The following is a 510755-nucleotide window of genomic DNA, read 5'->3' as shown; positions in this document are numbered from 1 at the left end:
TGAATACAATAATCAGATCAGTGTTAAAACAGGATGCTAATCCCTTAAAAATTTTATTAATGATAATGAACAACAATACTCTGTGACTAAATCAAATTGATGGGGTTTACTACACTGTTTGACTTTAATCTATTAACACGAAAAAAAAACAGCAGTTTTTCTGAGGTCTTCAGAAAAAAAAAGTTCAGTTGTCCAATGCACAATTTTTCTTTAACAAAAATAATTCTTTCATTAGTTTTTAAAATAATACAGTAATAGAACATGTATTCATATGTGACAATCTAACGTCTAGTGCTTATGCAGTTCACACAGGCAGGTATTAGTAGTAAAGTTGTTATTGAGATGTAGCCAAAATTTGTACATTTTGTTAAAGCTTTGTTTTCCTTGTCCACACGAACCACAGAAAACTCCACTTTCTACAAAACTTTCAATAAAAACTTGATTACAAAAAAAGGAAAACTCAACTTTCAGTCACTGTTGTGTGGACAGAAGGCCAAAACACAGTGTAAGCTCTTTACTCCATCCATAAATCGTTTTCAAACTGTGACATTTGCCAAACGGTGTGACACTGACTTAGCAGGACATTGTTTCTGCTCACCGAAATTTGCTTTTAAACACTTCACTCAGATGGTCATCATTCTTAATGAATTAATTAAACTATTAATTAAACTACATTCATCTATCCTGAGAAATTGTGTAAATCTTTTGTGTAAATAGACTCAAGTAAGCCATACTGTTGTAAGCTTGTCTGAATGTGTTTTGAGAGGTATATTTCTGGGATGTATTCATCTTTTTCTTGTATTCATCCATTTCTGGGTCTTTGTTAGGCCAGAGTTTGTTAGAAGCCCTGTGAAAAATAGCTGTTAAAGTCATTTTCAAAAATATAATCCTGTAAAATGTTTGTCTTTCATAAAATTGGCCATAAATGAACCTGTTATTATGAATTTTATGTAAAATTAATGTATGAGAAATGCAGTACAATGCTGGTGGGTGAGTAATACCAAAGTTAGTACTACTTCTCACATTTAAGGTCGGATTTATGTACAAATTTAGAAATGTGGAATGAAAAATTCTGTTTTGTAAAATGAAGTGTAATGGGATGGAGTGCTTCAGACTAGCAGCTCTCCAGTCCAGAGGGTTGTTGAACCCAATTGCAGAACAGTTGATCTCAAAGCCGGTAAACCCAAGAAGAAATGAAAAAATAAATAAGTAAACACATAGCTCCTCACGCGGGATCAAACTCGTGTCATCAGGGTCGCGGACCAATACTTTACCGCTGCCCCGGCTGGTGAATTGGTACACAGCCAGGAAAATATGCCCTTAAAAGGAGATAAGGAGCCTAAGCACAGCCGAAAAATGAGAAGGGGTAAGAACTACAGTCAAACCGAGTGCGACAGAAAGAGAGACAGGGGAGGGATGTAAACAAAAGCTCACCAGAGAAGCATTTTACTTTATTTTTTCATTTTCATTCGATGTTTCAAACACTACTTCGAGTATCTGAGCATGGAGGGTACACTTTCTGGTAGCATTTCCATGCAAACATGCTTTGGATTTGCATGGATTGCTTACAAACTACTACCAGTTTTTATCAGCATGGTAAAACTGACCATGCTATCCTTTCCTGAGGCCACAGAATGTTTCAGTGAGAAGACTGAGGGACTTGCCTATTGGCTACCCAGCCAATGTTGGATAAGCCCAGGCTGGATGATGGCATGGCTGTCGATAATACCGCGTCATTAGCGATGTTGGCTGAGCTGGTTGCTGGGATTGCTAGGTGACTGCAAAAAGGTGGTGCCATGAAATCTCAGAAGATCGCTCTTTTGGTGTTGCTACATGGTTTTATATGGGTATTCCAGTTTCTAGGTGGTTGCTTTGTTTTCCATGTTGATACCTGTGGTGTCGAAGGTCCTGCTAAGTGGTTACTATTGCATCCCAGGTGGTTGCAATAGTGTTGCTTAGTGTTTGCTAGGTGGTTGCTATGCCGTTGCTAGATGTGTGCTATAAAACCTAAGGCGGTCACTTTAGCATTGTTGAACTGGCACAGCGTAGAGAACAGAAGAGCTTTTTCAATGCCTGATTTGCAGATGAAGGTCATTGTGATTTGCAGATGAAGGTCATCGTGATTTGCAGATGAAGGCCATCGTGATTTGCAGATGAAGGTCATCGTGATTTGCAGATGAAGGTCATCGTGATTTGCAGATGAAGGTCAGTGCTGTTTATCTCTGTGTTAAGTGGAATGATTCTTAAGCCTGTCATCAATTATGGTAATGGTTCTTATGAGAGGACTATTCAGATATTTTAGCTGATACTCTTAGGAATCATCACTGGTCCTGTGGAAAACACCTCGTGTGGTATCAGTGCTGAAGATGCATCACCCACAGGACCCCAGTGGCTTCAGGCAGGTAGGTGATTGCCAAAAGGGGGTGCCATGATGTCTGGTTCAGGGAGTTTTTGTTCATGCCCCCTGTTGATGACGAATAATTTTACGTTTAAGGGTTTCACTAAAACTGGTGGAAACGGGAGCTGATTTGCTAAAAAGCACTAGGGTTCAAGGTTTCGAGAACCAGAGTTTTTTTTTGGTGGAAAAGCATTTAAAAGGTTTGCCAGTTCGAATCCTGTTCATGTAGCTTGCCATCAGCTGCCGGAGCCCTGAGAGAGCACAATTGGCCTTGCTCTCTCTTGGGGTGGATAGATGGCATTTTTCCGAAGACAATCACTCCAAAGACAAAGGGTGATGTGGATCAGCACAAGACAAGATCTGTGAGCCGATGTATCAGAACTGCGCTTTCCTCCGAGCGTTAGCGCTGTGATGCTACTCTACAATGCTGCATCATAGTCTGACTTCACAGGTATTGGAGGAGGTATTAGTACTAGTGATGGAGGATGGGAGTCCTAATGAATGGGTTAGGCAATTGAGTTTGCAAATTGGGGAGAAAATGGGATAAAAATTAGTAAAAAAAAAGGGGTCCCCTTTAAAAGTTACTACAGCTCTTGCAGTTTTTGGCGCGAGGCGAACATTGCTGCCCGCTCAGAAATCTATTCTGAGGAACGCACATTTCCTCTTTTGCATTCTGCGAAGGGTCGCTGACACATCTTTCTTTAGCATGCTACTTCATGCTGATGAACCTCCCCGAGCTAAGTGCCTGGCACAGGCCGAAGCCTTTGGGAAGTGCTGATGCTTTATTAGGCAGAAACGAGGAGAGAGAAAGAGAGAGAGAGAGAGAAAAAGAGAGAGAGAATTCTGCTGATAAGCATAGATGTGCACCCCGTTCTGAGTGACATCTCTGCGGCGGGGGTAAGCGAACGCTCTCTTCCGGTCACTGAGGCCCCCAAGTGCTGTCAATTCCAACCAATCTCCCACTCTGCTACTTTGCTGGCTGGGCCAAAAAACTCTCCCTCTCCAGAGCGCTGCTGCAGGGCTTAAACCAGATTTACACAGGGACCTTGAACTGCCTTCCAGACCACTGTAGTCCTCCCTGCACTCCAACTGCAACTCAGAAACTCCACAGTGTTACATCACATGCTGAAGTTTTTAACCCTCCTGTTATGTTCATTTGTCAGAAACAGAAATGGTGTTCCTGGGTCAGTTTGACCCGTTGCATGTTTAATTATCCAAAAGATAAGTCTGAAAGCCAAAAAAATCTTTATAAGCAGTGTAAATATTTAATTACTAACTCAATTACTAATTATTCTATCAATATTTTTAGTGCAATAGTGTTCCTTAACCTCTAACAGGTAATGCTTCAATTAGGATAATTCACTCGTTTAAAAAAAAAAAATACATGTTCAAATAAGACCAACATATAAAACAATAGTTTTACAATGAAAACATTGAAATGTAACACAGCAAATTTTTAGTTTTTGTAGTTTTTGCAGGGAGTGGTTGCAAATATGTAAAATGAACCACTGAAAGAATGATGAGAAAAATTAACTTTAAAAAAGTTTTATAACTTTCTGCATTTGCTTTTTTTAAAAAGTAAATTTAATTTCAGATACATTTAAGTAACTTCAACTCAGTTTCAAGACTTAAATGTGACTGGGGATCACCCACCCAAGATGGCGGCGCGTTAACACGCAGCGGCCGCTCCGGGTCCGTTAAATGGTGCTTTTGTGTTACTATTTGTCGTTTTTTCCGTTTATTTCCTGCAAATATGTGCATCGGAACACCCGTGCACATGTTCTACCACCGCCAGACCCTGCTACAGTGGAGAAATCAGCCAGAAAACACGCTACCGGACGAGGTTCTGCAGACGCTACTTGAGCTTAGCCTGCTAAGAGACCCAGGCCACCAGCCCGCGGTGTTTCCTGACGCCGGAGCCCAGCGGAAGTGCCATCGCAAGCGGTGCGAGCGTAAGCGGAAGCGCGGAAAGAGAGCCGGGATCCGCGCGAGGCTAAAGGCTAGTCCTAGCCGGCCGGCTATACCATCGCTCTTTCTTGCAAACGTCTGTTCCCTTGACAATAAACTGGACTACATCCGACTCCAGCGAACTACCCAGCGTGAGTTCAGAGACTGCTGTGTTTTGGTTTTTGTGGAATCGTGGCTGAACGACAACATTCCAGACAGCGCCATTCAGCTAGCCGGGCTAACCGCGTTCAGAGCGGATAGGAGCGCGGCTCTATCCGGGAAGACCCGCAGTGGAGGCGTGTGTGTTTACATCAACACGGAATGGTGTAACAACGCTGTGACTGTCGCCAAACACTGCTCTCCGCTGGTGGAGTTCCTGATAATCAAGTGCAGACCTTTTTATTTAGTACGGGAGTTCTCCGCCGTGCTAATAGCTGCTGTCTACATCCCACCCAGCGCTAGCATTGGTGCTAATGCTAAAGAGGCTCTGTGTGAACTCTATCGGACTATCAGCGATCTGCAGAACAAACACCCAGACGGACTGTTTATTATCGCCGGAGATTTCAACCACGCAAATCTCAAGTCAGTGCTCCCTAAATTCCATCAACATGTGGACTTTGCAACGAGAGGAGCGAGCGCGCTGGATCTTGTTTACACAAACATCCCCAGCGCGTACTGGGCGGAGCCCCGCCCCCACCTCGCTTTCTCGGACCACATGTGTGTTTGGCTGACTCCAACATACACACCACTCATCAGACGCTCCAGACCAGTTCAGAAGCAGGTGAAAACCTGGCCGGCAGGCTCCATCTCTGCCCTTCAGGACTGTTTTGAGTGCACTGCATGGGACATGTTTAGGGAGGCTGCTACAGAAGGCGATTCTGTTGATTTGGAGGAGTATGCAGCATCAGTCACTGGCTACATCAGCAAGTGTATTGATGATGTCACTGTCTCCAAGACCATCACCACACGCCCAAACCAGAAGCCTTGGATGACTGCTGAGGTATGTGCGCTGCTGAGGACCCGCGACTCCGCCTTCAGAGTGGGTGACAAGGTGGCCCTGAGGAAAGCGAGAGCCGACCTGTCACGAGCCATCAGAGAGGCAAAGCGCGCACACGCCCAGAGAATCCACAGCCACTTCAAGGACACGGGTGACGCGCGGCGTATGTGGCAGGGCATCCAGGCAATCACCAACTACAGGACAATGCCACCGTCCTGTGAACGTGATGCCTCCCTCCCTGATGCCCTGAACAACTTTTATGCACGGTTTGAGGCACAAAACAACACGATGGTGAGAAAGACCATGCCCAAGCCGGACGAGCAGGTGTTGTGCCTGACTGCAGTGGACGTGAGGAACACTCTGCGCAGAGTTAACCCACGGAAAGCTGCAGGACCAGACAACATCCCCGGCAGAGTGCTCAGGGAGTGCGCAGACCAGCTGACAGATGTTCTCACGGACATCTTCAACATCTCCCTGTGCAGCGCCACTGTTCCAACATGCCTCAAGTCCACCACCATCGTTCCCGTGCCGAAGAAGTCCACAGTGTCCTGCCTCAATGACTACCGTCCCGTTGCACTTACACCCATCATCATGAAGTGCTTCGAAAGGCTAGTCATGAGGAACATCAAGACACAACTGCCCTCTTCACTGGATCCCCTGCAGTTTACGTATCGTCCCAATCGCTCCACGGACGATGCCATCACCACTACTCTTCATCTCTCCCTCACCCACCTGGAGAAGAAGGACACTTACGTCAGAATGCTGTTCATAGACTTCAGTTCAGCATTCAACACCATCATCCCTACAGAACCTCATCAGGAAGCTAAGCTCGCTCTGCCTCAACACCCCCCTCTTCAACTGGATCCGGTCCAGCACGACCAGATTCTGCAACAGCTTCTTCCCCCAAGCCATCAGACTCCTCAACTGCAGAGACTGAACTGATGGTTTTTCTGTACATGCGCACACACTCTTACCCCACTTACCCCAGAAAATGGAAGCACCAAAAAACCCTACTACCTCACTGGACTCTATTGCACACTGTGTAATAGAGGTAATTACTACCTCACTGGTCTTTTTTGCACACTGCATAATTTGCACACTGTCTTGTTATTTATTATTCTTTGTCTGTATTGTCTGTCTGCACTTTTGTACTCTTGCACTTATTGTTCTGTCTACACTGTGTTTATGTGCACCATGGTCCCTGGAGGAACATTGTTTCGTTTCACTGTGTACTCTGTATATAGCTGAAATGACAATAAAAACCACTTTGACTTTGACTTTGACTTTACACAGAGTAAATAAGTGAACTGAACTTCTGTCAATCCTTTCTTTTAGTAAACAAACTAACTTTCAGACAGCTTCCTCTTACAGCGTCCACAGTTAATCCTGTTGGATGTGGTCGGTCCTTCTTGGTGGTATGCTGACGTTACCCTGGATACCTGGATACTTGCTGTCTTGGTCACAGATGCTCCAGCAAGACGTGCACCAACAATTTGTCCTCTTTTGAACTCTGGTATGTTACCCATAATGTTGTGTGTATTGCAATATTTAGAGCAGAACTGTGCTCTTACCCTGCTAATTGAACCTTCACACTCTGCTCTTACTGGTGCAGTGTGCAATTAATGAAGATTGAACACCAGGCTGCCATGAAACCTTAAATCCCACACTAAAATGAAGACAGGTGTTTCAGTTTCATTGTCCAACCCCTGTATATATACTGAATACTAATGTGTTACTGATTCGTTTACTCATACACTACATGATAGATTCTTGAGCCGCCAACACTACGACCTCACTGTTCACCCAGAGAGACCAAGGCCAGATCTGCCACTTTTATTCACTATAAATTTCTAATATAAATGCCATTCCTGGCCATTCTACCCTAATGACAACGATCAGAATAGAATTTATGTGGGTATTTTTTAAAGCTATAAACGTGCATAATTCAGTGTTACCTTGGCAGCAGCAGCAGCAGTTAGCCAGCCAATAATAGCTATAAAAGCAATAACGCATCTGACCTTTATTCACCTTCGTCTCAGTCTAATGAGATGAGCTGAAATCTCCTCAGAGAGAATTATCTTCATAGCAACAGCTGGTGCTGATCGTTTAACATTGTTAGTTTTCTGAGTGAGTCTCATTCTATTCTAACCCTACTATCAAACTAAAGCCTTAAAACTCAAAAACTCAAAAGCCCAATCCAATTTCACCCCTTGCCTCTACCACTTAACCCAGCGGTGTCCAAACTACGGCCCACGGGCCATTTGCGGCCCGTTTTCTTTGGTGGAGCGGCCCGCGAGGTATTTTAGAAATAGAATGAAAGTTGTCCCTCTTTCTAGCGCAGAAAAACGAGGCAAAAGAGTCTAAAAGCGGAGAGGGTGCGCATTTCTAGCGCAGAAAAACGAGGCAAAAGAGTCTAAAAGCGGAGAGAGTGCGCATTTCTAGCGCAGAAAAACAAGGCAAAAGAGTCTAAAAGCGGAGAGGGTGCACATTTCTAGCGCAGAAAAACGAGGAAAAAGAGTCTAAAAGCGGAGAGAGTGCGCATTTCTAGCGCAGAAAAACGAGGCAAAAGAGTCTAAAAGCGGAGAGAGTGCGCATTTCTAGTGCAGAAAAACGGGCCAAAGAGTCTAAAAGCGGAGAGAGTGCTCATTTCTAGCGCAGAAAAACGGGGTAAAAGAGTCTAAAAGCGGAGAGGGTGCGCATTTCTAGTGCAGAAAAACAGGACAGAGAGTCTAAAAGCGGAGAGAGTGCGCATTTCTAGCGCAGAAAAACAGGGCAAAAGAGTCTAAAAGCAGAGAGGGTGCTCATTTCTAGCGTAGAAAAACGGGGTAAAAGAGTCTAAGAGCGGAGAGGGTGCGCATTTCTAGCACAGAAAAACGGGCCAAAGAGTCTAAAAGCGGAGAGAGTGCGCATTTCTAGCGCAGAAAAACGGGCCAAAGAGTCTAAAAGCAGAGAGAGTGCGCATTTCTAGCGCAGAAAAACAAGGCAAAAGAGTCTAAAAGCGGAGAGGGTGCGCATTTCTAGCGCAGAAAAACGAGGCAAAAGAGTCTACAAGCGGAGAGAGTGTGCATTTCTAGCGCAGAAAAACAAGGCCAAAGAGTCTAAAAGCAGAGAGAGTGCGCATTTCTAGCGCAGAAAAACAAGGCAAAAGAGTCTAAAAGCGGAGAGGGTGCGCATTTCTAGCGCAGAAAAACAAGGCCAAAGAGTCTAAAAGCAGAAAAACGAGGCAAAAGAGTCTAAAAGTTGCCGTTATAAAAGAGTTTAATATTAAGAGACATCATGAAATTAAACATCAATTTGAAAAATCTTAGTTTACACATCAAAGATAAAGATAGTAAGTCGAGTAAAATGGTGTTTAAATGAAATAATCAGGAAAATGTATTATTTAAAGTGGTATATTTCATTATTTGTTTTATTACAGAGTCTGTGGCCCGTGACTTCAAATATATTTCTCCTTCTGGCCCCCAACAAAAAAAAGTTTGGACACCCCTGACTTAACCCTACCGCTTAATTTTGCACATCCAAGGAACATGTATTGTCAAGAACTTATATATAGCAGTTTAAATAAAAAGAAAAACACCTGTCACAGTATAAAACACTATATTGTCATACTTTTAAAACCTTTTTATCCAATCATAACAGTGGAATCTAATGACCTAATGAGTGCAACGCTGCTATCAAGTGGGAGGGGTTTAACCCTTTGAACTCTAGGCTGTTTTAATGTGTTTTTTCTCCATTTTTGTTTTCAGTTCTCTTTCTCTCTCTTTTTCAGGTCTTATAACACAGTAATTATATCAGACAGACACATGCCCTGATCTCTTTCACTCCAGAAGACATACGGCTGCTCAAAAATATCATCATTTAAAATGTAAAAGGAAGCAGAATTGTTATATTTTCCTGGAACTGATCATGTTTTGCTCAAAATTTTACCAAGCGCCTGTTTTTTTTTTGTAACTTATTTTTGAATGTATATATGACTTTAAATATATTCACACCTAAGATATATTTTCAAAAATTGTTAGACTAGAGTGTTTATGAGTTAAAAGCAATTATTTACAATTACTTAATTTATACAGTATTACTGAAATTTTAATATTTTTTAGTTAAAACACACATTTAAATATTTACATAATCTCAAAGATTTATTTTGTAAACAGATCAAGTCTCACTGTCTCAACACATGGATGACATGTAATATATTATTTTTGGTTTACTAGTATAAAGAATGTATTACATGCCATCCATGTGTTGAGACAGTGTAATATGTGTGTTTTAACTACATATATTTAAATTTCAGGAATTATAATATATTATGTATCATAAATTATTTGAGTAATATTGTATAAATGAAGTAATTGTAATTAGGTAATATTGTATGCAGAAGTGAAGTAAAGTTTACTAAAAGAAAGGATTGATTCAGTAAAAATAAATGAAGTAAAGTTTACTAAAAGAAAGGATTGATTCAGTAAAAATAAATGAAGTAAAGTTTACTAAAAGAAAGGATTGATTCAGTATAAAAATAAATGAAGTAAAGTTTACTAAAAGAAAGGATTGATTCAGTATAAAAATAAATGAAGTAAAGTTTAATAAAAGAAAGGATTGATTCAGTAAAAATAAATGAAGTAAAGTTTAATAAAAGAAAGGATTGATTCAGTAAAAATAAATGAAGTGAAGTTTAATAAAAGAAAGGATTGATTCAGTAAAAATAAATGAAGTAAAGTTTACTAAAAGAAAGGATTGATTCAGTAAAAATAAATGAAGTAAAGTTTACTAAAAGAAAGGATTGATTCAGTATAAAAATAAATGAAGTAAAGTTTACTAAAAGAAAGGATTGATTCAGTAAAAATAAATGAAGTAAAGTTTACTAAAAGAAAGGATTGATTCAGTAAAATAAATGAAGTAAAGTTTAATAAAAGAAAGGATTGACTGAAGTTCAGTTCACTTATTTACTCTGTGTAACATTTAAATCGTGAAACCGAGTTGAAGTTACTGAAATTTATCTGAAATTAAATTTTCTTAAAAAAAAGCAAATGCAGAAAGTTGCGAAACTTTTTAAAAGTAAATTTAACTCATAATCCTTTTGTTTCAGTGTAGGAGTGTATAGAGAGACAGGAGCTACAGGTGTTTTTGGATTAAGAATATTAATTCCAGCTTTTTCTCTAAACTCACTCCACCCCTGCAGGTTCCTCCAGCAGACCCCGCTCTGAGAAAAGCTTAACTGCTTTGTAACTCTAGTCTTGAAAACCTCCATTGTGGCCGTGTTCAGCATGTCTGGGGATCATGGCATGTTTGGGAGCTTGAACCTGCTCATAATATCCTCACCGGGTTCACACTCCAACACAAGGGTTCAGACTGCCGGCTTCAGGTGCGGCAGCCCACTGACTCAGACGACAGTGGGGTCTTTGTTACAGCAGCTGCTGTGTTTACGCTGAGATTACTGCACGGGTAACCCAGGCTTGGCTGTTAAAAAAAAGTGCTGGTCATTCTGTACAGCGTGTCCAACTCCAGCCTGAAGCTCAGAAGAGCTGACTCACAAAGCGCTCAGTGCCCTGAGACTACAGCAGCTATATATATATATATATATATATATATATATATATATATATATATATTCAGTGAGTTAAAAAAACTTCTTTGTTTTTGCATTCTTGTCTTTTTACAACATTTATTGTAACATCTCAGTCTAGTTTTAATGCTTGATGCACCTGATGCTTAAATTTAGTGTATTCCCCAATAAAAATATAAAACGATATGTGTGTGTGTCTTCAAGTAAGATTGAATTTTTTGTATTATCAGATTGTATGTCTATATATGTGTATAGATATGTATATATGTGTATATTTATGTATATATGTATATATGCATATATATATATATATATATATATATATATATATGCACTTCTATATTTGTATGTTGTTGTACCCATTAATCTATGTCTGTACTATTTATCTGAAATGCTTTGACAATATAAATGTAATTTTGTCATGTCAATAAAGCAATAGAGCGAGAGAGTGAGAGAGAGACAGTGAGATAGAAAATAAGTGACAGAGAGCAGGATTAGAGAGAGTGAAAGAGAGAGAGAGTGAGAGAGAAAAAGAATGACAGAGAGAGCAAGAGAGAGAGAGTTAGAGAGTGAGAGAGAACAAGAGAGAAAGTGAAAAAGAGGACGAAAGAGAGTTAGAAAGAGGGAGGGAGAGAGAGAGAAAGCAAGAGTGAAAGAGACAGAGTGCGAGAGAGCAAGAGAGAGACAGTGAGATAGAAAAAGAGTGACAGAGAGAGCAAGAGTGAGAGTTAGAGAGAGTGAAAGAGAGGAAGGAAGAGAGTAAGGAAGAGGAAGAGAGAGTGAGAAAGCAAGGGTGAAAGAGACAGAGTGCGAGAGAGTAATAGAGAGAGAGAGCAAGAGAGAGACAGTGAGATAGAAAAAGAGTGACAGAAAAAGAAAGAGTGAGGGTTAGAGAGAGTGAAAGAGAGGAAGAGAGAGTTAGGAAGAGGAAGAGAGAGTGAGAAAGCAAGAGTGAAAGAAAGAGTGCGAGAGAGCAAGAGAGAGAGCAAGAGAGAGACAGTGAGATAGAAAAAGAGTGACAGAAAAAGAAAGAGTGAGGGTTAGAGAGAGTGAAAGAGAGAAAGAAAGTGTAAGGAAGAGGAAGAGAGAGTGAGAAAGCAAGAGTGAAAGAGACAGAGTGCGAGAGAGCAAGAGAGAGACAGTGAGATAGAAAAAGAGTGAGAGTTAGAGAGAGTGAAAGAGAGGAAGAAAGAGAGTTAGGAAGAGGAAGAGAGAGTGAGAAAGCAAGAGTGAAAGAGACAGAGAGAGAGAGCAAGAGAGAGACAGTGAGATAGAAAAAGAGTGACAGAGAAAGAAAGAGTGAGAGTTAGAGAGAGTGAAAGAGAGGAAGAAAGAGAGTTAGGAAGAAGGAGGGAGAGAGAGTGAAAGCAAGAGTGAAAGAGACAGAGAGAGAGAGCAAGAGAGAGACAGTGAGATAGAAAAAGAGTGACAGAGAAAGAAAGAGTGAGAGTTAGAGAGAGTTCGAGAGAGTGAAAGACAGAGAAAGACAGTGAGATAGAGTGCAGGAGTGAGAGAGAGAGAGAGAGCAAAAGTGAAAGAGATAGAGAGTGAGAGAGAACAATAGAAAGATGGTGAGATGGAAAAAGTGACAGAGAAAGAAAGAGTGAGAGTTAGAGAGAGTTCGAGAGAGTGAAAGACAGTGAGACAGAGTGTAGGAGTGAGAGAGAGAGAGAGAGAGAGAGCAAAAGTAAAAAGATAGAAAGTGAGAGAGAACAAGAGAGAGAGAGAGTGAAAAAGAGGAAGAAAGAGAGTTAAGAAGAGGGAGAGAGAGAGAAAGCAAGAGAGAGACAGTGAAATAGAAAAAGAATGACAGAGAGAGCAAGAGTGAGAGTTAGAGACAATGAGAGAGACTAAGTGAGAGAGAGAAAGAGAGAGAGAAAGAGAGACAGAGAGAGAGCAAGAGAGAGCGTCTGAGAGTCTTCAGCACAATGACAGTGTGTTGACAATTTGGAGGAAAATGAAAGGAGGATAAAAGCTACACTGAAAAAAATGAAAAAGAAAAAAATGATAAAGAATGTATTACATGCCATATATGTGTTGAGTCAGTGTAATATGTGTGTTTTAACTATTTAAATAAATTATTTGAGTAATATTGTACAAATTAAGTCATTGTAATTAGGTAATACTGTATGCCGCATAGCGCAGTTAATGCTAATGGTGTTCCAGCAGTGCTAGCTTTGGTTACAGGCTATGTGCATTTCTGGGAAATTTAAAGGATTTTAGGTGCACCTTATATGGCGATACATACGGTAGCTAAAATCTGGCTAGTTTTTTTTAAAGGCTAACTAATATAAACCCTCACTTACACTTTTGTAGACCAGACAGTTTGCAAGGTGCTTTATAAATCATGGTATTTTTTATTATTTTCACACACAACAAAAACAGCTATAAATTACCTCTCCCTAACTTTATTTATATACTCACATACAGACTAACACAGCTGTACATCTTCCAGCCATTACAAACAATAGGGGTCTGAGAGGCACCGGGCTATTCATTAAGACCACCCAGTGAAACGGGGGTCAGCGGATCAGAACCTCATTCCCCTGCTGTTACTCAGGAGAATACGCTGACTGGCTGAGTTATTGTGTGCTAGCGCTCTGTGGGCTGACTAGCGCCTGTGCAGTTAGCTACGGGTTTGGGCTGAATAAAAAGAGAAAAACAGAAAAATGAGAGATTGTGAGCTGATAGTTGGCATTTTCTTTTTACACTGAAAAAAATGATGAGTAAAATTTACTTTAAAAAAGGTTTGCAACTTTCTGCATTTGCTTTTTTTTAAGTAAATTTAATTTCAGATAAATTTAAGTAACTTCAACTCAGTTTCAAGATTTAAATGTTACACAGAGTAAATAAGTGAACTGAACTTCAGTCAATCCTTTCTTTTATTAAACTTTACTTCATTTATTTTTACTGAATCAATCCTTTCTTTTAGTAAACTTTACTTCATTTATTTTTACTGAATCAATCCTTTCTTTTAGTAAACTTTACTTCATTTATGCATACATTACCTAATTACAATTACTTCATTTATACAATATTACTCAAATAATTTATGATACATAATATATTATAATTCCTGAAATTTAAATATTTGTAGTTAAAACACACATATTACACTGTCTCAACACATGGATGGCATGTAATACATTCTTTATACTAGTAAACCAAAAATAATGTGTTACATGCATCCATGTGTTGAGTCAGTGAGACTTGATCTGTTTACAAAATAAATCTTTGAGATTATGTAAATATTTGAATGTGTTTTTTAACTAAAATTATATATAATAATATTGTATAAATTAAGTAATTGTAATTAGGTAATATTGTATGCAGAAATGAAGTAAAGTTTACTAAAAGAAAAGATTATCATATATATATATATATATATATATATATATATATATATATATATATATATATATATATGAATATGATATATTTATAAATATATAATTGTCATGTATTAACAGTTTTATTAAAATGTTTTAAGTGAAATTACTGTAACAATTTTGGATTACAGTAACGGGGAGTGAAGCCTAGGAAAAAATGTCTATTTATTTCCGCATAAATCAGACTCAAAAGTCAAACTGTAATCAAATGGCACCATTGCATTTTTAAAGAAGCCTTTGTATGTTATTAAAAGTTTAAGTATCACGTGATATTACTGTTGCATTTTGGAATAATTGGAGGTCAAACCTTGAAAAAATGACCATTTGGTTTTGCATAAATCAGAATACTGAATTATTGCATGAGTTTCCCCTCAATATACACTGAAATATGTAGCATAAGCGACTGGGGATTTCAGAGTCATATAATGGAACAAAGACGGTTTATGTGCTTTACTGTGGATTTGACCTCTTGACCTGCCGGTCTAATGCTCTGCTATGTTCATCCACATTAAACAGATTTACATTTGTGTCCAGTGGAGATTAAAATAAGTAGATTTAAAGTCTCTACAGAACAATAATCTGCTTCTTTATTCCAGTCTGACTTGCAGTTGTCATTTGTGCCTCAGTGTGTGAATGTAGCATCAGTAGCATTTAGCTAAAGTTAGCATAGCATCCAAACCATAAAGAAAAAACATACAGAATTATTCAGTAAACAAAAAAGTGTTAAACAAACAATAATATGTTTTAAATTTTTATATTTTGCTTAGATTAATACAGTTTTGCACATCTCTGCTGGATTTTCTCAGTCAGTTTTATGAGGTAGAGTCACCTGGAATTCAGGCTTTCAGTTAACAGCTGTGCTGAACTCATCAAGTGTTAATTACTACTTAAATTTCTTGTCTCTTAATTTAAGTGTTTGAGAACATCAGTTAAAATAAAGTAGTGAAGAGGTAGATTTACAGGTATACAGTGAATAGTGAATATTTGAACAATATGCCTCCACCAGGCTCATTTTCATCACTCAATGTAAATTATGCCACTGATACTCTCTGCTCCACACTAAGCTCCTGTTTGGACAACCTCTGTCCTCTTACATCTCGAGCCATTAGCTCAAACAAACCGCAGCCATGGCTTAAAAATGACACACTCAGGGAACTACGCTCCAAACTCCGAGCTGCCGAAAGAAAATGGCAAAAAAACAAAAAACAAGCAGACCTAAAAAATTACCAACTGCTCCTGGCTTCTTTTTCAGCCAACCTCACTACTGCTAAAGCTGAATTTTATCACAATAAATTCTGCTCTCTCACAGACTCCCGGAAACTATTTGCTACATTTAAATCACTACTCAACCCTCCGCCTCCTCCTCCGGCTACATGCCTTACGGCTGAAACACTTGCCTCATTCGTTACTGGCAAAGTGGCGGCCATCAGCAACCAGTTTACTGATGCACAATGTAGCAGTCCTACTACATCCTCTACTGCCCGGTGTCCCTCCACCGAAGGCGTTGCTTTCTCCTCGTTCACTCCTCTCACTGAGAACGAGACACTGGCTCTCCTAACACGTAGCCGTCCTACTACGTGTCCGCTTGACCCAATTCCTTCAAACCTACTGCAAACTATCGCACCTGCAATCATTCCGGCTATCACTCACACGATCAATGCCTCTTTAACTTCTGGTGTATTCCCCACTGCTTTCAAACAAGCACATGTGACACCACTGCTTAAAAAGCCTTCTCTCAACCCCGCTCAGGTTGACAACTACAGACCGGTCTCACTGCTACCCTTTCTCTCTAAAACACTAGAAAGAGCAGTTCTAAATCAGGTCTCTGGCTTCCTCTCCCAGAATGACCTTCTGGACCAGAACCAATCTGGGTTCAAAAAAGGACACTCTACCGAGACGGCTCTGTTGTCTGTGACTGAAGCGTTGAAAACTGCCAGAGCTGCAGGTCAGTCCTCAGTGCTCATTCTGCTGGACCTCTCGGCCGCATTTGACACAGTCAACCATGACTTCCTCCTAACTATACTCTCAAACATGGGGATCGCAGACAATGTGCTGTCATGGTTCAGATCATACCTCACTGGGCGCTCGTTCAAGGTGTCGTGGCAAGGACAGCTGTCCTCAGCCCGCTCCTTATCCACTGGGGTTCCCCAAGGTTCGGTACTGGGACCCCTTCTCTTCTCCATATACACCACCTCTCTTGGTCAGGTTGTCCGCTCACACGGATTTTCCTACCATTGCTTTGCTGATGACACCCAGCTATACCTGTCGTTCTCACCTGAAGATCACTCAATCTCTGCACGGATATCGCAATGTCTCTCTGACATATCCTCATGGATGAAGGAGCATCACCTTCAATTAAATCTCTCAAAGACTGAACTTCTGGTCATACCAGCAAAACCATCTTTTCAACACAACTTCTCTATAAGTATCGACTCTCTCTCTCTCTCACCGACAAAGGTTGCTAGGAACCTGGGTGTTCTGGTTGATGACCAACTCTCCTTCACGCACCATGTGGCCTCAGTTGCTCGGTCCTGCCGCTTTGCGCTCTATAACATCCGAAAAATTAGACCGTTCTTGACGCAACAGGCCACCCAACTCCTGGTGCAAGCGGTCGTCATCTCACGCCTCGACTACTGCAATGCCCTGCTAACTGGCCTCCCGTCCTGTGTAGTAAAACCACTCCAGATGATCCAGAACGCAGCAGCACGTTTGGTCTTCAACCAGCCAAAACGGGCACATGTCACCCTGCTGCTCATTGAGCTCCATTGGCTACCAGTTGATGCTCGCATCAAATTCAAAGCTCTTACAATCGCCTACAAGGTGATGACAGAACAGGCTCCTTCCTACCTGCACTGATCGCTCCTGAAGGCTTACGCTACCTCCCGCCCGCTGCGCTCCTCCAATGAACGTCAGCTCGCTTTGCCAAACAAACATTCACACAAAGCAATCCAGACTGTTCTCATACAGAGTTCCCCAATGGTGGAACAAACTACCTTCCACTACCAGATCAGGAGAATCTCTCGCTATCTTTAATAAACTCCTGAAGACAGAGCTCTTCAAAGAGCACTTACTCTCTTAACACCTCTAACACACTAACTACTTCTAACCTCATTTCCTTCTTCCTCTCCTTCACTCCTCTATCCTATTATTCCCCTTTGTCCTCCTTTTATCCCTATCCAAAGATGTTTTTCCTTTAAACTTATTTTACATTGTACTTGACTATTGTAAGTCGCTTTGGACAAAAGCGTTTGCCAAATGTAATGTAATGTAAGGTAATGTAATGTAATACTCTCCTCTGAACAGGAAAATAGAGGTTAGCGGCTAATGCCTCTTCAGCACCGGGGCTAAAAAAAAAAAAACTGAAACTCCTTTATAACTCTGCACTTTAGCAGTTTTCTGTGGATTTTTTGGATTTTTCTGTTAAAGACTTTTGCTTCTGGAATCTCTCGTTTGCTTCCGCTTCAGTTTTTTGCTTTTTTGCTTTTTTGAGATTTTTTTTTTCATTGATTGACATCACTAGTTCAAAATGGTTTAAATAGTCATAGTCAAAATATTAATTTATTTAATTTTTGTCACATTTTGTAGGAAATTACATTTCCATATTTTTGGTTCTTGGTTCTTGAATTGGTTCTTGCAGTTAATAATAAAAGGCATCCTAAAATTCATCATTCTAAAAATATTTGTCATTGACTCTCATATAAAATTTCTCACACTAAATTTTGCAGTGCACAGAGGAATCTGAGCTCATGTCCTCTGTACAGAGAGAGAGAGAGAGGACGAGAGAGAGAGAGAGAGAGACAGAAAAAGAGAGAAAGAGAGAGAGAGAGAGGCCTGTGGACTTTATGGAAATAGCAACCCACATCTATCAGAGCGCGATCGGGCCGTCAGAATGAATTATTCATAGCTGCTCTAGCTGAAAAACTCTGCAGAAAAAAAATAGGCAGTGAATTATTGAAGGCACATGCAGAATTAATTAGCAGCGGCATTAAAAAATAATGAGATTATCTTAAGGGCGGGAGCCAATGATCAGCCAGTGCGGCTCGTCAGCAATCAACAAAAATATCCAGCGTGTGATTTTTTATATTAGGGTCGATGGAGTTGGGCACGGAGCGTTTATGCAGAACGCCTCCACCACCTGCATACGGAGCACTATCTCTACGAAACCATAGAAACAGAAACCTGTGCATCTGAGCAACTTTCCAGCCAGCAGCCTACTGTACATTCTGGAGCAAAATTTAACCCCAGCCAGAGTCATTCAAATCCTGAGAAAACAGACTGAGGGGCTTAAATATAAAAACGCAGTTAATTCTTTGGTTTTCGAAGCAGGAAAAAACATTGTAAATATGAGAATCAATCAATCAGTTGCAACAGGACAGACAAACCAAGCAGCTTGCTGAGGAGGATTTTTGAGTGTTTTTGAGTTCTTGCAGTGGGTTGCAGCGCTGTTGTTAAAACATGTATATGGATATACAGCGATTTTTCTAAAAGAAAGGTAACAGAGTTAATCATGTAAACTGTGATGACACTGTTTCTGATACCTGGTTAAAAACACTCACCAACAATCATTAGCACAAATTCATAAGCACATTTTTCATATTATACATATAATTGTCATTATATATATATATTAGTACAGTACTACAGAACTGTACCTCAGAACAACTTAGCATTCCCAAGTATTGAACCCACAGCCCCGTGATCAATAACCCAGTGCTCTAACTATTGAACCACCTATTATAATTGTCCCAACCATTTAAGCCTTCTTAAGTGTAATCCAAAGCCCCCAGTGCCCACTGTATAGGGAGGGCATTTATCCATTAATACAGCCACCAGGAAGTGATACACACACAACAAGCAATTGAAAAATCTAAAAGGGTGAATCTTCACAAATATCTACCTAATTATCCAATTACTCAGAAAATTTGTAATTACATTGCTGGAAAAAAAAGGATTTGTCCTCTACAGACTTCTTATGTTGTATGGGCCAAGTATTAAAACAGATCAAAGCTGTTAATTATGTTTATTTACCAGAAAGTGAATTTTTCTGGCTATTGGTATGAGATGATTTTAATGAATTAGACCATTTTTAGGTTTGATATAGGTAAATAAGTGTTTCTTCTGTGTTAGTTCACGGTGTGGTACTGCAGTCTTAATTTAATGGGTACTGTCTCTTTAAGAGAAACGCTATTTTAGGAAAAAGCTGTAAATTAGCAAGTATATGGGGAAAGTTGGTTAGGAGCTTGTGGAAACGTGGAAATAAAGTTTGTTTTTAGTTTGTTTTTATTTTTAGATTTATTTTAGATTATTATTATTATTGGTGACCCATCAAACTTGAGTATCAAACCCACAACCTTCTCATTGATGCTCAAACCACTGAGCTTCCACTACTTTAATGCAATTAAAATTAATAATACATTTTCTAACTCTAATTAAACACATGAAATTCAATCAACACAAACAATTGTCCAATCAGTTTTACATTTTACTCTTCAACCTTTTATTTATAAAAAAAAATCATAAATCATATTCTAAAAATAATGTTGGTACCATTTTTACTTAATAAAACAAGTGCATGTACAACTAAATCACATGCCTGAGTAAATAAAAAAACAAAAGTTTAAACAGTAGTAAATATTTTAGAATTTAATATTATGTCATTGTGGCAAAAAAAAAACTGAGAGCACTTAAAAATGATGAGTTTCTTACTGATTTTACAAAAATGAAAACCTCTGGAATATAATCAAGAGGAAGACGGATGATCACAAACCATCAAACCACCAAACTGAACTGCTTGAATTTTTGCACCAGGAGTAAAGCAGCATAAAGTTATCCAAAAGCAGTGTGTAAGACTGGAGGAGGAGGAGAACATGATGCCAAGATGCATGAAAAAAAAAACTGTGATTAAAAACCAGGGTTATTCCACCAAATATTGATTTCTGAACTCTTAAAACTTTATGAATATGAGCTTGTTTTCTTTGCATAATTTGAGATCTGAAAGCTCTGCATCTTTTTTGTTATTTCAGCCATTTCTCATTTTCTGTAAATAAATGCTCTAAATGATTAAAATATTTTTATTTGGAATTTGGGAGAAATGTTGTCTGTAGTTTATAGAATAAAACAACAATGCTCATTTTACTCAAATATATAGTGTATAAATGTATTAATGATGAGATCTACTTTTGAATTCTTCTGATCACTTTATGAGGTCGTACAGAAAATGTAATATATAATATACTTTTAAAAAGGCTGTGTTCCATTTTAGGCAATGTTTGGGTCAGTCTATCTTGCTCTCTGATCTGCTGTTATTGGGACACTTCCTAGTCTTTCAGCTGCTGAACCAGTGCAATTAGCCAGTGAATGTCATTGATTTATTTCTGGAGGACTCTCTCGGCATTTTCGACACCAAGTTCACGATTACGGTCATCTGTCATTTCAGATTCATCAAGCGCATCTGCATTTTCCATTTCCCCTGTAGTGATTAAAGTCCGTTCACTGTTTATATCTGAGTGCTTTAGAGAGAGAGAGAGAGAGAGAGAGAGAGAGAGAGGGAGAGAGAGAGAGAGAGCTTTATGGAGGAAGTTTATGGGTCTGAGAATTTCATCTAACTGCTTTGCTTGGGCTGTAAATGAAAGTTTCACTATTAATCGTGACTTTGTGTTTCTCTAAAGGTTTTATATGATGTGGCTCTGTTTTTGTTATTGCTCCAGAAACCAGAGAAGTCTGTCTCAATGACTTTATACGGCCATTTCTGTAACAGGATTTAACCCTTTCAGGAATAGAAAGTGAATTTATTTCAAAATGTCAGATTTACAGATATTGACAAATTACAAATCATCAAACTAAAGCATATAAGGGTTGTATTTCTTTGACTATATGGTAAAAGGCCATTGTACTGTATATATCTACAGGGGTTGGACAATGAAACTGAAACACCTGGTTTTAGAGCACAATAATTTATTGTGGTGACGGACAGTTCTGGTGGAAACAGAAGAGTTGAGGTGCACATTGAATTCTGCCGTGATTTGATCAGCCGTGGTTTTATGTTTTTTGGATACAATCCGGGTTAGCACCCGAACATCCCTTTCAGACAGCTTCCTCTTACAGCATCCACAGTTAATCCTGTTGGATGTGGTTGTTCTTCTTGGTGGTATGCTGACGTTACCCTGGATACCGTGGCTCTTGATGCATCACAAAGACTTGCTGTCTTGGTCACAGATGCTCCAGCAAGACGTGCACCAACAATTTGTCCTCTTTTGAACTCTGGTATGTCACCCATAATGTTGTGAGCATTGCAATATTTAGAGCAGAACTGTGCTCTTACCCTGCTAATTGAACCTTCACACTCTGCTCTTACTGGTGCAATGTGCAATTAATGAAGATTGGCCACCAGGCTGCTCCAATTTAGTCATGAAACCTAAAATCCCACACTAAAATGATGACAGGTGTTTCAGTTTCATTGCCCAACCCCTGTTCACCAATCAAGCATTTACTGTATGTAACCAGTATTATTTCATATAGTTATGTAGTAAAAGAGAGCGGAAATTCAAGTGTTGCTCTTCTGTGCACGTATCTTCACAGTTTAAAGATCATTAGATTCAGATAAGAAGAAAAAGAAAAAAATCGGATGACCCAAATCAAAGATGATGAAATTGTTAAACGGAGGTGCAAAGTGAGCACGTGACTGTTAAAGGAGCATTGCCAATAAATGACGCACTTCTTGACCTTTAGAAATATTGTGAAACGTACGTTCCATAAGCCATGAAACCTAAAATCCCACACTAAAATGACAGGTGTTTCTGTTTCATTCATTCATTCATTCATATATATATATATATATATATATATATATATATATATATATATATATATATATATATATATATATATATATATATAAAAATGTCTTTTGTCTTTTTTGTCATACTGTTATTTTTCTGATTATAAAACAACTTTTAATATCAGAAAAAGATATCCTGAATAAATATAAAAAGCACTTTTTAAATTAGATTTTTATTTCTTAAAGAAAAAATCCAAACCAATGTACAATTTGTGAGAATCATTAACCTGTAATTCTTTAGATGTGGTTCTGAGTTCTTTTGGGACCTTCTCGATTAGTTGTTCATGCCCTTTTGGATTAATTTTGTTTGGTCGGCCGGTCACTCCTGGGAAGGTTCACCAGTGTTCCATCATGTTTTCTCCATTAGTGAATAATAATAATAATAGTGAATCACTGTGGTTCTCTGGAGGCCCAAAGCTTTAGAACTTTATAGACTTTATAACCTTTTCCAGACTGATAGATGATCAATGACTTTGTTTTTGAATTTCTTTACATTGGGGCATTATGTGTTGCTTTTTGTGATCTTTTATCCTGCTTTATGTTGTCAAATTTGGCAGTAATCTGCTTTTGAGGACCCTAGCCATATTTTTGGGGGCCCTAGCCATATTTTTGGGGGCCCTAGCCATGTTTTTGGGGGCCCTAGCCATGTTTTTGGTGCTCTAGCCATGCTTTTGGGTGCTCTAGCCATGTTTTGGGCACTCTAGCCATGTTTTTGGTGCTCTAGCCATGCTTTTGGGGGCTCTAGCCATGTTTTGGGGGCTCTAGCCAAATTTTTGGTGCTCTAGCCATGCTTTTGGGGGCTCTATCCATGCTTTTGGGTGCTCTAGCCATGCTTTTGGGTGCTCTAGCCATGCTTTTGGGGCTCTAGCCATGCTTTTGGGGGCTCTAGCCATGTTTTGGGTGCCCTAGCCATGCTTTTGGGCCACGTATGAAAACAGATGAGGTGTTGTGGCACTTCTCTGACTTCTGATTTCTGGCCATTAGGGGTTCTAGGAAAGAGGGGGCAATATTTTTAGAGGACCCTGGTTATGAGAGCGCCTACCAGGGGGCCCTAGAGAGGAGAAAGGCATACCATTAGAGGGCTCTTGACCACAAGGGCCCCTGCAATGGGTCCCTTGACTTTCATAGGACAAGCAATTTGTCTGATGAATGCCATTTTCGACGCAGATTAAATTGAGTATATTTGACCAAGGGTGTGATTTCACTTATGTGAAAACAAACAACAGTAAAGAGACCAGTGGTCACTCTAGCTCTGAAGTAATGCATAAAAGGAAAAGTGCCTTTTTTATACAAAAGAACTGCAAGCTAATTTTGTTGCCCAGAAGCCCAGACTATCATAAATCCGTCCTTGTCCAAGGTGTGTCCAGAGCGTGAGAGGCAACAGTACTTAAAGGTGTTTCTTAAAGGTATTTTGGAGCGGCTAAAGAATTAAACAGCTTCAGCCGGGCAAGAGGAGGCAAATTAAAGACTTTAAATAATCGTAATGGATAGAGCTGCATTAGGGCAGCATTATTCAGAGTAATGGAGTCGAGTAGCAAGTGGAGTTGAGTGATGGATTAAATGAGACTGAGAAAGTAGGAGATGAAGTACCATCAATCAAATATGAATAGCATAATTGAGCTGGCCCGAGACAAAGACGTTGGCGTTTGGTGGAAAAGGGCTGGTGGATATAAAAGGCGAAAATGCAAGGTCACTGCGCAAAAATGCTTAGCCCTGGAATCAGATCTATAAAAGAGACAGTTTTCAAAAGGATGGCAAGCTCTGCACTTCCTGCCAGAGATGAAGACCAGAGGGCACGAGTTAATAAACAGTTATAACACATACGTAGAAAGGTCAACAATATAGATGGCTGTGGATTCACTATTTGGCAAACAACAGGTCATTGTTGCCCTTTCTATGTATGTGTTATAACTGATTATTAATAACGATTTTTAAGGCATTTACAACCTAATTAGTAACCAATAATAAATTGTAATTGTAATTAACCATTTATAAACCCTTTATAAAGGTAGTCTTATTTTAAAGTGGTACCGTTTTTTCTTGCAAGTTGAACTGAATCCACCTCTTATAACTGCTTATAACAGCTGTGATGCTGCTGTGGACTCTGAGGACTCTGAGGAGGATACTGGAGCACTTGATCGTGAGCTGGTAATAATGCACAAGTCCATTCCACTCAGATTGAGCAACCTGACCTGAGGGATCTTATATGTGCTTAAGAGGAGCCGAAACTCGAGAGCTACTTACTAAGTGATCGAATCTCTGGTGGAGAGCGCACAGCATGGCTCACAATCCATTTCAGACTCGGAGCACTGATCTAGAGTCAGATTCCTCTCCTCTTCTTTCTCTATATATTGAGCTATGGCCTAAAAACCTGATCTTAGGTCAGCTTTTCATCCCTGAGATACTTAATTGAATGATCGAATTACCGTCTGGCTCTGTGCAGCTGTAGCTGAATGTATTAAGACTCCACATCCGGCTGATTCACTTTCAGGTACTTACAAGTGCGGGTCGCATCGCCTGAAACCTGATGAGTTAATGGGATCAGAGCAAAAGCTCTGGACAAAAAAATTAAGAGAGAGCTCTTGTGTTTCTGAATCAGTTCCTCTGATTTTGCTGTTTACAGTCATATGAAAAAGTTTGGACACCCCTATTAATCTTAATCATTTTTAGTTGTAAATATTTGGGTGTTTGTAACAGCCATTTCAGTTTGATATATCTAATAACTGATGGACACAGTAATATTTTAGGATTAAAATGAGGTTTATTGTACTAACAGAAAATGTGCAATATGCATTAAACCAAAATTTGACCGGTGCAAAAGTATGGGCACCCTTATCATTTTATCGATTTGAATACTCCTAACTACTTTTTACTGACTTACTGAAGCACAAAATTGGTTTGGTAACCTCATTGAGCTTTGAACTTCATAGCCAGGTGTATCCAATCATGAGAAAAGGTATTTAAGGTGGACAATTGCAAGTTGTTCTCCTATTTGAATCTCCTCTGAAGAGAGGCATCATGGGCTCATCAAAACAACTCTCAAATGATCTAAAAACAAAGATTGTTCAACATAGTTGTTCAGGGGAAGGATACAAAAAGTTGTCTCAGAGATTTAACCTGTCAGTTTCCACTGTGAGGAACATAGTAAGGAAATGGAAGAACACAGGGACAGTTCTTGTTAAGCCCAGAAGTGGCAGGCCAAGAAAAATATCAGAAAGGCAGAGAAGAAGAATGGTGAGAACAGTCAAGGACAATCCACAGACCACCTCCAAAGAGCTGCAGCATCATCTTGCTGCAGATGGAGTCACTGTGCATCGGTCAACAATACAGCGCACTTTACACAAGGAGAAGCTGTATGGGAGATTAATAAGATTAATAGGGGTGCCCAAACTTTTTCATATGACTGTATAGGTTTATGTTTGAGTAAAATGAACATTGTTGTTTTATTCTATAAACTACAGACAACATTTCTCCCAAATTCTAAATAATAAAATATTTAAGTCATTTAGAGCATTTATTTGCAGAAAATGAGAAATAGCTGAAATAACAAAAAAATCTTTCAGACCTCAAATAATACAAAGAAAACAAGTTCATATTCATAAAGTTTTAAGAGTTTAGAAATCAATATTTGGTGGAATAACACAGCTAACACAAACTGTGCATAAACTGTGCATGAACAGGACCACAGTTTGTGATTGTGCACCGGCAAGGTGGCTCTACAGAGTAGATGTTCTCAAGGACTCATTCTGACAAGCAGTTAAAATCCTGTTTGCATATCTGATTTTACAGCGTATCGGATTACAGCAGGATTTAGGTTTCCTGTATTAAGAGCAGCATAAAGCCACACTAAACATGAGATTTTCAAGTTAGATATTTACCATAATAATATGTTCATTTTTCATCATTTGGGTCAATTTGTTCCTTTATTCAGTTTGAAAGAAAGTAAAACTTGGTGCAGCTCTTGGTTCTAAAAAATGGAACCAAGAGCTGCACCAAGATTCCTGTAAAGATGGTCTGAGGCACTAAATAGCTTTTTAATCCTATTGCTCATCAATCACTGTCAGTCATTGTCAAATAAAGATGCAAGTAGCCAGAAATTGGCTCCATTAAGCACTGTGCAAGTCTGACTGTTAGCATGGTGGCTATCCTTGGTCAAACCATGCAAACTCTGCTATTAGCATTGCGACTATCCTGCTTTAAAAATCCAAATTTTCAAAAGGTATATTGTTGCATGCATGTTTGATGCTATATTAGCGTTATATATCGTTGCATATCCAATTTTGCAGCGTATTGAAATATTGGAGAATTTAGATTTCCTGTGTTTTGAGCAGCACACACAAAAGCCTGTTAGCATCATGGCTCCAATCGTGACAAAGCTGACTATTAGCTTGGTGACTAACCCTTTCCAACGCTGCTGAGTCCATCTTCTGTGGCTCCTATTGTCAAAAATCTGACTATTAGCATGGTGGCTAAGCCATATCAACACAACTAAGCATGTCAACTGTTGTTGTTAGCATTATGGCGCTAATCGTGACAAAGCTCACTATTAGCATGGTGGCCAAGCCTCTTCAACACTGCTGAGCCCATCTGCTGTGTTTGATAGCATCATGGCTCCAATCGTGACAAAGCTGACTATTAGCATGGTGGCTAAGCCTCTCCAACACTGCTGAGCCCATCTACTGTGTCTGTTAGCATCATGGCTCCTATTGTGAAAAAAGCTCACTATTAGCATGGTGGCTAAGCCTCTGTAACACTGCTGAGCAGGTCTGTTGTGTTTGTTAGCATTGTGGCTCCAACCTAGCTAAGCCTCACTGTGTATATAGTACACTTTTGCTGCTTAGCCTGGCTGGTAGCATCTCAGCAAACCACTTTTAATTATTGCTGATCCCTGCTGTTAGTATTGTGGCTAAAATCTTCCATTGCTGCTGAGCCCTGCTATTAAAATCACAGGAAACCAGCTCCAATTCTATCAAGCCTAGCTGTTAGCATGCTGGCTATTCTGGTTTAACCATGTGAGCCCAGCTATTAGCACTGTGTCTATCCTGCTTTAAACTTCCAATTTTTTTTTAAAGGTGCATTGTTACAACATTTTGTTTGACAACTTTATGCTATATCAATGTTTAGAATGTCAGATTTAGCACCTTTAACATCAGATTTCCCCACTGTTGAATGGTTTTCTGATTTATAAAATAATCAGCTGTTTTTCTCCAGCTTTCTCTTCTCTTTCAGTTTCTGTCAGCCAGAACCCATTAAAACTGGATATTCATGGAATTCATGAATTCATATTCATTCAGTAGTTAATTATGCAACAACAAATGATGTAGAGTCTATAATTGTACAAATGCAATAAAAGGAAACGTATAATAAGGTGAATGTAAAGGTACATGTACACTTATTCTAATTATGTATTATTCCAGAGACAGGAAAAAAACAGCCCGGCTCAGTTAAATCCCCTTTAATTTGCAGAGCAGTGCCCTCATTACTTTAGGCAATGCTCTATTTTAGGAGAGCAAAGTCTGGTCAGATCCATACACACACACACACACACACACACAATAACGCATTCCACACACATAAAGCAGCCCTAATTATATTCACAGGCGCATACAGTAAAGCCACATCACTGCAGAGGTTTGTGCTCGTAAGCTCGCTCGCGTCTGCATAAAAACAATTAAATGGCTCTAATAGAGTTAGATGGATCTGTTTGCTCAGTGAACGTCTCGTCCAGAAATTAGAGCTGATTTGCGACGTGCCTCTGATTGGTAAACAGCGAAATGGCGAGGCTCGTCCAAAGGCTTGACCATTTTTATTTCAATTAATGTTTATTTAAAAGCCTAGAACAAATGAACTGTCTGTTCTGTTCTGTTTTAAAAAATAATAAATAATACCGACTTTCATACAAAATCTTCTAAAGCTTTTCAGTACATTTCACAGCCATTGATTTATGTTCCTTTTGAAAAGTTCTTGTTCTACTCCAAGTGGTCCAGCTTTCTAAAATGCTGCACTGCAAAAAAATCCACTGGCAAAAACTAGACGCAATATATGTAAATTGAGACGTAAATGATTTTATTAAGCCAAAAAAAATCTGAAAAAAACGATGATTTCCAAATAATAAAAAAAAAAACAAAATGAGTCACTGACCTTTTGGTTTAAATTTGGATACAAGATGCAGAAAATGAGAAATGGCTGAAACAATAAAAAAAAGACGCAGAGCTTTCAGACCTCAAATAATGCAAATACAAAGAAAAAAACAAGTTCATATTCATAAAGTTTTAAGAGTTCAGAAATAATCAATATTTGGTGGAATAACCCTGGTTTTTCCAAATTTCAAATAAAAAAATATTGTCATTTAGAGCATTTATTCACAGAAAATGGCAGAGAAGTGGCTAAAATAATGAAATAAAAAGATGCAGAGCTTTCAGACCTCAATTAATGCAAAGAAAATAATAAGTTCATATTCATAAAGTTTTAAGAGTTCAGAAATCAATATTTGTTTTTTCAGTTTTAAACATGCATCTTGGCATCATGTTCTCCTCCACCAGTCTTACACACTGCTTTTGGAGAACTTTATGCTGCTTTACTCCTGGTGCAAAAATTCAAGCAGTTCAGCTTATTTATTAGGGGGAGTCCTAATAAATGAGTTGGGTAATTGATCTTTTAAATTGGGCATAAAATGGGATAAAATGGGTCTTGATTCCTTTGAAAGCTCTATATGAAACACATGCAATTTGTTTCATTGTTTCAAAACAGCTTGGATGACCAGCTTGAATTTTGACCAGAATTTCGTTGGAGGTTTAATTTAAATAATGTTGATGTTGAATATTGATTTAAATGTTTCTTTCAGATGTTTGGTCAATATACACCTGCTGCTTGTCACTTCCTGGCCTTGTCTCATGTCTCACGTGTTTTCCCCACGTGACCTTTGCCCCTCTTTGTCTCCTGTCTCAGTAGTTTTCCACCACGTGTCTCATTTGTGGCTCCGCCCCTTCTCTTGTGTGTTATAAAGCCTCCCTTTGTCACTTGTCCTTCGTCGGTCTTTGCACCTTCCCGTGTTGTTTTGTCTATCCACGTTTCTCAGTATTGTTACTATTAGTCATTAGTTCCTTGTTCATTGTCTTGTTTATCTCCTTGTTTATCCTAGTTTAATTCTCTTGTTTGTATCTTGTTTATTCCTTTGTTTTTCTTGCCCTGTTTAGTTAATTCAGTCTAGTTTAAGTTATTTAGTTAGTTTTCTTTGTTTTGCCTTCCTGTTTTGTTTATCTTGTTTATATCTCTTCTCTTCCTAGTCTGTTTATGTTACCTTTACATCCTCGTTTGTTTTGGTTTATTTCTTTGTTCGGTGTTAACTTGTTTTCTTTGTTTCTTTGTTATTTATTTAATAAATACCCTTACCTGCTTTTACGTCCGCTCTCCTCGTCTCCCTGCCGGGGTCGATCCTGACACTGCTTTTAGTCAAGCACTGTTGAAAAACTACATTTAAAAGGGCCTTACTGTTTTTTTTTACGCAATTCCTTTGCAGAATCTGAGCATTTTCATTTAAATTAATGTTTTATTTTTTTGCAGGCGTTTATTCCAAGCCTTTAAAAGTAATTCATTCTTTTATAAATTAGCTGATTTATACATTTTCAGGTTTCCCATCTGCAAGAGCAGTACTGCTGCAGTCATGCCTGATGCCTGTTTGTCATTATTGTGATTCCTGCCTCCGTTCTTCCTGCATTTAATCATCCACATCGATAATTCACCGCTGGCTTAAAGCCAGACTGAATCCGTGCAGCGAAGCGACGTCAGAGCCCATGGGTTTATAGGATTGGTTTATTTGTTTGTTTGCTACATTTATCTCTTTTCTGCCTCTGAGTGTCTGCAGGCACTCTGTCTTCTTCAGCTGCTTCTCAAGCCTTCGTGATGTTTACACTAGCGATGAGCAGGCTAGTCTTTTTTTTCCTGTTTTCTGTTCAGATAACAGCAAAAGAATTCCAATATATTTCATATTATCATGAGGAAGAAATTAAAACACGGACGGTTTAGCATCTGTTTATTGTGTTTATAAGCTTGTCTGAGAGAGGACATCTTGAGAACTGTTCAGGTGAATTAGTAAAGGCCTGGCAGCAGTATGTGGACGAGCATTGTCCTGTTGGAATAGTGCACCGTATCAGAATCAGTTTCCCTGATTTTGCTATTTATAGGTTTATGTTTAAGTAAAATGAACATCGTTGTTTTATTCTATAAACTACAGACAACATTTCTCCCAAATTCCAAATAAAATATTGAAGTCATTTAGAGCATTTATTTGCAGAAAATGGCAGAGAAATGGCTAAAATAAAAAAAATAAAAAGATGCAGAGCTTTCAGACCTCAAATAATGCAAAGAAAACAAATTCATATTCATAAAGTTTTAGGAGTCAGAAATCAATATTTGGTGCAATAACCCTGGTTTAGTTTTTAATTAGAGTTTTTTTTCATGCATCTTGGCATCATGTTCTCCTCCTCCACCAGTCTTACACACTGCTTTTGGATAACTTTATGCTGCTTTACTCCTGGTGCAAAAATTCAAGCAGTTCAGTTTGGTGGTTTGATGGCTTGTGATCATCCATCTTCCTCTTGATTATATACCAGAGGTTTTCAATTTGATAAAACAAACAAAAAAATCATAATGTAACAGGGAGCTTAGTGCGTCCCAATTTTCATATACCATTAAAGTCAGTATGGCTTTTTAAAAAATGTGTTTTGGGGAGGAGCGGGTGGGGGGGGGTGGGGGTAGTGCACTACAGGACTCTGTGGGCGTGGCCTAAGCTTTTGTTTTTAGTCTTAATGGCTTTATTTTTTTACTTTTACTTTTATACTTTAAGTAGTTTTAAAACCAGTAATTTTTAAACACTTTTACTACTGATACTTTAATTTCTACAGAAGTATTATAATAAACCCTAGTACCTATACTTCTACCTACAGAGTAATAAATGAGAATACTTTTCACACCTTTGCGAATATCAGCATTACATTCACACATACAGTACAGGCCAAAAGTTTGGGCACACCTTCTCTCTCTATTTCAATGCATTTTCTTTATTTTCATGACTATTTACATTACAGTAGATTCTCACTGAAGCATCAAAACTGTGAATGAACACATGTGGAGTTTTATGTTCTTAACAAAAAGCATGTTTTATATTCTAGTTTCTTCAAAATAGCCACCCTTTGCTCTGATTACTGCTTTGCACACTCTTGGCATCATTCTCTCAATGAGCTTCTTCAAGAGGTGGCCACCTGAAATGAAAAGTTTTCCAACAGTCTTGAAGGAAGGAAGGAGTTCCCAGAGGTGTTTATTAGCACTTGTTGCTCCTTTGTCTTCTTCACTCTGTGCTCATTTTTTTAGTTAAGTACATAAAACTCCACATGTGTTCATTTATAGTTTTGATGCTTCAGTGAGAATCTATTGGAATGTAAATAGTCATGAAGATAAAGAAAACGCATTAAAAAAGAGAGAGAAGGTGTGTTCAAACTTTTGGCCTGTACTGTATAAAGTTCAACTCTGTGTGGCTGTGCTCGTTGCTGTGTGACAGTGTAACTGTGGGATGTTCTGATAGAAGAGCTGGAGCAGCAGCTGCATCTGATTGAAGAGTCGAGAACATATTGGCCGCTACGTGAAAAAGAGAGCAGACAAGGCTACTCTGTCAAAGCTGAGCCGAGAGCTTGTCCACGATGCGTCACAGACAGAGAGCTGTGGATATTGCTCTGGCGCTGAGGAGACGCTCACTGTGGGGAGGGAAAACAGGAGGACTGAGACGATTTGGCGGAGGACAGAAGGACTGAGTGGGTGGACACGTGGTTTTTGATTTTTCAGAAAAATGATGTACAGACTCTGAAAGAGATGCAAATAAAAGCTGGGCCTGAACTCATGTCTATTAAATGCAAATGAACTAAAAGGTGAAAGTAAATGATCCTCTATTGAATAAAACCCAACATTCAACTCTAACCCAAACGCTTATCTTAATATTTTAGGATTGGGTTTAGGTTTAGATTTTAAGCTTAGGCTAAGGTTAGGGTTAGGGTTAGATTTTAGGGTTGATTAAGGGTTAAGGTTAGGGTTAGGTGTAGGGTTAGATTTTAAGTTTAGGTTAAGGTTAGGGTTCGATTTTATGGTTGATTAAGGGTTAAGGTTAGGGTTAGTGTAGGGTTAGATTTTAGGGTTGATTAAGGGTTAAGGTTAGGGTTAGGTGTAGGGTTAGATTTAATGGTAGATTAAGGGTTAAGGTTAGAGTTAAGGTTAGGGTTCGATTTCATGGTTGATTAAGGGTTAAGGTTAGGGTTAGGTGTAGGGTTAGATGTTAGAGTTGATTAAGGGTTAAGGTTAGGGTTAGGTGTAGGGTTAGATTTAATGGTAGATTAAGGGTTAAGGTTAGAGTTAAGTGTAGGGTTCGATTTTATGGTTGATTTAAGGTTAGGGTTAGGTGTAGGGTTAGTTTTTTGGTTGATAAGGGTTAAGGTTAGGGTTAGGTGTAGGGTTAGATTTTATGGTTGATTAAGGGTTAAGGTTAGGGTTAGGTGTAGGGTTAGATTTTATGGTTGATTAAGGGTTAAGGTTAGGGTTAGGTGTAGGGTTAGATTTTATGGTTGATTAAGGGTTAAGGTTAGGGTTAGGTGTAGGGTTAGATTTTATGGTTGATTAAGGGTTAATGTTAACATTTTCTGAATGTTACAATTAAAACGCTGCTAATCTGTTCCAAAAGTTAAAGAGTTTTCTGGATGTTTTTAAAATGTAATTATTTTTAAAAAATAATTTTAAAGAAAAAAAGTGTTCAGGTGTTTCTATTTAGCCCTGCTTTAGATCACTGAATGAATGGTCTCTGAATAAAAATAGCTTTTAGGCTCTTGCTCATAAATATTTATGCAAGCAAATATATCGCATCTGATTGGCTAACAGCAATGCAGCAGAGAATTTGAATTTAAGTTATTAAATAATCTACTTCTTCTAGCGAATGAAAAGTATGTTAATATTGTGATAGTTAATAAGGCTGAGGCATGAAGTTTGGGTTTTACATTTATATGTTTTTTAACATATATCAAGTAATTGAATTGAATATTTTTAATGTTCTATTCCTATTTTTTTACCAATTTTTAAGGCCAATTAAACAAACCACTCATTGGAACCATCCCTATGACTAGTGATGCCCCAATGCAAGGTGATTGAACACTAACCCACGCCTCTTTTTGAACTGCTGCTGATGCAGCATTGCAGAGTAGCATCACAGCGCTAACGCTCGGAGGACAGCGCAGCGACTTTGGTGGTTCTGATACATCAGCTCACAGACGCAGCCTTGTGCTGATCGTCATCACCCTTTGGAGTGATGAGGGGAAAGAGCGCCATTTACCCACACTTTAGGGCTCCGGTAGCCGGTTGCAAGCTACATGACCAGGATTCGAACCAATTATCTTATAATGCAAGTTAATGGAAACATGTTGATTGGATTGATGACAAACTCTGGTTTCTATCTCTAATATATAAGGGATAATAAAGTGCATGCAAACACACTTATTGTTATTCTCTTCATCCTTTAATTGGTTTTAATGTTCTGGTTGATCAATCTGTAGCATCTGTAGCATCCTGGCCTGTTCAGAGTTAGATTAAATACAGCAGCGGTTACTGTAAGTTATATGAAAACAGGCAAGAAAATGCAGAAATGTGCACTTTTTTGTTTTTGTTTGTGCGCTGAAGTCATATCGCTGTGTGCAGAGCTGAGCGACTCTCATTAACTCTTATCACTGTTTCCACACTCAGGATTCCTTATCTCTCTCTTTCTCTCTCTCTCTCAGTAATCTCTGTAGATACAGCAAGGTCATAAGCTTCAGCAACAAACAATAAACACCCTCTACCACAAGGCATTCAGCTTTATAAATCACGGCCTTCGCTCTAGTCTGTTTTCGTCCACTCGTAAACCTGTCTCTCGCAGGTAAGAGTGAGTGTAGGACTCTACACTCAGCAGTGAGCACTGTTATCCCCCCCAGCAGTTAATGATGATATTCAGCAGTCCAAGCTAGAACAATAAATGCTGGATTGGCAAAAAATAAAGGACATGTCTGGAAACTCTTGATGTATTCATAGGAAACTCCTGCTTATATGTGTGGTTAACAGTGTTGGTAGTAACGCCGTTACTTTTTTTCAGTAACGAGTAATCTAACTAATTACTATGACTGTAACTATAACGCCGTTACCATTTCCGACACCCCGTTACTGCACGTTACTTTAGCCGCTCTATTAACTTTTTTTTTTTTTACTTCGCTTTGCCCTGGTTAACCCCTCCTCTTTCCGGTGAACTTGAGCTTCTGGCCGCTGTGCCTGTGGTTTGGCGTGGTGAAGTGAGGCACAATTGTGACGATTTGCGTGCTCTAATCAATTCAGTGATTGCCGTGGACAACCCAAGTTCTGATTTAAGGACGTTAAGCTTTTTTAGCTGCTCCGTTTTTTGTGGTGCTGCTGCTTTCTATTTTAGAGCTTAGATTCTCTGCCCGAACCCGACCTGACCTGAGGACCGACCCGAAATCAGGCTCCTATTTTTTATTTTACATAAAGCTCTGGTGTGATAATCACAATGTTGCTAAGTAACCAATTATTATTGTTCACTAAAGCGAACGAAATAGGGAAAACTGAAAGTGAAAAAACATTTGTGTTAACTGAATCTAATAAAAACGGTAACTAAAAGGAAAAAACATAACTATCTCGAACTGTATTTTGTCTTTATAAAACTAACTAAAACGACCTAAAATTACTGATAAAATACCCTAATTTTCGTGTTTAATTTATTTATAAGCGCGGTGTCATTTCCGTTTTTTTTTCAGTATTACAAGTTTTAGTAATTTTCTTTGGTTGTGTGGAGAATTTCGTTTTTTTCTTTAGAAAATCGTTAGATTATATTTTTGTCAACATTTTGGGTTTATTTTCGTTTGTTATTTTTCTAATAATAATAGTAAATACATAATTGATTTCCTTTTTTTTTTGACAGGCGAATAATAAAAGTAACGCGATAGTTACTTTTACTGGTAACTAGTTACTTTTATAGTGGAGTAACTCCGTTAGTAACTCAGTTACTTTTTTGGAGAAGTAAGGAGTAACTATAACTAATTACTTTTTCAAAGTAACGTGCCCAACACTGGTGGTTAATCATTATCCATGTGTTCAATTTCACTACTTCTAACTACAACCAGGCCTGATGACTACTACCAATCCTGTAGAATCAAGAAACCACTTAAATAGAACCTGTCTGACAACATGAAGCAGATAAAAATCTCAAAAAGCAACATATTATTATACCCCGATCTGAAGAAATTCAAAAAGAAAAAGAAAAAGTAATTAATCATCTGTTTTTTAAAAGGTTACAAAGACATTTTTAAGACTTTGAGACTTCAGCAGACCACAGTAAGAGCTATTATTCACCAATGGACAAAAAAAATCTAACACTGGTGAACCTTCCCAGGAGTGACCAGCCTTCCATAATTACCTCAAAAGGGCATGGGCAACTCATCCAGGAGGTCACAGAAAAACCCAGAACATTCCTCAGTTAAGGTCAGTGTTAATGATTCAATAATAAGAAAGAGACTGGGTGAAAATGACTCTACACTGAGTAGTGTTTACCCCCTACTACTTGTTTGTAGATAAATTGCAGATCTCATAAATGCTATATTGGCGATAAGTCTTGTGGACAAATTCCTAGAAAAACCCATGCTGTTTGTGGGCGAGCATTTTACTGCTGAAAACTGTTGGCCAGTTGGAAACGCTGTCATGAAAGACAAGACATGTATATGTATGTAGTTATACACTGCCTGGCCAAAAAATGGCACAAGATTTATTTCAATCCAGTGTTGCTGAACCTAAACCTGCAGACCAACTGCAGCATCAAAAACAGATCATTTACTCATTTACTCACTTAAATGCAGGTGAAGACTTCACTAATTGCACATTGCACCAGTAAGAGCGTAAAGAGTGTGAAGGTTTAATTAGCAGGGTAAGAGCACAGTTCTGCTCTAAATATTGTACACAATGCACACAACATTATGGGTGACATACCAGAGTTCAAAAGAGGACAAATTGTTGGTGCACGTCTTGCTGCTGGAGCATCTGTGACCAAGACAGCAACTCTCAGGGTAATGTCAGCGAGATACCACCAAGAAGAACAACTACATCCAACAGGATTAACTGTGGACGCTGTAAGAGGAAGCTGTCTAAGAAAGGGTGTTCGGGTGCTAACCCGGATTGTATCCAAAAAACATAAAACCATCTTCTCGTCTACTTGTAAAGCTGTCTCTCACAGATTAGAGTAGGTGTAAAACTCTACACTGCGCAGTGTTTATCCCCCAGCAGTCCACGGTCCAATTCAGAGGGGCTGTATTACCCTGAGCACAGCGTGAAAAGAACGCAGCCATACCGAGAAGGTTATATTACCCGACGCCGATACAGCTGTAAAAGAGAAGCTCTTCTGTCTCTTTGTCTCTCTGCACAGATGCAGCAGTGTGTTCTTTAGTGCGCTCTGCAGGACTCCTGATTAGCATTGGCTTTTTCATGTAAAGTGAAAGGTGAGGTTTCTCACAGGCTTTAGCTCTTTTCTTGTCAGTTTAAAGGCTATGCTGATCCTGGGTGGTACACTGCAGCTCCATTTCCACACAATTGATCCAGCAGTTCTCACCCAAAATATCAATACTTGGATCTAATTTTATAGCTTTTGAGTGTCTATAACTGTTTCTCTAATTTCCCCCCGATTGCTCTTTGGTCCTCATTTTCACAGCTCTCTTTCAGAGTCACGGCCTGATCAATGGTGCTTGAATTAAGGGGGGCTATTATCCAGAAAATGTGATCTTCTATAATGATTCACAGGTAGAAGCCAATTGAAAGCCAACTGGGTCCTCATTAAGGCACAATCTTTTATCTGATAGTATCTTTTCACCAACGTGTAATGGCTCCGTTCTGGTTTGTGCACCTAATTTTGAACCATTCAGTGCATCTCCAACAAAATAAATTTTTCTAAAACCCAAAGCATGTCATGATGCTCATTTCTACCTGACACAGACCACCAGCTGTCTATTTTCATGCTTTCCACCTGCATCGTTTAACCCTTTGAACTCTTTTGGTGTGTTTTTTCTTCTTTCTCTTTTTCAGGTCTTATAACACAGTAATTATATCAGACAGTCACATGAGCCCTGATCTCTTTTACTCCAGAAGACATACGGCTGCTCAAAAATACAATCATTTAAAATGTAAAAGGAAGCAGAATTGTTATATTTTCCTGGAAGTGATCATGTTTTGCTCAGAATTTTACCAAGTGTCTGTTTTTTTTTTTACTTTATCTGGTAGCTGTTTGTTAACTTGTGGTTTCTGAGGCTGGTGACTCTGATTAACTTATCCTGGTCTAGGTCTTCCTTTCCTGGGTCAGTGTGGCAAATCCTGCTGGAAAATGAAATCCGCATCTCCATAAAAGTTGTCAGCAGAGGGAAGCTGTAAGATACGAAGTGCTGTAAGATTTTGCGGGAAAACAAAACTGCACTGACTTTAGACTTGATAATAAAACACAGTGGATCAACACCAGCAGATGACATGTCTCTCCAAACCATCACTGATCATCAGTAAATTTTACATTTCATTTAAAGGAAATAAAGGAAGCAAAATCTGGAGAAAGTGTGGAGATGCAGATTTCATTTTCCAGCAGGATTTGGCACACTGCCCACACTGACAAAAGTACCAATAAGTCTTACAGTATATATGATATTATAATTTTCTCTTTTTTGGGTTTTCATTGGCTGTAAGCCATAATCACCAACAATTTTCACATTTTGAACTGAATTACTGAAATAGTATAGTATAGTGTAGACAGGTAGAACTTTCCTTCAATTTCCTTTCCAGATGATCTCCAGTTTCAGAGGCAGTGAGCCTTGTTGGAGCTAGGAAATCGTTCACCAGCGCACACACACATATACACACATATACACAAACTTAGAGGTGAGTACCATGGGTAAGGGTCAATGTGGAGGAGGTTTAGCTTGTCTTTATGCTCTACAGGAGCCCTAGAGGTAATCCAGGGGTCGCCAAAGGTGGGCTGAGACCTGCAGCTTGACTTCATAAAGCTCCTCTCAAGAGTTCAGCTCTGACCTTTGACCTCTGCCTCAGTGTTATCAGAGGCCAGGGAGATTGATTACTCAAGCCACCCACACAGCCAAAAACCGAACCAGGCTTCACGCTGAGCTCCCGGATATTAGAATGCACAGTCCGCTCTCACCATCTAATGATCCTTAATGATGCCTCCCGGCCAGTGTAGGTGAAGTTTCAGAGTGTGTTACGCTTTCATTAGTGTGTGTTTGCTCAGTTGAGACAAATGTATTAGCAATATGATATGCATCACGATACAGCAGTTACGAGTTAATATATTGATATATTACGATGCTGAATACAAGTCAATTACATTACATTACATTACATTACATTACATTTGGCAGACGCTTTTGTCCAAAGCGACTTACAATAGTCAAGTACAATGTAAAATACGTTTAAAGGTAAAACATCTTTGGATAGGGATAAAAGGAGGTCAAAGGGGAATAATAGGATAGAGGAGTGAAGGAGGGGAAGAAGGAAATGACGTTAGAAGTAGTTAGTGTATACAATATACAGTACAGGCCCAAAGTTTGGACACAGCTTCTCTTTTTTAATGCGTTTTCTTTATTTTCATGACAATTTACATTGTAGATTCTTACTCAAGCATCAAAACTATGAATAAACACATGTGGAGTTTTATACTTAACAAAAAAAAGGAGGTGAAATAACTGAAAATCATGTTTTATATTCTAGTTTCTTCAAAATATCCACCCTTTGCTCTGATTACTGCTTTGCACACTCTTGGCATGAGCTCTCAATGAGCTTCAAGAGGTGGCCACCTGAAATGTTTTTTTTTTCAACAGTCTTGAAGGAAGGAAGGAGTTCCCAGAGGTGTTTATTAGCACTTGTTGCTTCTTTGCCTTCTTCACTCTGTGCTCCAGCTCACCCCAAACCATCTGGATTGGGTTCAGGTCCGGTGACTGTGGAGGTTCAGCTCATTTTTTGTTAAGTACATAAAACTCCACGTGTGTTCATTCATAGTTTTGATGCTTCAGTGAGAATCTACAATGTAAATAGTCATAAAAATAAAGAAAACACATTGAAAAAGAGGAGGTGTGTCCAAACTTTTGGCCTGTACTGTATTTCGTTTTACTTGAGGGATACCATGTCAGCATCATTGAATGCACAAACAAAACACATGAAAACAAATTAAAGCACTGCCCTCTAGTGGTCAGAGTAAAGCACTGGAACCGCATCATGCAGCACAGTGAGTGGGGGAGTCTTAAAAGGGGCAAATTATACAAAACTCACTTTTTTTGTGTGCTTTTGTATTTGCGTTTGAGTCTCAACTGCTCCTATAAACATAAACCATTCAAGCAATCCATGCAAAACAATCCAAAATCCATTAATCTGATTTCTGTTTATCAGCTAAAAAGAGTTTGATGTCAGGAATCAATGATTTGCTTCCATGAGTTGTTTGTTTAGATGGCTAAATAGACCAGTATATAATCACCCTGGCACTACCCCTCACCATCAACCACCACCAGAGCCCCACCCACTAGGACACTAGAAGGTCTATCATTTTGTTTGAGAGCCTTCGACAGTACACAGCAGGAATAGCCAGCAGACATCGTCTGAGGGAGGGATCTGTACCTGAAGTCCATGGTAAGTCACAAGCTGACACTAACTTAGTAAATGCTCAGTAAACCTAAGGTCATGGGCAGCAATAGATTATTTGCATAAAAGTGAAATGGCTCATTCTGAAAGGGACTGAAACTGATATGAACAGAGCTGGTGGTATAATGTAGACAGCAAATTCATGTGTTGATTCTCACCTATTGTGGAAGATCCTTATTATAACATAGACATGTTACACTGTGCTGTATTACCTGGAGCTACCTGTACTCCACCTGATTTCCAACTGACATCACTTAAACTCTAAAATAAAATATTTAACATTAGTTAACCTAGCTAACGTTAGCTATAACATTCCCCACTGAAATAAAGTAGTTAAGATTACCTAACCTAGCTAATGTTAGCTAAAACATTCCCCACTGAAATAAAGTAGTTAACATTAGCTAACCCAGCTAACGTTAGCTAAAACATTCCCTACTGAAATAAAGTAGTTAACATTAGCTAACCCAGCTAACGTTAGCTAAAACATTCCCTACTGAAATAAAGTAGTTAACATTAGCTAACCCAGCTAACGTTAGCTAAAACATTCCCAACTGAAATAAAGTAGTTAACATTAGCTAACCCAGCTAACGTTAGCTAAAACATTCCCTACTGAAATAAAGTAGTTAACATTAGCTAACCCAGCTAACGTTAGCTAAAACATTCCCAACTGAAATAAAGTAGTTAACATTAGCTAACCCAGCTAACGTTAGCTAAAACATTCCCTACTGAAATAAAGTAGTTAACATTAGCTAACCCAGCTAACGTTAGCTAAAACATTCCCAACTGAAATAAAGTAGTTAACGTTAGCTAACCTAGCTAACGTTAGCTAAAACATTCCCCACTGAAATAAAGTAGTTAACATTAGCTAACCCAGCTAACGTTAGCTAAATCATTCCCTACTGAAATAAAGTAGTTAACATTAGCTAACCTAGCTAACGTTAGCTAAAACATTCCTCACTGAAATAAAGTAGTTAACATTAGCTAACCTAGCTAACGTTAGCTAAAACATTCCTCACTGAAATAAAGTAGTTAACATTAGCTAACCTAGCTAATGTTAACTAAAACATTCCCTACTGAAATAAATGAGGTAACGTTAACTAACATAGCTAACTAGCTAGCTAACAACTTTATTTCACTTTGGAACATCTGTCAGATTAAACTATAGCTTGCTAGCTACCATTATCGGGTGTTCATTACTTAATATGTGGTGCTCAACACTTAGTATGTGGTGCCCACCACTTTTTTTGCTAAAAAAAAAAAACATAAACACCATGTCCCTTCAGGGGCTCCATAGCTTGCAGCTATGCAGCTGCAGGTTATCAATCTGCCCATCACTGTATATTAATGTGATATTGCCTGGATTGAATACAGCACTCAAAAGGCTTATTTCTGAGAAATTGAGCTTATGAAACCATATCTGCTTGGAGAACATCTCCACAGTTCTCGCTGTCCTTCAGCCCTGCTTTTGCGCTCTTGTTCTCAGCTTGCCTCATGGGTTTTTATGGGCACTTTAGGTCAGGGCTCTTGGACGCGCTGTGTAAAAAGCTCATGCCTGCGGTCTTTACAAAAGGCTTTTTGATTTTGTTTCTGAGATATCCAGCAATGGCACCAACCCAGCCGGGACTGGATTCAGAATTTGTTCTGAAATGTGTTGACAAGTTATTTATGATTCTGTGTTCCCGAGGCCTTTGAAAGCAACAGCTTCAAAGTCATTATTCGCCATTGTGCTGCAGATTGAGCCAAAGTCAGGTTTGGCTTTCCTGTTTTATACAGGTTTTCCTGGTAGTTATAAGGGTGCGAAGCAACAAGGCTCTGCTTTGGTCTCACTGGACCACAAACTAAGATCTAATCTAATCTAATCTAAAGTGAAAGGACACTTTAAATTGAGGATTTTGGTATCCATATGGAGATCCATATCCATAAGGATCAATCAAAAACAATCAAAAAACATTATCTTTCTCTGAAGGTGCATCAAATATGTGAACACACCCTTTTTCAACATATAGTGTAAAAAAATCAACAACAAGTGGGACACAATCGTGAAGTGAAACTAAACTTATTGGATATTTTAACCTTCATGAAGGCCAATGAACACACCAGGCAGGTCTGAGATTCTGTTGTGGAGAAGTTTGAAGCCGGATTTGGATACAAAAAAAGATTTCACAAGCTTTAAACATCTCAAGGAGCACTGTGCAAGTGATCATATTAAAATGGAAATTAAAAAGTATCAGACCACTGCAAAAATCGGTACCACTTTAAAATAAGACTACCTTTATAAAGTGTTTATAAATGGTTTACAATTAGCTTATTAATGGTTATTAATTAGGTTGTAAATGCCTTAAAAATCATTAATAATCAGTTATAACACAAACGTAGAAAGGGCATCAATGACCTGTTGTTTGCCAAATAGTGAACCCACAGCCATCCATATTGTTGCCCTTTCTACGCTTGTGTTATAACTGATTATTAATGATTTTAAGGCATTTACAACCTAATTAGTTACCATTAATAAAGTAATTGTAAACCATTTATAAACCCTTTATATAGGTAGTCTTATTATAAAGTGGTACCCAAAAATCCCGGCCTTCCCCCTAAACTTTCAGCTCAAACAAGACTGAGAAGGCCCATGATCACTCTGGATGAACTGCAGAGATCTACAGCTGAGGTGGGAGAATCTGTCCATATATTTCTTATTGTTTTGATGATGTAAAATCTAAAGAATTGATTTACTTATTTGTATAAGAATATCAAGCAATTAAAACATTTCTAATAAATCCCAGTCTACCTTGCTGTCTAAAGGACTGAAGACATGAGCTGCTGCATGTTCATCATTAATTAATAATATAAATTTCACTTAATACCTTGAAGCATCGTTTTGTCTCTATACTCAGCTGAGCTAAAGCTTATGGTAGTAAAATATTTTAGTAATTAAAATAATTTTAGAGAATAAAATCTTTAAAACAGAAAAAGGTGACCATGAAGAATTCAACATGTATAGGCCTACTGTATACACACAAAAACATAAGATGTAACACAATATTTTTAAACATTGGCAATGATATTTGTTTAAAAAAAAATAGAAATGTGAATTTTCTATACTTTATGTATAATTACACTGCCAGAAAAATCATACTGTGCTGACATCTAGTGGCTGATGCAGTTAATTTAGCACCCAGTAAAAGGAATGAATTTGTATTTGTGCTCAGACCTTTATCATCAGAGTGTTTTTTTTTTACAGAACATTTTAATTCACTTACATTTATTCTAAAGTATATTTAGAGCAGAATTAAAGGCATATCTGAGCTGTTTTACTTCATTATAAAGTCTCTGTCCTCTATAGAGAGTCTGATAGTGTCTGGAAGTTCAGCAGGGAAGCTCATTCTTACAACTTTAAAGGTCCTAAATATAACCTGTGCACTATATTACCAAAATATATTCGCTTACCTATTTACATCACTGAACTCCATTGAAACTTAAGGTTCTAAAATCATTTGTTTTTTTACAAAGAGATAAAACTATGCATCATTAGCATATGTGTATATAAGAATACATATTTACAGTAGTCAAAATATCACACTTTAAAACATTAATGCCAACAACCAGTCTCACAAAAACACAAAATATATAATTTATGAAAACAGACCCATCATAAAAAATGAAGACAATCCCTGTACACTGTGCAAATTATTTCAGTGCTCTACAGTGGCTTGTAAAAGTATTCATATCCCTTGAACCTTTTCATATTATGTCACCTTTGAACCACAAATTTAAATGTATTTTATTAAGTGATTTAAAAATCATAGACCAACATAATTGTGAAGTGAAATGAAAATTATGGTTTTCAAAAATTTTAACAAAATACAAATCTGCAAAGTAAAGAAATCTGCGCAATGCCCAAATTTTTCCTTTATGCAACAGTGGCAAGAGGAAAAACACTGCTCATCACTCTGAACATGCCATCCTCACTGTGAAACAGGGTGGTGGCAGCATCATGCTGTAGAGATGCTTTTCTTTAGCAGGGACAGAGTTTGAAAGCTGGTCAGAGTTGATGGATGGAAGATGGATGGAGATAAATACAGGATAATCCTGGGAAAAAAACCTGTTGGAGTCTGAGATGACCCTAAACATACAGCGCTACAGAGCTACAGTGGAATGGTTCAAAACAAAACATATCGTCGATGTTTAATGAAAAGCACTTATCTCCAAAACAGCAACTTTACAGGAGAGAGAAAAAACCTTGTAAACTTTCAATGAAAGTCAATGTGAAAAGAGTTTATTTCAGGTCATTTTAAAGAGTTTCTATTGGTCCATTCATCAGGAAATTTTGCCGCAGTGTAAAGGACAGTTTGTGGGTTCAAATATGTAGTAAACTAAAAATCGGCAAAAATGGAGATAAGTGTTTTTCATAGTACACCGACGATATTCATGTGTTAGAATGATCCAGTCAAGCCAAGTCCTGACCTAAATCCCTTTAAGATTTGTATTTGATTAACATTTTAAAATCCATTTATCATTTTTGATCCACTTCACAATTATGAGACACTTCTTTGTGTTGGTCTATTAGATAAAATCTCAATAAAATAAAATAAAACGTTTGTGGTTGTAATGTGACAAAATATGAAAACGTTCAAGGGGTATGAATACTTTTGTAAGCCACTGTATCTATTTCTTAACATGTTAAAAAAAATATTTGACAATAATAAAAAAAGTACAATGCAAATGAATACATTGCAATCACCTTTTATATAATACTCCATGATAAAAAAAAGAAGCATGATTTATCAGAAAAAGATGAATTCCTCACATCTTCAAGTTTCTCCTGGGATTAATTTCTCTTATGCAACTAATCAGAAGGGTCTTTCTGGTATCTAAATGCTCTAAATGCCAGTCAGTGAGTTTCTAGAATGAATATTCATCAAGATAATCCACCTCCTGAATGTGCTCCTGGTTGAGATCTTCATCCTCATTGAAGCCTGTGGAGATGCTTTCAGTTCCATATCCCGAGGATGTTCTTCTCCATTGTCCTTTTCTTAGCCATTCCCTGACTTTTGAATATGGTTCCATTGTGCAGCTGCTTCCTGCTTCAGACAGGGTGTCTTCCCCAACTGAAAATAATAATAAAAAAATTAAATAAAAAAAGACAAAATACTAAATAAAAGACATTGCATAGACCACTAAAGTCGTGTCGTCATTTTGTAGTCGACACCATGTTGTTCATGCCCATATTTGGGGTTCCCTGTCTAAGAGGTTCATGTGAATGGGGAATTTGAATGAGCCTTTCAAAAACTGGCCTCTGTTACATTCTGTGGTAAAGAAATATGTTCAGAACCCTGTACGTTTTATTCTGTGTACATTTACCTCCTAAATATCACTGGATTAGAAAAATGCTAACTTTAAGCTAATGCTTAACTGAGGCACAGCACAGCGGCTGGAAATGACCCCGAACTGAATTCTGCACAACACCAGCTAACTCGGGTCAGATCGCGTTTTGGATTATTATTATTATTATTATTATTCTGTATTATTATTGATGTTGACCAGTGTGATGTTAAGCAGTGTAATGTTTCCCTGCAGGTTTAGTATTTAATTACGGTCATTAGTTTATACTAATTACAACACCTGACCCAAATAGTCAACTAACAACTAACTAATCAACTAATCAACTAAATACCTGCCCTCACTGAGGCGACAACCAACCAGAAACACCCATTTATTTCACTGCATAATAAAGAGGATAAATGTTAAAATGTGTTACAGCTGGTTCTGGAGTATCACTGATCTGTTTTAGTGACTTTATGCTGTGAGACTCTCTGCTCTCCTCAGTAAGCGCAGTTAGTTCATTATTAGGCTGGAGTTCTCTGGTGTTGCGCCGAAAACAGTCCCCTGCTAATCTCTGCAGCTAGGCTGGGAGGTCAGTTCACTCTGCTGTAGCATTAGCTAAAAATTAGCATTTTTCTCATTACGACTCTTAAACCCTATTCATTTTTCTCATAGGAAAAAAACACTTAGACACGGAAGCCATACAAGGACTACAGAATGATGCACGACTTCAGTGGTCTGTTTGAAAAAAGCATATTTGTCTTATTTGAAACAACAATTAAAGATGGAACTTACAGGTTGGCGGAATAATATTAAAGCTTCCGTCTTTTTCTTGATTCGGGGTTTTAGAGTCATCATCAGAATTCACCCAAAATGCTTTTAGCATTTTCTGGATGAGCTCTTCTTCTCTTTTATTCCATTCGTCTTCCGTCAGTGTTTTAGGTCGTGAAAACATCTCCTGGAGTCTCCCCTTCTTCTCCTCTGATTTAAAATGCTCTCCTTTGTTTCGAACCACCAGCTCCTCTAGCTTTATTTGCAAGTGTTTGACCTGAGATCCAGCCCTCCAATTGTCGAACACATGGTATCTGCTTTCACAATTGTTCACTAGCCATTTGAGAGCATTTCCTTCACACTCAATGTACTCTTCAATGGGTTTGTTTTTCAACCAGTCTCCTCAAGTGAACAACACCAGAGTGTGTCTCCATACTCTTTCACCAAAATTGGCCATGAGCTTCTTCAGAGCTTCTTGATCTTCATTTGTGAAACGTTCTTTTGCTGAAACCACAATGATGAATGCATGTGGGCCCGGTGGACAGAGGGACACACTGTTCACAATCTCTTTTGTGTTTTCCGAAGACGTTGCTGACCATCCTGGTGTGTCTACAACTGAGATTAGGCACTCTGCAATCTTCCTCTGCTGCATGCTGCACTGTTTGGCTGCTGACTGCATTTCATATTGCTGGAAATTATACACAGGTCCTTCTCAAAAAATGATCATATTGTGATAAAGTTCATTATTTTCAGTAATGTACTGACAAACATTAGACTTTCATATATGTTAGATTCATTACACACAACTGAAGTAGTTCAAGCCTTTTATTGTTTTAATATTGATTTATCTGACCAATAAAACAAAAGTGTTTTTAATACAAAAAACGTCAACCTTCAAATAATTATGTTCAGTTATGCACTCAATACTCGGTTAGGAATCCTTTTGCAGAAATGACTGCTTCAATGCGGCGTGGCATGGAGGCAATCAGCCTGTGGCACTGCTGAGGTGTTCTGGAGCCCCAGGATGCTCCGATAGCGGCTTTAAGCTCATCCAGAGTGTTGGGTCTTGCGTCTCTCGACTTTCTCTTTACAATATCCCACAGATTCTCTATGGGGTTCAGGTTCAGGAGAGCTGGCAGGCCAATTGAGCACAGTAATATCATGGTCAGTAAAGCATTTACCAGTGGTTTTGGCACTGTGAGCAGGTGCCAGGTCCTGCTGAAAAAAATGAAATCTTCATCTCCAAAAAGCTTTTCAGCAGATGGAAGCATGAGGTGCTCCAAAATCTCCTGATAGCTAGCTGCATTGACCCTGCCCTTGATAAAACACAGTGGACCAACACCAGCAGCTGACATGGCACCCCAGACCATCACTGACTGTGGGTACTTGACACTGGACTTCAGGCATTTTGGCATTTCCTTCTCCCCAGGCTTCCTCCAGACTCTGGCACCTTGATTTCCAAATGACATGCAAAAATTGATCAACAGTCCAGTGTTGCTTCTCTGTAGCCCAGGTCAGGCGCTTCTCTTGCAGTTTCTGGTTCAAAAGTGGCTTGACCTGGTGAATGCGGCACCCGTAGCCCATTTCCTGCACACGCCTGTGCACAGTGGCTCTGGATGTTTCTACTACAGACTCAGTCCACTGCTTCCGCAGGTCCCCCAAGGTCTGGAATCGACTCTTCTCCACAATCTTCCTCAGGGTCCGGTCACCTCTTCTCGTTGGGCAGCGTTTTCTGCCACACTTTTTCCTTCACACAGACTTCCCACTGAGGTGCCTTGATACAGCACTCTGGGAACAGCCTATTTGTTCAGAATTTTCTTTCTGTGTCTTACCCTCTTGCTTGAGGGTGTCAGTCATGGCCTTCTGGACAGCAGTCAGGTCGGCAGTCTTACCCATGATTGCGGTTTTGAGTAATGAACCAGGCTTGGAGTTGTTAAAAGCCTCGGGAATCTTGTGCAGGTGTTTAGAGTTAATTCGTTGATTCAGATGATTAGGTTAATAGCTCGTTTACAGAACCTTTTCATGATATGCTAATTTTGTGAGATTTTCATGAGATGTATGCCAAAGTCATCAGTATTAAAACAACAAAAGACCTGAAATATTTCAGTTGGTGTGCAATGAATCTAAAACATTGGAAAGTTAAATTTTTATCATTTCATTATGGAAAAGAATAAACTTTATTACAATATGCTAATTTTTTGAGAAGGACCTGTAATGCTGTAATGATTAAAACCATACCTACAACTCTATAATCATGACCTTTAAACTTCCACAAAGAATCCAATAAAAAAGAAAAAATAACATGCAGACAGGCAGGCTCTCTACACACTGGTAGCACAAACCACTGTTGTCTCCCTTTAGCCAAACCGGCCCAGGGGCCTCATGTACTAAAGGTGCGTACGCCATATTTCACGCTCACGGTCAGATCTACTAAATGTGACTTGAACGTGAGAAAGTGCGTTTCCCGCGGTTTCAGGCGTACGTATGTTTTTTGTACGCATGTATTGTGTTTTTGTCATTTGGCGGTACTTAGAGACGATGCTTTGAAATTACAACTTTTAAGATATCTTTTACACACAGATTGTAGTAATGAGCCATTATTGGGTAAAATAAAGTAAATTACTCAGCCAATAAAACAGTAAATTAGTCAGACAATTTCATTGGCTTACTAAAATAATCGATCAACGTGTTTTCACTTAGCCTAGATTATATAAACATGAACAAAATGTTGAGCTGGAGTTGTTGGAGATGCAGCTTTGGCAGGTGCAGGTGTGATGGATCACAGTATAAACCAATAGGGAGTCGGAATGGTATATGTTTATACTTCTCTACATCCAATCACAATCAGATTCACTCTACCTGGATGTAGAGATTTATCTGGATATGGGTTTTATTGAACGATGAGAAGCCGGAATGAAAACGAGCTGAAATGAGTAAATAGGAGTAACGAGGCTGTTTTTATTAAAATGTAAGGAGTAGAAAGTTCAGATAATTGTGTGAAAATGTAAGAAGTAGAAGTAAAAATGTGTCTGAAAGATAATTACTCCAGTAAAGTAGAGATAACCAACATTTCTACTTAAGTAAGGTAATTAAATATTTGTCCTTGTCCGTTACTTGACACTTCTAATAGGGGTGAATAAGACTGTAAAAGAAGAAAACTATTCATCATAACTGCAGGACAGATTATGTTATTAGGCCCTGCAGAACTCAAAATGTGAAAGCTAGACAATGGAGTGTACAGCCACCTGCTCTGAAGATTTATTTAGCTTTTTTACGTTACCTCAGATAGCGACGTCTGAAATAGATATTTACACAAAATAGTGTTCCCTGAGCTGCTTTTTCCAGACTTTTCTTTTCCCAGAAGGACCATTCTCAGCTTGGGCACTTTGTAGTTCTCACCTGGCATTAAAAAAAAACAAAAAAACAGAGATAATTAATGTTTTATTTCTATTTTCTATTAAGTTAAGTAATATTTAAAGCAGATTTCAGTAATTGACTGTAGAATAAATGGGCTTGTATTTACCTTTAAAAAAATCTTGAAGAATTTTTCTTTGCCTTCTGACTTTCCTCCTGATTATTCTGGCGGTGTTCTGCACCACTGTCAGCTTTTCTTCAACCTCAGGGTCAATTGTCTCATAATGACCTCCGTTCCCCGCCACCATCTCATCGATCTTCTCCATAAGCTCTGTGGTTTGTTTAAAATCACTCTGGTTTTTGCACGTGAGAACGTGGAATCTGTTTCCACATTTCTTCATGAGCCACTCGAGATGTGGCTCCTCAGTTTCGATGCGTTCTTCAACGGTTGTGTCTCCGAGCCAGTCTCCTCGTGTGAAAAGCACGATTGTGTGGTCCCAGGCCTTCTCCCCCAAAAGGTTCATATGCTCTTCCACAGCTGTCTTATATGACCTATTAAACGCAGTGGCAATGGGAACAGTCAACAGAACTGCATGTGGACCTGGAGCGCAAAGATTCACACTGCGCTTGATCTCTAGTTTGTCTGTCTCTGAGGTTTGGCTGACAGGGTTGGAATAGTACCATCCAGGAGTGTCCACCACTGTTACTCTCCTCTCATTTATTTCATTCTGCTTGACCTGGCATCGCACTGTTGTTCTTTCTTCATTAACTTCAAATGCATTTCTTCCCAGAATCGCGTTTGCTGCAGAGCTTCTTCTAGCCCAGGATGCTCCAACAACTATCAGACGCATATCTCCTGTACTGTTTTTACCTTGGAAACACAACAATATGGAAACTGAACTGGTCATTATATTTAATACATTGTATTTTTTACACTTTTTTTTTTAAAGAATTACAGTTATGTTTACTTCACTTTACTTAAGCTTTACAGGTCTCACCACCTGTAAGCAAAACCTGCTTAATTAGAAGGAAAACATGGCGACACCCCTGTTCCTTACTAATTTTGCATATTATCCGGTGCATCTTATATATAAGAATAGACCAGATAATAGAGGTTTACTGATGGTAGTGCTGGGCGGTACACTGGTTTATTCAGGTATGTATTGCTGTAGACTGGAGCACCTCCAAAGAGGAGGGGCTTACCTCCAAGTGGGAGGTCCATAACTCCAAAGGGGAGGGGTTTACCTCCAAGTGGGAGGTCCACAACTCCAAATAGGACAAAAGTGTGCGTCATTTTTAGTTGAAGAAAACTAAAAAACTGAAAAAAAAACGGCAATTTCTCTTCCCATAATGCACGTTATAATATGATGATACTCTTAGTCATTCGTCATTTTATTCCTGTAAAGCACTAAAATATCTTTTGTATTTTATCTCTTTAACTTTTTCTCTCTAAATTCTCTCAAACTGTTGCTGTGGTTTTAAAAACTGCAAAAAAATTCATAGCCATTACTGTTATTATTATTATCGTTGTTATAAAAGGGGAAAATGCAGACCTAAATTAATATCAATTAACATTTATACTACCATTTTAATATTAGGTAGGTCAGGTAAGTCTAAAAAAAGGTATTGAATCGTTCTGATATAATATAATTTCTGCATATCCATGCAGTTTAATGCTATAATATTAGAGGAAGTTCTACTTTTATTCTTTTGCCACACCGCAAGATCTGCTGTAGTTAGCGTGGGCTGCAGGTGACTGTCCGACTTAAACTCTCCCCACCTCCCCAACTGAGCCCGGTTGCTCTTGATGACCAGCTTGGCGAGGCGCAGCACACCTGTATCTCGAACAAGCCTAATATTTTATTGACCTCTTTAAACAAATTAACTTTGAATAACATAAACTATACCAAAAAAAATGCATCGAACAAACTACTGCTTTCCACCATCTTTGGCTAAGTCTGTCGCTCATCTTCTGCCACAAGTTGGTGTAGCATCTCGATTTGCATGATGGCGTGAAACTTAACTAAATGGTTTACTGTTATTTTATTGTGTCTTAAGCACAACTTTAAAAAAACAACATAAAAATAAATAAAAACAATCCAACATTAATCCACGTACGAGCTTGTGCCTTTACACACGGGAGCTAAACCGTGTGATGAGCTCCTCAGTCCGTGCTTTTCCTGTAGTTCTGGAGGCTGCCTTCAAAATAAAAGTCCTGTTTTTATAATCAGCATAACATGCTTTTAGACTCTTAGAAAATGCATTTTAACAGGAAAAAATATTTAATCAACGGAATAGATTAATTAATTAACCTTATTTACAAGCGCAACTCGTCTGAAAAAAACACCATGCCTCGTAACACCAAGCGCCATCCTCCTTGGAGGTAGGCTCCGCCTGTTTGGAGATATGTTCCTGCCCTTTGGAGGTGCTCCAGGCTGCAGCTATACCCTTCTTGGTCTATTGTTTACATTCTTTAGCTATTATTCTGATAATAAAGTCTGATTTCTTCATATATTGCGTTTATATTTTGTTGGATAAAGTAAACCAATAGTAATCAAAGCTTTAATTTTAAGCCTTAGTGTTTTATATTGTACACAGGAAATTTGGCAGTGTTAAATCAACACTGTTAGTGTTAAATTAACACTGAGAGTGTAAAGTTTAACACTAATAAGTGTTGATTTAACACTGCCAAATTTCCTGTGTATGTACCACTAACAGAACAGTAACTCACACACCTATATTAATATTAAAGCCCAGTCATAATAATAAATAATAAATAATAAATAAAAATAAATAATAATAATAAAAAATATATATAAAAATACTGAGATATACCGTGAAACCGTCAGAATCCTGAAAAATTTTTGGCTATACCGCCCAGCACTAATTGATGGTGTTTCTTATAATCCAGTGCGAAAAAAATATGGTTGATTTTATTTAGACTGTAATCATCACTTACTCTGCATTCTTGATTTTAATTCATCTCTCTGCCTCTGTACTGCCAGACGCCTCTGTTGGGCTTTTTCTTGAGCTCCTCTCCTTCTCTCGTCTCGCTTATCATACATCGTAGAATCAATTTCAAAATAATGACCAACCTCTGTTGACATGATCTTTGCTATTTTATACAGCAGGGTTTGAACTTGAGACCCATCACTTCCGTTTGTAATGTCAAGAACATGATATCTGTTCATACATTTCTTCAGGAGCCAAGAAAGATCTGGCCAGTTTTTCACATGATTTTCAAAGGTGCTTTCACTGAATGGCCTTGTAGCGCTAAACACGACAATCATGTGCTTCCAAATCTGCTTTCCAAAAGCACCGATATGCTCCTCCAAAGCAAATCTGTAGATCTCTGGAAAAACCGAGTCAACAGGAAGAACCAAAAGAAAGACATGAGGTCCAGGTGGGCACAACAGTAGGCTCTGAGTCATTTCTAGTCTATCAAACATGGGAGTGTTTTCCACAGAGTAATGCCACCACCATCCAGGAGTATCAACCAGTGTAATTTTGAACCCAGAGACCTCCCCTTCTGCTTTCTGGCAGGAGGCAGTTCTTCTGTGAGTAGGAAACACGTCTCTGCCCAAGATGGTGTTTCCCACAGAACTCTTTCCACTTGCTTCTATTCCTCCCAGCTCTCTTCCACCAATCAAAACTGCTCTCATTTCCTGGGGTTCGGCCATTTCCCCTGGAAGAAAAGAAAGGTTTCACTACATTCGCTGACAGTGGCGCACATAGGGCAGGTGCAAAAAAAATAAATCACCTACTGTCAGAGGTGGAAAAAGTACTGAAAAATTGTAATTGAGTAAAAGTACCTTTACTTTGCTAAAATTCTACTCAAGTAAAAGTAAAAGTACCCATCTAAAAATCTACTTGAGTAAAAGTAAAAAAGTACTCAATTTAAAATGTACTTTGAGTAAAAGCTACATAGTTACTTTTAATTTTTTAATGTAAAAAAGTACAAATCATAAATTAAATAATTATTACATTTATTATTAAAGTATTTGTTCAGATCACCCCATAAACATTTTCAAGAACAAGTGGTATAAGTTTTTTCTATGATCCATTTTTTTTCTTTACTGTTAAAAAGTTAAAAAGTTATGGTCATATATGTGACTATAAACCGTATTTTTATAGTTTTACAGTTCATTATTATTATTTTTTTTACTTGCCATTGCTATGCTTTAACTGCTATTTACATGTTTTTTAACATCCAAACAGATGTTCCCAATAAAAACTTAAGGAATTATTATAAAAAACTTGAAAACATACAAAAAAACTATTGGTGCATGTGCAGTGCTGTAAAGAAGCATATATCAACGGGTAGCATAACTCGACAGAACACCGGTTCCCCCGAGCACAGCTGATTCACACATTCTATTTTTATTTTATTTTTTAAAAGTTTTTAGCCGATTATCTTCATTCACCCCCATTCATTTTACTCTAGGGCTCGAGGGCTCCCTCTAGCGGTTATCAGTAATTTTCTGATATGACTACCGTCTATGGCAGGGGTGTCCAAACTTTTTTTGTTGGGGGCCAGAAGGAGAAATATATTTGAAGTCACGGGACTCTGTAATAAAACAAAAAATGAAATATACCACTTTAAATGATACATTTTCCTGATTATTTTTATGTACACACCATTTTACTTGACTTACTATCTTTATCTTTGACAGTGTTGTATAAACTAAGATTTTTTAAATTGATGTTTCATTTCATGATGTCTCTTAATATTAAACTCCTTAATTACGGCAACTTTTAGACTCTTTTGCCCTTTTTCTGTGCTAAAACTGCGCACGCTCTCCGTTTTTAGACTCTTTGGCCCGTTTTTCTGCGTTAGAAATGCGCACCCTCTCCGCGTTTAGACTCTTTAGCCTGTTTTTCTGCGCTAGAAATGCGCACTCTCTCCGTTTTTAGACACTTTGGCCCGTTTTTCTGCGCTACAACTGAGCACTCTCTCCGTTTTTAGACACTTTGGCCCGTTTTTCTGCGTTAGAAATGCGCACCCTCTCCGCGTTTAGACTCTTTAGCCTGTTTTTCTGCGCTAGAAATGCGCACCCTCTCCGCTTTTAGACTCTTTGGCCGTTTTTCTGCGCTAGAAATGCGCACTCTCTCTGCTTTTAGACTCTTTGGCCTGTTTTTCTGCGCTAGAAATGCGCACCCTCTCCGCTTTTATACTCTTTGTCCCCGTTTTTCTGCGCTAGAAATGTGCACCCTCTCCGTTTTTAGACACTTTGGCCCGTTTTTCTGCGCTACAACTGAGCACTCTCTCCGTTTTTAGACACTTTGGCCCGTTTTTCTGCGTTAGAAATGCGCACCCTCTCCGCGTTTAGACTCTTTAGCCTGTTTTTCTGCGCTAGAAATGCGCACTCTCTCTGCTTTTAGACTCTTTGGCCGTTTTTCTGCGCTAGAAATGCGCACTCTCTCTGCTTTTAGACTCTTTGGCCTGTTTTTCTGCGCTAGAAATGCGCACCCTCTCCGCTTTTATACTCTTTGTCCCCGTTTTTCTGCGCTAGAAATGCGCACTCTCTCCGCTTTTAGACTCTTTGGCCCGTTTCTGACACCTAGCGTTCAAACTTTGAATCTCACATTATAAAAACCTGCTTAACAGCGGGCCAACTTTCATTCTATTTCTAAAATACCTCGCGGGCCGCTCCAAAAAAGGAAACGGGACGCAAATGACCCGCGTGCCTTAGTTTGGACACCCCTGTTCTATGGATAAAACCTATAGGAAATCTAGGAAATAGGAACATTATATAAAGGAGCAATATATTCAGTATATCAATATTTGTTAGGCCTTATTTTAATCATATTTAAGATTTAAACACATTTAACTTTCACAGTTTGCCTTATAATGTTTTATTAAGCAAGACAATGTACATGTAAATGATGCTAATACACAAGAAAAGTCACATACAATACAAGTCAGGGTTTTATTGTATTATTTTATTTGAAATTTTATTGTTTAACCTGAATAAAATGAATTCTGCACTTACTGACCATTCAAAATACAGTCATATTATTATAATCTGTACATACGCAGCCATTCTGAACTACATACACTCTATTACATAAACAACAATCTAATTAAAATGAATATTCTGCTCGTGTAAGGCGTCGGACAGCGGCTACCTCACTTAGTTCTACATTCATGAGAGGAGCTGAGTGAAGAGGCACAGGGTTGTAATGCAGAATGGCAGTGTTTCTGACATCTTCACATTTCAGCTGTGTCCTAATCTCACAGTCTGAAACTCATATGAAACCCAACGACGTGACAATCGCGCACATCTGAATAAAAAAGTGCATCTGAATTCCCTAAACCTCTAAATACTGAAACAAAATACAGTATACTAAATGTACGCTGGCTGCTTTTGGATGAGCGTGAGCATTTTCTGTAGATAAACTGACTGGTGGCGTCTGTACACTCCTAAAAATAAAGATTTTCAGTTTGGATTCCTAGTTAAAAAACGATTTAATTTGAAAAAAAAAAAAGGATTTATCACATTTTGCTGCTTTAAACAGCTGTTTCTCACAAATAATTATTATATTATTAAAACTATACAGATAACAGAAAACTTTTTACAGATATTAAGCAGACAATTCAACTTACTTATACTTAAGAGACAGATTTTTTTTTGAAACAGTGAAGAATAATTATGAAAATTATGAATAATTTTATGAAGAAATAAAAAAATGCAGATAATTATAGTTATAGTTTTACTCATTTTAATAGAAACAATTCTGAATTATTATTTTTTAATAATAACAAAATAATGCAAATAATGCAATATTTCACTTATTTAATTTTTTTCTTAAAAAAAGCAATTAATTTATCTTATTTTTCTTGTTTTTTTTGTTGTTGTATAATAAACAGTGCAGAAAATGTAGCATACTTCAAATAATAATGTAAATCATTTATACAATTAAATGTCAATATTTTTCTTTTGCTTTTTAAAAAACAATGCAGATAATGTTGCTTATTTCAAATACCAATAAAAAATATAACTTTTAATGTTGCCAAATTATTATTTTTTGTAATTTTGCCACCTTTATTTTTAAGATTGTACTACTGAGATATCCCCTATGCCCACTGATAGATCTTATCTATATCTGCGCTTGAGTGTGATTTTTGATATGTGATAATAATAAGTGTTCATAAGTGACGAGTTACAGCTTTGAATATTTCAAGTAAACCAAAAGTGTGTAATTCTGAGCTGCTGCTGTCCAACAAAACATTCATCATTAAATCTGCAGTAAAAAAAAGATCTAGAGAAGATGCATCCCTCTGCCTGAACCCTGCGCGCGCGCACACACACACACACACACACACACACACACACACACACACACACACATACACACACTTTATATACAGCAACATTTTTTTTTACATTAAATTATATGAAAAAATTAATTTTAACACGGAGAAAATCCCAAAACTGGATGTTTTTACTGTATATCTTTTCTATGTTAGTTAAATAAGAAACTATGAGGACAATTCGAGTTATATAAAAATGCCTAACAATCTAAAAATAAACCCCTCCACCATATATATAATACATTTCTTTTGTGCAAGCTACCACTAAAGCTGCCACCAGGGGGCGGTCTATTCATGAGGCACAGTAAAGCTGCTGTGTGTTTACAGGTGTCAGCACTTATGATTGCAAATATTCTCTGTTATTTAAAAAATAGAGGAGGGTGGGACTGATATATACATATTACATATATTATTTTACACACATCGGTTATGTATAAGATAAATATGATATGAAAGAAGATCATCATCATCATCACTGTATAATCCAATAACCCATTTACAGCATGATATCTGCTGCGTATCAAGTGAAGCCCAGTCACCCAGTCATTTCTACACAAGGCAGCCATTCATTGGCTGTTAGGTAGTCGGTCTGTAGTTTTCATATATTATTGGCTAATAATAATATTTTATATCTGTTCACGAAGTCGCCAGCATTAAGCTGATCTATTAGATCTATTAGATTCTATACACAACCGTGTTTGCGGATTTGGTTTGTGAAATTAGCATAACCACACCTTCTTCTTCATGGGCTGAAAAAATACCTGAGTAATACTTAAAAGAGTATAAAAAAATCTAAATGTTTAGTTTAGAGCTGCAACCACATCTCATCTTCACACACTCTCTGGCTTCAAGCGTCTCTATAATCTGGATTGTATCCTGTCCCGATACCATTTTAGCCGCATACGTTTACACTCGGTAGTGTAATGTGTCTTAGATCAACTCCTGAAGTGGTTTGAGTGAGGGTTTGGATTTGTATCTGTTTTAAATGTGTCTCAGACGACCTCCTGAAGTTGTTTTGGTGATCAGTTGGATCTGTATCTGTTTTAAATGCGTCTTAAACCACCTTCTGAAGTGGTTTAAGCAATTGATTGGATTTGTATCTGTTTTAAATGTGTCTCAAACCATCTGCTGAATTGGTTTTGGTAATTGGAACTGTATCTGTTTTAAAAATGTGAATATGTGATTAAGCATAATTTTAGAGCACAAATGGTTTATTTGCATATTTTATGTATTTTATATTCTGGCTGATTTACCCATTTTCCCGCAGGTGGAATGTGTGGAAATCTGTGGGTGTGGCGTTTATGCTGTACCTGACTTTAGGATTAAAACACTGTGAAAAGTGAAATCTTATTTTGGGAAAACCATCTCCCCATCGCTACGACTGAATCATTACAGCGGATGTTCAAGTAAACTATACGTACATACTTCTGCTGTCCGTTTGTCTGATTACATACATGTGCAACAGAGTCTGTCATGTCAAACACACGTAATACACCCACACACACATCACACACACTTTGTGAAGAGGATGATCTGAAGACAGAACAGAACGAGTGAAATCCCCATCATTCATCATTCATCAATTATCATTCACCGTTCATCGTTTCCGGCTCAGGTGCACTCTGCCTCTCCGGAGCCGGAGGAGGAGGTGGAGGTGGAGGAGTGCCGCCTCCTGCCGTGTGGGTTGTGGAGCATGGTGGGGTGGAAGCCGTCGTGGCGGCGGGCGTGTTTGCTCAGGTGGTCGCTCCTCATGAAGCACTTGGTGCAGAGCGGGCAGGCGAAGCGCTTCTCGCCGGTGTGCGTGCGGAAGTGACGGGTCAGCTCGTCCGAGCGCGAGAACTTCTTAGCGCAGTCGGGCCAGGTGCACTGAAACGGCCTCTCACCTGTACAGAGAACCATCAGAGGAACATCAGAGAAACATCAAAGGAACATCAGAGAAACATCAACGGAACATCACTCCTGCTCACAGTTCACTGTTTGGGGTCATTTTAATCTGTCTATCTGTCTGTCTGTATATCTATCTATCTATCTATCTATCTATCTATCTATCTATCTATCTATCTATCTATCTATCTATCTATCTATCTATCTATCCATTTTCTTCAATTTATATAATCCTTATATACTGTATTGTGCAAATGTTTTAGGCACCTGTGGGAATTTCAGTAAAGAATAAGTGTGTTATCTGGGCAGTAAGTGTTTATTAGCTCAGTTCTCATTCTCAGCATATAAACACCTGGTTTGATAAATCAGAGCATACTGGTATATATGTTATATCAGGTGAGCTGCTGATGGAACTGAACATATTCACATGCTGGAACTACACTTTGTTTTTGAGCATGGCTCACAGGATATAACAAACTTAGTCAAAAATGAGACATTCTTGTCTTTTTACTGAATTTATGTTAATTTGTGTTACTTAGTGTTACTTGTGTTACTTAGACAACTGGATTAGTGTAATTTGCTAAGGTGCCTAAAACTTTTGCACAGTACTGAATCTTATATAATGTAATATTTATATAATCCTGACAATCTACCCACTTATCGATCTGTCCAATAATCGCCAAACCAGTCTAATTACACGCAGTTACATCTATCTAGCCACCTATTTACCTAATTATGTGCCTACCTACCTATTTACATTTAAATCAATCTATTAGAATCTACTTCTACATGCATTTGTTTACTTACTAATATAATTGCATGCCTAAATCAGACTATCTATATATATTAAGTATCTGTCTGTCTACTAATCTACTTATCTAAGTAGGTATCAAATCACATGATGGATTTTTGATGGATCATTGTTGCCCCCCTATATGGTCAAAGGTGTGCTGGCTAGTGTCCATGCTCTGCTGTGAATGGACCACCAACCCAAATATATATGAGCTGCAGTGGTCCTGTGGTGCAAAAATGAGCTTGTCTGTAACTGTACACCTGCATGCAGTATATTTATATCTATATATTACATATATATTATATTCAAATAATAGCTGTTCTATAACATGCACTATATACACAGCTCTAAACAGCCCTAAACACGCTCATAAATCACTGCGCGCGACCGTCACTGCTGCGCAGTAAAACCCGGCAGGCAGGGCAGCACGTGCTGCGTGTTTACAGCACGCGGTGGTGGAAGCCCGGGCGCGCGCGCGTGACGTAGAAGTCTGGCGCGTTCACAATCTGAGAGGAAGGGAGGGGGGGTACAGAGTGTACCGGCTGGAGGAACAGCATAACCGTGACAGCGCAGAGCGGAGGAGGGCGGGAGCCAAAAGATAATCACCGATCGGCGTCACGTGCGCTTTTAACGGCTCCGTCATCGTGATCATCATTAGTTATGAAACAGACGAAACTGGAGTTGTTTTGTCTGGATGTCTTACACACACACACGTACACACGCGCGCGCGCACTTGCTGTGTCTAGCAACTGTGCCAAACAACGTGGGTTGTGAAATAGGTCTAATAGGACTAATGACTGATAAGATCAGACGATAATTTCCCATATAATCGATTAGTCAACGACTATTTCTGCTATCCCCTCAACCAATGCATTCTCAGATCACGCAATCTGCACAGCTCTGAATGTCACCCTGTTGTCAAGTCTCTGCTTTAACATAACATACATGCATATGAAACATATGTTCCTATAGCTAAATAACTACATAATGACAAATTCAACTCGAATACTTAAATATAAAACTATATAAAACAAATACATTTGTATTGAGTAACTGAGTTTCCCCTCCCTCCTCTCTTTCCTCACCATCCCCCATTGCGTTTCTGTCCCCACTTGGTGTACAGTGCGGGGCTGAAACAAATGAAACATTAGTTGGCACTAAAATTTGGAATTATGCCGATTATGTCGACTAATCACTAATCGTTGCTGTTCTATTGCGAACGTGAAAGCGCACGTGTTGTTTTCGTATTCTCTTGCGCTCACTTCTAATGACTGTACACACCTCCTCCCTAACTTCGTCTTGTCCTTTCGTTACACCCCCCACCCACCTACCACACACACACACACACAATCACACACACACACACTCCACCCCATCATCATCATCATCACCCTTGTTTCTCAGCACGAGCTCCAATTCCTGTAACACTCAAACACACATACACAGAATTTGTGAACTACCCCCACTTCCCCCCCACATGCCCCCCCTTTCATCGTCCAACACACTTTTATGGTGCTCACGCGACCACTCACCTGTATGCACGCGCAGGTGCGCCTTCAGGTGTGACGACTTGCCGTATACTTTGCCGCATCCCGCCTGGGGGCACCGGTGCCTCTTCTCGGCGGGCACGCGACTGTGGCTTTGGTTCTGGTTCTGGCCACGTCGCACGCGCCTCGTCGGTTCCACCGTGGCGCTCGCGCCGCACCGGTTGAGTTCCAGCAGGATCCTCGCGACCATGAGGAGCGTGCGGCTCTCCTGACTCTCCTCCTCCTCCTCCTTCTTGATCACCCCCTCCGCGCACCTCGCGAGCTCGACGTCCGTCATGCTCAGTCTACAGGCTCTCACGCGCGCGGTTCCCGGTTCGGTTCGGTCCAGAGGTTAATAAGTCGCCCCGCTTCCCGCTTTGTGCCGCTCGGTTCTGATCACCCGGTTAAAACACCCTCCAAACAAAACAAAACTTCCCAAAAAACAGAAAGCAGGTTCCCGGTTCAGCTGGTCCCGCGTGTCCGGCTCGCTCTGTGAATGCGGTCTCGTGTCCGTGGGCTGGTGTCCCGGTGTCGTGCCGCCTCGCGCCGCCTCACTCTCATAACTGCGTCAACTTTCTGGCCGCTTCTCTTCTGAAAGAAACACTTTCGCGGAATCCCGGGGTGTCATCGCCGTCCCGAGCTCTGATTGGCCGCCGCCGCGCCTTCCTCCACGTTTCGGACGCGCTAACAGGAATCACCATAGCAGCACGAAAGTGAAGGCGCGGAGAGCCAATCAGGATCGCCGGCCGGGCCCAGGAGGCGTGTCGTGTGCGCTACATGTGCTCCGCTGCGGGGAAACGCGGGGGGCGCGTCTCGTTCTCGCACGCGCAGTGTACACTTCCCCTTACAAAGCAGGAACAAATGCGCGCACAGTTCTATTGTGCGTTATGGCATAATAGAAATTGAAAAAAAAACAACAATAAAAACGAAACAGAGAAATTATAAAAAAAAAAAATAATAATTTGGGATGGCTCTGTATAGTTTGACACTATTTCATAAATGAACAAAACAATAAACCCAAAAACAGAATTTCACATGCTCTGTGCAATTATACACTAATTTTACAGAATCTACATTTACATTTACATTTAGAACAACTGAACATTTACTGATTATAATCTTTATACACTGAAGTGCAGATAAGAAAACACACATTATAGGTCTCTCTTTACCTAGCTGTACATTTATATTTGGCATTATACGTGGCAGTAAATGATTTAGCTCCGACCACTGGAGTGATTGAGCTTTATGAAGGTTAGCTTGTGAGCGCTAGCTTTTTGTTATTTTGGCCTGGTTTCAGCCAACAGCAAGCATTGTTTCAAGTTCAATAATAAAGCGACTTTTAGACGTCTTTCTCTGTAATTCTTCCAACACGTCCAGCCGGACACTCCAATACTGTGTTGCCTCTTGTAACTACAGTCCTCCTTACAGGATTCACTGATTAATTTGTTCGGAGGTACAACACTACTTCTGAACCCCACAACCGCCTTATTTCGTAGACGAATGTGATATATAGGTGAACAAAGCGTATGGTGCACATCTGCAAGAAAAAATACAGATTTATTGCAGTCTAAATAAAAAAATATGTAAATAATCAGTTAAACTAACCTAGTAAAAACAAGGGCAATAAAGTATACCCGTGGGAAAACCGGGACAGATGGCAACCCTGCAGGATTGGAACAATCGTTTTTTGGTTTGGAGCGGGCGGTAACAGGACTAAAACAAGCGGGAGAGGACAGGAACTGGTTTTAAAAAAAACAGTTTCAGGCAGATCTCTACCTCATTTATTTTAAGGGCAAGTGAACAAGGGTGCTCTGAGTAGTGTAGTAGTGGAATGGCATGTGTCTCAAGGGGGGGGTAACTGCCCTCATTCACCCCAGTGTGATTTCCACCACTCCACATGTCACGCATATGGACACAAAGGGAATATGCTCTGGGAGAGGAGGGAAAGATTAAATGTATACATTTATAGGATAATTTTTATAGATTTTTTTTATAGATTTTTGTGACACATTTTGCAGAAAATTAGGGAAAGCTATAGCTAACATTGTTAGGGTAGTTCTTTTTAAGCCACTTTAGGGCTTATTACAGAACATAGCTCGGTACTTTTAAGGCTAACAATGATTAGAAGCATTAGCTGTGGTGTTTATAAACGCTAGGTATGTTGTTTAGAATGAAATTGGAACATTTAGCAGAAAAAGACACACTTCGCCTGTCCAGCCTCCTCATGAATGGGGGGCTTCGGGCAGAAGGCGGGAGGTGGGCGGGACGTTAAGCGAGAAACGGACCAATCGAAGCTCGCAAACAGTGAAAGCGACCAATACGAGCGAGCGGCGTGGGATCTCGGCCAATCAGAGCGGGGGAAATACGACTCTTTTCGGAGTAATCCTCGGCCACGAGTTCAGTTCAGCCTAGGACACGATTCTAGGAAAGAATTATTTACATCGAAGACAGCAGGAGAGCCTACAGCCCAAACCAGTTCACACACGAGGCTTTTCACAGCCAGTCCCTGCATTCCAAACCCAGACACTTAAAACCAAACAAACACCTGCTTATAACAGTGTTTAAATTAATACTAATAATCTACATTATCATAGCAAACAATGGTGAAATCAATATCAGTAAATTCTCATTTCCTACTGTTAAAAAAAGCACTGAAACAACAAGCCCCTGAGTCTTAGTGCTGCGTGACTGACATACACAGCAACTTATGGGGCCACTGGGGTCCTGAGTTTCAAGTTCACCTCGAAAAAAAAAAAACCCTGTAGAAACCAAACCAAACCTAGTGACCCAATTACTATTGTTTCTCAAAAATAAGACTATCATTGAAAAGTTACTTTATTTCAGTAATTCAGTTAATAATGTGAAACTCATATATTATATAGATGTATTAAACACAGAGAATGACCTATTTTAAGTCTTTATTTCTTTTATTGTTGATGATTATGGCTTACAGCCAATGAAAACCCAAAAATCAGTGTCTCAGTGTGCGAAGTCCTGCTGGAAAATGAAATCTGCATCTCCATAAAAGTTGTCAGTAGCAGAGGGAAAACAAAACTGCACTGACTTTAGACTTGATAATAAAACACAGTGGATCAACACCAGCAGATGACAGACATGACTCTCCAAACCACCAAATCACTGATCATCAGTAAATTTTACATTTCATTTGTAAATCAAGGGATCAGAGTCTGGAGGAAGAGTGAAGAGACACACAGTCCAAACTGCTCGAGGTCTAGTGTGAAGTTTCCACCAATTAGTGATGGTTTGGAGAGACATGTCATCTGCTGGTGTTGATCCACTGTGCTAACAACTTTTAAGGATTTCATTTTTCAGCAGGACTTGAATTAAATGCACACTGCCCACACTTCTAAAAGTATTAATTAATCTTACAATACAATATTTAAATTTTTTGAGATACAGATTTTTGAGTTTTCGTTGGCTGTAAGCCTTGATCATTGTTTCATCAGTACGATGACGAGCTTAGACGATTAGCATAATCATCACCCATACATGGTCATGATGACAATGCTGGTCAATTAGCTTGGAGGACCAGCTTAAATAAAGTCATCATATTCTGTTCAAAATCTAAACTAGCCTACCAGCTAACCCTTTTTTCCAGTAGTTGTATGTAGTGTTTTACTTAATACTTAATTACTACCATATTTGCTGCTAACTTTTGATGATTAAACTTTAATCCAGGACTGAATTACTGTAAAACAGAAGATAATAGAGTTTAGTCAATAGCCTGCATGCTATTCAGAGAGATGCTAGTGGTTCAGAACAGTATCTGATGAGGTTTAGTAGCTGCTAAGCTGTTTTTTAAGCTGGTTTTGTGGCTGATGGAGCTCCAGGCTTGGAGGCTGAGGACTGTTTTGAGCTGATATTGTGAAGACAGGCCCGGGTCACGCTGTTGTTTTTGTCTCTGAGTGTTTTTGTGGAACAGAATGTTCCCCCTTCACTCAGCAGAAACGGGAGCTCGAGCGCCGCCTGATGCTCAGTCTGCTCCCATGCGTATTTCGCTAAGTCCCGCCTCCTACGGTGCTGCGATTGGATGGCGGCGTTTGTATTCCGCGCTCTGATTGGCTCGTAGTGGACAGTGCGATCAAATTTAACCAATCCTAGCGAGGGGAGGTGAGAGACTGAGAGGAAAACGGGCATGAAAAAAGTACAGCGTTATTATTGTTATTAATATTGCGTAGTGATAAAGAAAAAAAATAAACAATAAAAATACTTCTTAAACGAAAATATGTTAATTAAATAAATAATTAAAGCTGGCTTTGGAAAAAAAAATTGAAACGCTTTAATATATGATTATTTTTCAATGTATTTCTTTACGAAAAAAATACAAATTAAAAAAAGAAAAATATATATAGACATTTAACATGAATCGCGATATTTATTTTATATACAATATTCAATTCAAATAAATAATCAAATGGAGTCCAAAAAATACAAATAAAAAATAAATAAATAAATAAATAAATAAAGTCCCGCCTCTCGCACTGCGCTTGGATAGCAGCGTCATATCTCCTGCGCTCTGATTGGCTAGTGATAAGCAGTGCCACAAATGAACCAATCCTAGCAAGAGGGGGCGTGGTCGTTCGGAAAAAGGGTACGCGTAAAGTACAATGTTATATATTTTTATTATTAATATTATTATGATTAATATGTAATATGTCTTAAAATGTAATCAAGGTTGACTATAATATAATAAAATATTATATTGATAATAATAAATATCGGACCAATTTTACATGTGCCATGTATTATAAATCTAAAAACGAATGTATTAATTTAATAATAAACACTAATAGTAAAAAATAATTTAATATAGAAAAATATATAGTTCGGAAACCATATAAAAATAAAAATAAAATCTTATCTTATATTACCTAATTTCTAGGTATATTGTAAGGTATTTTCTGTTATAAAAATTAAAATATTAGAAAATAAATATAACAATTGAAAGTAAGTTAAACACAAAAGTAAAAAGACATTAAAGACCACAGGAAAGAAGAGAAAAGAGAGAGGACCACACCATCTTCACTTAAATATTCATTTATTTATTAATACATGCCAAACATCCTATTCACATTAAGGAATATTAAAGAATACATATTTTTGTATTTGCATCCAAATACTGGACCTACTATGGTGGGAGGACAAGACTCGTCTCGCCCTGATCCCTCACTTCCCTCTTTTCCCAGAATTCGCTTCACATCCTGTGGAAGAACGACATGCATTTTTTTCAGGACACTAAATCAACTATGACCCCTTTCGGATAAAACTACGATATTATTGCGGAAAAAACATGTGCTCGGACTCATTAGCATACAAGTGCTCACAAATCATATTTAAAAAAAAAAAATCAAAAGGAGGATTTGGGAGGGAGGGAGGGAAAGAGGGAGGGGGTCGTGGGTTTAAAAGTGGAGTGTAATTCACAAACCTGTATGCTACAGTATAGGAAAATTATTACGAAAATACTGTACATGAAGTTTCCTCATATATGGTTTTGGCACAACGCTAGGTAGGTCGTTTTTGTTTCGCACGCACAGAAACCTTCGCTTTAGCTCTTTTCTCGCTGAATTTACTTTTACGGTACGTTTGCAGAACCTTCAGAGAACCTTCAGAGAATGTGGTGAGCTGGTGCTTATGAGGGCGGGTGCAAGGAAACCATGGGGTAGTTTAATTTGGCCCTTGGGGCCACAGTGACCCTACACTTTATTCAGCTTAAGGTTTTTTTTCTTTTTTGCTGGCGATGTAACGCTTAACTGTAGAGTAAAAGGGGTCCAAGCACTGAGCCGTTTTTGTCTTTTTTGTCGTCCTCAGGTGCTGGAACCAGTCTCCACCCAGAATCTATACATCTCCACACCACCATTCCTTGTTTTTTAAAGCTTTTCTCGCTGAAGTGCCTCGTTTCTGAAGAGTTGTGATACGACAGCAAATACTTGTGTAAGTGAGAATGATAATAAACCACAGTGATCTGAATATGCAACTATAAATAGTTCATTTAGATTCAGACTGCAGTTGTTTTTTAGTTTTCCATTTTTCCTTCCTTTTTTTTGGTTAAAACAGATGATCTCCCATTACTTTTATTTTTTTGTAGTGTTTTTTAGCAATCAAACTTTAGTAATCAATCTCTTAGCGCTATTGCACATGAATAAGGCAAAATAAATAGTTTACATGTTACGTGGTGGAGGTGGTGGACACTGACAGACTTCCTAACATCACTTTATAACACCTTTATTTCAGCTAATAAACCACATAATGGTTTCCTTTTATTTTGTAGTATTGCTTCAGCATTTTAGGTCTACTGCTACCATATAGATTACATTACAATTTTCAGGGCTCTTTTCTTTTTTCTTTTTTTTTTCGTACAGTCCAGCGTAAAGAAGACGTGGTGCATGGTGAATTAAATCGGGTGTAAATTTTGTGTGTGTGTGTGTGTGTGTAAATATAAATATATATGGCAACGATGGCGTTCCTTGAAAGAAAACACGTTATGTACCCAGTGCCTTTTTTTCTTCTTTTAGATCCATCCAAATAATAAAAAATAAAATCATAGAATCATAAAATCATACAGTCGCAAAGATTCGTTCAATCAATAAACTATGAAATAAAATGTACGTGTATATACATGTCATAAATTACAGATTACAGTGTAATCATCCTAATAATCATATCCTATATCGATTAAACATAAAACTGCAAGGAAGTTGCAAAGAAATTTATGATTTTTTTTAAGCAAAAATAAATGATAAATCATCATTTATCATTTTAAAATGTATTTTTAAAAAAAAAGAACAGTAACCGCAGCTCCGGCCTTGTCTTCCAAACCTCTCAGCCATACCTGAAACCATACCCGAAATGGTGCGCTAGCCAGTTCCGATTAGAAATGTGCATACCTGAAATCAACACCTGTTCTAAAGTGCATAAATAACCACGCCCTGTCCGCTCGCTCCCCGCCCGGCTCCTTGCATAGCAAGTCTACACAAATAAACTCGTCTGTGAAGAGAAATAAACATAACGGTACATTTCTTTTTGTGTGTTTTTGTTAAGAAAACAAGCTGCTGAACTGCAATAGATTTTTGGCTGAGAGCATGCTGCCCTCTTGTGTTCACTTCTATGAATTGTAGGGTAAAAAAATGATGATTCGTGCCACAGGAGCGGCAGAGGCCGAGTGATTAACAATAACGCAAATAATAAAGAAAGAGAGAGAGAGAGTGCACTAAAATTAAAATTAAATCAGAAAACCAAGCCTGATTTGGCCTGATAAAGACCAGCTGGCGCCAAAAAAGAGAAATACTGAGAGAAGAACTGAACTGTGACTGTGAAGAAACGATGAAAAAAATTGGTGGATTATTTTTTTTCAAAAAAAGGTCACATAAACGAACGTAGCAAAAAAAGCACTGGTCGCACCCTATAAGGGTCTAACAAGCAAGTGTTTCAAGGGTTCGATATAATGTATATTCTTATGATAAAAATCTCGCTTTCATCTACATTCAACATCTGGAAATATATATATGAAATATAGGTGCGTCTGTGTGTGTGTGTGTGTGTGCATGTATATATGTATGAGTATGAGTATGCGTCTGCGTATGCAGGTGCGCCTAAACTCAGGAGTCCTCCTCGACTGAGAGCAAAAAACAAGTCCAAGATAAAATGAAATATAATTTATATATATATATATATATATTTATATATATACTGTATATATATATATACACACACAACTCTGCTCACATCATCTCACTCTTAAAAATATTTCACTTTAAGATTGAATTCGATTTGGATTTAAAAGCACGACAAACCTGTCGTCAGTATAAGCAAAACATAATAAAGCATTAAAAAAATCGAATCAAACGGATTAAGACATAAGTCGTGGTGGATGTTGATTAAAGTAGAGGATTCAGAGGATTCAGTCGAAGACATGGCTTACTAACCTACCGACAGAAGTGTGAATGGGAATGCCCTCTTCCGTTATGTATCGACACGCATCGTTACGAACACACATTCCCCCTATTCTATTTCAAGCCGAAACCCACAGAAAGAAGAAACGCTAGACTGCACCGGTTCAAAGAACCTGGGACGGACTTTTTTTTGGCCAAGAGGCGAAGTCGGTCTAATCGAAGGAAATCCGGATTTGTACTACTTGTGTGTCATAGTGCGCTAATTTGCTAACCATGACAGACCATTACGATGTAGAGCACATAATTCACCCAAACAGTGCTAGCTGCTTGATGGACGGGCCCTTGGACATCAAACAAATTAGAGCCGCTTCCTCCATCCTACTACAGTGTACTACGGTGGATCTACGACGTCAGCCACGGCTTGCCCTCAACCTCTGCCATCATCACGTGTAGTTGTGCCTGCCGTCGAAGCTCTGGAAGGCAGAAGGCTTGGCCAGCTTCCTCAAGGACAGCGTGTCAGTCTTGCCCTCGGGTCTGGCCCCAGACTTGCTCCTCTGGAAGGGGTTCCTCGCGGCCCCTCTGCCCTTGTCCATGCGCTCGCTGATTGAGAAGCTCTTCCGGGTGTAGACATTCGAGTGGGAGTCCTCTGACGAGGAGCAGCTGTTGGCTCTCTCCAATCTGGAGATCGGTGAGCAAAAGGGCCCGAGAGCCAAGCCCAAGCCCAAATCCACCCCGATGCTACTCCCACCCCCTGCGCTGGGACACGGTTTGCTCGAGTCGCCCAGACCCTCGGCGGGTTCCTCGTGGTCGGACTCGGCGTGGCTCAGCTCGGCTTCCCGCTCCGGGTGGGAGGTTCCCATATCTTGGGGTTTCTCAAAGGTAAAAGAGCCCCCGGGCGAGTCAGATCGCTCGGGCACGGGGTACGGAGTGGAGACGCAGCGGGTATCGATGCAGTCCGTGATGCTGGTGTACTCGGCTGCCTTCACCTGCACGCCGATTCCTCCGTAGTAGCTGCGCGGTGTGAACATCAAGCTGTGGGACTTCACCAGAGGAGGCTCGTCCAGAAACAGAGGTCCTCCCGCAGACAGGAAGCGGCTGCTCTTGGAGCGTTCAAGGATGCCCGCGGAGGGCGGAGGGGACGGATCAATGTCCCAGGGGGGCAGAGAGTCCGGCAGCAGATGGGCGGAGCACAGCGACAGGTCAGCGGCGGCACTGTCTTCAAACAAGACCGCGCCATCGCACTGTCTTTCGCTTACCCCCGCCCTTCCGCTGTAGTCCCGCCCCCCGGACATCACTGCCTCCATGATCTCGGAGTGGAGCGAGGATTCCCGAGCGAGGGGAGGCACTGTTCTGATGGGCTCCAGGAAGCGCTCCGCTGGCTGGGCCTCCTCTGACGCGGACACGTAGATATCTATACACGACGATGGCCGGTGCTGCTGCTGCACCGACAGAGTGTTCAGAGGTGCAGGCTTGCAGTCTTTGGGTGCAGCTCCTGACGCTACAGACTGTGAGCTGTTAGCTCGGTGCAGGCTCAAAGAGCGCTCCTTAAAAAAGCCCTCAGCGCGGTCTGGCCCAGACCTGTCCCTGAATGAATGGCCCACGTAGAAGGAGTGGCTCCTCGCTCGGGGAGCCAGCGCGGTGGGCGAGGTCGGAGAAATTGACTCCTCTCCACCCTGCTCCAGAGACTCCTGCAGCCGGTAGGCGTTTCCCTCCTGGCTGTTGAAGCTGCTCTGCCGGAGGATGTAGTTGGTGTCGGTGCAGTCCGACGAGGTCCTGGACCGGACCTTGTTCACCTCGCCCCGGTCAACGCCGGTGACCCTCTCCAGTGCCACGGCCATGCGGCCGATCAGCTCCTCCATCTGCGCCAGCCGGATGTCCACCGTCTGCAGGGAGGCCTTCATGAAATGCTCCCGCTCGTTCACTTCCTCCAGGCGCATGGCCATGTTCTCCACCCTGTGACAAGGAAATGGAATTTAAAGAAGAGTTTAAAGAAGCATACAATAGCACCATTTTTTTATGTTATTTTATCCTAACTTTTACTGTTACAAATTTCAGTTTTAAATATCGTCACTGTCCAGTGAAATACAAGTACTTTTCAAGACAGTAGTAAATGAGTCAACGGAATTCAATGTAAAAGACAGAAATCAATATTTGGTGGAATAACCCTGGGTTTTTTCCATGCATCTTGGCATCATGTCCTCCTCCACCAGTCTTACACACTGCTTTTGGATAACTTTATGCTGCTTTACTCCTGGTGCAAAAATTCAAGCAGTTCCTCTTGATTATATTCCAGAGGTTTTTAATTTGGCAAAATCAAAAAAGAAACTCATAATTTTGAAGTGCTCTCTAACCTTTCAGACGTCACACGGATCCTCTCATCGTTGGAAGAGTTGAACCGATCATCTTTCTCTCTGAAATACTCTTCAATACACTGCTCTTCAAAGTCGTGGACTTTTTTCAGCTCGTCTTCTGTGATGAAGAGCTCTGATGGAACAGAATAGGGAACATTATTTTTTTCACACACCGAGCAAGTAAATTTTTATTATTAAAAACCTAGAAATTCAAATTTTGGAATTTAACATATTGAATCATTTGAACAAAGATGGCACCAATCACTCACTTAACCCAAAGTCCCGTTCATCGTCATCATGCTTCCTCCAGCGGCAGCACAGGTGCTTCAGGACCATGGTCATGTGACTGAAGATGATGAGGGGAGGGGGGAGAACTGGGCGCTCGTGGAAGGTCATGATCAGCTGATAGCGCTGGAACTTCCACACCTGGTTGGAGATGGACTTCACCTCAAAGAAGGTGTTGCTGGGAAGATAAACAGTTCAACAATGTAGATGAAGCTACAGAAATCTCAGACACTTAGATCAACTGCTAAATTTTTCTACAAATTTACAACACATTAGAAAAAATACACTAAAAAGAGACGTTACAGAGGCTTCTTTGAGCTACAAAGAAATCCCGTCTCGATCTGACTCAAATATTAACCCTTGTGTGGTGTTCGGGTCTGTGGGACCCGTTTTCATTTTTCATCAAATGATATTAAAAAAATATTTTTTCTAACTCAAACTCATTGGCATTGGCTCATTTTGTGTGAAAAACATATATCAAAACACATTTTCGATAAACACACACTGTACACCCCCCCCCCCACCCACACACACATTTATATTACATACAGTATGTTTGGCCAAGGGCTAATAAACATTGCTTCATTTGTACATTTGAAACTAAACAAATTTTCTACTCATATCTTGAGTTTAATTCATTTTCTTTTACATTTTATTAAAAAACTAATAAAAAAAAGAGTAGCACTTTTTAAAAGAAATGTAACATAAGAAAGGTAAAGGGCAAATATTAACCATGTAAGCGGTTTGTTTATATTGCTTGCAATTTAGGTGAAGCAAGCATGTGTAAAGCATTTTAATGTAAAATTGCTTAATTTTGCTGAATTAAATACAAGTAACAAAGTAAACGAGTAACAAAAATATGAACACCACACAAGGGTTAAACATACTCCATTTTTGCACTGCTAATAAGGCGCAGTTTATCCTATAATCATTAGTTCAGTACTATATACTGAGTAATTACTCAGTACTTCCTGGTAGTTAATAGAAGAGATTTAGGTGTTAATGCAGCACTATTACTTAGTTACTGCTTAGTTACTGCTTAGTTACCTATGGAACAGTATTATAAAGTGTTACCCCGGTGTGTTGGTACAAGTGTAGTGGGCAGATTGCCACAGTGTACCAACCTAAAAATAATAAATTATATAGATGTTTTACACACAGAGTAATCTGTTTAAGAAAGTCAGTGTCTCAGAACATTAGAATATTATATAAGACCAATTAGTAATTTTGGCAGTGTGGGCAGTGTGCCAAGTCCTGCTGAAAAATGAAATCCGCATCTACATGTCTCTCCACTCTTCCCCCAGACTCTGCTCCCTTGATTTACAAATGAAATGTAAAATGTACTGATGATCAGTGATGGTTTGGAGAGTCATGTCTGTCATCTGCTGGTGTTGATCCACTGTGTTTTATTATCAAGTCTAAAGTCAGTGCAGTTTTGTTTTCCCACAAAATCCTACAGCACTTCATATCTTACAGCTTCCCTCTACTTCCTGCTACTGACAACTTTTATGGAGATAAATTTATGAATTTTATTTTCCAGCAGGACTTGGCACACTGCCCACACTGCCACAGACAAGTACCAACTGGTCTTATACACAGTACCGTATTTTTCGGACTATAAGGCGCACCGTATTATAAGACGCACTATCAAAGAACGCCTATTTTCTGCTATTTTTCCATACATAGGGCGCATCGCATTATAAGGCGCGTTAAGTGACACTAGAAAGGGTGCCTATATCAAAGTGAACAGGGGTGGCGCCATGTTTCCCTTCCCCCACCGGGGGTGGTCGCTTGCCGGTGGAGCGTCTCAGTATATATAAATCTAGCTCTTTCAAAGTCAAACGAGTGCTGGATATTAATCTACACAGATTCCTCTCCTTATTTGGGTGAGTAACGTGCTTCAGTTTATTTACAGTAAGCTTAGATTTCCAGATGTCCACTAAGGCTTGCTGCACCAGCGTTAGCATAGCTATCCGCTAGCACGCTAGCTAGTCACCTAAACTAGTAAAGTTAACCCAAACTTAAACGACAGCGTTACACTGAGTAATCCTGCGTGTTCTGGTAAGACAGTGAGATATTAGCTAGCGATTCGTCCCCCGTAGCTTGTTTTAACACTGTAAACAAGCAGATTACAGGCTGATAAAACTCACCTCTGAGAGAGTTAGCGCTTAGCATCTAGCTAATGCTAGCCAGGCAAAGCAGCACAGACTTACAGGCCGATAACTCACCTCTGAACGGTGAACGCTTAGCGATTAGCATCTAACTCTAATAATACTGCTCCAGCAGTATTAAAAGTGCTAAATTTAGAAAATACTGATCTCTGAACAGTGAAAAAGCTAGCTAGCTAAGCGGTTAGCATCTAGCTAATGCTATTGCTGCTCTGCACGGAGTGTGTGTTTACTGCTCCTTACACCTGACGGGTAAAATTTAGATAATACTGATCTCTGAACAGTGAATAAGCTAGCTAATGCTATTTGCTGCTCCAGCCTCGGAGCTGCACGGCTCTGGACTCTGTATAGCACTGAAACTCTGTATAACGCTGCACGGAGTGTGTGTTTACTGCTCCTTACAACCTGACGAGTAAAATTTAGATAATACTGATCTCAGTGAATAAGCTAGCTAGCTTAGCGGTTAGCATCTAGCTAATGCTATTGCTGCTCAGCCTCGGAGCTGCACGGCTCTGGACTCTGTATAGCACTGAAACTCTCTATAACGCTGCACGGAGTGTGTGTTTACTGCTCCTTACAACCTGACGAGTAAAATCCATACAAAAGGCGCACCGTATTATAAGACGCACTGTCAATTTTTGTGAAAATTAAAAGTTTTTAAGTGCGCCTTATAGTCCGAAAAATACGGTAATATAAAATTCTGAGACACTGATTTTTGGGTTACTATTGGCTGTAAGCCTTAAACGTCAAGAATAAAAGAAATAAACACTTAAAATAGATCACTCTGTGTGTTTTATACATCTATACACATATATACAGTATTAGCTGTATGCCAGTACGGCTGCTAGATCATACTTGAAGACAGCGATGAGGAGATTGACCAGTAGGATGTTGGCCACCAGCAGGTAGCAGGCCATGATGGCGGGGACGATCCACGCTCCAGTCTTACATGGGGGAAGCGGAACAATGGTGCCATCTTCCGTAGTGATGTTCTGTCCACACGGCGCTAAAGAAAGACAACATCGGTCAGCATTAATGCAGTGGCTACGTACGCGTGGATGAGTCTGACAGAGACAAAAACTCGAGATGTGCTGAACTTAAAAAAACAAAAAAAAAACAAAGGGAAGCAAAAACGAGGACAGAAACCACAGCCGAAATGACGTGAAACAATCTCTGTCATTCTCTTATCGCCCCTCCATTCATCTGGCCCACAGCCAACAAGCCTCTCAGGTGAGGAACGATAAGGAGAGTGAGAACCCAAATGGCAAGACCATGCGCACTGAGATGTGGAGCTAAAATATATTTCAAAATATATTCGGTTATGCAAAAATACAAAAAAAAGGACACTCTCCAATATATTTAAACATGCCCTCGTATGTTTAAAATATATTGACACGTCAGAGTGTGGCACTCTCGTAAAAAAAGGATGGCTGGATATTGTGCAGAATGTATTGGAAAAAATACATTGGACGTTTTTTCCATAAGGGATGGTTCAGTTGCTGTGGCTTTCAAGAAAAAGAGGACAGTCACACTCGTAACCGTTCGAGGTTGGCCGCTATCCTTGTTTGACGTTTACTGTTGCGAATCACACTCGGAAGCCCAAAGGTAGAGAACTGAAGTAACTTCAATTTGCGTTCAAATTGTGATTTTTTTTTGTTGTTGTTGAGTTTGTTCAAATTTCAGATCTGTCAAAAAACTCTGACAACTGAACCACGTGAAAAAACATTCGCTGATGAGGAAAGGTGACAAATGTGTGGAGAATTCTGGGTAAAAATATTGCTGTATATATATAGATATATATATATATATATTTCTGCTTGGCTTGGTGCCAATTGGGATGCAAATTGACTATACAGTCTATACTGTATTTATTTATTATTTTTGAGATCAAATCATCCTTAGAGTGATTAGAATTGATTGTAGGACAAGCAAGCCATACATTCAGTTCATAGGTTGAAGGATTAATTAGCTACAGTAAAGCTAATGCTACTCACTGGGAGCTAACTGCTAGCCACAAGTAACAGAAACAAGTGCGTTTCCGTTTCTATGTTTGTTTTTTTGACCCCAGTCATTTTTTGACCCCAGTCTGTTGGTGCTAGTCTGGGTGGAGGTGTAGCACTCTTATAGCCAGTCTCATTAGCATGAATGGGAGTAGCAGTACTCATGGTAAGCTGTTTTATTTTGAAGCTGGCGTACCATGCAGCGCTACGGTAATCATTCGGCGGATGATTGTGGTGGGTTGGGGATGGGTTCAGCATCATCAGGTTTCCATGACAGAGATCAGAAACGAAAATCTGGCTAATCATGGCTCTCAAGGTGCAAAAAAGAGATTCTCTGAAGAGAATCCCCGGCATGGAAACTCACTTGGATTGCCGTGCAGCGCAGTGTAGTGCAGTGCACGAGTATCATACTCTCCCTGCCCACTAGGGGGAGATGGTGGAGTGGATGGCATGGCATGGTGAAACTGGAATGGTGCTGGGTGAGGGAATTCTTATTGAATAATTTAATTGATATGTATCTGAAATTGCCTATATGGGATGGACCACTGTTACGCCCAGTTCCTTGAGTTCGAATGTAATTTTCGACCAGCCAGAGTTTTTCATTCAGCCTGTTCTGTAGCTTCCTACTATTCACATCTGAAACAAAGAACGACAGTGTTATTTCAGCTCTCTTGTCTTTGGGCCATCCACCTCTCAGCACACACACACACACACTCACACGCACACACACATAAATAGAGAAATATTTATACTATACACACACACACTCACACACACACATCTCCAAATGGTAGTACACACAGTTGTAAGAAAAAAAAGCTGCCAAAGCTTTGATGAGTGGCTTCAAAATGAGATTTGATCTTTGATCAAATCACGGCATAAAAAAAATATATACTAACATATACACAGTTTCAGCCGTGCATCTTTATTTTAATAAAAAATTATTTGTATGTGGCTGAGGCATGAAAGCAGCCCGCTGCTAAACTCTCCCTGCACCATGCTTCACAGTAGGAATGTTGCTTTTATGTTGCCATGCAGTTTGTTTAGTATCTTAAAAAAAAAAAAAAAAACTAATTTACAAAAATATATAATGTCAAAGCATAACGCCCCCCGGATCGTTGCGATATAACTTTGGTGCCATATACAGATGCATCTAAAAAAAAAATATGTATTTTGATACAACATAGTGGATCAACACCAGCAGATATCAGACATGTCTCTCCAAACCATCACTGATCATCAGTAAATTTAACTTTTTATTTCAAGTAAATCAAGGGAGCAGAGTCTGGAGGAAGAGTGGAGAGACACACAGTCCAAACTGCTCGAGGTCTAGTGTGAAGTTTCCACCAATCAGTGATGGTTTTTTAGGTTTTTAAATCCATGTGATCTGCTGGTGTTGGTCAACTGAGATGCAGATTTCATTTTCCAGCAGGACTGCCCACATTGCCGAAACTACCAATTGGGTTTTCATTGGCTCTAAGCCAAAATCATCAACAGTAAAAGAAATAAACACTTAAAATAGATCACTCTGTGTGTAATACATCTATATAATTTATTAGTTTTACATTTTTAACTTAATTTAATGAAATAAAAATTCGAGATGCACCTGTAAATATGTTATTTGCAGATATGTAATTAATAACAGGTCTTGGGCTAGGACAAGATCACGTTAAAATGCTTCCCACACTGTTTTATAAAACGTCTCTTATGGACTACTTCTGGAAAGTGTACCTCTTGGTGAGAGACCGTTGACTGCTAGACATGCCTCTACAATGCTCGCCAAGACATTTCACCCATAGACTGTGTATAGCTGGAAAGAGCAGACATCGTCTCTGAAAAGTGAAGCCACCACAGTTCGGGCACCCCCTGCTGTTCGGTTGCAGAAAGCTGTGTAACCGCATCCATCTCCATAGCTTTCAATGGCAAAACAGACAACTTTCCCGTTTTTTCCCAGTATACTGTAATTCTACCTCCATTATTTAAATGCAACAGCTAGAGAGGGAAACAGCGTCCATCTTTTTTACAGTCTCTGATTTCACCCATTTGACTTTGAGAGGGGGTGCATCAATGGACTAAGAGAAATAAGATGTTGGTTTTGATAAATTCTCCACCTCCTATGTCGTTCATTAGCCAGCCACCACCACCTTCATTTGCAATGGAAGAATCTCTCGCTATCTTTAATAAACTCCTGAAGACAGAGCTCTTCAAAAAGCACTTACTCTCCTAACACCTCTAAATAACTACCTTCTACTACCAGATCAGGAGAATCTCTCACTATCTTTAATAAACTCCTGAAGACAGAGCTCTTCAAAGAGCACTTACTCTCCTAACACCTCTAACTAACTAACTTCTACTACCAGATCAGGAGAATCTCTCACTATCTTTAATAAACTCCTGAAGACAGAGCTCTTCAAAGAGCACTTACTCTCCTAACACCTCTAACTAACTACCTTCTACTACCAGATCAGGAGAATCTCTCACTATCTTTAATAAACTCCTGAAGACAGAGCTCTACAAAGAGCACTTACTCTCCTAACACCTCTAACTAACTACCTTCTACTACCAGATCAGGAGAATCTCTTACTATCTTTAATAAACTCCTGAAGACAGAGCTCTTCAAAGAGCACTTACTCTCCTAACACCTCTAACACACTAACTACTTCTAACCTCATTTCCTTCTTCCCCTCCTTCACTCCTCTATCCCATTATTTCCCTTCGACCTCCATCTAAAGATGTTTTACCTTGAAACTTCTATTACTTTTGTACTTCACTATTGTAAGTTGCTTTGGACAAAAGGGTCTGCCAAATGTAATGTATTGTAATGTAATATAAATTAAGGCTTTGATTACCGTCATACTTTTTAAATAGTTCCATACACACTATAAATGGACCTAAAATACTCAATGTTTAAGTAATTAAAATGTATATTTTTCAAAAGCTCTATTATACAAGTCAGACACACGTTTAATATCAATTTATAATGTTGCATTACAGTATTAAAGTTAGCCACAGTTCTCTTCTTTCTCCAGTTAACAAATAAATTCAGTTTTAATATATTTAAAAGGGCTGTAGTTACTTCCTCATTATCAGAGTTTTAGGATTTTTATTTCTTGTGCTGAGTAAATGACAGAGGAACGTTTTTTCCAAGCTGTGGATCGATTACGCATTTCCACTCCGTATTCACATCTAATCTACAGTTAACTACAGTATGTTACCTTGTTATGCTAACTGGCTAACTGGTGTTTTATTTGGGGGTGCTGAGCTACACTGTGTGCTTCTACACAGCGCTCCGCAGCGCCTCTAATGGTATGGTGGTATGGAAAAATCCATACTGGTTCAAAAGTCTCCTCCGGTATACCGTATGAATTGCCTCTCATGGGAGGCCTTTTAACTGTCCTTTTCCAGCAGGATAATGCTCGCCCACAGAAAGTAAGAGTTCCTAGAAATCTCTGTCTGGATGCAACACTTCCCTGTCCTGCCTGGTCACCAGATTTATTGCCAGTCGAGCATTTTTGGGACCAGCTGCGGTGATAGCTTTAGCTATCTATGCATGTCAAGGATCTACAGGCTCAGCTGCAACATGTGTGGATAAATTTGCCAGATGATTCCATGTGGAACATGTACGCCTCCATGCCCAACTGTATCTCTAAATATAAGATGTAGTGTAACCAGGACTCAGAATATTGTTAGAAAAGGGAAAACGCAGTGTCAGCACTGTTCCTGTGTCAAAATAATATCTAAACTTCCCCTCTGAAACTGCTGCAGCTGGAAGGCCAATTTGTGGTACTGTGAAATCTCCCAAAATGTTTTGTTCTAAAGCCGTGACATGGTTGAGATGGGTCTTTCAAGTGTTTCATCCTCTTCAAGCCTTTCCCATCACCTTTTTGGAGATTTTTCAGCTATTTTGGTCTTTAGTTCTAAGAAGACTCTGTTTATTCTTCACTTCATTTGGCCATCTCTAGTGTTAAATATTAATATTTGAAGTAGTCTGAATTATTCAAACCTAAAGTCATTTTAAAGCGTTCCAAGCAAGATACTGAGAAACACACATACTAAATAAGGACTAAAAAATGCTCCAAAGCAATGAGTCACAGCAATGTGTTGTTTTGTCTGAGTGTAACTCAACTGATTACATCATTCCACTGGTCCATATAACTACCCATATTTATTCTGCCGTGATTTAATCAGCCGTGGTTTTATGTTTTTTTGGATACAATCCGGGTTAGCACCCGAACATCCCTTTCAGACAGCTTCCTCTTACAGCATCCACAGTTAATCCTGTTGGATGTGGTTGGTCCTTCTTGGTGGTGTGCTGACATTACCCTGGATACCGTGGCTCTTGATGCATCACAAAGACTTGCTGTCTTGGTCACAGATGCTCCAGCAAGACGTGCCCCAACAATTTGTCCACTTTTGAACTCTGGTATGTCACCCATAATGTTGTGTGCATTGTGTACAATATTTAGAGCAGAACTGTGCTCTTACCCTGCTAATTGAACCTTCACACTCTTCACGCTCTTACTGGTGCAATAATGTGCAATTAATGAAGATTGAACACAAGGCTGCTCCAATTTAACATTTAGTCAGACCCCTGTATACTGCATATATACAGTTTAAAATTCAACGCTATGTAAAATGTAAATCTAACAACGCAAATGCTGTCTCTTAGTACTGCTTACTTTTCCAGCCTTCTGTTGTCCTGTCCCAACTTTTTTTTGCTGCCATGAAGTTCTGAAAGAGTTTATGTTTATCACTGTACGTGGCGCCACCATTGTCCCAGAAGACTTTTATACATCTTGCCTGATTTTTCCCCCATTGACTCAGACAATCCTGGAAAGAAAGCTATTTTCCGTGAGCCATGTTTTACAGAATGAAACCACAAGCTGACGTTGATCGCTTTTGTGGTGTCATTAGCAAAGAGCTTCCTAGAAAAGCTTACGTCAGAATGGAAAATTGTGAGTTTCTGGTCTAAACTAACAAATGCCAACGTCCATCCAGGGCTTCATCTGGAGAAAGGGAATGTTCTAACTCTACAGTGAGAGGGTAGGGTAAAATCATTTATAACATGTTGTATTATACATATATATATATATATATATATATATATATATATATATATATATATATATATATATATATATATATATATATATATATATACAGCACAGGCCAAACATTTGGACACACCTTCTCTTTTTCAGTGCGTTTTCTTTATTTCCATGACTATTTACATTGTAGATTCTCACTGAAGCATCAAAACTATGAATGAACACATGTGGAGTTTTATGTACTTAACAAAAAATGAGCTGAACCTCCACAGTCACCGGACCTGAACCCAATCCAGATTAAGGGGTTTGGGGTGAGCTGGAGCACAGAGTGAAGAAGGCAAAGGGGCAACAAGTGCTAATAAACACCTCTGGGAACTCCTTGGTGGCTATTTTAAAGCAACTAGAATATAAAAAAATACTTTTTTTGTTAATTACATAAAACTCCACATGTGTTCATTCATAGTTTTGATGCTTTTTTTTTTTTTCTTTCTTGAAATCAGCTAAAGCTCCACACATGTTGTGTTGTGTTATGTCTATGGAAAAACCTGAGATGTCCAAAAAAGAATCAGGTTCAGAAATTTATACGGCTGTAGTTTCAAAATCAGCACATGCGTCCAAACCAGGCATACTGAGCGGTTCTCTCTACAACAACAGGTAAGACAGGACAGACGGCAGGCTTACGGTCAATCTGGTCAGCGAAGACTTCCCCGTAGATCATCCAGTACGGCATGAAGAAGATGTTGCGGGCCAGCATCCAGGAAGGGTCCTCGTTTGGGTTCAGGATGGCCTGTCTCGCCACCCCAAAACTCATCAGCACCACCAACATGATGATCACAAAGTACATCATGTCAATCATCTGCAGAGAGGAAGAGAATCAGTGTTAATGCCACAGCCGGCGAGGTTCAGGTAGACTATCGTTACTGTTAACCCTCAATATAATTGTGTGCCAAACAAATACAGTTTGGGGCACACTTAGTAAAACAGTATTACATTACATTACATTACATTACATTACATTTGGCAGACGCTTTTGTCCAAAGCGACTTACAATAGTCAAGTACAATGTAAAATAAGTTTAAAGGTAAAAACAACTTTGGATAGGGATAAAAGGAGGTCAAAGGGGAATAATAGGATAGAGGAGTGAAGGAGGGGAAGAAGGAAATGAGGTTAGAAGTAGTTAGTGTGTTAGAGGTGTTAGGAGAGTAAGTGCTCTTTGAAGAGCACTTCAAATATTCAAATATTCAGTATTAAATAATTAATAATTAGTATGTAGACCAATACTATCTAGTAATTCCTATAAAACATCTAGCAAATGCTATGCATTCTTTTGCATACAGTATATAACAGATTAATAAATATCTACTAAACTATTCAGCAATACCTACCTATTTACTAACCTGCTATGAATTACTCAGTAATGACTATAAACAATCTACAGCCCTTATGAATTATTCATTATTTACTATGAATTCAGTATCTACTATGTCTTACTCAGAATCTACTGTGAATTATTCATCATATATTACAAAATATTCAGTGACTACAAATAATCTACAGCCACTATGACTAATTCAGTATCTATTATGAATTACTCAGAATCTACTATGAATTATTTATGATCTACTATGTATTATTCAGTATCTACTATAAATTAAGCAGTATTTACTATGATAAGTAATTCAGTATCTACTATAAATAATTGATCTACTATGTATTCAGTATCTATGATGAATTATTTATCATATATTACACATTATTCTGAGGCTACAAATAGTCTACAGCCACTAGGAATGATTCATTATCTATTATGAAATACTCAGACTATTGGTATATTATTGAGATTATACCACAATCAGTGCCAATATTACACATTGTAGCCCTCCCTCTCGTGTATTATTGCTTAATTATTCAATATCTACTAGGAATTATTCTACTATTAATCTACTATTGGCTATTTAGCATTTACTGTGAATTATTCAGCATCTACTACAAATTATTCAGTAATGACTACAGATATGCTACAGCCACTATAAATGTTTCAATATATATATATACCACAAATTATTCAGCACCTACAATGAATATCTCAGTATGAATTACGTAGTATTATTTTTCAGTGTCTAATGTGATGTATTTAGTATGTACGATAAATTGTTCAGTATCTCTTATGAATTACTCAGAATCTACTGTGAATTTATAAGTATCCACAATGAAATATTTAGCATCTACTGTGAATAATCAGTATCTACTATGAATTATTTAGTATCTACCATTATTTTTTTTAGTATTTACACTGAACCATTCAGCATCTACTATGAATTATTCAGTATTAACCGTGAATTGTTTAGTATCTACTATTAATTAATCAGTATGTACTCTGAATTATTCAGTGTCTACTATGAATTATTCAACATTGACTATGAAATATTCAGTGCTATAATTCTGTTCTATAATAATGTTTTTTTTAAATCCACTATGAATTATTTAGTGTGCACTAGGGGTGGGCGATATGGCTCTAAAATAATATCACGATATTTCAGGGTATTTTTGCGATAACGATATACTTGGCGATATAAGAAAACAGAAAAATATTTAATTTATTTCATGAATATGGTATAAGAGTATAACAGCATAATCATAATGTGGCAAAATAAATAATATAGCATAAAATAATATAATGCAGCAAAAAATATTGCAGAATATTTAGTGCATGCATATAAATTGCAAACTAAAACAATTATACAATAAATTATACACCTAAAGCTTCACAGTAAATAATAGACTACTTTTAAGACAGAACAGCCCTATTATCACGATATGGATTTTTAATATCACGATATTTCTGTATCACGATATATTCTATACGATATAATATTGCCCACCCCTAGTGTGCACTATGTATTGTTCAGTATTTACAATAAATTATTTAGTACCTGCTCTTAACTATTCAGTAACTAATATGAAACATTCTACATGCATTATGAATTATTCATTATGTAGCATTAGTTATGAATTTTGCACTATTGAATTTTCAGCAAGCACAATGGATTCAGGATGTGTGTACGGTTCAGTAACTGTTGTGAGTAATTCAGTATTTACTATTAAATATTGATTACTTACTCTAGTAAAGTTTGGTCTTTCAGAGTTAAATCAATAAAATAATAATTGATAAATCCAGATAGGATTACATGGTGAAATGTTATATATCAGTATATATCAGTCCTCTGTTTCTGATATATAATATAATATATATTCTATAATATATGATTAAAGGTATGAAATGACTGTCAGCGTGGAGGTTCTCACCATCTTGCCGATCATCATGACGTAGGGGCCCAGGTACTTATTGACGCCGAAGATGTCGAGCAGGCGGATGTACCAGTAGATGATGTTAACGCAGTAGATGACCCGCCCATAGCTCATGAGGGGCGGGTCCTGGAGGCGGAGCACCATGCCGATGGAGAAGATGAGGATGGCCATGAGGTCGGTGATGTTCCAGTATTCCTGCAGCCACACCTTTACCTTCTGCAGCAGCTTCCCCGGCTCCGACATCAGAATCTGACCCACACACACACACACAGTATATGCTATTTATATATTTTCTTTATATGCCATTTAGCACAGAAGCTTCTATAACTATTACTGCCTTCAAAAGCAGTACAGTTCAGTGAAACAATTCCAAATATACATTATCCAACTAGATACAACTAAAACTACACCAGTTTTGCCATTGTTGCCATTATATAGAAAATGTAAAAGTTTCATTGTGACATGCCTTATTGCACATATTTTCTGATTATAACTAATTGTAAAAGCATTGCATTGTATTTATAATATACAATTGCACACACATTAATAATGTAATAAGTATAATAATAATAATTATATTAGAATTATATAATATAACTAGAAAAGTGTATTTCCTGAAGAAAACGCAGGACGGTTGCGCAACTAAAATGGCTTTGCTATGCTGGTTGCTATGGTGTTGCTAAGTGGTTGCTTTGGTGTCTGTGATGGTTGCTAAGGTGTTGCTATATGGTTGCAAAGGTGATGCTATGGTATCTGTGGTGGTTGCTTTGGTGTTGCTAGCTGTTTAATAAGGCTTTGCTATGGTATCCATGGTGGTTGCTATGGTGTTGCTAAGCAGTTGCTAGGTGGTTGCTAAGGTGCTGTTAGGTGGTTGCTAAGGCGTTGCTATGGCATCCATGTGGGTTGCCATGCTAAGCAGTTGCTAGGTAGTTGGTAAGGTGTTGCTAAGCAGTTGCTAATTTCTTTTCCATGTTTTTATAGAACTAGCGATACATTCTGGTTAATAACCGTATTACAAATCCATTTTGGATGATAATTTTAGTGGATCTTCACATTAGGAATTAATATGCTATTATTTATTATTTATTTAAGTACAGTACCAGTCCAAATTTTGGACATTCTTTCTTATTTAAGATTTTTTATTTTCCTTTTTTCCTACATAGTAAATGAACAGTAAAGTGATTCAGACTATGGAGGAACACATAATGAATCATGTAGTAACTTAAAAACAGTGTTAAACAAACCAAAATACTCTGTGAAAAAGTATTTAGGTGCTCTTATCTGGGGAGCTGTTTGATAATTTGTGGTTTCTGAGGCTGGTAACTCTGATTAACTTATCCTGTACAACAGAGGTATCTCATGCTCTTCTCTTTCTGAGGGGGTCCTGATGAGAGCCAGGTTCATCATTAGAACGTTTTTGATGTTTTTTGTGACTACACTTAAGAATATTTTCAAAGTTCTTGACATGTCTTTCCAAACCATCACTGATTGTGAAAACAACACTCTTCCACTCTTCACCCTCGTGTGTGTCTCTCCACTCTTCCTCCAGACTCTGCTCCATTGATTTGCAAATGAAATGTAAAATTTGCTGATGATCAGTGATTTGGTGGTTTGGAGAGACATGTCTGTCATCTGCTGGTGTTGATCCACTGTGTTTTATTATCAAGTCTAAAGTCAGTGCAGTTTTGTTTTCCCACAAAATCTTACAGCACTTGACTGTAATACATGTATATAATATGTATGAGTTTCACATTTTGAACTGAATTACTGAAATAAAGTAACTTTTTTAATGATATTTTAGTATAAAGGAGACTGAGAGAAAGAGAGAGGGATCATGCAAACTGAGAGATTTTAGACAGTTAAATGTTCAATAATGGTTCATGGTCAGCAGGGGTCAGTATTATCCTGCAGTTTCAGCTCCACTCTGTTCATTCCTGGAAAGGGAGAATACTGTATGTGTAGAATATTTTTGCTGCAGACGAGCATGTTAAACAGTCTGAATGGAGGAACCACTGTATTTATATTTATATATCTTAAAATCTCAAGATGTTTTTATCCAGTGCACAGGATTTTAGTGTAATGTGAAAACATACATGCAAACTTAACATTTTCTGCTCATTTTTGACATTTTTGTGCCAGAATTAAGTCAAAATGTGTCAGAAACTTAAAAATAACCATTCTTTTGAATTCCTTGGCTCAGAATTGTATGGAAAAGTGTGCTAATTTGTCTGTATAGGTTTTTAACTCAAGGAGCTATGCCATTTTCTTCATAATTTTTTACCGGTTCGGAATTAGCATAGATGCATTAAAGCAGGGGTATTTTAGAATTAGAATGAAAGTTGGCCCGCTGTTAGGCAGGTTTTTATAATGTGAGATTCAAAGTTTGAACGCTAGGTGTCAGAAACGGGCCAAAGAGTATAAAAGCTGAGAGAGCGCGCATTTCTAGCGCAGAAAAACGGGGCAAAGAGTCTAAAAGCGGAGAGGGTGCGCATCTCTAGCGAAGAAAAACGGGCCAAAGAGTCTAAAAGCAGAGAGAGTGCGCATTTCTACACAGAAAAACGGGCCAAAGAGTCTAAAAGCGGAGAGGGTGCGCATTTCTAGCGCAGAAAAACGGGCCAAAGAGTCTAAAAGCGGAGAGGGTGCGCATTTCTAGCGCATAAAAACGGGCCAAAGAGTCTAAAAGCAGAGAGAGTGCGCATTTCTACACAGAAAAACGGGCCAAAGAGTCTAAAAGCGGAGAGAGTGCGCATTTCTAGCGCAGAAAAACGGGCCAAAGAGTCTAAAAGCAGAGAGGGTGCGCATTTCTAGGGCAGAAAAACAGGACAAAGAGTCTAAAAGTTGCCGTAATTAAGGAGTTTAATATTAAGAGACATCATGAAATTAAACATCAATTTGAAAAATCTTACTTTACACAACACTGTCAAAGATAAAGATAGTAAGTCAAGTAAAATGGTGTGTAAATGAAATTACACATTATTTTAAGTATTATTTAAAGTGGCATATTTCATTATTTCATTATTTTAAAGTTTGGACACCCCGGGACATTATTTCATCCTGTTACTTTGTCAGAACTCTAAAATAGACACTTCAAAGATTAAGAAAGAATAGGTGGCGAAAAAAAAAATCCACTATGTGCTCATGGACCCCTGTTTCCATCTAGACTACTATAGATATATATTTAAAAGTGCTGGTGCAGCACATCTCAGCTGCAGTGTCATTATCAATACTGGAGAAGCCATCAGCGCAGAAGACAAGATAACAGCCTGACTGTAAACTGAAGATTACCCTCCCACTGTAAAACCACACAGCGTCGTTTCCTGCAGATGCAGAGGGACAGCAGAGCGCGAGTGAAGAGCGGATCTATAGACTGAAAGGAATCACAGCTGAGTTCAGCAGAATATTCTGTATGAAGAGTCCGGCGGAGGAGAGGGAGCTCATCTTCACTCATCATCTCGTCCTTCCCAATAAAAAGCTCCTGCTGGATCCTGTTCTATTTATAACCTCAACTAGGGCAGCGAGGACCAGCATCTTCCCAAGCTTTTGAAGCTGCAGTAGCTTGAAGCTGAAGAAGGTCAGGGTGGGTTCAGCATTCAGAAATTCTCAAAGTATCATATACTATTCACTGGTTTATAAAGTGAGCTGAGTGATGGTTTTCTACTTTAGAGCGAAAAATGAATGAATGAATGAATAAAGGTTAACCAGAGACTGTAAAACAAAGATGGACGCCGTGTCGCCGTTCCCATTCATTTAATGAAAATGATGCCAAAATCTTCCTCCATGTTGGCGATCCTAATACCCGAGTCTGTAGAGCGCAGTAGAGACCAGAGGAGGGAGAAAGACTGTGGAGAGACAGCCTACTCATTTAAATAACCCCGCCCCTGAGGGCTGCTCATTGGTCCCATCCCGGCTATAGGTGTAACCCAGCCCTTTTACAATCACGTTTTTTACACACAACCATTTATACTCAGCACTCATCCACACAGCGTAAAGTTACGGCAGCAAATAGCACACAACATACTCTTAACTGGAAACAACAGCATCCTCTACCTCTACAGCAACTAACCAGGTCAGAGTGCCAATCCATATCTGCCATATCAACTCACAGTCATACATACAGCTCTGGAAAAACTAATAGAGCACTTCAGTTTCTGAATCAGTTTCTCAGATTTTGCGATTTATAGGTTTATGTTTAAGTAAAATGAACATTGTGGTTTTATTCTATAAACTACAGACAACATTTCTCCCAAATTCCAAATAAAAATATTCTCATTTAGAGCTTTTATTTACAGAAAATGAGAAATGGCTGAAATAACAAAAAAAGAAAAGATGCAGAGCTTTCAGACCTCAAATAATGCAAAGACATCAAGTTCATATTCGTAAAGTTTTAAAAGTTCAGAAATCAATATTTGGTGGAATAACCCTGGTGGTTTTTAATCACAGTTTTTTTTTTCATGCATCTTGGCATCATGTTCTCCTCCACCAGTCTTACACACTGATTTTGGATAACTTTATGCTGCTTTACTCCTGGTGCAAAAATTCAATCAGTTTGGTTTGATGGTTTGTGATCATCCATCTTCCTCTTTATTATATTCCAGAGGTTTTAATTTGGTAAAAAAAAAAAAAACTCATAATTTTAAGTGGTCTCCAGAGCTTTTTTGTCCAGAGCTCTACATTTACACAAACACACAAACCTACGTACACATATTTTTTTGAGTGTCCAGTTTACCTGATCTTTTTATGTTTTTGGACTCTGGGAGAAAACCAGTGTCCCTTTGGGAAACCCATACAGACAAAGGGAGAACATGAAAACTATCCACTCAGATAGGGACTTAAACCCAAGACCCCAGAGTTGGGAGGCGAAACTTATAACCAATAAGGTCCAAACCAGAAAAACATCTGAACCATCTGAATGTTTTATTTTTTTGCAGTGAATATAATCATGTAAGATGTAAGTTTGATAGTCAGAAGCCATCAAACAAAACTGAACTGCTTGATTTTTTGCACCAGGAGTGGAATTCGGTCACCCAAAAGCAGTGTGTAAGACTGGTGGAGGAGAACATGATGCCAAGATACATGTTTAAAACTGTGCTTAAAATTTTATGATATGAACTTGTTTTCTTTGCATTATTTGAGGTCTGAAAGCTCTGCATCTTTTTTTGTTATTTCAGCCGTTTCTAATTTTCTGCAGATAAATGCTCTAAATGACAATATTTTTATTTGGAATTTGGGAGGAATAAAACAACAATGTTTATTATACTCAAACATAAACCTTTAAATTGACTCTTATTTTTTTCCAGAGCTGTATATATATATGTGTGTGTGTGTGTGTTAGTTAAAATATTTCCTGTATGATTCATTATTCCTGTACGGAAATGTAAATAATTTCTATGAAAACTTCATAATTATTTAAGAAATTAAATGATGTGACTCATGGCTGTGTGTGTTTATGCCTGTAAATGATTGCCAGTAAAGGCAATAATCTCAGTTTTTTTGAGACTGGGTTTTAAGGTTTTGTAACTGAGCTGCAGAGGATCGGACTGATCTGTAATTTTAACAGAGAAATCTGAGAAGAGTCATTTTAATAAAGCTGGAGATGGGCGGGCGGGCGGAGATCAATGCACAGAGCAGACCCGGGCACCGGCTAATAGAGACTGCTGGGAGTAAGAGTGGACTCTTTGACCTCACCTCCCTCATCTTCTCGATGCCGTTGGTGAAGATGTAGGCGATCACGATCCACTCCTGAGGAGAAGGCCACAGGTCCATCTTCACCAGAACGATGTAGTTAAACAGCATCAGGTAGCCCACGTACGCCATCTGTGGAGGAGAAGCAGGGACACCTTTGATTAGGGGTATGTATATCCCCCCCATCACTAGTGATGCCACGACACCAGGAGGTCGAAGGCTGTGAAGTCAGACTCCACCTCTTTTTGAACTGCTGCTGATGCTTTAGCATTACCGAGTAGCATCACAGCACTAACGCTCGGAGGAAAGCAGCACAGTGACTCGGTTCTGATACATCAGCTCACAGACGCAGCCTTGTGCTGATCCACATCACCCTAGGAGTGATGAGGGGAAAGAGAGAGTGCCATATACTGTACTGTATCCGCCCAGAGAGAGCAAGACCAACTGTGCTCTCTCAGGGCTCCAGCAGCTGATGGCAAGACGCATGACATTTTATTAATAACCATAGCGTCTTGTACATTGATCTAATTGCAAAAAATAACATATGTAATAAAAACATTATTAAAACAATTTAAAACACTGAAAAAATAGCATTTATTAGCTGTCCACCACACTTTAACTTTTTTTGCATTGTTGTGCGACTCCAAATTCCATCTATGCTTAAAATTTTTTTTTTTTCATAATTTTTTCCGTGATATTCAAGTTAAAATGTACACATTTTAGTTGTGTTCCTGGGTTTCACTCAGTCCTGTTGCACTGTAAAACATTACCCTGAACATCTGAAACATCTGGAACATTCTACAACAGGAACAAGTCACATCCACAACAGGAAGTGACATCATCTGGTTCTTCTAAAGATCATGGGAAGACCAAAATAAAAAAATTAAAAAAGTTCCCTCATTTGTTTTTCTGTATATTTGATCTTTTTGTAACGATGACTGAGGAGCTCAATCTCAACACTCAGTCCTGTTACCTAAATTTACCTTAATTCTTAGATCCTATTTGTTTATTTTTAAAACACTAATTTTGGGAAAATCATTAGAATGTGCTCAGTGTCCTCATGCTATTAGCATAGCCGCTGTTTAGCTATTTTTCATGTTTTTGCCAATTGTATTAAAAAAAAAACTCATTCCTGTTACTCAAAACATGAAAAGTAACAGGAATGAGTGTTAGTAACAGAAGTGAGTTTCAGTAACAGGAATGAGTTTCAGTAACAGGAGTGAGTTCCAGTAACTGAAGTGAGTTTCAGTAACAGGAGTGAGTTTCAGTAACAGAAGTGAGTTTCAGTAACAGGAGTGAGTTCCAGTAACAGGAGTGAGTGCCAGTAACAGAAGTGAGGTTCAGTAATAGGAATGAGTGCCAGTAACAGGAGTGAGTTTCAGTAACAGATGTGAGATTCAGTAACAGGAGTGAGTTTCAGTAACAGGAGTGAGTTTCAGTAACAGAAGTGAGTTTCAGTAACAGGAGTGAGTTCCAGTAACAGGAGTGAGTTCCAGTAACAGGAGTGAGTGCCAGTAACAGGAGTGAGTTTCAGTAACAGAAGTGAGTTTCAGTAACAGGAGTGAGTTCCAGTAACAGGAGTGAGTGCCAGTAACAGGAGTGAGTTTCAGTAACAGAAGTGAGTTCCAGTAACAGGAGTGAGTGCCAGTAACAGAAGTGAGGTTCAGTAATAGGAATGAGTGCCAGTAACAGGAGTGAGTTTCAGTAACAGATGTGAGATTCAGTAACAGGAGTGAGTGTCAGTAACAGAAGTGAGTTTCAGTAACAGGAGTGAGTTTCAGTAACAGGAGTGAGTTTCAGTAACAGAAGTGAGTTTCAGTAACAGGAGTGAGTTCCAGTAACAGGAGTGAGTTCCAGTAACAGGAGTGAGTGCCAGTAACAGGAGTGAGTTTCAGTAACAGGAGTGAGTTTCAGTAACAGAAGTGAGTTTCAGTAACAGGAGTGAGTTCCAGTAACAGGAGTGAGTTCCAGTAACAGGAGTGAGTGCCAGTAACAGGAGTGAGTTTCAGTAACAGGAGTGAGTTCCAGTAACAGGAGTGAGTTTCAGTAACAGGAGTGACAGAAGTGAGTTTCAGTAACAGGAGTGAGTTTCAGTAACAGGAATGAGTGCCAGTAACAGAAGTGAGTTTCAGTAACAGGAATTATTCGGAGTATTGTACTCTGGTTTATTGATTTGATGATGTGAACGTTAGTAAACATTAGTAAACCACTTTTGTTCAATTCTGTGTGTTTTTTCATTTATCTGTTTGTTTTATTAAATTGCATAATAATAACTTCAATCAGGTTTAGGTTTAGGTATTTTTATCTTGATAAGATAAAAATAGCTTTGCATCTTTTAGAAAAATATAATGTGCATGCATATACAGTAATTTTTTTTGTCAATTTTATCAATTATTTGAACATGCAGACAATCATTTCTTTAAAATAAATTCAATCAAAGGAATTAGTCAACTTTATTTTAAACATGCTTTTTAAATGTCACATGAGTTTTGGTAAGAGGAATGAAAAAAAATATTAACCACCTTCAGCTTAGAAATCTTGCAAAAAATAAGTAAAGCTGCCTGAAATTGGTAAGTACATTTTTTAAATAGTTAAATATATGTGTTATTAGACTCGGAGTTGAAAAAATATATTTTTTAAAAAGTGTGAAAAATATGGTATATTTCTTCATTTTCTTTCAACAAAACCAAACTGTGTAGCTTGTGTCCTTTATTTATTAATGAATACACTGATATGAAGGACCATATGAATATAATCTAATTTCTAGCATTTATAGTGTAATTGAAAGGCATTATTTAATCCAGAACTGAGTGTAATGTGTGTGAGAGAGGCTGCCAGGCTCTAACAGAGCTCTAACATCTGAGAGGAAATTCAGAGCTCTGTCAAACTCAGTGACAGGACATGGTCCTGCTAGCTTAGACGAGTTCTAGTTTCAGACGCCTGCAGAGACTGAAACCTGTCAAACACGCTGCTGTGTGAGATACCTGACATAACAGCCCTGATATTTCAGTGTTTTCACACTCTGGATTTTGGAGGCCTGAATAAAAAGTTCTGGATCTTTTTTTTTTGGGGTCTTTCATTCATATGGAGACATTTGACTGAAATTTAAAAACAGTGTTTTTAATGGTCTCTACATGTAATACAGGTGGTACATCAGGTGACCTCAGAAATATTCATTCAAATCTATAAAGTATAAATATTTCATCTGTATTTTAGCTGGTGCTTGGAAATTGTAGCTTGATCATGGGTGGAACATGATCTAAAAAAATTAGGAACCACTGTTTAATATCCAGTACTGTGCAAAAGTTTTAGGCACCAAAGCAAATTAATCTAATCCATTTATCTCAGCAATATGAGTGTTTTTACCTGAAAAAAGCACCACGCATGAATTGAACAGGTGCAAATAAACATAAATACAGTGAAACATAACAAGGAATTCTCATTTTTAACTATAAGTATGTTATATCCTGTGAGCCGAACTGAAAAACAAAGTGTAGAGATACCAGATGTCTCCTTTTGTTCAGTTCCAGTAGCAGCTCACCTGATTTACCACATTTACCAGTAATTTACCAACCAGGTGTTGATGAATATGATGAGAACTAGAAATATTAAACTCTATTAAACTCAGATTAAGAGGAGAGATTAGGAGATTTTGTTATAAGGAAAACAGTTTTTGTAAAACTGCTGTTTGTATTTATTGTAATTCTTTAATGTGTTTTACTGAGCTAATAATAAACACTTACTGCACAGATAAGAAGCTTTTTCTTTACTGTAAGGTACCCACAGGTGCCTAAAACTTTTGCACAATACTGTATATATATATATAGTCATATGAAAAAGTATGGGCACCCTTATCATGTTATTGATTTGAATACTCCTAACTACTTTTTACTGACTGACTGAAGCACAGAATTGGTTTGTTAACATCATTGAGCTTTGAACTTCATAGCCACAGTATACAGAGGGCTTGAGATCACCATGTCTGATGCCATTCATCTGTTAGAGGGGTATATAGCCCCCCAGCACTGAGCTGACCTCACTGATCTTCTCGTGGCTGAATGCAATTAAATCCAAACAGAAAAATCAGGGGAGGGGAGGGAGGGTTTGCCCGAGTGTAAATGCACTCTTCCCCTCATGCAACACGTTTTCTCTGTGATATAAAAGATGTGGGCGCTCTCCCGTACCAAACAAAACAGCCCATTAGCGCGTGTCGTGACTGCGGTGGGCCCGTGTGCCGTGGTAATGAGGGAGTGCAGAGGAGATCGAAAAAAGAGAAAAAGAAAAAAGGAAGAAGTGTAAACAGCGCAGCCGACACAGCAGATAGATATAATAGAAGCATTCGGACATCAGCAGTTGTGCATTGTGCGGCTATGATGAAAGTGCATTCATGCGTTTATTAAAAATGAAGCTAGAAAAATAAATAACTGACATCTACACTAAAACCTCCCTGTGCTTTCCACGCTTATGATATCGATCTCTGAGATTGATTTCTCACATACTCTGAATTCCACATTTTGTTGCAGATTGACTAGGTGCCACTCATACTGGACTCGGCTTACTTTCGTAACTTGAGACTGTTTGATTGCATGTGATGAGTGTTCTGTGATTGGCCTCAAGTATTTGTTTGTTACTCGAGAAAACTGAGCACACAAATACAGGGTTTGGACAATGAAACTGAAACACCTGGTTTTAGAGCACAATAATTGATTGTGGTGACGGACAGTTCTGGTGGAAACAGGAGAGTTGAGGTGCACATTGAATTCTGCCGTGATTTGATCAGCCGTGGTTTTATGTTTTTTTTGGATACAATCCGGGTTAGCACCCGAACATCCCTTTCAGACAGCTTCCTCTTACAGCATCCACAGTTAATCCTGTTGGATGTGGTTGGTCCTTCTTGGTGGTATCTCGCTGACATTACCCTGGATACCGTGGCTCTTGATGCATCACAAAGACTTGCTGTCTTGGTCACAGATGCTCCAGCAAGACGTGCACCAACAATTTGTCCTCTTTTGAACTCTGGTATGTCCCCCATAATGTTATAGTGTGCATTGTGTACAATATTTAGAGCAGAACTGTGCTCTTACCCTGCTAATTGAACCTTCAAACTCTTACTGCTCTTACTGCTGCAATAATGTGTAATTAATGAAGATTGAACACCAGGCTGCAATTTAGCCACGATGAAACCTCCCACACTAAAATTACGACAGGTGTTTCAGTTTCATTGTTCACTGAACCCCTGTAGATGCAACACAAATGTAAGCCCATACTTATATTTGTGTGCATAGTTCCACATTTTTGGTGTATGTATGTGGAAAAACTGTAAATCTGCTGGAAAAGCTAAAAAAAAAAAAGCATCTTTTTTTTTTTTTGCATATTATGCATATTTTAAGTTACTAGTAATTCAGGTCTCTCACCGTGTGGAACCAGAACTTGACTATGGGCGCGTTATAAAACTCGTAAATCTTCCGGCCCACTGGAATCAGGCGATGGCGGTGCTGCACCTCCTCCACTACCTTTTTCCGAGATGCTTCTGAGCTCACGTTCCCCAACATGGCCTGCGAAAAACACATGGAAGAACAGCAAGAAGAGAGAGAGAGAGAGAGAAAGCAGAGAGTGCTGGTTTTATATTTAATGTATGTAATGTTTTTCACGCTCAGAATTGAATGTGGCAGTTATGCGAGAAAAAAAAAAACAACTGCCGAACAATTCTGAGTGCTCAGGCAGGTGGTGCATGTGGAGAGGGCTTTGATGGTATTGCTGTAGAATGGTGGAAGAGAGAACGTCAGGAAGAGAGAGAGAGAGAGAGAGAGAGAGAGAGAGAGAGAGAGAGAGACTGAAATTTTAATGCCATTTCCATGTGTCCCTGGAACACATTCTCGAGCCAAGAGTGGGGAGCTCATTCTGATGGAGAACATGGCACACTCTTGGACATTGTGTCACAATTGTATTGCAAGCCTTTCACTATTGAAACCGTCAGCCATAGCTGAGCTGCTTAGCATGCATCGCTAAGCCGCTCACCCCTCTTATTCTTTCTCAAATCTACAGGCCAAATAGCTACAGATTAACCAGACAGACTTTTTTTAAAGTGATGACAGACTGGAGTCAGGATGATGCTACTACATACATATAGCAAGAGTGGCTCATTTAAAGAACCAATATCTATTATATTAGCTGTAGCGATTCACAAAATGATGCCAATTCACGGTCACATATTATGCTAACATGCTAAGTTTAAACACGAATCCTATTTCCACACCCCGGGTTGCCAGGCATGGAACACAACAGCAGGCAAACACAACAGACTACAGCTTCAGCATCCTTCTGAATGTCTTATGAACAGAGAATACACAAATAGAGTAAAATGTGTTTAAGTATTAGTAATCTCAGGTTAGATCCCAGAAGGACTAAAAGTCTGACTGGCCATTTTTTGGGGCAATTTTTGGGGCAATTTAACCAACAGCATGTTAGGTAGATGATCACAGAGTTTGGCTCATTGTTGGTGACAACATACAGCTCTGGAAAAAAATATTTTATTTTTTTTTATATACCAAATTGAAAATCTCTGGAATATAATCAAGAGGAAGATGGATGATCACAAGCCATCAAACCACCAAACTGAACTGCTTAAAAAAATGTGGCACCAGGAGTAAAGCAGCATAAAAGGCATTAAGTTACCCAAAAGCAGTGTGTAAGACTGGTGGAGGAGAACATGATGCCAAAATGCATGTTTAAAACTGTGATTAAAAACCAGGGTTATTCCAAGAATTCCAAGAGTTTTCTTTGCATTATTTGAGAAAGCTCTGAAAGCTCTCCATCTTTTTTGTTATTTTAGCCATTTATCATGTTCTGCAAATAAATGCTCTAAATGACAATATTTTTATTTGGAATTTGGGAGAAATCTTGTCTGTAGTTTATAGAATAAAATTCAGAAACTGGTTTAAACGTGGCCTCTTACTTTTTTTTTACAGAGCTGTAAATAAATTATACATAGAATAATTGATTCTGGCCGGATTTTTTGGTAAAACACACTTTTTTGTTTAATGCTAATGCATGGTGTACCACCATCATAACTCCATGTATAGCAGAGACAGTTCATTGCAATACAATTTTCAATTTGTGTCATAACTTCATAAATCTGTGCAAGATTCACAGTTGCATGTGGGAGGTAGGGAAAAAAACGCCAGCTCCCCAAGCTGTTTTGAGCAACGTCAGGTTAGCACAATGACACAAACCCGTCACTCAGCGATGAAGTCACTGACTCACAGACTTACACACCTGTCCAAGTCTTCCTGAGCGCCTTCCGGACTTCATTTACCCAGAGGTGGAAAAAGTACTGAAAAATTGTAATGAAGTACAAGTATCTTTACTTTGCTAAAATTCTACTCAAGTAAAAGTAAAAGTACCCATCTAAAAATCTACTCGAGTAAAAGTAAAAAAGTACTCAATTTAATATTTACTTTGAGTAAAAGTTACATAGTTACTTTTAATTATTTGATGTAAAAGGTAGGCAGTACTTTTAGACAGTATTTGTTCAGACCACCCCATAAAATATTATGCTTTAACTGCTATTTACATGTCTTTTTTTTTTTTACATCCAAGCAGATTGTTTAATGTTCCCGATTACATTACATTATAGGAATTAAAAACATGAAATCATACAAAAAAATGTCGTAAAGAAGCACATATCGATGGGTAGCATAACTCGACAGAACACCGTAATAAACACTGCTGGGAGAAGTTGCCATGGAGAACAAAACTCAATATATTTTTTTTAATTCAGAGAATTTGTTTTTTCCCCCAGCATTTTATTTGTTACTCAGTAACGGGTAGTTTTCCAGTGTAGTGAAGTAAATTACTTGCGTCACAGTGAACTTGAGTAAACGTAAAATTACCTATTTTAAAAACTACTTATTTAAAAAAATTACAAATTACTAATAAAATCTACACAATTACAGTAATTTAGGTAAATGGAATTCATTACTTTCCACCTCTGGGTTTAACTGTGCTATTATAGGTGTGGATGACTCCAGGCTACAGAGCTGATTCACACAGCGTCTCTCCTAACCGCTAATCGTAATAAACACTGCTGGGAGAAGTTCAGCTGCGCTGCCATGGAGAACAAAACTTTTTTTTTTTTTTAATTCAGACAATTAGTTTTTTTTCCCAGCATTTCATGTGTTACTCAGTAACGGGGAGTTTTTCAATGTAGTGAAGTAAATTACTTGTGTCAAAATTACAAATTACTAATAAAATCTACACAATTACTTATTAGTAATTTAAGTAAATGTAATTTGTTACGTTCCACCTCTGCATTTACCCGTAAGTCGCTTGTGCTAACCTGTTGCTTGAATGCAATCATGACAGTCATTGGGAAAACAAACAAACAAACCAGCCAAAACTGAAAAATCTGATTAAATGTTTGTGGGGAGGAAATTTGCACATTTCGCACAAATGTTTGCACAAGAGGAGCAGCTCGGGTATGGAGCGGCAGGCGGAATGAGGATGGGCAGGCTGTCCGCTGGGCATGCGCGGTAATGGCGGGGGCAGCAGGGATGATGAGTAATAAGAAGAGGAAGAACCATTCAGCAGAATGTCACAGTACCGTACTTCAGAAGTGGCACCGTTGCTGGAAGGAGGGAACAGAAAAAACACAGCGAGACGAACGACAGACAGACGGACAGACGGACACAGGGATGGACAGACAGACAGACAGACGGCCAGACAGACAGACGGCCAGACAGACAGGAGGAGACACGCTACAACTCCACGACCACACGTCTTTGCTAGGACAACGAGGAGAGAAGGGGCAAAGCAAGGAGGGTGGGACATATTCTTTAAAAAAGGGAGGAGCCATGAATTCGGGGAGAAAAAAGAACGAAGATTTAAAAGGGAGGCCAAATTGAGTTTGGGGAAGTTTACGATTTCTCGGCAGCGCTGTGTGCGATGTGTGCGTGTGCTGGACTACAGGCTAAAGAACGGGGCTAAGGTGGATGCTCTCACCACGGAGTTGTACTGCGCCTCACAGTATGCTCTTACGGTGAACTCCATGTCCTCCTCGTCTTTGTCCTTGGCCGGCTTGTCGGCCTCGTCGGAGTCCTTCTCCTGCAGGTAGGCCTCCTGCTCCTGAGGCATGTATGACATCTCGTCCTTGTTCTTGAACTCCAGGCTCAGGATGGAAGGAGGCAACAGCAGGCCTAGGATCACCTGGAATATAATAATGGTGCATTAGATGATTAGATGACCATAAAAGGCACAAAATTGCATGGCGGTGCAGTTAACAGACTACATGCAATAAAACACTGAATCAGTCATTTCTTTTAGTAACCTTTACTTAATCTCTACGTACAATATTACCTAATTACATTTATTCAAAAGAGTACAAGCTGTTGGTGCACATCTTGCTGGAGCATCTGTGACCAAGACAGCAAGTCTTTGTGATGCATCAAGAGCCACGGTATCCAGGGTAATGTCAGCATAACCACCAAGAAGGACCAACCACATCCAACAGGATTAACTGTGGACGCTGTAAGAGGAAGCTGTCTGAAAGGGATGTTCGGGTGCTAACCCGGATTGTATCCAAAAATCATAAAACCACGGCTGATCAAATCACGCAGAATTCAATGTGCACCTCAACTCTCCTGTTTCCACCAGAACTGTCCGTCACCACTATCAATTATTGTGCTCTAAATCCATCGCTGATGGGAAATTGCTCATCATGGGAAATGACTCATCCTGCTGACTCAGTGTTGGTGAATAAAATCCAGACATCTGCAGATTATAATGCCTTATTAAAGCTACATAACATATGCTAACAAATGCTATTAACAAACCCTTTTAGACAACACTCCACCGGCTCAACTAAACAAATATGCTCGTGTGTAGCGCTTCTTCGGCTCAGCTGTAAGACTGCACAGCCTTCCCTGATGCAACAGCTTAGACGTGTCATGAAAACAACAGGCAGAAACAGATGTAGATTGGAGGAGAAGAGGGAGAAGAGGGGAATCTCTGGCTCTTAAAGCCCTGTAAATCTCTCCTCCAGCAGCTGCCAAATGTGCATTAGAGAGAGTGAAGCCCACACATGGCTGATGCTACAGGGTGAGGAGCTTGTATTCTTGGAATTGCAGGCTTGCATGAGGAAAATATATATATAGCTCTAAATGAAACCTACATATACTAATTGGGCGAAAAAAATACACAAATAAATCCCAGATTGCTGCAAAACTCAGCATGCAGTTACGCAGTAAATTATTAAAAGTCTGCTCTGATTAGACACAAGAGGGTCTTGCCACAAGAGGGCGTAAAAGCGCTTCCCCCTTTGCTTAATTAGAAGGCTCTCAGAGGATACTTTTTGGTAGTGTACCTTTTGGTAGGGGTGGGCGATATGGCAAAATTATCATATCACGATTTCTTTTCTTCATAATCACGATAACAATTTTATCACGATTCTTTTCATGTTGATTGAGTGCAATCAAACAATCTAACCGTTCTTAAATACAGCACTAAAAACCAAACCGTTTTGGCCAAGCCAAGTTTTGAACAGATTTCAATCCATTAACAATCAATTGGTTAAAAATGGTACACAAAAACACCATTCAGGTAAAGTGCAATATAGCTGTTTAAACAGCTAAATTAGCCTATCACAAAAATGACAAGGCAAGACCAATACAGTAACAATTAAATAAAAGTGGTTAAATAAAAAATAAAAGCGGTTAAATAAAAAATTACTGTAAAAAAAAAAATCTTCCTGTAATTATCCTGTAAGTATTACTATTAGCATTCAATGTTTTGACAGGATTTAAGACTTAAACTGCTTAGCTGACAATGTCATTTAGAAAAAAATAAGTATTTCTGGCTTGTTTTCCACTGTTTTAAAAGGAACCATGTCTCTCCATCGTTTACTTCTCCTCTCGTAGGGAGTGACTCTCTCTCAAATGACCGCATTAGCATTGTTTGTTTTGGTCCGTCTGTAGCGTTAGCCTCTGCTAGCTGCGGTGTAGTTAATCTGCTGGTTACCTGATTTTCAGCGTGCCGTTTGGGATGCCGCCTCTTTAAGTGGTTAAAAAGATTTGTCGCGTTTCCATCCGACGTGAGAACGACCTCTGGGGGGGAGTAAGCAAAGGTTTTTTCTGTGATGGCTTATCATAGACACCTTATAATACTTCACGATCTGTTATCGTCATATCGCTCACCCCTACCTTTTGGTGAGAGACTTTTAGAAATGACTACACACCCAAAGACCTTTTCTCCCAGTTGAAAGACTTCAAAATTACAGCACTACAGGAACGCATTTATCACAAGAACTAGCGATGCAATGCCCGAGAATCTCCAGAGAGGAGAATACGCACTTGAAGTGAGTCCTGAATGAATGGGTAAAATCATATAAGTGAGTTTATCAATGTCTGATCGTTTTATACTGAAATATGTACTTAAATATGTCCTCAACACATAACTATGTAAAATGTTTCAGTACTGGAGTCATAATGTTTTAACTTCAGCATCAGATTACCAGCCAATCAGCTCACAGTAGCAGAGATGCATTCATTCATCAAATATGAAATCATTCATATTTTTAATTGAAGTTTAGCTCAATTATAGCTTTTATCTCCATTCACTCCCATTCATAAAAAAAAATCATATATACATAAATATTGTTTTTTTTCAGTGAGTGTATTACCTGTTTTTTAGCAAACCTACCAAAAAAATGTAGGAAAAGACAGCTGCAGCCTGTTATTGTTGTTTATATGAATGAGAATATATAATATAATAGTAGTCAGAACACTCAGAAAGGCTCTGCAGACAAAGTGCTGACTGGGCATTTTTAGAAAGATTGTTTTACAAACTATATGAATAAACACATAAAATAGCATCAGAAAAAGTCCACTTTTTTAGTTTAACTGTGAAATTTATGCGTGTTATAAAGTTTTAAAAAAGTGTAAAAATTTTTTTTAAAAAGCTCTAGTCTGAGAGGTTTAAGAGCTACAGTTTATATGAAGTGTGGTTTAGCATTAATTTCCAAACTCAAAACCCAATTAAAACAAAAATACTCCCAAACTCCCTAAATCCCAGGGAAGGCACACGGTTGATCTAATTTGCTGAAAGAGCTCGGCTCTGAGAGCACCACGCTGAAAATAACCATTAAAACTTCATTATATGACAATTAGAAGAGAGGGGGATATAAAAGCTCTGCAAATGAGACTGCTGTGCTGTGGAAGCAGTTTTAGGAACTTACCAAGATGCAAAGCAGCTTTACAAACTAAAATCATCTACTGATTAGCGCTGATAAGTTATTTTATTGAAATGGCATCGTCTTTATCATTCTCTGCTTTTCTTTTAGGGGGAGCTGCACATGCCAGTAGATTATACCAGGAGCTAAGCTACCTACAAAAAAAAAAAATAATAGCTAGATAACTAACCAAACCAAACCAAACCAAACCAAACACAGAGGGCTATCTTGCTAAATGTGCTACATCCACTAGCTAGAAGAACAAACTAGTGGTTAACCAGAGTCAATTGGCTCTATTGTACAACCTGCGCAAGGTGCGTCGCAATGTTCATTGCTATCTTACAACCTTTCAACAGTCTGTTTTCATGCCCTGCACCCATGCCTATAAAATAAAAAAAGAAATAGATAAATATCTGCACTGTAAGCCCGGATAAGTTTGAGGAAACTGATTGTCTTAAAAAAGTTAAGTAATAGGAAATGAAAACTAGCATAATTAAGTTAGCATAACTTAGAACATCAAGTTATTACAACTAAAGGGGACGTTAATATAACATTTTTTTTATTTTTGTTATACTACGTATAAGACCAGATGAGTTGAGTTTACTAAATTTTTCAGGCAGCTGGTTTGCTCAATTTTTTAAAGTAAGTATAGTGGATTGAAAACTTGAGTTAGCATAAATTAAAACATCAAGTTATTACAACTAAAGGGAAAGTTGATTTATTTGTAAGGCAGCCCAGGGGGAATCACTACACACTGATGGTGAGTGTTAGTCAGAAAGTGTTGGACACACCCACTATGCAAATGGATTGAGACAGAAGCCAATGGAAAAGAAGCTGTTAATGACAGAACAGACTAAACTCAGTTATTATAATAAGTTGGTTCAACTCAAAGATCTCAGTTTGAATAGGACAGAATATGTGCCCACAAATATCCAATTTTATGTAAAACAGACTTAAATCTAATTAAGTTCAAACAACGTATGGGTTTACAGTGTGGTGTGTTTTTATCTTGATGGAGGGAAACACAGGTGCGCTACTGATTAATTAAAACCCTGACAACAGTAACAGTCAACTGTAATTACTGTATATCTTAACCATGCAGGAGCGCGTGTACATCCCTGCTTGTTACACACATATATGGACACAAATATATCAACAATAAACAGAACAAAGAATAACATATCATTGCTGTTCCCTTTAATGAGCTGATGTTGCACCTTCACAGATACGAATGCGCCAAAGCTAGAGCTCACCTGCCTCTTAAAGGGAATGGAAACTGGCGCAAGTGTCTACAAACAATGGAATAGATTTCGTTCCACTTCACGATTGTGTCCCACTTGTTGTTGATTCTTTACTAAAAAAATTAAAATTTCTTATATTTATGTTTGACGCCTGTAGCTATAGGCAATGTAGCTATAATGACTTATGAGTTATTATATTATATACAGCATTTAAATACAGGAAGTGTTACCGGTGTTGCTGTAAGACTACAAACAGGGTTTTCTGACCTTGAGGCCGGAGTTCTTGCGCATGCGAAGCCGCCCCATCCACATGTCCGTAAGGAGCATCTGGCTGCACGTGTGGGCGATGAAGTCGCGGTGCTTGGCGGCTACAGCCAGCTGCAGGCAGGTGGCGTTGCTCCAGTTCTTCAGCTCGTAGGTGAGCAGCTTCATGGCCATCTGCTCGTCCTGCTTGTAGGACTGATCCAGCAGCTCTACCGCCAGCTGCCCGAACTCCCTGGGTGAGGGGGAAATTGCAGGAGAGAGGGGGATGAGGGACGGGCACACGGCGGCTACAGGCAGACAGGTGCATGCGTGCACGCTCGCAAACACACAGGCCCACATACATATGCAGATATACGCCCCTTAATTAGCCCCGCATATATTTCAAAGGAGGGAGCTTGGCAGGCTGACAGAGCGTCCAGTCGCTGTGGCTTTAATGTGATATAAGATTGGCACAAGATAAGTTCTCCTCTCAAACCTTCCCTCCCCGGCGAGATACACTCCAGACTTATGGGAAATGATGTAAGTTAAAACTGGAGGCATTTGAAATCTCTTTTTTGGGAAAAGACATCAAAAAAACTAAAAATCCCCGGGTTCAGATCAGGCATGGAATTGGGGACAGGGCACTCTAGGTGAAGGAGGTATTAGGAGGTACAGCCATAGATGCTGGGCAATTTTGATAAGGGGTACAACGTGTGCCACTGAGAGATAAGATCAAAATATAAACCTTTATGATGGTGAAATGGAAACATAAGGTTTGTGTTTCCAAGAGTTAAGACTGTTGTTACCAAGAAATCACACTAATGTTGCAGAGACATGTTGCAGACAGGTATTCAGAGATATTCAGATAGTGGAAGCAAAAGACAACGTTGGTGCTAAATAGACACAAGCCTGCTGTAAAAGCTGCATCAGATATAAATAGTAATTAGAACAGAATAGAGATAATGCAGATACCAAGAAATAAGGCAGATGCAACCGAGACATTAGGCTGGTGTTAATGAGACATAAGGCTAGTGTTAATTAGACATAAGGCTAGTGTTAATTAGACATAAGGCTAGTGTTAATTAGACATAAGGCTAGTGTTAATTAGACATAAGGCCAGTGTTAATGAGACATAAGGCCAGTGTTAATGAGACATAAGGCTAGTGTTAATTAGACATAAGGCTAGTGTTAATTAGACATAAGGCTAGTGTTAATTAGACATAAGGCTAGTGTTAATTAGACATAAGGCCAGTGTTAATGAGACATAAGGCCAGGGTTAATGAGATATAAGGCTGGTGTTAAAGAGACATAAGGCCAGTGTTAATGAGACATAAGGCCAGTGTTAATGAGATTTAAGGCTGGTGTTAATGAGACATAAGGCCAGTGTTAAAGAGATATAAGGCCAGTGTTATAGAGATATAAGGCCAGGGTTATTGAGACACAGGCCAGTGTTAATGAGATACAAGGCCAGTGTTTAAGAGACATAAGGCCAGTGTTAAAGAGATATAAGGCCAGTGTTAAAGAGATATAAGGCCAGGGTTAATGAGATATAAGGTTGGTGTTATTGAGACATAAGGTTGGTGTTATTGAGACATAGGCCAGTGTTAATGAGATATAAGGCCAGTGTTTAAGAGACATAAGGCCAGTGTTAAAGAGACATAAGTGCTGGGCAGTTTTGATAAGGGATACAACGTGTGCCACTGAGAGATAAGATCAAAATGTAAACCTTTATGATGGTGAAATGGAAACATAAGGTTTGTGTTTCCAAGAGTAAAGACTGTTGTTACCAAGAAATCACACTAATGTTGCAGAGACATGTTGCAGACAGGTATTCAGAGATATTCAGATAGTGGAACCAAAAGACAACGTTGGTGCTAAATAGACACAAGCCTGCTGTAAAAGCTGCATCAGATATAAATAGTGATTAGAACAGAATAGAGATAATGCAGATACCAAGAAATAAGGCAGATGCAACCGAGACATTAGGTTGGTGTTAATGAGACATAAGGCTGGTGTTAATGAGTCTTAAGGCTGGTGTTAATGAGATATAAGGCTGGTGTTAATGAGCTATAAGGCCAGTGTTAAAGATACATAAGGCCAGGGTTAATGAGACATAAGGTTGGTGTTATAGAGACATAAGGCCAGTGTTACTCAGACATAAGACTGGTGTTGCCATGATATAAGGCTGGTGGTACTGAGACATAAGGTCAGTGTTACTGAGACATAAGGGTAATAGTACTGAGACATAAGGCTAATAGTATGCAGGCATAAGGCTAATAGTACTGAGACATAAGGCTAATAGTACTGAGACATAAGGTCAGTGTTACTGAGACATAAGGTCAGTGTTACTGAGACATAAGGCTAATAGTACTGAGACATAAGGCTAATAGTACTGAGACATAAGGTCAGTGTTACTGAGACATAAGGCTAATAGTACTGAGACATAAGGTCAGTGTTACTAAGACATACGGCTAATACTACTGAGACATAAGGGTAATAGTACTGAGAAATAAGGCTATTAGTACTGAGACATAAGGCCAGTGTTACTGAGACATAAGGGTAATAGTACTGAGACATAAGGTCAGTGTTACTGAACAGAAGGTCAGTGTTACTGAGACATAAGGCCAGTGTTACTGAGACATAAGGCTAATAGTACTGAGACATAAGGTCAGTGTTACTGAACATAAGGTCAGTGTTACAGAAACATAAGGCTAATAGTACTGAGACATAAGGATAATAGTACTGAGAAATAAGGGTAATAGTACTGAGAAATAAGGGTAATAGTACTGAGAAATAAGGCTATTAGTACTGAGACATAAGGTCGGTGTTACTGAGACATAAGGGTAATAGTACTGAGACATAAGGTCAGTGTTACTGAGACATAAGGTCAGTGTTACAGAGACATAAGGCTAATAGTACTGAGACATAAGGTCAGTGTTACTAAGACATAAGGCTAATACTACTGAGACATAAGGGTAATAGTACTGAGAAATAAGGCTATTAGTACTGAGACATAAGGTCAGTGTTAAAGAGACATAAGGCCAGTGTTTAAGAGACATAAGGTTGGTGTTAATGAGATATAGGGCTGGTGTTACTGAGACATAAGGTCAGTGTTACTGAGACATAAGGGTAATAGTACTGAGACATAAGGTCAGTGTTACTAAGACATAAGGCTAATACTACTTAGACATAAGGGTAATAGTACTGAGAAATAAGGCTATTAGTACTGAGACATAAGGTCAGTGTTACAGAGACATAAGGCTATTAGTACTGAGAAATGAGGCTAATAATACTGAGACATAAGGCTAATAGTACTGAGACAAAATGTCAGTGTTACTGAGACATAAGACTGGTGTTGTCATGATATAAGGCTGGTATTACTAAGCTTGTGTCACTGAAATGAGACATAAGGCAGATGTTACTTAGATTTGGTATAACGCATGTGAAACACACCAAAAAATAAACATTAAAATCAGAACCTGGAGTTGTGATTGAGCTCCTGCGAGATGTCCTCCACCATGTCGTTCTCCGAGGCCTCGTGCGCCATCGCCTTACACAGCTTACACGCCACCAGAGCCTTGGCCATGGCCTCCTCGCCATGCTGCCAGAAGAACAGCGCCATCTTCTGCCTCTTCAGCAGCACCGCCCACACCATCAGCTCGTGGAAGGGGAAAGGGAAGTGGTTGATTTCTGGGTCGTCCAGGTCGATGTCCACCTCCTCCTCTCGCTTCCGCGTGGTCTTCTGGCGCCCTCGTCGGATAGGCATGTCGTCCTGACACATTACGAAATTTAGGGGGGGGGGGAATGAGAAAATGACATACATATGCTGCTTCTAAATACACTTAAAATTTAAAATACCCTCATTAGCCATGCTTATTTTTTTATTGATCTTATTTTGTGTGCTAATGGCTCTTTAACTTTCGTCTTTTCTAAATGTTTAAACGCATTTCTAGAAACTTGGCTCAGTTTCTCAAAACTCTAAACACAAACTGAAAATTATGAACTGCTTTGTTGAACTTCCACAAATCTCTAGCAAAACTACAGATTCCTTCCACCAAAACAACACACACAGCTATTTCTATGCTTATCTCCTGCAGAGCATCAAATAAACACTGACAAGATAAATTCAGAGCACTTTAATCAGTTTTTCGTTGTGTTTTTTGACTTCACGAGGCCACTGTACAAATTCAAATGCAGACAAGTCCATGGAAATATGTTTTGCTTTCTGTTCTTTATATTTATTTGGTGTGGTGTAGGACCCTCTCATATATAGCATTACAGTAAGCCATTTTTACTGTATGTAGTAAGGATGCAAAACTGTAATTGTAAACTGTAAAAGTACAATGAGAAACGAGAAAAATCAGTTCACATCCAAAAAGGGAACAAAAATGTATTTATTATTTATGTATTTGAAGGTCAGTGATTCTCTGGTGACCAAACTGTACTAAATGATGCAATTTGTGTTTGGTGATTTGCAAAGCTGTGATTTAGAATGATATTTGAGTGAGAAAATGTCGTCGCTGTCCTATGGAAAAAAAAAAAACACGTATCTCCATTTTTGTCGATTTTTAGTTTACTATATAATTTGAACAGACAAACTGTCTCTTATTTGGTGCCAAAATGTCTTGATGAACGGACCAATAGAAACTCTTCAAAATGACCTGAAATAACTAGGGGTGTCACGATTTTGATATTTTATCGACCTGAAATCGATCGAAATTATGTCATGGTCTCGAGCCTCGAAGTCAAAAAGAGGATCGACGATCCCTCCCGCTAAGCTACGCAAGCACACGTGTGCTACGCAAATGGCGCAGCACACTGTAGCCCAGGGTTTTTCAACAGAGAGAGAGAGCGGCTGCATGAGCGCAGCCCCGCCCTCCGACAAATAGTTCCGCTGTGTGTGAGAGAAGCACATACGAGCCTCACACACACAGAACAGCTGCCTTTGCGAGGCTGATTAAAAATCTTAAACTTATGATTGACTACACTTGTTGCTTCATTTGAATAAAAAAAAAAACGTCACGGATACGCCCACATGATTACGGATACATTTACACAGCGAGCCGAGTCATCAGGTGTTCTGTCGAGTTGTGCTACCCTGTCAAACCATGCTACTCTTACGTGTACATTTAAAGGTAAAAAGACAAAAGAAGCACAATATTAGAGCATGTTTCCAGTTAGAAGTTCATGTACTATATTTGTAAAGCCTAAGTCTCACAGTTTCAGGGTAGCAAGTTATGGTAGCAAGAGTTTATTATACTCTGTTTTTTTTTTATTATACTCAGTTTTTTTATATACTCTGATATTTTATTATAGTTAAATATGTATATATATACAATAATAAAATAAATAAAGAAAATCGTGTAAAAAGAGAAAATCGTGTAAAAAGTAAAAGTAAAAAAAAAAGAAAATCGAGAATCGAATCAAATCTTGACCCTAAAGTCGGAAATAAAAAATCGAATCGAGGATTTAGAGAATCGTGACACCCCTAGAAATAACTTATTTTTTAGATTGACCTCTATTGAAAGTGTACAAGGTTTTTTCTCTTTCCTGTAAAGTTGCTGATTTGGAGATAATTGTTTTTCATCGGACAGCGACGATATTGAATTGTGCTTAGAGTTTAGCAGTTTTGAGTCACAATGTTGACACATGAGCTTCATGTTTTTGGATTTGTGTGCATAGTTTTATATTTTGTGTGAATACAATGTGTAAAAACTGTATTAGGAATTGAGCGTGCCTAGCTGCTGTAATTAGACAGTGGGTAATAGAGCGTAGTTTGGGCAGTGGTCCCGCTAAGACGAATGAAGGCTAATTTACAAAGTTGGATCTTGATCAAAAAGCACTGAGAGTACAGCAACAACAACTCAACAACAACTCAACAAATCCAGATAAAAGCTGTTTATAGTGTTAACGTTTCTGCGTCTCAGAGCATAAAGGAGCCGAACCCACACAATTACGCAGAATGCTAATAGCAAACGGCTATTTTTACATCCACGCCTGCATGCGCTACGAGAAGAACATCTCACTGTACAACACTGTGTGGGTTGGCATTTGAAAACAGCAGGAAATCATACATCTCAGGCTGTTGCCAACATAGGGGGTTGGGGGGGGGGGGGGGGGTTATAGAGAAAAATATAGAGAAAAAAAAAAGAAAAACACACACAAACACTCACTCACCTCCATTCCAAGCAGCTTCAAGGCCTTTGGCTGTGAATGATGACAACAAAAAGTGGCATTTAGGAACACGGCCAGATACGCCTTCTGCATACTGAAACCATCTACATGGTAAGACCCCCCTACACACCGTATTCCCCACACATTCTCTCTCTGTTAGACCCCCCCAATCGTCTCTCGCACCTTTTACAATTATTAGAGTCATGTCCCTGACCCGTGCTGTGTGTGGGTGGGTGTGTGTGTTCGTGTGTGTGTGTGTTAAAGCGAGCTGTATCTGTGTTAAAAGCAGGGCGTGAATGCATAATGAATAGATGAGCTAGTCTGTGTGTGTTCGTGTGCATGTATGTGTGTGTGTTTGTGTGTGTGTGTGTGTGTGTGTGTGTATATATACACTGGGAGCTTAGAAAAAAAAAGGAATATCTGGAGCATCTCTCCAGTGTCACTGTTAATATCTCCCGTCTATTTCAGGCCTTTAAACATTCGCAAAGCCTGCATAGATGCTGAGCTCACTGAAGCCGGTGTGAATTAGGGCTGTGTGTATATTAGCAAGAACTTGACAATATGATATGTATCATGATACAAGGGTTACAATTCAATATATTGTAATATATCTAAGCAATAATACACTCGAGGTTCGTGCTATAACGTGTAGAATTGCAGTAGAGCAGCACACTAGTGCCAATAATATTACCCGTTATATAACACAAACCTCGAGTGTATTATTGCTTATTTATACCACAGTTCCATTACTGCTGTTTATTGAAAGATTTTAAAGAGTTAAAGAGGACGAGAAAATACGATCTCCTGGCTTAATTGCTGCATCGTTGCTAGGTGACCTGTATGTGGCGGAGTAATACATGAAGAGCTTAGGTTACACAGTGCATTACTGGCTGATAGCGGTACTCAGCACATTGCAGGGTCGGAACTTACTTTGGTATAATGATAAATCAGTTGATAAAGCAGTTGTTTAAGTCAAATTTTGTCAAACAAAAAAAAACTTTAAATTGTTTTCCTTAAAGCAATTTTTAAATCAGCTGAACAAAGAAATATTGAATTTCACCGTATCATAAAATAGAGCAAACTAATTGCCTAAACTAACATGATTACGTTTTATAGAACCTACATGGAGTCACTCTATCAACACAAACTTAATTTATGAAGTTAATCATCTGTTAAAGTTAATTATCTGAACTAAAGATAATTGGCACAGCTGTCTGTGAGTTATTAAAGATTTTTTTTTACTTAAAACTGTAAGTTGGCTTGAAATTTTGAGTTTTCTCAACTTTTCCTCAACAATTTCACTGTGTAAACATACTGTACATAACACATATTTATAAAAAAAACAAAACGTTCACTATTCATCCAATCAAAACAGTGTGATTTAACATCAGAGTACAACACTGCCATCATGCGGGTGGTGTGATGCAGTGGATAACACCACCCCCTGCTAATAAATTTTACACTTTGAGCTACAGTATTAATATATTTAAACCGGGCTATAGTTACTGCTCTAAAGTTTTTTTTTTTTTTTGCACCTTTAGATTATATCACGTTTTATCATGTATGCTGAATAAAGAATTCTGTACTCAGGACTGATTCTGGTCTCATCTGGAGAATGAGAGGAAAAGTTGTGAAACGATTATATAATTCCAATTCCATTCTACTCTTTTTCTCTGAGTGAATAATTGTGAAAGCTTTGGTAGTTGTTGCTGCTGTTTTTCTATTTTACTCGGATTAAAAAGGAACAGCAGCAGGAGCTCCTCAGACAAAGTGATGTTGTCATTTCACATAATGTTTCCCCAGGCAGGACAGAGTGTGAGAAGCATTTGACTCCACAGAGCTCAGCTACTAAGCTTACTGGCGTTAGTTAGCGTTAGTTAGCGTTAGTTAGCGAGCTGAAGCAGTATGCTTTTATGAAGGTGCTGTTCTACAGAGAGAGAGCTCTGTAGTGCCTCTAGCCGTAAGGAGGGGAAATTAAAACCCAGCACAACTACTGTGTTATTAATATTGCTAATACAGCATTTGTTCATAGCTGTAGGATTTAGCTGGACACTATACCAGTTTAAAACTTAAATTTATCTACATTGTAAGCCCGGATAAGTTGAATTTACTTAAAAAATTTGAGGAAACCGGTTGCCTTAAAAAGTTAAAGTAATGGGAAAAGAAAACTTAGAACATCAAGTTATTTCAACTAAAGGGGAAGTTGATTTAATTTTTTTATTATTTTTGTTATACTGTAAGACCGGAATGCAGCTGATTTGTTCATTTTTGTAATGAACAAAAGTAATGGGTAGTGAAAATTTGAGTTAGCATGAATTAAAACATCAAGTTATTACAACTAAAGGGGAAGTTGATTTATTTGTAAGGCAGCCCAGGGGGAATCACTACACACTGATGGTGAGTGTCAGTCAGAAACTGTTGGACACACCCAGTATGCAAATAGATTGTGACAGAAGCCAATAGAAAAGAAGCTGTTAATGACAAAACAGACTAAACTCAGTTATTATAAGTTGGTTCAACTCAAAGATCTCAGTTCCAATAGTACAGTATATGTGCCCACAAATCTGAGTTCAACTAACTCAAAAAAACTCAAGTTGAGTATTGTTTAGAAATATCCAATTTTATGTAAAACAGACTTAAATCATTTGAGTTCCAACAACGTATGGTTTTACAGTATCTGGACTACAAAGTTCAGGTGTGAAAACATCCTAAAAAGTCCTGAAAGTGTTTAAAAGTCTAAAAACCTCCCCTTTAGCTCTGCAGCTATAGATGAAGTGAAGGTGTTTCATCTTCAGCTTGTGGATGTTTGGCTCTGTTTCCGGAGGTTCAGGGTTTATGGAACAGATCCATAGCTTCCTCAGATTGCTGATGTCTCTTATTTACCTGCGTGCTTCAATCAATGCAGCCGAATGTGAGAAGGGAAAGCCGGCAGCCGCCGCAGCGCCGCGTCAGGAGAGGCATGTCAATTTCGTCCGCTGATTTTTTTTTCAGTCACATATACGCAGGACCGCCGCAGCGCCGCAGTGTAAATAATTCTCTCTGCATGCAATCTGTGATCTGCGGTGGCTCTGCGCCTCGGCCGGGGCTGCTGGGAGAATGTGTTTTTCGTGTCGGCGGATAATGCACTTAAAGGAGATGGGGCGCGGCGTTATCACACATTCTGTCAGGAGGCTCTGGGCAGAGGTGAGGCAATCGAGGGATTTGTTTTCTCCTCTGTCTTAAGTCTGAGATCGCTGGATTTCAGGGATCGTTTCTGCAAATTGGAAACTCTCCTTTCCGTCATAAATTTAGGGAAGTTTTCACACCATTTTGAATTATTTTCAACATTATAGATTAATAATGAAGACTTTAAAACTATTAAGGAACACATAAGCAATTATAAAGTAAACAAAAAGGTAAAAGAAATATATATAAAGGAGTTCTAGAGGTGCTGAGTGCTTTTTTTTTTAACTGCTAGTTTGTGAAGCCAAAATCTCTCTTTTTTGTCTACTACCTAATAACATATACAGGGGTTGGACAATGAAACAGAGACGGAGAGTTCTGGTGGAAAAAACAGGAGAGTTGAGGTGCACATTGAATTTTGCGTGATTTGATCAGCCGTGGTTTTATGTTTTTTGGATACAATCCGAGTTAGCACCCGAACATCCCTTTCAGACAGCTTCCTCTTACAGCGTCCACAGTTAATCCTGTTGGATGTGGTTGGTCCTTCTTGGTGGTATGCTGACATTACCCTGGATACCGTGGCTCTTGATGCATCACAAAGACTTGCTGTCTTGATCACAGATGCTCCAGCAAGACATGCACCAACAATTTGTCCTCTTTTGAACTCTGGTATGTCACCCATAATGTTATAGTGTGCATTGTGTACAATATTTAGAGCAGAACTGTGCTCTTACCCTGCTAATTGAACCTTCACACTCTTACAGCTCTTACTGGTGCAATAATGTGCAATTAATGAAGATTGGCCACCAGGCTGCTCCAATTTAGCCATGAAACCTAAAAACCCACACTAAAATGATGACAGGTGTTTCAGTTTCATTGTCCAACCCCTGTATGTTCCTTTATAGTTTATGGGAGTTTTCACACCAGCACTATTTGGTTTGGTTAAAACAGACAAAACTGGTTTGTAGTCAAATAATTAATCAAATAATTTTTTTATGAAATAAGACAACTAGTCAATGTACATTATAATATTAACCAACAGAAATGTTTGGACTTACCCTCTTAGGGCCGAACAGGTTGTGGTAGAGAGTTCGAAACCTCTTGCGTGTATAATTGCAGCGATAGGCCCCGCCCATCAGGTACTCAATGACCAATCCGATGTCAATCAAGCTGATGCGGTAGTCGGGTGGAAGGTTCCCCTGTAGATAAAGAGTTTCCTCAGACTGGACTGGATGTTTTTGGCAAGAGATGGCTATGAAGTAGTAGTTCATACATTCAGACCGCTCATGCATGCTCTTTCAGACAACACACACACACACACACACACACACTGACGTGTCGCTAAAAGCACTACGAAGATAAGGGACTTGCTGATTCACCTTGAGGTAGATCCAACTGAACCCTGGATATTCTTGCTTGGAAAGAACACACAAGGTAAGTGAGACAGAATCGCTCCTGAGGGATCTGGCAACTAACACACAAAAACACCCAACTAGCACACAAACGCTAAGCTAAAACAGCCAACTAGCACACAAACGCTAAGCTAAAACACCCAACTAGCACACAAAACCTCCACCCAGACATTAACACCCAACCAGACACAACAACAACATAAAACCTATGTTAAAATAATGCTACACACAAACACCATGCTAACAGCGCTAACACACCACCACAGCTCTAAAAGTGCTGTATCTACCACAGCTTTCAACACGAGCTAATTTCTAGGACTGGAAATAAGCAACAAACATTGCCAATGGCAGCAAAACAAGCAAAGAACGGGAAAACACGTCTCAACCGTTTATCACGCACGGCTGAAATTGAACATGCTGAACAATCTGTTGGAAACATGCTTTAATAGTTTCATCAAATCTGGCCTCTAGCAGCTACAGGGCTAAATGAGACGTTTCAGAAAGACGCTCATAAAGTGACACAAACAGTAAATATTGTAAGAGAGGTGAAGATGAGGAGGAAGAAAAGATAAAAAAAAGGGATTCTTCAGATAAAGACTTTTTTGCTAAACATGAGGAATAGAGCTAAAAAACAGTGTCCACAGCCACAGAAAAAGTGTGAAACCACCTTCTTTACTCAAACTAAAGCACTAAAGGTATTGTGTGCGCACTACTTTATATAGTTTTTATTTTACTCGCACATTTTTACTAAGTAGTTATTTTGCACTAAACTAAATTTGTATTTATTTAAGGTTTAAAGTTTACATTTTTGTATATATTGTAGTTTTCTTTGTGTGTCCTGATTAAAATACTGAAAGGTATAGGCTGCTCTGAGTGTCAGGTTTTTAGTATCCTATATGTGTGATTATTGATTATCAAGAAAAATAAATAAATTCGCCTGATGCTGTTTCTCCATGTATTTTATCAGAGTAAAAATTAATAATCCATGTAATGAATGATCATCAATATTTTTATGCTTTCAACTAGGGTTGCACCGATACCGTATTGGTATCGGAGCTGATACTGGCACTTACACACAGTATCGGTATCAGCAAAGAAATTAAAGAAACACAGCAATTAAAGAAACACTGCACATATATCTTGTTATAAAAAATAAAAATAGAAAATCTGAAAAGCGCCTAAAGATTTTCCTGGTTTTTACCATATTTTGATCATTACATGTTTAATTAAATAATTGTAAGGAGCTCCTTGTCAATCATTATCTACTGCAGCCAATCATCTTAACATATCTTTTTAAAAAAGGCGGAAATCACGGAGCAGCCAATCAGGTTATTATATCTTATTCAGGATAAGACAGTTGGTATCAGTATTGGTACTCTTGGCTGATACCAGGAAAGCTGGTATCGTTACCGGTAAGGAAAAAGTGGTATCGGTGCATCCCTACTCATACAACTCATAAACACTCTAGTCTAACCATTTTTGAAAAGATATCTTAAGTGTGAATATATTTAAAGGCATATATATATATACAATCAAAAATAAGTAAGAAAAACAAAAAAAAAACAGGCGCTTGGTTAAATTTTGAGCAAAACATTATCAGTTCCAGTAAAATATAACAATTATGCTTCCTTTTACATTTTAAATGATTATGATGATTTTTGAGCAGCCGTATGTCTTCTGGAGTGAAAGAGATCAGGGCATGTGTCTGTCTGATATAATTACTGTGTTATAGGACCTGAAAAAGAGAGAGAGAGAACTGGAAACAAAAAAAAAACTGAGAAGAGTTCAAAGGGTTAAAGGCAACTCCTGCTATCATAGTCAAATCGACCACTGATGCTTTTTTAAACAGGCTAATTACATTCATCACCAGTAGATGCCAGCAGATATGATCTCCAATAGACTGGCCTTGATTTCCCCTGAGCCTTCAGGACCTGCTGAACGCACACGAGATGAATCAGTGCCACAGGATACATCTGAGCAATTTGAGACTCCATCCTGCGAAACCTTTTATCTCCAAAGGAGTTGGGCATAATTATGGCAGGTCCCTGTAATAATTTCTTCTTCCAGTATTATAATCAAATCAAAGAATCAAATTAACAGAGTCAACAGCGTCTGTTCGGGCTGAAATAACTGGGCTGTCCAACTCTTTTATTGTGAAGACCAGAGGTGTATTAAATAGAGTGAATGTAGTGAATTACAGTAAATTCTGTATTGATTAGGTATAAAACATTATCTTATTGCTATCGTGGCCAAATTATGCACAATAAAGCACAATGAAACTAAACCATACTGAGGAAACAGTCTCCACAGTGCAGGCTAGAAAAAGTAACCCTTTGAACCCTTTGTTTTCAGTTCCTCTTTCAGGTCTTATAACACAGTAATAACATACTCTGATCTCCTTTACTCCAGAAGACATACGGCTGCTCAAAAAAATCATCATTTAAAATGTAAAAGGAAGCAGAATTGTTATATTTTCCAGGAACTGATCATGTTTTATGTTTTGCTCAAAATTGTACCAAACGCCTTTTTTTTTTTACTTATTTTTGAACGTATATATGACTTTAAATATATTCACACCTATACAGATATATGTTTAAAAAAGCTTAGACTGTTAGAGTGTTTATGAGTTGAAAAAAGCATAAGAATATTGATGATATTGATGAGTTCATTACATGGTTTATTAATTATTATTTTGACCAAATACATGGAGAAACAGCATCAGGCGGATTTATTTATTTTTCTTGATAATCAATAATCAATAATCACACCTCTAGGATACATGTAGATACTAAAAACCTGACACTCAGAGCAGACTATACCTTTCAGTGTTTTAATCAGGACACGCAAAGAAAACTACAATATATACAAAAATGTAAACTTTTTTTAGTCTAAACAAATAAAAATGTTTAGTGCAAAATAACTACTTAGTAAAAATGTGCAAGTAAAATAAAACTATATAAAGTAGTGCGCACACCATACCTAGCTTTAGTTTGAGTAAAGCAGGTAGTTTCACACTTTTTCTGTGGACACTTTTGAGTCTGATATTTACTGATATTATTTGGTTTGAAACATTATATAAATATGTTTGAAGCACTAAAGGTAAATAATATTGGTTGGGGAAGGAGATTTTTCACTTTTTTAGGTGTTTTTATCAATGGGTTTCTTGTAGATTTAGCTTTACCGCACTGGGATGTGGTGGATCACTATTTTTAGAAAGAGTAAGCTCCGCCCTTTTTAACCATATATGGATTATGTTTATGAGTGAAGGGATTCCTGAGTAATTATGCTGAGAACACAAGGTGAGATTTTGGATGGAAAATCCGTCTGTAGGGTTCTAAGGGTTAAGAGTGTGTTGTGATGCTCATTGCTATCTTATACTCCGCCAACAGTCTATTTTCATGACTTGCGCCTGCATCGTTTAAGTAGCAACAGTGCTTGTGAATATATCTACACTGATGGATGTTGTGGTCTGAAAATTAGATGTGTACAAGTAAATTTATGGTGTATTGCTAACTTGGAAACAGAAAACACAGGTGCGCCACTGCCAAAGCAGTACATGCGCCACATGTACACCCCTACAGACCTTGTTACACACACATGAACAAGCAGCAGTGCATATCTTTACTTCTAAGTATGACGTGAACCAATCACACAACCCCACACATGGCACAGGGAGCAGATAGGTTCCATAATTGCAGCAAACCAAACCAGAGTCCATTAAAAATAAATTCTTGACTACCAATTGTGGTGTTCTGGAAAATAGGTTTCACTTATGTCCAGGTAGCTGCGCCCCTAAAATAGCAATGCGCCAAAGTCAGAGCACATCTGACCCCCAAAAGGAATGGCAAAGGACACGTTGATTTGGTTTATTGTACGTTTCGCACAAAACACACACACACATCTAGTACATGCCTTTTGCGCATTTTGAGCTGCGCAAAGCATACTTTTCCTGACGTTATGATAGCAAAGACAAACCGACAACAGTCAGATGTTTATTGCTATCTTGGCAGTGGATTGTCAACATAGGTACGTAGGTGCCCAACACACATACACCCACGCTTGTTATGCACACATGGACATGCAGCAGTGCACACCTCTACTTTACAGTATAAAATGAACCAATCACACAACCCTACACATGGCACAGGGAGCAGATAGCTTCCGTACTTTCTGCGAACCGCACCAGAGTCCATTAGAAACAAATCTTATTGTGGTGTTCTGGACCTCTCCCAGACTAGAAAAAAGGTTTCACTTATGTCCAGGTAGCTGCAGACCTAAAATAGCAATGCGCCAAAGTCAGAGCACATCTGGCTCCCAAATGCCTTTTGCGCATTTTGACCTGCACAAAGCATACTTTTTCTGTTGCTATGAAAGCAAAGACAAACCTATAACAGTCAGATGTTCATTGCTATCTTGGCAGTGGATTGTCAACATAGGTGCATAGGTGCCCAACACATGGACATGCAGCAGTGCACACCTCTACTTGACAGTATAAAATGAATCATCACAATAATCAATCACACAACCCTACACTTGGCACAGGGAGCGAATAGCTTCCATACTTTCTACGAACCATTAGAAACAAATCCTTGACAACCAATTGTGGTGTTCTGGACCTCTCCCAGACTGGAAAATAGGGTTTTCACACACACATGGTTAATTTGCTAAGTGCGGACCACGCCTAAAGAAGTAGAGAAAGAAGGAAAAAGGGGAGGGAACTCAGGGAAATTTGGGCTGGAGTTCTGAAATGCGTGCTTGAAGAAGCGTGCAGTTATATCCCCCCCTTTTTATTTAATGAGAAGTAGAAGAGTAGAAAAAGGTGGTTGTTGGGGAGGAGGTGGGTTGCGAACTTTCGTCACGAGAGATAGTTAGTTAGGGGAGGTATTTATAGGACGGTTGATTGATACGGGGTGGAGTTGGAACGTAGAGTTCGGGCGTGGTCCTTCTCCCAAACTTTTGTTATTACATAACATCATTTTGCTAAGTGCGGACCACGCCTAAAGAAGTAGAGAAAGAAGGAAAAAGGGGAGGGAACTCAGGGAAATTTGGGCTGGAGTTCTGAACTGCGTGCTTGAAGAAGCGTGCAGTTATATCCCCAAAATTGGAGCTTGTGTGGAAGCTAGTTTGGAATGAGCCTGTCTCAAACCGTCTGGTTGGGAACGGATGTATAGGTTATAAGCTTTGGAAGACCACCGGCCGGGGAGCTTGATCGTGTGCTCGGAGATTCCTTGTCTGGAGGCGTTGGATGCTGCACGATGTAAACTGAGTGGGCGGAGAATTGATCTGGTGAGTAACTACTGGGAGAAAGGATGCGACGGAGATGTGTTGGAACCAGTGCTTTGAGATTATACTACTAGATTCCGTTGTGAACAGAGGACCTAAAGGTGATGCTTGTTGAAAGAGGCGGAGATTAAGTGGTGGACGAGTGGTTCGTACGGGCTGAGGGGTGAGTCAAGTTTGAATAGATAGAGGATCGTGGTTTTTGCCAATTTGGTCCGTTTGCTTCATTCTTGAAGGTAAGGGTATCTGAGTCAAGGATGATGAGATCTGAAATTAGGGGCTGAGAAGGAGTTGTGGGAGATTTTAAGGGAAGTAAATTCTGAGCATCTGAGGAATCTAAGTAGAAGGTTTGTTGAGCTTGGAAGATCAGTTCGTTTACACGGGGGTTAGGTGAAGTGTAGTTTGTGAAAATGAAGGTACCGAGGTTGGGTTGCATTTGCATGCGGAGCCAAGGATCTGAATTTCTGTAACTGAAAATGAAAAAGAATATAATTAAATTCTATCAGCGATAGAATTAAATGGACCTGAGGTGTGAACAGCTTTAGTGGTGAACTGATGCTTAATGGAGTGCCAAGTGAGACGACGGATAAAAGGCAAGATTTCTAGCGATTTGGAGCAACTTTTTTTTTTTTTTTTTTTTTTGATGTGGACTGCGGCGAGATTGATCAGAGTGGAGTAGAATAGATTTTGACCATTCATGTCCCCAAAGGAGGGCACCGAGGACCGCATATAAGTCCAGAGAGCGCAGAAGAATCGCGTGGCTGCGCGGCGAAGCAGATGAAGTTCTCCGGCCAAGCAGAAGCGACCAGAGGAAGGAGCGGCATCTGTGAATAGCTTAATATCAAAAGAGCTGGAAGCTGCGTTGGCGTAGAAGAAAAACCCGTTCGATTGCAGAGGAGGCACAGCCAGAAATGGAGCTCTGACGTGCAGTATCAGTTGAGCATAACGAATGGTGGAGGGCTCGGACGAAAAAGCCAAGCGGAGGAGGCGGGAAATGAAAGAACGACCCTGGGTTCGATTTTGGGTTGTGAATAAAGTGGCCGAGGGGGGAAAGACGGTGCTAGGTATGGGCGGGGAGACTTGAAAGGAGGCGGAGTCCAGAAAGATCCCAAGAAACTCGAGAGATGTGGAGGGACCAACGGAGTTCTCCGACGGCGGGGCACGGAGGCGAGTGAAAGCGCTGGTCATGGCTTCAAGACCCATCGAGAGGGGCGAGGAAGGAGGACCGATGACGAAGTTACCCAGGAGGTGGAGCACGAACTGGGGCCCGTGTTAAGCAAATCCAGCAGAGCGCCTTAGCAAAGGAGTCGAAGCTTGGGGTTACTTTGTACCCGAAAGCAAGGTGAACTGAAAAACGGACTCTGAAAAGGCGCCAGGAGTCAGGATGGAGAGGGAGGATTTTGAAAGCCGAAACCACATCAGCCTTAGACAGCCAGGCCCATCGCGGGATGGGGAGCTTCGTCCCGCAAACACACGTCAATGAAGTTCCAGATCCGGGGCGTCTCGGAATGTAGCAGGGTTCCAGTGTTGGAGATGAACCGCAGCGCGAGCTGAGAGGGGGCGGCGCTGTAGATGGAGAATGAAGGTCATGAAGCTCCAGCAAGGAGCTGAGCGGGTGCTGCAGCCCGGTGAGAAACGGCGAGAGAGGAGGCGGGGAGAGAATTGACGGAGTAAAGGAAGGAGAAAGGCTGGCTGGAAGGGACGGGTTGGAGAATAGTGTTGCCAACTGCTCAGTAAGGAAAGTAGCCATTGGCTGCAATTTGTGATTAAAACCCCTTAAATGTTAGAAATGAACTCTAACAAATGAACTACGTCTGTTGCTTTTATAAATAGGCAGAGACTTCTGAAAATAACTCCATTTTAACGTAAATTACATGATTAAGTTTTTTTTTTTTTTTTTGACAGTCAGCGGCGGCTTTAGGTATGCGCAGTTTGTTGCAGCGTGTTGGAAGAGCGGTGTGAGTGTGTGGTCCGACCGAGACTGCGCTGTGAGTGTCGTGGGCGGGGCTCGCGGCAGCACCTGCTGCTCGCTGAGGATAAACTGAAGAGCATGTGTGTTCATTTAAACTCTCAATAACAAACAAAAACTAAGTTGGCAAGTTGGCAACACTGTTGGAGAACAGCAGGAGGAACGCAGAAATGGAGAAGGAGGATGACTGAGAGAGGGGGTTTGAACGACTGAGGGGAAGAGGGAAACGAGAGAGACGAGAGAAACGAGGCGCTGAGGCGAAGTTGGTGCCGCGCCAGGGGTGCGAGAGCTGCAGCAGCGGCGAGGGGGTTTGGACGACTGAGGGAGGGGGAGTTGGACGACTGAGGGAGGGGGAGTTGGACGACAGAGGGAGGGGGAGTTGGACGACAGAGGGAGGGGGAGTTGGACGACAGAGGGAGGGGGAGTTGGACGACAGAGGGAGGGGGAGTTGGACGACGGAGGGAGGGGGAGTTGGACGACAGAGGGAGGGGGAGTTGGACGACTTGGTGCCGCGCCAGGGGCGCGAGAGCTGCAGCGGCGGCGAGTTGAGCGGGTGACTTCATCAGGCCGCGACGCCGGTGCGGCTCATGTGCGCTGTTCAGAGGTTCAGTGAAAAGTTCCGCTTTTGGAGCAGAACGGGGGAAAGGGACGCCGCGGTCCTTCAAAAACCCGCTGCAGCTTAACAACAGTCCAATCGGACATGCGAGGAGGCTGGGACTTACTAGGAGAGAGGGGCCCAGGGCCGGCGAGGCCGGCCGAGGAAGACGGGCGTCCGGAGCGGCGAGCCCGTGCAGGAGGAGTAGGGGAAGGGGGAGAAGAGTGGCGGGAGTGCCGAGATCCGGGGGTGCACTGGTGAGGACGACCGACCCGGGAGGAAGAATAAGCAGTAGCCGGAGTAGAACCAGGAGTAGCCGGAATGGAGATTACGGAATTCAGATGACGAGCCCGGCGAGGTGGAGCAGGAGTGGAGACAGGCTGGCTAGGAGGGAAGAGGTCCTCGTCGGAGGCGGTGAGTTAAAGGTCCATGACGGAGTACAAGCTAATGCTAGCAGGCGGGTGCGGCAGATTCGACTGATGCGAACTTTCGTCACGAGAGATAGTTAGTTAGGGGAGGTATTTAAAGGACGGTTGATTGATACAGGGTGGAGTTAGAACGTAGAGTTCGGGCGGGGTCCTTCTCCCAAACTTTTGTTATTACATAACATCATTTAAAAGAATAAGTACATGCTTTTTGTGCATTTCGAGCTGTGCAAAGCATACTTTTCCCTGTTGTTATGATAGCAAAGACAAACCGACAACAGTCAGATGTTCATTGCTATCTTTGCACAGCTTTACATCACAGTATAAAATGAACCAATCACACAACCCTACACTTGGCACAGGGAGCGGATAGCTTCCATACTTGCAGCGAACCCCACCTGGATTGGAAAATAGGTTTCACTCTTGACCAAACGAATCACACAGCACTCCAGGGTCCAGCAAATGGCCATAAGATACTGAACAGTACAGCTTGAAGATTGTATCTGTTGGCAGCTATACAACATGAACATCAACAATATACAGAATTGACGGCTCACCTACAGATCTCTAAAATAGAGCCCCAAGTGTTTCAGTTCATCAGTATTGCTGGGCTGAGGTCTTGCATGCTCTCCCTCTTCAGGTCATGTCACATCATCTTATTATGTTCTTTTTAAGGTCAGGGCACTGTCTTGGCCATTCCAAAACACAAATCCTCCTCTTTTTTTCAGCTGTTCCTGGTTTGACTTAAGTCCGTGCTTTGGCTCATCATCCTGCTGTATCAGGTGACATCTCCTCAGCTTGAGGTCATGGACTGTTGCCCTGATGTTCTCCTGTGAAATGTTTTGGTTCATCTCTGAATTCACACTGTTCTCTCAATGATTAGATTGCATCTAGGCCATGAGAGAGAGATAAATTAGCCCCAAACTATGGTGCGTATTTTACCAGAATAAAAAAGGGAGGAGACTTAAATGGTTGACTTAAAATGTTCTCTGAAAAAAGTGATGAGTAAAATTTACTTTAAAAAGTTTTGCAACTTTCTGCATTTGCTTTTTTTAAAGTAAATTTAATTTCAGATAAATTTAAAAAACTTTAACTCGGTTTCAAGACTTAAATGTTACACAGAGTAAATAAGTGAACTGAACTTCAGTCAATCCTTTCTTTTAGTAAACTTTACTTCATTTATTTTTACTGAATCAATCCTTTCTTTTAGTAAACTTTACTTCATTTATTTTTACTGAATCAATCCTTTCTTTTAGTAAACTTTACTTCATTTATTTTTACTGAATCAATCCTTTCTTTTAGTAAACTTTACTTCATTTATTTTTACTGAATCAATCCTTTCTTTTAGTAAACTTTACTTCATTTATTTTTACTGAATCAATCCTTTCTTTTAAACATTTACTTAATTGTATAAGTGAATAAGTGAAGTAATTGTAATTAGGTAATATTGTATGCAGAAATTAAGTAAAGTTTACTAAAAGAAAGGATTGACAGAAGTTCAGTTCACTTATTTACTCAAGAAAATAGTCTGTGAAGTAGGCATCTTTTTTTTATTGATATTTTTAGTTAAAGCTATATAAAGCTATAGTGCGATAATCACAATATATCACAGTATTAAATTAAGCTGTTTTTAAAAAAAAAAAGTGTCCCAAAGGCACAGTGCACATTTCTCTTATTCGTATTACGCAATTGACTTGCACATAGTGCACATGAACTATAAGCTCATCGTAAAAAAATGTTAATTTAAATTTGTTTTTCTATTCTTAAACCATGTTACATTTTATTAGATTAGAGAAAAATTCATTCATGCATAATTTTTGTACCCTGAAATATTGATGTTTAGGTCTGTGATCATTGTTTGCATTGTTCGTGTTTTAATCTTTCGGAGATCTGTTCTTAATAAACATGTTTTATTCAATTATAGGTCTATGCTTCTTCCGTGTTGCAATGTTGATTAACAATATACTGAACAGATTTTACTTATTCAATGTGTTTTTAAGCTCAGCTTTAATGCTCTTCCTACCAAAAATGTTGGGTTTAAATCAGGCTCATAATGACAGGGCTCAGGCAAAATATGCACGGGTTCGGGCTGGATATTTTGGGCTGGATCTAAGCTCTACCATGTACCCTACTGCACATCCCCCAAAAATATGCATTGTAATGATGCAGACCGCAGCAACTGTGTTTGGTCTGATAAACATTGTATTTCCACTATTTCTTTAGCCCACATCTACTATCTTTTTGGGAGTTTAACTGCAGAGCAGTGTAGAAACACCAACGCACACAACGGTATAAACGCTCACAACCGCAGCATGACTAGCAGAGCGTGTAAAATCAAAGAGGCAGCCGTAATAGCTCCGCACTGTTTCTACCACTCGCTACAACTACAAAGCCTTTTCTCTCTCTCCACCACACAGACATAATACTACATGGTGTGTGTACTGTACGCTAATGATACAGCTTAGCAGTGGGAATGCACAGGGGTTAGAGCACAATAATTGATTGTGGTGACGGACAGTTCTGGTGGAAACAGGAGAGTTGAGGTGCACATTGAATTCTGCGTGATTTGATCAGCCGTGGTTTTATGTTTTTTGGATACAATCCAGGTTAGCACCCGAACATCCCTTTCAGACAGCTTCCTCTTACAGCATCCACAGTTAATCCTGTTGGATGTGGTTGGTCCTTCTTGGTGGTATGCTGACATTACCCTGGATACCGTGGCTCTTGATGCATCACAAAGACTTGCTTGGTCTTGGTCACAGATGCTCCAGCAGCAAGATGTGCACCAACAATTTGTCCTCTGAACTTTTGAACTCTGGTATGTCACCCATAATGTTGTGTGCATTGCAATATTTACACTCTTACTGGTGCAATAATGTGCAATTAATGAAGATTGGCCACCAGGCTGCTCCAATTTAGCCATGAAACCTGAAATCCCACACTAAAATAAAGGCAGGTGTTTCAGTTTCATTGTCCAACCCCTGTCATTGTCCAATCTGCAGGAGTAGCAGTAAAGTTAGCTGCCAACCCCATAACAGTTTTATTTTATTTTTTTTTTATGCTGGCAGCAGGTACTCTAATTAGGACTAGGAATCCAGTCTCTTGAGCTTTAAGAAGTCAAAAGTCAGGCGGAGAGAGCAACACGACTCTTTTACAGATGAAAACCTACAAAAAGTCAAGCAGGGCGGACTCACGCCGAGACAGAGGAGGTGTCTAATTAGGCGGCGCCATCCCTCAAGCTGAGAAACTGAAGCTGCTAAAGCCGCCTAGAGAGCAGGGGACTTCCCGACATGAGCGACGAAAGTCTAGAAACTACTTTACCAGCAACACACACACACACACTCACTCAGACTCATGCACACACAACCTTTTGCTCACCTTTCCTTCTTCAATACACACACACACACACACACACACACTCTACCATGCATTGCGGCGTCATACCTTTTTCACATCTCTGACGAGGTGATACAGGGTGTTGGAAGGTCCGTGCCTCTATCAGAGCAAAAACAATAAATAGTACAAATCCAGTTAGAAGCCTTTTAATCAGGTAATCAGGTGAACAAACACTGTAGCACAACTATCACTGCTAGCGTAACGACCAGCAGTCACACAGTAGATAGAATCAGTCGCAAAAATACAATAATATACAGTATTATAGAGACACTAGGGATGCAACGGTTTTCTGTATTTTATCTAATCGTTCGGTTCGGCCAGTTTGGATCGATACACCCGATGCTTTTCGGTTATCTAGCCTATTTATCTGTATCTCCTTTCAGAAAATAAACATTTAAGGCGAAATATGCCTTGCTTCTCAAAGTTATGATTCATAACTTTCATATTTAAGTTTATCGTACATCCATGTTTGATCGAATGCGGTTATACACTATTCAAACCGTCTGCCTCTCCGGATTCCGGAACTGTGCTCTCCGTTTTACTGTAGTATGTACGGTTCCTGAAGTATAATTTTATATGATGATTGTAAACACATTATAGCAAAATATAGAGCTGACAAAACACTTCATCCATATAAATAGTATAGTAGTAAAAATAAAATAGTAAATAGTAAAAATAGTAAAAATAAAAAAATAAAATAGAAAATCTGAAAAGCGCCTACATTTTTTCCTGGTTTTTACCATATTTTGGTCATTACATGTTCAATTGAATAATTAAAGTGTCTTAAATGAATTGTGTAAAGGCTTCTAAGGAATATTAATTCATAGAATTGACTCTAATTATTATAATAAATTATTTAATATTGGTGTGATAAGCCTTCAAATGTGAGTATGTAATTTCAGGCGGAAAATGGTCAAAATAGGCTTGGAGCTTAAGAGGTTAAGCTGTGCCTTTTTTCTATTTAATATTGGCTCTGCCAGTGTGAGTAGGACCACCTTGTTGATTTGAAATAGAAAGGGCTAAAACGTACTGCATGTTGGAGGTAGATAATATTAATATATGGAAACCGAACCGAAACCGTGGCTCGAGAACAGCGATACGAACCGAACCGTGTCCACACTGTACTGTTGCATCCCTAACAGACACCAAGGCAATTTTAACATAATACTGTAAACTATATGTTTTTATTCAACTTTGTATTAAACGTTTTCACACCAGCACTATTTGGTCCGATTAAAACGGACTCTGTCTTGTTTGTACACTTAGTGCGGTTCAATGGAACAGGTGTCTAAAACAGTAATCACACTGTGGTGCGAATTAATACAACTCAAACCAACTTTGGATCAGTTCACTTGTGGTGAGAACATGATCTGTTCTTTATTCAATCCATCTATCAAATGTACTTCTTTTATTTGAGCTAAACTACTAATAGGTTTAATAAGTTTATCTAATAAATATATAAAAGCTAGATAGCACTAATCACTCCATGCTGCTCCATGCTGTTCACACGCTTGGTATGTGCAGCGTTCACTGATCGCAGCTGAATTCAGTGATGCGATATGATAACCCTTTGCTTTCCATGTTTATTAGGGTTCCAAACTATGCTCTATATACAACCAAGTATGCATTTTTTCCCTATTTTTACCATCCTATTAATTAAATTCAATTTAAGTTCAACCTGAATAGACCTTTTTTCTAGGTTTGACTTTTCCATTAATCTTAAATGCTACAGTAATATCACTTAAAACATAAACCTCGAAAACAGTTTTGTTTATTTGTATTAATTTGTTTTCTCCCTCTGTTTGGTTTGGTTTCACACAGGTATAAACCTAAACGCACCACAATATGCATGAATAAATCACACAAGCAAATCGTCTCATCTGATTGTTATCTCATCTGATAGCTGTCTGGCACAGGAACTAAAAAAGTAAATATAGTAAGAAGATTCTGTGTTTCAGTGTGTATTTCAATATTTCATCGAAATCGATCAAAATCATGTCATGTTCTCGAGCCTCAAAGTCAAAAAGAGGATCGGCGATCCCTCCCTCTAAGCTACGCAAATGGCGCAGCACACTGTAGCGACGCCGCGGACACTGTGACTGCTGAAAGAGCAGCTCTTTTTCCAGAGAATGTGAACATTCTCATCTTCTTAAAGAAAAACTTGAAAATATAAAAATAACAGTTGTTTTGTCTAGCCTCAAATATGTTAATAGTTTTGGTACCTTAAGGAGCATCTTTCTCTCAGATAAAGTTAATAATAAATCTTTATTAAAGAAAAAAACTTGTGATTCTCAGAGACCGAAAAAGTCTTAAAGTATTATTTTTCATGTTTAACTGTTATAGTAGGATAGAGTTCAGTTTATTACGGCTCTAACTGTTCTATTATTTTGTACATGACTGTTCCTGTATTTATTATTATTTATTTTGTTATGTTGCACATTGCTGTTTTAATAGTGCACACTGCTGCTACCAAAAAAAGCCACTAGATGGCATTACATATATATCTTAATTAAATGATTTAAATTTGACCATTAGTGCCTAATGTGGTGTATTACAGATCACTTGTATCACTTTGCATCACTTATATCAAGCCCACCTTTTCAAATAGGATATTGTAAATTTGATGAATCAAACCAATGACTGACCGTAGACTAATCTAAAACTGCCATAGACCTCTCTGCTGTAAAAAAAAAAGAAAATCGAGAATCAAATCGAATCGTGACCCTAAAATTGGAAATGAAATTGAATCGAGGATTTAGAGAATCGTGACACCCCTAGTTTATAGCAATATTTTTGATAGCTGGGATGTGTCCCCACACATGTGAGTTTCAGTCAGCTTTTCAGTCAGTCAATCAGCTGGGAAAATAATTCCGTGTAGGGTGGAGACGAGGCAGATTACGGCAGAAGTTGGGGTCAAACTTGGTGACGTAATTAATTGCATAAAAAAAAAAATATATATATATATATATATATATAATGCATTATTGTTTCTAAATTTAATTGCGTGTTAATGCCTTTAATGTTGACAGCTCAAATTTTTAAGGATATAGTTACTACTATAAGTAAATTAAGTATCTTTGTTTAATCTTATGGATGGTGTAGTTGGTGTAGGGCTCTGAGAGTGTGTTACCGTATTGTAGAGTTCCTCCAGTCGGGAAAGCGTGAGGAACCGGTGCATGCTCACACCGTTCTCAATCAGCAGCTTCACAAAGTCCACCCGGTCCAGAACCAGCGCGTCCAGCATGGCCTGCTCCAGTGATCCCACCTGCACCCCAACAACACACACAGTGATACATCAGTGCCCTGGGGCTGTGGGTGTGTGTGTGTCTGAACTCTCAGAGCACATATACTGTACCACACAACATGTGTGTGATGTGTGTGTGTGTCTCTGAACTCAGTATAGACAGTATATAATAGATATATAGAGTAAATCACTGTGTTTATATGGCTACGTTTATTAAAGCTTAATGTAGCTACTAAAGCTAATCGCTCAATTTCAAAACCGTCACATTCCTAAAACTAGTCATTTCAAATTGGTCAAGATCATTTGATTCTCCCCCTTTAGGATAGTGGATTATGTTCAGAGTGTGACTTAAACAAAAATAAAAATAGTAAATTTGAATAATTTTCTAAAACTAGACTGCCTTCACTGAATTAATCTCCACCATTCAGGGCTCATCTCTAATCTGTAACTGATGAGATTTTTACTTATTAATAAAGCTATATGCTATAAATACTGCATTAATATTTAGTTTATTATTATTGAGCTTTATTCAGTTTTTTTTCAAGGATTCAAGGAGATTTTATTGTCATTCGCATCACATGTGGAACATGAGGTGGAATGGAATTGTGATGAGAATACAATAAAAATAGAATACACAAAATAGATAAGATAAATACCCCCCAAAAATAAAACAAATAAATAGAGAGAGTAGACAGGTAGCAGCAACAGGAAGTCCAGAGTGCAGGTGTGCTATAGCAGCATGATAATATGAACTAGAGCAGTAGAAGAAGTAGATAAAGTGTCTTAGTGCGGTTTAAGGTGACAGTGTTTGTAAACAGTATTTTGTCCTTGTAAAGTGTCAGTGCAGTGTGTTGTTAGGTGTAGTTTAAGAGTCTTACAGCTTCTGGAAAGAAGCTGTTTCTCAGTCTGGTTGTTTTGCACTTGATGCTCCGCAGCCTCCGGCCTGAGGGGAGCGGGACAAAAAGTGCGTGTGCTGGGTGGGTGGGATCCTTCCTGATGCAGGTGGCCCTTTTCCTGCATCTGGAGGTGTAGATTTTCTGCATTTTAATCAGCAAAATGGCTAAAGCCCTATTCGGATGGAATTAGCTTTTTTAGGGGGATTTTACCCCAGAACCCCCTTAGAAACTGATCCTGTCCAGATGTGCAAAAATCCATAAATCTAGCTAGAAATGCTCTACAATTTGTGGCTGTTTAAATGTTAAAATATTATTATCTACGTTTTGAATTAGAATTGTTTCTAGTTGGTTTTACTGCTCGACTGCATGATAAGTTGATAAGTTAAGTTTTTTTTTTTTTTTAGCAAGGTGTCAATTTCTTTTTAAGGCCTAAATGGTTCCTTGTCTGGTTAAATACGTTTTTATTTTCTGCGATTATGGGTTGTCCAGGGTTTGCAGGGTTTGTGTATAATGCAGTACCTGGGTACAGTACAGTATTCTATGTGTGAATTTATTATTTTACACTTTCCTCTCTACAGACACTGCATGTTCAGCTGCATTTCTAAAAGCTGGAGTGTGTTAGAGTGTGTATGACGGATCCTTACGGGCCACTGCTGTCCATAGATGAAGATCTGGCTGCGGGCGATATCCACACGGTTCCAGGCCAGAGCCAGGCTCAGCTGGTCCGGAGCTGAAGCGTTGGCGCCTGGAAGAAGAACAGAGAACGCTCAGTAACAGGAACAGTGGCAGAGGTGATCAGGGGACACTACCTGACTCTGGAAAAATGTAATATGGGCTTTATGAAGTGTACAAAGTAAAACATGTTCAATTTAACTGATCATCATATCATATTGCCAGATGCAGTGTGTGTAGTACGGTTCTAAAAGTACTCTAAAGTTCTCTTCCACCACCCTTTTTTTTAAATTAAAATTTTATTGAAAGTTTTGTAGGCAACAGATGTAATAACATGGTAATAAGCTGGCAATGTTTTCATATCCATCCCACCCCACCCAGATCCATCCCTCCCCACCCACATCCAGAAGTGCACCTCTTGGTGAGAGCTTCTTGACTGCACATTTTTAAATTTAGAGTAGTAGGACAGTTGCTTTGATGAATTTCCTCCGTCTAGGCTGTTGTTTTGAACCTGAGCTGCTATGGATTGAAACTGTATCGCCTTTGCCGATTAATCCAGGTTCTGTTTGGTTGGAGTATGGATGCCTTGTGGTGCACACTTCAGTCCTGCCTTTGCTATAGAGCGAAACAATGCCCCAACAGCTGGTGTGATGATCTGGAAAACCTCTTAAGAGCCTCTTATAGCAATGGATTCCAAGTGCTACTTTTCAGCAGGATAATGCTCAACCACACAAAGCCTGGGTTTCTCAGCAATATCTTTGTTAGACTGTAACGTTCCTTGGTCGGGCCAGTCTCCAAATTTAGTGCTAATCATACATTTATTAGATGGGATACCAGCTTCTGCAACCTGTGGGCTCGAGACCATGACATAATTTCATTAAATGTGTTCTGATGTTCATCTAAGTCACAACAATAGACAAACACAGTCTGCTTAAACTAAAACCACACAAAATATATCTTCACAGTTAGGGGGGGAAAGTATATGAATTTTTGGATTTAATAACTGGTTGATCCTCCTTTGGCAGCAAAATGTTGGACCACTCCTCTTCTACATTATTGATTAGTGTATCAAAAGTGTGGAGGTATTTAAGGTTCTTATGTTTTCCATTAAAAAAGACAAAAATAAATGTCTACACTGCAGTCCTCCCCTGTGCTGTGAATATCCCACAATTCCTCTTAGAGATGGTCTAAGTCCTCCATAACTCACACTCAAGCTCGATGTGATTCTGTGTGATTCTGTGCTTAGCTTTTTTTATGAGGCTCATTTGTTCACACACAGTCCATTAAATACACACTCACAGGGTTCTATAAGTCTGTTCTGTTCTGGAATAGAGGGAGAGCCATAAAAGTGTAGAAAATTTATAACTGAGAATGTGTCGGAAAATAAAATCCATCTTCAGAAGTGAAGAAAAGTCTTTAAGGCAAATCTGTTTACTGTGCAGTTATGTTTACTCCAACTGAGAGGCCAAAAAAGTGTTGCCATCTGTAAAAAAAGATTTCCCAGATTCCTATATCTTGCATTTATACCTAACTAATGTATATATACTAGGGTTGGACAATGAAACTGAAACACCTGTCATTTTAGTGTGGGAGGTTTCATGGCTAAATTGGAGCAGCCTGGTGTTCAATCTTCATTAATTGCCCATTGCACCAGTAAGAGCAGAGTGTGAAGGTTTAATTAGCAGGGTAAGAGCACAGTTCTGCTCTAAATATTGTACACAATGCACACAACATTATGGGAGACATACCAGAGTTCAAAAGAGGACAAATTGTTGGTGCACGTCTTGCTGGAGCATCTGTGACCAAGACAGCAAGTCTTTGTGATGCATCAAGAGCCACGGTATCCAGGGTAATGTCAGCATACCACCAAGAAGGACCAACCACATCCAACAGGATTAACTGTGGACGCTGTAAGAGGAAGCTGCCTGAAAGGGATGTTCATGAAACCACGGCTGATCAAATTTCAGTTTCCGTTTCAGCTTCATTGTTCAATGTTTAATTCTCTTTCTACTGCATTCAGAAGCTATTCCCAGCTTTCTCCAAAACAATATAAACAGTCATATGTGATGGATCATCAGATCATCGCACCAGCAGTTAGGACAGTGTGTCACTCCACATCAAAAGCAGGACTGAAGAGGTCACCATTAGGCCTCCATATTTATAGATGGATCTTAAACAGAACCTGGATTTATTGCTAAAGATGATATGGTTCCGGTGTTGGTCCAGGTTTCTCTTTTATGACACTTTCACAAACAAACGTGACAGTGGCTGGCTGACAAACAGCCTGGATAACGGGCAATTTGTCATAACTACCATCCTGCTACTCTCAGACCAATGATCCCCCCTTTTTAATGTCTGTCAGCTGGGACAAAATGTCTTTGAGGGCATTATAGAGACGTCAAGAGGTATATCAGCCCAAAGTAGCCTTTTAAAGCCTTTTTTAAGGTGCGTTTTTATTTTTGTTCTTGTCTATGGCATGCATTTGGCTTAATAATGCAGATAAAAACAGGTTTTTCCTCCTTATTTACTGTTATTGACTGTGCATTTGATATTACATTTATTTTATATACTGAGTAGCTGCCAAGTCCCTGTTGTAGGCTGTAAGAACAAGTTACTGTATTTTTCTGAATATAAGGTGCACTTAAAATCCTTTAATTGTCCCAAAAATAATCAGTGTGCCTGATGGTTATAATCTGGGGCACCTAATGTATGAATTCTACCAGTCAGTGAATGTAGTAGTATTAGCATTAGCCGCTAACCGCAGCGCTAGCTCTTTCGCCATTCAGAGGTGAGTATTTTGGACTGTAATCTGCTTGTTAAGCATGTTAAAATAAGCAACATGAGATGAACCGCTATCTAATAGCGCCCTTGGTTACAGAAACACTCAGTTAGCGCTTGCTAATCATGACTAGCGCTCTCCCTTAAACAAACTACTGGAAATCTATGCTTACTGTAAGTAAACAAAAGCACTTTATTCACCCAGTTTTTAGGAGAGAAATCTGTGTAGATTAACATCCATTGCTCATTTGACTTTGAAAAAAAAAGTTTATTACAGTTTTGTTTACTTAGGCACCTTCAGCATCAAGACCTGCTGAATTTATATTGGTAAAAATGGCGACACCCGTGTTCCTTACTAGTGTCGCTTAATGCAGCTTATAATCTGTTGTGCCTTATAGTCCAAAAAAATATGGTACAGCATTATAAGAGTGAGTTATCAGTGAAGTTTCTTTTTTTTTTTATTATTATTTTTTTTTAAGTGAGTGTGTTTAGTGTAGTGTTATGTGTCTAGTCACTAATATGGCTCATTCTTTATAATGCACCATAAGCAGTAATGCAGACCCTTGGTACTGCAGAGCATGTTCCAGTCATTAGGAGGATGGGTGGAGTTAATGAGGGATATAAAGAGAGAGAGAGAAAGTGAGAGAATAAGACAGGGAGAGAGGGAGAGAGAGAAAGTGAGAGAGCAAATTGCTCTTCAGATGCTTGCTATGAATTATGCAGCAGGGCACGCTGTTCCTCGGGATGACGCCCGCAGCGTTTCGACAGACAGGCTCTGCAGAATTCCCAACTTTTCCGTGAGGGATTTAGCAGCGGGCCTCGGGAAAAGAGGCAGAGCACTTAATCGTGGTCAGAGAGCACATCTCCAGCCCGCGGCTCAATATTGGACACTGGGCGAGTGGCTGAGGGGAACTGATACGGTTCACAGTGTCCTCTGGGGCACGGAGACCGTCCACTACAATGCAAATCATTTAAAGAATTAAATGGAAAAAAAAATCGAATATCAGGCAACCCAGCATTTATTCTGAATGTCATTAATCAGCCACTGCTTCTTTAGTTCGAGCTGTGAGGCTAATGCAGTTAACAAGCTAACAGGAACCAATCAGCTCACGTCTCTCTAACTCCATGTGGGTTTGTGTCTCCGCAGATTTATTACAGGAAGAATAAGAGGAAGTTAATGTGAATATTAGCGGTTTGATAGATAAGAATTAGGAAATAGCTCAAACGTGTACCAGTCTAAAATATTTCTCCTATTCATTACTCCTATTTTTCTCTTAATTTTATTTATAAAATTAAATTATTTATAAGATATAAACCCTTACAGGCCATTCCACCCAATGGGCGCCTCTTCCAAATTAAACTCAAGTTTTTATTTATTTTTTAACTCTAAATCTAATAACACATGTATTTAACTATTCAAAACATGTACTAGACAATCTCAGTACATGTTTACTTAAAAAGCAACTTTAAAAGCAAGTCCACTAATCAATTTCTTTGATTTTCTCTAAAGAAAGTCTTTATTCTATACAAAAAACTCACTATATATATATATATATATATATATATATATATATATATATATATATATACATATTAAAATATGTAAAGCCATTTTTTTCTTATCAACAAGACCCAAACCTAAAATGTATCAATTGTATTATCATGCGATTTATTAAACTGTAAATGTATAAATGATGAACCAAAAAGAATTGGAGGAAAAAATGTCTTACATTAACTAATATTCACTTTAATAAATGATTTAATAAATCAATATACCAGGGAACTGATACTCACTACTGTTACTGGAACTCACTCCTGTTACTCTTTATGTTATAAATAACAGGATTTAAACCAAGAATTAGGAAATAGCCCAAATGTGTACCAGTCTAAAATATTTATCCTATTCATTTCTCCTATTAAAATGATCTATACGATATAAACCCTTATAAGCCACTTTACCGAATGGGCGCCTCTTCCAAATTAAACTCAAGTTTTTATGTTTATATAATTTTTTCTCTCTAAATGTAATAACACATGTATTTAACTATTCAAAACATGTACTAGACAATCTCACACTACATGTTTACTTAATTTTTCTGAAGGTTTCTAATCCAAAGATAATTACAAAACTCATGCGACAAAAACATTAAAAAGCAAGTTTAAAAGCAAGTCCACTAATCAAGTCCTTTGATTTTCTCTAAAAAAAACTTTATTCTATACAAAAAACTCACTATAAATGTACTCTAAAATATGTAAAGCCATTTTTATCTAATCAACAAGACCCAAACCTAAAATTGATCAAATTTATTATCATGCAATTTATAAAAAAAAACGTACAAATGATGAACCAAACAGAATTGGAAGAAAAAGTGGTTTACAATAACTAATATTCACATTAATAAATCACTAAACCAGGGGACTAATACTCACTCCTGTTACTCTTTATGTTATGAGTAACAGGATTTAAAGCAAGATAATGTTCAATAACTTTTATACTGTGTGGGCCAGGGGTTGGGTGGTGTTAAATTATTACTCAAATAATTTATGATACATAATTTATATACATATGTTATAATTTCTGAAATGTAAATATATTTTTAGTTAATATTATGTATCATAAATTATTTGAGTAATATTGTATGAATTTAGTATTTGTAATTAGGTAATATTGTATGCAGAAATTAAGTAAAGGTAGTAAAAGAAAGGATTGATTTTGCAAAAATAAATTAAGTAAAGTTTACATTAGAGTCTCTGTAATAGGCAAAATCCACCGGAGATCCTATATAAACCTATAGCTACCTACACAGGTTAGCTAGCTAGCATTAGCTAACTAGTAACTAGTGTAAACTGAACTTTTTTATTTATTTCATGAGTAAAAAATAAAACACTATAATAGAGATAATGGGAAGCTATTTTTTTTCTTTAGCTAATTTACACTGTTAACTGAATTTTGCTGAGTTACATCATGAATTCCTTTGAAATCCTCATTTAAAAGACCATTGAGTCATAGCACACAAAAATTACAAATTACAAATGTTCTAAACATACACACCTGCCTCTAATAACACATATTTAATGTGTTATTCGCACAAATAACACAGGAATGAACAAACTTCTGCCATGCTGTTTCCAGCGCTGTTGGCTCCTATCTGACGAGATGGCGTCGCTGCTGCCCGGCTTCAGCTCTGTCTGTAGGAGGTCGCGAGCCAATGTGGGCGGGGCCATGCATATTAAATCACGGGTTTACATGATGTAGACACTGTGCTTTTTTTCTGATCGACTCTGATCTTTTTCTGAGGCTTTTCTTTTACTAGTTACTGCAAACAATTAAAGATGAGGTTGAGGAAGAAGTTTCATCATGTGCAGCATCATAAAAAACAACTCAAAGAGACCTATTATATTTCAGAATACAAAAGAAATAGAAGAAAAAGTGGATTTTAGCGAAATAAGAGCTTTAAAGAAATGCAGATATTTAAGTCTTGGCTGACTGATGTGACTTTACGCAAAGGATGTTTCCTTTAAGCGCACTTCTGTCTTTTCACACGTTTCCTTGCAGACGTCAGCGCGTGAGAGATTGCTGAGCAGAGGGATGTTTCAGACCCCCTGCAGATGGAGCTGATAGAAACGGAGAGATGGAAGGTGGAGGCAGGGAGGTGCCACGATACAGTGATGCTCCCTTGAGTTAGATGAACGCCTAGCATGGCTTCATACCGCAGAACTACACGGTGCACACTGGAGTTAGCATTAGCATTCCGCTGAGTTCAATAAAAACAGTTTGGGCAGAGGATGACATATAATTGCCCTGTACTTTCCTGCAGAGGCACTTACAGTCATGTTAAAGCTCTCAGGGGTGCGGTAGATGTCGTGTTTGGTAGGACAGTCACGTGGAACATACATGTCGTTAACGCTCCGTCCTTGGAGACAGGGTGACCTAAGCTTTAAAAGCAATGCACTATTGCTTTGTTTCAGTTCGCAGAGCTTGAGGCTTCGGCACAACCTTCCGTAAACCGGCGCATACCTGCAGAAATACACACGAATTCACTCAAACACACACGTTACCTTTCAGCAAAGCCGTCAGGATGGCCAAGTCAATGTCCTGGTGTCCCTCTGAACCCATCCGGAACACTGTGATCTGTGAGAGACACACAGAAAAAGGACGGTAATTGAAGTGAAGACCTACATCTAATAACACATATTTAATGTGTTATTCGCACAAATAACACAGGAATGAACAAACTTCTGCCATGCTGTTTCTAGAGCTGTTGGCTCCTATCTGACGAGACGGTGTCGCTGCATCCCGGCTTCAGCTCTGTCTGTAGGCGGTCGCGAGCCAATGTGGGCGGGGCCATGAATATTAATTCACAGGTTTACATGATGTAGACATTTTTTCTGATCGACTCTGATCTTTTTCTGAGGCTTTTCTTTCACTAGTTACTGCAAACAATGGAGGATGAGGAAGTGTTTCATCACGTGCAGCATCATAATAAACAACTCAGAGAGACCTACTGTATTTCAGAATACAAAATAAACAGAAGAAAAGATCATTTGAAGTGAAGATAGGAAAAAGAAGTGAAGATAGTTTGATTATAGATTAAAAGGTACGATACATGCTTACAGGTCAATTTTCTGTAAATTAAACACTAAAACGCTAAACAAAAAATATATAAGTGCAACATATTCGGTTTTGCTTCCATTTTTTATGAGCTGAACTTAAAGATTTGCAACATAAAAGACCTTTTTCTCTCAAATTTTGTTCACAATTGCTCCAAAAGGTGCAGTTTTACAGTATCTAGGAGGTTAAGAGCTGATCAGGCTGTGGAATGTTGGTCCACTTCTCTTCGATTGGCTGTGTGAAGTTGAAGGAAATTGGCAGGAACTAAAATTCTCTAAAACGCCTTTGAAGACGGCTTATGGTGGAGAGGGTCATTACTTTTAATTTTTAAATAAATTAATGAATTATTATTTTAGTGGTCTCGCCATTTCAGCCTGCAGACAGTAAACAGCAGGATTAGCCAGAAGACTTCTTCTGAGGGAGGGATCTGTACCTACTGTCTGTTGGAAGTCAGCAAAATATAATGGCAAATATACAAAAAAAGAAAAGCGGAGTAGAAAAGCTTTGTGGATTAGGGTACAATACTCGGCAAAGGAGAACAGAAACAGGGAGGTATTTATACAAAGGGAAACAGGAGATTTGGAAGGCATTTGGAAAAATCAGGTGAGCTGGAACGCTGAAGTGGAAGTTAGACACAGGTGCATTCTGGGAAATGCAGTCTTTAGAGCGAGAACTGCAGAGATCATATACCACAACCGTCCCTATAACTTTAAATAAATTTGATAATTATGCCACTAGTCATTTAATTGAATTACAATTCTTTGATTTATTAGTAATAGAAATAATTTTTAGTTACTCTCAAGACAAAACTGTTGCTTTTACAACCAAAGAGACAGCAGACCCCCAACTGCACCCACTGCTCCCAATGCTCCCATCGCTCCACCACAGCAGAGGAAACTGGGAGCCAGTAGAGGAAACGCTGTCGCTTTGCTGCACGTGCAGAGAGCAAAGCTGCGTAATGCATGCGCTTGTTGCGGCGCGGTGGTGGGGGTTGGCGGGGGGTCTTGTGTCGCATAGCTGCACACGGACACGTGCAACAAGGGCACCTTGCAGCGCGCCCGGCGTGTGCTCCGAATTCCAGAACACTCCGAATGTATTAGAGCGGCAGCCGTAAATCTAACGCCGTTTACAGGATTAGTCCGGGACACGTTCACCAAGACCCCTCGCACGTCCCCGCACAAGGCCAGCCGGCTCTAATGAGGTGATCCGTGGAGCCCGATTGGCCACAGGGCTGTGATGACTGGCCCCGGCCTGGCTGCCGGCAGTGGCGGCGGTGTCCCTATCCTTAAACCGACCATGAAATGAAGGCATATTGAGAAGGTGCATGGGTGTTTGAGAAGAGAGAGATGAGAAAAATGAGAGTGTGCATGTTATTTATAAATGTGTGTGTGTGTGTGAGAGAGATTAAAAGAAAGAGATAGATAGAGCTGTCACTGTATGGGTGAAAGCGTGGAGTAAATGACGCGTGATTATATCAGCTCTCATAAGAGAGAGCGGCCTGGAATAATTACTCATGTGACCGTTATTCAGGACCCTCAGTGGATGAAGGTGACCCATCAGGCTCATCATGTGTGTATAGGTTATATATTTACAGGGTTTGGACAATGAAACTGAAACACCTGGTTTTAGAGCACAATAATTGATTCTGTTTTTTGGATACAATCCGGGTTAGCACCCGAACATCCCTTTCAGACAGCTTCCTCTTACAGCGTCCACAGTTAATCCTGTTGGATGTGGTTGGTCCTTCTTGGTGGTATGCTGACATTACCCTGGATACTGTGGCTCTTGATGCATCACAAAGACTTGCTGTCTTGGTCACAGATGCTCCAGCAAGACGTGCACCAACAATTTGTCCTCTTTTGTACTCTGGTATGTCACCCATGATGTTGTTACCCTGCTAATTAAACCTTCACACTCTGCTCTTAATCATTTTAAGTGCATATTCTCCTCTATAGAGATACTATTGCATGGCATCTCTAGTTCTGGTGTGTTCTTGTGATGAAATGTGCAACTTAACTTAGTGACTTGATCCTGTGTCCGCCAAACAGCACCATTGAAACAGTGGAAAACTAACGTAATTTACCTCAAATTAAAATGTCCATATTATATTACATTACATTACATTTGGTAGACGCTTTTGTCCATATTAATCTTATCAACAGAATGTCAGCCCTACAGAATATATAAGACATACACCATGTATGACACATGACGTCCTCACATTGTATAAAAACGAGTCGTCTGTGTGTCCCGAGTCCTGAGTGCACTGACCTTTCAGACGATTTCTCTCTCTACGTCTCAGATTACGCCTCGACCACTGCAGCCCGCTCATCTTTATAATTACAACTGTGCAGGAGTGTGTGTGTGTGTGTGTGAGTGTGTGTGCATGCATGTATCTACGAGTGTGTGTAGGATCCTCCACTCATTAGCCCTTTGCCTCTTCAACCTTTCCCTCATGATTAATGTCACATTATCTGACTTTTAGCTCCGTAAATACTCGACGTGCCGCCCCTAATCGCAGGGAAATTAACATGGCCGCCCCGCTAATCTCGGCGGGGAGCGGCGGCGGACACGGCTATAGGAACAAAGTCCCTCCCTGATTCAAATAACGGCCGACCTGCGAGACCCGGCTGAATTAATGAGACCACACCGCTCTTCAGCTGATAACAATAACGGCACAGATCCGACTCGTGTTGAACCTCTCCGAGGACATCATTTTATAACAGACGAGCTGAATCCCAGGCCTGTTTCTGTTGAGGTCTCGTCTATTGAGGAGAAAAACGAGGGGAAGGAAGACAACTAACCTTAATCCAGCAAATATCAGTGAAACACCTGGTTTTAGAGCACAATAATTGATTGTGGTGACGGACAGTTCTGGTGAAAGAAACAGGAGAGTTGAGGTGCACATTGAATTCTGCGTGATTTGATCAGCCGTGGTTTTTGGATGTTTTTTGGATACAATCCGGGTTAGCACCCGAACATCCCTTTCAGACAGCTTCCTCTTACAGCGTCCACAGTTAATCCTGTTGGATGTGGTTGGTTCTTCTTGGTGGTATCTCACTGACAGTACCCTGGATACCGTGGCTCTTGATGCATCACAAAGACCTGCTGTCTTGGTCACAGATGCTCCAGCAAGACGTGCACCAACAATTTGTCCTCTTTTGAACTCTGTTATGTCCCCCATGATGTTGTGTGTATTGCAATATTTAGAGCAGAACTGTGCTCTTACCCTGCTAATTGAACCTTCACATTCTTCACGCTCTTACTGGTGCATTAATGTGCAATTAATGAAGATTGACCACCAGGCTGCTCCAATTTAGCCATGAAACCTTCTGTAGTGCAGTGGTCACTTCCTGTTCATTCGCTTGTTAAGCAAAAGCAAATGTTATCATTTATCCAGAGAAGCAGCTGCAGTTATGAACATATTTACAGTTCAAATGCAGTGTTAATGCAACATATGCACCTATTTAACGCTACGCTGATCTGCTGACAGCTGCTGAATGCACATAGAAGCTGTAGCATCGTGTGTGTGTGTGTGTGTGTGTGTGTGTGTGTGTGAGTGTAGTGGAACTGCTTAATATGATTGTCATTTAGTGTACTGTAAATCAGGAGCAAGGTTAGCTGGGTCACAACGAGAGAGAGTAGCATTCATCTTCGTTTAGCAGCATGCTAAATTACACCATGTGCACACACACACACACACACGTTTACACATTTAAATGCACACACCTCTCTCCCTTTTTTCACTGCTTCTATTAGCACCCTTCAGGATGCGTCATATTCCACACCATTCATCCATGTATACACCGCATACCCATTCATATATATATATATATATATATATATATATACATTCATTCACCCCTACATATGTCAATATATCTATCTATAGATGCGGTCACTTGCCTCAGCAATTTATCCATCCATTCACCCATAGGTCCATATATCCATTTATATATCCATCCAGCTATGCTAAGGTCATATTCCAAACTAACCACAGATTAATTCATATATGCAGAAATCCGTCTATACATTCCCCTAAATATCCATAAACCACATAGCCATCTACCTGTCAATATACAACATACCCATTTATCCATCCATATATACTACATACCCATTCATTTATCCATCCGTCTATACAACATATACCCCCATCCATCCATATATACCACATACCCATTCATTTATCCATCCATATACACCACATAACCCATTCATTTATCCATTAATTAACACCACATAACCAATTCATCCATATATCTATACAACGTATACCCCCATCCATCCATATAGACCACATACCCATTCATTTATCCATCCATATATTCCACATACACTACACTACATACCCATTTATCTAGTTATTCATATATCATGTACCCCCTATCCATCCATTAGACCACATACCCATTCATTGATCCATCCATAGACCATATACCCATTTATTTATACACTACATACCCATTTATTCATCCATTCATATACCATATTCACCTATCCATCCATAGACCTCATACCTATTCATTTATCCATCCATACACCACATACCAATTCATCCATCCATCTATACAACATATACCCCCCTCCATCCATATAGACCACATACCCATTCATTTATCCATCCATATATTCCACATACACTACACTACATACCCATTTATCTAGTTATTCATATATCATGTACCCCCTATCCATCCATTAGACCACATACCCATTCATTGATCCATCCATAGACCATATACCCATTTATTTATCCTTTTATATACCGTATACCCCTATCCATCCATAGACCTCATACCTATTCATTTATCCATCCATATACCATATATCCATTTATCCATCCATACATACCACACACACATGTTCATTCATCCACCCATACACTACATACCCATTTATTCATCCATCCATGTATCCATGTATGTCTATCCATCCAGCATTAATGTCTTTATTTATTATTCTAGCCAATTATGCAGGATCCATTCATCATACCCATCTCTATCATCTTTCCATATACCCATAAATCCATAACCAATCCATGCATCTATCTGTTCATCCAATTATAAACTTTTACACTTATCCGTTTAACCATAAATCCATCCATCCATTTATCCATCCATCATCCCTTCATTAAGCTACCCTTTAATAAAACATCCTATTTGTCCTTCATCTCGACATCTCTTCTGTTTTTTTATTTTTTATTCTCTCTGGTGAGGTCATGGGGTCTCCTCAGGTCACTAGATGTTATTGATTATTAATTAATAAGGTCGGGAGTCAACGTCAATCAACCAAAACAGTGAGCTTGACCTGAAAAAATAAATGCCTTCTATCGGATTTCTATTAAAATACAACAAATCAAACATCAAAAAAGCAATTTGTGCACATGTTCAGTGAAAGGACTTGCAAAAACTTAAATAGGAGAAATATGAGGCCGTTTCTGCGATGTGATTCCGTGTCTGCTGGACGCGTGTAATCGATGGCAGTTACGGTCAAGAGGTGTCAAAGGAAAAAACGCCACAACTGCCATGTGCCTCTCAGTAACTCTTGATCAATAATAGATTATTGCTAATCAATAATTCATATAGCTGATCTATAATGCGTAAAAGGGAAGGCGCGAACCAGCTACGCTATTTTTAGCTCTGCGGTTAATCTTGTAATGGTTGTGTGGACTGAAAATACAGAGACGCAAACATATCATCAGCTCGTTCAGCTCAACAACGCTTCAGAGTGTCGGATGGAGGATTACGTAACTGCGATGATCACATACCCAAGTATATATATGTGCTACAGTGGAGAAAAGACATATGAAGAAGTGCTGAAGAGGCTGTGTGTGAGGGGTGGGGCGTACACGAATCAAGAATAACATTATAATCGTATAATTGTTTCTTTACCCATTGTTCAATTTTTTAAACACTGATCATGTTAAAAATAAAACATTCTGTAGTTCTAAAATAATTACCGGCTGTAGTTCTGTATCTGTTTCTCTGTAAACTTTATTATTTATTTATCCTTCTTTTCCCCCTGTTCTTCAATACTCAGAACCCCACAAGAGAGAAAAGCACCACAGGACAGCTATTATTATTATTATTATTATAATTATTATTATTTTTATTTGGGTGGTGGGTCATTATTCTCAACACTACTCTGCTCGGAGGCAAATCGACCAAATATATATAATATTTGGCATGCTAAATATCTGACCCAGTCGGCGACTGGGAGTCAGGTGCAGCGGCTATCCACAACCAAAGAGATTATGTAGAGAGAGAGAGAGAGAGAGAGAGAGAGAGAGTTTGTTTCTTGATGTCCAAACAAAATGAGTTTCTTTCATTTTACCAAACTAAAACTTAAATATAATCAAGAGGAAGATGGATGATCACAAGCTGATCATCAAACCAAACTGAACTGCTTGAATTTTTGCACCAGAAGTAAAGCAGCATAAAGTTATCCAAAAGCAGTGTGTAAGACTGGTGGAGGAGAACATGATGCCAAGATGCATGAAAAAAAAAACTGTGATTAAAAACCACCAGGGTTATTCCACCAAAAATTGATTCAGGAAAATCAGTTTCTCATTTTCTGTAAATAAATGCTCTAAATAACTATAATATTTTAAATTTGGAATTTGGGAGAAATGTTGTCCGTAGTTTATAGAGTAAAACAAAATTTTGTTCATTTTACTCAAACATAAACCTTTAAATAGCAAAATCAGAGAAACTGATTCAGAAACTGAAGTGCTCTCTTCATTTTTTTCAGAGCTGTTTATAGATATGAATACAAATGAGGATATATGATCGCTCGCTCTAAAGCTTATATCGAACGGATAGCGCCAGTTGAGCCACGTTTAGAGAGCGACTGTAAATGACTCATTACCCGCATGACTGCACACACCAGCGCTTTATTAATTTGGCAAGTCATTAAAAAACCATTGCCATGTTCTTGATAGTGATATTTGACTGTGATGTTATTATAGCCACCATAGCCCCCACTGGTGCGCGCGAGAGTTTACGTCTGATTACATGTCATAAATAGACTATAAACAGGCTATACTAACATTAGCTGGGTGGTAAAAGGAAACAGCAAACACACGTTACATTATGGTTACAAGAAAACACTGTAATTGGATTATAGATACATTATACAGCATGTCCGGATGTTGGTGAGCATCCCATCCCTACTAACTTATGTTTTCTCCAGAAATGGGAATAGAATATGGCAATAGAATAGGACTCAACACTAGAATAGGAGCAGATAAAGATGAATATAAACCCCCCAGCCTAGTACATAAATGGAGTCACGCGAATAGTAAATGCATCACATACCACGCGTGTAAACTGCATGGAGCAGCAGAGACAGCCTTTGTTTATGGCTTTGGAAATTAGTATTATATAACTCAGGGGTGTCCAAACTACGGCCCGCGGGCCATTTGCGGCCCGTTTCCTTTTTTGGAGCGGCCCGCGAGGTATTTTAGAAATAGAATGAAAGAGTCTAAGAGTCCAAAGAGTCTAAAAGCGGAGAGGGTGCGCATTTCTAGCGCAGAAAAACGGGCCAAAGAGTCTAAAAGTGGAGAGAGTGCGCATTTCTAGCACAGAAAAACGGGGCAAAGAGTCTAAAAGCGGAGAGAGTGCGCATTTCTAGCGCAGAAAAACTGGCCAAAGAGTCTAAAAGCGGAGAGAGTGCGCATTTCTAGCACAGAAAAACGGGGCAAAGAGTCTAAAAGCGGAGAGAGTGCCATTTCTAGCGCAGAAAAACGGGCCAAAGAGTCTAAAAGCGGAGAGAGTGCGCATTTCTAGCACAGAAAAACGGGGCAAAGAGTCTAAAAGCGGAGAGAGTGCCATTTCTAGCGCAGAAAAACGGGCCAAAGAGTCTAAAAGCGGAGAGAGTGCGCATTTCTAGCGCAGAAAAACGTGCCAAAGAGTCTAAAAGCGGAGAGAGTGCGCATTTCTAGCGCAAAAAAAAAACAGGCCAAAGACCCTAAAAGTGGAGAGAGTGCGCATTTCTAGCGCAAAAAAAAAAACGGGCCAAAGAGTCTAAAAGCGGAGAGAGTGCGCATTTCTAGCGCAAAAAAAAAACGGGCCAAAGAGTCTAAAAGCGGAGAGAGTGCGCATTTCTAGTGCAAAAAACAGGCTAAAGAGTCTTAAAGGAGTGTATTTGATAGCTAGGTAAGATTGAGACTGGATCACATTCTCATCAAAAACAAACATCTTTAGAGTTCATTTTGGACCCGATTGAGATCACCTCTTCTAGCTGGTCTCTCTTAGCGTGATTAGCAGGTAATGCTAATGCTGCTCCAGCAATGCTACTCGGGGTTAGCAGCAGGCTACAGGCTACAGGCTCACCTCTGATTAGCGGCTAATGCTAATACTAATACTGCTGGATGACTAAACAGAAGCTCCTGTATAACTCTGTACTTTAGTAGAGTGGCTTTTCTTCTCCTTTATACCTGACTGGTATAATTTATACATAAGATGCGCCGAATTATAAGGTGCATTTTTGGTAAATTAAAGGATTATAGTGCTTTATAGTGCGAAAAATATATGATTTATGAGAATTGCAAAGTGGCCAAACTTTGTTAAAACTGGCGTTGTAATACAGTCACAGTTATTACAGGTATTACAGTTATGAGGTCATGTTCCTATTTTATTATTATTTGGGTGGTGGGTCATTATTCTCAATACTGCAGTGAACACTACTCTGCTCGGAGGCAAATCGTCCACCGCTGACTGATCTCTGACCAGTCGGAGATCCCAAGCAAATATTTGGCATGCTAAATATCTGACACAGTCAGCGACTAGGAGTCAGTTGAGATGAGTTTCTTTGATTTAACCAAACTAAAAACTGGTAATTATTACAGTTATTACAGTTATTTGGTCATGTTCCTATTTTATTTTCTAGTGTAAAAAAAAAAAGAAAATGTTATCACAATGTTCTAGTTCAGTGACAGCAGAGACCCATCAGAGTTGTTTTTCTGTAGTATTCAGTTGATGTTACTTCCTGTTCTGGCTCCGGAAGCTTCCTCGTCCCTCATGAGTTATTCACCTTTATAAATATATTAATTATTAAAAACGGTCAAAAAGGGAGGAGGAACAGGATGAAAGCTCCAGCTAAAGTTCTGCTTATGTATTAATGCACAGCCTCAGTGTTGTGAGAGAAATGGCTGAATACTGTGCAAGACCTCCCATATTATTAACATCTGCGATGAGCAGTGATGGGAGTAACGGCATTGAAATAAACGCCGTTACTTTTTTCAGTAAGGAGTAATCTAACTAATTTCTCTGACTGTAACTATAACACTGTTACCATTTCCCACACCCTGTTACTGCACGTTAATTTAGCCGCTCTATGAACTTTTTTATTTTATTTTTTTATTTTAATCCATTTCTGTAAGAGCTGTTTGTTCTTGTGTGATGATACATGATTTCAGGAGAAGCAGCCAATCAGCTTGCTGGTTTTGCAGAGCGAGGTGGGCTAGTAGGGAAGCCCCTGCCCCAGCTCCCCCACAGCCTCACTGGGGAGGATTTTTGAGGGTTTTTGAGTTCTTGCACCGGTTTTCAGTGCTGATGTTAAAACATATCTGGATAAACGGTGATTTTTCTAAAAGAAAGGTAACTGAACTAACCATGTAGCCATGTAAACTGTGGTGATATGTTTCAAAAAACAAAAAAACAAACACTAATCAGGCATGTTTTTTTTTTCCCCCATCATGGCGCAAGTTGAAAGTTTTAACATTTTGCGTTGTATGAGGACTTTATTGCCTCGTTATTCCACGCGCGAGCATCCGTGCCACTTTTTTTTCAGACATTTGTTTCTTTTCCCCCAGCCTTTTTTTAGTTTCCCCCAGCATTTAGTTACTTTTACTGGTAACTAGTTACTTTTATAGTGGAGTAACTCAGTTAGTAATACTTTTTAGGAGAAGTAACTAGAATCTATAACTACTAAAAGTGGAGAGAGTGCGCATTTATAGCGCAGAAAAACGGGGCCAAAGAGTCTAAAAGCAGAGAGAGTGCGCATTTCTAGTGCAGAAAAATGGGGCAAAGAGTCTAAAAGCGGAGAGAGTGCGCATTTCTAGTGCAGAAAAACGGGCCAAAGAGTCTAAAAGCGGAGAGAGTGCGCATTTCTAGCGCAGAAAAACGGGGCCAAAGAGTCTAAAAGCGGAGAGAGTGCGCATTTCTAGCGCAGAAAAATGGGGCAAAGAGTCTAAAAGCGGAGAGGGTGCGCATTTCTAACTAAATACTTTTTTTTAAGTATCGTGCCCAACACTGGTGATGAGTGGATGAGCTTTGGCAGCATTACTTCATACTTCATCTTCTTTGTTAGATGGAGAGAGAGAGAGAGAGAGAGAGAAAGCAAAAATAAAGAAAGAGTGAGTATACGAGGACTGCCCTCCCTTCCTGTCAGTTTGATAAATAGAATCATCGCTCCCTCACTGTGCGATTCCTGGGCTTCCACGGAGAGGCAGATTGGGAGCAGAATGACTTTGGGAGTAAGAGCAGGGAGCAGAGCTGATCCTAATGTCCTTTTGTTTCTCGGCTTATTTCGGTTGTCTCACACACGCACCAAACACAATGAATATTCATCACAATTAGGCCTGCGAATGACAGCGCCGACAACACAGCCACGCTGACATCATCCCACCTAAACACTCTGCAGCACAGCCTGCGAAGACTGGCGCCTCCGATTTCACACGCCCGCTTTCCAGTCCTATTGTTGTTTACATCGACCAAGCCCTACAATACCCAGATACCGATCCAGCAGATTACACAAGCCTCCTCCTGAACATGTGCAGCTTTCTTTATTGCTCTGATCTTCACGTGATTCTGCAAGGCAGGGGTGTCCAAACTACGGCTCGCAAGGTATTTTAGAAATAGAATGAAAGTTGGCCCGCTGTTAAGCAGGTTTTTATAATAATAAAGAGTCTAAAAGCGGAGAGAGTGCACATTTCTAGCGCAAAAAAAAAAGGCCAAAGAATCTAAAAGTGGAGAGGTTGTGCATTTCTAGTGCAGAAAAATGGGCCAAAGAGTCTAAAAGCGGAGAGAGTTCGCATTTCAAGCACAGAAAAACGGGCAAAGAGTCTAAAAGCGGAGAGAGTGCGCATTTTTAGTGCAGAAAAGAGGGGCAAAGAGTCTAAAAGCAGAGAGCGTACGCATTTCTGGTGCAGAAAAATGGGGCAAAAGAGCAAAAAGCGGAGAGAGTGCGCATTTCTAGCGCAGAAAAACGGGGCAAAGAGTCTAAAAGCGGAGAGAGTGCACATTTCTAGTGCAGAAAAACAGGGCAAAGAGTCTAAAAGCGGAGAGAGTGCGCATTTTTAGTGCAGAAAAGAGGGGCAAAGAGTCTAAAAGCAGAGAGAATGCACATTTCTAGTGCAGAAAAATGGGGCAAAGAGTCTAAAAGCGGAGAGAGTGCGCATTTCTAGTGCAGAAAAACGGGCCAAAGAGTCTAAAAGCGGAGAGAGTGCGCATTTCTAGCACAGAAAAACAGGCCAAAGAGTCTAAAAGCGGAGAGGGTGCGCATTTCTAGCACAGAAAAACAGGCCAAAGAGTTTAAAAGTGGAGAGAGTGCGCAGTTCTAGCGCAGAAAAATGGGCCAAAGAGTCTAAAAGTGGAGAGAGTGTGCATTTCTAGCGCAAAAAAAAGGCCAAAGAGTCTAAAAGCAGAGAGAATGCGCATTTGTAGCGCTAAAAAAACCAGGGCAAAGAGTCTAAAAGCGGAGAGAGTGCGCATTTCAAGCGCAGAAAAACAGGGCAAAGAGTCTAAAAGCGGAGAGAGTTCGCATTTCAAGCACAGAAAAACGGGGCAAAGAGTCTAAAAGCGGAGAGAGTGCGCATTTTTAGTGCAGAAAAAAGGGGCAAAGAGTCTAAAAGCAGAGAGCGTACGCATTTCTGGCGCAGAAAAATGGGGCAAAAGAGCAAAAAGCGGAGAGAGTGCGCATTTCTAGCGCAGAAAAACGGGCCAAAGAGTCTAAAAGCGGAGAGGGTGCGCATTTCTAGCGCAGAAAAACGGGCCAAAGAGTCTAAAAGCGGAGAGGGTGCGCATTTCTAGCACAGAAAAACAGGCCAAAGAGTCTAAAAGCAGAGAGGGTGCGCATTTCTAGTGCAGAAAAACGGGCCAAAGAGTCTAAAAGCGGAGAGGGTGCTCATTTCTAGTGCAGAAAAACAGAGCAAAGAGTCTAAAAGTGGAGAGAGTGGCATTTCTAGCGAAGAAAAACGGGGCAAAGAGTCTAAAAGCGGAGAGGGTGTGCATTTCTAGCGCAGAAAAACAGAGCAAAGAGTCTAAAAGTGGAGAGAGTGGCATTTCTATCGCAGAAAAACGGGACAAAGAGTCTAAAAGCAGAGAGGGTGCGCAATTTTAGCACAGAAAAACGGGCCAAAGAGTCGAAAAGCGGAGAGGGTGCGCATTTTTAAAATGCGTTACAGAAATACAGGGAATTTCAATGCTGCTGGTGCATCAAAAAACCCAAATCATCAGTAAAAATAAGAGAGTTTCTTCTTTTGATTTTACCAAATTGAAAATCTTTGGAAAATAATCAAGAGAAAGATGAATGATCACAAACCATCAAACCACCAAACTGAACTGCTTGAATTTTTGCACCAGGAGTAAAGCAGCATAAAGTTATCCAAAAGCAGTGTGTAAGACTGGTGGAGGAGGAGAACATGATGCCAAGATGCATGAAAAAAAAAAAACTGTGATTAAAAACCATCAGGGTTATTCCTCCAAATATTGATTTATGAACTCTTAAAACTTTATGAATATGAACTTGTTTTCTTTGCATTATTTGAAGTCTGAAAGCTCTGCATCTTTTTTGTTATTTCAGACATTTCTCATTTTCAATCTGCAAATAAATGCTCTAAAATTACGATATTTTATTTGTAATTTGGGAGAAATGTTGTCTGTAGTTTATAGAATAAAAACAACATTGTTCACTTTACTTAAATATAAACCTATAAATAGCAAAAACTGATTCAGAAACTAAAGTGATATTTTTTTTTATTCCAGAGCTGTATCTATGCTGATGGGTGTGTTCAGGTAAATTTTTGCTGTATTGCTATGCTGAAACATAGGACAACGCAGGTGCGCCACTGACGGAATTCAACCTTGACAACAACCTAGTGAGTTTGTCTGTTTATCTGAAATTAAATTGACTTAAAAAATAGCAAATGCAGAAAGTTGCAGAAAGTGTTTAGTGTGGACCAAGTTTGGAAGCCTAGAAGATGCTCTGCAAAGATGAACAAAGGAGGACTAATCCCTCCAGCCTTCCCGTTCAGGTCTTAGCCTTATCTCAGGAACACTGGAGCTCAGGAGAAAGCTCCATCACCTCCGAGACCCCAACTGCTTTCCAGGCACATCAAACGAACCAGAAGGATTGAGCTGTTCCTCTATTCATTACCCTGAGTCACTCCACACACATGCAAAACCCCCACTAACAACAACTGACATGTTACTCTGCTGAAGATCAAAGCAGAGAGGCTCGTGACCAGAGTGACTGATAGCTCTGAGGCATTATGGGAGCTGTATGTGCTTCCACGCGTATCCTAAAGCTCTGGAGAGCCTCCTACACACACTGCATGACATCCAACATCCAGAGGCTGAGAGGAGTCGGGGAGGAGGCTCTGAACATGGGAGCCCTTTAGCTGCGCTTGTTGGAAACACATCTGTGTGTCTGTGGAAGTGTTCAACAGAGACGTCTGGAGGTCCAGGGGACGTCTGGGAGCGCGGGGAGTATTGTATTGTATTGTATTGTCAAGAACTGGGATCCATGAGAAATCTACAAGCCCGGGGCTTTAATGCATTTCTTTGTTCTTCTGCAGAAATGCGGCCAATGTGTTGAATTTTTTACGTGTTCCTGTATAGATTGGATTTTTTATCCAGTATATTTACAGTATTCATGACCGTAAAAAACAACCAAAGGCATGGGTGGGTGTTATGTACTGCTTACACAGAGGTGTAAAGTAACGAATTACATTTACTCATATTACTGTAATTGAGTAGAATTTATTAGTAATTTGTATTAGTAATTTAAAATATATATTTTTACTTTTACTCAAGTTCATTTTGAAACAAGTAATTTACTTCACTACATTGAAAAACTCCCCATTACTGAGTAACAAATGAAATGCTGGGGAAAAAAACTATTTGTCTGAATTAAAAAAATAATCAGGTTTTGTTCTCCATGGCAGCGCAGCTGAACTTTTCCCAGAATTGTTTATTACGATTAGCGGTTAGGAGAGACGCTGTGTGAATCAGCTGTATAGCCTGGGGTCTGTGTACCAAACGTGTACACAGAAACATCATCCACACCTATAATAGCACAGTTAAATTCAGAGGTGGAAAATAACGAATTACATTTACTCACATTGCTCACATTATTTAAAATAGGTCATTTTACTTTTACTCAAGTTCATTTTGACACAAGTAATTTACTTCACTACATTGGAAAACTCCCCGTTACTGAGTAACAAATGAAATGCTGGGGGAAGAAACTATTTGTCTGAAATTCAAAAAGAATTGAGTTTTGTTCTCCATGTTAGCGCAGCTGAACTTCTCCATGCAGTGTTTATTACGGTTAGCGGTTAGAACATGTAAATAGCAGTTAAAGCATATCAATTGCAAGTTGAAAAATAATAATAAACTGTAAAACTATAAAAATACGGTTTATAGTCACCTATATGATCATAACTTTTTAACTTTTTAACAGTAAAGAAAAAAAATGGATCATAGAAACCTATACCACTTGTTCTTGAAAATGTTTTATGGGGGGGTCTGAATAAATACTGCCTGAAAGGTCCAAATTATTATTTGGGATAAAAATTCATTAAAAATATTTAATTTATGATTTGTACTTTTTTACATTAAATAATTAAAAGTAACTATGTAACTTTTACTCAAAGTACATTTTAAATTGAGTACTTTTTTACTTTTACTCGAGTAGATTTTTAGATGGGAACTTTTACTTTTACTTGAGTACAATTTTAGCAAATTAAAAATACTTTTACTTAATTACAATTTTCCAGTACTTTTTTCACCTCTGTTCTTTTGCTTTTCCACTATCAGACATAATGAACATGAACATCGCTACTACAGTACATCAAAACAAATTAGCGATAGCAATATGCCCCCTATCTATGCAATCGTTAATTGGATGGAGGGACTGGTAAATGCTGTGATGCATTCTAATTGCATTCTACATTAACATGCGGTTTCAGACAGTATCCATAAGTGAGCAGATAAACGATAATCACTGAGATTCAGAACAGAAGCACTGCTAGCTTTATGATAAGCTACAATAAATCTCTTTTTCAAAGCTTTAAAGCTTGAGATGTTGTGGATGCTGTGGATTATATAGTGTCAATCACATAGCGATCTATAGAGCACCATCTATTGTGTATAGTGCAACTTTGCACAAAATTGCACATGTGCAAAATCCCACATTACACCAGGCTTTCTAGACGAGCAACACAACAAAAGCAGGACTTGACCCTGGATGACCATGAAGATGACCCCCTGCTATTCTGATTCCCTCAATATCCAGCTAATTTTATTTGTCTGTTGGTTGACTTCTTTTGGGTGCAACTATTTCTTTTTTTACAGCGAGAGTAATAACACCCTGCTCACCTCCTCCTCATTTCCCAGACTCTATATCCTCCCCTTCACTTCTGTGATAAACAGATTTACACTCTCCACTGCTGCACTCTCTCCTCCTTTCTTCTTCCCCGACTCCTATCTCTACACAGCAAAAACACTAGTGTAGAAATACACTACTTCAGAGTTGTGTAGAGTTGATTTTAGAGTTGCTCTACATGTTCTCTGCACTGATAAAGTTAAAATCTGACTAAAGTGGGGGTTGATGGTTAGTGTTGCAGGTAAATTTGAGGTTCTCCCTCAAAGATGTATTAGTTTAGGCTCCTCCCACACTCCTCCACAGCCTGACAGAAAAAGCAGGAAGCCATTTTATTGTGCGGTTTGAAGCCCAATAAGGTAAAAAAAAAAAATTGTGCCACGGCTCTTTCTGCCGCTCCTGTCACTCCCTTTGAGCTTGGGTGCGATTTGGTGCAAAAAGACTACAATCCCCAAAACGCTATTGACTACAAACGCAGTGATGCCATGGATCACATGCCACAACGCCGTGAAGCATCACCCGAGTGGTGATTCGAGTCACCTGTGCTTCGGCCTATTTAAAGACTCTGTTCTTCATTACCCCTCGCCGCATATTGCCTGTATCCATGCATACAGAGCTTTATTTCAGTCTGTTTTTTGCCAGATTGCCTGTGTTTCTGACCCTGTTTTCTGTCTTCTCTTTCTCTTGAGTTGATACTTCAGCTTCTACATAAGTATTTTAAACCCCAGTGATGAATATCGATACTTTTCACACCTTTAGTGATGAGTGATTAACATGGTAATAACCAAGCTATGCCGCCAAAAATCGTTCAAGTTGTGTTATAACAACATTTCCTCCACTGCTGTGACGTTATGATCATATTATCGGCCCGAAATAAAAAGCCGCTCGTCTTCGAGAGATCCTCCAATCAGAATTAAACAGCGAGCTCTTGTTCAGAGCGTTTAGCTGGAGTGGAGTCAGCTTGAACACTCTTCCATCTGCTTGTTGCCTGTAGGGGAGGCGGCGACTGCTGCTGCTGCTGCACGGGGTGTGATGAGTGTGTGTGTGTATGATGAATGCAAATTGGCAGTGGTGGTTTAAGCAGCTCACTATGCCTGGTGGATGTGGTGTGTTTTTGAGTGTGTGTTTGTGTGTGTGTGTGTGTGTGTGTGTGTGTTGACTGTAAAATGGTAATGGCAGGATAAAAAGTCCACATTAAACCTGGTATAGGACAAATGTGTGAAGTGTGTGTGTGTGTGTGTGTGTGTGTGTGTGCGGAGAGTGATGGCAGCAGTGCTAAAAGCTTAAATAAGCCCAGTTAGAGCACACTGTGTGTGTGTGTGTGTGTGTGTGTGTGTGTGTGATGTCAGTGTCGCAATAAAATCCTTGGCAAGCTGCACATGTGCCGCTTTCACATCTGCCAACACATCAGTCACCACCCTCTCACCCCACACTCACCCTGCCCAGCATCTACATCAATCTTTCTAAAGGCCTGTGCAAGCGCGTGCAGCTCTCCGTGTGTGTGTGTGTGTGTGTGTGTGCGTGTTTATATTACAGTTTAGAGTATTTGAATGTACAGTACTGTAAACTGACAGCTGTGCATTTAATAACACACTTATCTGCATCTGAATGAGACACACAGCATCAAAAAGAGAAGGAATCCTCCATCAGAACTGAAACTTTTGTGGAGTCAGATAGGAATGACAGGATTGTGGCTCTTGCTCATGAATATTCATACATGCAATGTACATGCAAATATAGCCTCTGATTGGCTAACAGCACTGCGAAGCAGAGAGACAGACAACAGTTAGAAAGTTTTAAAATAAAGACATTTTTATACTGATAACAGTCTCTGTAAAACACCAAATCCACCGGAGATCCTGTTTAAACCTATACATACACACAGGGAAGTCCAGGTCCAGAAAGTAACAATCCACCTACTGATCTCAATTATACTTGGCTGGTGATGTTCCTCCATAGACTAATTCTAAACATTTGTTCCTTAGCTCTGAATTACTGGGTAAAGCATATAACTAAACACTGATGTGTTATTCGCACAAATAACACAGGAATGAACTGCATGCTGTTCCTAGCGCTGTTATTTATGTCCTATCTGATGAGACAGTGTCGCTGCCCGGCTTCAGCTCTGTGGGCGGTCGCGAGCCGAGGTATTAAATAAAACAAATTCATGAATACAATAAATTGTATAGGAATAAAATACATATGCATAACTACAACCTAAGGGCTTGTGAGCCCTTAAGCAGCAGCTTTGATTGCTTATAGCAAGAAATAGCCCAGGGGTCTTTCCCCTGATTTGATTTAATAAGTAGTTCAGCGTTTACATTGACTGTGTGAAACTGAGTGTGTGATACGCCTAAAAATGCCCTAAAAATGCTCCTACATTCCCACTGTATATGTATGAGTGTGTGTGTGTGTGTGTGTATGTGTGTACAGAACCGAGAATAAAGAATCAATAGGAAGAGTGTGAGCTGTTGAAGGAGGCAGTGTGAAAAGAGAGAGCAGGGAAATGGATAGAGAGAGAGAGAGAGAGAGAGAGAGAGCGAGAGCAGATTAATGCATAGAGAGAGAGAGCAGGGTAAGAGGGAGAGAGTGAGAGAGAGAGAGAGAGAGCAGGGTAAGAGAGAGAAAAAGAGAGAGAGAGAGCAGGTATTTCAAAAAAGATCCAGATCTCAGGGGCAAAAGCACATATTTAAATTAGGTACAAATAATATTGAATATTCAAAAAACTACAATTATTTAGGTATTACAATCAGTTCATCTGGAAACTTTACATTGGCAGTGAATGAACTGAAAGGAAAAGCACGCAGAGCTTTCTACGCCATAAAACAACAAATTCCTGTAGAAATTCCAATTAGAATTTGGTTAAAAATATTTGAGTTTGTAATTCAACCTATTGCCCTTTATGGCAGTGAAGTGTGGGGTCCGCTTACAAACCAAGAATTTAGTAAATGGGACAAACATCCAATTGAGACCCTGCATGCAGAATTCTGTAAAATTATTCTGAAGGTTCACAGAAACACCCCAAACAATGCATGCAGGGCAGAATTAGGCCAATTTCCACTGATTTTAAAAATACAAAAAAGGGCAATCAAATTCTGGACACATTTACAACACAGCGACCCCCACTCTTACCATTATAAATCTCTGCAGTACCAAGAGTTGAGCAAAGACACCAGTCCCCTCACTCAGCTGGTCCTGAAGCACAGTTCTACACTCACACACATTAACACACTTACACACACAGCTCTAACACACACTAACACCCCACACACTCAGGACCAGACACCAATCAGATTCAACCAAATTACAAAACAACTCCAACAAAACTACATCAGCTATTGGGAAACTCAAACTAAATCTCAGAGTAAACTACAGTGTTATTCGGCCCTAAACCGTCAGTACAGAGCAGCGGAATACCTGAGCACCCTGACTGACCCCAAACTGAGGTCCACCCTGACCAGGTACAGACTCAGTGCCCACAGCCTGGCCATAGAGACGGGCAGGCACAAGAAATCCTGGCTGCCCAAAGAGCAGAGAGTGTGCCCACACTGCCCACTGAACAGACCAGAGACAGAGCTGCACTTCCTTACAGAATGTCCCAAATATTCCCAGATTAGAACCCAATTCTACACCAAATTCACCCACAAATTACCTGCATTTAAAAACATCCCCGATCCAGAAAAACTCCCCTACCTGCTGGGGGAACACAGTGAGTGCTGCACTCTGGCAGCGCAGTACGTCCAGGCCTGCCACAGCCTGAGGGACAGTGAGTGACCACAGATACACTGCTGTACAGAACTACAAGCTCTATTACTCTTTATTATAAATCATATGTTTTTTTTTTTTTTTTTTTTTTTTTTTTTTTTTCTTATAATAATTAATTTAATTGTTTACTTAAACTTGTGTTCAAATTTACCTGTACAGTTATCTTATGTTAAATTTTGTCAGGAATATATATATATATATTTGTTAATCACAGCTTTGGCAATACAAATGTGAAAATTTGTCATGCTAATAAAGCAACTTTGAATTTGAATTTGAATTTGAGAGAGAGAGTGAGAGCAGGGTAATGGATAGAGAGAGAGAGAGAGAGAGAGAGAGAGAGAGCAGGGTCAGCGAGAGAGAGAGAAAGCAGGGTCAGCGAGAGAGAGAGAGAGAGAGAGCAGGGTAATGAATAGAGAGAGAGAGAGAGAGAGAGAGAGAGAGCAGGGTAATGGATATAGAGATAGAGAGAAAAAGAGAGAGAGAGCAGGGTAATGGATAGAGAGAGAGAGAGAAAAAGAGAGAGAGCAGGGTAATGGATAGAGAGAGAGAGAGAGAGAGGGAGAAAAAGAGAGAGAGCAGGGTAATGAATAGAGAGAGGGAGAAAAAGAGAGAGAGCAGGGTAATGAATAGAGAGAGAGAGAGAGAGAGAGAGAGAGAGAGAGCAGGGTAATGGATATAGAGATAGAGAGAAAAAGAGAGAGAGCAGGGTAATGGATATAGAGATAGAGAGAAAAAGAGAGAGAGCAGGGTAATGGATAGAGAGAGAGAGGGAGATAGAGCAGGGTAATGAATAGAGAGAGGGAGAAAAAGAGAGAGAGCAGGGTAATGAATAGAGAGAGAGAGAGAGAGAGAGAGAGAGAGATAGAGCAGGGTAATGGATATAGAGATAGAGAGAAAAAGAGAGAGAGCAGGGTAATGGATAGAGAGAGAGAGGGAGATAGAGCAGGGTAATGGATAGAGAGAGAGAGGGAGATAGAGCAGGGTAATGGATAGAGAGAGAGAGAGAGAAAAAGAGAGAGAGCAGGGTAATGGATAGAGAGAGAGAGAGAGAGAGCAGGGAGCGTGTGAAAGAGTGTGAAAGTGTTTGACGGAGAGAGGAGCTGACGTGAACAGACAGTGTGAGTCCCTGAGGAGATTAGCTTCACGTGGCATTTATCGCCGCTGAAGTGGACAGGACACCTCAGCCTCGCTAACCATTCTCTCACAGGACACACACACACACACACACACACACACACACACACAGGACATTTATACAGCCCTGCTTTCACTATTATTACACTATATCACTACAGTGATCACAATCATTTACACTGTAAAACATAACGCCTGAAACTGAAATCATTTTAATAAAATATCAGATTAAAAATAGTAAACATCCAGCCAATGGATTACTGACTATATATAATGAGTTACTAACTATATATAATGGATTACTGACTATGTAATGGATTACTGACTATATATAATGGATTACTGACTATATATAATGAGTTACTAACTATATATAATGGATTACTAACTATACATAATGGATTACTGACTATATGTAATGAGTTACTAACTATATATAATGGATTACTTACTATATATAATGAGTTACTAACTATATATAATGGATTACTGACTATGCAATGTAAACAACCTAGCCAATGGAATACTGACTATGTAATAAAATACTGTATATGGAATATCAACAACTCAACCAATGGATTACTGACTATATTACAGATTACTGACTATGTAATGGATTAATGACTATATAATGTATTACTGACTATGCAATATCAACAATCCAGTAAGTGGATTACTGACTATGTAATGGATTACTGACTATGTAATAGATTACTGACTTTGTAATTGAATTACTGACCATTAAGTATCAACAACACAGCAAATGGATAACTAATTATGTAATGATCTACTGACTATATATTGGATTATAGACTATGTAATGGATTGCTGACTATGCAGTACCAACAATCCAGCCAGTGGATTACTGACTAGGTAATGGATTACTATGTAATAATAGCAACAACCCCACCAGTGGATTACTGAGTATATAATTGGATTGCTGACTATGTAATTGGATTACTGACTATGTAATTGGATTACTGACTATGCAGTATCAACAACACCCAATGGATTACTGATTATGTAATGATTTACTGACTATGTAATGGATTACTGACAATGTAATCCAACAATCCAGCCAATGGATTACAGACAATGTAATGGATTACTGACAATGTAATCCAACAATTCAGAAAATGGATTACAGACAATGTACTGGATTACTGACAATCTAATCCAACAATTCAGCAATGGATTACAGACTATGTAATAATAGCAACAACAAAACAAATGGATCCCTGACTATGTAATGGATTACTGACTATGCAATATCAACAACCCAATCAATGGATTACTGACTATGTAATGGATCACTTATCATATAATTGCAACTAACCAGATGTAATTTGAAATTAATATTTATTTACTTATTTATTTTAATTATTTATTTATTTATTTAATATTCAATATCACTCAGAACCCAATCGAGGCCTAAATGAGTGGGCAGCTGCTGCTCCTACATTGTCCTTTTAGTAACTTGTAACTTATATGTAAATGAGGAAGCAGTTTATGATTAATCTACGTTACGTTTGTATGTTATGTTATCTCGTGCAACCAGCTTGTTTCTCTGAAGGTGAATCTTCTACATGCAGTCAGTGTCTTGTGCACTAAACATTTCCCAATGATGATTTTTTTGGTGAGATTAATTAGGGTATTTTTATCGTAGTCTATATGTAGCCTGGCTGCCCTGAGGGCAGATTAAGAGAGAGGGAGGCATGAGGGGGTAATGCAAATGTCAGTATCATCAAATACAGTGATACCTTTAGAATAATCTCATATACTGAACCCCTGCAGTGCTGTGCAGCACTACGTAACCGTAATGTTGTGTATATAACGGACCTGTGGAGTTTCCTATACTCAGTGGAAATGTCTTCATGCGGTAAATCCTCTCTGCTACAAAGTTAAAATCTTCTAAAATAGATCAGAATGACTGGGGCTGTTCCTCGGCTGTCGTTTGGTCAGTTCTCCTCACTGGTGTTGATTTTAATGTTTCATTTAATTGCTCAGAAGTAGTTCAATAATTAAGTGTCTGTTTGCGCCGGGGACTGTGCTGAAGACTGGTCTCCTGCACCGCCTGGAAATACTGTAATCTGTAACAGAAGCTCACGCAGCTCAGCACGTTTACCCCTGATAACTGCTGTTTACCCCTGATAACTGCTGTCTACCCCTGATAGCTGCTGTTTACCCCTGATAACTGCTGTTTACCCCTGATAACTGCTGTCTACCCCTGATAACTGCTGTTTACCCCTGATAACTGCTGTCTGCCCCTGATAACTGCTGTCTACCCCTGATAACTGCTGTCTACCCCTGATAACTGCTGTTTACCCCTGATAACTGCTGTTTACCCCTGATAACTGCTGTCTGCCCCTGATAACTGCTGTTTACCCCTGATAACTGCTGTCTACCCCTGATAACTGCTGTTTACCCCTGATAACTGCTGTTTACCCCTGATAACTGCTGTTTACCCCTGATAACTGCTGTTAACCCCTGATAACTGCTGTCTACCCCTGATAACTGCTGTCTGCCCCTGATAACTGCTGTTTACCCCTGATAACTGCTGTCTGCCCCTGATAACTGCTGTCTGCCCCTGATAACTGCTGTCTACCCCTGATAACTGCTGTTTACCCCTGATAACTGCTGTCTGCCCCTGATAACTGCTGTCTACCCCTGATAACTGCTGTCTACCCCTGATAACTGCTGTCTACCCCTGATAACTGCTGTCTACCCCTGATAACTGCTGTCTGCCCCTGATAACTGCTGTTTACCCCTGATAACTGCTGTCTGCCCCTGATAACTGCTGTTTACCCCTGATAACTGCTGTTTACCCCTGATAACTGCTGTCTGCCCCTGATAACTGCTGTCTACCCCTGATAACTGCTGTCTACCCCTGATAACTGCTGTCTGCCCCTGATAACTGCTGTCTACCCCTGATAACTGCTGTTTACCCCTGATAACTGCTGTCTGCCCCTGATAACTGCTGTCTACCCCTGATAACTGCTGTCTACACCTGATAACTGCTGTTTACCCCTGATAACTGCTGTCTGCCCCTGATAACTGCTGTTTACCCCTGATAACTGCTGTCTACCCCTGATAACTGCTGTCTACCCCTGATAACTGCTGTTTACCCCTGATAACTGCTGTTTACCCCTGATAACTGCTGTTTACCCCTGATAACTGCTGTTTACCCCTGATAACTGCTGTTTACCCCTGATAACTGCTGTCTGCCCCTGATAACTGCTGTCTACCCCTGATAACTGCTGTTTACCCCTGATAACTGCTGTCTACCCCTGATAACTGCTGTTTACCCCTGATAACTGCTGTCTACCCCTGATAACTGCTGTCTACCCCTGATAACTGCTGTCTACCCCTGATAACTGCTGTCTACCCCTGATAACTGCTGTTTACCCCTGATAACTGCTGTTTACCCCTGATAACTGCTGTCTACCCCTGATAACTGCTGTTTACCCCTGATAACTGCTGTCTACCCCTGATAACTGCTGTCTACCCCTGATAACTGCTGTTTACCCCTGATAACTGCTGTTTACCCCTGATAACTGCTGTCTACCCCTGATAACTGCTGTCTATCCCTGATAACTGCTGTTTACCCCTGATAACTGCTGTCTACCCCTGATAACTGCTGTCTACCCCTGATAACTGCTGTTTACCCCTGATAACTGCTGTTTACCCCTGATAACTGCTGTCTACCCCTGATAACTGCTGTCTATCCCTGATAACTGCTGTTTACCCCTGATAACTGCTGTCTACCCCTGATAACTGCTGTCTACCCCTGATAACTGCTGTTTACCCCTGATAACTGCTGTCTGCCCCTGATAACTGCTGTCTACCCCTGATAACTGCTGTCTACCCCTGATAACTGCTGTTTACCCCTGATAACTGCTGTTTACCCCTGATAACTGCTGTCTACCCCTGATAACTGCTGTTTACCCCTGATAACTGCTGTCTACCCCTGATAACTGCTGTCTACCCCTGATAACTGCTGTTTACCCCTGATAACTGCTGTCTACCCCTGATAACTGCTGTCTACCCCTGATAACTGCTGTTTACCCCTGATAACTGCTGTCTACCCCTGTTAACTGCTCACTACCCCTGATAACTGCTGTCTACCCCTGATAACTGCTGTCTACCCCTGATAACTGCTGTCTACCCCTGATAACTGCTGTCTACCCCTGATAACTGCTGTCTACCCCTGTTAACTGCTCACTACCCCTGATAACTGCTGTCTACCCCTGATAACTGCTGTCTGCCCCTGATAACTGCTGTTTACCCCTGATAACTGCTGTTTACCCCTGATAACTGCTGTCTACCCCTGATAACTGCTGTCTACCCCTGATAACTGCTGTCTACCCCTGATAACTGCTGTCTGCCCCTGATAACTGCTGTTTACCCCTGATAACTGCTGTTTACCCCTGATAACTGCTGTCTGCCCCTGATAACTGCTGTTTACCCCTGATAACTGCTGTCTACCCCTGATAACTGCTGTCTACCCCTGATAACTGCTGTCTGCCCCTGATAACTGCTGTTTACCCCTGATAACTGCTGTTTACCCCTGATAACTGCTGTCTACCCCTGATAACTGCTGTCTACCCCTGATAACTGCTTTCTAAACTTTTTTAGAGTGAATTTTGGGTCAGGACTCACCAGCTCCTTCTTCTTCATGCACTCCATCAGGATGATGAAGAGGTGCTGAGCCTGGGTGCGGCTGTACGTGAACGTCTTCTGAATGGTGACCAGCAGCTGATCCCGCAACGACTCGTTAATCAGCCTGCAGGAGAGAGAGAGAGAGAGAGAGAGAGAGAGAGAGAGAGAGAGAGAGAGAGAGAGAGAGAGAGAGAGAGAGGTTAAATCATTAAATGAGTTGGTGAAAGTGGTAAAGTGGTAACAAGGCAGTAGTAAGGCCGGGTGAGATATGAAGGCAGGAATATAAAGAGAAAGATAGAGAAAGAGTGTAAGAGAGGGAGAGAGAGAGGGTGAGAGCAAAGTAAAGTTAGAGCGAGAGGTAGAATAAGTGAATGAGAGATGGAGAAAGATAGATAGATAGATTATTGTATTGTATATAAAGAGAAAGAGTAAGAGTACGTGAAAAAAGTATAAGTAAAAGAAAGAGACATATAATGGTATAATAAGAGTGAAAGAGAGAAAGTTAAAGAAAAGTAAAATCAAGCAAAATGCAAGAGGATGAGAGGTAAAAGCAAAAAGAGGAAAATATAAAAACGATTAAGAAAAAAGAGAGTGAAAGAAGAATTAGAGAAGGTGAGGAACAGGTAGAGTTAGAAAGAGAAAGGATGTGAGAAAATTAGAGGAAGAGGGGAAAAGACAGGCAAAATAAGAAGAGAGAGAGAATGAGAGCTGTAGAAGAAGAACGTTGAAGAGGTAGAAAAGTGTGTGAAGTGTGAAGGTGATAGAAAGAGAGAGAGAGAGAGAGAGAGGGTGAGAGAGGGCAGGAGGAAAAATAGAGAGTTTAGAGATAAAGAAAATCAGATAAGAGAGAGATGAAAAAAGAAATAGAACAAATAAAAAAGGAGATGAGATGTAAAGAGAAAGATGAATCAGCAAGAAGGAGAAGATAAAGCTAGATAAAAAAAAGACCAAAAAAAACACAGATCAGATAAAGCCAAGAGGAGAAGAAAAAAACGAGAAAAGATTAAAAGGACAGAGGAAAAAGTGAGAGAAATGACGAACAGAAGTTAAAAAGTACAAAAAAAGATGCAAAGGTGTGTAAGAAGGTAAGAGAGGTACAGAATATAGAGAGAAGTAGAGGAAGAGAACAAGAGGGTGAGAGAGAGAAAGTAAAATAATTGATGTAAAAGAGAATAGAAAATGAAAGAAAGAAGAACGATGGATTAAATATATTCAGCTCTAAATGGTGGGTTTCTTTGATTTGACCAAATTAAAAACCTCTGGAATATAATCAAGAGGAAGATGGATGATCACAAACCATCAAACCACCAAACTGAACTGCTTGAATTTTTGCACCAGGAGTAAAGCAGCATAAAGTTATCCAAAAGCAGTGTGTAAGACTGGTGGAGGAGAACATGATGCCTAGATGCATGAAAAAAACTGTGATTAAAAACCACCAGGGTTATTCCACCAAATATTGATTTATGAACTCAAACCTTAAAACTTTATAAATACGAACTGTATCAATTTTCTTTGCATTATTTGAGGTCTGAAAGCTCTGTGTGTTTTTTTTTATTTCATCCGTTTCTCATTTTCTGTAAATAAATGCTCTAAATGATTAAAATATTTTTATTTGGAATTTGGGAGAAATGTTGTCTGTAGTTTATAGAAGAAAACAACAATGTTCATTTTACTCAAACATAAACCTATAAATAGCAAAATCAGAGAAACTGATTCAGAAACTGAAGTGATCCCAGAGCTGTATAAATAAAAACCTTAAGAAATGATGAAAGAAGGACAAATAGGGATGCAGAGAGTGTAGAGATGTGAAAAATCAAACAAAGAAAAGGAAAAAAATGCATTTCTTTTAGTAAACTTTACTTCATTTCTGCATATGATATTACCTAATTACAATTACTTACTTTATACAATATTACTCAAATAATTTATGATACATAATATATTATAATTCCTGAAATGTAAATATTTTTAGTTAAAACACACATTTAAATATTTACATAATCTCAAAGATTTATTTTGTAAACAGACCAAGCCTCACTGTCTCAACACATGTAGTATACTAAAGTATACTAAATAAAATAGTATACTAATTACTATACTATAAAGAATGTATTACATGCCATTCATGTGTTGAGACATATGTGTGTTTTAACTAAAAATATTTAAATTTCAGGAATTATAATATATAATGTATCATAAATGATTTGAGTAAAATTGTATAAATGAAGTAATTGTAATTAGGTAATATTGTATGCAGAAATGAAGTAAAGTTTACTAAAAGAAAGGATTGATTCAGTAAAAATAAATGAAGTAAAGTTTACTAAAAGAAAGGATTGATTCAGTAAAAATAAATGAAGTAATGTTTACTAAAAGAAAGGATTGATTCAGTAAAAATAAATGAAGTAAAGTTTAATAAAAGAAAGGATTGATTCAGTAAAAATAAATGAAGTAAAGTTTAATAAAAGAAAGGATTGATTCAGTAAAAATAAATGAAGTAAAGTTTACTAAAAGAAAGGATTGATTCAGTAAAAATAAATGAAGTAAAGTTTACTAAAAGAAAGGATTGATTCAGTAAAAATAAATGAAGTAAAGTTTACTAAAAGAAAGGATTGACTGAAGTTCAGTTCACTTATTTACTCTGTGTAACATTTAAGTCTTGAAACTGAGTTGAAGTTAAATCAAATTTACTTAAAAAAAGCAAATGCAGAAAGTTGCGAAACTTTTTTAAAGTAAATTTTATGCGTCATATTTTTTTCAGTGTACAAGGTAGCAGGTGTTTCTGATAAATTGGCCAAGCAGCAACATGCAAGCAAGCTAAAAATCTGTCCTAAATCTTGACCCAGTTGCTCTGGTAGAGAGCAGGTGAATCAGGGTGTTTATTCTGTTTCTGTTTCTGTGCTCAGTGTTTTCTATTAGTCTGCACTCAGAGCCGTGTGTCTGCAGGAAGGTTAATTATAGAGAACAGTGTTTCTACACACCGCTGCCGTCCTGCAGAGCTCTGATACAACTGTAGCTCCACATCACTAATCATCCTCCCCTCTAAATTCTCTCTGTTTCTTTCTTCTTCTGCTCTTTTATCCTCTCTGTCTCTCTATCGCATGTCCGTTACTCTATTTTTCTTCTTCTGTTTGTTATTTCTAATCCTGGCTTCTTTTAATTTCCCCACACTGAAAAAAGTGATGAGTAAAATTTACTTAAAAAAAAAAAGTTTCACAATTTTCTGAATTTGCTTTTTTTTAAGTAAATTTAATTTCAGATAAATTTAAGTAACTTCAACTCAGTTTCAAGACTTAAATGTTACACAGAGTAAATAAGAGAACTGAACTTCAGTCAATCCTTTCTTTTAGTAAACTTTATTTCATTTATTTTTACTGAATCAATCCTTTCTTTTATTAAACTTTACTTCATTTATTTTTACTGAATCAATCCTTTCTTTTAGTAAACTTTACTTCATTTCTGTATACAATATTACCTAATTACAACTACTTAATTTATACAATATTAGTCATTTATGATATATAATATATTATTATTCCTGAAATGTAAATGTATATTTTTAATTAAAATACACACATATTACACTGTCTCAACACATGGATGGCATGTAATACATTCTTAATACTAGTAAACTAAAAATAATATATTACATGTCATCCGTGTGTTGAGTCAGTGAGACTTGGTCTGTTTACAAAATAAATCTTTATTTAAATATCTAAATGTGTGTTTTAACGAAAAATATTTAAAACTTTAATTTATTAAATATATTAAATATATTTTATATATTTAAATTTCACTATTCGGCAAACAACAGATCATTATTGCCCTTTCTACGTCTGTGTTATAACTGATTATTTATGAGTTTTAAAGCATTTACAACCTAATTAGTAACCATTAATAAACTAATTGTAAACCATTTATAAACCCTTTATAACAGTAGTCTTATTTTAAAGTGGAATTATTTGAGTAATATTGTATAAATGAAGTAATTGTAATTAGGTAATATTGTACGCAGAAATGAAGTAAAGTTTACTAAAAGAAAGGTTTGAGTGAAGTTCAGTTCACTTATTTACAATAAAGTCTTAAAACTGAGTTGAAGTTACTTAAATTTATCGGAAATTAAATTTACTTAAAAAAAAGAAAATGCAGAAAGTTGCGATACTTTTTTAAAGTAAATTTTACGCATCATTTTTTACATGTTTTAGTGTGATTAAAATACGGTGAACCCAAACCTCTTATAATTAGTCACTCACCCCCCCTCCTCTGAGTACTTGTGGCCAAATGCCAGGATGTCCGAGGCTCGCCCACTGCCATCACACACCACTACGGGCACAGGGGGCGTGTCACGCAGGTACTCCAGCACGATGGAAATCACATTGGGACCACCTTCAACTATCAGAGCCACCACGGGGACCCCCTGGCCAATTCCTGGAGTTGGAAAAAGAAAAAGAGAGAGAGAGAGAGAGAGAGAGAGAGAGGAATCTGTGAAGACAGTAAAAAGGCTGCAATGGGCAGAAAGAAATTATAAATCGCTCCTGCCAAAATAATGATTTTTCTCACTTTTAAGCCAGAAAAGCTTAAAGAACTGATCTGAGAGAACTGGAAAGTCACTAAAAACGAGAAAGAGAGAGAGAGAGAGAGAGAGAGAGAGAGAGAGAGAGCACCATCAGTAGCACCCTGTCACATATTTTAATAGAAAAGGAGTGTAGTGACTCTGCCAGCAGCCAGATTTTTTGTGTTGGCATTGTCACAGCTTGAAAATCAGCCAGACAACTAAATAACTGCTTCCTTTTTTTCTCTCTTATGCTTCAATATGTTTGTTAGCTAAGCTGATCATACGTTCGTGCATATGGCATTTGCGTTTTATTTTGACTGGGATGTCATTTGCTAAAATCATGCCATACAATTTCAGCGAAATGGGAGTGTTTAGATGACCACAGAAAAAGGACACTCTGTACTCATCTGTTTTCCAAGATTGTAGTAAAATTTAGTAAAATATAAACTGTGTGCAGGGTTGCCCACTATCTACACTCTTATCTAAAGAACCTCTTTACCTCCCAATGATCATTTCCATTGTTTTGCCCTTTGGAATATTGTATTTTCTTTTAGAGTGCAGGAAACTAGGACTTGACTCATCTCCGGAGTCACCAGATTCAATTCATAGATTCACATCCCAGAGACTCAACTTGATGTGACTTGAAACTGCAGCACAGATTTAAGAATTCAAGAGCTTGGCTCTAACTTGTTTCTAAGAAACTAATGCTGAACTAATGCCAGGTTCACACTACATGAATTGTTTGAGTCTTCAGTCATTGTGCTGTTCACACTACACGACTGGTTGTGCTGTAATCGTTATTATCCTTCAGTTTTTGAGACTGACGGGGTCACAAATTACGCAATTTCTTAAACTGAAATATATAGGCTTGCTTTCTTAGTTGTCTTTGTAAAATACATTGTTCCACTTTCTGAAATTAAAGAAATATTCAGAACAAGTAGTACATAATTATATATATTTTTTAGCTTTTTATTTTATTTTATCTCCATTCAACCCTATTAATAAAGGACTCACTTACAGGCTCCCTCTAGAGACATTTACTGATATAACAGGGGGACTGGTGGGTTGGTCAGACTCTCTATAAACAGCTCTGGTGTGTTTTACACCCGTGGTTCTCTTTCTGTGATCCCATTGGCTGTATGCTCCCGACTCTCAGTCGCCGACTGAGTCAGATATCAAACATTTTAAATATTTGCGAGCGAGCACAGAGTGATACCTATATATATATATATATATATATATATTTATATATATATATATATATACTAAATAAACTAAATTATTTAAGACCACAGAACTTGAAAAAAAAATGTGGAGTTAAGAATTTTTTTTTGTTGTGTGAACAAAACTTAGTTAAGTTGAATAAACTTAAAATTGTATAAAATTGAGTTAAGTTGAGCCAATAAATATTTTTGTACAGTGTACAGTACATCTATACAGCTTTTCTTATGGCCTATAGTGATGGGTAGTTTAGTTTAGTCTGTCGTGTTTTTTTGCAGGCAGAATGTCTCGTCTTTGCGCATGAAGCCTGTTAGAAAAGCTCATTATATTTGTCCCACAGGAAGGTTACAAAAGATTACAAAAAGCCTTGATCCCATCTGACTCCCACATACCGACACCAGCATGCTGGGAATACTGTCTTCTGAAATGCTGCAGTTCTGTTTTTGTCCTTTAGTTTTTTTAACTTTTAATTTTGTTGTTCGCGCCAGGGGAAACTATCTGCCCACGCGAGCCCTGTGTCCCCAGCAGACCTCTGAGCGTGGCGGGAACAAAAGCCATGTGCCCAGAGATCTGCTCTCCGGAGATCTGCTCCGGACAACAGAGATGGTCTGCGGTCATTTATCAGCCACTATTAGCAGCGATTGCAGCATAATTAACAGGTGGTGCAGAAAGCAGCTGGGAAAGCGGAAGAGGGAGCGGGCCTGTAGGATATTTGGCAGGTTGATGGGAGCATGCTTCCCTCTCCCTCTCCTCCCACGTAATAAACTCGCTTCCACACTGGAGCGTCGTGAGTGCGGCTCAAACAGCGATCCCACTCTAACGGCATGAATTATTCGGGAGACGAGAGAAAGAGAAAGAGAGAGAAAGAGAGAGAGAAAGCACCAATGGGAAAAAGATGGAGCTGGACCTTAGAGAGAGAGAGAGAGAGAGAGAGAGAAAAGAAGACAATAGAGAGGTAATAGAGGTAAAGACTAATAAAGAGAAAGAAAGAGGAAAGGACAGATAAATATGTACATAGAAAGACAGAGGGACAGACAATGTGAAAATAGAGATGGATAGACAGAAAATAGAAAGATAGCGAGACAGCGAGACGAAGGGAGGGAGCAAGGGAGGGAAAATCGGCTGTTCCTCAGAGTCCCACATGTGCGATCATTGTGCCTAAAACAGGCACAGTTACATAAAGCCGCTCTATTTATAGGCCTCGCTGACTTCAAAGCTCAGTCCTTACCCGACTCAGCTGCAGTCGGCGTGAGAGAAGACGAGCACGAGAAGACGAGAACCTGAGAAGACGAGCGCCTCGCTCGGTTCGTCCACGTTATTCCAGATACTGAATTATTGGAGCGTCCCTAGGTACTATGTAGTTACATGGTAACAATCCTGTAATTACAGTGTAACTACTAATGAAGTACACATTGTTACAGATTAACTACAGAGGTACAGGTTATGTAATTACACATGTGTATTAAGGTTAATTTTGACTTGTGTAATTACACATGTGTACCAGGGTGAGTGTACTTACACATGTGTAATAGTGTGTGTGATAAGTTGAGTATAAACTTATCCAACAGCTATTGTCTACTACACACACTATTACACATGTGTAAGTAAACTCACCCTGGTACACACGTGTACTTACACAAGTCAAAATTAACCTTAATTCACATGTGTAATTACACAACCTGTACCTCTGTAGTTAATCTGTAACAATGTGTACTTCATCAGTAGTTACACTGTAGTTACATGGATTGTTACCATGTAATTACATAGTACTAAGGGATGCTTATTATAAAGTGGAACCGAATTATTTGATCAATTCCGATGAGATATAGCAGATACATTCACGTCCAACTCACTTGGGTTCGATCATCATTATTGAAACATTGTCAAGTTTTAATCTTCAAGTTTCAGGTTTATTTGTCATTTGCACATCATGTCAAGACATACGTGCACTGAAATGCTTGGACTGAGGCTCAGATAATCACTTTACACCAGAGACTGTAAAAAAAAGATGGACGTCGTGCCGCCGTTCCCATTCATTCAATAAAAATGAAGCTAAAATCTTTCTCCATGTTGGCGATCCTGAAACCTGGGGGAGAAAGACTGAGGAGAGACGCCTACTCATTTAAATAACCCCGCCCCTGAGGGCTGCCTCCCCAGAGCTCACACAGTCATTGGTCCCACCCATACAGTCATTGGTCCCGCCCCGGCTATAGGTGTAACCCAGCCCTTTTACACACCAATAACCACACCTTTTTGAATATAGAGCTGAATAACATTTAAAAAAAATGAATTCTGAATTCTATACTCAACCTTCAAATTTCTCTTACTTAAGAACATTTTCTCTGTACGCTGGCCAATGGCATAGAGGTAATTATCAATCAATTAGGGGTGTCACGATTTTGATATTTCATCGAAATCGATCGAAATTATGTCATGGTCTCGAGCCTCGAAGTCAAAAAAAGGATCGACGATCCCTCCCTCTAAGCTACGCAAATGGTGCAGCACACTATAGCTCAAAGAGCAGCGTGTGAGCATGTGAACATTCTCATCTTCTTAAAGAAAAACTTGAAAATATAAAAATAACAGTTGTTTTGTCTAGCCTCAAATATGTTAACAGTTTTGGTACCTTAAGGAGCATCTTTCTCTCAGATAAAGTTAATAATATATCTTTATTAAAGAAAAAAACTTCTCATTCTCAGGGACTGAAAAAATTAGTATTATTAGTAAAAAATTAGTATTATTTTTCATGTTTAACTGTTATAGTAGGATAGAGTTCAGTTTGTTAAGGCTCTAATTGTTCTATTATTTTGTACATGACTGTTCCTGTATTTTTTATTATTTATTTTGTTATGTTGCACATTTGCTGTTTTAATAGTGCACACTGCTGCTACCAAAAAAAAGCCACTAGATAGCATTACATTTATACCTTAATTAAATGATAAATTTGACCATTAGTGTCTAATGTGGTGTATTACAGATCACTTGTATCACTTTGCATCACTTATATCAAGCCCACCTTTTGAAATAAGATATTGTAAATTTGATGAATCAAACCGATGACTGACCATAGACTAATCTAAAACTGCCATAGACCTCTCTGCTGTAAAAAAAATCTATTCTGTGGTGTTATAAAGTGTTATAAAGGTGTTATTATTTCATGAAAACTGTTTCTAATTTTGCCAGCCAGCTGAGGAATAAACAGAGAACACAGTTGGGCTGTGCTGTTTTATTATTGTCTGTGTCCAGCCCATGCTGTTTTCAGTCCTGCCACCCCTTGGCAAGTCTGAAAGTAGCTTTGAAAAGCAGCGCCAGAGCAAACAACTGAAAGCAGACTCAGCAGCAGCAGCAGAGGCAGTTTAGCGTCTGGTGAGAGGCTTTTGCTTCTCGGAATAATACTGTCTGTTCTTTGGGCTCCGGCTCTGCTTCCTGAATCAGCGTCTGATTGTGGGGAAAATACTTTTGAGAGTAATTGGCTTAATTGCTTGAGACAGCAGTGAGGAAAATGTCACATCTTGAAGGAGAAATGAGCCCCCCAGTGGGCCACCAGGTGCGGGAGCACAGCACGGGTTTGAGTACTGAAACTATTCAGCACTGAACTGAAGTGTAATAGATCACTGCAGCTGCGCAGACACATGCTAAACAGCACTTACTGCAGTAGCTTATTGCACCCGGTTGATAATTCGTTCGGAAATGTGAGGAAATGAGTTTCGTTCGTAATGATGTGGCAGAAAAAAGAGTAAAACTGGCCTCGCTCTCTGTGCGCAGAAAAAAATGATGAGTAAAATTTACGTTTAAAATTTAAGTTTAGCAACTTTAGCAAAAAAATTCATTTCAGATAAATTTAAGTAACTTCAACTTGGTTTAAAAACTTAAAGCTCCACTAGGCAGGATTGAGATTTTGTGCTCGTGGGCTCCCCCTACAGTTGCAGAGTGTAATAAATGTATGCAGCACTATCGCAAATGCTAATCGCAAATGCTAATCAATGCTAGCCTCCGCCTGCTAGCCTACAGCTTTAGCATTGTTTTAGCTGCTAAAGCTAAATTAGCATTTACGACAGTAAAAACAAAACCTTTAACTCAACTTATACCTCACATATTTACACTCTGGTTGTTTTATAACCTTTTAACTCTCTTATTAACTCTTATTAACATTTTAAGCTTCTTACAAAAGAGAAATATCCACTGATTTATTTATTATCTGTCTTTATCTGGTACTATCTGAACTCACACCGGAGTTTCTCGTTACAATATGAACGAATCTTTTGAACGAATCTTTTTAGTGAACCAACTCCAAATAGCGTGTTTTTGTAGTCCGTGTAGAACTGTTAGAACTACATACAGGTCGGAAAGCAGGTCGCAGTTCTTGCGAGCGCTGGTTGAGGCCGCCTCGGAAAACTTACAGTCTGGTTTGAGCTCAGAGGAGCTCCGGCACAGACACGAGAGCATCGCTATTCCTCCTATTACACCTCAATGCAGCGCTGCAGTGAGTTTCAAGCTGTAATTTCACTTCTTTAAAAAGATCAAAAATCAAGGAAATCCTACCTAGTGCTGCTTTAAATGTTACATAGAGCAAATTAAATAAAATTTACTAAAAGAAAGGATTGATTCAGTAAAAATAAATGAAGTAAAGTTTACTAAAAGAAAGGATTGATTCAGTAAAAATAAATGAAGTAAAGTTTACTAAAAGAAAGGATTGATTCAGTAAAAATAAATGAAGTAAAGTTTACTAAAAGAAAGGATTGATTCAGTAAAAATAAATGAAGTAAAGTTTACTAAAAGAAAGGATTGATTCAGTAAAAATAAAGGAAGTAAAGTTCACTGAAAGAAAGGATTGATTCAGTAAAAATAAATGAAGTAAAGTTTACTAAAAGAAAGGATTGATTCAGTAAAAATAAATGAAGTAAAGTTTACTAAAAGAAAGGATTGATTCAGTAAAAATAAATGAAGTAAAGTTTACTAAAAGAAAGGATTGATTCAGTAAAAATAAATGAAGTAAAGTTTACTAAAAGAAAGGATTGATTCAGTAAAAATAAAGGAAGTAAAGTTCACTGAAAGAAAGGATTGATTCAGTAAAAATAAATGAAGTAAAGTTTACTAAAAGAAAGGATTGACTGAATTTCAGTTCACTTATTTACTCTGTGTAACATTTAAATCTTGAAACCGAGTTGAAGTTACTTAAATTTATCTGAAATTAAATTTACTTTAAAAAAAGCGAATGCAGAAAGTTGCGAAAGTTTTTTTTTAAGTAAATTTTACGCAGCATTTTTTTCAGTGTGCATAAAGAGAAGCTCTATGTGGTTTCTCCACATACCACAGGCTGGAAGTTATAAAAAATATTCCTGGAAAGAGTGGAGAGTGTACTGTTGAGAAATAGAGGGAAGGAAGGCTGACAGAGCAAGTGATGTTCTTCTAAATAATTAGCTCTGAGCACATTGAGAGAAAGAGAGAGAGAGAGAAAGAGAGAAAGAGAGAGAGAGTGTGACAGATATATGCGGAATATATGGACAGACAGATATATGGGAAATATTGAACAGCAGCTCGTCACTGAGGAATAACGACTGCAATAAAGCATCGCGAGTTCAGCACGGACAATAACGAGCATCACTGCAGATAATATGAGCAGAACTCATTTCACACTTGGACAGTTACCTGTGTTTTTCAATAGTCTAATTTTATTTATTTTATAGACAGAAAACATCCTTTACATTTGTTTTCCTATTTTCCATCATCAGACTGAATGGAAGAGTCAGGGCAGACTAAGCGGCGTAGTTTAAATGTAAATTTAATTCACTGCTTCACCCATTATTATTATTATTATTATTATTGTTATGTTATTATAGTCGGGAATTGCTTGCAATATTACCAACAATATAAAAGTATTTTAGTCCTGTATTCAGCAGTTTGCATCATCTTATACTTCCTTTTTTTCCAATATCCAATTTGTCCCTTTGATTTTCATATTGTCGGGTCTGATTGCGTCGGGTCTGAAGCCGTTTTAAAAAGCTTTGATTGGTTAAAACCGCTGTCAGTCAGATAAGAGTCCTGTAGCAACTAAAAAATACAGACTAAGGCTTTAAATTAATTGCTGTTTTTTTATTTTAGTAAATTTATAAAATAAATTCTTACATTTACAATAACTATAATATATGTTTCCTGATTAAAAAATGATGTAATTATTTACAATTATTTATTGTCACCCCTTCTCTGAAGGGTTAGAGTTTACTAAAATGAAATGCGTGATTTAAACGGAACTGATGTTCAGTTGCAATAAAAGTATGTGAACCCTTTGGGATTATACTTGGATTTCTGCATAAATTGGTCATTAAATGTGTTCTGATCTTCATCTACGTCACAACAATAGACAAACAAACACAATCTGCTTAAACTAATACCACACTATGTATGTATATATATATATATATATATATATATATATATATATATATATATATATATATATATATATGTTTGCATGGTTTCATTAAACGCAGCATGTTAACATTTACAGTAAAGGGGGAAAAAGTATCAGTTTGGTTTGGTTTGGTTTGGTTTCACACAGGTATAAACTTAAACTAAACGCACCAAAATGCGAACCAATAAACCACGCAAGCACATTGTCTCCTCTGATTGGTCAGAGCTGTCTGGCGAAGAAGTAAGAAAGTAAATATATAACGAGAAGGTTCTGTGTTCCAATGTGTATATCTGTATATATGTGCAGTGTGAAGCTGCTTTAACACAGAACACTGAACATTTGCTTCTGTGCTTTTATTAAACAGTGTTTTCAATCAGATGTGCAGCGCAGATGTGAGCAGTGAATGCTAAACATACCACGCTCTTAGTGCACTGTAAAACATTACAGCCACATTAAGTTATGTGAACTTATTTGTTCTTTTCAATTCCAATTGCCATGACAAGTTTAGTATATTGAACTCAAGTTCCTTCGTTTTACATAAAAATAACTTAAAATAACATATTGTCTTAACTTCCTGTGAGTTATTCAAATTTACCCAAGTTTATTCAACTTACGTTTTTAAGTTATTGGTTGAAAAAAAAATGAAAGTGTGAAGATTTGAAAATGCAGAGAGGTAGAGTTAGAAAAGACTGGAGTACTTTTTACAACTTTAAAACCGTGGGCACATTGGGCTAAACACCGACGCATCGCAGTTAATAATAACAAGGAGCAAAAAACTAAAGGGGATTACTTTCAGCTGCGTGAGTCACCAACACTCCAAAAAGTAATTCTGTGTTTTAGTCAGAAGAACTAATGTTATTAAGTTGAGTGAACTCACCGGCCTGAACAACTCAATTGTTTTCAACCGGAAAGCCAATGAAAAAATGTGATTTCAACCAACTTTTAGCTCTTTCTACAGTGTTGGTTCATGCAGCTTTCCTATTGGTTCCTGGTACCATATATCTGCATATTGGGTGTAGCCGCTCCCTTACTTACCATCTTTGTGTTGTCTGTTGCCCAAAGCTACCTTATTCTGGGCGTGCACTAATTATTATATATACGTTGATTGCCAGGCCAATATTTGCATATTGGGTGTGGTCTCTCCCTTACTTACCATCTTTGTGTTGTCTGTTGTACAAAGCTACCTGATCCTGGGCGTGCAGTAATATAATATATGTGTTGATTGGCAGGTCTCAGTGTTGTAGGCTGTAAGAGCACATTAACTTTGTTGTGTTTGTAGTGATCACAGTATGCTGGCTTTGAGCTGCAGAGTTCACTCTTTACTGAGTTTACTCTTATTCTGCCCCAGCAATATACTGTCAGTATTGGCTGTTAAATAATAATGTTAAAAATGTTGCTAATACTTATGGTTAACTTAAAATTATAAGTTGTGTGAATATTACTGAAGTTTTACTGACTTGAAAGTGTGTGTTAAAATAAAGCTGAATTGTTAGTTTATTTGACTAAACAGAACATTTTTAAAAAAAGGACAAATTAAACACTTGAGTTGTTTTAACTCAGTGCATCAAGTTGAAACAATAAGTAATGAGTATTTGAGCAACTTGTTTAACTTAACATCTTGAGTTCATACAAATGTTTTCATCAAGTTGAGTTAACTCAGCTTTTTAAGGCAGCAGGGGAACTTATGTTGCTGAGTTTAACCAACTTAAAATGTTTTACAGTGTGTGTAAACAGCACGTAGCAGCAAAGACAGCATATGTTTGTTAAACTGAGCCTCATCAGCAGTTTAGCTTAATTAAAAAAGAAGTATATTTGATAGCTTGGTCAGATCAAAACCAGATCACATTCTCACCACAAGATTACCGTGGATTGCTGGGTCTAAATGATTTTAAAGCCATTAAACTATAGTTTTAACGCATTTTGCATTCATAACATATTAAGAAGACTTTAGCAAAATAAAATAATATTATAAGGATTAGTGAGTGGATAATAAAGAAGTAAGATCAAACTAAATGATTCAACAGACATGCCACAAATGTCACAAAAACAGCTCCAAGTCTAGAGTGCTAGTCATAAATATTTAAAAAAAAAATTAAAGCTGCTTTATAAGTGCATTACTTATTGCTTATAAATGTGTCATTAATGGTTACAATGGTTGCATAGGAACTCTATAAACTGTAAAAAGTGTCACCATATAGATTTTTAAAGTCTCTGTATAGCAGTGGCATACAGTGAATATAGTGTGTACCCCTTCTGCAACCACCCCCCCATACCCCCCCCCCCCCACCCCGCCACCGGCTGAAAGACACATAAATAAATATTACAATAACTACATATTCTCTCTCTTGACTTATTGAGTTATATTCACCTAATACACATCAACAGCCCACAAATACAACAGATACAAACCACAAACATATAAAATAGACCCAACAATAAATGCTCAATTTTCCTACAAGTACATCCGTTTAACAAATATCACTCATTTATGTGACGACAGTACACCAGAGCAGCCAAAACATTAAGTACACACACAAAAACTCACCAGTCAGGCTGCATATTACTGTGATTTAGTTTCACATTGAAGGATAGCCTTTAAAAAGGCTTTTAATATAATATGACACAATATCTGTCTGACTTACAGTCACAATTCCGTGATAGTTCACTAACTATTGAACTAATCCAGCATGAGCTCCGTTTATGACTAAAAAACGTGTAACACCTTCAACACAGCGCTGAGAAGGGGTTACACAGCCATGGCCCCGCCCCCAGAGTGAAAATCATGAATCTGATTGGTTAGACTTGCTTCGGCTTTGCTAATAGATTCATTACTACACCCTTCTCAAAACCAGGAGAAGGGTCACGCAGTCACACCTGAGCAGAAGCCGTTTTAAAAAGCTTTGATTGGTTAAAACCGCTGTCAGTCAGATAAGAGTCCTGTAGCAACTAAATAAAAAACACAGACTAATACTTTAAATTAATTGCTGTTTTTTATTTTAGTTATAAAATAAATTCTTACATTTACAATAACTATAATATATGTTTCCTGATTAAAAAATGATGTAATTATTTACATGCATTTATTGTCACCCCTTCTCTGAAGGTTTAGAGGGGCCTCACTACACACCACTGATATATAGGCAGGCTTGAATAAGGGGTTGCCAGGTATTTATATCACACACAACAAGAAGATCCTGAATTGTTTGTTGGAAGGAAAAGAGAGAGAGAATAAAAGAGAGAATAAGAGAGAGAGAGAGAGTGAGAGAGAGAGAGAGAGCGAGAGAGAGAGAAGGACCCAGAATGCTCGGCCCGTGTGGCCAGAACCGCATGATACAGCGGGATTATGCTAATATGAAGAGACCCACTGAGGAGACGTTCAAAGGAGGCAGCAGCAGGAAACCATGTCCAGAAATAACCTGTCAAAAGCACAGGAGCAGCAGATGCCACCAGTGCACCGAGTCCCAGTTAGCTCGCCCAGCGCTAAAGCAGGTTTCTAGGCTAGGAAGGCAGGCAGACTGCTGGCAGCAGAGCCGGGCGTGACGCTAGCGGCACTGTCGCACGAGTATCTCACGAGTATCTCACGAGTATCGCACGAGGACTCGGAGTCCAGCCGGCCGGGTCAGCTGAATCCAAGCCCGGACCAACCTGATGTGGGTCACTGATATTTCCAACAGTAGTCTGGGCTGTTCACTGTGAAAAATACAGGGGACACAAGGGATCTTTACACTATAGAAAAGGTGTTCTGCTCAGTTTTGCTACCCATCCATACGTACTTCCTTAAGACACGCACTATCCTACATTTTTTTATTATTATTATTATTATTTCTCATGTGTTTTATAAAAATTCTGTTTTTCTACACTGACCAAAACAAAAATGATGTGTAAAATTTACTTTTAAGTAAACAACTTAATGTATTTGCTTTTTTTTTAAGTAATTTCAGATAAATTTAGATAACTTCAACTTAGATTCAAGACTTAAATAAAGTTAAATAGAGTAAATAAGTGAACTGAACTTCAGTCAATTCTTTCTTTTAGTAAACTTTACTTCATTTATTTTTACTAAATCAATCCTTTCTTTTAATAAACTTGACTTAATTTCTGCATACAATATTACCTAATTACAATTACTTCATTTATACAATATTACTCAAATAATTTATTATACATAATATATTATAATTCCTGAAATTTTAATATTTTTATTTTTTCTATTTTATTCTATTTTATTTAGTATACTTTAGTATACTACATGTGTTGAGACTTGGTCTGTTTACAAAATAAATCTTTGAGATTATATAAATATTTGAATGTGTGTTTTAACTAAAAATATTTAAATTTCAGGAATTATAATATATTATGTATAATAAATTATTTGAGTAATATTGTATAAATGAAGTAATTGTAATTAGGTAATATCGTATGCAGAAGTGAAGTAAAGTTTACTAAAAGAAAGGATTGATTCAGTAAAAATAAATGAAGTAAAGTTTAATAAAAGAAAGGATTGATTCAGTAAAAATAAATGAAGTAAAGTTTACTAAAAGAAAGGATTGATTCAGTAAAAATAAATGAAGTAAAGTTTACTAAAAGAAAGGATTGATTCAGTAAAAATAAATGAAGTAAAGTTTACTAAAAGAAAGGATTGATTCAGTAAAAATAAAGGAAGTAAAGTTTACTAAAAGAAAGGATTGATTCAGTAAAAATAAATGAAGTAAAGTTTAATAAAAGAAAGGATTGATTCAGTAAAAATAAATGAAGTAAAGTTTACTAAAAGAAAGGATTGATTCAGTAAAAATAAATGAAGTAAAGTTTACTAAAAGAAAGGATTGATTCAGTAAAAATAAATGAAGTAAAGTTCACTAAAAGAAAGGATTGATTCAGTAAAAATAAATGAAGTAAAGTTTACTAAAAGAAAGGATTGATTCAGTAAAAATAAATGAAGTAAAGTTTACTAAAAGAAAGGATTGATTCAGTAAAAATAAATGAAGTAAAGTTTACTAAAAGAAAGGATTGATTCAGTAAAAAATAGAAGATTAGTTTATAAGAATAGTTTATTAATGGATATATAAGAAATGTGTCATAACACACAGTGTATGGTGTAGACCCCTGCTGCGTCTGGGTTTCCACTCATCAGTGTGAATCTGCAGTCTGTAAACGTGAGTTTCAAACCCGCTTCAGCACCACGGACAGCTCCATTGTATTATAATCGTATTTTAATGGTTTAATGCATTTTATTTCAGACAGCTTGTAGGTTTATGACCCCTGCCTGTTGATATCCATAAAATACTAGTGATTAATCCTGTGCTCTTTTCACCCCTCTTCTCGACGTTACAACCCAGCTTTTTGTTTTTTCATTACAAGTTTACAAGTTATTAACCTCTGTGATGATATTAAAATCATAAAGCTGAATGTTCTTCATAAATCCAGTGAAGCAAAAAGCAGAAACACTGGATCTGTGACTCATCTCCAACAATATTCTGAATATGTTTCACATTAATAAGACTTATACTAGAAAGATTTATACTAGATTTATATACAGACTACACAGAAATAAATCAAAATTTGCTGATGATCAGTGGTGGTTTGGAGAGTCATGTCTGTCATCTGCTGGTGTTGATCCACTGTGTTTTATTATCAAGTCTAAAGTCAGTGCAGTTTTGTTTTCCCACAAAATCTTACAGCACTTCATATCTTACAGCTTCCCTCTGCTGATGATAAATTTTATGGAGATGCAGATTTCATTTCCCAGCAGGACTTGGCACACTGCCCACACTGCCAAAAGTAGTGGTTTTATGTTTTTTTAATACAATCCGGGTTAGCACCCGAACATCCCTTTCAGACAGCTTCCTCTTACAGCGTCCACAGTTAATCCTGTTGGATGTGGTTGGTGCTTCTTGGTGGTATGCTGACATTACCCTGGATACCGTGGCTCTTGATGCATCACAAAGACTTGCTGTTTTTTCATTTTCCAGCAGGACTTGGCACAGATGGACTCATTTATATAATATTCTTATTTTCTGAGATTCTGATGTTTGGGTTTTCATTGCCCCTATAAGCCATATTATAATCATAATAAACGCTTAAAATAGATCTATATAATAATAATGAGTTTCACAGTTTGAACTGAATTACTGAAATAAAGTCACTTTTAACCATGTCCTAATTTTTTTTTAGATGCACCTATATGTGGAAATTACTGGGCAGATGCGATATTAATATTACTAATAAGATTTATAACATATAGCAAAACTAGACACTGTGGTATAAGTTTAAAACTAATAAATACAAATATAAAAAAATGCTTAAATGAATTAAATAATTGAATTTTAAATAGCTTGTCCAGTGTATCGTTTATAAATCGTTTATACATTTTTCCCATATGATTATAAAAAAAAAGAATAAATGGCAGATATTTATATAATTCCGATATCATTGTGCATCCCTAATAAACAAACAAAAAAATGAATTAATAATTCAGTTTAATAAAACGCCTAAATTATGTTTTAAAAATCTTGTACAATTAATTAATTAATATTCCTCCAGTTGGCTAAGCGCTGCCACTATGATCAGGAGATCGGAGATCGCCGGTTTGAATCCTGTTCATGCAGCTTGCCATCAGCTGCCAGAGTCCTGAGAGAGCACAGTTGGCCTCCTTGCTCTCTCTCTGGGTGGCGATTGCTCTAAGACTGCAAGGGAAGCTCAGCTTCCCCTAAAATGTAAAAAATAAGTGATTAAATATATACTGTTGTGTGTACATGTCACTGATTAAATATGCGCTACAACGCGCTGAACTTAGTTCAGAATCAGCTTCTTATCACTGGTAACGCCGCGGCTTTCCTCTCACTCATTCCCGCAGCTTCACAGCGCTGCTTTAAACAGTGCACAGACTTCAATAGCGGAGCAAAGCGCGCGGCCAAACGAGACGAGTCATTGGATAAATGCTGGGCTTTGTCCCGCCCATCGGACGCTCAGCGTCTCTGGGGGTCTATGGGGCAGTGGGCTGGCCTCGGCCGGCCCGGACGCTCAGCTTCTGCGTGATGATTGGATGATCTGTCTGAGGTGGATTCCCTTTTTGATTGACAGCGGAATGAGCGAATCAGCGATCTTTTAGTGTAAAAATCCGTTTGATAGTCTTCCTTACGAAGAAAAACTTAGAGTTAAACAGCAGGGCAGATCAACTGCTCAGATTAATTTGGTGTAAAAGGTGGGGAAAGTAACAGGTATTTTCTGCTGTTCTGGTGTGATAAAGTGAGCGGGCTGACTGGAAGTGCTGTAATAAATAAAATGTACTGTTGTCCATTCCTCTTGATGAAACTACCTCAGGACATAAATGAACAGGGGCCAGTAGTAAGTATTGTGTTATTATTAAAAATGATTTAAATAATTTAAAATAATAAAGGGATTATTTAAGGAAATTAAAACCGTCCAAAAAGGAAATAAATTTAAAGATTTTGTGTAATGTTTTTTTACTGATCATTTTATGTTTATTCATGTCATAGCGTCTTTTTTATGTAATTGTTCAATGTAAAGAATGGGTACCTTTTTGTTGTGTAATGAAAACTTGAAAATAATGCCTTTTATTTACAAAAAAAACATCTCAGGGAGAGTAGAATTTTTGTATAAATAAAACTACGTATGTTAAGATGTAGGCCGAAATTGAGCTTCCCCTCCTTGAAAGACCAGCATCCGCCACTGGTACATACAGTAGATGGCGCTCTCTCTTTCCACTCATCACTCCTAGGGTGATGTGGATCAGCACAAGGCTGCATCTGTGAGCTGATGTATCAGAACGCTGCCCTTTCCTCCGAGTGATAGGAGGAACGGAGTCCTAATGAGTGGGTTGGGTATTTGGTCTTGTAAATTGAGGATAAAATAATTATTTACATATAAATATTCCTCTATATGTGTAATAATGTGTTTATTTAGATTAAATATTGATTAATGTATTGCAACACAATGGCTGTATGAAATTTAAACCTCAGTACAGCATGACAAAATACGACAAGACAAGACAAGCATTTACACCATACTTGGCCTCCACTTTTAAGCCATCAATGCAATGAACTCACACACACGCATGTGCACCAGTGAGCACACTCAGATGAGAGCGTGGGACAGTGAGCACACGTGTATAGACTCGGGCGTGAGGTCAAACTCAGAGTGATATGGACGTCCTTCTCCTTCAGCTGGAGAGGAAAAGGTAATCAAATCAGGAGATGAGCTCAGCCTAAAGCCTCCACCAGCAGCATTTCATCACCACGGATACACCAGGATTCACATCCGCACACATCTGGAGGTCACAAGAAGAACATTTCCTCACACTGTGCTAATATATATGTGTCAATCTGGCTCACGTATATAGTACTGTGCTGTCTCGATATCTCAGCAGTGCTATTCTAATCATACATTTAGCTCAGCAGTGCTATTTTAATGATGCATTTACCTAAGCAGTGCTATTTTGATAATACATTTACCTAAGCAGTGCTATTGTTATCATAAATTTGCCTTAGCAGTAAGAACAACCTAATGAATTTACTTAAGAAGTGCTATTCTAATCATAACTTTATCTCAGCAGCAAATGTACCTAATGTATTCACCTACACAGCGCTATACTAATCATTAATTTTTACCTCAGAAGCTAATTTTACCTCATGACTTTACCTATGAAGTGCTATTCTAATAATAATTTTACATCAGCTGCAAATTTGCCTCGTGACTTTTATTTAAGGAGTGCTATTTTAATCATAAATTTACCTCAGCAGCAAATTTTACCTCATGAATTTAATTAAGAAGTATTATTCTAATTATACATTTACCTCGGCATCAAATTTATCTAATGTATTTACTGAAGAAGTGCTATTCTAATCATAAATTTAACCTCAGCACGTAATTTTACCTCATGAATTTACTTAAGAAGTACTATTCTAATTATACATTTACCTTGGCATCAAATTTACCAAATAAATTTGCTGAAGAAGTGCTATTCTAATCATAAATATACCTCAGCAGCGACTTTTACCTCACAACTTTACCTATGACGTGTTATTTTAACTATACATTTACTTCAGCAGCACATTTACCTAATGTTTTTACTGAAGAAGTGCTATTTTAATCATAAATATACCTCAGCAGCAAATTTACCTCATGAATTTACTTAAGCAGTGCTATTCTAATCATAACTTTATTTCAGCAGCGAATTTACCTTATGAATTTACCAGTTCTCAGCTGTAGCTGCTGTAGCTCATCATCCTCCTCAAGGTTGAATGTGTTGTGATTCAGAGATGCTCTTCTAAATTTTTCTGAAACTGATCATGTTTTGGTCAAAATTTTAACAAACGCCTGTTTTTTTTTTTTTTTTACTTAATTTTGCACGTATAGACTTTAAATATATTCACACCCAAGATATATTTTGGCGAAAGTCCCCTTTTTTCAACACTTTGAGGAATCAGTGGCAATGATGACGCCATGTGATTTTACTCAGAGACCAGAGAGTGAACGTAAATACAACTGATTACGTGTTCCGAGCAAATAAATAGAGTTATAATGGAAGAATAAAACGAGGAACTTTGAAGGATTTCCCAATAGATTTCTTGTTCGCACTGGGATGTCATCACCATGTAGAAAGAGTAAATTCTGCCCTTTCTAACCATATATGAATTATGTTTATGTGTGAAGGAATTCCTGAGTAATTAAGCTGAGAACACAAGGTGTGCTTTTGGATATAAAATCCATCTGTAGGGTGTCTAAGGGTTCATTTCAGTTATCATGAAAGGTCTTTGTAGGCATTGTGCAGATTTATGGGACATGCAAGCACTGGAGCTGGACTCTGAAATGATGGAACAAGTTGCTGCAGGTCTGTTTAAATCATTCCTGGAAAAGCCTTGCTGTATATGAGTGAGCATTATCTTGCTGAAAAATGTCTGTTTGAGGCTCTGTTAGGATGTCCTGCACTTATCACTGATCTGTTAATGTTCTAGTAGAGTCCACGCCACAATGAACCAGAGCTGTATTGAAAGCACATGTAGAACCAGAAGCATTCTAGCCCATAATGCTTTGGTTCATTGGTGTACAGTTGCTTGTACTTGTGTAATTGGCTTGTCCACCACCACATTTTTGCCAGACAGGTAAAAATGTTTGGACACCAGAGGTTCATTTGATTTAATGGAAGGGGAAGCGGTTCGAGGGACACTGTTGGGAGGTCTCATGGACGCTGCTGATGCTGCTGATGACGACTGGACGTCCCTTTGCCTTCCCAGCCCCCTCTATGACCCCAGGCATAGGATGACAAAGGGAAGTCCACAGGTCACATGACTGGAGATGGTGGGGGGGAAGAGGGAAGTAGGAAGAGTTGGGTGGGGCAAGTTGGTCAGCTTCCTGTTGACCACTTGCAGATTCTCTCCAACTGACAGCAGAGACATGGAGGTCTGGGAGAGAAGGGGTTAAACTGGGTTTGATCCATTCAGCATGAACTAGGCGTGCAGGGATTAGTGGGTTAGTGGTGAAGATCAGTGGAGATGGAGACGTGGTGTCAATGCTGGGTATCCTCAGTGTGGATATCATGTCTACATACTGCAAACACAGCATTTTCTACCATCCAAATACAGGGGTTGGACAATAAAACTAAAACACCTGTCTTCATTTTAGTGTGGGAGGTTTCATCATGGCTAAATTGGAGCAGCCTGGTGTTCAATCTTTTTTAATTGCACATTGCACCAGTAAGAGCAGAGTGTGAAGGTTCAATTAGCAGGGTAAGAGCACAGTTCTGCTCAAAATATTGTACACAATGCACACAACATTATGGGTGACATACCAGAGTTCAAAAGAGGACAAATTGTTGGTGCACGTCTTGCTGGAGCATCTGTGACCAAGACAGCAAGTCTTTGTGACGCATCAAGAGCCACGGTATCCAGGGTAATGTCAGCATCCATACCACCAAGAAGGACCAACCACATCCAACAGGATTAACTGTGGACGCTGTAAGAGGAAGCTGTCTGAAAGGGATGTTCGGGTGCTAACCCGGATTGTATCCAAAAATATATAAAATCACTACTTTTGGCAGTGTGGGCAGTGTGCCAAGTCCTACTGAAAAATGAAAAAAAAAAAAAAAAAGTTGTCAGTAGCAGAGGGAAGCATGAAGTGCTGTAAGATTTTGATCACAGGGGGTGAACATGTTTTGCTTATTGGTAGTTAAGGTGTTTGGTTTGCTAGAGTATCCGAGGTCATTTCTACGGTATTATTATAGTATAGTATTATATATAGTACTATAGTATTCCAGGTGGTTGATATATTAGGCTAAATGTTTATGGTAACCTCTTTATCTTCCCTCCAAATTGCACATCTTTTCAGCTCTTCCTTCTGGGTGCAACTATTTCTTTTTTTTACAATGAGTGTATAACGATTATACGATCAATAAAAGACCCAGAAGACCCAGAACTCAATTAGCAGTTTCTGTTTTCCCAACAGAAAATATTTGCTCTGGGTTAAGGAAGCTTTCTGCTGGCTGATCTACGAGAAAGCCTGAAGCGCAGGTTAATTACTGCACTCGGACCAGCATGCACTGCAGTCTGACTGAGCCACAGGTGAGCAGGTGATGAAACTCACGGGTGTTGATCTTCTGCAGGGAGATGTGCTTCTCCAGCTGCCGGCGGAGCTTGACCTCGGCGCCGTACTTGCCGGTGGTGCCGTTATCTGCCAGGATGAAGTGGGAGTGCAGGCTGTTCAGAACCGTCAGTTTACTCAGCGGATTGGACATGGTCTGGTACGGCCGGACCACCTGCCACAAAAAACACACACAGAACAATAGAGTCAATTTAATTCATTATTAAAGGCTCAGTCTGCAGTATTGAGGTGACAATTAAAGGTGCCATTTTTAATTCTGATTGATAGTAATGCCTACACTGAAAAAAAATGATGAGTAAAATTTACTTAAAGAAAGTTTTGCAACTTTTTCTGCATTTGCTTTTTTTAAGTAAATTTAATTTCAGATAAATAAAAAAAACTTACTTAAAAAAAGCAAATGCAGAAAGTTGTGAAATTTTACTCATTTTTATCAGTGTACTATGATCTTGACATCGCCGGTTCGAATCCTGGTCATGCAGCTTGAACAAACAAACAAACGGTGAAGTCTTTGAGTTACAGTTAAAGCTGCAGTCTGCTTGGTTATGAGTGGAGATTAAAGTAGAAGTTTGATTGGTTATGAGTAACAATTAAAGGTACAGTCTGATTGGTTATGAGTAATGAGTAAAGGAGAAGTCTGATTGGTTATGAGTGACAATTAAAGGTGCAGTCTGATTGGTTATGAGTGATGATTAAAGGTGCAGTCTGATTGATTATGAGTGATGATTAAAGGTGCAGTCTGATTGGTTATGAGTGATGATTAAAGGTGCAGTCTGATTGGTTATGAGTGATGATTAAAGGTGCAGTCTGATTGGTTATGAGTGATGATTAAAGGTGCAGTCTGATTGGTTATGAGTGATGATTAAAGGTGCAGTCTGATTGGTTATGAGTGATGATTAAAGGTGCAGTCTGATTGGTTATGAGTGATGATTAAAGGTGCAGTCTGATTGGTTATGAGTGACGATTAAAGGTGCAGTCTGATTGATTATGAGTGACGATTAAAGGTGCAGTCTGATTGGTTATGAGTGATGATTAAAGGTGCAGTCTGATTGGTTATGAGTGATGATTAAAGGTGCAGTCTGATTGGTTATGAGTGACGATTAAAGGTGCAGTCTAAATGGTGGTGTGATGTTATGATTGGATGTGACTGGTAATTAAAGGTGCAGTCTGGTTGGTTATGAGTGGAGATTAAAGGTAAAGTCTGATTGGTTATAAGTGACGATTAAAGGTGCATTCCTTTGTTATGAGGGGTGATTAAAGGTGCAGTCTGATTGGTTATGAGTGATGAATAAAGGTATGGTCTGATTTGTTATGAGTTATGATTAAGGGAGAAGTCTGATTGGTGGTGTGATGTTATGATTGGATGTGACTGGTAATTAAAGGTGCAATCTGATTGGTTATGAGTGGAGATTAAAGGTGCAGTCTGATTGGTTATGAGTGATGATTAAAGGAGTAGTCTGATTGGTTATGAGTGGTGACTAAAGGTGCAGTCTGAATGGTGGTGTGATGTTATGATTGGATGTGACTGGTAATTAATGGTGCAATCTGATTGGTTATGAGTGGAGATTAAAGTAGAAGTTTGATTAGTTATGAGTAACAATTAAATGTACAGTCTGATTGGTTATGAGTGATGATTAAAGGTGCAGTCTGATTGGTTATGAGTGGAGATTAAAGGACAAGTCTGATTGGTTATAAGTGGAGATTAAAGGTGCAGTTTGATTGGTTATGAGTGATGATTAAAGGTGCAGTCTGATTGGTTATGAGTGATGATTAAAGGTGCAGTCTGATTGGTTATGAGTGATGATTAAAGGTGGGGTCTGATTGGTTATGAGTGATGATTAAAGGTGGGGTCTGATTGGTTATAAGTGGAGACTAAAGAAGAAGTCTGATTGGTTATGAGTGACGATTAAAGGTGCATTCCTTTGTTATGATTTAAGGAGGGGTCTGATTGGTTATGAGTGATGATTAAAGGTGCAGTCTGATTGGTTCTGAGTAGAAATTAAAGGAGAAGTCTGATTGGTTGTAAGTGGAGATTAAAGGTGCAGTTTGCAGAATTTGTTAATAGCGATATTTTTCTTCATAATTGTACAACAGTTCACTTTACTAAAAAAGAAAAAGAGACAGATAAAGATAAAGAGATAGAGCGGCAGAGCGAGCACACAGAAGAGGGCAGTCATTAATAAGAGATAAGTGAAGTGAAGCGTGTTTCTTAACTGAGCCTGTGTTACTAAGCTGACACACTGCGGCTCTGTTAAATTATTCACTACATTTTGTATCATACTTAATGCATGTGGAGAATACATTAAAAACATTTCCGTAAGATCTTTAAATCTCCTCAAAGCGAATCTGCTCAGCAGCACACAGACGCTATATGTGCTTACTGTATATGTTTTAAAAACAGGAAGCTTATGCTAATCATCAGCTTTACACATTTCCTGCACAGGAAATCAATATTTAACAGAGAACAACAAGTGTTTGTAATCCTCTTACGTGGCATTTATGTGTCTATATGTCTTTAAAGTGCAATATGAGTCTGCAGTACATGGATAATATTTATATAGATATATAATAAAATATATTGTATACATACATCTTTGCCCACAAGGTCCTCCTGGTTCTCCACTATACCCCAGGGAGCGATGCCGATGGTGCAGATTTTGCCCCTGGATTTGGAGGCGTGGTCTTTTAGCGCATCCCCCACATGCCTGATAACCCCTGCAACAAAAAAATTAGAATATAATAAATTATAGTGGTATATAAAGTCTATATAACCTACATAAACATGTATAAGGGACATTCCAGGATTTTGGTACATTTCCTGTTCCACAGCTTAAATTTCGAATGTACATATCCAAAATAGCTAAATGACTATTTTTTGTGAATAAATGTACTTGTTATAAGACAAAATGTAAAATATGGTGGAAAAATAAGCTCCTTAGATATTATTCAAAAGACTGAATACCTGACCACCTCAAAAAATGGCCGTTTTCTCTTGTCCCACACATTGGGTGACCAACTCAATGAAAACAACTTCTTTGGTCTACATTGTATTGCATGTTACAGTTTTTATGCTATTTTAAGCAGTTTTCAATTTTAACAAGCTACGTGGCGCATGGTTGACGGCTCGCTTAAAATTCGTAAAAATTGTTAAAACCATCGATGTGTTAAAAGAGTTGTAGTGTGAAGTTTGGGTTTTACCCCATATTTGTTTTACTATTTTCATCTTCAGTCTTATGTAAACTCAGGGTTTTCCGTAATCTGGTTCCACAAATTTATGTAAACGGAATACTGACAAACTTCAGTATTCTACAGTAATCAGAAATATATAATAAAAGGCATTACCACCCACAGTGGACAGCACAGCACAGTGAATGTAATGATTGTGACCGGCGGTGTCTGGCTACACCTGACTTTGTCAGGAGGCTTTACATGCACATCCCACACCCTTAAAAAAATGAGGAGTAAAATTTATTTAAAGTTTACCAACTTTCTGCATTTGCATTTTTTAAGTAAATTTAATTTCAGAAAAAAATGTTACACTGAGTAAATAAGTGAACTTACTTTCTTTTAGTAAACTTTACTTCATTTATTTTTACTGAATCAATCCTTTCTTTTAGTAAACTTTACTTCATTTATTTTTACTGAATCAATCCTTTCTTTTATTAAACTTTACTTCATTTATTTTTACTGAATCAATCCTTTCTTTTAGTAAACTTTACTTCATTTATTTTTACTGAATCAATCCTTTCTTTTAGTAAACTTTACTTCATTTATTTTTACTGAATCAATCCTTTCTTTTAGTAAACTTTACTTCATTTATTTTTACTGAATCAATCCTTTCTTTTAGTAAACTTTACTTCATTTATTTTTACTGAATCAATCCTTTCTTTTAGTAAACTTTACTTCATTTATTTTTACTGAATCAATCCTTTCTTTTAGTGAATTTTACTTCATTTCTGCATACAATATTACCTAATTACAATTACTTTCTTTATACAATATTATTATATATAATTTTAGTTAAAACACACATTCAAATATTTACATAATCTCTTTTTGTAAACAGACCAAGTCTCACTGTCTCAACACATGGATGCATGTTATACATTATTTTTAGTATACTAGTATAAAGAATGTATTACATGCCATTCACGTAAAAGAAAGGATTGATTCAGTAAAAATAAATGAAGTAAAGTTTACTAAAAGAAAGGATTGAGTCAGTAAAAATAAATGAAGTAAAGTTTACTAAAAGAAAGGATTGACTGAAGTTCAGTTCACTTATTTACTCTGTGTAACTTTATTTAAGTCTTGAAACCGAGTTGAAGTTACTTAAATTTATCTGAAATTAAATTTACTTAGTTTACTAAGTTGCGAAACTTTTTTAAAGTAAATTTTACTCATCATTTTTTTCAGTGCTGGTCAGCGCAGCGTTCTTTACCTTCTATAAGACACGGGACTCAGTACTAGCTCATGTCCAATGACTTTTGACACTAAACATCCAGAACACACTTTACCTGTATTAACCCCACCGGTGAAGATCCAGGCTCCGGTGGTCATGGCGGCCTTGATGAGACCCTTGCCGAACACCTGCTTGAGTTTGGGCTGCAGCTCGAAGTTCTGGAGACCCCCGTGGACGGAGATGAGCAGCTTGGGAAGCTCTAGCTGCCACTCCTTGGTCATCAGGTGGAGCAGAAGGTCCGGCTTGGTGTCGTAGGAAACCCGCACGTACTGATGAACCAGAAGCATTAAAAAATAATGGCTGACATCTAGTTTAGCATGGAGTGGATTCGGCTCATTACACATCATCATTAATCACGATTAATAATTCAGTACATTTGTTAACACAGTAAAACTTTGAATAATTTGGGGTCTTAATTTCTCGGAGGTAATGCATATTTAATGCTCATTATATATACACACATACAGCGCCTTGCAGAAGTATTCGGCACCCTTGAACTTTTTAACCTTTTGCCACATTTCAGGCTTTAAAAATACTACAATATATCAAATTAAATTTTTGGGCAGAGAATCAACAACAAGTGGGACACAATTGTCAAGTGGAATGAAATTTATTGGATAATTTAAACCTTTTTTTTTAGAAATAAAGAGCTAAAAAAGTGGGGCGTGCAAAAATTAAGTTAATTCTTTAAGTGCAACAATCTCACTCCAGAAGTTCAGTGAGGGTCTCTGAATGATCCAATGTTGACCTAAATGATTGATGATGATAAATAGAATCCACTAGCACTGTGCAAGAGATCATATTGAAATGGAAGGACCATATCAGATCACTGTAAATCTACAGAGACCCGGCCGTCCCGCTAATCTTTCAGCTCAAACAAGACTGAGAAGACTGATCAGAGATGCAGCCAAGAGGCCCATGATCACTCTGGATGAACTGCAGAGATCTACAGCTGAGGTGAGAGAATATTAAGCATTAAATCTGGTCTTTATGGAAGAGTGGCAAGAAGAAAGACATTTCTCAAAGATATCCATTAAAAAGTCTCGTTTAAAGTTAAAGCCACAAGCCACCTGGGGTCCTTGACTGTTCTCACCATTCTTCTTCTCTGCCTTTCTGATATTTTTCTTGGCCTGCCACTTCTGGGCTTAACAAGAACTGTCCCTGTGCTCTTCCATTTCCTTACTATGTTCCTCACAGTGGAAACTGACAGCTTAAATCTCTGAGACAACTTTTTGTATCCTTCCCCTGAACAACTATGTTGAACAATCTTTGTTTTAGATCATTTGAGAGTTGTTTTGATGAGCCCATGATGCCACTCTTCAGAGGAGATTCAAATAGGAGAACAACTTGCAATTGGCCACCTTAAATACCTTTTCTCATGATTGGATACACCTGGCTATGAAGTTCAAAGCTCAATGAGGTTACCAAACCAATTTTGTGCTTCAGTAAGTCAGTAAAAAGTAGTTAGGAGTATTCAAATCAATAAAATGATAAGGGTGCCCATACTTTTGCACCGGTCAAATTTTGGTTTAATGCATATTGCACATTTTCTGTTAGTACAATAAACCTCATTTCAATCCTGAAATATTACTGTGTGCATCAGTTATTAGATATATCAAACTGAAATGGTTGTTGCAAACACCCAAATATTTACAACTAAAAATGATTAGGATTAATAGGGGTGTCCAAACTTTTTTATATGACTGTAAATACACAAATTTACACGTAAATCTGCACCGAAGAGTACTAAATTATCACCATTGCTTTGTTGGAGTGCCCCCCTCCCTGGAACTCGATGGTCCCGAAGGCGTCGGTGGGACTCAGCTGCGTGTGCTTGCTGATCGACCATTTCTCAGACAAGCTGTCGTTCTTCGTCACACGCTCCGATTTGTCGTTCTGATTGGACGAGATGCTGGGAGGCAGGCCCACATGCTGGCCAATGAGACGCCCACAACAGCACCTATCAGGAAGAAAGACGCCACAAAGACCATGTGTTTTAGGCCCAATCCCTTTTCACCACTTACCCCTACTGCTTACCCCTACCACTTACCCCTACCACTTACCCCTACCACTTCACCCGATTCTTGTTAGGCTGGAGGGGTGGGTATGGGGAAGGGATAGGGGCTAGTATAAAATCAAGAGGAAGATGGATGATCACAAGCTGAACATCAAACCACCAAACTGAACTGCTTGAATTTTTGCACCAGGAGTAAAGCAGCATAAAGTTATCCAAAAGCAGTGTGTAAGACTGGTGGAGGAGAACATGATGCTAAGATGCATTAAAAAAATCCGCCCGGGGCGGTTGCTGTGGTATTGCTAAGTGGACCCTAGACAGATTCCACAGTGGGGGAATCTCAGGCAGTTGCCATGATTGCTTAGTTGCTTAGTGGTTGCTAGGCTCTTGCTGGGATATAACCCAGGTGGTTGCTCAGGTGTTGTCAAATGGTTGATGTGGTACATAGTATGTGATAGGCTAGATGTTACAAGTGTATTTCGTTGCTGTCCAATGAAAAACAAGTATCTCCAAAACAACTTTAGCAACTTTGTAGGAGGTTGAAAAAAACCTTCGAAACTGTCAATGGAAGTTACTGTAAAAATCTATCTATCTATGATTACTTTTTTTCGTATATTTATATTTACTCCCACACCCAATAGCCCTGCCCAATCAGATTTTGGTGCGTTTAGGTTTATGCCTGTGTGAAACCAAACCAAATAGAGGGAGAAACACTCCAAATAAACAAACTCATCAACTGATCTGGATTATAGAATCCTATTACAGGTGTGAAACCCCCTTAGTCAAGATCTGAGATCGTCAACCAGTTTAACCAGCTTGAGCAACTAGCGAGCTAGCCCTGCTGTTTTCCTCTTTACAGCAGAGTACTCCTGACCTCTAAATCTAAAATTCTCTGTATTAAAAGTTTAATAGGCTTTTTCCCCGTGCTTAAATAGGACACCGAGCTTATTAAATAGCTCAAAGTGACCTGGGTTCATTTCTCTCATATTATACAGTAGCTCACCACTGCTTCTAGGCGGGATTGAGTTTTCTAAAAAGCATCGTAGCATGACAGCTCTCTTATTAACTTATGACTTTAATCAGAATCAGAGTTTTAAGTGGTGCTTACTTAGCAGTCTATTGTTTTAGAGCAGGCAGGACTGGAGGATGGACTGGATTTAATACCTCGGTGAGAATGATATATATAACTGATGAATCTGAGTTTACACCTTTTGAAACCTTTTAGACAGAGTTTAGACTAAACCTAGCACTTAAATACAGAACTTCACATTTTACTAGAAAACCTCTATTTAAAATGCTTTGTATGTCGAGTCTTAAAGACAGGTTTAATCCCTGTCTGGAAAACTGCCCCTTTGAGTTGAAGTGGCGTCTGTATTATACCTTCTTTCTGTACTAGATCTATGCTGGTAAAGGTAAAAGATGAGCAGTATCCTGATATAAAGCTGGTATGTTTTGTATTTTTAGGTACAAAAAAAAGTAATGTACCCAGATTTCTCCAAAACTTGCGGTTGTCTGTTTCTGGCAGATATGGAAATAATTAATATATATTTACATATGGAAACAAAAAATATATATATATATATATATTTTTTTTTTTTCATATGTAAATATATATTAATTATATTATTAACTGCTAAGGTAAATCTAAGAGAAGAATAGCGATCCTAAGGTACACAGGAAATTTGGCAGTGTTAGTGTTAAACTTTACACTCTCAGTGTTAATTTAACACTAATAGTGTTGATTTAACACTGCCAAATATTCTGTGTATATCTATAAGTAGAAAACTCCTGCTGAGGTAAATCTATGAGTAGAAAGGCACTGCTGACATAAATCTATGATTATATATATATATATATATATATATATATATATATATATATATATATATATATATATATATATATATATATATATATACATATATTTATATGTATATATATATATATATATATATATATATATATATGTATATATATATATATATATACATATATATATATATTATGGCAAGCCAAACAGGAAATATATAATACAAGCTGATATATATAATGAACGCTGATAAATATATATATATATATATATATGTATATATATATACGTATACATATATATATATATATATACGTATATATATATATATATATACGTATATATATATATATATATATATATATATATATATATATATATATATATATATATATATATATATATATATACACACAGGTCCTTCTCAAAAAATGAGCATATTGTGATAAAGTTAATTATTTTCTGTAATGTACCGATAAACATTACTTTCATATATTTCATATATTTTATATTAGATTCATTCCACACAACTGAAGTACTTCAAGCCTTTTACTGTTTCAGCCTTTTTATCAGCATTCATTATATACATATATATATATATATATATATATATATATATATATATATATATATATATATATATATTTATCCTGAGTATGTTATGTGTTGTTTGTCTATCAGTAACTGTACAACATATCTCTATATATGACGACTGTATTGTGGAAATGTTGATTTTTGAAACCAAAGGCCCACATTAATAATATTGGGAGATGCTCTTCATTGCCTTGCTATCAGTTCTACCATCGTTTTTAATGATTTCTGGAAGGACACTTGACTTGATCAAGTGGATCATCGCCCTCACCAGCGCCTCGCTCTTCCCCTTTCACCTCATCTAGCAGAGATACCATCTCCACATCCAGCTGGCCAATCAAATCTTGCCTGGAAAACTGTTTGCAAAAGAGGCCACGTTCACTTTCCTGCCCTCAAACCCTCCCCTTCATTGATAACATTAATTGGATTAATTCCATTCGGCACGCTGTAATTCACTTCCTCCAGCGATGGAGCCGATGATAAGGCGCCGACGGTTCAATCTTACCTATGGGGGTCTTTGGTGCTGACGATGATATGCACGCATTCTCTCTTGCTGAAAGCTCTCTCGATCCACGACTTCTGAGCCTGAGGAGAAACACACAGAAAAAAAATTTAAAAACGTCAGAGAGCCCGTCCACATCCAGCCAATCCAGAAAGCCAATCAGAGAACCTGCGTTAAATCCCCTAACGAGCGCTGCGTCTGCGTCTGCGCATGCTCGGCTGGTTCGGTTACCTGAAGCAAGGCTTTTCCAGAGTGACAATTCATTATCCTCAGGCTTTCTCTCACAGGATTTACATATTCAGGGATTACTCAACTCTCTGTGGCAGAAAATCTCATGGGAAAGTTTCACTCTGATGCATTTGATGCAATAATGATGGATTTGATTGCAACTAGAAACCAATGAAACTTCAGATCTGAGATCTTCAGATCAGAGCTGCAGGATACTGGAAAAAACCTGACACTAGAATTGCAATTTTCCGTTACGACTGGATGAACAGTATATTTCAACCAAATAATTCGTAAAGAACAATGTGTAATTGTTTGTTACAAAGTTACTAAGCCAACAGAAAGAGCCAATAAAATACAGGTATAATGATTTTTTATGTTTTTGTGTATAAATTTCACTCACACGTGACAGTACTGAAGTAAATGCATGATTAACATTGCACTGATTAGGTCAATTTATGCTTAGAATAGCATTGCTAAGGTACATTTATAATTACAACTGCTCTACTGAGGTACATGTATGACTAAAATTGCACTGATGAGGTCAATTTATGCTTAGAATAGCATTGCTAAGGTACATTTATAATTACAACTCCTCTACTGAGCTACATTTATGACTAAAATTGCACTACATAAATACATATATGAGTAGAACGGCACTGCTGACATAAATTCATGATTACAATAGCAGTTCTGAGGTAGGTTTATGATTGCAATAGCACTACTGATGTACATTCATGACTAAAATTGCACTACATTAATAAATCTATGAGTAGAATAGCACTACTGAGGTAAATCTATGAGTAAAAAAGCAGTGCTGACATAAATTCATGATTACAATAGCAGTTCTGAGGTAGGTTTATGATTGCAATAGCACTACTGATGTACATTCATGACTAAAATTGCACTACATCAATAAATCTATGAGTAGAATAGCACTACTGAGGTAAATCTATGAGTAAAAAAGCACTGCTGACATACATTCATGATTACAATAGAAGTTTCTGAGGTAGGTTTAAGATTGCAATAGCACTACTGAGGTAAATCTAGTAGTGGAAAAGTACTGCTGACATACATTCATGACTACAATAGCAGTTCTAAGGTAGGTTTAAGATTGCAATAGCACTACCGGGGTAAATCTATGAGTAGAATAGCAATGCTGACATAAATGTATGATTACAATAGCAGTTCTAAGATAGGTTTATGATTGCAACAGCACTACTGAGGTAAGTCTATGAGAAGAATAGCACTGCTGACATAAATTCATGATTTCAGTAGCAGTTCTGAGATAGGTATATGATTGCAATAGCACTACTGAGGTTAATCTATGAGTAGAAAAGCACTGCTGACATAAATGTATGAGTACAATAGCAGTTCTAAGAAAGGTTCATGATTTCAGTAGCAGTTCTGAGATAGGTTTATAATTGCAATAGCACTACTGAGATAAATCTATGAGTAGAATAGCACTGCTTAGGTATATCTATAAGTAGAATAGCACTACTGAGATAAATCTATGGGGTTGTACATCATTCTTAAACATTCTTCCCTGACCTCATGCTTCCCACGGTAAACCATCACTCCTAAAATAACTGGAGGACGGGGCCCCGGGCCCCAGCGTCTGGCTTTTACAGGGAAACCCAGCTGCGATGAATCAGCAGATCCGGGCCGCGCCACCAACAACCTGCATTCACGTATCTTAACGCCGGCGTGAGCACGCACAAAGTAGGTCCCCGGCAGACGCGATGCTTTGTGACAGAGCTGGCAGGAGAACAGCGGCTGCGTTCATGTGCTGTGAAAAGGCGGCGCATTAACACGGCGCTGCAAGCACAACAAGAAACCCCGCCGCCGCAGTCGCCTCTAATCAGCAGAGAGAGAGCGAGAGCAACGAGAGATAAACTTAAAGAGACTTTTTCTCCAGTTAAATAGACTTTCAACAGTCAAAAAGTTTCAACAGTCAAAAAGTTTCAACAGCGGGTTTTTTACCATGATGAAACCCAACTTTAACACTCATTAGTTTATAGCCTGGTCTTTAGAGTGTGAACAGCAGGTAAAGTGAAAGAAACTCATAAAGGAATATGGCAGATAAAATATGCACAATTCTCTTTTTCTCACTTAGGGCCCTCGTGCAAATTTAGCGATCTACACCGCACTAGTTAATTGCGCTTTGCGCCGCTGGATTTAGGGGGCGTGTCCTGTGTCTTTGGTAAAAACGGCACTTTTGTATCATGTTTTATTCCTTTTTTTTATTCTTATTTTACTTTTATTTCCAATTCATTGTTGTCTTTTACATGTCGTTTACATGTTTTTAATTTGACCTCTCTTTGTTTTAATCAAGTTTGAATCATTTATGCTTTATTCTCATTTTAGTTTTTATTTCCATTTTTACTGCTGTTCTTTTACATGCTTTTTAATATCTTATTTATTTATTTTAAAATCTTTTTGTATTTTCTAATTTGTAAAGCACTTTGAAAAACCTCAACCTATTCTTTATATTTGACAATATTTGATTAACTTTACAAGCCCTCACTCATCTTCATTTATTTAACTGAACTGAGTTATATATTTTATTTTAGCCTTGCTCTGAACTCAACTGCACTCTGCAAAAAAAAAGAGAGAGAAAGAAAAAGAGAAAGAGAGAGAGAGAGAGGTGCATTTTGCCTTGGTTAAATAATTTTCTTATAGTTAAATCACAGTAAATACGGTGGTTATAGTGTGTTTTATACCATGGCTTTGCTGTTTGAGCTACACTTGATCATCAGCCGTGGTTTTATGTTTTTTGGATACAATCCGGGTTAGCACCCGAAAAACATCCCTTTCAGACAGCTTCCTCTTACAGCGTCCACAGTTAATCCTGTTGGATGTGGTTGCTCCTTCTTGGTGGTGTGCTGACATTACCCTGGATACCGTGGCTCTTGATACATCACAAAGACTTGCTGTCTTGGTCACAGATGCTCCAGCAAGACGTGCACCAACAATTTGTCCTCTTTTGAACTCTGGTATGTCACCCATAATGTTGTGTGCATTGTGTGCAATATTTTGAGCAAAACTGTGCTCTTACCCTGCTAATTGAACCGTCACACTCTGCTCTTACTGGTGCAATGTGCAACTAATGAATGTATTTATTGTGACAGGCCTAATAGTAAGTGCAATATATCATATCAAAACTGCTGATATGTGTTGTATCACCAGGTTCTCAACAGTACACAGCTAATTGGTGAAGCTCACTATTCTCCGACGGTCGACGGCAGCCAAAAGCCCCATGGTGTAATTAAGATTCATCCTCAGGTCTGCCCCCCCGAGATGCGTGAACAGCTTTGCTCCTCGTTGGAAATCTCCCGGCCTCTATACGGCCTCTCCGCAGGCGGAGTTATAGACTGTCCGCGGGCGCCGAGCAGCAATAACAACAATAACAGCATGCTGGCAATCAGACGCTCCTCCAATCAATTTCTGGATTAACACCAAGCGTCTCGAGTGGTTTCTACACGAGATGCGAGAGAAACGATCATAGACGCAACTTGAAGGCAAGCGCCAATTCACTGAGCAGCCGGGAGTCAATCTAATCGATTTGGGCTTCGCTCTTCAATCACGGTTCATTCTACATTCTCCCAACGCTTCGAGAACGTCTGCTGGCATCATTCCAACCGTCTCCCTTAACCCTTGTGTGGTGTTCGGGTCTGTGGGACCCGTTTTCATTTTTCATCAAATGATACTAAAAAAATATGTTTTCTAACTCAAACTCATTGGCATCGGCTCATTTTTTGTGAAAAACATATATCAAAACACATTTTCGATAAACACACACTGTACACCCCCCCCCCCCCCTCCCCCTACACATTTATATTACATACAGTATGTTTGGCCAAGGGCTAATAAACATTGCTTCATTTGTAAATTTGAAACTAAACAAATTTTCTACTCATATCTTGAGTTTAATTCATTTTCTTTTACATTTGATTAAAAAACTAATAAAAAAAGAGTAGCACTTTTTGAAAGAAATGTAACATAAGAAAGGTAAAGGGCAAATATTAACCATGTAAGCGGTTTGTTTATATTGCTTGCAATTTAGGTGAAGCAAGCACGTGTAAAGCATTTTAATGTAAAATTAAATTTTAATTTCGCTGAATTAAATACAAGTAACAAAGTAAACGAGTAACAAAAATATGAACACCACACAAGGGTTAAAACCATCGACCAAATGTCTTCAGGCTTCGGGATTAACAGTGCAAAAAAAACAACAACCTTTGGGTCAATATCAACATATTAACTTGCCTTTTGTTTTTAAATTTAATACAAACACTGTGTTAAAATACAGTTCTTCAGCTCTGGGGAAACAAAAAATAATAGATCAATCTTTAAAAATGATGAGTTTCTTTGATTTTACCAAATAAAAAAAAACTCATAATTATATGTAACATATAATCAAGAGCAAGATGGACGAGGAAGATCACGAGCCATCAAACCACCAAGCTGAACTGCTTGAAGTTATCCAAAAGCAGTGTGTAAGACTGGTGGAGGAGAGCATAAGATATAATAGGAAAAGACGCAAAAAAATGATGATTATGATTATGATTAAAAGCAGGGTTATTCCACCAAATATTGATTTCTGATCTCTTAAAACTTAAAACATGAAGATGAACTTGTTGTTTTCTTTGCATTATTTGAGATTATTTGAAAGTTCTGCATCTTTTTTTTTGTTATTTCAGCCATTTTTTTTTTCTGCAAATAAATGCTCTAAATGACAGTATTTTTATGTGGAATTTGGTTGAAATGTTGTCTGTAGTTTAAACATAATAATAAAACAACAATATTAATTTTACTCAGACATATAATTATAAATATCAAAATCAGAGAAACCTTTTTTCAGAGCTGTATATATTACACATATATAGAGGACTGTTCATCTTCAATTTATTTAAATAACTTTTTTTTAATACATTTAATACAGTTTTCTAGATTGTTGATTGTTTTAAATGGTTAAATAACACAATTATTTTTTTTTTGGGGGGGGGGGTGAATTTAAGCATTCTATTTTTAGTTCTATTTGTGATAACTCTCTTAAAGGCACTTTAAGTATTTTTTTTTTTTTCGTATCTTTTAAGGGGCTGAAGACACTTTACTGCATGTTTAGCTGTTTTTAAAAATATATATTTAACATTACTGATGTCATTTCTATGCCTAACTGAGGAAAAGCTTAATCTGTCCACCCGTTGTGGTAAAATATAACAGTTAATAAAACTGGTACCATTTTAAAATAAGACTACCTTTATAAAGGGTTTATAAATGGTTTACAATTAGTTTATTAATGGTTACTAATTAGGTTGTAAATGCCTTAAAATCGTTAATAGTATAGATGGCTGTGGGTTCACTATTTGGCAAACAACAGGTCATTGTTGCTCTTTCTACGTATGTGTTATAACTGATTATTAATGATTATCAAGGCATTTACAACCTTATTAGTATATAACCATTAATAAACTAATTGTAAACCATTTATAAACCCTTCATAATGGTAGTCTTATGGTACCATAAAACTAAATAAAAAAAACATAGCTTCCAATTGTCGCTAAATATGTAAAGCTTGCTGTGATAGGGTGGACACATGAATGGGAAAAGGAAATATATATATATTTTTATTTAGACTAAAAAGTTTACATTTTTGTATATATTGTAGTTTTCTTTGTGTGTCCTGATTAAAACACTGAAAGGTATAGGCTGCTCTGAGTGTCAGGTTTTTAGTATCTACATGTATCCTAGAGGTGTGATTATTGATTATTGATTATCAAGAAAAATAAATAAATCCGCCTGATGCTGTTTCTCCATGTATTTGGTCAAAATAATAATTAATAAACCATGTAATGAACTCATCAATATCATCAATATTCTTAAGCTTTTTTCAACTCATAAACACTCTAACAGTCTAAGCTTTTTTAAACATATATCTGTATAGGTGTGAATATATTTAAAGTCATATATACGTTCAAAAATAAGTAAAAAAAACAAACATAAAACATGATCAGTTCCAGGAAAATATAACAATTCTGCTTCCTTTCACATTTTAAATAATTATATATATTTTGAGCAGCCGTATGTCTTCTGGAGTAAAAGAGATCATGGCTCATGTGTCTGTCTGATATAATTATTATATACTGTGTTATAAGACCTGAAAGATAGAGAGAGAACTGAAAACAAAAAACGAAGAAAAAAAACACATCAAGGGTTCAAAGGGTAAAAAAAAAAAACTAGATGTGGAAATTCATTTTTTATTCCTAAAATAAAAATAAATCTATACTCAGTTTTTAAAAATAAGTCCAGTATAGTAAAATATAATATTGTGATACTTCGATATTTTCGATATTTCTTTACACCCCTTATAATGACCCCAATTTCAACAGTCATAGTATTTAAAAAAAGGAAATAAATACACAACAATACACCAAACTGTGCAAAACTGACAATACCTGAGTAGATCATCTTCCTGGTCATGGTTCCAAACATACTGGTGCCCCGTTCGGTCCCCAAACTGTTGCCCAAGGGCCCCCACTGACAACTAAGGGCCCCCATTTCACTGGAAGCCTCCAGTTAAGGTGTTGGCCAGACGTGACTACCCACTTCCTCCCCAACAGACCAACTGATCAGTGCTGGGATTTCAGGACTAATCTCTTCTCCACAGCCGAAAAGAATAGAGGCGGGACACCCCAATGACACACACACACACACACACACACACACACACACACACACACACAAACTCCTAGCCAATTCACCAACCTCAATGCCCCAACAATAACAAGTCCCCAACAGCGAGACAGCAGAGCCTATTAAGACTCCATCCTATTTTCCCATAAATTGGTTGCGAAAATCTTTCCAGGCTTTACTTCACCCCTCCTGAACCTCGACACCGGATTACCGCCTCGGTCGTGCCGAGCGGCCGGCGCTGCCCAGACAACTTTACACTTCCTTGCTTCAGCAAATTCGACGAAACTCCAAGCCAAGCCTCTCCGCACGACAACCCAAAATTACTCCATAAAACAGCAGGGAACAGAAGCAGTGCTAACAACAGTCATTATCCCCCACTTCTGACACATGGCAATTACCAACTCTTTATTTTCATGACTATTTACATTACAGTAGATTCTCACTGAAGCATCAAAACTATGAATGAACACATGTGGAGTTTTATGTACTTAACTAAAAAAATGAGCTGAACCTCCATAGTCACCGGACCTGAACCCAATCCAGATTCAGGTTTGGGGTGAGCTGGAGCACAGAGTGAAGAAGGCAAAGGAGCAACAAGTGCTAATAAACACCTCTGGGAACTCCTTCCTTCAAGACTGTTGGAAAACTTTTAATTTCATGTGGCCACCTCTTAAAGAAGCTCATTGAGAGAATGATGCTAAGAGTGTGCAAAGCAGTAATCAGAGCAAAGGGTAAAAGGGTGGCTCTAATTTGAAGAAACTAAAATATAAAGCATGTTTTTTTTCAGTTATTTCACATTTTTTTGTTAAGTACATAAAACTCCACATGTGGTCATTCATAGTTTTGATGCTTCAGTGAGAATCTACAATGTAAGTAGTCATGAAAATAAAGAAACCGCATTGAAAAAGAGAGAAGGTGTGTCCAAACTTTTGGCCTGTACTAATGGCAAATGCCCATTACCTGCTAATGGTGGAAATAAACGGCTGTTCAGGTGCAGTTGAACCTGATTCATTACTCAGATAATTACTACAGCTATTAACTAATAACATCTCTGCTGCTGTTCCATACTACTGTTTGATACTATGTGATGCATAGTGCAAAACACAGAACCTTTTTTCCTGTATTTACTTTCTAGCTCCGCCCCAGACCGGTCTGACCGATAAGAAGAGACAACTTGCTCACATGGATTGTTGTTGAAGCATTTTCTTCGTGCCAAACCAAAGAAAATCAAGCCAAGAGGGAAAAAAAACAATGCACGCAATGCGCACAACGTTCCTGCATGGCTAAGGTAGGACTGGGCAGCTGACTGTTGACTGTTGTCAGGGTTTTAATCAGTCAGTGGCACACTGAGATAGAAACACGCCAGAGATAGAAACACGCCAGAAATTTACCTGAACACACCTCACTTCTAGACCATTACACTCGTCAGTGCAGATATGTTCCCAAACTCTGATAACTCCAATGTGAAGGAGTGAAATTAGCCTATTGACAGGGTGTAAGATAGCAACCTTTTGAATAGCACCGCAGTCCAACACTTCCTTCATTTACTATTTTTTTACAGTGAATGTATTTGCACTGGAAATAGATCTGGTTGTTGTCAGCAACAGTAGCATCACTTCATTTATCTTTGCCTGGTTTCATTTTGCCACTAATTAGCCCAATTACAGAGGCATCATCTGCAGCTTTGGTGAAATGAGCTCTTCTTTAGTTGTCGCTTTGCTTCACTGCACAGTAAAACCAGAATAAAGAGAACAGCCAATGGTCTGAGACAACAGCCTTAGGGGAAATAGGGGCGGGACTGAGAGAGAGATGAAGAGATAGAAGAAGAAAGATAAACAAAGAGAGAGAGAGAGAAAGAGAGAGAGAGAACACAGCAGTAGTGACTAACCTCACATTTCAGGGACAATGTCTACAGAGATTTCTACTTATGTGGGTAAATATAAAGGTTTTGGCAACCCTGGTTAAAAAAACTAAATCTGCTAATGTGAAGTGAGGTTAGTGTGTAATTTTTGTTTTTTGCGACCCCAAATAAGAAAAGGTTGGGGAAAAAAAGCAACAAATAAAAATAAGTAGAGTGTTTCTCACAATTATTTTGACTTAAATTTGATTGCAGACAGTCTAAACCCAATATATTGAATAATTTATTAAGTTAAGGTGCGTTAAGATTTAAGACATCAACATATGCTGCCTACAAGATGATCTTTTTTGCAGGGAGGTCTATACTTTTATCTTTTTGAACTAGACAATGTAAACCCACATGCTGCACACTATATAAGGCATGTCTGTTGCAGGAAGAATAGAAAAAAATTAAGGACGCACAATTAATTATATTGGAAATATATTGGTATCGAAAGATAATTCCTTTTTTAAGAATCATCAGCTGATGCCTAGATCTGGTATATATGATATTGCAAACCAATTGGTGCCGACATATTTGCTTTATGTCAAACTCCAACTAGCTGACCTTGGATGTGTTACTTTAAATTGAATTGATTTAAGCTATTTTTGTTATATTAATATATACAGCTCTAAAAAAATAAAAAAAAAAATTGTTTCTCTGATTTGAGTAACACAAATTAACAATAGTAACTTTTACTGGTAACTAGTTACTTTTATAGTGGAGTAACTCAGCTAGTAACTATAACTAATTACTTTTTACTTTTTTCTTTTTTTTATTATTTCTAATTTTCCCATTTTCTCTCCAATTTACACGGCCAATTACCCCACCCACTCATTAGGACTCGCCCTATCACCAGTGATGACCCAACACACCAGGAGGGTGAAGACTAACACATGCTTCCTCTGATACATGTGAAGTCAGCCACCGCTTATTTTTGAGCTGCTGCGCACTCGGAGGAAAGCGCAGCGGCTCGGTTCTGATACATCAGCTCACAGATGCCCTGTGCTGATCTACATCACCCTAGGAGTGATGTGGGGAGAGAGCGCCATCTACTGTACCCACCCAGAGAGAGCAGGGCCCATTGTGCTCCCTCTGAGCGCCGGCAGCTTGATGGTAAAGCTGCTTGAGCGGGGGTTTGAAGCTGCGACCTCCGGCTCATAGTGGCAGCACTTTAGACCGCTGGACCACTCGGCGCCCACTTTTCACTTTTTTTAAAGTAACATGCCCAACACTGTAGACAAGAGAACACCTGGTATCATTGCTGGAATCAGTAGCAAGTGTTTTTGATCTGGATTTGTAAAAGAACCCATAAAACGCCGGCAGGGAGGTCAGAGGATGCCGACGGATGCCGTTGAACTGATCTCTGCTCGACTGGTCAATAGGAACAAATCAGTGCTCTGGCTCATCAAATCCCCCTGGGCTCGATAACAATCGCATTAATTGATTTTCCTGGCTCTGCTGGCGTTAGTTGTGTTTACCTGAAGATCAGAATGCAATTGCAAACAGGGAGCTCTTCCCGGGCCGGAGTGATGGACAGCACCCTGTTATCTCCATCCCTCCCCTCGTCCAGATTCGCCTCCAGCCCACTTTCGCTTTCCCCCGCATGCTTTCAACCGGCATCTCTCTTTCTCTTTTTCACATCACACACACTCTTCCTCCACCTGGCTGTCAGTTTCCCTTTCTCCCTCTCTCCCTCTCTCTCTCACTCTTCCTCTCTCTGTTATTAGCCCAGCTGTACGCTGGCAGTTCTATATCGGTCTCTCAGCGGTTCACAGCCCCCTGCCCGCTCGCTCACACCGAGACGTAAGGCTTGGTGCAGCAGCATTCCGCAGGGACTTCATTTAATACAGATTAAAGCATTCTTCCTCTCCCTGCATAATTAAAACCTGCGCTGATGACTTAAATACTGTTTTCGCCAGGGTGTTGTAGAGGCTACAGTGCAGGCCAGTGCTTTGCTCTTTCACACCATTGAGAAATTTGCTCAGTGGCCGTGAACCCCACTGCAGTACAGTCAGTACTTGTATAGTATAGTTTGTATAGTAATTTTGTATAGTAAGTTTTTTATAGCATTATATATTTTCATTCTTCTGTGTTTTAATTTATGTTTAAATATGTTTCTTATTGTATTGTATCTATCTAGCTAGCTAGCTGCCTACCTACTTATTTACCTACCTAACTACCAACCCTCCCATCTATCTATCTATCTATCTATCTATCTATCTATCTATCTATCTATCTATCTATCTATCTATCTATCTATCTATCTATCTATCTATCTATCTATCTAGCTAGCTAGCTAGCTAGCTAGCTGCCTACCTACCTATTTACCTACCTAACTACCAACCCTCCCATCTATCTATCTATCTATCTATCTATCTATCTATCTATCTATCTATCTATCTATCTATCTATCTATCTATCTATCTATCTATCTATCTATCTATCCATCCATCCATCCATCCATCCATCCATCTATCTACAGTACAAGCAGCAGTATCGAATAGAAAAGGGGCTGGGAATAAACAGAACTTTGTTAACCCTTAGAACCCTACGGACGGATTTTCCGTCCAAAATCGCACCTTGTGTTCTCAGCTTAATTACTCAGGAATCCCTTCACACATAAACTTAATCCATATATGGTTAGAAAGGGCGGAGTTTACTTTTTCTAAAAATAATCATTTCATCCCAGTGCGGTAAAGCTAAATCTACAAGAAACCCATTGAAACAAAAAATATCTAAAAAAGTGAAAAATCTCCTTCAAAAGATTGTTTATTCTTCCATTATAACTCTATTTATTAGTTAGTTGTATTTACATTCACTCTCAGGTCTCTGAGTAAATCACATGATGTCATCATCGCTACTGATTCCTCAAAGTGTTGAAAAAAAGGACTTTCCCCACACCCACAACTTTTGGCCAACCAATATTATTTACCTTTAGTGCTTCAAACATATTTATATGATGTTTCAAACAATAGTTCCGTCAATGGTTGCAAAGCATCCAAACCCTGTTGCATCAATCCAGCCAAACACCTTGCTTTAAAGAAGGTGTACAGTCCTTTTTTTTCATTTTTTTTCTCTTTTTAGCATTGTGCATTGGTTCCTTAAGATTCCATTCACCCTCTGGAACATCCTCTTTATGCTTCCCAGAGATTTCAAGGCCTTTTTTTGTATTGCACCGCCCTGTAACTCTTTTAACATCACATCTTGTTGCATAACCCAATGTCTCTTTAGCTTGAGGTCATGGTCTGCTGCTCTTGTACTCTACTGTGAAGGGTTTTGATACACCTTTGTATTTCTTGTTCCTGCAATGATCTCAAGGCATTGAGGCAAAGAAACTCAAAGCCACAATGCTCCAGCTTGGATGAGGTTTTAGAATAAGGTCATTAGGGTTAAGGTCAGGCTGTTCCCGACCACAATGTGCTTCTTTTTTTAGACATTCTTCGCTTGTTCGCTTTGGGTCATGTTGTTTTGTTGTTGTTTAATGACTCAATGTTTGAGTCTCCAGTTTGAGCTCATGAACTGTTGCCCTCACATTCTCCAGTAAAATGTAACAGATTGAAATCCTCTAGCAGCAAAGCAGCCTTAAACCATGATGCATGATGCACCCACCACCATGCTTTAATGCTTCATGGTTGGGGTGAAGTTTTGGTTTAAGGCAGAGGTGGAAAAAGTACAGAAAAATTGTAATTAAGTAAAAGTACCTTTACTTTGCTAAAATTCTACTCAAGTAAAAGTAAAAGTACCCATCTAAAATTCTACTCAAGTAAAAGTAAAAGTACCCATCTAAAAATCTACTCGAGTAAAAGTAAAAAAGTACTCCATTTAAAATGCACTTTGAGTAAAAGTTACATAGTTACTTTTAATTATTTGATGTAAAAAAGTAAAAACAAATCATAAATTAAATTGTTTTAATGAACTATTATTTCACATAATAATTTGGATCTTTCAGGCAGTATTTGTTCAGACCACCCCATAAAACATTTTCAAGTACAAGTGGTATAGGTTTCTATGATCCATTTTTTTTATTTACTTTTAAAAAATACAGTTTATAGTCACCTATATGACCATAACTTTTGTGCCGCGCATCCGTGCCAATTAATTTTTTTTTTTTATTCAGACAATTGTTTTCTTCCCAGCATTTTATTTTTTACTCAGTAACAGGGAGTTTTCCAATGTAGCGAATTAAATTACTTGTGTCAAAATGTACTTAAGTAAAAGTAAAATGACCTATTTTAAAAAACTACTTTAAAAATGACAAATTACTCATAATTTACTGCCTCCTTTACTAGGTGTACTGGAACAATCGTCCACTGAAGCAAACTAGAGAATAAACATCTCAACACATTCCTTAGCTCAATGCTAATCAACATACAGGAAATAACGAGAAATAGAACCATTCCACTCCAGTCTAGACGCATTTCCTTCATCAGACACATCTGCGTCCTGCTAATGGTCCTTGCTTTCAGACGGGCAGGATCCGTAAAGTGTCCTGCTGGCTCGGGATGGATGCTAAATGGGTCTACGAGGCTGCGAGAGGGGCATCTTAAGGTTCTTTATTTCTGGAGAGCCGCCTGGAGAAAAGAGAACGGAACTTTCTGTTCCATTTAGTCGACAGCGTTCAGAAAGCTTTTATCAAATGAGAGGGTGAACAAAGGTCGAACACGTCTACCTCTAAAGCTTTACTGACGGCTGTTTAGCATTATTGCAGGAGATGGGTTATGCATATAAATGTGTTTTTATTGTCTGTATTTGTGGTGTGGACCATATGGAACAACAGCAATACACTGTAAAATATACAGTAATTAACTGGATTTTTCTTGGGGTCGGGAAAGTAATGTAAATTTCCAAAAATATAAAACTATAAATATTGAAGCTAAAAATCACTTGTGTATATTATACAGCTCTGTAAAAAAAATAAAAGAACATTTAAAAATGATGAGTTTCTTTAATTTTACCAAATTGAAAATCTCTGGAATATAATCAAGAGGAAGATGAATGATCACAAGCCATCAAACCAAGCTGAACTGCTTGAATTTTTGCACCAGGAGTAAAGCAGCATAAAGTTATCCAAAAGCAGTGTGTAAGACTGGTGGAGGAGAACATGATGCCAAGATGCATGAAAAAAATTGTGATTAAAAACTAAACCAGGGTTATTCCACCAAATATTGATTTCTGAACTCTTAAAAAAAAAATGTTTGCATTTTTTTTTTTGTAATTTTGGGATAACTCCGCCCCCTTAAAAAGTGACCTTAGACATCACAACCTTCTCATATTTGATATTATTTAAGGGACTGAAGACACTGTTCAGTAACGAGTAACTAATAATATTATTTTCAGTTAATATTTCTCATGTTGTCTAAAGTTTAAAGAGATAAAGCTAAATCTGAATTGATTTTTTTTTAATCGATATGTATCTGTAACTGTATCTAATTAATAAAATAATAAAATATAATAAAAAACAGTGATTAAATGTAGCGAAGTCATATAAATGTAAAAAAAAAATATTCAAATAATGAAAAATCGTAGGTAACTGTATGATCCAGGTAACTAAAGCACAAATTACAATAATATACATTGCCAGTCAAAAGTTTGGACACACCTTGAATTCAGTGTTTTTTTCATGATTTTATGTTTTAAAAACATATGGAATTATTTGGTAAAAAAAAGTGTTAAACAAAGCAGAATATATTTATTATTTTAGATTATACGGTACCACTTTAAAATAAGACTACATTTATAAAGGGTTTATACATGGTTTACAATTAGTTTATTAATGGTTACTAATTAGGTTGTAAATGCCTTAATAATCATTAATAATCAGTTATAACACATATGTAGAAAGGGCAACAATGCCCTGTTGTTTGCCAAATAGTGAACCCACAGCCATCTATACTGTTGCCCTTTCTATGTATGTGTTATAACTGATTATTAATTATTTTAAGGCATTTACAACCTAATTAGTAACCATTAATAAACAAATTGTAAACCATTTATAAACCCTTTATAAAGGTAGTCTTATTTTAAAGTGGTACTGATTCTTCAAAGTAGCGCCTCTTCCTTAGATAAATACAGTTTTGCTTTATCTCTGCTGGATTTTCTCAGTCAGCTTCATGAGGTAGAGTCTCCTAGAATTCAGGCTTTCAGTTAACAGCTGTGCTGAACTCATCAAGAGTTAATTACTTGAATTTCTTGTCTCTTAATAAAGTGTTTGAGAGCATCAGTTAAAGTAAAGTAGTGAAGAGGTAGAGTTACAGGTATACAGTGAATAGCTCATAGATTATAAGCAGCAAGAACTACTCAACTAAATAAAGCAAAAAATGAATTAAGGAAATGAAGGTCAGTCAATAATGGAACTGGCACTCATCAGGACCACCTTTATGAAAGGAAAAAAGGAACATCTCCCCAGTTAGGAGCACCTTTGAGTGTATTTTGGTTGGTTTAACACTGATTTTACCAAATTAAAAACCTCTGGAATATAATCAAGAGGAAGATGGATGATCACAAAAGATCAAACCACCAAACTGAACTGCTTGAACTTTTGCACCAGGAGTAAAGCAGCATAAAGTTATCCAAAAGCAGTGTGTAAGACTGGTGGAGGAGGAGAACATGACAAGATGCATGATGCATGATTTGATTAAAAAACAGGGTTATTCCACCAAAAATTGATTTCTAAACTCTTAAAACTTTTTTTTTGTTGTTGTAATTTTTTGTTTTGATAACTCCACCCCCTTTAAAGTGAAGTAGTGAAGAGGTAGAGTTACAGGTATACAGTGAATATCTTACAGATTATAAGCAGCAAGAACTACTCAAATAAATAAAGCAAAAAATGAATTATGGAAATGAAGGTCAGTCAATGATGGAACTGGCACTCATCAGGGCCGCCCTTATGAAAGGAAAAAAAGAAACATATCCCTAGTTAGGAGCACCATTAAGTGTATTTTGATTGCTTTAACACTGTTTTTTTTTATAAGTTACTACATGATTCCTTGTGTGTTTCTTCATAGTCTGATAGATCACTTCACTATATATTTACAATGTAGGAACAAAAAAAGAGCTAGTTCTGTACACTAATGTCTGTATTAATATATGTTCACATTACAGGAGGCCTTTACAGTGTTCACTTATGTAATACAAAAACCCAGGCTGCTAGCTTCCGGTGCTCATTTGCATGCAAGTGTGCGAAACACATGGGCGTGCATGTGCACACTAACCACACATATGTGGCTGAACATAACTGCCATATTAAACACACGTACACAGCACTGGCTGTTTCCTTCTGCTGTTGCTGAGGTGGAGTCTGAGAGGTGTATATATAGTGTATATATGTTGTGTTTTTTTAACCCTCCTATTAATGTTTTAACTCCTTTTATATTCATTTGTTTTGGGGTTAATTTGACCCGGTGTATGTTTACTTATCCAAAAATAAAATCCTTACAAGCAGTGTAAATATATATTTTTTACCAACTCCATTACTAAATATTCTATCAATATATAGTGCAATAGTGTTCCTTACCTCTAACGGGTAATGCTTCAATTAGGATAATTCACTCGTTTTTATAAGAAAAATACATGTTCAATATGTATTCAATATGTTTTTTTAATGTTTCACTACTTTATTACTTTTGAAAGACCAACATATAAAGCAACCATTTTCATATTATATACTGATTACACTAATTAACCCTTTGAACTCTAGGCTTTAGGTTTTGTTATGTTTTTCCTCGTTTTTGTTTCCAGTTCTCTCTCTCTCTCTCTTTCAGGTCTTATAACACAGTAATTATATCAGACAGACACATGCCCTGATCTCTTTCACTCCAGAAGACATACGGCTGCTTAAAAATATAATTATTTAAAATGTAAAAAGGAGCAGAATTGATATATTTTACTGGAACTGATCAAGTTTTGCTCAAAAATTTTCAAAGCGTCTGTTTTTTTTATTTTTTTTTTTACTTATTTTTGAATGTATAGACTTTAAATATATTCACACCTAAGATAGATTTTCAAAAATGTTTAGACTGGAGTGTTTATGAGTTGTAAAAAAAAAGCATAAGAATATTGATGATTTGAGTTCATTACATGGTTTATTTATTATGACTTTGATAAAATACATGGAGAAACAGCATCAGACGGAGTTATTTTTCTAAATAATCAATAATCACACCTCTAGGATACATGTATATACTAAAAACCACCTGACACTCAGAGCAGCCTATACCTTTCAGTATTTTAATCAGGACACGCAAAGAAAACTACAATATATACAAAAATCTAAACTTTATTTAGTCTCAATAAATAAAAAAATAGTTAATTTCTTAGTAAAAATGTGCAGGTAAAATAAAACTATATAAAGTAGTGCGCACACCATACCTTTATTGCTTTAGTTTGAGTAAAGCAGGTAGTTTCACACTTTTTCTGTGGACACTTTTGAGTCTTTATTTACTGATATATAAATATATAAATATGTTTGAAGCACTAAAGGTAAATAATATTGGTTGGGGAAGGAGATTGTTCACTTTTTTAGGTGTTTTTTGTTTTAATGGGTTTCTTGTAGATTTAGCTTTACTGTACTGGGATGTGATCACTATTTTTAGAAAGAGTAAGCTCCGCCCTTTCTGACCATATATGGATTATGTTTATGTGTGAAGGGATTCGTGAGTAGTTAAGCTGAGAACACAAGGTGAGATTTTGGATGGAAAATCCTAGATCTTCAAACTTTAAAACAGGTCAAATTGACCCGGAATATAACAGGAGGGTTAATGTATTTTTTTGTGTGTTTGTGGGCTTATTTGGAATATGCACAAGAGCGTGCATTAAGGCCTATAAGCGTGGGTGCACATACACCTGTGCCCATCTACACACACACACACACACATATATATATACATATATGTATATATATATGTATATACATATATGTATATACGTAAATGTGTTAGGGTGGTGTGTGATATCTGAATATCTGCATGTGCAAGCACACAGATGGGCTTTCACATGACTGTAATGGCTGTGTGTGTACACGTGTGTGTGTGTGTGTGTGAGTACACGTGTGTGTGTGTGTGTGTGTGTGTGTGTGTGTGTGTGTGTGTGTATTGTGTGTTACTAATTCCGCTTTCACACTTCCCCAGTTCAGCACTCAGTCTATATGGACCACTTCCACAGCCAATCGGCCGTTACCCAGTGTTGCGTTTTTTCACGGTGATGAACAAAAAGGCATTGCCTTGAGTTGCATCACGTCCACCAATCCGGCTCTGAGTAAACGCTACATCCATGTTCAAATTGACAGTTCATCCATATTCATAGATCTTTTACATGTCAAATCAGATTTGAGTCACTTTGGCTACGTCCACATTACCAAAAATCTAATTTTTTGCTCAATGTGGCTCAGATCTGATTTTTTTTATGGCTGTGTGAACATGCCAAATCCGATTTTTTCAAATCAGATTTAAGTCACTTTGGCTATGTTCACATTACCAAAAAATCAATTTTTTGCTCAATGTGGATCAGATCTGATTTTTTAATGGCTGTGTAAACATGCCAAATCCGATTTTTTTCAAATCCGATTTGAATCACGTTGGCTACGTTCACATTACAAGCCACATTGCTCAAATCCGATTTTTTTTTTTTGCTCAGATCGGATTTGGCTAGTTCAGATCTTGACAGTTCACATTTTTACAAATGTAAGTGATCTGTATCTGTGTGTAATGTGAACACAGAATCTGTCCCTGAAACTCTGTCTCACATGCTGCACATTGATACCTGTATAAACGTCTCCTTCTACACCAACAACAAAAACCCTTATATTAGAGAGATGAGAGACTCGTAGCTTTATAAAGGGTTTTAAATGGATGAGTTAGCAGCTCATATGTGGAGCATCTTTTGCTGGAGTGGAGAAACAGTAAACAGCAAGTTCATGCTCAGGTCCAGGAGGTGATAAAAAGGACAGGCGGTTTGCTTTTGCTGTTTTTTTGCAGCTATAGCTGCACAGCTGCACCAAGAGATGCAGTGTGGGTACGAGAGAGAAGCACGTTCTGCAATTAGTCACCACTATTAGTGATATGAGGGCTTCCAATTGGCTTTTTTATTTTTTACCAGGATAAAACTCAACCAGGCACATCAAGACTTTATTGTCCTTTTTATGTCCTTTTGAACCTGTGGAGTTCAGCTCCAGTCCTGACCTAGAAGCCACTTGTCTCCTCCAGCCTTTGCTATCTGGATCAGGTGTGACAGATTATCACTGACTAGCCTCCACAGGAGGGTGAAACTCCACATGCAAAGCTGCTTGGTCACTTCTGTTCAATAGCGGGGGGGGGGGGGTTACGTCCAGTTCACTGCACGGTTGCACAGTTGCACAGTTGCACTATGCTCTAATGCTCCCAATACTACACAGGAAGGGATTGAAACTATCGCACATGAGCTCAAAGAAAAAGCTAAATCAGGCTTGTTAGTGGTTGGTTAAGAAAGGGATGTAAAAAAAATATCTCTATAAATGTAGAACTTGCTATGAGAAAGACTACCACACCACATTTACACATTTACAACAGACATACTCAAACCTCTGCAGTAGCAAAGGCCAGCAAAGCATTCGGATGCTAATTCCACGAGCGCTGGATTTCATATTCACGCCGGCTCATAAATCAGAGAAGAATTACCACCCGCACATCTCTTTCAGACAGCTTCCTCTTACAGTGTCCACAGTTAATCCTGTTGGATGTGGTTGGTCTTTCTTGGTGGTATGCTGACATTACCCTGGATACCGTGGCTCTTGATGCATCACAAAGACTTGCTGTCTTGGTCACAGATGCTCCAGCAAGACGTGCACCAACAATTTGTCCTCTTTTGAACTCTGGTATGTCACTCATAATGTTGTGTGCATTGTGTACAATATTTAGAGCAGAACTGTGCTCTTACCCTGCTAATTGAACCTTCACTCTCTTCACGCTCTTACTGGTGCAATGTGCAATTAATGAAGATTGGACACCAGGCTGCTCCAATTTAGCCATGAAACCTAAAATCCCACACAAAATTAATGACAGGTGTTTCAGTTTCATTGTCCAACTACACAGGAAGGGATTGAAACTATTGCACATGAGCTAAAATAAGCTAAATCAGGCTTGTTATTGGTTGGTTAAGAAAGGGATGTAAAACAAATTGATCTCTATAAATGTAGGACTTGCTATAAGAAAGACTACCACACCACATTTACACATTTACAACAGACATACTCAAACCTCTGCAGTAGCAAAGGCCAGCAAAGCATTTGGATGCTAATTCCACGAGCGCTGGATTTCATATTCACGCCGGCTCATAAATCAGAGAAGAATTACCTGGGAAAATTACCCGGGCAGGCTCTCTCCCACACAAAGAGAAACTTAAGCTGATATGAAATTCTGCCAATTCTCTAGGAAAAGGGAAATATAATGCAAATCCCTGGAGGCAGAGCGGGATTAGCTTGTTTTTAAATAATGACCACAGCTTGGCACGGCCTCTTTTTTTTAAAGAGAAAACAATAAACTGGGGAAAGAAGGGAGGGAGAGATAAAGTGTGTGTAAAGTGTGTTTAAAGGCAAAAAGAGAGAGTAAATGTGTGTATTAAGGCACTTAAGGAATTAAGGGTAGAATTAGGTGTAAAATAAAAATTTTGTCTCAACAGTTTTTTTTAACTTTTACACCAGTAAACAAATAGGCTAGCCCAGGCTATTTCACTTAGCATAACTACAACACTGTTAGCATCACTGTTAGCATCACTGTTAGCATCACCACCACACTGACGACTGCTTTTCTTAGCTTTTTCACACTGACGACTGTTTTCTTAGCCTTTTTTACCTTATTTGATCAGCCGTGGTTTTATGTTTTTTGGATACAATCCGGGTTAGCACCCGAACATCCCTTTCAGACAGCTTCCTCTTACAGCGTCCACAGTTAATCCTGTTGGATGTGGTTGGTCCTTCTTGGTGGTATGCTGACATTACCCTGGATACCGTGGCTCTTGATGCATCACAAAGACTTGCTGTCTTGGTCACAGATGCTCCAGCAAGACGTGCACCAACAATTTGTCCTCTTTTGAACTCTGGTATGTCTCCCATAATTTTGTGTGCATTGTGTACAATATTTTAAGCAGAACTGTGCTCACCAGGCTGCTCCAATTTAGCCATAAAATATATGTGTGTTTTTATATGTGTGTGTGTGTGTTAACAAAGGGTGAGAATAAGCAGTAAAAAAATCCAGGGCTTGTTTTAGCCACTGTCGAGGCCAATCCATCGGTGAGCTGCAGAATAAGCAAGCGCCCCCTTTCCCACCGGCCGACACAAAGCGCGGCGCGGCGCCTCCTCGAGCGACACATAATCACTTGTGGCAAGACCATTCTGCTGCCCTCCGCCCAGTTCATGAGCTCCTAACTCTACCTGCCTCTCCTACAGACGGCGGGAGCGCCGGAGAGAGCGGGAGGATAACTGGAGAAAAGACATCTTAATTTATTATTATTGAAATGTTGCTATTTTGAGCTTTAATTGTGAACATTAAAACTCTTAAATAAGAACCGTAATAAACATTTTTCACTTCATGCTTCCCTCTGCAACTGACAACTTTTATGGAGATGCGGATTTCATTTTCCAGCAGGACTTGGCACACTGCCCACACTGACAAAAGTACCAATTGTTCTCATATAGTATTCAAATTTTCTAAGATACTGATTTAAAAAGATCACTCTGTGTGAAATATTTCAGTACCACTTTAAAATAAGACTACCTTTATAAAGGGTTTATAAAGGGTTTACAATTAGTTTATTAATGGTTACTTATTAGGTTGTAAATGCCTTAAAAATCATTAATAATAATCAGTTATAACACATACGTAGAAAGGGCAACAATGACCTGTTGTTTGCCAAATAGTGAACCCACAGCCTTCTGTATTGTTGCCCTTTCTATGCTTGTGTTATAACTGATATTAATGATTTTTAAGGCATTAACAACCTAATTAGTAACTATTAATAAACTAATTGTAAACCATTTATAAACCCTTTATAAAGGTAATCTTATTTTAAAGTGTTAGAGTTGCTTTTATACTTTTTTTCTGGTGTTTAAATGCTTTTATAATTTATAGATCAAAAATGACCCATAAGACAAATGTTGTACCCTAGTGGTGTACAGCCCACATGGAAACATAAACACAAACAATGAATCACTCTTTCTAATCATGGGGTGCCTTTAGGAAGACCACCTTTATAAAGGGTTTATAAATGGTTTACAATTAGTTTATTAATGGTTACTAATTAGGTTGTAAATGCCTTAAAAATAATTAATAATCAGTTATAACACATACTTAGAAAGGGCAACAATAGTGAACCCACAGCCATCTATACTGTTGCCCTTTCTACGTATGTGTTATAACTGATTATTAATGATTTTTAAGGCATTAACAACCTAATTAGTAACCATTCATGAACTAATTGTAAACCATTTATAAACCCTTTATAAAGGTGGTCTTATTTTAAAGTGGTACCAATATATCTATATTATAATATATAAGTTTCACGTTTTTAACTAAATTACTGAAATTGAAAAGTAACATTTCAATCTTATTGCATTTTTTTTTTTTTTTTTTTTTTTGAGATGCACCTGTTAGTCAGTCCGGCTGTTGAGGTTATGACTACAAGTCCCATGGTTCATCAGTTTTCCCACTTCAACTATTCAAATGGGCGTTTAGACAAGATTCTGACTAAAAGAGTGAAGCAGTGAGGCACATAATCACTCTCGGCCATATACACACTCTAAAGCACTCTCTCACACACACACATACACACTGTACCTATCGATCACACACACACACACAAGCAGTTGGTGTGTCTGGAGCCAGGGGCTGTGAAATTGCCTTTCGTCCTGCCACTGTGCTTCTGTTCACCCAAATAAAACACACTGAATAAAAGGAATCATGTCCATCTCAGTCTCTCTCTCTCTCTCTCTCTTTCTCCTGTTGTCTATGTCTCTCGCCCACAGTCTGAGTGAGACTCAGACTCGGTTTCAAAACAGGTTTGACATCAGTAGCATGAATTAATAAATTAATAAATCCTCTAAAATGTAATTTAACATGTTTATCAGTGTCTATTACACACATATGCAACTACTTCTGCATCGGTGTGTATTTTACCAGTAGTTACAATGTTTTTACATGGATTATTACTGTGTAACTACACTGTTATTATAGACAGCATGCAGTTAGAGCTTGTAATTGTTAATTTTAAGAATTTTAATATTACTTTTAGGGCCTATTTTAGTGATCTATAGCTAAAATATTGATTCAGGGCCATGTCAATGTGTCTTTAGTATCATGGGGGGTGGAAAAAAATGCATCTTGTGAAGCTCGAAATGCACAAAAGGCATAAATTAACTCTTTAAAAAAAATGTTAACTGGCTGTGTCCCTAGCACCAAACTTGATGTACTCCACCAACAAAGGTAACTAAGCTCTAATCCACTCTTTTATTTGTCATTTTTTATATTCAATGCTATATATTTTCACACTCGCCAAAGCCATAGAATTTCTTGAATTTAGAGTTTCTCGATAGGTTATGTAATTAAACATGTTCATCAGTGTCAGTTCATCTTACCATGATAAAATCTAAAATATAAATTTTAGTAATCTTTATTTTTTGTTTTTCTTAGTTGTTCTAAATAATACTTTTTGGTATTAAGTCATTGAGAACCTTGGTTTACTTTATCTCAAAATGTTTTTTTTTTTTTGTGTGTGTGTGTGTTTCTAATGGAGATCCGTTGGATGGGTTTGGTTCCTCCAATGGATTTCCCTTATTTGCTTATTTCCTAATTTCTGGGAAGATGTTTTAGGACAATGCCCTTTATAAAAACTGCAACAGAAATATATATTTAAAAAAAATGTTTAATTGTGTCACTGAGGCCAGTGGGTCTCAAGGCACTGCTTGACTTGTGATGCTCTACGCTAGAAACAGTGCTGCTCATAACCATCCATTTTCCTGACAGCAGTGCCACTGTCTTTAACCCTGTCACTCTCCCTCCCTCCCTCCCTCTCTCTCTCTTCCTCTCTCTCTCTCTCTCTCTCTCTTTCTCCATTATCCACTGGATCTATAGATGTCCTCTTTGTCCTTCAGCTCATCTCACAGCTGGATTAACAGCAGCTACAACAAGCCAGCTAATTGGCTGCCTCTCAAAGCCTGCCCACATTCACAGGCCAATGAAACGCTTCCAGAAGAAGCGATCTTAATGTGCATGAAATGAAATGGCTGTTAGTTATCCAAGCCAAGCTCAATTTTCCATCTCTCTCTCTCTCTCTCTCTCTCTCTCTCTCTTCTCTCTCTCTCTCTTTCTCCTGCAGTGATGCCACATTCTGTCTTGCTGTGCTGACACCTCTAATGGAGGCACTTTGCTGTCAAAAGGCTTTCAGATCCAAGAAGAAACTTCACTGGTTTTAAAAGAAGCTACAGGCTGTATCTGCTGTAATCATGGTCCATGGGCTAAAACGCAAATGCATTAATTACATGACCTCTCTAGGTTTAACCACACATGTCCTGAAGCTCCTCTCCTGAATTCCCTGCTCATTAAATGCTTACCCTGTTTCAAAAACACCTGATCCAGGTGATGCAGCACATTAACAAGCCTTTCCTCTGTTGGCGGTGGTGTGCTAAAACTCAAAACCACACAGCTGACTGAGTTTTTGGTGAGTAGAATGTTTTTCGAAGGCTATATCTAAACCAGCCTCTGGACTGCAATACCCAGAATGCACCTCATACTCCTGTTCACATGACACTGCACATGGCACTACCAGGAAGTTCATCACCTGAATATTGACATCACATGGTTCACCCACTATATATATCTACACTGTGTGTCACACCTCCTGTCTCTACCACACTTAGCTCTACCTGCAACCTTCAGCCTCCAGACTACGATACCCAGAATGCACCTCTGCCACACTGACATCAATCCGAACCAATCACAGTCACATGACCATGCACACAGCACTACCAGGAAGCCCATCACCTGAATATTGACATCTCCTGATTCACCCACTATATACACACCTACACTGTGTGTCACACCTCCTGTCTCTACCATACTCAGCTTTTACCTGCAACCTTCAGCCTCCAGACTACGATACCCAGAATGCCTCTCACACTGACATCACTCCCTTTCATGATCACATGACAAAACACCTAGTCCAGGTGATGTAGTACTTTAACAAGCTTTTCTTCTTTTTGTGAACTAACATCACTTCCACTAACATCGCTTCCACTTACATGACACTATACACAGCACTACCAGAAAGCATGATCTTCATCATCACCTGAATATTGATATCACCTGGTTCACCCACTATATATACACCAACATTTCATTCACTTGTCTACAAAGCTCTCTCATTATTACTTTTTTTATTTTCAGGCCCAGATTTTGCAGAGATGCAGACTGCGTAGGTGATGATGAAGCTATGATTTGATTGGCTCTTGCCAAATCCATGCCAAAGTGGCATGTTTTTCATCTAAGATAATTTTTTTGAATTGGACATTTCTGGGAGTGGGCCACCTCTCAACCAAGCAGTAAAGCTAATTAATGAACATAAAATCCAGCAAAAACGATATGCCAGATATGTCCACACCAGCAACACCCACCACAACACATACCAAACACTGCCATATTAGAGTCACTGTGCTGTGCAGAGAATGGTCCACCACCTAAATCATTTCTACTAAACAATGGTCTGGTGGATGAAGCTGTCAGATGATAGATGTAGTCTTTAAAAGATGTGTCTTTAAAACGATTCCACAGAAGAACCTTTTTGTTCCCAATAATAGACTATCATCAACAACTATCATCTATTTCCCATTACTATGATGAAATAGATCAATATACTGCCATATCAGCACCAATTGCACTATAAAGACACTCTACCCCACTCACTCAGATATAATGTCTTTGTTCAAATTGAATCAGTGGCTCAGTGTTTAGATTACAGGCTTTAAGTGACCATATCCAATCCATATGGTCAGACTGGAACATTTGTTAGCAAATCCATATTGGCTGCAGTTGCCATTTAAGTTGAGCATTGTAAGCTTGTTGGGAGCATCGGCTAAAAACACTGTATTTCAGAACGCTGGGGGTGATTGGAGGTGGGCTATTCCACAAAAGTTTGTACTGTTTTTTATGTTTAAATGTGGATTTGGAACTGTAACTGGATTGCTACCTTTGTATGCTGATGTTACAGAAGTATTGATTAGTGTTCTCCTCCAAGCATAAACACATTTATGGTAGCGTAAAAAAAGTATTTTACCCCTTACAGATTTCTATAAAAAAAAAATTCATCCTCACATTTTTCAACAAACTTTAATATCAGACAAATATAAACTAGGTAAACATTAAAAAACACTTTTCTTTTTAAATGATGATTTAATTTATTAAGGGAACAAAAAACAATTCAAACCAATCTATCCCTGTGTGAAAAAAATATTTTAAAAAGTGCTTTTTTATATTTACTCCAGTTATCTTTGTCTGATATTAAAGTTTGTTTGATAATCCGACAAATATCAGTTTGACGAAAAAACAGGAACAAAAGAAATCTGTAGGGGGCAAATACTTTTTCATCAAGCCATCAAACCAAGCTGGACTACTTGAATTTTTGCACCAGAAGTAAAGCAGCATAAAGTTATCCAAAAGCAGTGTGTAAGACTGGTGGAGGAGAACATGATGCCTAGATGCATGATAACAAGGTTATTCCACCAAATATTGATTTCTGAACTCATAAAACTTTATGAATATGAACTTGAGGTCTGAAAGCTCTGCATCTTTTTTGTTGTTTCAGCCATTTCTCATTTTCTGCAAATAAATGCTCTAAATGACAATCTCCCATTTCTGGGCTTTAGTGTTTTCCATATATATATATATATATATATATATTGTGTCTTAAACTGAGCTGAGAAAAATACACATCACTCCGGTGAGACGCCTCCCTCACTGCAGACTGTAAAAAACGGGACAATATCAGCTGAGAGAGTGTGATATACATCTGCTTTAATCCCCAAACAGAGAGAGACAAAGCGGCCTGTGATCTCAGAGAGAGGGAGAGAGAGACAGAGAGAAAGAGAGAGAGAGAGAGAGAGAGAGAGGAGAGAATGTTTCCTGATCTTTACAGGCCCACCTTTCTTCATCTGCTCCAGAGCAGGAACGCTCCTTCAATTTCGGGAAAGGAATAGAGCCTGCGCTGCCCTGCTAGTGCCGAGAACACTTTAATCATCCCCCGCCCCCCCCCGCCACACACACACACACACACACACACATTCAATGACACAGGCTGGGCACACACACAAACAGACAAACACACACACACACACACACACATCTCTTTTAGTGAAGCATTATTTATTGAAAGGTGCTGCCTCTATATCTAATTCCAACCTCCGTACGTCTACCCCTCGAGACTTTCCCTCCATTTCTCCCTCTCTCTCTCTCTCTCTCTCTCTCTCTCTCTCTCTCTCTCTCTCTCTCTCTCACTCTCTCTCTGTCAGAAGTATTAAACACTTCAACATCACTCACTCAATCCAGACACACTCATCAAAATTTCATGGCTGTTGGTCATTCCAGTTTTCAGAGTTTGCGTAGACCAAACAATGTGTTGAAATATTGCTGAAGCCAAACAGGCTGTTTTTACAGTGTTTGCAGCAGCGCTCAGCCCCTGTCCAGCGAGATAACATTAAATATTGACCTCGCAAGTCTCGCAAGAGTTTAAGTCTGAGTGAACATGATGTAATATTTCATATTTTGGCTCTGTTCCAAGATTATTATGAAGCTTTTTTATTTTTTTCTGAATTTTTTTCTGAACAATGTTGATTTGCGAGTTTGGAACTGTAAGCTTTAGCATTAGTTCTAGAAGGAACTCCAGTGCTACAGTCATATCTCAACCAATCACCAGCTTCCACCTGCCAGCCCTGTCGCTGACTGTCTGCCTGTCCTGGATTCTAGCAGCATTACGTGACTGTTCTGATTGCCATTACCTGTTTCCCCTTGTATAAATACCCCTCTGTTTCTGTTCCTTGTTGCTGAGCTTTTCTGTCCAGCATTTCTTTTGTACTTAATTTTTTTTATTTTGTTCTGTTTTGCCTTTTTGACCACTCTCTAGCCCATCCCCTTGTTTATTAGCTTCTTTTGGTTGAGACCCTGCTTTGTTTTTTTGTTTTTTAATTTTTTTTTTATTTGGTTGCCTTGCCCTCTTGCTCTGTTTTGGACCTCCCGTGTATGTCCTCTAGCTGCTCTATTTACCATGCCTGTCCCGCGTTACTCTTGTAGATTTTACCATCTTGCTAATAAACTTTACATTAAGCCTACGGCTCTTCTGGCTCGCGTGACACCACCTGTATTTATAAGACCTCCTTTTACACACCCTTTTCTGCTTGCAAGAACTTTTTCATTTTCCTTCCTTCCCATCGCCTCTAGTTTTTTCCTGCCAACTGCCTGAGAGTTGGCTCTGCCCCTGCCTTCTACATTTAGCAGGACCTGTGCGATAACGGGACCTACTCCAAGTACTAACTTTTAAATAATGACATTTATTGTTATCTAACTCAGCAGTTGCCCTTATCTAGAGCGACTTGGACATTTTTGACAAAAATGCTCTATTTATTATTTCGAAAATATCCATAGCGTGAATTTAATTAAATAGTAAATGATCTGTGGTTGATGCTGCAGTTGGTCTGCAGGTTTAGGTTCAGCAACAGTATGTGCTGCTGAAAGAATGAGGTCAGCTGACTCTACCTGAATATACTGAATATAGACCAGATTATTCCTGGATCAATGGATCATTTTTTTCTTCCCTGATGATCACGGCCATATTCCAAGATAACAATGTCAGGATTCATGGGTCTGAAATTGTGAAAGAGTCCAGATCTGGGATGTGCTGGATGGAGAAGAGCTGCTTTGTGCAGTGGTCAGACTCTACCATCATCAATGCTGCTGCAAGATCTTGGTGAAAAATTAATCCAGCAACACTGGATTGCAATAAATACATTTTGTGAAGTTGCAGAAGCTTATTAAAACAATGCCACAGTAAATGTGTGCTGCAATCAAAGGTAATGGCGCTCCAATCAAATATGTGTGTGAGTGTGTGACCTTTTTTTTTGTTGGTCAGGCAGTGTATGATCCTTATTGGCTATATATGGGTTTCCTTTCCTATATAAAATCCTAATTCTGCTCAAAATGCTCAAAAAATCTATTTATCTTCTCTTCACTAAACCAGGGTTGCCTGTAATTGTGCGTGCGGTCCCACTTTATAATAAGTGTCCCTAGGTACTATGTAGTTACACGGTAACAATACATGTAACTACAGTGTAACTACTGATGAAGTACACATTGTTACAGATTAACTACAGAGGTACAGGTTATGTAATTACACATGTGTAGTAAGGTTAATTTTGACTTGTGTAAGTACACGTGTGTACCAGGGTGAGTTTACTTATACAAGTAATAGAGCAATTGTACTTACACATGTGTAATAGTGTGTGTGTGATAAGTTGAGTATAAACTTATCCAACAGCTATTGTCTAGTATGTAATTAGGGCACATTGTTACACAGGTGTAAGTACACTTGCTTAATTACATGTGTAAGTACACTCCCCCTGGTACACACGTGTACTTACACAAGTCAAAATTAACCTTAATACACATGTGTAATTACATAACCTGTTCCTCTGTAGTTAATCTGTAACAATGTGTACTTCATCAGTAGTTACACTGTAGTTACATGTATTGTTACCGTGTAACTACATAGTACTTAGGGACGCTTATTATAAAGTGGGACCGTGCGTGCCACTGCATGTTATAAAATTGGCAACTGCATAAGTATTCCTATTGTTAACAATTCCAAAAAGTGAAATATTAATATTTAGACGACGCCTAACATGTTGTCACTTGCCATGATTGCTTTGTTTGCCGCGTGAGACAAGGTCATACATCACGCCACGCACTCCGTTCTATCTAATAATCTCAGCTAATCAGTGGAAACGCCGGGGCTTGCCTGCCTGATGGCCATTTGTATTTCAAACCCTGCAATTTGTCAAAGCCCTTGGAGCGGCGCTGGCCTTGAAACGAAGATAAAGGGCAGCACACTGGCAGCGGAGGCCTGAAAAAGCCCACCATCATCAGTTTCAGTGGATTCACACTGCTCCCAGCCTGCAATTTCACAAATTTCACACATATTATAGATTTTCTCTCATGTCCGCGTGAGAACTGATCTATCGACAGTACTGTCCTTTATTCCTCTGTCGTAACCAAAGGGAGGAATTCTCACCATCCTCTGTTCCTTCATTCTTCTGTTGTTTGTGTCGAGAAAACAAACGCACTGCTGTTAAAACTTGTCTTGGCTGTGCTACTTAAAGCCAGTGGGTGTTAAAGCCAGTGTAAGTGTTAATGTTAGCGTTAGCATTAGCATTAGCATTAGTGTCAGGAAGGAATATGGCCAAATGTTAAGATAAGATAAGATAAGATAATCCTTTATTAATCCCACAATGGGGAAAGTTACAAATGTTACAGCAGGAAAGGAAAGGACAGAGAAACAGGTCAGGAAAAAATATAAACTAATAATAATAATAAAAAAACTATGTATACAAAAAACAATTACAGGAAATATATAAAGATACTTAAAAAATTATATATAGTAAAGAAAAAAATATATACATTTAGTGCATTGAGTTCAGAATGCCACAGAATACAGCTCCGAAAAAATTAAGTGACCACTTCAGTTTCTCTGATTTTGATATTTATAGGTTTATGTTTGAGTAAAATGAACATTGTTGTTTTGTTCTATAAACTACAGACAACATTTCTCCCAAATTCCAAATAAAAATATTGTCATTTAGAGCATTTATTTGCAGAAAATAAGAAATGACTGAAAAAACACCTCAAATACCTCAAATAATGCAAAGAAAACAAGTTCATATTCATAAAGTTTTAAGAGTTCAGAAATCAATATTTGGTGAAATAACCCTGGTTTTTAATCACAGTTTTCATGCATTTTCGCATCTTTGTTCTCCTCCACCAGTCTTACACACTGCTTTTGGATAACTTTATGCTGCTTTACTTCTGGTGCAAAAATTCAAGCAGGTCAGTTTGGTGGTTTGATGGCTTGTGATCATCCATCTTCCTCTTGATTATATTCCAGAGGTTTTCAATTTGGTAAAATCAAAGAAACTCTTTTTTTTTCAGAGTTTTTCAGGGCCGGCAGGGCTCACGCAATTCCAGAACGTGATGCTACCACCACCATGCTTGACTGTAGACAAGGGACAGTTTTCTTGCTTTTGCCTGTGGGAGATGGGGTCACCTTACTTTTGTCCAGTGTACTATATATTTGCAAATGTATTTCAAAAGATTATATTATTATTATAATCATATATATATATATATATATATAAAAAAGAAAAATAAATATATATATATATCAAAATACATATATAAATGCCAAGGAAATTTTCTTCAAATGCCATGTGTGCAAATTTTTAGGCAGAAAGGCCCAATAGAAATGTTTTTTTTTACACTGACTTCTAAAATGTGTCTTTTCTCTTCTTCACAGATTCTGTTATAAATATATTACAGTTTTTCTCAATTGGTTTGGCTCATTTCTTGAAACTGAGATGACATTCCTATAACTAAAAGGTAAATTGGCCAAACAGACTTACAGTTCTTCACAACACTTCAGATAACCAGCAAAATGTCATATGTCTCCCAAAACGTTCATTCTTGCTTCAAAATGAAGTCCCTCTCCCATATAAATAGTCAGTACCATAAAAATGGCATAGATCCTTCTCAATTGCTTTGGCACATTTTCATTAATTTTGTCCGTCTGTCAAAATAAACTGGACGGTGCAGCAAAACTACATGGATCCTCATCACTGCTCATATCGCTCCAAAAACAGTTTACCCACATGTCAAAACTGATTTCCTTTCTCACACAAATCATCAGTGCCCCCAAAATGCATTGTCCCTTTGGCATTGTGTAAGTACTGCAAGTCAAAATGCTTAGATGTTTTGTCTTTATGGCAGAGGTCTAGCTAAAGTAATACAATGTTCACACCACACACACTGCACTCATTCTGCTGAGGAAATTGTAACTATTTTTATTTACAAGTACATTTTTACACATTACTGTAGGTAGAAAGAAAAGAAAATACTAAGGAAAATGTATCAAATATACTATGTATACAAATTACAAAAACCTGCAAAAACAAAACAAAATACATTACAGTAGGTAAAAAATAGTCAAGCATCACAAATGCAATACAGTAACATTCTGACTACTCTGTGTCACTCCCCTCTCTCCATCACCTTCCTGGCCATCCATCCGCTGCAGTCTGTTTGGCCATAAATTCTCATCAACATTGCATCTGATATGTTCTTTAGCAATGCACTGTGGGAAGAATGCCTGAGCCATCCTCTACACTGATCGCCACAGGACTATATAATCATTATATCATCACAGGACTAGCATCAAAGAACTAGCACCAGGCCTAGATGTATACAGTGGATAGAAAAAGTCTACACACCCCTGTTCAAATGGTAGGTTTTTGTGATGTAAAAAAAATTACAATAAGACAAATAATTTCTACCTATAATGTGACCTATAACCTGTACAATGCAATTGAAAAACAAACATAAATCTTTCAGGGAGGTGAAGTAAAAATAAACAACTGAGATGTTGAGGTTGCATAAGTGTGCACACCCTTTTATAACTAGGGGTGTTGCTGTGTTCAAATTTAACCAATAACCTTCAAACTCACTTTAAATTGGAGTCAGCACACACCTGTCAACAATTAAAGTGCCTCTGATCAACTCCAAATAAAGTTTAACTGTTCTAGTAGGCTTGTCCTGATATTTTTGTAGCCACATCTTTCAGCACAAGCCATGGTCCACAAAGAGATGCCAGAGCATCAGAGGTATCTCATTATTCATAGATATCAGTCAGGTGAAGGCTACAAAAGTCATTAAATATACCATGGAACACTTTGAAGACTGTCATCATCAAGTGGAGAAAACATGGCACAACAAGACATTACCAAGAACAAGACATTTGACAAAAATTGATGATAAGACAAGAAGAAAATTGGTCAAGGAGGCTGCCAAGAGGCCGACGGCAGCACTGAAGGAGCTGCAAGAATTTCTGGCAAGTACTGGCTGTGTAGTACATGTGACAACAATCTGCCGACTTCTTCATATGTCTGTGCAAAACAAACATCCAGAAAACATCTAAGCTCTACTTAATTTTCCAAAAATTCATCTGATATCTACCAAACGCATGTGGGAAAATGTGTTATGGTTTAATGAAACCAAGGTTAAACGTTTTGGACATAATTCCAAAAGGTATATTAGGCGCAAAAGCAACACTGCTCGTCACCAAAAGAACAGCATACCTACAGTGAAGCATGGTGGTGGCAGCATCATACTTTGGGGTAATCTGAAGAGGGCTGGGCACAGGAGATGCCCTCACATTTTGTCAGATTTTGAGCAGTTGATGCAAAGAAGAGTGGGCAAATTTTGCCACATCAAGATGTGTCACACTGATAGGTTCCTACCCAAAAAGACTGAGTGCTGTAATAAATGCAAAAGATGTTGTAACAAAGTATTAGTTATATGTATTTAACCAGGTGATTTTAAGTTTTTTGTTTTATATTTTTTCGCTGTAAAGATTTATGTTTGTTTTTCAATTGCATTGTACAGGTTATAGGTCACATTAAATGTGAAAAAAGTTATGAAATTATTTGTCTTGTTTTATTTTTTTTTACAACACAAAAACCTGGCATTTGAACAGGGGTGTGTACACTTTTTATATCCACTGTATATAGAGCAATGCCAGCATTCAAAATAATAGACAACAAACTGATGGATTGGTCACCAGTAATGTGGGACACTCATTTTCGTCAAAACCTGCTTTCACCTGTTACCTACTCACCTGATTGTAATGAATTTATGAAATGTTCCAAAATATGTGTTCTGTATTGTATTACAATTTCTTAATTCATTTTGAGAATTGAGCAGACTATTCTGCAGATGATGACTTATATGATGAAATTGTGCTGACATGTTTTGAAGAGAACAACCATTACACTGAGAACCAACCAATTGGGATAGACCAACAAGATGCATTCTTTTGGAGAATGTACTAAATGTAGGATGATTGTGTTAAGTGTAGGCTACTTGTACAAAACCATTTGCAAAGATGTACTAAGTGCTTGAGACATGTACAAAGCATTTGAAATGTGATGAAAGCAATGAGAAATGCCATTCTGTTATGAGAAACTGCAAGATAGTTTGGGAATTTGTCCATGTTATTTTGAGAATGTCATCTCAGTTTCAAGAAATGAGCCAAACCAATGAAGAAAAACTGTAAGATATATTTTTCCTTTGTTGTACTGCTTAAATATATACTACTATACCTGTTCTCCAAAAGAAACGAATGATGAATCAACAACCTTATGATTATTAACATGGACCCTCTAACTAATCATATGCTTATGCTATATTTAAACTATATTTTTACTGTGTCACATCTGCCCCCGAATCACCAAAAACAGCCATAGAGAGCTTCTGAAACTGGTCCTGGATCTGCAATCCATGGATCATGCGTCTCAGTCATACCTTAAGGGTTTGAGAGGTTCTTTCTGAGGAAAACAGATTTCTCGCTTTGTAGCGTTCAGGGTGTATTTCGAGAGCCGAACCTTGTGTCGTTCTCTATGAGGATTTGGAGCGCTGCAGCTAACCAGAGGGCTTCTGGAAGAGAGATAGCGGTAGTGGGCTAAAGTTGGCAAAAAATATATATTTAAATAAATAAAATAAAAAAACAGAGGGAGCGCTTGAGGAAAGAGAGTGTTATGTAATCCCCTCCGCTCTCATTGTGATGGTGCCAGCCACCCGAGCTCTCTGCTGTGACCAGTCTGTTTCCTTTAGACCCTGAACCTGTCATCTGCCGGTGGAGGGAGAGAGAGAGAGAGAGAGAGAGAGAGAGAGACCAAGATAGAGAGAGAGAGAGAGAGAAAGAGAGAGAGAGAGAAAAAGATATAGATGGGAAGCGAGAGAGAGGATGGGGAATGACAGAGAGAGAAAGAGAGAGAGAGAGAGAGAGAGAGAGAAAGAGAAAGATGAAAAGCGAGTGAGAGATAGAGAGAGAGATAGAGCGAGAGAGAGAGAGCAAGATAGAGATGGAAAGAGAGAGAAAGGTTGGGGAATGACAGCGAGAGAGAGAGAGAGAGAGAGAAAGAGAGCGATAGAGATAGAGAGAAAGAGAGATACAAATTGAGAGATAGCGAGAGAGAGAGAGACAGAGAGAGCGAGAGAGAGAGACAGAGAGAGCGAGAGAGCAAGATAGAGAGAGAGATAGAGCGAGAGAGCAAGATAGAGATGGAAAGAGAGAGAAAGGTTGGGGAATGACAGCGATAGAGAGAGAGAGAGAGAGAGAGAGAGAAAGAGAGCGATAGAGATAGAGAGAAAGAGAGATACAAATTGAGAGAGAGCGAGAGAGAGAGACAGAGAGAGCGAGAGAGCAAGATAGAGAGAGAGAGATAGAGCAAGAGAGAGAGAGCAAGATAGAGATGGAAAGAGAGAGAAAGGTTGGGGAATGACAGCGAGAGAGAGAGAGAGTGAAAGAGATAGATATATATATATATAGAGATACAGGTTGAGAGAGAGAGAGAGAGAAAGAGAGATGGAAAGTGAGAGAGTGGATGGGGAATGACAGTGAAAGAGAGAAAGAGAGAGACAGCGTGTGGTCTGCCCACAGACATCGTATGCTGCCAAAAATGAGAGTAAAAAAAGACAAATACAAAAATCAAACAATTAAAAAAAAAATACGATAACAAAATAAATAATAAATATTTTAACATACAGTAAGAGTATTAGTCTGATGTCATACTGATTATCCAAGATTAGTAAAGAAAAAAATACTACATAGAGCAGGGCTCGGCAATAGGTGGTCCACAAGCATGAAACATCTGGTTCGTGAGATTGTTTGAACTATAATGAATGATAAGGAAAAAATATATAAAATAAAATGCTTCTCTTGTGAGCTTTTGTTTACGTTCCTCCCCTGTCTCTCTCTCTGTCGTGGAGAGATGTGCATGGAGCTCCTGCACAGCAAAGATAGGATTGAGCGGCTGACTGTTGACTGTTGTCAGGGTTTTAATCAGTCAGTGGCGCACCTGTATTTCCCGCTGCCAAGATACAGTAGAAACCCACCAGATGTTTACCTGAACACACACCTCACTTCCAGACCACTACGCCCATCAGTGTAGAATAGGCACATTTTATTTTAGTTATTTGAATTTCTACATTATGAAAGAAGAAGATTTTATGACAGCTTTTATTAAGAAAGCTTAGTTTTTTGGAATGATTATAAAGCTGAACATCTGTCCAATTAAAGTGGAAGTAAAACTGCCTTCTTTCATAGTTGAGAGCTTCACAACTCAACAGTTCTCTAAAAAACATTTCTCATCTCATTGTGGGAAGTCTGTATAATGAGCTCATTTGTCAAAATGCGACTGACTCACAGACAGGTTCAAGCCAGCTGATTAGTCTAGTACTTACAAATCCAGTACAGTCTGTTCAACTTTAAATGAAATAAAAACATTAAAATCTCTTACTCATCTTCTAGATCAGGGGTGTCAAAATCAACCGTTTTAATGGCCGTATTTCAAACGATCTCAACAAAGCTGAGGGCCTACATAAATGTCCATTGTTCATACAAGGTAAGACAAAAACTATGCACTATAAGGCACACTTAAAGCTTATGCCTTTAAGTTTTGGGATTTAGGTCCCTCTCTGGTGAGAATGGGTAATTGCACCAAACATGCAGAAGAATCATTGTAAACTGGGCGGGTGTGATGCGGTCTCCTTTCAGAGAGGATGAATCTGATTCCAGGTTATGTTCAGTCAGAGAGAGAGAAAGAGAGAGAGAGAGAGAGAGAGTTCAGTCAGAAACTTCACTCCTTCATTTCTTTGGTTTTACTATGAGTGAATGGAGGAGCTACTGAGCTCTGAGTTTCCTCTTCTGAAGTCTCCAATGCTCCACCAGCCGCTCACGTTCAGTAAAACTGAGCCGGATCCTCTTTTAGAGGCTGTACGTGTGACGTAAGTACGTAAAGACGCGTGACGTGACCAGAAGAAGATACAACCGAAACATTTTTAGAATGAATATATATGTATTAGCAGGGATGGTTGTTTCATCACAATGGTACAATTAAACACAATATTTTATCCATATTCTTCTCCACTCAGAAATGCTTCTGCTTTCAGTTTAGAAACGAAATAATACAGACTGCCACTTTAAAATACTTTAATTTTCCCAAGAATGGACAGTGAAATTGAAAGGCACTCTGCTTAAGTTCAAAGTTATACAGACGTTTTAGTGAAGTTTCTCCAGGTTCTAAGCAATATTAGCAATATCTGCTAATCGTAGTCCTAGCTCTTTAGCTGTACAGACATGATATATCGGACTGTAGCCTGCACTGACCGTGTTAAAACAAGCTACGTGGGACGAACATCTACCTGATAGTGCCCTGGGTTACTGGATGTAGAAGAAATGAGGAATGGACAAATTGAGTTAGCATAAATCAAGTTATTACAACGAAATGGGAAGTTGATTTATTTGTAAGGTAGCCCAGGGGGAATCACTATGATCACACTGATGGTGAGTGTTAGTCAGAAACTGTAGGACACACCCAGTATGCAAATAGATTGTGACAGAAGCCAGTGGAAAAGAAGCTGTTAATGACAACAGAGTTGATTCAACTCAAAGATCTCAGTTTGAATAGTACAGTATATGTGCCAACAAATCTGAGTTCAACTAACTCAAAATTTGAGTTGAGTATTGTTTAGAAATATATAATTTTATGTAAAACAGACTTAAATCATTTGAGTTTAAACATCGTATGGGTTCACAGTGTGTTTCCATTTTCCAAACTGTTCTGGACTGGATTAAGCCTTTTGTTTGACATATGGGTTCAAATTGACTGATTGCAGAGGTGGAAAGTACTGAATTACATTTACTCAAGTTACTGTAATTGAGTAGATTTTATGAGTAATTTGTCATTTTTAAAGTAGTTTTTAAAATAGGTAATTTTACTTTTACTCAAGTACATTTTGACACAAAGTCAAAGTAATCTACTTTGCTACATTGGAAAGCTCCCAATTACTGAGTAAATATAAAATGCTGGGAAAAAAACAATTGTCTGAATTAAAACAATATCTACTAATTGGCACGGACTATAACTTTTTAACAAAAGTTATGGTCATATAGGTGACTATAAACTGTATTTTTTAAAAGTAAAGAGAAAAATTGGATCATAGAAACCTATACCACTTGTTCTTGAAACTGTTTTATGGTCTGGTCTGAACAAATACTGCCTGAAAGCTCAAAATTATTATGTGAAACAATACTTCATTTAAAATGATTTAATTTATGATTTGTTGTACTTTTTTACATCAAATAATTAAAAGTAACTTTGTAACTTTTACTCAAAGTACATTTTAAATTGAGTACTTTTTTACTTTTACTCAAGTAGATTTTTAGATGGGTACTTTTCCTTTTACTTGAGTAGACTTTTAGCAAAGTAAAGGTACTTTTACTTAATTACAATTTTTCTGTACTTTTTCCACCTCTGACTGATTGTACTAAAATAAATCATTTTAATGGTGAATTTAACCTAAGATCTGGCTAAATTAGTCTGCCACTCCTCTGATCAGACTCCATAACCCGTCAGATCCCAGTCTAATCCCAGTCTGAGATTTTTCAGGCTAGACTGTCACTAAGCCTCGTTACAGCCGCAGTCGAGCAGAGGCTAATGAGGTGTAAAACTCTGATAAGGATTTGAGGAAGAAATATAATGACAGGAACTGTGCTAATGTATTGATCATTGATCAGGCTTCCTGGCTCTATTGATCATGTTCTTGGAGCATAATCAATGGTGGCGGTGACTTCTATGCCCTCAGATTTTTAAAATGATCCTAATTAAGGGATTTATCTCAACCTGCCAATACTGGTGAAGTCTTCATACCAACAAGCTATCTCTCTTTCTCTCTCTCTTTCTCTCTCTCTCTCTCTCTCTCTCTCTCTCTCTCTCTCTCTCTTTTTATCTCTCTCTATCATAGAGTCTCATACATTGCTTGTCCCCAGGCAAAGTTATTAAAAAAAAGGACACACACACACACAAACACCACAAAACTGCACTAAACAGACTAAAAATATATATATTTTATGTCATTCATTAATTGCTTCATTAGCACAAGGTTCATTTGCATATTGCTGTCTTCTGAGTTATCTGTTTTTTAACAGGCCAGTATTGTGATAAATGGCCTGAATCTAGCATTTGACATGTTATGTAAGTCACAGTTTGCTTTGCTTCAGCAAAAAAAGTTAAACTGCATCTATATTTGTTATCTATCATAGTTGAATAATGAGAGTTCAGTACATACAGGTGCATCTCAAATAATTATGTATTAATTATAAATCATAATTATAGCTTACAACAAATGCAAACCCCAAAAATCAGTGTCTCATAAACTCATAATATTATAGAAGACATATTATTACTTTTGGCAGTGTGCAAAGTCCTGCTGGAAAATAAAATCCACACCTAGTGTGAAGTTTCCACCAATCAGTGATGGGACATGAGTGAGAGAGACATGTCTGTCATCTGCTGGTGTTGGTCCACTGTGTTATATCCCTCTGCTGACAACTTTTATGGAGATGCAGATTTCATTTTCCAGCAGGACTTGGCACACTGCCCACACTGCCAAAAGTACCAATTGGTCTTATATAATATTCAAATTTTCTGAGACACTGATTTTTAGGTTTTCATTGGCTGTAAGCCATAATCATCAACAATAAAAGAAATAAACACTTAAAATAGATCACTCTGTGTTTAATACATCTATATCCTATATGAGTTTCACATTTGAACTGGATTCCTGAAATAAAGATACTTTTTAATGATATTCTAATTTTTGTAGAATTGTAAATAGGCTTGTTTAACCAAATATGGGCAATTTTGACTCCAAATCTAATTCAAATTGTTACTATTTACACATCTACAAACAACCTAAAATGCTCATTAAATATATTCCTATAGCTTAAAGCTCACTAGCTAGCAAGTTAGAAGAGTAAAATTAATTAATGGATTATAATGTATTACTACATTATAACAATACAGTATTTCGCCAACTAAAGCCCACAAAAAAATTCAGTGTAATTCTGTTTATTTTAGAATCATTTTCTGCTGTGGGTAAATGTAACAGCATCGTACCCCAGTTTGGGCCGAGGCAACAGAAGATGAATCAACTCACAACCTACTGGTGACCAACCGCATATCTTAACAAATTTCGCCCACAGAGAGACCTGACCCTCTGCCACATCACCGCAAAGCAGCCCAGGAGGCAGCTGTCAGTCATTCTCTCACCCGCTAAATGGATATGTCAGTCATGACTCCCGGCAGAGTGCTAGCATCATGCTTGTAAGCGCTCCCTCCATGGCATTAGCGCTAATGTGGCTCTTCCTCTGAGTCATAAAGCCCAGGAATGTTACACAAGCTAGGATAATGTCACAACCTCTGATGGGATTATGACGAATAGCCTCTCGGCCGTTGGCCCTAAAGGCAGCTCCTAATGAGGACCGGTTAGCATCTGACGCACTCAAGACCTACAAGTAGCGGCTTTTTCAGAAAAGATCCTGGAGATAAGCTCCTGGAGGGCAGCAGCTTCGCATACTGTAATTCTGGCACACCTGATTCCACTTCATAATTAACTGCTTGGGTTGAGTCAAATGTTCTGCAGGAGAAAATTTAATAAAAACTACATATTCTGCCAAATCGGTGTAATTTCTATCCTCAGGAAATTACATGTATAAATGTGTTTTTATAATTTTATTTCTAATTTTTTTCCATTTTCTCCCCAATTTACACGTCTAATTACCCAACTCACTCATTTGGATTCCCCCTAACACTAGTGATGCTCCAACACACCAGGAGGGTGAAGACTCACACATGCTTCCTCAGATACATGTGAAGTCAGCCACCGCTTCTTTCCGAGCTGCTGCTGATGCAGCATTGCCAAGCAGCGGCTCGGTTCCGATACATCAGCTCACAGACGCCTTGTGCTGCAGACATCACCGTAGGAGTGATGTGGGAAGAGAGCGCCATCTACCCACCCGGAGGGAGCGCCTGCAGCTTGATGGTAAAGCTGCATGAGCGGGGGATCCGACCTGCGACCTCCCGCTCATAGTGGCAGCGCTTTGGACCGCTGGACCACTCGGCGCCCCATACAAAATATATTTTTAAAAATATATTAATATATATTAAATATATATATATATATTATTAAAAATAGTGTCTTGTACATTGACCTAATTACAAACAGTAAGATATGTTATTAAAAACATTAATAAATGCTACATAAAACACTATAAATGCAAAAAAATACAAATTGCATTTGTTACCAGCACAGATATTTCCAGTTACAGCTTTACGCTTTTAATCCCAGAAAAACAAATGGTTTTATTAACCTTTTAAAAAGACATTTAAATGCTGATTAAAGGACCGATTACTGCTGTTTTGCTATTTTCCTCGGGTTTTGAGTTGAGCTCTGCGCTGACTCAGCTCTTGATTGGTCCAGACGCAAGACAGCGCACGTGTGGGGGTGGGGCTAGTGACGTCCTTGCATTGTTGGGCCCTGCATTGTTTAATATCCCAATATACATAGTCAAAATTGTACAGGCCTGATCCATAGGCTTAACACACAAGTTAAACAAGGGGAAGGGATGTCCACAAACATTTGGACGGAAAATAAGCAATGATTATGATTAGCAAATGTTTCTGTAATTGAGGTGAAACCACGAGCATCACAGTCCTATTGGTTTAAATACTTGTTTTACAGATGTGGACGGTCAACAGATGGGATTAGAAAGAGATAGCAGTGGTTCCTAATTAAAAAGCTCTCTGAATTAAAACCCATAAGCACTGTGTGTGGTGAGTTCCTGCAGTTTCCCTTAGCTCTGCTGAATACTAATCAGCTAATAAGAGTCCAGAGATAAACTCGGACAGCTTGATCAATCAGGAAGGAAGAGATTCTCCTCAGAATTTAGGAGATACACAGTCCAGAATTTATTAATCACCACCTTGTTTCTGCAATCTTTATTGAGCATATATAAGAGCTCTTCTATCAGTTATCTAGCAGTGATTAGCATGGTGGTGGTGTATGAGGTATTAGTGTGTGTTGAGCTGGTGGTACAGTGAGTGGATCAGATACAGCAGTGATTAGCAGTGATTAGCATGGTGGTGGTGTATGAGGTGTTAGTGTGTGTTGAGCTGGTGGTACAGTGAGTGGATCAGATACAGCAGCAGTGATTAGCAGTGATTAGCATGGTGGTGGTGTATGAGGTGTTAGTGTGTGTTGAGCTGCTGGTACAGTGAGTGGATCAGATACGGCAGTGATTAGCAGTGATTAGCATGGTGGTGGTGAATGAGGTGTTAGTGTGTGTTGAGCTGGTGGTACAGTGAGTGGATCAGATACAGCAGTGATTACCTCAACACACACTAACACCTCATACACCACCACCATGCTAATCACTGCTAATCACTGCTGTATCTGATCCACTCACTGTACCAGCTCAACACTCACTAACACCTCATACACCACCACCATGCTAATCACTGCTAATCACTGCTGTATCTGATCCACTCACTGTACCAGCAGCTCAACACTCACTAACACCTCATACACCACCACCATGCTAATCACTGCTAATCACTGCTGTATCTGATCCACTCACTGTACCACCAGCTCAACACACACTAACACCTCATACACCACCACCATGCTAATCACTGCTGTATCTGATCCACTCACTGTACCACCAGCACAATACTCACTAACACCTCATACACCACCACCATGCTAATCACTGCTAATCACTGCTGTATCTGATCCACTCACTGTACCACCAGCTCAACACACACTAACACCTCATACACCCCCACCATGCTAATCACTGCTAATCACTGCTGTATCTAATCCACTCACTGTACCACCAGCTCAACACTCACTAACACCTCATACACCACCACCATGCTAATCACTGCTAATCACTGCTGTATCTGATCCACTCACTGTACCACCAGCTCAACACACACTAACACCTCATACACCACCACCATGCTAATCACTGCTAATCACTGCTGTATCTGATCCACTCACTGTACCACCAGCTCAACACACACTAACACCTCATACACCACCACCATGCTAATCACTGCTAATCACTGCTGTATCTGATCCACTCACTGTACCACCAGCTCAACACACACTAACACCTCATACACCACCACCATGCTAATCACTGCTAATCACTGCTGTATCTGATCCACTCACTGTACCACCAGCTCAACACACACTAACACCTCATACACCACCACCATGCTAATCACTGCTAATCACTGCTGTATCTAATCCACTCACTGTACCACCAGCTCAACACACACTAACACCTCATACACCACCACCATGCTAATCACTGCTAATCACTGCAGTGCTGATAATAATGATCAACTACCTAAATAATAATATAAAATATAAAGAGAAACAGATACAGAACTAAAAATAAGAAGGTGGTCATAATATTCTGACATGTTAAAAAGTGGACGACATAAAACCCCAGTATGAGAAAAAGGAAAAGGAACGGTGCCTCCATGTTTCTTTCCATTTCCACTCATTTCATTACGGCTGGGTTCTCCTCCACCTGAGCCAGGAAAAAAGCCACCAGGCTATTGGCTGCTGGAAAATGGAGCTGATTATTGCTCTTATTTGGGTTCAGCACATACAGTTCCCGGCCGTCACACGTGCCTGTGTGAGTGTATTCTTCAGCTCCTGATGAATGAGGCTTTTCGAGGGTCTGAAATGCTGCCGGATCACGGGCTTATTTCGCTTTGCTCTTCAGAAGGTGAGCCGGGAGGCAGGAGGTACATTACAGTAGGATGATATTCTTGTGTAGTGAATACTTGCAAACTTGATTTTTTTTTTTTCGGTGAATTGGTGTATGTAATTGGATTCTTCAGAAAAACAACACTTGCTGCTGGGATCACTGAGTGAAGCGGTCATAAAATGACAGCAAATTCTGATTTATGAAATCATCAACATTGTGACCATCAACATCATCTTAGGAACGATAAAAAGGGAAAGAGCGCCATCAAGTATCAAAACACTAACCTGGATACCCCTCTTAAGAGCACATCACTCAACCTAGCACAGTGAGTATCAGAACACTAACCGAATACCTCTCTTAAGAGTACATCACTAAACCTAGTACAGTGAGTATCAGAACACTAACCTGTATACACCTTGTAAGAGTACATCGCTCAATCTAGTACAGTAGTACAGTGAGTATCAGAACACTAACTGAATACCCCTCTTAAGAGTACACCATTAAACCTAGTACAGTAGTACAGTGAGTATCAGAACACTAACCTCTACCATCAACATCGCCTTAGGAACAATAGAAGAGAAAGAGCGCTATCAACCAATGTTCCGGCAACTGATGGCAAGCTACATGACCTGGATTCAAATCAGAGATCTCCAGATCATAGTGGAAGCACTTTAGACTGCTGGACCACTATGAACTCTTATAACACCACTTAAAAATATTTATTGCTCTTAATAAATAAATTAATAATAGATTTGTAGATGTCAGATCTCAATAAACATAAGATTCGAATAAAAAAATCTTTATTGATATAAACTGTAGTCAATGGAAAACAAAATCTTTAGTCCATGGAGGGCTGGGCATTGAAATCATAGGCTTCCCCATAGGCTTCCACATGTCTTCATTCATAGTTTTGATGCTTCAGTGAGAATCTACAATATAAATTGAAAATAAAGAAAACGCAATTGAAAAAGGTTGGTTTTGGCAACCATTGCCTAGTGGCACTCTGCTTCTTCTTTGAAAACCTCTATTGTTGCAACATGGAAGAAAAAATAACAGCCTGGCAGGCTTTAAAACCCCCATTCATTCTAAATGTATGGCCATAGATTGGCTCTTCTAGGAATAGGCTGAGCTATGTCCGTGCCTCGCCTCCACCGAAGGTTCAGATGTGGAGGAGGAATGCGGCAGTGACTATCGATCACGTCCAATTCTCCAGATCCCTCATCGCTGCTGCCTTCAACAAAGCCACACATTGATCCTGGTCAGTCCCCGGCCATGGAGAGTCTCCTCAAATCAAGGCGTCGGAGACTCCCTTAAATGATTACTACCACTTGGCGCAGAGAGCCAAATACACTGAGGCTCAGAGCATCGTAAAAACCTGGCAATGGTACAAGCAAGGCTCAGGGGGCCAGTTCAACTCATGGAATTCAGATTTTAATCGATTCCACCAGCCTGTAGAACAGACCCAATTATTAAGAGTATATCGCTCAACCCAATACAGTGAGTATCAGAACACTAACCTGGATACCCCTCTTAAGAGTACATTTCTCAACCTAGTACAGTGAGTATCAGAACACCAACATGGATACCCCTCTTAAGAGTACATTGCTCAACCTAGTACAGTGAGTATCAGAACAATAACCTGGATACCCCTCTTAAGAGTACATCGCTCAACCCAATAGAGTGAGTATCAGAACACTTACTAGATTCTATTCGTAAGAGTCCATCACTCAACCCAGTACAGCAAATTAAAGCTCTTGCTAACATTTTTTTTTTTAAATATCCAATATATCCAAATGTCCAAGGTGCCCGTGACTCCCTTAAATGATTACTACCACTTGGCGCAGAGAGCCAAAGACACTGAGGCTCAGAGCATCGTAAAAACCTGGCAATGGTACAAGCAATGCTCAGGGGGCCAGTTCAACTCCATTTACTATAAAAGTTATAATGGATGTACAGGCTTTCATACTAAAATGGGTTCATGGAATACAGATTTTAATTGATTCCACCAGCCTGTAGAACAGACCCAATTATTGCTTATCACCACTACCCTGCCGTGCCAAGCCGACTCGTCCAACTAATGGAACTGATCCAGGGTTTTATTTACTGCTACTTCATAGAGAGCCATTATCATTTAAATAGGCGCTAGCATTAGAACACTGTAACAGGAATCCCCTCTTGAGAGTACAGCACTCTGTCCAGTATAGTGAGCATCAGAATACTAACTAGATACCTCTCTCAAAAGAGAGTCCATCACTCAAACAAGTGCAGTGAATATCAAAACACTAACCTGAACACCCCTCTTAAGAGTACATCACTCTGTCCAGCATAGTGAGTATCAGACCCTTAATCTGGATATCCCTCTTAAGAGTACATCGCTCAACCCAATACAGTGAGTATCAGAACACTAACCTGGATACCCCTCTTAAGAGTACATTTCTCAACCTAGTACAGTGAGTATCAGAACACCAACATGGATACCCCTCTTAAGAGTACATTGCTCAAACTAGTACATTGAGTATCAGAACACTAACCCGGATACCCCTCTTAAGAGTACATTGCTCAACCCAATAGAGTGACTATCAGAACACTTACTAGATTCTATTCGTAAGAGTCCATCACTCAACCCAGTACAGCAAGTTAAAGCTCTTGCTAACTTTTTTTGTCTCAGTCTGGACTAAAATATAAAACAAAAAATATTGTAGGAAAAATGTTGTTTTCGAAAATATCCAAATGTCCAAGGAGCCCGTGACTCCCTTAAATGATTACTACCACTTGGCGCAGAGAGCCAAAGACACTGAGGCTCAGAGCATCGTAAAAACCTGGCAATGGTACAAGCAAGGCTCAGGGGGCCAGTTCAACTCCATTTACTATTAAAAAAAGTTATAATGGATGTACAGGCTTTCATACTAAAATGGGTTCATGGAATCCAGATTTTAATCGATTTAATCGATTTTAATTTCACCAGCCTGTAGAACAGGCCCAATTATTGCTTATCACCACTACCCTGCCGTGCCAAGCTGACTTGTCCAACTCATGGAACTGATCCAGGGTTTTATTTACTGCTACTTCATAGAGGGCCATTATCATTTAAATAGGCGCTACCCGCACATTATGTGCTCATACAAACTTTTTCATCAGCCAGAACTGCCGCCCTTAAACAACCCCCGAGTGGACGAGACAGTTGTTACCTGCTGACAACCCCTCATTTATCAACACAGAGTCATCTTTCTGCACAGATTGCCTGGGCCAGCGCTGACTCAAACACACAAAATAAAGTTTATGAAAGTGACGAATCCTCCTACGCATGTTAAGGCACTATTGAAAAGCCATCTGCCCCATGAAGAACGAAGCATAAGCTCGGACACAGACTGAACATTCACAAGGTTTCAAACTGAGCAGCTTATCATTATAAACCAAACAAAGGAAATGTTCTTTACCCAACTATAGGGTAAAAATAAAACAACAAGACCCAGCTACCCATGCAAGATTTAGAGCTTTTCTTTAAAAACTCGTTGTTGAAACTGCTAGCTTGTAACTTTATATAATGATGAGAAAACCAAAGTTTCTTAACCTCATAAACTCTGTCTTCTGACTTTTATTCCTCTCACTGGTATATAAAATTAAATTACTGTAATTAGTCTAGTACAGTGAGTATTAGTACACTAACTGGATATGCCTCTCAAAAGTACAACACTCAGAACAGTGAGAATCAGAACACTAACCGTATACCCCTGTCAAGAGTACATAACTCCAGATATGATTCTTGAGTCATGGGATGTCACTCAGTCCAGTACAGTGAGTACCAGAACACTAACCAGATACCCCTCTCGAGATTTAATCACTCAAACCCAGTACAGTGAGTACCAGAGCACTAACCAGATACCCCTCTCGTGATATAATCATTCAAACCCAGTACAGTGAGTACCAGAACACTAACTGGATACTGCTCTCAAGATTCCTTCAGTCAATCCAGTACAGTGAGCATAAGAACACTAACAGGAATCTGCCTAATGTACCCCTTTTGAGAGTACATTACTTGGTTTAGTATAGTTAGTATTAGAACACTAACCAGTTGCTTTTCTTGAGAGTCCAGCACTCAACCCATTAAAGTGAGTATCAGAATGCTAACCAGATTTCCCTCTTGAGAGTACATCACTCGGTTAAGTACAGTAAATACCAGAACACCAACCAGATACCCCTCTCGAGATTCAATCACTCAACCCGGTACATCGAGTATTAGAACATTAACCAGAGACCCCTCTCGAGATTCAATCACTCAACCCAGTACAGTGAGTATCAGAACACCAACCAGATACCCCTCTTGAAATTCCATAACTCAACTCAGTACAGTGAGTATGCGAACATTAACCAGATACTCCTCAAGAGAGTCAATCACTCAACCCATTAAAGTATGTACCAGAACACTAACCGTATACCCCTCTTGAGAGTACATTACTCAGTTCAGTACAACGACTATCAGAACACTAACCTGGTTACCCTTCTTGAGAGTACAACACTTAGTCCTGTATAGTGAGTACTAGAACTAGATCTAGAATTAGATCTAGATTCTCCTCACGAGAGTCCGTCACTCAACGCAGTTCAATGGTTATCAGAACACTAACCAGATACCCCTCTCAAGAGTCAATCACTCAACCCAGTACAAGGGTTATCAGAACGCTAACCAGATACCCCTCTCAAGAGTCAATCACCCAACCCAGTACAATTGTTATCAGAAAACTAACCTGGATACCCTCCTTGAGAATACAAAACTTTGTCCTCCATAGTGAGTATTAGAACTAGATCTAGAATTAGATCTAGATTCCCCTCGAAAGAGTCCATCACTCAACCCAGTACAATGGTTATCAGAACACTAACCAGATACCCCTCTCAAGAGTCAATCACCCAACCCAGTACAATTGTTATCAGAAAACTAACCTGGATACCCTCCTTGAGAATACAAAACTTTGTCCTGCGTAGTGAGTATTAGAACTAGATCTAGAATTAGATCTAGATTCCCCTCGCAAGAGTCCATCACGCAACCCAGTACAATGGTTATCAGAACACTAACCAGATACCCCTCTCAAGAGTCAATCACTCAACCCAGTACAATGGTTATCAGAACGCTAACCAGATACCCCTCTCAAGAGTCAATCACCCAACCCAGTACAAAGGTTATCAGACCACTAACCAGATACCGCTCTCAAGAGTCCATCACTCAACCCAGTACAATGGTTATCAGAACGCTAACCAGATACCCCTCTCAAGAGTCAATCACTCAACCCAGTACAATGGTTATCAGAACGCTAACCAGATACCCCTCTCAAGAGTCAATCACTCAACCCAGTACAATGGTTATCAGAACACTAACCAGATACCCCTCTCAAGAGTCAATCACTCAACCCAGTACAATGGCTATCAGAACGCTAACCAGATACCCCTCTCAAGAGTCAATCACTCAATCCAGTACAGAGAGTATCACAACACTAACTGGATACCACTCTCAAGAGTCAATCACTCAACCCAGTACAGTGAGTATCAGAACGCTAACCATATACCTCCAAGAGAGTCCAACACTTAAACCACTACAGTGAGTATCAGAACACTAACTGGATACCACTCTGGAGAGTCCATCACTCAACCCAGTTCAGCAAATAAAGTTCTTGCAAACTTTTTTGTCTAAGTCTGGATGAATATATATAAATATAAAAAAAAAAACACTGGTTGAAAAGCTTTGTTTTTAAAAACTAATCCAGTTGAGACAGAACATAATGGTACAAACAGTAGAGCTTCATTAGAAGTTCTTAAAGTTTCTAAGAGTAACTTTTGCTCAATTACGCCCAGTTTCTGAGAAGAAGTGTCTTGTGAAACCTTAAACAGAGAGAGGCAGCCCACGCCGAGTTTGTGGGATCGCAGGTTGGCTCACGATGCAGCTGCCGCGGCACGCCTGGCTGAACATTGCTGCTACTTTCTCACATTAGCTAAATGAGAGCCGAGATCGTGGGAGGACAGAAAGAAAGAGAGAGAGAGAGAGAGAGAGAGAGAGAGAGAAACCAGCGCTAGGGACAACTTGTTTCTGCTCACAATATCTAAGCGGACCTCCCCCAAACCTTCTCACTCCACGGAAATTATCTCAACAACACAAACTGTCATACAAACAAGCGCAGAGGCTGCGGAAGCTGCGGAAGACAAGGAGTACTAAAGAAAACAGGCCTGTGATTAGTTGGAAAGCTTTATTATTTTTTTATTTCCTGACATATAAATCCTGTTATTAATTGTGCAGCAAAAAATGTTCTGCTCCTAATGCGATGTCTTATCTACTGTAGGCACCCAGCATGAACAATACTTTAAAAAGCAGACATTAGCAACATTTTATCCAATTTCAATACTAATGTTGAACGTATTGTCTTATAATGAAAAAAAAATGGAAAAATCTAGCAGCTAAATCTGCTTTTTTGGAAAAAAAAACTTAAATTAAGAAGTTCAAGAGCACAGCTAGCATCTTATCTGTCAATCTAAACAGAAGCTTATGCCAATATTAGCTTACTTTACATCACAGCTAGTGTGGATATTAACTTATTTTAACTTTATTTTAGAAATCTTGTGTTAGCCTGTTGTGTAAAATAATAAGCTGAATGTCACAATTACAGGTTCTCCCCTGCCTCAGTTGAATATATCAATCATTAATGAACTACAATAACAATCAAGAACTGTATTGTTGCTCATCATCTCCTGAGTTCTAATCTGTTTCCCCTGTGTCTCATTAGGTCTGTGCATGAAAAAGTTGCTAAAGTATGGCCAACTTTACCTACTGCATACCATTCATTATTATCTTTTTATCTTTTTTTTTATTTTTGATTATTGCTTTGTCTTTAGCTTCATGTCTTCATGTCACAGTCTACAACTGTGTAAGTAACATTGTTATAAGCTGCACTGATTATTTGGGGGAAATTTTTAAAAATTTAAGTGCAACTTATAGTGTAACAAAATATGGTAAAATGTTGTAATAGGAGATACAGGGGTTGGAAACACCTGTCATTTTAGTGTGGGAGGTTTCACGGCTAAATTGGAGCAGCCTGGTGGCCAATCTTCATTAGTTGCACATTGCACCAGTAAGAGCAGAGTGTGAAGGTTCAATTAGCAGGGTAAGAGCTTTAACAGTTTTGCTCAAACTATTGCAATGCACACAACATTATGGGTGACATACCAGAGTTCAAAAGAGGACAAATTGTTGGTGCACGTCTTGCTGCTGGAGCATCTGTGACCAAGACAGCAAGTCTTTGTGATGCATCAAGAGCCACGGTATCCAGGGTAATGTCAGCATACCACTAAGAAGGACCAACCACATCCAACAGGATTAACTGTGGACGCTGTATTAGGAAGCTGTCTGAAAGGGATGTTCGGGTGCTAACCCAGATTGTATCCAAAAAACATAAAACCACGGCTGATCAAATCAGTCAGAATTCAATGTACACCTCAACTCTCCTGTTTCCACCAGAACTGTCCGTCACCGCAATAAATTATTGTGCTCTAAAACCAGGTGTTTCAGTTTCATTGCCCAACCCCTGTATTACTCTTGAAATCGGATTAAAAGTGAAAAAGTGGCCTTGTGCATGTTGATGCTTTTTACTGATATTCAAAGATCAACTGCTTCTAGATGACTTTCTATAATTATATATATATTCCTTTCACACGAATTTTTACTTCACAGTATTGTCCAATTCAGACCTTCCTCTCCTCCCCTCAGCTTTTCCCAAATTAATCTTTAATTCAGTTTGTAAATTGCTGGCTCTGTTGTCTTTATCAATCAGCCCCTCTCTCTTCTGGCTCAGCCTGGGGTTTTTATTCTTAACAGTCCGAACAGCTGCTGCCCTTTAGCTGTTTTCACTAGCGTTATAAAACAGGGAAAAGCCGCGCTCTGCAGTGAACAGTGCTTCAGTCTGCAGCGACGGAGAACATCCCTGAGAAATCCAATGAAGGGTTTTGGGGTTTAATTCTATCCAGCAGACAGAATCCAATGGGATCGAGTTTGGAGGACCCGGGCACTGCGGCAACGGCGAACATCCACTGCGTCTGACGAGAGTCTGGCGTTACTGTAATCTCCAGTCATGATTCACAACCATAGAGAGGAAGACTTAATGCAGAGGAAGAGGACAACTTTATGCAGTAAAGTGGGAGAAGAATGCTATAACGCTGTAATACTGGATACTTAAAATGTTCTTTTTACTTTTACCCACTATGTTCAGTTCTTCTCCTCTATTTTGTTGTAAGTATTCATGTGTTTAACTGTGAGCAAGGTTTTTTAAGGATTTGCTACAGTTAGCAGCACAGTGGAAGTAGTAGAAATGAACATACTGTGCTTTTAAAACCTTTGGCAGCTTTAAAAGCACTAAAATTAGGAAAGCAAAGTGAGCAAACAAGTTAAGCGAGGATGCCAGGGACTCATCTTTAGATTAATTACCATCTATTAACAACACTCATGCAAATAATTAGACTTTTGTAGAAGGATAGTGTAATAAATTGCTAATAACTACAATGAGCTGGATTAAATTTTATATGCAGTGGGACTACAGACTAGCACGGGGGAAGTAGGGACGTCTCATCCAGGATAAAAAAAAACAAAAAAAAAAACAAGAACATAAAATAACTTTCCCTAAATAGAAAATTGTTCTTCTAGCTTTTATGTTTTGTCCACAGGTTCCATATTGGTCTCAATATATGTGGATGTCAGAGACAGACATTATCAGGGTCAGTAATGACACCAGAAGGATCAACAATGGCAGTTAACATCTAGCTAACATTGAATAAAGTAGCTAATGTCTAGTAGTAATTAGTCATTTAAATTTATCTAGCATCCACCAAAGTAGTGAACATATAGCCATCATTATTTATTAGTGAACATCTAGCTAACCTCAGATAGAGCATTAAACATTTAGCTGATATTGGTTAAGTATGAATCGAACATTAGCTACAACAGTTCATATCTAACTATTAATCAGTTCATAGAAAGATCAAACTAACATCAACCAGAGTACTGAACCCAGCTAGTAATCTTTGAGCAAAACCTCGTCAACATTCTGTATCAAACAAACACGACCCACTTCTCTTTTCTCCACTGAGAGAATTTTACTTTTAAAAAGGTGCATAAAGTCAGACAAATTAAAATCATCTTAATTTACCCTTTTCTTCTTCTCCCACCAGCTTCGCTTTATTGAATCTGTCATGATTCAGCTCCACCAGGTCCTTCGGGAGCTGATCCGGCCAAGATGGCCCACCAGAACTCAGCAGAATGATCAGCCATGATCTTAGTTTAAGGAGAACGGCTAATTAATAAAATCAGCTCTGAGATTTTTTTTTTGAGATATAAACTCAAGGACCTAAAGGCAAGGCTTTACTGATATTTTTCTGAAAAATAAAAATATATCGGTACCACTTAAGACTACTTTTTTAAAGGGTTTATAAATGGTTTACAATTTATCTATTAATGGTTACAAATTAGGTTGTAAATGCCTTAAAGATGATTATTACTCAGATATAACACATACATAGAAAGGGCAACAATGACCTGTTGTTTGCCAAATAGTGAAGCCACAGCCATCTATACTGCTGCCCTTTCTACGTGTTATATGTTATAACTGATTATTAATGATTATTAAGGCATTTACAACCTAATTATTAACCATTAATAAACTATATGTAATTATGAGTTATGTTTATAACTTATGTTTATTGTGTTTATGAGTAAGAATATTGATAAATACATGGAGAAACAGCATCATGCAGATTTATTTATCTTGATAATCAATAATCACACCTCTAGGATACATGTAGATACTAAAAACCACCTGACACTCAGAGCAGCCTATGCCTTTCAGTATTTTAATCAGGAAACACAAAGAAAACATATATATACAAAAATATACAAAATATTTAAAAAAATATACATATTTTTAGTCTAAATAAATAAAAAATTAGTTTAGTGCAAAATAACTACTTAGTAAAAATGTGCAAGTAAAATTATAAAAACTATATAAAGTAGTGCGCACACCATACCTTTAGTGCTTTAGTTTGAGTAAAGCAGGTAGTTTCACACTTTTTCTGTGGACACTTTTGAGTCTTTATTTACTGATATATAAATATATAAATATGTTTGAAGCACTAAAGGTAAATAATATTGGTTGGGGAAGGAGATTCTTCACTTTTTTTGGTGTTTTTTCTTTCAATGGGTTTCTTGTAGATTTAGCTTTACTGTACTGGGATGTGATCACTATTTTAGAAAGAGTAAGCTCCGCCCTTTCTGACCATATATGGATTTTGTTTATGTGGGAAGGGATTCCTGAGTAATTAAGAACACAAGGTGCGATTTTGGACGGAAAATCCGTCCAAAGGGTTCTAAGGGTTAAAGTAAGAATCATATAACACAGTCACGTAGAATATATATTTTTGCCTTGCGGCTTCCCGTAGCTCTTTTTCTATTGATTGTTGACATTGTTCTGGTCACTATTTGCATGAGCCGAGTCTAAAGACTTCGAAAAATTTAATTAAACATGTTTTCACATTTTTTTTATTATTGGAACATCAGGACAAGAAAAAAAAGACTGACTATAACTTTCAATACTAATCACCTTAAACTAAATGATCAAGATGAAATGAACACAAATCGACTCTAGAAAGGTCGGCATGAGACATAACTGCATGCCAAAATTTGCATAAGTTTATTTTGTCACAATGAGGGAACTGCAGTAATGTTCTTGAATGTTATCTTTCCGGTACCAGAGGCTCCTAAAAACATAGAGCTTAAAGAAACGTAATAAAGGCAAAAACTGCACTCTTTTGTTTTACTCGTGTGGCATTGTACGAATTTCCGCAGTACAATTCCTTCCACACTTCTGCTGACCCTCATTGTGCAGAAGTAGCCTTAGATAAAATTAAAATCAATAGCTTCCCTGCTCATCTTTAAGCCAGCTCCGGGTGATGAGTCCTCATTTTCTCGGTGACAGCCGCTATCCGCCGCGGCTCAGAGCTAAATTGAAACATCCTCCCCCAGCTGAGTGCCCGTAATACTTTACGGCGGCGTGACTGGCATGACTAGAATGGCGGGAGTAAAGCATAGCAAAGTATTCGTGGTCCTGCAGTTTAATGTAGGGAAGAGTGGAGGAGAAATGCATGTTTTTTATGTGAAGTCAGTTGAAGTGAACCTGAGGCATGAAGGATCACTCAGGATGCCGGGTTTTATGATTATGATAAGCCTCTCAATCCTCACAGACGACACAAAAGCAATTTTCTTTCCATTTTCTTGAAATAAGCTAAATTTGCTAGCTTGCAATTCAATATGGGATATGGAAGTACTGTAAGTGTGCTGGGGTAACTACAGGGGTTGGACAATGAAACTGAAACACCTGGTTTTAGACCACAATAATTGATTGTGGTGACGGACAGTTCTGGTGTAAACAGGAGAGTTGAGGTGCACATTGAATTCTGTCGTGATTTGATCAGCCGTGGTTTTATGTTGTTTTTTTTTTGGTACAATCCGGGTTAGCACCCGAACATCCCTTTCAGACAGCTTCCTCTTACAGCGTCCACAGTTAATCCTGTTGGATGTGGTTGGTCCTTCTTAGTGGTATGCTGATATTACCCTGGATACCGTGGCTCTTAATACATCACAAAGACTTGCTGTCTTGGTCACAGATGCTTCAGCAAGACGTGCACCAACAATTTGTCCTCTTTTAACTCTGGTATGTCTCCCATAATGTTGTGTGCATTGCAATATTTTAAAATTACCCTGCTAATTGAACCTTCACACTCTGCTCTTCCTGGTGTAATAATGTGCAATTAATGAAGATTGGCCACCAGGCTGCTCCAATTTAGCCTTGAAACCTCCCACACTGAAATGACAGGTGTTTCAGTTTCATTGTCCAACCCCTGTACATATACTACATATACTAAAGGCTTATGGTCAAAGAAAAGCATATACTGTAGCTTGGTCTGTTATCCTACTAAGGTACAGCAAGCAACACAATAGAAAACCATTAATATACCCCATTGAAATCACTTAGCAATATCACAGCAACTATAACACCATAACGACCACCTAGGGTACCATAGTAACCACATACCAACAGCCTATGAACTGCCTGGAAGTGGAAAACAAATACTTTGTGGTAAAATGCAAAGGAAGATAATTTATATATAGAATTATATCAATTATATTAAGGTAATGAACTCAGTTAGGTTAAATATCTTTCTTAAAGGGCACATACAGTATTACACCCAAAACAAATGTGTGGGTTTGTATTTCCACATAGTTCTTGACTATAAACACTTTAAACACTTTTTTTCATCCAAGCATGAAAAAAAAAATCCATCCATCTGTTTTCTGTGAATCAGCTAAAAGAGTTTGGCATCAGGAATCAATCATATGAGGTTCTATGAGCCGTTTAAATGGCCTTATCCCTTATTATGACGTCACAATACACGTCATACATCACACCCCTCACACGTCAACCCCCACCAGAGCCTCACACACAGCAGGACTAGTCAGCAGACTTCGTCTGAGGGAGGGATCTGTACCTACTCTCTATGGCAATTCAGCTGATGAAGGAGATATTAGTGCTTTCAAATAATAAGTCTTGTGCTTCTATTGCAGTCGAGCATGAAGTAAGTTGTTTGTGTTTTGCCATTTAGCACAAGCTAACACTACACACTGTAGGCCCGGATAAGTTGAATTTACTTAAAATATTTGAGGAAACTGGTTTCCTTAAAAAAGTTAAATAATGGGTAATGAAAACTTAATTTAGCATAACTTAGAAAATCAAGTTATTACAACTAAAGGGGAAGTTGATTTAACTTTTTTATTTTTGTTATACTGTACGACCGGATAAGTTGAGTTTACTTAACTTTTTTAAGGCAGCCAGTTTGCTATTTTTTTTTTCAAAGTAATGGGGAATAAAAACTTGAGTTAGCATAAATTAAAACATCAAGTTATTACAACTAAAGGGGAAGTTAATTTATTTGTAAGGTAGCCCAGGGGGGGAATCACTACACACTGATGGTGAGTGTCAGTCAGAAACTGTTGGACACACCCAGTATGCAAATAGATTGTGACAGAAGCCAATAGAAAAGAAGCTGTTAATGTAAAAACAGACTAAACTCAGTTATTATAATAAGTTGGTTCAACTCAAAGATCTTAGTTTGAATAGTACAGTATATGTGCTCACAAATGTTCAACTAACTCAAAATAGTTGAGTATTGTTTAGAAATATATAATTTTATGTAAAACAGACTCAAATTATTTGAGTTCAAAGAACAAGGCACTCAAACTGGTGAGAATATAGCTGGTGAGATCTCTTTATGTAAGATTTTGAACAAAGAACTCCAAGAAGATGTTTTTAGTATTTACAGCCCATAGATCTATTTTAACCTTTGTAAAAATACTTTTTGGTAACACTTTCTTTGAATGTCATCTTTATAAGACTCTATAAACATACTCATAACACATTATAATGCATTCGTAAGGCATTATAAACATGGCTATACATATTTATAAAAATGTATAATTCATTATAGCAATGTTTTTTATGCATCATGAACTGTGATCATAATGCATTAATTGCTGTGTTTATAACATGTTATACATCAATACCAAGAAACTCAGTCCCAGCTTACAGACTGTATTATGACTAAAAAAGCTTCCAACTTATAAACACACCCTCAATAATCCTATAAATATATTTTAACCACTCATAAATTATTCTTGTCTTGAATATAATATTAATTAAAGTCAATTATAATGTATTATAACAGGTCTTTGTGCGCTCTTAGTAAAGTGCCAGACTTTCATTGTAGTAGTAGATTATTAATGATAGATATATACTATTTTAACATGTATATTATAAGCACAGCTTATAATGTATTATTATCACAAGTCATAATGCTTATCAAACATGACTATAATGGGTTATGCATTTTTATAAACATTGATAGCCATGTTTATAATGCCTTATGATTGCATTATTATATGTTATGAATGTGGTTATAGCGTCTAATAAAGATGACATTCATAGAAAGTGTTACCGACTTTTTTATTTAATTCAAAGTAAAAAAGCACTAAGTATTTCATCATTCAGAGTTTTGCTCATATTTTGCGTAATTAAAAAAAACAACCCTTTCCACAGCATAAGCCAACCAACCCCAGTACTTATTAACACCTCGTTGCTCTTACTGCTCTAATTTTACAGCTTTAATTGACACCTAATTTATGTTATGCCAGATTTACAGCCCAGTAAAAACTGTAGCATCCCCCTCTCTCGCTCGTACTGCAGGAATGTTAATTCTGCAGTTGGCCTCAGGATTGCACAGTATGTTCACACTCTTGATCAGATTTCATCATTTGCATTTTTTCTGCTGGTAACATGAATTTGAATACATTCACTATTGCGTCTGCAGGCCAGCTGTTCTCTAACTGTTCAGTTTATTAACTCTTTCAAGGCATGTCAGTCTGCCGCTACCTGTGCAAGTACAAGGGTTGGACAATGAAACTGAAACACTGAAAAAACTGATTTTAGAGCACAATAATTGATTGTGGTGACGGACAGTTCTGGTGAAAGAAACAGGAGAGTTGAGGTGCACATTGAATTCTGCCGTGATTTGATCAGCCGTGGTTTTATGTTTTTTGGATACAATCCGGGTTAGCACCCGAACATCCCTTTCAGACAGCTTCCTCTTACAGCATCCACAGTTAATCCTGTTGGATGTGGTTGGTCCTTCTTGGTGGTATGCTGACATTACCCTGGATACCGTGGCTCTTGATACGTCACAAAGACTTGCTGTCTTGGTCACAGATGCTCCAGCAAGACGTGCACCAACAATTTGTCCTCTGAACTTTTGAACTCCGGTATGTCGCCCATAATGTTACAGTGGGCATTGTGTACAATATTTAGAGCAGAAGAACTGTGCTCTTACCCTGCTAATTGAAGCTTCACACTCTTCACGCTCTTACTGGTGCAATAATGTGCAATTAATGAAGATTGACCACCAGGCTGCTCCAATTTAGCCATGAAACCTCCCACACTAAAATTCATTGTCCAAACCCCTGTACTTCTCTTACTGTCTGTCTGTGTACTGAAGCATAATTCAATTTAGCACCGCCTTTTATTCAGCTCTTCTTGGCTCTGTTGCCCCCTTTAAAGCTAGGTGGTTAAATCCATGTCATGCTTAAATGACACTTCAGTAGAGCAGTCTAAATGGAAAAAAGATAAGCTGCCAGTTTCACGCCACACTTTGAAATACTAGGTTTTACACCCCTGCTAAATCTGTAAAGGCCTCTCTGATTTCAAAAGTTGTCAAAGACCGGTCAATTAGTCGAATTCTGTAATTGACCCTTCTGTTCGCCGCGCCCAGAGGCATCTGGAAACACGCCTCGGTATATTACATACTATATAACACCTTCTGTTTCTAATCTTTCTTTATACCAGATGTTCATTGTCAGTTCTAATCATTTCTAATCTGTTTTTTTCCTTCATTTTTACAGAGAACATAGAGAAAATAAAAAAGAAATCCAACAAATGAGGCCTGCAACTTTGCTGCATGATGTTCACCCTTTCTATATCGATTATGGGCCCTATTTTAGCGATTGATTTGTTGCAATCCGTTGCATGAATTAAGAGCGTGTCAGTGTGTCTTTAATTTCGTGATTGCACAAAAAAAATGCCTTGCAATAGCATGTACTAATTCTATTCTGTACTAATTAATCATGGGTGCGTTTTGGGCGTAACGTGAAATAAAAACCAATATAGTGAGCCAGTCGTCATTTTTCTTTAAGAGGCAGGTGAGCTCTGACTTTGGCACGTTGGTATTTGTTGTGCCAGCAGATTATTTGAGGAATTTAGGAACATCAATGTTGCTTTATTCTTTATTCTGTTTATTGTTGAGTTAAAATCTGTTTAAAAGCATGTTTATTTATGTATGTAATGAGCGGGGGTGTACGCTGCATGCTGAGCATCGCTAAGACAGGATTGACAGGCACATGACTGTTGACTGTTGTCAGGGTTTGACTGTTGACTGTTGTCAGGGTTTTAATCAGTCAGTGGCGCACCATTTCCTGCGCCGATACTATTTTAACTGTATTCCTGTACTTAACTTTTTCATAGGGCCTGGTTATGTATTTATGTTATTTTTGCGTATTTGCAGCAATATTTAGTGGTGTAAAAGAAAGTGATACATTTCTTTTTCCTTTTTTCATATTTTGCATTAAGGTTGTCACCCCTGGCACTATTCCTACAGTATTCCTACTGCACCTGTGTCTACCACCAGTCTTCCAGCTTCAAACTCCATTGCCCAGAATGCACCAAACACTGACATCAAACATTCACTCGCTTTGAGTGTGTGTCATGAGCTGGGGTGTATGCTGCATGCTGAGCACTGCTAAAACAGGATTGACAGGGGAATGACTGGTGACTGTTGTCGGGTTTTAATCGGTCAGTGGCGCACCTTTTTGGTTTTTCTTGCCACTAATGCTATTTTAATGACACGGGCACAAGGCATGAAAATCAACTGTTGACGGGGGTGTAAGATAGCAACAAACATTGCGACACACCTATATGGTTTAGTCCTCAGGGCCATTGTAGAACATTTAAACAACAATCTCAAATGCTGTTGATTCTGGTGATTTTAAATCTCAGTGTTGTTTGGGCTGCTTTCACTATTGACCTTTAAAAGGACTCTTATTGGCTACTTTTGGGTAGTGTACTTCTTAGTGAGAGATCTATGATGTCTATAGACATTTTAAACAGTTCGTAGATGGTGCATCATTGGACTATAAGAGAGGTAGGATGGGCATTTTGAGATACCATTCATTCGTTTGCAGTAGTGTTGAGTCTTGTAATCTTGTAATCTTTACATACAATAATAGAAAATCTACTATCTTTAATCATAAAAAAATTAACTAAGCACAAACGCAAAGGTGAACTGATTCCACAACCTGACTCAGAACTGCCCCAGACAATAAACCACCTCAAAGTCTTTTCAAAATATTGAAATTTTATCGTTTTTCCTTCATGTGCCAGAAGCATCTTAACACACGTCACATTAGGAGATGCCACATGAAGGACAGCAGATAAGAGACAGCTTCATTGACTTCTCTCTCTGCTCCTGTCGGATGCAAATCACTGGCTGTTCTGATTGGCTAAGATTAGACTGTCATGCTGTCACCTGATAGGCTGATAATTAAGTGTCAGAGGCAGCGAGGCTTTAAATGGCAGACAGGCAGCTTTGGCCCAGGGTGTTATCGCAGCTAGAATGCTAAAATAGCTCCTCCTCTCTGAGAAAATCCCCCAGCCCTGAGCTAATGGGAGCGCTAACCCTTAGCTTAGCTCATTAGGGGAAAACAACTGTTTTTACTGCCTAAAAAGAGGCTCTCAGATGTGTTGGCGGAACGGGTTGGCTGAAACAGAGTGAGCTAGCAGATGGTGAATGTAGAAACCGCTGGTGTTCTGTTTATGTTAGCAGAATGCTAGCACCTAATTATAGCCTAACTTCTTACAATGCAATGGATTCGCACAACTATCGTTTACAGAACTTTTGCAAAAATTGTAATTTTACTAACATTTACTAATAAATAAAAACTTTTTTTTTATCTGAAATTTAATCAGATTTTTTTTTTTATCCCAAAAAATGTTTTTACCCATTTTGTCCTTAATATCGTCGGTAATTTACTCTTTTTTTTATTGAGATTTTATATGGATGTGCAGCAGTATTTAGTAGTGTAAACACAGAATTCCGGAAGGTAGATCACTTTTTTTTATCTACCTATATATTTATCCTTAAAGAGATTGCTATTTAATTTTTTTAATATTTTTGCATAAATGTTTTCACACCTGGAACATCTATTTTTACCTCTCCTGTGTCTACAACCAATCTTCAAACTTTAAACTCCATTTCCCAGAATGCACCACATACTGACATCACACATTCCCTCCTACACAAGACTGATTAAATGACCACTAACCAGATCACAATCACCAGAATACTCATGTTGCACCTGTTGCAGTCACTATACAGTCATTTGTTTTGGTTCTGTCTGTTCTCTTACAAATCATATCTCTTGCCTATGTTTCTATTTTTATGTGAATGACCTTTTTTAAAACTCCTACTATGTTTTTCGCTTCATCTACTGATAATGCTTTGCTGTCCTTTTTTTTCACCAAGACTATCTCACTCCCTTTGCCCGTTGTTGACCACATTTTTGAATTGTCCTTTTCTAATAAAGAGTCTTCATTTTAATAGTTGTTTTTGTTTTTTCTAATCCCTGCCTGGCCCTGAGAAATGTTGTGACTTTTTTTTACATGGTAAAAATCCAAAAGTTTCACAGTTAATTACAGCAAATTGGCTGATTTATTAGTTAAATTTTTTAATCGAAACTTTTACTCAACAACATAAAAAAAAAGAATAAAATAAAATAAAATAAAATAAAATTGCTGTTTCCATAAAAGAGCTGCTGGTGTACTTTTACAGTACTTTACACCTTCACAGATGTGCAAAAGCGCTGCACTGTTAAGATACGAACGCGCCAAAGTCAGAGCTCACCTGGCTCTTAAAGAGAATGAAACCTGGAACTCTGATTGGTTTATTACATGTTACTCCCAAAATTAACACCCATTTAACATCCAGACCCATGATTAATTAATTTAGAGAATTATTGCATGCCTTTTACGCATTTCAAGCCATGCGAGGAGTATTATTTGCGCACTTTTGCGCATAATCCAGCTGCACTATACGCAATTGACCGGTATGTTATAGATCACTAAAATATAGGGCTCTATACGTATCTCACACGTCTAAATAATACAGTATCTACAACGGGAACGAGGCTGAATATAAAGCAGAATGTTTTCATTCTGGTTTCTCCCGCAGTGTGTTTGTAGCATGGTGCTGCTCTGGAAACTCCGCTCTCTTGACACTGCTTGAGCTTTGGCCTCTGTGTCGAGCGTGTAATGATGACATGGCGCTGGGCTCGGCGAGTGAGACCACATGCTGGTAAATATAGAGCGTTTCACACGAGGATGACTCACCCGGCGCATGGATCAAGCGCCATCCCACTCTAATGCCTTCAGGCTAGCGTTTAGCCTACACCATTGTTATGCTGGCTGCTGATGGGGGCGCGCTGGGAGGAAATGCATATTCTCGGGAGGAATTCCACCGCTCACTGGATGCTAAGTGGCGTAATGCAGGGGTGCCTGGTGTTCTCCCTCTTCCAAAAGTACGTACTGAATAAAAAACAAAGCAACACAGCAGAGAACTCCCAGAATGACTGTAATCAGTGGTGTGGGGTCAATGGAGATGCTGGGAGCCAGCATGTCTAAGCTGTAGCTTCCAACAGTAGTTTACTATACAAAGCTCTCTGTCTGTTTATGCAAAGAAATATCCAAATATTGTCTGTGGTCACAAATTTAAATTGCCAGCATTCGTTTATTAAGAAAAGCATATTATTCTAATATTTATCCTTTAATAATTCTGTTAAAGTGCTTCTGTACAGCTTGTTTTAGCCACAGGAAGCCTGGCCGACGGACTGCTTCCTGTTATTAAGTGGCGTTAAAGAAGTTAAAGAAGTTTATATGTATATTAACCTAAAAGGTGATGTGATGAGTCTTTTCTTTATGCTCTCACTTCATTTTAAACATGATAAAGCTCTCTCAAAGACAAGTGTTGTTCTGATTATCATTCCATACGGAATTTCCACGACATTGTTACATTTTGATTATGTTTTTCTTTAAAAAGAATACTATTTTTTTTATTTCACTTTTTGAGATACCCTTTTTAAAACTTGGGGACCCAGCATGCCTAAGCCGTTAGCTTAAAAAAGTAGTATACACAAAGCCCAGGTGTCTGCTTATGCAAAGAAATATCCATAGACTGACATAGATTTATCAGCTGCCCAATTTGGACATCCTTTAGCTAATATCATATATCAGCAGTTGCTAAATACATATTGTGAAAACATCTTAAAACTTTACCAATATAAATGGCTCAACATTGGTGAAATACTATTTTTTTTTTTCACTTTTTAAGATATCCTTTTTAAACTTTTTCAGCAACAGCAATAATATCTGCTCAGGCAAAATGAAGGTCATCCATCACTAGGACTAGTGTAATATTTGCTTCTCAATGTTCCCCTTACTAAACATAGGGCACATTAATTCATTTTAACGTCCCAAAAAGACACTCTAAACACCCCAGACCATCAGTTGAATTATATGTGAATAGTGAAACCATAGCCACTAAAACATTTGAAGTAAATGCAAAAGTTTATAAACTAAAATATATAAGCTATCAGAACTTTTACCAAGGTATCTGACTGTAATTAGCTTGTTACGGCTATAGGTGTTGTACAATACTAAAAACGATTTAAAAGGGCATTTATTTACAAGCTGGGTTTGTTTTCCCCAGTCACTCACCCTCACTGTGTAGCCAAGAAAAGCTAGCTAACTTGATTCAATGCTCTGCGAGGGACAGAGCAAACAGAGGGGTATTTATACTGGAAAGGCCAGGTGAAAACAATCAGTAACTGGGGGAGTGGGAACACCGTAGCGTCATGTGATCAGCAGAGTCAGGGAAGTCTGGTGTGGGTGCATGCTGGGAATTGCAGTCTTTGAGTGTCCAGTAAAGAGACACTTACTGCAAAATTTAAGAGCAAACCAATCCAGTTTCTGCAGGTCTGCTGCACCTCATTCCAATTTTATACTGTTTAATTATTGATAAATGTGGACTGCCCTAAATATTTTTCTCCACAGGAAAATTACATTTCTAATGGTCACATTTTAGAAATAGAAACTGTGTTTAAGGGACATTTGTTAAATGTTCATATGGTTAAATACGTTAAGGTTCAAGTGTATGAAGTGCCCCAATGTAGAATTGTGCCTTTCGCGTCTTTGCGTCTGAATTTTCAATTACTTAAAACCCGCTTCAATATTGTCACTCTCCCCCACCCCACCCACCCATAAAACAAGATGACAGACAATCTTTCATTCTGTGCATGTGATTTGCTCAATCTCCAGCGTCATGCCAAATTGCGTTTGCACACATGGGTGCATTTGCTACCCCCATATGTGAGATTGGAGGGGAGTTTCATTACCCAGTGTGATGGAATATGAGTATTGATGTCAGACACCGTGACCTTTCCCTGAAAAAAGCCGTAACGCTGCATCCGGCTGTTTCCACGTCGACTCTGCGCCCCGGACTGATCCGGCTGGTGTGGATCACTGGCGTGAAGAAGCTCGAGTGGTGCTCCCATTTAGCCCTTTATGTTCTTGAGAATGTAGTGATGAGTGTGGTGATGAGTGTAGGGATCTTTTGGACTCTTGAGTATCTACAGGTCTGTAAAGGTCTGCGTTTGATTTGTAAGAGTCTCAGGCTTATGATTATAGTTATTAAGGTTAGCACTTATGGAGCTGAGATAGCATTTCTTTGTGATTAGGGTCAGAGAAGATCCACTTGAGGGACTAGAGTGGAAAATGCTTAGTTAGAAGTTATTAGCTAATTTATTAAAGCAGTGGTCAACACTGGTCCTCTTGTACTTTTTTTTTAACCTTTTTCAGGCTTTAAACATAAAGATATGAAATTGTATTTTTTTGTGAAGAATCAACATCCAAGTGGGACACAATCCTGAAGTAGAACGAAATATATTTGATATTTAAAACCTTTTTTAGAAGAGAGCATCATAAGGACCAATGAATTTACCAAGCAGGTCCAAGATACTGTTCCGGAGAAGTTTAAAGCTGGATTTGGATACTAAAATGTCCCAAGCTTTAATAAACATCTCAAGGAGCACCATGCAAGCCATCATATTGAAATAGAAGGAGTATCAGAGCCCTGCAATTCTACTAACCAAGACCCGGCCGTCCCTCTAAACTTTCAGCTCAAACAAGACTGAGAAGACTGATCAGAGATGCAGCCAAGAGGCCCATGATCACTCTGGATGAACTGCAGAGATCTACAGCTGAGGTGGGAGACTCCTTCTGTCCATAGGACCAGAATCTGTCTCACACTGCACACATCTAAAAAAAAACTATGTAAGTGCAAGGCACTGTATATACTGTAATATATGTGGTTTGTGGCCTCTGGACCATGGTTTGGATTTCTATAGGGATCTTTCATACTGCAAGATTGAACCTCCAGATTCAGTTGGAACAAGAAGTTTACATCATACACAGAGGTGGAAAAAGTACAGAAAAATTGTAATTAAGTAAAAGTACCTTTACTTTGCTAAAACTCTACTCAAGTAAAAGTAAAAGTACCCATCTAAAAATCTACTCGAGTAAAAGTAAAAAAGTACTCAATTTAAAATGTACTTTGAGTAAAAGTTACATCGTTACTTTTATTTATTTGATGTTAAAAAAAAAACTACAACAAATCATATATTAAATAATTATTAAATGAAATAATTTGGACCTTTCAGGCAGTACTTATTAAGACCACCCCATAAAACATTTTCATGAATAAGTGGTATAGGTTTCTATGATCCATTTTTTTTCTTTACTGTTAAAAAGTTAAAAAATTATGGTCATGTATGTGACTATAAACTGTATTTTTATAGTTTTACAGTTCATTATTATTTTGTAACTTGCCATTGCTATGCTTTAACTGCTATTTTTTTCATGTTTTTTTTTATCATTCAAGCAGATTGTTTCATGTTCCCAATAAAAACTTAAGGAATTATCATTGAAAACATGAAAACATGAAAAAAAATGTAGGTTGGTGCATGCGCAGTGCCGTAAAGAAGCACATATCGATGGGTAGCATAACTCGACAGAACACCGGTTCCCCCAAGCCGTGCACACAGACCCCAGACTACACCGCTGATTCACACAGCGTCTCCCCGTAATAAACACTGCTGGGAAAAGTTCAGCTGCGCTGCCATGGAGAACAAAACTCAATTTTTTTTTTTTATTGAAAAAAATAGTTTTTTGTCCCCAGCATTTAATTTTTTTTCAATGTAGGAAGTAAATTACTTGTGTCAAAATGAACTTGAGTAAAAGTAAAAATACCTATTTTAAAAACTACTTTAAAAATTACAAATTACTAAAAAAATCTACTCAATTACAGTAATGTGAGTACATGTAATTATTTACTTTCCATCTCTGATCATACACTATATAAAAAGACACATATTGTCACTGTCCAATGAAAAACAAGTATCTCCAAAACAGCACCTTTAAAGGAGAGAGAAAAATATATTTAATATATTTAATATATAATATTTGTGCTATTATCATGTGTGTTTTATTTACAATATCTACGTAAGGTCTTATTTGCTTTGCTTCCAAGTCAGGTTGAGTCTCAGATTGGTGCCTGCACACAATATTTCTCTGAATTTTGAAGGTGTTGCCACATATTCTAAATATACATATCAGCTGGAGTCATGCCCGTCACATGACAGCAGTCTGGGTGGCAGAAGGCGTACAGTGTTTCCTTTTTTAAGTGTGAAGTCTGACACTTTTACAGCTTCTGCAGTGCAGATATCTGAAGTGTTTCTGTTTGGCTTGGAGGAAAACCTTCCCTGCTAATGAACACATGCTTCAGAGGAGTCTCGGATTCATACAGTTTGTCAAATATAGCAAAAATATTAAACTATTGAAGAAAATGATTGGAAACAGACTATAGAACAGTTTCCATTCTCAGTAAATCAAATCATTCAAAATGTTAAAGGTAGAACATATGAACAAAATAAAGCTGGGATTCACTATATAGTAAAAAATAGGCTAAAAAATGGGACGAGCAGAGTGAGTGGGGCACTGGGTGATGTATGGGTTTAGAGGTGGGGCAGTAGTGTGTCTCTAATAGCGGTGAGATGGATGCGGATGCAGATGGTTGGACGTCCTCAGCAGGAGGGCGGTATTATTGATTATTAACTGATCTGCATATTGTGATGTGCCTTCGTACCAAAGTACATGGACACATCATCCTCACTTATTGCACAGTCAAACCTGAGAGGGATTGCAGAGACGGAAAAGCGTTTTTTTATTTTTTTAAAGGTTAGGAAATGGTTAAAAGAAATCGCTACTTCAAAGAAACACATTTCAGCTATTAATGAAAAAAAAAAAAACATGTTTTACGATTTAGTGGCTCTGAAGATCACCAACATCCAATACTGACCATCAGCCTTGTCCTTTACACACGGAGATTTCTCCATTTTTTTTTTTTTTTTACTTTTGATGATATTTATTATGGGCTGTAGAAAAAGTCTACAATTTTATCTTAAACAACTGTAAATTTCTGCTCATCTTCGCTTCTGAGAGACTCTCTTTCTGCCTTTGTTATTTTATTATCGAATGTTTCGGACTTATAGGGTGCACCGGATTATAAGATGCATTAAGTAACACTAGTTAGGATGCCTACATCGAAGTGAACAAGGGTGTCGCCATGTTTCCCTTCTAATGGTGAAACTGGAGAAAAGGATCAATGTTAATTTACACAGATTTCTCTCTTAAAAACTGTTTATTCGGTGAGTAAAGCACCTCTGTTAATTAAGGTTTCCAATATTTTGTGTAAGGGTGAGTTTTCAGTGGAGTTTCTCCAGCACTATAAGGCTGGGTGCAGCAGCATTAGCATTTGCATTAGCGTTAGCTGCTAACTGCACCACTAGTGGGACGTAAATGCTTACCCAGGTCGCTATCAGCCAGCGGTTCGCCCCTATGTTGTTTATTTTAACATGCCAAACAAGAAGACTACATTCTGATATACTCACTTCTGAGTAGATAGATAGATAGATAGATAGATAGATAGATAGATAGATAGATAGATAGATAGATAGATAGATAGATAGATAGATAGATAGATAGATACTTTATTGATCCCCGAGGGGAAATTCTAGACATCCAGCAGCAGGTATGTAGTAGCATAGTACATTTGTAACAAAGCATTTGTAACAAAGTTACAAATAGGTAAAATATAACGATATATATAAATACAATAAAATAAAAAAATAAATGAAAAGTCTTTAGTGTGTGTGTAATGGAGAATGAAGGTAGTGCAGTTGAAGACAATAGACAGTGAACACCAGTTGTGGCAAAAGAGCTAGCTCTGTGGTTAGCGGCTAATGCTAATACTAATGCTAATGCTAATGCTGCTGCACCCAGCCTTAGTGCTGGAGAGAAATTTCACTGAAAACTCACCCTTATAATGCTTTACTTCAGAAGAGTGGCTTTACTGCTCCTTTTTACCTGACTGGTAGAATTCATACATAACAAGCACTGATGATTTTTGGGAAAATGAAAGGATTTTACGTGCGTCACACTTAAATTGACATTTGACATCTTATTGTAAATCAACTCAGCTTCATTGTTTGCTCAAACACATCTTATAAGATACCCTGCCAGAGCAGCTTTCCAGAAAACTGTATTCTCAAGAAACAAGAAGGAGCCCTTCAGGATGGTGAAGTTATACGTTGTAATACGTGGCATTTAGATAAGCAGGATTACAGAGCAAAGATCTGCCATATAAACCGACGGCCACGCTCGCGAGCGTCTCAGTTCTGAGGGGACGGCCGAGGTTAGCGGTTCAGGACGAGAGCGCGGGAGGCTTAAGGAGGCGATCAAGAAGCAGAGCGGCAGCAGGATCTGAACCCTAATCCTCAGCAGCACCACCCGCCTCTCCACTGGAAGCGCTGGAAGCAGCGGCAGCTGAGAGAGAGCTACTGTCAGCGCACCTGTCGGGTGGAGGGAGTGATAGCTGTGGGTCATGTGCTCCACGTCAGAGAGCTGATCTGAGCTTCTCAGAGCCAGAGAGAGAGAAAAAGAGAGAGAGAGAGAGAGAGAGAGAGAGAGAGACAAAGCCAGGTAAGCGCTGCAACAGATGGGCCTGTGACCTGGGGAGGGTCTGCTGGAGCTGATAAGGAGGCGTTCAGAGAGGAGCCTGGCTCTTCTCCCTGCATTTGCACTGGTTGACTCTCGGTTCCTGGCGCTTGTGCCCTCCATCGCCAACGTAGCCTCTACTCTGCTTTTGCTCGTCTTTTTTGTACGTATATGCACTTCCTGGTCACCCTCTACACTGTAAGCTCGGATAAGTTGAATTTACTTAAAATTTTGAGGAAACCAGTTGCTTTAACCCTTGTGTGGTGTTCATATTTTTGTTCCTCGTTTACTTTGTTACTTGTATTTAATTCAGCAGAATTAAGCATTTTTACATTATAATGCTTTACACATGCTCGCTTCACCTAAATTACAAGCAATATAAACAAACAGCTTACATGGTTAATATTTGCCCTTTACCTTTCTTATGTTACATTTCTTTTAAAAAGTGCTACTCTTTTTTTATTAGTTTTTTAATAAAATGTAAAAGAAAATGAATTAAACTCAAGATATGAGTAGAAAATTTGTTTAGTTTCAAATTTTCAAATGAAGCAATGTTTATTAGCCCTTGGCCAAACATACTGTATCATACCTGTCAAGTTTTAGATTTAAAAATAAGGGATATTTTCCTCTGTACGCTTAAAGTCGTCCCACCAGCCCAACGAAGGTTCAGTATCCCTTACATTTTAAGACACGTTTACAAAAAATTTAAAATAACCACATGTGAAACACTTACACACTACAATTAGATTATCAGAATCTGAACATGTTGTGGACATTCCTACATATGTCATTCTTTTAATACAGCCAAATTAAAAACCCTTTTCTAGATATTAAAAAAAGTTAAGATTTCATGTCTTTTTTGCCATAAATGCACTCTTTTATATTATATATTTTTTTATTTATTTAATAGATTTAAAATTTAACAAAGGGTGCACAAATTCTGCAAAATGACTGTAGGTGACCTAAAAATAGTATTACGAGTATTTTTAAGCAGCTATCAGAAAAATCTCATCACAGTTTACATGATTAACCTACCGTTACCTTTCTTTAAGAAAAATCGCTGAATATCCAGATCTGTTTTAACATCAGCAGCTCCAACTAGCTGCCTGAACTCACAGCGACGGGGGGGCTTCCACACGCTGCCCCTCCTTTGCAAGCTGATTGGCTGTTTCTCCTGAAAGGCGGGACTTTCTCCTTGAACCGGCTCCATGATTGGTTAAGAGACACAGAGCGGTCAGTGCCCTGTCTCCTCAATAATATATATTTTTTTATTTTAGTATAATACGGGAAATTTACAGGAAAATATTAATACGGGAGGACGGCGGGAAAGAGGAGTAAAATAAGGTAGTTTCCCGGCCAAAACGGGAGACTTGACAGGTATGTACTGTATGTAATATAAATGTGTAGGGGGGGGGGGGGGGGGTGTACAGTGTGTGTTTATCGAAAATGTGTTTTGATATATGTTTTTCACAAAAAATGAGCCAATGCCAATGAGTTTGAGTTAGAAAAAATATTTTTTTTAGTATCATTTGATGAAACATGAAAACAGGTCCCACAGACCTGAACACCACACAAGGGTTAAAAAAGTTAAGTAATGAGTAATTTAAGTAACTTAAGTTAGCATAACTTCAAAATCATCAAGTTATTACAACTAAATAGGAAAGTTGATTTAACTTTTTTAAATTTTTGTTATACTGTAAGACCGGATAAGTTGAGTTTACTTAACTTTTTTAAGGCAGCTGATTTGCTTAATTTTTTTTAAGTAATTTGGAATAAAAACTTGAGTTAGCATAAATTAAAACATCAAGTTATTACAACTAAAGGGGAAGTTAATTTATTTCTAAGGGAGCCCAGGGGGGGAATCACTACTTAATCACTGATGGTGAGTGTTAGTCAGAAACTGTTGGACACACCCAGTATGCAAATAGATTGTGACAGAATCCAATAGAAAAGAAGCTGTTAATCACAAAACTCAGACTAAAGATCTCAGTTTGAATAGTACAGTATATGTGCCCACAAATATTTAACTAACTCAAAATAGTTGAGTAATGATAAAAAAATATTCAATTTTATGTAAAACAGAGTTCAAACAACCTCTGGGTTTACAGTGTGGGGACAAAAAAAGAGGTTTACCCAAAGGTCATTTGGGTATCTGTACTTATTTTTCTTACTCTGACTTTACTGTATCTTTACTTTATCTTTATATGTATCTTTACTGTAATTATAGAACCACATTGTGCTCCTATATGATCAGTGGAACTGATGAGATGAATAATGGGAGTATAAACAAGGAATACATTCATGAATTTACAATCAAAAAGCACCTTTCTAGAAAACAATACGATTTTTCCCCGAGAAACGTCAGCCAATAGTGGACAGCATACTCTCAACCGGAAACAACCACTGTCCACCTGGAGGACTACAGCATTAGCCATTGCAGCATTTTACCCAGGACAGAGTTTTCACACCAGCACTACTAGATTGGTTTGCACTCTTGATCTGGTTTATTACAGCAGGTGTGAAAACAGTAATCGCACTCCTCTTGCCAGGTCGCGCTCCGCTAAACCAGCAAGCTGATTGGCTGTTTCTCATGAAAGGCGGAACTTTATCCTTGAACTGGGCTCAGTGTCCTGTCTCCTGGAGGGCTGGAAAATATGATTTCTCTAAAATATAAAATATAATAAATTGTAAAAATACATTTACACACACACACACACACAAACTTACAAACATACCACACACACCAGATCAATTTAAAGTATTATTTTCCTGCATATTATTACCAATTACTGTGGCATGAAACCCATGCAGACACAGAAAGAACATGGAAACTCCACCCTGATAGGGACTTGAACCCAAGACCCCAGTGCTGGCCACTGTGCTGGAAGTGGTCATAATGTTATGCTTGGTAAGTGTATATATATGAAGTAGATATGAGCAGATAGAGCACATTTTCCAAAGTTCTGCCTGTCAGCTTTCATTAAAGCTACAGAAAATATTACACTTATCTCAAAACAAAAGATGATTTTCCAATTATCTCTTTTTTTTTCTGTTTATCATCATCTCTAATAATCCCCTTCTCTTCAGTCTCAGTAGAGAAAAACTGTTCTCTCTCTCTCTCAGAGGCAGGGGTTCATTACAAGCTCTGCAGCTTAGAGCCTAAACAGGTAATTACATGGGCGGTCATGACTAGGTCATCCAATAATGGAGTATATAAATACAATCATGTATTGCGTACAACCATCCAGCACAGGCCAAGGACTGCAGATTCCCCAGAATAAGATTCATCAGGTAAGAGCTCAGGGTCGACTTAGAGGTCAAAGCTATCTTATCTTACGACATTTAAAGCTTCTCTTTAATGTTGCACTTCAACATTTTTCAACCTAATCTCTATCTGTGCTTCCGTAGCCTACAGTCGCCTGAACTGCTGTTTCTTAAATGTTGTTTATGCTGCAGATGCTTCAGGCAGAGATAAATAAATTTGCAACCATATTGCGCCTTTCTAGAAACTCAAGGATGCTTTACTATCATGTTTGTCTCAATCACACAACCATTTTTACTCAGCACTCATCTACACACTGGTGAGAAGCAGCAGCCAATAGCACACAGCGTACTCTCAACCGGAAACAACCACCGTCCATCTGGAGGACTACAGCAGTGGACGTGGATGTGTTTTCAGGATGTGTTTTCACACCATACTTCTTCTTTATTAATCTCCTCCTTTTACCCTGGTCTTCAATACTCAGGAGCCCGCAAGAGAGAAAACCACCAGAAACATGTGCAATATGCAGTAAACCAAAATTTGACCGGTGCAAAAGTATGGGCACCCTTATCATTTTATTGATTTGAATACTCCTAACTACTTTTTACTGACTTACTGAAGCACTAAATTGGTTTGGTAACCTCATTGAGCTTTGAACTTCATAGCCAGGTGTATCCAATCATGAGAAAAGGTATTTAAGGTGGCCAATTGCAAGTTGTTCTCCTATTTGAATCTCCTCTGAAGAGTGGCATCATGGGCTCATCAAAACAACTCTCAAATGATCTAAAAACAAAGATTGTTTAACATAGTTGTTCAGGGGAAGGATACAAAAAGTTGTCTCAGAGATTTAACCTGTCAGTTTCCACTGTGAGGAACATAGTAAGGAAATGGAAGACCACAGGGACAGTTCTTGTTAAGCCCAGAAGTGGCGGGCCAAGAAAAATATCAGAAAGGCAGAGAAGAAGAATGGTGAGAACAGTCAGGGACAATCCACAGACCACCTCCAAAGAGCTGCAGCATCATCTTGCTGCAGATGCAGTCACTGTGCATCGGTCAACAATACAGCGCACTTTGCACAAGGAGAAGCTGTACGGGAGAGTGATGAGAAAGAAGCCATTTCTGCAAACACGCCACAAACAGAGTCAAAGTGCAAAAGCACACCTCAGGCGACTCTGTTTGTGGCGTGCACATCACTCTCCCGTACAGCTTCTCCTTTTTTACATTCAGTACTTATTCTTACACCAGTAAGAAGCGGCAGCCAATAGCCCACAGCGTACTCTCAACCGGAAACAACCGTCCACCTGGAGGACTACAGCATTAGCCATTATAGCATTTTACCCAGGACAGAGTTTTTACATCAGCACTACTAGATTGGTTTGCACTCTTGATCTGGTTTATTACAGCAGGTGTGAAAACAGTAATCGCACTCCTCTTGCCAGGTCTCGGTTCCAAATGCTTTCCCTACTAGCCCAACGCGCTCCGCTAAACCAGCAAGCTGATTGGCCTGATTTGTTTCTGTAAAACAAAAATAGAATTTGTAATTGTTTTGCACACTTTCCACCAGACAATTATTGCATCATACAACATATGCAGAGCTTTCTTATTAAAAAATAAAACTTTTTTTGTACAGAAATGCGATCTCTAAAAGAGATTGAGCAATTTTTGTTCTTAAATGATTTCTGTGAGATTCCCACGTCAAATAGAACTCATAAACCATGTTTCTGCAAATGTGCATCTTTTCAGAAGTAAGCTCTTTAACCCGCTGCTTTAACCCTTTCTCCTCCACCGCTCTCGCTCCACAACCCACTCCTCTATCTCTCCTCTGCCCTCTCAAACCTCCATCACTGACTGGAGCATGTGACCAGTCAAGCCCAGCCAAGCTCAGCCTGTGTGTGATATATGTGTGTATGTGTATATGTGTGTGATATGTATGTGTGTGTGTGTGTGTGTGTGTGTTGAATGTAATTGTATGTGTGTGTATATATGTGTGTGTGTGGAGGGGTGTGGAGCGTTGGGTTTGGACAGTGAGGGAGGATGGATTAACTGAGACGATGAGCTGCCAGAAACCCAGGGCTCTTCACTGTGACAAACACCCTGACCACCGACACTGAACCCACCCTACCAAACACAGCTACTCTACACACTGCCACGACAACAGAAACCAGCCCAGCAGTAACAGACAAACCACCGCTAACCGCTAACCGCTAACACTCTCAGCCTCCCAGCACTTTTACTGCTTATGCTGAGATTATGCTTCATTTTCTCATTATTTTGACTTAATATGTCATTTTTGTTACTGTATTTTGACTTATAAATACAAATAAATATGAATTATGACTTCAGTATGTCACAATTAATTAAATACAATAGTAAATATCAAGAAACAAACGTTCATGCTTTGACTAAATACAGTGTTATAAAATTATTGGTCACACTTTCTATGAATGTTGTGTCTATTAGAAGTTCTGAACATACACATAATGCATTATAATGCATTCATAAAGCATTATAAACAAGGCTATAAATATTTAGCAAAAAATATATTACACATTAAGGCCATGTTTACAACTGACATCTTTAAGTTTCATCATCATTTGAATGATCATTTTGAAATGTTTCGTCAAAATAAGGCATAGGTATTTAAATTTATTGAGTCCAAATGCAGAAAATGACATAAACATTAAGATATCAGGTTCGAAAGCAAAAATTTAACCAAATTTTCTATGATTGTCATTGCTATTAGACTCTAAAAACATACTTATCAACATCTTATATTGCCTTTATAAAGCATTATAAACATGGGTGTAAATATTTCTAAAAATGTGTAACAATGTATACGTCACATCCTGGTCTCGTCTCGTGTCTGTGTGTCTTCCCCACGTGACCTGTGCTCCCCTGTGTCTCCCGTCTCAGTACTTTTCCACCTGTTTCTCATTTGTAGCTCCGCCCCTTCCCCAGGTGTTTCTAATTATAGTGTGTTTCCTGTTTCTTTAAATAGCCCTCCCCTGCCACTTTGTCTCGGTCGGTCTTTGCACCTTCACCTGTCGTTTGTCTCTCTCAGTGTTTAATAGCTTTTCTCAGTGTTTCCTTGTTCTCTCTTAGCCTTGGTTCCTTGTTTATTTCTTGTTTTCTCGTTTATAGTTTATTTCCTTGTTTATTTCTAGTTTCTTGTTTTATTTCTTGTTCCCTAGCTCCCTGTATATACCCTGCTTGTGTTGATTCCTAGTTTATTCCTTGTATATATATTCCCTGTTTGTTTATTTATTATCTCTAGTTGGTTTAGTTTAGGTTCTTTGATTTGTTATTGGTTATTTGTGTATCTTTGTTTCATGTTACTTGTTCCTTGTTTTCTTGTTATTTATTTATTAAATTATTATTTATTTTCACCCTACCTGCACTTGTGTCCGCCTCCTCGTCTCCTTGCCTGGGTATTCCTGACAGTATACTACAAACGTCTATTTGCATACATAAGGCACATTTTTATGTGAAACTAGTAAGAAACAGGGGTGTCGCCATGTTTTCTTTTTAATTCAGCACTTTCACCACTGGGTGACGAGACCTGTAAAGCTAAGCTAAGTAAACAACAACGACTCAGTCAGATTAGTTTGCTGAGGTGATGAACACAATGATGAGAATAATGAACTTTCTGAATAATTCATTCAGGTCAACATTTAAAACAATAAATATTGATGAAATATACTGAACAGTATTTGTAATTTGGTTTGTCTTTCAGTTGTTGATGACATAAAACACTGAAATACAGAATATGGCTCTGAATGATAACACACGTTAAAAATGACGACAGTCTGGACCTTGGCCTCAAGAAATGTTTCTCTAACTGGACTGTACTAAATTCTAATTAAATAACCCTGCACTAATTTGCTACACAACTCATGTTCGTGATTTAGTTAGAATCATTTTCATTCAACATTTTCATTCAAAGTCAATCGATATGTTATTTAATCCTAGTACTGAAGTTATTTAAACCAAAGATAAAATATGATTTATAATGAATATCGTTTTTTACACTTTTTAAAAGAATCTGGAGTAATGGATTAAATGATTTGAATTCTGTTAGTTAGTTCGTAATTTCCTTTTCCTTTTCGTTTAACCTACTAAATTATATTAGAATAATTCAATACGTCTTTATATTCTAATATTAAGTAACAGATAAAGCCCGGCAAAAAAGTCTCTAATCAGGCTTTCATTTCTTAAGTAAAAGCAATATATAACTTTGCAGTTACATAAAGCTACCCTCAGTATCTGAGAGAAGATACCCTGAGGGGAACAACTTCACTATGATGGTGAGAGAGGAGGCCACGCCCTTTACGTGTGATAGTGGTGACGGGAGCCAATGGGAAAAGTGTGAGACTTACTGATCTGATGTGATATGTCATAATTTCTGAAATGAAGTAAAACATATGATTTGAGTTAAATTATGTATTTTAAGTTGTTTTAACAGGGAATGGATTTGCTTGTAGGCAAACTGAGAAAAAACAGAAATGATCATTTTTCATTAGACCAACATAAAAAAAGTGCACTTTAAATCAATGAGATGGTTGTGACACTTTTTTTCAGTGTGCTCTCCATGTTGCATTAGTCACTATTTCTGTATGTGTAGCTTATAAAACATGACCCATATTGGTCTAAATGTTGAATCATTTATTGTTTTTGATAACTTTTTTTCTAATCTTTCTTTTGATGATTAGAGTTCCACACAACCATCCAAATCCAACTCAATCCTTTAAAAAAAACGTTCTTATTCAAAAGTGACCCAACTCAAATCTCGCAGAATCAGAGCTGAGTTGCACATCACAAGAGCAACGCCCTACAGCTGGTTGACGGGTTCGGCTCTGCTCCCTCTCTGAGGGTCTCTTATTCATGAGCCTTGTTTCTCTCTGCCGTTCAGCTGTGAAATTATGCATGCGTGGAAATATTTGCATGTTACAGGGGGAGCGGCGGCGGCGGCGGGGATCCAGGTGGAGATAGCATCGCCGGCATCTACATTGTTTTCCCATCATTCTATGTGATGGATACAAACACTGCTGTTTGTTACTCAGGGGCTCGCCACAATTGTACAGGCTGTATCCACAGGATTCTATTGGACAGATGAAAGAAACATTATTATATTACTTTAGCGAATGGATGTGCTGGTTGGTGTTGCCAGGCAAAAAACCTCTCTAGCCGTTTCCCTTGTTTTAAATAACCAAATAAGACCCTTTGGGCCACAGCTTGCCATATGCCTCTCTTCCCCGCCGGTGAAATGAATGGGCAGAGGGATAGCAGGAGCTCCTTCACTTCACAGAGTTGACGGCAGGCCTCATTTTCTCACGCCTCTCCTGACACCTGTGAACTCAGGGCTCGCTCATTCAGCCCCAGTTTAACATCTGGTGTCCTCGAGCAGGTGGGAAGAGGAGGCGTTATCAACGGAAGCAACAGCTTTTATAACTTTTATATTCAAATATAAAGATATTTTTCTAGAAAAAAAAGAGTCAAATTTGCATATGCAGCTTGCCATCAGCTGCCGGAGCCCTGAGAGAGCACAATTGGCCTTCTTGCTCTCTCTCTGGGTGGGTACAGTACAGTAGATGGCGCTCTATCTTTCCCCTCATCACTCCTAGGGTGATGTGGATCAGCACAAGGCTGCATCTGTGAGCTGATGTATCAGAACCATATCAGAGTCGCTGCGCTTTCCACTATCACTAGTGAAAGTCCTAATAAGTGGGGAAAAAGTCAAATTTGCAACCACAATCTGCACATTAGACTCACTTACTCAGACCCACCCCTTTATCCAAGACCAAGAGTCTCAGACTGCCTTCATTGAGTTTACAACACATAAGCAGAGAGGGTTTTCCCATGGATACCCTGAATAATTTGTCTAATAAGTGTAACGTACCAAAAGTAAAAGCTCAGTTTGTGTCATTTATTTCTAATCCATTTATTGTTCCACTTTGTTAAGCTCTGTTATCTCCAAAAAAGGCACATTGCGATGCTTTTTGCTATCTTACACCCCACCAACAGTCTACGTTCACGCTTTGTGCTTGCACCGTTAAAATAGCGTTGAAATTTAGGAATATATATATATGCCGATAGGTGTGATGGTCTGGAAGTGAGGTGTGTTTAGGAAAATTTCTGGCATGTTTTTTAATTTGTGGGCGGAAAACACAGGTGCACCACTGACCGATTAAAACCCTGACAACAGTCAACAGTCACCCTATGCCTATACCTATGCAGGTGCATTGTGCATGAGGCATCATGTGCTCAGCGTGCATACACCCTCACTCATTAAACACACACATATGGATGGTTGTAGTGCACATCAACAATAAACAGAATAAAGAATAAAGTAACATTGCTGTTCCTTTTTAATGAGCTGCTTTTTAATGAGTTTATGCTCTTAAAGGGAGTTTATTTCACGTTTATTTCACGCTACACCTAAAATTAACCAGACTCATGATTAATTAAGATGAATAGTTCATGTTTTTTAGTCGTTTTGAGCTGCGCAAGGCATATTTTTTTGCGTTTTTTTTTTTACCAAAGATATGGACAGACATCCAGCTGCTCAATATGCAATTCACCAGTGCGCTACAGATCCCAAAAACAGGGTTTTCCCGTGGTCTGGGGAAAAGGGGGCGGGTCTACAGCCTCTGGTCTCTACTGTGCTGCGAAACTTTGGTTGTAAATTTTCCAAAACAACAGGTACAGTCAATAAAAGGGAAACAAACCATAGCATCCATGTTTTCCACAGTTTTACTTTTAAGAAAACATATATATATATATATATATATTTTACCAGATGTCCAGAAATCTCTATTTTCTGAAGGTCCCAGAGGTTCCCTGCCGCCTTTAGCTATTATTTATTTGTGCTTGTTCACCAGAAATGCAGCAAGGTGCTGAAAACTTTAAGCCCTTCGGGAGGATTAGAGAGAAGCCCAGCTTACGCCTCCCCATCCAGCCTGACCAAGCAACCTTGAATCGCTCACCTCCTGCCCTCTCTTACTTTATCCCACACTGTAAACCCATACAGTGTTTGAACTCAAATGATTTAAGTCTGTTTTACAAAAAAAATTGATATTTCTAAACAATACTCAACTCAAATTTTGAGTTAGTTGAACTCCTCGGCCAACAATACAGCACACTTTACACAAGGAGAAGCTGTATGGGAGAGTGATGCGAAAGAAGCCATTTCTGCAAGCACGCCACAAACAGAGTCGCCTGACATGTGCTTGTGCTTTTGCATACCTCAGGCGACTCTGTTTGTGGCGTTCTTGCAGAAATGAGTTATTTCTCATCACTCTCTCATACAGCTTCTCCTTGTGCAAAGTGTGCTGTATTGTTGAGCGATGCACAGTGACACCATCTGCAGCAAGATGATGCTGCAGCTCTTTGGAGGTGGTCTGTGGATTGTCCTTGACTGTTCTCACCATTCTTCTTCTCTGCCTTTCTGATATTTTTCTTGGCCTGCCACTTGTGCTCTGGCCTGTGGTCTTCCATTTCCTTACTATGTTCCTCACAGTGGAAACTGACAGGTTAAATCTCTGAGACAACTTTTTGTATCCTTCCCCTGAACAACTATGTTGAACAATCTTTGTTTTTAGATCATTTGAGAGTTGTTTTGATGAGCCCATGATGCCACTCTTCAGAGGAGATACAAATAGGAGAACAACTTGCAATTGGCCACCTTAAATACCTTTTCTCATGATTGGATACACCTGGCTATGAAGTTCAAAGGTCTATCACTCACCCTGGGCTACCTTAGAAATAAATCAACTTCCCCTTTAGTTGTAATAACTTGATGCTTTAAGTTATGCTAACTCAAGTTTTCATTCCCCATTACTTAACTTTTTAAAGCAACCAGTTTCCTCAATTTTTTAAAGTAAATTCAGCTTACAGTGCAGTAAAACGGCTTGTGCTGGACACAGGTAGATCTGAAGGACTGGAGCTGCTGGAGGAACAGGCTGGAGATACCAGCTGATGTCTGGAGGCTCTTATGAATAATACAGATAACGATTTTATTGGCCGATGGTGAGCCAGGTTTGATGTATTACATGAGGATGAGCTGACATGAAAGTGCAACTGGATAGTGGGTAGGCCAGATGATGGATAGGTGTGAATGGTGTGTGTGTGTGTGTGTGTGTGTGTGTGTGTGTGTGTGTTGGTACTGTCAGTTGACACGTTCATGCCAAGACTGGAATATAATTAATCTGGGGATTGTCTTCATGCCCTGCTGTTGCCTTTTTTTCCAGTATGCTGATGGTCTGTCTGGGAGTTTCATTATTTTTTAAGGAGGGGGGGGGTCTGTGTGAAAATGAATGTAAGAGCTTAATGGGCGAAGATGGCTGGAGTAGAAAAGTGAGAGAGAGAGAGAGAGTGCTTATCTCACCCAAATAAACTGTTTTCATGAGAAAAATCTGTATAGATTTACATCCAGAGCTAGTATGACTTGTCTGATTCGTCTGAAATGCTTTTTTAATGCTTTTAACACTTGTCCTATTAATCTGTTGCGCCTTATGTATGAAAATAGTCCAGAGAATAGACGTTTTTAATTAGTGCATCTTATAATCTGATGCGCCTTTTGCGCATTTTGAGCTGCACTAATACCAAAGACACATCACTAAAACAGGGCCCTTGGTCTGGGAATATTATTATATTTTACATTTATACTTAATAGGATAAGCACAAAACAAAACTAAAAACCTTCAAGCCAATGTAAAACCATCCTATTCCTTTTCCCAATTCTATAGTTCCATTGCTTTTGCATGTAACAAGTGAAATCAATATTCAGGTGATTTGCTTTCGGGTAGTGCCGTGAATTCACTTTAAGTGTGGTGCATTCTGGGTTGTGTAGTCTGGAGACTGGAGATGGAAGGTAGAGCTGAGTGTGGGAAAAGACAGAAGCACCTTCAGTGCCAAGCGTGAAATATATTTTAAACATATCTTCCTTTCTGTTTTGTTTTGTTTTTTTATGAGCTTGTGTCACAATATAAAAACAAATGGCAGTTTCATCTATGTTTTTCAAGTTAACTTTTACAATTTTCTCAGCATCATGTATTGCACTCAGTTTATATTTATTCATGAACCGGCTGTTTGAACAATGAACAAGCTGTACAGAGCTAGGATAATATAGGCTAACATAACCTGAGAACAATCCATGTGTGAAATGATAAATGATGATCTCATGCTCCCTGAACTCTGAACTCTTTCACAATTTCAGCTCCATGAATCCTGACATTGCCATCTTGGAATATACTTGTATTCATCAGGGAAGAAAAAATAAATCTATTGATGGAATAACCTGGTCTATATTCAGTATATTCAGGTAGAGTCAGCTGACCTCATTCTTTCAGCACATACTGTTGCTGAACCTAAACCTGCAGACCAACTGCAGCATCAACCCCAGACTATTTTCCTATTTGAAATACTATATAAATGTATGTCCCTTATATTGTATACAGGCTGCGGATTCTCTTGCAGCTGCATGCCTGCATTATTGCACCCTTTCATTACCGGCTGACACATATACACACACATACACACACATACATACACACCAAACACCCACACAACACACATACATAGACACATTTACACACACACACACACACTTAAACGCTACTTATATCTCCTTAAGGAAGGAGTAGATGTGCCTTGATTTGGACAGGGAATGGATTTCTAGCAAAGCTAAAGCGTGTTAGTGTGTGTGTGTGTGTGTGTGTGTGTGTGTATATATATATATATATATATATATATATATAAGAGTGTGTGTGTGTGTGTATGTGTGTAAAACTGGCCCCCGCTCCAGGACAAAAACAATTTTTTTCCAAGCGAATCCAATAACCCCAGGGCAGGGGAGTCGTCAGACCCTTGTGGATTTTACTGCAGTATTTTTTATATGTTTTTTTTTGTGGCACTGGCAACCCAACACACTGTTTAAAGCATCCTCACACATTTCCACGCGTTTCACACTGCAGTAATGCATCACACACGCGTTACAGTGCTGCATGCGCATCGCTTAACACATTCCTATACATTACTAATGGAGCATTGAGTGTGTAACCTCACTGCAGCCTATAGTGTGTGTGTGTGTGTGTGTGTGTGTGTGCATATGTTTGTGTATAGGGCTTTGTTGGCTCTGAATGCTCTCAGAATGGTGGAGAGAACATGAATACTGTATTGTTGCTGTTGTTGGGGGCAATAAAAAGGCTAATGTTACAGTATATTGTGTGTGTGTAGATCAGCATTTACACACACTTATACACACACATATAAAAAACCTACATACATCTAAAAATGCATCTTAAAAAAACTGAATATCAATGAAAAGTTACTTTATTTCAGTAATTCAGTTGAAAATGTGAAACTCATATATTATATAGAGTGATCTATTTTACTGATTTACGGCTAAATCAGTGTCTCAGACAATTACAGTATTATTTAAGACCAATTGGTACTTTTGGCAGTGTGGGCAGTGTGCCAAGTCCTGCCAAAAAAATGAAAGCCGCATCTCCATAAAAGTTGTCAGTAGCAGAGGAAAGCTGTAAGATACGAAGTGCTGTAAGATTTTGTGGGAAAACAAAACTGCACTGAATTTAGACTTGATAATAAAACACAGTGCATCAACACCAGCAGATGACATGACTCTCCAAACCATCACTGATCATCAGTAAATTTTACATTTCATTTAAAGTAAATGAAGGGAGCAGAGTCTGGAGGAAGAGTGGAGAGACACACAGTCCAAACTGCTCGAGGTCTAGTGTGAAGTTTCCACCAATCAGTGATGATCAGTTTGTAGAGTCATGTCTATCATCTGCTGGTGTTGATCCACTGTGTTTTATTATCAAGTCTAAAGTCAGTGCAGTTTTGTTTTCCCGCAAAATCCTACAGCACTTCATATCTTACAGCTTCCCTCTGCTACTGACAACTTTTATAGAGATGTGGATTTCATTTTCCAGCAGGACTTGGCACACTGCCCACAGCACTGCCAAAAGTACCAATTGGTCTTATATAATATTCAAATTTTCTGAGACAGTGATTTTTGGGTTTTCATTGGCTGTACGCTTCATAATCATCAACAATAAAATAATTAAACGCTTAAAATAGATCACTCTGTGTGTAATACATCTATATAATATATGAGTTTCACATTTTAAACTGAATCACTGAAATAAAGTAACTTTTCAAAGATATTTCAATTTTTGAAATGGCCCTGTAGATGTATTAAACACAAAGTGATCTATTTTACTGATTTACAGCTAAATCAGTGTCTCAGAAAATTAAAATATCATATTCTAATATTAAGACCAATTGGTACTTTTGGCAGTGTGGGCAGTGTGCCAACTCCTGCTGGAAAATGAAATCCGCATCTCCATAAAAGATCTTATAAGCAGAGGGAAGCATGAAGTGCTGTTTTGTTTTTTTTGTTGTTTTTTTTTTAAGGAAAAATTGACTTTTTGAATTTTTAGTTAGATATCCAAGCTCACACATTCTATTTACACTCAGTACACAGAACATGCAAACACCACACACACACACAGATACACACACACACACATCACTGCTGCTGATATCACACATCAAACCCATCCCATCCCTCCTCTCGATCTGATTCATCGTACTCAGACAGTAGCAGCCGCATGTGCACCAAAGAAACGAAAGAAAAGACAGCTGGGAAAAAGAGGAAGAAGAAGAAGAAGAAGAGGAAGAAGGGGATGAAGAAGAAGAAGAAGAGGAAGGAGAAGAAGGAGAGCAGGGGGAGGGATTTCCTCAGTCCACGCAAAAATCCCACTGAGGATCTGTCTGACACGGCTATCCAGCGCATTAAACAGAGCGTATTTTAAAGGCAGAGGAAAAGAGAATACTTCCGGCCCAAACTTCAAAGAGCCGCTCGCTCCGCTGCAATAACCGCTCCGCAAAGACGGGAGGCTAATTCCAAATCCTCCATTTAGCATCCAGCAGGGAGTCGCTCTTCAGAGGCAGCGAATGGAAAGTTTCCATTAAAAAAACAACGTTAGAACTGGGAGAGGCCGCTCTCATTTACTAATAACACGATCTGCACTCTTAACCATAAGCGCTGAAGAGGAGAGAGAGTCACATTATAGCGTCCTGACTTTTACACTAACAGGCAACTGGATAAAAAACAATATATATTGTATTTTTTGGACTATTTTAAAGGCCGCACCGGATTATAAAGCGAATGAATGTCAAAGAATGTCTATTTTTGGTTTATTTTCATAAACAAGATGCACAGAATTATAAAGCACATTATGCAACACTAGTAAGGAACAGGGGTGTTCTTTCGGTAACACTTTCTATGAATGTCATCTTTATTAGACTCTATAAATACATTCATAATATATTATAATGCATTCATAAGGCATTATAAACATGGCTATAAATATTTATAAAAATGCATAACCCACTATAGCCATGTTTATTAAGTATTATGACTTGTGATCATAATACATTATAAGCTATGCTTATGATATACATGTTAAAATAGTATATATCTATCGTTAATAATCCAGTCCTGCAATGAAAAAAGTATGTCACTTTACTTAGAGCGCACAAAGACCTGTTATAATACATTATAATTGACTATAACTAATATTATATTCAAGACAAGTATAGATCATGAGTGGTTAAAAATATATTTATAGGATTATTGAGGGTGTGTTTTTAAGTTGGAAGCTGTTTTAGTCATAATGAAGTCTACAAGCTGGGACTGAGTTTCTTGGTGTTGACCTATAACATGTTATAAACACAGCTATTAATGCATTATAATCACAGTTCACGATGCATAATAAACATGTCTATGATGAATTATAGAGTTTTATAAATATGTATAGCCATGTTTATAATGCCTTATGAATGCATTATAATGTGTTATGAATAGGTTTATAGAGTCTTATAGAGATGACATTCATAGAAAGTGTTACCGTTCTTTTTAAATCAGCAGGTCTCGCCTCAGAGTGGCAAGACATGTAAAGCTAAGCTAAGTAAACGAAACTGTAATTTTCTTTTAAAGGCAATACGAGTGCTAAACGTTAATCTAAAGTGCTTCCATTTATTTACAGCAAGCTGAGATTTCCAGTTTTCCACTAAGGTTGGGTGCAGCAGCATTAGCATTAGCAGCTACATGCTAGCACTACACTGAGGAACCCTGGGTGTTCTGGTAAGCTAGGGTGATATTAGCTAGCAGTTCATCTCACGTACTGTAACTTGTTTTAACATGGTAAACATGCAGGCTAGAGTTTGATATACTCACCTCTAAACAGTGAAAAAGCTAGCGCTTAGCACCTTTAGCGGCTAATGCTAATACTGCTCCAGCCCCGGTGCTGGAAAACTAATCTGAAACTCCCTGTATTTTCACATCAGCTGTACACAAAATATTATTATTATAGAATTACACCATAAACTATAGCAAACGAATTGCCTCAACTTGCTTTATTAGGTTTATTTGTTAAAAGTTGGCAAAATTTACAAATTGTAGTTGAACTCTACTAGAGGTCAAGGCAACTGCTTTGCACATGCTCAGTTTAACTCCTTAGTTGAACAGGGTCTACTGAGCAATTCTGCAAGGGCTTTTACTTGATCATCTGTCACACAGATTGTTTTGTGCAAATTTTAAGGAAAACTTACACCTTCCCCCATTGGCTGCTGGATCCAACATCTATATACCTATAGGGAGTGTCCTTTGATTGGCGGCACACATTCACTGTAGTCAGCTGACCTCATTCTTTCAGCACATACTGTTGCTGAACCTAAACCTGCAGAACAATTGCAGAATCAACTAACCAACACATCATTTACTTATTTAAATCACTAATTTTTAATTGCTTTTCTTTGGCAGTGATATGTTCCCCTCAATTTCTAAACTAATTATTTATTAAAATAATAAATAAAAAGAAAAAACAAAAAAGGGTACCACTTTAAAATAAGACTACCTTTATAAAGGGTTTATAAATGGTTTACAATTAGTTTATTAATGGTTACTAATTAGGTTGTAAGTGCCTTAAAAATCATTAATCATCAGTTATGTGGCTGTGGGTTCACTATTTGGCAAACAACAGGTCTTTGTACATTTCTACCTATGTGTTATAACTGATTATTAATTTTTAAGCCATTTACAACCTAATTAGTAACCATTAATAAACGAAACCATTTATAAACCCTTTATAAAGGTAGTCTTATTTTAAAGTGGTACCCAAAAAAGTACTATTGATCTTTACCAGAAAACAAAAGCTACTGTATGTCTCGATCTCTGTGTAGCTCTAGCGCATTATCAAACGATTTGTCTCGGAGGACAAAAATAAAAAAAACCTTCTCACACAGAACCGCAGGTAGCTTCGCTTTCAGCCCGGCTGAGTGCGTTTCTCAAGCTTCTGTTCATAAAAGTGATGCAAATGTGTTGCAGCTGAATGGGGTCGATTTTTTTTTTATATGTATGCATTTCAAACTAATGCATGATTCATCATCAAAACAGACCCGGACCTTTATAATCTGAAGCTCAGCGATTGAAGAGTGGGACTGAAAAATAAAGAGTCTGTCTGAAAAATAAAAAAAACGTGCCCTCACTTGTGGGGGCTTGTTAACCTCAGGGCTGACAGGAAATAGGTGAAAATGTATTTTCACACTGAGCAGTGATGTGAACAGTATTGTCAGCATAAGTCAGCAATTATTGAATAAAACTGAGCATTTAAAGTGATAGTCCTTAACATTTTTTTTTATTTTAAATTGAAATTATGTTATTTCTGAATGATGGGGATGATGATATATTCACTCTATATACAAAATCATCTGCCCAGATAACTGAGACCATTATGTGCATGTTCTGAATGCTGAATACAGGGGCGTCGCCTGGCCTGGGTTTCCTGGGCTTTAGCCCCGAATGAATATCCAGTAGCCCCGAATGGTTTCGCTCAGTTCAGCTGTATTATCAATGAGGAGACAGACCGCTGTCCGCTGTGAATGGAAAATCTCTTAACGCCAATCACAGAGCCAGTTTAAGGATAAAGGTCCGCCTTTCAGGAGAAACAGCCAATCAGCTTGCTAGTTTTATAAACGAATAAATGCTTAATAAATTACAGCCTGGGACAGTCAGTTAGCTTAACTTTAGAATTAGCTAGCTTAGATAGATTGTCAAGGTTTGAGAAAAAAAAAAACTATATATGTTTAACCAGCCCTGATGTACCTGATCAGCCAATAACTGTTTAATTTTCAAACTGTTTTTATTAATTTAGGGTTGCAGGACTTACTGTAAGCTATAATTAACGAAAATGAATTTAGCTAAGCAGTTAGCTAGAACTACTATACTTATTTTAAATGAGTTCCTTAACCCTGGTCTCTGCTTTAAAATTGTATGTTTTCCACCAGATCCAACTGATCAGCTAATAAACTACACATTGTAGTCTTAAACATTATATATTTGGATACTTATTGTAATATATATATATACACATAAGGAATCATGTAGTAACTTAAAAGTGTTAAACAAACCAAAAATACCAAGTATTTAGGTGCTTTCAAGTGAGGTGCTGTTAATTTGTGGTTTCTGAGGCTGGTAACTCAGATGAACTCTTGCACTTTCTTTCCTGGGGTGATCCTGATGAGGGCCAGTTTCATCATAACGTTTTTTGAAGGTTTAAGCCGTGACTGCACTTGAGGATGCTTTTAAATTTCTAATTTTTTAAACTTTAAGTCATTTTAATTCAAAAACTAAAACCGGCCCTGATTGGTACTGTATCTGCATCTAAATGTTTAAAAATATATATACAGTTATTATACTGATAAGAGTGACCAGATTAATCAGATTGTTCTGTTCTAAAAGAAAACCGCACCACAAAAAAATTAAGAAAAATATTTTTAATATCTGTCTTTCTTTTCTCCAACTTGACACACATTCACTCAATTCACCTCAGTTTCTCAGCCAGAGCAACAGAAATAAAGACTTCCTGAGATCAGCACAAGTCTTTCTCATCTCTCTTCTAACAGTGGCTATAAATATGTGTGCTGGCAGAAGGTAGAAAGGTAAAAGCCATCCAAAGCAAAAATCAAAATCCAATATCATCTGTTATGTGATGCCAGTGACAGTCATTGGCAGTGATTCTTCAATTCAGACATTGTTCAACATTTCTTCTCAGAGTTTTGGCCTCCTGTGTTTAAAACGCGCTACAGAACAGACATTTTTGAAGCTTATTTATAGCGTTTTCATGTAAAAAAAGGCCAAAACGGAGCTTCGTGAAACACTGACGTCACTCGGGTGAGTAAAGCATGATTACTGATGATTTTATTTGTTTTTTTTTATGTATTTGTTTATTTGTTTTTATTGCAAAGTAGTGTGGAGGCACTAAAATGTACTTGTGCTTAGTTCTCTCAGTTCTCTAAAACTGGTTAAACTTTATAGCAACAGTATGTACATTTTAATATCTTAATACATCAGTTTTAAAATCATGTTGATGCACCACTGACCTGTAATAAAAAGAACAGCATTTCCATTGGTTCCAATTGTGATTGGCTCACCAGAAACTGCACTACAGGAGAACCCCTAGAACCCTACAGACGGATTTTCCGTCCAAAATCGCACCTTGTGTTCTCTGCTAAATTACTCAGGAATCCCTTCACACATAAACATAATCCATATATGGTTAGAAAGGGCTGAACTTGCTCTTTATAAAACTAGTGATCACATCCCAGTGCGATAAAGATAAATCTGCAAGAAACCTTTTGAAACAAAAAACATCTAAAAAAGTGAAAAATCTCCTTCCCCAACCAATATTATTTACAGAAACACAGAGAACTCTGTAACTAATGAAGGTAGAAATATATGGACTAGTAGTCCTGTTTCAATAACAGCTGCATGGTGTTCCTAATGAATTGGCTGGATGTGGCTACAGATCATGAAGAGAAAGAACTTCTAAAAACCTGTCCGTGGCCAAAAAACGTACAGCTGGAGTGAATTCTCAGCCTGAACTCTGCTATAGCTCTTGAGATCAAAGGGAAACTTAACATGAAGCATTGCTTTATCACGCATTAATCTCACGTACAAAGCACAAGCCGCTAACACAGATGTCAGATATGGGTCACATTCAAAAGAGTGTATGAACAGCCTAAATTAAATATCGGATTTTGGTCAGAAAATCGTATGTGGGTCACTTTTACCTGCAGTGTGAACACAGCCTAAGTTACATCCTGTATATACTGCAGGAAAGAAGCAACTCTCACAGTCACAAGTCTTTTTATGTATGCAGGATGTATGTAATTTTAAACACATTAATGTTGCATTGCCACGGGGACCTAACTGAAGCAAGACGCTCCATCTAGAAAATATTTTTTCACCATCTGCTGCATGCAGATTATCTCTGAAGGAGCAGCCGTCCTCCACCCAGCCTCATTCCAGCCCCTGTAAATTATTCACACCACTTAAAGTGGACAGGCTTTTACATTAAGGCGACATATTTAAACGTAAAGTGTTTACCCATCACTGAACGTAAAGAAGCATGTGCTGTAGATTAAATGCTGCTTCTAATTTACTCTGCATTTACTCTGTTACTCTGTAACGTTTTGTGTTGGGTAATGTTTTATGATGGTTGAAAGCTGGTAATGCAAACAAAACATAACCTATACTGGTAAAAACAAACTGGATAAACTGGTTGACCAAGCTGATCATCAAGCTAGCCAATCATATTATACTACAGCTGAAATAAATAAATAAATAAATAAGAGACCACTTTAAAAAACAATGGATGAGTTTCCTTGATGCATGATACAAACATGATAACAGCAAATCACAGGAAGGTGTGTATATATATATATATATATATATATATATATATATATATATATATATATATATATATATATATATATATATATATATATATTTATTATAATTTTATTTTTTATTTTTTTCATGCCTTGTACCCGCACCATTAAAATAGCGTTGCAGTTTAGGAAATACAGCTCTGGGAAAAAAAGTAAGAAACCTCTTAAAAATGAGGAGTTTCTTTGATTTTACCACATTAAAAACCTCTAGAATGTAATCAAGAGGAAGATGGATGATCACAAACCATCAAACCACCAAACTGACCTGCTTGAATTTTTGCACCAGGAGTAAAGCAGCATAAAGTTATCCAAAAGCAGTGTGTAAGACTGGTGGAGGAGAACATGATGCCAAGATGGCTGATTAAAAACCTTTTTTTTTTACTTTATGGATCTAAACTTGTTTTCTTTGCATTATTTGAGGTCTGAAAGCTCTGCATCTTTTTTTTTGTTATTTCAGCCATTTCTCATTTTCCGCAAATAAATGCTCTAAATGACAATATTTTTAATATGGAATTTGGGAGAAATGTTGTCCCTAGTTTATAGAATAAAACAACAATGTTCATTTTACTCAAACATCTACAACAGTATGTACTATAATTGTTATAATTGCTATTTGCTTTTATACATTTATTACATTAATGTACTATGTATACATATGTAATAATCAATATATTGGTTCTGAGTGGTCCAGCAGTCTAAAACGCTGCCACTATTATCAGGAGCTGGTTCGAATCCCAGTTATGTACCTTGCCATCAGCTGCCGAAGCAGCCCCGAGACAGCACAATTGTTCTTGCTCTCTCTTTGGGTGAGTACAGTACAGTTGATGGCGCTCTTCTTTTTCCCTCATCACTCCTAGGGTGATGTGGATCAGCACAAGGCTGCATCTGTGAGCTGATGTATCAGAACCGAGTTGCTGCGCTTTCCTCCGAGCGTTAGCGCTGTGATGCTACTCGCCAATGCTACATCAAAATAAGATGATTTATAATTGCGATGATATAATAAATGCCTGGTAATTTAAGACATGCAGGAATAAATGGAAATAAATCAGATTTCCATATGGTTGCCTTCATTGAAAGCGATGCTCGGAGAAAAAAACACTTCAGTTCTAATTTGAACAAATAAATACATAATAGGTGAACAAGCAAACAAACATAATAAATAACACTGAGAGAAAAGGGTCTGACATGAGCTTCAGCTTGTAAACGCATTAATAACATAATCACGATTTCACGCACGCCACTGGATTAACTCGCGCTTAATTAAGACGGCAAACACAAACGCGTAGACGAGTCAATGGATGGAAAATGGGCTTCTGGAATGCAGTGCGGTCCCACCAGACAAGCCTCTCAGAGAGAGAGAGCCTCTCCAGACTCGATCTGATTGGATATTAGTAAGTGGGGGGAAGGAGGCAATAATGAAGGTGTATAGGAGCAACAGATACATGTAACAGAAAGCTAAGATTCTCCCGTATAAATAGATAGATAGATAGATAGATAGATAGATAGATAGATAGATAGATAGATAGATAGATAGATAGATAGATAGATAGATAGATAGATAGATAGATAGATAGATAGATAGATAGATAGACAGGAAATTTGACCGTGTTAAATCAACACTGTTAGTGTTAAATCAACACTTATTAGTGTTAAACTTTACACTCTCAGTGTTAATTTAACACTAACAGTGTTGATTTAACACTGTCAAATTTCCTGTGTAGAGAGATAGATAGATAGATAGATAGATAGATAGATAGATAGATAGATAGATAGATAGATAGATAGATAGATAGATAGATAGATAGATAGATAGATAGATAGATGTACACTTGCATAAAGTGTTCTTGTAGCCACATTATAAATCAGTATATTTAAAGAGTGCTAAAAGTGTACTCAACTGTACTATTTTAAATAGTAACAAGTAACATTGGTTTTTGGAAGTAGCACACTTCTAGTATACTTCGTTGTGTAAAAAATATATATTTTAATACACTAAACTACCTGACTCTGCAACAGCTTCATCCACCAGGCAGTCAGACTCCTCAACACACAGAGCCTCCACTACCAGACTCTGTAACAGCTTCTTCCCCAGGAACATTAGGCTCCTCAACACACTCAGCACTGTAAGCGTCTTGACAAGGCTGCGTCTGTGAGCTGATGTATCAGAACCGAGTCGCTGCGCTTAGCGCTGTGACGCTACTCGGTAATGCTACAGCATCAGCAGCAGTTCAAAAAGAGGTGGAGTCTGACTTCACATGTATCAGAGGAGGCATGTGCTAGTCTTCTTCACCCTCCTTGTGTTGTGGCATCACTAGTTATGGGTAACAGCTGGATGGGTTGGACAAAAGGCTTAGCTAAAATGGGAGAAAATTAAAAATATATATAAATATATAAAAGAAATCATTGTTAAAGTACTATGATTAATAAAATATACATACTGCCTTAAAAGATAAAAAAGAGGAGACAGAAGGATGAGCTAATGTAATGTCACTGGATGCAACATATAAACAGTGTTAACAGCATGAGGGCAGATCTTTGTGGTTTTTATAATGCTTTGAATATATGCTCACATGTCGCTGTTACTCACTTGCGTCAGATTTGGGTCGGGCGTTTGAATCTGCACGCATTCGCTTTGAGAACTAATTGATAATTTCGACGAATGAGGATCCCCCAACGGCTATCTTAATTATTAATCAGGAAAGATAATAGAGTTAAATAGCGCTCTGCTAAATGCTAACTGAATATTTGCACAGATGTGATGGGGTTTGCTCAAGCCTGCCAACAGGATGTGGATGGAAATCTGATTAGCCTCCATTTACTGGACATTATTATTTATTAGAAACACCTACTTCCTTCCCTGTGCTTCCAATTTCTGGCCACTTTATCAGAAACACAGAGGCGAACAAACCAAAATACTCTGTTAACTTGCTGTTTCTGAGACAAGTAACTCTGTTGAACTTATCCTGTGCTCTTGCACTTTTTTTCCTGTGGCGATCCTGATGAGTGCCTGTTTCATCATTACGTTTTGATGGTCTTTGCGGTGACTGTACTTGATTGACTGACCTTTATTTCTTAAAGTATTTATTTTTCTTAGTTGGGTAGTTCTTGTTTCTCATAATCTGGATTAAAACATTACTGAAATATTCACTATTCACTGGATACCTGTAACTCTACCTCTTCACTACTTTACTTTAACTGATGCTCTCAAACACTTTATTAAGAGGATGGATGACTTCAGTATTAATCTACAATGCAGAACATGATTTAAAAAAAAACATGAATTTAGGGTGTTTCCAAACTTTCTGAGCCAAACATCTGGGTTGAAAAATAGAAAAAGTTGGCAAATCTTCTATAGCAATGCCAAACAGTTTATTCTGCCATTTATTCTGTGTGTGTGTGTGTGTGTGTGTTTAATGAGTGAGGGTGTACTCTTATGATTGACTGTTGTCAGGGTTTTAATCAGTCAGTGGAGCTCCTGTGTTTTCCATCACCAAAATATAATAGAAACACGCCAGAAATTTACCTGAACACACAGCATTGATTCCAGATCACCACACCCATCAGTGTAGACTTGTTCCTAAACTCTGATGCTATTTTAACAGCATTTGTACAAGGTGTGAAAATAAAGGGTTGAGGGGGTGTAAGATAGCAATGCGCATTTGGACGTGCCTTGTGCAGATTGTACGATAGAGCCCTAATTTTCTTACTTTTTGTGATACGATTTATTACCTCACTTCCTGAGGTAAAGCTTAAACATGTTGTGTATTCACTCATTCACTCGCTAAGATTCAACCACATCAGATACAGTACAAGCCAAAAGTTTGGACACACCCTCTCTTTTTTTAATGCGTTTTCTTTATTTTCATGACTATTTACATTGTAGATTCTCACTGAAGCATCAAAACTATGAATGAACACATGTGGAGTTTTATGTACTCAACAAAAAAAGGTGAAATAACTAAAAACATATATATATATATATATATATATATATATATATATATATATATATATATATATATATATTCTAGTTTCTTCAAAATCGCCACCCTTTGCTCTGATTACTGCTTTGCACACTCTTGGCATCAATCTCTCAATGAGCTTCAAGAGGTGGCTTGAAGCTCAAGAGGTCCCCCAAACCATCGGGATTGGGTTCAGGTCTGGTGACTGTGGAGGTTCAGCTCATTTTTTTTTTGTTAAGTACATAAAACTCCACATGTGTTCATTCACAGTGCTCATGCTTCAGTGAGAATCTACAATGTAAATAATCATGAAAATAAAGAAAACGCAAAATCCTAACTTTACGCCTGTCCTGTACGTCTAAACCTTCACAGCTCCAGCAGCCATTCGCTCAACCTTCGCTCCTCCACCTCAACAGCTCAGAGCACCGCAGACCTTTCCCAAAGACCCAACAGATGGCCAGAATCACAAATGCTGCAATGCAACCGCCGCAGAAAGATGAATTAGTTTGCAAGAGAGTGGCTAAGACAGTGGACCGTGGAGTGTTTAAATGGCTAAGTGGATGCATTATCCAAGCCTCATACATTTTACATCAGGCGGCGCGCAGGCAGCTGGAGAACAGACGAGTGCATTAGGCCCCAACGTCCAACACACACTCACACACACACACCAGCTGCCAGGAACACAAACACCCATCAACAGAGATTACACCTTACTTACTTTGCCCGTTCTTTCCCTCCGAAACAATCTTACTTTCATCCGTTCCCATTCGTCCATCTCTCTCTCTTTCCTTCTCTTTCTCATCACTCTACAGTCGTTGTTAGCGGTACTTAGCTTCCTCTCACTCCTTTCTTCTCCCCACGGGTTCCAGGTACAACCCGGGTACACGCTCACATCTCGTTCATCTTAATTATCGTCTAATTGACAGACTTATCTAACCTGCTGCTAAGCTGTGCTAACACTAAAGCCATGCCACACTTCTCTGCCTGTCAATTACTGTACGGATGATGGAATCTGTTGCAAAAAAAACATGTTGTAAAAAAGAGGGATCACACTCGGGCTCTCATTTTTCTTAACTCTTAACTTCTTTTTTTTATGACTATTTACATTAGAGTAGATTCTCACTGAAGCATCAAAACTATGAATGAACCCAATCCAGATGGTTTGGGGTGAGCTGGGGCACAGAGTGAAGAAGGCAAAGGTCCTACCGAAACCATCCTTCTTCTTCTTTTTCTTTCGGCTTTTCCCTTTTCAGGGGTTGCCACAGCGAGTCATCTTCTTCCATCTCCCTCTCTGTCTTCTATGTCCTCTCTAACTGCGTCCATATATCTCCTCTTTGGTCTTCCTCTTCGTCTTTTTCCTGGCAGCTGCATGTCTTAATTTTTTCTACCAATATACCCACTGTCCCTTCTTTGGACATGTCCATGTCCAAGCAATCTCAGTCTCCTCAACATCTTCATCTCTGCCACTTCCAGTTCTTTCTCCTGTCTTTTGGTCAGTGCCACTGTCTCCAAACCATACAACATAGCTAGCTGGTCTCACCACTGTCTTGTAAATTTTTCCTTTGACCTTTGCTGCTACCCTTTTGTCACAAATCACACCAACCATCCATTAAATAAAATTAAGCAGATTAACCCTGAAATTAATTCAGATGTTACTACAGAACACTTGGCCTGTCACCTCTGCTGGCGAGTCTATGTCGCTTCAGGAAGCATCCCGTCCTAAAAGAGACGAACACTTTTCACATTTCAGAGCGTTCACACTTGTAGACACACCCTGTCAAATTGGGGTTGATTTATTGTCCCCTGTTGGCTCTTAATTAATGGAGGTATGAGTAAATTAGATTAGCTGCTGCTGTGTCTTGACGGACTCGACCACCCGGGTCCCCCACTTTAATTTCCTCACTTGTATTTTCATTACCGTTCGATTAGCTGCTGAAAGTGCGAGGGTTTGCTTGGCTGACTGCATAGAAATGGTCTTTTAGCAGGTGAACTCGCTTCCTGTGGGATGTGGTTGAACGCGGGGAGTCCTGAACCCTCGTCTACAGTCACTAGGCGTCCCATTAAAAACCTTCAGTGCTGTTCTGTTTTACGTGTGAGTTCCACTTCCATGTTTTAGGTTTAGTAGACAGTAGGAGTAGGGGTGGGCAATATGGCTCTAAAATAGTATCACGATGTTTCATGGTATTTTTGCGTAACGATATTTTTGGTGATATGACAAAACATTAAATAAAAAAAAAATATTTTAGGAATATACTACTGCAACAAAATAAAAAATAGATTTTATTATTGCATATAATATGGCACACCCCCTAACTGAGATATAAAAAAATACAAGCATTTTATCAGAAGTCAATGATCTAGAATGTCTTGATACTAATATTATTAATAATGCACTCCAAATATCTCCATATATCCAGAATTAAAGTGACAGATGTCTGGATATCTAGATACTCTAGTAGGTTTATAATGGAAAACGAGAACAGTGTGAATTGTTCTTTTGATAAAAACAGTAAAAAAGTAAAAGTAATAACCTGATGTGATAATTAGAGGGTGATATGGGTGATATGGCACAATATTTCAGGGTGTAATATCGTTCACCATATTAAGAAATATTGGCGATATAATCGCATACGATTCAATTTGGCAACACCCCTAGTATACAGTCAGTTTTGTTGATGAGCTCCAAAAATGAAAAAAAATTATTGGCTGTTTTCTCATCACTGATAGTCAGATATTGTTGTAATGTGGAGCCTTTTTTAAGTTTATACATCAAACATCCAAGAAACAATTGCAAAGCCAGAAGTATGTGTAGGAATGTAGCGCTATTTGGAAGGAAGATAAAGGTAAGGTTATCAGAAACAATAAATGATTATACATTTAGACTGATATTTTGAGCTTATTGTACACCCTGCGCAAGGTGTGTTGTGATGCTCTTTGCTATCTTTCACCCCATCTTTCAATGAGATTTGATCAGGTAAATTTCTTGCATGTTGCTATTTTGGCCGCAGAAAACACAGGTGCACCACTGACCGATCTAAACCCTGACAACAGTCAACAGTCACCCGTCCAAATCTACACAGGTGCACTGTGGGTAAACCCCCACTCCTTACAGAAACACACACACACAGATGGCTGTAGCGTGCAAATCCAGTTTTTACAACAACAATAGACAATAAACGAATAAACGAATAGAAAATAAAATAACATTGCTGTTCCTGCAAATTACCTTCAAAAGTGTCACGCTATTTTAAACTTTTTAAAGGTCAAAGGTTAAAAAGTGCAGGTCGAGTTCACATTACGTCCCCAAACGAAAAACCTCTATGCAGGTACTTGTCTTTGCTGTCGTGAACTCTATTCATCTGGCTTATGAAACACGCTCTGAGAAAGTGGGGGTGGGCGTTACGGGGGCGAGTAACACAAAAGTAGTGCAATAGTTACTTTTATAGTGGAGTAACTAGTAACTAAAACTAATTACTTTTTCAAAGTATCATACCCAACACTGTTCTTGTGACGCCATTACCTTGCTGTTCTTTTTCTCGACATTGAGGTAAAGAACCACTACTTTACCAGCTTATCCAACAACTCCCCCCCCCCTCAGTTATCCACACAGGCCAGTGCAATGTAACATAAATGTCAAGACTAGCCAGAAAAAGTCAAAAGGTCGGGTCAGATGTTCATGTCTGAGCGAAAGCCATCTGTGTACCGCAGAGATGAGGTCACCTGACCCCGGCACTGAAGCGTGTTACGGCCCCGGCTCCCCCGGTCAAAAGAATTTCTACATCATAGGCGACTGTCAGCGACACCATCTCATACTCATAACACGGCACATGGAGTAACACAACGCAACACAGTGATATCACATGCAGTCACATGCTGTAATACACCGCAACGCTGAGGTCAGTCCACCAATCAGGGAACAAACGGGGTTCTGTAACTATAATTATCCTATGCCATATATGATAGATGCATGATATGAACATGATAAGAGCAAATTACAGGATGGTGTATATATGTATGTACAGTGTATTATTTATTGTAATCTTTCACCAATTAAAATAGGACTTTTAGCATGTTTACACTTTAAAAAATAAAAATACTGCATTTAAAAGACTCTATTCCTGTGCTAAAGAAATTGTGAAATATGTGTCACGATGCTCATTGCTTTCTTACAACCTGTCAACAATATATATATATATATATATATATATATATATATATATATATATATATATATATATATATATATATATATAGATATATATGCCTTTTGCCTGCGCCATTAAAATAGCAATGAAGTTTAGGGAATACAGCTCTGGAAAAAAAGTAAGACACCTCTTGAAAATGATGAGTAGTAGCAGTCAATGGTGTTAGTCAGTGGTGTTTCAGTCAGTGGTGTAGCAGCTAGTGGTTTTATTGTCAGTGGTGTTACAGTCAGTGGTGTTATAGTCACTTGTGTTACAGTCAGTGGTGTTATAGTCCGTGGTGTTAAAGTCAGTGGTGTTATAGTCAGTGGTGTTATAGTCACTTGTGTTACAGTCAGTGGTGTTACAACTTTACTAATGTTCGGTAAAAAGATGACAAGTAACATGGCTTTGAAAATAAAATGTGGAAAACTATAATTTTGCACTTTTGTCATTGGTGTTACAGTCAGTGCTGTTACAGTCAGTGCTGTTACAGTCAGTGATGGTACAGTCAGTTGTGTAACAGTTCAAATTTTAAAACAAGCCTTAATTTCCTTTTGGATCAATAAAATGTCTATTTACGAATCAGTGGTGTTACGACTACACTGATGTTGTTTAATGTAACAGGCCACGCTTTATGCTTGAATTACATAGCATTATTCGTCTCACATATAAATCAATAAATGTATAATTCAAATAAATAACACAAAATACCAGAGCACAACAATCCAATACAAATCAACGCACTCCAAGACACCCCCCTCAGCTCACAGTGGTGCAATTTACACCTTCATAATGAAAGACCTCTCAGCCACCACCTGCAGTAATGACATCTTTTTTTTTCAGGCCTGATCCACGTAATCAAGTGCATCCCTCCAGACCCGGCACTGAGGAATACCTGTTAACACAGAACTACCGCAATGTTTCCAGTGAAACGTGCAAAACAGGGCATATCTCAGTCCAAACGGAGAAAATATTAGTTTTCTAACCAACACTGACTCAAGCATCGACCTGAAAATTCACCGTGTGTAATCAATTCAAACACCTAGCGCTGCTAACTGAAATGCGCTCCGTTCCCAGGCTTATTTTTAGCATCTTCGCACGGCTCGCTCCCACTGCGCTTGAGCTAGTTGGAGATATTTTTACTTCAGAGCCAAAAGCTTTCTTAATATAACAGCATCTGTGAAGATAGGTGTAATCAAAGCTTAGCGAGGGGATGGAAGTGTGAAAAAAAGGGAACTTGACATTCTTTCTACATTTTTCCTTTTCTTCTTTAGTTCCAAACATCTGTTAGTTTCAATGGCAAGACGTCTTAGATGCTTAGAAAGAGGTTTGTGTAAGAAGTGTGAGATCACAAGACACACTTTCTTATTCATAGTTTAGTTTGGACTGTGGTGCAACCTGTACAAACTATTTTCTTCAGTGGGTTTTGTTGCCCTGTTGTGACTCTGCGAACCTGAAGGGGGCACTATAACAAGCACATTTCATTGACCTTTCATTGAGGAAGCACCTCAAAATACCAAGTTTGGTAAGTTGCTTGCACCTTGGTTTCGGCCAACATCCTACATTTGTTAACACCCTGACACTTCAGTGGGTTCTGTTGCCCTTGCTGTGACTCGGCGAACTTGAAGGGGGCACTATAACAAGCACATTTCATTGACCTTTCATTGAGGAAGCACCTCAAACAATTGGTGAACTGCTTGCTGCTGAGATTCGACCAACATCCATGGCTGCCTAAGTCCAGTTTTAGGCTTTTGTTCTGATCCTGAGGTCAAATCCCAACCTTTCAATTCCTTACCCTTCCTTTCCACCATTTACCTTTTCCACATGATCCTCACCATGTTTTATTTTTTCACGCTTTTGTCACAGTTAACAATTGCAATTGACTCCCTACTTAGATGAACAAAACTGACCAAGATATGCTCTATCAAATCCAGGACAAGCCACAAGTCTTGAAAGGTCTATGCAATCCATTCACCCAAAAAAAGGCAATCGATCAGATGCAGAGAGAGTTTCTTTTGTGGATTTTGTGGATTTTTTTTATGGATTTGCAGTTCTAAGAAGACAAAAATCAATCGGAAGGTTTAGAGGGCTGCTAGGGAAGCCCAACAGACCGTTGCAGAGACCATCGTCTTTCGTTGTGCAAGGGTTCTTTTAATAGAGTGCACTGAAAGAAGACTCCAGGCAGCATGCCATCACAAACCACAGCATCTATCATTATCCAATAATGAAGGGAACATCCCAGCCAACAGAGCCACCTGCTCTCTCTTTCTCTCTCTCTCTCTCTCTCTCTCTATTTCTCTTTCTATATTTCTTTTTCTCTCGTTCTTTGCCTTCGCTTGGGCATCTCTCATTCATTCCCTGTGAGGAAAACCCTGCTCCCGCTCTAGTCTGTCTGCGCATCGCTGGAGAATCTAATTCACTTTCAGTCTGTTCAAAAGATGTGCAAAAACAGATCTCGAGTGCTTGCAAGAACCTTCCCTGCCATCTGAACTGATTATCAAAGTCAAACTTCTGGAGAAAAGATAAAAAGAAGCAAAGAGAAGCAAAGAAAAGCAAAAAGAAGCTTCGGCGAGCCTCTGAAAAGGAGCAGAAACAATACAAAAGCCTTTAATAAAGTGTGACCACAACCATGACCACCACAACGTGACTGCTTTAAAGGCTTGTTGACCCCCATGCAAGTGAGACCTTCCCCCTCCCACTTGAACGCTTCCCAAGAATATCCCAAAAAAACGCTCGCCAGGTACCTTTAGCAGCCGGACAGAAGGCAGGAAGGCAGCGTGGCACAGTTTCCGGATGGTCCAGTTGAGGGGCCGCGGAGCGTCCAGCTGGTTCCCCGTGGCTCCCGGCCGGACATTCCCAGCGTCCGGGAAAGGGCCCCACATTGGGGCGACGGGGTGCGGTCGGCGTCCGGCCAAATCCCAGAATCCCAGCGCCGCTCAGCTCAAGGAGCATGACCCTCGCAAGGAATCCGGACGGGAAAGCGCGCAAGCGGCACCCCCCACCAAACCCCACGCTGACACGGCTAGCCCCTCGGTCCAGTCCCCTGGCCCCTGGCCCCCAGTGTTCTGACCCCTCCTCCCCCTGCCCAAGGAAGAAGATCCACACGCCGCACGAGGATAGCGAGATCCAGAGCGAGCGAGAGTCCCGGCGCAGTGGCAGATGCTGGAGAAGCGCGGCAGTGGATCCACAGGCAACGGGAGAACGAGTTCACCGGAGAGAGAGAGAGAGAATGAGGAGGAGGGGGAGGAGGGATGAGTGGAGGAGAGAGAGAGAGCAAGCGAGAGAGAGAGAGAAAGAGAGAGAGAGAAAGGGAGAGATCTAATGCAGAGCAGCGCTTCGACGTCTCCAAGATCCAGGCGCGAAAAAGGCTGCGCCGAGAAGAGCAAAAAAACAGGAAAAAAAGAGAAAAGGAGGAATATGATCACGGTGAAAGAGAAAGAGGGAAGAGGAAAGAAGCATATAATTGCAAAAGATGAAGGAATGGAGTGCAGGGATGAAGTGGAATGAAATGACTGAGATTGTTCATGGTGCAGAGAGATGGATGGGAGGTTGGATGGATTGATGGAAAGAGAGAGAAAGAAGGGAGTGAAAAAAAGAGGAGAAGGAGAATTCTCCTGCTGTCGGTTGCAACTTCTTTTAGGAAAAATGAACCTTCCGCGCTCTGCGCTCTGGTCTGACGAAGACACTAAACAAGGTTTAGACGCGCCAAGACGCAACATCAATCCCAAAATCGCTCTCCATATTCTTTCCTTCCATCCTTCTATCTATATTTCTCTCTATTTTGCTTTAATCTGTTTCCTTCCATTGCTCTTTGTAGCTGTCTCATTAACTACCCTTCTCTCGCGCTCTGCGTCTCTTTCTCATTTCATTTAAATCCCTCTCTCTCTCACCCACTCACTCAATTCTTCCTTTTTTTTCTGTGATTTCTATTTATTTTTTTTTTCTTTTTGCATTGGAAGCTTTTTCTAGTCTCTCTTTCGTTCGCTTTTTTCTGCCCTCTGAATTTGAAGCTCTTTCTTTCTTTCTTTGACCTTCCTTGGATTTTTAACGCTCTCTCCCTCTCTCTCTCTCTCTCTCTCTCTTTCTGTTTCTCCCATACCCTCATTATTAGGATTTGAAGCTCATTCTGTTGAAGTCATTTTGTCTCTATTTTTTTATTTTTCTTTCTCTCTCAAAAATGAGATATAAAATAAATAATCCATATAAAAACCTGAATTCTGAGTTTTACACAAAGATTTTTTTTTACACTAGATCAAGGTGCAAAGTCAAAATATTGCAAAAAAAGAAAGTGTTCTTCCTGAACTGTCTGGTAAGTTTCTGCTCCCAGATATATAAGTTCCCCAGACATTATATGGCTCTCTGCAATGGTTCTAAAGATGATTATGCTTACTAATACTCGCCTTATTACTATATATTACCCTATATCACTACTCTATACTCTCTACTCTGCCATATACCTAGTTTAATCCCTATTCTACCTAAGCTCTACCAGTGATCTGTAACACTCTTCACACTGTAACATCACTGACTTTCTGCACACTCCATGCTGTTACACCAATTACACATTCCACACTGCTACATTTTTGGGCAGTAACACACCTCCCACTGTTACATGACTTACCTGCACCCCACTCTAATCAGTATCACTGCATTTTTACACCCATAAAACACTCCACACTGTTACATTGTTGTCTCATTCCTCACTGCTACAGTAACACTTCATACTGTTACATCACTCCACGCTATTATACAACACTGTCACACTCACAGTTCACAGTGTAAAACCACACTGTTACACATGTTACACTCTGCACATTTACACCACTGACCTGTAATACCTGTAATACCTGTTATACTGTGAACTGTGGATGTAACAGTGATGTATAACAGTTTGCCACTGTTAAACAACACTGCTACATTCACAGTTTACAGTATAAAACCACATTGTTACACTGTGCACATTTACACTACTCACCTGTAACACTCCACTTTTACACTCACAGTCCACAGTGTAACACCACAGTGTTACACCTCTAACACTCTGCACTGTTACACTATTGATCTGTAACACTCCACACTGTTACATTCACAGTTTGCAGTGTAAAACCACTATCACATTATGCGAAGTATTATAGGTATAAGAGCGTGGTGTTACACTGTGGACTATGAGTGCAACGATGTTGTATAATAGTGTGGAGTGTTACTGGTCAGTGGTGTAATTGTGCAGAGTGTAATGGGTGTAGAAGTGTGATACAATACTGTTACACCTATAACACTTACACCACTAACCTGTAACCTGTGGTGTTACACTGGGGACTGTGAATGTAACAGTGATGTAGAACGGTTCAACATGGTTAGACAACACTGTTATAGGTATAGTGTAACGCCACAGTGTTACACCTATTACACTCTGCACAATTACACCACTGACCTGTAACACCTCTTCCTCACTGTTACACAACACTTTTACACTGACAGTCCACAGTGTAACACCACCGTGTTACACCTAACTATAACACTGCACTGTTACACTATTAATCTGTAACACTCCACACTGTTATACAGCACGTTTACACTCACAGTCCACAGTGTATCACCACACTGTTACACCTATTACACTCTGCACTGTTACACTATTGATCTGTAACACTCCACACTGTTACACAGCACTGTTACATCCACCGTTTACAGTGTAAAACCACTATTACACTGTGCAAAGTGTTATAGGTGTAACAGTTGTGTTACACTGTGGACTATGAGTGCAACATTGTTGTGTAATAGTGTGGAGTGTTATTGGTCAGCGGTGTAATTGTGCAGAGTGTAATAGGTGTAACAGTGGTTACACCACTGACCTGTAACACTCCACACTGTTACACAACACTGTTACACCACTGACCCAAAGAATCAGTGTAAAATGTGTGCCAGGTTAACTTGAGTTGGGGGTGAGTTTTGTTTCTTGAAGCACAATAAACACATTTCTTCTTCAGCACAGAAAGTGACTGGTGAGAAATGGGTGTTTGTGAGAGAAAGAGAGAGAGAGAGAGAGAGAGAGAGAGAGAGAGCCTGAGGGTCAAGTGAATGCATTCAAAGCTACACTGTGTGATGGACAATGCACCGTGTATTTCACCCTCCAGTCATCCTCCTTTGTAAAATGGTCTGTTCAGGACTGTTTGTGAAAGTGTGAGTTTACTGTATGTTATGATCACTGCTTCACTGTCAACACACACCCAGAGCATGCGCGCGAGAGAGAGAGAGAGAGAGAGAGAGAGAGAGAGAGAGCAGTATTTCTTTTAGGCAGGCCAGTCTTTTACAGACATCCTTTTGTAATGAGTGCAGCGTGTGCTTGAGGAAGAGAAGCCTAAAGAAAAGTAGTTCTCAGAGTAACTCATGCTCCTCTCCCTCACACTACTCTTCCTTACGCTCCTCTTCCTCACACTACTCTTCCTTACGCTCCTCTTCCTCACACTGCTCTTCCTAATGTTACTCTTCCTCACTATACTCTTCCTTATGCTCCTCTTCCTCACAATACTCTCTCTCATGCTTCTCTTCCTCACTATACTCTTCCTTACGCTCCTCTTCCTCACACTACTCTTCCTTACGCTCCTCTTCCTCACACTACTCTTCCTTACGCTCCTCTTCCTCACACTACTCTTCCTTACGCTCCTCTTCCTCACACTACTCTTCCTTACGCTCCTCTTCCTCACACTGCTCTTCCTAATGCTCCTCTTCCTCACACTGCTCTTCCTAATGCTACTCTTCCTCACTATACTCTTCCTTATGCTCCTCTTCCTCACAATACTCTCTCTCATGCTTCTCTTCCTCACTATACTCTTCCTTACGCTCCTCTTCCTCACACTACTCTTCCTTATGTTACTCTTCCTCACACTACTCTTCCTTATGTTACTCTTCCTCACTATACTCTCTCATGCTCCTCTTCCTCACTATACTCTTCCTTACACTACTCTTCCTTACGCTCCTCTTCCTCACACTACTCTTCCTCATTATTTCTCTTCCTCACTATACGCTTCCTCTTGCTCCTTTTCCTCACACTACTCTTCCTCACACTACTCTTCCTCATGCTCCTCTTCCTCACACTGCTCTTCCTAATGCTCCTCTTCCTTATGGTCCTTTTCCTCACAATACTTTTCCTTATGTTCATTTTTCATGCTCTTCCTCACGCTACTCTTCTTCACACTACTCTTCCTCATGCTTCTCTTCCTCACTGTACTCTTCCTCATGCTCCTCTTTTTCACTATACTCTTCCTCATGCCCCTTTTCCTCACACTGCTCTTCCTAATGCTCCTCTTCCATATGGTCCTTTTCCTCACAATACTTTTCCTTATGCTCATTTTTCATGCTCTTCCTCACACTACTCTTCCTCACACTACTCTTCCTCATGCTTCTCTTCCTCACACTGCTCTTCCTAATGCTCCTCTTCCTCACACTACTCTTCCTTATGCTCCTCTTCCTCACTATACTCTTCCTTATGCTCATCTTCCTCACACTACTCTTCCTCATGCCCCTTTTCCTCACACTGTTCTTCGAATGCTCCTCTTCCTTATGGTCCTTTTCCTCACAATACTTTTTCTTATGCTCATTTTTCATGCTTTTCCTCACGCTACTCTTCTTCACACTACTCTTCCTCATGGTCCTCTTCCTCACACTACTCTTCCTAATGTTCCTTTTCTTATGGTCTATTTCCTCACAATACTTTTGTTCATTCTTATTTTCCATCCTCTTCCTCATGCTACTCTTCTTCACTTCCTTACTTTACTATTTCTCATGCTCTCCCTCACTCTATTCTTCCTCACGCTCTTCTTCCTCACACTATTCCTCCTCATGCTCCTCTTCCTCACGCTCCACTTCCTAATGTTCCTCTTTCTCACGCTACTCTTCCTCACACCACTCTTCCTCACACTACTCTTCCTCACGCTCCTCTTTCTAATGCTCCTCTTTCTCACACTACTCTTCCTCACACTACTCTTCCTCACACTACTCTTCCTCACGCTTCTCTTCCTAATGTTCCTCTTTCTCACACTACTCTTCCTCACACTACTCTTCCTCATGCTCCTCTTCCTCACGCTTCTCTTCCTAATGTTCCTCTTTCTCACGCTACTCTTCCTCACACTACTCTACCTCACGCTCCTCTTTCTAATGCTCCTCTTCCTCACACTACTCTTCCTCACACTACTCTTCCTCACGCTTCTCTTCCTAATGTTCCTCTTTCTCATTTAAATAATGAGTTTTGTGCTTCTATTGCAGTTAAGCATGAACTAGCTTGTTTGTGGTTTGCATTTAGCTCAAGCTAAAACTAACTTGTGGTAAACGCTCAGCGAAAACATGGGGCGTGGCCAGCAACAGCTTATTTGCATAATAAGTGACAGAGCCCTCAAATGGCTCGATCTGAAAGGGACTGGAAGTGGAATAGAAGAATAAAGCTGGTCTCTTTATGTGACTAAATACATTTTTTTTTTGTGAACATGTTCACCTAGACCTTCGTGAACATGTTTTGTAGAGCCCATACTGTATGTTTTTGTAGTTTTATTTAATTGCATTTTTTTTTTTTTATAATCTTTACTGAAGGTATCACTAGTAGTAGTATGTTGGGTTTTGACAGACTCGTGTAGAGGTGCGGTTAAGGTACAGTACAGGTTGCTGAGTGTAAATCGCTGCAGTAACTTTCAATGAGTGAAAATAATCGACTGGGCGCCTAGAATACAAAAATTCAACCTGACGTCTGAACATCTCCACAACCACTTCCCCGAGAGCAGTTCTGAGCGCTGCATCACGCGCTGATTGTGTGTAGTAAATAAACAGGAGAGGACGGCAGCGTTAATTATATCATTATTTAATGACCATTAGCAACATATACTGCACTGCTCTGTTTACAGATATATCTATACCTTGTGTAGTAAGTTTTTTATAGCCTCATATATTTTCTATTCTTCTTATATATCTATCTAATCTAATTGTATATATTTTTTTATTATCTTTACTGAAGGCAGAGTTGCCAGGTTCGCTGTTTTCCCGCCAAATTGGGCTTGCCCTTTGCTACATTAAGCTTCTGAAGGACGGGTTTTAGACTGACTTTGGGTCGGATAATTTTGGTGGACCTGGCAACCCTGACTGAAGGTGTCACCAGTAGTAGTAGTATGTTGGGTTTTGACAGACTCGTGTAGAGGTGCGGTTAAGGTACTGTACAGGTTGCTGAGTGTAAATCGCTGCAGTAACTTTCAATGAGTGAAAATAATCGACTGGGCGCCTAGAATACAAAAATTCAACCTGACGTCTGAACATCTCCACAACCACTTCCCCGAGAGCAGTTCTGAGCGCTGCATCATGCGCTGATTGTGTGTAGTAAATAAACAGGAGTGGACGGCAGCGTGTGTGTGTGTGTGTGTGTGTGTGTCAGGCGGGGAGTGTGTGAGTGATGGTGAAGTGCGGCGTTTCTCTGAGCCGCTGGGCTGGATGACGGAGTTCCGCTCTCGGGGGATTCGGCTGATCCAGGAGAAGAATTCCCCTGACAGTTATTGGCATGTCTGTGCATGCAAACGGACAAAGCGCCCACTCACTTATTCATTTATTCACACACACACACACACACACACACACACATACACACACACTCTGTGCTACATGTTTCTATATATTCTTCTTTTCTGCAGCTCTGGGAAGCTGCATGCTGGGATATGTGAGGACTGTGGGTCTGTAGTCTGTAGGTTTATTTATCTCCTGACCTGCACCCGACAACAGTTCTGAGAAACGGACCCACACCGACCCACCTGAATCATTAATCAACAGCACTAACGGCTAAACACGATCCATAACCACCAAACAACTGCCCACCACTCCGACAAGATAACTCCTCAGCACTGTGCTCATCTCTCCGCTGAATCCCTGTGTGGGAACTTACTGCGGATTTCAAGTTCTTGTAAAAAATTGTATTCCGTTTTATAAGGAGTGTATGACACATTTTTAAGAATTATAATCTGTTAGTGAAAGTGAAAGATTCCATGTAATTACTGTAATTAATAATTATTCTGTTTTATAAGGAGTGCGATACTTTTGTAAGAATTAATATTCCATTTTATTAAGAGTGAATGATGCTTTTTTTTAGAATTAAAATATGTTAAAAGTGAAAGATTTCCTATAATTACTGTAATTAATAATTACCCCATTTTATAAGGAGAGTATGACACTTTTTTGAGAACTAAAGTCTGTTAAAAGTGAAAAATTTCCCATAATTAATGTTATTAATAATTATTCTGTTCTATAAGGAGTGCGATAATTTTTTAAGAATTAAAATTCCATTTTATAAGGCGTGTATGATGCTTTTTTAAGAATTAAAATATGTTAAAAGTGAAACATTTAATGTATTACTGTAATTAATAATTATTCTGTTTTATAAAGAGTATGATACTTTTTTAAGAATTAAAATCTGTTGAAAGTGAAAGATTTCCTATCATTACTGTAATTAATAATTATTCCGTTTTATAAGGAGTGTATGATACTTTTTTAAGAATAAAAAAAATAAAAGCAAAGGTTTCAAGTGATTATAAGACAAGTTCTTGTAAAATGACTAATTATTCTGTTTTATAAGGAGTGTATGATGTTTTTTTAAGAATTAAAATATTTTAAAAGTGACAGATTTCCTATAATTACTGTAATTAATAATTACTCTGTTTTATAAGGAGTGTATGATGCTTTTTAAGAATTAAAATAGGTTAAAAGTAAAAGATTTCATGTAATTATAGGACAGTTTTTTGTAAAATTACTAATTATTCCATTTTATAAGGCATGTATGATACTTTTTTTTAATTAAAATCTGTTAAAAGTGAAAGATTTTCTATAATTACTGTAATTAATAATTACTCTGTTTTATAAGGAGTGTATGATGCTTTTTTAATAATTAAAATATGTTAAAAGTGAAAGATTTCATCTAATTATAGGACAGTTTTTTGTAAAATTACTAATTACCCCGTTTTATAAAGAGAGTATGACACTTTTTTAAGAAATAAAATCTGTTAAAAGTGAAAGATTTCCTATAATTACTGTAATTAATAATTATTCTGTTTAATAAGGAGTGCGATACTTTTGTAAGAATTAAATAAACTCTTACAAAATTTCATTTTTTAAAGCGTATATGATGCTTTTTTTAGAATTAAAAAATATTAAAAGTGAAAGATTTCATGTAATTATAGGACGTTAGAGGAAGTTCTTGTAAAATGATTAATTATTATGTTTTATATGGAGTATGACACTATTTTAAGAATTAAAATATGTTAAAAGTGAAAGATTTCCTATAATTACTGTAATTAATAATTATTCTGTTTAATAAACAGTGCGATACTTTTTTAATAATTAAAATTCCTTTTATAAGGAGTGTATGATGCTTTTTTAAGACAAAATCTTTAAAATCTGTTTAAAGTGAAAGATTGGTGTGTGTGTGTGTGTGTGTGTGTGTGTGTGCGTGTGTGTGCGTGTGCGTGTGTGTGTGTGTGTGGCCATGTTAATGCCTAAACCTACAGACTGTAAAGCCCTTCATTCGCCCTCGATCTGACTAATGAAACCATCCAATAGCAGCCGGCCCCCAGCGCCGCCTCACACTGCTCACTCTCAGCCGCTCAATAAGGGTGTATTGATCTGTAATTGGCCCCCTCTTTTTTCCCTTCTGAGGCCAATCGCTGAAGCAACAGAGTGAAACCCATCGATTGAGTGTTAGGTGAGGAGGGAGGGGAGGGATGAATACATGTAGCAGATTAAACGCTCTCAGGGACAAAGACTAGCGACCGAACGCTAAACAGCAAACGTGGATAATTATGCAAAGGTCCTTCGTTTCTATAGACAAAATGAGCCAGTTGGGTCATGTTCACATTTACGCTTTACCTTGGCGGCCATGGTGTGTGAGTGTGTGATAGAGTAAGAGTCAGATATATGAGATTTAATCTGTATTACAGCATAAATAAATGTACATTTTTTAAGCCATTCAGAGGTGAACTTTAGAGGTTTGTGAGCTTTGGGTCATTGTCCTGCTGCAGAGCCCAAGTACACCTGAGCTTGAGGTCAGTAAAGAACAGATGACTGGATTCTGATTCTCCTTCAGGATTTTCTATTACAGCAAGTTATCCAACAGCTCCAGACCATCATCATACTACCACCACCATGTTTTACTATGTTCAGAATGATGTTCTTTTTCTGAAATGATGTGTTAGTTTTTAGTTTTACACCAGATGTAACGGATGGACACACACCTTCCAAAAAGTTCCACTTTTGTCTCGTTGGGTAAGAATATTTACCCAAATTTCGGAAAGATCATCAATATGTTAGTCGGTAAAAGTGAGACGGGTAGTTGTGTTGTTTTTGATTATTGTGTTTTTTTCTTGGAACTCAATAACACTTAATGACCTTAACTGAGGCTTAAGTAAATCCTGCAGTTCTTTAAATGAGGGTCTAGGGTCTTTTGTGACCTCCTGGATGAGTTGTCCATGCCCTTTTGGAATAATTTTGGCAGAATGAGGTGTAATATGTTACTTTTTGAGATCTTTTATCTGCTTCATGTTCTATTCAAGGTTCTATTTATCTGTTTTTTTTTATTCTACAGGTCTGGCAGTAATCAGGCCTGGTTGTGGTTAGTAGTGAAATTGAAGTCAGTTTTTTCAAAAGTGTGATTAATCACAGTTAATTTATCGGGGTCTGAACACTTTTTCTCAAAGGGCTTGATTGGTTTGGATAGCTTTGTTTCCCTTAATAAATAAAATCATTATTTAAAAAGTGCTTTTTATATTTACTCAGGTTATATTGGTTTGATTTCAGAATTTGTTTGATAATCTGAAAAATGTAAGTGTGACAAAAAAGCGAAAACAAAAAAAAAAATCTGTAAGAGGGCAAATACTCTTTTACGCCACTATATATGGTCAGGAATATTTAATACATTTCATTTTAATGTGGTTCACATAGGATTTTTGATGTTTGAACATTTTCCCACTAAATCAAAAATAGCCCTGATTGGTTGGTTGATCCAATCACTAAACTTAAATTCTCTCACTCAGTCCCCAGAGTCCAGTGTCCAGACAATACATCTGCCAAGCAATTAAGACTATCTAGGTGTTAATAAAGTTTGAGAAACTCATGTCAGGCCACCCTGTTCTGCAAGACTGAATGAGTGAACACACACAACTCAATCAGTCTGAATAACAGCCTCCAGAGCCGGCCGTCGTCTCGCACTTTTCACTGGATTCACTGGATTCAATCTGCAATCAGTGTCCATTCAATGCAATTTTACCCCAGCACAATGAACAGATCAGGATAAAGGAGGACGGATCACGGAGGAAAGACTTTGACACTTTGTACTTTGGACTGTCTGTCACTGTTTTGTTTGATTTGAAAAGGGAATCATGTTTGATTTTTTTACAAATTAGAAAGAAAGAAAATGAGTAAAAGGTAAAACACACCGAATGCTGGGGTGTTTTATTAATGTAAATCCAGTCAGAAAGACTCTGGGTCTTCTGTGTTTGTTAGAATAGAGACTTTTTAGGTCACGATAAGTAAGAGAAACATCCTGTCTGTTGCATTTAACTCTGATGGGTCAGTTTCCCAGAAAAGAAATGAGCTTAGTCTTGGACAACACAGCATTTTAAATGGGGATTTTGCATTAAAATAAAAATATACATTCACCTGTCCAACTGCTCATTGATGCAAATGTCAAATCAGCCAATCACATGGCAGTAACTCAATGCATTTAGGCATGCTAAGCCATGTAGATATGGCCAAGACCAGGGGTGTCCAAACTTTTTTTGTTGGGGCCAGAAGGAGAAATATATTTGAAGTCACGGGCCACAGACTCTTTAATAAAACAAATAATGAAATATACCACTTTAAATAATACATTTTCCTGATTTTTTCATTTACACACCATTTTACTTGACTTACTATCTTTATCTTTGACGGTGTTGTGTAAACTAAGATTTTTCAAATTGATGTCATTGATTTCATTTCATGATGTCTCTTAATATTAAACTCCTTAATTACGACAACTTTTAGACTCTTTTGCCCCGTTTTTTTGCGCTAGAAATGCGCACCCTCTCCGCTTTTAGACTCTTTGGCGTTTTTTTTTTTGCGCTAGAAATGCGCACTCTCTCCGCTTTTAGACTATTTGGTCCGTTTTTTCTGCGCTACAACTGTGCACTCTCTCCGCTTTTAGACTCTTTGGGCCATTTTTTGCGCTAGAAATGCACACTCTCTCCGCTTTTAGACTCTTTGGCCCGTTTTTCTGCGCTACAACTGTGCACTCTCTCCGCTTTTAGACTCTTTGGGCCATTTTTTGCGCTAGAAATGCGCACTCTCTCCGCTTTTAGACTCTTTGGTCCGTTTTTCTGCGCTAGAAATGCACACTCTCTCTGCTTTTAGACTCTTTGCCCCGTTTTTCTGCACTAGAAATGCGCACCCTCTCCGCTTTTAGACTCTTTGCCCCGTTTTTGACACCTAGCGTTCAAACTTTAAAACTCACATTATAAAAACCTGCTTAACAGCGGGCCAACTTTCATTCTATTTCTAAAATACCTCCGTAGTTTGGACACCCCTGGCCAAGACGATCTGCTGTAGTTCAAACCATTAGAGCATCAGAATGGAGAAAAAAGGTGATTTAAGAGATTTTGAACGTAGCATCGTTGTTGGAGTATTTCAGAAACTGCTGATCTACAGAGAATTATCTGAAAAAGATCAAATATCCAGTGAGCTGATATCAGTTCTGTGGGAGCAAATTCTGAGGCCTTGTTGATGCCAGAGGTCAAAGGTCAGAGGAGAACTGCCAGACTGGTTCCAGCTGATAGAACGAACAGCAACAGTAACTCTATAAACAACCACTCGTTACAACCGAGGTCTGTAAAAGAAGAGCATCTCTGAACCACATCAGCACAACACGACGTCCAACCTTGAGACGGATGATGTTGAGCTACAGCAGCAGAAGACCAAGACCACACCCGGTGCAGCTCCTGCAGCTTAGAACTTCAGGAAACTGAGGCTACAATTCACACAGAAATTGGCAGCAACAACATGAAAGCTCTGATCCATCCTGCCTTACAGTATCAACAGCTGGTTCAGGCTGGTGGTGGTGCTGAAATGATGTGTGGGATATTTCCCTGACAAATAATTATTAAGCAAATAATAAGACATTGATTAGCGCCTGATTTGTGATCCTTGAAATTAAGTGTTCATAAAATAAAAGTCATCAAGTATCTGTAAGAAACAGGCTGAACTGAAGCTTGTTTTTTTTTTTTAGTTCATTCTAGTTCCAGTTTTATGATATTTTGTTGGCAAGGTTGCCCAATTCTTAGAATAGACTCTTATCTGGCTTCTGCAGATTTGAGTTTGAGTTATTTTAGGAATCTTATCACGATAAATTGTCACATTTCTGAAAGCCTTTCGGAACATTGTATCCTGGTTTCTTGGTGTTTTATTATACTGATGTCAGACCGAACCTCTGTTCTATTCTCTGGAGGTGCCCACGCTCCTGTGCTACACCTAACCCACCCCAGCGAAAGAGAGAGAGAGAGAGAGCAGTAGCGCCGCTCATTTGGCAGGCGTCAGGCATGGCATGATTTGTGCCAGCTGTTGCTGTATTGGCAGCAGCACATCTGTATTCATAAGCAGCCCTGCGGATTTCCTAAGTGCGCTCATTACCGAGGCAGAAGCTTCCATCATTGAGACAAATGCAGTTCCTAAGCAGGCTGAGGAAATCAAACCCGGAGAACGGGGCTCTGCGATTCGCTGATTATCCACACGCTTTGAGAGCATACACCCCAGCAGTAATGAGATAAAGATGACAGGATCGAGTTTCTGCATGTTTTACCAGCTCAGATAAAGCTCAGACTGAAGAACAGAGAAGATTGGCACGATACGAACACGCTTTTATACCGTAAAGCCTTTAAAAAAATGGATATTTCCAAATATTCTTCAAATGTATTTTGAGTTATAGCTGAACATACAGTATGCAACCACAACTTATAATAACTTAATAAGTTTATTTACCTGCAAAAAACAATTTGCATGCGGGTTTTGTCCCCCAGTTTCTGGCCCTCACCATCAGTGTGTAGTCACACCCCATCCCCCCCATCCCCCCCCCCCCCACCCCCAACCTAAACTACCACTGTAAACCCAGAAGTTGTTTAAACTCAAATGATTTAAGTCTGGTTTACATAAAATAATTATATATTTCTAAACAATACTCAACTATTTTGAGTTAGGACACACCCAGTATGCAAATAGATTGTGACAGAAGCCAATAGAAAAGAAGCTGTTAATCACAAAACTCAGATTTGTGGCACATATACTGTACTATTCAAACTGAGATCTTTGAGTTGAACCAACTTATTATAATAACTGAGTTTAGTCTGTTCTGTCATTAACAGCTTCTTTTCCATTGGCTTCTGTCACAATCTATTTGCATACTGGGTGTGTCCAACAGTTTCTGACTGACACTCTGACTAACAATCAGTGTGTAGTGATTCCCCCTGGACTACCCTAGAAATTTAAAACAAGTTTCCCTTTCAGTTTTAAAAACTTGATGTTTTAATTTAGGCTAACTCAAGTTTTCATTCGGCATTACTTAAAAAAATTGAGCAAATCAGCTGTCTTAAAAAAGTTAAGTAAACTCAACTTTTCTGTTCTTACTGTATAATGAAAATAAAAAAAAGTGGTACCACTTTAAAATAAGACTACCTTTATAAAGGGTTTATAAATGGTTTACAATTAGTTTATTAATGGTTATTAATTAGGTTGTAGATGCCTTAAAAACTATTAATAATCAGTTATAACACATACGTAGAAAGGGCAACAATATAGATGGCTGTGGGTTCACTATTTTTGCAAACAACAGGTCTACGTACATTTCTACGTATGTGTTATAACTGATTTAATGATTTTTTAAGGCATTTACAACCTAATTAATAACCATTAATAAGTTAATTGTAATTAACCATTTATAAACCCTTTATAAAGGTAGTCTTATTTTAAAGTGGTACCAAAAAAGTTAAATCAACTTCCCCTTCAGTTGTAAGAACTTGATGTTCTAAGTTATGTTAACTTAAGTTTTCATCACCCATAACTTAACTTTTTTACGGCAACCGGTTTCCTCAAATTATTTTAAGTACAGTAAATTCAACTTATCTGGGCTTAGAGTGTAGTTAAACATTTAGATCATATTTTTATGATTACCTAAAAATAATAATAATAAGAAGAAAAAGAAGTAGAAGAACCCCACTGACGCAAATTGCGTCCAAATCACATATTGAATATACAGCTTAATTACACAGGAACGCATCAACGCGCCAACATGAATCATACATTGTGACAAACAGGGAACCCTATTGTTTCTAACAATAGCACTGACCTCACGCTGAACTGCAGTGTTTTTTGTTTTTTTTTATCTATTGTGAAACACACCTAAACAATAGGCTTACCTTCGCATTTCCATGCTTTTTTTTTCTTTAATTATAAGTGGCTTATAATAAATATTCAGTGTGCTAAATCACTTTAATTAGGTGGGAATATTGACTGTATTGGCCCAAATTACTCTTATCCTGCTATGACGGTCAAAGTCTTATCAATCTGCATGAATTATTGATTAACCCTTGTGTGGTGTTCCCGTTTTCATTTTTCATCAAATGATGCTAAAAAAAAAAAAAAAATTCTAACTCAAACTCATTGGCATTGGCTCATTTTTTGTGAAAAACACCCCCCCCCCCCCCCCCCCCCACACACACACATTTATATTACATACAGTATGTTTTGCCAAGGGCTAATAAACATTGCTTCATTTGTGAGTTTAATTCATTTTCTTTTACATTTTATTAAAAAACTAATAAAAAAAAGAGTAGCACTTTTTGAAAGAAATGTAACATAAGAAAGGTAAAGGGCAAATATTAACCATGTGAGCTGTTTATATTGCTTGCAATTTAGGTGAAGCGAGCGTGTGTAAAGCATTTTAATGTAGAATTGCTTAATTTTGCTGAATTAAATACAAGTAACAAAGTAAACGAGTAGCAAAAATATGAACACCACACAAGGGTTATTTGCTAAACTATTTTTCAGGCAGCCCACCGGGTATAGTGTAGTCCTGATATTCTCTACGACCAAAACATCCCTGTGCTTAACACATTTTAGTACACTCCAGATCTTTTTTATACTTTTCCCAATAAACAGCTCAGTGCCTTTCTAATACAAGGTCTTTAATCAATTAATCAATAGTGTGTTAAATCGGATAGATGCAATTTAACTTTTAATTATTTTCTTTTAACAAAATGTAATAATCTATAATCTATCAATGTTAATGTGAAACTTAGTGATTGTCAGAATTCAATATAATTGACAAGCTCTAATTCCATTAGGAATAATAGATAACCCTTTACACTGGAGGTACGTTAATTACCAGCAATTACAACAGAATATCTCAAATAATTATTTATTGACAGTTAGTTAGATATTATTAAATTAGTACTGTCTTAAACTAATGTCTCTATTAAATATTATTTATAAGATTGTTACACATAAAAAATTGGTAATGTTTAATAATGTCTTTACTAGTGTCAATTAATAATGTTACTTTTAAACAAGAAAAACTATATATATATATATATATAAAAATTTATTTATTTAATTCTGTCATAAGTACTATAACGTGACCCTTACTGTAAAGGGTTACTAAAATATATTTTAAAAAGATATATTAACATCATTTCATATCATTGATATCCTTAAAAAAAGTTGTTTTTCTATTTTAACTTTTTTTTCTTATTTATTTCTTATTTACATCATTTAAACACACCAGCTGCATTTTATACTGTGTGATATATATATATATATATATATATATATATATATATATATATATATATATATATACATACATATATATGTATATATACACATTAGTATGAATTAAAATGTATGTACCGATCTAATTTACTTTAAATAATTATTGCACACTTTTTGAAAATCCCATAAAATTCATTTCACTTCTCAAATATCAGTGCGTTCTTCTGCTATATTATATATATTTAACTAAAATTGTTCATCCGAACAACCATGGATTTATAAAAATAATTACGGGTTCCCAAACTTTTTCATACCACTTTAGGTTCTAGAAATAATCAGATTTATTCTCTGAACAGCTGGAAGGTTCTGAGTATGTTTCTATATTCTAAACTCTTATATGCTAAATTGATATAGACTGCCTAGAGCTTCCCTTTAAACCTCAAAAAAAAATAGATACTGAAGAATTCTGGGGTATATGCTAATTAAATGGAGAAGCTCCAGTTTGGTAATTCTATGGTTTTCAACCAAACAAGCATGAAGGACCCTTGGGTGTTAACGATGGTGGATGCTGCGCGTGCAGAACATGACTTTATAATGAATTATTCAGTCATTTAGAAGCTAGAGCAGTTGGTAATTATATGGTAATTATATTCTGAGCTAGAGGGTGGGTCTCTAATGCTCACATGTAGTACTTTATAACTGAATCTGGATTAGCATGATATCGATTATCACATCAATTCTGCAAATAATAATCATTAATCTAAATGTATATGATTGAGTAAAAGTAATATCAGTCTGTAATTGTGAGAATGAGAAACTGAAGTGTGGACCCACATACTGATCCTTAAAAATGATCATTAGAAAGGCAGCAAAAGAGTAAAATAATAGAATGAAAGTTGGCCCGCTGTTAAGCAGGTTTTTATAATGTGAGATTCAACGTTTGAACGCTAGGTGCCAGAAATGGGCCAAAGAGTCTAAAAGCGGAGAGAGTGCGCATTTCTAGCGCAGAAAAACGGGCCAAAGAGTCTAAAAGCGGAGAGAGTGCGCATTTCTAGCGCAGAAAAACGGGCCAAAGAGTCTGAAAGCGGAGAGAGTGCGCATTTCTAGCGCAGAAAAACGGGCCAAAGAGTCTAAAAGCAGAGAGAGTGCGCATTTCTAGCGCAGAAAAACGGGGCAAAAGAGTATAAAAGCGGAGAAGGTGCGCATTCCTAGCGCAGAAAAACGGGCCAAAGAGTCTGAAAGCGGAGAGAGTGCGCATTTCTAGTGCAGAAAAACAGGCCAAAGAGTCTAAAAGCCTAGAGGGTTCACATTTCTAGTGCAGAAAAACAAGGCAAAAGAGTCTAAAAGCGTAGAGGGTTCACATTTCTAGTGCAGAAAAACAAGGCAAAAGAGTCTAAAAGCGGAGAGAGTGCGCATTTCTAGCGCAGAAAAACGGGCCAAAGAGTCTAAAAGCAGAGAGAGTGTGCATTTCTAGCGCAGAAAAACGGGGCAAAAGAGTATAAAAGCGGAGAAGGTGCGCATTTCTAGCACAGAAAAATGGGGCAAAGAGTCTAAAAGCTGAGAGAGTGCGCATTTCTAGCGCAGAAAAACGGGCCAAAGAGTCTGAAAGCGGAGAGAGTGCGCATTTCTAGCGCAGAAAAACGGGCCAAAGAGTCTAAAAGCAGAGAGAGTGCGCATTTCTAGCGCAGAAAAACGGGGCAAAAGAGTATAAAAGCGGAGAAGGTGCGCATTCCTAGCGCAGAAAAACGGGCCAAAGAGTCTGAAAGCGGAGAGAGTGCGCATTTCTAGTGCAGAAAAACAGGCCAAAGAGTCTAAAAGCCTAGAGGGTTCACATTTCTAGTGCAGAAAAACAAGGCAAAAGAGTCTAAAAGCGTAGAGGGTTCACATTTCTAGTGCAGAAAAACAAGGCAAAAGAGTCTAAAAGCGGAGAGAGTGCGCATTTCTAGCGCAGAAAAACGGGCCAAAGAGTCTAAAAGCAGAGAGAGTGTGCATTTCTAGCGCAGAAAAACGGGGCAAAAGAGTATAAAAGCGGAGAAGGTGCGCATTTCTAGCACAGAAAAATGGGGCAAAGAGTCTAAAAGCTGAGAGAGTGCGCATTCCTAGCGCAGAAAATCGGGCCAAAGAGTCTAAAAGCGGAGAGAGTGCGCATTTCTAGCACAGAAAAATGGGAAAAAGAGTCTAAAAGTTGCTGTAATTAAGGAGTTTAATATTAAGAGACACCATGAAATGAAACATCAATTTGAAAAATCTTACTTTACACAACACTGTAAAAGATAGATAAAGATAGTCAAGTCAAGTTAAATGGTGTTTACATAAAAAAAAGGAAAATGTATTATTTAAAGGGGTATATTTCATTATTTGTTTTATTACAGAGTCTGTGGCCCATGACTTCAAATATATTTCAAGAAATCATTTAAATAGAATCTGTCTGACACCATGAAGCAGATAAAAAATCTCAAAAATAAAATATTATGCTGCAATATGAACAAATTCAAAAACAGATGAGAAAACAAAGTATTTTATCATCTTTCAGTCTGAAAAAGGTTACAAAGTCATTTCTAAAGAGCTTTGGGACTAATAGAGAAAACATAGAACACTGGTGAACCTTCCCAGGAGTGACCGGCCAACTGAACAAAATTACTGCAAAAGAGCATGAACAACTCATCCAGGAGGTCCCAAAAGAACCCAGAACTACATTTAAAGAACTGCAGGATCTCACTAAAGCCTCAGTTAAGATCAGTGTTAATGATTCAATAAGAAGAAAGAGATAAAAAAAAAACTATACTGACCAAAAACAACACAACCACCCGTCTCACATTTACCAACTAACATCTTGATGATCTCCAGAACTTTGGGTAAATATTCTTTACAGGACTGATGAGACAAAAGTGGAGCTTTTTGGAAGATGTGTATCCATCCGTTACATCTGGTGTAAAACTATAAAACACATAATTTCAGAAAAAACACTGAAGATCATATTAAACGCAGTAAAACATGGTGGTGGTAGTGTGTGTGTGTGTGTGTGTGTGTGATGGTCTGGAGCTGCTGGATAACTTGCTGTAATAGATGGAAGCAGGAATTCTGCTGTTTATTTATGAGAATCAGAATCCGGCCATCTGTTCCTTACTGACCTCAAGCTCAGACATACTTGGGTTCTGCAGCAGGACAATGACCCAAAGCACACAAACCTCTAAAGTTCACTGTCTTTGAATGGCTTAAAAAATGTAAATAAATGAAGGTTTTGGAGTTAAAGGTCTAGTTAAAGTCTGGATGATTGAGATGCTGTGGATGATCTTTATTTCAGGGGGTTTATGCTGGAAAAATCCTCCAATGTGTCTGAATTAAAATAGTTCTGTAAAGAAGAGCAGAACTAAATTCCTCCACAGAGATGAGAAAGACTGCCAAGAGTGACACAACAAGGTTATTAGATTTAGGAGCAAATTCTTTTTCACACAGGGCTAGAGTGATTTGGATAGTTTTTTTTTTCTTTTAATAAATAAAATTTAAAATGAAATCATTAAAAAATGATTTTTATATTTACTCAGGTTTACTCTGTCTGATTTTAATGTTAGTTTAATAATCTAAAAAATTAAGAGTATGACAAAATAGCAGAAACAAAAGAAATCTGAAATCTGAATCTGAAACCTCTGGAATATAATCAAGAGGAAGATGGATGATCACAAACCATCAAACCACCAAACTGAACTGCTTGAATTTTTGCACCAGGAGTAAAGCAGCATAAAGTTATCCAAAAGCAGTGTGTAAGACTGGTGGAGGAGGAGAACATGGTGCCAAGATGCATGATTAAAACACTGTGATTAAAACCAAATATTGATTTCTGAACTCTGATCTTTTTTGTAATTTCAGACATTTCTTACTTTCTGCAAATAAATGCTCTTAATGACGATATTTTAATTTGGAATTTGGGAGAAATGTTGTCTGTAGTTTATAGAATAAAACAACAATGTTCATTTTACTCAAACATAAACCTATAAATAGCAAAATCAGAGAAACTGATTCAGAAACTGAAGCCTCTTCGTTTTTTTTTTCAGAGCTCTACTTTTTAATTAAACCCCGGTATATGGATGATAGCTTCTTTTATATAATATAAATACCAATATCTGATTTTTAGATAATTACAGATACAAATGGAGAAAATATTAAGACTGACATCATCATTCTAATCCAAGTCAATCATTTTCTTCTAGAAGAGCAGATAATAATATCAGCAACATGACAGTGAGTTTCTTCTTCCAGCTCCACTGTTTCAGGCTCAGCCAATCAGAATCCTGTAGCCGCACTCTCACACGAGGCTACGCCCAATCCTGGAGCTCCAGTGGCGCTCCTGACAGGCAGGATCAGCGAGAGGACCCCTGACAGCGTCTCACAGGAAGGGCTTTGGATGTGTCCACATCTCCAGCAAGCCAAACCAGCCTGAGGGGTTTGTGCCGCTGCAGCGCGGGCGTGTCGCACCTCATATCTAATGGTGCGCTGCTGCATAATGGGAGTGTGTGCTGCTGGAAAAAGAACTATAAAGCAGGGCCGGGGTAAACGGAGGCAGAGGGATGGAGGGAGGGATGGAGGGAGGGATGGGGGAGGGAGGGAGGGATACAGGTTGACTTGTTTGTTTCTTCATGCAGACAATAATTGGCTGTCAGTCAGCGGGCAGGGAAGACCCTCTCTATTTAAAGATGATAGAAGGGGGTCTATATGTACAGGAATATAGACGTGTGAGAAGAATTTAAATTTTAAAATAATATACACTGGTTTTGATACGATTTGGGAAAAAAAAAGCAGGAAAAATGCAGTAAAGAAAAGTAAAATTCATAATTCATAAAAAACATAATAAGGACAACTGATGAAGTGATGATATTTGAGGGATAAATTACATAAATAAATTTTAATACAACTAAAACAAGAATATAGACATACACTGCCTAGCCGCAAAAAAAAATAAAAAGTCGCCACCTGTTTTTTTTTTATCGTATTTTCTTCCCAAATTACACTATATACTAGTACTGCCTAGCACACGCCTCCTCCGACACATGTGAAGTCAGACTCCGCCTCTTTTTGAGCTGCTGCTGATAGCTGTAGCATTGCCGAGTAGCATCACAGCGCTAGCGCTCGGAGGAAAGTGCAGCGACTCGGTTATGATACATCAGCTCACAGACGCATTGGCTCATTATTGTACAATAAAGAAGAAGAAGAAGAAAAATAAGAAAAAGACCTAAAAGAAAAAAAGAAAATCAGAAAAAAATTGAATCCCAGTCATTTAGCTCACCATCAGCTGCCAGAGCCCTGAGAGAGGGTACAGTAGATGGCGCTCTTCTCTTTCCCCTCATCACTCCTAGGGTGATGTGGATCAGCACAAGGCTGCGTCTGTGAGCTGATGTATGAGAACCATATCAGAGTCACTGCGCTTTCCTCCGAGCGTTAGCGCTGTGATGCTACTCGGCAATGCTATAGCTATCAGCAGCAGTTCAAAAAGAGGCGGAGTCTGACTTCACATGTATCACAGAAGGTGTTAGGGCATCACTAGTAATAAGAGATATACAACTGAGTATCAACTAAATTGGGAGAAAATGGAAAAAAACTCTAAATAAAAAGATAATGGAAGATACAGATAAGGAAGAAGAATAAGAGGAAAAACAATACAAAAAAGTCAGACAATAGAAAGAAAAAATATGAAAGAAATGTGTAAAGAAATGGAAGAGAAAAAGAAGAAAAAGCATGGGATAAAAGCAAAGGAAAATGATAGTGAGTATAAAAAGAAGATATAAAAAGAAGAAGAAAAAAAGGGGAAACAAAAAAGGAAAGGGAAGAAGAAGAATACAGTGGTGATGCTGAAGAAAAAGAACAGAAGAAGAAGAGGACCATGGTGACTGAAAGAAAAAGGGAGAGAAGGGAGGAAATGAAAAAGAACAGGATGAGTAGAACGATGATAAAAGAAAAGAAGGTGAATAGAAAATGCATTTTATTAATAAATGTTAATATGGAGGTTTATAAAATGATCTGTCTCCCTCTCATTCTTTTATTCTTTCACTGCATGTCTTTCTTTTTTCTCGCCTTCTTTCCTTTTTTTTATCAGATGTTTTTAATGAAATTGCTTTTTTTTCTGTCAGCCCCTCAACCTCATCTCATTCATCCCCCCATCCCCCAGACTGACTGACTGTGGGAGAGGGGGGGTCTCTGCTGCGCTGACTCTTCTCCAACACTAGATGGCAATCATCTAAAACAAATCACCACACACACACACTCATATATACACACACACACACACACGCCATATAAACACACACACACACTCAGCAGACCCCACACTGGAAAACGTGCTGCAATGTGCTCCATGCATGTGTTGTGTTTTATTGTAAAATATTTAGAGGATTAAGGAACAATTACTTGATTAAAAGGTTCTTGCTAATCATACAATACATCACTAACATAAACAAGGTTTTCATTAAAACAAAGGGGGTTCTACTATAGCATCACTCATTTAAAAACATGTGAAGGACCTTTATTTTTAAATTAAGCAAAGTAGAGTAGCAATGCTGAGGTAAGTGTATTCTTAAAATAGCACTGCTGAAGTAAATGCATGAATAGAATAGCACTGCTACGGAAAATGTATGATTAGAACAGCATGGCTGAGGTAAATGTATGATTAGGATAGCACTACTGAGATAAAGAATATTATATAGCACTAATATTATATAGCACTTATATACCAGTAATGAGGTACATGTTTGATTAGAATAGCACTGCTAAGGTAAATGCATGATTAGAATAGCACTGCTAAGAAAAATGTATTCTTACAATAGCACTGCTGAGGTAAATGTGCGATTATAATAACACTGCTAAGAAAATCTATGATTAGAATAGCACTGCTGAGGTAAATGTATGATTAAAATAGCACTGCTGAGGTAAATGTGTGATTAGAATAGCACTGCTGAGGTAAATGTAGGATTACGATAGCACTCCTGAGGTCAAAAATCATGCTATCCTAATCATAAATGTATAAATGTATCATTAGGATAGCGCTTCTGAGGTAAATGTATGATAAAAATAGCACTGCTGAGGTAAATGTATGATTATGATAGCACTGCTGAGGAAAATGTATGTTTACAATAGCACTGTTAAGGTAAATATTTGATTAGAAAAGCACTGCTGAGGTAAATAAAAGATTAGAATATCACTGCTGAGGTAAATTTATTATTAGAATATCACTGCTGAGGTAAATTTATTATTAGAATATCACTGCAGAGGTAAATTTATTATTAGAATATCACTGCTGAGGTAAATTTATTATTAGAATATCACTGCTGAGGTAAATTTATTATTAGAATATCACTGCTGAGGTAAATTTATTATTAGAATATCACTGCAGAGATAAATGTATGGCTAGAACAGCACTTATGTGGTAAACGCATGATTAGAATAGCACTGCTGAGGTAAATGTTTGATTAGGATAGCACTGCTGAGGTAAAATGATTTTTGTTGGTTTGTCTTCTCAGATATAGAAAAGGTTAAATTATTTTTATAATAATACTTCAGTGTTTCCTGATGTCCTGATGATAATGTAGGGTACAAAAAACTTTTGTTTTTGCCCTTTTTTCCTTCTTTTTTTTATTTAATCAGGTCATCTGATTTTCTGCATTATTTATTTCCTGATATTTTATTCAGGGGTGTCCAAAGTATTGGACCCTCTTCAGTTTCTCCTCCTGAAGCTGATAAATTTAAAGCCAGGAGTGTGGATAAAGATGACATGAGGGCTAGTTTGATGAACTGAATGATAAATCCCCATCTGTCCCTCTAAGCTTTATCCCGAGTGTTCCTCTCTATTTAACAGCATTCAGTCTTACATCCCCTCACAGATACAATCCAAGATAAATAACAGATAAACGATTCTTCCAGGACTGTCGTATCTACTGAACCACGGTGCTTATTGGTGTAAAAACATCGCCAGCAGGAAAAGAACAATATAATAATGATAATGATGATGTAGGAAGGAATAACGTGATAGTGATACTGATCATGATAATGACAAAGATAAGGAGGATGATAAGGGTGATGAGAATGGGATGAATAATATGACAATGAAAACATTGTTAATTATAATGAAAACCAGAATAATGATGGAAGGAAAAATAATACTATGATGATGATAATGATAATAGGAAGAACAATATGATTGTGATAATGACAACAGTGACAATGATAATGGCATTGAACATAGGATTGAGGATGATAATGGCATGAATAATGTGATGGTGTTCATCAGGACAATGATAAAGTGAAGACTTATATATCAAAGATGATGATAAAGAGAAGAACAATGTAATCATAATAATAATAATAATAATAATAATAATAATAATAATGAGGATGGGATGAATAATATGAAGTTTGATAATGTTAATGATGAAGATGTTCAGGATACAGATGGATAATATGGTGTTAATGAGGATAATGACAATAGGAAGAACAATATGATTATGATCATGATAATGATGACAGTGATGATGATAATGGCAATGATAATGTGATGGTGTTGATCAGGACAATAATAAAGCGAAGATTAGTATGATGATGATAAGGACAATGATAGTGATAAAGGGAAGAACAATGTGATTATGATAATGACAAGGATGAGGATGATGAAGTTTGATAATGTTAATGATGAAGATGTTCAGGATACAGATGGATGGATATATAATAATATGATGTTAATGATGAGGATAATGACAATGGGAAGAACAATATGATCATGATCTTGAAAATGACAATAGTGACAATGATAATGGCAATGAAGATGAGTATGAAGATGATAGATAAATTGATAATGTGATGGTGAGGATAAGGACAATGATAAAGCGAAGATCTGTATAATAAAAATGTTAATGATGAGGATGATGATAAGGAAATGATGAGGATAAAGGAAAGAACAATGTAATCATGATAATGATAAGGATAATGACAATAGTAAGAACAATATGAACATGATCTTGGCAATGACAACAGTGATGATGATGATAATGGCAATGGATGAGGACAATAATAAAGAAAAGAACAATATGATAATTGTGGTGATGATACTAATAACAACAATAGTGATAATGATGGTGATAATGGTGGTTCTGGATGATGCAGGAGTGGAGGAGAATGGATGGAGTAATAGATAAGGGTGAAGGCTCGTTATTGAGCAGATCCTGCGGCTGATTGGACGCTGGGTTTGTGTTTGATCGTGTAATTGAAGCTGTTGGAGCTGATTAGCAGCTGACCTGCTGAAGTAACGGCTAAACATCAGCTGATGTTCAGTCTGAGAGACATCACACACATCTCCTGACAGGAGATCATCAGAGAATAACATCAGAAAAAGGAGTTTTATGTAGCTGAGGATGAAACGTTCACCAAACGTTCAGCCAAAAAAAAAAAGCATGTAATTTCACAGAAAAACAACACTTGATAAAAAAAGACAGCTGTTCTGATCTCCAATTTTTTACGCTACACCTTAAAATTCCAGACTCTTTTTTTTTAGACACATTGACATCATTACATCTCACAAAATTTACCCATCAGAGGCAAAACAGTCTGAGACACAAAAACATGTGGATTACCACAGCTTTATTTACACCCTGTTTACTGAGTGGCTAATTATAATCGTGATGAAGAAAAAGATTAAAAAAGATTAGAATCTAAAGTAAAAAAAAATAAAATAAAAAAAAGATGTAGAGGAGAAACAAGATTATGAAGATAACGAAAAGTAAAAGATGAGAAATGTATCAATAATCAAATGATCTTAGGGAGGTTCTTCTCTTAAATTTTGGCTCTTTTTAGAGAGTCTTATTTTTTATTTTTTTATTTCTTATGTGCTTAAAATGGTGTTTTAAATCTTGGCTTTTCTGAGTGTTTCTTTCTTGTTCTTCTATATTTTCTTCTTTTGAGTCTGTTCTTCCTAATACTTAGAGTAGAGTTTTTGGCCCAATCCTGTTTCTAATTCGTATGCCTACTCCTTGTTTTTAAGTGTAACCCTTTACCTTGCAACAGAGTTTCTCGCTCTACATTTACCTCGGCTGTGCCATTCTTATTATAAATTTACCTCAGCAGTGCTATTATAATCATGAATTTACCTAGCACTCTCTATGGCTAAGTTAGCTTAGAGGCAGTTTGTGAAGATACAGTCATAAAGAAAGATGAGAACCCCCACAACTTTCATATAAAATTGTGAAATGTAATGGATAAAAAGTCAATTTCTTTTGATGAAGAAATTGAACCTCCTCCAGAAAAGCTGACTGGGATCATGTCATTGTTTGAAGCACCACAGAACGAACTGAAACTGAACTGATAACTCTAATAAATACATTGAAAAAAATGACGAGAAAAATGTATTATAAAAAATAGTTTCAGATAAATTTAAGTAACTTCAACTCAGTTTCATGACTTAAATGTTACACAGAGTAAATAAGTGAACTGAACTTCAGTCAATCCTTTCTTTTAGTAAACTTTACTTCATTTATTTTTACAAGGATTGATTCAGTAAAAATAAATGAAGTAAAGTTTACTAAAAGAAAGGATTGATTCAGTAAAAATAAATGAAGTAAAGTTACTAAAAGAAAGGATTGATTCAGTAAAAATAAATGAAGTAAAGTTACTAAAAGAAAGGATTGATTCAGTAAAAATAAATGAAGTAAAGTTTACTAAAAGAAAGGATTGATTCAGTAAAAATAAATGAAGTAAAGTTACTAAAAGAAAGGATTGAATCAGTAAAAATAAATGAAGTAAAGTTTACTAAAAGAAAGGATTGATTCAGTAAAAATAAATAAAGTAAAGTTTACTAAAAGAAAGGATTGATTCAGTAAAAATAAATGAAGTAAAGTTACTAAAAGAAAGGATTGATTCAGTAAAAATAAATGAAGTAAAGTTACTAAAAGAAAGGATTGATTCAGTAAAAATAAATGAAGTAAAGTTTACTAAAAGAAAGGATTGATTCAGTAAAAATAAATGAAGTAAAGTTACTAAAAGAAAGGATTGATTCAGTAAAAATAAATGAAGTAAAGTTTACTAAAAGAAAGGATTGATTCAGTAAAAATAAATGAAGTAAAGTTAATAAAAGAAAGGATTGATTCAGTAAAAATAAATGAAGTAAAGTTTACTAAAAGAAAGGATTGATTCAGTAAAAATAAATGAAGTAAAGTTACTAAAAGAAAGGATTGATTCAGTAAAAATAAATGAAGTAAAGTTTAATAAAAGAAAGGATTGATTCAGTAAAAATAAATGAAGTAAAGTTTACTAAAAGAAAGGATTGATTCAGTAAAAATAAATGAAGTAAAGTTTACTAAAAGAAAGGATTGATTCAGTAAAAATAAATGAAGTAAAGTTTAATAAAAGAAAGGATTGATTCAGTAAAAATAAATGAAGTAAAGTTTACTAAAAGAAAGGATTGATTCAGTAAAAATAAATGAAGTAAAGTTTACTAAAAGAAAGGATTGATTCAGTAAAAATAAATGAAGTAAAGTTACTAAAAGAAAGGATTGATTCAGTAAAAATAAATGAAGTAAAGTTTAATAAAAGAAAGGATTGATTCAGTAAAAATAAATGAAGTAAAGTTTACTAAAAGAAAGGATTGATTCAGTAAAAATAAATGAAGTAAAGTTTACTAAAAGAAAGGATTGATTCAGTAAAAATAAATGAAGTAAAGTTTAATAAAAGAAAGGATTGATTCAGTAAAAATAAATGAAGTAAAGTTTACTAAAAGAAAGGATTGATTCAGTAAAAATAAAGGAAGTAAAGTTTACTAAAAGAAAGAATTGACTGAAGTTCAGTTCACTTATTTACTCTGTGTAACATTTAAGTCTTGAAACTGAGTTGAAGTTACTTAAAATTATCTGAAATTAAATTTACATTAAAAAAGCAAATGCAGAATCTTTTTTTTAAGTAAATTTTACTTTTAATTTTTTTATGTTTCATTCAATTTCAGTGTATAACCTGGCTGGCAGTTTCTTGTAGTAGTGAATGGATGGTGTGATTCATGAACTACGCTGCAGAGAGAAACCCTGGAGCAGGTTAGTCTGATAAATGCAGTACCTGGCAGTACACTAAGCCTTTAAATGAAAGCGGTGTTCAGGAGTGTGGACCAGCGGTGCTTCTCCTCATTCTCCACTACATTTCCATTCAGACCGCGGGTCAGAACGCCCAGCCGCCTGTAGAGTTACTATCAGAATGCTGGTGGAGGTCAGGTCCAGTGTAGAGCTGCCTCTCGCTCAGCACCGCTGCCCCACTCAACCACATGATGACTCTCAGGATCCCCATTTGCAAAAGTGACAAGTCGCGAATGTGAATCCAATTCCCACCTGCCATTCCAAGCGGCTCGGCGCAAAACACTTCTGAAAGAGAAATCAATTCTCCGGCGTGAGAACATGCAGCCGAATAAATACAGAAAAATAACTTCTATCAGAGCCTGCTGAACGTGTGGCTCCAAGCTTTTTTTATTATTAGACAGTGTTCATTGTTTGGTATTTGTTGTGATATTTAAAGAAGGTCTACACTGAAAAAAAAAATCCTTTATTTTAGTAAACTTAATTTACTTAATTTCTGCATATAATATTACCTAATTACAATTACTTAATTTATACAATATTACTCATATAGTTTATGATACATAATATTATAATACCTGAAATTTAAATATATTTAGTTGAAACACACATATTACACTGTCTCAACACATGAATGGCATAGTATACTAAAAAATATATATATATATATTACATGCCATCCATGTGTTGAGACAGTGAGACTTGGTCTGTTTACAAAATAAATCTTTGAGATTATGTAAATATTTGAAGGTGTGTTTTAACTAAAATTACATATATATTAATATTGTATAAATTAAGTAATTGTAATTAGGTAATATTGTATGCAGAAATTAATTAAAGTTTAATAAAAGAAAGGATTGACTGAAGTTCAGTTCACTTATTTACTTTGTGTAATATTTAAGTCTTGAAACCGAGTTTTATTTTTTAATAAATAAATTTATCTGAAATTACATTTTTTTCAGTAAGGAGTTATCGAACTAATTACTCTGACTGTAACTATAACGGCGTTCCCATTTGCCCATTACACCCCGTTACTGCACCATACTTTAGCCGCTCAACCGCTAAACTTGTATCACTCCGCCGACGCGTTGCCGAGTAACGGCGTATACACACAGTACAGTTTTGATTCGTCGCCTCCACCGGCACCAACAGGGAAGTAAACAAGGGAAGTAAAATCGCTCGGCTAATGCGTCTGACCGCCAGAACGATAACTTAACCAGCCAGGCTAGGCGAAGCTAAGCTAAGTTAATGCTGAGTTACAGCAAGCTAGGCTAACCTACACTAACCACTGTCCAGCCAGCTAGCTAAAACCAACACCACCCAGCAAAACAAGCAGAAATGCTCAAAAAATGCGCAGCTTTCACCTGAAGACGACTCCACGGAGCAGGAGAGGAGAGTATTAGCGTTATTTTACGCTTCTAACGTTACCATCTTCACTTATTCCCAATTTTGATTTAAAGCTAACTTTCGTGGTGTTAGTCTGTATGAACCATACACCGTTTTGTAGTTAAATTTCAGTTCTGTTACAGTTGTTGTGGAACTACTTTTTGGCGGAAGGCACAGTCCATATTAAAGCATGTTCATTCTTAATTTTTTTAAGTTCTTTGATTTATTTTCTTTATTCATTTTGTAAAAATAAACTATTGTATAAAAGCAATAGAACAATAGAACACGAGAGGGAGTGTGTTATCACGAAAAATATCACGGCTGTGATGATCTACTGCGACCAGATCACAGCCGTGATGTTATTTGTGATAACACACTCCCTCTCGTGTTCTATTGCTTAACTAGTTACTTTTATAGTGGAGTAACTCAGTTAATAACTCAGTTACTTTTTTGGAGAAGTAACTATAACTAATTACTTTTTCAAAGTAACGTGCCCAACACTGTTAGTAAGAAAGAACTGTATAAATGAAGTATTAGTAAGAGAGTACTGTATGAATGAAGTATTAGTAAGAGAGTACTGTATAAATGAAGTATTAGTAAGATAGTACTGTATAAATGAAGTATTAGTAAGAGAGTACTGAATAAATGAAGTATTAGTATGAGAGTACTGTATAAATGAAGTATAATAAGAGAGTACTGTATAAATGAAGTATTAGTAAGAGAGTACTGTATGAATGAAGTATTAGTAAGAGAGTACTGTATGAATGAAGTATTAGTAAGAGAGTACTGTATAAATGAAGTATTAGTAAGAGAGTAATGTATAAATGAAGTATTAGTAAGAGAGTACTGTATAAATGAAGTATTAGTAAGAGAGTACTGTATAAATGAAGTATTAGTAAGAGAGTACTGTATAAATGAAGTATTAGTAAGAGAGTACTGTATAAATGAAGTATTAGTAAGAGAGTACTGTATAAATGAAGTATTAGTAAGAGAGTACTGTATAAATGAAGTATTAGTAAGAGAGTACTGAATAAATGAAGTATTAGTATGAGAGTACTGTATAAATGAAGTATTAGTAAGAGAGTACTGTATAAATGAAGTATTAGTAAGAGAGTACTGTATAAATGAAGTATTAGTAAGAGAGTACTGAATAAATGAAGTATTAGTATGAGAGTACTGTATAAATGAAGTATTAGTAAGAGAGTACTGTATAAATGAAGTATTAGTAAGAGAGTACTGTATAAATGAAGTATTAGTAAGAGAGTACTGTATAAATGAAGTATTAGTAAGAGAGTACTGTATAAATGAAGTATTAGTAAGAGAGTACTGTATAAATGAAGTATTAGTAAGAGAGTACTGAATAAATGAAGTATTAGTATGAGAGTACTGTATAAATGAAGTATTAGTAAGAGAGTACTGTATAAATGAAGTATTAGTAAGAGAGTACTGTATAAATGAAGTATTAGTAAGAGAGTACTGTATGAATGAAGTATTAGTAAGAGAGTACTGTATAAATGAAGTATTAGTAAGAGAGTACTGTATAAATGAAGTATTAGTAAGAGAGTACTGTATAAATGAAGTATTAGTAAGAGAGTACTGAATAAATGAAGTATTAGTATGAGAGTACTGTATAAATGAAGTATTAGTAAGAGAGTACTGTATAAATGAAGTATTAGTAAGAGAGTACTGTATAAATGAAGTATTAGTAAGAGAGTACTGTATAAATGAAGTATTAGTAAGAGAGTACTGTATGAATGAAGTATTAGTAAGAGAGTACTGTATAAATGAAGTATTAGTAAGAGAGTACTGTATAAATGAAGTATTAGTAAGAGAGTACTGTATAAATGAAGTATTAGTAAGAGAGTACTGTATAAATGAAGTATTAGTAAGAGAGTACTGTATAAATGAAGTATTAGTAAGAGAGTACTGTATAAATGAAGTATTAGTAAGAGAGTACTGTATAAATGAAGTATTAGTAAGAGAGTACTGTATAAATGAAGTATTAGTAAGAGAGTACTGTATAAATGAAGTATTAGTAAGAGAGTACTGTATAAATGAAGTATTAGTAAGAGAGTACTGTATGAATGAAGTATTAGTAAGAGAGTACTGTATAAATGAAGTATAATAAGAGAGTACTGTATGAATGAAGTATTAGTAAGAGAGTACTGTATAAATGAAGTATAATAAGAGAGTACTGTATAAATGAAGTATTAGTAAGAGAGTAATGTATAAATGAAGTATTAGTAAGAGAGTACTGTATAAATGAAGTATAATAAGAGAGTACTGTATGAATGAAGTATTAGTAAGAGAGTACTGTATAAATGAAGTATTAGTAAGAAAGAACTGTATAAATGAAGTATTAGTAAGAGAGTACTGTATGAATGAAGTATTAGTAAGAGAGTAATGTATAAATGAAGTATTAGTAAGAGAGTACTGTATAAATGAAGTATAATAAGAGAGTACTGTATGAATGAAGTATTAGTAAGAGAGTACTGTATAAATGAAGTATTAGTAAGAAAGAACTGTATAAATGAAGTATTAGTAAGAGAGTACTGTATGAATGAAGTATTATTAAGAGAGTACTCTATAAATGAAGTATTATTAAGAGAGTACTCTATAAATGAAGTATTAGTAAGAGAGTACTGTATAAATGAAGTATTAGTAAGAGAGTACTGTATAAATGAAGTATTAGTAAGAGAGTACTGTATAAATGAAGTATTAGTAAGAGAGTACTGTATGAATGAAGTATTAGTAAGAGAGTACTGTATAAATGAAGTATTAGTAAGAGAGTACTGAATAAATGAAGTATTAGTAAGAGAGTACTGTATAAATGAAGTATTAGTAAGAGAGTACTGTATAAATGAAGTATTAGTAAGAGAGTACTGTATGAATGAAGTATTAGTAAGAGAGTACTGTATAAATGAAGTATTAGTAAGAGAGTACTGTATAAATGAAGTATTAGTAAGAGAGTACTGTATAAATGAAGTATTAGTAAGAGAGTACTGTATAAATGAAGTATTAGTAAGAGAGTACTGTATAAATGAAGTATTAGTAAGAGAGTACTGTATGAATGAAGTATTAGTAAGAGAGTACTGTATAAATGAAGTATTAGTAAGAGAGTACTGAATAAATGAAGTATTAGTATGAGAGTACTGTATAAATGAAGTATTAGTAAGAGAGTACTGTATAAATGAAGTATTAGTAAGAGAGTACTGTATAAATGAAGTATTAGTAAGAGAGTACTGTATAAATGAAGTATTAGTAAGAGAGTACTGTATGAATGAAGTATTAGTAAGAGAGTACTGAATAAATGAAGTATTAGTAAGAGAGTACTGTATAAATGAAGTATTAGTAAGAGAGTACTGTATGAATGAAGTATTAGTAAGAGAGTACTGTATAAATGAAGTATTAGTAAGAGAGTACTGTATAAATGAAGTATTAGTAAGAGAGTACTGTATAAATGAAGTATTAGTAAGAGAGTACTGTATAAATGACTGAGTGAATGTGTGCCCACAGTTCTGAATATCTGAAGGAGTGACTGGGGAAAAGATGCTGGAGAAACGGTGTGGGTTTAATGTTTGGCTCGTGACTGTGTGACTCCACATAAACTAAAGCTCGAGCTTCAGTCATCAGCATGTCCCCGGAGGCTAGTTTGCACTGTGTGTGTGTGTGTGTGTGTGTTTTGTGTGTGTGTGTGTGTTTGTCTGTGTTTTGTGTGTGTGTGTGTGTGTATGAGTATGTCAAGCCATTTTAGCCTTAAATGTCAGCAGCAAAACAAGTCATAACATTTTTATATTAAATAACTCTGTAATGTAGTTTTCTTTTTTATAGTAGAAACTTTCAATATAAAGATACACAACTAATAACATCTGAAAAAACTGCTGAACAAAACAACTAAATCTAACTATGAAAACTAAGTCATTTTAACTAGTGTTACTTTTCACGTAGATGAAACAGCAAGAACCTAGTAACCGCATAGCAACACCATACTATGCAACAAGAGACCAACCACCTAGATTACCACAACAACCACCTAGTGACCACTTCATGTATTAAGCAGCTAGCAACCCCATAGATACCTAAAATACCATAGCAACAGCCTCGCAACGTCCTGGAAGTGGAATAAAATCAACCTGTGCGTCATGATGCATCTAAATCTACAGTTTGTACTATTTATAATAACAGTGGAGATATTGATAATTATACATATTTGTAATTTGACTCTTTTCTAATAAAGAAGTACTATCAAGAAAAAGAAAATGGACATCCATCGACATTAAGGACACATGGTCCTGTCCTGGTTATAAAATTAGGTAAGTTCTGCATAAATTAGTCATTAAATGTGTTCTGATTTTCATCTTAGTCACAACAATAGACAAACACAGTCCACAGTCTTTAGCTGACACTCTAGGATTCTTCCTCACCTCATTGATCAATGTGCATGTGCTGTGCTCTTGCAGTCATCTTTACAGGAGTAGCAGCAACAGTGCTGAACTTTCTCCATTTGTAGAGCGCCTGTCTTACCGTGGACACATGAACATCAAGGCTTTTAGAGATACTTTTTTGTAACGCTTCCCAGCTTCATGCAAGTCATCAATTCTTAAACGTACCTGTAGGTATTCTGAGAGCTTGATCTTTTGTGCGAGAAAGGATTGACATCAAGCAATGCTTCTTATAAGAACAGCAAACTTAAAACTGGTTTGTGTTTTTATAGAGCAGGGCAGCTTTAACCAACACATCCTTTAACCTCATCACATCCTGACTCCAATTAGCTCTTAGAAAAGTCATTAGCCGAGAGGTTCATATACTTCTCCACCCTACACTGTGAATTTTAACACGTTGTGTTCAATAAAACCATGCAAAAATGTAATTTTTTGTGTGATATTAGTTTAAGCAGACTTGTGAATGTGTTTGTCTATTGTTGTGACTTAGATGAAGATCAGAACACATTTAATGACCATTTTTTTGCAGAAATCCAAGTATAATCCCAAAGGGTTCACATATTTTTTCTTGCAAATGTAGCTCCATTCACGTATTAAGGCATGAATGGAAGGACCTCAAAGCGATAGGAGATAAGAGATAGGAGCTCACACCTGGAGACGTGTGCAGTGTCTGTCGTATTTGGATCAATAGGTCGCTAAACCCCAGTTAGCTGTAATCATGTAGCAAGTCCAGAAGCAGGATGCATGTAACCCGTGGGTTAGCCCTACTGTCTGTAATCACGGGGTTCAGAGCTGCTGAGGCTGTGGGCTAAATTGGGGTTGTTCCAGAGGGCAGACTGGTCCCAGTTCAAGGTCCCAGCCTCAGACTGAGTACCGTCACTGCGTGTCACTTCCTTTCGTCACCCCTCGTCTGAGAGCTGTGTGGATCTTCATGCTGGACTAATCTTCAGGGTAATTAGTGAGCTCGAGGACTTTGTTTAGGGATTCAGACTCAGCCAAGGGCTGAACTTCTCATTAAGCAGACCATTGACCGCTCTGCTACTGGCTGAAAGCTAATGGAGAGCTACCAAACTGGACTATCCAGAGATTAAACAGTGATTCAACCAAAAACGAGACTCTTCCAGTGGTGGTTTTGGTTTGTACAATGTCCTGGGCGAGCCATCCTTCAGAAACACCCAACCAACCACACCCAACCAACCATATCCCATAGCAACCACTCTTGACAGCTACCTGAGATACCAGAGCAACCACTTAAAAAACCACAGGAAGTGCCTCTCAAGTGGAAAAGCTTAACGAGTCACCTTGTGCAACAAGAACTGGGGTGTTTACCGTATTAACAGTACAGGAAATAGTAAAAAAAAATGTATCACGGCTGTGTTAACGCTGCATATTGATGTTTGACGAACCTGATAGCAAAATAGGACAAGCCTAGAAGCCAGTGTGCAAATGCATGCTGTGGTAGTGGTAGTGTTGGATGAGACCAGTAGTTTCCTAGGACCAGTATGTCCCAGGTAGCTGGGAAGCAAGTGCCACAGTACTAATGTGGATTTTTTTTTTTTTTAGTTTTGTATTTAGCTACATTGCTCCATTTTACTTTGTTAGCATGCTAACTTGCTGATTCTGTGAAATCAGGGCAGGAATGTGAGACCACAGCAACAACAGTCAACAACAGCAATTGTTGCACGGTTACTAGTGCATCTAAAAAATGTAGAATAGCATTAAAAAGTTACTTTATTTCAGTAATATTGTATAGATGTATTACAGAGTGATCTATTTTAAGCGTTTATTCATTTTATTGTTGATGATTATGAAGCGTACAGCCAATGAAAACCCAAAAATCAGTGTCTCAGAAAATTTGAGTATGGTATAAGACCTACTTTGGTACTTTTGGTATGCAGTGTGGGCAGTGTGCCAAGTCCTGCTGGAAAATGAAATCCACATCTCTATAAAAGTTGTTAGCAGCAGAGGGAAGCACGAAATGCTGTAAGATTTTGCGGGAAAACAAAACTGCACTGACTTTAGACTTGATAATAAAACACACTAGCAGATGACATGTCTCTCAAAATGTTACTTGTTAACTTACTTAATGGTTAATGGTGTAAAAATAGTGATTTTTACTATGCAACCCAAGTTCATTTCACATTTTTCACAAATTTCCAATTTTCAATTTTAAATAGTTGCATGCACAGTGATCAGGAGCATCATCACTGGTCAGTACAGTATCCACAGCTTTTCCCTCCAATATCTCCTCCGCCATCTTTGTTGCTGTTGGGATTGCTCACACCTCAGTGCCTCTCAGGTGTGTATTGCGCTCTGATTGGCTGCTTCTCTTCACTCAATACTGTTTCACTATAAGATTCATTCCTGAGAATCTCCAACACGTCTGATAGCAGGGAGTCTTCACCAACTCACAGACCGGGGAAATCACATCACTGAAGTGTTCAATGAGGCATTCACGCTCCACCGTCGCCACCACAGGAGCATGTGGTGAGTTTGGCTTAGTGGGGGGGGGGGGGGGGGGGGGCTTCATCGATGTCCCAAACTCGTGTGCGGGAAATCAATTAAGACTAAAGTGTTTAGTGTGTTCCTGCCAACAGTCTTCCTTAGTAAAGGGTTGCTTGCAATTGAAACAACTGCTAAATATAAAGAGACATAAGTCTAATATTTAATGTCTCATGGAGGATAAAGATCGCTGCACTGACTTGTAGGACATGTGTGTGGGGTCTCCTCTATTGAATGTAGATGATATAAATAGTTTAAAATAAACTAATGTATATTACACACACACCATCAGTGTATGGTGACTCAGGTCTGGACACACCTTCTCATTTAGTGTTTTTTTATTATATAATTTATTTTTTCCTACATAGTAAACGAATACTGAAATGATCCATACTATGCAGGAACACAAAGAAATCATGATAACACTTCCTATGAACTCTGTATTCATAATGCATTATGCATGCATTTATAATGCCTTATATGACATGCATAATACCTTATAATGACTGTAATAAGCCTGTATAATAATTCATAACAAAATACAAGCTACAAGTATAAGGGTTTATAAAGAAAGGGCTCACAATGCCTTATAATATCTGTTCATAAGTACATTGTACAATGTAGTGTTGTAATGCACTATAACACAGATTTGGTATATGTTGGAATAATCCATTATAATATGCAGCTTTGATTTTTCAAATTAAGCTTTTATAAAAGTGTGTAACACATTATAAAGCCTTATACACAGTTATTACTGACTTTAAGTGAAGTGTGTTTTCAAATGCCTAGAGTAAGGCTTAATAAAATTTACTTCACGTTTAAAACACACTTCACTTAAAGCCAGTAGAGAGCACTCATAATGCTCTATAACTGCTGCATATTATAATGCATTATACCAAAATATACCAAATATGTTTTATAGTGCATTATAACACTACATTGTACAATGTTCTTATGAACAGATATCATAAGGCATTATAAGCCCTTTCTTTATAAACACTTATACTTGAATAAATAATTATACAGGGTTATTACAGTCATTGTAATGTATTATGCATGTCATAAAATGCATTATGAATGCATTTATAATGCATTATAAATACAGGGTTCATAGAAAGTGTTACTGGAATCGCGTAGTAACTTCTACCAACTCCACCTCTTCACAACTTTCAGTGTCAATTAAGGAGGATTAAAACATTATTTTAAACAAATTAAGGTTATTTACCAGATTTGGGGTTTTAGGTCATTTTAAGCTTATGAATGCTTATTTACTTCATCAATTTCTACACTAATTCCATACTCACCACTCTCCCACTAATTCTCTCTTTTCTTTGGATAGAATCGTTTTCTTTGGCTGCTCTGTCTACAGTCCTACTCTCAGTCATTTATGCAGCTTGTATGACACATTCTGAAGCTGGGAAGCTTCTGAGGGTGAGGTAGTTTGAGATTAAGTGATGTGGGGTGAGGTAGAGTAAGGTGGAGTGAGAGAGTGATATGCAGGGAGGTAAAGTGATTTAAAGCAAGGTAACAAAAGCTAAAGAGAGGTAGAGGAAGAATGAGGTACATATAAGTAGAGTGGGGTGGAGATACAATGAAGTAGAGAGGTAGAGTGAGAGTGAAGTAGAGTAAGAGTGAGGTAGAGTGAGAGTGAAGTAGAGGTAGAGTGAGTTAAAGTGAAAGTGAGGTAGAGTGAGATTGAAGTATAGTGAAAGTGAGGCACAGTGAGAGTATGGTAGAGTGAGAGTAAGATAGAGTGAGAGTGAAGTAGAGTGAGGTAAAGTGAGGTAGAGTGAGAGTGAGGTAAAGTGAGAGTGAGGTAAATTGAGGTAGAGGTTTTTATTGAAATCAACAGAGAAATCAAGAAAAAGACAGCAGTGTGTAAAATGATCATGAAGGCTTACTTCAGGGAATGACTTGGGAACACTTACACCTGTATACGCTATGAGGTGTTATCTTGTCGTGAGTGAGGTTGGCAGATGGATGTGAATTAAGTTCTAAAATGCTGGAATTGAACATTTCTCTATTCATCCACTCATTCAAGCGTGAACTGGAAATGGAAACATCAAAGAGGGCTAACATTACCACCCTCAGTGGACAGTGCAGTGCAGTAGTTGATAATGATGGTGACCGGCAGTATCTGGCTCGAATTGACACACATATCCCAAATATCCCAGTCAGTGCATCAATCTTTAGCTCAGAAGGGAAGGTAAATGGTACCAGTTCACTCCAGATGTGCATGACCAGTTATCATTCTCAACAGATTTCTCCTCTACAACATCTGGAGAAATTGACCTTCTTCCTCTATGGAGATGTTTTAAGATTCTAGGGAAGTTGTCCAGATGTTCATACAGTCTGCTGTCAACTCAAGACCAGACTTCTGCAGCTATTTGTTGGCTGGTATTCTAAAGCATACCTTTTTTCATGCCCTTGCAACTAGGGCGTTACGATAAATCATACGATGTGCATGATTATCGCGATATGAGTTTTTATGATAAACATACTTAAATAGCTAGGATAGTACAAATATACCAAAGGGAGCGCTTCACACTTCAGTATGTATGAAAATAGACTATAAAATAGATGCTTATTTATAGACCTTATAATCTGGTGCACCTTATAGTACGAAAAATACGGTAATTAATAAATAACCATCTTACCTACCATCTCAAGACCAGACTTCTGCAGCTCCCTGTTGGCTGGTATTCTAAAGCTTAGCATCATGCCCTTGCAACTAGGGCTGTACGATAAATCATATGATTTATAATGATTCATAATTATCACGATATGAGTTTTTATGATAAACATATTTAAATAGCTGGGATAGTACAAATATACCAAAGGGAGCTTTTCAAGCTTCAGACTGTGCTCATCTTATGCTTATATATAAAAATAGACTATAAAATAGATGCTTATTTATAGACCTTATAATCTGGTGCACCTTATAGTGCGAAAAATACGGTAATTAATAAATAACCTTCTTACCTTCCTACCTACCAGCATTTGTGCTTGTTGGTTTTCTCAGCAGTTACATCACTTTGTTTGCGAAGCCAAGCAAGCAAAGTCTCCACATAAAAAAGTAGGTAACACTTTATGTTAAGGAACACAAATTAGGTGCTTATTCATTATCTTATCTTATCTTATTATTTGCTTAATAAAGCCTTAATTAGACATTTGTAAATGATTTATTCACTACTTATTAGGCTTTATTCTGTGTATTCAGTATTGGTGCTTAATTAGGGGTCTATTATGTGTAAATGATTAATAATGGCTGTATTAGTTCTTATAGTGCACTATAAACAGTTATGTAAGCAGATTATTAAGCATTAACTATTAGCTAATTCTACATGTTATTAGTGTATAATTGGCAGCAGTTTGATCTATGTGAGTTTGGTAAGGTTATGGCTGTTAATAAGGGGTTAATAAGTCATTAATAGACTAAGATGTGCACCATATTGTAAAGTGAGGTTCTGTTCATCACTAATTAGAGACTAAAAAGAACTGAATAAATAAATATTTAATCAATCACAGACCCCTAATTAAGCACCAATAACACTTAATAACACATAATTAAGCCTCATAAGTAGTGAATAAATCATTTACAAATGTCTAATTAAGGCTTTATTAGGCAAATAATAAGACATTAATAAGTGCCTATTTTGGGTTCCTTAAAATAAAGTGTTACCAAAAAGTATATACTGCAGTTTGAAGTGAGCTGAGTTCAGAATGCCTCACCTACAATATTTAGGCAAAAATTTCACAAAAAAAGTTACCCAATCAAACTTTTGCGTTATGCCAGTAATGCTGGTTCTATTAGTCATAGCTGAGCATCACGGCTCTATTAAAGGGCAAACGGTGGAAGTTCCGGCAGGGCGTCGCTTCCTGTCCTGTCACACGTTGAACAAACGTACCACAGAAAGGTCACCAGCACTTGCTGGAGGAAAGTGGACTGCGTTACTGCTAATGCACTTTTTCTCTGTGAGAGATTATATTATGCTATTAGCTGTAACCATTAGCACTTATGGTGCTGTTTGGTGTGCAGGGTTGAATTAGGGTCTCTAAAAGAAACTGCGACTTTTTTCTCTCGCTCTGTAACCCAGTTAATTACACTCCAAGGGTTTCTGAGGCCCAAATGAGGAGGACATCCTGTTTCAGAAGCAGCCATGCTCCCTTACACCCCATATATACACAAATACACACACTCACATATACTAATACACACATACACACAAAGCAGAGCAGCAAAGACTTGTGATCTGGTTCAGAACCGCTAATTAAAAGGCCCCGGCTGATTTGCTGTTGCAACCTGAATGAAAAATATTCGAGGGAAGATAGAAAAAAAAAAAAAAAAGAGGGGTGGCGAACTAATCAGAGAGAAACGAAGCCGTCGAGCCGCCTGATCAAAAGTCAGAATTACGCAACTCTCCCGCGAGTCGCTCCTGAAGATGTTCCCATCCAAAGCTACAAATCACAGCTCGTCCAATCACGAGCAGACGCTCGGCCCCAACGCTCGGCCCATGCCTCATTATGCAAACTGGAACTGGGAGAAGGGCTGAGGTGTTTTTTTTCCGCCATGACAAATCACCTGCTGAACATGATCAAAAGGTGTGAGAGTAGAGAAGATGTTTAGCTTTTTGGACGGGAGAGAACGGAGGAAGAAAGAAAGGAGGAGACGGAAGAAAGAGAGCTGGAGATATAAATGATGTCAGGTAAGCTGTGGCAAGGTGAGAGAGAAAAAGAGAGGAAAAGATATATATATATATATATATATATATATATATATATATATAGTACAGGTCAAAAGTCTGGACACAGCTTCTCTTTTTCAATGCGTTTTCTTTATTTTCATGACTATTTACATTGTAGATTCTCACTGAAGCATCAAAACTATGAATGAACACATGTGGAGTTTTATCTACTTAACAAAAAATGAGCTGAACCTCCACAGTCACCGACCTGAACCCAATCCAGATGGTTTGGGGTGAGCTGGAGCACAGAGTGAAGAAGACAAAGGAGCAACAAGTGCTAATAAACACCTCTGGGAACTCCTTCCTTCAGGACTGTTGGAAAACTTTTCATTTCAGGTGGCCACCTCTTGAAGAAGCTCATTGAGAGAATGATGCCAAGAGTGTGCAAAGCAGTAATCAGAGCAAAGGGTGGCTATTTTGAAGAAACTAGAATATATATATATATATATATTTTTTTTAGTTAAGAACATAAAACTCCACATGTGTTCAGTCATAGATCATTTGATGCTTCAGTGAGAATCTGCAATATAAATAATCATGAAAATAAAGAAAACACATTGAAAAAGAAAAGGTGTGTCCTAACCTTTGGCCTGTACTGTATATTTTAAATATACAGAACAGGACATAAATACTGAAATGATCCAGACTATAAAGGAACACATAATGAATCATGTAGTAACTTAAAAGTGTTAAAAACAAACCAACATACTCTGTGAAGAAGCATTTAGGTGCTCTTACTGTATCTGTGAGGCTGGTAACTCTGATGAAGGTAACTCTTGGCCTTCCTTTCCAGGGGCAGTGCTGATGAGAGCCAGTTTCATCATCTTTCATCGAACATTTTGATGGTCTTTGTGGTGACTGCACTTCGGGATACTTTCAAAGCTTTCAAAATGTTTCGGATTGACTGACCTTTATTTCTAGTATTTCTAAGTATGTTTTTCAAGTTATTAACTCTTGAAGAGTTCATTTGTTTAACACTTTTTAATCTGTCTTTCTTAATAGTTTGGATGAGTGTAATATTAATCTACAATGCAGAGAATTTAAAATAATTAAAAATCAGTACAGGTACCGTAAATGTCTTAGAACCTTAGGGAAATTTGTCATAGTTTGATAATGGAAAAACAGGATGTTCTTTATTATTATAGTATACATATTTTTTTTATCAGTACAATCTGACCTGTGGACTTAATATGAAGTCCCATAATTGCTAACAGCTAACTGGTGATGCTAACGGTTTTCCGAGATGATTTTTTATATCAGAATGATGTTAACCATCACGTTACTGTGAGCGGAACTGTGACACTTTTTAATTTATATTCAATGAATAATCAAATTTAATGTGTTACTTGCACAGCCCTACTTATACTAAACACTGAGTGTAGCTCAGTTTGTGTGTGTATGTGTGTATTTTGTGTGTGTGTGTGTGTAATTTTATAAATGTACACTGTAGGCTGGCTGCAGGTGATCTAAACCCCTGGAGAAGACACAGTGTGTTCATAAGAAGCCTGGAAATCTGTCTGTAGGACCATTTGCATAAAGAATTCCCATCAACAGCGCAGGTTTGACAGTTTGCTGCTGTGACTGTATCCTTCCGAGCTTTGGATTTTGCGGAGCTGACAGCGGAGTGGGAGCTGCCGTTTCTCCGAGCTTATGTTTGAAGCGGTGTGTTTTGACACCGGAGATGAAAGCGGCGTTTTGGTAAGCCTCTGCCAGCAGGCTGGTCCGTTCTCTCGTCTCACCGAGAGGCTGTTAGAGGAGAGCGAGCGGCGCTGTGGCTGCTGGCCAGATGCGAGACACAGGTGTGTTTCAGCCAGTCTGGGAAAACCGGTCAGTGTGGGAATTAGTCTTACAGTCGACCATATTTTCCAAACAAAAGCTACTGTATGATACCATTCCAAAGCTCTATCCAGATGGGATCAGTTTCTCCAGGGTTTCTGGGGTAATTTTCTCTTTTACGGAGGTCCTCTGTGATTTTATTCCTATCAGGAACGACCATGTACGTGTTTTTCTCAATGTCCTCTAAGAAAATATATTACAGGTTGAATTATCTACTGTTTTTCGCTGAACTCGCTAAACGTGGTCCTCCGGTAATTTTAGTCCCATCCGGATGCAAATCTCTGAGTTTCTTCCCCTCACATTAAATAAAATAACTATTTGTCCACTGCGGTGCACCGTAATTACATTACGGACATGAAGTGGACATGGAGGAGCTACTGAACTCTGCGATGTCATGTGACAGAGAAAGCCAAGAAATAAAAAAACTCACTGGTCCTCCTGTTTTTTTAATTGCAGTCTGATTCAAGAGTTTTATCACTGAATAGAAGTGTAAAATATTCACTCATACTGAGTAGAATGTGGCTTAAGACTGCCTTACCCAAACTCTACAGTTGTGCCCCAGTTAGAACATAACTTAACTGTGTTTTTATCACACCTGAGTTCAATTTCTATACTGCCACACCTGATCTCAATCAAGAAATTACTTAAATAAGACCTTCCTGAGAAAAGCCAAAGTAGACCAAAAGATACTGAAAAGCTAAATATCATACCAATGTCCAAAGAAATTCAGGAACAAATTAGAAATAAAAAGGTGATCGAGATCTATCAGTCTGGAAAAGGTTTTTAGAAAGCCATTTCTAAAGTTTAGGGACTCCAGCAAACCATAGTGAGAGCCATTATCCACAAATGGTGAAAACGTGGAACAGTATTTGAAGGAATTCTTCACAGGATTGGCTGGCCAACCAAAATTACCTCAAGAGTGCAGCGAAAACTCATCCAAGAGATCACAACAACAGAACCCCATAACCACACAGCAGATGACATGTCTCTCCAAACCATCACTGATCATCAGTAAATTTTACATTTAATTTAAAGGAAATTAAGGGAGCAGAGTCTGGAGGAAAAGTGGAGAGAAACACAGTCCAAACTGCTCGAGGTCTAGTGTGAAGTTTCCACCAATCAGTGATGGTTTGGAGAGACATGTAATCTGCTGGTGTTGATCCACTGTGTTTTATTATCAAGTCTAAAGTCAGTGCAGTTTTGTTTTCCCACAAGATCTTACAGCACTTCATGCTTCTCTCTGCTACTGACAACTTTTTTGGAGATGTGGATTTCATTTTCCAGCACACTTCCAAAACTACCAATTGGTCTTATATAATATTCTAAGTTTTCATAAACATTGATTTTTGGGTTTTCATTTGCTGTGAGCCATAATCATCAACAATAAAAGGAATAAAGGCTTAAAACAGATCACTCTGTGTGTAATACTTTTATATAATATATTAATAATATATCTGGTACCACTTTAAAACAAAGCTCCTTTATAAAGGGTTTATAAGTAGTTTATAAAGGAGTTTCTTAATGTTATTAATTAGGTTATAAACCATTAATAAGCAGTTATAACACACAGTAAATTGTAAATTTATTATAGACATGACACTAGACATGTTAAAAAAGGTAATTATCACTGTTGCCTTTTCTATTTATGTGTTTATTAAGTGTTTTTTTAATGTTTTTAAAGTATTAACTTAATTTATAAGCATATAACAAACTACTTCATAAACTGTGTATAAACCCTTTACAAAGGAGCCTCATTTTAAAGTTGTACCATATATTCATACTGTTTGGAATTAAATATATTATACTGTATATAAATATCTATTTTTGTATTTAAAAATATGTTCAACCCCATAGACTAATTGGATGCAATATATTGTATAAATGTGACGCTACGCTACAAGCTCTTTTGCTTTGTATCTATAAGCAGCTGGGGGCCTAACATATACTGACACAAGCTGCCTATCTAATATATTTCAGGGCAAATATACAAATCACAGACGTGGAAAACGGCACGAACACTTCCTCACAGCCCTGAGAGTGAAGAAGTTGCCAGCCCATGTTTTAATAATGCCCTGAGACATCGTTATGCCATTTCATTGACTTTAATTCCATTCCGTCAAGCGCAATCACAGTCACGAGTTAATGACCTCTTTAACACAATGCAAATCTATTGCAGTTTTGACATTTATCTACAGATTATGAATTAAATAACCCCTTCATTAAACACTGAGAATTAGGGGTCAGTTGTTTTATGGATAAACGGAACGGAGATAAATGGCTCTTTGGTGTCAGAAGCTCGAGGCTTTATATTAAGTTCTATATTTAGCTCTGATTGTGGAAGCCCTTTGAAAATGTGTTTATTATAATGGTAAAAAACAACTGAAAATTAATTGAAGCTTGTCCTTTTAGCTAAAACATAGATTTAGCTTAACCAAAAGGGCATGGACAACTCATCCAGGAGGTCCTAAATGGAGCTAGCTAATGTTAGTGGGGAGAGAACAAAGGTTAATGGAGAGCTAGCTCACATTTGCAGCGAGCTAGCTAACATACTAACGTTAGCAGCGAGTTAGCTAGCTACTGCATATTACAGGGGAGAGAATTAAGGTTAGCGGAGAACCATTGGCTGCGAGCTAGCTAACATGCAAACATAATAACATTAGCAGTGAGTTAGCTACGTTACCAGGGAGAGAACTAAGGTTAGCAGAGAGCTAACATACTAATGTAGCAAGTTAGCTCGCTACGCTACTGAGGAGAGAGAACTAGGCTAGCAGAGAGTTAACTAGCTAACATAGTAACATTAGCGGTGAGTTAGCTACGTTACCAAAGAGAGAACTAAGGCTAGTGGAGAGTTAGTTAACATACTATTGTTAGCAGCGAGTTAGCAAGCTACGTTACTGGGAAGAGAGAACTAGGTTAGCAGAGAGTTACCTAGCTAACATAATAACATTAGCAGTGAGTTAGCTAGCTAAGTTACTGGAGAGAGAGAACTAAGGCTAGTGGAGAGTTAGCTGGCTAACATAGTAACATTAGCAGTAAGTTAGCTATCTACATTACTGGGGAGAGAGAACTAAGGTTAGCGGAGAGTTACCAAGCTAACATAGTAACATTAATGGGAGGCTATTCATATTACTGGTGAGAGATAACTAGGCTAGCGGAGAGTTAGCTAGCTAACATAGTAACATTAGCAGTGAGTTAACTAGCTACATTACTGGGAAGAGAGAACTAAGGCTAGCGGAGAGTTACCAAGCTAACATAGTAACATTAATGGGAGGCTATTCATATTACTGGTGAGAGATAACTAGGCTAGCAGAGAGTTAGCTAACAAACATAGTAACATTAGCAATGAGTTAGCTAGCTAAATTACTGGAAAGAAAGAGCTAAGGCTAGCGGAGAGTTAGCTAACATACTAACGTATGTTACCAGGGAGAGAATTAAGGTTAGCAGCAAGCTAGCTAACACAGTAACGTTAGCTGCGAGCTAGCTAACATGCTAACATAATAACATTAATAAGGTTAGAGGCGAGCTAGCAAACATAGTAACGTTAGCGGTAAGTTAGCTACGTTAGGTTTACAATACAACTAATTATCATAAGTGATTTTTTTGGGTCTTAAATTATATTTATTGCAGTCTAAAAAAGGACTTAAAAAGATTTAAATTTTACTTTTAAAATGGTGCAAGAACCCTGGATAAATGTAATATGAGAAATATCCAAAACACTAAAGAACATTTTAATCTGTTGTTTAATTAAATTAAAGCTGAAATATTCAGAATTTGCATCTTTCTAAACTGGAAAACAATCCTGACTCACTGTTGGAAACACTCTAACGCTGAGTGCCCGATGGAGCTTAGCGGAGGTCCCACAGGAAATGACATAATTGATCGATTTTCATTACATTACTGCCATTAAGCCAGGGATGGGCTTTTCCAATCCCAGAGTACCCAGTGCTTTCCCAGTTTAAACCCTGATTCCTCTCTTCAGATAACGAGTTGTAATAGAGCAGGAGAAGCTCCAGTGCTGGATTTACCCACGCCACACTCGCACACTCGCCCGCCCGACATCAGTTTTACATCACTTTCCCTCCGTCACGTGCGTTACCACGGCAACCGCTCAATTAGCCACTAATAAGAATGGGGGGGCAATAAAACCGGCCTGGGCAGCAGCTACTGGGGCAGGGCTGCCTCCCACCCCGACACCCAGGCTGATCATCTGCCCTGGAGTTGAGGAGGAAATGAGGGCGGGGAGGACTGGACCCGTACACACGTCTGACTAACGAGTTAATCAAACTCAAACTCATCAGTTATTAAAAAAAAATAAACAAGAATCTAAACTCAGAGCTACTGAATTATTATTAGCTTAGCAATAAATCCAGTAAAAGCTCCACTAGGTAGGATTGAGATTTTGTGCTCGTGGGCTCCCCCTACAGTTGTAGAATGTAATAAATGTTTCAGGCGGATTAGTTTCTCTTTCTCGTTTTCTGGCTTTCACAGACATATTCGGTCTCTTTCCAGCTTCTGCCAGAGTGTCTGTATGTTAGTTTGTAAAGAATGAACCAGTAGTCCTTGTAGAACTGTTAGAACTAAAGGTCGGAAAGCAGGTCGCAGTTCTCGCGAGCGTTGGTCGGGGCCGCCTTGGAAAACTTACAGAGTCTGGTTTGAGCTCAGAGGAGCTCCGGCACAGACACGAGAGCACCGCTATTCCTCCTATTACACCTCAATGCAGCGCTGCAGTGAGTTTTAAGCTGTAATTTCACATCTTTAAAAAGTTCAAAAATCAAGGAAATCCTACCTAGTGCTGCTTTAATGCATGTTAATGCATCTTATAGTGGGATCCGAACTAACAATGTTTGTTTATTAGAAAGTTTTTTTTAGAATGTAACAGTAAAAGTTATTAGAATGTTTTTATTTAACGTTTTAAAACTTTTTTGTAACATTGCTGCAACTTTTTTTTATTTATAGTTTTAACAATGTTTACTTTAACTTCAATGACTTAAATTTATTAAGCCACCCTTTATCAGAACAATTCTGGAACATTATTTCTGTAATGTTAGAGTCTGCTAACCTTACCTGATGCCAGTTAAATATTTTAACATTTGTAAACATTTTTGTAACATTGCTGCAAATTAAAAAAAAATAGTTTTTAAAATATTGCTTTAAATGTTTCCATAATTATGTGAGAAATGTTCTAATAAAGTTGTAATGCAAACAGGTGACTTAAAGTTATTAAGTCATTTTTTTTACATTTCAGGAACAATTTGTCTGATAACCTTCCTGGAACATTTCTAAAATGTTGCTGAACGTATCTCAGAAAATTAAAATATTATATAAGACCAATTGGTACTTTTGTCAGTGTGGGCAGTGTGCCAAGTCCTGCTGGAAAATGAAATCTGCATCTCCATAAAAGTTGTCAGTAGCAGAGGTTCAGCTGTAAGATTTTGTGGGAAAACAAAACTGCACTGACTTTAGACTTGATAATAAAACACAGTGGACCAACACCAGCAGATGACATGTCTCTCCAAATCATCACTGATCATCAGCAAATGTTTAAGTATAACTCCTTCTACTACTACTACTACTAATAATACTACTAATAATAATAATAATAGTAATTTGGTTGAAGTGCATTGGTCTAAAAATTGGTTTATTCAATTAATACATATACAGTAGATATAGATTCAGTATCAGTGTTTTTCATTGTTTAGAAAAAAGAAACCAGAATATGTTTTATATGTTAGATTTATCAAAGTAGCACCTCTTGCTTAGCTTATACAGTTATACATATCTCTGCTGCTGGATTTTCTCAGTCAGCTTTATGAGGTAGAGTCACCTGAAATTCAGGCTTTCAGTTAACAGCTGTGCTGAACTCATCAAGAGGTAGGGTTACAGGTATACAGTGAATAGTGAATATTTGAGTAATGTTCTAATCCAGATTATGAGAAGCAACAACTACTCAACTACATGAAGAAAAAAATACTTTAAGAAATGAAGATCAGTCAATCTGAAACATTTCAAGAACTTTGAAAGTATCCTCATATGCAGTCACTGCAAAGACCATCAAAAACAGTATAATGATGAAACTGGCACTCATCAGGACTGACCAAGGAAATGATAGAAGAGCAGGAGTTTCCTCTGTTGTACAGGATAAGTTTATTAAAGTTACCAGCTTCAGAAACCACAAGTTTACAAACAGCTTCCCAGATAAGAGCATCTATTCATTTATAATGTAGGAAAAAAGAGAAATAGAAAAATGACATTGTATGTAATGTATGATATTAATAATTTATAGGATCTCAGTCCATAAAGACATTTTTCTTTAACCTTCCCCATGTTATCTTTACTGAGGAGTCAGGTGTGATGACCAAGGAGCCAATTTTTCACTCAGATTGCTCAATTACCTTCCAGTAATTGAATAATGAAAAAAATAAATGGATAGCAATTGGATGTGGAGCTGGATTGTAGCTAGATGCACCATTTTTGCTCTAAACATGTCTTTTTGTGATTTCTCAGCTTATTTGCATTTTAGAGCTGTTATTTCCAGGCGATTGTCTTTGAATCTTTGAATCATCCTCTAAAAGCCAGATGAACCTGTCACGAGTGGATTGATTGCTCATTATGGATGGTATTAGGAAGGAAATCATTAGTCATTGGACAACGTTTAATTGTCACAATCAGAGTCGTAGTGACTGAATAGAAATGAGCCTTGACCTTGCTTCGTAAATGCAAATTCACATCAATCATGCGTCTAATTAACGAAAAATATGCTAATCTAACTTTAGATATTCATGCCCTTTACTGACAGTGGCGATGCGAAATAACGCAGCATGAGCTTGACTGGAGCACGAGGGCAGAAACACAACCTCTGACATGACCACAGTTATTAAATCCCAAAAATTCAGAAAGCTGTGTAAAATACCAGAGGTGGAAAGTAATGAATTACATTTACTCAAGTTACTGTAATTGAGTAGATTTCATGAGTAATTTGTAATTTTTAAAGTAGTTTTTAATTTTAATTTATGATTTGTTTTTACTTTTTTACATCAGAAAATTTAAAATAACTACGTAACTTTTACTCGAGTAGATTTTTAGATGGGTACTTTTACTTTTACTTGAGCAGAATTTTAGCAAAGTAAAGGTACTTTTACTAAATTACAATTTTTCAGTACTTTTTTCCACCTCTGGTAAAATGTAAATATACGTACATAAAAACAGAACGCAATGATTCCAAATTACATAGAACCAAATATAATTCCCATTAGAACATAGAATAAAGAAGGCTTGGAAAAAGCAAGTGGCACCAATAATGCTTAGTTTTGTTATTTAGTATTTGTATTTTTATATATTTATATGTATATATATATGTATCTCACTCAGCTCTGTCTCACACTCAGCTCTACCTGCGATCTCCAGCTTATTTGGACTATGATACCCAGAATGCACCACACACTGACTTTCACAAAACTCACCAAAAATCACCTGAATATTGATTGCACCTGTTACATGCACTATATATACACCCTCTTACTCCTCTATTCACTTATTCCTTGTTGAGTATTGACAGATTTGTCCTTGTACAAAGTACGACAAAGTATGACCTTGCTCATTTTTAATACTCTTTTTGCCTAAACTTTATTTAATAATGTTCTTAAGTTACATTTGCACTTGTATAAGTCCTGTCCAGTCACGACAGACGATAGCTTTAAGTTTTAGCTTGCACACTTATCTTTTTTTATGTTGAATTCTTTTAACTGTTTTTGGTTTTATCAGATTCTTCCCCATCTTAATTAAATCTTAATTGTCTAATTAATCTAAATTTTGTTCGATTGAAATGTTCCAGCCATTAAATTTTACTGTCTGTTTGATAAAAAAGTAATCAATTCCGTTAAGCATAAAATTTTCAGTTTAATTTTAAGACAGTAAGGGCCATTATCAATGTATTTCTGATTAAAAATAAACATTGATTGATTGATAGATTGGTGTAATACGTATGGAAATGTAATTTTCAGTGTTGTTTTTAACTGGTTATGACTACAGGCTGAACAGGTGCACATCATTTCACGCCGGTAAACAAAGCTCGGTCTGCTAATAGCCGTCATTAAGCAGCAATCCGCTGAGTAGCTCTTTAATTAGCGCTGAGATTATACTCTATATGTGTTCAGCAGGTGTTTAGAGTTTAGATGCTTTCTGTTTCCTGTCATACAGTACATTTGATGTGTGGAAGTATTTTAAGGGCCCTCAGAAGTGAACAGGGCTGAAACTGAAGTGGCCTCGGGTGCTGTGTCCACGGCCCACAGGGTTTTAGATAGGATTTTTTATTTATTTTTTTTTCCCGGGCAGGACTGTAACCTCATTAGACTGCCATCGGCAGAGCGGTGGTCCCAGCGGACCACCTTAACTGTCACATACACTCGCTCCCCTGAGCTCAGGTGCCTCTGCAGCTCAGAGCATCTCTCCAATTCACGCCTGTTATTCCAGCTGTTGCCAGGGGACGCGGTGGTGTTGAAAGAACACAGCGTTAGAAATACTGGCACAAAGAAAGCAGAGATAATCCCACTTAAAGCCGCTTCAATCCATATTATACAGCTGAAAATAACAGGTTTCTAGAGGAAAATTATAGAATTTATAGATGACAGACGGTTATAATATACTACATAATAATTTATTTTTATTAACACTTTTCAGAACAATTTTAAGAACAAAAGTGCCTTGTACATGACTGGTTGAAATAATACAAATACAGTGCTTTTTACTATTTTCTCCCCAATTTACACAGCCAATTACCCAATCCAACACTTTTTTTTACATAAAGCTAGATTGGTTTGGACAGATTTTTTCACTTAATAAATGAAATTATCTTTTAAAAACTGTTTATATTTTTTGATTCGAATCCTGTTCATGCAGCTTGCCATCATGTGCCGATACATGTGAAATCAGACTCCGCCTCTTTTTGAGCTGCTGCTGATAGCTACTGTAGCATTGCCGAGTAGCATCACAGCGCTAACGCTCGAAGGAAAACGCAGCGACTCGGTTCTGATACATCAGCTCACAGACGCAGCCTTGTGCTTAGGAAAGAGTGCCATCTACTATAGCCACCCAAAAAGAGCAAGACCAACTGTGCTCTCTCAGGGCTCCGGCAGCTGATGGCAAGCTGCATGAACAGGATGTTTAAAAGATAATTGTATTTATTAACTGAAAAAACCAATCCAGCCCTATGTAAAAATTGTTTGCCCCCAAAACTATAGAACTGGTTGGGGCACCCTGGCAATAACTGATAACTGGCAATCTGGCAACGTGTCTTTCTCATCTCTGTGGAGGAATTTTGTTCCACTCTTCTTTACAGAATTGTTTTAATTCAGTTAATTCAGTTAAATTTGGAGGATTTTCAAGCATAAACGTCCTGTTTAAGATCATCCACAGCATCTCAATCAAAAGATTGAAGCGGTTGACTAGGGCCCTTCAAAAACCTTTTTTTAATTTTCGGGTCATTGTCCTGCTGCAGAACCCAAGTACACCTGAGCTTGAGGTCACGAACAGATGGCCGGATTCTGATTCTTCTTCAGGTTTTTTCCATCAATTCCAGCAAGTTGTTTAGGTGTGAATATTTCATTACTAACTCCATTGCTAATTATTCTATTAATATTTAGTGCAAAGGTGTTCCTTTACCCCTAACAGGTAATGCTTCAATTGGGATAATTCACTCGTTTTTCATGAAAAATATTTTTTAAAACTTTAAAACGGCCCAGTTTGACCCAAAACATGACAAGTGGGTTAACAAAAGCTAATTTTACACTTGGTTTACCCTAAATAAAAGAAGGGTGTAATAATGAATCTATTAGCAAAGTAGCAGGACAATTTAACCAATCAGATTCATGATTTTCACTCCGGGGGCGGGGCCATGGCTGTGTAACCCCTTCTCAGCGCTGTGTTGAAGGTGTTACGCGTTGATTAGTCATAAACGGAGCTCCTGCTGGATTCATTCAATAGTTTTAAAGCTAACTATCATGAAATTGCGGCTGTAAATGAGACAGATATTGTGTCATATTATATTAAATAGCCTTTTTTAAAGGCTGTCCTTCAATGTGAAACTAATCCACAATAATAGGCCGCCTGACTGGTGAGTTTTTGTGTGTGCTTAATGTTTTGGCTGCTCTGGCGAACTGTAGACATACAAATGAGTGATAATTGTTGAACGGTTTTACTTGTAGGAAAATTAAGCATGTATTGTTGGGTCTATTGTATATTTTTGTGGTTTGTAGCTGTGTTTGTGGTCTGTTAATGTGTATTAAGTTAATATAACTAAGTCAAGAGAGAGAATATGTAGTTATTGTAACAACAATTTATGTATGTGTCGGTCGGCCGGCGGCGAGGGTGGGGGGGGGGGGGGGTTGGGGGGGTACAGGGGGTGGTTACAGAAGGGGTATCCACTATATTCACTGCACGCCACTGGACAAGAGGGATAATAAAAGCTAATTTTACACTTGGTTTACCTTCAAAAAGAGGAATAGGTATAAAACATAAATGGGATTGGGACTAAATATACATAATGTATATATGTTCAGTCTCTGGTCTGGAATTTCAGGTGTTTCGTGTTCTTTCCTCATGCTCCTGAAGAGGATCTTCTATTGATTCTTAGCTTCTTTCAGTTTTTTTATGTGTTTCTTTCTCGTGCTCTTATTCGCTGAAACATTTATTCAATGTTGGTTCCATAATTTAATGATTCCTCCGTACCCTACAGTCCCACAGGCCAGCCCTGACCAACTGTAGCTCCAGCTGAGTTAATACCTCCAGCAAACACGGCAGGTGTTCACCATATCACCATAGTGGTGACCTGTGAGTGCAGGCCTGTAGGGGGGGGGTCGATACAAATGTTCCATGGAAACTTCATCAATACCGCTGTGTGTTCAGGACACTTGTGACAGTCTGTGCTTCCCAGTTCAGTCTCAGGTTATGGAGTGTGAGGTTTCACACCACAGAGCTGGAGCTGGAGGAACATACTGGTCCCAGCTGAGAAGAGGCATTCAACTGGGAATAAAAAAACAGGAGCATGAACCGGAAAAGCTGCTTTAAGTTACAAGTCAACAGGATTTCTGTTTTTTTTTTTTTTTTGTGGAATCAGATGTTATGAGGCTATGAAGACAACTTCCTCAGTAGTCTATTGATCACGCCAATTAAACATTCTAACAGGGGCTTTACGGTGATGTTAGATAGTGATGTTGAGAGTTGTAACTTGTGTGCTTTTGTGTTTTTTCATAGAAATGAATAATAATTATAAAATAGTGGGGAAAGTGTGTGTTCGCACACTAATAACTCACCTTCTATCTGCTGCCTCTATATCTGAATCTGATGCCTTGCTCCTCTGTCTGCTGCTGATCCTCCTGTATCTGATGTCTCTCATTCTCTGTCTGCTGCCTCTATCCCTGAATCTGATGCCTCTCCCCCTCTTTCTGCTGCCTCTCCCTCTTCCCCTCTGTCTTAACACTTAACCTACACTCTAAGAAATATAAGTACAGATTTGTACTTAAAAGAGTATAAAGCTTGTCACTGAGGCTGTACCTTATATTGAAGTACAAAAAAGTACCTTTTTTGGACCCATGGTTTTTGTGCCAATAAAGATTATAAAGATTATAAACATTATCATCAACTGAATATGTGTCAAGAACTTGATGATCCAAAATTGTCTGGCTTTCAAATAAAAAATGTGCAATTAAAATATATATTGTTTATCAGTGCAGTGATACAGAATACTGAATGTACCCTTTGGCTGGTTAAATGGTACAAATTTGTACTTATTGCTGTTAGGAATGACTTTGTACTTCAGAGGGAACAAATCTGACCCCGTAAAGACCAATATTGTACCTTGGAGGGTACAATTATGAAGAGTGTACCCTTGAGTACAAAAAAGTACTCATATCGTACCTCTGTTTTTTAGAGTGTAGAAAATGTCATATCATAAATAAATCAGGTTAAACTGCACCTGAACAGATATATAGCTCAAACCTAAGGAGTATATTTGATAGTCGAGGCAAATCGAGGTTGGATCTCGAACTTAACCTTCGTTTGGAACCGGACCGAGACTTCCTCCTCTCACAAGTCTTGGTGCGATTACTAAATTCACATCTACCCAAACAAACCCCACAAAAAGTGTAAATAACACATTTTAGTCCATTTTAACCAGAGCAAAAAGTGCTGGTGTGAAAACACGCAAAATCACAATCACCTTTCAAAATGAAGACAAATGCTAAAACTTCATAACTTCTGTTCAGCTAAAATGTCTCTGATACATTGTCAATATCACTGTATAATATCTTTATTAAACAGTGATCTTAGTAAAACAGTTTGAGGGAGGATAAATTAAGGAGCAAAGACCAGGGAAGCTGAATCAGAACAGGAGTAAAAGAGTAGATTCAGTTACAGTTAGTCACCAGGATTCCTGTTCCTGGTATTGGAGAAATGTGTCGCGTCAGTTAAGAGCGTGGTGGTGAAGCATCACTTCCTCACAGTTCACAGTTTTCTCACCAGGACTGTCAGGAGGGGAAATTGGCGTCTTCGCTACTCGAGTTCAAGTAGGTAACTTTCAAGCATTGCCCTGCGCGAGATCTTTGTCGGTCGCCATGGCAACCGAAAGTAAGCCACGTCCACCAGGCTTAGTGCCCCCGTAGTGGCGGCACAAAATTTACCCCCACCCCCCCAACCCCCCCTTTAAATAAACCCCGGCAAAAAAAAAAAAAAAAGACTGCAAGGCTACGACTAATTCCCAACTGATCCGTTCACATATTACCAAAGCGCCCCGCTGCTCCTGAAGACTGATTTATCGCCTACAGGGAGCACAACATTTCAAATTGTGGGAGGCGGAGGGATGGAGGGATGGAGGAAAGAGAGAGAGAGAGAATATGTGAGAGAGACAGAATGCAAAAAAGAGAGAGAGAGCGTTTTCTCGTAATTATGAGGCCTCAGGTAGGTGAAGTAGGTGAAGGGTGGAGTGGCCCCGCGGTGCTGATGGTGAGGCCCTCTGGAATTTCTGGAAAATCCTTTAAGGACCACCTCTAATCCCTGATTTAAAACAAAAAAATAATCTACACATTTTTCTCTTGGGAATTATGTTCTACTGTTTTACTAAGTGTTAACTAACTAGTTACCATGAATAAGATATGAGGTAATACATAAACAATGCTCAGGTAATCTTAAATAAACACAAGGAACTACAGCATTAATTCATGTTACTTTCACATGAACTAAAGTGAAGATGTGTTAAGAACATCATTAATAATGTTAACTAATGTCAGGTAAACAAGTAACAGATGCTCTTCTTGTCTTTTGCTTCACAGAAAAAAATGATGCAACTTGTAAAGAATGAACCAGTAGTCCTTGTAGAACTGTTAGAACTAAAGGTCGGAAAGCAGGTCGCAGTTCTCGCGAGCGTTGTAACATATTATTTTTTTAGCATACTAAAAAAATATATTACATGCTATCCATGTGTTGAGACAGTGTAATATATGTGCTTTAACTAAAAATATTTAAATTTCAGGAATTATAATGTATTATGTATCGTAATTATTTGAGTAATATTGTATAAATGAAGTAATTGTAATTAGGTAATATTGTATACAGAAATGAAGTAAAGTTTACTAAAAGAAAGGATTGATTCAGAAAAATAAATGAAGTAAAGTTTACTAAAAGAAATGATTAATTCAGTAAAAATAAATGAAGTAAAGTTTAATAAAAGAAAGGATTGATTCAGTAAAAATAAATGAAGTAAAGTTTACTAAAAGAAAGGATTGATTCAGTAAAAATAAATGAAGTAAAGTTTACTAAAAGAAAGGATTGATTCAGTAAAAATAAATGAAGTAAAGTTTACTAAAAGAAAGGATTGACTGAAGTTCAGTTCTCTTATTTACTCTGTGTAACATTTAAGTCTTGAAACTGAGTTGAAGTTACTTAAATTTATCTGAAATTAAATTAACTTAAAAAAAGCAAATGCAGAAAGTTGCGAAAACATTTTTTAAAAGTAAATTTTACTCATCAGTGTAGAGGCAGTATAGTGAATTAGGACTGGTTACTGGGTCTGAGTCTGGCTCAGTAGGGGGCTGTTCTGAAGATAAACAGAATGTTCTGGTCCTCAGAGCTCGCGTGTGAAATTCATACAAAGAAACAACGGGAGGAGAGCAAACTCTGGTGAGAAGTTACTGTTGCCAGGGCTGTTAATCACACACACGTATGTACACGCGTGCACACGCACCCACATGCTTTCTTCTTTAGTTAGAGGAGTAGAAGAGTCGAGCTGGAGCTCACAGTCAGCCTGTAGCAGCACCAACTGTTTGGGCATAGTTGTGTTGGCATGCTGCAGGACTCCTGCTGTTTACAATGGTGCTTAGTACCTCGCTTTCAGCCTGCGGAGCATGAAATCACACTTCCTCTGTGTGCACGGAAAAAAACTGAGCAAAAGGTCAGCGTCTTCGTGCACCTTCATGACCTTCCACAGTGATGATCGGTGAAAGACTGGTGACCAATCACCATAAAACTCAAGATTCTGAAGTTCTGAACTGCAGATATTTTCACAAAGCCTATTATTGAGAATTCAGTGTTTTTTTGTTCATTATAATTAACCCTTGTGTGGTGTTCATATTTTTGTTACTCGTTTACTTTGTTACTTGTATTTAATTCAGCAAAATTAAGCAATTCTACATTATAATGCTTTACACAGGCTTGCTTCACCTAAATTTCGAGCAATATAAACAGCTTACATGGTTAATATTTACCCTTTACCTTTCTTATGTTACATTTCTTTCAAAAAGTGCTACTCTTTTTTTATTAGTTTTTTAATAAAATGTAAAAGAAAATGAATTAAACTCAAGATATGAGTAGAAAATTTGTTTAGTTTCAAATTTACAAATGAAGCAATGTTAATTAGCCCTTGGCCAAACATACTATATGTAATATAAATGTGTGTGTGTGTGTGTGTGTGGGGGGTGGGGGGGGGGGGTGTACAGTGTGTGTTTATCGAAAATGTGTTTTGATATATATGTTTTTCACAAAAAACGAGCCAATGCCAATGAGTTTGAGTTTGAGTATCATTTGATGAAAAATGAAAACGGGTCCCACAGACTCGAACACCACACAAGGGTTAAAATGTTCTGCATTGTAGATTAAAACCTAGAATGTTCAGCTTTCAGTTAACAGCTGTGCTGAACTCATCAAGAGTTAATTACTTGAATTTCTTGTCTCTTAATAAAGTGTTTGAGAGCATCAGTTAAAGTAAAGTTGTGAAGAGGTAGAGTTACAGGTATACAGTGAATAGTGAATATTTAAGTAATGCTCTAATCCAGGGGTATTTAATTAGAATTTAGTATGGTCCAGTTGGAGAAAAAAAAGTTCTTCAGTCTAAGGTCCGGAGCGTCGGCATTTTTAACTTGTGTTATGATTTAGTGCTATATCCTCTATACTATATATATTAGGTATATTAGGGGTGTCACAATTCTCTAAATCCTCGATTCGATTTTATTTCTGATTTTAGGGTTACAATTCGATTCGATTCTCGATTTTCTTTTTTCTTTTTTTTACAGCAGAGAGGCCTATGCCAGTTTTAGATTAGTCTATGGTCAGTCATTGGTTTGATTCATCAAATTTACAATATCTTATTTCAAAAGCTGGGCTTGATATAAGTGATGCAAAGTGATACAAGTGATCTGTAATACACCACATTAGGCACTAATGGTCAAATTTAATTAAGATATATATGTAATGCCATCTAGTGGATTTTTTGGTAGCAGCAGTGTGCACTATTAAAACAGTAATGTGCAACATAACAAAATAAATAATAAACAAATACAGGAACAGTCATGTACAAAATAATAGAACAATTAGAGCCTTAACAAACTGAACTCTATCCTACTATAACAGTTAAACATGAAAAATAATATATATTTACAGATACAAACTGTGTACATTTACTCTCACTACATGAGAATATGACACCCACGTAATCTTTCCATGACAACTGTTGTGACACCCCTTGTTGGCGTTAGGACTTTTTTATTTCACACCTTATGGAATGAGGCTTTAGAAAACTGTACGTCTATTTATGTCAGTTGTTATTAATGGCTCTTTTTAACCCTTTGAACTCTAGGCTGTTTTGTTGGGTTTTTTCTCTGTTTTTGTTTTCAGTTCCTCTTTCAGGTCTTATAACACAGTAATTATATCAGACAGACACATGCCCTGATCTCTTTTATCTCTTTTACTCCAGAAGACATACGGCTGCTCAAAAATATAACCATTTAAAATGTAAAAGGAAGCAGAATTGTTGTATTTTCCTGGAACTGATCATGTTTTCAACTTATTGATCATTTTTTTTTAACTTATTTTTGAATGTATAGACTTTAAATATATTTACACCTATACAGATATCTTTTCAAAAATGTTTAGACTAGAGTGTTTATGAGTTTAAAATAAAAACATAAGAATATTGAGGATTTGAGTTCATTACATGGATTATTAATTATGACTTTGATAAAATACATGGAGAAACAGCATCAGGCGGAGTTATTTTATTTTTCTTGATAATCAATAATCACACCTCTAGGATACATGTAGATACTAAAAACCACCTGACACTCAGAGCAGCCTATGCCTTTCAGTATTTTAATCAGGACACACAAAGAAAACTACAATATATACAAAAATGTAAACTTTATTTAGTCTCAATAAATAAAAATTTAGTTTAGTACAAAATAACTACTTAGTAAAAATGTGCAAGTAAAATAAAACTATATAAAGTAGTGCGCACACCATACCTTTAGTGCTTTAGTTTGAGTAAAGCAGGTAGTTTCACACTTTTTCTGTGGACACTTTTGAGTCATTTACTGATATATAAATATATAAATATGTTTGAAGCACTAAAGGTAAATAATATTGGTTGGGGAAGGAGATTTTTCACTTTTTTGGGTGTTTTTTGTTTCAATAGGTTTCTTGTAGATTTAGCTTTACCGTACTGGGATGTGTGGGATGACTATTTTTAGAAAGAGTAAGCTCCGCCCTTTCTAACCATATATGGATTATGTTTATGTGTGATGTGTGATTCCTGAGTAATGAAGCTGAGAACACCAGGTGAGATTTCCATCAGTATGGTTCAAGGGGTTAATCTGTATTAATCTCTTAGTTTAATAAATGCTGCATTTCAATAAATACATTGTAAAACTTGGTTAAAAAAAAACAAAAAGGTAAAACCTCAATCAGAACCATCTAGAGCAGGGGTGTTCAAACTTTTTTTGTTGGAGGTCAAAAGGAGAAATATATTTGAAGTCACGGGCCACAGACTCTGTAATAAAACAAATAATATAATATACCAATTTAAATAATACATTTTCCTGATTATTTCATTTACACACCATTTTACTTGACTAACTATCTTTATCTTTTACATTGTTGTGTAAACTAAGATTTTTCAAATTGATGTTTAATTTCATGATGTCTCCTAATATTAAACTCCTTAATTACAGATAGATAGATAGATAGATAGATAGATAGATAGATAGATAGATAGATAGATAGATAGATGGATAGATAGATAGATAGATAGATAGATAGATAGATAGATAGATAGATAGATAGATAGATAGATAGATAGATAGATAGATAGATACTTTATTTATCCCGAAGGAAATTTAGGCATCCAGCAGCAAAACACAATACAATAAGAAACATACTCAGACAAATCAAAACACAGAAGAATAGAAAATATATAAGGCAATAAAAAAAATAAAAAAAAAACTATACAAGGTAAGGATCTATCTGTAAACGGAGCAATGCAGTAGATGTTGCTAATGGTCATAAATAATTAAATAATTAACAGAGTAAAGTGCAATGAAATCGATTACGAAAGTGACTGATGTGACATAGAAATATAATATAATATAAGTATGCATACGGTACAAGACAGTTCTAAAAAGAGAATGTGAAAATGTGAATACCCAATCATGAGTAAGGTATACTTAAATGTAAGCGAGGTTGGGGAAGTGTTAATATAAATAATTAAGTGGTTGAATAATGTCCAAGTGGTGTGCCTGGATTAAACTCAGTCGTCAGCAGCATCCCGTCCCCGATGGGAGGAGTTAAAGAGTCTGATGGCTCTCGGAATGAAGGATTTTCTGAGTCTGTCTGTTGTGCAGCTCTGTGACAGCAGTCTGCCACTGAACACACTCCTCTGCTTCATGATGGTGGTGTGAAGTGGGTGACTATCATTGTTCATGATAGAAAGCAGTTTATCCTTCTCTCAGCTATTGTAACCCGAGGGTCCAGCTCCACTCTAACCACTGCCCCGGCCCTCCTGACCAGCTTGTCCAGCCGTGATGCATCTCTCCTCTTCATGTTGCCTCCCCAGCACACCACAGCGTAGAAGAGAATGCTGGCCACGATTGATTGGTAGAACATCTGCAGAAGCTTCTTACAGATGTTAAAGGACCGCAGTCTCCTCAAGAAATAGAGCCGGCTCTGTCCCTTCCTGTACAGGGTGTCTGTATTTGTTGACCAATCCAGTTTGTTGTCCAGCTGCAGACCAAGGTACTTGTAGGTCTTTACTGTCTCCACATCAACCCCCTCGATGGAGACTGGCTGCAAGGGTAGTCCAGACCTACGGAAGTCCACCACCATCTCCTTGGTCTTGGATATGTTTAACTGCAGTTGGTTCAGTCGGCACCAAGCAACAAAGTCATCCACCTTTCTCCTGTACTCCTCCTCCTGACCACCCTTCACACACCCAACGATGGCAGTGTCATCCGAGAATTTCTGCAGGTGGCACATCTCAGAGTTGTACTGGAAGTCTGATGTGTAGAGAGTGAAGAGGCAGGGGGAGAGCACAGTCCCCTGTGGTGCTCCAGTGCTACTGACCACAGTCTCCGATGTGCCGTCAGTGAGCCTCACATACTGTGGTCTGCAGGTGAGGTAGTCTGTGATCCAGGACACCAGGTGAGGATCCACATTCATCTTCACCAGCTTGTCTCTGAGAAGTGGAGGCTGGATGGTGTTAAAAGCACTGGAGAAATCAAAAAACATGATTCTCACAGCACTACTCCCCTTGTCAAGATGAGAGTAGGTTCGGTGGAGGAGGTAGATGACTGCATCCTCAACACCAATCTTCTCCCAATATGCAAACTGGAGAGGGTCCAGTGCATGCTGTACCTGGGGTCTGAGCAGGGGCGTAGCAGCAAATTCTGGGCCCTGTACACTCGCAATGTCAGTGGGCCCCTATCAAGTACATGAAGAACGTGAGCAAAAAAGCGGTATTTATCTAAAATAAAAAGCATTAATAAAGTTTTAAGCTACAATCTCTGGCAAAAATATATGGCAAAAATCATGATCACAATTATTTTTGATTAATATTGAGATCACAGTTATTTAACATGATTATTAATTGGCTTTGGTAACATCATGAATTTATTGAGCGTTGATAATAGCTTTTTAAGCACTGCACTGCAATGCTAAGGCTTTTTACCAGACAAAAATAATCAATTGCTTTATTGCTTAATATATTACTAGTGTGTACTCGCACCTACAGAGATATTGGTAGGCTATTTACATGTTGATATATGCAGCAGAAATATTGCTAGGTGGATCATTTATTAAGTCTCAGCACTGTTTCTCTTTCAGCTCTGCTGTGTTAGTAGACAATAGGCTATAGCACACGCACTGAACCAAAATAATAACTTACTTATAACTTATAATAAATCTCTCTCTCTCTCTCTCTCTCTCTCTCTCTCTCTCTCTCTCTCTTGAACCAACATACCAACGTAAGGGGGAGTTTCTAAGACCGGTTAATGTCGATATCTAACCTTACGCGGCTCAGAATTACCTTTATTCTTACAGCAGCAGCAGCCTGGTTGGTAATTTGCTAAGCTAACGGCTTCACGTGAGCATACAGACATCAGCAGCAGCTGTGTGGAGAGGACTACATTAACTTTAATTACACTTAGCATAACAAGCAAACTCTGTTCACCTTTGGGAAAGAAAGCCGTCAACAGCTGCCTCCCCTCACTCTGCCTTCTTTCTTTCTTCTTCTGATAACCTGATTTCTGTTTTAGGGGCAGCATGAAGTCTCTAAACCCCCCCCCCCCCCCAAGGTCATTTAATCTGGGCTCACTGACGGTACACCTGTAGCCGGGTCGCTGTCGGGCGGACCAAACCATCTTGCGCCTCCAGGAGGGGGCTCCCAGAATGTCCCATATGTTGAGAGGACTGTAACTAAAGTTAATTCTCTCAGTAGATGTTATCAATAATTTTTGATAGATTAATTAATAAATAGTTAATTAGAGGGCCCAATTCAATAATAAAAATACCACTTAAAAATAAATGAATAAATCAGGATTTTTATGGGCCCCTCTCCCTACTTGGGCCCTGGGTAGTCAGGTCCACTTTTCCCCCCACTACCACGCCCATGGGTCTGAGGAGTGGGAGAAGCAGTCGTTCCATGGTCTTCATAATGTGCGAGGTCAAAGCTACCGGCCTGAAGTCATTGAGCTCACTGGGGCGAGGTTTCTTGGGAACAGGGACCAGGCATGACGTTTTCCACAGCGTAGGAACCCTCCCCAACTGCAGGTTCATGTTGAAGATATTCGACAAGGGTAACCCAAGTTCAAAGGCGCAAGCCTTAAGAAGTCTCGGGCTCACCTCGTCAGGTCCAGCTGATTTCCCTGAGCGGAGTCTCCTCAGCGCCCCTGTGACCTGGTCTGCAGAGAGGTGGAGGGGGGAGGTGGGGGTGGTGGACTGGATGTGCTGACAGTCTGTGAGAGGGAGACCTGAGCAGCACTCAGAAGAGGTAGGGAGGTGTCCAGTGGGGCAGAGGCTGAGGTTGCTGAGATAGCAGGACAGACAGAAGCAGGTGAGGATGAAACAGGGCAATCAAACCGGTTATAGAAGAGATTGAGTTCGTTCGCTGTCTCCACACCACCATCACTCTTTGGCTTGCACCCTGTGATTGTCCTCATACCGTCCCAAACTTCCTTCATGTTGTTAACTTGTAACTTCTGCTCAACCTTCTTCCTGTAGGTCTCCTTAGCCTCCTTTAAGCAGGACTTGAGTTCACGCTGAATATTCTTCAACTCCTCCTGGTTCTTGTCTTTAAAGGCCCTCTTCTTTTTGTTTAAGAGGTCCTTTACGTCGCTTGTAATCCAGGGCTTGTTGTTGGCAAAGCAGCGAACAGTTCTTACAGGAACCACAATGTCCATGCAAAAGTTCAGATAGTCAGTTGTGCAGTCTGCTACCCCCTCAATGTCCTCACCGTGAGAGTCCTGAAGCACACTCCAGTCTGTGGATGCAAAGCAGTCCTTCAGGGTGTCCTCTGCCTCCTGAGACCACTTCCTGAAGGAGCGTGTTGTGGTTGGTTGCCTCATCACACAGGGTTTGTAATGAGGCTTCAGGAAAAGCAGGTTGTGATCAGATTTTCCAAGTGGGGGCAGTGGGATGGCGGTGTATGCATCACTGATGTTAGCATACAGGAGGTCAATTGTCCTGTTTGTTCTGGTGGGACAGTCCACATACTGGGTAAAAGAAGTCAGTGTGGAGTCCAGCGTGATGTGGTTGAAGTCACCAGAGAGAGCGACAAAAGCATCCGGGTGTTGTGTCTGGAGCCTAGCGATAGTCGCGTGTATGACGTCACACGCAGCCTCCGCGTCCGCTCGGGGGGGCACGTACACACAAACAACAATGGCGTGTGAGAACTCCCGCGGGACGTAATATGGTCTTAAACTCACCGCGAGCAGTTCAACATCCCGGCAGCAGATAGTCTCTTTAACAGTCACATGGCCAGGATTACACCATCTGTTGTTAATGAGGATAGCGAGCCCACCGCCCTTAGATTTGCCGCTCCGCGCACTGTCTCTGTCTGCTCTCACAGTGACGAATCCGGGGATGTTTACATTAGCGTCGGGGATGCTAGCGGTTAGCCAAGTCTCAGTGAAGCAGAAGAGACTGCACTCCCGGTAGGTCCTCTGGTTTCTCACTAACGCTGCGAGCTCGTCTGTCTTGTTGGCCAGCGAGTTCACTTTCCCCATCACCACTGCTGGAATACAGGGCTTGTATCTCCAGCCGCTTTTTACGGCAACTTTTAGACTCTTTGGCCCGTTTTTCTGCGCTAGAAATGCGCACTCTCTCCGCTTTTAGACTCTTTGCCCCGTTTTTTTGCACTAGAAATGTGCACTCTCTCCGCTTTTAGACTCTTTTGCCCGATTTTCTGCGCTAGAAATGCGCACTCTCTCCGCTTTTAGACTCTTTGGCCCATTTTTCTGCGCTAGAAATGCGCACCCTCTCCGCTTTTAGACTCTTTGGGCCGTTTTTCTGCGCTAGAAATGCGCACCCTCTCCGCTTTTAGACTCTTTGGCCCGTTTTTCTGCGCTAGAAATGCGCACCCTCTCCGCTTTTAGACTCTTTGGCCCGTTTTTCTGCGCTAGAAATGCGCACTCTCTCAGCTTTTATACTCTTTGGCCCGTTTTTCTGCGCTAGAAATGTGCACCCTCTCCGCTTTTAGACTCTTTGGCCGTTTTTCTGCGCTAGAAATGTGCACTCTCTCCGCTTTTAGACTCTTTGGCCGTTTTTCTGCGCTAGAAATGTGCACCCTCTCTGCTTTTAGACTCTTTGGCCCGTTTTTCTGCGCTAGAAATACGCACTCTCTCCACTTTTAGACTCTTTTCCCCATTTTTCTGCGCTAGAAATGCGCACTCTCTCCGCTTTTAGATTCTTTGGCCCGTTTTTCTGCGCTAGAAATGTGCACCCTCTCCGCTTTTAGACTCTTTGGCCCGTTTTTCTGCGCTAGAAATGTGCACCCTCTCCGCTTTTAGACTCTTTTGCCCCGTTTTTCTGAGAATAGTCACACCCACCTAACACTGGTTTCCATGTTTTACATTAAAATAAACCCTAATCACAAAAAGTAAAAGAATGCAAGTGGTCACTAAATGCGCATTCAAGGCAACTGAAGGCCTTCAGAGTATATTCACCAGAAGCTGGTGTCTTCATTGCATGATGAGGTATCATGACCATGTTCCATATGAAACATCCAACCAGTGTTGTTTCTATAGCAACTCAAGTTGAGAATAATCCCACATCCACCTACAAAGACCCCAGTGTTTGTTTGAACGTAACATCTATACAGCGGCTGCACGCGTGAGGAACCTGTTGCTGCCAGATCCTATAGATATGCTGATGCTTCAGTACTACAAAGCAGCAATCATCTAAAAGCCCGGCAGCATCACTGAGTGATAAGTGCTGTGTCTCTGTGTGATACATTCATTTAAATTGGGTGAAGACGTCTTTAGAAAATGTAAGACGCAAAAAAAATCCATTGCCAAAAACTAGACAAAATGTATGCAAATGAAGACAAATATATGTATATTAAGCAAAATCAATATTTCTTATAAAAAGCAATGGCAAAGTCTCAAAATGAGTAAAGTAACACCTAAATAAAGCAAAAAAAATATATAGATTTTTGGAAACAAGAATCAGAATAACGTGATTTTCTAAGTAAGTTTGATTAAGATAATTATTCCTAAAATAAGCAAAATAATCAAACACTTACAATCTAATGCTTAATAAGACCAAAAAAAGTCTTATCAGAGAAGAAAATAAGATTTATTGAATTTATTAAATTAAAAAAAAAATCACTTGCTAAGATTTAGATTTTTGCAGTGTAGCTGTACTGATTTAATGAATGAATGTTTAAATAGATTAATTGAGACTTTAAGCAAAGAGAAAAGAGTAAAACCTTAATTATTTAATTTCAATTATTCAATTCCATATGTGCAGGACTATATCACATATTTTTAGCTTATTTGGGTTAATACGATAATACGATAATTCTAATATTGCTAGGAACTAATATAGTAGCCTATAGTGTCCTATAGTATCATTTTTTTATATACAGCTTGAAAATAATTAAGAGAGCACTTAAAAATGATGAGTTTCTTTGATTTTACCAAATTAAAAACCTCTGGAATATAATCAAGAGGAAGATGGATGATCACAAGCCATCAAACCACCAAACTGAACTGCGTGAATTTTTGCACCAGGAGTAAAGCAGCATAAAGTTATCCAAAAGCAGTGTGTAAGACTGGTGGAGGAGGAGAACATGATGCCAAGATGCAACTTTATAAATATGAACGTGTTTTCTTTGCATTATGAAAGCTCTTCATCTTTTTTTTTATTATTTCAGCCGTTTCTCATTTTCTGCGAATAAATGCTCTAAATGACTCTAAATATTTTTATTTGGAATTTGGGAGAAATGTTGTCTGTAGTTTATAGAATAAAACAACAATCTTCATTTTACTCAAACATAAACCTATAAATAGCAAAATCAGAGAAACTGATTCAGAAACTGAGAGCTGTATATGTTAAAAGTAAAGTTTACTAAAAGAAAGGATTGACTGAAGTTCAGTTCACTTATTTACTCTGTCTTGAAACCGAGTTGAAGTTACTTAAATTTATCTGAAATTAAATTTACTTAAAAAAAGCAAATGCAGAAAGTTGTGAAACTTTTTAAAGTTCTAAAGTTTCTAGAGTTGCTTCACTTCCAGACTAATTAAATTTTTTAATCTACATTTCCACCTAAATCAATATTCTATCCTATTTTACAGCTGAAAAAAAAAATAAAAAAATGGATGTCATTCATTTTTTGTTAGTATATATTTTTAATGAATACAATCTGGCCAGAAGATGGATGATGCTGACTGTTGTTCTGAGCTGGATTACTCGCTGATTGTTATTGGCAGATAATTGCTGAAAGAAAGAAACCAGGGACTAAATCGCACATACTAGATAATAGTAAATAGTTTTGAGGTTCAGTGTGAATGACTGGAAGTGGAGTAGAACACAGTGGCGAGGACTGGAGCGCTGGAGGGGAGGAGATAGCATACGGCTTCAGCATGAGACAGATGGTCCAGGACACATGAACCCCTGCAGGCTACGCTCAAATGCTCCACCACAACAGAGCACCAGAGCACTCACCACAATACCAATCTGTGTCATTGATCATAAATCCAGAAACAGATAGCAGAGGAAGAGTGAGATTGAGATTATTTAACTGTCAGAGGATCTTGAAAACTTGGGTGATTTATAAAAACTCATAAATCTGCATAATTAATATGAATAAGTCGTCAAAACTGTGTCTAGAGTGAGAGTTCCCAAACTTGTTCCACCAAATGTTCCACAGTTGTAGGATATTTAATGTTTTATTAATTTTTTTTTTTTTTTACTCAAGATATTTAATTTGAAAAGACTAATTAAAGCAGCTCTATATAATATATTTATTATAATAATTCTTGTAAACTGAAAGCAGTAGTTTTATCAGATTAAAAAAAGAGATAAAATATCCTAATTAATGATATTATTATCCTGGCAAAACCATCTCTGCAGCATAAAACTCACTTGTTTTAAAATGTTTGTTTTTCTTTTTAATGCACATTTTTGTTCTTTTAATTTTAATTCTCTTAATGTTTTTATTTTTTATGTAAAGAACATTTGAATTGCCATGGTATGAAAGGTGCTATATAAATAAATTTGCCTTGCCTTGTCTGGCCTATATTTATTGTAAAAAAAAAGAGAGGTCTGGTAGGTTTGCTGTGAAAAAAAAAAAAAATCTCCAAAGTTTGACAGTATTAGTATTACATACATTAACAAAATAATGTACAAAAAAAAGGATTTGTTTAAAAAAACACACAGAAGTTCGCACACATTAGTCTGCATTTAAAGTATTTTTCTACATGTTCTGTGCAATTACCCCTTCCCACCAGAGAGGTCTCTAAATGCCCACATTAAAAAAATGTGGACTGTCCCTTTAACCATTAAACCATTAATCCATGGTGGTTAAAACCTATACTACTATTATATTATGTAGAAAATCACATTTAAATGTATACCTAGCTAGCTGGCTAATCCCTGCACTAGCTTTGTCAGTCATGTGACTGTACCATCTTTGGTTAAACGTAAGGTTTTTTATTTTTGCAAAACTTTTACATATAAAGCTCTAGGAGAAACAAAAATAAGAGATCACTTAAGTTTATAAATCAGTTTCTCTGATTTTGCTGTTTATAGGTATATTCTTGAGTAAAATAAATGGTGTTGGTTTATTCTATAAACTATAGACAAAATTTCTCCTAAATTCCAAATTGAAATGTAGTCATTTAGAGCATTTATTTGCCGAAAATTAGAAATGTCTGACATAACAAAAAGGAAGAAAACAAGTTCATATTAATAAAGTTTTAAGGTTTGAGTTCATAAATCAATATTTGGTGGAATAACCCTGGTGGTTTTTAATTACAGTTTTTTTTTTTTTCATGCATTTTGGAATCATGTTCTCCTCCACCAGTCTTACACACTGCTTTTGGATAACTTTATGCTGCTTTACTCCTGGTGCAAAAATTCAAGCAGTTCAGTTTGGTGGTTTGATGGTTTGTGATCATCCATCTTCCTCTTGATTATATTACAGAGGTTTTTAATTTGGTAAAATCAAAGAAACTCATAATTTTTAAGTGGTTTCTTATTTTTCTCCAGAGCTGTATATTTGACCACTGCAACGTATAGGGTGACCATGACCCACTGTGTCTAGAATTTCTTCCAAAGCTTCTAAAGTAGCCCAGTATGAAAGTAGTCATCTACTATTCAAAGAACAGCAACAGGTGATCCTCTGCTAACTCTTCAGAGAATAAGCAAGCACCATCCATATCCAGGTAATAACACTCCACTCTGCACAAACTCACAGCTAAGACAATAAAAAAGGCAGGAGAAGAAAGTGAGACACTTTATTTCAGAACAATGCCTTTGACCTTTAAGTACTTCAAGTACCTTAATGACCGTAAAAGCCCATTCCCGCTAACATTTGCTGAAAGGCAGTTCTCCAAGAGCACAACTAAAGGGTTGAGTCCTTGGCCGACAGTATATAAGCAGTAAGACAGATAAGGCACCATTCTTCACCATTGTTTTTGGGTCACCAACCCTGCTTTTGGAGGGCTATTTAGTAGTTGGAGCTAAAGTTTGCAGGAAGTTGGCTGCCTTGAACCCTTGTTGGTACACACCTTCTCTTTTTCAATGCATTTTCTTTATTTTCATGACTATTTACAGTATAGATTCTCACTGAAGCATCAAAACTATGAATGAACACATGTGGAGTTTTATGTACTTGACACACAAAAAAATTGAGCTGAACCTCCACAGTCACCGGACCTGAACCCAATCCAGATGGTTTGGGGTGAGCTGGAGCACAGAGTGAAGAAGGCAAAGGGGCAACAAGTGCTAATAAACACCTCTGGGAACTCCTTCCTTCAAGACTGTTGGAAAACTTTGGAAATATTCCAGGTGGCCACCTCTTGAAGCTCATTGAGAGAATGATGAGCAATCAGAGCAAAGGGTGGTTATTTTGAAGAAACTAGAATATATATGTATATATGTTTTTTTTGTACATAAAACTCCACATGTGTTTGCTCATAGTTTTGATGCTTCAGTGAAAATCTACAATGTAAATAAGCATTAAAATAAACTACTACTATCTACTGTAGATGCCAGATCCTGTTCAAGTATCTTCCAGAGTTTCTGCAAAACTGATCAGAACTTTGATTTTGAGTTTTGCTTGCTTAAGCTAGAGTCTGTCCTGCAACCTTCAATTCCTTTAAAAAAAAACCCTTCTCCTCTACCTCCCAACATCCTCGACATATTGGACGCCATGCAAGTCACACAGACGACAGACACCCTTCCGGTTCTTACCGCTGCTTGCTGCGCAGACAGTCCCAGCCTCTTGGTGGACCCCTGTCTGGAGCTGATTCTCCTCCAGGATTCTGAGAAGCGCCCTCTGGTGGTGGGGCGTCCGGGCCCCTGTGCCTCCTCGCGGTTGGAGCTCGCCCTGAAGGCCTCCATCCTTCCTTCCCACTTGTTGCGCTTGGTCATGGCTTCAGAACTGGACTACAAAAGTAGAAAGTACAAAAATCCTTCCACTGTTGATTTAGTCTTGAACTTGTGCGGAACTCGAAAAGCCAGAACTAGTGTGGAAAAGTGGGATTTGCAGCTGTGTAACCGGATGGGTCTGTCTCTCGGAAACGATGTTAGGGCATCTCTATCTCTTTCCTGACCCCTTTTTTTCTTCCCTTCCTTTCTTCTTCTCCTCTGAGCGAGAGTAGAGAAAAAGATGGAACGATGAAAGAGTTTCCTTCTGCACCCTGTTGCATGTGCCAACGCTGCCTCTGTTACTGGCTCAGCAAGGGAGGTGGTGAAAAAAAGAGAAAGAGAGATAGAAAAGGAAACAACTGACGAAAGAGAGAGAGAGAGCGAAAGCGTAAGTGCCCGGAGAGATCTCTGGAAGCTGCAACTGTGTGCGCGAGAGTGAGCCACCTCACCAGGCAGATTTCCCTCTCGTCCCTCAGCCTCCCGATGGCTTCAAACTCAGCGGGCAAAAGACAGACGGCACGTTCGAGCGAGCCGTTCACGATCTGAGCGTAGCATCCCCCGCTCGCTCTTTCTTTCTTTCTCTCGCTCGCTCGTTCAGCGCTCACACTCTCTCGCTCCTCGCCCTCATTCACACAAGCTCCCTCTCGCTCGCTCCCGTTCCCTCCCTCCCCTCTGCATCGCTCCTTTGCTCCCTCACTTCCTTGCTCATCTTCATCTCCGCCGATCCCTCCTCAGGAGTTGCTTTGGAAAGAGGTGCCCGAACGTTACCAAGGCAGGAACGGGTCAGTCATGAAAGGTTTCAGCCTCTTTGTTTTCCACTTTTTCACACTGTTTTTAATCACTGCAAGAATGCAGTGCCTCCTTTCCACAAAAGCTCTCGCTGACCTTTCAAAACTGAAAAATTAAATAAAGAAACGGCGGCTAATAACTGAGTAAGAATTCAAAGCACCCAGCTTAAAACCCTCCGAACCTCCAACAGTTACCTGGAACAGAGGTCCACTCGCCACAGAACGTCAAAAACCCAGAGATACGAAACAAATGAGATGAAACTAGAGTGTTAATTGCTGAGGCAAAAAAAAACTGAGGCAGACTGGGATATGTGAGTATCGAAAAGGTACACTATTAACTGGGGGGGTGTTTAAAAAATCGATTCTTTGATTTAAATCAATCTTAATTTGAATGATCCGATATCTATTCATATAAACCCAAATCGATCATTAGAAGTAGCCCATTTTTCCCATATATATTCCCATATATATATATATATATATACATATTCGTATAGTGTTAACATCTCGCATTTTATCTCGCGGGACCCTCCTTGCTAAACACTAATATTTTATTAATGGAAGTTTAAGTGTTCCTTGTATAATTACAACATTTCATATTAAACTACAATTTTTATTGTAATTGAAATTTAACTAAATGAATCAATTTGGAATCAAATCAGGACCTTGTGAAGCGAAATCGAATCAAACTGGGAAATCAGTGAGTAATCATTAACATCTACCTGTTCCCTTCTGAAGAAAAAAAACCCAGAGCATTCGTGGACATAATATTAGTGGAAATCTGGAAATCTAAGCTTACTGTAAATAAACGAAAGCACTTTACTCACCCAAATATATAGTTCTCAGGAGAGAAATCTGTGTAGATTTACTTCCAGTGCTTGTTTGACTTTAAAAGAAAATGTTTTTTTAAGAATTACAGTTTCATTTACTTAGCTTAGCTTCCATAGCTTGGTTACCTAACCGCCTCCACCACCACCCAGCTGTGAGACCTGCTGAATTAGAAGGAAAACATGGTGACACCCCTGTTCCTTACTAGTGTCAAATAATAATCTACCTGTTCCCTTCTGAAGAAATAAACACAGAGCATTGGGTCCACTGGGAGACCTGGAAGACTTCTCCGATGGCAACAAGGATACAGGTAAGGGTGTAGGAGGCGTGGGTTGAGTGGGTTTCCTCATCTTAATAAAGAAACAGAGTGTTTCTCTATGGCTGTTTCTGATCACACACTTTCTTATTTGAATGAATTCCTAGTAGAGTTAAAGCTACAGCCACTGCTGATGAAAGGGTGGTGGGGGGACATGAAATATCCAGCAGTTCTACACTGATGAGACGGAAATGGAGAGAGAAAAAATCTGTAAAACTATCAAGATTGTGGTGTTGAAGAAACTGGTCTGTTCTGAATGAACAGAGAATGGAATCTGTCATATTAAATATTTATCTTTATCTCATAGTTAATTACTTACATACTTTACATCCATATACAGTACAGGCCAAAAGTTTGGACACACCGTCTCTCTCTTTTTCAATGCATTTCCTTTATTTTTTTCATGACTATTTACATTACAGTAGATTCTCACTAAAGGCACCAAAACTATGAATGTGTAGAATTACTTCCAGTGCTTGTTTTTAATGTTTTTTAAGGAATTACATTACAGTTTGGTATTCTTAGCTTAGCTTCCATAGCTTAGTTGGCTAAAACCCCCAACCACAACCCAGCGAATTAGAGAGACCTGCTGAATTAGAAGGAAAACATGGTGACACCCCTGTTCCTTACTAGTGTATAATAATGCGCCTTATAATCAGGTGCGCCTTCTGTATGAAAATAAGCCAGAAAATAGACCAGAAAATACATTTATTGATAGTGGATCTTTTAAATTGGAGCGCTTTATAGTGCATAAAATATGGTTTATTACCAATGCCATTGGTTATGGATAGTCTACGGACATTTTTAACATGTAGATGGTGTTTGTAGATGGTGGAGTATTTCAAGGATGCTAGTATTGTGTCATCTATGGCTATGTTCACATTACCAGGCTGTAGTGACTTTTTTGATTTTTTGCTCAATGTGGCTCTGTGGATCTGATTTTTTTTTTTCGTGGCTGTGTGAACCTGACAAATTTGTATTTATTTAAATCAGATTTGAGTCACTTTCATATGTGGTTCTAAATCGGATACGTATCCAATCCATGGACATGCTATATAAATGTGAATGGTCAAATTGAGATTCATGCATCTTTTTGCTTTTACGCATTAGCATTAGCATTAGCGCTATGTGCTTCTCTCTCTTACCCACACTGTATATCTTGGTGCAGCTGTGCAGCTATAGCAGCAAAAAAAAAACAGCAAAAGCAAACCACCTGTCCTTTTTATCACCTCCTGGACCTGAGCATGAACTTCAGAGCAGCTGTTTACTCTCCACTCCAGCAAAAGATGCTCCACATATGAGCTGCTAACTCATCCATTTATAACCCTTTATAAAGATCACTTACATTTGTGAATGTGAACCGTCAAAATCTGAACAAGCCAAATCCGTTCTAGACAAAAAATCGGATTTGAGCAATGTGTCTTGTAATGTGAACGTAGTCTATGTTACCTTCTGGCTCTTTCATTTAAGCTCAGCTGCGCTATTCAGATCTACTATGAGTTGCTGAGATATACTATATTTATATCACTAAATACTATAATAAGAACAAGAACATTAAATCCTTTCTTCATTCAGTCCTCCTTTATATACATCCAGAACGCAGCAGCACGTCTGCTCATTGAGCTCCATTGGCTACCAGTTGATGCTCGCATCAAATTCAAAGCTCTTACAATCGCCTACAAGGTGATGACAGAACAGGCTCCTTCCTACCTGCACTGATCGCTCCTGAAGGCTTACGCTACCTCCCGGCCGCTGCGCTCCTCCAATGAACGTCGCCTCGCTTTGCCAAACAAACATTCACACAAAGCAATCCAGACTGTTCTCATACAGAGTTCCCCAATGGTGGAACAAACTACCTTCCACTACCAGATCAGGAGAATCTCTCGCTATCTTTAAGAAACTCCTGAAGACAGAGCTCTTCAAAGAGCACTTACTCTCTTAACACCTCTAACACACTACCTTCTACTACCAGATCAGGAGAATCTCTCACTATCTTTAATAAACTCCTGAAGACAGAGCTCTTCAAAGAGCACTTACTCTCCTAACACCTCTAACACACTAACTACTTCTAACCTCATTTCCTTCTTCCCCTCCTTCACTCCTCTATCCTATTATTCCCCTTTGACCTCCTTTTATCCCTATCCAAAGATGTTTTTCCTTTAAACTTATTTTACATTGTACTTGACTATTGTAAGTCGCTTTGGACAAAAGCGTCTGCCAAATGTAATGTAATGTAATGTAATGTAATGTAATGTAAACATAAACAAACCAACAACGTGACACATCTATTAAATTAATGCAATCTCAAGCCAAGCATAAAGCGCTAACAGTAGCAACACATTAATCCACATATAGTACACTGTGGAAAATATGGAAATGGGTGATATTCATGACACTCAAAGCACACTTGACTTCAAATCTCATACTGTCTCACGCGCCATCCTGAGAGCTAGCTCTGAAAGGTTACACGCATGGATAAAGTATGTAAAAAGGTGTTTGTTGAAAAGAATACGCGAAACCCTTGGGAGATAAATCTGTGCCAGTAACCCACAACGCACTGACTCATCGCCCTTGAAAATAACTGAGGTGTTTTGTTAAAGAATAAGCTGCTTGTTCAATCCGAGAAAACAGGCAAGACCGAAATACTTTAAGTCCAGAACAACAAGCTAAGCCTCCCCGGGGCAAATTTGGTTTGGTGCCATAAGAAAATCCTGAGCCATTTCTTGCTGTTGGTTCAGCAGCGCACCGCTAATCCACCAAACGGCTAATCAAAATTAAAGAATCGCGGTTTGGAGTCGACCAGCTAACTAATGCTTTTAGCAGTTAGTGTTGCTATGCTGGTGTTTGGGTGTTACCTGGCAAGATTTTAAGCTTAATTTCACCTTGATTAGTGGCTCTACCAGCAATAAGCCCCATTAAAAAGATGTTTTAACCCTTGTGTGGTGTTCGGGACCCGTTTTCATTTTTCATCAAATGATACTAAAAAAAATATTTTTTCTAACTCAAACTCTTTGGCATCGGCTCATTTTTTGTAAAAAAAATTTTTTCGATAAACACACACTTTACACTTTACACCCCCCCTTACACATTTATATTACATACAGTCTGTTGTCTGTTTGGCCAAGGGCTAATAAACATTGCTTCATTTGTAAATTTGAAACTAAACAAATTTTCTACTCATATCTTGAGTTTAATTCATTTTCTTTTTCATTTTATTAAAAAACTAATAAAAAAAAGAGTAGCACTTTTTGAAAGAAATGTAACATAAGAAAGGTAAAGGGCAAATATTAACCATGTAAGCTGTTTATATTGCTTGCAATTTAGGTGAAGCGAGCATGTGTAAAGCATTTTAATGTAGAATTGCTTAACTTTGCTGAATTAAATACAAGTAACAAAGTAAACGAGTAACAAAAATATGAACACCACACAAGGGTTAAAAACATGTCTGTGCTGATTACTGAAACTATGTTCCAATTTGGTTGCAAGTTAACAGAGAAAATATGTTTTGAAACTATTTATTTCTAAAATTGTTTAAAACACAACTTTCAGTTTCACCCTAAATCTTTATACTTGCTTTTAAACATGCTTTTTAAATGTCACATTGGTTGTGTAACCATTACAACCCAATTAAAAAAGTAAAGCTGTTATGTTACGTAATAATTTACATGCGTCTAGATTTTTAAAACACAAATTTTGGAAAAAGATTGTGCTCAGTGTTCTCATGTTTTTAGCATAGCCGCTATTTAGTTTTTTTTTTTTAGTTTTTGATAATTCTATACTAAAAACTCATTCCTGTTACTTTCATTCCTGTTACTCAAAACACAAAAAGTAACAGGAATGAGTGCAAGTAACAGGAGTGAGTTCTAATAAAAGGAATGAGTGCCATTAACAGGAATGATTTTTTGTTGTTGTCATAAATATCAATTATTTCAATATGCAGACAACCAATTTCTTTAAAATAAGAGACTTTCCTGAGAGAAAATCAAAAGAATTAGTGGACTTGCTTAAAAACATGCTTTTTAAATGTCAAATGTTTATGTTTTGTAACCGTCTTCAGCTAAGTGAAGCTGGATGCAATTGACCAGTACATGTTTTGATTAGTTAAAAATATGTGTTGTTAGATTCAGGCTTATAAAAGATAAATAAAATAAGTTTAATGGAATGGCATATACACACTAAGAAAAGTAAGTACAGATTTGTACTTAAAAGAGTACAAAGCTTGTCGCTGGAGCTGTATCTTATATTGAGGTCCAAAAAAGTACCTTTCAGTGAAAGTCCTTTTTTGTACCCATGGTTTTTGTTCCAGTAAAGATTATAAAGATTATAAACATTATCATCAACTAAATATGGCTCAAAAACTTGATGATCCAAAATTGTCTGGCTTTCAAATAAAAAATGTGCAATTAAAATATTTATTGTTTATTAGTACAGTGATGCAGAATACTGAATGTATCTTTTGTCTGGTTAAATGGTACAAATTTGTACTTATTGCTGTTAGAAATGACTTTGTACTTCAGAGGGAACAAATCTGACCCTGTAAAGACCAATATTGTACCTTTGAGGCTACAATTATGAAGAGTGTACCTTATCGTACTCATATCGTACCTCTGTTTTTTAGAGTGTACAGAAAAGCTGTGTTCCTTAGTTAAGGTAGTCTGGGGGAGTGACTACACACTGATGAAAGGGTAAGTGGGTTGGGAAATGGAGACCAATACCAATACCAATAAATGGTGTCAGGAGCCAAAGAAACATGATATTTCTTTAAAGAAATGTTGATGATATATATATTCTTTTCTTATTCTTTTGTTTTGCTTTTAATTTGAAAAAAAAAATTGTAATTCGTTTTTTTTAGGTAGAGGAGACCCCCAACCAGCCGGGCGCTGCTGCTGCCGCCGGTTTAGAGTGTGTTTAATCAGTGAAATCCCAAGCGAGGGGAACAAAGGGTCATAAGAAATGCGAAAGAAGTGGTAAGTATTGCGTAAAAAAGGTTGGCAGCCCTGTAGGGGGACTGGAAAAAGTTTAGATCATTTCCTTGGTGAAGAATCCAAAATAATTCATATATCGAAGGTGCTTAAAATAGTAGCTGCACCTAGAAGGAAAAAAACGACTAGAATGAAACTTGGTGGGTAGTCTGTCAGACTGTAATGGACTCATTTTCAGGAGATGACCAATGGAGGTCAGCATGCATCAAAATCAACAAATCACATGTGTAGAAGAAGTCTTGGTGTAATGGTGTAGGGAGCACTTTGGTACAGTATGGTATGATGCCAGATCATCTTTGATCTTCATATTTTGCATATTATGCATATTTTAAACAGCTTAACTGCTACCATTGACCCTGATGTTACACCTCCATGTCACAGGAGGCCGCTCTCACCTCAGTTTTAGTCTACACTCCTGTTTCCTGCTGTTTCCTGCTTTGTTTATTCGTTCCGTTTTTGCTTTCTGAATTTTGTATATCCCTGATTTTTTCAATAAAACTGCATTTGGATCATATACTGTGTATAGTGTGTGAGTAGTGTGAAACCAAGTCAGATTAATGAGCATTTACACTCAATAAAATAACTACAGAAAAGCTAAATAGAAAAGCAGTGTACCTTAGTTTAAGGTTGTCTGGGGGAAACGACTACACACTGATGTGTAAGAGGGAAAGGGATTGGGGAAGGGTGACCAAGGTCCAATCCCATTTCACCCCTTGCCCCTACCCCTGTCCCTATTCTTCTTAGGCTGGAGAGGTAGGTTCTGGGAGGGGATAGGGCTTGTTAACCCTTTATATTCATATATTTGTCAGATTCACACTTCAAAATGAGGGTATGAGAATCACTAGTAAGATTGCCAAACAAGCAAAACCAAAGAAACCCAAAAATATAAGTATATTAACATACAGTTGCAAAAAACATTATGTGAATCCTTTGGGATTAGAAAGTTCAGCACTGTTGCTGCTACTCTCCCTAGACATGGTCCTGTAAAGATGACTGCAAGAGCACAGCGCAGAATGATCAGAATGATCAGAATGATCAATGAGGTGAGGAAGAATCCTAGAGTGTCAGCTAAAGACTGTGGACTGTGTTTTTTTCTATTGTTGTGACTTTTAATGAGCACCAATTTGAGCAGAAATCCACGTAATCCCAAAGGTTTTGCTTTTTTTTTCTTGCAACAGTAGTTTAATGTGTAGTGTATTTACTTATAAAGCTTTTGAGAAATATTTTTTGAAATACCTAAACATTGAGTTTTTTAGGACCATTTATAGAGTTTATGGGACTATTAAAAATATATATATATTTCTTAATTTTGTGTTAAAGTTGTTGGCGTATCTCTTTTTAAGGTCTATTGTTTTTATTCTAAAGGCTGTTTTTCTGATAATCAAGTGTAATAATGATGATTTCTTCATATATTGTTTTATTTTGTGGGACAAAGTAAACCCGATTCTAATCAAAGCCTTAATTGAAAGCCTTAATGTTATATATGATATATTATATGTACTCCAAACAGTACAGTAACTCACAACACAATAATAAAAAACTTGGTTATGCAAAAAATAATAATAAAAATACTAAAAATCATTTGTTGTAGCTGGTAACCTTTATCTTACTTCCTTATAATACTGTAATCCCACTTTTCTGAGTCTAATAAATGGGTTGCATGGGAAAAATAATGCACAAAAAAGATTAAAAGAAAAACAAAAGGCTTTTGATTAAATTCACAACCGGTCTGAAGGCTGGTGTGATGCTAAACTTGTGAAAAAAAATCTGTATTTGTATAATTGACTGTATTATAACATTTGAAGGCCATTCCAGTCGTTGGTGGTTATTCTGAGTCTTGGCGTTCCACTGGTCTGGAGGTCTTTCTCCATGGCTGAGTGTTAAGAGCTTTTATCCTACCTTCATATCCGTGCCGTGAGGCTGCAGAAGTCTCCTGCTCTGAGGTTTTCTCGTCATGGAGTCCGCTTTGCTGCAGAAAAGGATGGAAAAGCAATTTTGAGCCACATTCAGCTTTTCTTTTCTTTGGAAAGGTCAAAACTATTTGCATAGCAGTGTTTAAATTGAAACGGCAACATTTTAAAGTGGAGAAGAAACCATGAAATGTCAGACTTCTTAATAAAAGTTGTATTAAAATCATTTTATAATATCATTTGCACTTTTAATACATCAGATAAACCCTTAAAAATGGCTTATACTGTAGATGAATACTCAACAATAAATAACTGTGGACCTCTCTGAAACCACAGATCCAAATCCACAAAGAATAATTAAACTTTTTCTCTTCAAGTTTGAGACAATGAGGCAAAAGGTCCCTTCTGCAGTGGAGTGGCAAGAAAAAGTTATACGATTTTACCAGTAAAAAAAAACATAAACTATTGTGTGGGTGGATGGAAATGCCACATTAAGTTTTTTTTACTGGGTTCCTATAGTTACAGTTAAAAAACAGCCAAAGAAGAATGCCACTTATTTTCTTAATTTCTTCTGAATTAAACAAAGTAGTCAAAAAATCAAAAACAGTGACAGAAACTTTGTAAAAGCTGCAAAGGAAACCCCCAAACACACGTAGTTCACCAACCACAGATAATTAGAGAAGAAATATAAAAAATTAAGATTTAGAATTAACGTTTTGTGAGGTTAAAGTTGGGTTCGCACAGAATTGTGTCAGGTTCAGTTGAGTTTAGACAGAATTTTATCATGTCACAGTCTGTTTTAGTCAGACTTTTATTGTGTAAAGTTAGATTCAGAGTAAATTTTAACATAATATACAGTCATATGAGAAAGTTTGGGCACCCCTATTAATCTTAATCATTTTTAGTTGTAAATATTTGGGTGTTTGCAACAGCCATTTCAGTTTGATATATCTAATAACTGATGGACACAGTAATATTTCAGGATTGAAATGAGGTTTATTGTACTAACAGAAAATGTGCAATATGCATTAAACCAAAATTTGACCAGTGCAAAAGTATGGGCACCCTTATCATTTTATTGATTTGAATACTCCTAACTACTTTTTACTGACTTACTGAAGCACAGAATTGGTTTGGTAACCTCATTGAGCTTTGAACTTCATTGCCAGGTGTATCCAATCATGAGAAAAGGTATTTAAGGTGGCCAATTGCAAGTTGTTCTCCTATTTGAATCTCCTCTGAAGAGAGGCATCATGGGCTCATCAAAACAACTCTCAAATGATCTAAAAACAAAGATTGTTCAACATAGTTGTTCAGGAGAAAGATACAATACAGCACACTTTGCACAAGAAGCCATGCAAAAGCACAAGCATACCTCAGGCGACTCTGTTTGTGGCGTGCTTGCAGAAATGGCTTCTTTCGCATCACTCTCTCATACAGCTTCTCCTTGTGTAAAGTGCGCTGTATTGTTGACCGATGCACAGTGACTCCATCTGCAGCAAGATGATGCTGCAGCTCTTTGGAGTTGGTCTGTGGATTGTCCTTGACTGTTCTCACCATTCTTCTTCTCTGCCTTTCTGATATTTTTCTTGGCCTGCCACTTCTGGGCTTAACAAGAACTGTCCCTGTGCTCTTCCATTTCCTTACTATGTTCCTCACAGTGGAAACTGACAGGTTAAATCTCTGAGACACCTTTTTGTATCCTTCCCCTGAACAACTATGTTGAACAATCTTTGTTTTTAGATCATTTGAGAGTTGTTTTGATGAGCCCATGATGCCACTCTTCAGAGGAGATTCAAATAGGAGAACAACTTGTAATTGGCCACCTTAAATACCTTTTCTCATGATTGGATACACCTGGCTATGAAGTTCAAAGCTCAAAGTACAATAAACCTCATTTCAATCCTGAAATATTACTGTGTCCATCAGTTATTAGATATATCAAACTGAAATGGTTGTTGCAAACACCCAAATATTTACAACTAAAAATGATTAAGATTAATAGGGGTGACCAAACCTTTTCATATGACTGTAATTTATGTCAGGTCTAGGCAGAATTTTGTCAGATTACAGTCAGATTAAGACAACATTTTGTTGGATTACAATTGGTTTCAGATTGAATTCTTTCGGGGTAACAGTTTATGTTGCACATATTTTTTTAAGCTTCAAATTTGATCAAATTTGTGTAGAATTTTCATGGCTAAATTCAGTTGTGTCAAACCTATTTTTTCTTATTTACAGAACAAAAATTGCAAAAATTCACAAATGGTGATCCACAGTTGAATTCAGCACCCGGTCTCAGCTAGAACAACACTGTAGCTGCTACAACTGTGTGAGTTTGATCTGTCGAACATGTTCACATCTTTTTATTCACCATCTCTCACCTCCGCCTTCACTCTTCTATCATCATTTTCTCTGCTGCTCTCGCGCACACTCTGTTCCTTTAACTCCTTAAATCTTTTTATCTTCATCTCTTCTTCTTCTTCTTCCCTCATTATCCTCTCTCTCTCTCTCTCTCTCTCCTCCGTCACTTCTTCCCTGTCACACACTTGTTTTTCTCTCTGTTTTTTTTTCTTTCAGAGATAATTTATCTGTCATTTTTTGTGTGAAAAACTATTCAGAAATCAGACCCTTGAACCTGGATGCTTGAACTCAGACAACCCTGAATGCTAAACAGACGTTAGTTACTGGTTTTAACTTGTTTTTATTGATAATTGAAGCACATTCTGTCTCCCGCTGTCAGAATTTGATGTTGTCGCCAAATTAGGAAACCTGTTTCTACATGTCTCAGATTGAGACTATAATAATACAAATAAATAACAGTAATAATAATAATAATAAATTGTCTGCATATATATTCTACAGTTAGGCTGTTTACCTGAGCGCCTTCTAACACCTTCTAATTGGCATGTCCTTTTGATGGCTGATAAAAAGGTTGGGGGTGCATTTTTAGCAGTGTACACCCATCAATAATTCAGGCAGCACATCGACAAATCACTGTGTGTGTCTGTGTGTTCCCTCAGGCCTAAATTATCACATGAAAATATGCATCAGGTGTTTATTGTTCCCATCCGGCTTCACTTTTTTAAGACAGATCTCTCCCAATGGGAAGGTTGGAGACATAATCCTTTAGCAGTGGAGAGAACCCATATACTAATGCAAAAAACTCAACAAAAAAAATTGAATACTGTATATATATATATATATATATATATATACAGGGGTTGGACAATGAAACTGAAACACCTGTCTTCATTTTAGTGTGGGAGGTTTCATGGCTAAATTGGAGCAGCCTGGTGTTCAATCTTCATTAATTGCACATTGCACCAGTAAGAGCGTGAAGAGAGTGAAGGTTCAATTAGCAGGGTAAGAGCACAGTTCTGCTCTAAATATTGTACACAATGCACACAACATTATGGGTGACATACCAGAGTTCAAAAGAGGACAAATTGTTGGTGCACGTCTTGCTGGAGCATCTGTGACCAAGACAGCAAGTCTTTGTGATGCAGCATCAAGAGCCACGGTATCCAGGGTAATGTCAGCATACCACCAAGAAGGACCAACCACATCCAACAGGATTAACTGTGGACGCTGTAAGAGGAAGCTGTCTGAAAGGGATGTTCGGGTGCTAACCCGGATTGTATCCAAAAAACATAAAACCACGGCTGATCAAATCACGACAGAATTCAATGTGCACCTCAACTCTCCTGTTTCCACCAGAACTGTCCGTCACCACAATCAAATATTGTGCTTTAAAACCAGGTGTTTCAGTTTCATTGTTCATTGTCAAGTGATCTTTTTTAAGATTTTATTGTTGATGATTATGATTTACAACTAATGATAACCCAAAAAGTAGTGTCTTAGAAAAAGCGAATATTATATAAGACCAGTTGGTACTTTTGGCAGTGTGGGCAGTGTGCCAAGTCCTGCTGAAAAATGAACTTTGGACTTGATAGAACACAGTGGATCAACACCAGCAGATGACATTCTCTCATCTCTCCAAACCATCACTGATTGGTGGAAACTTCACACTAGACCTCGAGCAGTTTGGACTGTGTGTCTCTCCACTCTTCCTCCAGACTCTGGGCCCTTGATTTACAAATGAAATGTAAAATGTACTGATGATCAGTGATGGTTTGGAGAGACATGTCTTCTGCTGGTGTTGATCCACTGTGTTTTATTATCAAGGATAAAGTCAGTACGCCAAAGAATCTGCAGTTAAAAAAGTTGGATTTACATAAAGCTAGAAAGATTTACAAAGTGATTTTCTGAGTTTTCAAAAAATCTACAAATGGAGACAATTTGGGACTGTGGCTACTCCGCCAAAAAGTGTTCACTACCATTTTTAGTGTTGAATGAGGGTGTTCATTACAAAAAAAAAAAAAAAAAAAATGAAGGGAGCACTTCAGTTTCTGAATCTGTTTCTCTGATTTTACTATTTATAGGTTTATATTTGAGTAAAATGAACATTGTTGTTTTATTCTATAAACTACAGACAACAATTCTCCCAATTTTTTATCATTTAGAGCATTTATTTACAGAAAATGAGAAATGGCTGAAATAACAAAAAAAGAAGCAGAACTTTCAGACCTCAAATAATGCAAAGAAAACAAAATCATATTCATAAAGTTTTAAGAGTTCAGAAATCAATATTTGGTGGAATAACCCTGGTTGTCTTTAATCACAGTTTTCATGCATCTCCTCCACCAGTCTTACACACTGCTTTTGGATAAATGTATGCCTTTACTCCTGGTGCAATTATTTTTTTTTTAAGTGGCCTATTTTCTTTTCCAGAGCTGTATATTGACTTAGTTCTGTTTCAAAGATACAGAAATCAATATTTTGTGAAATAACCCTGTATTTTGATCACAGTTTTTTTTACATGCATCTCGGCATCATGTTCTCCTCCACCAGTCTTACACACTGCTTTTGTGCTCTCAGTACTTTTAATTCTTTGCTGTTTTCTTTCTGTTTGCTTTCATCTACTTTATTTTATGAATATTTAAAAAAAATAGTTGAATGGAACCAGAAAGAAGACTAAATACTAGTTCAGGAAATATATTTATTTGTTAAGTTCACTGTACTTAAAAATTATATTACATGAACTTAAAATTTAATAGGCAATCGGTTACAACAAAAGTTTTGAGTTTAGTTAACTTATCGGGTTTTACAGTGTACTGTATACTCAGCTTCATGAGCTGAGGAGGCATCACTAAATATTTGTAATATACTGTAGGGAAAACTACTTCTGGAACAGACAGACTGGATAAATACAGTGTGTGAGAGAGTGAGACAGATGCTCCGATCCTCTCTGATGCTTCCAGTTATGCTGCTGACTCACAAAAGATGAGTCAAGTATGATCAATCGCAAACAGAACTGACACCAGCGCTTCCCTCCGTTAGCCACACGGCGCTTTAATACAGGACAGCGTCTGACGAGCCATTCCTCCTCGGGAAAAAAAAGCATATGGCAGGGAAACACTCTCGCCGGGCGCCGAGCGCTCTGTCCCGGACAGATGGTGGACGAGCAACAGCTATCATTTATTTACCACAACACACAACAGGCACTATCAGCCTCCTTACAGAGCGGGAGCAGCTTCTCTGACCCCACTGTGAAAGTGATGCACAGTGAACACCAGACCCTGAGCCAATCAGCAACATGCATCTGACCCCAGACAACAGCTAGCAGCAATTAAAGACGAGTAGCTCACACTCAGGCTACGTTCACATTACCATTTGAGTTACATCGCTTAAATCAGTTTTTTTTTGTTCACATTCACAAATGTAAGTGATCTGTGTCTGAATTCCGATTTGACTGTTTACATTTATGTCGCATGTCCATGGATCAGATATGTATCTGATTTAAGACCACATATCAAAGTGACTCAAATCTGATTTGAAAAAAAAAAATTGTATTTGGCACACTTACGCAGCCATGAAAAAATCAGATTTGAGTCAGCCTGGTAATGCCACTCAGGCTACGTTCACATTACAAGCCATATTGTATAAATCTGATTTTTTGCTTAGATCAGATTTGCAGCTGCATCATAAGATGTGTTGTGGGTATTAGAGAGAAGCACGTAGCGCTAATGCCAATGTGTAAAAGCAAAAAGACACAGCATGAACTCTGATCTGACCGTTCACATTCATGTCACATAGATCAGATACGTATCTGATTTAAGACCACATATGAAAGTGACTTAAATCTGATTTGAAAAAAAAAAATCGGATTTGACACATTCACACAGCCATGAAAAAATACTCTGAAAAAAAATAAAAGAGCACTTCAGTTTCTGAATCAGTTTCTCTGATTTTGCTATTTATAGGTTTATGTTTGAATAAAATGAACATTTTTGTTTTCTTCTATAAACTACAGACAACATTTCTCCCAAATTCCAAATAAAACTATTGTTATTCAGAGCATTTATTTGCAGAAAATGAGAAATGGCTGAAATAATAAAAAAAGAGTTCAGAAATCAGTATATGGTGGAATAACCCTGGTGGTTTTTAATCACAGTTTTTTTCATGCATCTTGGCATCATGTTCTCCTCCACCAGTCTTACACACTGCTTTTGGATAACTTTATGCTGCTTTACTCCTGGTGCAAAAATTCAAGCAGTTCAGTTTGGTTTGATGGCTTGTGATCATCCATCTTCCCCTTTTTAGAATCAAAGAAAATCAAAGAAACATTTTTTTCTAGAGTTAAATATGTTGACTTTGTTCTGTTACAAAGATACATTTAGATTTTTCTTAGGCTCATATTTTAACACTTGATAGGGTGAACAGTTAAAGTATGAAAGTTATGATGTCACTGAAAGGTTCATTTCTTAAAGGGGTGGGGCTATCCCAAGATGACAGACGGTGTTTAATGTCCTGAATGATTTAAAAACTTAAATCTTCATTTTTTTAAACTATAAAATTGTATAAAAGTTTATAAGACTTAGAAAGATTCTTTAAAATTTAGAATATTTTATTATGTATATTTGTAATGTATACTTTTGCATAAAATGTAATTGAACAATTAAACAATTCTGCAGACACAAAGGGTACATTATATATATATATATATATAGTGATATAAACACACTGATAACCTGAAGTTTAAAACTTTGATTATTACTGTTCTAAAAAAACACAATTTGGTTACTTTAGTTACTTTTACATTACTTTTTTTTTAAAGCCACACAAAGAGTGTGTGTACAATCTCCTGTCTTCTGTGTTATAAGGCATGTTAGATGTTTTGTTTCTCTCTTTTTTTAGTATTTAGGCTTTAAGAAGACCAAAAAGTAATCAAAAAGAAATTAAAAGTAATCGAATTTCACTACTTTCAAAGAGTTTTTCATTGAAATTCATGGAATTAAATTTTTAACAGGTACTAAATCAGAAATTAAGATTTTTTTAAAAGCATTTTAAGCAAATTTCCCAACCTTGATGATCATAATACATTTAATTATTAAAAGATTGAAGATTAAAGATTAAGAAGCTGAGATTCTTACCAGTGTCCAAGTTCCACGACTGCTGGAAGATTTCTTCTCTTTCTGAGATCAGAAAAGCCTCCAAAGTCCCGAAAATAATAAGGCGTCTGATCCAGGAAAAGGCCTCCCAGACAATCAGCACGCCCAAGAGCCGTGGATGTGCACCAGGGGCCGCAGGTGAGATCCTCTGAGCGCCCTCTCAGCAGCAAAGTGCATCCTGACCCCGTGACACATCTGAAATCGACGAAGAGCTTCCCTTCGACTCAGCCCCCCTCGGTCGTCGCATCCTGTGGCACGGTCACCCCAAACTGGAGAAGTGCAGAAGCCCTCGCCTCCCTCGCCTCCTGAAAGAGCCTCCTGAAACCACGCTGACGACGGGGGAGCAGACGGACGTCAGCTTCGTCACTTTGCCTCCGTTAGACCTCGAGCTCGACGCCTGGGTCCATCGCAGACCCGAGCAGGCCTCAGCAAGTCTCAGCAGGACGAGACGGAGGGATGGCGGAGGGCTGAGAGTCAGACGGGGAGGGAAAGAAAGCCCAGCTGCCCGAGCCCAGCGCCGCCGAACGCCTGCCACACGTCATCAGGGGAGGCACCTGGACCTCTGACAAGCGTTTGACTCTCAGATTTGACTCCACAGCAGGTGCGAGGACCGAGAAGGCCTGCCGAGAGGGATGGGGGGAGCGCCCCGCCTGGTCCTTGATGCAGGTTGCTAGGTGAGGGAGCTATAAGCGCTAGCATACGGGGCGGAGGGCTAATGATGTCAAATAAAATAAAGCAAACAGTCGGAGGCTAACGAGTGCTAATTTAGTGGCGCCCGCTGCAATGAATAAATGACGAGCTCCCTACTGACTCAGGAGCGGAGGTAGTGGGAGAGGAAGGTAGGGAAGAAGGCGCTGTGGAGGAGAGCAGAGACACAGCGCTGAACATGAGCCCTCCAACTTCGGTCAGTATGGTTTCGTTCACACAACAGGAATCTGAATCTGATTTTCTCACAAAATCAAAAAAAAAAATGGTTTATTTCAGACTGTTCACACTATCTTTTCACTGTGGCCCATTTGCTCCAACATGCTGTAAAAATAAGTTCCCAATTCAGGCGCTGCATCCTTTGAAAGATGGGTAGGCCGCAGCGGCAGTACTGAAATGGGACAGTCTACCCTACGCAGTATTTCCTGTTTCCTGTTTGAGATTCTACCCACCGCAACCAAAGTCAGAGCTGAGAAATGATGCAGCAAGAGATTTTTGATTCTCGTTTTGCTTCAGACCACAAAATACCAAACTAATAAAAGTCCATATATATACAGTACAGGCCAAAAGTTTGGACACACCTCTTTTTCAATGCGTCTTCTTTATTTTCATGACTATTTCCATTGTAGATTCTCACTGAAGGCATCAAAACTGTGAATGGAGTTTTATGTACTTAACAAAAAAGGTGAAATATTTTTTTTTTAAATATACAGTCATATGAAAAAGTTTGGGCACCTCTATTAATCTTAATCATTTTTAGTTCTAAATATTTGGGTGTTTGCAACAGCCGTTTCAGTTTGATATATCTAATAACTGATGGACACAGTAATATTTCAGGATTGAAATGAGGTTTATTGTACTAACAGAAAATGTGCAATATGCATTAAACCAAAATTTGACCAGTGCAAAAGTATGGGCACCCTTATCATTTTATTGATTTGAATTCTCCTAACTACTTTTTACTGACTTACTGAAGCACAAAATTGGTTTGGTAACCTCATTGAGCTTTGAACTTCATAGCCAGGTGTATCCAATCATGAGAAAAGGTATTTAAGGTGGCCAATTGCAAGTTGTTCTCCTATTTGAATCTCCTCTGAAGAGTGGCATCATGGGCTCATCAAAACAACTCTCAAATGATCTAAAAACAAAGACTGTTCAACATAGTTGTTCAGGGGAAGGATACAAAAAGTTGTCTCAGAGATTTAAGCTGTCAGTACAGGTAAATTTAGGTCTAATCTAATTTATCACTTCTATATTACTCAGTAATACTTCTTTACCTTTACAATCTTCTTTCTTTCCAGTGTGAGGAAGCAGCAGCTTTTTAAAATCTCTCTGTTTCACTCTCGTCCTCTTCATTTTCACGCTTTGTCGGCAGCCTATAGTGCGGCGCTCTGCGTTGATTTGGCTTGTCTGCGTTGAGTCGGTCATGGCCGGTAGGCTCCGGAAGAATAAGGCACATTCGCTTCCATGCTTCTCCATCAGCCAGTTCTTATATAAGGATGTGTGGAATTAAAATAGCCGAATCAAACCAGCTGAAAGAAGTGTTCAAACTTGCTGCACATGTTCCAGAATCATCTTTCTGTAGGAAGGTTTCCAGTAGCAACTAGATAAGAAATACTAAATAAGAAAATTCTAAATATTTTTTGGGAACTTAAAACCATATGAGTTGGTTTGTAAAAATACAGTTGAGATTATAATAATTGTGGAGGGAGATTAACCCATTTTTGGGGGGAAATGGAGGCTAATTCATGTTTTTTTTGCACTATAAGATGCACTTAAAATCCTTAATTTACACATAAATCATCAGTGCTCCTTTTAATCCAGTGAGTCTAACCATGGCTAGTGCTAGTGGTTAGCCACTAATGCTAATGCTGTTGCTGCACCCAGCCTTAGTGTAAATCTGGAAATCTAAGCTTACTGTAGAAAAACGGAAGCGCTTTACTCACCTAAATAAACAGTTTCAGGAGAGAAATCTGTATAGATTAACACCCAGCACTAGTTTGCCTTTTTTTAAATAAGAATTACGGTTTTGTTAATTTAGCTTAGCTTAGCTTAGCCTTCCAATAGGAAATTTGAAGGAAAACATGGCAAAAACCCTGTTTCTTACTAGTGTTGCACAATGCGCCGTATAATCCGGTGCACCCAATAGTGCAATAAATAAACCAAATAATAAATATTTATTTATAGTGCACCTTATAAGCTAGTTCACCTTATGTTTGAAATTTGCAAAAAAATTGAAGTTAGTGAGCTTTACAATCCGGTTCACCTTAGTGCGAAAAATACAATATTAATGTTTTTTTTTTTTTAGGTATTTACAACCTAATAATAGGCATTAATAAACTTCTTTACAATCTATTTATAAACCCTAATAAATGAGTATTATTTAAATTGTATCATATAGTCTTTTTAAAATTCTGTTGATGAACCAGTCAGCCATAACATTAAATGTAAAATTGTCAATCATGTGAATTAAATCTAGAATTGTGCGGGAAAACGGAGGCAAAATAAAAAATTCTACTGATTATTACATTAACTACGAGTTTTAAAAGATGCTTTTATAAATAAATTGAAATCAATATTGTTAAAATGTTCTTCAACTTTGTTTTGACCTCCCCTCTGCTGAATTATCTGTGAATATGCATTTGGCACACGCTGATATAACCACCTCTCCCAAAAGTGTGATAATAATGAACTATATTGATATCTTTCCTCTAGATGGTCCTCAGCCCGAGCCTGCTGAAGAGGGAAAAGTCCATGATGGTGTCCAGCAATATCCATAATGAGATGACTCATGCATTAGCGGTGGAAGATGAAACGAAGAGAGAGAGAGAGAGAGAGAGAAAGAGAGAGAGAGAGGGAAAGAAAGAGAGAGAGAGTCAGATATGATCAGTCTCTGCAGTCCACCGCTTTTCAATAAGGGCCAAACCTAATCAACAATAGTGACTGACTGAGCAGCTTAGTAAGCTCCCCCCTCAGAAAACAAAAATCCATAACCCATCAGAAGGTTCTGATGGTGCTGAGGAGAGGCCCCATATGCTCACATTCACCCAGAGCAAGCAGAGCATCGCCCATCCCACCCACACCGAAAAAGCTCCATGGCAACAGGCAATGAAACCCATCAGTGCTAAACCCCATCACTGCTCGGTCTATCAAGAACGGAGCGATGCCATTTGATAGCTTTTTTTCCTTCGGTCCGGAACGCTGAGCGTCCTTCCTGATCGGGGATGGGTCTGATTGATGGCTGTGATGGATGCACTTCACTGTGGACCAATTGCAGTCTTGGCAACGGGTGGCATCTTCAATGAATAAATGAAAGTTACACTTATATAGCGCCTTTCTAGAACACAAGGATGCTTCACAATCAACACTCAACCACTCAACCAAGAGACGTTGATGAGAAGTGTCAGCCAATTGCCTGCAGCATACTCTTAACTGGAAATGACTGTCCACCTGGATTGGATGGTGGAGGGCGGTATCTGGTACTGTTGAAGTGGTTCAATCATGACAAAAGTGCCAGTACCAGTAACAGTGGCAGGTTTAAGGCACCTATAAGCATATTACTCAAAAACATGATAATGGCCCTATCTTACACCCTGTGCATGGTGCATCATGAGGCTCATTGCTATCTTACACCAACATTTAACAGTCTATTTTATTTTTAAACCTTGCGCATCAGGAATAAATCATTAAATCTACACTGGTGGGCGTCATGATCTGGAAGTGAGTTGTGTTCAGGAAAATTTTTAGCATCTTTCTATCTTGGCCCCGGCAAGTACTGGAGCGTCACTGACTGATTAAAACCCTGACAAAAACAGTCAACAGTCACCCACCCAATCCTATCTTAGCCATGCAGGAGTGCCATGCAAGTTGTGCACGCTTAGTGCGTGTACACCCCGCTCATTAAACACACAATTACAAAACTGCAGAAGGCTGTAGAGTGCAAACCTGACTTTTAACTCAACAACAAACAGAATAAAGAATAAAATAATGTTGCTGTTCCCTTAAAGGAGCTGCTGGTGTATCTTCACAGCATGATCATGCAGGTCAGGTTTTTTTGCAGATGCACAAAGTACTGTGCACCAAAGTCAGAGCTCACCTGGTTCTTAAAGGGATAATAATAGAATAATAGAACTTGCACGCTGATGCAAAAGTATTAAGCCCCCCTATTTCAATACTTAGTAAAATCACCTTTCTCCGCAATTACAGCAGCAAGTATTTTAGGGTTTGTCTCCACCAGCTTTGTGTCACGTCTTTGCCCTGTTTTCTGCCTCTGTGTCTTTTTCATGTCTCTGTGTGTGACCGTCACAAGACCCGTGCTCCTCTGTGTTGTTCCCCAGTAATTTTCCATTCACCTGTGTGTTACTTTTAGCTCCGCCCCCCTAGCCCATGTGTTCCTACTTCCCGTGTGTGTTTCCTGTCTATTTATAGCCCTGTGTTTCAGTCTGTATTAGTCGGTCTTTGCACTATAGCCCTGTTGTTTGTTTCTATCCCTCGTTGCATTCCTGTTTTTCTGAGTTATTGCCCTTCATTATTCCTTGTTTTTTTCCTGTTTACTCTTGTTTTATTCCATGCTCTGTTTTGTTTACTTAGTCTAGGCTTTCCTTGACACTTTGAGCATCCAGAGACTGAGATTTTTGACCATTGTTCTTTACAAAATACCTCAAGCTCAGCCAGTTCCATACACACAATGCAGAGAAACGGTGCCATGCGTGTTATCAGCTGGTGTGTGGGAAAATGTGTGTGTGTATTTTATGAAAACGTATATTATATCATTGGTTAATGAAGCATAATGAGTTTGAGTTGGTCTTGCTAGCTTAAAGCTGTTTAAAAATTATTAATGCTTTCCTTATGGGAGAGGTTTGGCCACTTTTGGCTTCTTTTGAAGCTTCCTTGACAATATATATATATATATATATATATATATATATATATATATATATATATATATATATATATATATATATATATATATATATATATAATAACTTATATCTACATTCAATTCAGGAGACCCCACATGCTTATCCCACAGGTTAGTGGAGCCTTCTTAACTTCATGGGACTTGGCAAAAGTCATGGGACACAATACCATTTTTTTTCTATTCAAGTCCATTCATCCCACTGCCTGTAAACTTCTGAAACAAAAGTGGACAAATACATCTATTTTTCTGTTTATTCTGTTCATTTTATGGAAGCCAGTAGAAAATATTAGATGATATTTAGGTAGGATATTAATATTTTGACTGGGAGGAGATAAAATAGTCTTAAAATTAGTAGGGCTTTATTTTTAGTATGAAATTAGCACTTTGTTGTAGTCTCGAGATGTGTCAGAATCAGTGGGTTTACATGGACCAGTGGAGCAGGGAGGTTTTAGGTCATTAGTGGGATTCAGTATAATCACCAGTTCTGTTACATCAGCTAATAGACAACAGCACCGGCTGACATCAGGCTGAGTAATGCGGAGAAAGGGAGTGCCATCCTACCCATCCATGAACGCTTGTGGCATTACTGATCTCATGAACATTTCAGTTTACTGTTATTATTTATTTCTTTAAATTATATCTCATTCCGTCGATTTTTTTTTCATGCTCCAGTGATCCAGTGTAACACTGCTTTAGTCCAGTGGAGGAGTGGGCAGAAAGAAGCGATAGGATTTAGGCTCATGAATATTTATACATCCAAATATATCGTCTCTGATTGGCTATTAGCACTGCAAGAAACAACAGATAGAAACATTTTTAAATAAATACATTTTTGTTCTAATAACAGTCTTTGCAAAGTCATATGTTACTTTATAACATGTGTAATAATGCCCTGCTAAGTACAGTTCAGCCACTGACCTAAAGTCTTAGAGTCTCTGTAAAACACCAAATCCACCAGAGATCCTATTTAAACCTACAGTTACTTACACACAGAGGTGGGTAGTTCAGGTCAAGAAAGTAAAAATCAACCCCTGGATTTTTACTTTTAATTGGTGTAAACAGAACTGTTCTAAACATACACCTACCTATCTCACTTTTACTTCACTGGTGGTGTTCCACCTTTTGTATCTTAGCTCTGAATTACTGGGTAAAGTATATAACTAAACACCGATGTGTTATTCACACAAATAACACAGGAATGAACTGCATGCTGTTACTAGCGCTGTTAGCTCCTCCTATGTGACGAGAAGGCGTTGCTGCCCAGCTTCAGCTCTGCCTGTGGGCGGCCCCAAGCCGAGGTGGGCGGGGCTATGAATACTAATTTACTGGTTGACATAGACACAATGCTTTTCCTGATCGACTCGTTTTTCAAGATGATGCTGCAGCTCTTTGGAGGTGGTCTGTGGATTGTCCTTGACTGTTCTCACCATTCTTCTTCTCTGCCTTTCTGATATTTTTCTTGGCCTGCCACTTCTGGGCTTAACAAGAACTGTCCCTGTGCTCTTCCATTTCCTTACTATGTTCCTCACAGTGGAAACTGACAGGTTAAATCTCTGAGACAACTTTTTGTATCCTTCCCCTGAACAACTATGTTGAACAGTCTTTGTTTTTAGATCATTTGAGAGTTGTTTTGATGAGCCCATGATGCCACTCTTCAATCCATTTAAATAATGAACTTCTTGCTGTGTTTTTTATTTTTTATTTTTCATTGAGTGTACTTATTATCAAGCTACATACATCCTATTATGTCAGATCGTGACCCTAATTACCAGAACACTGAATCTGAATCAGAACTCACTGGACTGCTTGTATCCTGGCTGCACTTTCGGGTCTCCGTTGGGAACACCGGGTGCACTGTAGATTTACTATAGTAGTTTGTGGGGTTTTGTTAAATCCTTCACTGACATTAGAGCCGACATTTACATTACCCCACCAAGCGCTACATCCATGGGAGGTCGTTGCCATGGCAGCCCACCCTTATGTTGCTTTCAGACACGTTTAATTATTCACAGCCCCATGCCTCGACCATGCGGGAACATCCTCGCCTGCTGCTGCACGACACACACACACAAATATATACACACACAAATATACACACACACACACATATACACATACACACATGCATGCACGCAAAAATACACACAACTGTAAAGGCACCCATATGTACCCACATAATACAACAAACCAAACGAATAAGCTTCAAGATTCCAGACTAGAGCATCAATACAACATCTACTACTGAGGTCTGCAAAGAAGATAAAACATCTGTACACATCAGATTAGAGGACTGACAGTGAAACATAAGGAAAACTGAGAACTGATACGATAAAGTTTAAAATTTCATCAGAAAAGCTGTGTTTTATTGGTTCATACTGTCAATCGTTCTACTATTAAAGGTGTGAAGATGCTGGAAGCTCAAAAAAAATTAGATAAAAAGACAAATTGTGACATGTATCAGAGGAGGCATGTTCTAGTCTTCAACCTCCTGGTGTTGTGGCATCACTAGTGATATATGGGGGACATATGAATATGTGTCAAAGTTTGGACAGGACTCAGACACACAGATGCAGATTAAATGTTTATTAAAAATAAACAACGGTACAGCGTGGGCCAATAACGGAAAAAGGGTAATAACAGCAAACAGGAACCACGTAGACATAAGCATACCATAAATAGGGACAGTCCAGAGAATCATACACAGGAAATGCAGCAGCAGAGATCATCCAAGAGGCAGAAAAACGATAAACAGTCCAATATCAGAGGTACAGGCAAAAATCAGCATCGAAAAAACAAAAAGTAAGGTCATACACAAAATAACAAAGACTAGAGATAGAACGCTTTGTAATGAGGTAGAACCAACAATACTCGACACAGGTGTGTGCGCGGGGTGCTCTTTTATAGCGCAGGTAATCAGTATCCAGGACTTCCTGGAGGAAGCAGGTGATGTGTTACGTGATCGGGTGTGTGTGTGATGTCAGCGGGTGGTGCGTTCTGGGTAGTGTAGTTGTTAGGCTGATAACATCCGTTAGAGCTGAGTGTGGGATAGAGCTTAGATTCTCTGCCCGAACCCGACCTGACCCGAGGCCCAACTCGAAATCAGAAGTCAGAAAAAATGATAGAAGTCAGAAAGTGTGATAGAAATCAGAAAGAGTGATAGAAATCAGAAGGAGTGATAGAAATCAGAAAGAGTGATAGAAGTCAGAAAGAGTGATAGAAGTCAGAAAGTGTGATAGAAATCAGAAAGAGTGATAGAAATTAGAAAGAGTGATAGAAATTAGAAAGAGTGATAGAAGTCAGAAAGTGTGATAGAAATCAGAAAGAGTGATAGAAATTAGAAAGAGTGATAGAAGTCAGAAAGTGTGATAGAAATCAGAAAGAGTGATAGAAATTAGAAAGAGTGATAGAAATTAGAAAGAGTGATAGAAGTCAGAAAGTGTGATAGAAATCAGAAAGAGTGATAGAAATTAGAAAGAGTGATAGAAATTAGAAAGAGTGATAGAAGTCAGAAAGTGTGATAGAAGTCAGAAGGGGTGATAGAAGTCAGAAAGTGTGATAGAAGTCAGAAAGTGATAGAAGTCAGAAAGAGTGATAGAAATCAGAAAGAGTGATATAAGTCAGAAAGTGTGATAGAAATCAGAAAGAGTGATAGAAGTCAGAAAGAGTGATAGAAATTAGAAAGAGTGATAGAAGTCAGAAAGAGTGATAGAAATTAGAAAGAGTGATAGAAGTCAGAAAGTGTGATAGAAATCAGAAGGAGTGATAGAAATCAGAAAGAGTGATAGAAGTCAGAAAGAGTGATAGAAGTCAGAAAGAGTGATAGAAATTAGAAAGAGTGATAGAAGTCAGAAAGAGTGATAGAAATTAGAAAGAGTGATAGAAGTCAGAAAGTGTGATAGAAGTCAGAAAGAGTGATAGAAGTCAGAAAGTGTGATAGAAGTCAGAAAGTGATAGAAGTCAGAAAGAGTGATAGAAATCAGAAAGAGTGATATAAGTCAGAAAGTGTGATAGAAGTCAGAAAGTGATAGAAGTCAGAAAGAGTGATAGAAATCAGAAAGAGTGATATAAGTCAGAAAGTGTGATAGAAGTCAGAAAGTGATAGAAGTCAGAAGGAGTGATAGAAATCAGAAAGAGTGATATAAGTCAGAAAGAGTGATAGAAGTCAGAAGGAGTGATAGAAATCAGAAAGAGTGATAGAAGTCAGAAAGAGTGATATAAGTCAGTAAGAGTGGTAAAAGTCAGAAAGAGTGATAGAAGTCAGAAAGTGTGATAGAAATCAGAAAGAGTGATATAAGTCAGTAAGAGTGATAGAAGTCAGAAGGAGTGATAGAAATCAGAAAGAGTGATAGAAGTCAGAAAGAGTGATATAAGTCAGTAAGAGTGGTAAAAGTCAGAAAGAGTGATAGAAGTCAGAAAGTGTGATAGAAGTCAGAAAGAGTGATTGAAGTCAGAAAGAGTGATAGAAGTCAGAAAGAGTGATAGAAGTCAGAAAGAGTGATAGAAGTCAGAAAGAGTGATAGAAGTCAGAAAGTGTGATTGAAGTCAGAAAGAGTGATAGAAGTCAGAAAGAGTGATAGAAGTCAGAAAGTGTGATAGAAGTCAGAAAGAGTGATAGAAGTCAGTAAGAGTGATAGAAGTCAGAAGGAGTGATAGAAATCAGAAAGAGTGATAGAAGTCAGAAAGAGTGATAGAAGTCAGAAAGTGTGATAGAAGTCAGAAAGAGTGATAGAAGTCAGTAAGAGTGATAGAAGTCAGAAGGAGTGATAGAAATCAGAAAGAGTGATAGAAGTCAGAAAGTGTGATAGAAATCAGAAAGAGTGATATAAGTCAGTAAGAGTGATAGAAGTCAGAAGGAGTGATAGAAATCAGAAAGAGTGATAGAAGTCAGAAAGAGTGATATAAGTCAGTAAGAGTGGTAAAAGTCAGAAAGTGTGATAGAAGTCAGAAAGAGTGATAGAAGTCAGTAAGAGTGATAGAAGTCAGAAGGAGTGATAGAAATCAGAAAGAGTGATAGAAGTCAGAAAGTGTGATAGAAATCAGAAAGAGTGATATAAGTCAGTAAGAGTGATAGAAGTCAGAAAGAGTGATAGAAGTCAGTAAGAGTGGTAGAAGTCAGAAAGAGTGATAGAAGTCATAAAGAGTGATAGAAGTCAGTAAGAGTGGTAGAAGTCAGAAAGAGTGATAGAAGTCAGAAAGAGTGATTGAAGTCAGAAGGAGTGATAGAAGTCAGTAAGAGTGATAGAAGTCAGAAAGAGTGATTGAAGTCAGAAAGAGTGATAGAAGTCAGTAAGAGTGATAGAAGTCAGATAGAGTGATAGAAGTCAGTAAGAGTGATAGAAGTCAGTAAGAGTGATAGAAGTCAGAAAGAGTGATTGAAGTCAGAAAGTGTGATATAAGTCAGTAAGAGTGATAGAAGTCAGATAGAGTGATAGAAGTCAGTAAGAGTGATAGAAGTCAGTAAGAGTGATTGAAGTCAGAAAGAGTGATAGAAGTCAGTAAGAGTGATAGTAGTCAGAAAGTGTGATATAAGTCAGTAAGAGTGATAGAAGTCAGATAGAGTGATAGAAGTCAGTAAGAGTGATAGAAACACAAGCAGCTAAAAAAAACAGCAGTAATAGAAGCTGGATTTGTCGCTAGTCGTTTTTAATAAAGAAAATGCCGCTTAGAGGATAATTAAAGTCTCCGGTTTAACTAAGAACAGAGTGAAAATTAAATTCTTCCAGCACAGATGTTTACACTAAAAGATCACTAATTCTCTCATTTCGCTGTCAATCAAAAAGGCACTCCGCCTCAGACAGATCATCCAATCATCATGCAGAAGCTGAGCGTCCGGGCCGGCCGAGGCCAGCCCACTGCCCCATAGACCCCCAGAGACGCTGAGCGTCCGATGGGCGGGACAAAGCCCAGCATTTATCCAATGACTCGTCTCGTTTCGCTGCACGCTTTGCTCCGCTATTGAACTCAGTTTAAAGCAGCGCTGTGAAACTTACCAGTGATAAGAAGCTGATTCTGAACTAAGTTCAGCGCGGTGTAGCGCATATTTAATCAGTGACATGTACACACAACAGTATATATTTAATCACTTATTTTTTTACATTTTAGGGGAAGTTGAGCTTCCTTTGAAGTCTTAGAGCAATCGTCACTGGTGAGTTCAGCTGAGCTGTCCTTTAAGCTTTGAGGTACTTTAAGCTCCAGGTACTGATGGAGGTGAGAACGTTGGCATCAGTGTGGTCAGATTTTCTGTTCAGGCAGTTTTGGGTGTCTTTGGCCTGCAGGGGATGCAAAGCAAGACCAGCCAGAAGAGTATCAGCAGTCTGGAGGGGACAAGACACCTGGACGGCTCCTCCAGAGAGAGAACGTCACGTCCTCCAGATGTTGTAGAGGAGAGCGGGCTGACCGAGAGGCTGGCAAACCTCAATCCAATCTGAAGGAGTCTCACCGAAGATGGATGGCCATCTGGTAAGTATTTTTTGGCCAGCACTTACTTATTAGGTTGTAAATGCTTAATAAACACAGATGTAACGTTATAACACAGATGTAGAAAGGGCAACAATGACCTGTTGTTTGAACCCACAGCCGTATTTATTGTTGCCCTTTCTACGTATATCTTATAACTGATTATTGATTATATTTAAGGCATTTACAACCTAATTAGTAACCATTAATAAACTAATTGTAAACCATTTATAAACCCTTAATAAAGGTAGTCTTATTTTAAAGTGGTACCGAAAATATTGATTGACTGACTGACAAGAACTGCCAGTGTTTAAACTTAGCATGTTTTTTAATATCTGATGATAGATGTTATGAGATACCACGGAAACTATAATCCTTAAAGGTCTCATTCCATCATTTTTTCATTCATTTTAAAATGTCTAGTTGTGGTCTCTAGTATGAATGATGCCATGTGAGCTATTTTTTGTAAAAAAAAAAAAAAAAAAAAGATTTCAGCTCTTGCTCATGAATATTCATACACGCCACGCAAACATATCGCCTCTGATTGGCTAACAGAAATGGAAGACTGTGAGACGGACAACAGTTAGAGACGTTTTAATTGTTTTAATTGTTTTAATTGTCATTTTTACATTAATAACAGTCTTTGCAATGTCATATGTTACTTTACAACATATATTAAGTGTAATAACCCTGCTAAGTGCAGTTCAGCCTATACTGACCTAAAGTCTTAGAGTCTCTTTAAAACACCAAATCCACCGGAGGTCCTATTTAAACCCATAGTTACTTACACACAGAGGTGGGTAGTCCAGATGTAATATAAATGTGTGTGTGTGGGGGGGGGTTGATATATGTTTTTCACAAAAAATGAGCCAATGCCAATGAGATTGAGTTAGAAAAAATATTTTTTTGTATCATTTGATGAAAAATGAAAACGGGTCCCACAGAACCGAACAGCACACAGGGGTTAATTGGGTTACTCTGTTCTATTCCACAGAGAGTAAATCAGTGAGTACAGGACTGTGGGACAGGTTTGAGACGCAGCCACAGCGCTCGGCCATGTTTAAAATGCAGCAGCCTGACTTAAACCAATTGCTTGACAATGAAGTCAATTTGTCTGTAATCCGTGAAAGACACACTGCGTGCCTCCACTTTAATAGCTTCTAGTGGAGCTTTGTACTGTTGGATTTGAGGCCTTAATTAGAGCCCAAAAAAGCCTCGCGCTCGCGAATGAAGTAGACTGCTCTCTATCATATCTACTAAACATGTTTCTGAGGGAAATAAAGAGAGTTCTTTCTTAGAGAGGAGCCAAAACAGCTTGTGGTCCACATTTACATAAAGCATCCACTGACTGACGGCTTTATCTGTTATGCCACATCAATATAATCACCCATTTAAATAAAAGAAAAACACTAAATAAAATGGACCGTAGGGTGCCATTCATAAAGCTACAGGACACCCGTGAGGAACCCTCAGGGCCTTCAGGGTCTTTAGAGGATGCTTCATGAATAAAAACAGCTGTAATTTTAGTCCATTTGTTTTTTTATTATAGATTAAAATATTTCACAAAAAGTAAGAACACACCTCATATTTTTGTTAATATTTTATTATATCTATTAATTTGGACAACACTGAAGATATGACACTTTAATAAAACAATAAAGTATTTACTGTACAGCTTATATAACAGTGTAAATGTATTACTGTGCCCTCAAAATAACTCAACACACAGCCTTTAGAGTTTAAACCACTGGTAACAAGTAAGTGTAAATGGACAAATGGTGCCCAAAGTGTCAGTTTTTTTGAGGCCACCATTATTACATTATTCTCCAGCACTTATTCTCCTTAACTCTCTTGGTCATGGAACCTTTTTTCACTCCTCAATGACGCTAGTTAGCTCTTTTGCCATCCAAAGTTGAGTTAAATCGCCCTGTAACCTGATGTTTACCCCAGCTAGCACTGCTGGAGCAGCATTAGCATTATCCATTAAACACGCTAAGCGCTAGTTAGCTCTTTTGCTGTTTAGAGGTGAGTATTACTGGCCTGTGAAGAGAAGCTACATGAGACGAATCGCTAGCCTTAGTGGAAATCCGGAAATCTAAGCTTACTGTAAATAAACAGAAGTGCTTTACTTACCAAAATAATCAGTTTTCAGGAGAAAAATCTGTGTAGATTAACATCCAGCACTTGTTTCACTTTAAAAATAATGTGCCTTATATTCCGATGCGCCTTATGTTTGAAAATATATATTATAATCTGGTGCATCTTATAGCCCAAAAAATACAGTAACTATTTATGTCGTTTAAAGTCATATAAAAATTAAAATGCAAAACAGCATGATGTCATGCTATTGACCAATTTAATACAGGACAGGTCGGCCCATGTCAGTCGGTGCTCACTGGGGAGTGATGGTGTGAATGATGACAAGACACCTTGAAATGTGAAGAGACCACTGCATGTCCTCCCCTGATATTTGTTCCTCAAGGACACAGAAGGTGTCAGTTTAATGACAGGATGCAGGGAGTGATGGGAAGGTTACATTATGCATGCATTTCATGCAATGTTGGGCTTTTTACTGGTTTTATCTGCGCTGTAAAATTAGTTTTTTTTTAATAGATCAAAGATGCATAAAGTGTAAGTTAAGGGGAGGTTTCTAAAATCAGCACAGGGTCAAGAATATACAGAACATTAATAGAGTTAATATTTGGATAAATGTTTTTAAACATGTAGCATGGGGGTGAAGTAATGAGTTATGGCCAGAGGTGGAAAGTAATGAATTACATTTACTCAAGTTACTGTAATTGAATAGATCTATGAGTAATTTGTAATTTTTAAAATAGGTAATTTTACTTTTCTATATTGGAAAACTTTGTTACTGAGTAACAAATGAAATGCTGAGGGAAAAAAAACAATTGTCTGAATTAAAAAAAAATATTGGAACGGATGCACCGGTGCACTGATGAGCTGTCAGCTTTCAAAACTTGCACATCAAACCCACGAAAGCATGTGGTGGTAAGTATTTTTATCACTAAACAATCTGCTTAAATGTTAAAAAACATGTAAATAGCAGTTAAAGCACAGCAATGACAAGTTAAAAATAATAATGAACTGTAAAACTGTAAAAAAAATACAGTTTTTATTCACCTATATGACCATAACTTTTTTAACAGCAAAGAAAAAAAAATGGATGATAGAAATCTATACCACTTGTTCTTGAAAATGTTTTATGGGGTGATCTGAAAACTATTTAATTTATGATGTGTTGTACTTTTTACATCAAATAATTAAAAATAACTATGTAACTTTTACTCAAAGTACATTTTAAATTGAGTACTTTTTTACTTTTACTCGAGTAGATTTTTAGATGGGTATTTTTACTTTTACTTGAGTAGAATTTTAACAAAGTAAAGGTACTTTTACTTAATTACAATTTTTCAGTACTTTTTCCACCTCTGGTTATGGCTGTAGTGCATTTGATGACCTTTATTCAGTACATGATGAAGTATGATGAAGGCTCTTTCATATATCACCAGTTCCCTATTTAAATGGCTACTCCAGGGGTGATGCTACCACCACCATGCTTAACAGTTAATACAGTTTTCTTTTTCATTTTATTTTGTCTCATTTGACTTTAAATCTTTCTTACAAGAGATTCTTTTTTCACTGTCATAACAAAAAAAAGGTACTTTTCAGATACATTTTTTGCTAATAAGAGTAGAGAAATATACTAGGGCTATACACTATACACTGGCAGAGCTGGGCAAAATGGTAATATATATGTATATATATTGTGTTTATTTTTTTTTTTTAATTCTTCTTCACAATACACAGTATTTATTGCAATATTTTTGCATGAAGGCACATGCAGAAGTTTTTTACAGTCTGTAATGAAATTTACTGTTTTATCTTATTAAATCTTATGCCGATACGATATGAAAATTGATCACGATATGATAAAATATCAATATATTACCCAGATCTAGAATTGACTACAAATATGTGCCATAACTAAAAGTACTGTAGGCACATCCTTAAAGTTTGAAATGTATTTTGTCATATTGGCAGTAAAGCAGCCCCAGAGCATCATGCAACCACCACCATGCTTAACAGTTAATATAGAGTTCTTTTATTTATTTATTTTTTTGTCTCATTTGACCTTAAATCTTTCCTTCAGAAGATTCTATTTTTAACTGTCAGAAAAAAAAAAGTTATTTTTAGATTTTCATCTTGCTCACAAAAGTAAAGGGCTGGACGATATAGATGATATGGACTATCACGATAAATGTATATCACAATTACATTTTTAACATAATTATGATATTGATATGAGCTGTGTAAAATGAAATTCAATTGAAATGCTATAGCAGGAGATCCAGAAAGACCCCATTGCTGACACAGAGACATAAAAAGCAAGATTTTTTTTTTTTATATTATGACTATTCATCATACTTTCATGCATTTATTTTCATTTCCTGTCATGCATGCATCCTTAAGCTGATTATTGTACTTATTATTGACTTCTTGCAATCAAACCAGTAGAGTTTAGAAGTTCTTCACTGGGAGGTATGGTAAAGGTGTGGTAAAGGTGTGGTAAAGGTGTGGTAAAGGTGTTAGCAGGTCACCGTGTTGCTGGTTCAGTCAGTGAGTTCAGGAATGTTATTCGTGAATTCTGCACATGTGGACATGGTGAGTATTTTCCTCGCTCAGGCTGAGAGTGACGAGTTCTGACAGAGGCGTAACTGAGCTCCTGTCAGAATTCATACCGGACTTAATAGATCAAACCCCACGCGCCCTGCTGTCAGCTGATATGGGGGGTCGTTTGGGCAGAATTACAGGCGTGTTTTAGCTGGGCATGTACCAGTGTTGTGCGTGAACGAGTTCAAAAGAATTTCATTGTCTGCTTGTTGTTAAGGAGTAAGGGTATGGACTACATCGCACACTGTAAGATATTTATCCTCTTGCACAGTTGTGCACCGGGGCCTCCCACTCCTTTTTCTGTCCTTGTTAGAGCCAGGTTGTGTCACTCTTCGAAGGGAGTAGTTAAAAGCATGGTAAGTAAAAATAAGAGGTAATAAGAAGTAAAAAAAAAATAAGAGAGCACTTAAAAAATGATGAGTTTCTTTGATTGTACTGTAATCATATATAATCAAGAGGAAGATGGATGATCACAAACCATCAAACTAAGCTGAACTGCTTGAATTTTTGCACCAGGAGTAAAGCAGCAGTTATCCAAAAGCAGTGTGTAAGACTGGTGGAGGAGAACATGATGCAAAGATGCATGAAAACTACTGTGATTAAAAACCACCAGGGTTATTCCACCAAATATTGATATACTTAGTATTGAACTCTGACAATAGTTTTATTAGGAATTTGGGAGAAATGTTGTCTGTAGTTTATAGAATAAAACAACAATGTTCATTTTACTCAAATATAAACCTATAAATAGCAAAATCAGAGAAACTGATTCAGAAACTGAAGTGCTCTCTTAATTCTACACATGGCTCTAATGGGTTATGCATTTTGTATAAATATGTATAGAGAGAGAGAGAGAGAGAGAGAGAGAGAGAGAGAGAGAGAGATACCTTACCGACTTTAAAAAAAAAAAAAAGGAAAAAAAGATAAGAAAAAAAAAATGTTAAACACACCCCTGCCCCCTGGTGGTGGCTCGTGCTCAGGTCTGCACTGTAACAGCTGCTGCCCAGTGGCATTGTGGGTCTCCTGCAGACTCTCTCACATCCAGATGGTGATGGGAACCCCCCTGTTTGGCATTTTCCCTGCTTAAACAGCGCGAGAACAGGCCGGGAGCACGCGGGCAGGCTGCACCAGGTGTAGTGGAGCATAGAAAACAGCGAGGCTCTTCATCCATCAGCTCTGAATCTATGGAGCTAAATGAGTGCCGAAACTACGCAAATAAAGAAAACATATTCTGTAAATATGATACTACTTGCAAACAAACACAACAAATTTTACAAATACTAAACGTGATGGTTGTAAACTTCAAATAAATACACAGCTGTTTTGTAATACATTGCTCTTAACAAACAAATATAACACGTATATAAAATATAAAACAAATAAAACATGATTTTCAAACACCATGACATGATTCAGGAACACGCACAGTGACATTTGTAAATCATGTGACTTTTGGCACACTTTTAGCAGAGTCGCAAACTGGTGTTGAGATTTTCTCACGAATTCACCCAACCCTCGTACAAATGCATCGCCCCAGAACAGCAGGTGGCGCTGTGGGATACTTTACTAGAGGTTACTGCACGGTAAAGCAAGCTCTCCTGTCCAGCGCTCCCCAGTGCATTAATTTACACTGATTAAAGTGTTTAATACATCTATAGTAATCACAACTCCATCATTTTATACCCATAAAACCATTTTCACACGGTTTGGTTTGATACAAACAGCAGAGATGTAGTTATGATATAGGACGCTGTTGTCTTGTCCCTTATCTGGTGTGTTAACATTTTTGGAGTAGTGGAGAGCTTGAGTGTGTGTGTGTGTGTGTGTGTGTGTGTGTGTGTGTGTGTGTGTGTGTGTGTGTGTGTGAGAAAGCTCAATACATCTCCCTTGTTTCCCAACATCAATATTGTACATTTCACAATTAAATTAAGTGTGTCAGATGTTTGTTATTAAAGCCTATTTTTGGATAGCAGCTTATTTTGCATATAGTCATATTATGAGTAATTCTCTGTCCTCTGCATAAATCTCCATGGTATGGCTGCAAATGCAAGTTAAGGATGTTATTGGGTTAACTGGTTATTATTAGGACACCCTTGCTCAATTGTGAAGCATCGCTGAAAAACATTATACTAATAATTAAGCATAAAAGAAAGCACAACATTCTAGGTTCGTTTAGTATCTAAAGCTTACCTATCTTACCATGGTTTTAACTACTACCTTAGAAGAGTGACACAAACTGGCTCTAACAACGACAGAAAAAAAGAGTGGGAGGCCCCGATGCACAACTGTGCAAGAAGATAAATATCAGTGTGTGCAGTTTAGTCCACTTCCTTACTCCTTAACAACAAGCAGACAATGAAATTCTGTATCGACTATTTTTTTTTGTCAACATTGTTGATTATGCTGACTAATCATTGCAGCCCTACTTTGCATAAACTGTTGCAACAAAACAAGCCACACAAACAGCACAAGAAGGACACAACTTTATCACAAAGAATATTATTTTATCAAACATCTGCAGAAAAAAAACAGCTTTACGGCAGGAAAAAAAAAACAGAAAATTAGTAATTGAACAAATATAAAAAATCCATACAAAAGCAGAAGAAGGCACTTGTACACTGAAAACAAGCCCTTTACATCTCACATCATCACCCCACCCATACAGCAACACAATCTTTCACTTCACTTCACTATCAGCATCTATATAAATCTCTTAATTACAATACAGTGGTTAACAAACAGGACATTTACCAATATCAAGCCCTTAGAGATAATGCATAAAAATCCTCAAAAAAATACTCTTTTTTATGCTGTTTTAGTTGCCAAAAAAAAACATCATCCTGAAATGTGATGATGTGTTATCTTTACCTTTGGCATGACTGCACTGATGTACATGATCCATATACACAGTGCCAGAGGCTTCAATGCTCCTGAATTCAGGTATCAAGCGGCATTTTAATCAAAAACCTGCTTTATAAAACAGCCACAATGAGATCTGCACTGTAATATGACCTGTGGTGTGGGAGAGTGAAGCACAGCCTGAGGCATTTCAGCTTTTCATTCATTATTTTAAAGTATTTATAGGATATTTGAAATATTATACTCCAAGAAATCCCAAGTGCGTAAATGCAGTTTAACAAATTTATCAAATAAATGTTAAAAATGCTTAAGTTTTACTCCATTTACTTAAAAAAAAATACATTTATATCCAACCCACCCACCAGAACCCCTCCTATCACTAGTAATGCTCCCAACACCAGATACTTAAAGACTAGCACACGCCTCCTCCGAATCATGTGATGCCAGACTCCACCTCTGTGCTAATCAACATCACACTTTGAGTGAAGTGGGGAGAAAGCGTCATCTACACACCCAGAATGAGCATGACCTACTCTACTCTCTCAGACTCCGGCTGCTGATGCAGCATGATTGATGCTGAACCAACAAGGGTTACACACAGTGTTATTGATGTGAAGCATCCAATAAGACTTAAGCACTAATAGTGCCCTCTTGTGGAAAATGTGCAGCCTGCCTAACACAAGTGGGTTATTATATTATATTGTATAAGACCAATTGGTACTTCTGGCAGTGTGGGCAGTGTGCCAAGTCCTGCTGGAAAATGAAATTCACATCTCTATAAAAGTTGTCAGTAGCAGAGGGAAGCTGTAAGATATGAAGTGCTGTAAGATTTTGTGGGAAAACAAAACTGCACTGACTTTAGACTTGATAATAAAACACAGTGGATCAACACCAGCAGATGACATGATCAGTGCAGTGTTTTCCCCGCTTAAAAACACTTAGAATAGATCACACTTCTCTGTCACATGACATCGTGGCGTTCAGTAGCTCCTCCATTTCCACTCGCTGTCGTGTTTTTACATGGATCTCCGTGGAAATGCGCGCCCAAAGTGTAATTCCGTTCGGGGAAATAGCCATTTTATTAAACGCGAGGAGACAAAACTCAGAGATGTGCGTCTGGACATCTCGGAGTATATGTTTGTGCAACTGCTGTGAAAATTCTCAGAGGATGGAAACTATAAGATCATGAGATATAAACCATAAACATACTGAGAGTTGTTTAAAATGGTACCTTATGCCAGGTTGTGCCTCACTCTCCCCTATAGAAAGATAATGCAGCTGAGTGAATCACAAACTAAACATTATAAAACTTACGTAACGTAACACTAGGTGAGTGTAAATAGGTGTGAGCAGCACTGGTTTGATGGATGAAATTATTGCTAGATCTCTGCCATGTGATGGCACACTGAGCAAGATAAAACAGGAAAATACAGGAAAAGAGACTCATTAACCCTTAATACTTGAAAGCCATTGAGGTATTAAGTTCAGTCATGGCTTCAGACAGTCTGGCCAGCATTAGCACTAGCATCTTTGGGTCAGCTTCGAAGAAAAAAAATAACCTGGCGAAAAACATAAAAAACAAAAAAAGAAAAGAAAGAAAAAGTCAAATTTACACAATTTTCCCTGATAACAAGTGTAATAAAACAAATAAAGTCCCAATATAGTCAAGTTTAAGTCTAAACTAAAGTCTAAAGCTGAAACTACAAAGCTTATTTAGCTTTCGTTTCTGTGGATGATCATTTTATCCATGACAATAGTTTCATAATATATGAATAATATTATATCCAGCTTTTTCAGAGAAGTTTCTCCAGCACTAAGGCTGGGTGCAGCAGCATTAGCATTCGCTGCTAATGCTGCTGCACCCAGCCTTAGTGCTGGAGAAACTTCTACTAAAGCTTGTTTTAACATGATAAACATGCCGACTACAGTAGAAATATACTCACCTCTGAACAGCAAAAGAGCTAGCGCTGTGTTTAGCGGCTAATGCTAATGCTGCTGCACCCAGCCTTAGTGCTGGAGAAACTTTACTAAAAACTCACCCTTATAACTCTGTACTTCATTGAAGTGGCTTTACTGCGCATTAATACCAGACTGGTAAAATTCATACATATGGAGAACCAGATTAAAAGGCACACTGACGATTTTTGGGAAAAGCTATGAAAAATGTAAAACGTTTGGGTGAGGTTTGTCAGAGTCAGTGTAAAAAAAAATGACCTTAAACCTTTTCAGACCTTAATGATGTTCTATCTGCTATTAAGCAGAAAATAAACTCATTACTTGAAAAAAAAGAAGGGTTTAATCTGATTTAATCTGATTCATTAGCTGGGATGCTGCCATGCTTTATATTACTTTATTATTATATATTTTTTTATTTCAGTGCAGTGGGCAGGCCTAACCTGCTTTTTGATTGGCTGATAAATGCTTATTTTGATGGAAAATAGGTCTCAATCCGTGTTAAGTGCAAGAATACACAAAAACAAAGAAAAAACACTTTAAAAAAATGAAAGGGTTAACTGGAAAATTGTGTAAATTCAATTTTTTTGGGGCAAATTATTCTATTAATGATCCCTTAAATACAGTTCAATTCCTCCACTTGCTCAGATCGTTCCTGTTCACTGTTCAGTTCTTAAAAAAGTGCAGCACACGGTGCCGTGACTTTACAGACAAAACACAAACAACAGAGAGACAAAACATACACACTCTCTCTCGCTCTTGCTCTATCGCTCTCTCCCTCTTACTCTCTAACACACACACACACACACACACACACACACACCTGCACACTGTATAAAATACCCCACCCCTCAACGTATCTCTTCTCTTTTTTTGGTATAAATAAATTAAGTTCATAAATTCACATTCAGTCTGGTGTCTATGGAAGCCCAGTCCCGCCACCTAAACAAATAAAAAATAATCCAGCACATTTTTTAATTATTATTAAGTAAACTGCTATCTCAATATTCTGATATACAAGGTCATTATTTTGAGATAGTAAGTCATTATATTGAGATACTAAGTCATTATTTTGAAATATTAAGTCATTATTTTGAGATAGCAAGTGCGTTTGCTTTTGAGAAAAAAAAACTTTTTGCGTCTTTGTCTCACCTGCTTTTGTCTCTGTACAGTCTACTAGTGTCTCAAAATAATGACTTACTATCTTAAAATATTAAGACAGTATCTCAAAATAATGAGACACTATCTCAAAATATTCAGATAGTATCTCAAAAAATTTCTAAGTATCTCAAATTATTGAGATAGTATCTCAAAATATTGAGATAATATTTTAAAATAATGATATATCTCAAAATAATGACTTAGTATCTCAAAGAGACGACTTACTATCTCAAAATATTGATAAAGTATTTTAAAATAATGCTATCTCAAAATAATAACTTAGTATCTCAAAATGACAACTTACTATCTGAAATAAATGATTTACTATCTCAAAATATTAAGATAGTATCTCAAAATATTGAGATAGTATGTTAAAATAATGATTATCTCAAAATGACGACTTACTATCTCAAAATATTGAGATAGAAATGTATTTAATAATAATAAGAGGAAAGTGCTGGATTATTAGTATGTGTTAGGTGGGGGAATGGGCTTCTACAGGTCTCTGCTTGTTCACATTCAGGACAGGTTCAGTTCCTCAGCTCAGGGCTTTCCTCAGCAGCTCCAGATCTTTCCGTGCTGGAGGCTCTGAGGGTGGAGGGCAGGCATACTCCACCAGGGAGAGGGGGATGTACCTCTCCTGCATCCCCACCGCCTCCTCCCCACGGCTGAGCACCAGAGACACCCAGGGCTGGAGCGGGGAGGAGCCCTGGAAGCCGAAGAACGCCAGACTTGCTAGAGATCAAGAAAACAGAGAGAGGAAATTAACTCAGGAATATGAGAATTATTATGCATCTTATCATCTCCACTGATCCTACAGAAGCATTTTGTACTTTCTTTTTTTGCCTATTTTTAATGCTCAGGACCCACAGGACCACTGGTCCTTCATTAGTGCTCACAGGAAGCTGTCCAACAGACACTGCCCACAGGACACTGTTTTTAATTTTTTTCATTTTAATTTCACCATTCGAAGATAAAAAATTATAAAACTACAATAAAAAAAATACAGCTCTGGAAAAAAGGAAGAAACCCCTTCCGTTTCCCTGATTTTGCTATTTAAAGGTTCATGTTTGAGTAAAATGAACATTGCTGTTTTATTCTATAAACTACAAACAACATTTCTCCCAAATTCCAAATAAAAATATTTTCATTTAGAGCATTTATTTGCAGAAAATGAGAAATGTCTGAAATAACAAAAAAGATGCAGAGCTTTCAGACCTCAAATAATGCAAAGAAAACAAGTTCATATTCATAAAGTTTTAAGAGTTCAGAAATCAATATTTAGTGCTATAACCTAAGTTTATAATCAACGTTTTCATGCATCTTGGCATCATGTTCTCCTTCACCAGTCTTACACACTGCTTTTGGATAACTTTATGCTGCTTTACTCCCAGTGCAAAAACTTTAAGCAGTTCAGTTTGGTGGTTTGATGGCTTGTGATCATCCATCTTCCTCTTGATTAAATTCCAGAGGTTTTTAATTTTGGTAAAATCAAGGAAAAACAATCATTAAGTGGTCTTTTATTTTTTTTTTCCACAGCTGTATTTATTGCACAGTTAAACCTTTTAGTATCCCAGCAGACAAACCAGCGTAGCACACTACATTTACCTCAGTCAATGTAGTAAAACTCTAGTCATACATTTCACTTCACCAGTGCTATTTAGAATTATGGATTTACATCAGCAGTGCTACTCTAATCAAATTTACCTCAGTGGTGCTATCCTAATCATTAATTTACCAGAGGTAAATTAAGCAGTGGTGCTCAAGTCACACATTTACCTCAGTACTGCTATTCTAATCATACAAGTACCTTAATAGTGCTAGTTTAATAATGAATGTACCTCAGTGGTGCTACTCAAGTCAAAGTCAAAATATTAATGTATAAATTTCTAAACTTACAACATTGACATTTAAAGAACTGCATGCACTCGTTCACTTTTAGTGAAAAGTCTTAAAGGTCACCTTCCGTCGTTTTTTCTTTCATTTTAAAATGTCTAGTTGTGGTCTCTACTATGAATGAATGACATGTGAGCCGTTTTTGTAAAAAAAAAAGTGCTCAGGTGTCTCTGTATAGCTCTTTTTTAATGGACTGTTTTAGGGGTGTGTCCAAAATGACCGGATTCCAGCTTTGCTCATGAATATTCATACATGCAAACAGCATGCAAATATCTCTCCTCTGATTGGCTAGGAGCACTGCGACGCCCCTCCACCGCTCTGCCGCTCACTGCCTCCCACCTCCTAACTGATGAGCGGTGATGTTGCGTCGCTTCAGCTCCGCCTCTGGGAGTTTCTCGAGCCAAGGTGGGCTGGTCTGTGAGTTTCTGCCTACGTAGGCAGAAAGATAATTCAAAATTCACCCGTTTTTCGGAGGGGGGGAGGGGGGATTTCTTTGCTTAGCTCCTGCAGACAATGGGGGCTGCAAAACAGTTTAATGTGCAGGTGTACACATTCAACTCGGAGAGACCTACTGTATTCCACAAAAAACAAGAAAAATCGGATTTTCGCGGAAGGTGAGCTTTAAGCTTTTATACCTCTATATTTCCACTACTGACTATATGGGTTCTGTCTACAATAGAACTGTGATTCCCTCTTGTTGTATTGTTCATTTAGTGTCTCTCAATCTTTTATATTTTTTATTTGTATCTTGTTGTATTTGTAACTTTGGGAAGGAGAGTAACATAATTTTAATCCCCTGTATGTCCTGTACATGTGCAGTATTGACAAGAAAACTACTTAACTTGACCTGACTGACCATCAGTTGTCAGAGCATCCGTAATTTGCTCTAAGTTTAAGTTAAGAAGAAGATAAAATAATCAGTAAGTGAACCAGACTAACCTCTTCCCTGAAGATCTGCCACCTTGGCTGCTCCCAGTGGAACCAGATATTGTGCGACACCGGCAATTCCAGCAGGCTGACCTCGTGAAGCCAGCAGAACAATAGACCTGGACAAAAAACACAGCACATTTACACTAATCTACAGTCATATGAAAAAGTTTGGGCACAACAGAAAATCACCAGAATTTGACCGGTGCAAAAGTATGGGCACCCTTATCATTTTATTGATTTGAATACTCCTAACTACTTTTACTGACTTACTGAAGCACAAAATTGGTTTGGTAACCTCATTGAGCTTTGAACTTCATAGCCAGGTGTATCCAATCATGAGAAAAGGTATTTAAGGTGGACAATTGCAAGTTGTTCTACTATTTGAATCTCCTCTGAAGAGTGGCATCATGGGCTCATCAAAAAAACTCTCAAAAGATCTAAAACAAAGATTGTTCAACATAGTTGTTCAGGGGAAGGATACAAAAAGTTGTCTCCCCCCCATGCTTAAAAAAGGCAACTGGTTTGGTGATCTGTTCTTGCAAATATTTAAAAATGTACATTGGAAGTCCTGAAAAGATGAGGACTACTTATGTGCTACTTAGACTCAATATTAAAATTACAATATAAAAAATCATAAGGGAAAGAAAAGGCATTGATGAATGAGAAGAGGTGTGTCCAAACTTTTGACTGGTAATTTTGCAGCTAATATTTTATATTCTAGTGAACATTAGTGTTTATTGGGACTAATCACTATAGACTCCTATTCAAGCACACATCCTTAAAAAATATATATTATTAAAATACATGAGTGTGAATCTGAAATTCCTAATGTTTGTTCATCAGTTTGACCAGCAGGTGGAGCCAATGATCAGAGTTTTAAATCATATTCTGAAAGAGCAGTTTTAAGTGGTTTAAAATAAACCTTTTTAATATCTCAACAGACAAACCAACAAAGCAAAATACATGTAGCTCAGTAGTGGAAATCTAGTCATAAATGTAGTTTAATCAGTGATATTTTTATCATGAATTTACTTAAACAGTTCAATTCTAATCAAATTTACCTCAGTGGTGCTATTCTAATAATGAATTTACTTAAACGGTGGTACTCTAATTGAATTTACCTCAGTGGAGCTAATCCAAAAATGAATTTACTTTAGCAGTGCTACTCTAATCTAATTTACCTCAGTGGTGCTATTCTAATAATGAATGTACTTGAGCAGTGCTACTATAAGCAAATTTAACTCATTGGTGCTAATCTAACACTGAATTTACTTTGCAGTTCTATTCTAATCAAATTTACCTCGTGGTGCCTTTCTAATAATGAATTTACTTGAGCAGTGCTACTCTAATCAAATTTACCTCAGTGGTGCTATTCTAATAATTTGTTTACTTTAGCAGTTCTATTCTAATCAAATTGACCTCAGTGGTGCTATTTTAATAATGAATTTACTGAAGCAGTGCTACTCTATTCAAATTTACCTCAGTGGTGCTATTCTAATAATGAATTTACTTAAGCAGTGCTACTCTAATCAAATTTACCTCAGTGGTGCTATTCTAATAATGAATTTACTTAAGCAGTGCTACTCTAATCAAATTTACCTCAGTGGTGCTATTTTAATAATGAATTTACTGAAGCAGTGCTACTCTATTCAAATTTACCTCAGTGGTGTTATTCTAATAATGAATTTACTTGAGCAGTGCTACTCCAATCAAATTTACCTCAGTGGTGCTATTTTAATAATGAATTTACTGAAGCAGTGCTACTCTATTCAAATTGACCTCAGTGGTGCTATTCTAATAATGAATTTACTTGAGCAGTGCTACTCCAATCAAATTTACCTCAGTGGTGCTATTCTAATAATGAATTTACTTAAGCAGTGAATGTAATCATACATTTACATGACCAGTTGCCACTTTTATTCACACATTTACCTCAGTAGTGCAATTCTAGTCATAGATTCAACGGTATGTACCTTAATAGTGCTAGTTTAATAACGAATTTTGTGAAAGGGGTAGTAAACACTGAGCAATGCTGAACAATTAATTTAATTTAATTACGTGGGTGGGGCATAGTTTATCAGTTTTCTACCAGCTCTTTACACATCCCCTATAACTCACTACTCATCCTCTACATCCTCCCCTTTCCTCTTACCGCACTGGGATTCCGGATTTGAAATGCTGCTCCATTTTCGAGTCCAGTTTGGGGAAGAATGAATACTTGTTGACTTTTCCAGTGCAGGCGTCTACAGACACGGTGAAGAAGCCGGTCTTGGCGAGGTCATAGCGCTGGTTGTTGACCTGCAGCAGAGAGGATTTCAGTGAGGGGTTATTAAATATTGAGCGCATGTTCAGTGCAGGATAACGGGAGATTACAGAGCTTATAGTAGTTAAAGACAGGGTTCATACACCTTTTACAAGGTCAAATTCAAGCACTTTTCCAGCACCTTCAAGCTGTGGTAAATTAATTATAACAGTGATATCCCAAAACTGCCATTCAGCGATAATCAATATATCACAAAACTATTCTCTCCACACTTCACAGTGACTATACTACTGAGAAAAAAAATACTTCTAAGTAATTAAACAGCAGAAATTATGGATTTATTTGTGTCAGTTTCACACAATTTAAATACCAATGTTCTTCACTGCATGTTAACCTATTCATTTGATTGAGCTGATTGAGTTACTGTAGTAACTCAAATTTGGGGGTGAGTTGAGTGCATTTATACATGCATACATACATGCTAGAGATGGACCGATCAGTGTTTTTGGGGCCGATTCCGATCGCCAATCGTCTTTCATCTCGATCGGCCAATCGCCGATACCGATATTGGCCGGGGCCAATGCCACATTAATGCCAAACAGGTGCCAGACAAACCTGGTACAGATTCCCCTAATTACATCCATGCCTAAGCAAACACTGGTAATTTACGCTGATGGTAAATGAACAGAAAAAAGTGTTACTGACCAAAATAAACGCTTTTCAGGAGAGATATAAGTTACGTGCAAATATTTATAAGACACAAAAAATTTTATATTTATATACCAATACTGCAGGAATGTATCCCAACATCAGCCACCCCACAGCCTGTTTTTCGGAGTTAGCTTACAGCCTAAAATAGCTCATATTTACTGTTAATATATAACTAATAATATATTATTTTAATAAGAATAACTACGGTGGCCGAGAAAGCCCAACGCAGTGCAAATTGAAAAGCGCTGCAAAAGCACAAAACACATCCATCAAAATTACAACACAGGTGCAGCAAATAGAAAAACGCGCTGCAACTAGAAAAACGCGCTGCAACTAGAAAAACGCACTGCAAATAGAAAAACACGCTGCAAATAGAACCACAACACAACGGAAGTGAGTCACAACACAACGGAATTTTCCCGGGGGACCTTAAAAGATACTGTACCAGCTAAGCTGCGTCTTCAGTAACGTCTCGGACTTCACTATGTGTACAAAGGACAATAAGTGGCAAACAAGGCGTTTTGTGAAGCAGAACTTTTAATAATATGCACACAACCGTGGTAATCACAGGAAATAAACATAACTTACTTTTCAGAAGCTTGTTTGCCACTTATTGTCCTTTGTATACAGCTGGTACAGCATCTTTTAAGGTCCCCCGGGAAAATTCCGTTGTGTTGTGACTCACTTCCGTTGTGTTGTGGTTCTATTTGCAGCGCGTTTTTCTTTTTGCAGCGCGTTTTTCTATTTGCTGCGCCTGTGTTGTAATTTTGATGGATGTGTTTTGTGCTTTTGCAGCGCTTTTCAATTTGCACTGCGCTGGGCTTTCTCGGCCACCGTAAATAACAGTACCCCTATAATATAACACTCCAGCTAGAACTTAGACATAACTGTTAATATGAGCACTGACCTGATTTAAATTCCACATTTTTAGTAAGTAACGTTACAGCAATAAAAGGGAGCTTTTAACTAAATTCCCAAATAGTTGGAATGAGCGAAATCTGTTTTAATGATGTTAATAAACAGTACAACACGGAAGAAGACGTGAATCACTTATCTAACCAGCCTGTACTGATTTCTGTCCCCAATAACCCTTTTAATAACCTTTAATAGACTTTAATAGTCTTCATGAGCCTTCAACAGTCTTACCTGGCAGCCGTGTTCACTAAACTCCGTAGTTTCTAAATATTCTGAGGTGAGCAGTGTGCAAACTGCAACGTGCTTTTAATTTTATCTGAGCAGAGCTGTGGCTTCCTCAGTATAAACCGTTACGGAGTGGAGGAGCTGGAGTGTGAGCACACAGAAACTGCAGTGTGGAGCTCAGGTTGAAAACAAAATTTCTGCATTTCTGAACTATAGTCCTTTGCTGTTGTAGGCTTGTGAGCTAACCCAGCTCCGAGACTTAGTCTAATACTTAGTCTAATAGTATATTGTACGTGTAACCCCGGATTAATACTACTATTATTTAAATAAATCCAAAGTTTGGCTTTTAGCATAGCTAGCTAACTCTCCTGCTGTCCGTATTTTAAAATAAAACACACAGAAGTGGTAAAACTAAGTTGCATCTGGGGTCAAAAAGAGCTGGTTCCTCGAGAGCCCACTACTCTTAGATTACGAGAAAGAACCGGAATTTGTTGTGTCACATACATGGAGGCGAGAGCAAGCCTTTTTTTTTTTATTTTATGCTCTGCAATTTTTTTCTTTAAGCGAACTTATTTAGTCAGATTTATTGTAAAGTAAATGCAGTTACAATTTCAAGCCTTTTCAAGCACTTTCTCCAAAATTCCAGAACTTTCCAGGCCTGGAAAACAGAACGTTAAAATTCAATGTTGTGTTACTCACAGCGATGAAGGCCTGAGTGTCGTTGTTCTGCTCCTCTGCCAGGCTGAGGGACTTGATCTGGGTCTGGATGAAGCTGATCGATGGGTCACTGGAGAAGGCCACCTGCAGGAAGGAGAAACACTGAGAATTACACATCTACTTTCTCAAAACCTATAAAATATTACAATCATTTCACACAGACACTTTTTACTCCAGCAGAATTTAATTCAGTAACTTTAACCTAGTGCTGGGCGGTATACCGGTAAAAAAAAAAAAAAAAAGAGATAAGAAGAAAGACAACATCATGAAAAAAGTAATAAAAAAAAATGAAAAAAATTCTTATTTCTAGATATTTGTAACAAATTTTGAATACAATGTGTACAAAACATTTCTTAACTGTATGGCAATTGCACAGTATATATATATATATATATATATATATATATATATATATATATATATATATATATATATATATATATATATAACATCATGAAAAAATAAAAAAAGGAGGAACAATAAAGGAAGAAAGAGGGAGAGAACAAAATAAATGAACTAAAATATATATATATATATATATATTATTATTATTAATTATTAAAGAATGACGTAAGTATAAGAGATAAAATAGAAAGAAGAGATGTGGGGGCAGAACCTCTCATAACTGCCCCACCCCACTCTACAACACTCCAGTATAGACACTCTAAGATCAGAGTATAATCTTATATTATAATTTATTATAAAATCAGTGTTTTTAATGATAGATTATAATAAAATGTCTGGGTCTGACCTGGGACGCACCGCAGCGGGTGCAGGGCTGGGCGGGGCGGGGCATGGGCAGGGGGGCGCTGGGGGTGCGGCTGTGTTTGGGGTAAGCTGCTGAGGTGCAGTTACAGGTCTGTTTAGTGCTGGAAGTCGCTGTGATCTTCACCCGCTCACAACCACGAACCGAGCAGTAACTGTGACCAACACGACCGTACCGAGCACGAGCGTACAACCACAGCAACCTACAGAGAGAGAGCGAGAGAGAGAGAAAGAGAGAACAGAGAGAACACAGAGAGAGAGAGAGAACAGAGAGAAAACAGAGAGATACAGAGAGAGAGAGAGAGAACAGAGAGAGAACAGAGAGAGAGAGAACAGAGAGAACAGAGAGATACAGAGAGATACAGAGAGAGAGAGAACAGAGAGAGAGAGAGAGAACAGAGAGATACAGAGAGAGTGAGAAAACAGAGAGATACAGAGAGAGAGAGAGAGAGAAAACAGAGAGAGAACAGAGAGAGAGAACAGATAGAGAGAGAGAGAACAGAGAGAAAACAGAGAGATACAGAGAGAGAGAGAGAACAGAGAGAGAGAGAGAGAGAGAGAGAGAACAGAGAGATACAGAGAGATACAGAGAGAGAGAACAGAGAGAGAGAGAGAACAGAGAGATACAGAGAGAGTGAGAGAACAGAGAGATACAGAGAGAGAGAGAGAGAGAGAGAGAGAGAGAGAACAGAGAGAACAGAGAGAACAGAGAGATACAGAGAGATACAGAGAGATACAGAGAGAGAGAGAACAGAGAGAACAGAGAGAACAGAGAGATACAGAGAGATACAGAGAGATACAGAGAGATACAGAGAGATACAGAGAGAACAGAGAGAGAGAGAGAGAGAGAACAGAGAGAACAGAGAGATACAGAGAGAGAGAGAGAGAAAACAGAGAGAGAACAGAGAGAGAGAACAGATAGAGAGAGAGAGAGAGAGAGAGAAAGAAAGAGAAAAGAGAGATACAGATAGAGAGAACAGAGAGAGAACACAGGCGGAGGAATCATATTTTATTTTATATATTTCATATCTGTACATTTAAGGCCTTTAACATTAAATAACTTTAGTTTTTTATTCTGTTTAAAAGACAACAAAAAGAGCACCATTCCCAATAATAAAAATATATAAGCAACCAGCAATTATTTCATTATTCTGAAGTGTAAAAAATAGGCGTGTAAAGATGCACTTTGCCCACGATTCGATTTTTTGATTTTTAGATATTTGTAAAACATTTTGAATATAATGTGTACAAAACATTACTGTATAAAAAATGGCAATGGCACTATATATATATATATATATATATATATATATATATATATATATATATATATATATATATATATATATATATATATATATAACTCTGGCAGTTAATTGGCCTAAAAAAGTGATTGGCATGAAAAAGCCTCCCTTTGCTTCTCCCTTACACCCACTGGCTCTCCCGGCCTGCACTAGCGCAATCCTGACCTCTGGTGTTCAAACAATGAAACTGTATGAGATTTCATGGTAACATAATGTGGAATTATCTGTTTCTTTTAATGCAACTTTCTTATTAAAATGCATTTCAGCAGAAAGTTAATGTTAAATCTTTTCAATATTAAAGACTGTAATACACTCTTACCCAGTGGACTTGTCAAAAAAGTACTTCCTGTCCAGAGCTCGTTTTTCCAGGTCGTCGAGTGAGGAGACGGTGCCGTAATCCTCGATTCCATCAAAACCGGTCTGCCGGTTGTAAATGTCCGACATCACCTGGAAGACGGTGTCTGGAGGGTAGCAGAGGCCTAACAGAGCCCAGTCTCCCCTGAAACAGCAGCACATAAACACAAAATCACATTTTCCTCATAATTCTCTGCTCCTAGTTGCTTTTTAACTGCTTTGTTTTTCAGCACCGCAGCCAAACTCACAGCCATCATCACTGCAGTAATGAATTCAGCTCTGCAGGCTGCACTGGTGATAAAGTGCATTTTTGATGGAGCATTTTAGCTTATTAACTAAAAGTCTGATTTGAGGCCTCAAATCTACAATAAAAAAGGCTGGTCTGAAAACTTTGCCCATCATTTGTTTGCAACACATCATTTATTTGACTTTGATACATGAGGCTCAGTATGAAATGACACATACAGATAATAATAATAATAATAATAATAATAATGGTTCATTCATCATTCAATTTAAAACAATGTAATAATCAACAGCCAGATGTGTTTTTTTTTACTTATGTAGTACATTTCATTTAAATTTAAGCAAAAACTAAATTTAAAAAACTTGATAAAATATCAAAATTGTGATATATTGTATTGTATTGTCCATAAGACTCGCCCCCAATCTGACTTACTAAAGTTACTGCTTTATTACACCACATGGTGGCGCTATTATCAAAATAATAGTGTAAACAATAGTGACAACAATAAATTCTAAATTCCTGGTATTTGCTTATTTATTATTTACAAGTATTTTATCCTGTTTTAGTAACACAAATACCTGCTCTCTCTCTATATGATTAAAAAAACTGTTATTTATTAATTTTAAATATTTAAATATTTATATATTTAAATTGCAATTTCTAAAGTATTGTACAGAGTAATATCGCCAACATTTTTGAATATCATTAACGATATTATACCCTAACATTTTTTTTTTTTTTTTTTTTTTTTTTTACTGTTTTTAGCTAAAGAAAAAAATCACACTGTTCTCATTTCCTCATTATATATCTACTAGAGACAGATTATATCTGTCCAGTATCATTTACTTTACTTTAATCCTGGATATATGGAGATATTTATAGTGCACTATTATTATTAGTATCATGACTGATGATTCTGGATCATTGACTTCTGTAACAAATCTGATCAAATTATTGTATTATTTTTTTATATCTCAGTTAGGGGTGTGCCAGGTCATATCGTATGATGATATGTATTAATAGAGTTTAAATTTCATTTTGTTGCAGTAGTGTATTATTTTAATATTTTTTTTTTATTTCAGTGTTTTGTTGTATCACCAAGTTCTCCATAATATTATTGTATAGCCATATTTTTTATTTTATAGCCTATCAAAAGTTTTGAAACTATTAAAAAGGCTGTAATTGCATTTTATTGTAATATAAGAGAGGATAATCCTCTTATATTACATTTAACCTAAAATGGGAAAATTTGCATATATTTAAAAATGGACAAAACTAAAGTGACTTGTTATGAAACTAAAATCAACACTTTTAACAAACTTATATAAAAAAAAAATGTTTTTCTAAAAATTTGTCTCAACGCTGTCTGAAAGGAGGGATCTGAATTCTCTGCTGGAAGTGGCTTTATTTTATTGTTTTGTTTTTTATTTTAGAATTTATTCTTACTCTATTTCTACATTTTTTTAATTGTAAATGCTTTGTGTTTTTAATATATATATATATATATATATATATATATATATAGGTTTATGTTTGAGTAAAATGAACATTGTGGTTTTATTCTATAAACTACAGACAACATTTCTCCCAAATTCCAAATAAAAATATTCTCATTTAGAGCATTTATTTATTTGCAGAAAATGAGAAAAAAAGAGTAGACTGCATATTTGAAACAGGGCTTAATGAAACAGTACAGTGGTCTACAGAGGTGTTTCTGTAATCCGGATGTTCTGAGATCAGAACTTACACGTCGAAGTTGGCGAGGGACAGGACGATCTCTCTGGGCGCCTGGCCGTTCCAGTGCAGCGTGTAGCTCTTGCTCATCATCAGGACGGGCTGGTACTGCTGCGAGGGCGCCGCCTGGCTGTTGATGCCTCTCAGCACCATCGGCCTGTCGGGGTACTCGTCTCTGATGATAGACAGGCTGAGGTTGGGCACACCTGTAGTCTTTATATATACCTGTAAAGAAAAGAGGATGAGGAGAAATGTTATTAATATTATATTTACGAACAATACAATACAATAGCGCTAAACTGCATTTTAAATTTATGTCTAAAGATTTATTTCTATTTTTTTCCCCACAATTTAGCTAGTCTGATTGTTCCACCCAATCAGCTGCTACAGATGCTATCCCGTAATATACAGATGAATATTAGGAATTTTTACACTATTTTTCCAGGTGCACTGCATTATGAGGCGCACTATCAATGAACGTCTATTTTCTGGTTAATTTTCATACATACGGCTCAATGGATTATAAGGCGCATTATGCAACACTAGTAAAGAACAAGGGTGTCGCCATGTTTTTCTTCTAATTCACCAGGTCTCTCCACTCAAAAAGTCAAATGAGTGCTGGATGTTAATCTACACAGATTTCTCTCCTGGAAACTGAGTATTTGGGTGAGTAAAGCTCTTTTTACAGTAAGCTTAGATTTCCAGATTTCCACTAAGGCTGGGTGCAGCAGCATCCGACAGCGCTACACTGAGGAACCCTGAGTGTTCCAGTAAGCCAGGTCGATTCCACGTAGCTTGTTTTAACACGGTAAACATGTAGACTACAGTCTGATAATACTCACCTCTGAAGGGCAAAATAGCTAGCGATTATCACTGCTATGGGCTAATGCTAATCCTGCTCCAGCAGTGCTAGCCAGGGTTAGCAGCAGGATACAGGCTGATAATACTCACCTCTGAACGACAAAAGAGCTAGCGCTTAGCATGATTAGCGGCTTTACTGCTCCTAACAACCTGACTGGTAAAATGTATACATAAGTAGCACTGGATTATAAGGCGCCTTGGCGATTTTTGGCACAATTTAAGGATTTTAAGTGTGTCTTATAGTGCGAATATTACGGTATATCATTTTACACCTTGTGAAACCAGAGACAGGTAAATCCAGGTGTGTATCCAGACCTGAGCATAGCGGCCACTGCACACACACCCGTTCCACTGTGGCATGAGCACACACTCAGGGTGGCGGATGAGGAAGTTGTCAGCTCTGGCCACGTATGTATCGGGGTATCCGCTCACTGAGCCGTCCAGGTCGTGAAAGATGGAGTTTTTATCGCCGTCCAGATCGTTTTCTTCAAACCACTGACCCGGCCGGCCGAAAAACGCACGGAGAGTGACCTAAACACACAGGAAAAATAATGATAATCAGGTTAGAAAGAGTACAGGACTGGTACGAAGATGCAAATAATAGCTAACATTTATTCTAACACCGGAAACAGGAACAAAAACTTACCGTTTTTTTATGGAATTTTAAGTACAATAATGATTCAACCATTATACAATTCTCCTGTCTGCTAATAAAATGTGATATGCTAACTGTAGTGTAGTCTTAATACTTTGTTATGTTGCTTATAACCAGTTTACAGTACATTGGGATGGATGATATGGGCAAAATTCATATTTCAATATATTACAGTATTATAATAATTTAGTTTGATGCAATACATTTCTGTAATGAATAGGAAAAGTATAAAAGCCACCAGCCGTGGTGTAAATATATTTTGGATAATTTTTAGAAGACATCTGTATTCTGTAGAAAGCTGATATTTATCATGATAGAAAATATTTTAATAACCATGATTTTGATGATAATTTAAACAAATATTTGTAACATTTCCTATTTAGCTGGTAACTACATGCAGAACGTACTCTATTTAATCATTACGTTGGCTAGCACTGCTGGAGCAGGATTAGCATAAGCCGCTAACCTTGCTACGTGCTAGTTAGCCCTTTCGCAGTTCAGAGGCATATATATGTGGCGGTAGCCTGCGTGTTTACTGCATTAAAACAAGCTAATATCGCCCTGGCTTAACAAAACACCCGGGGTTCCTCTAAAAAATGTCGTGAGGTATTTACTAGCTCTAACTGTGGCTAGCGGTTAGCTGCTAATTCTGCTGCACCCAGTCTTAGTGAAAATTTAGAAATGTAAGCTTACTTTAAAAAACTGAAGCATTTTTCTTACCCAAATAAACAGTTTTTAGGAGAGAAATCTGTATAGATTAACATCCAGTGCTTGTAGGACTTAAAATATATATATTTTTTTTCAAGAATTAGATTTTTTTTTTTTTACTTGGCTTAGCTTTAATTTACTTTAGTTACCCCCACCACCACCATCCAGCACCAAAATCTGATGAATTAGAGGGAAAACATTGCGACACCACTGTGCCTTACTGGTGTCACAAAGTGCGCTCTAAAATCCAGTGAGCTCAGAACTAAACTACTAAACGTTTGATCTAAATGTTTTAAAATATCTAAATTCTGTTAATATTTGCTTCTTGTTTTATGCATTTTCATCAGAGGTGATTTATTTTATTATTACAGAGCAACAAATTGTATTACTATAACTGTAAAAATGTGTTAAATGCGTTTAGTTATTCTTTACGATATATTTAAGTAGTCCAGAATCTCTTAAAGGTAATCTAGTCATGTGTGAGAAATCTCCTTTTAATTCTTAGATGAATTAATAATGACATCAAACTATAAAAAAACAGGCCTACGTCTCTAAGAGATACCGTATTTTTCGCACTATAAGGTGCACCAGATTATAAGGCGCCCTATCAAGCTAACTAAGTTAAGTAAAGCTAAGCTAAGTAAACAAAAGTGTAATAAAAAAAGACTGTCTTTTTAAGCGAAACAAGCGTTGTATGTTAATCTACACAGATTTCTCTTCTGAAAACTGTTTATTTGGGTGAGTGAAGTGCTTCTGTTTATTTACAGTAAGCTAAGATTCCTGAATTTCTCCAGCACTAAGGCTGGAGCATTAGCATTAGCATTATCAACCACTGGCTCAGTGGTTAGGTAAGGCAGGGCAATATTAGCTAGCAGTTTGGACCACGTAGCTTGTTTTAACATGGTAAACACTGGAGAACTAAACTGAAACTCCTGTATAACTCTTCTTTAGTTCTTTAGTGGATTTGCTTTACTGCTCCTTAATATCTCACGGGTAAAATGTATACATAAGGAGCACCGGATTATAAGGCACATTGTTGGTTTTTGGGGAAAATGAAAGGATTTGAAGTGCTCCTTATAGGTGAATAAAACTGATTTAAATATTTAAAATATTTAAAGGGAGTTTTTGTTAGTTCCAAGTGTTCAAGCTGAGCACAAAGGGCAGAACACTATAGGCTACCATAGCCTGGCAGTGCCAGTGTGTGATAATATACACCACAAGCAGTGACAAGTACACTGTATGAATAGATATTGGAATTATATTGTATTGGACGAAAATTAATAAATATATCATGATCTAAACTTTATTTTATACTCTATAGACTTTTGGGAAAGGGTCATATATAGGGTTTCCTTCTTTTTAAGATTTTAAAACTGGTTCTTACAGACCTACAGTTTAAGTGTCAATGTCTGTGGGCAAAGTTTTTTAATTGCGGACAAACCACTCAACACACAGCCTGTACATGAGTCCATGAGGTGCATAAAAATAAAATTAAATCTAGGGTATTTACAGTACACTAAGCAGTGCAGTCAGCTGGAGAAGTTTGAAAGTTCCTGTTTAGCGAAGTTGAAAAAGCAGAACTTTTGGCTCTGGCTCTGGTTCCTTGCATCACCGTTGGTCTGTATGCAATAACTGTGACTTCTAGGGGTTAACAAATAGTGATTTATACATGGTGCCAAACCCCCACCCCCTTCATATGCTAATAAAACCATACACAAGGGTACAGTAAGCTGCTAAAGCTATTTATAAGCCCTGTGTGTGCGTTTGTCAATGAATGACACCAATGGTCCGGGTCCAAAACGTAATGAGGAAAAACGAACCCGAGCGCCAGCAGAGTTAGCAGAGTGTTTGGCACCATTTTCGAGGAACAATTCAACCCACTGCTGAACCAAGAACTGAAGAAAAGGCTTTTCCGCAGCCCATGGGTTTGCTTTGTTGTGGAAAGTCCAACTCCTTTTAAAGTCAACAAAGTTTTGTCTTGTTTTTCCACAACAGTGAAAGACGAGATCAAACTCGACAGCCCCCCGAGGCCCGAGGGTACCGCCAATGCCTTCCAAAAGACAAAGTGCTGCATCTGGAGATGCTCTCTGGGTAATGCGGATGCAGAGTTTGGGTCTGGGGTATATACATAATGATTATGAACATCAGAGATGCATTCAGAGATACGGTCCTGTGGTTTGATGGTTCTTGGGTTCATCTTGACCATCCAAACCGATTTCTGAAATAAGTACACTAAACTGAACTGCAGTTGTTTAGAAAACGCTTCAGAAGACATTTCTGGCTTGATTAAATCTATAATCATCCTTCTCAGATCTGCACTGATCTTCTTAGACATTCCCAATAGGGGTGCACGATTTTGGGAAAATATCTTATTGTGATTTTTTCAAAGAATATTGTAATTGCGATTAAAATTGTTTTTTTTAATCCATTAAACCCTAAACCTGGATTAGTGGTTAACATATCTATCAAATAGATACTCTCAGATTCTGATACATCAGCTCACAGACACAGCCTTGTGCTGATCGACATCACCCTTTAGAGTGATGTGGGGAAAGAGCGCCATCTACCCGGACTGTGGTCTGCGTGTTTACCATGTTAAAACAAGCTACATGGGAAGAACCGTTTGCTAATATCGCCCTGGCTTACCAGAACGCTATCGGGTGGCATTAACCACTAGTGGTTAGCCGCTAATGCTAATGCTCCAGATTTAGTGGAAATCTAAGCTTACTGTAAACAAGCGAAAGTGCTTTATTCACCCAATAAACAGTTTTCGGGATATAAATCTGTTTTAAAAAACATTTCAGACGAGTTAGACAAGTTAACGAATTACAGTTTTGTTTACTTAACTTAGCTTAGCTTAACAGGTCTCGCCTACCAGTGGCAACATCCCGTTTCCTTTCTAGTGTCGCATAAAATGTGCATTATAATCCAGTGTTCCTTATTTATGAAAATACAACAGAAAATAGACGTTTATTGATAGTGCGCCTTATAATCCAGTGCGCCTTACAGCACGGAAAATCTGATATATTCCAGATTTAATTATATATTTGGTCTTGAAGGAGACTAAAAAGGCTTCTCTTCACACAAGCTTCAATGTAATTCCTCACAGTTTTCTATGCTGTAGTAGCCTGCTTACATATTGCTACTATTGTGTTACTCTGATGGTTGGGTGCCGGTGCTGGCCTTCCATGGTTTTCAACATACTAGAAACAGCAAATTGTGAGCACACCACCACATCAATTCTGACATTATCAACTAATAAACATTTTACAGTCTGTGATTATTCTAGGTGATAGAGATACTCACACTGGGGAGGAAGGAGAGGCTGGAGAGGTTGTTCCTTGGCGTGAGCTGCCAGACGTTCTTCAGGTTAAAGCCCACTGCGCTGGTGAAGCGATCAGACGTCGGCATGTATGATTTAAAGGTGCTCTGGAGCAGCCGAACTGGCCCGTCGTAGATCTGAAACCCACGGATGGGGAACGTCCTGCAAGCAGCATCACACGGAGTCAAACACAGAAACAGACAGTATAACAAATCAGATTAGCTACAGTGACACGCAGGTGTTTCCAATTAAGTGGCCAGAGTGTGTAAGCACAGGGTAGTATCAAGTGTTTGAAGCACAAGGTAGTAGCAGTAGTGATGAGTGTCTCCAATAAAGTTGCCAGCGAGTGGAAGCACAAGGTAGTAGTGGGTGTTTCTAATAAAGTGGCCATCAAATGGAAGCATAAAGGTTAGAAGTAGGTGTTTCTAATAAAGTGGCCAGTATGTGAAAGCACATGGTACAGTACTAGTAGTAGTAGGTGTTTCTAATAAAGTGGCCAGTAAGTGGAAGCACACGGTACAGTAGTAGTAGTAGGTGTTTCTAATAAAGTGACCAGTATTTGAAAGCACACTGTAAAGTACTAGAAGTAGTAGGTGTTTCTAATAAAGTGGCCAGTATGTTAAGGCACACGGTACAGTACTACTAGTAGTAGGTGTTTCTAATACAGTGGCCAGTGAGTGAAAGCACACAGTACAATACTAGTAGTAGTAGGTGTTTCTAATAAAGTGGCCAGCTTGTTGAAGCACAAGGTAGAAGCAGTAGTAGGTGTTTCTAATAAAGTGGCCAGTGTGATAAAGCACAAGGTAGTAAAAGTAGTAGTAGGTGTTTCTAATAAAGTGGCCAGTGTGTTGAAGCACAAGGTAGTAAAAGTAGTAGTAGTAGGGGTTTCTAATAAAGTGGCCAGTCTGTTGAAGCACAAGGTGGTGGTGGTAATAGTAGTAGGTGTTTCTAATAAAGTGGCCAGTGTGTTGAAGCACAAGGTAGTAGTAGTAGTAGTAGTAGTAGTAGTACCAGATGTTTCTAATAAAGTGGCCAGTGTGTTGAAGCACAAGGTAGTAGTAGTAGTAGTAGTAGTAGTAGTACCAGATGTTTCTAATAAAGTGGCCAGTGTGTTGAGGCACAAGGTAGTATTAGTAGAAGGTGTTTCTAATAAAGTGGCCAGTCTGTTAAAGCACAAGGTGTTGGTAATAGTCGTAGGTGTTTCTAATAAAGAGGCCACTGAGTGAAAGCACACAGTACAGTACTAGTAGTCGTAGGTGTTTCCGATAGAGTGGCCAGTGAGTGGCAGTAGGTGACGTTAATAAGGTAACTCTATAAGCTATAATAGACTGTAATTGAGGTATAATACAGCGCTGTGTTGTGATGTATTTGTTTAATGGGGGAAGTGGGGTTTTGGAATTCCACGCTGGATCTCAGTGGGGCAGTAAAAGTTTCAGTGGAGTGGGTTTAGTGAAGCGTGTGTATCTAAACAGCTGCAGAATGGAGAGAGACGTGTTGAAATTAGCAGTCAGCACCTGACACCAAAGAAAAACTCTGCAGAAAAGTGGCGACAGTTGAAAGATCCCCTCACTCAGACAGACATCAGCATTATTACTGAGAATAATACGGGAAATGCTGTGGCCTGTGTTAGTGGGTTAGGTTAGTGGGTCATGTGATGGCTCGTGAGGGGATACACCTGGTCAAATATCTCTTTTACCTAAACCACACAAATAACTGCTGCTCTGTGACCACTGAAGAACAGGGTGAAAGGAAGGTACCATATTTTTCACACAAAAAGATGCACCAGAAATCCTTTAATTTCCCCCAAAATCATCAATGCACCTTATAATCCGGTGCACTGTAATGTATTGCCTTACAAAAGTATTCGGCCCCCTTGAACTTTTTTTTAACCTTTTGCCACATTTCAGGCTTTAAACATAAAGATATGAAATTGTATTTTTTTTGTGAAGAATCAACAACAAGTGGGACACAATCCTGAAGTGGAACGAAATTTATTATTAGAAATAAACTGGGTTTTTGACTTAATTTACAATATATGGACATGACCTCAATCATTTTTTTTTCTGATTAAGTAAAGCCTATTAATATTAATGTGTTTAAGAACAATGGTCTTATTTTGTCTTTTCTTTTTTTTTATATCAGTGGCATACAATTGTCTTAAAATTACAATAATATAATTTATTTCCATTATTTGAAGGAAAATATATCACACAAAAAATAGTTATGGTGACAGGAATATCTAGAACCTTGGTAAAACTGGTGGAAGTTGAAGTAAACTTCTTAAATGTGTTTAACAGTGTTTTTGGTAAGAGTTTACTGAAAAACAAAGATGTTTTTGGACAGTCAATGAGTTTTGTGGATTTTGAGAGGTGGTGACCTCTCTGGTGAGAAAGTGTAATTACACAGAGGATTTGGAAGAGTACTTTTAATCGCCGTTTTATATTAGACTAAATTGTGTTGATCATTTGGTTCATTTACAGAAAAAAAAAACTGTTAAAATGTAGAGAGCAATTAAATCCAAAAAAAAGACCACTCTGTTTTTAGAATGAATAAATTACACACTGGATACTGAAAACCCTGATAGACAGCTGCTTTAAATAAATAAGAGTGACCACCAAAGCTCTCCTTTTATCATCACCAGCCTTCATGAGCCACTCCTGCTATAGCAGCGTTTACACAGCTGCACTCCATCATCTGTTACTTAGTGTTTTACACCAGAACTCACTTATTTCTGGGTAGTGTCCTCATCCTGCCGTCCACTCCTCCAACACCCCAGTATTTATTCTGTCCTCCGTTAGATCCGCGATTCTTACTCTCCCCAACAAACAGAGACTCCGACACCTCCTGACTGGAGCCCACGTCTTTAGGATAACTACCATCACTATAAACGAGAAAGAGAGAGAGAGAGAGAGAGAGAGAGAGTATAAAAGAGAAAGAGAAAGAGCACCAGAGAGCGCAAGAGAACAAGAAAGAACAAGAGAGCAAGCGAGCAAGAAAAAATAGCAAAATAGAGCAAGCAAGTGAAAGAGAGAAAGAGAGAGCAGTTGAGAGAAAGAGAGAGCGGTCGAGAGAAAGAGAGAGCGGTCGAGAGAAAGAGAGAGCATTCGAGAGAAAGAGAGAGCGTCGAGAGAAAGAGAGAGCAGTCGAGAAAAAGAGAGAGCGATTGAGAGAAAGAGAGAGCAGTCGAGAAAAAGAGAGAGGGGTCGAGAGAAAGAGAAAGCGGTTGAAAGAACGAGAGAGCGGTTGAGAGAAAGAGAGAGCGTCGAGAGAAAGAGAGAGCGTCGAGAGAAAGAGAGAGCGTCGAGAGAAAGAGAGAGCATTCGAGAAAAAGAGAGAGCGATTGAGAGAAAGAGAGAGCGGTCGAGAGAAAGAAAAAGCAGTCGAGAGAAAGAGAGAGCATTCGAGAAAAAGAGAGAGCAGTCAAAAGAAAGAGAGAGCGGTCAAGAGAAAGAGAGAGCAGTCAAAAGAAAGAGAGAGCAGTCGAGAAAAAGAGAGAGCATTCGAGAAAAAGAGAGAGCAGTCAAAAGAAAGAGAGAGCGGTCAAGAGAAAGAGAGAGCAGTCAAAAGAAAGAGAGAGCAGTCGAAAGAAAGAGAGAGTGGTTGAAAGAAAGAGAAAGCGTTCGAGAGAAAGAGAAAGCGTTCGAGAGAAAGAGAAAGCGTTCGAGAGAAAGAGAAAGCGTTCGAGAGAGAGATCAGTCGAGAAAAAGAGAGAGCGATTGAGAGAAAGAGAGAGCGGGTGAGAGAAAGCAAGCAAGATAGCAAGCAAGCGAGAAATAAAGAGAGATCGAGTGAGAGAGAGGGGGGGGGAAGAGAGAGGGATGGATGGATTTAAAAACACATATACTAATTAGATTCACTCTATTATTAGAGAGATTTTTTCCCATTAATGATCTCGACACAAAAACATTCAAAAACATCAAAAACATCAAAGCCGTACCTTGCAAATGACAATCCAACACCGTTGTCTGCAAATCTGTAGAAACAAACCAACAAGGCATAAGATTATTTGTGCAGAAATCTGTACATCTATCAGCCTTTTCCACTCTTTTATGCTCCGCCCACAAACGCATCCTTCTTAGAGTAACTGCGAGTATGAAGAAATTCAATTTAAGACATTTTAAATCTTACTCCCACAAAATTAAGACGTAAAAATGAATAACAAAACAGCAAAAAGCACACATCATTAATGTAAAATTGCAAAGCAATGCAATTTTTAAGACGTTTGGGGTTTTAAAAGTCTCATTCTGCTAAAATCCACTTTTTCTTGTTCTTTGAGTTGTATATGATGCTGCACATAAAACTGTTCTTCAGCCTCCATTGTCTGCAGTAGCTAGTAAAAGAAAATCCTCAGAAATACGAGTTGATCAGAGAGAAGTTTGGGTCTCTACCTCAACCAGTGACTTCATGGCCTCACCCACCTTAGCTTAGGTGAAGCTAACAGCTCTGTTCACTCTGTTTACAGAGCTAGTTAGCGTTAGCTACCTGGTGTAAGTAACTGTATAACATGGCATTCTTTCATATTAGAGACACAACTAGACATTTTAAAATGAATTAAAAAAGATGGAATGATATCTTTAAGATATTCTAAGATCAATCAGCCTGCTGAGAATTTTATTTCTCCTAGCTGGAAGCCGCCACAGTGCTCCAGCCTCTGGGTTATTGGAATTATTGGGTTGAAAATTTATCTAATCCTGCAACAATAACTGGGAAAGTCATGTTTCTGAATGGAGCGTCAAAAGACTAGTTTTGGACAGTGATGCTTCAGCTTACCCAGAATTCTGTATGATTATATCACCTCCACGTATCCAGGCTCCCAGGTCGTTGTTCTTAAAGGAGATGAGCGTGTCGATGAGGGCCGCCACTCTCGGCTTGGTGGGGTCTGAGTCCTCGTGGGGGCGGAACCTGAAGCACAGTGTTAGAAGAAGAAGATACAGTGAGAAACCTCATAGTAGAACCATCTGACTGGAGACATATTGTAAATTATATCATTTCTGGTCAAAACTATAGAGTTTTAAATGCTAACTGAAGGATTTGCAGTTAATACCAGACTGGTGAATCATATGAGTAATAAGTGACTGTAAGTGAGGTGCTTTTTATTTCTAGTACTGGAACTCCTATAAATTGAACTTTTCACAAAAAAAACAGGACCGAATGCAAGAAAACACAATCTTATAATCAAAGTTATTTGTGACTGAAAGAGTTTTGACATTTAAGCACCGTCCTGATATATTTAATTGATTTTTAATTTAATTAATGATATGAATTAATGATCATGACTTACAGCCAATGAAAACCCAAAAATCAGTAAAAGTCTTAGAAAATTTGAATATTATTTAAGACCAACTGGTACTTTTGGCAATGTGTCAAGTCCTGCTGGAAAATGAAAGCCACATCTTCATAAAAGTTGTCAGCAGAGGGAAGCATGAAGTGCTGACTTTGGACTTGATAAAACACAGTGGATCAACACCAGCAGATGACAGACATGTCTCTCCAAACCATCACTGATTGGTGGAAACTTCACACTAGACCTCGAGCAGTTTGGACTGTGTGTCTCTCCACTCTTCCTCCAGACTCTGTTCCCTTCATTTACAAATGAAATGTAAAATTTACTGATGATCAGTGATGGTTTGGAGAGACATGCTGATCATCTGCTGGTGTTGATCCACTGTGTTTTATTATCAAGTCTAAAGTCAGTGCAGTTTTGTTTTCCTGCAAAATCTTACAGCACTTCATGCTTCCCTCTGCTGCTGACAACTTTTATAGAGATGCAGATTTCATTTTCCAGCAGGACTTGGCACACTGCCCACACTGTTAAAAGTACCAATTGGTCTTATATAATATTCAAATATTTTGAGACACTGATTTTGTGGTTTTCATTGTCTGTAAGCTAAAATCATCAACAGTAAATGAAGTATGAACTCTAAAATAGATCACTCTGTATGTTATAAATCTGTATAATATATAAGTTTCACATTTTCATCTGAATTACTGAAATAAAGTAACTTTTCAATTGAGATGCACCTGTATAACAGTATAATATTTCTTTCAGGTTTTGCAAATGTGGCCACAGCTCCACATTTCTTTAGTCATTCACACGATAATCCAAGGACATTTCTGACCTGTGATGTATGTGTGTGTCTTCACCCAGACAGACAGACAGACAGAGAGACAGACTACTCTAAAAGTGTGTATGAATGTCTGACTAATATTAGCATACTTAACATACTGGGAATCCACACCCCCAATATAGACTGACTCGTCTGTTAGTATTAATTCATGCCATGTAAACTATCTGTTACTAAACAAAGTAATGTGAAACTCAACACACACACACACTCTTGGTCAGTCAGACGGGAGGCCTACGGGCTTTTCCGTTCACACACACACTTCTTCCACAGTAAGCGAGCAGAGAGGAAACTCCATCTCCACTGATTTGTTTTCATAGTAAACAGAATCAAATCTCTAGGGGGCATAAAAATACACCCCCCTCCAAACTCAGGTTTAGAAATACAAGCGTGTGTGTGCATGTGTATAACAGCCTGTGAATTACATTCATGTTTAATTAGTCCAAAAATGAATAAATAATAATCTTCATCTTCCTAAAGAAAAACTTGAAAATATTAAAATAACAGTTGTTTTGTCTAGCCTATCTTAATTAAATTATTTAAATTTGACCATTAGTGCCTAATGTGGTGTATTACAGATCAGTTGTATCACTTTGCATCACTTATATTTATAAGATATTACTTATTATCTTACTGAAATAAGATATTGTCAATTTGATGAAGCAAACCAATCACTGACCAAAGACTAATCTAAAAGGAATCGAATCGTGACCCTAAAATCGGAAATAAATTTGAATCGAGGATTTAGAGAATTGTGACACCCCTACATCTTAGACTATTTTTTGGAGCCCGACCCGAACCGGCCCCGAGGAATGTGGTGGGAAATCTCGGAGTTCTGGTTGGGCTTCGGGTCGGTAAGAGGTTAACAGGCACAGCATTTTTCCAGGAACCTGTACACACCTCAGTGTCAGTGCTGGGTCAGTGGAGTGGGTCTACCACCCAAAACTGTCCAGCCGAGAGCAGCTCTGTGGTCAGAAACTCTGTGGTCAGAATCTCACCACCAGGCTGGAGGTTTGTTTGAATAAACATTCTCAGGGTCTGACCTGGCGTTGTTGTCCAGGCAGAGGTATTCGCGAGGGTCTGCAGCAGTGGCGTTGGTGGTCTTCACTCCTTTGTCGATGAAAAGACCAGCCTGGGGAAAGAAGAGCATCAGCAGCAGAAGAGGAGGAGGAGGACAGTGTAAAATTAAACCAGGTCAGGACAGCAGGAGAGAGAGAGCGTGAAGCACATGATACTTTTACAGTAAATACTCTGCAGGAAGGGCTTTTTAATGCTCTCACTGAAACAGAGGACTATTATGAACAGCTTGGTGTGTGTGTGAGTGTGTGTGTGTGTGTGTAAACAGCAGACTCATTCCGAGAAACACAGATAATGATTTGTTTTTGCATCACAACAAATAAAAAACACTGTAATTGAGTCCATACGCTTCTCCACTAACTTTAGCACGTTGCGCAGCTATGCTAAATTAGTACTACTGTAAAAATGCTAATTAGGGATTTCCAAATCAGGTTATTTTTCCAATAAAATCCAATAAAAGTTTCCTAAAGCTGAGTATCAGCTGATCCTGTAATTCTTCTAATTCAATATGTGTGTGTAAATAATGTAGTCCACAGTTTCAAACATTTCTTAAAATGTTTCGGATCGACAGACCTTCATTTTTTTAAAGGATATTTTCTTTATTTCTTTATTGGATTAGAATATTACTCAAATAGAGCTATTCACTGTATACCAATGCTACAGTTGGTAGAGTTGTTTATGATGATGCACATGAAACTTTTCTTCAACCTCCATTTTCTGCATTAACTAGTAAAAGTAAATATATAGAAAAACGAGTCGATCAGGAAAAGCACCGTATCTACATCAACCTGTGAATTAGTATTCATGGCCCCGCCCACCTCGGCTTGGGACCGCCCACAGACAGCAGAGCTGAAGCTGGGCAGCGCCGCCGCCTCGTCAGAGAGGAGCTAAATAACAGCGCTAGGAACAGCATGCAGTTCCTTCCTGTGTTATTTGTGCGAATTACACATCAGTGTTTAATTATATACTTCAGTAATTACCCAGTAATTCAGAGCTGAGAAACAAATGGTTAGAATTAGTCTATGGAGGAAAAACACCACCAGCCAAGTACAATTGAGATAGGTAGGTGTATGTTTAGAACAGTTCTGTTTGCACTAGTTAAAATTAAAAATCCATTTCTATAGGTTTAAATAGGATCTCCGGTGGATTTGGCGTGGATTTTACAGAGACTCTAAGATTATAGGTCAGTGGCTGAACTGAATTTAGCAGGGCATTATTACACATGTTGTAATGTTACATATGGCATTGCAAAGACTGTTATTAGTGTAAAAAAATGTCTTTATTTTAAATTGTTTCTAACGAATAAGTTTGCATGTATGAATATTCATGAGCAAGAAGGATTTGCACATTTATCCCCTGTTTCTTAACTAATCTGCATGTAAACCAGTCAACGCTGAGGTACCTTAAAGTTGGAGTGAACTCGGTTGTTGTAGAAAATGCCCAGCGGAGTGAGTTCTGCTTTAGTCTCTGGAACCAGACCGTGAGTGTCTCCTGTGGAGGAGCTGTGGAAGATGTACCAAATCCCTGCATCCTGAAGAAGGAGAAGGATAAATAAATACTTTAATATTTATATATATATATATATATATATATATATATATATATATATATATATATATATTTATGTTTTATATATCAATAATTATATATATTTATTTCATAATAAATATAATGTTTAACACTATAATGTGTAATTATATATTTTTTATTCAGTGGATTTAAAATTGAACAAAAGAAATGACTTTTGGCGTCCTAAAAATAGATTAGCAGCTAACCTCCTGACAGAGCTACACTGATAAACCCTAAGTGTTCCTGTAAGCCAGAATGATATTAGCTAGCTTGTTTTAACATGGTAAACACGCAGATTACAATCTGACATATTCTCCTCTGAACAGTGAAAGAGCTAGTGCTGTGGTTAGTGGCTAATGCTAATGCTGCTCCAGCAGTGCTAGCCGGGGTAAGCAGCAGGCTACAAGCCATTAACACTCGCCTCTAGACGGCTAAAGAGCTAGTGCTGTGGTTAGCGGCTAATGATAATGCTGCTCCAGCAGTGCTAGCCGAGATTAGCAGCAGGGTAAAGGCCAATAATACTGACCTCTAAACGCCCAAAGAGCTAGCGCTTAGCACGGTTAGCAGCTAATGCTAATAATGCTGGGAAGTTAAACTGAAACTCCTGTATAAATGTATACATATTGCACATCTGATTATAAGGGGCACTGATACTTTTGGGGAAAATTAAGGGTTTTAAGTGCGTCTTATAGTGCAAAAAATACAGGTAGCTTTTTATCCAATCCAATCCAAGAACAATGGGATCTAATGAAAGGGTACAGTACTGATTTCTAGTGGTCAGGCTTTAAACCAGGGGTGTCCAAACTTTTTTTGTTGGGGGCCAGAAGGAGAAATATATTTAAAGTCACGGGCCACACTCCGTAATAAAACAAATAATGAAATATACCACTTTAAATAATACATTTTCCTGATTATTTTCATTTACACACCATTTTACTTGACTTACTATCTTTATCTTTGACAGTGTTGTGTAAACTAAGATTTTTCAAATTGATGTTTCATTTCATGATGTCTCTTCATATTAAACTCCTTAATAAAAAACTTTCTGCGCTAGAAATACGCTAGAAATGCTTGTTTTTCTGCGCTAGAAATGCGCACTCTGTCCGCTTTTAGACACTTTGGCCCGTTTTTCTGTGCTAGAAATGCACACTCTCTCCTCTTTTAGACTCTTTGGTCCGTTTTTCTGTGCTAGAAATGCGCACTCTCTCCTCTTTTAGACTCTTTGGTCCGTTTTTCTGTGCTAGAAATGCGCACTCTCTCCGCTTTTAGACTCTTTGGTCCGTTTTTCTGTGCTAGAAATGCGCACTCTCTCCGTTTTAGACTCTTTGGTCCGTTTTTCTGTGCTAGAAATGTGCACTCTCTCCGCTTTTAGACTCTTTGGTCCGTTTTTCTGCGCTAGAAATGCGCACTCTCTCCGCTTTTAGACTCTTTGGTCCGTTTCTGACACCTAGCGTTCAAACTTTGAGTCTCACATTATAAAAACCTGCTTAACAGCGGGCCAACTTTCATTCTATTTCTAAAATACCTCGCGGGCTGCTCCAAAAAAGGAAACGGGACACCCCTGCTTTAAACAGATCACTAAACAAACCCATGTCTGACACTTATAAACACATATAAAGCTGATTATTAAAAATCTACAGAATATACAGTATTACAAAAAAAACAATAAAGTGATATATTACAATACTAATACATCTTTTTAAAATTGTGTACAGTCTACACTAAACACTTAAACTAAGCGACAGGGCTGTGAACCTTTTCTCCCTTAAATGCGCACAGACATGAAATTATTATTTTTTTCATGATCTCTAATAACTGCAGGATGAACTGCTGGCACACCACTGTGTTTATCTAACCTTCTGCAGCGCACACAACGCCACGCAACTCAGCACAAACCACTGCTGTCAGAACATGAGAAAATCAGATTTTATAGCCTTTAATAAAAGAGTGGAATGAAGAGATTTAACTGCTCTGAGTAATTCCATTACTGCAGATTAGCAGCTTCATCTCAAATAATATCATACGACATTACTGCCACAGGACTTTTCATTTACTGTAATCCTACTGTAATAAAAGCCTTTATAACCACACAACCTGTTCACCTTACCAAGAGGTTTATTCCATCAAAATACACTAAATTACTAGGGGTGTGACGAGACACTAATTTCACGAGACTAGACGAGACACGATACTGGGTTCACGAGAACGAGACGAGAAATATAAAATAAATATAAAATTTTAAAGAAAACGTCAAAAATGAAAAAAATATAAAAAAGTTTTATTTGACAAAATCATATAAGGCAAACTTAACACACTGGTTTCTCTCTCACACTGATTCTATAATAAATAGAAATAAGAATAAAAAATAAAAATAAAACTTTTCTAGGTCTTATATAGTGCAAACAATAAGTGCAAACCACAACCAGTCATATTAAGCCTATGGTTTGTGTTTTTTTCTCCTAAATTTCTGGTAATTTAACTATGCAGAACCATAACCAGTCACCTACTGTCGCGCGGACCTTTTTAAGTGTACCGCGGAGCTCACCTACTGTCGTGCAGAGCTTTTTAACTGTATATCATCACGTTTAACTGTACCGCGGAGCTCACCTACTGTCGCGCAGAGCTTTTTAACTCTATATCATCACGTTTAACTGTACCGCGGAGCTCTTTAACTGTACCGCGGAGCTCTTTAACTGTACCGCGGAGCTCTTTAACTGTACCGCGGAGCTCTTTAACTGTCGCGCGCTCACCTACTGTCGCGCGGAGCTCACCTACTGTTTTTTTTCCCGCCAGACAGGTTTAAGCTTGACGAGAAACATCGTCACGTTTTAATCTCGTTTTAACACCCCTATAAATGATAGTTCTGTAATTCACTTATCATTACTTTATCTTCTAAATATTAGAGATTGGATCAGTTTTACCTGTGAACCAGCTGCTGCGTTGTTGATCAGGTTATTGTTCGGGTTGGCGATCCAAAAGGTAGACACGGCCCTAGAGCACAGACACACAGATAAACACAGACAATCAGCTCTCCCTCCTGCCCTGCACCTAAACCCATACATCACCCAGTGCTCCACCCAAACAACCCCTCCCTTTTTTTAGCCTTTTTCAAGTTTAAGCTTTAAAAAAAAAAAGCTGACAGCTTAATTGATTTTCAAAATAATCATTAATTGCAGCCCTATTTTATTAGTAACTATAAACTAAAACATTATTAAAAAGACGTGTATATGTGAAACTTCATACTTGCACTCTGTGGCTGGTGAGGGATTGTAGCCCTTGTACACGCGGTCTCTGATCTCTGTGCACATGGTGTCGTTACGGTCGGTGGGCAGAATGGTGCCCGGTCTGGTCACTAATCCGAGGTTGTGGAAGAAGGTGTTCCTCTGCTCGATCCCGTCCTCCAGGAAAAAACAGTGGCCCAGAGTGTCGTAGCCCACAGTGTCCCTCACCTGAACAATAACAATCCAGGACAAGCCAGATTAGTACTTTTTGCATAACTTCTACCTTCTATTACAAAGGTACTAAATGTACAGTCTAATTACGAATCGCTGTCTAATAAACTATAATAATTATCATTCCATATATGGACATTAATGGAAAGGAATGGAAAGGAAGTGACAGGAAAGGAAAAGAAAGAAGAAAGGCAATTGAAAGGACTGAAAGGAAAGAAAAGGTAAGGAAATTAAGGAAAGGAAAATAAATGAAAAGAAAGGAACAAGAAGGAAAGGAAAGGAAAGGAGAGAAAAGAAGAGGGAAGGGACAGAAAGGGAAGAAAATGTAAGGAAATTAAGGAAAGGAAAATAAATGAAATGGAAGGAACAGGAGGGGAGGAAAAGAAAGTAAATGGAAGGAAAGGGACGAAAATGAAAGGAGAGAAAAGAAAGAAGAGAAAGTAAGAAAAACAAATGGAAGAAAGGAAGAGAGAAAAGGTGGTTAGGAAAAGAAAGGTAAGAAAGGTAAGGAAAGAAAAGTAAAGAGAAGGAAAAGGGAAGTTACATGGTAACTGTACCTATTTATAGAGTTGACACAATAATTTTATCAATTTATTGTACAAACAGACATTACCTCCGTATTTTTTAAAAAGAAAAGTAAAGAAAAAAAGGAAAAAAATAACAGGAATGGAAAGAGAAGGAGAGAAAAAAGAGGGAAGGAAAAGAAAGAAAAGAAAGGAAACTGAAGTCACTGAAATGGAAGAAAGGGTAAGGAAATTAAGGAAAGGAAAATAAATGAAAAAGAAGGAACGGGAAGGGAAGGGAAGGAAATGAAAGGAAATGAAAGGAAAGGAAAAAGAGAGGGAAGGAAAGGAATGAACATAAAAGGATAAAAAATAAAAGGAAAGGAAATAGAAGGGACAGAAAGGGAAGAAAAGGAAAGGAAAGGAAGAACTAATACGAAAAAGGACAGAAAGAACAGAAAGAACAGAAAGCCCAATGCCTTGAATCAGTAGATAAGTCGACTTTATGTAAAGACTGGGGTAATTTGATTTGTTTCTAATCTTTATTTATTACTCAGTTGATCGTGACCAGCAGTATCTTGCTATAGAGGTCAGTATTAAGTAAGCAGTTCTAGATCAGCAGTAACGCACCAGCAGGCCGTTGGTGGCGTGGACGGTGACGCAGCGGGAGAAGGAGTGGTGTATTGAAAGGGAGTCGAGGTAGGTGGGCTGGGTGTAGCCCCCCCGCTGGTCCACGTCTCCACACAGGTGGAAATGAACAGGGTAACTTCCTCTCACTGCCTGCTGACCCATGTTCTTCAGCTCCACCTGAGACAGGTGCACCGAGGAGAAGTTACCCAGAACCTTTATAACCAGAGAGGGAAAAGAGAGAAAATACATCAAACACTTTCACTGTGTTACAAACACTATATTAATACTGGAGGGAAGGGCAGGAAAGAGACAGAAAGAAAAGAAAAGGAAAGAAAACGGAAGGGACAGAAAGGAAAGGAAAGGAAAGGTAAGGTAAGGACATAAAAGAAGAGAAAAGGAGAGGGAAGGGAAAAGGGAATCAAATAAGGGAAAGGAAAGGAAAGGAAACTAAAGAAGAGAAAAGGAGAGAAAATGGAAGGTACAGAAAGAAAAAGAAGAAAAGAAAAGGTAAAAAATAGAGGAGGCAGAAAGGACAGAAAATGTAAGATAAGGAAAGGAACTGACAGAAAAGGGAAGGGACAGAAAGGAAAAGAAAGGAAAGAAAAAGAAATGAAAGGGACAGAAAGGACAGAAAATGTAAGGACATGAAGGGAACAGAGAGGAAAGAAATAAAAGGGACAAGTGAGGGAGAGGACAAGAAAAGGAAAAGAAAGAGAAGGAAAGAAAATTAAAGGAAAGCTAAGAAAAGGAAAGGAAATAAAAATGGACAAAAAGGAAAGGAAAGGAAAGGAAAGGAAATGGAAATGAATAGAAGGCAAATAATGGGAAACAAAGGGAAGAAAGTAAGGAGGGTAAAGAACAGGAAAGGAAAAAATGAAAGGGAAGGAAAGGGAAGGAAAAGAAAGAGAAAGAAAGGATGAGAGACAGAAGGATGAAAGTAAGAAAGTAAGAGAAAGAAAGAAAGAAAAATAGAGAAAGAAAGAAAGAAAGAAAGAAAGAAAGAAAGATTTAACTGAATGCAGACAGACTGAAATCTAATCTGACCTTCACGTGTCCGCCGAAGGTGTCGTGGTTGTAGTACTGGCACCAGTTGTTTCCGTAGCAGGAGCGCTCCATCTCCCCCTGGATCAGGATGTTCCTGGACAGCAGGGCCACCTCCGCTCGCATGTCCACCCCGTCCACTATCTCCCCCATGTGTGTGAACTGAGGCTTCCCTACGACACAAGCGTACAAACAATTAACTTACACCGATCCATACGGACAAAATGAAGAGGAAACTTATGGCGTACATTTTTTTTACACTGTTTACGTCATTTTTCTATCGTCAGCATGTAGGCCTGTCACGATAATTGCTTTATCAATTTATCGTATGATATATTTTTTAACCACGATCATTTTTGCAGACGACGATAATAGCATCGAGTCTCCACAAACACACACGCAAACACACACAAACACACACGCACGCAAACACACACAAACACACACACAAACACACACGCAAACACATACATGCACACACACTTATCGTACAATATATGTTTTAATCGCGATCAAAATTTTTTTTCTCTCTTTTCTTTCTCTTTCTTTTCCTACCCTTTCATTTTTTTATCTTTCATTTCCTTACCATCCTTCCTTTCCACCCTTTGTTTCCCATTCTTTGCCTTCTATTTATTTCCTATCCCCTTTCCTTTCCTTTCCTTTCCTTTCCTTTCTGTCCATAACATTTCCTTTCCTTTTCTTACCTTTCCTTTAATTTTCTTTCCTTCCTTTCTTTTCCTTTTTGTCCTCTCCCTCACCTATCCCTTTTATTTCTTTCCTCTCTGTTTGATCATATGAACACGTGTATTTGTGTTTTACAGCATATAAATATATGATCAGAAAAGAGAGAATCTGCAAGTGCCTTTGTTTTATGTCCAGAGTTAAAAATATATATAATAAAATAAATATGTAACTTTAATTTATTTGTTTTTATAAAGTTTAATATTTAGTGCAGTTTTCTCAGAACCCACATAGTCTCAGAGTGATTGTCCTTTTTTTTTTTTTTTTTTTTTTTTAGGATATTGAAATATTTTTATATTAGAAGCCCCATGTCTGTTTTTAATAATAAAAAGTTAGTTTCACTGCAAGATGGGGTAATAGTATTATAATGCTAGTATTTTATTACTGTGGCACATTGTCTTAAAGCTCCTTTGGGAGTCCAGAAGCAGGAAAAAGCATTTTTTATAGTAGCGCTTTAAAATGACAAAATTATCATTTATCGCAATAATTTCTGGGACAATATATCATCCTGAAAATGTTGTTATCGTGACAGGCCTGTTAACATGTTTGAATGTCTGAATTTTACACTGTAAAAAAAAAATATGTTTCACAGTGTAAATAAATATAATAGTTTTTTTTTTTTTTTAAGATTTACAAAAAATACTGCGTGATGAATTTTAGGTAATTTTGGAATTTACCTGCATTACAAGATGTAAACAGTGGTTTTTAATAAGCTTCTTGTGCCATTTTAATGTTATTAAAGCCTCATTTTTAATTGTCAGAGCTCTCCAGATTTTACCAATGAGGTGCGGAGCTACTTTAAGTCTGGATAACAGTGTTAAAAAAGCGATTTATTGGGGCAAAATATGCCCCAAAGCAGCTGTTGTACCTAATGACCAAAAAGCACAAAATTACTCAGGATCTCAGAAAGGAGGTGGGCTATTCAACAATGGTTAGTACTCTTTTCATGTTTTACTACAACCAAAGTCAATTTAACATCAGAGTTCTCCTTTAACATCATAGATAGTTATCTATTCATTTATACTTTTGTGATTAATGTGTTCTACATTGGCCTTTTTGTCATTCCTTCTTTCATTCATTCATTCAGTTCTACATTAATACAGAACTGTAATTATACAGATGATTAGCATTAGCTAACTGAATGAGTAACACTGGCATTTCTTTACTGACAGCATCGTCACAAGCCAGTGGATTCATAACCGTACCGAAACCAGCAAACACCCTCCACCCAATTTCATCCCCCCAGGGGAAGATGCTTAACGTCGTTAAAGTCGACAGAGTCAATATGATGGGAAAAAGTGTCTTATCTCCTCATTCAGCAGCTGTTATTTATTATAATAAAAAATGAGCCCCCTGCTTTTGTCCCTGGAGCGCGAGAGTTCAGTAAAAATATGAGAAAATTTCAAACAATTCGGTGAAAAAAATAACGAGCCGTAAATCAGACAACAACCACATCGTTCTAAACTCCCACAAAGAACACACACACAGAAACCAGACCTGTCACCATAACGTTCTGGTTTGGACAATATACTGTTCAAGAAATAACAATGACAATGTTATTGTCATTTTAAGACACTTATAAGACTCTGTTTTTAACCCACTAGTATACTGATAATACATATATTAAGTATAGCATTATAATCACCTCCTTGTTTCTAAACATATTATCCAGTTCTCATAAATGAACATAATGTAAATTAGCACAATTCTATAGTTCTATAATAATTACAGACTGTAGTTCTGTATTTGTTTCTCTGTATACTTTATTATTATCCTTCTTTTTACCCCGTTCTTTAATATTCAGAACCCCACAGGACAGAAAACCACCACAGAGCAGATATTATTATTATTATTATTATTATTATTATTATTATTATTATTAGGGTGGTGGTCATTATTCTCAGCACTAATCTCAGCAGTGATTAGTACTGATTAAAGATGGGACCGATCCGATACAATATAGGTATGGAGGCCGATATTGACATAATTAAACATATCGGATATCGGGCGAGCGCGGCTAATCCACGACACTACGTGTCAAAATAAAAAAAGGGGATCGTCCCATCACTAGTACTGATTATTACGGTGGTGGTGTATGAGGTGTTTGTGCTGATGGTACAATTAGATCAGACACTGCAGCAGTGCTGCTGGAGTTTTTAAACATCTCACCAACAATGCCCTGTGTGCAGCATCCTGTGGGCAGCATCTCATGATCATTTTTCATCTACAAGACAGAAAAGCTAAGTAGGCTAACATACTAAATCTTCACCCTCCTTGTGTTGAGGCATCACTAATCATAGGGAGAGTATAGCTGAAAAGCTGAGTGTGTGGGATCATCGGCCAAGCTAAATGGGCGAGAAAAGCATAATAAAAAAGAGTGGGGGTCAGCACACGCACCTTGTATGCGGACCTGTCTCTTAGTACAGTGTGGGCAGGGCAGCAGGGTGAACTCCTCGGCCTGGTGCATGGAGTAATCGGTACTCGCCACCACGATGCGCTCTCCGGCTCTCCAGCTGCTCACATCATCCTGCAGGTTCAGAACCACCTGGTCTACTGCGTCCACCTGGAAACCTGATATCGGGAAACCTGTGGGATGAAGGACAGAAAGGAGTTAAAGACTCAGATCTAGTGAAAAAAACTGCAGAGAGATGCGAAAGTCATTTTATCTCCATTTATAAAAAAACTCAAATCAGCAGAGTGGGATTACTTTCTAAATAAACACAAGGTCCACCAACTCTGTCAACAACCTTTTTTACTGTGAAAAAGATTTTATTTATTTTATGCACTTTCCTTAGATGTGAAGAATGGGTTGTATTGTGATACCTGGTTAATCTAATGAATTATTTTTAACTTTATTTTTCATTGCACTAAAATCTTTTAATTTTCCAAATTTAAATTATTGCACCTTATGTATGATTTTTACCAGTCAGGATGTAAAGAGCTGTAAAAGCCACTTTGCTGAAGTGCAGAGTTATAGTTTAGTTTTATAGGTTCTATAGGTTTGGTTCTCCAGCTCAAAAACTGGAGCAGTATTAGCATTAGCTGCTAACCGCGCTAAGCACTAGGCGAGTATATTAGCCTGTAGCCTGCTCCTAACCTTGGCTAGCACTGCTGGAGCAGCATTAGCATTACTTTCTAACCATGCTAAGCGCTAGTTAGCTCTTTTGCCGTTCAGAGGCGAGTATATCAGACTGTAGCTTGCTTCTAACCTTGGCTAGCACTGCTGGAGCAACATTAGCATTACCTGCTAAATGCGCTAAGTGCTAGTTAGCTCTTTCCCAATTCAGAAGTCAGTATATCGGACTGTACCCTTCCAGTTTATCGTGCTAAAACAAGCTACGTGGGATGAACCCACGTAGCTTTACAGGAACTCTCTGCGAGTTCCTTAGTGTAGCGTTGCCTGGCTAGCATTAGTCAAAATATGGAAATCTTAGCTTACTATAGATAAACAAAGTGCTTTACTCACCCAAATAAACTGTTTTCAGGAGTGAAATCTGTGTAGATTAACATTGAGCGCTCGTTTGACTTTAAAAATAATGCGCCTTATAATCCAGAGCACCTTATGTATGAAAATAAATAAAAATATAGCCGCAAGCGGCAATCATCGGGTTCAAGCACCAACTTGCACAATGGTGCCTACTGGAGCATTGAATGGTGATGTGTAAGAAGGTCTAATATGATTGGAGATGCCCTGTCACATTTAGAAATTATCAAGTTTTTCACCTGTTATTAATGTTGAGCAGAGGCCTTTCAACCTGATCAGTGCTTAAATTCACATGTAAATCTAGTGAACTTTGTAGGATATTCATTAAGTGAGTTAGAACTAGTCAAAAGGTGTCTACATGTTATTGGTATTGATCAGGTGGCTTCAACCAGAATGTTCACAAAGTGGTATTCAGATTGACCTTTGAACCTTTGCAGAACAAGCTGAAATGTTTGACCAAACAAGTTTAAATGAACACAAAGGAGTGAATGTTCTGATATGACATGTAATTACGAAGTTATTATAAATCTAGTTCTGAATTAAATGGCGCTTCATCAAGCACCAACTAGCACAATGGTGCCTACTAGAGCATAGGATGGTGATGTGTAAGAAGGTCTAACACAATTGGAGACATTCTGTCACATTTAGAAATGATCAAAAGTCTTTCACCTGTTATTAATGTTGAGAAGAGGCACAAAGGAGTGAATGTTCTGATATGACATGTAATGTCAAGTTATTCTTAATCTAGTTCTGTATTAAATGGCGCTTCATCAGAGTGATATTGTACAGAGGTCTTTAACATTGTGAGATTACAGCAAATACTGCAGAGTTACAGCAATTTAGGTTAGAAATTCCAAGGAAGCACAGATTGCTTGATGCCTGGAGAGTATTGTATGTGAAATTTTCACAAATGTTTTTAATGAACATTTACCTAGAGACTCTACAGTGTGCAGCAAGACTGAAATGGAGGTGATAGGCCAAATATCCAGAGAGTAGTTTCAATATAGCTATTTTCAAACAATTAGCAATTATGAATGAACAAAGCACTTTTTAAACATAGCTGTATTGAGAAATTTGTCAGAGCCACTGTACTAAATATGGCAAAAACAATTAGATGTCAAAATAGTACAGCATGATTGACATATAGTCGTTTTTTTGGAACAGCGCCCCCCAGTGGGTGGATTGTTTCAGCACTTTGCAGGTCACTACAGTGTCTCCACCTGAACATAACTGCCAAATATCATCCAGATTGGGCAACATTCAGCCTGCCAAAATGTCTGCTGAATGCTGATTGGCTGATGGTGTTCAGCCATGTTGATTGATTAAGTTGCCCTTTGAACATCCTTTAGAGGCTGTATGATAGATTCTGCATGCAAAGTTTCAACTTGCTAGGTTGCACGGTTGCTGAGAAACAGTGCTCCAAATTTACCTCTTGAAGTGAATGGGGCATATATCCGGAAGGACTAATTTGCATATGGCGGCCATATTGTTTACATATTTCAACTTTTTCTTAATGAATATTGAAGCGCATGCTCTCACGAGTGTTTTGATACCAAACATGCCAGGATTGGTCAAAATTCCTAGGACTAGTTTGCAAAAGTAGGTTTTGCATATTATGCAAATTAGCACAAAATCTATATAGACGGAAGTGCATGGTCCAAATTGGAAAGTTGTTGGTATTGACCCAAGGAATCCATCAAAAAAAGAATTTTGAATGTAGGTCTTATGGTTTTTGAGTTATTGAGAAAATTGTGAAAAATGAATTTCCTTGTTTATAGCGCCACCACTTGACCAATCGGTGCCATTTTTGTTGTCCACCGAGATGCACTGGTCCTACATCTACCTACCAAGTTTCATTTCTCTATGACTTACGGTTTAGGCTGCACAACTGTTTTTACAGGAGAAAAAGAATAATAATAATAATAAATATAGCCGCAAGCGGCAATCATCGGGTTCAAGCACCAACTGGCACAATGGTGCATACTAGAGAACTGAATGGTGATGTGTAAAAAGGGCTAATATGATTGGAGATGCCCTGTCACATTTAGAGATTATTAAAAAATTTTCACCTGTTATTAATGTTGAGCAGAAGCCTTTCAACGTGATCAGTGCTTAAATTGTAAATTGTAATTGTAATGTCAATCTAGTGAAGTTTGTAGGATATTCATCAAGTGAGTTAGATCTAGTCAAAATGTGTCTACATGTTATTGGTATTGATCAGGTGGTTTCAACCAGAATGTTTACAAAGTGGTGTTCAGATTGACCTTTTGACCTTTGCAAAACAAGCTGAAATGTTTTACAAAACAAGTTTACATTAACACAAATGAGTTCATTGTCTGACATGACATGTAATTACAAAGTTATTCTAAATCTAGTTCTGAATTAAATGGCGCTTCATCAAACAGCAACTGGCACAATGGTGCCTACTAGAGCATAGGATGGTGATGTGTAAGGTGTAACACAATTGGAGACACTCTGTCACATTGAGAAATTATCAAAAGTCTTTCACCTGTTATTAATGTTGAGAAGAGGCACAAAGGAGTGCATGTTCTGATATGACATGTAATTACAAATATATTCTAAATCTAGTTCTGTATTAAATGGCGCTTCATCAGAGTGATATTGTACAGAGGTCTTTGACATTGTGAGATTACAGCAAATACTGCAGAGTTACAGCAATTTAGGTTGAAAATTTCAAGGACGCTCAGACTGCTTGATGCCTGGACACTATTGTATGTGAAATTTTCACAAATGTTTTTATTGAATCTTAACCTAGAGACTCTACAGTGTGCAACAAGTCTGAAATGGCGGTGATAGGCCAAATATCCAGAGACTAGTATCAATATTGCTATTTTCAAACAATTAGCAGTTCTGAATAAACAAAGCACTTTTTAAACATAGTTGTATTGACAAATTTGTCAGAGCCACTGTACTAAATATGGCACAAACATTTAGATGTCAAAATAGTATAGTATGATTGACATGTATTCGATTTGTTGGAACAGCGCCCCCCAGTGGTCGGATTGTTTCAGCAATTTGCAGGTCACTACAGCGTCTCCACCTGAACATAACTGCCAAGTGTCATCCAGATTGGGCAACATTCAGCCTGCCAAAATGTCTGCTGAATGCTGATTGGCTGATGGTGTTCAGCCATGTTGATTGATTAAGTTGCCCTTTGAACATCCTTTAGAGGCTGTATGACAGATTCTGCATGCAAAGTTTCAGCTTGCTAGGTTGCACGGTTGCTGAGAAACAGTGTTCCAAATTTAACAATTGAAGTGAATGGGGCATATATCCGGAAGGACTAATTTGCATATGGTGGCCATATTGTTTACAAATTTCAACTTTTTCTTAATGAATATTGAAGGCCATGCTCTCACGAGTGTTTTGATACCAAACATGCCAGGATTGATCAAAATTCCTAGGACTAGTTCGCAAAAGTATGTTTTGCATATTATGCAAATTAGCAAAAAATCTATATAGACGGAAGTGCATGGTCCAAATTGGAAAGTTGTAGGTATTGACCCAAGGAATCCATCAAACAAAGAATTTTGAATGTAGGTCTTATGGTTTTTGAGTTATTGAGAAAATTGTGAAAAATGAATTTCCTTGTTTATAGCGCCACCACTTGACCAATCGGTGCCATTTTTGTTGTCCACCGAGATGCACTGATCCTACATCTACCTACCAAGTTTCATTTCTCTATGACTTACGGTTTAGGCTGCACAACTGTTTTTACAGGAGAAAAAGAATAATAATAATAATAAGAAAAATCTTAGCAAAAACAATAGGGTTCTACGCACCTTCGGTGCTTGAACCCTAATAATAATAATAATAAGAAAAATCTTAGCAAAAACAATAGGGTTCTACGCACCTTCGGTGCTTGAACCCTAAAAATAGATGTTATGGATAATGCGCTTTATAATATGGTGCGCCTTATAGTGCAAGAAATACGGTTAGTGGTTAACAACCTTCATACTGCTTTATTTTTTTTTCACAAAACTGAAGACACTTGTTTCACTAGTGTTGCAGTAATTAATAAAATTTATTTCCCCCAATATATCTCTTATTATCTCTGTCCACCCTGTCGTGGTAAAATATAAAGTAATTAAAATAATATTAGAGAATCAAAATCTATATTTGAAACAGAACAAGGTCATCATAAACAGTTCAAGTTTTTTTTTTTAAGTCTAGATCAACCACGTTCCCTTTAAATACCAATTTTCTGTAAAATTGTCATAAATAAAAAGTGAAAAATCTGGAAAACATTATTTCTATGTAGTCCTATAAATATGACAAAGAGTCAAAAAATCTAAAATCTTAAGTCATTTCAAGTTCTGAGAGCCAAATGGACCAGTATTCTGATAATAACCCCGTAATAAGAAGCACATGTCCAACAGATTCTGGATATTTTAGAGCAGAGAACAGGAATAGCTGTGATTCTAAGCCTGGAGTCTCAGAGACGAGCGTGTGAACTGGAGACTGAGGGGGGCAGGAATGTTAGCGGCTACACCTTCTCACACCCATCTGAGACCTCCACCCTCCCACTGATCAGCGCAATAAATAGATTACAATTCCTTCAGAGCATGCAAGCACAAAACACCACCCTCAGGCTGAAATCAGCCGTCCAATAAACTGCAGCCTGGAGCACCACATTACACAACTCCACCAGCCTGCCATACCAGCTCCACCACAACCAGCTAACAGCTGTGTTTCTAATAAAGTGGCCAGCGAATAGAAACAGAAGGTAGGAGTAGTTGTTTCTAATAAAGTGGCCACTGAGTGAAAGCAAAAGGTAGTAGTAGGTGTTTCTAATAAAGTGGCCAGTGAGTGGAAGCACAAGCTAGTAGTAGTAGGTGTTTCTAATAAAGTGTCCAGTGAGTGGAAGCACAAGCTAGTAGTAGTAGGTGTTTCTAATAAAGTGTCCAGTGAGTGGAAGCACAAGCTAGTAGTAGTAGGTGTTTCTAATAAAGTGTCCAGTGAGTGGAAGCACATATAGTAAGTTTTAGTAGGTGTTTCTAATAAAGTGGCCAGTGAGTGGAAGCACAAGGTAGTAAGTATGTGTTTCTAATAAAGTGGCCAGCATAAAGGAGCACACGCTAGTAGTAATAGGTGTTTCTAATAAAGTGGCCAGTGAGTGGAAGCACAAGGTAATAAGTAATAGGTGTTTCTAATAAAGTGGCCAGTGAGTGGAAGCATAAGGTAGTAGTAGGTGTTTCTAGTAAAGTGGCCACTGAGTAGAAACATAAGGTAGTATTAGATGTTTCCAATAAAGTGGCCAGCATAAGGGAGCACAAGCTAGTAGTAGTAGGTGTTTCTAATAAAGTGGCCAGCAAGTGGAAGCACAAGGTACTACGTTTTAGTAGGTGTTTCTAATAAAGTGGCCAATTAGTGGAAGCACCAAGCAGTAAGTTTTAGTAGGTGTTTCTAATAAAGTGGCCAGTGAGTGGAAGCACGAGGTAGCAAGTTTTAGTAGGCGTTTCTAATAAAGTGGCCAGTGAGTGGAAGCACGAGGTAGTAAGTTTTAGTAGGCGTTTCTAATAAAGTGGCCAGTGAGTGGAAGCACAAGGTAGTAAGTAGTAGGTGTTTCTAATAAAGTGGCCAGTGAGTGGAAGCACAAGGTAGCAAGTTTTAGTAGGTGTTTCTAATAAAGTGGCCACTGATTTGAAACATAAGGTAGTATATATGTTTCCAACAAAGTGGCCAGCATAAGGGAGCACAAGCTAGTAGTAGTAGGTGTTTCTAATAAAGTGGCCAAAAAGTTGAAGCACAATGTACTTAGAAGTAGGTGTTTTTAATAAAGTGGCCACTATGGGAAAGCATAAAGTGGTGTTTCTAATAAAGTGGCCAGCAAGTGGAAGCACAAGGTAGTAAGTTTTTGTTGGTGTTTCTTATAAAGTGGCAAGTGAGTGGAAGCATATGGTAGTAGTAGTAGTAGGTGTTTCTAATAAAGTGGCCAGCGAATAGAATCAGAAGGTAGAAGTAGGTGTTTCTAATAAAGTGGCCTGCGAGTGGAAGCACAAGGCAGTAGAAGGTGTTTCTAATAAAGTGGCCAGTAAGTGAAAGCACAGTTTTTACTAGGTGTTTCTAATAAAGTGGCCAGAGAGTGGAAGCACAAGGTAGTAGTAGTAGGTGTTTCTTATTAAGTGTTTCTTATATAACATACTGATGCTAATAAAGTGGCCATTGACTGCACACTTTATATATATATAGAGCAGATCAGAACAACCACAGCTTTAAACTGGCTGCTACTGAGACCTCCCCGGAGCAGTCCAATCCCATAATAGTCACCACAATGGGCTGTAGTGACACATGAGCAACAATCCCAGACCAACCAGCTATAATTCCAGCTGAAATGGGTCAGTGTGGTCAATGCAGGCCTTGTGAACATTCATCCAGTCACCGCACGCAGGAACGTGAGCAGATGCTTTTGGAGAGAGTCCAGTGTCACGCTTGCACGCTAGTCACTGGCTGATAATAGCCACACGCCTGGTTATCCACAACGCTGTCCAACGCATAGAGCTGCCTTTGTTTTACAGCTACACAGGAAAGCCTGCAAGAGGTGACTATTCTTAGACACTGAAGACAACGCTCTCAGAGAAAACCAAGCAAAGTGTTGCACAAGTGGCTGTTTACAAGAACAGTCTAGCATATATCGCCATACAATAAATCTAAAGATATTTGGCGTCATAAATGACCAATATGTTTTATTATTATCTGTACCAACTATACAGTTGCAAGGAAGTATGAGGACCTTTTGGGATTACTTGGATTACATCATAAATTAGTCATTTATTGTGTTCTGATCTTCATCTAAGTCACAACAATAGACAAACACAGTCTCTTGCATCATCTATCCTCGGTTAAGCTTTAGCTGGCAGACAGATGGTCTTAAGTTTTCCTGCAAAATGTCTTGGTAAACTTGGGAATTATTTTTTTTTTACTGTAATCGACCCAGCTGCAGTGAGAAGAACTGTGAATTAGAGAAGAAAATAAAACAAAAGAGGAGAAAAATGAAGCTCGAGAGCAATATTCTGTTCAGCGTACACACGATTTCCTTTTTTTTTTTGCTCGTCAGTTTCACATTTGTGCTCACAAGAAGTTAATTTACACATGTAAAATGTTAAAACACGCAAGTTAATTTTTTTCACCTCTTATTTTTTTCGCCCCCGACTTTTGACATTGACATTGTGACGCCATAAACATCCGATTGGTCAGAGCTGTCTGGTGCAGGAACAAGAAAATAAATATAATGAGAAGATTCTGTCTTCCAGTGTGTATATCTGTGCAGCATGAAGCTGCTTTAATACTAAATGCTGCAAATTTGCTGCTGCGCTTTTGAATGGGACGTGCAGCGCAGATGTGAGCAGTGAACGCTGCACATACCGCGCTCTTAGTGTGTAAACAGCATGGAGCAGCAGAGATAGCGTTTATTTATAGCAGTATATTATCTGGCTAAAGTATCAGATTAAACTGTGCCTCATCAGCAGTTTAGCTTAATTAAGAAGAAGTATATTTGATAGCTGAGTCAGATATAGACCAGAACCTATTTTCACCACAAGCAAACTGCTACAGAAAACAATGTCACCAGTCCCGCCCCCACCCGCACGCTGTCTCGCGTCCTCAGGCAGCAGCAGCCTGCCACTCACACAGACACAGAGACAGCGCTGTGTATCTACTTCTTGTGTCAAGAATTAAAACATCGCAACATGTTGTGTTTGATTAATCCTGCGATGTGACTCTTGTGCATGAGCACATCGCGATGACGATTCTTAAACGATACATCGTGCAGCCCTACTCTGTATTGACTCAGTTTATCTGTAAGTGAGGTGCTATAAGAGCTCACCGTTCCTCCACTCGCTGTAGGCTGTAACAGAGAACCGAACACCATCAACCGTTACGAAGTCCCGCCGAGCCAGAGCCCTGCCTCCCGTGTCATGGTTCTCATGCTCTCGCGTGTCCTCAGTGCAGGAGCCGTTTCCTCCACCCACCACCGCCACCAGAGCCCACGCCTGCCTGGAGAAAAGAGAGAGAGAGAGAGAGAGAGAGGGGTTTTATTACTTTATTCATCAGATATTTAATCTATGTGAAGAAACACAAAAAGATGCATGAAGTAACTTAAAAGTCTTAAACTCTAAAGCATTAAGGTCCTTTACAACAGAGGAAACTCTTGCTCTTTCTTTCTTGGGGCAGTCCTGATGAGAGCCAGTTTCATCATAACGTTTTTGCTGGTCTTAGCGTTGACTGCACTTGAGGATACTTTCAAAGTTCTTGATTTTTTTTTTTTTGGATTGACTGACCTTCATTTATTCAAGTATTTTTTCTTTATTTAGTTGAGTATTTCTTGCTTCTCATAACCTGGATTAGAACATTACTCAAATATTCACTATTCACTGGATACCTGTAACTCTACCTCTTTACTACTTTCTAAAACTGATGCTCTAAAACACTTAAATTAAGAAACAAGAAATTCAAGTAATTAACTCTTGATGAGTCCAGCACAGCTGTTAACTGAAAGCCTGAATTCCAGGTGACTCTACCTCATAAAACTGAATGAGAAAATCCTGCAGAGATGTACAAAACTGTATAATCTAAGCAATAGACACTACTTTGAAGAATGTAAAATATAAAACATATTCTGGTTTGTTTAAAACTTTTTTCTTTCTTCAAAATGTGGATGCCTTTAGCATTAATCTACAATGCAGAACCACTGAATGTAAGTGTGTACAAGCTTTTAACTGGTATTTAAAAGTACATTTAAATCATACTGCACTAGTACTAGTGAGTTAATGATAACAATAAAAAGGGCCAGACACAGTTTTTGGCAATTTTGCCACTTTTTTCTTTCACTACTGTATTAATTAAATAGCATGTACGTATTTTTATGTTGTTTATTTAAAGATAAAAAATTACAAAAGTACAAAACTACAAATGAAAAATATTTTCTGTATAACAATACAGTGTTTTCCCACTTTACAGCTATATGGTGCCATTTTATACAGTTATAGAATTGTATCAAAAATTTTGTTCTGTTGACTTAAAACATACATTATTTATATGCATGGAACCATAGTGTGTATTTGTAGGTGAAGCTGTCTAAATAAACAATATCCGAGATGTATAAGAGATATTTGGATAAAGACAGCCAGTCTTTAGGCAAATAAAGCTAGCACGCTAACTACTTTAGCTCACGTTACTATTCTAGCCCTTTACAGCTCGTCTCTTCAGCTGAACAGTCAGTTTGTGAAGAGAAAGTAAACTAAGTAAACTGCGGGGGGAAGCTTACAACACTTAAAATAGGGCTCTATGACACGAAATCTGCTATAATAAATCATATAGTGAAAACAGTCAGCAACAAGGAAACGGAAAACACAATCATCACACATGACTGAGGACAAGGTTGGTGACTAACTGGTCTCTTCCTTCCTTCTACAACAGCTCAAAACATGCAAAGATTAAAAAAAGAAAACACAAGCAACAAAAAAAGGCCTTGAGACTCCCTCGTGCTTTCAGAGAAAGTCCAAGGATTTCTAACAAATACTAGTGCAACTCAAAAAATTACAATATCATTAAAAAGTGACTTTGATACAGTAATTTTGTTCAAAATGTGAAACTCTATATTATCTATATTATATAGATGTATTACACACAGAGCGATCTTTTTAAATGTTTATTTCCTTTTTTTATCTTTCATACAGAAAATAAAAAACAAAATATCAGTGTCAATACCATATTGGTACCAATTGGTACTTTCTGCAGTGTGGGCAGTGTGCCAAGTCCTGCTGGAAAATTAAATCCGCATCTCCATAAAAGTTGTCAGTAGCAGAGAGAAGCATTAAATGCTGTAAGATTTTGTGGGAAAACAAAACTTTACTGACTTTAGACTTGACAATAAAACACAGTGGATCAACACCAGCAGATGATCATGTCTCTCTACTTTATACTGTATGTAAAACAATATACAGTACATTTAGTTTATCACGTTTATTAAATATTTAAATTTAATATTGTTGTCATTACTGAAAACTATACTACTATAGTCTTATTCTATTGATAGATATTGTTGAAAACAAAACAGCTTCCTTCCTTTGGCAAGCTAAAACTGTGAAGCGAACGATGACGCAGCTCCTTCCTGTGAGTTTGGTGGTTAAGAGGAATATAATAATCCCTGATGTAAGAGTTTTACAGGCTATTTAAGCGTCCGAGTGCTTCTGGTATTCGTGCTACTGCTGCGCCTACACATTTATAGCACTTCTACAGGTGTCAGTTTCACTCTAGATCACAGCTCTGCTGGGTTAGCACGCTAACTCCACACGCTAACTCCACACGCTAACTCCACACGCTAACTCCACACGCTAACTCCACACGCTAACTCCACACGCTAACTCCACACGCTAACTTTATTGGCTACTCTACCTGAGAAACACAGTGCAGTACCTCATTTTCTGCTGTTTCTAAAGGGATAGAGTGAAATTGATTTCAGTGAAGGTTATATAAAGTTCAGATCAGCTGAAGAACACAAGAAACTATGGCCTAACAAACAAAAAACTCCCAAAGAAGCCAATAAATCAGGTTTAACTTTTAATTAGGCTTCAGGCAGAACCTAATAAATCTAAAGCACTGGGATCAGAGTGAACTCCACTTTTCTTTAGCATTCATTCATTCATTCTTTTTTTTTGTGCTTAATTTACATTATTATGTTTATCCAACCCCAACCTCAGGTAAATAGAATAGAAATATGTGTAAGAACTTACAAAAAGTTCACATTTTTTAATGTTTGGTTCCTAAAAATGATGTAAAAACACAAGCCAGCAGCACATATATCCTAGTTTTTTGGAAAATATTATTTAGCAGTTTGAGCAGGCCTCACTGTTTTTTTTTTTTTTTTTTATACACATGGTAACTTTTGGTGGTGTCAATCAAAAAAAAAAAATAATCACAACAATATTCTGTGATTAACTGCAATTAATTGCACTTGGTTTTGTTAAAATGCAAGTTTTTTTATCATGGATATTTAAATGTAATTTAAAAAATGAATGTAAAAAATATATCAGATTAAACTGTGCCTCACTGCAGATTAGCTTAATTAAATTTTAAAAAGTATATTTGAAAGCTGGGTCAGAAAGAGACCAGATCATTTTCTCACCACAAGCGAAAAGCTCCATAAAAAAAAAAAAGCCATAAAACATCAAACGCCTCCCACTGCCAATCACAGCACTTTATTCACCATCTAAAATAACATGCATTGGGGTTTCAATGATGGTATTTAGTGCTGACTCATAGCTGGTTGTCATGGTGTTGCTAAGCGGCTGCTAGATGGATGTTAAGGTATCGCTATTGTCTCCGTATTGGTTGCTATGTTGCTTTTAAGTGGTTGCTAAATTCCTGCTAGGATGTTGCTAAGGTGTTGCTATGGGGTCCATTGTGGTTGCTATGGTATTGCTAAGTGGCTGCTTGGTGGTTGCTAGGGTTTTTCTATGGTATCTGTGGTTGGTTGCTATGGTGTTGCTAAATAATTGCTAGGTTGTTGCTAAGGTGTTGTTATGTTGTCCATTGTGGTTGCTATCAAGCTACCAAAAGCAGTCAAGACTGCCAATAGAACTAAACTGCAGTTCCTGTAGAAACTGCAAGTGTGATTGCAGTGCTGATTCATGGCTGGTTGTTATGGTATTGCTAAGCGGTTGATAGGTGGAACTTCGATATATGTGTTGGTTGCTATGTTGTATCTAAGTGGTTGCTAGGTGGTTCGAGGTGGTTGCTAAGGTTTTGCTATATAATGTATTCACAGAAATCAGATTATAATAAATAATACCCCATAAACCACCCATGTTCGTTAACACAGTTAGTATTCCCAAGCTTTAACAACAGCTTTGACTATAAAACGTCCTTCGGCAGAAGATACCCAACCTCCGCCCCTCAGCCATAAAACATCAAACGCCTCCCTCCACCAATCACAGCACTTTATTTCCCATCTAAAATAACACGCTCTGGCGTTCCAAAGATGGCTTATCTGCTCAGACCGGGGACGATCCGGCTCCAGCTCTCAGGAAAAAAAGCTTTAGACACATGAAAGCGCCGTAATAACGGCTGTTTCCTGCAGGACAGTGCGAGAGGTCACCTGGGTATTTGGGGTGGATCAGCAGAGCTTCATTAGAGGACTGGAGAGCGAGCGGATGGCTGCCAGTTCCGCTGCGGCGGTCCAGTTAAGTGCGCCCACAAAAACAGAAAGCAGAGCTGGATTACACTGAGGGGATCTGAGGGTTCCTGGCCGGTGTTTGGAGGACTTGTGTGACCTTGGTAATCACATTCACGGTCAGGCGTAAACAAGCAGGGTCAGAGGTCAAAGTGAATCTGCATGCCTGTCCTTCAAACAGTGTTCTTTGAAAGCTTTTAAATGGTCATTCAGTGTAAACAACACCATCACTAGCTTTAATATTAGCTTCCAGTAAATATACTGCTATACAAGCCCTACTTTTACTGCATTAGGAGATCAGTTCATTTTATAATTAGTACACTTTTCATTTCTGCCTTCTACATGCTGTGTATGTTGTTTGTGACAGTGGGTGTATCCATTTTTAGACTAAAGAAGCTAACTTTAGACACATAAAATGCTTGGGTACATAATATTATCAAAAAAGGAAGTACACTGTTTGCGTTTCTTTTTGCTGAGCTTCTCAGTAGTAGAAATTAGTAGAAATGCATTACCACTGTCTTCATATTTTCATATATCACCAGACCTACTGGTGGTGAAAGACCTTATATGATATTGAAGGGGTGTGTTTTCATGTACAGGCTTAGCAATCAAGCCCAGAGATAGAGAGCAGCTGATATGAGCAGAAGAGTCCAGCGGCTGAGATGTCGGGGCGAGGTTCGGGATTGGATCTGCTCAGAGATGCAGCTGCTCGCCTCTAAGAAAAAATGAATCAAAGTATTTAAGAGATCTTTATTGAATAATCTTCCATGTTACCAAAGTTACCGCCAACGAGGCAAGACATCGTACAAGTACAAGTACAATCGATCTAGGGTATCTGACGCCGATCAACCAATAGGAATGCTAAGACACCGTGACATCATTGCTGGACAGCCCCTTTATTATTATTTTAGGACAAGGACAAACAGAAATAATTAAATCGGGAAATTAATGAAGTTCTGAAAATAAATAGTTCTGTATATAAGTAAACAAATGAATCAAAAGGAAACTGTAATAATGTTAATAAAGAAACCCATAAAAAAACTATTTAATATATTTATTTTAAGGTATATGTATTAATTTTATTAATTATAATTATTATTTACCGTTTTAATCACCATATTAATTTTAATGAGTGATTTATTTACGTTTTTATTTATTTATTTATTTTAATTTTGGCATTTTTGGTCCTCCATAGATCAGTGTGCGCTGGGAAAGGTGCAGGAAACTACAGGAGGAAAGCGTGCTTGGGGTGAGGGTTGTAGCGATGGGGGGGGCGTGGAGACTCAGCCTGGCCGGTAGGACTGTTGCGTAACTCTGCAGACACACTGCCAGATGTTTCTGTTTTCACAGGGCGAACTGGCAAAGACCAGCACCAACCGAGCCTACGAATACAGCAGCACAGGAAAGCTGAAGCAGAGGAGAGGTGGGAGGAAAAGACTCTTACTGTGTGTGTGTGTGTGTGTGTGTGTGTGTGTGTGTGTGTGTGTGTGTGTGTGTGTGTGTGTGTGTGTGTGTAAAGGAAAAGAAGGCGAAAGGCAAACACACCTTTCATATAGAGAGAGATAAAGAATAAGACGCACACACACACTAAACCAGAGACTATGAGTAGAAAGCTTAGGCTCAATCCCATTTCTCATCTCTAACCTACCCCTTGTTTTTGAGTCCTTAAAACTCAGAGTTACAGGGGAAAATATATTGAGTGAATTTTGTGCCAAATGTTTTACGTAAAAAAAAAAAAAGAAATAAATCTGCTAATAAAATTTTAAGAATCAAAAAGAAGACTTGGTTGTTGCAAAAACAGAAGAGAACAAATATATAGCAAATACATATTTTTAAGTTTTTTGTGTTTTTCTGAATTTTCTGTGGAATTTTTATTTATTTTTCTGTTAAGGACTTCTGGAATCTCTCGTTTGCTTTTGCTTCCGTTTTTTGCTTCTGAGTTTTCACGGGTGGGCGGGGCTCAGAAGAAGGAATTACCCTTAAATCTCTATTGGTTTTATCTGAATCCAGCTGTAACAATCTGGCAACCCTGGTCTCTCGCTGTCCGCTCCGTTGCTTAGTAGCGAGACCCGCAATGTATTTTGGGACAGATTTAGCTCACTTAGTAAGCAGCCATGTTTACTATAAATCATAAAGCATTATGGGAGTTTTTAGTGTCCTCAAAATCACATTCGAATTCACACTTATGATACGGAAACTCAAATAAAAATGTCTGACGTACTCAATAGTGCCCTAACTAGTAAATAGGGAGCCATTTCAGTTACAGCCCCTGTTTAGAGGTGAGTATTTTTGGCCTGTAGCCTGCTGCTAACCCTGGCTAGCACAGCTGAAGGAACATTAGCATTAGCCCCTAACCGTGCTAGCTCTTTAGCCGTTCAGAAGCAAGTATATCGGACTTTAGCCTGCACGTTTACTGTGTTTTAAAACAAGCTACGCGAGACGTGAGATTAGCTGCTAACCGCTAGCAGTCGGAGGCTAAAGGAATGAGCATTGTGACGCTCCTTGTGCAGGGTGTAAGACAGGGCCCATAGTGTATATACAGACCATAGAGAGAGAGAGACAGAGACACACACACACACACACAAAATAATACACAAGATAATACTCTTGCAAATTTATTTTTTTGCAGTGAGTATGTGTAAAATCAGATTTCCTGATTGTCACACCTCACTGCGAATGTGTAAATGCGTGTGTGTGTGTGTTTTCGGTTACAGCCCCTGTTTAGAGGTGAGAATTTTTGGCCTGCTGCTAACCCTGGCTAGCACAGCTGAAGGAACATTAGCATTAGCCCCTAACCGTGCTAGCTCTTTAGCCGCTCAGAAGCAAGTATATCAGACTGTAGCCTGCACGTTTACTGTGTTAAAACAAGCTAAGCGACAAGTGACATTAGCTACTAACCGCTAGTAGTCAGAGGCTAAAAGAATGAGCATTGTGACAACTTTTAAGTGATTTAAAATTGAAATGATATACAAGTGGCACTTTCAAAAGACTAAATGTCAATGATAATACTCTTACAATTTTTTTTTTTTTTGCAGTGAGTACGTGTAAAATCAGATTTCCTGATTGTCACACCTCACTTTGAATGCGTGAATGCGTGAATGCGTGTGTGTGTGCGTGTGTGCGTGTGTGTGCGTGTGTGTGTGTGTGTGTACGTCCTGTCCCTTCCCTTACAAGCCACCCATTATAAGAAACCTTTCCAAGCTCTTGCACGACAAATACAACACCCAACATCCACCAGAACCAGCAACAGAACACCACTGAGAGTAAGCCCCCTCACCCCCGACTGACACCAGCTCACTGCTCCGCTCTGCTCTCTCACCTGGCCCACTGCCTACAGGCCAAACTGTGGCTACAGGAGCTTTAAACAAACAGCAGGATTTTCCACATTTCTGCAGGAGGAGAGGAGTCTCTCTATAGCTGGGGTTTAAAGTCTAGTACAGGTTACGGGTGAGCAGAAATCACTAAAAAATTCAATTTCATTAAGACGCAGGCTTTAAAGGAGTTTTGTAACAGTGATAAAAAAAAACTACAATATCATAGTAACCAATTAGAAACACTGCATAAACACCAAAGCAGCTACTAGTGGTAAAGCAGTAGTAACGACTTAGCAAGAAGCTATTAAAAAAAAAAAAACATATTTGGAACAGCCAGTTCCCCTGTTAAATCTGTTCAAGGTTGATGGTTAACATGGTTCACAGGCATTAACTTCATTGGTACAAGTCCTGCTGGAAAATGAAATCCACATCTCCATAAAAGTTGTCAGTAGCAGAGGGAAGCTGAATTTAGACTTGATAATAAAACACAGTGGATCAACACCAGCAGATGTTGAGACATGTCTCTCCAAACCATCACTGATTGGTGGAAACTTCACACTAGACCTCAAGCAGCTTGAACTGTGTGTCTCTCCACACTTCCTACAGAGTCTGATCCCTTGATTTACAAATCTACTGTGTTATATCAAGTCCAAAGTCAGTGCAGTGTTTTCCCGCAAAATCAAAGTGTCTCAGATCAGATTTGTTTATGGCTGTGTGAACGTGCCTAATCAGATTTTTTCAAATCAGATTTGAGTCACTTTTATATGTGGTCCTTTCTGCTTTTACGCATTAGCATCAGCATTAGCGCTACGTGCTTCTCTCTCGTACTCCCACACTGCATCTCTTGGCACAGCTGTGCAGCTATAGGTGAAAAAACAGCAAAAGCAAACCACCTGTCCTTTTTTCACCTCCTGGACCTGAGCATGAACTTCAGAGCAGCTGTTTACTCTCCACTCCAGCAAAAGATGCTCCACATATGAGCTGCTAACTCATCCATTTCCCTTTATAAAGCTACGAGTCTCTCGTCTCTCTAATATGAGGGTTTTTGTTGTTGGTGAAGAAGGAGACGTTTATAGAGGTATCAGTGTGAGGCGCATGTGGCATGTTTCAGGAACAGATTCGTTAACATTACACACAGATACAGATCACTTTTCACACTTGTAATGTGAACATAGCCTTGGATACCAAATACTGTATGTGTTTGCTTTCAGATTTTATTTTATTTATATGTGGAAATCGACAGTGGTAAACCTTGCTTCTCATTGGAACGATAGAGATGGCACAGAAAAGCGCAAGTCAGCTTTTTTTCCTGCACAAATCCTGGAAACGTGCCTGGCTGACCCTCCAGAAATTATTTTCCTGTATGAATACAGGAAACAGTGTGGGGAGGGGATTTGAAGGGGGGGATCCTCTAGAACATTTTCCATGGAATGATTAAGCATTGGCAGATAGGATGATGCCAGCATGGAGCAACAAATGCAGAGAAATGAACCTTTTAGCCGCTAATTGCAGCGCTTAACCTAGCTCCAACAGCCCCGAGGCTTCAACTGTTCACTGCTATCAAAGCAAACACGCTGGAGATAGGGGGCGGGTTTATTTACCCCCGCTACTGGTACCAGGGGAGCAATTAAACAGCTACACAAACATTTCTCAGCACAGTGACCACTGATTCTTAGGAGAACTTTCTAGTAAAGTCTGAAGCCTAACAACAACAATACTCATACTTTGCAGGTCACTGTGTAAGAGCACAGTTACAGACTGTAGCCCTGTATCTGCACAGTTCATTACACCCCCCCAGCAAGGCTAAAAGACAGCTCAGCTGCCAATTTTCTTTTAGATTTTATGCAATATATACGATTTTGGGGCATAAAAACTTTACGCAATACCACACTAAGCAATACCACAGCATCCACCTAGTAACCACTAAGCAATACCACAGCAACTACCTAGTAACACCTAAGCAATACCACAGCAACCACCTAGTAACAGCTAAGCAACACCACATCAACCACACAGTAACCAGTAAGCAATACCACAGCAATCACGTAGTAACAGCTAAGCAACACCACAGCAACTATCTAATAACCACTAAGCAATTCTACACTAAGCAACACCACAGCAATGCCTAGTTACCACTAAGCAATACCACAGCAACCACCAAGCAATACCACAGCAACCCCCTAGCAAGCACTAGGCAATGCCACATCAACAACCCTAAATCAAATCAAACAAAATGTATTTATATAGCGCTTTTTACAACTGATCCTGTCACAAAGCAGCTTTACAGCAATGCAGAAGCAACCATTAAACATATTAGCAAAACCTTGAAAAACCATAACAAACACTTGGCAACACCACAGCAACCACCTAGTAACCACTAAGCAATACCACAGAAACCACCTAGTAACCTAGTATATTTATATAGCACTTTTTACAACTGATGCTGTTGTAAAGCAGCTTTGTAGCAATGCAGAAACAACCATTAAACACATTAGCAAACCCCTGACTTAGCCACACCACAGCAACGACTAAGCAATACCACAGCCACCACATAGTATCCAGTAAGCAATACCACAGCCACCACATAGTAACCAGTAAGCAATACCACAGCAATCACCTAGTAACCATTACGCAATACCACACTAAGCAATACCACAGCATCCACCTAGTAACAGCTAAGCAACACCACAGCAACCACCTAATAACCACTAAGCAATTCTACACTAAGCAACACCACAGCAACGCCTAGTAACCATTAAGCAATACCACACCAAGCAATACCACAGTAACCCCCTAGCAACCACTAGGCAATGCCACAGCAACAACCCTAAACCAAATCAAACAAAATGTATTTATATAGCGCTTTTTACAACTGATCCTGTCAAAAAGCAGTTTTACAGCAATGCAGAAGCAACCATTAAACATCTTAGCAAACCCCTGAAAAACCATAACAAACACTTAGCAACACCACAGCAACCACGTAGTTACCACTAAGCAATACCACAGAAACCAACTAGTAACCTAGTATATTTATATAGCACTTTTTACAACTGAGGCTGTTGTAAAGCAGCTTTGTAGCAATGCAGAAACAACCATTAAACACATTAGCAAACCCCTGACTTAGCAACACCACAGCAACGACTAAGCAATACCACAGCCACCACATAGTATCCAGTAAGCAATACCACAGCCACCACATAGTAACCAGTAAGCAATACCACAGCCACCACATAGTATCCAGTAAGCAATACCACAGCCACCACATAGTATCCAGTAAGCAATACCACAGCCACCACATAGTATCCAGTAAGCAATACCACAGCCACCACATAGTATCCAGTAAGCAATACCACAGCCACCACATAGTATCCAGTAAGCAATACCACAGCAACCACATTGTAACCAGTAAGCAATACCACAGCAACCACATAGTATCCAGTAAGCAATACAACAGCGACCACATAGTAACCAGTAAGCAATACCACAGCAACCACATAGTATCCAGTAAGCAATACCACAGCGACCACCTAGTAACCAGTAAGCAATACCACAGCAACCACCTAGTAACCAGTAAGCAGTACCACAGCAACCATCCAGTAACAATTAAGCAATACCACAGCAACCACCTAGTAACCAGTAAGCAATACCACAGCAACCACAGAGTAACCAGTAAGCAATACCACAGCAACCACCTAGTAACCACTAAATAGTACCACAGCAACTACCCAGTAACCAATAAGCTAAACCACAGCAACCACCTAGTAACCACCAAGCAATACCACAGCTCTTATTTTCACATACTATCACATACTTTCACAAATTATATTCATCCCAATTTTATTTTAAATTGACTCTGCAGATATTTTTTATTTAAACTTAAATATTATTTAATTTGTTTTTAGTAATTGTCAGTATATTAAGTAGCATTATAGTTTATAATAAAATAAATTAAAATATATTAGAATAAGATCTACAGTATGTCAGTATATGTACCTGTATTTGAGGTCGTTAACGTAGCTGCTCCCCAGAAGCTCCTGGATGGTCTTCTTGGTCTCTTCCAGCAGGCTCTTGACAGCGGAGTCGCCCACAGCCAGGGCGACGATGCGTCCGGGGGGCAGCGAGCGCAGCTGCTGGCCGAGTCTCCGGCTGTCGTTCAGCGAGTCGTGCGTGTCGAAGCGCTCGTCAGTCAGCATGGTTCCGGTGTCCTGGTCCAGAACGCGCAGGTTGATGCCCCGGCTGAAGTTCTTCTGGAAGGCGTAGCCGCCCGTGGCCAGGCCGGAGGCGGGCACCGTGCGGGTGAGGAAGGTCCAGGAGGGCCGAGCGACTCCGTGGAGCTCCAGGGTTCCCCCGGCCCGCACGCCCACGAACTTCCGGCCGAAGACGGGGACTTCTGCGATGGAGGCGTCATCTGAACGGCCCACCAGAGTGATGGTGGCCCTCGAACGATAGCGGCATTTGGGACCACCAATGTGAAGAGAACCTCCATCATCAATGAGAACGTGGCGGGTCTGCAGGGTTATGTTCTTGGAACCGTCCTTATTGTCAGCAAAGACGACCGAACCTAAAAAAATAAAATAAAAAACACACAAAAAAGAGGATTAAAAAAAGACTTAAGCTTTGATACATAAAACGCAGCTAAATTAAGGTTTCCATATCGTCGCTGTGCTGTGAAAAACACTTATCTCCATTTTTGTCGATTTTTAGTTTACTACATAATTTGCACAGACAAAATGTCTCTTACACTGTGCCAAAATTGATTGATGGAACAGACCAATAGAAACTCTTCAAAAAGACCTGAAACTCTTTTTACATTGACTTCCATCTTGTAAAACTGCTGTTTTGGAGATAAGTGTTTTTCATTGGACAGCAACGATATGCTCATATAAGGGCTGCAACTAATGATTATTTTGGAAGTCGACTAATCTGATGATTATTTTTTCGATTAGTCGATTAGTCAACGTATATTTCTGCCATGTTCTTCTTTTCTAAAAACGATAGAAACAGCTGAACATGAGATTTAAAAGGCTTTTAAATGTCTAGATGTTGTTTAAATGTGGAAAGTACTGATATTTAACAAGTAAATATGAAATAAATATGTGGAGTTTGGGATACTGTTACAATCAAATTTATAGTCGACACATTTAAATAACCAACATTATTGATTATATCGACTAAACATTGCAGCCCTAGCTCATATTATTATTGTAGCGTAAACACCAAAGCAGATCTCAATGCATCCCTAACAGCGAAGCCCCGCCCACATTAACATTACATCACTGCTAAAACATACGTAATAACAGCGAAACCATCCGTCCACCACCCGGAGGAGTTAGCTGAGCACGCTACTATAACAAGCTAATAGATGATACTTGTGTCTGGAGCACAAGAGAAACTCGCTGCCTCATCTGGATATTAAAAAAAGACCAAGAAAATAAAAATACAGTACTAGTCAAAGGTTTGGGCACCTCTTAAACTAGGTGTTTTTCTATAAGGGCAGCGACTCTGTTTCGATGGCAAGCTGCATGTCCGGGATTCGAACCAGCAATCTCCTGATCATACTGGCAGTGCATTAGACCAGATTCCCCTCATTTCTAATGTTTTTGCAGTTATATCGCTTTAGTCTCATTTAGTGTTAAGACTTTTAGGCAGACATCTTTAGGAAAGTCGTAATTTTGGTTTCATTAAACACTATTTGATAGCTCTAAATCATGCGTTTTTTAACTATTTTGGCACATCTAAAATAAACGGAATAAAAGGTTTACAGTCTTTTTTCACTTGTTATACAAGGGAAAAAAATATTAGTCACTGATGTCACTCATATTTAGAGAATATTGAGGCTTTAATTTTTATATAACGTCATCCAGGCCTAATTTAAAAAATCATAATGAGTTCAGCTCCGAAGTTCTGGACCTCCATCTGTCCCCCCTCCACCCATCCTTCAGCAGTCTTTAGTATCTTAACACACCCTGTGTTTTTACGACATAGTAGTTTAGTAGTTTACAGCACAGGTGTACAACCGTAATCTACAGCACACCTGCACAATCTGTCACCACTCCCTCATCCTCAGCATCAGCACTCAATTCCTGATAACAGCTCCACTGCTGAGCAGAGCAATATTTATGAGGGTGTAGTACAGCTCTCTAATCAGTCACAGCACTGATACTGACATTGGTAATGTTCTTGAAATTCTTGTTTTCAGATTACCTGACTTTCATTTCTTAAAGTCACATTTTTTCTTTATTTAGTTAGGTAGTTCTTGCTTCTCATAATATGGATTAGAGCATTACTTAAATATTCACTATTCACTGTATACCTGTAACTCTACCGCTTCACTACTTTACTTTAACTGATGCTCTCAAACACTTAATTAAGAGACAAGAAATTCAAGTAATTAACTCTTGATGCTAACTGTTAACTGAAAGCTACTTTGAAAGAACCTAATATATAAAACATGTTCTGGTTTGTTTAGTACTTTTTTGTTTTCTGTATGTTTTTTTATAGTTTGGATGACAGTATTCTATAATCTACGATGCAGCCATGTAAGCCAATCAGAGGCGATATGTTTGCATCTATGAATATTCATGAGCAAGAGCTGAAATCCTAACACAGTGTTATACCGGATCACCGGAGCACCTTTTTTTTTAATATGGCATTTATTCACACTAAAGACCACAACTACACATTTTAAAATAAATGAAACAAATATGTAAGGAGACCTTTAACAGTATAGAATGCCATTTTTATGTCTCCCATATTTTCTCACCTCCTGAGAGAATAGTGAGGGACTGTAGTGTGGCTGAGGAGGCCAGGCGGAGCCGTTCACCACTGCCCACCACCACAGCCTTCTTTGGGTTCTGACCCGGGTTCCAGTTCCTCAGTGTCAGGTCCTGATCTGGACAATTCTCTGGAACAGACATAAAGGAAAATTACTGAAATAAGTAGCTTTTATGCATTTTTTAATATGTTCAGAGTAGGTCAGTGCAGAGATAAGGAGCCAAAAAGGAACTGTAGGAGGAACACAGTGATTTAAAACTGGCTCTGGTGTTTTGGGGGAGTGTTGGAGTTGATCTACTCCCTCTGAGCTTGGCTGAGGTTCAGAAGAGGACAGGAGAAATGAAAACAGCAATTAAAATAAAATAAAGCTTTTAATGAATACAGTATAATAGTTTATAGCATAGAGCTGGGGGATCTGACTAAAAACTGGTCATACACATCCTGACATGATGAAAAGTAACCTTATTTATTTGTAACACCACATAAACAACATGTTGCATGATAAAAAAATGAATATCTTACGGCATCTGAATAAAAAGTATTTTTTAATAATCTACACGGTAATAATAATCTTTCACTCAGTAAAATCAGTTAAGTGTTGTTTTGGGATGATTTAAAAAAAAGTCATAATGCTGCTCCTAAAAAAAGAAATGCTAAAAAATGTGAGAGGTAGGTTGTGAGGGGCACTTGTATGTATGGGGTGATGTATGGGTTTAGAGGTGGGACAAGAGAGAGAGCTGTGCTGAGCGGATTGGCTGAGCTGCAGCAGTGTGCCACTGATAGCAGGGAGACGCAGATGATTGGACGTCAGCAGAGTGGGGGGCGGTATTATTGATTGCCTGATTTGCATATTGTGATGTGTCTGCATACCAATGTGTTCCTGGAAGTGCTAAACAATAAACAATAGTTGTTGCTTTTCTTTTCTGTAAGACCATTTTTTTTTACTGTTTATTACATAATTTCATGTGTGTCCCTTAACTGTTTTCATGTCTTTAATATTAATATAAATTGCAGAAAAGAAATTAAATAAAAACACTGAATAAGAATGTGTGTCCAAACTTTTGATTGGTTCTTTACTCCACACATTAAAAAATATTAAAAAATTGTGTATGTGTGCTTTATTAAAACTTTATTCTTTTAATCAGTAACACACACACACACACACACACACAGACAGAGAGACAGGTCCTCACCATCTAAGGCATCTCCGGTGGTAAGGCTGAGGACCAGGATGAGAGTGAGCAGCAGCGCCCCGAGGAACACTCCAGTGCAGATGTAGGTGTTCTTCCTCTGCTGGTTCTGAGCGTGCTCCCTCCGGCTCCTGGCCTCGGACAAGTGAAAGGCCGCAGAATTCGCAGGGGGCGGGACTGAGGGCTTCAGGGGCGGGGCTGGGGGCTTCAGTGGTGGTGGGGGTGGAGCTTTGGCAGGAGGTGGAGACCGAACGGGTGCTATCCTGCCGGGAGCGTAGCCTGCAGACCCGTTAGACGGAGCCATGAAAACGGGAAGGCGGCCGGGGCCATTGTTCACCTGCATGATCCCAGCGTATTCCAATGTCTAGAGGAGGAGAAAAAGAGAACCACACCCACACACAAACACACACACACACACACACACACACAGCATAAACTTGAGTTTCAATCCTCCTCACTAAAGAAAAAAAATAAGTTTTTTTTTTTTCTGCCATTTCATTGAAATTTCACATCACAGATCATATTGTACTAGTGCATCTCAAAAAATCTGAATATAAATGAAAAGATAGTTTAGTTCAGTAATTCAGTTTAAAATGTGAAACTCATATATTATATAGATGTATTAAACACACAGAGTGATCTATTTTAAATGTTTATTTATTTTATTGTTGATTATTATGGCTTACAGCCAATGAAAATCCAAAAATCCTATCTCTGAAAATTAAAACAATATTATAATATGCCAATCGGTACTTTAGGAAGTTTGGGCAGTGTGCCAAGTCCTGCTGGAAAATGAAATCCGCATCTCTGACTTGATATAACAGGTAATCAACACCAGCAGATCTTGAGACATGACTCTCCATCACTGATCATCAGTAGATTTTGCATTTCATTTAAAGTAAATCAAGAGAGCAGAGTCTGGAGGAAGAGTGGAGAGACACACAGTCCAAACTGCTCGAGGTCTAGTATGAAGTTTCCACCAATCAGTGATGGTTTGGAGAGACATGTCTCAACATCTGCTGGTGTTGATCCACAGTGTTTTTTCAAATCAAAAGTCAGTGGCATTAAATAAATAGAGTTAACCTCCAGTTAAGAAAATTATTTTATTCATTATGTCTTCAATATCGCAGAATCACAGTATTGTGATATCATCATTATCATCGGCAATGTATCGTGATAGTATTGTATCGTATCGTACTCATAATTGCAAGTCTTTCATTGGTGCATCTCGCACTGGGGCATGAAGGGGTTTTCAAAATCACCCAAAAGACGTACGATAAAGACGTTCTGATCATCCCTCACACAACAGGCGACCACACGCCTCTGCCTGGACAGCTGGGTTATGCAAGCATGACTTCAGCAGAACTGTTATGGCTCTCTGGTCGCGCGGTTCGGGTTTCAGGCTGGAGTTTAGCAGCGCTGACGTTGTGCTGGGGGGCTCTTTTGTGGATTTGCACGTTTTTTTTTTTTTTTTTTTCGAGGTATTTACACAAACACATGGCACCAATTAGAGAATGAGAGAGAGCCCACCCCCTCGAGCCAAGAGGAAAACACTGTAATGTCCTTAAAAACTTCCACATACAGCTTTTAAACCCCCCCAAAGACCCCCCCCCCAAAACCTCCATCAGCCCCCGCAGTTTGGAGGCCATTGTCTTTGACAATGCATCCAAACACAATAACCACTGCACAGCAGCCTGCTTTGTCATGATCTGTTGACTGAAAGAATTAAAGGGCTTCTTTAAGAAGCACGACAGTATTGGAGAGCTACCGAAGCTTTGGAAACACTGACTGCTGACTGTTGACTGCAACCCACAGCGCTCAGAAACAACACGCGCAGCCGTAATGTTGAGGAACGCTGCGCTTTGGCTGCTCCGAGTGCGGAGACAGCGGCTGGGGGTAAATGAAAACCAGCAGAGCCTGTAGCCGCACCAAACCACCAGCCCCCCTCCACCACACTGCTGTCCTCCCTCCACAAATCAACAAGTGGGTTAATGAGAGCCGGGCGAGCCATCAGCGAGCGAACAGGCCATCTCAGGGCCTTAATAACACACCCTGAGGGCCCCAGGGGCTTCCATCCACCAGCAGTTATCTGATCTGATTCTGTCTTACAGGTCCTCTCAACCCGAAATAGCCCAATCTCAGGAGCTGCTGCAGTTCAGAAGCTGACTCACTGCAGGGAAAACAAGAAAGAGAGAAAAAGAGAGAAAGAGAGAGATAGAAAGAGAAAGAGAGAGAGAGAGAGAGAGAGAGAGAGGTTTCTTCTGGATGACGTTCAATTTCAGGTTCCAAGCTCAGTGGAGCTTAGAGGGGTGGTCCGCAGTCAGGCTACACAAGAAGCTTCCTAACAGCACACATTTCATTCTCCTTCTGAGTCCAAAAACAGAGCTCCAAATATGTGGGACATATTAATCTACATACAATGCAACAAAAAAAAAAGAACCACATTGTGTGCCGTAATCAATCCCGATGCATTATTTATGGGTAAAAGTACTGGAACAATAAGACCAATGCCATAAGTTCTGCTGTAGACTGAAAAAAAACACTTGGGTCTGACATTAAAAAAAACGAATATAAGTCAAAAGATCCAGATTTCAGTTTTTATTTCCAGGTATTTACATCTGCATCTGATACACAGTTCAGAAGATTCAGCACCTTCTGTTTGAACCAACCCATTTTTCTTGAGAAATAAAGTTTCAGAACAGATAAACTTAAAATATATTGCTTATATGTTGTCATAGAAGTAGTGTACATGTATAAATGTTGCTATAAACATGTGTATATGTATAAACTTGGCTGTAAGTATGGTGTACATGTATAAATGTTGCTTAAATGTTGTTGTAGGAGTCGTGTAAGTGTATAAACGTGGCTGTATGTGTGGTTTACATGTATAAATGTTGCTATAAACATGTGTATATGTATTAACGTGGCTGTAAGTGTGGTTTACATGTATAAATGTTGCTATAAACATGTGTATATGTATTAACGTGGCTGTAAGTGTGGTTTACATGTATAAATGTTGCTATAAACATGTGTATATGTATTAACGTGGCTGTAAGTGTGGTGTACATGTATAAATGTTGCTATAAACATGTGTATATGTATTAACGTGGCTGTAAGTGTGGTGTACATGTATAAATGTTGCTATAAACATGTGTATATGTATTAACGTGGCTGTAAGTGTGGTGTACATGTATAAATGTTGCTATAAACTTGGGTACATGTATAAATGTTGCTTAAATGTTGTCATAAAAGTCGTGTACATGTATAAATGTTGCTTTAACGTTGCTGTAAGTGTGGTGTACATGTATAAATGTTGCTGTAAGTGTGGTGTACATGTGTAAATGTTGCTTAAATGTTGTCGGAGTCGTCGTGTACATGTATAAATGTTGCTAAAAACTTGGGTACATGTATAAATGTTGCTTAAATGTTGTCATAGGAGTTGTGTACATGAATACATGATGCTGTAAGCAAGCTGAACATGTATAAAATGTTGCCTAAATGTTGTCGGGTACATGTTTAAATGTTGCTATAAACATGTATATATGTATAAATGTTGCTGTAAGTGTGCTGTACATGTATAAACGTGGCTGTAAGTATGGTGTACATGTATAAACATTGCTTAAATGTTGTCGTAGGAGTCGTGTACATGTATAAATAATGCTGTAAACATGCTGTACATGTATAAATGTTGCTTAAATGTTGTCATAAAAGTCGTGTACATGTATAAATGTTGCTTTAACGTTGCTGTCCGTGTGGTGTAAATGTATAAATGTTGCTTTAACGTTGCTGTCCGTGTGGTGTACATGTATAAATGTTGCTGTAAGTGAAGTGTATATGTATAAATGTTGCTTTAAATGTTGCTGTAATTATGGTGTAGGTTCTAAAATCTGGTAAAAAGTGTCCCGCTTTACCTGATCTCACACTTCTGGTCGGCGGCGTTGGTCTCAGCAACTCACTCCTACTTGGGATTTGGAATTCACACATCAACACTTGAGCAGAGGGTCTGGGTTTCCTGAAGACGAGTGTTGGGGCCACATTCTAAAAGCAAACACATGAGAGCAGTCACACAAAGCAGTCCACTTTAAACTCAGACTACTTACAGTCTCTCATTTTTACAGATTTGCCAGAGATGCACCACATACTCTCCATGTGTTTGTATGAATACATTCATACTTTAATACTTTAGGCAGCCCCCACTGCTGACAGTAGGCTAGTCCCAGTACAGATCTACTGCCAAAAGAATAGGACCCTCTAATGCAGATTAACAAGGACCTTTTTGGGATGAGTTGAGGAAGACTTTATCCAACATTCTGAACTCATGAATGCTCCTGTCACTGAATGCAATTAAATCCTCACAGCAATGCTTTAGAATGTAGTAATAAGCCTCCCACGCACAGCAAATATAGTTATTCCAATAAAAGCAGATAAAAACTGTTTGAACTAATGGGTGTCTTAATACTTTTGCCCTCAAACTGTAAGTGAGTGAGAACCAGTTAAGCACTCACCAAGCAAGCAAGAAACACAGTGTTGTGAGAGTTAGGTTAAAGGGAAACACAGATTTGTGAGAGTTAAGTGAGAGTAACCCACATGTGTATAAAAGTCAAGTGAGAGTGAACCACAGATTTGAGAGAGTTCATTAAAAAGGAGCCACAGATTTGTGAGAGTGAGCCAGATTTGTGAGAGTTAAGTCAAAAGCAGCCACAGATGTGATAGTTAGGTGAGAGAACCAGATTTGTGAGAGCTAACTGAAAAGCAGCCACATATTTGTAAGAAATAAGTGAAAGAACCAACTACAGAGCTGTGAGAGTTAGGTAATGGAGAACCACAGATTTGTGAGAGAGAACTAGAGTTGTGAGCGTTAGGTAATGGAGAACCACAGAGTTGTGAGAGTGAACTACAGAGTTGTGAGAGTTAGGTAATGGAGAACCACAGATTTGTGAGAGAGAACTACAGAGTTGTGAGAGTTAGGTAATGGAGAACCACAGATTTGTGAGAGAGAACTACAGAGTTGTGAGCGTTAGGTAATGGAGAACCACAGAGTTGTGAGAGTGAACTACAGAGTTGGGAGAGTTAGGTAATGGAGAACCACAGATTTGTGAGAGTGAACTACAGAGTTGTGAGAGTTGGGTAATGGAGAACCACAGATTTGGGGGTTAACTGAAAAGGAGCCACAGGTTTGTGAGAGAGAACCACAGAACTAAAAAACAGCCACCGATTTGTGAAAGTTACCTCACCAAAGCTCCATCTAAACTCACTAAACTCACTGAATGCAATCAAATCCTCACAGCAATGCTTTAAAATGTAGTAATAATATAATACGTAAGCCTTCCATGGACAGTAGAGACAAGTTATTCCAACAAAAGCAGGACAAACTGTTTGAATGAAAAGGTGTCCCAATTCTTTTGTCCTTATACTTATCAGCACTCACCAAGCAAGCAAAAAACAAAGTGTTGTGAGAGTTAGGTTAGAGGGAACCACCAATTTGTGAAAGTTAAGTAAGAGGGAATCATGGGTTGTTAAAGTTGAGAACGAGAACCACAGGTTTACAATAGTCAAGAGACAATGAACCACTGAGTTGCGAGAGTTAACTGAAAAGCAGCCACTTTTAAGAATGAAGAGATTAAGGACCACAGAATTATAGGACTCAATTAAAAAAAGAACCACAGATTTGTAAGAGTTAGGTAAGTGAGAACCACAGATTTGTAAGAGTTAGGTAAGTGAGAACCACAGATTTGTAAGACTTAATTAAAAAGGAGTCACAGATCTGTAAGAGTTAGGTAAGTGAGAACCACAGATTTGTAAGAGTTAGGTAAGTGAGAACCACAGATTTGTAAGACTTAATTAAAAAGGAGTCACAGATCTGTAAGAGTTAGGTAAAAAGGAGTCACAGATTTGTAAGACTTAATTAAAAAGGAGTCACAGATTTGTAAGAGTTAGGTAAAAAGGAGTCACAGATTTGTAAGACTTAATTAAAAAGGAGTCACAGATTTGTAAGACTTAATTAAAAAGGAGTCACAGATTTGTAAGAGTTAGGCAAGTGAGAACCACAGATTTGTAAAAGTTAGGTAATGGAGAACCACAGATTTGTGAGAGTTAGTTAAAAAGTAGCCACAGTTTTGTGAGAGTTAGGTAAGATAGAACCACAGATTTGTAAGAGTTAGGTAAGAGAGAACAAAGATTTGTAAGAGTTAGGTAAGAGGGAACCACAGATTTGTAAGAGTTAATTAAAAAGGAGTCACAGATTTGTAAGAGAGAACTACAGATTTGTAAGAGTTAGGTAAGAGAGAACCACATATTTGTAAGAGTTAATTAAAAAGGAGTCACAGATTTGTAAGAGTTATGTAAGAGAGAACCACAGATTTGTAAGAGTTAGGTAAGAGAGAACCACAGATTTGTAAGAGTTAATTTAAAAGGAGTCACAGATTTGTAAGAGTTAGGTAAGAGAGAACCACAGATTTGTAAGAGTTAGGTAAGTGAGAACCACAGATTTGTAAGACTTAATTAAAAAGGAGTCACAGATTTGTAAGAGTTAGGTAAGAGAGAACCACATATTTGTAAAAGTTAGGCAATGGAGAACCACAGTTTTGTGAGAGTTAAAAAGGAGCCACAGTTTTGTGAGAGTTAAGTAAGAGAGAATCATAATTTAGCAAGTTAGGACAAAGAGAACCATACACTGTATTTTGCGAAAGTTAAGGATCTCTCCCAAAGTCCACACCGTCACTGTGGTTCTCTCACATGCCTCTCACAAACCACTGTTTTGCAGCAGCTGAGAAACCCTGGATTACAGTCTTGTTGCAGTGAGGTGGGAGATAACAATCAATCATTATACAAAAGAGAGAACGCCGCCTTATTTACCAACAACAAAAACCCTCATATTAGAGAGACGAGAGACTATAGCTTTATAAAGGGTTATAAATGGATGAGTTAGCAGCTCATATGTGGAGCATCTTTTGCTGGAGTGGAGAGTAAACAGCTGCTCTGAAGTTCATGCTCAGGTCCAGGAGGTGATAAAAAGGACAGGCGGTTAGCTTTTGCTGTTTTTTTGCAGCTATAGCTGCACAGCTGCAGCTATAGATATTGTTCTAAGATGGCGGCGCGTGCACACGCTGCGGCTTCTCGCTCTCCCGAGGATACAGCGCTTTCGTGTTTTTTGTCCTGTTTTTGTACGTCTTTGTCGTGCGTTCACGTCCTGAAACGCACCTACAGCCGTGAGTTTCTGCTGGAAGCCGGTAGAAACTCACTTTTGGATTTAAACCGCGATCTCCGAGAAGAGCTGCGAGCCTGCGGCGTGCTCCGGACACCCGCACCCCCACCGACCCCCACCGCTGCAGCTCGCCCACAATGGAAGCGCCACAGGCGGCGGGAGAGACGGCAGAAGCGCGGTAAGCGGGGAGGTATCCGAGCGAGGCTAGCAGCTAGCCCACACAAGCCAGCTATCCCCACCATGCTTTTGGCGAATGTAAGATCGTTGGACAATAAACTGGACTACATCCGCTTACTTCAGTCAACTCAGAAGACCGTGAGAGACTGTTGTGTTTATATTTTCACGGAAACTTGGCTCAACAACAGCGTCCCGGACCATGCCGTTCAGCTGGAGAGGCTAACATGCTATCGGGCGGACCGCGCGCTAGCTGACGGAGGTAAGAGCCGCGGCGGCGGACTCTGTGTTTACATCAGCGATGCTTGGTGTCGGAACGTTGTTGTGGTCTGTAAACACTGCTCACCGGTAGTGGAACTGATGATTATCAAATGCCGTCCGTTCTATCTACCGAGAGATTTCTCCGCCGTGCTGATCGCTGCTGTTTACATCCCTCCGACCTCCAACAACAGCGTGAGGAGTGAAGCACTGAATGAACTGTACCAGTACATCAGTGAGCAGCAGACAGCACACCCAGATGCTTTTCTCATTCTGGCTGGAGATTTCAACCATGCAGACCCAAAGAGTGTGTTTTCTGGACTTTTTAAACACATAGACTTTCCAACCAGGGGAAACAACACTTTGGACCAGGTCTTTACTACAAAAAGAGGGGCTTACAGAGCCTCCCCCCTCCCCCACCTCGGAGCGTCTGACCACCTCACCATTATGCTAATGCCAGCTTACAGACCACTGGTTAAAGTCTCCAAACCAGTTCTGAAGCAGGTACGAGTGTGGCCAGAGGGCTCCTCAGAGGCACTTCAGGACTGTTTCAGCACAACAGACTGGAACATGTTTAGAGAGGCTGCCACCCACAACAACTCCACGGACATTCAGGAGTACACAGAAACTGTCTCTGCCTACATCACCAAGTGCATTGATGATGTAACCGACCTCAAGACCATCACTGTTCGGGCTAATCAGAAGCCATGGCTGACAGGAGAGGTCCACAAGCTCCTGAAGGCTAGAAATGCAGCTTTCACAGCTGGAGACCAGGCAGGCCTGAGGACAGCCAGGGCCAACCTGTCCCGCGGCATCAGGAAAGCTAAGAGGCAGTACTCCAAGAAGATATCCCAACGCTTCAGCGACAGCAGAGACACACGGAACCTGTGGCAAGGGATTCAGTCTATCACAGGCTACAAACCCCATCCACAGACCTGCAACAGCGACACATCTCTGCTGAACGACCTGAATGGATTCTTCGCAAGGTTCGAGCCACTCAACAACACACCCGCCCAGAAATCCATCCCTCCTCCTGGTGACCAGGTGCTAACGCTCTCCCAAGACAGTGTGAGGAGAGCATTCAGCAGGATCAATGCACCATATCAAGTCTTCACTCCCCTCCTCCCTGGACCCCTACCAGTTTGCATATCGGTCAAATCGCTCGACCGATGATGCCATCTCCACTGTTCTCCACTCAGCCCTCACACACCTGGACAAGAAAGACACCTACGTCAGAATGCTGTTTGTTGACTTCAGTTCAGCATTCAACACAATCATCCCCCAACAGCTCATACACAAACTGGACAGTCTGGGGCTGAGCACTTCCCTGTGCAACTGGCTGTTGGACTTCCTGACTGGTAGACCACAGGCAGTGCGGGTTGGCAGCAACACATCCAGCATCACCACACTGAACACAGGGGCTCCCCAAGGATGTGTACTGAGCCCACTCCTGTTCACTCTGCTGACCCACGACTGCACACCAGAACACACCTCCAACCTCTTCGTCAAGTTTGCGGATGACACGACGGTGGTGGGTCTCATCAGCAACAACGATGAGTCACACTACAGGAGCGAGGTGAGCCGCCTGGCCTCCTGGTGCAAACACAACAATCTCTCTCTGAACACAGAGAAGACTAAGGAGATTGTTGTGGACTTCAGGAGAACTCACACACTGCACACTCCTCTGTCCATCAACGGAACTGCTGTGGAGAGGGTGAGCAGCACCAAGTTCCTGGGTGTGCACGTCACAGAGGACCTCTCCTGGAGCACCAACTCAGCATCACTGGCCAGGAAGGCAAACCAGCGTCTCTACTTTCTCCGCAAGCTGAGAAGAGCTGGAGCCCCCACCCCCATCATGACCACTTTCTACAGAGGGGCCATCGAGAGCATCCTGACCAGCTGTTTCACCGTGTGGTACGGGGCCTGCACAGCATCCTGCCGCAGGACCCTCCAGCGCATCGTGAGAGCAGCTGAGAAGATCGTTGGCACCTCTCTCCCCTCCCTTCAGGACCTGTACAGCTCCGGCCTCACGCGGAAAGCCCTCCGTCTGGCAGGAGATCCCTCCCACCCACTACACAGCTTCTTCAGCCTGCTGCCATCAGGGAGAAGACTGCGGAGTCTCGGGTCTAGGACCAGCAGACTGCGAGACAGCCCCATCCATCAGGCTGTGAGGATGCTGAACTCTCTTCCTGCTCTACCCCCCATCCCAATCCTGCCCACAGCACACACACTCTCATCATCCTGACCCCACATCCTCCCACCAACACAGTACTGAAACTCTGCACTAGAACACACACAGTACTGTAACTTTTGTAAAAGGACCTGCACTACACACCCAATACCTGCACTACTGTTACGCTGCACTGTCATACACACTTTAATTCCCCAAGAACTGGGAACTTTAAGAACTTTACCAGCCTTAAGCTAGATACAACATTGCACTACTGTTATACGGGTTCTATTTATATTGTCACTTGATCTTAATCACCATTAATATTGCACTATTATCTTCTGTCTCACAAATGTCTATTGTGTTTTTGTTGTATTGTACATATAGTGTCTCCCACTCATTTAGATTTAGATTTTATATTTATTTCTTTTTATTTCTATTTATATATCTATTTCACCCCCACCACTACTGCACCTTGTTCTGTCTCATGTATGTCTGTGTCCCTGCTGCTGTATTGTACACATAGTGTCTCCCCTTTTTCTTTATTTTTCTTTATTATCCATTATCTGTACTTGCTGTAAAATTGGGAAGGAGAGTAACGTAATTTCAATTCTATGTATGTCCTGTACATATGCAGCATTGACAATAAAACTACTTGACTTGACTTGACTTGAAGAGATGCAGTGTGGGTACGAGAGAAAAGCACGTAGCGCTAATGCTAATGCTAATGCGTAAAAGCAAAAAGATGCATGAATCTCGATTTGACCGTTCACATTCATGTCGCATGTCCATGGATTAAATACGTATCCGATTTAAGACCACATATAAAAATGACTCAAATCTGATTTCACACCGCCATGAAAAAATCTGATCTGAGCTACATTGAGCAAAAAATCCGATTTGAGTCACTTCAGCCTGGTATTGTGAACGTAGAATTATAGAGCAAAATTTTTGATTAACTCAGATCATCAAACAATTGTACCTATAGTTAAACTTATAGACGATGAAGATATACTTTTCGGAAAATTAATACCAAATTTAAAAAAACTCCCAAAATTATGTTAAATCTCAAGGATGAAATACACAGAATTTAGTCTTTTTATTTATGTTTTACATAAATGCTCAAGACCAATAGAAAACTTTGAGGTGTAGAGCAAGAGATGTTTCTAAACCCTGAAGTACAAAGTTAAATAAACAAAGAAATGAAAGAAAATTAACTTTAACTAAAAGATAACTAAAAAAAAAGTATAAGTTCAGAATATGAAGACAGCTGTTCAATAAATATAAAGAAAATATTAAAGTAATTAATAATAATAAAGTGAGATGTTCTCCTGCAGTTCTTCAGGCTCTGCAGCAGCTGTAGTTTATCTACAACAGGTTAGTTTATGAGCTGCTGTTTCTGTAGTTCTGCTCTGATCAGATCAGTACAGAACTCGCAGCTCCGGCTCCAGCACCGGCCGCTCCGCCAGCCTGTGCCCGGCTCTGCCCCCCTCTCTCCCCGCCTCTCCGTACTGTATCTCCCGCTGCTCTCTCTCACCTCTCCCGGTCCTCCTCTCACTCTCTCTGCGTGTCTCCGCGGGCTGCTCGGCTCCGGTACTCCGCGGGACACTCCGCGGGTACAGCGGTGTGTAACCGAACCGCTAGTCTCGGCTCGGTTCGGCTTGGTTCTCCGGTACTCAGTGCTCGCGGGGTTTACCGGGCATACTGTGACTGTGTAGCTCCGCTCCGCTCCGAGAGGAAGTGAACCAGCGGCGCGCGGAGAGCTCGGGCGAGCGCGAGGGGGAGGCGGGGTCTCAGCACTATACGTCATTACGCACGACGTAAAAAAATATCATTTAATGTTTCTTTTTCTTATTAATAATAATAATAATAATATGAAAGCCCATATCCGCATATTTTTTCGTATTATTACGTAAACTGCTGTCTCATTATTTTAAGATATTAAGTCATTATTTTGAGATACTATCTCATGATTTTGTGATAGTAAGTCATTATTTTGAAAGAAAAAAAGTTTTTTTTTTTCAAAAGCAAATACTCTTGCTATCTCAAAATAATGACTTAGTATCTCAAAATAAAGAATTTACTTAATTAGATTTTTTGTTAATTTTAGGTGGTGGGAATGGGCTTCCAAATAATAATAATAAGAAGAAGAAGAACGTGTATATGTAATAATTTAACATATTACAAAAATATTATTTTATTAATATTACATTATATTATTACTATTATTAATAATATGGTATTATAATTTGCAATATTTCTTCATTTCTAACACATTTTTTAACTTACAAAAATAGAATAATTATCCTTTAAAAATAATCTGATAAAATATAAAATATATATTTTCCCCTTATGTGGATGAAACAATCCTGTTTGGACAATTCTGATAAGATTATTTTACTTTGCTCAAATTATTCTACTTTACTTTACTTGTAAAACAGTGTCATAATCTTCTGATCCTCAACAAGCTTCTTAGTCTCTTTAAAAAGTACAGTCCCTGCTGCAGTCTGGCATATGTTTTTATTTACTTTTCCAAACCTTTGACAGTATGTGTGTTACATGTACAGTGCCTTGCGAAAGTATTCACCCCCCTTTACATTTTTCACATTTTGTTACCTCACAACCTGGAATTCAAAGGGAATATTTGAGGGTCTGCATCATTTAATTTACAGACCATGCATACAACTTTCAACATTTAACATTTATTTTTATTGTGAAGCAAACAACAAATAGGACAAAATAACTGAAAACATCAGTGTGCATAACTATTCACCCCCGTAAGTCAGTACTTTGTAGAGCCACCTTTTGCAGCAATTACAGCTGCAAGTCGCTTTGGATAAGTCTCTATGAGCTTGCCACATCTTGCCACTGGCATTTTTGCCCATTCCTCATGGCAAAACTGCTCCAGCTCCTTCAAGTTAGATGGTTTCCGTTGGTGAACAGCAATCTTCAAGTCTGACCACAGATTCTCAATTGGATTAAGGTCTGGGCTTTGACTAGGCCATTCCAATATGTTTTCACGTTTCCTCTTGAACCACTCAAGTGTTGCTTTAGCAGTATGCTTTGGGTCATTGTCCTGTTGGAAGGTAAATCTCCGCCCTAGTCTCAAATCACTGACAGACGTAAACAGGTTTTGCTCAAGAATATCCCTGTATTTAGCACCATCCATCTTCCCCTCGACTCGGACCAGTTTTCCAGTCCCTGCTGCTGAAAAACATCCCCACAGCATGATGCTTCCACCACCATGTTTCACTGTGGGGATGGTGTTCTTGGGGTGATGAGATGTGTTGGGTTTGCGCCAGACATAGCGTTTTCCTTGGTGGCCAAAAAGTTCAATTTTGGTCTCATCTGACCACAGTACCTTCCTCCATACAGTTTGGGGGTCTCCCATATGCCTTTGTGCAAACTCGAAAGAGCCTTCCTATTTTTGCCTGTAAGCAAAGGTTTTTTTCTGGCCACTCTTCCATAAAGCCCAACTCTATGGAGTGTACGGCTTATTGTGGTCATATGAACAGATACTCCAGTCTCTGCTTGGGAACTCTGCAGCTCCTTCAGGGTTACCTTTGGTCTCTGTGCTGCCTCTCTGATCAATTAATTAATCCTTGACCGGGCTGAGAGTTTTGGTGGGCGGCCCTCTCTTGGCAGGTTTGTTGTGGTACCATGTTCTTTCCATTTGATGATAATGGATTTGATGGTGCTCCGGGGGATCATCAGAGATTTGGATATTTTTTTATAACCCAATCCTGACTTATACTTCTCTACAACTTTATCCCTGACTTGCTTGGAGAGCTCCTTGGTCTTCATGGTCTTGTTTGGTTAGCTTAATGGTGTTGCAGCCTCTGGGGCCTTTCAGAAAAGGTGTGTATATACTGACAGATCATGTGACACTTAGATTGCACACAGGTGGGCTTCATTTCACTAAGCATGTGACTTCTGAAGGTAATTGGTTGCACCAGAACTTTTTAGGGGCTTCATAACAAAGGGGGTGAATACATATGCACATGCCAATTTTCAGTTTTTTATTTTCATATTTTCTTTATATACATATATTTTTTTTCTCATTTCACTTCTAAAACGTAGACTATTTTGTGCAGATGCATCACATTCAATTCAGATAAAAAAATATGTACAGGTTGTAATGTAGTAAAATAGGGAAATAATCCAAGGGGGTGAATACTTTTGCAAGGCACTGTACATGTACAACTACTTCCTGCACTTCCAAGCATTTAAACATGCCGCACACCTGTAGACTGATGAAGTAGAGCACTCATGTCAACTGTTAAGCATGGTGATGGACGGATCATGCTTTGAGCTTGTGCTGCAGCTCTTAACTGTTACAGAAAACAATAGATTTAGTGTCATAATAATAATGAGAAGATGAATACATTGAATTAAACACATTGGTTTTATTATTAAACAATATTTTTTAAAAAATACATGTTTTATTATAACATGACTTGTATTTTATTTGATTTTAAACTTTTCTCACCATTATGCATCAGATAATGCATTTTTCTTAATGCATAGCAATTGCATAGCACAGAACAAAAAAACATAATAAATATTATTCTTGTTTTATGATGATATATAGCCAAGCCAGCCTAGCCATGCATCTTAAACAATGCACATTAGTCAGCACTAAGCAAACGTCAGCAGTATTATCAAACCTAATTTCCTGCTAATTTCTCATTTTCAGCTGCAGTCCCTGAGGCCTGATGCTATTAGACTGAACAAAATGAACAATTTACATACAGACATAATTAACATCAAACGAACTAAATGGAAACAAATGGTATTAATGTACCTGCAGGATGGAGCTTGTTTGGGGATTAGGAAAAAATGGAAATTAAGTGTTTTAAGCCTTTATTATTCATAAATGTGTGAATATTGAAACATATAAACTATGAAGAAAAACATATGGAATTATTTAGTTAACAAAAACAATTATTAAACAAACCAGAAAGTGTTTTATAGTTTAGATTATTCAAAGTAGCACCTTAGATAAAGACAGTTTCACACATTTTGGCTGGATTTTCTCAGTCAGTTTTATGAGGTACAGTCAACTGAAATGTTCAGCTTTCAGTTAACAGCTGTGCTGAACTCATCAAGAGTTAATAACTTGCATTTTCTGCCTCTTAATAAAGTGTCTGAGAGCTAAAGCAGTTAAAGTAAAGTAGTGAAGAGGTAGAGTTACAGGTATACAGTGAATAGTGAATATTTGAGTAATGTTCGAATCCATATGTAGATCAGTATCCTCAAGTGCAGTCACCATAAAGACCATCAGAAATGTTATGATGATGGAACTGGCACTCATCAGGACTGCTCCAGTAAAGGAAGACCAAGAGTTACCAGCCTTAGAAACTGCAAGCTAACAGCTCCCCAGATAAGAGCACCTAAATGCTTCTTCACAGAGTATTTGTTTGTAGTGTTTGCTTAACACTTTTAAGTTACTACATGATTCCTTATGTGACTTCAGTATTCAGTTACAATGTAGGGAAATAATAAAAATAAAAAATATTAAATGTGAAGGTGAATTTGGATGTGTGTGTTTTGTCTCATTTGAGTTATACAACATACTGAGAGTTAGCAGGTCAGGCCCTGAGGTAAAGGTCAATGGGTCCAGGCTGCTGGAATGACCTCTTTGACCTCTGGGTTGTAAACTGTAGAGATGCTAAGTGACCTTAGGTGGAAGCCATTAACTCTAAAAGCACTGTCTTCAGAATAAAGAGACCCCCACCCCAACACCCCCCCCCCCCCACCCCCCACCCCCAGCCTAAACCCATAACAACGGAAACACACTTATTCCACAGTTTTTCAAGCTTAATCTCAGAATTTGTTCAAATTTAGCCCAGATTGTTTTATTTATTTTTCCAAGTCTGGATGGAGTTTGACCACAAGAGGGCCCTAGAATACAGCATTTCACATCTGAAACGTGCTATATGTGTGTTTTTCAATTCTTAGTCGGTAGAGGGAGCATCAAACTGAATATACTTTCTCTCTCTCTCTCTCTCTCTCTCTCTCTCTGTGTTTCTCTCAAAATGATTTTTTTAGTGCAATGTGCTTCATTTACTGAATAAAAACCTTATTAAAAATAAAAATAATAGTCTTTAATTATCTTCAGCTTGCACTTTGAATTAAAGCATGTTAATTTAACTCTATTAATCATCAAAAGGAAATCTGATATTTGATACAAATGATTAAACATTATTTAATAATATTACACCCTACATCTGATTACACCCTCATATTGCCCAGATCTAACTGCTTAGAGGCTAGCCATAGGGTTTCTAAATAGAATCTAAGGCTACGTTCACATTACCAGGCTAAAGTGACTCAAATCTGATTTTTTGCTGAATGTGGCTCAGATCTGATTATTATTATTTTTTATTAAATCAGATTTGAGTCACTTTCATATGTGATCCTAATCAGATCCGTTTTCAATAAATGGACATTCATGAATTCATGCATCTTTTTGCTTTTACGCATTAGCATTAGCGCTACGTGCTTCTCTCTCGTACCCACACTGCATCTCTTGGTGCAGCTGTGCAGCTATAGCTGCAAAAAAAAAACAGCAAAAGCAAACCGCCTGTCCTTTTTATCACCTCCTGGACCTGAGCATGAACTTCAGAGCAGCTGTTTACTCTCCACTCCAGCAAAAGATGCTCCACATATGAGCTGCTAACTCATCCATTTATAACCCTTTATAAAGCTATAGTCTCTCGTCTCTCTAATATGAGGGTTTTTGTTGTTGGTGAAGAAGGAGACGCTTATACAGGTATCAATGTGCAGCATGTGAGACGTTTCAGGGACAGATTCGTTCACATTACACACAGATACAGATCACTTACATTTACAGTGAATGTGAACCGTCAAGATAGACAAATCTGATGGCCTCTATGGGACTGCACAGTGTATAATCCAGTTGGGGCCAGTGCTAAACCCCTCCAGGGCCCATCACCTTATCCAGCACGATCCATCCACCACCATGCTTAACAGTTGGACATGTGCTTTACTTTATCAGTCCACATGACTCAGGCTTGTTTAAATGTTCTGTTACCAATGATTGAAGCTGAATTTTGAAATGTAGATGCAGGAAAGGTTTTCTTTTAATTGCACTTCCACAAAGGTCATATTAGGGCAGGTGCTGAAAGACAGTAGAATAAAAAGAGAAGGGCTTTTTTATAGTCTTTTTTATACTCAAAAAGGGGTTCTCATTTGAAAGATCTCAAACTGAACTTGTATTAAACTACAGGAAATGTTATATTAAATTAACTAAAGGAAACAGATGTTATTTTTTTATATCGACAGAGTATAAGCAAGTCTTAAACAAATAAATATATATATATATAAAAGAAAAAAGAAAAAAAGAAAAAAACGCTCTGGGGCCTTTTTTTTTTTTTTTTTACAAAATTACCAATAAGACATTTAGGACAAATCAGGCACACCATGTCCTTTTTCAGGCTTTTCTCTTTATTTCATCTATTCGTATTGTATTATACTATCGTTAAAAGCATCAGAACATACATCGCCATGACAGTTTCCTTCCAAAACAAAATGCATCTTAGAAAAAAATGAAAAAAATAAAATAATCAGGATGATCAAATTACTTCCTGTAATAATTCTTTCATCCTGACCATCAGCATCATCATAATCATGATAATTATAATAATCATCATTTCAAGTTACATTTTTAGTAATAACCTGCATTGTTACCATTTTTAAGAATACAGCCATTTAAAAAAATTACCATACAAACAAATAGTATGTACAAAGTGGAATAGGACAACAGTCATCTGTTATAAGCTTACATGTACACAGAGTATTCTTTTAGTGTTTTTTTCCTCAATACTTCATCTATAGATATCTTCAAGCACGTCCACCCGAACTCACGCGACCTATCTGCGACGGTGTGGGGGCGGTCCGCTGCTCTGATTGGACGGTCAGTCCGTAAGTTTTGCTTTGGGTCGCTGTTGGCGGGAGTTTTTGAGAATAACAGCAACATATGTCGTTACCATCATCATCATCGTCATCATCATCAGAAAGAGAACAGAGCACTCTAGATCTATGGCAACATGGTAGCATGAACCAACCAAACAATTATTATTAATCAATCAACCAATCACGACGCAGCCTGATAACACAGTTTTTTTTGGGCTGAGCCTCGTACCCTCACAACCCACGATCCAACATTCAGAATGGGGGAACCTAACGGTACCCATGCAAGTGAAAAGTTGAGAAGAAGTTGAGAAGACGTTCTGTAACAGTGGGAGTTTATGATGAGAAAAGTGCAACAGAAGCACAGGAGTAACCTGACTAAACTAAGCCCTCTTACACTGGAGTTATTTGTTTAACGCATGTTTAAACCCCAAAAACATGGTGGCGGTGGTATTGTGGATGGGCATGTCCATGAATAATACTACACTACTCATCAAAAAATAAATAAATAGTTGCACCCAGAAGGATGTGTCAGATTTCAAAGATCAAAGCTATTTATTCAAATCTGGTGTCTGTCTAGTGATGGCGTGTGGTGAAATTTAGTTTGAAGCCAGATTGCCTTTGATCTCATTGGAGGAACTTTATTTTGGCACTTTATGTTCACATTACCAGGCTGAAGTGACCCAAATCTGTTTTTTTCATTGCTGTGTGAACGTGCCAAATCCAGGTTGTTTAAAATCAGATTTAAGTCACTTTCATATGTGGTCCTAAATCGGATCTGTTTTTAATCCATGGAATTGCGACATGAATGTAAACGATCAAATCTAAATTCATGAGTCTTTTTGCTTTTATGCATTAGCATTAGCGCTACGTGCTTCTCTCTCGTACCCACAACACATCTCTTGGTGCAGCTGTGCAGCTATAGCTGCAAAAAAACAGCAAAAGCAAACCACCTGTCCTTTTTTTTTCACCTCTTCGACCTGAGCATGAACTTCAGAGCAGCTGTTTACTCCAGTAAAAGATGCTCCACATATAAAGCTACGAGTCTCTCGTCTCTCTAATATAAGGGTTTTTGGTACCACTTTAAAATAAGACCATCTTTATAAAGGGTTTAAACATGGTTTAGTTTATTAATAGTTACTAATTAGGTTGTAAATGCCTAATAAATCATTAATAATCAGTTATACACATACATAGAAAGGTACGTAGACCTGTTGTTTGCCAAATGGTGAACCCACAGCCATATAACTGATTATTAATGATTTTTAAGGCATTTACAACCTAACTAGTAACCATTAATAAACTAAATGTAAACCATTTATAAACCCTTTATAAAGGTAGTCTTATTTTAAAGTGGTACCATTTTTTTGTTGTTGGTTAAAGGAGGAGACGTTTATACAGGTATCAATATTGAATTGAGTATTGGAGCTTAATGGAATGGATTGAATTATCGCAGAACTCCATTAGGGACTTCATTAGGAACCTCTACAACTCCACGCAGATGTGTGGCTCAGTAAATATGATTAGGAGTTGCTCATATTAATCATATCAAAAATAGGAATCATTTACTGCCTACTGGTAACTTTCATATCTTTCCTTTAAATAGTATTGCAATCAGATACTTCTTTCGTCTTGGTGCAACTATTTGTTTTTGATGCGTGTAGATGTGGTATATGGTAGACAGTGTGTCGTACACTGACTGAAAACATGTACGCAAGTCTATGGGAGACTAAAGGACACCATGGCATCTGGGCGTTTGCCAAACGTTTGCCAGAAGAACAGTCGCTCCAGTGGTGTGGAAGGGTCTGAAGGATCATGCAGTAGACTAGGTGTCCTCCTTTAGCACATCTGGACTTGGATTATCCAATCATCTAATGGTTTAAACCAGATTTGATGGTAATCACCAGCCTTGGGATCTCGGTTGAGACCAGATACGGCAAAACTGAGGTAACGGGTAACGACCACCCCGTCTCCCAACGTCTAGGAGAACAAGACTAGACTGCAGGTGGTCTTAATCTTATGGACACTGATTCCAGTTGGAAACCGCAAACTCTAAAAAGATAATGTTTGACCAGAGATGATCCAGAAAGGTGTCGAAGACGAGCAGTTCTGTAACAGTTCTGCATTAAAGCTCTTCACGAGGAGCATTTGGCATCGCTTGTGTGGTGAATGTGAGCGTCTAGGTGGCGCTGTTCAGTTTGTACAGTATATTTAGTGTATTCCTCCCATTCAGGTGTAGTAAACAATACAGTGATCCTTAAGTATTATTAATAATTTTTATTATAACAGCAAATTTACAACACTGTTAATTAGCATAATGAAAGTGCTACTATATGTCTTATTGTGAGAAATGAACTAAACTAAAGCCCAAATAAGAATTTCTTTAAAGGGCAACAAAATCCTCTGATTGAAACAGCTGAAAATTAGGAGGGGTAGTTTGGGAGGGGCACTGGGTGATGTATGGGTTTAGAGGCAGGGCAGAAGGGAGAGAGCTGATTGGCTGAGCTGCAGCAGCATCAGTGTACCTCTGATAGTGGTGAGACGCAGATGGTTGGACGTCAAAAAGGAAGGTGGTATTATTGATTCATATTGTGACGATGTGTCTGCGTACCAAAGTACACAGAAACCTAATCCACGCCTATATATAATAGCACCGTTGAATTTTAATGAAAGCATTTTTTAAAGGTCAGGAAAGGTTTATATACTTTTTAAGCGGGAATTTTAAAAGAATACATTCAGCTATTAATGAAAAAATATGGTTTAAAGTACTGATTGCCTTTTTAAATTGGTCCTTAAATCACCCCCTATGGTGATTCCCAATTTTGCTTCATCAGAGTGTTAACAGTATGGTTAAGTGCTTTAAGGACCAAGTGAGAAATAAATGAATGTAAAAACCTGACATCAGTTTAGGGCTGATGTCCTTAAGTCCGTAAGAATCATTTTAAACTGGGCGGGTGTGATGCGGTCTCCTTTCAGAGCGAGAGAGAGAGAGCTCAGTCAGAAACTTTACTCCTTCGTTTCTTTGCTTTTACTATGAGTGAATAGTTAGAGCTAGTGAGATCTAAGAGTTTCCCCTTCTGAAGTCTCCACTGCTCCATCAGCTGTTTGCGTTCAGTAAAACTGAGCCGGATCCTCTTTTAGAGGCTGTACGTGTGACCTAAGTATGTAAAGATGTGTGACGTGGCCAGAAGAACAACTCCAGGGACAAGCGACCCGACATGCCAGTTTTTAGAATGAATATGTATATATATATAGCTTAGCAGGGAGGGTCGTTCAAGCACACCAGTATTATTAAACACAATATTTTATCCCTTCTTCACTCAGAAATTCTTCTGCTTTCAGTTTATAAACAAATAGGGACTAATAATATAATACGGACTGCCACTTTAAGGGACTCCTGGTATTAGCAGGCCCTTTGCAACAGGGCAAGCAAACCAGTCAATTGCTCAGGGTCCTAGCTGGCCTGAGGCCAATAGACAATGACTGGTTATGAATTGAATTCAATGGCACACTGTGTAAGCACCTCTTTTAATTTTGCAATGGTCAATGCAAAAAGTACAACACCACTGTTATCAAAACTCCCCCCCAACTAGCTCCTCCAACTAGTTGACGATCATAGCCTGCCGGCCATGTTCATGATTTTTGCAGTTGGCAAAATATGCATTGAAATGGATCTATCTGGAAGTACTTTGACCAGATTCTGTTTACATTAAAATTAAAATCATTAAAACACATTAAAACACACCAGATTATATTTTCCCAAGCACACCAGTGCATTCATCATATTCATTTTACTGTAAAATATTAAATCGTTGACCAGTTAAGATAATGGTTTTGCCATTGGCATTGACAGTGACATGCAATTAAGCTCATCAAATCTTGTTCAGATTTCACTTATGCAATCTGGTGTAAACAGGCCCTAAGGGTATTTGAAACTTTTAGACAAGTAGTAGAGCAATTATGGTCTGGAAAGGCCCGATTCCTGTACAGTTGCATGCTTGTCGTGCTCAAGCACACCTGATTCCACTCTGAATTCAACCCTGTAATAACTTCCAGGTTTGGTAGGTCTGTTAGAGCAGGGAAATCAACAAACTGTGCTGGACTTGATGGCCATCCCCACTGGGGTTTAAGAAGATGTTTTAGAGTAGCTGTCCTCAACGACTGTTTTCATCATGTTAAAGCAAAACCTGTACAGTCCAGACGTCTCTAAGAAAGCAAGAACCATAAACGATATTATATAATAGGTTCTGCACCAATTTATGGGATCTTAGAACCCTACAATATATTGCCAAAAGTATTCACACACCTGCACTATATTTGTTGATGTAATGTTTACTTGGATAAAGCTGCTCCAACATGGAAACTCTTCATTCCATGAAGTTCTCTACTCTCTACATGAGGTTTGGAGGTGTGTAGTGATGATCTAATCTGAAGCTACATGAAGTTTGGAGGTGTGTAGTGATGATCTAATTTGAAGCTACATGAAGTTTGGAGGTGTGTAGTGATGAACTAATCTGAAGCTACATGAAGTTTGGAGGTGTGTCGTGATGATCTAATCTGAAGCTACATGAAGTTTGGAGGTGTGTCGTGATGATCTAATCTGAAGCTACATGAAGTTTGGAGGTGTGTAGTGATGATCTAATCTGAAGCTACATGAAGTTTGGAGGTGTGTAGTGATGATCTAAACTGAAGCTACATGAAGTTTGGAGGTGTGTAGTGATGATCTAATCTGAAGCTACATGAAGTTTGGAGGTGTGTAGTGATGATCTAATTTTAAGCTACATGAAGTTTGGAGGTGTGTAGTGATGAACTAATCTGAAGCTACATGAAGTTTGGAGGTGTGTAGTGATGAACTAATCTGAAGCTACATGAAGTTTGGAGGTGTGTAGTGATGATCTAATCTGAAGCTACATGAAGTTTGGAGGTGTGTAGTGATGATCTAATTTGAAGCTACATGAAGTTTGGAGGCGTGTAGTGATGAACTAATCTGAAGCTACATGAAGTTTGGAGGTGTGTAGTGATGATCTAATCTGAAGCTACATGAAGTTTGGAGGTGTGTCGTGATGATCTAATCTGAAGCTACATGAAGTTTGGAGGTGTGTAGTGATGATCTAATCTGAAGCTACATGAAGTTTGGAGGTGTGTAGTGATGATTTAATCTGAAGCTACATGAAGTTTGGAGGTGAGTAGTGATGATTTAATCTGAAGCCATAGCTATATAAATAGATTCTTCTCTTACTCACTGATTTTGTATCTGGACTGTATAAATGTTTATAAAGGCCATTTTATTAACTCTTGTCCTAAAAACATGTCTTAAAAAGGTGTAATTTTTTCTAAATGTTTAATCCCTTAATGTCTGAATATTCCTATTAATAAAAGTTTATTACAGAGTGAGCTCAGAGTGGTCCAGCCTCTAAAGTGCTGCCACTATGCTCAGGAGATTGCTGGTTCAAATCCCGGTCATGCAGCTTGCCATCAGCTGCTGGAGCTCTGAGAAAGCACACTTGCCCTTGCTCTCTCTGGGTGGGTACAGTACAGTAGATGGAGCTCTTTCCTTCCCCTCATAACTCCTATGGTGATGTGGATCAGGACAAGGCTGCGTCTGTGAGCTGATGTATCAGAACCGAGTCGTTGCGCTGCTTTCCTCCGAGCGTTGTGAGCACTGTGATGCTATTTGCTAATGCTACAGTATCTATACGGTCTCATTACTAGCAATGGGGGAAGTCCTAATGAGTGAGTTGGGTAACTGGCTCTGTAAATTGGGGAGAAAATGGGATTAAAAGTAGAACGTTAAAAATGCATTATTATGCCATTATATTATCATCATCAGTTTATTATATCAGTGACAAAAATGGTTTAAAAGGATAATATTTTTGGTGGTTAGGTGATACTGAGCAAATAACCATTATTAGGACCTTTATGTTGTGGGTGTCTGGTTGAATAAAGGCATTTAATAAACACAAATCTTTAGAATTTCTTCATATATTTCAATCTTAATGAGTAATAGGAGTAATGTTGCAATACAGGATCCTGTCCACATTGTGCAGCCCAATCACTCAGGTTTAGTACATGGTGACTCCGACAAATAGCATAATCAAAAAAATAAACAAAAAGCAAATCAGAATTGACCTCATTGGGTTTGGGTCTGGCATAAACAGAGAGACCCCTGCATCTCACACACACACACACACTCACACATTTACACACACTCACTCATTCACACTCATCACAAACACGCCCCTTCAAAAGGCAGCTTGGCCCTCTCGCACCAAGCCGTCCTGCACCACCACAAAGAAGAAAAAACAAAAAATAACTGGAAAAAAATAAGCGAGTTGCTGTAAAGTTCACAGTTGTCGAAAGGGGCATCAGAGGTACGACCAGCAGCCGAGTTCAGGCGCTCCGAGTCCTCCGCTCGCTCTATAAGTTGACGAGCTCGTGAGCCACGAACTGTTTCAAGCGCTCCAGGTACTGTCCGTACAGCTCCACGTCGTTGTGGCCGGCGCCCTCCACCCACAGCGGCTCCACGGGCCTCTGGCAGCGCTCGTACAGCGCCAGCCCGTGAGAGAAGTCGATCACCTCGTCCTCGGTCCCGTGGATCACCAGCACCGGAGACGTCACCTTGGAGATCTTGTCGATGCTGCAGAGAAGAGCAGGAGTTCAAATGAGTGTCTGATTTTACTGTGACCGTCAAATTAAAGTAGTACTACTAAGGTAAATCTACAATTAAAATAGCACTACTGAGGACATTCATAATTGAAATAGTTTTACTGAGGTAAATCAATCATTAAAATAGTACTTTTTGGGTAAATGTATTATTAGAACAGCATAGTCAAGGTAAATTCATCAGTAGCGTAGCCCTACTGAGGTAAACTGATGATTAGAATAGCACTACTGAGGTAAACTCATAATTAAAATAGTACTTTTGAGGTAAAGGCATTATTAGAATAGCACTACTAAGGTAAATTCCTCATTACAATGGCACTACTGAGGTACGTTCATGAGTAGCATAACCCTATTTAGGTAAATTGATGATTAGAATAGCACCACTGAGGTCAATCACGATTGGAATAACATTACTGACGTACATTCATAATTAGAATAACATTACTGAGGTAAATGTATTATTAAAATCATTAAAATGGCACTGCCGAGGTAAATTTATGATCAAAATAACACTGATGAGGGCAATTTAGTATTAAAAAAAATAGCCATACTGAGCTAAATTCATAATTAGGATTGCACCAGAGATGAATTCACAATTAAAACAGTACTTTTGAGGTAAATGTATTATTAGAATAGCACCACTGGGGTGAATTCATGACTATGATAGCTCTACTTAGGTAAATTAATAACTAAAAAAGCCCTACTGAGGTAAATTCATATTTAAATGGCACTGTTGATGTAAATCCATGATTAGAATAGCAACACTGAGGTAAATTAATGAGTAGCATAGTCCTACTGAGGTAAATTCAGGATTGGAATAGCACTATGGTAAGTCTTTAATAATATATACAACCATATACAAGATCTTAAAAAAAATAAACACTAGACAGCTGAGATATAACAGAAGAGAGCACTGACTTGGGGAAGGCGTCGAAGCAGTAGGTCTTCTTGGTGTCGGGGAAGGCCACGCGCATGCCAGAGGTCAAAGGTGAGTGAAGGATGACAGCGGCGCTTTCGTACCGAGCGGCCAAATCCACGGATGGCACCGTACCGATACTCTGACCATACACGATCACGTTCTCCGGCCGTATACCGTACCTGCAACAACAGATAAAAGGTGTTAGTGTGTGTTGTGCTAGTACAAGTGAGGTTTTAAACCCTGAGTCCACTCACTGTGTCTATTACACACAGGTTAACTTCTGGCATATTGCTATCTTGGCAATGGAAGTCATAGATGCGCCACTGACTGATCAAAACCCTGACAATAGTCACTTATCAGATGTTCATTGCTTTCTTGGCTATACAGATCGCAGTGCATACTACACCCACAAGAACATGCAGAAGTACACAACACCAACTTTTACATCAACAATAAACAGAATACTAAATAAATAAATTGATAAATAAATAGCATTATTGTTTCCATTAATGAGCTGCTTGCACACCTTCATATCGTGAATAAGCAAGTCAATTTCCTCTTTTGAGAAGCATAGAAGAGATGCACCGTTAAGATAGCAATCCGCCAAAGTCAGAGCACACCTGACTCTTAAAGGGAATGACAAGTGATGTTCTAATTTGTTTATTTAAAATTATTAATTAAGATAATTAAATACAGGTACATGTACACATACAAATTAAATGCGCAATTGAGCCATGCAAAATGCACATTTCACAAAGTTATGATTGCAAAGACACACTGACACGCCCTAAATCAAGCTGTACGGTTGACTGTTCACCCTACAGATCACCCTGCTGAGGTAAATCCATGATTAGAATAGCACTACTGCATTCTGGAAGTAAACTTCACACCATCTAAACACACACAAAAAAAAGGACGAGTGTCTAAATTAGAATTACTATCCTACACATGCCTTAAAGCTCCACTAGGTAGGATTATGATTTTGTGCTCGTGGGCTCCCCCTACAGTTGCAGAGTGTAATAAATGTTTCATTAGAACTAAAGGTCGGAAAGCAGGACGCAGTTCTCGCGAGCGTTGGTCGCGGCCGCCTCAGAAAACTTACAGAGTCTGGTTTGAGCTCAGAGGAGCTCCAGCACAGACACGAGAGCACCGCTATTCCTCCTATTACACCTCAATGCAGCGCTGCAATGAGTTTCAAGCTGTAATTTTACTTCTTTAAAAAGATCAAAAATCAAGGAAATCCTACCTAGTGCTGCTTTAACAGGCTTTAAGTTTAAATCAACTATATTAATCCATCACAACAGCTGAGATAGAGTATTTATTTGTGTAGGTTTTAAACATTAAGTACAGAAGAAAAGCTCCAAACAGCCCCAACCTGAAACCCTGTGAGTACAGAGTGAGTACACCAACAGTCACTGAGCTCCCTTACGCCTGCTACGCAAACATTCCAGCCTCAGTTCTTGATATGCAAACAATAATCAAACATCATTATAAACGGAGAACGCCATGAGAAACAGAGGCCTGTGGTTAAACTAGAGTAGTACCCAAACCTTCTCAAACAAAGAGCTACTCTGTCTCCTAAACCACACTCCAGCCTCTCTGTCAGATAACACTGTAGTCCACGTCCACGAACGTCATGATCCATTCAGAACCACACCCACTGAGACAGCTGATTTGACTCTTCTGCTCACGAGTCTCTGCTAGACCCTGGCTGATGTACTGACCTCCAGTTCTGAGTAAGCCCTGCTATGAGTGTTCCAATGAGTCATTTACTCACTAGAACGCTCATAACATCAATTACTGAATCACAAGTGTCCTAAGAGCACTGAATGAATCACTAAAGCAGTAAGGGATTATCCAAGTGTCCTAATGACTCAGTGAACCAGTATCAGAGCCTAATGATTCAGTGAACCAGGGTCAGCCTACGAGGAGTTGTAAAGACTCAGTGAACCAGTGTCAGAGCTCGAGAGTTCTAATGATTCAATGGACCAGTCTCAGAGCCTAATGATTCAGGGAGCCAGTATCAGAGCCTAATGATTCAGGGAGCCAGTATCAGAGCCTAATGATTCAGTGAACCAGTATCAGAGCCTAATGATTCAGTGGACCAGTGTCAAAGCCTAATGATTCAGTGGACCAGTGTCAAAGCCTAATGATTCAGTGAACCAAGGCCAAAAGCAACATTTAGCCTGTAAATAACCATGAAAATTGAAACATAACCCGTCAGCACAAGCCTGCAGTAAATAAAACCAACAGAGGTCAAGAACTCAACCTGCAGGTCAGAGGTCAGCTGACTCATAAACAGTGAGCGTTTTCATGAAGATCAGTGGAGTCACTATCAGATGCTGTTTCCTTGTTTAAGTCTAATCTGGGATCAGGATTCCTGGTCTGCTGGTCAGTTTAAAGTTTTTAGAGAATGAAACTGCAGGAATGAGCTGAACTAGACGTTCAGCTGTAAAACTGAGCACTGTGGAGATGAAGGATGGCATGTGTCCCCTAGGGGGAGCCGTGGAGGTCACATTCCATCCCCGATTAGAGAGACCGTGACAAGTCAGCTGACTGCTCCAACAGCACAGAGAGAAGTTCAGGTCTGTCTGAGAATGGGCTTCCAGTTCCCAAAGACACTGGAGAAAATATGAGATATACTAGTGCATCTGAAAAAGATTAGAATATCGCTGAAGTTACTTTATTTCAGTGATTCAAATTAAAAATGTGAAATTCATATATTATATAGATGTTCTACACAACAGAGTGATCTTTTTAAGAGTTTATTTCTCAATGAAAAAAAAAAACAAAAATCATGTTACTTTTGGCAGTGTGCCAAGACCTGCTGGAAAATGAAATCTGCATCTTCATAAAAGTTGTCAGTAGCAGAGGGAAGCATGAATTGCTAGTAAAAAAATTTCTTTTAAAAAACGAGTCCATCAGCAAAAGCACTGTGTCTACATCAACCCGTGAATTAGTATTCATGGCCCCGCCCACCTCGGCTCAGGACCATCTAAAGACAGAGCTGAAGCCGGGCAGTGACACCGTCTGGTCAGATAGGAGCTAACAGTGCTAGAAACAGCATGCAGTTAATTCCTGTGTTATTTGTGCGAATAACACATCAGTGTTATATAATTTACCCAGTAATTCAGAGCTAAGGAACTGGAAATGGTTAGAATTGGTCTATGGAACATCACCAGTGAAGTACTATTGAAATAGGTAGGTGTATGTTTAAAAACAGTTCTGTTTACACACTTTAAAAGTAAAAATCTATCTCTGTGTGTAACTATAGGTTTAAATAGGATCTCCGGTGGATTCTGTGTTTTATAGAGACTCTAAGACTAGGTCAGTGGCTGAACTGCACTTAGCAGGGCATTATTACACATGTTGTAAAGTAACATATGACATTGCAAAGACTGTTATTAGAGTAAAAATGTCTTTATTTTAAAACGTTTCTAACTGTTGTTCGTCTCGCTGCCTCCTGGTGTCGCAGTGCTGTTAGCCAATCAGAGGCGATATGTTCGCATGTATGAATATTCATGAGCAAGTGAGCAAGAGCCGAACTCCTATCGTTTCTCCCCGCGCGCACCACTCCTCCACCGGACTAAAGCATGATTATACCGGATCACCGGAGCACTTATGTTGTTGTTGTTGTTGTTTTTTTCTTCACAAAAATTAGCTCACAGGGCATTCATTCATACTTGTGAGCACCACCAGACATTTTATCCCTTTACCACTTTTTTTTTAGCGAGGAAAGATTTGCATTATTGTAACACACATGTAAAAGGTGTAGGACTTGTTTTTCAGGCAGAAGCTCGACACAGGGTTGGTCATATGAGCACAGTGTGGTTAAATACAGCAGGAATTAATTGCTGCAAATATTTTTCTTTCAGTGACATAAGCAGAAACCAGGTACCCAAAAACCTGATGAACCTGTGTGTGTGTGTGTGTGTGTGTGTGTGTGCGCCAGTCTTACGCTGCATTCTTCCACGTCTACATAATCAAAACCCCTCCGACTCTCCAGGCATTCCAGCAGCCGTGAACTCATGTTAAGACCAGAGATCTTCATTTACAGAGCTGGAAGACCACAGCACTGGTCAGATTACTGTTTACTCAGCTCTACTCTACTCACGTCAAGGGAACAACACATTTCTTACACTTCATTTGTCACACAGAGCCTCAAAACTCTGGTAAATTATAGATGGCGGTGGAACAATATCAGTATTTCATGTTTGATAAAGATATTAATACAGTAACCTTGAGTTTCTGTTAAGAACAATTCAATATTATCTATATAAAACATTTGTCTGAAAGCACATTGCTGCACATGGCCATCTAAATAGAATAATCATATTCAACATAATTAAATAAAATAAAAACAAAAAGGGCTCTGGATGGTCCAGTGGTCTAAAACGTTGCCACTATGATCGTGAGATCGCTGGTTCGAATCCTGGTCATGCAGCTTGCCACCAGCTGCCAGAACCCAGACAGAGAACAACTCGTCTTGCTCTCTCTCTGGGTGGGTACAGAAGATGACGCTCTTTCCCCTCATCACTCCTAGGGTGATGTGGATCCTCACAAGGCTGCGTCTGTGAGCTGATTTATCAGAACCAAGTCGCAGCGCTTTCCTCCGAGCGTTAGCGCTGTGATGCTACTCGGTAAGTCTACAGCATCAGCAGCAGTTCAAAAAGAGGCGGAGTCTGACTTCACACGTATCGGAGGAGAAATGTGCTAGTCTTAGCACTGCTGGTGTTCAGGAAATCACCTGTAATGAGGGATATGCAGCTGACTAGCAGTATATTAAGTCGAATAATTGGCCAGATAAATTTGGGAAAAATAGGAAACGTAAACCTAGCCCAAGCTGCCTTAAAAAATGTTGTAAAGCAAAAGTAAAAGCTTTGAAAAAAATTTAATCGTTCATTAGCTTATGTAGCTGTGTGCCATACATCATATACGCAATAATATTGCTAAATATAATTTACATATAATTATTGCAAAAATACTTATTTTTGAACCATATGGTCCATCAGGGAGCAACCTTTTTTTGCTCTTTGACAATTCACAATGTTCTCATTTCTCATTAAATAATATCTACTAGAGACAGATTATATCTTTCCATCACAAAAATACCCTGATTTCATACAACCCAACCAGACACCCAATCATATTTATAAAATGTGTAAAATAGTGAAAAAAAAAAGTTTAATTATAATACAAGCTAACAATAACAACATTAAATGGTGAAGTATCGCAGAACCAGTTCTAACAGTTCGAACTAATTAAAATATTGATAATGTTTCTGAAAAAACAAATCTCAATACTTATTAATATTAATATATTTTCTTACACCCTTAAATGTCAAGCACTGTCTGATACTGACATACATCCAAAACTGATCTCATTCTTCCCCTCTGACAGCTCATCCAGCCTTTTTATTTTAATTTGGCTGAGATTGATCCATAAAAACACAGACACGCATCTCTACAACCAAAATCAATAAAAACAGCAGTGTGACGTAAATCATAGTTCTACCCTCAATAACATCCTGCTGCAGTCCCTCACTGACCCCCCTGTTATAAACTCACACGACCCCACAGGTCAACAGGGTCACCTCCACCATCAACCCTGTCCTGAGGGATACGCTCAATATTACATTACACTCCCTCTCGCTCTCTCTCTCTAACCATTCAGCTCTCTCGCTCTCAAACTATTCAGCTGTCTGTCTGTCTATTTGTCTCTCTCTCTCCCTCTCTATTTAGCTCTTTTCTCTCTCAAACCATTCAGCTATCTGTCTGTCTGTCTGTCTCTCTCTCTGTGTCTCTCTGACACTCTCTCTCTAATTATTCAGCTCTCTCTTTCTCTCTCTAACCACTTAGCTGTCTCACTCTCTAACCATTCAGCTCTTTCCAACATTTTATTTAGCTGTCTCACCCTATAGCTGTCTCTTTCTCCCTTAATCTGTCTCCCCCCCCCTCTCTCTCTCTCTGACCCTTAAGCTGTCTCTCTCTCTGCCGCTCTCTCTCTAATCCTTCAGCTCTCTTGCACTCTCTAACCACTTAGCTGTCTCACTCTCTAACAATTCAGCTCTCTCTAACATTTCATTTAGCTGTCTCACCATTTAGCTGCGTCTCCCTCTCCCTCTCTAACCCTTCAGCTGTCTTATTCTGCCTTCATCTCTTTCAAAAGGTTTCTCTCTCTCTTTTTCTTTATATTTAGCTGTCTCACTGTCTCCCTCTTTTTCTTTTTTGCTCCTCTTTGGTTGTATGCTCTCATCGTCTCACTGTGTCTTCAGTAGAGGACTGTACTCATTATGTGTAGAGGAACACACAGTATAACAGTACAACTCAGCACTGAACTCATCCTATTATATCCCCCACTCAAACAAACATTCACACTGTGCATCATTCTCACATCTCCATACAGGAAAAAGTGAATATGGGTCACGTCTTTCCTCTATTACAGTATTCAGTGCCCTGGATTTACACAGTAAACTTAAAGTACATAACTGTGATTGGGGTCTAATTATGTTTCCAATAATGGTGTTCTACATAGTGTTCCTGATTTATTCCAGTGTAGGGAATGGTGATTAGGGACCACTTTATTTTCCCACAAGAGTATTTTTTTTAGTGCCCTTAATTTTCCAGTGTAGGGAATAGTGACTGGAGTTCTCAAAATAGTACAGCTGATATGCAAAGGAAAAAAATTAGTAGGGCTGCACAATATATATTGTCTCAGCATCATCATCATCGCAACGCACACATGCACCATAGTGATAAATCACAAAGCATGTTCAGTGTCAAATTACTGCTGGAAAATGAAATCCGTATCTCCATCTCCAAACGTTCTCCAAAAACCATCACTGATCATCAGTAAAATTTACATTCCATTTAAAGTAAATCAAGGGAGCAGAGTCTGGAGGAAGAGTGGAGAAACACACAGTCCAAACTGCTCGAGGTCTAGTGTGAAGTTTCCACCAATCAGTGATAGTTTGATAGAGAGACATGTCATCTGCTGGTGTTGATCCACTGTGTGTTCAAGTATATAGTATTCCTGGTTTTCAATGTAGGGAACACCGATTAGAGATCACTTTAATTAAGCATACTTGCGTACACACAATAACATTGCATGTTTAATTGTTCTTTTATTCCATATTTTGCAGATTTACCAGTGTAGTGGTATTCCTAAAATTGCAATCTAGGAAGTAATATCAGAGAGTACTTACATTGTATATATTATTTCTATTTTCCAGTGTAGAGAACTGTGACTAGAGACCATTTCTGCTCCCTATAACGGGTGTTTTATCAAAGAAATCAATTATTTTCCCTTTCTTTAATTATTGTGTTGCAGTATTTGATCTGAAAAGAGACTCGTCCCCAGCATAAAACTAAACCAAATCATCCAATTTAATAAAAAAACAAACAAACAAACAAAAACCAAAACAAAACAACTCATTAATACTCTGACTGTCACAAAGTTGTTTTTCACTGATATCCTAGATTCAATGATTCAATGTAGGAAACATTGACTGGGGACGAGTGGTGTGCCATATTGTGTCCAATATGGACACAATATGGCACACCAATAACGCCAAAAATGTTTAATATTGTGAACGATATTATACCCTAAAATATTGTGCCATATCACCCACCCCTAATGATCACATTAGGGTTCTACTTTCTTGCCGTTTTTAGCAAAAGAAAAATTCACACTGTTCTCATTTCCCATTATATATCAACTAGAGACTACTAGAGAATATATCTGTTCAGTATCATTTGTTCTGTTACAAATCTGATAAAATATTTTTTTTAATATCTCAGTTAGCCACATCATATTGCATGCAATAATACAATTCTAAATATTTTTTCTAATTTAGTGTTTTGTCATATCGCCAAAAGTATCGTTATCGTGAAAATACCATGAAATATCATGATATTATTTTAGAGCCATATCGCCCACCTCTACTGGGGACCAAACACTGTGACCTATAATTTTACACCACATAGAGGCTTTGACTTCATATTATGTAGTGAATAGCATAGATTAGAGGATATATATATATATATATATATATATATATATATATATATATATATATATATATATATATATATATATATATATATATATATTTGTTCAAATTTCACTAGTACATCAGTGTTATTTTTTTTTTTATTACACACATTGATATGTTTATATGTTAAATGAAAATCAAACAACTCATTAATATTCAGAATATCAGGAAGTTGTTTTTCACTTCCCGGACAGGACATGTTGCCATGGCTCCAAACGGGGCCTGCCCTTACAGGACTCATTGGGAATTGGTTGCCAAGCAACCGGTCAATATTTGACTTGCAAGACTGGCGGTCGGCACACCCGCCGCCCCTCCCCCAGCAAGACGACGGCAGTGTTCGATAGCAGACAGGAACGCCATCCTTCTCATCCCTCTCATCACTAAAATAAAAGCCCTCTGCCCGTCCGGCCAGGAATCCAGCGTCTGCCACTGTGAACTTAAACTAGAGGTTTAAATTAGGGCGGCGCTCTGTCTGAAACTCCGTCCTATTCTCTATATACAGAACTCCACCCGCCGTCTGCATTATTATAACACTGTGGCGGAACAGAGAGCGTCCAGTACACTGTTACAATCCCATGAGCCATCACAATAGACAGTGCACGACCGACATCCCCACACAAAAACACACACAGAGCACTTTCACATACAGCAGAGAGCATGAAACACTACTGAGCACAACAGAACAGTGAGTGTTCCACAGTCTCTGACTTCTGTTCTATATAGTATTCCAACATAGGGAACAGCAGCAAGGGACCAACTCTATTTCCTTTAATATTGTTCTATATAGTACTCCTGATTTTCCAAAGCAGGGAATAGTGATTAGGGGTCCATTCTTTCCCATATACTACAGTTCTGTATAGTTTTTCTACATTTTTCAAAGTAGGGAAGTGTAAGGCACCAATTCTGTACCATATACTACAGTTATATATAGTATTTTTGATTTTCTAAAGCAGTAAATAGTTATTAGGGGTCCATTCTGTACCATATACCACAGTTCTATATAGGATTCCTGACTTTCCAAAGCAGAGAGTAGTGATTAGGGGTACCATTCTGTACCATATACCACAGTTCTGCACAGTATTCCTGATTTTCCAAAGCAGGGAATAGTGATTAGCGGTCCATGCTGTACCATATATTACAGTTGTATATAGTGTTCCAAAATTTTCAAAGCAGGGAATAGTGATTAGGGGTACCATTCTGTACCATATACCACAGTTCTGCACAGTATTCCTGATTTTCCAAAGCAGGGAATAGTGATTAGCGGTCCATGCTGTACCATATATTACAGTTCTATATAGTGTTCCAAAATTTTCAAAGCAGGGAATAGTGATTAGGGGTCCATTCTGAATCATATACTACAGTTTTATATAGTATTCCTGAATTTTCAAAGTAGGAAAATGTAAGGGACAAATTGTGTACCATAAACCACAGTTCTATATAGTAGAATAGTATAGTTTTTTTCTTAAGCAGGGAATAGTGATTAGGGGTCCATTCTGTACCATATACTACAGTTCTATATAGGATTCCTGATTTTCCAAAGTAGAGGATTGCAAGGACGGAATTTTACACCATATACTACAGTTCCATACAGTATTCCTGATTTACTAAACCAGGGAAGTGTTACAGTCCCATTCTGTACCATATACTACAGTTCTAAACAGTACTCAGTATGACGATTATATCAACTAATATTTGAAGCCCTAGTGACTGGGAATATTGACTGGGGACCAGCTCTCTAGTACATTAGTTAATGTTATATATTTTATTTATGATAATTGTGGTCAGGCATCAATTAACTATTGAATTAGCCAAATCAGTGTTTTATATTGTATTTTGATAATTATAGAGATGATATGATTAGGGTGATTTAGTATAAGGAAAATGAACAGCTTTGCTGTTTTCCCAAGGAAGAGACCAGCGATCGGAAGACAGCACTTTTTAAACCCGGCAATTGTCTCCCAGTTTGGATTGTTATTCTGGGCAGCTTCCTCAGTGACATCACTGCTGTCTTCTCCTTCATTGTCTCCTATTGAAATCGCCCACATGTTTCGCTTCCTCTCCTCTTTCCTCCTCCAGCGTTCTTGACCTCCATCCTTCTCTTCCTGCCATACGTTCTCAAACCTTCCATACCCTACTTCTCCTTCAGTGTTTCCTTCTTCCTTTGTTCTGCTGCAGTCTTCCTCCATCTATTCCTCCTCGGAATCCACCATGCCCCCTCCTTCCCTTCCTCTCTCAGCCTGCTGTCTTCACACACAGTCAGCAGTCTGCTCCCGGGGTTCCCCGAGGTCGTCTGTTAGCCTCCAGCCAATTCTGAAACTGTCTAGCTGTGTTTGTGTATCAGAGAGTGTACTCAGAGTTTAAAACAGCCCCACCTGCTTGCTCATCACTGACTCACCTCACCGGGCAGGTAGAGAGAGGGGTGTAGCCACGACTGACGGTGGAACAGCGTACACAGGGCGCGCCGTTCTCCGAGGGAACAGCCCTGACTGTGAAAACAGACAGGAACATCTGCGTACCTTCTGTGCAAACCGTGATGTAAACAAAGCTTGTACAACATCACCTAACTATGAATCTGATAAAGCAGAGTATCCCAGTGGAGGAAGATTTACAGAACCACAAAGCTAAGCCTGAGTACTGAACCCTGAACTTAAAAGACGAGCAAGATTAATTTTCTTCTTATTGTATCGGCAATATGCTTTAATAAGCATACAGAGGATATTAAAGAACACTGAACTGAAGAACTGAACCTTTCATTAGACAGTGGGGTGGGCGATATGGCTCTAAAATAGTATCACAATACTACAGGGATATTTTTAGTGATAATGATACTCTAGTGCAGGGGTATTTAATTAGAATTCAGTAGGGTCAAGTTCTGGACCAAGGTCTGGACCGTCGCCATTTTCAACTTGTGTTATTGTGTTAGCCTAGCAGTTCTGTCAGTGTTTTAGGTCATCAACAACTAAGAGACAAAACAAATTACACATACTAGTATATTTCAACAATATGTATTGTTTTAAATAGGCCTGTCACAATAATTACATTATCAACCTATAATAAAATAAATGGAAACACCCTCAACAATGTAACTTATCGAGTCTATTATTGTGAATCTGTATGTTAACTTTGTTTCAAAATGCTATAGTTATTCTATTTGATTTTATTTATATTAGATTCGCGCCTGCCTGTCATGATAATTATTACATGAATGACAAATCATACTATATATGGAGAAATGTTTGCTGAACTTGGCCGAAAACAGCAGTTTTATTGTATTTAATATTATTACTGTATCAGACTTTGTTACGTTGTGGGTAAAACTGATGGGGGGAGTGCTAATGCTTTTTGACCCCTGGAGGGTGCCTTAGGTTTGAGGTAGGGTTATTTTGGGAGCCTGCGAGTGAGGGTTACTGCAACAAAATGGAAATAAAATGTTATTATTGCATATAACAAGACATGGCACACCCCTAACTGAGAAAAAAAAACACTTTTATTAGATTGTCATTATACTAATTATTAATGCACTCCAAATATCTCAATGTATTCAGGATTAAAGTAAAATAAATGATACTGGACAGATATCTGTCTCTACTAGATATATAATAAGGGGAAAAAACCCCAGAAAAAAGTAGTACTATGACATGATAACTTGGGGTTATTTTTCGGGTATAACATCATTCACAATATTCAAAAAATGTGGCAATATTTTTGCTTATATATGATATGATATGGTACACCCCTATTAGAGAGAATGCAAAAAATACTGTTTAACCCTTTATCAAGCCTTGGCCTGTATATGGGCTACAAGTGTTGGTGATCCAAAACCTTATTTTCTTGCAGTAAAATAAGTTATTAACATTCTGAAAACTTTGCCGACTTTATTTTATTTTTACACCTAACTGTTTTCCAGCTAAAAAAGCTGAGCTGTACAGGACTAGAATAAAACCATTAGCTGAGTTAACTCCACCTTCACATTTGTTTATCAAAAGTCTGAGTGCCTTTCTCTGTGTAAATTTCACTCACATGCGACTTAGAATAGTAGTGCTGTTAATTAGTACGTATTAATAGAATTGCACTACTGAGGTAAATGTTTGACTAAAAAAGCACTGCTGAAGTAAAATCGTAATTAGATCAGCACTGATGACGAATGGTGAATGTATTCAGATTTTTTGGCTTGTCTGCTACAATAACATTTAAAAAGCAAGACAAATCTATAGCTTGCAGCAGTTTTAGCAGCAGTATAGTGGTTTTAGCAGCTTTCCACCATGCCGAGGTCTGATTAAGTCTCTACTGCTGTGAATATTCTCTAGATGCTCGTGCAAAACAGTTCCGTATCCTTTCCTGCCTTTTAGTCATGTGATGTAAATGGGATGCTTAAACGTCATCAGGCCAAAATCAATACCCAGATTCTTCACCAGTGATTTATGATTATCGATGCTGATTTGTAGTTGCAGCTCTAGCTTTTACAGGCTTTCAGGAAACCCAGCCCTGATGAGTGGGACACGGTTTAATAGAGCAGAAAAAGAAAGAACCACTGATCTGAAACAAGATCCAGTTCCTGACCTTCTCAGTGATCTGAATCACCTTAAAAAAAATGTGTGAAACTTTTTAAACTCATTTTTCTTCTGTCTATTCCAAACTCTGCTTATTTCGACTGTGCTTAAGCTTGGTGCAAGTAGATGCTGTTTGCTTTCACTACTAAAAAAAAAACAGCTTCAGGTGGCAAAACAAGACAAGGATAGTACAATAAGCTGAGTTAACTCCACCTTCACATTTGTTCATCAAAAGTCTAAGTGCCTTTCTCTGTGTAAATTTCACTCACATGCGACTTAGAATAGTAGTGCTGTTAATTGGTGCGTATTAATAGAACTGCACTACTGAGGTAAATGTTTGATTTTACTTCAGCAGTGCTATTTTAGTCAATTAGATCAGCACTGATGATGAATAGCGAATGTATTTAGATTTTTTGGATTTTCTGCTACAATAACAGAATAGTAGTGCTGTTAATTAGTGCGTATTAATAGAATTGCACTACTGAGGCAAATGTTTGACTAAAATAGCACTGCTGAAGTAAAATCATAATTAGATCAGTAGATAAACTCTGCTTATTCCAACTCTGCTTAAGATTGGGGCAAGTGGATGCTGTTTGCTTTCACTACTAAAAAAAAAAAAAACAGTTTCAGGTGGCAAAACAAGACTAGGAAGCTTTCACTTTCGTTCTCCCGCCTCACTACTGGCAAAAAGGAAAGCAATAGGTGCGCAAACACACAAAGCAATAGGGTGGCATTCCAGCCACTTCAGCTTTAGCACAATTATTCTGTATCGTATTTTCAGCCATTTCAGTCATCTTAAGTAACCAAGAACACTACGACCCATTAGTTAACTTAAAGTGTCACTAAACTCCCTGATTTCAGCTGACTCCACCCCTGGTTCAGTTTTGAAAAATGCTAAAAAAAAATAAAAATAAAAAAAATAAATAAAATGGGAGTGGTACTTTGGGAGGGGCACAGCCGTGATGTTTGCAGTTAGGGGCGGGGTAGTGAAGGAGAGCCGAGAGGGCTAATCTGCCTTTTTCACAGCTAATGTGTTACTTTAGAACATGGGTATACTTTCACCTAAAAAAAGAAAGTGCCTTCATTATACTGGTGCTGGCATAATGTTGAACCTGTGAGGGCGCTACAGAGACAGAAATAACCGTTATAAAAGTGTTTTTTTAAAGGTTAGGAAAGTTTACAAAATGTATAAGCTATTTCAGCTATTAATGAAAAAATATGGATTAGGATTAAGCGGCTCTTTAAGGACAGTCCTAAAAGTTTTGAAGGTCTTGGGTCTGATTTATTTCGAAGCATAAAGTCTATAGATGTGTCTTCGCAAATGGACTTTTGCAAACCAAACAGTCGAATGACACAAAGCTACAATTTTAGCAAGGTATGCATCATATTATGCCATAGGACACTGTGTAGAATACTGCTTAGGATACATCACAGGGTATACAAAAGACCACTGTGTTGGATGCAGCATAGGTTAAAGCATAGGCCATTGCTTAGGGCGTGGCACAGTGTATGTGGAGGCCACTGTATAGGGCAAGACATAACGTATGCCATGGGCCACTGCATAGGGTGTGGCACAAGGTACACCTTAGACCACAGCATAGCATATAACTTAGGATGATTTAGAGGAGTATGCCATAGGGCACGACATAGGGCAATGCTTAGGGTATGACGTAGGCCACTGTGTAGGGCATGGCATAAGGTATGCCGTAGGGTACTAAATATGGCGTGACACAGGTACACCTTAGGCCACAATGTAGGATATGGCTTAGGATGTTTTAGAGGGTATGGTTTAGGGCACGGCATAGGGCATGACCTAGGGCACAGCGTAGAATATGACTTCATGATTGTATGGGTTAGGCCAGGGCATAGGAAACTTTGAAGGGAATTCATCAGGCCACGCACGCCACTGCATTATGTACACAGTAGGACACTGCATAGAGTACTTTTTAGGATGCTTCACAGAGCATGTGTAAAGCCACTGTGTAGGGTACGGCACGGGGTACGCTGTAGGCCACTGTGTAGGGTACAGCATAGGGTACACTGTAGACCATTGCTTAGAGTACTGCTTAAGGTATGTCGTACACCACTGGGCAGAGTATGCCATAGGCCACTGTGTAGAGAATGCCATAGGGCACAGCGTAGGATATGCCATAGACCACTGCATAGGGTACACCATAATGTATGTTGTAGACAACTGCACTAAGGGTACGATGTAGTCCAATACAGAGGTATAAATTGGCCTTAACTGTTAACACCTGCTTTAGTGAGTCTCTGATGCACATAAAAAACCCCTCAGTCCTGCTGCTACCTGAAGCCTTCTGTTTCTCTGGGAAAGCTTTTCTCATGTGGATTACGGCTGGCCGTGTCAGAGCGACGAATTAATCCGTCTGCAAGCTGGACCACATCAGAGGGAAAACTCAAAACGGAGGATGAAACTGTTACCAGCTTCAGTGGCACAGAAAACCAGCCAGTCAGAACTTCAAATCAATAGCATCAAGTGGCCATGCATTCCTTTGCATGGCATCAGGGACAAGACCTCCAAAAGCAAGCTCCTTTGCTCCCACGCCCAGCTCCTCCCCCCTCTCTGTGAACAAATGAAATGATTTGGCATGGGGGTGGGATGTTGGAGGGTTGGGGAAAGGGGTTGGGGGGAGGGGGGGGGTCTGTCATGTCCCATTCATTGCTAATGCCATTCTTCTAGCTGCCTGAAAGAGCATCCCTCCCCCCTCAACCTTCACCCCTCCATCCTCGAGTCCTCAAGAGCCTGCAATTTCCAGCTCGGGATAATTTGATCAATTCCGACGATGTGGGCCGGCTTTGATGGAATGAGATTAGAATGCCATTTCTTCCCTTCGGTTTTCTTTTTCCACTCCTTCTCCGCTCTGGAGGAGGGGGAACGACACAGCTGCATGAGAATGAGCCGAGACAAACGGTGCCCTGGCAAAAAGGGGACAAGCCAGCCCAGCTTAGCCTCTGCGCCAAACAGAAGGACTGTCTGTGACTGTTAAAATACAGACAGTGTTTTCTTTTTTCTTTTTTTTTTAAAGAAAAGAGAAACGCTCTGCAGCCCAGCATAAACTTAATGCGGCAATAATATTAGCTGCTGATATTTTTAAAAGGTCAGCTTAAGTATTAATTATTACGGGTATCACTTGTAATAGGGAGAAGAGCATCTCTACTGCTTACTTACTAATCACGTAACAGTACTCTACAGCCTCGGCCCACATGCTTCTCTCACACTTTCAGTGACCGACCTTCTTTCAGCTTGTCCAAAAATGCATGCGCAAAGACACTATTAATGAATGTCTATTTTCTGGTCTATTCTAATCGCACCAACTTAGACACATTTTAAGACACGACAATAGTAAGGAACAAGGGTGTCGCCATGCTGCTAATCTACACAGATATCTCTCCTGAAAAATGTTTATTTGGGTAAAAGTAAAGCACTTTTGTTTATATACAGTAAGCTTAGATTTCTAATATTTAAGCACAGGCAGCAGCAGCGCTAACAGTGCTTAGCGCTAGTAAATGCCGCCTTACAGCGCTACACTGAGGAACACTGAGTGTTCTGGTAAGCCAGCAGTTCCTCCCACGTAGCTTGTTTTAACATGGCAAACAGGCAGACTACAGTCCGGTATTAAAAATCTAGCACCGTGGAACTTTATAACAGCACCTTTATAACACTAAGTTTACTATCAAGTGGCTTTCCTGCTCCTTAAAACCTGACTGGTAGAATTTAGAATATATAATTTATAGAGGCACAGAATTATAAGGTGCACTGTCATTTTTCGGGAAAATAATAGGATTTTAGGTGCACCTTACAGTGTGGAAAATACGGTATATTTCCTTTTTTTCCTCCTGTGCCAAACAGCTCTGACCAATCAGAGAAGACTATGCGCTCATATGGTTTGTCAGTGTACATATTGGTGTGTTTAGGTTTGTGCCTATGTGAAAACAAACCAAACCATGTGTGTTTAAAAAAAACAAAAAAAAACGTATTAACAGATTTAGCAACTGTGTGTTGAGAGCAATTTCTCCCATAACCAAAACACTACAAACCTTGACACTTGAGCTACCGCATTTCTTACATCAGTTCCACCCAGTCAGCACAGCCGGGTTGTCCTTCACAAATCAATGAGCCTTCTCCACTCAAGAAATGCATCACATTAAACACTCCCTCCTCTACTTAAGATTATGAGGTCTCCAGGCAAATCATGGTACTTAATTTATTACTCAATTTTTTTAATGACTACTGGAACCTTCTGACCCGCTCCCTGAAATTGATGGAGGTTGGATTAAATTGCAAAACTGTGGAGAAACAAATATGTTTGCATCAGCTCTACCATAAAACTGCAATTTGTAAAAAGTTCTATTCAAAATGCCTGATTTAAAAGGTATACATAATGTTGTCTAACGAATCCCCATCTTCTTTGATAAACTTAAAGGCTATTTGGGGGGGAAATCTGGAAATGGTCTTATGGACTTAGGGGAACTTATGGGACTCTTGTTTGTGTGAACTTGTCTCCTAAGTGCACTTTAATTAAAATTTTAAGTTCATGCATAGAATCTACTTAACAGATCTGACCTCCGCTTCAGAGAGGTACATTTACTCACTCTTTTTGAACATGCAATAAAATTAAATCATTCTGGAGGGATGTGCATTTGGTTATTGAGGACATTTTCAGTACACATTTGCAACGTGCCCCTCAATGTATTTACTCAATGCCTAGTTGAATGACATTTTTGATGCCCAGTTGAGACCAGCTTTCATTTTGTTGGTTTTTATAGCAAAAAAGTGTATTTTGCTGCTTTGATCTTCCAATGGCTATCATTCCAATAGATGCTGTAAGGCTCTTAAACTCCTCCTAAACAACACACTGCACTGCCACTTTACAAGGACAATTACTGTTTACAACACGGTCACCTTAAACCGCACTGAGACTCAAATCTTTTTGAATATGATGCCACAAGCTTGGCACACCTCTCTTTAGGCAGTTTTGCCCATTCTTCTTTGTGGCCTCTGAACTCCATCAGGTTGGATGGGAGACGTCTGTGCACAGCTATTTTCAGATCTCTCCAGAGATGTTCATTAGGATTCAAGTCTGGGCTCCGGCTGGGACACTCCAGGACTTTCACAGAGTGGTCCTGAAGCCACTCCTTTAGGATCTTGGCTGTGTGCTTCTGAAAAATGAACCGTCGCCCCAGTCTAAGGTCAAGAGCACTCTGGAGCA

At 38.3% G+C, this 510755-nt stretch overlaps 4 protein-coding genes, 2 long non-coding RNA genes and 1 pseudogene across 17 annotated transcripts in view; 1 reads left to right on the top strand and 6 right to left on the bottom strand.

The window, feature by feature from the left end:
* Nucleotides 1-42941: 42941 nt before the first annotated feature.
* LOC103028933 (GTPase IMAP family member 8-like) lies at nt 42942-53239 on the bottom strand (annotated as a pseudogene).
* Nucleotides 53240-55242: 2003 nt separating this feature from the next.
* Nucleotides 55243-61444, bottom strand: klf9 (Kruppel-like factor 9). Its single transcript, XM_007238365.4, has 2 exons — nt 60845-61444; nt 55243-58518 (listed from the first exon to the last, which is right to left on the bottom strand). The coding sequence occupies exons 1-2, from the start codon at nt 61134-61136 to the stop codon at nt 58247-58249; spliced, it is 564 nt and encodes a 187-aa protein (XP_007238427.3). The 5' UTR covers nt 61137-61444; the 3' UTR covers nt 55243-58246.
* Nucleotides 61445-65883: 4439 nt separating this feature from the next.
* Nucleotides 65884-369412, bottom strand: trpm3 (transient receptor potential cation channel, subfamily M, member 3). 6 transcript variants are annotated; one of them, XM_049470204.1, is made up of 26 exons: nt 368637-369412; nt 196261-196340; nt 193099-193300; nt 191396-191609; nt 189472-189596; nt 186867-187038; nt 167334-167508; nt 163084-163207; nt 137364-137436; nt 130499-130599; nt 128845-128979; nt 125763-125813; nt 113696-113836; nt 109479-109508; nt 106781-107073; nt 103326-103554; nt 98595-98798; nt 95009-95149; nt 89598-89726; nt 83910-84161; nt 81285-81459; nt 76084-76191; nt 74411-74561; nt 71372-71565; nt 71103-71235; nt 65884-70704 (listed from the first exon to the last, which is right to left on the bottom strand). In XM_049470204.1, exons 1-26 carry the CDS (start codon nt 368814-368816, stop codon nt 69195-69197), a joined length of 5322 nt encoding a protein of 1773 aa, XP_049326161.1. In that variant the 5' UTR covers nt 368817-369412; the 3' UTR covers nt 65884-69194. The 6 variants fall into 6 exon arrangements, with proteins under 6 accessions (XP_049326161.1, XP_049326157.1, XP_049326156.1 ...); XM_049470200.1 differs by lacking the exon at nt 76084-76191 and having other exon boundaries at nt 98631-98798; XM_049470199.1 differs by lacking the exon at nt 76084-76191 and having other exon boundaries at nt 368637-369411.
* On the bottom strand, nt 238650-239639 carry LOC125786752 (uncharacterized). Its single transcript, XR_007428805.1, has 3 exons — nt 239166-239639; nt 238992-239078; nt 238650-238914 (listed from the first exon to the last, which is right to left on the bottom strand). It is a non-coding gene; the product is annotated as an uncharacterized LOC125786752 (long non-coding RNA).
* A 37826-nt stretch (nt 369413-407238) lies between the features above and the next one.
* Nucleotides 407239-479164, bottom strand: cemip2 (cell migration inducing hyaluronidase 2). The gene is made up of 25 exons (XM_049470205.1): nt 478942-479164; nt 471510-471636; nt 467602-467962; nt 466398-466538; nt 463628-464195; nt 451974-452143; nt 443041-443229; nt 439906-440075; nt 438862-439074; nt 437520-437725; nt 437198-437267; nt 434110-434238; nt 432674-432762; nt 430276-430407; nt 429443-429478; nt 428231-428386; nt 425490-425667; nt 421136-421351; nt 419973-420184; nt 417944-418123; nt 416307-416523; nt 415538-415639; nt 412877-413022; nt 410734-410840; nt 407239-408633 (listed from the first exon to the last, which is right to left on the bottom strand). The coding sequence occupies exons 3-25, from the start codon at nt 467939-467941 to the stop codon at nt 408437-408439; spliced, it is 4164 nt and encodes a 1387-aa protein (XP_049326162.1). The 5' UTR covers nt 467942-467962; nt 471510-471636; nt 478942-479164; the 3' UTR covers nt 407239-408436.
* Nucleotides 479165-489751: 10587 nt separating this feature from the next.
* Nucleotides 489752-490587, top strand: LOC125786826 (uncharacterized). 7 transcript variants are annotated; one of them, XR_007428843.1, is made up of 5 exons: nt 489752-489876; nt 489963-490091; nt 490135-490263; nt 490350-490435; nt 490522-490587. It is a non-coding gene; the product is annotated as an uncharacterized LOC125786826 (long non-coding RNA). The 7 variants fall into 7 exon arrangements; XR_007428840.1 differs by lacking the exon at nt 489752-489876 and having other exon boundaries at nt 489942-490091; nt 490178-490263; XR_007428842.1 differs by lacking the exon at nt 489752-489876 and having other exon boundaries at nt 489942-490091; nt 490135-490177.
* A 564-nt stretch (nt 490588-491151) lies between these two features.
* Nucleotides 491152-510755, bottom strand: part of abhd17b (abhydrolase domain containing 17B, depalmitoylase) — a 34798-nt gene continuing 15194 nt past the window's right edge. Inside the window, exons 3-4 of the mRNA XM_007239657.4 lie at nt 492921-493100; nt 491152-491976 (exon numbers count right to left, since the gene is read on the bottom strand). Coding sequence (XP_007239719.1) covers nt 491757-491976; nt 492921-493100 — 400 coding nt within the window. The 3' untranslated portion in view covers nt 491152-491756. The remainder of the gene's footprint in view (nt 491977-492920; nt 493101-510755) is intronic.

This window comes from Astyanax mexicanus, chromosome 22, assembly GCF_023375975.1.
Source record: "Astyanax mexicanus isolate ESR-SI-001 chromosome 22, AstMex3_surface, whole genome shotgun sequence".
In the NCBI taxonomy this organism is placed as follows: Eukaryota; Metazoa; Chordata; class Actinopteri; order Characiformes; family Acestrorhamphidae; genus Astyanax; species Astyanax mexicanus.
The sequence above is the reverse complement of the archived record's forward strand: the minus strand, read 5'-3'. Positions and strand labels throughout refer to the sequence as shown.

Coding starts and splice junctions, on each gene's coding strand:
- klf9 (XM_007238365.4), bottom strand. CDS start 61,136: ATGACGGACGTCGAGCTCGCGAGGTGCGCGGAGGGGGTGATCAAGAAG. Junction 58,519..60,844: donor GCACCTGCGCGTGCATACAG/GTGAGTGGTCGC, acceptor TTCTCTGTACAG/GTGAGAGGCCGTTTCAGTGC.
- trpm3 (XM_049470204.1), bottom strand. CDS start 368,816: ATGACCAAGCGCAACAAGTGGGAAGGAAGGATGGAGGCCTTCAGGGCG. Junction 196,341..368,636: donor TGTCTGCGCAGCAAGCAGCG/GTAAGAACCGGA, acceptor GTTTCTCCTCAG/GCTCAGAAGTCGTGGATCGA. Junction 191,610..193,098: donor GGCACTCCAACAAAGCAATG/GTGATAATTTAG, acceptor CTGGTTCATCAG/TACGTGCGGGTTTCCTACGA.
- cemip2 (XM_049470205.1), bottom strand. CDS start 467,941: ATGCAGGTGAACAATGGCCCCGGCCGCCTTCCCGTTTTCATGGCTCCG. Junction 434,239..437,197: donor ACGCAGCAGCTGGTTCACAG/GTAAAACTGATC, acceptor CTCCTTCTTCAG/GATGCAGGGATTTGGTACAT. Junction 430,408..432,673: donor TGCCTGGACAACAACGCCAG/GTCAGACCCTGA, acceptor ACTGTGCTTCAG/GTTCCGCCCCCACGAGGACT.